Here is a 554,961-nt window from a genome sequence, read left to right on the forward strand (position 1 = left end):
GTTTGTAGTAACTATTGGTTTTGGGTTATGATATCTGGAGGAAGCATATCCGCTAGAGGACTTTTTACCTGTTGAAAATGTATCTGTTTTCCCCACTCATTCCGTGCAATTGAATACCTTGTCGCGTAGAGATTCTTCGCATAGACGTATCAGAATAATACTCTTTTGTTAATAATGAATGCCACTCATGTAATTTTGAATAGAACCAACTGCTGGATCGGCTCACATCTACCGCAACATGGGGATAAGGGGCTAGGTTGGTATATTCATCCTTTACCTTTGACAACTGCTTGTTATGTTTCACTTAGAGCACTATTCTTTGGCCGATGGAATGATAGCACCTCAGGGAACTTTGATGGTACAAATTTGAATAATTTTGAAAAACGTGTTTTGATGCCCCTGGGATGCTCGCTTTTTGCAAATAGGAGTAAGCCAAACGTTGCTTCTGTTAGGCCCTCTGATAGATTGTCTCGTCCTTTTCAGTCTTTGATCTCTTTCAAAATGGCTCCTATAGGCAATAAGGATGCCACGCCTCCATCTTATTCTGTTCACCATAGCCCCGATTCAGTATCCTTCTGCATACAGAGGAATGGAACACGGTCAATGGGTCATTTTAGAAAAATGCGCCAAAGTTGCGAATTTGACTCGTGAGAACAGACCTCTGTACGTAGGTGAACCTGCCTATTTCGTTTGCGGTAATGTTGCATTTCCGTGGTTGCCCAGGGATTGGCAAGGAACCTGCTATTTAGGGATTCTATTACCTGGGGTATTTATTGCCAGTACTGCAGAAATTTCGAAGACTCGTCCACGACAAGGTGTGAAGGGGGATACTCCAGCGCAAACTCTAGGAGACATCATGAAATCCTTTGTGCCATTTTTTGGGCAAATTATGAATTCAGAAGATATCAGGGGACTAGCGAGTACTGGAGAGAACCATCAACCGGACCACTGACATACTCTATAATATGACGTTAGGACAGAAAGCGATAAGATTAGTAGCTCTTCAGAACCGGATGGCATTAGATATCATTCTGGCAGAGCGTGGAGGAGTATGTAAATTGGTGGGGTCCGCTTGCTGCATTTACGTACCAGACTCCTCTCCAACAATATTTAGGGCGATCCAAAATCTGCATGTTCTTAGTTCGGAAGTACATGTTCCTGAGGGAACCTGGGAACTTAGTGCATGGTTTTGGGACCTCCTACGATCATGGGGATGGAAGTTGTTTTCGGCCCTGCTGATTATCTTGGGTTGTTTTCTGTTCCTTTGTTGTATATAGTGTCTCCCTGGTATATGTTCATATTAGGGGGTGTTATGCGCGCAAGCAACAAGTGTATTAGGGCATAAAATATACGCCCCAGATAAGATTTTCCAAGGAGTATGTGTTGAAAGAAACTCTAGTCACAAAGTGATTGAAGGTAGTTTAGCGCTTGGCATAGGCCAAAAGGAGGGTTTGTTAAAACTGATATAATATTGTTTTGTCCTCATTGTATATGTTGGCCTATGCCCAGTCGCTTTGCGAGGAAATCCGTATTGCAAGGTCGCGACCTTAAGTGAATCAAGCCTCCATTTTAGGTTAAAGCCGCCATTTTAGTTTATCGTGCAAAGTCACCCTGTGGCCTAAAATGGCCGACCTGTGTTCTCTTGTTCTTGCTTTAACCTCTTCAACCTCTGTAGGAGATTTAATGTCCAACCTGCCTGCAGGCTACATGTTAGGGTCATGTAGACCTTGTCCTTTGTTGACCTCGGGATCAGGGGATTACTTGAATCGGAGATTTAACCTACAAGTATACAAGAACAATAACGCTGTTTGAACATGTCATGCGAAACATCTGTTTGACCTGCATTAAAGCAATGTGTAAAGAGTGTAAAGTTAAACCCAGAGAATAATAGTGTTTGTTAGCAAATGTATTAAAAAGTAAACAGCATGCATGAGATGTAAATTAGGAACGAACCTGGCGCGACCCTAGCCCAGTACATGATCAACTTGTAGGAGGCTGGACATCGTTATGAAGAAATTGTATAAATACGCTGATGTCCAGCTAGCAATTCCTGTTCACTGCTCACATTGAACCCTGCTGGTGGTCTCTGTGATGTACTGACGGCCAAATAGCTATTTGTGCACTTTGTTTTGTAAACTGTACAGTATTGCAATAAAGATTCTGGGAATCTTTACAAGCCCATGTTGGTGTATTTCTCTTTGCATGGTGTAAAAGCCTTAATATTGTATTTTCTATTCCACAGGGTATACGGCTCCGGGTGTTAGTCTGTTTTCTCCCATAGCGGGCTGTCTGTGAGAAAGTGTTCATGTTGTAAAAGGGAGGGGGAGGGTGATGGTGGGGGTGAGTTCCTAAATATCCTACTTAGCAGGATGGGTAAAGGTGTTACAAAGAAGGGGATATTGTGTCTTGCCACCACTCCCCGAAGACCCCTCACCTGGGTGATCCTCCCGCACTGGTCCACCTCCTGGAACTGGATCCAAAAGCGATGGTTGTGTCCTGGCCACCTGGATGACAGATCCCCGTGGACTAGTGGGTGAGACACCTTCTGGTTTCTGTAAAGGCTCACTCCCCGTCTTACCAATACAGAATAATAAAATACAACACACCCCAGTGGGGAATGAGACTAGGAGAACAGGTTGCAAAATTAGTGTGTTTATATAAAGTTGGCATCCAGAGAACTCTGCTGCTCCAAGAGCGCTCTGGCAAACAATACAGTTACAAAGAATTATAAAGGAAAACAGCATCATAAATGATGCAACTAATATAGGGTACTACAACAGTGCAGGATTGGCTGGAGAGTGAAGGCACATATGTCGTTGTAGGCGCTGCTTCTTCTGGATAGGTTGCCCAGATGGCGGGAGGGTGAGCATCACAAGGTCCAGTTGCCTGTGTCTGGGAGGTGTGAGGGTTCGGTCACGGCGAGGTAAATTGACACTAACTAAGCTGGCATGAGAAATTACCACTAGACATATAATAAACAACAATCATTGGTATACCTTTGAACAAATCTTGAAAACCTATAAATTGCATACATGTGATTACAGCAGCTTTCATTGGGACTTTTATGGGGTACAGGGCTTAGAGGGCTTGTTCTCTGTGATAACCTGGGCAACTGGGTGGTTCTTAGCACATCAAGGCAAGTGGGGAGTGTAATGACATATGTTAGTTTTAGGGCACAATATACTGTGACAGAAGTCTGGGTTTATTGGGGGCATGCTGGGGTGGGCTGCACAGCAGGGTCACACTTCTGGTACATCAAGAGAATACCTTAGGAGGGCACAGGGTTATATTGGCAGTCATTTTCCAACAGTGGGGGTAAGGTGGCAGGAGCAAGTTTTGTGGAAATGGATGAGCTACAGCGTATGGTTCGAGCCGGTTCACACACAGGACAGTGATCACAGAGGAAGAGTGAGATGATACATTATATTATTTGTTTCAATTATCCCCGGCGCATCTGTGAGAAAGGGGATTGTGAAACTTTCAGACAGGGAAGAAAAGGTGGAGGCTGTGAGCGCACTGTGCGCGGCGCTGCAGAGGGGAGAGAAGCCTTTTCGTACTATCGAAGTGCGGCCTAGTCCAAATGAGTCGAAGGCGCGCAAAATGGAAGCCAAGTGTATCCCGCAATAGCCCCACCTATGCTAATGTTGGCATACGGGCAATGGAGGTGTCCCCCTGCTAATGCGTGAGCAAGTGGGTTATATCGTGCTGAATGTGTGAGGGGGGACCAAACGACCCCACACATTTCTCACAAGTGTAATTGTATTCTGCACAGGAAACCTATAAATGTTTGGTTTGGGCACAAGATGGGGAGTAGGTGTTAAGATGGATTTCTAAACTCTGACCTGGGGGGCTGAAGTTTAGGAGGCCACCCTAGTTTAGTGTAACAGGGGAACCTTTTGGACAAGCCAGAACAATCACAGTAGCTTGGCAGGCGGTCAAGATTAAGTGTTAGGAGGGGAGAGAGAGATCGGAAGCCCACAATGAGCACACACAGTAGAACTCCACAGAATATGCCTAGACAAGTGGGTATCAAAAACACATATACATTTATTATAGGCCTTAATAGTTATACACAAATACACCACAGTAATATAAAAGTTACTTTTGAACATATATACAGTTACGTTTCACCTAATACGATAAAGGGACAAACACAGCCACAACCTTTAAAAGAACTTGAGCAGCCCAGCCCTGTGTAGTCGGGAGTCTTGTGCTCAAAAGTCCAGTAATGTGTTCAAAACACATGATCGTGCATAATGAGAGAAAGCGGGTCCTCTTCAAGGAGCTGTAGAAGTTCAGGAAGGGTCTTGAGGTGATGAAGAACAGTGTCCTACTATTCGAGGAGGGTCTACCCTTACAGGCAGAGCGACTTTCGAGTTTCAGGAATAGTTATAGAGCGCAGGTTAGCCCAGCTAAGGTGAGTATCTTTTCAAGGATTCTTGTGCGTAAAGAACAATGGCTCTGCCAGGGGGTCACCGGTAAGTGATGCAAGTACTCACCGACCCTAAACACAGTCTGGGCCAAACTTTGCCAGTCTAGGCCAGGTCGCTTGTAAGGTCAACCCCTGCAGTGCAGGTCGCTCTGACTCTCAGCGGCTGCCAGACTGGAAGATCCTCTGTAGCGGAACAGAAGCCTTTTCTCAGCTCTTGATGAAGAAAAGAGGACAGTTCCAGTGCAGCACGTCTCAGGAACAGGGGGGCATGCGGGCAATGCTCCTAAAATGACTGTCACCACAGCAGGGTGACACAGGGACAGCAAATGCTCACGGTGTGGTGCACTCTTAAATCGCGACTCAGAGGAGCTAGGACTACGAAATTCGGGGGGAGAGGGCCCAGGACCACACGCTGGCAATTCTGTAAGTCTTGAGTGTCAACTCTGGATGTAGGCACTCCTATGCGGTAGCCTGGGTTCGAGCTGGTCACTTCGATGGATGGTTCAGGAACACTTCGGATGAGGCTCTTTACGAGGGCAATTGGGAGGTGCTGAGAGTATTTGTTCCCACTACTCCAAAGGGTCGAAGCACCCTTGCAGCCCTTCAGTGATGGGGGTCCGGCGAGGTAACAGCAGGCTCAGGGGGCAAAAGCTTCCAGCGCGTCTTTGACAGTTCCAAAGATCTGCTTTAGCATTTAGAGTCTCCTTAAAGCCCAATAAATCACTTTGCTACAGTCATGAAGGTGGCCATCTTGTATTTCATTAGTCCAGACTTCTGTCTTACTGTGTCCATGTCAGGGCTTAGGAAGGGTAGATATGTTACTGTTGCCCTCGCGTTTCTCTTCTGCAGGTGGTACTCTCTCTCTGCCATAGCCCCGACCCCTTGCACCATCCCTTGGCATTCTTCTGGCCACTAGATACATGTCATTCAAAATGCACCTTATGCCCGTCAGACCACACACTTGGCCGAATTGCCACTTCAAACAGTCGTAAAGTGCTGAATAGCTGTGCAAGAAGTGTTACAACCCATCGACAAATGTGTATTAATAATACTTCCCATTTGCGACCATGGCCAATTAGAGTTGGCTTTACGGGTGCACAGGCAATAACCTTTGGTATCTTGAATTTATAAAGCACCTCCTGCCATAAATCATGATGTTGAAGTGCTGTGTGTGTCTGAGATGCCAGGTGGTGATTTTAACCGTACTAGAGAGGATGGAAATCATTGTATATAGTTGGGATAAGAGGGCAGATAGGCAGGAGGCTCCAGAAGACAGACAATCTGTGTACAGCTGGTCTGAATTTTTCATGGAACTCCGCTGTATTCTATGGGGCTCAGTGCAGGAACGTACAGATTGCAGAAGGGAGGTGAAAGGGCATCTGTCTGGATTTGTTCACTTTGTGCCATGTGCAGGCTCATAATAACCGCAGAGGTATAATGAATGGAGCTCTTACGGTATAACATGTAATTATTAGAGGCGTGCACTGCGATGAAATGGATCATTTGCGTCTTCTTGCATGTAATCTGGTGGGCTTGCTACCACGTGGACAAGCAGGTCTACAGTCTGGTGTACTTATAATATTTGTGAGGGTGTAGAAATAAGGCTCGGACACAATGGTGGCATGTTTTTGGGCAAAATCTTTTATCATATTAAAAAGGGTTGGGATAAAGTTGCTCTGTCCTTAAAACTAAGATGGGTTTCCCTGCCTCTAAGAAAACTAAGGAAATTGTCAGAATGCCCAAATTATATAGTTTGTCACTGGTGTCTCAAACAGCTTACATCTGTCCCTAACGCTAACAACTGAAACCAACTGTGCGAGGATGATCTCTTTCTAGAGTTTAATATTCTTTGTAGCTCCAACCACCAGAAAAGTTTGCAGCCTCTTGGGTAATCAAAAGGACAAACATAAACAAATGTTCAAAACTTTCGCACTCCAGGTTTTGGGTCGTAATCCTTTCCCCTAGATTCCTTCCTGTACTGTTTCTCTCCTTTGAGGGCCTCTCAGGCCTTTACTTACACAAATGCCAATATGCAGCTCGTAAGAATGTCCTCCTTATGTTTCTCCTATTTATCTCACCAAATTGGTATACTCCTTTTGCCAAGTGTGGGATTTGTTTCACTATGTCTTCTTCACTTATTTTGGTGACTGGTCCCAGACTTGCAGTATTCAGAATAGCTTGGTTTACCTCACTGCCATGCAGTTATGCTTTCATGAACTTCTCATTTGGGTGCAAGTCCCAGACTCGCAATATTCCCTCTGGCTTGGTATACTCTCCTGACAAGGCTTTGTCCTCTCATGGATTGTCCCTCTTCTGGTGCAAGTCCCAGACTCGTAATATTCAGAGCTGCTTGGTTTACTCTCCTGCAAGCGTTAGTCCCAGAATGAACTATCTCTCTTTTGGTGCGTGTCCCAGACTCGCAATATTCGGATTGGGTTTTGTTTCAGTTTCTCATATGGGCACATATCCCAGACTCGCTCTTCATTCCCAGGGTCCCAGGCCCTCTTGATCCAGCTTCTGCCTTCACCCCCTTGCTCTTCCAGACCTCTAGTACCACTCGGGTAACCCACGTACCTGGTTGCTTCCTTCTGTTAAGTAGCAGTGTTTCCCGAGCAGCTGCTGCATCTCTGGCGTCTCTGGTAGCATTTAGGCTCCCCCATTTGGGGCTCCCCGGTCTGCAGCGGCTCTCCTCCTCTCCTTGCTTCTTGGACCTCGCTTGGCTTCTCCTCCTCTGTTCTCGGCTTTCCCTCCTGCCGGCTCTCATCCCCATTTGCCACTGCATTGCTTGCCCGATTCCTCCTTGTGGGGATAGCTCTCCCGGTGCATCTCAGCTGTGGTGGGTATAAACTCTCATGTTGGAAAAAGGAATTGCATTGGACCAATTGCATTTGTTGAGAAGTTAGAGCACTCACTCTGCTTCTCCATTGTAATCTTTGGACTCCTGGCCATCGTCTTCTTCTCAGTACAGGCCATAGAGTCAGATGTAAAATACTTTGCATTCTCTAATGTTTCAGTCTCATGAAGTAGATTGTTTGCCAATATTTGTGGTAGCGCTATATGCAATGTACTTTTCATTCTCTGCTGATCATACCAAATATACTACAATAGCAAACATTGGCCCTATTAACAGAAGGGGAAGGGCGATTTAACACTGGGGAAGAAGGGGTTAGAGGTACTAACACTGCAGAATACTGCATTTTGTGAGCATGGTGCACCCCAGTACCATAAGGGGGTTTCTCCCCCATGTGCACCAACCCCAGGGGGACTAATGTACTGTGGACGCACCACCCTAGCCCCATGGGAGGCATCTCCCCCTGGGGCAGAAGGGACAACCTCCTTATTCTGCACATATTCCATAGCTGTCATGTGAACAAAGCAGGACTGTGGAAGAGGGGAAGTGAGACGCAAAAGATGTAGAGGGGTGTGAGGTCCAAGGTAGTCTCTTGGATAATTGGCAGGAACCTGGCGGAGGAGTAGAGGGAGGCTTAGAGGAAGCCTCTCCGGACATGGATGTGTAGAGAGGGGAAGTTACTGTGGAACAGTTCTTTAAGTGTTGATTTGATGTCTATTTTAGCTCCCACTCGAATCTTCCTGCTCGTCCTCTCTGCTGACTTGGATTATGCACATCTTACCAAGTGTCTAGGTGGTGGTTGAGGGACTCCTCCCCTCCCCCCCCTGTCAGTGATCAGTGGGTAGGAACGCCAACTGGGACACCTTAAAGGCAGGCCATGGCTAATTAATATGCCCACCAGCCTCCTTGCAATGTTGCTCGTCAGCACTTCTGATGTGGTGCCAACTGCCTTGCTGCTGTTGTCCCTCATGACACTGTATGAAAAAAAAAACAGCTTTTCTGCCTCATTGTTCTGTGACAAACGATTCCAAGACTGTTCATTCTCACCATTCCACTGAAGTGGGAAATCCTGCTCCCCACGCCCCCCCACCAAATCTGTGTACTGTTATCTATGCTGTCCCCAGCCCATGTTTCCATTTATACCTTCCAATGCTGCCTCCTCAACCTGACTGTGCTCAACAACTGTAGAGTATTCTTGCAAAGCCTGCTCACTGGTGTGTGTATGTGCTGCATTGCTTAGCACAGTGTTCCCCTTTCCGATCACTGAAACGCAGTTCTCTCTGTGGGATGTATGGACCCACTTCGCTATGCGGCATCACTCTGCCAGTCACGGTGAAAGAAATGGCAGCAATGGCGGTAGAACCCTTGTGTGCACCAAAAACCTACAAAAACCGCGTTCTCAAGCCCACAAAAAGATGGATGCCCAACCAGCCACCCATGGTGCATGTGTGGTGGAATAGAGCACACTCTGCAGAAAATGTGCCAGTGGGCTCCATGACCAGCAGACAGAGTGCAGAGAGAGAAGCAGCACTTTGCAAGTGAAACCCCAAAATGTGCCTACAAATGACATCTGCTTTGTTGCTAAAAACTCCAAAATGCCTGTAACACAACACTCCTAAACATTCACAATCTTGCCTGGTGCTAGAATTCATGTATCTAATGAAGTTTTGGGAACATACAAAGTCCTAATGAGAACAGCAAAACATTCTTCAGACAAACTGGAGTGTTTGAAAACTGACAGCACATGCCCAAAATCTGGGTGCAGTACCCGGGGCTACCTGAATGACAGCTGTCAGAGGAGTTGCTGATGAAACTTTAAAGTGAGCTAAAACTGAAAGTCTGCTGGATTAGCAAAACATAAAAGGGCTGTTGCCAAAAAGGAATACAGATTTTAGTTGTGTTTTGATCCCACAGATTTTAAGGAAAAGAAAGCAATGTATTTGTTTGCTGCAACAAATTTGGTTTTGCTGGACTAAAAAAAGTTAATTAGCCTGGTTGAGCTACAAGAACTGGAAAAGCAGGTTTTTCTCCTAGGAGGAGGGCCTCCCTCAGCAGAACTCACTGGGAGATGTTAATTGCAGGTTAGAACAGACTCTTGTCTGCAGAAAGAGAAGGAACAATGACTGAGCTTCAGCCCAGGAAACTGGAGGTGTGAAGGTGGTTGCAAATGCCTCCTGGAAGGAACAAAGAGGGAGGGGGAATGCCCCTGGACTCCCAGGAGAGACAAAGGGGTGGAGCCAAGTGACCATCTGCTAAGAATGAACAATGTTTAAAAGACTCATAACTTGTTATTTAAAATGGTGAAAAATATAAAAAGGACAGAGTTAATTTAATTTTTGGCTGCACGTGTGAAGAGGCGGTAGAACTATGTGACAAGTTCTGGACAGAAATGGCAGCATATGTGGTTTTATGCAAAATGTATTAATGTTAGAATTGTGAAAATTGACATGCACATCCCTATGTTAAACAAACACATTTGTGGAAACTTGCATACAATTTGGAAATTGTGTTAATGGCGAAAAGGACAAAATTCTGTAGAAAGTTGAGACAAGATCCCACCGCTGCAGGGTTTTGAGGAATAGCTGCTACATACAATATGGCATCTTTGTGTGTGATTTGTATAAAGGTGACAAATGTAGAAATGTACATTTAGTATCAAATCCGATTTTGAGACAAGTGGCTAAAGGGAGGTCTCTGAGGACTGTAAAGCAAACCATAAAATGTGACATCATCTCGCCTTGATCCAATCACTCAAACTGCAAGGCGCGGATGAATTTTTGATCCTATCCCAGCTCACAGGGGCAGGCTTAGCTAAGCCGGCCCATACACCCACTTTGTGATGTCAGTTTAGAGAATAGCGACAGCTGACAACACATAGGGACTCACAGATCCACTCACTTTCCTGATTCCGGCGAAGCACTCTGATCCAGCATTCTACACCCAGCTTTAATATTCTTCCAGATCCAGAGGCCAAATCTCTTGCCAGCAATAGAGAACTATTGATTTCCAGCAAGGCCCAAATCCTCAAATTTATTCTCTCTGCCCAGTGAAGTGCTGTGTGGTGTGAGAAAGCCTTTTGAACCAGTATCCTGAAATTCTCTGGCTTGCCACCACTAGGCTTGCCTGAGGAACTCGCTATCCAGCTGATTAAAATACCCACAGACTTGGAGGGCAGATCCTAAGCAAATCCGGCGACCGGCATAGCTGATCCAGTACCGTGCCTGATGTGCTGTCTTTCCTAGACCAGTCCCAATACAATGACCAGAGCTGACGGTCCCATTTAAAAACTTATCCTGTGAGTATTAATAGGAAGAACTGTAGCCCATAGTATATTTGCATTGTCTGATCCCTATCGCAAACCCATCCTGTCTTTCATTCAGAACCAGTATTGTTAGAACTATCTTTGCGCTGACTCTTTTCTCATCTGAAGAAGTCGAGTTTCCTCAGTAGGCGGGTCACACTGATCACGTGACTGTAAGATCCCTATGTGGTATTCGGTTTTAAATAGTCAAGCTCTAGTGTAAGCAAACCCAATTGTCATTTCAAAAGTGCATTTCTGTTTTCTATTCTCGTGCCTATCTCGCAACAACGACCTTTACTAAAACCTCTATAACTCCCTCAGTTATTGTGATAGAAACGAAATTTCAACTCCTACCTGTACCTGACATCTGTAGCTATCCATAGAACCCAAACATGTTATCGCGCAAGAATAAGTTTGCCGTGAATTACAAATCTGACAAATTTTACACGTGTAAAATAGTGTAAATTTGTTTCCGACTTGCACTTTAAGATTTCAAATGATTTCTTTGGACTAAATCATTGCTTGTGATTGTGTGCAAATGTTCAAAGTGGCTATCATAACAATTTATAACAATTTAAGTATTTTTGACCATATTTGATGTTTTTGCCCAGTAAATTCTAAAGACACTTTTAAAGCCATGCTGACAGCTGAAAAGTCAATTCCGTTTTTCTCTTGTGTTTTATGGGGGAAGGTGAGACTGATATACTGTCTGAGTTGTGCTATTCCTGAACACCTGCTCTCTCCTCCCATCTCTTTACATTGCCTATTGGGGGTTGAAGGGTGTTGCAGGGGAAACTCTAACCATAGTGCTATCTGATCTGAAACCACACAGGTATTATTTTCTGTGCTGCATTTGTTTTTCTTATTACTTATTCCTAGTCTATTAAAGATAGTATTCAGTGTTCTGTCACCCCATTGGTGATTGTTGTTATCTATTAAAACATATTGTGATGACTTTTAAAATACATAAAATAAATATTTACCTTTGCAAACTAGCCTGATTCCTGGTTCAGTGTGACCGGGGGGGAGAGGAGTTTCCAGGAGAAGGGTGTGATATGAGTGGTATATCGTTCAGAATATTGAACTTATAGACACAAATAAATCAGGGTTTCAGTTGTGCACTACATGCTGGGCTTTGACTTGGGTGTGTGCCGGATTGAAATCACTTACAGCTTGGGGGCTCGTCGAGGGATCCTGAATTAGACATACCACTCGTGAAAGTCTAACACAGCGTGCTAGCTGACGGGGTACATACACCTTGTTGGGTACCATACTGTGCTACACTGTATAAGCACCTTTCAAAAGAAATACTCAAAGGAGTTGGGCCTGTTTGCAAAAGTAAAGTAACCCTGAGATAAGTCAGAAGGAAATTAATATTTCCGGAATGGCGACCCCAGTGGAAATCAATATTCCAAGGGAACACCTACTGCACAAATTGTTTGTCAGGGGTGAATGGCTAGAACAGGACGAACAGGTGTGGCTGCAGGGAATAAATCAATGAATCACTGAAATCAACCTTAATATCTGGCAGGATAAGGGTCCATTACATCAAGCACTTAGCAAGCTGTACATGGCCCTAAAAATAAAAGAGGAGCAATGCAAAATTGACAAAATAGCAGCCTACCTGTACCTCCACATAGGAGTCCTACAGGAAAAGTACGTAGACCATGTAGATTTTACAAAGAGGCAAGAGGAAGCACTGCAGAAAATCCAGAGCAATCTGGACTCTGCAGAGCAAAGGCTCCAGGATGGCAAGGAATCTGAAACTGAGGCTAGGCAGTATGCCGCCTAACTCCAAGAAGATCTGGCTCTCTTACTGCAAAAGAATGCAGAGCAAGACACCCAGATACAGACACTGCAAAAAGAGTGTCAGGAAAGGTTGGACTCCCTACGACAGAGTCAACAAAAGCTGGTGCAGCAATTAACTTTTAACAGTCTGTGCAGAACAATTCAACGATTTACAAGACCAGATAGACAAATTAAAAGAGGAAAATAATAAATTAATTATTGAAGACTTAGAATCCCAAACAGAATTTGATGAGGAGCGCCAGAAAGCTGGTGCCTTTAAAAAGCATAGGGATGACCTGGCTGCACAGAGGGGCACTCTAAGTCAGGAGAGGGACGCCTTACGCCAGGAAGTCAGCCATTTAAAAACAAAGTTAGAAGAAAATCACCTGGCCCTTCAGGAACTTGGTGAAATCAAAATGGATTACAATAAGCTACTAGAGCACACCAGGCGGGCGGAGGATGCCTTTGAAAAGAAGAATCAGACCAGTAAGGACCAAACTCAGGAGGTGAGTCTCCTGCAGCAAAAATTGGCCCAATTCTCCCAATACAGGCAGGGAGCACAGAGAGGCTCTCTGTGAAAAGAATGACAGACTCCAATAACAGATAGCCATGCAAGAACAACTCATAGAGACCAGTAAGGCCTGAATAGAGGAGCAAAAAGGTCAGATATTGGCATGTCATCAGGAAATAGTGGCTGAAAAAGAAGAGGTAAGATGGGAGAGAGAAACCCCTGAGCATAACCTCAGGAACCCTGGCATCAGGGACTTTAATCACTTCAGTTCCATGGACTCTGCCATCCCCATGTCCACTGGCTCATATGAACCAAGGGCCACAGGGATGGTAAACTTTAACACAATGGGAAATATGGGACTGACGGATCAACGCCTCTCAGAAATGGATGGGCAGGGATCTATGTACAGTTTCCCAAATATTAGGTCCAGCCTCTCTGATCAGGGAGACTCCAGTGAGGGGAGAATCAGAGAACTGGATCCTCAGAAATAGCACCTACCTAGAGATCAGTCAGTCAAATTTGGTGGGGAATTCCATGAGACTAGGCCCACAAAAAGGATTTTAAAAACCTCTTCCCAGCTAGGACAGTTGGGTGAGGGGGGGGTGGCGGGCGTCACTCAGCCAATCCTGGGAGCAAGGGAGAGCCAGAAGACTCTTCTGAGCACCACGGGTCTCAAGAGACTAGGCCCCCACATTCTGCCAGCCATTCCCAAGCTCGCAGAATTAGGGAGATCCTAGAGGATCAGACAGCCACCTCTGGTAGCAGTGCCTCTGAGTCAGAGGATGAGTGGACCAGGGTGACCAGAACAAAAAAGGCCAACAAAGTTAAGAGAGCTTTACTGAAAGATCCCCTGAAACAAATCAAGGCTATTAGGAGCGTCATCACGCCCTACTATAGAAAACGCCAAATATTCAGTTTGGGAGCCCCTTGAGCTGTTTGAGCAAATGATGGAGACTTTTCACCTGAAGGACAGCCAAAGCTGTATTCAGTTTGTCAAGAGGACATTTTCACCTGAGTACTCCAGCTTCTTTGCAGGGCTGGAGGATCAGAACCACTTAAAATGGTCCACATATAGGGCGGCCATTTTAAAGCATTTTACAATCCATAAAAACCCTCAAGAGGCCCGCAAGGCAGCCTACAAACTGCAATGTGGGGAAGACCAGGCCCCACAAGAATTTGTCCAAGAGCTGAAACGTGCCTTTGCGCAGACCACCAGGAGGGTGCGCACAGACAGTACGGAGTTTGTCAATACTCTCTTCCATGCACTCCCTAAATACATTATGACCCAGCTGGTGAGGGACTTTCATGAGAAAAGATCACTAGACTGTGTCATTGACCAAGCAACCTGCGTTTACGAAGTACAGAAACCAGTAGAAAGTAAAAGTGTTAATCAAAAACAACCAACACCCCTGCTGCTGCTAAGGTGGCGGAGGTGAAGGTCGCCCCCATTTTAGATCTGGAGATGGGGGGGGGGCCTAAAAACATTCCTGCGCGCAGAATCCTACCAACCCAAGACCCAGAAGGCCCTCGGGCCAATCCCAAACAGGGAGTCGGAGAGGTAACCCTGCAAATGGGACCCCTAACTCCCCCGACTACATCAGCCCCCATTACAAGGGCAACAGACCCATCCTGGGCTATGTGTGGACTCCTCCAGCCCAAGGGGGGGGGGAATCAAACCAGGCAGCTGCCAACCCAGGAAACTTCCCTCTACACTTTCCCCCAGTAGGGCAGTAATCCCCCAAATGCCGGGCTGAGTTTCTTTCCCCGGTACCCGCCAAACCTCAACCCCCAAAACAACCCTTCTTTCTTTCCCCACTTTCCTGAGCCCAGACAGCCCAATCCGGGAGAGGGGAGGCCAAGGGTGGAGGGGTACCAAAACATTCCCAACCAAGGGTATTCCGGGTGAAGGGACAGTAACCCTTCCCGTGATCAACCACAGGAAGACCAGAGGACCCTGTACCAACCAGAGCGGGTGTCCCAACTGGAGCGCCAGGTCCAGAACTTAGCACAGGATCTGGGTCGCATGCTAAGGGCTCAACAAAACCCTCAGATGAGCATGGTGATTCAGAAATACTCAAATCAAGGGACTGGTGCCTCAGAACAATGATGGGGGAAGAACCCCGACAACCCACCGGTTCGCAAGGAGGAGGCACAGATGGAAGGGGGGTGTAAAGCCTTAGAGGAAGCTTCCTTCCCCACTTGTGGAAAGCCCCTGGAAACCCAGGAACCGGAACCAGAATCTCCTGCCCCCCGAAAGTCTGCAACCTAAGGAACAGAGGGTGGGTAAGGTGAAGAGCCTAGAAAGACCCATTTTGTGGAGGAGGTGAGAATCTTTCAATTTGAAGGAGAAGGGTCCTCGGAGGATTCTGGGAAAGGTTCTTCTCCTTCAGGGATGGGAGAACTCCTCCCAAAGAAAAATGGGTCCCAAGAAATCTGATCAAGACTGGGTAGAGGTGTGGACCGAGTTAAAACTGCCCATTATTGAACCGCAGAATGACCAGCAAGAAAATCCCTTTGTTCAAAGCAATTCTGGTGACTGCCTCCAAAAAGGGGGGGGCATCCCAGAATCGGCCCAAAACTCCCCCCATATCCAATGGCCACCTTTTTCTTACAGGTTCCCAAGATCCCAAACAAAATCCTGCCCAAATCACCTCTTTATCAGAATCCAAAGCAAATAAATTAACCCACCAATTGCCCAAAAATGTGCATTATCTTTGCCCCCTTGAGGAAGAAGGAAGATTTTATGCCCCGGTCCAAATACAGGGGTAATGTACACTTTTGGCACTGGTGGACACTGGATCCCAAGCCACCCTTCTGTCAAAAAGCTGAATTCGGGAAGGGGGGAGAAATACCAAATCCCTCTCACCCCTCTTCCTGGACAACTTCAGAATTAAATTCCTGTCGAGGGGACTGTGGATTTAGACGTTAAAATTGGGCGACACAAGGTGAAGCACCCGGTCACAGTTGTGACTCCAGAGGGCACACCCTGTTTACTAGGGAATGACATCCTGCATAGATTGTCTCCCCTCATAGATTGTGTAAACAAGGTCCTCTGGACCCAGGCTAACAGACCAATAAAATTGAAACATAGTGTCAACCATGTTAGTTTAAATGGCACATGCCACATGGTTGAACAGAAACCTGACCAAATTGAATTCCATTTCCAAAATAACCAAATCCCTGACGTGACAGTAATTGCAGTAGGACAACAAACTGGTGATGGGGAGTCCTCTCTATTTATGAAAATCAACCTTGCTTCCAGTCTAAAGTGGCATTCCACAATGGAAGGGAACACTCTGAAATTCTATACAAATTCACAATCAGAAAATCCGACTCCTATCGTCCAAAATGATGAGAAATCAGCTCAAAGCTTGGCTGATATTCAGAAAATTGGAGAGCAGTTCATCCCTATTCAGTTAAATGAAGGGAAGGACTCTGTTCTCGCCCGAGTGTGTGTGAACAACGTTAAGAGCTTCATCAGCGAGGCCATGTTCCGTAAACTGCCAAAGGATCCAGCCACTCCCACATTTAAACTGACAGACAAATGGGAAATGGACCTGGAAACACCCAATTCCAAACATCTCCTGCCTAGGAGGTGCATGCTCGAAATTTCCATAGGCAACAAGAGCATAGTCCATAATTGTTGGGTCGTGCGAGATGTCCCTGCTGCATTTTATTTAGGCAGTGACATTCTCAATCGCTTTGCCATTAGTTTGGACCTAATAAACTTGAAAGCCTGGTCCCGATTAGCGGGTAATCCCATGGACTTTGATGACCCCGAGAAATCATTTCAGTCAGCTCCACTGCTGCCATATGCAGTTGAAATTCAGATTGGAGAGGAAGTCACCATCCCAGAACGGACCCAACAATTCTCACTGGAAGTAAAAAATTAAAAGAGGACAGAAACTGAAAAATCCTGTCACTAAACTCCCTCCACTGGCTCCCTGTGGCTGAAAGGATCAAGTTCAAGACCCTCTGCATAGCCCACAAGGCTTTCTGGGGCCGCGCACTGCACTATCTGACCTCCTTCCTCTCCGACCGACTCTCTGAGGTCCAACTTGGGTCCTCCCTCTCCTCTATCGCTACCTGTGGTGTTCCACAGGGGTTTAACCTCTCTCCCTGGTATTGACTTGGCACTTCTTGCCCACCGCATCGCTGCTCTCTGTCCCAACTTCCAGTGCTATGCGGATGATGCTCAACTCATTTTCAGTCTCCCTTCTGCCACCTCTTCTCCTTCACTCATCTCGGACTGTCTGTGGTGTGCCGCCAACAATCGCTGCCTTAATGCTAGTAAGACTGAGATTCTCCTCATTGGCACACCTGCTCCCTCCTATCCTGTCACTCTCTGGCCGGCCTCTCTTGGCCCTCTTCCTGGCCCCACCTGTGAGGCTAATAACCTTGGGGTCCTCTACGACTCCCCACTTTACTTCTCTCCTCACATCTGTGATGTCTCTGAGAAGTCACACTACCAGCTGCACCTCCTCAGAGGTATTCTTCCTTTCCTCTCCTTCCCCCAGACGCTCACTGTCTCCAGAGCTCTGGTTCTCTCTAGGCTGGACTATTGCAACAGCCTTTCTAAATCTGCCTGCCTCTACTCTCTGCCCTCTGCAACTGATCCAAAACAGGACTGCGAGACTTGTCCTTGGCCTCAAGCACAGGGATTGTATCTCTCCTGGACTGAAATCTCTGCACTGGCTCCCAGTAGCGGCGAGGATTAAGTTCAAAACACTCTGCATTGTCCACAAGGCCTTATGGGGCCTGGGACCTCAATACCTTCAACTCTCTCTTCCTAAATATCTTTCCTCTCGAGCTCCTCGCTCATCTGCCTCCAACTCTCTCAGGGTTAGTCACTTCTCCAAGCAGCGAGTTGGTGGTAGATCTCTTTCCTCTGCTGGGGACTCTCTCTGGAACAGCCTCACTGCCTCTCTGAAACTTGAGGAAAACCATCTACGGTTCTGGAATCACCTCAAGACTATCCTCTTTAGTTCTGCTTTCTCTCCTCCCCTGCTGAACTCCTGGCTGTATCTGAAACTGCACTGGTTACCTGGCTACCCTCTCATCTCGGGCCCAGGGCCCCTCCCCGCCAGTTGCACACCTGCACTGCAACCCTTTCACTTGGGGCCTGCTTCTGTATCCTTACAGCCCCTGCTAGCACTTGACATCCAATGTCTGCACGTACCCTTGCACTTGCCACCAGTTGGCTGCACTTTTATTATTATTTATTGTCTTTATTTATTCTACTGTTATCCTATGTACTGCACTGCCCCCTCCCCTTTCCTCCAACACTTTTCCCCTCCCACCCCCCTGCATTTGGGCAATCTCAATGTCACCTGGCCTGGTAGGATTGCTGTCTCTGTCTTCCCTCTGTTTCCTCTTCCATGCCATATCATATCATACCTTCAACTCTTACTCCCAAAATACTCTCCTTCTAGTGCCCTCCACTCGTCCTCTTCCAACTCTCTGTGGGTGAGCCATTTTTCCTAACAGAGATTTGGGGGTAGATTGTTATCCTCTGCAGGTGCTTCCCTCTGGATCAAGGAGGAGGAGGAGGAGATGGAGGAGGAGGAGGAGGAGGAGAGAAAAAAAAAAGCCAGGTCCGCCCATTCCAAGAGGAAGAGGGTGGACTGGCCAGACGGCTGATAGAAGGTGGCCAGAGTAAGAGAGGAGACAGTATGAGAGTGATTGCTCCTAGGAGGAGAAAATAACCTGGCGTTTTCCAAGTTCCTAACCCTTTGAAAGAGCTGTGTATGAACAATAAGGTGCATCCTGACAAACTGAACTCGTGTTTTCTGTTTAAGCTGAGGGGACTTTGCTTGAGGAAGGGAACCCTGAGAGGCCCAGGAAGTGTTTGAAATTGGAAGAGGCCTATGTTTGGGGAAGGGATCCCTACGAGGCCTATGAAAGTGGAATCTTGGTATTTGTTTTGTTACTGAAGCCTCTGCAGCTTGGGGAGGGAACATTGACATTGTCTGAACTATGGAGAAGGTCCTGTGAACGGACCCTTTTGATTTAACTCATCCTTTTGTAGCTGTCCAACCTACATCTGGTGAGAGGACCACCTGAAACCAATCCTGGTTTCCTATTTTTGTTGAACCACCACCTTTTGCTTTTGAAAGACTTCCTAACATATTTTTGTCAAAGGGTGACGGCATGCATGGGTTTAGAGACAGACAGATTTTTATTTTTGACTTCTAGACTGACGAGCCTTAGAAACATCAGTTAAGGGACCCGTCCCTTAAGTGTCAGGGGTAGTTGGGTATTACGCCAACCCAGGAACATTTGGAAATAAAGGTTTTGAAAACATATCTTTGAGTCTGTGTGTTTCTTGATACCATGCCTGTCTCACAGCACATTTTCATGTTTACGTTGCGCATAATGCCAGTAATGATAATACTATAAGAACACATGTCCATGATTGTTCAGCAAAAATATGTCTCTATCTCTACGTAAGAGCGTACTCCAGTTGGCTTTACCATTAAAAATGCCATGCGACATTATGAAAACATGTAAAAACTGGCTGCATCAAAATGCCAGTCTAGCCACATAAACACTTCCACGATTGCTTTATCAAAGATACCCAATAGAAAATGTCATGCCACAGTAAGGTGTAGGTAGACTGGCTGCCCCAAAATGTCAGTCTAGCGACAAAACACTTTCCATGCTTGCTTTATCGAAGATGCCCAATACAGATGCATTTGACATTCCATGCCTGCTTTATCGAAGATGCCCAGTACAGATGCATTTGACATTCCATGCTTGCTTTATCGAAGATGCCCAATGCAGATGCATTCGACAGAGTGCTCTACTCCCATGTACTGGAGCAGCGTTCTCACCGCCCATCTTTGAAATTCACATGAAACCTCTACTTGACGTTCCCCACAACCACAGCATCAACGTCCACTCTTATGCAGGTGATCAGAAAATGTGCCTGCGAATCATGACTGATGACAGTTTATCTATGGTCGGATCCGACTTGAGGCCTTGATGGTCAAAAATAGCAAGAAGTCAAATGTAGCTAAAACTAAAGGTTTTCTATTCAGCGCTAAACGTCTTCTAAAAAACATTTTAACGTCAGCCAACATATTGCCTGTTTCTTTATCTTCTAAAGTTAAAACCATCTGACTCATGGGATGCTGACCTAAGCGTGACCTTGCAAATTGGAGGTTAATTGTAATAGTTTATTTGTAAAGTGCTTATACACAAGTGAAGTGCTTCAAAGGTGTGGCGGACTCGTCCTTGTTCTTACTTCAGTCTCTGGGAAATCCTCTCTTTCATCCCACAAGGGACTCCATCGATAGCGTGTCAACTCTAGGCTAGACTATGCAAGTGCTCTTGATGGCAACCTCCCCACCTGCCAAATTAAAAGATTAGAAATGGTTCAAAACACAGCAAGCATGGTAGGTCCTGGAATCAACTACTACAATAAAAGAACTCAAAAAGGCAGGAGCGGTAAATTCTGTGTGGAATAGCCCGATTAATGTTTATGTAAGAAAGTGACTCATGGAGTAGGACAGGAAAGTCTCTTTTGGGGGCCTTGTATGCTATTCAAATATCCAATAAAGAGGACTGTAGCCTACCTACAGAAGCCTTGGTGTTTGCTTTGTTAGAGTGGTGGTGAGTGGAGATTCCCCCATGAGGTAGATTGAATAGGCATCCTGGCTGAGTTCACAAAGAGGAAGGAGCGTTAAGGGAGTGGCAACAGCAACAGCTGGTAGAGATGCCATGCTGAAGACCAGGTGTTACTGGTGTCAACGCCATCCAAAGGGGTGAGGGAGCGGTAGCAGCCGCGGCTGATGTGGCCGCAGCAGTGTAGGCCTGGAGTGACTCATGTGGATGCCATCCCAGTAAGGGGGAGCTGGCAACTCCGCACCGATGGAGCGCACCACGGATCCTGCACCTGGGCAGCAGTGGCGCGACGGCGAGATGGCGAGAGGCAGAGGACTGATGTCAGCATGTGCTAGAGGGGTTATAGTTCCCCAAGCCAGATAGACTAGACATGGCTGTGGAAAGTGGGGCGCTGACGCACAAGAAAAGCAAGGGGTGTGTCCTGAATGGCTCAGGCACAAGAAACCACTACAAATGGCGCTGCCTCCTCCCACGAGAAGCGGAAGAGTAGTAACAGTTGCAGACGGGGCAACTGAGATAAAGGAAAGACTAACCAGAGGAGTGGGACAGTTGCAACCATATTGGAGTGGAAAAAAGTCTAATCTGATTCTGGAACAGTATTCCTTTGGGATGCGGGGGCAAGTACAGGGAGAGACCGTATAAGATTGTGTTACAGGGCTGGCTGAGGGAACCTGCGACCAAGTGCAATTTCCGAGAGATCTGGAATGAACATGTGAGTGACCAATTCATGCTGAGTGTCTGAGAGCACATAATCGGGGAAGAGAAATGAAGTAAAGGGGATCCCACTCTGGATGAGGTCTTCATCATTGTGAAAAGGATGGGGCACATGTTATTGCATGTCAAGGAATTTGACATGGTGGGGGAGTGTGGTGCAGTGAAGAGTGCAAAGGAGAAGAAGATCCAAACCCATTTTAGGGCACAAGTGTCCAAGTGTGAAGAAGTAAAAGGCTGTAGAAGCATTAACAAGACACCAATGAGATGGATAAAAAGGTGCTTGAGATGTGGGCTCACCTTTCACTTTGCGAGTTCTGACAGCTGCCTGGGTCTCAGAGCGGAGTGCTGAAAGTGTGGCAAGAAAGGTCATTTTGCCAGATGTTGTGGAAATGTTTCCCCTGGGGGAGTGAAGGAAATAAAGGTGGATGGCGTTGATGTGGAAGGCGAGAGTTTAGAGGGTGAGGTGGATGGAGTGAGATTTTCCATCAGTCGAGTGGGAATTAAACCAAGGAAGGGAGGCAAGGCAAATGCTGTGGTCACTGTCAATGGGATAACATCTCCTATGTTAACAGACTCAGAGTTTGACTACTGTGAGAAACTTAAAGACATTCTCCCACCTACTCCCCGGGGTATTCTATTCAGTTGGCCAGGGAAGGGCTATCGCTTTTGGATCCTGAGCCGGGGGCCGGACAAGTGAGGGAGGATCACCTAAGTGGAGTGTTCCCCAGGGATTGGGGAGAGGATGTCGGAAGATGAGATATGGTATCCCCCCTTTTCCAAATCTAATTCACCCTACTCTCCTTCAGTGTTTGTGGGATAATGCCATCCCTATCCTCCATGTCACCAGACAGTACTGAGAAGAGGAAGAAACCTCAACGAGTTATACAGATCCCCTATGGAAAACATACACATAGTACCGACCGAGACCAAAAAGATGAATGTGGAGGCACATTACAATACAGTATGGACATGTCCCACTAATAGGTTAAGGCAAGGTCAGGCAACTGAGCCTAAGTTTGCTCACCTGCAACTTATTAACAGTTTTCAAGAGCATAAAAAAGGTGGAGCACAGGAGAGGCAGAAGAGAGAGGTATGAAAGCTGAGCGAGTCGAAAGTACAGCAGAGACGCCAAAACAGCCCAGGACCAACCAACGGAGAACGGGACGCCAGGATGCTAACCAATTGCAGAAAAAGACAAGCGAAAGCGTGGTGAGGGAGCCGTGTCTGCAGGGAGTTGGAGTCCAGGGAAGGGAGTTAAGAGGCGTACTGATCCCTTTTGAACATGCTCGAGATGCTCATTCCCTGTGCAGAGACGACAAACCCAGGAGTGTCTGAGGGGTAGATGGGGAGACCTTAACCTCCTCCGAGAGAAGCTGTGCAGATTTTAAGCAGACAGAAGCAATGACGTGACCAGTGAGTTTCAGCGGAAATGAGAAACCCGGAACGCGTATGAAAGTGGCTAAGTTACATTGTTGCCAGATGATCATGTGCAGACGGATCTTTGCAGAGTTAGACACGAGCAAATGAGATGCAAATAATTAATATGGTGAAACTATGTAGCAGAGTGGTCGCGCATAAAAAGATAGGCGTTCTTGAAAGACTCTGAAACTGAAGGACAATGAAAATGTATCCATCAAAGTAATTCCAGAGAAGGAAAGGAATCAGAAAGACTGTTAGTAAACAACCGAAGGGGAGCTACACGAAGAAGTGACGCATGAGCAAAACCAAAACAAATGTAGCGTGATGGTTGGAAAAAGCCAAAGGATAAATACATTATTGAAATAAATTGAACTACCAAAACAAGGGACGCAGTCAAAGTCCAGGGCACCTGGTTGTGCAACCTGTAGTGGGTAGACCATGCAGTCTCATCACTGCCCCACCGCCAAGGGGGTCAGGGGGCACGAAAGCAGCTTGCGTAATGGAACCCTGAGAATCCTATTGAATGCGTGAAACTAAGAGGCTTGAGTTTGGGGCAAGGAGCGCTGAGAAGCCTATTCAACTTTGTGAAACCCAGGAAGATTAAATTTAGGAAAAGGGAACCCTAGGAAGCTTATTGAATTTTGTGATACCAAGACAATTTAGAATTTGGGGAAGTGAATCTGGAGAAAGCCTGTGAGACTTTCTGAATCGGAGAGATTTACACTTGGGGAAAAGAGCCCTGATACACCCATGGAACTTTGTGAACTGATTTGCTTTGAACTGGGAAAAGGTGCCAGAGAAGAACTCCAGTTGAATTCACTTTGCCTTTGACTTTTGAACATTGTTTTGTTAAGCAAGATAACCCCTACACAATATTTAGTTAGATGGGCAAGATAACCCCTACACAATATTTAGTTACATGGGCAAGCATAGGTTTTGACACAGACACTGACAGACGTTGTTATGGTTTTACAATCTTAGACTGGCCTTAGGATCATCAGTAGAGGGAAATCCCAACTTCGAGATAGGGCAAGACAGGCGTTACACCAACCCAATAAACTTAAATAAATGTTTTCAAACCTTTACCCTTGTTGTCCGTGTTATCTCTTGATACCAAGGCAGGAGAAATTCAAAGGTATGGGTGTTGAGCTAAAACAACCTATGTGTGCAGGCATACATAGAGAGGGGCACACATAAACATAGGAGTTTTAAAAACTAAGTTGGAGTGCAAGGGTCCCTCCACATTAGAAGATGCATATGTCTCCCAGAAAGGAGGGAGATTCTTGGGATGGTAGAACAAAGCGGCATGGGGATAATATTGGATCCCAGAGTGCCAGGTCTTATAGCGGTCATTGGTGATGCCACAACAGGAAAGTTGAGGACAGCTAGAAAGGAGTATTCAGGGTGGAGCTTGGTTTTCTTAAGGTGTGTAACTACTAGATCTGAATTAGGTAGTCAGCAGAGTTACTGTTGGTAAAGGTGAGGAGTGTACCTACATTTATGAGCAGGAGGTGACGGCACAGCTCTTCAAACTGAAACAGGAAGTTATCATTGAAGCAGTGTGACATTTGAGTGGGTGTCCACAATAGTGTGTCGAGAAAGGCCAATAGGCACATCAGACTGCGTTTAGATCTTAGGGGGTTAAATAAGCATTTGTGGTTGACAGATTACCGTTACGTAACATAACGAAAATTATGCATTTGGTTGTTGGAGGCAAGGTGTTTAATACACTTGACTTGGCCTCAACCTACCACCAAGCCAAACTACATCCAAGCTCACGATTGTACACCACATTTGTAAGGCAGGTGGGGGCTTATTGGTTTAGGAGAATGCCTTTTTGGTTGGTGTCGAAAACGACATTCTCCCAGAGGTTTATGCATGCTTTATTTAAGGGAGTGGAAGGTGTTGTCTGCTTCCAGATCAACATTTTGGTCAACGGAAGGAGGAAGAGCACGATCAGAGGCTAGGTGCGGTGCTTAACATCGTGTCAGAAACAGTGCTGACTCTACGTAGGGAGAAGTGTAAGTTTCATCTGGAGTCTGTAGACTACTTTGGGCATAAGCTTAGTGTGGCGGGAGTGGAGAAAAAGGCGTATCTAGTCTCTACCATTATAAACTTGTTCAGTCTCAAGGATCATCTGGAAGCGATGTCCTTCCTGTGTTTGGTGGAATTGTATGCAAAATGTGTTCGACATTTTGCTGACCGGCGTAAGAACAATAGGGATTTATGCAAGAAAGGGTCTGAGGTCAATTTAATTAGTGTTTGTAAACAAGAGATTATAGAAGTTAAAGAGGCGATAGCAAGAGCACCTGCATTAGCACATTTTGATACACATTGTGAGATGTGGGTGATGACCCACGCATAGGAGATGGTTCTAGGGGCTGTCTTGTAACAAAGACAGAGTGGGGTAGAACACAGTTGTGTTCGCCTCTAGAACGTTGAAGGGGGCAGAGATACAATATTCTGTAATAGAGAAGGAGGCATTGTGTGTTGTTTGGGCAGTCAATATATTTTGTGCCTTTTTGTGGGGAAGTGTATTCTTAAGTCACACAGATCACATGCCCTTGATGGGAATGTTCATGAACCGTGGATTGGAAGTGGTGTCCCATGAGAGGAGTTACCTTGCTACAAGGATACAATCGCTCAGTGTTAGCATGTACCTGCAACGGGGAATGTGTTTGCCTATTATCTGTCCAGGACAAGTTGTATTGAGCTGAATATTGAGGATGGTGCAGGGAAGGAGGAAGACTATGAACATGTTGCCTGGTGTGTCATACAGTGTTCAGTAAAGAGGAGAGGGACAAATCCATGCTGGATGATGAAGAGGTCAAGGGTGTGGTGAGCAAGGAGGAGCAGATGTAGACAGACAAGCTGAAGAAAATGTTCAAAACATTTTAGAAGGTCAAGGATGATTTGAGTATTGAGGATGGATTCTTGTGTAAAGCGGGAGACTGACATCCCTGGTGGTGATGAGAGGGAGGACGATCGAGGTTGGCCATGAAGGGCATCTCGGAATGATAAAAACAAAAGAGAGGCTCTTGTGTGACATTAGTGGCCCGACATGCATACAGAAGTAGAAGCGATGGTGCAGGACTGTGTGGAGAACAGGTAGGCCGATAAGATATTTAGGAACCGAGCTCAGCCTTTGGGACCTCTAGATTTGCCCAGTGTACCATGGGAGTTTTTAGCCCATGATATACTAGGTCGGTTTGATAGAGTAAGAGGAAGTTTGCAATAATATTGATGGATTTGTGTTCTAAGTAAGTAGAGGTAGAAATTGTATATTAGACTAACTCAAACACTGTAGTAAACTTTCTAGGTGGAGTCTTCCAAAGGAAAGGGTTCCCAAAAAACATCTTGATGGACAATGGGGTCCAGTTCACCTCATATTTTTTTGGAGGGGTTATGTGTGGACCCCCATTAGACGGTGTTATGCCACCCAGGGACAAATGGAGCGATGGAAAGGTTCAATTGTACACCAATGCAGATTGTCAGGACATCCAAGGGGGTGGGTAGGAATTGGGAAGAAGCAGTAGTGCACAGGGTGTGTGTGTGTACTGTTTGGTTCTTCGTGCAACCACTGGATTGGTTCTTTTTGAGGTATTCCATAGCAGGAAGTCCCACACCGCGGTATGCCCCCTGTGGTTGGAGTACTTGCTGAGGGAAGATGTGGAAAGCTAAGACAGAAAGGATTACACTTGGATATGATCAGCTTCACCAGGATCAGAATCAGGAATTCCACAAAGGGGATCTAGTGAAAGAGAGGAAAGAAGGTTTGGTTCTGAAGGGCGTGAATAGGTTCCGAAGGCCACAGAGGGTGCAGCGTACATATGAGAATGCAGCGGTCACAGAGGATGGTAGAGTGTAGAACAAGGGTAAGCTGGCTATGGTGAAGCCTGCTAGGGAGCGGTGGATCTGCTTTCTTGATCTTTTGTGAGAAGGGAGTCGTGTTACATCCTGGAACTAGCTACTACAATCTTATCGTGGTGGGAGAAGTTCATTCTGTATGGAACATCATGTGGATTGTTTATATTAGAAAGTGAGTCCGTTGGAGCGGCCAAGAGGGCTACTCCTCGAGTCCTTGTAACCCACTGCTTATATGCTGTGCAAACATCCAAAAATGCGCACTAGTGCTTACCTACTGCAGCCTTGCTGTTTGCTATGTTACATCGCTGGCATTCAGAAACATTGACTCTTCACCACATTTCTAGGAAAACACTGGCTCCCAGCAAAACTGCATTTCTTTCCAACTACTTAGCAAAAACGTCAAATTCGTCAGGGGTGCACAATTGGCTTTACTGGGGGGGGGGGGGTGCAATTTCTTCTGTGATTGGCCGAACTGTCTAAAGGGAGGGGTGGGCGGGTATGTGCAGGCTTTTTGCACCAAATAAATGTCAATATTAAGTGAGAGATCAGGCGCATTCTGAAATGTAATTGTTGACTTTCTTGTTCTATTTCTTAATTTACTGAACATAATGAAAACAGTGTTTGGTAGAGGAAATTGACTTGAGGCCTGTGGTTAACAAAACAAAGATGCTGACAAAATAACACCAAGCCTGGTGTGTACTGTTTGCCTGTGATTGTGTCTTATTTTGGAAGGCCCTTTAAAGAATGCATTTAAGTTGCAGTTTCACTTATTCAATAGCATGTTCCATGTCAACTGCTGTGCTGTATCATAAATACAATATCAGAAATGAAATACTATCATCTGAAGAAAAAACACTTTATACTGCGTTTCAGATGTTGTCTCTTTAAAACTAAGTATTGAGTGCTTTACATTTTAAACATGTTTAGGAAAAAGCCACTGCGGTCTAAGAAGCTGTCAATTTACATAAGTCAAGCTTGCAACATTTTGCCATTCACTTTTTGTTCAAAATTCAAAGCCTAATTTCTTTACATTCCTATTTTGTTTCACTTGGTTTAGGGATTTTGTTCTCTTGACTGAGATGTGTTGCTGTGTTTGCTTTCCAACTTTTGCAGAGGAAATGACCAGAAAAGGGTGCCCCTTATTCTTGAACTGCTCTGGACTGGAAGGCCATACATCATGATCTGAAGAGACACATTGTGCACCGTTGCCTAGGCTCTTCTATTTACCCTAAAAATAGGATCCAGTACTACCACACTACCAGTGACCCCTGCTGGATGGATGAGCTGTTAGTAAAAGTTCTCCCATCTATATAACCTGGATGTCGTAGGAGAATCTCGGCGGTGGCCTGACTCTCTGGAACACTTTGTTTCCATATCCGCCAAGTAACCACACAATTGCAATTCAGGAAACTCTTCCAGGACCTGGCTATTTTGTTTTGTTACAAACAGCCAAATAGCAGTTCCCACATGGCGAGATTCGTTTTCTGCATCTCTGGCAAATTTTGCTCCTTTTTTCTCCAGAAGTTTACTGTTTCCTTTTAATAACACTCTTCATGTATGTGTTTTTGTTTTAAAATGAAATCCAGATTTAGGTGCACTGTCTCTTATCAAATTCGAAAGAAACGTGCCTTGTAAGTTCAGCCTGCGCTACTCAGTAAGTAAACTAACAAAGTCAATTTTAACCAGTTGTGGGTTTTCAATGCAGGTTAAGCCATGACTACTTAAAGGGGAACTGCTCTTCCACTGAGAGACACATTCCTACTAGGTGAAGATGAATCTGTAGAGCTTTAGCTCAACAAACAAAAATAGTCACCAAAACTCCAAGGGTACTGTACTCGCCATATTGCCGCCTACGTAGGAAAAAGGGCCTTTCAAAAGAAAGGTGTGTGAAGTGATGCATTCTTGCGGGTTTTAAAATAATGATACAGATCACTGGAGAATTATTTTAATAAGGTCCAAAATTTGCAAGGAGGCAAATACAGTTAATATTTGTACATTCACAAAATAGGCTTGCAAGCTTTAAATCCCTTTGAACTGAACTTTTAATGAATCATTTGGTCCAGAAAAGTACAGACTGCTGGCATTGGTCACCAAAAGACTAAACAGTGATCAATCGGATGTCTGCCTTCTTTCAACACCAGAGGACCTTCCACTTTTGATCGGCCACCAGTAAGACCACGCCTGATATTGGAGGTGTCTTCAAATGTTACCCATTGAAAATTTTGCTCACCCAACTACTGCACTCTTTAGTTCACCTCCTGTTCTCTATCACGCAACTGAGTTCGCCCACGTGCTTTTTTATTGAGTGGTTTTACGATTCTTTGCCTAATTATTTGTCTGACAGACAGACACATTTTGCATGCTGAATTTAGCACAAGCCCTGTTATATGTTCTACGGGTGCATGTCTTTACTTCACTTGGCCATGCATTCACGCAGTCACGTATATCCCTCCTGGCAAATCACTTCGCCATTACAGAGGGAGACCCCCCTAGACCTCCTATTCGTCCCCCTCAGCCACCCCTTGACCATAAACCTAAATTTAACCACATGCATTGCCACCATCACAATGTGAAGATGCAGATGAAGTAAAGGCATGGAAAAGTAAAGGCATGAAGGAGTAAAGGCATGAAGAAGTAAATGTTTGACAAGTGGATGTCTGGCGAAGTGAAGGTAGACTCAGTAAAGGAAGGGAAGATTTTCTAGGCAAGTAGAGGGGTGGGGGTGCCTTATCCTTCATGCTGAATTATGTCTTATTTGCACCCTTCTTCACATTTGGTCTATCCCAAATAATCACCCGTATGCTCTATTTGGGAAGAGCAATTTGATATTAGTTTTCTGCAATGTAATTATCTATGTGTCTTTCACAGATTCTTTGAACCCATCTAATATTTGGTGTGTCCTAGTACATTTTCCCTTGGGTTCTCTGCTATCAGGAACTTCCTATCAAATGTTCTGTTGACATCTCATCTAGGATTCTGTACATTTTTGCTAACCCTCGATGGTTCAGCTATGTCCTTTGTCCAATCTAATTGATGCGTGTTCCTGTAATTGTACATGCTCCTGCCAACTCCTCTCCCCTTGCCCATGTAGTTCTGCAAGGTAATATTGTGTACCTATCTATGTGTGTCTGTTTTGCATTCATCCTATTTGGCCCAGTTCTCAGTTACCCCAGCTCCTATCCCCTGGTTGTTCTATATGCCCAATGTGTTCCTCGTGTCTTTCTAGGCAGTTGTCGCAGCCAAGGCAGGATTTCTCTCAGGGCAAATCCAACATGCCATTGGCACTGTACATCTCCTGAGTCCGGTTGTACACTCCGACGATTGCCTTCACTGTGGTCATTAGCACCAGCTGTGCCTCGTGCTCCTCCTGCACGCAGACAATGTCAAACAGTGCACGGCGTGGAGGCAGCGCCAGGAACGCCAGTGCTGCTGCCTGCCGGATGAACCAGCTGTGGTGACGCGCCAGGGCCACCTCGTAGGCCTCGGCGCACATGTCTGAGGTGTTTTCATGGTCCGTGCTGGTGGCGAGTTTGTAGAGGAAGAGCTCCAGCCACTTGAGGGCCCGGTGGAGCCGCAGCACGGTGCGGCAGCCGGAGGGTGTCCTGTTGCGGGGCAGCTCTTTAAAGTTCACCACGTTGTCCTGCAGCTCATACTCCACCATGGACTGAAGGGTGCGGTACTCTGCAGAATGCTTCCCCGTGCGGTGGCTGTGCATGATGTTGATTTTGGTGATCGTCTCTTGGGATATGAAGCCAAACACTGTACCAAGAGCATCCATAAATCTGAAGGAAAGAAAACAATACTTAAGGCCCAATAGCAGTGGGGCTGGTCATTACCTTTAAGGTGTTGCAGCTGTTGTTATACTTAAAATTACACAAAACATCCACGGTGGAACAAGTTTAGTCTGATGATTCATGTCAATTTTAAGAAGAAACATTGCGTGTTTTGCCAATCTTGCTCCAAAGAAGGAAAACCAATATCATTTGCAGTAGAATCCTAATCGGAGCAATTGAGCCGCAACCCTGACTAATACAAACATAGCACGCTCCCATGTCATGACTCGCCAACCACTTCTCTAACCTGCCCTTAAACACAGTGATGGATTCTCTAGCCGCTGCTGGTGGATGGATCCCATTGCATAACACAAGTGATGGGCTTCTCTCTGTAGTTCTGTGGCATCCAGGGTTGTCCGGTTCCCATTAAGTATCCCTGCTAGAAGGGGATGGAAGAGCTGCGTTTTGGGCAGGAAGGGTGCCAGATTTGAGGTCTACTGTCTAGTGTGGACCTGAATACCTTTTTCCTTAAGTTACCCTCTACTGGACACTGGAATAGGCGCCACTCAAAACACACTGAGCAGCAATGATTGGCTCAGGAGAGATTGTGAGGTAGTTTGGGATCTTTTAGAAGATTCTAAACTGCCTTCCATTCCTGTCCTGTTCAAGGAAGGTCACAGTAACCAGAGCTCCAGTGTAAAATTAAGGAGGGAACAAAAGATCTCACAGGAGATTTCAGATAAGTGCCTAAATACTTCTGAGAATATTCTTTCAAGAGAATGTCAAGCAAGCAGAAGAACAGGCTTGTGCAAAGTTAATCTTTTACTAAGGATTTGTGAAGTGACTCGCAATAACGTTAGTGTTTGTATTAGCTTGTCGTTACAATGTTGGGCAGTGTTAATTTAGTGCAGAAAACAGTGCTCAGCATTCAAATGAAGTCATCAGAACTTAACATGCTAGTTTTTAAGGTGGCGCAGGCTGGAGTTAGTTGTTGGCGGTTTTGAGGAAGGAACCCTCCGTGCGCGTGAACGTCGGTGTGCGAGTCATCCTTCTACAGAGGTTGTTGTTACCCGCCAGCCCGTACACTTAATAAGGTGAAGGCAGCGTCAGGGAAGTTGCGCTGCTGACAACGCAGCTGAGGGAGAGAGACAATGTATCCAGAAACCACCTTTTTGGAACTGCGCATGGCTCGGGACTCTAAGAAGTCCTTTGATTCTTTGCGCACTGCAGCTGAAAGTAAAGTCTGCTAATCACTGCACCTTGTATGCAAGTACTAGGGTTGGCAAATGTAAATAGTTTTTAATATGGAACATGTTTCTTAAGATAAACTGCAAGCCATTTTCTGACTGCAATACTCATTTAAAGGTGAAAAGTACTTTGTTTGGAGAAACACTGTTTAGCTGGGAGAAAACAATTGTAGAGGACACCTACACTAGAGTCTGTCACAGTTGGAAGTTAAGACATATCTGAAGGACATTTCAGCTTCAATAGAGAAAGAGTTTAACAAATAAAAACCAAACTATCAGGATCCCGACTTCACCTCCCTGTTTGCCGGGTATGCAATGATTATGTCGAATACAAAAACATAAATGACAAAATAATGGATGTAAAAACAACTAATACCAAAATAACTCATTTTGAAAGAAACTAAAATGGGGTTGTGAGAGGGAATAGTAGTTTTGGGGTTCGGGAAAAGTATTATTAAAAAAGGGGTTGTTTGAGACGGGATCAGAGTTATTTTGGAATTAATTATTTTGTATTAGTTATTTTTTCATTAGTTATTTTTTCATTAGTTATAATTGCATGTAACCATTTACTGAGGAAACGGAGAGACAGATGTCTCACCTGGAGGTTGTCCCAGCAGAGACCTGTCTATCACCACTCACAGACTACGTTTCCCAGAATTCCTGACAGCTCTGAGGCACAGCATCTGACAGCATGATGAACGGCATCTTGTCGGCCCCTGCATAATACGGGCTGTACTTTTTCATTCGACGTTCCTAAACCTCATTTGCTGGTGAGCTTCGTTGTTTCCTGTTCTTCATTCCTTGTTCTTCCACGGCATCAACCCCGACCCGGATTGTTTACTGGACTACCTCCTCTTGTTTCTCGGATGATCACTGTTTTCCGCCAACCCTGACCTCGGCCTGTTTTACTAGACTGTCTTCTCTTGTCCCTCTGATATTTGTTTGCCGGCAGCCCTGACCTCAGACTCTGCTTCTTGGAGTTCACATCTTAGCCCCTCTTTTCCTTCGTTTTTTGTGCTGCAACTTTTGATATCCTGTATTTGGGCTTTCCCAGCAGCTGTCAGAATCAGAGTCCTCGGATTCGTGACTCACCTGTTTGCTTCTTGTGGATTTCTTCTTTGAGTGCGCGGGTTTCTTTCTCCTGGATGAGCGTGCCTTGTAAAGGTAAGCTCTGGGGTCTTCTGAATCCAGTCTGCTGGGCATCGGAGAGCGCGTAAGTCCGCAGCTCACGGTCACGCTGAGGCTCGGGTACATTCAGTTGTTCCAGGAAGAATCCAGGAAGAGTCCACGACGGAACCAGATAAGGGTACAGAGTAATAGGGTTCCGAAATGAGCACTAGGAAAGAGGGGGAAACCAGGAAGGATGGAAGTTGAAACCAGGGCTTACGAGGGAAAAAAGGGCTAAACACGAGAACACAACTTGCCGGGTGAGACGCAGGCAAGCAGAGCATTGAGACGCGCGGAAGCGCGGGACGTGTCTGTTTTCAAGGGAGCATGAGGTCCGCAGGGATGACTAGACCGCACTGGAACATAGCGTCGGCCAAGTTGAAAGTGAACGGTGTAAAAGTCTATTGACTGAGGGACCAGGCAGACCAGAAGGGTCGATATCGTCGATACATGACAGCATGCCTCCTCCTAAACTCCAGTCCACCCGGCTTGCCTGGGTGAGCCCGATGAAAACGTAGCAGTAGGCATGGTGCATTTATATTGGAGACTGGTTCCCAAGTTCGTTCACTAGGCGGATAGCCTTTCCATTCCACCAAATATTGAAGACGACCTCTTCTGTATCTAGAATCACAGATCCGGGACACTTCGAACTCGGTTTGGTTGTTAACAAGAAGTGGAGGAGGTCGAGGACTTGGCTTACTTGACAGATGGAAGGGTTTTAGCAGTGATGTATGAAAAACAGGGTGGATCTTCTTCCAAGTGGTGGGTAATTGGAGTCGAAAGGTGACTGGGTTGATAATCTCAATTACTGTGAAGGTGTCATATATCAATAATTGAGACAAATTATATGCATTATCCAACCAAACAATTGGCAGGTTATCCCAAGGACTCACCGTTACCTCTTCCTCTGACAGACCCCCTTTCGGTAGTGGAAAGCTCTTCTTGTTCCAAATGGAGAGAAGATAATGAAAGCCTCCCAAGTACCTCTTCCCCCTCCCGGATAAACCAGGTAGAAGAAGAAGTCCCAGGGAAACCCTCTGGGGAAGAAAACCCTGTACCGAAGGTAGCGGTGTGTTGTCCTCCGTTGCAGTCGGGGATTCCGGCGAAGTCAGGAGGGCGTTCGTCTTTGAGAAGAAGAAAGAGACTGGTAAGTATCAGAGTGAAACTGAGGTATAGAATGTAAGGTAAAGAGGAATGTGGATTACCCTTAAACCGGAACAATGGGGGGAAGAAGGTGGCAGTCAGAATCTTCAGAAAACCTCTGAGAGGCAATAGAGGCAGACCTAAGATCTGTTTTGATGGTGCAGAGTCTTGCCAGTGTGTTCGAAATGCCGGTGTGTGATGTGCCTGTAACTATACGAAGGAGAGGATAATAGTAAGTTGTGAATGTTAGAAAAACGGGATTGGAGGTTATTGGATATACTGATTTTGGATGAAGCTTACCACGGTCCGTAATGAGACCGGAAGGCAAACTTGGTTGATGAGGAGGGGGAGTCCGCGAAATCGGAAGACAAAGAGGTAGTTGGAGAGACACTAGAATTGAAAACAGGAAGTTTAGAATGCTGAAGACAGTATTTCGCAAGTCAAATTCGAAGACCTAGGAACGAACTTACGTAGCGTTGTTAATGAGGAGTAGCAACGCAACTCCGTGCTGATCTCCGGGACTGATATACCCACACTCGGGTAGGGAGGCAGTACTTCCGGGAAATCAAGGTGTGCTGAGGCTAGACCCGCAACTCCAGTTACGGCGGCCATCTTGGTAGTAGAAATGGCTGACACCCGCCGTCCTATGGTCCATCGATGCCACAAAGCCCAGCGTCTCCGAAGGGGCGTGACAGTATGCCCCCTCAAAGGTCCCGGGCCTCCCGGTTTGGACGGATGGGACAAAAAGAATCGGCGGACCAAAGTAGGAGCATGAACAGCCGATGCCGGTTCCCAAGAGCGATCTGCCGGAGAATAACCCTTCCAGTCAATCAAGAACTGTAGACGACCCCGGAAAAGGCGTGAATCACAAATTCCCGCCACTTCATACTCGGGACCTGTCGGGGTGATGACAGGAGGGGGTACTCCTTTCCGTGCATGGGAGAAACGATCCGCCACGTCTTTCTTCAACTGCGAGATATGAAAAGCAGGATGAATCCTGGACCAGGATGAAGGGAGTTTGAGCTTGAAAGCTGACGACCCTATACGCTTCAAAACGTGAAAAGGGCCGAAATATTTCGGGGACAATTTGGACGGTACCAGATGACGAGGTAGAAATCGAGATGCCAACCAAACCAAGTCTCCTGGTACCAACCGCGGAGCTGGAGTGCGATGTCTGTCAGCAGAGCGTTTGACCCGGATCTGGGCCTCCCGAAGAGAGGTCTTGGCTGTTCGATGTCCCATCTGGATGGCATCAATGAGAAGATCCACATCGGGAAATTTTGAAGTGGAGACCGGACCGCTGGGAAAACACTGAGGATGGTATCCGTAGGAGCAAAAAAAAGGGCTGAACCCCAAGGCTGAATGTCGAGAGTTATTATAAGCGAATTCAGCCAAAGGCAACAAGGAACACCAGTTATCTTGTGAGGAGGAGATGTAACAACGCAAATATCCCTCAAGGGTCTGATTTAGGCGTTCCGTCTGACCATTTGTCTGCGGATGGAAACCTGAACTCAATGCCCGGGAGATATGCAAACTCTTGCAGACTTGCTGCCAATACCGAGATGTATATTGTGAACCTCGATCAGAAACAATGGTCTCAGGTAATCCGTGAAGGGAAAAAATCCGTGAAAGAAAAACTCTTGCCATCTGAGCTGCGGTGGGAATCCGCGGAAGTGGAACGAAATGTGCCAATTTTGTGAAGTAATCGATTGTGACCATGATTACTGTACAACCGTCTGATGGTGGCAAATCGACTATGAAATCTGTGGAAATCATTTGCCAAGGACGGTCAGGGATTGGCATTACTGAGAGGAGTCCTGAAGGGGCGTTTCGAGGGCATTTTGACTGCAAACAGATGACACAAGCGGACACGTAGTCTATGATGTCTCGAGTCATTTCCGGCCACCAGAAGTTACGTTGGATCAACTCTTTAGTATTAGCCACACCTCTGTGACCCGCTAGGTATGACAAAGATTTAGAACTGTTTTTTGTAGTTCACTCGAAGGGAGGAAGAGCTTCTTGTCCTTATAAGCACATCCTTGGACCATGTTGAGTTTCCAGGTCGCCAGAAACTGTGGATTCAACTGGATAAATTGCAAAGTGGAGTTAGCCACGTTCTGTAAAAACGTGGTAACTACCTGCACGAATGTGGCTCTGGGAAACAGAGGTTCCGATCGAAAAGGCGTAGAAGAGGTATAATCCTTTCTGGACAATGCATCAGCCTTGAGATTGACTCTCCCGGGAATGAAGGTGAAAACAATCTCATATGGTGAAAAGAAGTGTGCCCAACGCGCCTGCCTGCTATTTCGGGTCTGAGCATACTGTAGGACGCGTAAATTACTGTGATCAGTCCTGACCTCAACTGGGTGTCTTGCCCCCAGGAGGAGATGTCTCCACTCTTCGAATGCCTTTTTTTATAGCTAATAGTTCTTTTTCTAGCACTGAATAATTTATTTCAGAGGGAGACAGTGTCTTAGAAATATAGGCTATAGGACATTCTATTCCTTGATCATTTTCTTGAAGCAGAACGGCCCCAAGGGCCTGATGAGACGCATCCGATTCCACAATGAACTTCTTGGTTTGATCTGGAGTAATCAGTATGGGTCCTGTGAGAAAATGTTTCTTCAGGTTCTCAAAGGCAATTTGTGCCTTCCCGGACCAAAGGAATTTTACATTCTTCTTAAGAAGTGTCGTCAGCGGAAGTATCTCTTGCGAATAGTGTGGGATGAAACGTCTGTAGAAATTGGAAAATCCCAGAAATCTCTGCAGATCCTTAATGCAGGATGGTATAGGCCAATCTGTAATAGCTGAAACTTTTTTAGGGTCCATGGATACCCCATTTGCAGAGATTATGTACCCTAGGTAGGCAACCTGGTTTCTGTGAAACTCACATTTCTCTAGTTTGCAATAAAGGTGGTTGTTTAATAGTCTCCGTAATACCTCTTTCACGTGCTGACAGTGTTCTGATGGTGCTGAAGAAAAGACCAGAATATCATCTAAATAGACAATAACTGTGTGAAGAAGAATGTCTGAAAAGAGGTGGTCCATAAAGCGTTGGAAGACTGCGGGGGCGTTGGATAGGCCGAAAGGCATTACTTTATATTCATAGTGTCCCAAAGGAGTACGGAAAGCTGTCTTCCATTCATCGCCATCTCGTATACGAATGAGATGATAAGCCCCGCGGAGGTCCAGTTTTGTAAAGATGGTAGCTCCTTTAACGGCTTCTAGTATGTCTGGGATGAGAGGCATAGGATAGCGATCCGGGATGGTGATCTTATTTAAGCCTCGGTAATCTATACACGGTCTGAGTTCCGTAGAGTCTTTCTTTGGGATGAAGAACAAAGAAGCCCCAGCTGGTGAGGTGGATTCTTGAATAAGTCCATTGCAAAGATTCTTTTGAAGATATTCTTTAAGAACCTCACGTTCCCGTCCTGATAGGACATACATGCGACCGAAAGGAATCGGTGCATCTGGAACTAGTTCCAGGGCACAGTCATCTCTCCGATGTGGGGGTAGTTCAGCATATTGAGATTCGGAGAACACTGTCTGATACTGTCTGTATTCAAAGGGCAATTCCTGGATATGGTTCAATACAGAGATGGAACCCGGATTTTCCGACATGGAGATAGTGGGACGAAACCCAACCGCTCCGTCCGAAAGACAGTGCGTCAAACAATGTTCAGATCCCAGAAAAACAGTGCCCGCCTTCCAATTGATATATGGATTATGAGCACGAAGCCAGGGTAGTCCTAGAATAACTGGATAGTGGGCTGTACGGATTACATCAAAGATAATGGATTCTTGATGGGAGGAGATATTCATCCGCAAAGGTATAGTTTGTTCCTTTATGGGACCTGATGTTAACGGACTACCATCCACGGACTCAACTGGGATTGCCAAGGTCTTAACTGAACATGGTATATTGTGAGTGGTCTTCCAGAGGGTATCAACAAAGTTCCCTGCGGCCCCACAATCTATTAAGGCCGTGACCGGAATGGGGTCTGTATCTCCCCATATGATCTGGACATGTAAGGCCAACATAGTAAGATCGGGGATCTCTGTAACTTGGGATGGTATCATATAAGATGAGGAACCGTTTACTGACTCCCTAGCCGCGGTTCCCCTGGCGGTTGGGAGATGGCGTTTCCCTGTCTTTTGGCTGGGATGAGAGGACAATCTTGAATTGCGTGTTCTTTGGAACCACAATACATACACAGGCCCTTGACTCGACGTTTATGACGCTCCTCTGGAGTAAGGCGACCTCTGGTAGTCCCTATCTGCATAGGTTCTTCTGTTTGTGATCTTCCTAAACTAGGAGGGTATGTCATAGGTGGTCTCACGGAGCGGCCACGACGACGTTCCTTCACTCTTTCTTGCAGTCGGTAATCCATCTGCATAACTATGGTGATCATCTCTGCCAAATTTGGAGGTCTGGGTACTCGGGAGATCTCATCTGTTAGCTCTTCGTTTAATCCTCTGCGGAATATTGTGATTAGAGCATCGTCCGCCCATGACGTACCAGCTGCTAACTGCTTGAAATTGGTGATATAAGACAATAGATCTTGAGATCCTTGTTTGAAATCTAATAACTGCTCTTGGGCTGAAATCGTGATTTCCTGACGGCTGAACATGGCTCGAAGACTATTCAAAAAGGCAGGGTAAGAATCTAATAAGACATTATTGGTAGTAACAAGAGGCGTGGCCCATGCTAAAGCGGGACCTGTCAAGTTTGCAATCATGTGTCCTACCTTATCACGGTCGCTTTGAAAAAAGGCTGTCTTGAAAGAGAACTGAACGGTACAAGCCTCGATAAAAGCCTTGAGTTTATGAGGATTACCATCGTATAAACCTCCTGGGATAGGGCCAGGAGGCACTTCGGACCAGCTAGGGACTCTACCTGCCTGTTGTCGGAGGTAAGCATTCTCTTGTTTTAAAGACTGCACTTCAGCTGTCAGAGCCTGTACTGCAGTGACTAATTGCTGTTGTTGTGAGGCGTCCATATTTCTTAGTAACCCTGAATCCCTGAGACAACCTGCTCAGATATTATTCATCCTTTTTTGGGCGTTGCTAACTGTCATATATCAATAATTGAGACAAATTATATGCATTATCCAACCAAACAATTGGCAGGTTATCCCAAGGACTCACCGTTACCTCTTCCTCTGACAGACCCCCTTTCGGTAGTGGAAAGCTCTTCTTGTTCCAAATGGAGAGAAGATAATGAAAGCCTCCCAAGTACCTCTTCCCCCTCCCGGATAAACCAGGTAGAAGAAGAAGTCCCAGGGAAACCCTCTGGGGAAGAAAACCCTGTACCGAAGGTAGCGGTGTGTTGTCCTCCGTTGCAGTCGGGGATTCCGGCGAAGTCAGGAGGGCGTTCGTCTTTGAGAAGAAGAAAGAGACTGGTAAGTATCAGAGTGAAACTGAGGTATAGAATGTAAGGTAAAGAGGAATGTGGATTACCCTTAAACCGGAACAATGGGGGGAAGAAGGTGGCAGTCAGAATCTTCAGAAAACCTCTGAGAGGCAATAGAGGCGGAGCTAAGATCTGTTTTGATGGTGCAGAGTCTTGCCAGTGTGTTCGAAATGCCGGTGTGTGATGTGCCTGTAACTATACGAAGGAGAGGATAATAGTAAGTTGTGAATGTTAGAAAAACGGGATTGGAGGTTATTGGATATACTGATTTTGGATGAAGCTTACCACGGTCCGTAATGAGACCGGAAGGCAAACTTGGTTGATGAGGAGGGGGAGTCCGCGAAATCGGAAGACAAAGAGGTAGTTGGAGAGACACTAGAATTGAAAACAGGAAGTTTAGAATGCTGAAGACAGTATTTCGCAAGTCAAATTCGAAGACCTAGGAACGAACTTACGTAGCGTTGTTAATGAGGAGTAGCAACGCAACTCCGTGCTGATCTCCGGGACTGATATACCCACACTCGGGTAGGGAGGCAGTACTTCCGGGAAATCAAGGTGTGCTGAGGCTAGACCCGCAACTCCAGTTACGGCGGCCATCTTGGTAGTAGAAATGGCTGACACCCGCCGTCCTATGGTCCATCGATGCCACAAAGCCCAGCGTCTCCGAAGGGGCGTGACAGAAGGGTCCGTAGAAGCAAGGAGCCAACTTGTTGGATCTTAGGTGTCGGGTAAAAACGAGATGAGAGACAAACTTTATCTCAGACAGTGTAAGAAGGCCCAGGATGCCTTTTGGTATCCGCAAACCTCTTTATGTCCATCCTGGCCTTTTCTAGATGTTCCTTAACTTGCTTGTGAATGGAGGTTAGTTGAGCAATCCATGCATCTAATGAAGGAGTCAATGTGGGTGGAGGCAGGAGTGTTGATATCACTGAAGGGTGAAACCCTTGAGTACACAGAAACGGACTGATCCTTGTCGTGGAATGGTCTGAATTATTGTAGGCGAATTCGGCTACAGGAATAAGGAGCGACCAGTCATCTTATACCTTATCTGCAAAACAATGTAGATACTGTTCCAGGGTTTGATTTACTCTCTCAGTAATCCCATTTGTTTGTTGGTGGTAACCTGATGACAATGCCCGTGAAATACCCAATTGCTTACAAAGATGCTTCCAGAACCTGGAAACATATTGAGGTCCGCAATCAGAGATGATTTTGGAGGGTAGCCCATGCAACCGGAATATGTGAGAGACAAAGACCTCTGCCATCTCGGGCGCTGAAGGGAGTTTGGTTAAAGGGGTAAAATGGGCCATGTGAGAGAAGAGGTCTATGGTGACCATTATGGTGGTAAATCCTCTGGGGGGAGGAAGGTCCACAATAAAGTCTGTGGCAATGAATTCCCAGGGTCGAGATGGTAATTCTGGTTGTTGAAGCAAACCTACTGGTTTCCTGTTGTCAATCTTATTCTGATTGCAGACTGAACATGCTTGTATTTAAGTGTGTACGTCAGAGCGCAACTGAGGCCACAAAAAGTTTCTTCTGATTGTCTGATAAGTGGCGGTTATACCACGATGCCCGGAATGAAACGTGTCATGGCAAAGACTCATGATCTTGGATTGAGTTTTCAGGGTGGAACAACCAAACATTTGTCCTTAAAGAAGTATCCATCCGTGATTGAGAGAGTCCAAGATTATCTGTATTGTACTCCTTCCAAATGTCCGAAGTTGCAGTCTCTTCACGTATCATTTCTAAGAGAGAGGTAGCCTGTGCTATGAACACTTTGTCGGGGAAGATCTTGGGAAGGAGTGGTACAACCTCTTTTATGTAATCCGGTCTTCGGGAAAGAGCATCCGCTACTACATTGGATGGACCAGGGATGGGTTGAATGTTGAATTGATATTGGGCAAAAAAGTAGGCCCACCTTGCCTGCCGACTGTTTCGGCATTCCATGGCCTGTAGAACCTCGAGATTCCGATGGTCGGTTCTTACCATGACCGGATACCTTGTGCCCAAAAGGAGGTGATGCCAATCTGTGAAGGCTTGTCTGATGGCGAGTAGTTCTTTCTCCAGGACTGAGTAATGAGTTTCACTTGGTTGTAACGTGCGTGATAAATAAGCAATTGGGTGATCCAATCCGTCTCCTGTAGCTTGCTTGAGGACGGCCCTGGTAGCATGTTCGGAAGCATCAGTTTCTACCAGGAAGGGTTTGGTAGTGTCTGGTTGAGACAGGATGGGTTCGCTAGTAAACAGATGTTTGAGTTTCTGAAAGGCTGTTTCTTGACTGGCACTCCATTGGAAGCGAATATATTTCCTTAGCAGACGGACGATGGGTTGAACAATAGCTGAAAATGAAGGAATGAATTTCCGATAGAAATTTGCAAGTCCTAGGAACGACTGCACCTGTTTCACTGTGGTTGGGGCTGGCCAAGAAAGGATTGCTTCCACTTTAGACAGGTCCATGGCTACTCCTTGGGGACTCAAAACAAACCCTAAGTATTTGACTCTGGACACATGGAAAATACACTTCTCGGGTTTGGCCAACAGATGGTGCTGGTGTAATCTTTGTAGGACCATAGAGACGTGTTTCTGATGCAAGGCAAAGTCTTGAGAATAGATCAAAATATCATCTAGGTAGACGATGACGAAAAGAAACAACATGTCAGAAAAGACCCGGTCCATGAAGGGCTGCAACACAGCAGGAGAATTTGCTAGGCCAAATGGCATCACCAAATATTCATAGTGGCCGAAGGGGGTCAGAAAGGCCGTCTTCTATTCGTCGCCCCTCCTTTATGCGAATCAGATGGTAAGCGCCTCTTAAATCCAACTTGGTAAAAATCACAGCTCCACGTAGGGCCTCCAGGATGTCCCAAATAAGAGGCAAGGGGTATCTGTCTTTCAGGGTACATTTATTCAAACCTCGGTAGTCCAAGCATGGATGGAGTTCCTTAGTATCCTTTTTGGGTACAAAAAATAGAGATGCTCCGACTGGGGACTTGGTTGGACGAATGGTTCCATTGGAAAGGTTGGGGTCTAGATACTCTCGTAAGGCAACTTTCTTGGGATCTGATAGAATGAACATCCTTCCAAAAGGAATAACTGCATTCTCTTCTGTGTCGATTGTACAATCTTCAGGACGATGAGGAGGGAGTGATTGAACATGGCAGAAGAAAATACATCTGAGAATTGATGGTACACCTCGGGTACCTGGGTAATGGCAGAGACCGTGAGGTGTTGTGGTTGAGGAAGCATCACTCCGGCGGACTGTTTGGGTTTCCCAGATAGACAGTGCAATGAGTGAGACAGAACTCGGAACCCAGGAACAAGGATCCAGCTTTCCAGTTGATATACGGATTGTGTTTCCGCAACCATGGCATGCCAAGTACTATGGGATAGTGAGCTGCTCTGATAATGTCAAAACGCAGAATTTCTTGGTGATTGTGAATAGAAAGCACAAGCTCAGATGTTTGTTGAGTTATGGGACCGGAGGACAAAGGTTTTCGGTCGATTCCTTCCACTGCCTGGAAAACCACCTTGATCTCTCAGGGAATGTGATGCATCTGTGCCCATTCGTCATCCAAAAAAAGACCCATGACACCGCAATCCACCAGGACTAGTATAGAATGTATCTCTTGGTTGTGTGTTGAAAGATTTACCTGGAGTAGCACCAAGGTATTGGTCAAAGAACAGTCTTGTGAAGGTGAAATGTCGGAGCAGGATTCCTTTTTCCGAAACTGGACTCTGTTCAGGATCGGGAGCTGGCGTTTCCCGAGCGATGAGGAGGGGCAATCAGGCAATTGCGCACTAAGTGTTTATCCGATGCGCAGTACATGCAGAGACCGCTATTGATCCTTCGTGTTCTTTCCTGGGTAGAAATGGGGCCTCTCAGTGACCCGAGTTTAATGGGTTCAGGTTCGGATTGGCCTTGGAGTGAGGGTTCTTGTTCCCCGGGACTATTGTATTCATGCAGAGGTTTGGGTGGCAAATTCTGTGTCTTTTTCTCTGCTTTTCTCTCTTGTATCCTGAAATCTATCTGTAAGGATAGATCTAAGAGGGCCTGATAGGAGGCTGGGTGGGCTACTCTGGCTAATTCATCTTTGACTTCTTTGCTTAACCCGCGCCTGAACAAGGTAAAACAGGCTTTGGGCGTCCAGTTAGCGTCCTTAGCCAATTGTTTGAAATGGCTAACATATGTCAACATATCCTGATTTCGCTGACGGAACACTAACAAGTTTTCCTGGGCGGAGTACACCTGATCTGGGCGGTTAAACATGGTCTTGAGGGCAGAAACAAATTCATCGTAGTTATCAAGTACCGAATCCCCAGCGGAGACCAAAGGAGTAGCCCAGGCCAGTGCGTTGCCAGATAGATGAGAGATCATGAACCCCACCTGAGCTCTGGGGGTAGAGAAGCAGTATGGTTTAAAGGTGAAATTAACCAAACAAGAGTCCAGGAAGGAGCGCAAGGTTTTTGGATTCCCATCATACTTGTCCACAATGCCTCCTACAGATGCACTTTCCTGTTATGCTGTGTCTCTGGATAAAACAAGTTGTTTTAGGGCAGCATTTTCAGCCTTAAGATTCTGCACTTCAGTAGTGAGTTCCTGCGTGCCTCTCATTAGTTCTTGAATGGCTGCCTCCATGACGGAAACAGTTGTAGTCTGTTGCCGTCTCAAACTGTCAGAACAAAAGTCCTCGGATTCGTGACTCACCTGTTTGCTTCATGTGGATTTCTTCTTTGAGTGTGCGGGTTTCTTTCTCCTGGATGAGCGTGCATTGTAAAGGTAAGCTCTGGAGTCTTCTGAATCCAGTCTGCTGGGCTTCGGAGAGCGCATAAGTCTGCGGCTCCCGGTCGCGGTGACGCCAAGGCTCGGGTACGTTCAGTTGTTCCAGGAAGAGTCCAGGATGGAACCAGGATAAGGGTACAGAGTAATAGGGTTCCAAAATGTGCACTAGGAAAGATGGAGAAACCGGGAAGGATGGAAGATGGAAACCAGGGTTTACGAGGGGAAAAGGGGCTAAACACGAGAACACAACTTGCCGGACGCGACGCAGGCAAGCAGAGCGTTGAGATACGCGGAAGCGTGGGGGTGTGTCTGTTTTCAAGGGAGCATGAGGTCCGCACAGATGACTAGACCACACTGGAACATAGCGTCGGTCATGTTGAAGGTGAACAGTGTAAAGTCTATTGACTGAGGGACCAGGCAGACCAGAAGGGTCGATATCGTCGATACATGACAGCAGCCCCTTGAGGAGTGTTTATGTGCTCAGACTTAACTTCCGCCACTCCAACCACGGTTCCCACTTTTTGGCTATAAGTTCTATCATCCTGCACACTGAACGTTCATGCCTTCACGGTTTGGCTGTGTGTGGTCGAAAAAAATAGATCGGAAAAAAACTGACTGCATGCAACATCCTATCGTATGATGTTGCATGCGGTCAGCTTTGTAGGTTTTGAAAAATATTATCTTTGATTTCCCACCCACCACTTACCTGTTATCTTGCCCAGGGTTCTTTTTTCTGTCCCCTGCCTCCAATATTGAGGAAGGGGGAGACACCCGCGTATCCCCCAAAGGCTAATATGTGCTGAACATAGGGAGCGGGGGACACCCCTGCAACTCCCACTCTCTATGTTCAGCATGTATTAGCCTAATTTATTGGTTTTAATATGATCAAATGTTACTGCACAAATTCGGTCAAATAAAACCGAACAAGTATACTAATGCTGCCTTCATGCTTGGATTACAACACTGCATTGGAACGCTGCAGTTTTGCCGGGTCTAGCTGTTGCGGGACGTCCTCGTGTTGTTGGGTACCGTTTACAAGACTACTTCCTTCTGGATTGCTGGATTCCTTCTTCCCGGACTCTGGACTTGGACTAGAACCCTGCATCCTGGAGTATCCACGGGCTATTTGACATTCCGTTCTAGGTCCAACACACTAATACATGCCAGCACAGGTGGGTCAAGTTTTACAAGACTAAGTGTAACGTATCATTGTTCTAGTTTGTGTACTGATGCACTGTTTTTCTTCTTACCGCTGCTGGTTGTATATGTCCAGCCTTTTCACTCAAGCCCTCATTCCACTATCAGATATACATCAGTGGAAAATGCTCTCAGGATAAAAGTCTCCCTCTAGTAGGAAGCCAGTAGCCTTTGACTGTGGTTAGTGGCCTATTTATTCCTCATCCACACTAGGACCTGACACAAACTTTCATATTGCCCTTCTCGGAGAAAGAATATCCTTCCAAAACAAGAGCTGAAGAGTGGGAGCCTTGATTTTCAAATGAACTTTTAGACAAAAGTGAATTCCAAGAAGGTCTTCAGAAGTCATTCTAATTCAACACAGTACCCAAAAGGTTTGGGGCGAAGGTATTCAGAAAAACTAGGGAAGGAGGTATTATTGTTAAGAAGTGCCAGAACAAGTGAAGTTCTATAAGCACAGCATGCACAGCAATACAGGGCATTTTGCAGGTTTCCTGAAGGTGTTAGTTTCTGAGGTCAGAGGGCAACCGGCAGGGACCTGTTCTTTTTTATTTGATCATCTTCCCCTTCCCCCCCACCCCCGGGATGGTCACCTCAGCAATTATTAAGTAAAGATTGTTGGGAGGACGGGACTAAAGGGTCTGCTCTTGCAGGATTTGATAGTTTGGATCTTACAAGGGTACCCAGGCACTTCCTCTTGCGATCAATTTATAGTCTTATCCAGGGATATGAAATCAATCTTCTTCTATCTTCTCTCTAAGCAAGCATCTCCCACTAGTGATGCCTTTCATTAGAAATCACGTCATTTGTCTACCCCAGGTCATTTGGGATTCTGTGTTGAAGAATGCAACATCCTTTCGACATAACTTCCCATTAATGCAGGCTTGAGGGTTCCATGTAATAATGTCCCGGCAAAAATTTCTCCTGACCAAAAAGTCAATTTTATGCAGAGACATTATTCCATTGAACATACGGGGGACTCCCCCGCAACCCCCGTTTTTGTTTTTGGTTTTTTACAAGCGGAGCAGGGGATATCCCTGCAAGCTGTCCCCATTCATAATTTCACCATATATAATGTCGCCAATGGCTTTTCCTGGTGACTTTATGTATGTTGACATTATCTCTGGGGACATTATTACCCGATGCTAAGACTCATTGTTGGGTCACGCCACTTGAGCTAGAGCTCTACGGGCGGTGACAGCCAATCATATGTGACTACACATGTTGTCCTGAGTAACATGTATTGAGAGGTTATGCCCCAGTGGCCTCATAAAACCCCCCATGCTTTTCCCAGAGAAGGAGAGTGTTTTCTCACTGGCGTCCAGAGCCGTGGAACGGGTTATAGCAAATACACTCCAAATGAAGGTTCGCCCCATTCCCCCCACCCCCATACCCCCCTGTGCCGGATACTTGGATAGTCATTGTATTGGCTTGAGAACTCACCCAGGATACTTCCTGTGCCACCCCATGGATTAAACAAATATAGATAGAATGGCGAGCGGGTGAGCACCTCGCCATTCCCAATCTTCTCCGGTTATAGGTTAAAGGATCGAAAAAAAAAGGGTTGAATGGTCAAAGGATCGACTCAAAAGTACCGAAAACAAAAGGATGGAAATGTGTTTTTTTAAACCTTTTTTTTTTTAGGGCCCCCCTCCCCAAACCCCCATTTTTTTGGTAAAAACCATGTTTTACCTATATAAAAACAAAAAATAAATATATATAATTTAAAAAAAAATTCGATCCTTTTGTTTTCACCCCTATTGTGTCGATCCTTTTGCATTCGATCCTTTTTCATTCGATGCTTTAACTGGACAGCATCTTCTCCACCTTCCAGCTCATTTAATGCCCTCGGCTCTTAACGGACGACCCCCGCCCACCCCTGCCGTGTGGTGTCTGGGGATTCGCTTACTTAATGAGCTCCTCCCACCCAGCGAGGTACTCCTTGAGCAGGATCTGTCCGTCTGGGGTCATGCAGGCTCTGAAGGCTGCCAGGAGCCGCTTGATTTGGAAGGCTTTGCCCTCGCAGTGCTTGATGTACACTTCCACCTCTGGGTGGCTCGGACCCTTGGCACTCGGCAGGATGGCAGGGTTCTGTTGGAGAGGATTTTGGAAACCAACAGGAAACAAAACATGTTACTTTCACCAGTGCCAGAGCATTCATTGTTGTCATTAAATCGTAAACATTTGTTCCAGGATTGTGCATATTCCTGTCTACCTCCACCTGGTGTAATAGTGTCCGTAGACCGGGGCGTAGGAGACCCATACAATCTGGGGGGCACAAGGGGACACCTTGGGGCTTTGTTTTTTTTATTTATTTGTTGTGTTTTAGTTAAAAAACTCGACTTTTCACAAAATTTCTATAGCATTTGGTATTCAATTACATATGTCATCAATGTATAATACAAGAGAAAAGAAAACCTAAAAAACTGAAGAAAAACTAAAGCAGTTCAGAGCATAAAATCCTCCCAGCGATGGACCTTTAGAGAGATCTTTTATAATACTTTCACATACTCTTTAATTGCAGATGCGCTTTATAGAGTTTCGCCAACCCATCCCATCCTATTCCACTTGAACCCTCAATGATGGAACATGAGTGTGCCCCTTTACAGCAGTGTATGGGCTGCAATCCTACCTGGGCACCAGGGTATTCACTGAATTTACATGGATAGCGGAACAAGTGCTGTTTTGAATCTCGAGGCTCTGCTTTATTTTGTTCTGGGTCACCCAGATGGCTTATGGTGGACTCTATTAAACCTTGTCATAATTCAGCTGGTGGTGGGTACCAAAAATGCAGTTGCATCCCTATTTTAAAACAAGCGTTGGCAATGTAGGCTTTAATGTAGGCATGAAAAAGGCACTTGCCAAGCACCGCCATAGTGGTATTAGGTACCCACTGATGGTAGCGGCTGCAAATGGTGCAAATACCTGCACATTTAATAGCAGTGTCTGGCAAACGCCCATTACGTATAGACGAGCAAACGCTTGCCATTGCTGGTTTTTAGCTGGACTTCAGTGAAGGAAATGCATAGTGCTAATAGAGTGATGGATTGATTTTTGATTGATTGTTTATTTGTATAGCGCCTATACACAATGTGTTTCAAAGCGCTACAAGCTGGGGGGGGGTGGGAGCATGGGAAAAATAAAGTTGTTTTCTTACAGGTCCTTGAAACAATTAGGAATGTGAAGAGTAACTATCATCATCAGCCTGATAACATTTCAGAAGTTGCAAGTGCAATGAACAATTAAGGGGCAAGATGCCACGCACCCTGGCACAAAGTCCCACTAGAGGACAGGTCAGAGGTGAGTATATAACTTTTTAAGGTTAGCCCTGAGTGTTAGCCTTAGAAGAAGATGCATTCGTGTCTACACCCTTTATCTGTGAACATGAGGTGAGGCTCCATTCTTCATACAAATCTCTCCTCTGTACCCTTCTCTACTCCACATTCTCGTCTGCTGTACACCCTTTTCTCCCAAGTCCCTTCCCAGCACCCCACAGCAAGTCACTCCTCTGGCACACTGTACTCTGCACTTTCTCACTTGTCTGTACTTCTCTCTCATTTGCAAAACCCGAAGCACCTCTGTTGCCATTTCTGCCGTACACCATTCTCCCGGTGTTCTGGTCTTTCCTGGACCCCTCTCTCCCCAGCACACACTGGCCACCCTGTGCTGCAACCATCCCTAGCTTTCATCTGCACTCCGTTCTTGTTCCCATCTCTCCACTCCCTTGCTCCTCTTTTTCTGTCCTCTGCACCTTTCCTACCCTTTTTCACTTTGCAGTCCCACACTCTACTGCACCCCAGTCCTTTGCTTCCCATTCCCCCATGGCCAGCACCCCACAACTCTCATCTACACATACTCAGCACTTTCTCCTCAGTCTTTGGGGCACCCTCGATATCCTGGATTACATTTCACAGGTTTTCTCTTGCCCGCCTTGCATGACCAACCACTCCATATAGCTTCTCAGAATAAGCTGGAACAGGCATGCCAGATCCATGACCTTAAATGGGCCCATTGATACCTGCAAGCATTAACTCTTAAGAAATAGTCAGGAGCATGGATATTTGGAAGCAGCAGGGGCGCCTCCAAGGGGTGGCCAGGGGGGGGGGGGCATGTCCACCCTTATAAATATGCTGTCCCCCCCACCGGCCACCCTGTGAAAAAGCAAAAAAGCAAGCAAAAAAAAAGTTTTTTTCGCGTTGAACTGGGCATGGACATGCCCAGTTCAGTGTGAAATCTTTTATTTATTTATTTATTTATTTTTGCCACAGGCTTTGTTGCGTCTTTAGGCAGCGAGTTGTGACACCCACTTGACCCTGAATTGAGCTGCTCTCATTTTATGACTTCGATGAAACTACAGGGCAACAAGACTGCTCACCATGCAGTCCTCTGGGCTCCGTGTGCAGTGCTAACAACATTAGGCCATGCAGCAAATAGACCCCTGGACCATGGACACCCCATAGTGCAGGTGGATGAACAGGAATGGGAGTCACACCAAGTGGCATTCAATAGCCACCATCATTTTTCTTTTAGCGTGTGGTAATAACTGCTTGTCTGTTTTCGGCGAAGGGGAGCGCATGTTTTCAAGCTCTTTCATGTTTGCAGTTAGTGTAGCGCGATACTGGGTTTCCAGGAAACAATTAAAAAGTGAAATCCTTATTATAGTGGTCTTTTTCACTTACCGTTGCAGGATCTTGCATTGCATTTATTTTCATGACAAACCAATGATTGCTTCTTGAAGTGCTCGACTCGGACAATCGCAAAGTATATCATTTTAAAATTGAAATAAATAGACACACTGGGAGTGTATTTTCTATCATCCCAATTTTCACCACACTCACTATAGCAACAGGACAGCATCCTAATTCCGCACTGGCCTCACACTCCACTTCGAACCTTCACCCAATACACACCAGCTACAGATTTAGCCTCACGCAGCCCTCAGCAGACCTACATTTACCTCCTGCCTGTAGGCCACCGCCAACATTACTCGACAGCTTTAGGGCTGACTCTTGATACTGAAATGTCTCTGTCATTATTCAGTGGATGAAATTCGCCATGTATGTCGCTTTCTCCTTTGTCATTGTAAAACAGGATTCCCCAAAACAAAAGCATGCAACCCAAAATATCTGCAAGCGCCAGATGTGATGCATTGTTGTGATATTTTGTGGGATTAGGTGTGGGAATGCTGTTTTTTACACTCAGAAATTCGAGAGGTCTGTGAAAAAGAAGTGGATGGCAGAAGATGGACTCCTGCAAATTGCACCATCTGTGGTTTTGGTTTTTCTATTTTGCACAGCCCTCAAACACCTTTTATTACAGCACTTAAAAGTGGATGGCATTCAGCATGGTTCACTATAAAGAAAAAGGGGACATGGTAATGGGTAAGAACCTCCACACCTTAATGTTTGTCATTTTGAGGATTCTAGAATGTCGCTTGACCTGGCATATTGTCATGATGCTGTACCATGCAATTTGTGTATATTGCAAGTAAACTCTGTAAGACAGTATTATTGTAGGCCTCGACTCCCAAAACTTTATTATTTCTTCCAAGTAAACCGTGAAAGAAGGTGATCGTGCCTAAATTGTAGAGTGGGTTAAAATCCCTGCTTCGCTGTTTAGCATAAGCGTGTGATCCTGGGCAAATAAAGCAATCGCACCCTGACTTCAACTGCAAAAATTGGAGTCCTTATCAGTGATTGTTTCACCATTACAACAGGACAGTTTTAATAAGTGTAGCGACAAATTGGTGTACCCTGGTTTCTCCTCTGCTAGTGGCTCAAATACTGTCACATAGAATTGCATTATTGCTGCACTGGCCCTGCCCCAGTCTGTTATCACTTGATTTGACAGACAGACAGTCTCACCAGCCAGCCAGTGCACCCGAGTTTCTAGTACAGCGGACTAACTGTGGTAGACCAACATTACATGTTCTCCCCTGTTTCTCCCAGTCACTGAAGTTGCTTGTGCCGTCCAGGGTACTGCTCCACACTCTGCAATGCCCTGTTATGCTGTGATATTGAGTCTTTCATTGCACACCATCTGTCATTTTCACACTTTCAAGGAGCTTCAGAATCTGCAAGTAATTGAGTAAGGGGCTAATGCAGTAGCAGAGGGATCAGGCCAAGATTGCTTTGTTACAACATTGATGTTTGCAGATTTTAAAAGATATGGCTCTGCATGGTGAATGTTTTAGATATTGTGCAAGCTGTGTGGAGCACTGGTTATGTGCGTTTCAGGTAGCTAAGGTACTTGTTTGTATGAGTGACAGATAATTGAAGCGTTTTGCTTCTTGTTTTTGCCACCAACTCACCACAGAGCCAAAGACCAAATGAGGGATGGACCAAAGGTTCACCTGCAAGGGAGCCAAGGACCAGAGGAGAGTTCACCAGGGCAGCCAGTGACCAGAGGGGCAACTGACCAGAGAGGTTCACTTTTACCTTAGTTTTACTTCACTCTATTTTACATTTTTGGTGTAAGTTGAAACTATTGAACCGGAGTACAATTAGGAAGGAGGAGGGACACTTGAGGATGTTTTATTTACCAGCCCACTGACTGCCCATGGCCATGCTAATTCCTATGGCCAATCCCACCCACTACCAGAAAAGAAGAGTAAGAGTATTCCTAAGAAAGTCTAACTTTTGAACTCCCTAGGTTTTGTTTATGCACACTGGAAGGTGGTGACTTTACCTGGGTTGTGTTTTCAGTGAAACAGAAAATAGGAAAGGAAAAATATGTTGCTCAAACTTACAAGTAACATTCTGAAAACTAAATTGGCGATAGCAGAATAGCTGCTATTTCAGAAACAGAAAATAAGCTTTTTGGTAGACCCTCATCTTACCATCAACCTGACTTTCCTAAGATTCTTTTATGGAGACAATGCGTAAAATGTACCACTGGGTGCATTCCCATCGTAAATCCAGTCCAATGGCAAGATACAACTAGTATTCTATTCCTACATAAGTCAAACCCTGCTCGATAGACATGTTGCCAATTAACAAGTCCTGAGTGAGGATTTAGAGGATTCTCTGGCTATGATATGATATTGTATTTTAATGCGCTCGTACACAAGTGTTTCAGAGCGTGACGAGGCAAGGGGGAGGGGAAGAAGGGAAGACAAAACAACAATCTCACTAGGCCCAGGGACATTGAGAATGTGCAAGTGCAGGGGGAGGGAATGGGGAAAGTGCAAGAGAGGGGAAAAGTGGAAAGTGCTGAGCAAGGGGTACAACCATACAAAAGGTAGTGCAGCCAGCAATGTGGCAAGTGCAGGTTTTGAGCGCAGACAAGGGGTGTCTGAAAAGTGCATGTAAGGGGACTGTAGGGTAACAGATACCGACTCAAGTACAGGTGTTGCCAGGGGCAGTGCGGGTGAGTGGCTGGGTGGGCATGGGCCCGAAAGCAATGGGAAAACCCAGTGCATTGTGCCAAAGCAGACGAGAAGGGGAGCGAAGGTAGAAGCAAAGAGGAAGGTCTTGAGGTGCTTCCGGAACCAGAGATGGTTCTCCTCGTTTCAGAGTGGCAGCGAGGCTGTTCCAGAAGGAGGCCCCTGCTGAGGAAAGAGATATTTTGCTTAGAGAAGTGACAGATCCTGAGGGAGTTGGAGGTGGAGGAGCGAAGAGCTCGAACAGGAAGGTATTTACGGAGGGAAAGTTGAAGGTATTTTGGAGCCAGGCCCTAGAAATTCAGTTATGTGTTTGTTTTGGTGTGCCACCCCAAGATTTCCTGTGGCCTCATCAGACCACCCCTATAAAAAATTTCTTGGGGCGCCACTGAGCGGGGGACAGACACAGAATTCACTAAACCCACATACTGCCTACGCTCTACCCCCAAAGTCTGATTGCACTGCGACCACTCAAGTACGCTGACAGAAACAGCTAAGCTGAATAAAACAGGGTGAAGCTTAACCAAGACCTACAGAAGATTAGCGCCTGATTTCTTTTAAGAGATGCACAGTATGGGCACCAACAAATGGTTTATTTTGGCCAGGGATAGAGTTCAGGTCTAGGCTGGTAATAGTTTGTTTTATGGAATATAATAACACTTTGGTCATAGCGCTTCATGCTAGGTGCTTTCAGCTTCTAGGCAATGTAATTACAGGTATTATTGCCCTCATTTGAACAATACTGAATTAATGAAAGGTTAAGTGGACCCGGCTGCTGGGTTTGAACTAGCGAAATGCAGGCAGCCCTCATGTCAGAAACCAAGCTTTAGGTGTGGTACCATCCAAACTTCAAGCAGGTATGAGTTGGTGGGAAGATGTGGAGGGGTGTGCCTTAAGTGAGGCCTACTGATATTAGAGTATACATCTAGTGTTTTCCCTTTCTTACCTTAGACATTACTATGGAAAAGAGCACACATCCCACGTAGCGGCCCTTCTTGAGATTGGCTCATCCTCATTTTACTTTATATGGTTTCATGAGGATTTCGTATACAATGTCAGGCTGATATCTCAGGCATTGTCTGCACTTTGCAAGCCAGGCCTGGGGTACAGGGACATCTTGGAGAAAATCCAGTCTTTGCCAGATTGTGTGATCCTGGGCAAATCTTGTGATACCCCCACTGTGCATTCTTTTCTCTATATGTTTACTTGGGATCACCTAGAAGTGACTCAGTTGGCAGTGTACACTATAACGAAATGCCTCAATCGTAAATGTTCTAACAGAGATTCTTGTTGCTCCATGTATGCTAAGCATGGTGCGTGAATGCAAAGAGGAACAAAGTGTCACAGCAATAGCTGGGGGACTGCGTCTGATTTTGGGAAGCAGTGATAGATACATAGAATGTGTAATGTTTTTTTGCTGAGAAACTTATCAGGTGCAGTCAGTGTCATCCAACTCTAAGGAAATAAACTAGAAACAATCTCAAAGTAACCTGACGGTTTAGGGGCACTAGTATAGTGTAAGCAGCAAAAATAATCGTCACGCCCTTCTCCTTAAAAAAGGCAATACATAATATATTAAACAGTGTTGCGGCATTTGTATAGAAACAGCATGTACATGTCAATAGATACGGGCTCACATTGTGCACCCTTGATCCTCTGCTGTATAGGTGAATGGCCTCTGTATTATTTTGTGTGGCCTTGCAAACCCGTGTTGGCCAATGCTTGGAACTTAAATGTGAGCCCTGGCTGCCCATCAGTAAGGAACGAACAAAGAGCCGTTCCGAATCATGGGATGTTCCTCTTTGGCAGGGGCTGGGGCACACTTTCATGAATTGAAAAACATGAGGGCGGCACTGACAGGGCCTCAAGTTTTTCAATTCATGAAAGTGTGCCACCGCCAACGTCTCATATACAGTTTATAAACACACGCGGCACGTTGCAAACTGATCAGGGAATCCTGGCCTCTTCAGGCCAGGATTCCCGATTGAGTTTTGCAAAGCGCTGCGCATGTTTAGAAACTGTATATCTGACACTGGCACATTGAATTACCCCCAAATAACTCCACTGCCAAAGTCAGATATACAGTTTATAAACATGCGCAGCACGTTGCAAAACTGATCAGGGAATCCTGGCCTCTTAATGTTTCATCCTTAAACATTAAGAAGCCAGGATTCCCTGATCAGTTTTGCAATTTTCCGCGCAAGTTTAGAAACTATATCTGACATTGGCACAGCCGCACATTCCCTCCAATAAATCCTCCCCATGTCGGCTTGCACCTGGGAGAGGAGGGTGGGGGCACTTGACTAACTTACCTTATGGTAGCATGCAACAAACAATAGGGGTTCCCCCTTGTGCGAGCGTGAGTTGGGGCAAGATATACTGCTTAAACAGAACCGACCAAAGGGTACTCACGCTGTGGACAGTCCTAAATTCTGTTGAGTATTTAAGTCAAATCTCCATAATAATTCAAGGATAATGCTTGCAAAAAAAGTCACTAAGGGTAAACCAAAGAAGAAGTCGAGAGAGTACTGGCAATAGATTTATTGTTAAGCGAACAGTATTTAGTTATTCAGAATTTTGTACAAAGATTAAATAAAGCAATTGAAAAAAACAAAGAAAGACATAAAACATAATATTCATCATGTATGCATAAAATGCAAAAGAGAAACATGTTCATCAAATAAACAAGTGGTTTGTTGGGGAACACTTAGAGAGATAGAACAATCCTTGCAGGATACCAATTGTTCCTACAACATAGAGGCTACCAGGGTGTATTAAAAATTACCCGGGTAGGTATAGAGAGGGAGTATTCAGTTAGCTAAATTTGCATGGTTGTCTGCCGCTGGGGGTCGCGTAACTAGTTACGGTAGCTGCTGCCTGCTCAGCCTGTTCACTCTGTCTCCCTCGATAACACACACGCTGTCACAAACACAGAGTCACTGGAGCACGCGTCGCTGCCTAGCTTCTCCTTCGTTCTGAAAAAAGAAGGCTGAGGCTGCATAGCAGTGCACTGCACTGCAGGGCACGTGCCGTTTGTTTGTTCCCCGGCCTGGGCATGTTTATTATGCGCAGGCGTGGGGCAGCAGCAGAAGTTGCAGACAGTCCCTCTACTGTAAGCTTGCAAAAGGAAAAGTAGACCCTGCAGTGCAGGCTGAAGTTGTATTTTACAGCAGCAGAGACACAAATAATCTGGGGGGGATAAAAGCTACTACATCCCCCCACTTAACATTGTGGGGGGATTTGTCCTCCCCCACTCCCTCCATGTCCTACGCCCATGTCTGTAGAGTTTGTTCCACTAGCAGCGAGGGCTGGAAGGGAGGGGGTTTGCAGGGAGGGGGTTGACTATAGTCCTATAGATTTCCCGCCTTGGGGAGGTAGGAAACGGGCATTACAGCTTCCAGAATGTAGCCGGGGCTGTAACCAGGAGGGTGACCGCTTGGCATGAGCAGTATAGGACTACATTACAGTGTGATGTGAAAAATGAAAGAAACGCACAAATATGCTAAATGAAATAAGGGGGCCCAGATGACACTGGAATTGGTACCGCTCTGCTTTTGAATATTTCTAAAATGGAGTTTTAAGCACAGAATGTTTTGCTTTACGCAAGAGCAGGTGTCTCAAACTCAATTAGACAGGGGTTTGGCTGTATGAAAACTAAAAGCATTTGATGTCAAGACTGGAGGTGAGCATTATGCTTCAACTTCTATTTATTTTACTCTTCAGTAGTTTCAACAAAAACACACTTACACTGAAAAGGATCCTCATATCCCTTTTCTTTCTTTGAAACTACAAGTCCCAGTGTCTCTGTAGTTCCATCTTGCCCAGTCCAGCTATGACACTCTACCTGTTCCTGGATTCCTTCTCCTCTTTTACTGCTCTTCAGCAGATAAGTAGCTTTCTATCATCTCCCATTAGAGGGGGCATAGTTGAGTGATTGTTGCATGGCTTATAAGTAGTACAGATATGTGGATGTTTAGTACAAATGTACATGTGCTGACAGAGTTTGATGTTTATTAGAGAGACGCGTCACGCGTTAAACTGAGTAGACAAGTGGCATCTACAGCGATAACGGTTCAACAGACAGTACGAGTATCGCGCAGGAACGCAAATAGAATTAGATTAAGTTCATTTATACATAAAGTCCGGCGACGAGGCGAGCGAGCCCCGTGCCACATTGCCGGCACGCCCGGGGGCTCACCAGGCCTCACAGCCATAGTGCGAAGCAGCCCCCACCCTCGCGGGGGCAGAGCTAGACTCAATCAAGAAACTCAGACACCCTCCTTCGGGGAGGCGGAGTAGGAGCACAACATTGCAGCGATAAGCATTTGCATGTCGAAAGTGAGAGGAAAGTGTATGCCGGCCCGGCAGTGACTAGAATTATAAAAGATTTGGAACGTAGCCCATGCTACGAACAAAGGACATGACAAATGGAGCTGCAAGAATACACAGCTCTGAAGAGCGGAAGTGGCGCTCACGGCCGAAAGATAGAGAGGAGCTCCTCTCACCAAGTCTGGGCCTGACAAGGAGGCAAAAGGCCACAAAACAGAGAGAAAATATACATTGGTTCTAGCCACATAAAAAGAAATAGAAATAACTTTTTATATAATAATAATAATAATATGGGCAGAATTGATATCTCTTAAAAAGCAGATATAAAGCATCCTCATCAACACAGCAGTGGGCGTGCAAGAGACGCTTGACTCGGGTACCAGGCACACAGCACACAAAAATATGTCGGAATTCGTGTGTAGTGAGGAGGAGCAGCCTCTGGATCTCATTGCCAGTTTTAAAGAGGTGCTGGGGAGCTTGTTGATAGATGATGTGGCGCAAGGGGTGAAACTCCTACATGAAAGGCTGGAGACCCTAGAAGGCATACTAAGTCAGCCCTGAGAGAGCACCAAAGACAGCAACAGAACGCCCAAAGGACCCTCAAACGGCTTAAGGGGAGTAACCAAATCCTGCAGGAGGAAATCCTCTACTGACCACCGCCTGGGTCGACAATTCGGGGTGAAAGAGAAGACCACAGGGGCAGTCGACGCCTTTACCAAGCTGATGGAAGCCTTCATGCAAAGTGAAACAGTGCCAGGCCTCATGACCCCCTTCCCAAGGGAAGAGAATATGGACAATGAAGATCCAGGCTTCCCACGAGGAGGAAGAGAAGGCAGAGGAAGAATGGGCAAAACCCACCGGGGGTAAAAAGGCCTGCAAGGAAAAGCATCTGGACGAAAAGCCAGAAGAGATCCTGGTCATGTTTGAACCCGACAGTATCAGTAACCCAAGGTCCTCAGACTGGCAGCCCTCCCCCACAGTACATGGCCATTAGGCGCTGGACAAAGAAGTGAGGCAGCGCCTACGAGCAGAATGCCTGTGGCCAGACCTCCCAGGAAAGGTGGCAGAGATGCCAGAATTCGACCCTAACACGTTGACCTTCATGTCGAAGATCAGCAAAGATCTGTGGAAAGGGATTGACAGGTCCTGGAGAAGTTGTCGGGAAAATGATCTGGACATATCTGGCCCTTTGGCTAAGATAATGGACCTGGTGGAGAGAGCCAGGGATACTGGAGAGGAAGGGGATGCAGAGGTCCTGGCGAGCTGGGCTCAGAGAGCAGTCTGCCTGTTAGGCAACGCAAACTGCGTCATCTCTTCGGAAAGGAGGAGAGGTTTGCTACTTAAAATAGACGCTAAACTAAGTGACCTAGCGTCTCATGAAGCCGGGGAAGCGCCACAGGGGCTCCTCTTTGGGGAGGCGTTTGGCAAGGAAATGGGCCACTTCGTCGGCAATTATACTACGTTGGAGAAATCACAGGCGTCAATATGGAAGATTTTCCCTGGCAGAGTTTATGCTGAAACCAGCCGATATCAGGGTCGAGGATCTGGTTGTTTTCAGGGAGGAAGAAGACCCCAGAATCCCAAAGCACAGTACTGGGAGAATAAGCAGCAGGACTCCTTCTTCCCAGCCAGAGGAAGATTTCTGCGAAGGCGCAGAGGAAGAGGAGCCAGCCAAGTCCAAAGCTTTACACCAGGTGAGAGTCACACAATACCCGCCGGTGGGGGGCAGAACAGTTTTTTATGGGACAATTTGCACATGTTTTTCAGCGATATTTGGGTCTTCCAAACCATCAGAAGTCTGCAACTGGAATTTATTCAACTGCCAGTGCAAGCGCTCTGGCGTCCATAGCCGCACCTAGCGCAAGCAGAGCAGGCGAGCCTAGACCTCGAACTGCGACAGCCAGAGAGAAAGGAGGCCATGGAGAGTTGCGAGGCAACCCCCAGATTCGTGAGCAATATGTTCCTGGTCCACAGGAAAGAGAAAGTGCGACCAGTCATAAACCTAAAGGAACTGAACGGCTGAATTGTATACCGCCACTTCAAAATGGAAGGAATACACCAGCTCACAGATTCCCTAAGAGAAGGAGACTGGCTAACAAGGTTGGACTTGAAGGATGCATATCTGACAGTGCCAGTACAAGAGGAATTGAAGACTTTCCTGGCTTGCCGCTGGAACAACTAACTATGGCAATTCAGAACAATGCCCTTAGCGCTAGCCTCAGCTCCTTGGGATTTCACCAAGTTGATGAAACCAGTAGCAGCAGCGATTTGAGAGAAGGGTATCCGAATGATCATATACCTAGATGAGTTGCTCCTGGCAGAGGAGTGAGAGACGCTGGTATACCAGACAGCATGGGTGCAGGATCTACTGACGTCCCTGGGGTTCCTAGTGAATGTAGAGAAGTCGGACACAACGCTGGCACAAAGGCTAGACTTCCTAGGTTTCGTCCTAGATACCAGAAAAGCAACCCTGTAATTACCAACCCGGAAGATAGGGGACATCAAGAAGGAGATCAAGGACTGCTTAAGCAAGCAGACCATATCAATCAGAGTTCTAGCGAGGATAGAAGGGATGCTAGCAGCGTCGATTCAAGCTATCTTCCCATGCCCACAGCACTATCGAGCGCTTCAGAGACTGAAGATCAAGCACTTGCAACAGGGTCTGAAATACCACCAGCTAATACCCTTAGATCAAGAATCCATTACAGAACTGGAGAGGTGGTTGAAGAATATGGACGCCTGGAATGGACGTGCCATTTTCACAGATCGGCCAGATCTGGTCATAGAATCAGAAGCCAGTCACTTAGGCTGGGGGGCAAGATGCACATCTCTAGAGACCAGGGGGAAATGGGGGCGAGGAGGAACTCCACCTTCCCATAAAATGTTTGGAACTCCTAGCAGGTTCCTTCACTATCCTAAGCGTCCACGAGAGGAAGAGTGAGTACATGCATCCTTCTCAGGATGGACAATATATCAGTGGTCCGGTATATAAACCACCTAGGATTGACGAGAGCCTGGCTACTAGTGGAGCTGGCAAAAGACTTTTGGCACTTCTGCCTTCAGTCGGGGACTTCAGTGACAGCAGAATATCTGCTAGGAGCACTGAACCTGGTGCCCGAATGGAACTCACGATACCCAACGGACTCCAGTGACTGGAAGCTGAACACAGAAGTGTGTCAGAGGCTGAATCAGCTGTGGGGTCCAGTTCACACAGATCTGTTCATATTGCGCCTCAACGAGCAGACACCCAGCAACTTCAGCTGGAGACTAGATCCAGGCACTCAAGGCATGTCTCCAACAGTGGACAGGAGAACTACACTACGCGTTCCCACCCTTCGTGATGCTGAGCAGGCTCCTAGCGAAATGTCGGAGGGAGAAAGCAGAATTGATTTTGATATCGCCACTGTGGAAGTCACAAGTGTGGTTTCCAACGCTAATGGAGTTTTCGACAGACATACCTCGAGTTCTCCCAGACAAGGAACGGCTTCTCACGTACCCAGCTGGGTCATCTCATCCTCTGACAGTGAGAGGGACTCTCCTCTAATAGCGTGCAGAGTATCAGGAGACGCTGGGTGCTGCCAGGCATTTCGGCGCAAGCTGCAGAGCTCATTGTGAATCGTGGGCACCATCCACTAGGAGGAGCTAGAATGCGGCTTGGGCCAGGTGGTCGAACTGGTGTAGAGGGAGACATTTTCATTGCATTTCGGCCCCTATGGTAGCTATACGGAATTTTCCTGCACATCTGTTACAGGATGGGAAAGCATTTCGGATCGTTGGGGTGTACAGGTCAGCCATTCCAGCAGGCCACGTACCGATTGAAGGAGTCCTGGCAGGGGAAAACCCAGCAGAAGCAAGGCTTTTAAGAGAGGCGAGATATAAAGCGCCACCAGAGCCGAGAAATAACAGTATGGGACATGACAGTAGTGCTGCTAGCGAGCTGGCCTGCAGACACGTTTCTGTTGTCAAACTAGAAATTATATCGTGCCTCCTATTGCTATGAATATATGTATATTGGCCTACGCCAAGCTGCTAACAAGCTGCTTATAAACTACATGTGAATAAACTCGCATTGCAAGGTCCTGACCTTAGAAACCATGTAAACTGTCATTTTGGGTCAAGCCGCCATTTTAGGTTTTCTTGCTCTATAAAGTCACCATGTAAGCTAAAATGGTAGCCTATGTTATTCAGAAGAACAGAACTTGATTGTCATGACCTCTGTACAGCTAATGTATAACTTGCCTGCAGGCCACTTGTTAGGGTCATGAGCTGAGACCTTGTCCTTCTGCTGACCTGTGTGCAATGGATTACCTGTATCACCGAAACTGATCTATAATTGAATGAGAACACCTGCTTAACTACATTGTATAAACTAAGTCCTGCATTGTAATGTTAGGCCTAGAGCATACATTATTACCATTTCTTCTTGTTAATGTATAAACCTAAGATGAACTACATTTGACCTGGCAAGGGACCCTAGAGCAGTAACTTATTTATGGAATGGTTAACCTGAAGAAAGGCTGGACAACAGGCTGGAAAAATGTATAAAAGCCTGACTGTTTCAATGAATATTTGCACTCACTGAGCACACCGAACCACGCCGGAGTTCGCTGTGTTGTACTGAGGGTCGATAGCTATCTGAATTTTGTTCTGTTCTTTTGTAACTAGTTTCAGTATAAAATAAAGTGCTTTGTATGTTCATTTGTAACCTGTGTTTGGTGTGTTTCCTTTTTGGTTACCCTGCCTCATATTATTTCCTTGTTTTCACAGTTGGCGCCCGGAATAGGGACCCTCAAGATTGATGCCGGATTATTGAAGGTTGACGCACGCTATCGGACCGGGATCGGACGGTGTGACATAACGGGCCCGACTGAACGAGAGGCGACACCTCAACAGCGCTGCACGATCCGTTCCCTGGACGATAGCCGTGTGGTCTGCCGAAATCACCATACACAAGGTAAAATTCTTTAGGTAAGTCCTTTGTAAACCGATCGTTCCTCCTTAGGTTTGGTCAGGTGAGTCGTTACCCGACTCTTAATTAAACCCTGAGAATTTGAATTTGGCGCATTGTATCTGCAGACACAATTATTGACCAGGTAACACCGAGTATTTGAGAAATGCCTGGGAAATTGTCTAGCTGCTTTAGGGCATTATTCCGCAGCGATAGACAATGTTTGGAATTTAGCCGTCCGGCACCGCAGGAGGGGTCACCGGCATTTACTATGTACTGTAAGCATGGCATTGGAAGTGTAGTATTTAATAAAATTTGGCACAGACAGACCAGACATGCCTCCGAACTTCAGTGGCCAGTCAATGGTAGTTTTGAGATCCCTCGTATTGAATATTTAGAGTCAGTCTTGTTAAAAAAGAAGGCTAGACCTGCAGTATTTGATGTTTTGCAAAATTGGAAAAGAGAAGCGTTGCAGCAGCTTAAAAGTAGGGAAAAAACATGCGCGCCGTTATAAAACAAATGCTGAAAAGGCGTTGTTATATGATCAGGACAAACAGTCTGAGTCGGTTAGGAATATGGACAGGGCTTTCTCACTCGGTATTCAGAAAATCTATCCTTCTAAAGATCTTCATGTTTCTGATGAGTTTATCGACAAATTGTTAAATGAACGAAGGCCTGGTGCCTCTGCACCACCTGCGTATGTTCCTCTTCCTCCTGCTGTACCTCTTCCTGCTGTTATTCCTGCTCTTCCTGCTCAACCTGTTGTTCCTATTCCTCCGGTTGTTGTTCCTCCACCTGCTCCTCTGCCTCTTCCCATTGCACCAGTAATAGTACCTCCATTGAATTTGCCTGCACTCTCACTCCCAAGTAGTTCTGTACCGCTTGTAGTTGATCAGGGTGCGGGGTCGAGGATTGTTACTCGTAATACTGTTCCTACAGAAAAGAAACAGGATTTGTTTGCATGGGCTAAGCATTGTATGAAGAGAGATGATCGAGCTAATGTTCTTGCCACACTTTCTAATATGGATAATTTTCCTGAGAAAAATGTTTTCATTGAAGGTTTAGGGATTCATTTATGTGTAATGTGGGGTAAATTAAATAATGCAGACCTCCCACAAGGGTTGAGGGACCTGAATACTTTAGCGTTTTCAAGAGACACTGTGGAGAAGGTACATGAGCATGTTGAGAGGATATTTGAGTATAGAAAGGAGTTGGAAAGGTTACGGAATGAGGATGACGAAGAAGAAAGTATGTATGTACAGAAACGATTTCTTCCGTGTCGTAAATCGACATCTGAGGAGGCGCGAATTTGTACAAAAGATGCGATTAGATGGATTTCAGACATATCGATAACTCCAGTTGAGGTATATGACACATAAAGTCAATATACGCTAGAAATGCTGAGGAAAGTGATACAGGTAATGGTAGAGTACCTGCAGGATGAATGTTTAAAGAGAAAGGTTAGTTGTCCCACAGAGTTATTGAGCATTTATAAGAGAGCTTTTTCACTTGACACTTCTTCAACTGCTTTAGCGCTCGACTTAGCTCTGTTGCTTAGTAAGCGTTCAGAGTTGCCTACATCTCAGTTGCCTATGAGAGAGGTTCCTCCGACATTTGTCCCAAAGGTTGAGATTCCTGCTAATGCTGCAGCAGGTGCACCTGCTGTGGACATTCCTGCACATTATGTATCGCAGTTTGTTCACGTCCCGTTTTCACGACAGGAAGTGAATACTATTAGACAAACTATTCCTGACATTAGGAAAAATCCGACATGCTCTATAAAGAGATAGAGTCCGTTTTGCAGTCCTCAGTGTTTACCCTAGGCGACATTGATTTGCTATTCCCTGTACTCCTGCCTGTAGATTTGTGGAAACAAGTTAGAACTATAGACGATGTACCAGGGTTGGGAGATACATGGGCTAACATAGTTAGGCTTGATGGGGAAAGGCCAGCTGGTGAGAGACCACCTCAGGTGATACTAACTTTGCCTGACAGAATCATTGCAAAACTGAAAACTATAATCCCTGAAAAGAGAATTATTTGGGACAAGTTTACGGCCTGTGTCCAAGGAAAATCTGAGGGTGCTACCGAGTTCTTTAATCGGTTCGAACAGGTATTCTCGGATTTCAGTGGACAAGACTTAGGCACAGAGTCTGGGAAAAGATTATTTGTGGACAAATTTGTACGTGGATTGCTGCCTGACATCCAGTCACAAATTATGTCTTCTGAGAGCGCTTGGCAGGCGAAATCCCAATCAGAAGTACTGCACATGGCTCAGTACTACGAGAACCGTGTCAATAATGAAAAAGATAGAGTAGAGAAGAGAAAAGGTGATTTGAAGACTAAAGTATTGTTACAGCAAATTGTTAGAGGCCCCAGAGGGGGTAGTTCGCAGATTAGAGGTCAGTATGTTCCACAAGGGAATGTGCCCTTGGGTCCTGTGAATATTAACCAGTGTGCCTATTGTCCCCAGGAGGGTCATTGGCGTGCACAATGCCCCGTCCTTCGACAGAGGTCGAATAACACATTTGTTAATATGGGTAGACGATCCAGAGGTCGCCCGGGTGTAGGTGGCCCTGGTAGAGGCCAGTTTTCGCAGGATCCCCAACAACCTTTTTCACAGAATAATCAGACTTCGAGTGTGGATACTTGAAACATATTTCATCATGCTTCTGCTGCATATCTATCTGAAGAGCTTCCTTTTGATGATATTTTGTTTCGTTAGGATTGCCCGAAGCAGGGTTTGGAACCTACACATATTCCCGTTAATCAGAAAGGTCCCTACGTTGAAATGGTAGTGGGAAATAGGAAACATCAATTTTTGATAGACACTGGAGCACAGAAGTGCTCCAATGATCATTCTCGGGTTCCAAACATTCCACTGTCAGGGCAAACCAATGTTTCTGTAGGGTTTTCTGGCACACCAGTTGTTTGTCCGGTCTCTTCACCGGTACCTATTTCTTTGGGTCCCTTTACGGACCACTGTCCATTTCTCTTGACTTCGAATTGTGGAGAGAATTTGCTGGGGTTGAATCTGTTGAAGGAATTAAATGCGGTAATTCATTGTTCTTCTGATGGAGTGCGTTTGACGATTTCACCACAGCAATGTTCTGTTTCGCAATTCTTGACTAGACCTTTGCCGCCAGAATTCAGTAATGTACCAGAGTGTTTGTGGGCAGTTGATGACAATGATGTCGGTGTTTTGCAGATTGAGCCTGTTAAAATAGTTTTGAAACATGGAATTAAGCTGCCCCGTATTCCACAGTATAAGATCTCAGTTGAAGGCGAGCGAGCTTTGAAGAGCATTGTTTCCGATTTTGTGCATCGTGGGGTAATTGAGGAGATTGCAGGAAGTTTGTGCAATAGTCCGATTTTACCCGTGTACAAAAAAGGTGATAATGCAATTCCATTTCGTTTTATAATTGATTTACGTGCCATTAATAAAGTCGTCGCTCCGCAATTTCCAATTGTGCCTGATGTGACGACAATATTAACCATGATTCCAGTTACGGCTACTCACTTCAGTGTTGTGGACCTAAAGAATGCTTTCTTCAGTATTCCTATACATGAGGATAGTAGATACTTGTTTGCGTTCACCTTAGGGGGACGCTCATTCACATTTACTCGTGCACCTCAAGGTTATACTGAGAGTCCTAGTATTTATAGTAGGGCTTTGAAAGAGCAGCTTGATACCCTTGGATTGCCCCCTACTTGTACGTTGCTTCAATATGTTGATGATTTGCTTTTAGCCGCTGACTCTGAGAGCTCTTGTAAAGAGGGCACTGTGTTGTTGCTCTTCCATCTAGCTAAGCATGGTCACAAGGCTTCGCTTAAAAAGTTTCAATATTGTTGCCAGGAGGTCGCCTATTTAGGCTATCTCCTGTCGAAGGAGGGAAGAAGATTGACACCTGAAAGAATAAAACACATTTCTGGCATGTCTGTCCCAAATACACAAAAGGAAGTTAGAGCCTTGATAGGTATGGCTTCTTACTGTAGGTTATGGACCCCAAACTTCTCACTAGTGATAAAACCGATGTTGGCCTTGACGAAGAAGGGTATTTCTTCGCCATTGCCATGGAATACGGCGCAACAACATTCATTCGAGTTGCTCAAGACTGCATTATGTTCGGCGCCAGTTTTGGGCACACCGAACTATGAGAAGGCCTTTGTGTTGTTTGCGCATGAATGTGATTGATGTGCTTTGGCTCTATTAACGCAGGAACATGGAGGGAAGAATAGGCCATGCGGTTACTACTCTTCCGCCCTTGATCCTGTTGCATGCGCTTTGCCAAGATGTTTGCGCGCTGTCGCTGTCGCTGCTGCTGCTGCGTCTGTAAAACAGAGTGAGGGAATGGTCCTAGGCCATGATTTAACCCTGATGGAGCCTCACTCTGTAGATATTCTATTGAACAAAACCCAAATGCAACACCTCACTTCCGCACGACTGACAAGATATGAATTAATCTTGTTTGCTCCCCACATTCAAATTAGGAGGTGCTGCGTTCTTAATCCGGCTGAACTCCTACCTTTCCCGCAAAATACTGTTTGCGGTGACGAAGAGTCACATGACTGCCTGTATACTACTGAACAAGATACAAAAGGCAGAGTTGATTTGAGGGACACTCCTTTGGATAACCCACAAGGGGAGCTGTTTTGTGATGGCGCCTGCTTCAAACTACTGGATGGTACATCCACAGCTGCTTATGCAGTCATTACATTAAGTATGGTTGTGGAGACCAAGAGAATTACGCATAACTCTGCGCAGGCCGCAGAGATTATAGCATTGACTCGAGCTTGTGAGCTTTCCGAAGGGCTAACAGTAAACATATATACTGATAGCCAGTATGCCTTTGGGGTGGCTCACAACTTTGGGAGACTTTGGTCAGAGAGAGGGTTTTTAACTTTGCATGGCACCAAGATCCAACATGGCTCCCTGATAGTACAATTGCTTTCAGCGCTTGCGCTCCCTAGTCAGTTAGCGATCATTAAGTGCGCAGCACATCGCAAGATTATAGATGATGTAGGGAAAGGGAATGCTTTCGGCTGATCAAATAGCTAGACAAACTGCCACTGATCTCTTCACGGAGATGTTTGTTTCAAGGGAGACTGTAGATGCCTATGCAATGGATGAGGGTGTTGGGTCTGTACGGGATATCCAAGCCGATGCCACATTAGAAGAATCCAAGAGGTAGCTTTGGGCCTCCTTCTGTCCCATTTGAAGTGATTCACTTTGACTTTATTGAAATGGAGCGATGTAACAATCTAAAATATGTCCTTGTGGTTATTTGCGCCTTTAGTAAGTGGGTCGAGGCTTTCCCTGTTAAAGACGCTACAGCCATGACCACTGCAAAGACCATGTTAAAGGAATTCTTCCCATGGTTCGGTTTGCCGAGAGTTATCTGGTCGGATAATGGTCCGCATTTTATCGCTGCTGTAATTCTACAGATATGTACGGCATTGCAAATTGACAAACGATTCCATTCGGCCAGACATGCTCAGAGCGCCGGATTAGTGGAAAGACACAATGGTATCATAAAAAACAAGCTCGCTAAGACGTGTGCCGGCACCAAACTAAAATGGCCGGACGCCTTACCGATCGTGTTACTTTCAATGCGTACAACCCCTCAAACTAAGACTGGGCTCTCTCCATTTGAGGTGGTAATGGGGAGACCTGCCAATATATGGGGTCTTCCGAAGCCTAGGGCATTGAGGAATGTAGACAATGTATTGCTTTCAGACTATTGTAGCCAGTTGACTAAAAACCTGTATTTCATTTATCACCAGGTACGAGACGCTTTACCCGCGCGATACGAGGGCCCAGGCCACAGTATACAACCTGGAAGTTGGGTTTTGGTCAAATCCTTTGACCGATCTTCCTGCCTTGCACCTCGGTGACGGGGCCCGTTCCAGGTCCTGCTGGTCACCCAAACAGCGGTGCGTGTCGCAGGCCGGAAGCATTGGATCCATGCGACGCATGTCAAGAAACTTCCTCACCCAGTGCCACACGTTACAGAAGAAACAGAACCCCTCGCTAACGCTGCAACCAATGATCCCAAAGCAGTGAGTAGCACTGAGAGTGCGTTGGAGAATCTTTCTGAGCCCGTGAGGCTTGGGGAAGCTGCCATTTTGTCTCCGCACTCTCCGAAAATTTTGCTCCCGGAAATTGCTGTTCCAACTTCACTTGCCTCTGATACGTTGCTTCCAACGGGAAGTGACGACATCTTGTTCTCAGATCAAACAATACCAGGCACAACAAGATACAACTTCCGGCCACGAAGATAGACATACGGCACGGTTTTGCTGTGCATCTGATAGACATACGGCACGGTTCGGTTGTGCATTCAAGGAAGGAAAGGATCATCAAGGGCTTGCTTTTGCCCAAAAAGTTGAGGAAGGGGATTCTGTTGGCTCGGGGTTGTGGAAGGACTAAGAAGCCGCGCGACCGTAGTGTCTCCAGCAACGAACATTGGGGTTGTCAATTGAAAATCTACAATGCCTGCTACCGCCACTGCTGCTGCTCGTATTGGACTTATAAATAAGGGGGTGACCAACTCGGACAATGAACAATGTGCCTGGGCCCCGAAAACGTATTGCTGTGTTTTGATGATAATATTTGGTTTTATAATAGTCACTGTTTTAGGCCTTTGGTATTTCGAAGAAACTCATCCTTTAGAGTCTTTGCTGCCGACTGAAATTGTACCCACTGTTCCTACAGCTTTTGTACATTTGCATACTCTGTCACCTAGGGACTCACAGCATAGACAGAAGTATCACAATAATACCTTGTTGCTTATAATGAATGCAACACATGCCATTTTTTAATAAGACTAATTGTTGGGTCTGCTCACATTTACCGCAACATGGGGATAAGGGGCTAGGTTGGTATATTCACCCTTTACCTTTGACAACTGCTTGTTATGCTTCACTTAGAGCACTGTTCTTTGGCCGATGGAACGATAGCATCTCGGGGAACTTTGATGGCACTATTTTGAATAGTTTTGAGAAACGTGTTCTGACTCCCCTGGGATGCTCGATTTTCGCAAATAGGAGTAAGCTCAATATTGCTTCTATTAGGCCTTCTGCTAGACTGTCTCGTCCTTTCCAATCTTTGATTTACTTTAAAATGGCTCCGATAGGCAATAAGGATGCCGTGTCTCCTTCTTACACTGTTAACCATAGCCCCGGTTCAGTTTCTTTCTGCATACAGAGGAATGGCACTCGGTCAATGGGATATTTTAAAGGTTGTGCCAACTTTGCAAATTTGACTGGGGAAGACAGACCTTTGTATGTAGGCGAACCTATCTATTTTGTTTGCGGTAATGTAGCATTTCCATGGTTGCCCAGGAATTGGCAGGGAACTTGTTATCTAGGAATCCTGTTACCTGGGGTGTTTATAGCAAGTACTGTAGAGGTTTCGAAGGCTCGTCCACGGCAGGACGAGAATGGCGACACTCCAGCACAGGTTTTAGGAGATGTAGCGAAATCATTCCTTCCATTCTTTGGTCAGATAGCGAATTCCGAGGATATCAGGAAACTAGCGAGAGTACTGGAGAGAACCATCAACCGGACCACAGATATACTCTATAATATGACTTTAGAGCAGAAAGCGATCAGATTGGTAGCGCTTCAGAACCGGGTGGCATTAGATGTCATTCTGGCTGAACGTGGTGGAGTATGTAAACTAGTGGGGTCCGCTTGCTGTGTTTTCGTACCGGATTCCTCCCCAACTATTTTTAAGGCAATACAGAATCTGCACATTCTTAGTTTAGAAGTGCATGTTCCCGAGGGAAATTGGGATCTTAGCGCTAGGTTCTGGGACTTCTTGCGGTCTTGGGTTTGGAAAGTGCTTTCAGTCTTGCTGATTATTTTGGGAATTCTGCTATTTCTTTGTTGTTGTATCCAATGTCTACCAAGTATATGTTCAATGCTAGGGGGATGTTGCGCTCAGGCGATAGGTACAATAGGACATAAAGTGTATGCCCCGGATAAAACCTCTAAGGAGTATGTACTGAAAGAGATCTTAGGAAAAGATCTAATGGCGATAGATATTTCTGACAGCTATTCAGGGTGTATGGACGATGACACATGGAGTTATTTTCAGGGAGATCAGAAGTAGTTTAGCACTTGGCATAGGCCAAAAGGAGGGTTTGTCAAACTAGAAATTATATCGTGCCTCCTATTGCTATGAATATATGTATATTGGCCTACGCCAAGCTGCTAACAAGCTGCTTATAAACTACATGTGAATAAACTCGCATTGCAAGGTCCTGGCCTTAGAAACCATGTAAACTGTCATTTTGGGTCAAGCCGCCATTTTAGGTTTTCTTGCTCTATAAAGTCACCATGTGAGCTAAAATGGTAGCCTATGTTATTCAGAACAGAACTTGATTGTCATGACCTCTGTACAGCTAATGTATAACTTGCCTGCAGGCCACTTGTTAGGGTCATGAGCTGAGACCTTGTCCTTCTGCTGACCTGTGTGCAATGGATTACCTGTATCACCGAAACTGATCTATAATTGAATGAGAACACCTGCTTAACTACATTGTATAAACTAAGTCCTGCATTGTAATGTTAGGCTAGAGCATACATTATTACCATTTCTTCTTGTTAATGTATAAACCTAAGATGAACTACATTTGACCTGGCAAGGGACCCTAGAGCAGTAACTTATTTATGGAATGGTTAACCTGAAGAAAGGCTGGACAACAGGCTGGAGAAATGTATAAAAGCCTGACTGTTTCAATTAATATTTGCACTCACTGAGCACAACAAACCACGCTGGAGTTCGCTGTGTTGTACTGAGGGTCGACAGCTATCTGAATTTTGTTCTGTTCTTTTGTAACTGGTTTCAGTATAAAATAAAGTGCTTTGTATGTTCCTTTGTAATCTGTGTTTGGTGTGTTTCCTTTTTGGTTACCCTGCCTCATATTATTTCCTTGCTTTCACACTGTCACTGAAGCAACTATCTGGCAAATTAGCGATGCTATTATGCCTAGTATCCTGTAAGAGAGTAGCAGATGTCAAAGCGCTTGAGATAAACAGGAAACCTTTCAGAAGAGAAGGGGTGATGTTTTCGATAGTTAGGTCTAAGACAGGTACTACTACAGTTCATTATCCATATTTTCCGAGTAACCCCAAATGGTGTATAGCGAAGTGTATTACAGAATACTAGAGCAGAACAGCAGAGTGCAGAGCAGCAGGCACTACACAGCTATTGCACGCAGGAGACCGTTTCAGGCAGTAGCGAAAGCCACCATAGCAAGCTTGGTAAGAGAAGTGATGCAGATAGCAGGTATCGACCTAAGTTTGTATGGTGCACACTCAGTAAGAGGGGCAATGGCGTCCAGAGCCTCTACAGCAGGGGTGTCTCTGCGAGATATCATGCAGGCAGCTGACTGGGCTAGCGATAATACCTTTAAAGAGTTGTATTTAAAGCCTATTGAAAGTTTAACAACTGTATTAGGGAAGCTGTGAGAAAGCATAATGCTCGCCTCCAGTCTTGACATAGAATGAAGATTACCCCTGCTAACAGCACAGGGAGTATTAATTCTATGAAAGATTAGGAGGCGAGCATTACATTCCCACCCTGTCATGTATTGTCTAAATTGTATGTAATGAACAATGAATACAACAGTACAAGGCCTCCACCCTGATATTGTTATTTGTCTGATCCTTAGGGGAAGACCAGAAGAATAATTGAGATTCAAGGATCCATGAGGATCGAGGTCTGAGGGAAGCAAACAGTTCAAGTGCGATGCAGCTACGTTGAGTCTGCGACAAGTTGAAGCGATTCGCCCTGTTGGCTGGACGTTGTTAAAAGGTTCAAGAGTTACAGTTCAGAGCCGTAAAAGAGATGACTAGTCCAGGAACAGGAAGAGTGTCATAGCTGGACTGGGCAAAATAGAACTACAGAGACACTGGGACTTGTAGTTTCAAAGGAAGAAAAGGGATATGAGGATTCTTTTCACTGTTATTGTGTGTTTTTGTTGAAACTGATGAAGAGTAAAAAAATAGAAGTTGAAGCATAATGCTCACCTCCAAGTCTTTAATAGAATTAATAATCCCTGCACAGTTAGCAGAGGAAATCTTCATTGTGATGCACTGCAGCTGTGGGTGGATCTTTAAAGTGGTCTGTACAAGACCCAGCTCACCCACAAAGCTTCCCGAGAAATCTTTAAAAGTAGTTGAAATGGTGCATTTTACAGCACGCATTTCAGGATAAATTGGATAAAAACCCTTTGGGCTTCATGGACACCCCATTGGAGGTGGTGAAGTTAACTTTTTTGACTTGTATGCATCTGCGTGCATGACCATGAGGAAGATGTGTTTTTAAGTACATATCACAGGGGCCTGCCTTTATGATTTCTAATTAAGGGTTGCATTTTTTGCTGCAGGCTAGTGCTGATCAAGGGATGTGACACAATGCGACAGCAATGTCCCAGTGGGGCTTCACAGCGTCCCCTCCCAGATCATTCCCCACGTCTCTCTTTTAAGTAGCACATTTGTTTTTTCCAGGCTGGGGCAGGTGTTTGGAAATATTTCTATTTACTGCACCTTTCCTTCCATTTTTATGGACCCCCCCATGATTTGCTTTTTATTTTTGAATCTGACCTACTGTTGTGCAGTGCAGTGAAGCCTCCAGCTTCACTACAATGGCTTTTGCTCATAGGAAATGGGGAAATGACATGTCCTTCTGGCTGTCAGTACTGGGAAACATTGTTTCCCTTAGCCTTGATACTGATGTTGCTACTTTGGGTATGCAGTGTTTATAACGAAAAAAAAAACGAACAACACACTTTTTAATGACACCTAAATAACAACAAAAAGTCTTTTTTTTGTAAAAGTCTATATGGGGTTGGGGTAAGGGATTGAAGGTGGTGGGAGTAGTCGGTGGAGGGTAAAAAAGCAGCAGGAACCCCCAGTAGAAGAAAAAAGAAAATTGTTATTCAGGTGTCATTTTTAAAGTATATCGTTATTTAGGGGGTCGTTGTAAAGACATGGAACCACTACTTTGGTAACTATTGTATCACTTTTGTAACTGTTATTGTACAATGCATCTTACAATGCAGTACACTTTTGTTTTTGCCCCAGACTAACACTCAGAGGATTTTTGGTTACTCTACGCGTACTAAATGGACAAGTTGGTGACAGCAGTGACTTTTAACAATTTTTTGGTGCTTTTAGTTTTAGCCTTACCGCATTTGGCTACTAACTGTGGCTTGTGACATGGCCATTCCACAAGGTTTTTCGCTTGTCCTTTGGCCATCTTGTCTTTTAGCCTTCTTCCTGGTCTGTGAGGCCAGGAAAATCCTTATATGGACTTCCAGTGCCCAGGAAAGCAGTGGCTTTTGGCAGGCTACTGGAGGGCTATGTATATTTGCTGGCAGGATGTGGGCTGTGACTGTCTGGTCCCAATCCACACACTGGTTTCAGTGTGTCTGAGTGCTATGCATGAGTGTCCCTGCAAGTGGTCCCAATTGGACCACTACTGGGGCGTATGGGGGCTAGTTCTACTATTGGCTAGTGGGAGTTTCTGCTCTTACCTGGATTTTTGGATAACAGGAGAAGCCCTGCACCCACTCTAGAGAGATCCGGGAGAAACAAAGGATCCAAGATTCCCGTCTCAACTGAGAGACCCATAAGGAGACCGGTGACCCGTCTGGAGGAGGCCTGGCAACCAACTTCTGCTGCTGTCCTGTAAGAGCCCAGTCCTGCGGTCGCTCTCCAGCAGTTCTGTGAGGGAGCAGCGACCCTTGGAGTGGAGGCAACATCCATTCCTGACATCTGCTCGGTACCCTGCGAAGAAGAGCCTTCGGAAGTGCCCCTGGAGTGCCCTGTAGCTAACCAGCTCTGAGTTTGGACTACTGTGCTGCCGATGTCACCCTTCCATGTTGAGGTCTGGAACTTTGGGGATCTTTAGCTTGTCGTAGAAGACGTAACTCGGCGAAATATTGGAGTTCTAGCATCAAGGGGACCTGAGATAGGAGGCAGAGTTTGACTGCGACAAGTGAGTCCCTTTGCGTCGCCGTGCTGAGGTGGCCACCACCCAAAACAGCTCACCCGAGTCGAGTCCAGTCCTGAGAGGGGTCCTGCATTGTATTGTGTTCTGCTGCATATTTCCACTGTGAGTTCTTGCACCAGCTAAAGACACTGACCAGAGATCTGCTCGAACCTGCAACCCCTGCGAATCAAGGGCTGAGGCTGACGGCAGGAAAAGTGATCTTGGACCGTCTTCCCTCGACCAATGTAACCCACCCCCCCAGATTATGGGGGGTGAGTAACAATGGTGCTTACCTGTCCGCTAAACTCCCTTTAAAAGTTTGTTAACTTTTACAAACTTTGATAACACTTTGGCTTTGCTATAGCTTGCTTGCGCAAGCCTTCTGGAAGTTGGGGATACCTTAGTTAGTTAGAATAACCGGTCCCCTAACCTTTGGAATCATTCACTGGATTTCAGCGAACCTACCTTCATTTTTTCCAGCGTTACAAACTGTGTCAGAACTTTTCCTGAACTTTTGGGCATAAGGCCCAAGACAACTTATGAAGTTGGACTATTCCTCTGTGGACCTGTAGTGCATAACACAATCTGGACTTTCTTTTACAGGTGTTTGATCTGTATTATGCCATATCTCTACCTGTTAGTAGTCATTTTTCATAGTGTTGTTTGGCCATAAATAAATAACTGTATTTGTATATATATTGTCTAAATGTAATTTGTGACTACCATTGTGTGTACTCATTGTGGACCCTTTACAAGCTCACCACCTCTTGAGACTTAGCCTAGGCCATTTGACACTGCTACCTTGAACCGGTTTGGCTGGGAAGGGTCCATTGGCCCTTTAAAGCCCCTCAATCCGTGCCTTCTGCAAAGTAAATACCTGCAGCACATAAGCTTTACTGTAACAATGCTGACCAGTCTGTGATGTGTCATATCTGCATGCTTGCACAATCTGTTCATATTATGCATACTTGTGTGAGGCAACAACTTCAGTAGTGTGGAAACTGCAGTTCAGTACACCGAGATGCATGGTTCTGTTTTATAAGGTATGAAATAGCAGCCAGTCCTGGCTTTCGAGTTCACATCATAGTGCCTCATGGTACTTGTGGTCCTACTTTTCTAATGCAGTTTTAGGATTCACAGATGGGGAAACCTCTGTCTATTCCTAAAACCAACCTTTTGTCGCGCCAATCCACCTTTTCTGGCCTCTGGCGGATGTAGTGCATGCATTGCTGGCTTGGGTTCAAATATAACGAGGGGCTTGAAATGAATGATGGGAACGACGAAGGGTGGTCCTTTAAATAAAATGGGGATGAACATTGGTGCCACTACTGGGATGTGAACATAAGAGATATTGCAATACTTCAGGTGCCAGGTTTCCAACAGCCTATAGGAGCATTTCATGGCCGCAAATCACCAGATGTGCCCATCAGAACATTCTGCTCCTCTAGAAACGATGGGTGCACCAAAGACGAATCGACATGTGTCCCGTATCCTCCGTGAAGCGTGGCCTGATAGAGCTGCCACTCCAACCTGGGAAAAAGGTAACTAGAAAGGACCCCATCTTAAGGCATCAAATGGCTGGATCTCCAAATAGACATTTAATTGAGTTTTGTGGTCTAAGTTTAAAAATAAAACTACCAAAAGTCTTCAAGATCCTCCTTGGGATCAATTTTGGGGGCTACTCCAGCCAGGGAGTTCAAATAGTTAATCATCCTGTTTCTTCTCCAGCTCGGCAAACATTGCTTCCAAGAATGTTATCACGGCGAACACGATTCTCGCGTTTTGCCCTCCATGCAAGGTCTCCCGCCAAAGCTCTGCGCCCAACCCCATCTTTTCAAACAATTTATCATACAGATGGATCGATCTTAGATCTTTTAGGCTGGGTCAAACCAATGTCAAATGTATTAAAGATTCACTCGGCGCTCCACAGAGCATACATTTTGCATCTGATTGTTGGTCTCTGTATCTCTTTAGTGTAGTTTTAGTTTGGAGAAAGTTTCAAGAAGAGCTTGCGCTGCTTACTCCTTCGGGAACTTTTTCAGATATCCCGGTAGGACATTCAGTTGGCAGCAGTTGATCTTGGAGAGCGTATGAGTATTAGAGTTTGCACTTTTTTCTTCTGTTACTCGCCAGTCATCAGCCCAAAGAATCTTTTTCACGCACATCAGGTTCTTACATAAAGTATCCGTTGATGTCCCCAGGAGCTGTAGAATTGCTTAGCACACATTTTTCCATTGGCCCAGGGCCCAGTTCATCGTATCGGAGTCTTTGGTCTTTATAATCTCCAATTGGAATGGACTGTTTGGCAAAATGGATTTCCTGAACAGCTCACAGCAAGGCTTTCCATGTCACTCTCACATAGAGTGAAGGCAAACCAAGCTTGTGTCTTATGTCTGCAACTGGTGTGGCCTTTGGGAGATGCAGGATCCATTTCCAGAAGCATCCATCCAGATAATTCCACAAGTCTGAGGCAGGTCTCTGCACCGTAGGGGAGCACCGGGGCGACTTTTTGGTTATAAATACCACAGCTGGCTGAAGAGAGACTCTTCAGAATCTTTTATTGATGGTTATTCCCTGTGACGGCAAATCCTTGACTTTCCTCTTCAAGCAGTCATCCCACGATTTTTCTCCAATTGCTGAGCTGAGAATAATCATAAGATATTTCATCTCTTGTGATGGGACCAAACACTTCCCATTCAAGATCCAGCTTTCTTTCTTCCCCTTTGCTGATCCAGATATCATTATCTCTGACTTTGATGCATTGATCTTCAGACCGTTTGCCTTGACTTATTCCTGTAGAATATCCAGACTCCTCTGCGGGCCAATCTGGGTCTGGTCCACTAATACCAAATCGTTGGCGTAAGGTAGCCATCCCAGCGCTGTCCAATTGATCTTTGCTGGAAAAGATGTTTTGGTCGCCAATTTGGTCTTTAGATCTTCGACAAAAAAGTTGAAAAGAGTTGGAGCTAATGGCCATCCTTGTTTTAACCCTTTCTCTGTGTTGATCTTTCTGGTCAGGTTTCCTTGGGAGTCCAGCTAAACTTGCAAGCTGGTTCTCGTATAGAGATGCTTAATAGCTGCTAGCAGGACAGATTTCTCTTCCTTCTTCATTTAGGAGCTCTTGAAAATCCCTAAAAGCAGGGTTCAAAATTGAGCTAAACCGAAAAGGCTCCATTCCAGACTGTGTTACAAAAAAGGGATTAGATGGGGGACCAGTGATGGAGTGTGGAACAGCGGAGGAAAGTGGCAGCCGAGTGCCTGGAGGCTGTATTCTACATCCGGACTGAAAGGTGGAGAAGAAGGGGACCAGAGTGAGGGGGGTTGAGGGGGACTGGGGGATGAACATGCCTGGCAAACACGTGCACAGGTATTAGGACTTTTCACTTGAGCGCATGATAATCCTGCTGGAACATTCGCTCAACATTTCTATGTCGGAGGTTGATAGTAAAATCATGTCCCAGTAAATGGGTCCCTCTTGCGCAAACCTTTCTTTTTCTGTGTTGCTAGGTTTAGTTTAGTTTAGTTTATTATTTATAGGGCGCGCCATACCCTGGGGCATCAGGGCGCACAAGACATGTATATGCTCAACTTAGTTACAGGTACATGTTCAGTAGGAACAGTGCAGGGTCATCATACAATTTACAGTAGCGTATACATTCAAGGCCGGATCTAGGTCCAGAAACAAAGTTTTACAGGTGCAGGTATTCTTGAGGGGAATATAAAATAATAATATATACAGTAATAATATACAGGCACCAGGAACATTCCAGTGCAGGAAGAAAGAGGTGAATACAAATAGCCTGGTAATGGGGTGCAGGTAGAACTCCAGGTTAGTTCAACCAGTGGATACAATCAAGTCATGGTAATTAGGTGTCATTTGCTCTCAACCAATTGGTCAAGTTCTGTCTAAATTTCGCAAAGGGCTGGGCTTCTCTAATGCCATGGGGTAGTGAGTTCCACAGCTGCGCAGCCTTGACTGGGAAGCTATGTCCTCCTATAGTAGCGAGTTTAAATCGCAGGACTTGTAGGCACTTAGCGTTCGCTGTTCTTGTGGGTCTGGTCGAGGTTCTTAGATGTTGCCTGTCCTTGAGGTAGGGTGGTGCTTTGTTGTTGAGGCACTTGTGGGTAAGGGAGGCAATTTTGAGTTGAATTTTATCAGAAGTGGATAGCCATTTATAATCTCTTCTAACCGAAGATATGTGCTCCTTTCTATTAATCTTGAGAGCTGCTCTCAGGGCATTGTTCTGGAGGACATGGATTTTATGGATAGTCTGTTTATTAGCCCCAATGTATAGTCCATTACAATAATCCAATTTGGACAGTATAAGGGCTCTGGCAAGCGTGATGCAACTGTCTGTAGAGAGGAATTGTTTGCTGGCTCTGATGAGTTTGCATGTGTATGCAGTAGTTGAGGCCAGAGAGTTAACATGTTTAGCAAAGTTCAAGGTGGCATCTAGGTAAAAGCCTAGGGTCTTCACTTCCTTTGCTTCTTTTATGTTATTCCCATCGATAATGAAATTGGCATAGTCAGGGCTGAGTTTGGATATGTATGTCGGGGTGCCTAGTATAATGAGCTCAGTTTTGTCATCGTTCAGGCATAAGCCGTGTGTGGCCATCCATGCCTGAACGATGCTGTAGATTTTATTCACTAAGGGAAGATCCTTGACATAGGGCCTCATTCCGAGTATGGCGGTAAGGGATAGCGGCCACCGCTAACGAGAGCGGTGGCGGTAATCCCTTACCGCCATACTCCGAGTTCCCTTAGCGCCATGGTGCTTTTAACACCTGCTTTTAGCAGGCGATAAATACCATGGCGCTAAGGGACCTTGATGTTAATTACGCCACCGTAATTTACGGTGGCGTAATTGACGCCTTCCCCACTCCCATTATGCCCTATGGGGCAAGAATGGGAATGGGGAAGGGTAAATGGGGATTGGGGAATTACCGCCCCGCCAACCTTGGAATGGGGCGGTAATTCCGCCAACCACCAAGGCGCTGCCGGTCCGGGTACGGCGTCAACCAAGGCGTTAATAGCGCCATTGGTTAGCGCCGTACTCGGAATGAGGCCCATAGTCTCCTGAAAGCGGAAGGAGGATCTGGGTGTCGTCTGCGTAATTGGTGTAGGCGATACCCAGATGATCCATTTCGTCAAAGAGCGGCTTTGTGAATACATTCTAGAGGGTGGGTGACACACAAGATCCTTGAGGTACACCACATGTTATGGGGATCGGGTCTGCTGAGGCTGATGGAGAGAAGACTCTCATAGTTCGGTTACTCAAGAATGACTTGATCCATATTATGGCCTCTTTAGAGAAGTGAGCAGCAGAGTCTAGATGGCTACATAAAACTGCATGGTCGACTAAATCAAATGCCGCTGAGAGGTCTAACAGGAGGAGTAGGGCTGCTTGGCCATTGTCAATGCATTGATCGATTAAGGCTGTCTCAGTCCCATGCTGTGGGCGGAATCCGGATTGGCGGGTTCCGAGAAGGTGGTTAGATTCAAGGAAGTTTTGTATTTGCATGTATGCCACTTTGTCTAAAATTTTTAGAAGAAAGGGCACGGTCGTGATGGGCCTGAAGTTAGTGGGAATGGCCGGGTCAAGGGTTTGCTTCTTTAAAAGTGGCAGTACCGAGACTCTTTTAAGTTATTCGGTACAGTGCCTGTGGTAAAGGATGAGTTGATGAGTTTGGTTATGAATGGCGATAATTCTCTCGCAGCATCCTTAATCAGTTGGGCAGGGCATTGATCACCTTTACAGTTGGACGGTTTAAGTCCCAGGATAACCTTTTCTACCTCAATGGTCGATACTTTGGAGAAGCAGAAACGCGATTTTAGTTTGGGTTTTGGTGGTGGTGCTACAGTCTGCGGGATATGAGGCGTAAGAGATGCTTTTTTGAGGGCAATTTTAGTTTGTAGGTTGGCTACTTTGTTGGTTAGGGCAGACTGTATGCCAGAGCACCATTTTTTATCCTTGGTACAGTTTTCTTGGGGAGCAATAGGTGTTTCCAGTTCTTTCAGAATGCTGAACAATTCTCTGACACTAGATTTAGATTGAGATATTCTGGTATTATCCGTTTCCTGTTTGGCTAGTAGGATGTCTTTCTTGTATTGGGATGATGCCTTGGCGAGGTTAAGTTTATTTTCGGCTGAAGGAGAGAGTCTCCAAATAGTTTCAAGTTTTATTTTAATTAGCCTGAGATATTTTAGATGAGGAGTGAACCATGAGTTAAGATTTTTCTTTGGTTTACTGTTCCGTAGTTTGAGCGGAGCTATGTGGTCAAGGGCTGTATTAATAGTTTCATTAAATTGTTCAACTAGCACATTGGGATCCATATTGACTGGGAACGAGTTCAGTTGCGGTAGTATGATGGGCAACAGTTTTTCCGCTGTTATAATTGTTTTGTTCCTCGTGGGCATAGGAGAGGGGCAAGTGAGGACAGGGCCGTGGCCGAGTTCGTTGCTACTGTAAATAATAGTAGATGATGGTCAGTCCAGATATGGGGTACAGTATCTGTGATGGTTACTTCACAGTTGTGTTCCGCTATCCAGTCAAGGATTCGACCTTTGTTATGAGTGGGAAGGTTAACTTTCTGGGCGAATCCCAGTTCTTTTAGGATCAAGGCAGTAGCTGTTGACTGGATGTCCTTAACATCATTGTAGCCTAGGTTGAAGTCCCCTAGCACTATTGTTTGGGAGGTGTTTTTTAAGTTATTGGACATGGTTGTAGAGAGATCCTCAGCGAAGGTTCCAATAGGACCTGGAGGTCTATAGATAAGGAAGAGGTTTAATGTTTGGGAGCTAGCGGTGGCAATTATGACCGTGAGGCATTCCCAGGATTTCATAGTGGGGGTTGTGGTAATTCTCATGTCTAGACTGATCTTAGCTATGATAGCTAGACCTCCACCCCGAGAGGTGTGTCTGTCTGCTCGTAAGATGGTATAATTGTCGGGAACTGCTAATGATAGGGCAGGGCCTGCCGCATCATGAAGCCAAGATTTTGAGATAGCCAGGAAATCGAGGTTGTCTGCGAGAATGATATCTGAGATCTCTGTTGCGTGTGCGACTAGAGACCAAGCGTTTATAAGCGCACCTTTGAGATGATGTTTGTGGCTTTCTGAGTTGGGGTGCGTGGTACTGAGTCTAGCTATAGCGGTAGGTTTGGTGCAGTTTTGTGTGGGTCTTTTGGGATTGCAATATTTCCTCGTATACTCTACAGTTGCTTTCGAGGGTAGGTGTTTTTTTTTAGGAGATTAAGTTGTTCAATTTTCTTTGCTGGTAGCTCATACAGTTTAGAAAGGCGCGCGCAGAGTTTTAGGTTTCTGTCCGCGGTACTACTTGGCCTTTGTATAATAGTATCTTCGTGATACTGGTTCACTATAGGTCCTGTGATTTGTTGTGTGACAGGCATGGTGAGGTAAGAGAGGAGAGTGGGGTGGGACCTGGTGCAGTGGATCAATATGTTAGCTTTAGTAGCCAAGCTAAGTGATAGAGCTACTAATGTGATGGAGGAGGCGATGTAGAGAGGTGGTTTAGGTATCCTATAGTGGGCAGCTATAGTTTGTTTACCTAGATTTAGGGAGTACATGCTAACTGGCGAAATACAAGCAGGCTGGATACGACTAACAAGCTAGGTGCAGTTTAGATATCAAGTACACTTAAAGGTTGTTTAGTGCAGGAAGGCTAGATGCGACTATCAGGCTTTGAATAGTTTTAGGTAGCAGGATATCGATAGGCTAGGTGTCGTTTCACAGTTTACAGCAGTCTGAGTGCATCTAGATTCAAATATCAGGCACATCAGGGAGTGCAGTGCAAAAGGCAGCGTAGCTAAATTCAAATATCCGGCAGATCAGGGAATGCAGTGCAAAATACAGCATAGCTAAATTCAAATATCAGGCACATCAGGTAAAACAGTGCAGAAAGCACCAGGCAGAAGTTGGGTCATGCAGTCTAGGCAACATGTGATTCCAGGCATGGTTATATAGGTATACAGGTGAGGATATCAGTAAATTGCTAGTGCTTGTCAATAGACTGGCATAGGCTAATTCGGATGTTAACAAGAAGGGCAGGAGATGAACCTTAGGCTGAATAATGGGTTAGCGCAAAGTACATGCTGTGTACCATTGGCTGGATCAGGGTTATCACATATGCAAAGCGCGTGCAGTGGGCTGAGTTAAACGCTGGAAAACGTTATTAACAGTGGGCTGGTATAGGCGTCTCTGGCAGAGTAGTGAGAGGCTGCGCTCTGAAGTTCCAAGTTCTGTCTCAGAATGCTAGTAGCGGGCGAGCGTGTTGCTTACCTAATATGGAGTGTCCTACAGAACCGACACAGTCCGGCAAACGGGAGACAAACAGGGCCTTTTGTGCACCTAAGTGTCGGAGATAGCTGCAGTAGTGGGGCTATTTACGAAATTACAGGCAGATTAGGTGCTACTATGCATTAGTGAATAGATGGTTTTAGCAGTAGCATTAAAAAACAAAACAGTACAATCTTTAAAAGTGGCATATGGTGCTGAGCAACATGAAATTACGTTTAGTACCGTGGCATACATAAATAAGTAGTTAACACAACACATCCGTGTAAAGAGCGGGACACGCGTGGGCTGGAGGAAGAAGGGAAGGCAGTACCAGTGATATGCTATACTAGAGCATTATGGAGCGAGTCTCTGGTAAGGGAGCAGATGGTGGACACACCACCATACCGTTGATGTTTAACATGTATTAGAGTCAGTAGGGCGTCTCACCGTGATAGTTAGCAGTCCTGGAGAGGGGATAAGGCAATGGGCAGCCGCAGAGCTCCGCCCTAGAGCAGCCCGCAGCTCGGCACGCTCGGTCAGCTCAGTCAGGTGCCTTGGTTCCTGTGCCTTCGTTCGTGGGCCGGCGCTGTGGATTGGCTAGTTGTGAAGACTAGCAGCCAATCCTGGAGCTTCCTGGCTCAATGGCACCAGTAGGGAGGGTGCAGGAGGCAAGGGCGGCCATGATGAAGTGTGGGGAGTCCTCGTGGCAATCAATGGCGGCGGCCACTTGTTTTGGTCAAAATGGCATAAAAAACGCATTTTTTAACAAGATTCTGTAAGGACAGTTGCAATGTGGCCAGGGGTAGTGAAAACAGAGTGCAATGGGCGCGGGATACAATTTCATCCGTAATATTGCCTTGGGCTCCGTAAAATGCCCCAGGCCTTACCTTAACACCCGGCAGGGTGAAGGTGCCGATAGGGCTGCTCCTGCAGCTGGGAGAGCAGGTAGAGCTCCCGCTCTGATGAGAATGCATCTTATGGACCGTGCCTGGCATGTTCACCGCTATCCTCACATGCTCTGGGAATACCATCATTTTCCAGCTATTTACGTTTTACGCTCTGGCACCTGCATCATATGGCAGGTGTTACCATCACAGTCCCAGGTATCACATGACCAGGAGCCCATAGGACCCGAACCCTGAAGATGGATGGGAGCAGTAGTGCTTCTGCAGGAAGGCCGGTGCTGCGCAGGCACACTAGAACTAACCACAGGTGCTTTGTCCTCTGCAGCCCACTGCCCTCTTACCATCTTGTATCATTAGTGTGGCTCCCTTTGAGGGCCTGGTGCCTCGCGTGAGCCAAAACTCCCATCGTATGTATAGGTTTAGTTTGTATTTACTCTAGCTGTTGATCATGCCATGTTTGTTTGTCTTTTCTATGCCTCGTTTGTGATGGGGCTTCTTTTCTTCAACAATTTGTAAAGTTTCTGTAGAACGCAGGTTTTGCTTTATATTAAGCAGTGTCAGCCGTGGGCAATCTGTGCGAGGATAAAAGGGGATTGGGAGGGTGGGTGATAGGCGTGGCATCTTCAGCACTGCCACAGTCTGGGCTGCAGAGAGGGCAATTGGCCACATATTAATGTAGGCCATTGGTATAGCTCCCCCTACCTACATGAAGTGCCACTTTGAGTTGGCACTTTACTGCAGCACAAACATGAACCCACTGACATTTGTAATCGGGTCTGTATTTCTCGCTGCACAGATTGAACAACAGAGTGCTGAACATCCAGTAGTCCCCATGTCCAAAGATTATTATTTCCTAAAGCAGCCCCTCCCTCAGCTGAGCTGTTTTACAGAAATGGGGACATCCAATGGGAGTCCTAAAGTAAGTGATCTACCTCCAGCGTATTGCTGGCGGCCCATCCCCCACCTTACTGCCACAACTCTCAGTAGTGCGGTGCAGTGATAGGGTAAGAGAAGTCATTTATAACGTGCCTGTACATAAGTGTTTTTAGGCGCGACAAGACAAGGGAGGGGGAACAGAGGGAGGACAAGACAAATGAGCTTATTAGACCTTGTGACATTCAGATCGTGCAAGTGCGGGTGAGGGATGGCATGCATATATCCAGCAGATGGAGAAGGGATGGGGTGAGGGATGGCGTGCATGTATCCTGCAGCTGGAGAAGGGATGGGGTGAGGGATGACAGACATATATCCAGATACTGGAGAAGGGATGGGGTGTGGGATGACAGACATATATCTAGCAGCTGGAGAAGGGATGGGGTGTGGGGTGACAGACATATATCCAGATACTGGAGAAGGGATGGGGTGTGGGATGACAGACATATATCCAGATACTGGAGAAGGGATGGGGTGTGGGATGACAGACATACATATAGCAACTAGAGACAGGATGGGGTGAGGGATGGCACATATATCCGGCAGCTGGAGAAGGGATGGGGTGAGGAGGGAACATATATCCGGCAGCTGGAGAAGGGATGGGGTAAGGGTGGTACACTTATATCTAGCAACTGTGGATGAGATGAGGGATGGCACACATATATCTAGCAACTGGAGAAGGAATGGGGTGAGGGTGGCACACATATCCAGCAACTGCTGAAGGAATAGGGTGGGGATGGCACACATATATCTAGCAACTGGGGATGGGATGGGGCGAGGGGTGGCACAGGGATGGGGTGAGGGATGGCACAGGGATGGGGTGAGAGATGACAGACATATATCTAGCAGCTGAAGAAGAGACGGTGTGAGGGATGGAACACATATATCCAGCAGCTGGAGAAGGGATGTAGTGAGGGCTGGCATACCTATATCTAGCAACTGGCGAAGGGATGGGGTGAGGGTGGCACACTTATATCTAGCAACTGGGGATGGGATGGGGTGAGGGATGGCACACATATATCTAGCAACTGGAGAAAGGATGGGTTGAGGGTGACACGTATATATCCAGCAGCAGGAGAAGGGATGGGGTGAGGGATGGCAAAGGGATGGGGTGAGAGATGGCAGACATATATCCAGCAACTGGAGAAGGGATGGGGTGAGGGGTGTCACACATATCCAGCAACTGCTGAAGGAATAGGGTGGGGATGGCACACATATATCTGGCAGCTGAAGAAGAGACGGTGTGAGGGATGGCACACATATATCCAGCAGCTGGAGAAGGTATGGGGTGAGAGCTGGCATTACTATATCTAGCAACTGGAGAAGGGATGGGGTGAGGATGGCACATATATCCAGCAGCTGGAGAAGGGATGTAGTGAGGGCTGGCATACCTATATCTAGCATCTGGAGAAGGAATGGGGTGAGGGATGGCACACATATCCAGCAACTGCTGAAGGAATAGGGTGGGGATGGCACACATATATCTAGCAACTGGGTAAGAGATGGGGTGACGAATGACATACATGTAAACAGAATCTAGAGCAGGGATGGGGTGAATGGTGGCAGACTTGAATAGGTCACGTGGTGACCCGCATGGTGAATGAACTGGGTGTTAGACGGAAGCACATTGAGGGCATTCATGACCGCAAAGGGTTAATCTATGTCGTTCCTGTGCCCGGGTGCAAGTATTAATCCCCAGAGCTGGCGGCAGGAAGGGCACGCCCTGCACCTGTGCTGATCCGGAATATGGCGCTACAGTAACTGAATCGCCACACGTTGTTCAGATCTCCACTGGCCCAGGGATCATTACTTGATTTCTTTTCTAACATGGTCTGATGTATTCAAAAGAGATCATTGGGATTTGGAGAATGGGCCGGAGGGGGGTTTCTTACCACAGCCTTTCCTGCTGCGAGGGACATCTCTTTCTCCATCAGCGCCTCGACACACGGCTTTCCATCTTCCATGCACTCGGAGAGCTGCACCTCTGCTGTTTGTGAAGGAAGAAGATATAAGTCAGCTCAGTGTCAAACCAAAAGGACATTTTCAGCTTCTCGCCAGAAATGGTGCAAAGCGCGTTTCTCTATCCATGCTTGGGACTTGGCTGTGACGAAATGAGTACAAGCGTTCATGCTTCTACAAACCAAGAGCCAACCCAATCATAAAGGACAAAGAAGCACAGGTAGGAGCCATACCTCCTTCACCGCTCTAGGGCAGGCTCAACACTAAAGAGGGTTTGGATGCAATGTCAGTAGCAATGCAAACAGCAATAGTGCAAAGACGCCAAAATAAAGATGTCCAATCAAGGTTCTAAAAAATATATATACTTTAATTAAACACACCAATATGCAAATAACGGACTATAAAAAAAACGTCCATGTGGAAAGAATAAAGACTATGCAGAACATGAATATGAAAGCGCTCTGGGTATTGTCTCGGGAGGATAGCTCAGCGGCAATGTGCTCGACTTGGAAGCAAGACGACACGAGCAACACAGGTTCGATCTCCGGTCCGCGCTTAGAATTAAGTACGTTATAATTAACTCATCATATCATATCATATTGAAGTCAGGGTGAAGAGCAAGAAATAGCAACATGCCTCTCTTGAAAGGATATATCTGTAAAAAAAAGGTGCCATATCAGTCACAAGTGTGCTACAAATGGACCATAGTGCCTCTGAAAAGTAAAAAGTACCTTAGTCTTTTCTTAGGGGGTTCAACAGCATCAAACATGGGTTTCTTGTTACTGTGTGTGTGGGCCGTACCAGGTTTGAATGCAGCCCAGTCCCAGAAAGTCCCAGTGCTCGAGGCGGCGAGTCGGTGTTCAGTCAGGTTCGATGTAAAGCCCTGTATAGTTCGATGCCGCATCAGAACCATGAGGTCTGAATGGTCCACTCGTTTAGATTCAACAGCCGGGCCGGTTCGATACAGTAGATACTGCTGGGTCATTTCGTGAGGCAAAACGATGCTTCCAGCAATACCAGTCGAGGTCCAGGTTGGTTCTATGTGGCAGTCCTGCTGTTTGAGGTGCTGTTCGGGGACGTGGTGGTACGAAGACCTCTACAGCGATGAGCTGCCTGTGCATGCTGTAGCAGGTGACACGCTTTGCTTTGATGCAGCAACACAGTGAGTCGAGGTCTGGAGAGAGTCCAAAGGCCGCTTTACAGGTCCCGAATAGATCCAATGCTTTTGCGCACGGTCTAGCCTGGCTTGAAGATGATTAAAAGCGGCAAAACACAGGAATACATCTACTTTGGTTTCTCTCATGCAGTGAGTACCTATCCAGGTGTTCAGGGGCAAGATGAGTCCTTTTTCTCTTCACTCCCAGTCCGGGGATTCTAGCTGGCACCTGCAGGAGTCCTTCACCACCAGTAAGAGGTCTGGGTAATGGTGCAGCTGCCAGAATGTTCCCTGGGAATGGTTATCAGAAAGAGATTTCAGTTCAGAACTGGAGGACTTTGGAAATGTCTGCTTTCTCTACATGGCTCAAACAAATTATTCTTGTCTTGAAGGTCCTAAAGGAATCAGAGAAGGGGTCAGAGACCGCTTCCATATCAAGGTAAAATGTTGCAGCGGATTGGGTAAGAGCAAGCCTGATTAAAGGGGTTGAATTTTACATCATACCCAAACTGTTCTGTAGGAAGTGGTGGAGACAGGGAAGAATGAGAAGCCCACAGAAAAACACGATGGTTCAACCCTTCCTTCAGTCCCTTCTCCTCTGGATGACTGTTCTAACTCTGGCTCCTTCCAAATCCTGCAGGTTTAATGGCGCTTTGTGAGGCTGGCTTTTTTTGTTATGGTTATGCCTCTTTGAAGCATGGTTCCAAGGAGCTCTCCAGCTGGTGGGATTCCTTGGCTTGAGAGAGGTGTTACCCAACCTCCCAAAGGATCAAAGAGAAAACGCGTTCCTGCCTATTGTCCTGCAGGCTGCGCCAGAGACAGGCAATCTGGAATAGCCATTCCATAGCTAGTCTGAGCACAGAGGTTTGACAATAATATGATGCAAAGCTGATGTGCCTTTAATAATTGTATTAACTATCAATCAGTCATCATGCCAAAACCCTTGTATGGCTTTTACTTCGAGATTACCCTGCTACCAGATGGACAGTATGCACAATTATTATGCTTTTGTATCAGGGGTGCAGATGTAAATGTGCGCTTTAACTCTGTGTTACTGAAGAGCAGGAGCTGCAGAATAGGAGGCTGATGCAGCAGGGCACATGTGTACGCCCTTTTTGTCATGGAGATTATTGAAGGGGGGGGTCTGTTTAGCAGAGTACTATTTGTGAGATGGATTACCTGCATCATTACATTATTAATGAAAATAAAAATAAAAACTTTTCTTCTGCACCCTTACCAGATGGCATGCCTTTTCAATGGCAGACAAAATATGGACGTAGCCATAAGATAGTAAAGTTTCCTTCACAAGATGTTGTGTGTTACCTTATTTTTTACCTACATTCTTAATGTGGGGTATACGATATTTCCAATCGCTCTTTGTAAATTCAGTCATTTCCAGTTTGGCCCAGCAGGTGGCGATAGCTGCCCGCTTGCTGAAATCCTGGTTTTGCAAGTGGTGTAATGACCTTGTCTTGCTGGAAAAGCAACACCAAGAGGAACTGGAGTCAGGTTGTTTGGAGTGTGCTCATGCACACACATAGCGAAAGTACAAGCATGCTCTGAACCACAGAGAAATGCATGGACGGTTCAAGTCCTAAAAATTAAAGTGAGGGGACTCATCAACAAATGCAATGCGATGTCACGTCACCAGAAATTAGCATATCAAGGTGAAATATGCACATTTTATTAAATTGGCTTTGCATAACCACACAGATTGCACAGGACGAGTGGCATTTGCCTTTTATAAAATCAACATACACAGAAAACCAAGAGAGAATATTTTCTTTTAATAGTGTTTTTTTTGTGTAATTGTAATTGGTTATTTATAACTCGCTTAACACCCAGAGGTTTCTAAGCTCGTACCTGGGGATGGATCATGTGTTGCTCTGCGGCGTCTTGCTTCCAAGGTGCGCACGTTGCCCCTGAGCTATCTTCCCGAGTACGGTTTAAGTCCTTGTAATTCTAATAAACGTTGAAAACTTTAAAAGGTGTGCATGTTTTAAACTCCAAGAACCAATACACATGTTTTCCCTGGAAGTTGTAGTACTGAAAAGGGACATTTCACCTTTAGGTTTTTTTCTTTTCATCAGGTTATATAGTGCAGTGAGTGTCCGGCCTGCAAACCTGACGATTGTGGTACGATCCCTGAGGTGGGTGTATATTCATAGGTTCAAAGAGGACATTCAATGTTTCTCATTTTAGCTGGGGAAGGGACTGAGTTCACCCTCTGAAAAAAGTGGGCACACTCCCTCCACCCACATGTGGCCTCCACTTGAGCTCTGCGGACGAATGAGCACGTTGGCACAAATGCCATTGTTGTCACAAATGCCAACGCCATTGGCAAGCATACATGTTGCACAGTTCATTAGAACCCCTTGGAGTTGATGAGTCATTCCTTTGCAGCCCAAAGTCTCACTAAACAATATCCGGAGCGGGGCCTACCTGGTGGGTCCAACACTCGCGAGATTTAAGAAAACTTTGGAAGACGTGAGTTTTCATATCAGGAGCCACCTGGAATGTTCTAAAACAGGGTTCTCGATTGTAAAGCACGTGCGCAGAATCCTAAACTATTTACTTTAGCTGTCACCATGTTTATTCCATTTATACATTACACGAAATCAGTATTGCTTAAATAATAATCGTCAGGAAGGGATTAATTTGTATTCGTGCTATTATTTCATTAATTTAGCTATTATTTCACTAGTTTAAAAGATATGAACATATGGACGATCATAGTAAACATGATCAAATCTGCAACACACAAACAATTTCTAAATCCAATGCGAATAAATTATCTGTACAAAAGAAATGTGCAATACATTACTATTTTATTTATAGCTGTAACAATGATCCAAAACGTAACACCAATTTTATGCAAATGAAGGTTTGCACATGGTGTGATAGTGCCACCTGCTGGGCAAGTGTAGTATTGTCATGCCTCCCATCATCTTTTCATTGACTTTCAGCGAGGGGAAATCCGGTCGGGGTGTCCTTCTGCGGGGACGACTTGAGAGCAATTTCTGGACCCTAACCCTTCTGAGGCATACCCACTTAAATCCTGTGTCTTGTCCCCCAACATATTGCTGCCTCTAGCGACATGCTTCGAACTTAGCTTCTTACCTGCACCCCTCCAGAACTGTCCTTCTGAGTCACTCCTTTCCCACCTCTGGCAACTCATGGCACTGAGCAGGAATCAGCGCAGCCCATTGCATGGAGACACCACTGCAATAGCGATGCTGCCTTATGAATAGGGTAGGAAATGGGCTGGAACGAGAGGGAACTGTGCTCCAATAAAATGCATCTCGGCGGAATGCTTTCCCATCCCTATGGCCAACCCTAGCTAGGCCAGCAATACAGCAAGCAGGGAGCTCTCAGAGACGCAGGCAGCAGGAGACCCACCTAAACTAGGAGCTCTGTGCAGAAACAGGCCCCAACCCACACCCCATTGACACGCTGCCCACATAGGAATAGATGCCTGCCTTGCAATGTAAAGACATTTTCTGATGGCGTGAGTATAGGGGACAAATGTAAAATATGGTCATTTTTATTTCCCAAAATGCTCTTTGCTTTTATGCAAATCACCAGGATTGAAGAGATGCAGCGCTGCTTGTCTTGGGTTTGGGGTCTGCTCCACCTACCCATCCCACATACGAAGGGGGTGGTGTGGGGGTTCTAGAGCATCAGTACTGCCTAATAGGGCCATTATTACTTGGGCTTTTCCAATAAGCTCACACCGTCAATCCGTGGTGCAGGTCGTTACTTGTACTACCTTTAGTGGGAGGGGCAGACTAGCCTATTGAAAAACGGGGGGGACTTGCTAACCAGTCAGGAGCTAGGAACCCCAGATGAAGCGGCGCCCAGCCAGACCCGTGTCAGGTTAATTCTCGCCTCTGACTGGGCAATAGGACTGGGGAGGAGTCCTTATTACACATTCTGCCATATAGGGGTCCGTATCCCTGATACTGCCTAACCTGGGCCCTTATTACCTATGTAGCTTAGTAGGGGTTCATGTTGCCCCTACTGGAGAATGGTGCCCTATGGATAGTGCACATGTGATGCCTGGTGTCAGACACACTGCCTGATCTGGGGCTTAGGGGCGGGGGGGGCAGCTCTATACTGACTGCTTTGGGGCGAAAAGTGTCATACCTTCTACTGTCTGCAGGAAGAATACACCTACTGAGCGCCTTGAGGCCTACGGGTGAAAGGCGCACTACAAGAAACTAGATAGGTAGATAGGTTAATACTGCCTGCAGGGGCTACCCTATGCTGGCTAGTATAGGCATTCTTATGCTTCCTGGAGAGGGCCTTCCCTATACGGCCTGTTGAGATCACCCTTATACTGTTTATGTTGAGGGGGAGGGGAGCTTTATTCCTAGGCTGTTTAATGGGCTCTATCAGAATGACCTCTTTGGGCCATTTCCTTGCTGCGCCGGGCGGACATTCCTATTCAGCACTGCCCGTTGAAGACATTCCTATTCAGCACTGCCCGTTGAGGACATTCCTATTCAACACTGCCCGTTGAGGACATTCCTATACTGGTGATGGAACATACCTAGGCTGCCGGTCGTGCACCGTGTCACCGATGGCACAGGAATCGCTCCAAATCTCAGAGGCAGTTTTATGGTTTTTATTGACGTCTTTGTGGGTCTTGGGGCTCTCGCTCTCTCTGTCTCGTCTTACATCACCGCCTCCTCCCTAACCCAGTCATCCCTGACCCCCGGGTTAGTAGATCCAGAAGGTTGACCCCCCTACTGTCTAACCCACTCTTCAGCTAGTTGCGAGGACCTACAGGCAGAAAGCCGTATCTTTCTAAACTCCCTCCGGAATTTCCTAACTTTTCCTACTCTCTCCAGTTGTTAGTTTTCTAGCGGGATTTGGGAGTTGAGCATTAGATGCCCTGCTGGGTTCAGTCCTCCGTCCAGCATGCTCACTCTCACCTCTCCCTTTCCTCCTTTTGCTTCTTATCCCCTAGGCTTCATACCTCCTTCCAATCTTCTGTCTCTCTGATGTTTCTCCCTCCTTTCAGGCCTCGCCTCCACCCTTTGCTGTTCATTCTCTGTCCACTAGTGCTCCCTCCTCTGCTCTGTTACCCCCTCCACACCACGGCTTCCACCTCCATACCGCTACTCCCTCCACACTACTACCCTCCTCTACACAACTACTACCCCCCCACTACCCTCATTTCACTCAGTACTCTCCACTTCACAATCACTCCTTACATTAATCTCTCTAACCACACCTGCTACACAAAAATGCACGCTCACACAGCAGTACCACTTTCCCTCACTAGCCAATACCCCCCCTTCTTCAAAAATCACCTCCACATCCGGAGCTCCTTCCTCCCGGTCTCTAGATCAGTTACTTCCTCTTCTGACCTTACTTCCTCTTCCTCTGACTTCACCTGCATAACACACACTTCCAGCTTCCTGGTGCTCCTTCATATCCCCTCCTGGGATTTGCCCTCTTTCCCTGACCCGTCTGGCCCTTCTGTCCTCCACCCGAGGAAGTGTTTTTTCCATGTAAAGTTACCGCCCACTTCTGTATGCCGCTGGAAGGGTAAACCTTCCTATCCTGAGGGGCATTTGTATTGTCCTGTTGGGGAGGTCATTCCAACACTCCCTGAGCCATTCCGTTTCACTAGCCAAAGGCCAAACCCGTTGCCTTTGCTAATGCGTGCTTGCTTTGTACCTAATGTCATTCCAGATGTGGGACACTGCAAACAGCTGCACCCCACTGGTGAGGGATGCCCGATGGGCTGCTATGAAGGCAATCCATGCTGGATTGAGGAGCACGTTTTAATCGTCTGTAGTGAAGGGCTCCCAAAAGTACTTGGTTAAGGTCTGTAACGATAATCACGGGTCGGATTGATGCACTCTAAGACAGCAGAGATGGGAGTTTTGCCTGATGTTGACAAACAAGCATTGGCAAAGCAAATCGTTCTGGCCTTTACCTGTGCGTGCCCAACCCGGTCTACATGCAAAGAGTTTGCCTTAGACACGGGGCTAGTTTGCAAGTTTGAATAGCAGCACTGCCGACTCAGCCTTTTATCCTTCATTTCTTGGTAAATTGAATGCCATTACATTGGCTAATTGTAGCATCCAGCGTAATTAATGGAATGTGGGAACCAGCTGGAGGTTCGTGAGAGGAACGTGAGCAGTGGAACACAGAGCGAGCGAGGACCATTAGAGAGAGTAGAGACGGAGAAGCTACACGACGGAGATTCACCTTTTCCCACTCCACATTACGCCCTTTTAAGACTACCATATAGATTACCAATATAAACAGTTAAAGTGTTACTTGTTATGCTTATAGTTACCCATTAAACAATTCCCAACCCACTTACCTGTGTATGCCCCTGCTTCAGTGGCGACGACGATTACACCACTTTCTCCATCCAGAATTCTGTACATGACTTTCTGAAAGACCGAGGCTGCTGATATCAATCCAAAAGGCATCCGCCGAAAGTGATATAGCCCCTCCGTGGTAATAAAGGGCATCCATTACCAAATATTCAGGAATTAATTTCTACAGTAGGGCCAGCCGAAATATTTTCGACATTGGATTTAACTGCTGCTTATCATCAAGTGAGATTACATAGACATTCCAAACATTTAACAGCATTTATTATCAGTTTCAGTGTACGCCTTTTGGATTGATATCAGCAGCCTCGGTTTTTCAGAAAGTCATGTACAGAATTCTGGACGGAGAAAGTGGTGTAATTGTTTTCTAAGATGACATAATGGTCTATGCAAACAATGAGGAAGAGCATGACAAAAGATTGGAGAGTGTCTTCAGAAAACTACATGAGGCAGGAATGATACTGAGTAAGGATAAATCGAAAATCAATAGGAAGAAAATTGAATACCTAGGGCATGTGATAGCCACAGGTGGGATTTTCGCCCCAAAAAGGTGTTGGCAGACTCAATACAATCTATGGTAACTCCTGAGAGCAAGGAACAGCTCAGAACTTTTCATGGTATGGCGGAATACTTTGCAAAAGTCATGAAAGGATTTTCAGACCATACAGTCTATTTGAGAAATATGCTAAAAGCCAATAGGAAATTTGAGTGGGTTGAAGTTTGTAAAAGTTCATTCTCTTCCGTTAAAGCAGCTTTAGCAAAAGCCCCAACGCTCCAGAACTATGTGAGAGGAAGGAGAACAGTAATCAATCACCACTGATGCCAGCAATGTGGGGCTGGGTGCAACTCTGGTACAATATCATGGAGGAAAGGAATTGGAGATAGCCTTTGCTTCATGTTTACTTAAAGGTAAGGAGAATGCGTATGCTACCATAGAGAAAGAGGCTCTTGCCATCAGGGGGGCTACTGAGAAATTCAGGAGTTTCATATCGGGTGTTAAGTTTGAAATTCACAGTGACCATAAACCTCTTGTTGAAGTGTTTACCAAAAAAGGGTTGGACAAAGTTTCGAGTAGAATTTGTTGATGGGTCTCTAGGCTGCAGGAATTCAATTTCAGCATGGTCTATATTCCGGGAGTGAGGCATGGGGAATTGTTTATCAAGACTAACCAGCTTTGATGATATGAGCGAGGACGTAGATGAACAAGAAATGATTTGTGAAATATCTAATGCAGCAATATCCAAACAAGAATGGGATGAGGAAATGACAAAGGATAATGCCCTTCTAGAAGTAATAAAGAATGTGGAAGAACCAAATTGCCATAAAAATAAAATAACAGAGGCTGGTGCACTCACGTTTTGGAATGTCAGACGTGAACTATATGTCCAAAGTGGATGTTTGATGAGAAGTGACAAGCTGGTACCACCGGAAGGACTCAGAGACAAAGTCATTCAGTTAGGACATGATGGTCATCAAGGAATGATGAAATCGAAGCAAAGGATAAGAAACACGTATTGGTGCCCTGGATGCGATCTACAAGTGGAAAGAAGAAGAAAGAACTGTATCCTTTGTATGAAAAGTGACAAAGTGTGTGTGGGAGCGAGTTATCCAATGGTGTTGAGAGACATCCCTGAGAGGGCCTGGAAGGCGGTTGTAATTGATGTATTGGGTCCCATTTGGAGTGATGGAGGTGCTTGCTATTGTATTGTTATGATTGATATGTTGACGAGGTGGGCAGAAGTAACCATGGTGTGGTGTCATGTCACGACCCGTACAGTCATTGAATTTTTGGAGGAAGTGTGTGAGCGTGAGAGGTACCCAGAGGAGGTACTATCTGATAATGGACCTCAGTTTAAATCCAAGGAGATGAAGAAATATTTTGATGAGAGATTGATTGTTCATAAGTTGTGTGCTACTTATCATCCCCAGTCCAATGGTGTGGTTGAGCGGTATAATAGGGTGATAAAGGATGCCATTACGTTAGCATGGTCCAATTGGAGAGATTGGAAAGTGGAAGTTAAAAAAACTGTATTGGCCCATAGATTCACGCCGCACTGCACCACTGGGGTCTCCCCATTTGAGTTAAGCAGGGGAAGGAAAGCGAATACTAAGTTATTTCCGGGATGGATGAATGTGGTTGCTGGTACGGGTGTTGACTTGAGTAATGTGACAGAATATTCAGAAAAGACAGTCGATCAACAAGGAACCGTATGATAATAAGAGATACAGGAAAAGGAGTTTACCAGAAGTGGGAAGTTGGGTTAGAATCAAACTTCCAGTGGTACTTAGAGAGAGTGGGTGTTGTTGGTCGAAACCTGTGGAAGTGGTGGAGGACTTTAAACATGCGCTGAGGACTAGTGACGGAAGAGTATGGAAGAATGAGAGAGTGATGGTTTTGAATGAAAGAGTAAGAGGAGATGAGCTGCATGGAATGGATGGGGGGATATAAGTCTGGTGAGCACAAATCCGTTTGTGGTGTTGGAAGGAGTGATGAAGTTAATGAGTTTTCCTTGGCACAAGATATAGATATGCAACGGAAGTCGTCCAGAGATGTGCTGAGGAAGTCATCAAGAGCTGGCAGGACATACAACAGACCTAGACACTTATTGGACTATGAAGAATTCTAATTGTGGAGGCGTTCTTTATTAAAGAGAGGGGATGTGTAGCATCCAGCGTAATTAATAGAATGTGGGAACCAGCTGGAGGTTCGTGAGAGGAACGTGAGCAGTGGAACACAGAGCGAGCGAGGACCGTTAGAGAGAGTAGAGACGGAGAAGCTACACGATGGAGATTCACCTTTTCCCACTCCACATTACGCCCTTTTAAGACTACCATATAGATTACCAATATAAACAGTTAAAGTGTTACTTGTTATGCTTATATTTACCCATTAAACAATTCCCAACCCACTTACCTGTGCATGCCCCTGCTTCACTAATAATGACACGATGATGACAGTGCCCATAAGTGAGAGGAGGCAGGCAACTGGGGCTCCACATGAAACACATGGAGGGGACAAGAATCAGTCACTCGTGTTTGGCATGTGACTGTCAGACACAACCTCCAATTCCCTGCAGACAAACAGAGCGGTTCGAGGCCAGTTCCCTGCCAACATGCCAGGCTGAGTGCTGGATCGAGTGAGCCAGTTCGTTATGAACTTGGAAGGCAGAGAACTGCGCCCGGAAGAAGCCATTAAGTGCCTGCCTGAACCCAACATGGCAGCCATAGGCCAGACACAAACTAAACGCTTAGAAGACTTCCCTCACCTGCAGTTAAGAAGGGGATGAGTTGATCCACAGGGGCAGCTGGTGGGCGCACAGTGGTTAGGGCCAATCATTGCCACGGAGTCCCAGGAAGGAACAATCGGAACACATATTGTGCAAAGTACCTTTTTACCCATAATATTAAAGAGGCCAGAACTTAACTTGCTTTTTCGGAGAAGATGCCAGCGTTCCTGAGTGGTTTTGTAAAAGAGAGAGGTGAGATGGCAAGCGATTAGGAGAGAGTAGAGTGCTTTGATGTGATATGTCATTTATAAGGCAGCTGTAGACAAGTGTTTCTAGGCGCGATAAGACAAGGGGGAAGACCGAGGGAGAACAAGACAATCTTACTAAGCCTTGTGTCGTACGTATCGTGCAAGAGCAGGTGATCCCGCTCAAGTTTGAGAGGCGCAGGGAGGCCTGCGACGCAAGAGAGGTTGGAGTTGGAAGCGGAGAAGGGATAATAAAACAGTAATAAGTTCAAGGGGGCAAGCAATAGGGGTGGTGGGATGGTGGGGGCTGCTGCAGGAGAAGGTGGAAGGGGAAGAGCAGGGGAGGGAGTGAGAGTAGCAGCAAGAGGAGGCCGTCAAGAGCTGGAATGTAAAGCACCGGGTGGGGGACAGACTAGGGTGGCAAGGAACGCGCCTTTAGCACAACTCTAACGTCCTAGACTAGAGTTTGCACTCATTTTAAGGGGAGATAATTCTTCCTGGACCTGTGTAAGGGTGGCAATGCCTACTAGGGTTCTCCCAGGTGGGCCAGCCAGGCATAGTAGACCCCTACGTCGGGAGCATTCACCTGTCCTTTCCTAGCCCCTGAGTACACAAGGGGGTCCTTTGACGACCAGAGACCGTCTAACCAAGGGGTTAAGACACAGACAAAGAGAACAACCAGAACCCACCCAGGACCACAAAGTGCCAGGGGCCCTATAGCTTTCCCTGCCAGGGTCACCTTGGCTCTCCCTGCCAGGGGCCCTATAGCTCTCACTGCCAGGGGCCCTATGGCTCTCCCTGCCATGGCCACTATAGCTCTCCCTGCCAGGGGCCCTATAGCTCTCCCTGCCAGGGCCACTATAGCTCTCCCTGATAGGGGCCCTATAGCTCTCCCTGCCAGGGCCACTATAGCTCTCCCTGTTAGGGGCCACTATAGCTCTCCCTGCCAGGGGCCCTATAGCTCTCCCTGCCAGGGCCACTATAGCTCTCCCTGCCAGAGGCCCTGTAGCCCTCCCTGCCAGGGGCCACTATAACTCTCCCTTGAATGTAATGATAATGATGAGATGGCGGGAGCTCTGCTGCCTAGAATGGGGTCAGGACCTTGGCTCGCCCTTCCGGTCCTTACGGAAAGCACCCATCTTTTGTTGTAGGGAGAACCCCTAGGATTAGGAAGTCACCCTAATCATCCCCAGGACATGGAAATGAGAAACTCAAGAGGCTATGATTTTGCTAAGAGTCATGCTCTATGGAGGGGAACGCTCCTCAAGGGCGGTGGGTGGCACAATACACAGGTGAGGAGGGGGTCCGGGCCTGCGTGCTGTTGACATACCTAACCCCCCCCTTTGTGACAGTGCATGGACTACAGAACCCAGACTCAATATATTGAGGGAAGGGCTCTAAATAACAATTGGTATTTTATATATTTGCTATTTTTGAAATACCTGCTGATTATGAGTTGGGCGTGTATGGGATGTTTACCGCGTGGCGCCTGGGGCTCATGGAAAGTACCCCATGGTGTAAACACCCCATATCTAAATCTTTACCCGAAGCAGTACTTATCCCATGTCATGAATATCTTGTGCAATCCCATGTAACCATAGTTGGGTGATAATGCCATCATACTCCTAACGAGGCCCTATGTTTCAATGGCTGGGGGCATTTGAGAAGGTACCTTGGCCGCGTGTAAGGATGAAAGATATGGTCTATCCATCTTCTCTGCCACTTTGCACCCCAGAACATTACATTGTTCCTCGCAGTCGTTGGAGAAGAAGGCACCATGGAAAGAATGTAAGGCGGAAGAACCGCTGAATGTTTGTAGCAATGAGGCAATAAGTTCTTCCGGACCAAGAGGAATCCAAGAAAAACACAAAAGGAGAAAAGAAAGATAAACAACCAGAGAGGAAACAAAGGAAATAAAACTGTGGAGTGACGTGCGTGACGTCAGAAAGACGCAAAGCATTGAGACACACTTGTACTTGTGCTGCTAAGATCTCCATAACCTGAAGCAGTTACTTCCATCTCAGAATGCTGGGACGATAGCTATGGGGCAACGTGCTCATCTTGGAAGCAAGACAACGCAGAGCAACACAGGTTTGAATCCCCATCCCGTGCTCTGAGACTGGTCTCCCATATTGAGCACATTATAAAAAATGAATTAATTAGAATGGGCCTTACTTACATGCTTACATGATGGCCGTATAGGCACGCATCAACTGGTACTAGATGGACATCCACTTAGCAGTGGCAGTTTGCTGGCTCGCTGGCTTCCAACAACATGGCCAGAGCAACTCGCAGAACCTCCAACCATGTGGCTGCGAAGGGACCTGTTGATTGGTGGCATCGAACTGCAGGAGAAGAAGTAGGTGGGAAATACCCACCACTGCACCTGAGAAGATTCGGGCAGCCAAGGAATGCCTGCAGCTGGAAAGAAGCCAGAACGCACAGCCAGGTGTCCCTAAGGATGTCCCCGATGCAAGCACACAAGCCATTACCAGGTAGACCTATGTTGTTGTAATGGCCTTGAGTATTTGCTGACCAAAGTAAAAACTTGAAGTATACAAAACTTTCTAGTGAAATTTTTTGACTGAGAACAAGAACCATAATGTGGGTTTCAACATCAAGATGAGCAAATAGCAGGCAATGAATTTCCTGGTATCTGAGTAATAGATAACCTAGCAGATTTCCAGGAAACGTAATGATTAATGAAAATACGCCGTTCAGTATTAAAAAGGCCTCTCACTAACGGTTGCCGATGCTTGAGGACTGAGTAGATACTTCCAAGGTGGGATTTAACCCATCAACAGGGCAACCAGAAAATTGTACATGTGATAGACAATGTTACACCTATTAGCCCTGATTGAAAAAGGCAAAGATATTGCCGAAACACGTGTCTCAAAATAGGGCACACGAAATACACACTAACTTTCAAAGTTACCCTGTGTTGACTATTCTTGTGCTGGCGCTGCCTACCATGTGAAGAAGGGTTTTCAGTTCCCATTTACTTTTCCTAACTCTCACTAACATCAGCCATGTCTGTGCATGGTTTAATTTCTCATTTCTAGGTGTTCCGGTACAAGGAGGACTATGTATTAATAGTAACTAGAGGGGCTATGCCTCTCTGGTGCCTTTTGCGGCCAACCCCTGAGGGACTCGCTTCGCTCGCTCCCCCCATGGCGACTGCTGCGCTTTCAACTAGGTGGCTTTGTCCCTTGAAGCGATACTCAACCAAGGGTTCGCTTTGTCCCCCCCCAACCCCTTTGGGGAATTGGAAAGTTGCACAGTATATCAGCAAAGTTGGAGAAATGTGGGAAGGAATGAGAGCAGACCCATATCTTTTGGCCATACAATGACCCCAATTCAAAGCGTTACGGTACCGTCACTTACACAAGTTCATCACACAACTTCAGGATAGCTCAGGGGCAACAGGCTCCCCTTGGAAACAAGATGACATGGAGCAACACAGGTTCAATCTCGCGGTCCGCACTTAGAAACCTCTGGGTATTAAGCGAGTTATAAATAAAAATTATAATCAGTTAATAAACTTCAAACGCCTTAGCAATTGTAGATTTGGGCAGTATACCATCAAAGTGGGATGCATGTGGAACAGAATGCTACCAGACTCATCTGTAATGTTATAGTTTTTAGTACCGAAGTACAGCGCAACCGACGCCCAAAGGCAACCTGGCGCTAAGACTGAGATCATAGGAATAACAAGAAGGAGGAAAAGCTAAAAAAGAGGAGTTTTCAGAGCTTTTCTGAATTGTAAGTGACCTGACACCAGGCGGAAGGTGGCGGGAGAGCATTCCACAGAAGGACAGCTTTGATCGAAAAAGACCGGCCTTCAGTTCTTGCGCGACGGACCCCAGGGACAGCCACAAGAGACTGGTCCGCAGAGCTATGAAACGTTACACGTAATCGTCACTTATTCACAACTTCATCGGTGAATGAAATCCAGTGAATGGACTTCAAACGCCTCAGGAATTGCAGATTTGGACAGCATACCATTAATGTGGAATGGAATGCCACCAGGCCCATGTGTGTAGGATATGCAATGACCCCAATTTAAAGTGTTATATAAAAAGGTTACACAAAATCGTTACTTATAATTTTATATTATAGGATTGATATAACCCACTTTAGTTTTGGTGCCTGTCTGATTTCCCCCCCTCCATATGAGCTAAGTTGTAGAACATAGCATATCCATGTAAACCTCCTGCAGGACCATGACAAAAGCCGACAGGCGCAAACTAACCCCCTCCCACTCGCACACAGTTTGGTCTTAAATGATCCATCCTACCTCAATACTGGTCATGCTGATGGGTCGGGTGTTGCCGGCAATGGTATGGTATTTACAAAGCGCAAACTAAGGCCAGAAGGTGTCTAGGTGATAAAAACAGATGGACTGGTAAAACAGGGAAACAGCAAGCAAAAAAAGATGACTTTTCAAAGAGCTACGAAGCCGAGCATTGTGGTACTCGGCACCTATGTTGTGGATGGCTAGATGCGTAATACACCTATATTGTGGATGGCTAGATGCGTAATGCACCTATGTTGTGGATGGCTAGATGCGTAATACACCTATGTTGTGGATGGCTAGATGCGTAATACACCTATGTTGTGGATTGCTTGATGCGTAAAACACCTATGTTGTGGATTGCTGGATGCGTAAAACACCTATGTTGTGGATGGCTAGATGCGTAATACACCTATGTTGTGGATGGCTAGAAGGGTGATATACCTATGTTGTGGATTGCTAGATGGGTAATACGATTGCTAGATGCGTAATACACCTATGTTGTGGATTGCTAGATGGGTAATACACCTATGTTGTGGATTGCTGGATGCGTAATACACCTATGTTGTGGATGGCTAGATGTGTAATACACCTATGTTGTGGATGGCTAGAAGGGTGATATACCTATGTTGTGGATTGCTAGATGGGTAATACGATTGCTAGATGCGTAATACACCTATGTTGTGGATTGCTAGATGGGTAATAAACCTATGTTGTGGATTGCTGGATGCGTAATACACCTATGTTGTGGATGGCTAGATGCGTAATACACCTATGTTGTGGATGGCTAGATGCGTAATACACCTATGTTGTGGATGGCTAGAAGGGTGATATACCTATGTTGTGGATTGCTAGATGGGTAATATGATTGCTAGATGCGTAATACACCTATGTTGTGGATTGCTGGATGCGTAATACACCTATGTTGTGGATGGCTAGATGCGTAATACACCTATGTTGTGGATGGCTAGATGCGTAATACACCTATGTTGTGGATGGCTAGATGCGTAATACACCTATGTTGTGGATGGCTAGAAGGGTGATATACCTATGTTGTGGATTGCTAGATGGGTAATATGATTGCTAGATGCGCAATACACCTATGTTGTGGATTGCTAGATGGGTAATACACCTATGTTGTGGATGGCTAGATGCGTAATACACCTATGTTGTGGATGGCTAGATGTGTAATACACCTATGTTGTGGATGGCTAGATGCGTAATACACCTATGTTGTGGATTGCTTGATGGGTAAAACACCTATGTTGTGGATTGCTGGATGCGTAAAACACCTATGTTGTGGATGGCTAGATGCGTAATACACCTATGTTGTGGATTGCTAGATGCGTAATACACCTATGTTGTGGATGGCTAGATGCGTAATACACCTATGTTGTGGATGGCTAGAAGGGTGATATACCTATGTTGTGGATTGCTAGATGGGTAATACGATTGCTAGATGCGTAATACACCTATGTTGTGGATTGCTAGATGGGTAATACACCTATGTTGTGGATTGCTGGATGCGTAATACACCTATGTTGTGGATGGCTAGATGCGTAATACACCTATGTTGTGGATGGCTAGATGCGTAATACACCTATGTTGTGGATGGCTAGAAGGGTGATATACCTATGTTGTGGATTGCTAGATGGGTAATATGATTGCTAGATGCGTAATACACCTATGTTGTGGATTGCTAGATGGGTAATACAACTATGTTGTGGATTGCTGGATGCGTAATACACCTATGTTGTGGATGGCTAGATGCGTAATGCACCTATGTTGTGGATGGCTAGAAGGGTAATACGATTGCTAGAATCGTAATACACCTATGTTGTGGATTGCTAGATGCGTAATACACCTATGTTGTGGATGGCTAGATGCGTAATACACCTATGTTGTGGATTGCTGGATGCGTAAAACACCTATGTTGTGGATGGCTAGATGCGTAATGCACCTATGTTGTGGATTGCTAGATGGGTAATACGATTGCTAGAATCGTAATACACCTATGTTGTGGATTGCTAGATGGGTAATACACCTATGTTGTGGATTGCTATATGGGTAATACACCTATGTTGTGGATTGCTAAATGGGTAATACACCTATGTTGTGGATTGCTAGATGCGTAATACACCTATGTTGTGGATTGCTATATGGGTAATACACCTATGTTGTGGATTGCTAGATGGGTAATACACCTATGTTGTGGATTGCTAGATGCGTAATACACCTATGTTGTGGATTGCTAGATGCGTAATACACCTATGTTGTGGATTGCTATATGGGTAATACACCTATGCTGTGGATTGCTAGATGGGTAATACACCTATGCTGTGGATTGCTAGATGGGTAATACACAACATTGCACAGGCAGCCAAAGTCAGTCGGGATGCCGGATTCTGAAGGATTTGAAGTCGCGAAATCTGACAAGCCGGTTGCCCGAGGTATATTCCATTGCAGTAGTCTAGCGACCCCATGATGGACGACATTACCACCTTTGCCCGGCGGTCAGCTGGAAGGAAGAATCTTCCCAAGAACCTTTAATTTAGTAAAGCCGCCATTCCATGTCGATGAAATGTGGACATCTCTGGAGCAAGGTGGTAAGCGTTTCCCACCTAGACTCTTTACCGAAGTACTGGGCGCGGTGCAATACTTCCCTTTTCATTGCACTCCTCCTGAGTTGCCGGCGCTCGTGCTTGAAACCTCAGGGGTGGAGGCAGTTGGGGGGGGCTCCTTCCGCAAGGATCTCTCAGTGAAACCCCAAATCAACGCGTTCAGCAAATGGACTTCTAGCACCCGCTTCTCGTGCTGATAATCCTCCGTCTCTCATCACTACAAGGCCTGTTAGCGCTGGGTTTATCCAGAGTAAAGTCTAGATTCGGCTTCAGCAACAACGACCCCTGTACGGGACTGCCACCAAAACCCTCGTGCCACTCCCGAAGAGCCCAGAATGTTTCTGTTCCCCTCCACTTTGGCCTCTAGCCATGGAATGGGGGGCCCCATCTCTCTGGCAATGGAATTCCTGATCTGGCTACCAGTGGACCAGCCAGTGGTGGCTGGTGCATGGGGGCAGAAGGACTCTGCCTCCAGTGCAAATGGGGGTCCCACCTTGGTCCCCCAAGACTGACACTGTCCGTGTGAGCGTGTTCCTGGCACTCGCACTGCGATGCAGCCTGAGTTGAACATGCACAATCTTTGCAAACGCAAAACCGTCAGTCCCCTGCAACTCTGCACGTTTCTGTGCATGGGACAGCCGCCAGAGTGCACTGAAATGCATCACCACCACTGACACCTGTGCGGTCACGGGGTAAGGGGCTGCCAGGAGAAGACGCCAGGAAGGACAATGAGTGACATGTGGGAGCACTGGGGGACATGGGGTAGAACAGTGAGCAATTTGTGACATGGGGTAGAACTGTGGGCAATGAGAGTGACATGGGGCAGAACTGGGGGCAATGAGAGTGATAGCTAAAGGGCAACGTGCTCGCCTTGGAAGCAAGACGACACAGAGCACCACAGGTTCGATCCCCGGGTCCACGCTTAGAAACCTCTGGGTATTAAGCGCGTTATAAATAACCTATCATATCATATGGCGTAGATCTGGGGGCAATGAGTGCCATGGGGCTGCACTGAGGTATTGCGAGTGGCATGGGGTAGAACTGTGGGCAATGATAGTGCGATGGGGATAGAACCGGGGCAATGACCAGCATAAGCTAGAAGTGGGGGTAATGAGTGACACTGGGCAGCACTGGGGGCAATGAGAGTGGCATAGGTTAGAGCTGGGGGCAATGAGTGACATGGGGCTGCACTGGGGCAATGAGAGCGTCAATGGGCAGAACTGGTGCAATGAGTGAAATGGGGTAGAATTCGGGGCAATGAGAGTGACATGGGGTAGAACTGGAGGCAATGCCGACATGGGGTAGAACTGGGGGCAATAAGAGTGACATGGGGATGCACTGGGGCAATGCAAGTGACATAGGGTAGAACTGGGGCAATTAGTGACATGAGGTAGAACTGTGGGCTATGAGAGTGACATGAAGCAGAACTGGGGTCAATGAGAGTGGCATGGGTATGGAACTGTGGGCAATGGGTGGCATTAGGTAGAACTGGGGCAAGGAGAGTGGCAAGGGACAGCACTGGAGGTAATGGGTGACATGGGATAGAACTGGGGCAATGAGTGTGACAAGGGCCAGCACAGGGGGCAATGAGAGTGACATGAACCAGAACTGGGGGCAATGAGCATGACATGGGGTAGAACTGTGGGCAATGAGTAACATGGGGTAGAACTAGGGGCAATGGGAGTGACATGGGGCTGCACTGGGACAATGAGATTGGCATGGCGCAGAACTGGGGGCAATGAGGGGCAATGAGTGACATGGGGTAGAACTGGGGCAATGACCGTGACATGGTGCAGCACTGGGGTAATGAGAGTGACATGAAGCAGAACTGGGGGCAATGAGAGTGGCATGGGGTAGAACTATGGGCAATGTGTGTAATGGGGTAGAACTGGGGGCAATGAGAGTGACATGGGGCTGCACTGGGGCAATGAGAGTGGCATGGGGCCGAACTGGGGGCAATGAGAGTGGCAAGGGGCAGCACTGAAGGCAATGAGTGACATGGGGTAGAACTGGGGCAATGGGAGTGACATGGGGCTGCACTGGGGCAATGAGAGAAGCACTGGGACGAACTGGGGGCAATGAGAGTGACAAGGGGCAGCATAGGGGAAATGAGAATTACATGAAGCAGAACTGGGGGCAATGAGAGTGGCATGGGGTATACCTGTGGGCAATGAGTGACATGGGGTAGAACAGGGGGCAATGAGAGGAGCATGGGGCAGAACTGGGGGAAATGAGAGTGACACGGGGAAGCACTGGAGGCAATGAGTGACATGGTGTAGGACTGGGGGCAATGAGAGTGGCATGGGGTAGAACTGGTGCAATGAGTGACATGGGGTAGAACTGGGGGCAATGGGAGTGACGTGGTGGAAATGGGGTCAATGAGAGTGACATGGGAAAGTACTGGGTGCAATGAAAGTGACCTGGGCTAGAACTAGGGGCAATGAGAGTGGCATGGCCAAAACCACGGGTAATAAGAGTGACAAGGAGCAAATCAGGGGACAGCGGCACCTGGCATCGGAAGTACTACAATAATTCCTGTGTTTTAGGGGCAATTTGTGGAATGTGTGATCTGGCTCCTTGCAGATCAGTGTAGAGAGAGAGTCACAATATTCTTCTGGGTGCCTGATCTTTGCTCAACTGGCAGTGAAGGAGCGCCCTTTCGAAGCATTCTGAAAGTATTCACAAGCTTGTGAATACTTTAGAAAATCTAGTGAAAATCTTTTTTCTCCCAAAAATCAACTCATTAAAAAGATTAAAAAATCTTGCTGGGGATCCATCCCCGCCATTTTAAAAATTCTCCAGCGGCCTCTTGCAATGCTTTATTGATTTCGAGGGTCTATGACTGAGGCACGAAACAATGCATCGCAAGGGCGCTGCTTCACTGCCAGGCGACCGAAGATCAGGTACCCAGAACACCCTGTGAGACCGGCACAAGCATGTTGGTAACGAACCCTGCACTGCAAAGACTCCTTGCTCTGGGAAGGCCTCTCCACACTGCCAGATCACCCATTCCAGGAGCACTGAAAGCAGACCTATTCAGACTGGCTAATAAGCTTGTGGTGGGTCCATGTGCCTCTACCAGGATGGGGCCTCTAATGAGGTGTGAGGCTCCCCCTCTTTCTTCTGCTGCTCATGTCTACTTGTGGTGGAAAGAGAAGGCACTCTGTACTACAGTGTAGGGATGGATAGGGCATTCAGAGGAAAACCACAGGAAAAGCCAATGTCTACACCGCCCATTGCATGGTACCTCACATCAATCTCTTTGGCACCATCCTTGGCCCCTTCATGCTGGTGCTCTTAATCAAAACTAAAAATAAATGATGTGCACAAGGTATCTTTATGATATGGGTTTAAGAGGTAGTCCACTGAGTATTGGAAGAGGTGTAGTATATCATTTAAGAGGCAGAATTTCAGGCCGGGTGGCACTAAAGGGCTAACCGAGGTCTGGGAATAGAGGGGATGGAGGACTGGCATGCAGCACATACAAGAGAATCAGTGGCCTGGCACAGCTTGTGCCAATTCACAGTCTGAGGTCAACGTAGGACAAGTGAAGGCATAAGACCATGAAAGCATAAGCACACCGAGCACTTTGCGTTCAGAGCAGAAATGGGCTCCAAAAGACTGTTACAGCTGGTTATGAGTACATCCCATGCCAGGGCTGCCCCTCTGGAAGGTTGGGGCGGGAACTGAGACACACCTGGCAAGGTCTGCAGAGGAGCAACCGAGCAAGGGCATTGCGTTTCATGCCTATACTTGGGGAGGCCTCTAGGAATGGAGGAGAGCCCGGCTCATGGCCGGACAATGCTCGTGAAGGGCCAGTCTGGAAGGCAATGCCAGTTTCTTAGCAGGTTCCACCTCGGCGTGAAACGGGGAACTGCATCATAGAGGAGGGTGGCCCACTGAGTAGCCCATGTCTGAGCTCCACACAAGCTGTGAGATTAACTGTGCAGCTCAGCGGAGCTTTGCTCTGGTTTGTCTTGATTTTTTATTTAAGCACATTAACTTGGGGGGGGGGGGCAGATTCTCAAAACCTTTTAGCGTATCTCCTCACTTGCGCTAATAAAAGGGCCAGCTCAATTCACAAAGGGGATCAGAATGAGAACTTCTTAGAAGCCCTTTTCCCCCTAGAAGGGGGGGGGGGAGTAGCGTTTCTGCACATTTTCAAGCGCATCCCAAATTCTCAAATGGGTTGCGCTTTACGATATGCAGAACTGTGGGTGTTCACACTGCGCCTGTTCAGTACCGGCGGAAGGGGAGACGCGAATCATGTGTGATGAGTCAGAGGGTCTCGTCCCCATTAGTTACCATAGAAACACCCCTCCTATTCCAAAACCACAAGAACTTTTAAATATTGCCAGTGGAAGGTCAGAATCCTTCTCTGCGGAAGTACTGGGACGAGGAGGACCCATATGGAGGAAAGAAGAACAAACTGCACGAAACAGAACATCTGTCCTATTTCTAGTTCCAGTAATTATAAGGGTGAAAAAAGAGAAAAGGGACCAGGGTTGCCGGGTTCGCTTATTCTAAGCGACTTTGGGCTTGTTTTTGCCCAAAATCGCTTATAATATTTGGAGGTTGCTTGTCGCGGTTTTTGTCCGCTTGCTTGACCGTATGTGCGCATGTAATTGGGCTTGTTTAAATTCCAGTTAAGCCCATTACACGTCGCACAGTGCACCCTGCACTGGGCTGCTGGCAACACTTTACGGAATGCAATTGCTGCTTTGTCTTGCTTCCGTGGCTCCTTATATTTTGTATATGCCCAGGCGTTTGGCACTGATGGATTGTTACCTGCCCACTAGGCATGGGCGTAATTATAGGGGGAGAAATGGGGTTTTGTCCCCCCCCAACTTCTCTGGCATGCCTTTTTGTCCCCCCCAACTTTTGGAAGGAGGGCAGGGGGCTGCAATTAAGTAATTGGACAGCGCGAGCCTTGCTGGGGTGCCCAGCAAGGCTTGTGCTGTCTCATTACATAATGCAGCGATGCCTGGCAGCCGCGATGCCTGGCAGCCACACTGCAACACATTCAGGGCTGGGATACCTTGCGTGGCTCAGTCCCTCACACTCGCTGGCCTGACTCAAAGTCAGCAGCCAGGGTGCTGAACTGGGTGTTGCAGGGCCTGGCACCTATGCTGTCACGCTAGCAGCAGCACTTCCGGGGGCCAGCGGCACAGTGCATCGCTTTCCAGCTTCGTGTTCGCGCGACACACAGAAACTACAAAGCTGATTCAGCTTCCTTGTTTCTGTCTGGAGGCGCGTGAGTGCAAAGAGGTTGGGTCGGTGTAACATGAGACGTGGCCCGGGCGGCATTTAAAAGCCGAGCAGAGGTACTTTAAAAAAAAAAGGTTTTAATTGTGTTTGTGTATGTTTGTAGGGTAGCTCTGTCCAAGCCCTCTGAGGCAAAACACATACAAACTTCCTAATTATCATATGGATTGCACCAACAAAAGTGACTTCACAGAGAAGGACATTGCAAGGCGCATCATCAGTCTTCGATACTTGGAGGCACCATGGAAGTGACTTTAGAATAAGTTGCTATAAATAAGCCAAGTGACAAATAACTTTATGGTGCAAAATACCTACATTGCACTATTGTTATATGTGGAGCAACTCCATAGTCATTAGGCTTTTCCATTATAATAGCATGATACATTAACATAATCTTTGAAGTGGATCAGAATCACTTAGAGAGCTGCAGATAAGGCACAATGTGATTAAATAATTTGCTCAGGATCACACACTTGGTTAAATTTTAAAACTTGGATGTGGACAATATACGCGACCATGCACATCTTTCCATGCTTGGTTGATATAGATATTTATTAAGGTTTTGCTTTACATTTCATGTGCTTATTAATTATGTAATACATATAACATACAATTATTTATAACAATGCATTGGAAGCCAGCCACATTACATAATAAACTAGCCTTTCATAGTAAACTAACCATACACTACAGACATTGTCATAGAAATATTAAGCAATGGGAGCATGGCTTTAGCTTCATTCTCCCCATTCTGCATGAAAAGTCACAATAGCATCATGCAGATTAATGTGAGCCTAACAAATCCTGCTTGTGTTTTAAAGCCATAGTAATGATTTCATAAAGCATGCAATATTGTGCACCCTTCTCACTTCTGACTCCCTCCCATTCCCATTTCTGTACCCCCCCTCCCTCCCGTTAGTGCCTAATGGCTCACATTGTAATACTCTGTTGATACAGAGCAACATGAGGACCCTTTGCTTCCCGCAGCTCCTTGGGACATTGTCCTGGCAGCGGGACACCTCTACCATTCGGAACAGGTAAGGTGTCCTGGCAATGAGCGTGCTGAGTAGGAATTGCTCAGCACACATCGTCCTGCCAGCGGGACACCTTTGCCGTTGGGCACCCTCTATGAGGTGCGAAATGGGAGAGGTGTCCCAATGACACATGTCCCGGTCTGGCTCTTAAAAGAGCTACAGGGGCAGCCTGGCCACCGCCTTGCGACTCTCAGCTCGGTACTCTACTGCTTGGAGCCATTTGAAGACAGGAAAACATACCTTGATTTGAATCAGTCAGAATCTTGTGCAAAGAAATCTATCAGCACGTAGACATATAAGGTGCTGTTCAGTACCCAAGTTTGGAGATATTTGGCATTTAAACATCTATACCAATTATACTTGGTCACCCACTGCACTGCATTAACCAATGGTTTATGCCTTTGAATGGAAGGAAAAATCAGGCAAAATGCTGCCATTGCAGTGAATCTGTTCCTTTCAGCAATGGCTTTATAGTTCAGCTAGGTCAAGTCAACGCAGCCCAAAGTTTCAGGTATCAGGGGGTGATAAAGTCTGGTCTGCTCAATGGACGTTGCGCCACTGTTTCCATGTGTTAATGTAAATGTACATATAAATGTTGTGTGCACGCAGTGTATGTCAGTGGAGGTGTTGGGTGCATTTGTGTGTGAGTCAGAGTGCGTGTAAACATATGTGTGTTGACGTTTGTGTCTGAATGAATGATAAATAATCCATTGTTTGTATGTTCTAGTGGAATTAAGTTTATGAATGTTATGTCGTGTCACTGGGTGCATGGCAGGCCGGCTGAAGATGTTCGGGTGCCTAATTGAATTACAATAAGCCACCAGTCTTATGAAAGTTATAACAGAGCGTCAGCAATGGACTTTTGTGGTGTAGTAGTTTAGTGTTATCCCTCAGGGATTTAGGTTGTTTGACCGACGTACAAAATCACAGCAGAATTAACCGTAGTCATGTTCGCTGCAAATACGTTTTTACCTTGGTACAAAAAACCAAACCCATGTACCCTCAAACTGCCAGTACAACCATAAACCCCCCCCCCCACTTAACTTTTCTCCATCCGCTGCTTCTCCTGTAACCTGCAGCGTCAGATCCATCCCTTTAACACGGGTCGGATCTGACGCTGCAGCGTCCCTTTTCTTCTTTTATTTTGTTGGGTCCCCTGCCACCAATGCCACCAATGCTGAGGAAGTGGGGTACACCCCTGCAACCGACAAAGCCAAACATACCGAACATGGGCTGTGCAGGCCACCCCTGCAACCACTACTCTTCATGTTCGGTATCTTTGGCTTCAAACTAATGGTGGTGAACGAATTCAAATCTCCCATTCGACTATATCTTTTTTAACAATTTTGGCTGAAACGATCCCTCAGAGCCACCATCCGCCCTCCCTTCACCCCACCCCTTTCCTTCAGTTGTCATGTCCCCCCACAACGTTTTAGGTGCACGCTTGTTTTTTCAGCTTATTTGGGTGGGAGTCAGCTTGTTTTGGAAGAACATTCAGCTTATTGTTTTACTTTTTTTCAACAAAGTTACTCCACTGCCACTTGGTAGCCCATCAATGCCAAATGCCTAACATGTACAAAATGAAAGCTCACTTTAAAAGTTTAGTCATGCTGTCAGACATACTGACATGTAAAGAAGGGATTGTTTTAGTTTAGCAAATGTTTTTAAGAACATAGTCACTCTATAGCCATGTTCCCTGGTGATATCGCCAGTGCTGCCGCTTTATCCACTAAAGTCCTTTATTTTTTTGTTGTTGCAAGTCTGGGTTAGATATGCAAGGGATCAGTGTCACTCGAGTCTATATACAAGGTATTCTCAGAGGGATTCTTTGTTTCCATCTTCCATTTGGCAATGTTGCAATGCATTTAAAATTCTAATTCGGTTCATGTTGTTGGTTAACCTGTTCCTTCTGAAATTGTCAATCTGTAGAACAATTGCCGGTCGTCCATCGTCCCCACTACAATTAGCAGAATTTGCCCACGGATGACCAAAGCCATGTTGAGCTGAATCAGTAACGCACATCTGTAAATCCAATAGATGTTTTCTTAACAAGTAGTAGTGGACAACCAAGTTTTAAACTTTTTGGGCCCCATTTCGCTGTCTATGGTGATCAATTTCAACATAGATATACTTTGAAAAACTAGTAATCCTGGCTGCAGATTGCAAACAGCTCGTTGCCACAGGGTCCTGTCCAGTCACAACCAGGAGATGGCGAACGCTCTATACCCAAACACTGCCCGCCAACATATATTGTTCTTAATTGAGCCTAGCCAGCCCACACGTTTAGGATAACCTATCTTTAGCCAGGTTATCTTGCTACATAACATTTATTAACCAATCTCAAAGTGAATAAAATATAGTAGTGCACAGTAGTGTATAAAGAAAATATATTTCAGGCCAGCATTGTATTGCATTCTGGGACTTCTAATCTCCATTCAATTAAATATTGTTGTTCTAACACTATGTCAGTGTCTATGTATGTTTTTGCTGTTGTTATGTTTCTTACTTTTGAGACCTTTCCACAACGTTTTAGGTGCACGCTTCTTTTTTCAGCTTATTTGGATGGCAGTCAGCTTGTTTTGGAAGGACATTCAGCTTATTTTTTACTTCCGACCTGGCAACACTGAAGGTGTCGACATCAAGTGGCTGAAGGAAGTAGTAGTGAGGGTTTGGTGGAGGAATGAGGTGGCGATTGACAGTCGTGAAAGTGTGGTATGGAGTGGCAGCAACAGTGGAAAAACTGAGAGGCAGAGTAGTTGTAAGTAGTTGCGGAATGTCGGAAGGAGCCGTTACTTACCGATGTTGGTGATACAGCAAGCAGTGAAGAAAAAAGGCGAACCAGCGAGATTCCGCCACGCCCAACCTCATAGTGGGGAGAAGAACACGGGTTTGCAAACGTAGATAGCGTACACAACCAGATACGGCAACAGCATTTCGAGTGGCCACAAGAGCGGGGTGAAAACACAGCACTCATTCCGGTTAACAATGGCAAACAACCCAATCCACCGAACGAGTTGACCACAGATAAGCAGTAAGTGACGGGGGAACTGATACCAGAAAGCCGGGGATGAGTTCAGCAGAGCTTCACGCCATATGAGAGAAACCTTTCCAAGTGTTGGGGAGCTGTCCGTTGACACACGGTCACGGGGCAAAGGTAAAGAGAAGGAAGACCCTTCAGTGCAAGACTTCGCTGTTTGGTGTGTTTGACTACAACAAGGAAAGCGAGCAATGGATTACCAGTCACCACCAGCTGAAAGACAGCTGAGGGTCCGGATGGTTCAGGAAAGAAACAGATCTCGGCACCGGGAGGGAGAGAGAGAGAGAGAGGGAGAGGGAGAGGGAGAGGGAGAGAGAGAGAGAGAGAGAGGGAGGGAGAGAGAGAGAGAGAGAGAGAGAGAGAGAGAGACCGACCACACACACATCACAGGTATCCCGTTAAAGGGGGAGAAAAGCCCTGGTGAATCCAACTCGCCTGAACAGGTACCATACAGTTGACAAGGGAGAGGTGGAGGGGGGGTTGAACTGGCAAACAGTGTTGTGAGAAAACACAGAAGGGTAGAATAAACCCCAAAGCCTGTATCATATCCAAAACAGTATAATATCTTGCTGAAACGAAGTCTGGCCTGGAGAGCCCCGACTCTTCCGGATCCCCATGAATGGCCTAAAGGTGATAGGCCATAAGGGCACAGAGAAAAAGAAATACCCTAAAACTGTCAAATACAGGAAAGTCCAAGGAAGGAGATTGTCCCCTTGGCAAATGAATAACTAGTTGTGAGCTCTTAACCTTGTAGGAGGAAAGATCAGGGGACGTGGATTGTCCCCCCAAAACTCTAACACACTCTGTTGAGACGAAGAAAGTCGCTTCCTCTAACAGGAAACCAACGAATACGCAGACATTACGTTGGCTTGGTAGATTTATACATTGGAACCTTATACAACAAAATAGGAGGAACGCTGCAGAAAAGCCGCCCAGTGCATATTATTTTTCCGAGAAGTCGTTTTTGTAGCACATTCAGTTTGAGGGTTAGAATAGGGTTTTGACACTGGACGGTAAAGTTTCACATCCTGACGACAGTGGAATTAATTGGTATTGTGGCAGGGAAGACCCTCATAGAGATAGGACCAGTAAGGCCTTTTCCTCACCCCCCTTTTATTTAAATGAAAACATTGGTGAACAACCCTATACTGTGTCCAACTCCTTACTCTGGGTACCCACGCATGGTAGGGTGATTCTTGATCCTGCTGTAATTTGTTTGTGACAGCCGTGGGTTAAACTGATTTTTTAGTTTTGTCATTTCACTGAAATGGGCCCTTTAATGGCCTGCCTCAGGGAAATGTGCTCCTAGCAACCCTGTGGTTGCTCTCTTCTCACACGCGTCAAAAGAGCTCTCTTATGAGAGAGTCCAAGCATGTAGACCAGATACTCCTCTTCACTCCGCTCAAGAGCTGAGAGACACCAAGGCACGGCACCAGACTCTTCTCCCCTCCCCTATAGAGATTTCGCTCTCTTGAGAGACATCAAGAACGTGGCCCAAACTCTTCTCCACTCACCTCAAGTGGTGCTCTCTAATGAGAGATGACAAGCATTGCCCCTAGACTATCTTCTCCGCTCCACTCTACAGATAATTACTCCTGAGAAATTCAAGCATATATACCGGATTGTCTCCCCCGCCCTATCCCCTCAAGAGATGGCTCTATCCTCTGAGACGCCAAGCACGGCACCAAACTCTTCTCCACTCCCATCCAGAGTTGATCTCTCATGAGAGAGGCCAAACGTGGCACCAGATTCTTGTCTTCCCGCCACGGCAGAGAGAGGCCAAGCATAGAATGGTCATTGTCCCCTCCTCTCATCACCCCTCAAAAGGTGACCAGCCAGGACATCAGACTCTCATCACCGCTCCACTCTAGAGGAGCTGTCTCTTGAGAGAGAGAACCCAAACAAATATAGAAGCGTCTTCTCTATCTCTGTGATCTTAAGGGGATCTCCCGTGAGAGAGGCCAAGTACGCTTAGCATGGCACCTGTATTAGTGAAATAATTAAACCTTGTGCCAAACGCTGCCAATGTTTGAGAGTTTTCTTGGATGAATTGGGGTGAGCGTGTGGTTTGGGAAGACGTGAATGAATAGGGAAATCATTTGTAAATTGAGTTGAGTTGCTTTGTCCATATATGTTGTGGGTTTATGGGCATTGCATCAAATTCCTTGCATCGACATGCATTTGCATGGAATGTTTTCCTTCTAAAATATGTGCATCAAATACTTTTCTTTGCTTTTTTGGTGGATGGGGGAGTCTATGGGGGTCCCCCAACCCCCCTGTTTTACCCTTTATAATGCACCTCAACAAAAGTTAACCCTTTACCCCCCCCCCCCAAAATATGCATTCGATGGCCATTTTTTCGATGGAAAACATTCGATGGAATGGCATTAGATGCAATTACCAGATGCCATGTTGTGTATGTCCTTGTTTTGTGTTGTAGTTTTCTCTCTTTTATATATAGTAATATTGCAATGGGTTAGATATAGTTGATGATTCGGTTCTATGACTCCATAGTGAAGAATTGAATTTATTCATGGTTTTGCTTAGTAGGAAGAATAATTTTATTGGTTTAAGACATAACCCGCATATGTTAATTGATGATTGTTTTGTGTTTAATATTTTAAAATGACAAAGAGTTAAAAAAAAAAAGTTCCATGAGATTGTTTCCAGACACTGTTTTTCAGCTCAGCCCGACAGCTGTGGCCATGTTTCCTGCATGAATACCTAGGCCCACCTCAAGGAGTTTGAGACACTGCCATTCGCAGATGTCTCTAGTTTAGTCTTATTAAATCCTCTGCCCCATGTATGTCACATTTATGGCATCTTTCCCTGAAATCAAACGATGGTCTGAGGAGTTCAATTCTAAATCCGTTGAAAGGGGCAACTCTGACTCCTCTCTTGAAAAAGCACTATGTTGTGGTCATCAATGGCCCTGATCCTGTCAACAGGAGATGGGGACCCCTCTCAGCCTAGGGTTGGAGGCCTACAGGGTTTTCATCAGTGCAAGTCCTCCACTAGATGCGGGGTGTCGGAAATGGGAGACCCCAGTCCTTGTCACTTCTACCCGTGCCTGCGTGTTTGAAATGGGTGCCACTTCTTGTTGCCCCATACCTGTACTGCACAATGCTGGCCAGTGTCTTTCTTCTCCTCTAGTACGTCAATATCAACCACGCACAGCGGAGAAAGAACAGGTGAGCGGCCTGCCTAGGAGAGAGATTGTGGAGAGCTGCCGGACCGCAGTGCAGACCAGAAAAATAGATGAACTATGCCACATCAATCAGCGTTAGGAAAACGTTGCAGGTACCAGTGAGTGCGTGGAGCACTCTCCTCAATAAATCAGTGATCCCAGTGCACTCAACAAAACTCACAAGAACAATTCTCTTACTTGCGACAGGGCCACGGAGTGGTCCACCAGTCACACCGGCAACCTGAAAATGCCGGAAAACCCTCAAAAAAACTTAACTCTCACTGCAGCAGGCCACAATTGATTAGAGCTGGTGGACCCTTGTACAAGAAATGGGTGGGTTTAAGACCCCTTTAGTGCATTTGATCACCTGTAAGACCTCCGCTGAGGAAGGTAAAGCTAGGGTAAATGTGGAATGGAGAGTTAACAAGCTGATAGAGAGAGGAGGCGAGGATAAGAAAGGGGGCAGGAGGGTGCAGGTTATTTGGATAAGGGGAACAGGAGGCAAAAGGAGGAGAAACAGACCAAGCTGAGGAAGGACAGTTTAGAAGAGCATGAAGGAGAATTACTGAAGGAGTGTTCAAGATGTGGTTTTGTCTAGTGAGAGAAAGTAGAGCGTTGGTTTGCGAACAAGGTGTGTGAGTGGAACTAACGGAAGAAGAGGAACAGTCTGAAAGGGAGAAAGACAGAGAGGCATAGGGATAGGAATACAAGGGTGCAGAAGGAAAGAACCAAGTGAGCCCTCAGTGTACAAAATGCACCAATTCTTAACGTTAAAATGCATTTGGGAATTTAGATTAGGGACCGCCTAGATTATTAGAGAAGGTGTTTACCTTTAGGCCTTCACAACCATACAGACAGCTTCTTGGGTAGTAAGGGTTCCCAGTCTCTAGAGACCCCCCTGGGATTGAGGGACGTCTGGGTTAGAGAAGGAATATCCTGCACTAGACAGGCCCCTAGCAAAGTCCCTTTTCTATTAAATACATATAATCCCTTGAACTGTCCTTGAGGGTAGGTGGTTTTTTTGTGGCTATCAGTGACACCAGTTAAGCAATTTAAGAGGGCAGTAGGTTAACTCCAGCTTGTAGCATTATACAAAACAATGGCTTGGTTGATTCAGTGCAGGTGGACATCCACACTATTATGAGGCCTGCGTCAGTGGTGGTGGCTTTGGAAAATCTTTAAACGCTCGCAGATAGTGGGAATGTTGGTGTTGTAAGATTCTCAGATCTCTTGACAGCCTTTGAGAAAATGTTGCTATTTTAAGAAACCCTCTGCTGACCCATCCTGCCTGGATAATTATCGCCCAATATCCCTCCCTCATTTCCTGGGCAAACTCTTGGAAATGCTGGCCATCTCCCAGCTCAATCTTCACACTGAATCTATTGGTTGTCTCTATGATCATCAGTCTGGCTTCAGAGCGGCCAGAAGCATGGAAACTGCTCTCCTGAACATCCGTGAAAACCTTATCTCCAACCTTGATTCCAACACCCCCTGTGTCCTCATCTTACTAGATCTCTCTTCTACTTTTGACAAGGTCAACCATGCCATCCTGCTCAACCGTCTCTGTGATAACTTGGGTATCACAGGTCAGGCCCTGGTGTGGTTGACTTCTTTCGTCTCTGATCGACTCTCCCGGGTTCAACTTAGGTCCTTCCTCTCCTCTATCTCTATCTCTACCTGTGGTTTCCCCCAGGGTTCTAACCTCTCTTCTTGGATGTCCAACCAATACCTGGCACTTCTTGCCCACCGCATTGCAGCATTCTGCCCCAACTTCCAGTGCTATGCATATGACACTCAGCTCATTTCAGGCTACCCTCAGCCACCTTTTCTCCCTCTCTCATCTCTGACTGTTTGTCCGCCATCCAGGAGTGGTGTGCCGCCAATGATCTCTGCCTTAATGCCAGTAAGACCGAGATTCTCCTCATCGGCACACCCACACCATCCTTTCCTGTCACTCTCTGGCCGGCCTCTCTTGGCCCTCTTCCTGCTCCCACCTGTGAGCCTAAAAACCTTGGGGTAATATTCGACTCCACACTCTCCTTCTCTCCTCACATCTCCAACGCTTCTAAGAAGTCACACTACCATCTGCACCTCCTCAGAGGTATTCTTCCTTTCCTCTCCTTCCCCAGAAGCTCACTGTCTCCAGAGCCCTGGTTCTCTCTAGGCTGGACTATTGCAACAGCCTCTTTCTTATTCTGCCTGCTTCTACTCTCCGCCCTCTGCAACTCATCCAGAACAGGACTGCGTGACTTGTCCTTGGCCTCAAGCCCCGAGAACGTATCTCTCCAGGACTGAAATCTCTGCACTGGCTCCCAGTGGCTGCGAGGATTAAGTTCAAAACCCTCTGCATTGTCTACAAGGCCTTCTGGGGCCTGGGGCCTCAATACCGTCAACTCTCTCTTCCTAAATATCTTCCTTCTCGAGCTCTTCGCTCATCCGCCTCCAACTCCCTCAGGGTCAGTCGCTTCTCCAAGCAACAAGTTGGTGGTAGATCTCTTTCTTCAGCTGGGGCCTCCCTCTGGAACAGCCTTCCTGCCTCCCTGAAACTTGGGGAGAATCATCTCCGGTTCGGGAAGCACCTCAAAACCTTTCTCTTTGCTTCTGCTTTTTCTCCTCCTCTCCCCTGCTGACTTCCTGGCTGAAACTGAAATTGCACTGGTTACCTGGCCATCCTCTGATCTCGCGACCAAGTCCACTCCCACCCCAGTCGCACATCTGCACTGCCTTCCTGGCAACCCTCTCACTTGGGGACTGTTTTCCTGTATCCCTACAGTCCCACTACCAGGACTTGACACCTGATGTCTGCACTTACCCTTGCACTTGCCACCTGCTGGCCGTACATTTGCTTATTGTTTATTTATTCTATATCCCATGTACTGCACTGTCCCCTCCCCCTTGGCACCCAGGTTGTATACGAATTGTCATAGATATATATATATATATATATATATATATATATATATATACGGTCAATTGTGAAAAGGTCAATTGTGACCCTTTAAATTCGGTCAATTGTAAACGAACAATTTGGGTAATACCGCCACCCACACTTTCCCCTTCCCATGCACTTGTGCAATCTGTATGACACCTGGCCTAGTAGGATCGTTGTCTGTCTTCCCTCTCCCTTGCCTCGTTGTGCCTTGAAACACTTGTGTATAGGCGCGTTATAAATGCCATATGATATCATATCCTTAGTCTTTGAGGAAGTCTTGGCAACCGAGGACTCTTACATTGCACTGTGGCTGTAAAGGCAATGTTGGAATTCTGGGACTTAGCTGGCTCTATGGCCTTCAAAGAAAGATTCGTGCCCTAGGTCTCTTAGAGCTGAAGGAAATGTTAGTATTTTAGGAATTTGTGATCTCGTTGTGACCTTTGAGGAAATGTTTGCATTCTAGAACTCTTAGATTCCTCTGCATTCTTTGAGCAAATATTGGTACACTAGCACTCTTATATCATTCTTTCTTCTTCTATTTCTATTTGGTCAGCGAGGAAAGGCTCTACTACCAAAGAGGTTTCTCAGGGCTCAACCTGTCATTCTAGGATAGAAGTAGAGCAGGGCAATCTATCAAATTAAACTGTCAGCAGGGATTGAACAATACGTTTTTCACTCTATTTCTAAACTGCAGGACAATAGGGCTTTCACTAATATCCAAAATAAGATTATTCCAGAGCTTGGTATGAATAGCCATACTAGATCTGCCAAAAACTCTAGATCTAAGGGACCTAATAATTGAGAGGGATAGACAAAGCAAAGATCTAAGAGGGCCAGGAGGGCGATACCGGGCAAACCACAATCTCTTTAGAGAGGGGCGATGCTGTGAAAAGTCTTCTGGACCATTTTCAAGAGTTTGAATTTTATACTCGCATGAATATGGAGCCACTAGATCATTTTCAGAATGGTGGTCATATGGTCTTGTTTGCAGCTGGTTATAACAATGCAAGCTGCAATGTTTTGTAGAATATGTAATAGCTGGATACGATATATTAATTAAACCTGAACAGAGACAATTACAATAATATAATTTGGGTGCAACAATGGCCCTTGCTAAGGAAGGTAGTGCAATCAAATTCAGAGAGCAAAGGTCAAAGTTGTTTTAAGATAATAAGGTGAAAATTGGTAGAACTAGTTAGACCATTAATCTGCAATGCCATAGACAACAATCCCGTCCAGTAATTTTGCCTTATCCAGAACTTGAATAGAAGAATTTGACTAGAAAAGATCTAGAACTCTAGGTAGTTCTTTCCAAATTGCACGAGAAGGGGGAATAAACACAATTTCTGTTTTGGATTGATTAGGGCATCGCTAATTGGTTAACATCCATTTAGAAATGTCCTGCCAGGTAGATTGAATTAAGCATCATCTGCATACTTCTGGACAAGGATTCGCAGATCAACTAAGAGATCATGCATAGTCTTTATATAGATATTAAAAAGCAGAGGTGCTTGTGCACATGTCAGAACCTCTGACACAGACATAAGCTCGTTAACCATTACTCTTTACTCTTGAGGATTTATTGGAGATGAACAGGTTAAATCAATCAACTGCTGAATCACAAACCACATAAGAATCCCTCGGAGGATTCAAAGGAATAGCATGGTCGAGGTTATCAAAAGCTGCTTGTAGGTCGAGAAGCATCAGCATGCCTGTACGATCTTCATCTGAATATTTTAAGAGTGTCCTTAACCTCCATCAAGAGGTATAGGTGAAAGCCAAACTGACTGTTACCCTTGGAGCGACCTAGTTTCCAGATGATCTTCGAGCTGCGGTTCATCACCCTTATCCAAAATTTTAATAAAAACAGGACATTTGAAATAGGTTTGTAGTTTCAAAATGTGTCCGTTTTCAGGGTCTTAAGAGAGCATTTGAAGAAGTGGAGTGACCAATACTTGTTTCAGACTGTCCGGAATGGAGGCGGTCTGAAAAGAGGTATTGATAATCTGTGTAATTACTGACAACAACACATAGTTTATAGGGGTCACCAGGACAGTTGATGGGGCTTAGGCCCAATATAAAAATGTTTGTATCTGAACTGAAAGATCCCTAAAATGTAAAGATTTTAATCAACCCGCTATATAGGAGGACACAGCGTCCAACGGCACGAGGTCCGAATAATGTGCAGCCTTGTTGTGAGTGGTATGGACGGTGTCCAACAAATTAAATTTGGACTTTGAGGAAATGTTGGTATCCTAGGACTCTCAGAATTCTCTGCGACCTTTGAAGAAAATATTGAATCCTAGGATATTTCTCAATGGTCATTGTGGTAATGTGGGACTGAAGAACCCTACGATTTCTCTGCTGCTTTCAATGAAATGTAGAGCCTGGCACTCTTAGATCTCTATTTTGCTTGCTGGAAATGTCAGTAGTCTAGGACTCTCAGATCTCACTGCAACCTTTGAAGAAAATATTGAATCCTAGGATATTTCTCCATGGTCATTGTGGTAACGTGGGACTGAAGAACCCTACGATTTCTCTGCTGCTTTCAATGAAATGTAGAGCCTAGCACTCTTATGTCTCTCTGTGGCCTTTGAGGAAATGTATATCCTAGGACTCTTAGATCTCCCTTTTGCCTTTGAGGAAATGTTGGTATTCTAGGACACTTTGATGTCTCATTGCATTTGAGGAAATGGTTGAATTACAAGACTCTTAGATCTCTCTACGATCTTCAGACAAATGTTGGTATCGTAGGATTTTTAAATCTTCCTTTTGCTTTAATGGGAATATTGGTATCCTACGACTCGTGTATCTCTTAGCAGCATTTACGGAAATGTTGATATCCTAGAACCCTAGATTTCCCCACAGCCTTCAAATAAATGCTTGTATCCTAGTACTCTTAGATGTCTCAGTTACCTTTGAGGAAACGTTGATATCCTAAGACTCTTAGTTCTATCTGCAATTTTCAATGGAATGTTGATATCATAGGACACTTAGACCTCTACATGGCCTTCAAACAAATGTTGGTATCCTAAGACTAGACGCCTAGATTTATCTGCTACCTTTAGGGAAATGTAGAGCTTAGCACTTTTAGATCTCTCTCTGGCCTTCTAAAAAATGAATATCCTAGAACTCCTGGATATCTCCTCTGTTGCCTACATGGAAATGTTGGTACTCTAGGACTCTTTGATGTCTCATTGCATTTGAGGAAATGTTATATTACAAGACTCTTAGATCTCTCCACGACGTTCAGGCCAATGTTGGTGTCTTAGGATTCTTAGATCTTCCTTATGCATTCAAGGAAATATTATTAGTACTTTAAGACGCCTATATCTCTTAGCAGCAGTCATGGAAATTCTGGTATCCTAGGCCTCCTAGATCTCACCACAGCCTCCAAATAAATGTTGGTATCCTAGTACTCTTAGATTTCTCAGCTGCATTTGACAAAATGTTGGTATTTAGGACGGTTGCATCTTTCTGTGATCTTAGAGAAAGTGTTAGTATCCTAGGGCTCTTTGATCCCTCAGTGGTCTTCTAGGAAATATTGGTATCCTAAATCACTGAGATCTTTCTGCAGTCTTTAATGGAATGTTTATATCCTAGGACAGATAGACTGCTCTATGGTCTTCAAACAAATGTCAGTATCCTAAGGCTTCTAGATATCTCACTGCTTCAAGGAAATATTGGCATCCTAAATCTCTTAGATCTCTCTGTCAAGGATGGCACTCTGTCAAGAGTGGCACAGGGCCCCCAGGTAGGGTTTGGGTGGCTATGCTGATGTAAGGTGACAGATAAGTACACACACAGCAGGAAACTCATCAAGAAAGAAAAGTAGGCAACTGTAGTTGTGATCAGAAAGGGGCAGGAAATGCAAAGATACAAACAAACTGGATTCCCTCTTGGGGTGTATGCAGATATGGAAAAAGAGTGTTCCACGGACCTTTGGAAACTCCAGCCTTCTGCACGGATTACTATTACAGAGGCCCACTCTGTCTGCTCATGGCTGGGAACAACAGCTGTGGGTGTCTGTTAAACAGAAAACGCGACAAGGGAAGGGGCAGAGGTTGTCTGCCGGAAACCAACAGTCAAGCTCTGTACAAAGGATCAACATAAGACACAAGAGAGACAAGAACAGAAATAACCAGGGACAAGGAAGTCTAAGAGAAATCAAGCAGAAGGGAATGAAGGAAGAAACAGTACAATAGAAATGGGTAAACTAAAGGGGAGGACAGAGGAGTCAAGGAAGAGAAGGACAGGGATCAAGACCAAGGGGTTGCAAACAAGGAAGAGAGCAAGGGAGCAGCAGCCAGGAAAGAGGGGGGCTGCAAACAAGAAAGCAGGGCTGCAGTACCGAATGGTAAAAGGTACAGAAAAACTGTAGTGGATTTCAGAGGACTGTAGTAGGCTGCAAGGCAGAGAGTCCAGAGGAGCAAGACTGAGAGCTGTAGTAGGCGGCAGAAAGAGAGCCCAGAGGAGTAGGGCAGCAAGGAGCGAACCCAAAGGAACAGGGCGTAGAGGCAGAGAGACCAGAGGGTCAGGGCTGAAAGCAGAAGAGAGTAGCAGGCTGCAAGGCAGGGAGCCCAGCGGAGCAGAGCAGCAAGGAGCGAGCTCAGAGGAGCAGAGCAGCGAGGCAGGGAGCCCGGAAGGCTATGGCTGTAGGCAGCGGAGTGTAACAGGCTGCAAGGCAAGAAGCCCAGAGGAGCAGGGCTGTGAGGCAAAAGCCCAAAAGGCTAGGGCTGTAGGCAGCAGGGGGTCGCAGGCTGCAAGGCAGGAAGCCCAGAGGAGCAGGGCTGTGAGGCTGAGAGCCCAAAAGGCTAGGGCTGTAGGCAGCAGGGTGTAGCAGGCTGCAAGGCAGGGAGCCCCGAAAGAGCACTGGAACAAAAGCAGGAAAATGCAGCAGAAGGAACAGCATACAAATTCGAGTCAAAAGGCAAAAAGGGGCTGGGAGGACTCTTGATGCAAGAGACTGAGCTCCTGCAGGCAGCTGCTTAAATATCGCCCTGCCCTGTACTGAGGCAGGCTAATTGGCAGCACCTGGAGCAGCACACCTGGATACAATCTGCCTCCTCCCTCTCTTGACCTGAGATGGTGGAACCAGCACATATCCCTAGGGCTTCTGGGGATTGTGGTTCCAATGATGACGAATGGGAATGGCCAGGAATTGATAGCTGTAGCAAGGTGCATTGTGGTACATGTAGTTAGTTGAGTTAAATAAGAAGGCACCAAAGTCACGCAAATGGGAATTAAGTACCAAAGTGTGAATAGGGGATGTTCCAAGAGTTTTCTGAAGATAAATGAATAACAAATAGTCCATGATGGTTGCCAATGTGTGTGCCCATGGCGCAGGCATGACACTCTCTGCAACCTTGTATTCAGAGGACTCTTAGATATGTTAGCTGCCTTTGAGGAAATGCTGGTATACTTTGACTCATAGATGTCTCTATTACCTGTGAGGAATTGTTGTTATCCTAGAACTCTTAGAACACTCAATCTCTTTAAGGACATTATTGTATCCTCAGATTCTTAGATATCTCTGCTGCTTTTGAGGAAATGTTGATATCCTATGACTCCCGATGAGCTTTGTGGAAAAGTAGGTATCCCAAACGTTTAGGAAATGTTGGCATTCTAGTCCTTTAGGGTTTCCTGGTAGCAATTGAGTAAATCTGGATATCTATGACTCTTAGATCTCTCCGCAGCCTTTGAGGAAATGTTGGTCTCCTAGGACTCAGACATTACTCTGTTCTTTGTCAAAAATGTAGATCCCTCAATTCCTTCTAGGAAATGTCAGTGTTCTTTAACTCTTCGATCGCTCTGTGGCCACCAAGGAAGTATTGGTAACCTAGGACTCTCAGCTGGTTCTGAGGAACAATCGATATTCTTAGATCCCTACGTGACGTTGGAGGAAATGTTAGTGTCTGAGGGTTCAAAGATCTCTCCGCAGCCTTTGTTGGAGTCCTAGAACTCTTAAATCCCAATGCTGCCTTTGATAAAATGTTGCTTGTATCAGAACTATACAAAACCTCTCTTGTTTCTCGCTGTACCCTTCACCACGTTCCTCTTGACTTTCCTCCTCACCTCCAGCTTGGTGCTCTCTTCCTTTCGCCTCACAACTCCCTACAACTTTCTCCTCATCTTGTCTCTGATGACCTTTCCACCACTATCCTAACTCCTAAGCCTTCTTATTAGAACCTCTCTCCAGCTCCTTCTCACCACCTTCATCAACCTGTCATTCCTTCTGCCACCTACTTCTGACAACCTCAGCCCGCCTCCTGGATGTTTCCTTCAACCTTCCCCCTGGTTGTCACTCCTCCCTCTTGCCGCTTCATCTAGTCAGCCTTCTGCCACCAGTCTCCTTCCACCTTCTGCATCCTTTACATCTCCAGTTCCTTGCCGTGACCTCTCTGCCTCTCCTGCCAATCCCCTAATTCCCAACCCCGACTAAGCAGCTAGCTGATTGTATGGAGCCTTTACTCCACCCAACGGGCCGTGCTTCTCCTAGCCGGAAGCACCTGTGAGCAGTAATGCGTTTGTGAATTGATTGGCTTACTGGCCGCACGTGTTTGAGTGTAGACGCAGTCTTTGTTGGACTTGTCCTTCATCTCAAAATTGACATTCAGATTGCTAAGGCTGTTGGGCAGCTGACCCTCATGCTGTGCTATGCCATCAGACTGCAGGTGTGTACGTGTGGCTTGACCGGCGCAACCAATCCCGCAGCCAGAGTAAGTCCTGCACCATCTCTCTTTCCACCCAGAAGATCTGGGTACGTAACAGCAACACACCAGACATCCTAGTGTATACATTAAAGGTTACAGGCTCTGCATTGGCTGACACTCTGTGCCCAGACCTAGAACATGGCGGGATGCTCAGGAAGGGAGCATGGCCGCAGATCCCTTGCCCTCAAATGGCCTGCATAAAAATAAATGCCAGTCAAAGACCTAAACAATGCCACCAGAATGTGAGAAGGAAAACCTTTTCACCAAAGTCAGCACAGTATTAAACCGCAAGAGAAGATGATCTGTCCAGGATCACAGTATCGTCAGCGCCAAAGTCAGGATTTCAGACTCAACATTGTGGGTTCACTGTCTCGAATTAGGGTGCCTAATCACCTCTCCAGACGAAAACATGATGGTCTGAACTGGGGGTGGCCATTCATCGTTTGGTGGGATTGATCTCTAGAGCTAGGTAAGTTCTAGCACTTTCTGTGGCACGGCTGTTGCTTTGTAGCACAGTAGGTATTACTATAACCTGAGTTTATAGTTTCCAGTTGAACCCCAGAAAGAGTTCTGTCTTAGGAACTGCGATCTGGCACATGGACACCGACCTTTACAGGATGTGCTTTTCACACCGAGCTATCTTCCGAACCATTCTGGCCCTCACACTTACCAATATCTCTTCTTAACTTACACATGATCAATAGTTTCTTCTAAAAAGGTGAAAACGTTACATAAATTGTGAAACAGCAAAGACACAATCGGAATCTACCACATTGCACACAGGGGGCACTGCAAGACGCATTGATCAGCTCAGACCTTAGCTGTTAACAGCAGACAAGAACAGAGCTGCGGCAGCGCACTACACAATATGTTACGCAAAAGAAAATGCCCTCTGGCAGACGGGTGGGGGCCCGGACACGTGACCCTTTAACCATCACATTAAGACATCTCTGATACGTTCTCAAGCGGAGCCCTATAAAACAGAGGTCTTCACCCGTAATCTCTCTAGATGTATTAAACTACAACTCACATCAGCCCTGGCTGGTTTAAGCAATGGTGAGGAATCATGGGATTCGTAGTCCATAACCGCTGGATGCCCTGTGCCTGCCAACCTTGGGGGCCTACCTGATCACCGTGTTGGCCCGTGACCAGGAAGCTGTTAGCTTCTTGGCTCGTGCGCTGCAGGGCCAGCAACCATTCCTTGTCGCCATGGTGGACGTTCACTCACCCTTCCTGTTTAGATCAGGATGGCAGAAGACACCAGTGCTTCCAAAAGGTCATTAACTCCATGGTTACTTCTGCAGCAACAGAAACTGCCTCAATCACAATAGGGTCCAGCGCCCTGAGGCCACACGTCGAGGCAGTGCGCCCTACATTGTCGAAAGGCGGCATAATAAAGACTGCCTTCCTTCCAGACGTACTTACTTGGGCAAATCTCACATCACCACCAAATCTCTCTGAGAGGTTGCGTGCTTCTGAATGCGGACAAACACCAAACGCTCATCTCCCCCACCCACCCTTTCTAGAGAGGCCACCCCCAGGCCAGTCCGCCGCTGTGAAGGCCAGTCCGCGGGTACTCACGGAGCCTCACGCTGGTGATGTACAGGAGCACCAGGACCAGGGTGAGCGGGAAGAAGACCCGAGCGAGGCGCTGGAGGCCCATCCCGCCGCCGGACATCCCCTCTGCCACACCGGGGGCAGTCTCGATCCAGCTGGCAACGGTGCTGGGAGCCTGCAGCCTGGCGTCCTGGACTCTGGGCTCTTTCACAACAGGCTGCCGAGTCAGCGCGATAAGGACTGACAAACGTCAATAACACGCCCCGGCTATAGAGCGAGGACGCCCCCGGCCCCCGGCCCCCTCCTCCAGTACTGTGAACTTTATGTACTTCCCAAAACAACTGGCAGCGACACATCCACACGTTTGGCCTTGGGTGTTGTGAATTTGTTTTCTGTGGTGCCAGAGGAGGCAACCACGTGCCCACGTCCCCATATGGCATGCCGGATAATGGCAGATATAGCCCTGAGTTGTCACGCTACTGCCACCAGGTGCCAGGCTTTGCCCTCAAATACTCTGCTACTCGCATCATGCCAGGCAGTGCCATCACATGCCCACGTACTTAGATCATTTGACAAGGCGTTGCCATAAAATGCCAACATTTACCAAACAAGGTGATTAAACTATTATACGACGCTTTAGTATAGCGCCTCATGCAGTGGTCGAAGTGTACGAAAAGAAGTAGTGGAACTATGGTCCCTGCTGGCCTGCACCCACTCCCCACAAACCCCATTGCCACGACCCCTCCCACACACAATACACCCCCCCCCAACACGTGCACCTGATGTTTAAGTGAACATTCAGTGCAGTGCACTGAAAGTGAAGCTTTCAACTTCTTCCTACACTTTTATTTTAAAACGAAACCATTCCAGAACGTTTTTTTTTGTAAAAATAAAAGTAAAGGAGCTGTAAAAGGTAATTTAAAAAAGTAGGGAGCACCGCTCCCGGCCACTTCGACCACTGGCCTCATGCCAGAATTGTTTTTGTACGTAGTTTATTACACATTTTTACAATTTTATTACAGTTTAAGGTTTCTCCCAATCTTTCGTTAAAATCTAAATGATCACATCCTTACAACAATCAATATATATATATATAAAAAGAAAAGAACCCAAAAATCAGAAAAAGGTTATCTCAATTCGAGTGATTAACTGTCATTTCGTTCATCCTGTTTTGGACTTCATCGGTGTCTGTGCTCTTTTACTGTCTCGCCACTACTGGGCCATCTGTAATTCTAGCTCTTTCAGCATTGGTTTTAGGAAGTTTACTGTGGCATAGTTCACTTTCTGATCGTCCATTCCATATATCATGTCCCGCCCTTTATCAGCGGCCCAACCTGCTTTCTTACATAACGCATTCAGCAGTTGGATCGATCTTGGGACCTTCAATTTCGGGCAGAAGAGACATGGAGTGCAGTGTTTATCTTTCTCGCAAAGTCTACAAACATCAGATTCCTCTTGTTTTTTTATAGCGTTTTAGCGCGGTTCTGTTTTGCAGAATATTTAGCCTAAATCTCACTAGCAAATTTCTGTCCGAGCAGCTCGGGAACTTCTTAAAATAAGTTATGATATGATATGATATGGAATTTGTAACGCTAAATTGTACACAAGTGTTTCAAGGCGCGACGAGTCAGGGGGGGGGGAACAAGGGGAGAACAGACAACGATCCAACTAGGCCAAGTGTCATTCAGATCGCGCAAGTGCAAGGGTAGGGGGACTGGGAAAAGTGCAAGGGGAAGTGCAGTACATGGTTAGTAAAATACAAGATAAGTAATAGGGCCAGCTGGTGGCAAGTGCAAGGTAAGTGCCGGGAGAAGGGGCTGTGGGATACAGAGACAGTCCCGTAGTGCAGGGAGGCAGTGCAGGGAAGAGAGGCTTGGCCGAGGACCGAGATCGGTGAGTGGACCAGTAGCAGATTCTGTACAGTTTCAGTGACGAATTTAGCAGGGGAGAGGGAGAGAGAAAGCAGAGGCAAAGAGGAAGGTTTTGAGGCGCTTCCGGAACCGGAGATGGTTCTCCTCAAGTTTCAGGGAGGCAGGAAGGCTGTTCCAGAGGGAGGCCCCTGCTGCGGAGAGAGATCTACCCCCAGCTCGTTGCTTGGAGAAGCGGCTGACCCTGAGGGAGTTGGAGGTGGTTTAGGTTACCAGTGGAATTTTTACTCAAACAGTGAATTTTTTGAGGACAATATTTTTTCAGATACGTTGTCCCAATCCACAGGCCATATGTTCCTTGTTATGTTCCTTTTTATCAGCATTGTGTTAGTACAGAGAGTTTCTTTCGATAAACCCAAGTCTATAAGGATGGTTTCGCATTCCCTCTTCCAGGCCTTGTTGAATCTGTCACCTTCTCCATTCTCTCTGCTCTGTAAAACTTCAAATTGTAGAGCGCCTGGGTTCATTATTGTTTTCCTCTATAATGCAATTTTGTTCCATCGGATTATGGCTTGTGTGGTATTTAAGCCCAACTCACGAGATATAACAGCCACTTGTATTGCCTGGGTGAGCTGTAAAATCTTTTTCCAAAAATGCCCCTCCAGGCGACCCCATATCTCTTTCCGTCTAAGCGAGCAAGCTTCCGCTCCATAGATGAAAACCAGTCTTACCTTTTGCTTATAAAAGGTCATAATGGGAGCACGCGAACATTTGCCAAATCTTTGGTCCAGGATTTTCCCTTGTACAGTCAGCTGTCGTATCTTCTTCCAGAGTTATTTCATCCATGGGCTTTCACTTTTATCTGTGCTTATTTGTGCGTCCAGCTATTTCATTTCTTTGACTGGATGCAGACTTTCATCATCAAACCACCAGGTGTTTTTTTAGATGTTATTTTCTATCTGTTTCTCCGTGGACCATGACAATTATCTTCAGGTGGTTTCTTTCAATATAGTTCTGCAGTAATAAGAGGTTTTTTTGGAGAGCAATTTTGCTCATCTCTAACAAGATGATGTCGTCTGCAGAGAGAAGCCACCCCACATCTCTGCCATTTATTTTAGGTGGAAACACTTTTTTGCTAGTTAGATCTTCTTTGACATCGTGAATGTAAAAGTTACACAGGGTTGCTGACAATGGGCAACCCTGCATTAACCCATTCAATGTTTTAATTTGTTTAGATAGGTTTCTGTTGTGAAGTGCTTGCCTGTGAAAGAGAGACCCTGTGATGTCATGTGGAATGCTGATGTGTGAATGCTGTGTGAGTGTTCTACCTGGGTGCCTGGGTTATGCCTGGGTGATGGGACCGTGTGGTTCCCTTACTTGTTAGCTTAATGTAACTTACAATAACGCCTATGGAAATAAGCTAGAAGAGTGTACAGAAGTTACATTATTACACTGGCGATGAGGTCAACTAAAGGCACGTGTGCTGATAAAGAGGAAGAAGAAGACTGCTGAGGGGGGAGCAGCAGAAGAAGGAAAGGAACCACTGCCCCCCAAGGAGCGAGAAGTAAGTCCCATCACCCAGGGCAGCCCATAGCAGGGGGTATCTGTGCCAACCAGGGGTAGAAGCTCAACCCCAGGCAAGGAGAAGGGGAAGCATGATACATTGAATCAAGCAGGGGCAAAGCAGAGGGAGAAGTGAAGTTAAGAACTGAAGTTAATGCCCTCTTTGAAGCAGACCCCAAGAGTGATGTTTTGAAGCAGGCGCCTAGAGTGAAGCAGGCCCCAAAAAGGTCGAGGCTGAGGTGAAGTGAGGCCACACTGAGCAGTGCAGAAGTGATGTGCAGGGGGAGTGTAATAAAGGAAGCCCCGGCGCTGCTAAAAGGGAAAGGAGGAAGGAGCATCCAAGAAGGAGAAGTATTGAAGCTTAAAGTGAAAGGGGAAGTGAAATAAGCCCCAAATGATGAAGAAAAGCCCCATATGTGAAGCAGGCCCCAAAAGTTTGAAGTAATTTCGGAACAGAAGTAGAAGGGAAAGTGAAGGTAAGCTTCTATAGTTGAAGAAGCAAAGCCCCAAAAGGTGAAGCTGAGTCCAAACAGTGCAGCAGGCCCCTAAAGTGAGGTCACATATGGGGAGAAGAAGAATGAGAAGAGTTGACTATTTGATGCAGGATTTGACTGTTTGATGCGGAAAGTTTAGCGTGAGGAAGTGTCTGTGGGTCAGCTACGCCAAAGCAGCACAACTTGGTATGTTAAAGACTTTACGACGCTCACCTGTAAGAGGATTCAATTCAACACTACAGCTAAGTCAATGCCTAGTCTGGGATACTGAATGAAAACCCTTATTGATATATCTTTATGTCCACTTCATGCGTTCTGGATGACTACCCCTATATAACACCCCTCTCTTGGAATCCCCCTGACCCCACTGAGCCAAGAAGTAGTTCTGTTTTGCAAGTTAAAAGGTTTATTTGATAATTTAAACAATAGATAGATATATCACACTTTATAATAAATTAATAATTGAATATCACACTTAATCTGATATGATAAATATTAACAACGGAGAATCTGGCACTAACACGCTTCTCTATAATCAATAAGGAGTTGACATGAAATGGATAAGGTAGCACAGTGGTAAATAGGTACAGAAGTATAATGTGGTAGAGAATGCTTTACAGGGTTCAAGGAAATGCAAGGTTGAATGAATGAAATGCAGTATAGAAAATACTCAATATGATTTCAACAAAACAATGTAATCACTTTTCTCTGGCAATCCCCTCCCCCCCTTGATACAATGCAAGGAAATGGAAGGAAGCACACAGTTCTCAGAAATGCAATCAACTGTAATTCAGTTCACCCCAGCAAGCTTAGACTACAGAAGTTTGAAAACACAGGCCCAAATTGCTTTGATATGTGCTGGCAATGAATTAAAAAAATATGCTAAAATGCTTTTAATTCCCTTTCAGGTTCAGGGTGAGTGGTATCTAGTTAATATTAGCTCAGGCTCACTCTTGCAATGATTCAGGAATGATTAGCAGGTTAAACGAATTTCTGGCAAATGGAAGGCAAGCAGCAGCTGTTTTTACACGAGGAGAAATTTGCAAATCGTGGTAAAATTCGCGGATGCGTGTTCCGCGATTGCGGTAAAACTATAGGGGGTAGGAATGCGGTTCTAGGTTCGTAGGAAAGCCACGATTCTAAGCTTTCAGATGAAAGTTATTGCAAGTCTCTAAGACAAACGGTCGCGGAGATATGAGCGATTTTGTGAAGGTCGTTTTTCAGATTTGAAATTTTAAAAGCTCAAAATGACAAGTGACAGATTTTACTAGAAATGACAGGTGACAGATTTGGAGCTATCAGGCAGTTCTACTTAGGTTAAATAGATTGAATTAGATGAATTTAAACTAAGAGCTTTGGTTTGGTACAGTTTGGCGGTACTCACAAGAGATTTTAAACAGGAAGGCGGCTTTGTCACGATCTGGTCAACAGGTCTGGACTTCGGACGGTCTCTGGGCACAGCGTCTGGTCTCTGGAACTGCTCACAGCATCGGGGTCAGCACTCTGGATACAATGGCCTGGTCTCTGCTAGGCACCGGTTCTCTGGGTCGGGTCCTGCCTTCTCTTTGGATATTTCTGTCACCGGGTTCTTGCAAAAGTTCTTGGCAAAATTCAGACGGCTCGCCCGGCTGTCTGAAGAGTTCAGTTGCAAAAATATTTTGAGGCCTGCTGACAAATACTCTTGCTGGCAGTGGCCTTTCTGGTTAAGGTTCTGAAGTCTCTGTTTATCTTGGAGTCTAAGTGTTGGCTCTTTGAAATTTGATGGAGGTAAGTATGGATTTTTCCGGCAGAGCTTCCAGCGGCAGATGGAATTGAAGGTCTCTACCTAAGTTTCAGTGGTCCATTTATATGTTCTGCAAGTGGGTGTGTGTGTTGGTCATAACTAAACTTGCCCCTCTCGCTTGTCATTGGTCAAATTTCCATTCCTCACTTGATTGGGGAAGGAACTGTGAGTCAGAGTGATGTCATCCATTTATGATCTCTTGAAAAACCTCCCCTGTCATCTGTGCACCCAAATCTATATATGATCAAAATACATATTTCAGAGTTACACAGTTGTTTGAAATTACATATACATGGTGTGGCTGAATTTAGCCATGTCTCTGTCCAAATCTGCTGTTTCTAAGAGCTTGCATTCAGGAATGGCAGATAATTGACTTTTTAACTGATTTTTCAATTTCTGACATTGACCCAACTTTACATACATGTGCGCAGGGAGTATGGACATTAACTGATGAAGTTTCAGATTTTTAACATGCATACATTTAGAGTAATATCCACTTTTCCGCTAACACCCCCCTGAACATACCACCGGTTCTAAAAACCTCTTAAACTGTGGGCAGAAAAATCACAAGAATTATGGTATCATTTATAAAATTTTCACATGTCCGCACCATGAGTTATTCATCTTTTTCTAAACAATATTCTGGCTACAAAGGGGTGTGGTTTCCCAGGTCACATGGTGGAAATACTGGTTTATCCAGTTCTGCCAAGCCAGCTTGCTCTCACAGGCAGTGCCCCTCCCAGCTTCTGCCAAGAGGAAGCTACATTTTACGACCGCTGTAATAAAACCTTTGCCTGAGTCAAGACAGGCTTTGTTCAGAGCTCCTGTAGAGCACAGGTAATTCAATTATCAGATAGATGGCATATCCTTAGTGTGGCCAGCAAAAGGCAGATGGGCCTGGGAACACAGTTGTGACTCAAGTTTCACTCCTGATGGGGGTAGTTGCCAGGCAGAATCAAGTTCCTTAAGCCAGACTTTCAGCTAACTGTCATGTTTTTTGTTGCTTTTTAAATTAACTTGCAATTTTACACATGCAGCTAGAATGCTGATTCTAAGTGCAAAACTATGACATTTCAACAGTTACAAAGGCATGTGACACCAAACATAGGTCACTCATTTAATCTAAACATTTTCGATTTTAGTGTCTTTAAATCCAGTGCAACTTAAACTGCTGACTCCATAGCAGTTTTGTTATAAGCATTGTTTTGGGCTCTTCATTTCCCAGATTTTGTAAGCACACAAAACTCCATTCTGCCAAATGTCTGCTGGTGTTCAGTGAATATTTTGCACATATTGCAATGTTTGAAAATAGGCATTTTGAGCCTGCCTTCAGAGAAACACAGGGTGGTTTTAAAACGCCGGCTTTTGGATAGTGGTGAGTACTGGTACTGCACCCATTTTTGGGATTTAAGAAATGAATTCCCCACAATTCTAGGTTGCATTTGGCAATCAGCATTGCCATTCCCAATGGTTTCAGACTACTGTGCGGGTAGTCCAATGGTGGTTTTAAAGCGCTTTGAAGCTAACCGGCGCTACTGTTTTTCCTTTGGCAACCCATTTCCCTCATGGCAACCCGGCCTTTCATTCTCGCACTGGTGGGTGGCAAGTGAGGCAACCATTTTGGTGTGCGCACAAACTGCGCAGCTTTCCTGGATTTCGGCGCACATGTGGGTTTTCCGCCATCTTGAATTTTATAAGCCCACAGCACCAAATGTTGTGGCATGATAGCTTAAACGTGGGTCAGGACACCCAACAAGCCCCCCCACGCGACTGCACTTTGAATTTGAGTCGATGGGGAGTCGCGTGCCCAAGGGTTTTGACCCACGCACCGGTCTGTCCGCATAATCTTCTTCCTACTCTGTAGATGGCACAGTTCAGCATCTTCTTCTCCATCCGGTACTGATCGATCGGTCCTCCTCGCCGGTCCTGATGGGAATATGGGGCGGTCCACTGGGCCCATTGGATCTTCGTTCCCGGTCTCCGGATCGTCCTCCTTGGCCCGTCTTCAGGTTTTCTTTCTCCTAGGACGACAAAGGAAGAGCGGCAATACCTACTCATAGACGTTTTTCCACCACTGTTGAGATAGTGGGGCAGCATATGCATTTCATCATAACGAAACATTACATTCTTTTTTGAAAAAAAAAAAAACAGTATAACTAAGAGACAGTTTCATGCAAATCACAATATTTTAGAGACTAGATGTGGTATGTTTTATGATTGGAACAGAATTAGTCTGAGACAGTACCCGCTAGGATTCCAGAGGATTCCTCCAGTTGTTGCAGAGCGTGCCTGGGATGGCAACACTTCAACTGGTTTATGTGTACCCACTTGTCTTCCCCCGCTGCCAAAGGACCTTTGGGGATGTGGATTTTGTAGGCCACAGGGGAGATCTTGTCGATGATCTCCAAGGGTCCTTTCCATGTAGGCAAAAATTTGCGCTGCTTGGCCTGGTTCCTTTGGAAGTTGTATAGATAGACCCGGTCTCCCACCTGATATTCCTTCCTGGAAGTTTTCAGGTCATAATGGGTCTTCATGCTATCAGCTGATCTTTCTAGATTCCGCTGAGCATAAGCAAAAGCATGTTGGAGGTGTTTCCTTAAATTCTCTACATACTCATGAGTAGTGGAGGCATTTATCAGTGTCTGCTCTTGGGTCCTGTAGAGCAAATGCTGAGGAAGCACCATCTTGCGCCCAGTCATCAACTCAAATGGTGACATTTTGGTTGCAGATGAAGGGGTAGATCTGATGGCCATTAGGACCAGAGGTAATCGGATATCCCAACTTGGCCCAGAATCTGCCACAAACTTCTTTAATATGCTCACAATGGTTCGGTTATATCTCTCTACTGCCCCAGAAGAAGCTGGTCTATAAGCAATATGCAGCTTTCTCTTGACCCCCAGTATCTCCCACATCTTTGTCATTACTTCACTGGTGAAGTGGCTACCTCTGTCTGACTCAATCCTTTGAGGTAGACCAAAACGAGAAAAGATGTGGTTAATCATCAAGGCAGCTGCAGTTTCTGCCTTGCAATTTGGGGCTGGGAGACATTCCACCCACTTGGTAAACAAGCATGTCACGGTCAACATGTACTTATTCCCCCTAGCCGAGCGAATCACAGGGCCTACAAAGTCGATTTGTAAATCTGACCATGGCAGGGTCATCCCCCTCTTTTGTAAAGGCGCCCGGTGTGTGAGGGATGTCGGCTGAAATTGTGCACACACAAGACAACCCTTCAAATATTGGTTGAGGTCCTGGCCCATGTGTGGCCAGTATGCAACCTCTCTTAAGATTTCCAGTGTTGTGTGAAACCCCCTATGACCGGCAGTGGCCGCATCATGGGCGTGACTTAACATCAGGCTTCGGAATGAGGTAGGAACCACCCACTGATCGTGGCCAGCTTTGGATTTCCTTACCAACAACCCGTCTTGGATTCGGAACATTTTTGGACATTTCATCAACACTCTTAGGTCCTCTTTCCCATTGTAATCGGTATCCGTCAGGGGAAAGTTCTCAGGGTCCTCAAGGTGCTGGTAAAATTTACCAATAATTGGATCCCCCTTCTGAGCGGTAATCAAATCAGCATCAGGGGTCTCCTTACTCCATTGTACAATTGAAAGGTCGTTGTGAGCATTTGTCTGGGACCTAGTGATGGCAGTGACCTGGATTTCCCCCAACAGGGACTCAATCTCGATTAGATCCCCTTGGATGGCCCCGGTTTTGGCCAACTGATCAACTAAGTCATTTCCAGTTTTGTCTGGTCCCTCTACTTTGGAATGACCCTTGATCTTTTTCCAATAGATGGTCATCCCATTCGATGTGACCAGATCATCAATGTTTTGGATCAACTTCCCATGTTTCAAGGGTTTGTTGTTAGCACATAACATGCCTCTGGTTTTCCAATTAACCAGGTGCTCCACGAACCCGTTCCGTACATAATCCGAATCTGTGATTATGACCAGTTCGTGGAGTTGATGCTGGACAGCAGTGAGGATGGCCTGATGCACAGCCATCAATTCTGCCACCTGACTACTTCGGGGACCAATTTTGTATCCAGCGGAGGGTTCTGGGGACTCATTCACCCATGCATTCCCTACGCCAGCCACCAGTTCTTTCTCCCCGTTGTTGTCAACATGGTAAGAGCATCCATCCACATACACAGTGGGCATTCCCTCACACTTGCCTTCTTCAAAGACTTTGTGGGGGGAATTAAGGTATGCCTCCATGTTGTCCTTTATTTTTAGACTTTCGTCCTCGAGACAGTTTTCTCTGGCACAATCATGCAAGTCAGCCAGACCTTGCGCGAGGGGACTCTTCTTGTTTTGGCCATATCGGACCTCCACAGGAAAGCCTTGCATTGACAGAATCCAGGAAGTAATTCGGGAATTACTCACATTTCCGGCCCGGATTCTGTCACTTTGGAGATATTGCAGAGGCTGGTGTGGAGTCTCCACTATGATGTGTTCCCCCTGGATAAACGGGCGGTAATTCTTCAATGCCCACACCGTTGCCAGGAGTGCCTTCTCACAATCGTTGAATTTATCCTCCACAGAGGATAAAGTTTTGCTCGCATAGGAGATTACTTTATTGACCTTGTCATGCTTTTGGTATAATACTGCCGTCAAGCACGTATTAGAGAACCCTGTCTCCAGGAAGAACTCCTTGTTTCTGACAGGGTAAGCTAGGCAAGGCGCTTGTGAGAGGCTTCTCTTGAGTTGTTTTACTGCCTCGGCTTGTTCTGGACCCCATTCCCACTTGACCCCCCCCTTCAGGAGATGAATCAGGGGTCTGGTGATCTCTGCGTAGCCCTCAATGAACTTCCTGCTGTAATTAGTCAGTCCAAGGAGGCTCCTTAGTTCTCGCAGAGTTGTGGGGTCTTTCAGTTTCTGAAGTGCTTCCACTTTCTTTTCCTGGGGACAGAGACCCTGAGGAGTAATCTCATGCCCCAAGAAATTAACACGGGTTCTACACCACTGTGCTTTCTGAAAGGAAAGTTTTGCTCCGGCGGCCCTCAACTGTGTCAGAACATAACGGATCTCCGCTATGTGTTCCTCCACAGATGAACTTTTGATGAGGACATCATCTACATAAGCCAGGTTACCCCTCGCACCCAGGTCGGGCATGGCCTTATGTAGGAAAATGTTGAATTCATTGCCGGAGTTGAGGTATCCGAAGGGAGTCCGGGTCCATGTGTACTGCTGGCCCCCAAAGGTAAAAGCCAGTTTGTATTGGTCCTCCCTACTGACAGGCATGGTCCAGTATCCATTGGTCAGGTCTATTGCAGTGAATACCTGTGACCCCTGAATCTGGGCCAGCCCTTGGTCAATGTAGGGCAGAGGCCATCGGGAAGTATGGACCCGTTTGTTGAGCTCCCTGAGGTCGGCGCAGAGTCTCCACTGGCCGTTTGGCTTCAATATTCCCAGCACCGGATTATTGAAGGTGCTGTGGACTGGACGGATTATTCCCCGGGACTCAAGGTTCTTAATTATTTCAGTAAGGGACTCCATTGATGCGAGAGGCAAGCGATATTGCTTCACAAACACAGGAGTCATGCCAGGGTCCGTGGGGATTGTGGTTGTGTGGATGTCGGTGCGACCACAGTCATATGAGTCTACCGCAAAGAGATCTTGGAAATCCAAGAAAACTTGTTTCAACTTTTGCTTTTGTTCCAGAGTCACACAGGCATCAGCTAGGTTGACTCTCTCTTCCACCATCTGCATGAAGCCTGGAAAGACTTCTGGTTTGGCTATTTCAGCGGCCTCTTCCAGCTGGGTGGAGAAGTCCCTGGTCAGAGTGCTGATTTGGACTGGAGGCTTCAGGTGGGAAAGGCAGCCCTCATGGACCTGGAAAATCACCTCATCCCTCCTGAAGTCACAAGTCACATCTTCCTTACCATAGGGGCAGGAAGTGTACACCAGGAAGTTCCCCCCATGCCGGGTAAAGATCCTGTCTGGTGTTGTATTGTCATCACTGTCACTGTCAAAACAGTCCTTGGGGATTGGTCCTAACAGTTCATTTACTAAGTCGATGGAAAAATGTCGGTCATCAACCGCCATTCCAATAATGGTGCCTGCGGCTAGAGTAATACTCTTTAAGTCGCTGTTATCCACCTCTATTGGAATGGTGTCATGTTCTATGTTGACTAATGGAGTTGGGTTTACCCCCAACCCTTGCTGTTGGAGAGAAGCATTTAGATGTATGTAAGCATCAGGGTTTTGCAAATATTGTCCTCTTTTAGCTTTCACTTCCAGGGAGAATTGTCGGGTCCTTTCTGGGATGGTGACTTCCTCTTTAACCTGAATTTCAACTGCATAAGGTAGCAATTGAGCTGACCTAAATGCTTTTTCTGGATCATCAAAGCTCATGGGATTATCCGCTAATCGGGACCAAGCTTTGAAGTTTATTAGGTCCAAACTAATGGCAAAGCGATTGAGAATGTCACTGCCTAAGTAAAAGGCGGCAGTGACGTCTCGCACGACCCAACAATTGTGGACTATGCTCTTGTTGCCAATGGAGATTTTGAGCATACACCTGCTTGGCAGGAGATGTTTGGAATTAGGTGCTTCCAGGTCCATTTCCCATTTGTCTATCAGTTTGAAGGTGGGAACGGCTGGATCTTTTGGGAGTTGGCGAAACATGGCTTCGCTGATGAAGCTCTTACCGTTGTTCACACACACTCGAGCGAGAACAAAGTCCTTCCCATCATTTAACTGAACAGGGATGAACAACTGCTCTCCAATTTGCTGAATCTCAGCCAGGCTCTGAGCTGATTTCACATCTTTCTGGACTATAGGAGTGGGAGTTTCAGATTGTGGATTGGTATAGAATTTCAGAGTGTTTCCTTCCAGCGTGGAATACCACTTTAGACTGGAAGGAAGGTTGATTTTCAGAAATAGAGAGGACCCCCATCACCAGTCTGTTGTCCTACTGCTATTACTGTCACGTCTGGAATTTGGTTGTTCTGGAAGTGAAATTCTACTTGGTCAGATTTTTGTTCAACCATGTGGCATGTGCCGTTTAAACTAACATGGTTGACACTCTGTCTTAATTTTATTGGTCGGCTAATCTGGGTCCAGAGGACCTTGTTTACGCAATCTATTAGGGGTGACAACCTTCTCAGGAGGTCATTCCCTAGTAAACAAGGGGTGCCCTCTGGGGTCACAACTATGACCGGGTGCTTCAACTTATGTCGCCCAATTTTTATGTCCAAATCTGCGGTCCCCTCAACGGGAATTTCCTTCCCGTCAAAGTTCTGCAGTTGTCCAGGAAGAGAGGTGAGAGGAATTTGGTAATTCTCTCCCCTTCCTGCATTCAGTTCGTCAAAGGCCCTTCTGGACAGAAGGGTAGCTTGAGATCCAGTGTCCACCAGTGCCGAGATTGTACCCTGCCCCTGTACTTGTACCGGGGCATAATATCTTCCCTCCTTCTCCTCAAGGGGGCACAGATAATGTACATTTTTGGACAACTGGTGGGCAAATTTTCTGGTTTTGGACATTGCAAGAGAAGAAATTTGGGCAGAATTCTGTGGAGAGCCTTGGGAATCTGAAAGAAAAAGTTGGCAACTGGAGATCAGAGCCATTGTGGGTTCCCCTGGCTCCGGTTCTGGGCCGCCCCCCCCTTTTTGGAGGCAGTCACCAGGATGGGTTTGAACCAGGGGATTTTCTTGATGTTGGTTCTGGGATGAGATGGTGGGCGGCGGTAGCTCAGTCTCCACATCTCCCCAGTCTGGATTTGCATCCCTAGGGACCCATTTTTCTTTGGGAGGAGTTCCCCCCTCTCTGAAGGAGAAGATCCTTTTCCCAGGATCCTCTGGGGATCCCTCTCCCTCAAATTGGAAGATCTGTACCTCCTCCTCAAACTGAGTCTGTTTGGGTCTTTGGTTTCTCCTACCCCCCCTCTGCTCCTTAGGAGGCAGGCTTTCAGGGGCAAGAGATTTTGTTTCCGGTTCCTGGGTTTCCAGGGGCTGTTTACAAGTGAGCAAGGAAGCTTCCTCCAAGGCTTTACACCCCCCTTCCCTTTGTGCCTCCTCCCTGGGAACCGGTGAGTTATCGGGGTGCTGCCCCCGTCATTGTTCTGGAGCACCAGGTCCAGAGTTGGGTGCGTTCTGCGCCGGCACGCCCATCTGAGGGTTCTGCTGAGCCCTCAGTATGTGACCCAGATCCCGCGCCATGTTTTGAACCTGGCGCTCTAACTGGGAAACCCGCTCAGGCTGATACGGGGCCCTGTTTTCTCCCCTGGGCTGATCCCGGGAAGGGTAGCTGTCCCTCCTCTGGTAATACCCCGGGTTGGGAAGATTTGGGTACCCCTCCACCCTTGGCCTCCCCTCTCCCGGATTCAGTGGTCTGGGCTCAGGGAATTGGGGAAAGAAGGATGGATGGTTTTGGGGCTGAAAGTCGGGTGGATATCTGGGGAAAAAGTTCTGCCCAGGGTTTGGTAAATTTCTGCCCTCCTGTGGGAAGTTAGGAGGGAAGTTCCCTGGGTTAGGTGCTTGGCTGGATCCCCCCCCTTGGGCTGGAGGAGTCCACACATAACCCAGGATGGGTCTGTTTCCCTTGTAACGGGGACTTACATAATCAGGAGAGCGAGGGACCCCATTTGTGGGGCTGCCTCCCTGGCTCCCTGTCTGTGATTGGCCCGAGGACCTTCTGGGCCTAGCATTATTAGGTGCAGGTAGGTTTTTAGGCCCCCCATCTCCAAATCTAAAACGGGGGTGACCTTTACCTCTGCCACCTTGGCAGCAGCAGGGGTGGTGTTGGCTTTGGGGTTTTTCTGGGCATTACTTTTGCTATCTACCGGTTTCTGCACCTCATAGATCCGGGTAGCCTGTTCAATGACCCAGTCTAAAGATCTTTTCTCGTGAAAATCCCTCACGAGCTGGGTCATTATGTATTCGGGCATGGCATGAAAAAATGTATTAATGAATTCTCTACTGTCTGTGCGCACCCTTCTGGTGGTCTGCGCAAAAGCACGTTTCAGTTCCTGCACAAATTCTTGTGGGGCCTGATCCTCCCCACATTGTAAATTGTAGGCTGCCTTGCGAGCCTCTTGAGGATTTCTATGAATGGAAAAATGTTTCAGGATGGCCGCCTTATAGGTGGACCATCTTAAATGATTTTGGTCCTCCAGCCCCGCAAAGAAACTGGAGTATTCCGGGGAGAAGGTCCACTTTACATATTGAATACAGCTTTGGCTGTCCTTCAAATGGAAAGTCTCCATCATTTGTTCAAACAACTCTAAGTGCTCCCAAACAGAATACTTAGCGTTCTTATGGTAAGGCGTGATGACGCTCCTGATCGCCTTAATCTGCTTTAAGGGGTCCTTAAGCAAGGCCCTTTTTGCCTTATTGGCCTTTTTGGTTCGGGTAACCCTTGTCCATTCGTCCTCGGACTCGGAGGCACTGCTCCCAGAGGTTCCCGTCTGTTCTTCCAGGTTTTCCCGGATTCTGCGAGCCTGGGAATGGCTGGCAGAATGTGGGGACCTGGTCTCCTGTGTCCTGCGCAGTTCAGAGGAGTCTTCAGATTCCTCCTTGCTGCCAGGATTTGATGGGTACCCCCCCCCACTGACCTAACTGGGCAGAGGTTTTCAGGATGCCCTTAAGGGGCCTACTCTCCTGGGGTTCCCCACTGAACTGTACTGTACTTGGGTGCCCATACCCGGATGCCCACCCCTCCATTCCTGGGTGGTACTGGCCTATGAGCCCCATACTCTTAGCTGGATAGTAATCTGCCATCCCTGTGGCCCTGTGCTCACGTGCGCCAGGGGACATGGGGGTGGCAGAGTCCAGGGACTGAGAGGTATGAGGGCCTCTGGTACTAGGGCTCCTGAGGTTATGCTCCGGAGTTTCCATTTCCCAGCGAACCTCATCTCTATCCGCCCCTGCTCCCTGTGCAATGCAAGAGCCTGCATTTGTGCCTTCAGTTCCTCAGTTAAGGCCTTACTAGACTCTATCAGTCTCTCCTGCATCGCTACCTGTTGTTGGAGCCTATCATTGTGTTGACAGAGGGCCTCATTTTCCCTCTGTGCTTCCTGGTTGGTCCTGGAGAACTGGGCCAGTCTTTGCTGCAGGAGGTTTACCTCCTGAGCTGTGTCCCTATTGGCCTGCTCCTTTCTTGCTAGAGCATCCTCCACCCTCCTGGTGTGCTCTAACAAGTTCTGGTTTTCTTTTTGGAGGTCACCCAGCCCCTGGAGGGCCAGGTGATTTTCTTCCATTTTCCTTTTTAAATGGCAGACTTCCTGGCCTATGGCGTCTCTTTCCTGACTAAGAGCCTGCATTTGTGCCGCCAGGTCGTCCCTCTGCCTTTGGAAGGCACCAGATTTCTGGCGCTCCTGATCAAACTCTGCCTGGGTATCCAGGTCTTTCAGAATCAGTTTATTGCTCTCCTCTTTCTCTCTATCTAGCTGGCTTTGCAGGGTGACTACCTGCTCCGCGCATGCCCTGTTGAAATTGATCTGTTGCTCCAACTTTTTCTGGTTCTGCAGTAAGGAGTCCAAACTGTCTTGGTGCTCCTTCTGCAGGGCCAGAAATCTGGTATCCTGGTCTGTCTTTTCCTGTTGTAGGATGCCCATATCCTCTTTTATTTTAATGATGTACTGCCTGCTGTCATTTTCTGACTCCTGGCTCCCCTGCAGCCTCTGCTCAGAAGAGACCAGGTCAGATTGGACCTTCTCTAACACCACCTGTTGCCTATTTGCCAGATTTTGGCTTTCAGCACATCTATCCTGCATGTCTCCCATATATAGGTACAGGTATGCTGCTATCCTGGCAATCTTATTGTGTTCCTCTTTGGCTTTAGGAGCCATATATAGTTCACTCAGGGCCACATGTAATGGACCCTGATCTCTCCATAAGTCTGACCCTGTTTCAGTGACCTGTCGCGTGATGGCCTGCAACCAGGCATCCTGGCCCTGCTCAGCCCATTCACCTCTCACAAATAGTTTATGTAAGAAGTGCTCTCTGGCTATTTTCATATCTACCAAGGTCGTCATTCTAGAGATTGGTCTCTGTCCTGACTTACAGAAGTTAGTATTTTATTTTTGCAGAACAGAACTTTTCTTGGAGTGTCCCTTTTGAGGAATGCTTCACAGCGTAATGCAGCGTGGTGATCCGACCGGATGTATGTATCCCGTCAGTTAGCACACTGTATTAAGCTGCACAAGTGGTATTCTAACCCAAACGTCCGGCCGAGCCCCCAGTTTGTAAGAGGATTCAATTCAACACTACAGCTAAGTCAACGCCTAGTCTATAATACTGAATGAAAACCCTTATTGATATATCTTTATGTCCAGTTCATGCGTTCTGGATGACTACCCCTATATAACACCCCTCTCTTGGAATCCCCCTGACCCCACTGAGCCAAGAAGTAGTTCTGTTTTGCAAGTTAAAAGGTTTATTTGATAATTTAAACAATAGATAGATATATCACACTTTATAATAAATTAATAATTGAATATCACACTTAATCTGATATGATAAATATTAACAACGGAGAATCTGGCACTAACACGCTTCTCTATAATCAATAAGGAGTTGACATGAAATGGATAAGGTAGCACAGTGGTAAATAGGTACAGAAGTATAATGTGGTAGAGAATGCTTTACAGGGTTCAAGGAAATGCAAGGTTGAATGAATGAAATGCAGTATAGAAAATACTCAATATGATTTCAACAAAACAATGTAATCACTTTTCTCTGGCAATCCCCTCCCCCCCTTGATACAATGCAAGGAAATGGAAGGAAGCACACAGTTCTCAGAAATGCAATCAACTGTAATTCAGTTCACCCCAGCAAGCTTAGACTACAGAAGTTTGAAAACACAGGCCCAAATTGCTTTGATATGTGCTGGCAATGAATTAAAAAAATATGCTAAAATGCTTTTAATTCCCTTTCAGGTTCAGGGTGAGTGGTATCTAGTTAATATTAGCTCAGGCTCACTCTTGCAATGATTCAGGAATGATTAGCAGGTTAAACGAATTTCTGGCAAATGGAAGGCAAGCAGCAGCTGTTTTTACACGAGGAGAAATTTGCAAATCGCGGTAAAATTCGCGGATGCGTGTTCCGCGATTGCGGTAAAACTATAGGGGGTAGGAATGCGGTTCTAGGTTCGTAGGAAATCCACGATTCTAAGCTTTCAGATGAAAGTTATTGCAAGTCTCTAAGACAAACGGTCGCGGAGATATGAGCGATTTTGTGAAGGTCGTTTTTCAGATTTGAAATTTTAAAAGCTCAAAATGACAAGTGACAGATTTTACTAGAAATGACAGGTGACAGATTTGGAGCTATCAGGCAGTTCTACTTAGGTTAAATAGATTGAATTAGATGAATTTAAACTAAGAGCTTTGGTTTGGTACAGTTTGGCGGTACTCACAAGAGATTTTAAACAGGAAGGCGGCTTTGTCACGGTCTGGTCAACAGGTCTGGACTTCGGACGGTCTCTGGGCACAGCGTCTGGTCTCTGGAACTGCTCACAGCATCGGGGTCAGCACTCTGGATACAATGGCCTGGTCTCTGCTAGGCACCGGTTCTCTGGGTCGGGTCCTGCCTTCTCTTTGGATATTTCTGTCACCGGGTTCTTGCAAAAGTTCTTGGCAAAATTCAGACGGCTCGCCCGGCTGTCTGAAGAGTTCAGTTGCAAAAATATTTTGAGGCCTGCTGACAAATACTCTTGCTGGCAGTGGCCTTTCTGGTTAAGGTTCTGAAGTCTCTGTTTATCTTGGAGTCTAAGTGTTGGCTCTTTGAAATTTGATGGAGGTAAGTATGGATTTTTCCGGCAGAGCTTCCAGCGGCAGATGGAATTGAAGGTCTCTACCTAAGTTTCAGTGGTCCATTTATATGTTCTGCAAGTGGGTGTGTGTGTTGGTCATAACTAAACTTGCCCCTCTCGCTTGTCATTGGTCAAATTTCCATTCCTCACTTGATTGGGGAAGGAACTGTGAGTCAGAGTGATGTCATCCATTTATGATCTCTTGAAAAACCTCCCCTGTCATCTGTGCACCCAAATCTATATATGATCAAAATACATATTTCAGAGTTACACAGTTGTTTGAAATTACATATACATGGTGTGGCTGAATTTAGCCATGTCTCTGTCCAAATCTGCTGTTTCTAAGAGCTTGCATTCAGGAATGGCAGATAATTGACTTTTTAACTGATTTTTCAATTTCTGACATTGACCCAACTTTACATACATGTGCGCAGGGAGTATGGACATTAACTGATGAAGTTTCAGATTTTTAACATGCATACATTTAGAGTAATATCCACTTTTCCCGCTAACACCCCCCTGAACATACCACCGGTTCTAAAAACCTCTTAAACTGTGGGCAGAAAAATCACAAGAATTATGGTATCATTTATAAAATTTTCACATGTCCGCACCATGAGTTATTCATCTTTTTCTAAACAATATTCTGGCTACAAAGGGGTGTGGTTTCCCAGGTCACATGGTGGAAATACTGGTTTATCCAGTTCTGCCAAGCCAGCTTGCTCTCACAGGCAGTGCCCCTCCCAGCTTCTGCCAAGAGGAAGCTACATTTTACGACCGCTGTAATAAAACCTTTGCCTGAGTCAAGACAGGCTTTGTTCAGAGCTCCTGTAGAGCACAGGTAATTCAATTATCAGATATATGGCATATCCTTAGTGTGGCCAGCAAAAGGCAGATGGGCCTGGGAACACAGTTGTGACTCAAGTTTCACTCCTGATGGGGGTAGTTGCCAGGCAGAATCAAGTTCCTTAAGCCAGACTTTCAGCTAACTGTCATGTTTTTTGTTGCTTTTTAAATTAACTTGCAATTTTACACATGCAGCTAGAATGCTGATTCTAAGTGCAAAACTATGACATTTCAACAGTTACAAAGGCATGTGACACCAAACATAGGTCACTCATTTAATCTAAACATTTTCGATTTTAGTGTCTTTAAATCCAGTGCAACTTAAACTGCTGACTCCATAGCAGTTTTGTTATAAGCATTGTTTTGGGCTCTTCATTTCCCAGATTTTGTAAGCACACAAAACTCCATTCTGCCAAATGTCTGCTGGTGTTCAGTGAATATTTTGCACATATTGCAATGTTTGAAAATAGGCATTTTGAGCCTGCCTTCAGAGAAACACAGGGTGGTTTTAAAACGCCGGCTTTTGGATAGTGGTGAGTACTGGTACTGCACCCATTTTTGGGATTTAAGAAATGAATTCCCCACAATTCTAGGTTGCATTTGGCAATCAGCATTGCCATTCCCAATGGTTTCAGACTACTGTGCGGGTAGTCCAATTGTGGTTTTAAAGCGCTTTGAAGCTAACCGGCGCTACTGTTTTTCCTTTGGCAACCCATTTCCCTCATGGCAACCCGGCCTTTCATTCTCGCACTGGTGGGTGGCAAGTGAGGCAACCATTTTGGTGTGCGCACAAACTGCGCAGCTTTCCTGGATTTCGGCGCACATGTGGGTTTTCCGCCATCTTGAATTTTCTAAGCCCACAGCACCAAATGTTGTGGCATGATAGCTTAAACGTGGGTCAGGACACCCAACACACCATACCGATGGAAGTGCCTCGGAGGTGAGGGTGACCGTTGGTGTGTTAGCCAGACTGGAGCTCCACTCAGCTCTGAACCACCGCGGCAAGTGATGACGTAGCCGTGCTGCTGAGAGGGATGGTGAAGCAATAGAACGCCACACACTCGCCGTTCTTTGTGATTGAAGTAGGTCTGTAAGCGTCACGCAGGATCGCTTAAGATGTTGAGGAAGGGACTCTGCATACGCGCTTATGACTAGTCACGCACACGTAAATAAGGAAGTATCTAGCTGCAAACTCGTTATGGGAAAGACTGAGGACAACGTTGCGTGTCGTGTCGAAAGGAAGGTGCTAGTCCATGAACATGGAGCAACCCCATGTCGTGTCGGAAGCAAGGCGGCACGCATCGAGGAGTAAGCAGTAGGAGGAAGAGGCTGCCGATGATGATTCATATCCTTTCACTGTAAAGATGTTAATAGTGATTTATAAATATGTGGGTAATGCCAGTGGAAATGGGAATGCCATGCAACGGGGTAAATTGATGAATCTGAAGTACGAATCTGAGTGCAATGCAAATGGTAGTGAGAGTATGAGCATGTAGTATACTGGTATTGAAGTTTAAAGGTCACTGGATGAAGAGTAACCTTTTGAGGATTTGCAGCCACAAATGGACTTCATTAAATATTTAATGTGACTTAAGTATGAAGACCGTATGTGTTAGGTATGCCTGGGTGTGGAACAAAGAGGATTTGAGTGAGATAGAATTAACCTCTTGAGGAATTGCAGGATAACGTTGTCTGAGGCAACATGAACTTTTAGAATTTTGAAAGTATGTGCATAGAGACAAAGTAGCCTGCATTAACGTGGCATGGACTTTTAGGCACACATATATATATTTGGGCAGAATATTGTAACATGGATGTGTAATTATGTAAAGTGTTATGTGTGTGAAGTGAGTCACCAATGTTAAAAAGCGTGGCCAATGTTGGAAAGCGTGGGATAGCGTCCTATTAATGTGAAGTAAGCATGTAGGTGTAGGGATATTGTCCAAACTGAGATAAAGGGATAGCGTCCCGAGTATCACTGAAAGGACTCCTGAAAGAAAGGAGGGTGGCCTTAGCAGAACGCAAACAGCAGACGCAGAAGGAAACCAGCAAAACCTTTAGTGGGGAAGAAAGCACCTCCAGCGGGTCCCCAAGGAAAGCCTAGGCCCCACCTCCCCAAGGACTTAGTCCAACATTATGAGGAGGAGAGGGACATGTTTGCCTGTCTCGAAAAGCTGGAGTTAACTGTTTGCTTCCTGGAGCTAGAAGAGGAGTTGTGGTGTGCAGCCCTTATGAGCAGTCGACTAACGGTGATGCAATTATTCACTCTGGAGGAGAGGCCTATGCATTCTAAGATGAAAGCTGCCGTCCTCAGGAAGTTCTGCAAAAAAAACGGAGCAATGCCTCAAGAGCTTTAGAGAGCTCACCAAAAAGGGGGGTCAAACCTTTGAGGCATTAACACATCAATCCTTGAACTATCTGAGTGGTTGGGTCACAGGTAACACAGTTGGCACGTTTGAGGGAATGTTTCATTTGAATGCATGTGAGTGCATCCTTAAACAATGTGAAAATGTTCAAATTGTTTTGTATATTACATGCTTCTTTGTACTCATTATGTAACTAAGCTTAAGTCGTCTTGACCGCTACTGCGCCCGGCTACCTATGGGTTTGGCACCAAACAAACAAACAAAGAAACAATGCTGAGATGGAATTACACAAAAATGTAGTGGATAAGAATATCATGGACCCGCAGGAGCTTGCAAAGGCAGCCTGCTGGTTTTTGGCTACTCGCATCCAGAACAAGGCAGTGGCCGATGCCTCAAAACCAGATGACAAAGGCGTTGAGTAAAGTAAATCCTCCTGCTAAGAAAAGCCCCTAAAAATCTGAGGGGAAATTCCAATCACCTACATCGTCTGTTCTGACAGAAAGGAGAAGTGAGGGCACTCCTAACACTGGGGCACCTGCATTCACAGCCCCCCAGAGCTACCTTACCTGTGGAGACTGGAGACATAGGAAGACAGATCTCACCTGCAAGAGTAGACACAAGCTGGCAGTAATTAACACTACTCTCATAGAGGAGGAGGAAGAAGATTTTGAAAATGTGGGCAACTTAGATTATGAATTCTCACTCGGTCATGGGCTTTCCAAAGGTACCCCTGTATCACTGAGCAGAAAATGTACTGAGTCTCCCACCAAGGCCTGAGTACCTGCAAACACAGCAATCTCATTGGACTATGTGTTCATCAATGGGAACACAGACTCAGCAATTTTTGATACTGCTGTGAGTATCACTGCTCTCTGGCGATGGTGGGTGCTTGAGGACCACATCATTCCTGGTCTTTCCAAACTAGTTAGGGGGTTGATGGTCGCACCAGATGCCCACTGGCTATCATGGATTTCAACTGGAGGGGAGAAACCTCACAGCTCCACATTGCTGTTAAAGATGCCATTCCAGTAGAGTGTCTATTATGAAATGATAAACCTGATGCCAAAAACATTGCCACAATCACATGATCTAGGGTGAAAGCAGAAGCTTGGAAAGTAGCCCTGGAAGCCAGGGGCTCTTCCGAATGGAGATGGCGAAAGACTGGCCTCGCCCGGGCTATCCGGTCTGGAGCCAGAATCCACAGAGACCACTGCTTCTGCCATAGAGGGTCCAGTGGCCTATGAAATGCCTACTGCACATCCATCAGACTCAGTGACCTCAGGGTTGCCTACAGGGGTAGAATCAGATCATGAGGTGCATGGTAGGGTTGTTTGAGACCTCAAGGGTCTCCCCAAGCTAAGTGACTTGTCCTTAGCTGGGGGCCTGAGGCAGGCTGACTTTTGTAGGGTAACCTCAAAACAAGAGGCACAGAAAAAAAAACACTAAGGAAAAAAGATCAGTGCACCCTTTTTCGAGAAGAACAAGAGCTTTCTTAAGTATACAAAAACGGAAATGGTGACAGGGTATTATAAGTCCACTGCCACGGAGCTCCCTGCCTTCATCAATGCGAACATCACATTATAAACATCAAAATCGTCAGACATGAAGCATTCGATATGCAGTGTTCATTCCCCACCCTCATTAACTACCACGTATTTACATGCTAATAATCGCGTATAGACCCTTCTCCCATTGACTGTATCTTCTCCACCATCTTCCATCTTCTTCACACGTGGCCTCTTCACCTCAGGTTACTGTGAAATGATTGGTTAGACTTTAAAATGCACCACCCTGCCCTAGGACCTAACCACGTGATGTGCACCTGGTCCTCAACATGAGCTTGGAAGATAACTTCAAGTTCAGCCTTGCGAACAAAGCAACTCTTTTCTCATCCCAGACTCGCAGACGCCCCCATCATGCCTCCCTGCTGCCATCTTATAAACATTGGCATCACTCTTTGCTCTCCCTGGTACAAATCACAGACCTTGTTGTTCTCTACTCCCCCCCTTTATCCGGTACTCCTCCCAAGGGGTAGGCCTGGAATCCTTGCCTGTCCCGCTAACCCATCCAATTCATATAGGATTTAGGAGTATTATTCCTGGGCATCTGGTAGTTCAAATGGAATGATCATTATCTTGGGGGGCGCTGGTGTCCTACACAGTGTTGCCAGGGCCGGTTATTATAAGCGATTTTGGGCTTCTTTTTGCCCAAAGTCGCTTATAATATTGTAGGTCGCTTGTTGCGGTTTTTGTCCGCTTATTACCCCTATTAAGCACATATTGTTGCGCTTGTTCAGTTAATAGGGGTAATAAGCAGACAAAAACTGCAACAAGTACAATTACTTCACCGACGCGGATCTGATTAACAGGAATACACTGGAGTTAACTTCCCCGGCCGGCCGTCACTATCAGTTTTCTTTGCAGGGGTCATTGAAGTGAAGATAAGAAAGCTTATCGTGACGGCCGGGGGAAGTTAACTACTCCAGTACATTTATGTTCTAATTTAGAACATGAATGAGCCCTCGCCTGCGCGGGACGCAGCAGGAGGAAGCCGCACACTGATCACAGTGCATCAGTGTTCACCTCTTTATTCACACTCTTTTTTTTAAAGTAATGGTCCATTTAAGAACCTTTGTTGTGGACAAGTGCTTGAAATTGCATATTTGATACTGAAAGCACATACAGAAAAGCTAGTTGCCATAAACTATGTCGACAAAAAAAGAGTTGTGCACTATTTCAATAGTATTTGTGTGTCCGCATTTGGTGTGTTAAATGCATGTTTTTTTTTTGGGGAAGAATGTCACGTTTCACTGGCATCATATAAAGCATGCCTTTGTTAAACAATGCAAAAGGAGACCATGTCACATGGTCTTCTGTTATGATTAAGTCTTGACAGACAGCCTACAAGCCATTTTTTATAATTTTGAGGAATTGCATACTGGTATTTGTTGGCTTCAAGATGGGGTGGAAACGCAACATGTGTACCCTTTTTGCTTAACATATTTCTATAAAGCATCCTATATTGCTGGAGTACTTCAATTACACTGTGTGTACTTTTCAATTCTGAAATATAAAACAAAGTATTGTTAAAAGCCAAACATCGTGGTGAGGAGGGGAAAGGATCAGAGGGCAAATTTGTTGGGATGATTTCCCGGTTCCATGGATGTGAGAAGAGAGGTTGCTGGACTGAAGATGTTCTACCTGCCCCGGTGCTGATTTTCAAGGTGCAAGTTGAGATTACATGTGAGTTGACAGTGTCCGCCCACTTTTTTCACAGTGTCGACTCCATCCCCCTTGGGTGTTTTTGAGGCCAGCATGCAAAAAAGCTTGTTTGTTCAAGTTTTCACCCACCACAATTTGAACCCACTAACCCACAAAACCACAGAAAGGGTCTTCAAAGCACACGTCTTGTATTGGTATTTTACTTGCCATAGAATATTTCAATATAGATTTTGGGTTAAAAGGTGCACACCTTTTATACCTTGCCATCAGTGTTCTAGAAAAATCTCCTCTAGCTGTTATTTTTCAGGGTATGATTTTGTGAAAGGCAATGCTCATTTCTATTTTGAATTTTCTTCTATTAAAAAAGCTCAGTTGAATTCAATTTGCGTATTTTACTTTAGGGTGCATTCAGTCCCTGTACCTATATTAATGATCCCCACAGTTTTTTCTGGACTTGTGCCCTATTGATGACATTCAAAGACCTGTGGAATTGCTCACTCGAACTGTCTCAGTACCTTTCCAGTAAATAGGCTTTACGATTGCACTTTCCTGCAGATAAAGCACTTTGCCCTGTCTGGCCCAGGTTCAATCTCTACCCTGACATCCTTAGAACGTTCAGTCACATTAGGCATGCTTGGATTACTTAGCGGTTTCAAAAACGTGTAATGCAAAAGAAAGGCTTTTCAAAGTATGAGCTCACAAGGATGGTAGGGCGAAGACCAGAACATTGATTGACCAGAGGAGAATGACTCACCAGGGAGTCAAAGACCAGGAGTACGACAGACCAGAGGAGCAACACAGCTCACAAGAGAATAGTTGCTCGGTGGGCCCGTTTCATGCATGATGATAGGAGCCAATCCTTGATTTTCACTTGCATGCTGGTACTTGTAGGCCATGCCTATCACAGGAAGCATAAAAATGGCAGTCCAGCATTCAACGGGAGATGCCCAGACTGGCCCACATTGTCACACATGACGTGGGGCTACCTGGAAACTATGTAAGGGAGCCAAGGACCAGAAGGCTGACCGACTCAAGAAGATGAGGACCAAAGGAGAGTGGCTCCCCAAGGAGCCCAGGACCAGTTGGGCGTTGGACCAGAGAAGCCAATGATATACTTTTAAATAACCTATAGACAAGAAATAGAAACAAGAGATACTTAATGTTAGAAAATACAATTATAATAAAACATTTTTGTTATAACTCACTGTCTGTGATTTCTTTATGTATATTTATGCTATTGTGTTTTGTTTCTTACTTTTGATACTTACCCACAGCATTTTAAGTGTGCACTTGTTTTTTCAGCTTATTTGGTTGGGAGGCAGCTTGTTTTGGGCTTGTTTCGGAAGGGCATTCAGCTTATTTTTTCTTTCCGAACTGGCATCCCTGGTCCTACATCTCAGCTCGTCGTTTGGAGGCTAGGGACCACTGCCCTGGCTCCCAGGAATATGGCATTGTTACTGAGCCGAAGCCCTTCTCCCATTTGGCTGCTCGCATTCCAGCCTAATTGTACAAAGGGTTAACAGGAGCTATTTATATGTGTGTGTTGCTGCGTGTTCCTTGCCGTGCCGGGGGATTGGAATGTAATGATCAAGCCAGAGAAGAGGCCTTGTTGTTCTGTGTTTCCAGCACAGCCTGCGAGGATTCAGGCCTATTCTCAGATACAGTGCCAGTTCATGTTATATATGCCATGCTCATGCAATGTATGCTACGTGACACTGTTACAGAACAAATGGTTTCTCATAGATATATTTATCCTTCCCCACTACGTGTGTTTCCCGCCAGCCACCTCTAGCCATAAGAGGTCCTCCTACCACCAAGGCCACCCTCCACGTGCTCCCCATGTGTTAGTATATTTTCTGAAATCTAAATCGTTTGAGATGGGATCTGTACGTGCCTCCCAACTTTTTGGCTAGGCACAGAGCGACTCTGCAACCTTGGCAGATCTGAGTGAGCAGGCAGAGATGCAGGCCCAAGGGGAAGCCCCTGGAATGGTCGGGGCTGGTCATTGGGAGAGCTCTTGCCAAATCCAAGATCCGGCTCCAGCCACGACCCAGTTCATTTATTTATGTGATGTTTGTCGGATACATGTGTCCGGATTATTTATTTATTTATGCAATGTTTGTCGGATACCTGTATACGACAAACATTGCATACATAAATAAACATACAGGTATCCGATAAACATTGCATAAATAAATACCCCTATTAACATCACACACGATGCAGCCACCCAACTGCTTTCAGAGGGGAGCTGCGGGAGCAGTGCCGGGTGTGGTTCAAGAAAACGTTGCTTATGGCGAACGGAAATCACTGTGTTTGAATGGTACCCAAGGGGAAGCTTTTTTTAATAAAATGGAATGCAAATTGTGCATTTTAAAGAATATTTACTCAGCAACACTGGTCAAAACTATTTTCCGCTTAGTGAAGTAACTCATCTCCAGTGCCATGTAAGTGGTTTAAAGTGGAATTGATATATAGTTTGGCAAAGAAGCAGCAGAAAGAAATATTGCAGTTTTAAACTATTCATTTGGACATTTCCTTTGATCTGAGGTCAACTTCGAGCTCCTCCCCCATCCCGGCCCTTGTGGGATCCCCACCAATTATTTTTCCATTTCCACCACTGGGAATGTTCAGGGATTACTTGGAGAATGGTATCCTATACAGTGAACCCAAGAGCACTGAGTCAGGTGCCAGCTGCCTTGGTTGTCATCCCATGCCAAAGGAGGTTCCTTTTGGACTTGGCTCACGACATTGCGTTGCTAGGTCAGAGAACCAACAGGCTGTCTGCCCATTTCTATTGTCCTCAAATGGAGTCAAACATAAAAGAATTTGTCAGGTCCGGCCACTCTTGCCAAGCAACCGGCAAGGCTGGCAGAGTCACCAAGGCCACAATAATTCCACTACCCGTGATTGGGCGGCCTTTCGAGAGAATAGGTATGGACACTGTGGCTCCTTTGAATCCCCAAACCTCCTCAGGAAACTGGCATATTTTGGTTGGGGAAGATTATGCCACTACCGCTAAGGAGCAGCAAAGCCCATGTAGTGGCAAAGGCCCTTGTGGCATAATCTCTTGTGTAGGGTTCCCAAAAGACGTCATTGCTGATAGGGGATTCACCTTCATATCAGTGCATGTAAAGGCTTTGTGGGATGAGTGTGGAGTAACCTACAAGTTCGCCAAAGCCTTTCACCCACAGACCAACGCGCCCGTTGAGTGGTTCAACAAGACCCTCACAGACATGGAAGAGCCCCTCAGGAGAAAGTGGGATATTCTCCTGCCAAGCATCCTGTTATCTTACTGGGAGGTGCAACGCAACAGAATGTGTTGGGTTCAGTCCCTTCAAGCTCCTGTTTGGCCATCCCATTAGAGGTCCACTAACTCTGGTGAGGGAAGGATGGGAGGGTAATCCCCAAACTGGTTCCCACGACATAGTGAACTATGTGCTTTGCCTTCGATCCAAATGGCCAAATACAGGGACTAGAGCACCCAGAAAATGAAGGATAGCCAGGAGCTTATGAAGCACTGGCATGACCAGAAGGCCACCATGACTGAGAACACACCAGGCCAGATGGTCTGGACCATGGAACCAGTCAAACCAGTGTCTTGCATGGCAAGTGGACTGGATCCTATGTGTTGCTGGAGTACATCAGTGAGGTTAACTTCCTCATTGATACCAGGGCCCTGAGGAAGACGCATCGGGTGCTCCATGTGAACAACTGAAACCCAATTACAGCCGGGATGACTTAGTGATTGCGAGACCCGAGGAGGAGAACTATCCACTCCCCAACTTGTTACACGCCAAGCCCACTGATGGGTCTCCGGGAGGAGTTCAGACCACCACATACCTGACCAAACAGAAATTGTGGGGCTGCCAGTCTGTTTGCAGTACTGCTCTTGCTGACTCCAGGGAAGATTTATTGGTGTTTCCATGATATCGGCACTGTGGACAACGAGCTGGTGGAAAGTAGGATCCACCGGATGTCTGACAAGGTCAGACACACCATCAAGGAGAAAGTCTTTAAAATGTTGACCTTAAGGGTTATCAAGCCTTCCCGAAGCCCCTGGGCTAACCCGGTAGTACGGGTCCCTAAAAGGTCCAATAGCGTGAAAACAGAAGACAGCTTTGGTGTGGACTACCGGGGGCTGAACTCTGTCATGAATACAGATGCCCACCCTATCCTTAGGGCAGATGACCTGATTGATTGTTTAGGTGCTGCCAAGTTCAAGAATACCTTCCATCTTACGGCAGTGTATTAGCTGGTCGCTCTGACTGATCAAGCAAAAGAGAAGTCTACATTCTTCACCTAAGAAGGGCATAACCTGTTCAAGCTCATGCCATTCAGACCAAATAATGCCTCTGCTACTTTCCAGAAGATGGTGAACCAGGTCCTGACAGGGCTCGAAGACATCAGTGTCGCCTACTGTGAGAAACCTGAGGGTGGCCTCACACCTATTCCCTTTGGATGCTCTGTACAGGTGGCCAGGGAAAGGCCATTGCTTTTGGATCCTGACCCTGGGGGTGAAAAAGCAAGGGAGGATCACCTGGGTGGAGGGTTCTTGGGGAATGCAGACCAAATGTCCTCAGGTGAGACTCAGTATTTCCCCTTTCCATTTCGTGATGAACCCTTAGTTCCAGATGCCTTTGTGGGATATTGTTAGCCCAGTCCCTTTGGTCAAAGTAACATTAGAAGAAATGAAAAGCCTCGACGACCCAGAAGGTGGGTGAGAAAGAATAGGTGGCCTTCCGTCGAGACATGTTATCCCCCTTTCCCTAGTGACAACCAACCCAACTCTTCCCCAACCTTCATGAGATGGGCTGTTATAAGCAAGTTCCCCTCATTTCTCCACAATTGGCACTTGGCAGTACTGGGGCCAAGAAGAGGCAACTACAAGCAATGAAGACTACACTCCTGGTACTGGGATAAGGAAGATGCCTGCTAAGAGCTGTGAGGGTCAGACATGTCCCTTTGATTGTGGTCAGGCATCGCTAATTTGACATTCACACCTACGGTATGTCAAGGGGTTGCAGGTGTGTAATAGGAGACCAGTCCAGCAAAGAATAGAGTGATAGGAGAAGTAGGGAGGAGGCCGGTGCAAGCAGCAGAGAGCCTTATTGGAGCAGGACACAGAGACGCTGGGGAATGCCAAGAGAGGCGTTCCTGGAAGCATGGTATGGGGGTTGAGACTCCCTTGGGCAGCCTGAACGGGGTGAAGGAAGCTGTGTGTGAAGGCTGTCTCTTTCCCTTCTGCTTGTTCCCCTTTGGTGAAGGATCAACACAGGAGTGTGTGAGGGTCATGAGCTAGATCCCTGCCATCAAAAGCAGAAGCTGTGTGATACGTACTGCAGCAAGAACTGTTAAAGCAACCAGTGAGTTTCTGCTGGATGAGAAACCCGGCGCACGAGTGTGTGAACTCTATTATTCTGGAATACTTTGAATCTGAATGGTTGCGTGTCTCAAACAAACACGTTTTCGAAAGTCTATGGTCCTTTCATTGTCAATTGCCGAACTGCCGGGTATACTTTGTATCAGAGTGGTCACGTGTGTCAAGAAACACTTTTTCTAAGGTCTCCAAACACTGGGCAATTCAATTAAAGCAAAACGAATGCATATTGAAAAAAGATACTAAATACAGAACTGAATCAAAACTTTGCCAAGCAAAACGAAAAAGTATTGAAAAATAGATAAAGCGAAAATAAACCATAAGCAAAATCCATAATTATTGAACACCGAACTGAATCAAAACTTTGTCAACAAACACGATTAAGACATTTGGAATCCAGACTGAGAACATGACCTTAAATACAAGCAAACCATTGTATGTTGAGTTCTGAAACGAATACAATTTTAAAGAATAAGCAAGCCAGTGTATGCTGAGTTCTAAAGTGAATGTAACTTTAAAGAATTTGCAAAACAAAAGATGGTGAAGCTTGATTCACAGTGGAACTTTAAACCTTAAAAGAGTATTGATACCAACTTGTGGAAAAGCTACAAACTACAGGAACAAATATTTGAAAACCGAATTAACTGAACTTTAAGAAGACAAGGATATTTTTTCTTTTGAACTTTGTTGCTCAACAAAACCAAATCTGGGGAAGGGAACCTTTGAGATTTGAGACATTTGAGACCTTTGCTGAAGTGAGAACGGAGTCTCAAGGTTCCCTTGTGTTGGAACAGTGTTGCTTAGAACTTGGGGAAGGGAACCACAAGTCCTGATTAAGACTATACCACCTTGAGTCCAAGGAAGGTAATTTTGAGACTTTTTGTGGAACTGTTTTACACTTGGGGAAGGGAGCTGAAAGGCATCTGTGATCTGGAAGAAGCTCAGAACTTTCTGTTGAAGATTATTTTGTTGGAGAGAAAACCGATATGCCAGAGGTCTGGGGATGGCTACGAGCTTACCCGTCCGGCTCCTAAGGGCCCAACAACCCTTTCCCAAGAATAAACAGTGGACTCAGCCAAGGGCAAGTGAGAACTGTCGTTTATTTCAAAAACCGACAGGTACCATACAGGACAATCACAATTCTCCAGCAAACCCCCTTCCCAAACCTGTGTCAACCCTTTTTAATACAGAATGTCGTCATGATTTGGACCCTCCCTGAAAAGCCTATCACACTTAATCATTGGGTGCTCGGAGTGGTAGATCCTATAAAGGGTCAGTATGGGTCTAATTTTACTGGACCTGCCCCGTCCCCGCCCCCAAGAAACTTTCTATTACATTGTTGCAGAGTTATAGTCCTACCATTGGCCCTTGCCCTCTGCCATCCACCCCTGGATTTCTGTCTCCTAATTGGTTGGGACTGGTCTCCGCAGGACTAGGACCCAGTTCGGTTCTCAGCCATCTGTGTACCTCTTCAAGGTGATGTGAAATTACTATGGGCCTCATTATGAGTACGGAGGTAGCCATGGCGTTAATAAGGGCATGGCTGCCTCCATAACAGGGTCCAGTACCAGGTTCTGTAAATGAGGAATTACTGGGTCATTCCAACCTTGGAAGACCCGGTAATTCCTCATTTACAAAACCATTCCCCATTCCCATTTGAGCCCCCATAGACATCTGTTCCGTGTCCCGCTAGGGGACCTCATAATCAGGCATCCTGTAATGAACAGTGCCGGTCCCGTACCGGGCCTGGTCATTACGGGAGAACAAGCCTTGTAATGAGGCCCTATGTGTCCCAAATGTATCTGGTAGTAACACCACCTTTGCCTACAATTAATGCGCTCCACATTGCAACATTTCTTTCACTTTTCATCTGGGTTGCTGAGAATGTTTTTTCTTCTCTCCATGGGTGAAAACCCATTGTCTATTTTGGCCCCATCAAGTGGTTGTGGACCACAAAATGGGGCTCTTCTGGTCTGCATTTATAAGGATTTATTCCTGCCACTGGCCCCTTGTCGTTTGAAGCTTGGAATGTGCTTGGTTATCTCTGACCTTGGTTGTGAGCTCTGTCTTCCTGCTTCGTGCAGCCTGAGTCTGCTTCCCTCGTTTGGTGTCCTGCAGCTTAAGGCCTTCTGTGACTTTCATTAGACTTATAATATGATTAACACTCTTAGATTGTGCTATGCTTTCTGTAGGTTAGCCATATGTGGTTTTACCAGGCTCCATATGTTCTCCTATAGTTCCCTAGGGTTCATTGCTATAAGCATCTGCAAGCATGCTCAGGATCTCTTTGTTGCCTTGCGTTTAGCGTTGCTGCATTGGGCTAATAAGGAAAATAATAAAGACTTTGCCAGTATGTATATGTATCTGTCCTCTATCTACAGAAAGGTGTAAGCATGTTCTTCATGTATGCGAGTGAGTGTTTGTATAAGCTGTGCATGGTCGTAAGTGTTCTTCATGGCTAACGCAGCTATGTCGTGGTGTCACTAATGACGTCAGCACAGTGGCTTCTTGGCATTTAATCGATGCAGTCAATTATGGTGTTTGGACCCATGATTACTGTCGAGTTACCTGTATCCGTGAGGACATGCACTGGATAAGGTTGGAATGGCTGCTGACTGAATACCTTTCTGCATACCTGTCAGTCAGTGGTGCACTTGGGGGTTTTCCAAATAATGAGTGACTTCTGGTGTTCTTGACTCTTCGAGCCGTCATGTTCATTTGGGTCAGAAGGGGCATTCCTGGGAGCCTCTCTTCAGTTTTCATTTGGTTACTGACATCCCTACACATTGTAGAGATTTAGTTGTGAGGGCAAGTCTAGGTTTTGGACACAGACAGATTCCTAAATTGAACTCTTTACTTAGTTTTATTTAAGTAGGCAAATCACACAATAGGCAAGTGAGGGCTTTTGCCACCCTGACCTTTAAATTAATAAAGTGTTTTATTTTTAATTCTGAATCTGTTGTCTGTGTCTTGCTTCATGCTGCCTTCATACTACCTAGAGGACGTTGCAGTATTCAGCTACGCCTTGGAAGACCATCCATCTGTGGGAAACCTGAGGGTATTCTCCCCAGCAAGCCACGAGAATCCCTTATTCAGGCGGCCAGGACACAGCCATCGCTGTTGGATACCGTTCCTGGGGGTGGTCCAGTGGGGGAAGATCGCCTGGATGGGGGAACCTGGGGCTATGCTCAGAAGAATGCCAGAGTATGCTACCGGGGTTGAAGACTAGGAGGGTGAGAACCCTGGGGCCTTTGTGTGCTGTGCTACATCTGGCACCCTTTATCTCATAAAATCTCCTGTATTAAAATCTACCAACCCCCTCCCCCCATCTGGTAAATCCCCTAGGAGAAGAGATCCGATTAAAATCATCTCCCAGAAACCCTGCTTTCCCATTTCCTACCTGGAAACTCTCAACCATTTATCTCTGCATTCTTCTGATTATTCTTTTCTGAACCCTCAGTCTACCCTGACAAGACACTACCGGTCCCAGGATCCCCTGTGTTCATTTCACGGTCCCAGTTATTCCCATGTGACTCAAAAACACCAACAAACCAGTTGCTTTGATTATTACTTTCCAAACTCCCAGTCAAATGTAACCTACCCTTCCCAGATCTCCATAACCCTAATTTGAGGGTCTTTCCCCTTTCCCTTCTGACCCAGTAAGACATCGGGAAACTCTACCTAGCCCCTTTTCCGACACAAATATTCTTTACACCACAGAAAACAACAGACTAAGCCCAGAACCATTTACCTGACACATCCCAACCCTAGCATCAGGCAAAGTCAGGCAATAAACCTGAATCACACACACCTGACGGCGCTTTCCTTTCCCCACATGGATAAAAGGTGGAGTCAGGGAGCACACTATGAGCAAGTCGAGAAAGGCAAGCACGGCTGACAACACGATAAGACGGCTAATCGAAAGCGACAGTGCAAAGGACGGACAAAGACGGTGGGAAGCAAGACGGAGGCAAGGAGAGAAGTGACCTTGCCCTTTTTGCCCCAGGCCTTCGGAACCGTTGTCGAAGAGAGTCTAAAACCGTGAACAATAGAACAAGTGTCTTGCGGCAGATGTCAACAGTGTACGGGGCAGACCTACGCAGATAGGCAGGAGCGATTGAAGCTCACGTGCCGTGGTACCGGCCTTGACTCCAGAGGAAGAAGAAATTCCAAGCGGTACATTACAGCTGGTGAGTCGGAGGGAGAACCGATAAGAACCGGGCTTTGTTGAGAGAGAATCGCAAAGTGGCAAGTTTGAAACATATTTCATGAACTGTGAACTACTTGTAAAGATTGTTAAAGGGGGAGACAAGCTGCCAAGGAAACCCAGCACCATGTGGGTGCTAACACAGGAGACTCTGGTCAATCCCCAACGAAGTGAAACTACAGATACCAGAAGGCTGTAGGAGAGCCGCCAAAGATAGGTCAAAGTGGTCATACAGGAGGTCAAGCAAAATCCTCGTACAATCAAAAGCCTTTGATCTACAATCTGATAAAAAGCCCGGCATTCAATTGCATTGTGAAGGAAAACAAGGGACACAAATTCCAGCAATCTAGAAGTGAGAAAAAGGAAACTGGCAAGGGTGAACCCGAACCCGGAGAAGGGATACCAGTAAAAAGGGACAAAGTGTAAAATAACGAACGAACGAACGAACGAACGGTGTTAACAAATGTGAATCCGGTGGGATGTCCATGTGAACTGTTTGAAAAGACATTGAGAAACCAAGGAAACTGAATCCCGCTAAGGAGAAGAGAAAGCCATAATGAACCCGGAGAAGTAAGGCTGAAATTTGAGAGGTATCTGAGCGCGACCGAGGGAGATCCGGGGTGAAGCTATTAACCAAATACTGGCAGTCGAGAGAGGTACGAGCCTGAATGGGGGAGATCCAGGGAGTAAAGCAATCACCCAAAGTTTATTGAGAAAAAGAACAGACATACAAATCAGCCTATGTGAACTGTAGCTAAAAGTTGAGAAGGGTTAGCACCCAGAAGAGGGGTGCCCAGGGGTGAACCATTATCACCCTAACAAACTTTAATTTGGTTAAAGGAATGTTTGATTTGTTGTTTGAACATACCAGGCCAGAAGGCAAGAGACATTCAGAGGAAATGAGACTTGGCCATCGACGGTCCTGAGAACTGCCTTTGGAAATGACATCTCGTGCTGTAGACGTCCGAGATTGTACTGCGCTCTAAGCTGCTATCCTACCCCGTTCTTAAAACATGAGGAAGGAGAGCAGGCTACCGCCTCTTGGCTTATTACTTGAGAACACTTCTTTATTTTCTTGAGAAATATCCCACACCCCTTTTTGTAGTAGTTGTAATGTTTGGCAATAGGTTTCTTAGTATAAACCCCTTTGATTTGACACAACACCACTTGGACTGCCTTATTTTCCATTTGATGCTTGTTCCCATCTTAGATTTAAGTTTAGATTAGATGTTTTTCCAACCTGCATACAGCATTAATCGTTCAATAAACGCCCTTGAACTATGGTCACCTGTTGTCTGTCTTACTTGTTGCCACCATGAGTTCCTTACACATCCCATCTGGAACAAATGTTTCAGGCCATGCATAAGCTGGCTTAATTAATAAGGCTTCCAAGTGCCATGTAGCACAGGGTACTGTAAATTATTTAGGATACCAAGTGGGAGGCGATAAGAAACAGCCTCTCCAGACCAACGTCCAGGAGGTGATGGATTGGGACATCCCCACCACCCAGACTCAAGTGAGCCCCTTCCTGGGCCTCACAGATTATTCTGCCCTTTTATCAAGGAGTACAGGACTCTTGCCCTCACCTAAATGATGTAATTGAAGGAACTGCCGAAGAAGGTCACCTGGACCAGTGCCTGCCAGTCCTCCTTCCATTGCTTGAAGTATGGCTTGTGCCAGGCCCCAGTTCTAAAAAGCCCAGATTTTGGGGTTGAGTTTATCATCCAGACATATGCTTGTGAATCTGGTACCAAAGCAGGGCTAGCACAACTGAACTCTGAAGGAGCAGAACAACCATGTGCGTACCTGAGTAGGCACTTGACCAAGCGAGAGCGCACTCAGCCACCATTGAGAAGCATGCTTTTCTGGTGGTTTAGGCGATACGCAAACTGAAACCCTACATTTTTTAATCTAACTTCGCTGTACAAACTGACCACAGACCTTATAGGTAACTTCTGGCCATGCAGGGAGAGAATCATAGGTTAATGCATTACGCCATATTCCCATAGGGATTGGACATGTCAATCCAACACAAACATCCAACATCAACCTGGGTCCCAGCACACCAGTGTAAATGTCCTCAGTTGGTACTTTTGCCAGGAGTATGAGCCAGAACATTAGACGGGCATGTCTCAAACTTTTGGGTGGGTGTTGTCTGAGAAATTGCCATCTGGCTAGGGTGACCAGACCTCGCTTTTGTGATTTTATTAATAGATAAAATGCTGCAGGTAATTCCATCTCCAAAAAGGGTAATGTACTGATCAGATCCCCCTTGTCTGGGCTCCATGCCAAAAGCATAGGGTTCTTGAGCTCTGCTGCATCATTAACCTGAGCTGCAGCACCTGCTCTACCGGCGGCACAGAGCAGGTTCACTGGGCACAGGTGTCCCCTCAACAGCCACAGTGACAGCAAAGTCTCTGCAGCACAGAGGCGGCATTTAAGACAGCATTTAAGACAGGAGTAGGGTTAGAGCAGAGCAGGCAGAAGGGCTTGGATCATGGGAAGGAGACTTCCACTATTTAGCTTCTCTCTCCTTCTCTCTCTCCCATTTGTAACGTTTTAACCTATCATGCCCCTTGAATCCCTCACCCCTGATCTATCAATGAGCCAAGAACTAGGCAGGCCGGTGTACAGAAAATATATTGGTATTTATTTAAATTAACAGTAATATAAATTAGCACGCATATATCAAAAACACCACTTTATCTGTGGCACAACACAATCAACTTCTCTCAGCATAAATAAATCACAAAAGGGAGTTAAAAAGAATACATCACAATTCTTATTCTCTGCAAATTTCACTTCACAAAATAATTACACTGATCAATAACAAAGGCACTTATGTGTGCGATTTTGATTTTGGATTTCAGACCCCTCCTTACTGAAAGGACTGTTTGGGAAAGCTGGATGAAAAGGTTGGACTGATTTAAGAACAAACACACCCCTCTTCCTTAAAGATGTCGGGGTTAGCTAGACAACAAGGATTACCCAATTAAATTATAGGCTATTGTTTGCAGTGCACACTGGGAAGTGAACTTTGTTAATTTCTCTTTTTAAGAACGTTCACCATGTAGTGTTCTGCCAAATGGGGAATTCATTAAATCAATATTTTTGGTTACATAGGCTAAGAATCTACACAGTTTTGTCCCCCCCCCCTGCCCACTATAAAGGAAAGGGATTCAAGGCAAGCAGACTCCGCCCCCTTTTTGTTTCCCAGGGCTCAGTTCTACTTAACTTAACAAGCCCCTGTTTAAGGTTTTGAAAAGCCAGCTGCCTCTCAGGACACTCTGGAAAGATAAGGCAGGGGTCTGGTATCTCCACTTTCAAAGATGGCCTCCCGCTCTCCACCATAGGACCCAGTGAGCTTTGAGGCCTTCCTAGAAATAGACAGCTCAACCCAGAGGCACTCTCAGCAATCTCCCATGGTGTCTCCTTACAGCTGTCAGATGGTATGTTTCAGCAGCCTTCCTGATGGTCTGTCTCTTCTCTCTATCATCCTGCCTTTCTCCTTTTTCTGTCTCTCTGTCATAGTGCAGTCCCCCTTATATAGCAGCGATGACACCACCAATTTTACAAGCTTGGGGAAGTATCCTGCAATAATCCTTGCCACTAGGATTTGACAGTTACCCTTCTCTCTTCTCCCAAACCCAACCTCCAAGTCAGGATTGGTTTAGGGGTTTGGAGCGACATATGCAATTCCCATTTGTCATCATCCTTTGTTCTCCTTTCATCTTTTTGACAAAAATTAGTTATGTATTACAACTTTATAATTTTACTAGCAACTGCCAGACTAAACCGATTTTCCGTTTCCACTATTAATTAGATAAACTGACCACCTAATCTGTATCATGTAGCACGGCCATGTGGCATCTTTTTGCTGTTTCCATAATGAGCACAACAATTATGAATATGTACGTTATTAAGCATATCCCTAATTTCATTTTCCACCAACTCACCAACTCTCACATTTGGAACATGTTCATATCAGACAGCAAACTAGTTTAACTGGCCATTACAGTTCACAGAGTCACCCGAAGATGAATTTTATATCCCCAAATTCACCTGGAAATTACATTTAAAAAATGGTACATAGATGAAATCCATCCGCTTTATGATGTCTGAGAAAAAGGCCTTAATGATAATAGTCCTTTTAAATAAATTGTGAATCTTTATGTGGGACAAATGGCCCAGCCTCCTGCCTTCCGGCCATTTGTTTTCACTGGGTCAGCCTGTGCCTGTATCAGTCTCCTTTGTGTTCGAAGCTTGCTCTTTGAAGTGGGGTCTGGGAAGGGTAGGTTACATTTGACTGGGAGTTTGGAAAGTGATAATCAAAGCAACGGGTGTGTTGGTGTTTTTGAGTCACATGGGAATAACTGGGACCGTGAAATGAACACAGGGGATTCTGGGACCGATTTTCACACATATTAGTCGTACTCCAGCCAAGGATGATTTTTCTTGAAGTCCATGCTTTCAGAGCCAGCAGGGCTGGAGAACACTGAATTTCAACTACTTTAGCAGGACATTTTATAGCGATTGGTCATTAGATGGGAGATGTGACATCCAGGCTGGAAGTGGGAGATGTCCTTGTGAAGTTTTGCCCAGAGCCAGCAAAAGGTTCAGCCTTGGCTGACATTTTTTTCATGAAGACAAAGTGGCTCTTTAAATGTCACTGGAAGTTTGTAGGTGAAACATAATATACATTGCTTTTGTCAACCAACACATCATGTTTTGTTTTCCTGACATTTTTCTGTGTACAGTGATATTTCTTTCACTTTTATTTTTAAAACCGTTTTGTACACACTTGGGCTTGCCCTTTTTGTTTTCAGTGTTTATAAATCCTGTTTTTCATGTGACAGGGATCTTTGATCCCTCCTTCCTTTGTAGATTAAAATGCTGCTTATCAATTAGTAATGACAGGTAGGCCCTTTCCACATGGCTCTTTAACTTTACTTGAAAAACAAAAACAAATGCCAGGCCGTTTTTATTTCAGTGTTTAAAATCTTGCTTTTCATGTGAAAGGGACTTCTGTTTGGGGTCTTTAAATGCACCTCAAACCTTCCTGTCCCCTCCAAGTCCTCTGGAGCAAATCATCTAAGGTGTGACATCAGAAGGGCAAAGTATACTTCTTCTAAAGGCAGGGCTTGAGCAACTAAGGCAGGATAGCTTTTGTCCAAACATCTGGGCACCTGTATATTTAAAAGAAGGGTAATCGCACCCCTCCAGCAGATTCCTTCTGGAAATACACCTGAGAAGAACTCACTGGACCTCCGTTGAGAAAGTCGTACTTCCCAGAGCCCTCAGCTGGAGGCAAAGAAGGAACCATTCAGACGGTGAGGGGGCAGAAGAGCAATCTGCCCCTTACCCACTCCAAGGGCACATTGGGGGCGATCCTTTGCTATGGATCAGGATCTGCCACTCTGCACAGGAGAGCAGACCCTGAACAGAACCATCCTGTCCTTGAGTCCCTCTGAGTAGGCCTCACAGCCGAAGATCCCTGTTCTGCTGCACTGAACCAGTCGCACCGTGTTCACTGCACCTTGAACGTGAGAGAAGACGGTGTCGTGATAAGCTGCTAGGCGCTTGCAGTAACCTGCATTTGCACTAACCCACTGAGCTATCTTGTGTGTACTAGAGCCTATTCGAAGCGTGGAGGAAAATGCTGACATCAACCAGGACTCTCGAACTGGGTGAGCCTGCATGCTTGCAAGGGGTTAATTGCAAAGGCCTTTTCTGAAGACATAAAACATCTAGCACAAGAGGCTCTGTGCAGCCCTTGGGAGTCAGGCATAGCTTTGCTCGTCTTCGCTCTGCGAGTCAGGTGCACTGATAAGGCAAGAATGCAAAACACAGTGCCCGAAGCCTGGGAGCCAAGGCTGGCTGTTTCCAGTCTTGTAACTTTCCAAGCAAAAAACATGTTTACTGCAAGGAGGGGAGAGCCTAGAAGCTTCTCGAAGAGCTGACACGTCATGATGATTGACGTGCAGCTCCTAATAAGAGAACTATACTTGGACCAGGGAGGGGGGACTCATCCTGGACTGTTGGAAAGACGTGCATATCAAGGACAGTGCCTGGACGACCAGCTGTGCGCTATCAGGGCCGAGGCTCCTAACATCACATCCCCGCTCTGGTGTAGGACTGTGGGGGCTTGGCCAGTCCTCCCCTCCTCTGCTGAGGAGTGCCGGGCACCTGTAGCGGCGAGGGTCCTGGGTGTGATCAGATCGTACCTTCATCTACATTTCATTAGGAGCGTAAGACCAAATAATTGCATATTCATCTGTGATTGATAATTGGCATTATATAGCTTGCACTCTCTATTTCCACATTATTATAAATTGCTGCTTAGTTTTCATTAGTCATTGTAGATAATAAATGCAAGCACCATATTCTGTGTGATTGGCTTTTTTCCAGACTGAGTTCATCGTGCTTCTTAAACCTTATTTGTGTGGGAAGGTAATTAGGAGTGATTTACTTTGCACAAAGGGCTGGATCCCAGGGAGGTGCGGGTACTGTTTATCACTACATTTGGCGCTGTGAGCAGGGTTTACGAGCACGATGCCCTTCTGGAAAAAACATGCAAAAGATGAATGCAATGGGGAAGATAGTGCACTCTGTCACATTCCAGGATGGCCGGCATCAAATGCTTGGTCGGGTGTGGCAGATATTTTGCATCGGTACTCGGCACCGAGGGCATGGGACATGCTTGAAAATGATGTTTCCCTGGCGGTAATTAGTAAGTGCTTGGAGAGTTTACCGCTTGAGAAATGCAGAAAGGAGCTAAAGGCAGCAGGAAACATAGGCTGGTTATTCCTGCAGGCGCTCAGAAAGGTGCATGAGAATGAATTGCTTAAAGATGCTCAGATTCGTAAATTAACAGACGAGATATCCCTGCTCCAAGAGCAACAAATTATTATGAGAGAGACCCTTGAATCGTCCGTTAAACGGGCTGATCAGATGGAGGACAGGTGTGCCTCTTTAGCTGTGCGTGTAGCCACGCACAAGCACAGACAGCGGCGGGGCAATCCGTCAAAGATAAGGATTCGCGCGCTAATTAGGAAAGATAACTGGGACCCAAATTTATGGTCGGGTGAAGTCAGTGATAGTGAAACTGAGCAAGCACATGACTGGAATGAGTCTGTTGAAATTAGACTTGCTGAATTAAATTGGTCTGATGAAGAAGAGCTGGAATGTGCTCCAAAGAAATGTGTTTATCCAGCACGGCCGTTAATCACTAACAAATCAAAAGGCCAAGCTGGTGGTGCAAATATTCAAAATACAAGGATTGTCCGTGATTATACACAGACAGAGCTTTTAGAGATTGCTAAGTTATTTAGACAGAAGCTAGGTGAAGCACTTTTGACTTGGTTCCTTCGCATCTGGGACACGGGTGCCGATAGTATCTTCTTAACCCCAAAGGAACTGTTAAAGATGGGTTCACTCACTACTAATGTGATGTTGGGACAGATAGTGCGCGGTGCGCTCGGACAGCAAGGTTCTCATTCCTTGTTTAATTGGCTTCAGACTGCCCTAATGAATCTGTATGGGAGTCCAATGGATATGGAAGAGAGTTGGGGCTGTTGGCAATCACTAACTGAAGCAACAAACCAGCTTAGAGAGATGGGTTTGCAGTGTGCACTGTACAGTGCAAATTTTGCAGGGCCTGACATGGAGTTGTTTACAGCTGTCATGCGCGCACGTTTGTTAAGAAATGCACCGAGTCACATGAAGGGCGCATTGCTTTCATTGCTGGGTCCAGCGCAGGGCAAAGCCATTGGTGAAGTGGCACTCCTGTTAGGGCAACTAGAAGGGCTGGATGTACGCAAAGCAGCGCGTTTAGTGGCTGCAAACAATGATTCAGAAAAAAAGCGTGGTAAAAATGTAAAGTCTAAAGAGAAAGCTGATACTGTTGAGATCACACGCAAACAAATGTGGGTGGACCTGCTAAAAGCGGGAATTCCAAGGGAAGAGATAGATGGTAAACCCACATCTGAGCTGCTGGAGAAATGGAAAACAATTAAAAGACAGGGACGGGAAAAAACTAAGCCCTCTGCACCCTCTGAAGAGGAGGTGTTGAAGCCTAAAGTGCGAGCAAAAGGTTACCCTGATTTGGCAAAGAACAAGTGGGAGGTCCCAGACCCCATTTTTGATTGAAGGGCTGGCTCTGTCTTTGAGGTACGGTTAATAAAGAGAACTAGTCCCAGAGACAGACGCCCTTTTGTGCCACTTACCTTGTACTTGGATGAGAAAGTAAAACATGTTTTGGCTCTATTAGACACAGGAGCTGAGGTAACCATTCTGAATGGCAATCCCAGTAAATTGTCTGGTCCCAGAGTTTTGGTCAATGGTTATGGGGGAGCAGAAACTGTTGCAAAAGCCTTTAATGTAAAAATGTCAATTGGCGAGGGATTGCCTTTCACAGCAAATGTTTTGATTGCAGATATACCGGAGTACATCCTTGGCATGGATGTGTTGTTGGGCAAAAGTGTGACTACAGATTTAGGCGAATTTGTTTTTGGCAATCGAAAAATCCATGTGAGAGTTATTAACCCCGTTGTGGTTGGGCATGCCAAATGGTCCCCCTTGCATTTACCTCCTCCTGCTGACCCAGTGTGTGTGAAACAGTACCGGTTGCCAGGTGGACATAAAGAGATTGGTGAAACTATTGAGTCATTGGTGAAAGCTGGCATAATGAGGCCGGCAGTCAGTCCATTCAACTCGCCGATCTGGCCTGTCCTACGCCCGGATGGAGCATGGCGTCTGACAATTGATTACCGCATTTTGAACAAGAAGGTGCCGCCCTTAGCTGCGGCGGTGCCAGACATCATCACCCTGATTGAAAACCTTACGAGAGAAGTGGGTGAATGGCATGTTGTCCTTGACCTGGCCAATGCATTTTTCTCCATTGATATTGACACTGAATCACAAGACCAATTTGCTATCACTTGGGGAGACAGACAGTTTACCTTTACTAAATTGCCCCAGGGGTATGTGCATAGTCCCACTCTGTGTCATGGATTGATTGCCAGAGACTTAAAGATGGTGCAATTGGATAATGTATTTATTGCTCATTACATTGATGACATCATGCTGACCAGTGTTGAGAAAGAACATGTAGAAAATGCTGCTGAAAAGTTGATCACACACATGCAAAATCGGGGGAGGGCCATAAATCCCAAAAAGGTACAGGGGCCTGCTCAAGAGGTGAAATTTCTAGGTGCAATCTGGTCTGGGTCAGTTAAGAAAATTCCCGACCCGGTAATTGATATGGTTCAGCAGATGGCTCCACCAGCAGATAAAAAAAGAGGCACAAAGATTCATTGGGTTAATGGGGTTTTGGAGAAATCACATACCTCATTTAAGCCTGATACTGAAACCCATTTACAAAGTCACCAGAAAGAAACATGACTTTACATGGGGCCTAGAGCAACAGACTTCCTTCCAACAGGCTAAAGACGCATTGCAAAATTACATCACGCTGGGGCCCCTGACGAAAACTGATCCTTTTGAATTGGAAATTCTTGTCTACAATGACGTGGCTGTGTGGAGCTTGTGGCAAAAGCAAGGACATAAAAGAGTGCCACAGGGGTTCTGGTCAAGGAAACTCACAGATCCTATGACAAGATACACTCCGCTTGAGAAACAAGTTGCTGCAGTGTACTGGGCTCTAGTTGAAACTGAAAGAATCACAGGCGAGCAACCAGTGACAATTTGCACAGAAATTCCAATCATGGGCTGGGTGCGTGACACTGCTGCAAATGGGAAAAGTGGCAGAGCACAAGACGCCACTCATGTCAAGTGGAAATGGTATTTACAGCAACGTGCGAAAGCTGGCCGCACAGGGGTTTCCAGACTGCAAGAACAAATGCTGGAGGCAGTAGATCTGGAAGCGATGCCTGAACCAAACACCCCTGTGGCATTGCCAGAATCTCCCTTCAAAGTCGCACCCGCCTATGATACATTGACAGAAGAAGAACAAAAGTCTGCATGGTTCACGGATGGCACGGCAAAGTATGATAAAGGGCAAAGACACTGGCAAGCTGTCGCATTCCAGCCCCATCGAGAAACACTGCTAATGAGAGAAGGTGTGGGAGGATCAAGTCAGTATGCTGAACTGCAAGCAGTGGCCTCCGTGATTGAACAGGTGAAGGAAACAGAGACTGCATACATATACACAGACAGTTGGGCCACATATCAAGGCCTGACACATTGGGCACCGGCATGGAGAAGAGATGGTTGGCAGATCAAGAACACGCCGATCTGGGGAGGGCCAGACATCTGGGAAGAGATGTGGTGCAAAGGTGAGAGGTGCAAAATCTGCATTGGGCATGTCGATGCACACATGCCCCCTGACACCTCACTGGCTGCCCTGTTCAACAATGAAGTGGACCAAATGGCAAAGATTCGCCCAGTGACAACACCGCAAGAAGCTGAGGTGCTGCAAGGGATGGCGGATTGGGCACACCAAACCTCAGGGCATCTAGGGCAAACAGGAATTTATCAATGGGCAAAAAAGAGACAATTGCCCATTACCATGGATCAAGCCAGACAAGCTGCCTCCCAATGTTCCGTGTGCAGTGAAGTGAAGCACTACCCTCTGGAGAGGAAGCCTCAAGGCCCTTTGAGAAGAGGTGAAAAAGCTGCTAGCGTATGGCAAGTTGACTACATTGGCCCTTTACCGCCCGAAAATGGAAAGCATTATGTGTTGACCATGGTAGACACATACTCTGGACTGTTATTAGCTTATCCAGCCGCCCATGCAGATCAACGGGCTACCTTGCAAGGCATGGAATACCTTATCAGACACTATGGCATCTCGGATGAAATCCAATCAGACCAAGGCAGCCATTTTGCTGGACACAATGTGCAAGACTGGGCACTAGAGCAAGGCATAAAGTGGACACTGCACATCAGCCGATACCCAGAATCCTCTGCTCTGGTGGAACGTAGCAATGGGATTCTCAAGCAACAAAAAAAGAAGCTGACTAAGACTCACACTCTCAAGGGGTGGTCCAAACATCTGGCACATGCACTGTTTGAACTGAACAATCGTCCACTGGGAAATCGCCAGACACCCTTTGTGAGACTGACAAGTGAGAAAGTGGAATCTACAAAGACTCTTGTTGTGTGGAAAACCGACAAAGAAGCTAAGCTGCCTGTGCAAGCCACTGCAGGCAGCATTGGACTTGATCTATCTACCTGTGAAGATGATGTTATACCGGCGGGGCAAACCAAATCCATCTCGCTGGGTATTGGCATCAAATTGCCGGCTGGCACTTATGGACGCATTGCTGCACGATCCAGCCTGGCAAAACAAGGCATTGGCATATTAGGAGGTGTGATTGATCCTGATTATAGAGGGACTGTTTCGGTACTTTTACATAATGCTGGTGCATCTGCAGTACCATTAACCAAATATGACCGAATTGCACAATTGATTTGTGAACAAGCAGTTGTCCCCCTAGTAGTAGAAAGCAAGCAATCTCCAGACACTACATTGAGGGGGAAAGGAGGCTTCGGTAGCACCGGAAAAAAGGTGTGGGTGCACCATCCTAACAAAAAGCCTGAGGCTGGGGAAGTGCTAAGTCAAGGTGTTGGAAGTACTTATGTTGTACTTTTGCTGCATAATTCTGACCTACCTGTTTATATTCCCGCTACTAGGCTCACACCACGAACGTAGAGCAGTATGAAGGGGATGGGACTTGCCTTGCTGTGGGTGCTCCTGGCCTGCCAAACCAATGCTTTCTCTGTAAAGAGTGGGTTATTGCAAGACACTACATGGACTCTGAGAATCGCATGCACTACACCTGATGCTCCAGTCCTGCGTGATAACTACAACCGCACCGTAACCTGTGAGAAAAGCGTTACAAATGAGTATCCACATGGAACTGCAAGAGTTCTAGATGGGCACATTGTCGGACACCATTTATCACTAACTCATATGACTGGCGCCTACGAGATCTTAGGTCCGAAAGTTTCAGTGAATGGATCAAATAATCTGTTTGATGTTTCATGTTTCTTTTGCCCCAAGAACTGCAATGAGTGTACTCGCCAAGATTTTTTGGACTATAACTTAACCAAATGCCTTTTATACAATTGTACGTTGAAACAGCCTCTACCAGATGGTAGTATGGTGTTTGTATCAAAAACCAATATTGTACATGGTAGGCATCCCACTTGGAGGATGGTGTTTTTCAAATCACATAAAGTGGAGACAGTCAGCATGCTAGATTTTCCAGTAGTAAGACAACATTTAAATTGCAGACATGTGATGCACGCTTCCATTATTTCAGAGGTACACTTAGACATAGACTTGTCACGGGGCAATGTCTCCTTAGTACTACCAAGCTGCTATAAATGGAGTCAATTTCTATGGCCCATCACCAAATTGCGCGTAGCTAGGGGTTTAGATTCATTGATTGCGGGTGCAGCGGGAGTGGGAACGGGGGCTTTAAATGCTTTTGACATAGAAACTGTGCGCAACAAGTTAGCCACTATGGGTTCTGATGCCAGCGGCGCTATAAAACTTCTGGCTCAGTGGGGCCCATTGATAAGTCCTACCCTGCGCAACACTGCTACAAGTATTGGCAACCATTGGAAGTGGCAGAATTTCAGCTATGAAGACATTTTCTCTGCCATAGGGCAGATCAACAAAACTAATAAAGACACACGATGTATTTTATGGCAAACTTTGCTAAATCAGCAGGTGTTGGCTTTCCGCTCCGAATGGGGGCGACTATCTTCAACCCACTGGCACACAGAGCTATAGTTACCAGCAAACATATGGATTAAGCCGCTTGCTTTTGATTGCATGAATAACACCTGCCATGCATTAATGCAAGTTAGTAGGACCGCTTATGCTCTAGAAATATGGTGCCCTTTTATAGTATTGCCTATGAAAATCAATGGTTCCTGGTGGGTTCCGCAAATACGAGGGGAATGGTTAGACAGCCAAAACTACACCATCCACAGTCACACCTGCATGCCCTCGGATCAGGGGTGGGTGTGTCCCCTAACTGGGAGGGTTCCGGACCCATGCATACATCCCGTAGCAGGGGAGTGCACCTGGATGCAATACCACATAAATGGGACTGACATCTTTCAAATAGATCAGCATACAGCTTGCGTAGTTACTAATCATTCCTTGCTTATTAACAATTATAGGTTATTAGGGAATCCTCAAGTATTTTGCGTAGATCAAGTTGTGACTATCCTAGACATTGTTACTCATACCCTATATTCTTTAACCCAGTGGTCTCACACTACTCTGCATGCTGAGCTCACGCATTTGCTTAACTGGACTCTATCCTATGGAGTGATTACTGCCCGGCTTCAAGCTATTAGACAGTTTGCTCAAACTGCTTGGAAGGATTTCCAGACGCTAGCTACCTCAGCTATTTCTGCAGAGTACAAGCTAATAATAGACAGAAACCAATTAATCAAAACTGCTGACCATCTGCAATCTGTTACTACTCACCACTGGTGGGATATATTCACTGGATGGTCTCCCTCCTCCACTAAGCTGCTCAATATAATACTGCACCCATTGCTGTGGTTGCTGATTTCCCTAATATTCATACTTATCATCTTCATTGGGCTCTTGCGCAGAATGTCTTTCCTTTATACTAGAATGACTGCGCTAGAGAAACGCTTAATTGGCCTACAGCACACTGTGCATGCTTCCAGATCATGGAACTGAGTCAGCATTTTCAGGCCTCACTTCGAAAGGGGTGGAATGTCGTGATAAACTGCTAGGCGCTTGCAGTAACCTGCATTTGCACTAACCCACTGAGCTATCTTGTGTGTACTAGAGCCTATTCGAAGCGTGGAGGAAAATGCTGACATCAACCAGGACTCGCGAACTGGGCGAGCCTGCATGCTTGCAAGGGGTTAATTGCAAAGGCCTTTTCTGAAGACATAAAACATCTAGCACAAGAGGCTCTGTGCAGCCCTTGGGAGTCAGGCATAGCTTTGCTCGTCTTCGCTCTGCGAGTCAGGTGCACTGATAAGGCAAGAATGCAAAACACAGTGCCCGAAGCCTGGGAGCCAAAGCTGGCTGTTTCCAGTCTTGTAACTTTCCAAGCAAAAAACATGTTTACTGCCAGGAGGGGAGAGCCTAGAAGCTTCTCGAAGAGCTGACACGTCATGATGATTGACGTGCAGCTCCTAATAAGAGAACTATACTTGGACCAGGGAGGGGGGACTCATCCTGGACTGTTGGAAAGACGCGCATATCAAGGACAGTGCCTGGACGACCAGCTGTGCGCTATCAGGGCCGAGGCTCCTAAGATCACATCCCCGCTCTGGTGTAGGACTGTGGGGGCTTGGCCAGTCCTCCCCTCCTCTGCTGAGGAGTGCCGGGCACCTGTAGCGGCGAGGGTCCTGGGTGTGATCAGATCGTACCTTCATCTACATTTCATTAGGAGCGTAAGACCAAATAATTGCATATTCATCTGTGATTGATAATTGGCATTATATAGCTTGCACTCTCTATTTCCACATTATTATAAATTGCTGCTTAGTTTTCATTAGTCATTGTAGATAATAAATGCAAGCACCATATTCTGTGTGATTGGCTTTTTTCCAGACTGAGTTCATCGTGCTTCTTAAACCTTATTTGTGTGGGAAGGTAATTAGGAGTGATTTACTTTGCACAAAGGGCTGGATCCCAGGGAGGTGCGGATACTGTTTATCACTACAGACGGTGGTGCTGGATTTTGCGCTCCTCCACCAATCCGAACTATTGCTTGCACTCTCGAACCAGTTTGACGCTGTATCGTGCCCTAGCTGAGCCCAACACCTGCTAGGCCCAAATACACTGCTCGATGCCGGGGTCTGATCTGAACCACTGGAGAGTCACACGCCAACTCTGCCCAGTTGTTACAACCATGGCTCGACCCATATAGACCTCGTAGGTTCCGCCTCACCAACACGCACATCAGCGCACCCAGATCACCATTTTGACGAATGTCACCCACTGACTCAAAGCGCTGGAGCATCATGCATCAACCCCTCCCAACGGCTGAAGCCTGACTTGGTCTGGCCCAGCTACAAATAGCTCCTGGGGCCGCCCTGACCTTCATCGCTGAGAGGCCTTCTGTGCTGAGTGACTGCATTCACCACAACTCGATGCCCGCTTGCTGCTTGGGCCCACACAATCCACTGAGCCCAAAGTGAACTTGATCCTCTCGCATTAACATTCAATACCGGGCTCGACATCACCAGCCCACCAAAGAACCGCAACCAGTTAATGTTGACGACGAGCTGCCCTTCAGTCCACTGGAACCTTGGAGACTGGTTAGGTCACCTCAGCACCTTCCTTCGCCTAAGACATATCAGTTCTGTGGTTGGCATTTGTCTATCTCTCCTGTACTTTCTTTAGTCTGTTGCTTCCTGTCTGTTCTTCTAGGAGGGTGGGGTTTTGCTATTTTGTTCAATTGCAGACGGTGTGCTTGAGTATAGTGTATCTATTTTTATAGAAGCTTGATTGGACATTCCCTTTATTTTGGACTGTGTTACTCTGTTTTTTGGGTCGCTACTGAATCACATTTGCACCCTCTTAAGAGCATAGCCTTTTCCCGGCCTATGTTACCACAGGAGAAGGGGCTATATCTCCCACCTGCCCCTGTTTTACCTTTATGATTGTGTTGTGTTTCGGTTTGTAGAAGTGTGAGGGCTGAGTGGCCCATTTTACCTCCTCTTCCTTGTACTCCTGTAGCGCAGAATTCAATTTGTCACACCATGTAGCTGGAATCAAAGTACCAATATGATGAGCAGAGGTGTAGCCCGGGGCTTGTGCCTTTTCCCCTTATCATGGATGGGGTTGCAGTGTGAGCGTCAGTGCTCCTGTGACTGCCGCGAGCCTCAGTGCGGGGCCCAGTATTGGTGGTCCGCCGAGCTCCCATATTTGGGGCCAGCATTGATTATCTTAGGGCTACTCCCAGTCCCTTTGACCACCCCACTATCAGCCCCAAAGGTTAGGCAGGGGACTGTGTCACAGGCCACAGACAGCAATACTTTTCAGGCTTGAATGTCAGCTCATGTGATGCCATCGAGATTGGATTTCATACCTAATGAACACAGCCTCCTGTATTTTCAAGCAGTTTGGTTTGCCTTGTGCTGGGTATCTTGCTCGTGGATGGACTGACCTGTACTCCTGATAAGCTCTAATGGAATACATGTAACGAGTTGCCTTTCTAGAGCAAACACGTGTCCATGTGTGGCCACTTGTGCGTGCCTGTACAGCATGGGCATGCAAACCAGTATGAATCATCCCCCTGACCCCAATACCCTGTAACCATGTACCTTCCTATGTATTCTTGTTCATATAATCTAGCGCTGTGATACCTCCGGGTCTGGGCGCAATCACCAAATAAATAAAACAAACGGATAAATAAATAAATAAATGGTGTGGCTATCAGTAGCACCAATGCAGATTCTTTCACTGGTTTGATAGCTCCATTGGTGGTTGTTTGGGTGCACAGTTTGGTGCCTTTACACATAAGAATCCAGACTGTAGGTAAAGGGTGAAGCATAACCACGTTTCCTTCTGGATACTCAGTGAGAAGCTACACAGAGGCTGCATGCTTGCCAACAGGAAGCACGTCGTTTGATTACTGTGGTGCGACTGGTCACCGATCATCTGTTGGGGGCGTGGGGGGAGTTAGGGGGGTGTAGAGGCTCTGGCTGCTTGCCCTTATCAGAAGGCTTGCATGTGAGCCTGAGCTCCAATAGAATCCATCAACCAGTTGACACATTTAAAGCCCAGGTGGACCAACATTCTGGCATCACCTTTCCAGCCAACATTGGGGATTGTTGACTCTTGTACAGGAATGTGATGGAAGCTGCCCAGAATGCTAACCAAGCCCAGCTCGGGAGGCTGCGGGAAGTGGGAGATCAACTCTGGGCCTTGAAGACGGAGCTGGGGGATTCACATCTGGCACCTTAAGAAGGATGTGTGACTGACAGTGGCGTCGCCAGGAGTCAAATATATGAGGGGCACAGGGGGGCCACAGACAAAAGTGGGGAGGGGGTGCGCCGCCTATGAAAGGGAATGTGTGACGTCACAAGCACTCCTGCAAAGAGGCTTTTGTGCACACCAACTACCCACTGCACCTCCCCTCCCATCAGAATGCAGGCACGAAACCATTCAGTGACTAATGGCCCGTCATTAGCAGTTTTGTGCGCTACAATCTGATTGGAGGCACTGGTCTTAGCTGCAGAGGGATCTGAACTGTTTTGATTGTTGTGCTTATGAGTCAAGCCAAGTGCCTATGAAGACTTATGACAACCTCCACATACCAGTACACTATGCTGTTGTTCAGCTCTGGTGTTGTGTTGCATTAACAGTGGAAAGAGAGCAACCCAGCTGAGGTATGAGGGGCACAAGGGGGGCACAGGATTTCAGAGGGGGGGGGTCAGGACCCCCTCCAGCCCCCTCCTTCCTAGCGACACCACTGGTGACTGAGTCTGAATGTTTCTCTGCCAGTGCTATAATCTAGCTCTATATATTTAGTTTTTATATAGCACCAAAACCCAGAGACCTCAGAGCACTGACAGGACAGACGAAAGACATTGAAACAAGGAGTCGAGTCTGTTGGCAGTAGGGGTGGTAATCACAGGCCTCGTGGGGAAGAAGATGGCAACATGTATGGTGAATAGCCCCGGGGCAGAACCGTCAGGTCTCCCAAGACCTTTCTGCAGAATTCATCAAACGTTACCCAGGGAAAAAGCACAGCTCGTTTAATACGGGGCTTCAGCAGACACCTCCATTATGGGAGAGGCCCAGTTCTCTGAACAGGTGCAGCTTCTATTAAGAGTTTAGTATTAGCAAGAAGCAGCACTGTTGACACACATGCATTTCACATCTTCACTCGGGTTGTCAACCTGCTGGCTACAAAGGAAACTGAACCACAAAGTCAATCTCTTTTTAAAACTTTGAAATGGTGAACAATATGTTGTTTGCTAAATTGTTATTGTTTATTTGTAAAGCGCTTATACACAAGTGAAGTGCTTCAAAGCGCTTCAAGGCGGGAAGGGAACAAGGGGTCGTCATTCTTAGGCCTTGATGATTCCGAATGCTCTTCCCAATGCAGAAGGACGTGTTTTTTTGTGGTATTGTGCATTTCTTGCACATAATGCCTGCGATATGTGGAAAGGCTGTGGGAAGACCTCTGGGCTGTGTCTTTAGCTTAAATGAACAGTAACTCTCAAGGCCGGCTACAGCGATCTCAAGTTGAACCATATCAGGTGTGAAATAATCAGCCAGTCCTAGTCTTCAGGCGCACTTTGTATTGCATTCTGGAACTTGTAGTCCTCATTTATGATATGAACAAACTGCAAGTACTGTACAAGAATGCAAAATGACAATCGTGAAAAGAAGCTCCGGGCTGCAGCAGGCGACTTGCAAGCTTCTCTGTGAGACTTTTCGCACCACGTGCTTCTCTCCAGTGAAGTGGAGTAGGTGGGAAAAGTAGGCAGTGGGTTGTCAGCATCATGAATTAGATACTCAACAGTGATGCTATGCTACTTCCCATGCAGATGCCATTGTGGGGCAACACATAGGCATGTTGAGGTGCCCCTGGCATGCATGGTGGTGTGTGCAAATTGTGCATTTTGTGATCATTTCGAGGGCATTTAAGTCGTGCTCCCAAAAATACATCGGCTGCTGGCTCCGCCCTCTCTCACAACTGAAATGTTGCCAGCTGTGATTTACAAAATATCCCATTCAATATTGTCCCAGCCAGTTCGGCTCCCGTTTGGCTCTGGCTCGGCCCTCGCCATGAATAGTCTGGCTCCTCCCACCCTTCTAAGTGCATGCTGTAAACATCGGCTCTTAGGAAAACCTGGTTTGAGGACGAGCTGCCGAGAGTGGAGTTGGGACATACACGCCTGATTAATAATTGATGATGGGAACGCCTAGGGGTTGGTTCTGGGCACAGGATTTGGCTGGTGGAGCGTTGGGACACACTTCCTGCAACATCCCCGGTCAGTTAGGTGAGATTTCCGCCTTATCGTGGAACGGGCAGGTCGGCGTGGCCTGGGACGCCAAGGCCAGGGCGCCATTCAGTGGCACGTGCCAGAGAGGGCGAAGGGCGCCTGATCGGGTCGGAGGTCAGTTTGGTTTCTCGACCTTTTGGGCATTAGAGGTGCAGCAGCAGGTTCTGAAAGGCAGCCCATGCGGGGCAATCACCCCTTTAGCATTCCACTCTTAATCTCGGATACTAGCCCCAGTCAGGGGATGACTGGATACACAGAAGACGTTTTTTTTGGCATGAAGCACTCATGCATCAAATATCGATTTTCCATTTTTCTCCCGCCCACCTCCTTCGCATGAATCGCTGAAGTAAACGGACTATATGGGCCTCATTACGAGGTGGGAGGTAAGGGATTACCGGCACCGGTAAGGGCACCGTTGCCGGTAATCCCTTACCGCCCTACTACGAGTTCCCTTTGCTGGTCCTTCCTTAACGCCTGGTTTTTGCAGGCGTTAAGGACGGGACCCGCAAAGGGACTCTAGAGCTAATAACGGTACCGCAATTTGCGGTACCGTTATCAGCGCCTTCCCCATTCCCATTGAGCCCTATGGGGGCTCAAATGGGAATGTGGAAGGGCCCTGGTGAATGGGGAATTACCGGTCCCTCCGACCTCGGAATGGACCGGTAATTGCCACATTCACCAAGGCGGAGTCGGAAGGGTTTTGGAGGCAGCCATGGAGCTAATAGCTCCATGGCTGCCTCCAACCTTGTAATGAGGCCCTATGTGTTCTATGTCACCCCTGTTGGGAGACATAGGCCCTCATTACGAGTTTGGAGGTAGTCATGGTGCTATTAGCGCCATGGCTGCCTCCAAACCGGGCTCCTTTACTGGGTTCCTGCAATGGGGACTTACCGGGTCATTGCGACATAGGATGACCCGGTAAATCCTCCTTGCAGGAACCATTCCCCATTCCCATTTGAGCCCCCATAGGGCTCAATGGGAATAGGGATGGAGGTAACAATGGGCACATTATAAGTGTCCCGTTGCTACCTCCTTCTTCCACTCGCGGGACCCGGAAAGCACGCCTGGTTTTACCAGGTGTCCGATCCGGGTCCCGCAATGGGAACCCTGTAATCGGCCCTGACGGAATGAAGGGGGCCGGTCCCGTACCGGCCCCCTTCATTCCGTCAGCGCAAGCCTCGTAATGAGGTCCCTGGTATCTCCCAGTGTTGTTGTCCTGGTCACATGGGGGAACCATGTGACCAAGTTAATAAAAAGAATGAGCCGCTTCCCGCTCATCAGTCGATCTCCACCAGACTCCGGTGTCGTTCTTTGGTGCACCCTGCTGGTGCAGCACCGTGTGCAGTAGGCCCAAGGACGGGGACCTGCACGAGGTCGTTGCCCCGGCTGGGCAACGAGGCCCTCTCAATGGTCTAGCCATGTGACTATGGCTAAATGGTGCCCACAGAGCCAGGGCTGCAGTGCGCTGGGTGCCCCCAGCCACATGGGCTGCTCCGGTGCCCCGGGGCGAGCAGGATAATCCCTGCTCCTTTGTGTGAGCGCAGCACTGGTGGTCCGTGTCGGGTGGTCCCGACACATGCAGACGCCCGCCCGGTGATCCGGGGCGGGCCCCACAACAATATATATACATTGTGTACAACTTTCCAATTGAAATATTTGCCACGTTTTGAAATGTCCTTCTAAAATATTTGGCGAGTAAATGCAGTGCAGAATTCGGTCTGTCAATTTATGAAGAATTGTTTTGACAAGTCCAAGCGATGCAAACCAAATTGCATGTGACTAATTATTGATAAGAGTGTTTGAGGAGTTGAAAGTCGCAGGATTTCGTTTTCTTTGTGATGCAAATAATGTCTTTTTTCCTGTGACCGCCGCCAGGGGGCAATGCTGTCATTGCTTTTCAGATGAAAGGCCACGGTTCCAAGACGAGTGTCATGCACAGGTGAGAGGTACTGCCTTTATTTGAGGGGGGCGTGGCTTGTTAACAGGGTTACCCCTCTTTACATCACCCCACCATGCCTTCCTGTGATAGAACAATCACCCCTCAATTCACCTTAAAAGTTGGGAGTGAGCCAGGCGGTGCGACAGCAAGAACCCTGAGGCAGAGGAGGGTGGGGGACTACACATTTGTACTCCCAGGGCTATAAGTGGGGTAAGAAATCGAGGGCGGGGGCTCATTTGGGGTTGTGGCTTGTGGGATCGGTGTGGCCTAAACTGAAGTAAGATTCGCAAACAAATATATAAATACATATAAGCATTTATATATTTGTTTGCGTGCCTTTCTATGGTTTGTGTACTATGCAAGACATATTTTATAAACAAAGAACTATGTAACATATTTCTATGTTTATAAAAGATGGCTTGGAAAGTACACAAACCATAGTAAGGTACGCACACAAATATATAACCTTTATATATTTGTGTGCATACCTTATGGTTTGCGTACTTTTCAATCCATCTTTTATAACGCTTTGCCGACAGACAAAGCCTGAGGCGTCTTTTTCCGTCGGCAAAGCTTTATAAAAGATGGCTTCAATTGTGTACTTTTCAAGCCATCTTTTATAAACCGCAAACTATTTCAAGGAATTCACAGATTCGCCGAGGGTTAAAGACGCCTAGGCGACCTGGGGAAACAAAGGCACAGTAACTTCCTCTGGCGACCCCTCGCGTCACCAGAGGAATTTGCAGTTACTGACAGAAAGAAGTGCCAGCCAATCACAGCGTCACTGTGGCTGGCTGGCACTTCTGTCAGCTTGCCTGATTTAATGCGGGCGCATCTCCCATCGAGGCTGCAGCGGGATAATGTGTCCCGCCAACGTTATAGTGGGACAGGGGGCCCCGGCAGGGCACCGGCTCAGCAGCAATTTTTTGGAGACTGCCGGGCGTCCAGCCAGGGTTGGCCCTGGCCCACTTAAAGCACTGTGTACTCCAGGCACCGCACCAGCTGCTTGCTCATGTTATAGAAAACCTTGCATGAACGCTACAGTTGGTTTGTGCAGGTGTAAAAAAAAATGTGGCCAGTGCAACAGCTGTTTCAATGCATTTTTTTCAATTTGCACTGGCGCAAAATAATCTCACTGTGTCGGTGCACATTTTCTATAATGCAAGGATTATAAGCTTCCAAGGATAGCTTTGCTCTCACAAAAATGTCAGTGAAATATGTTGTGGGGGGTTGGCTAAGCAATGTACATTATATTTTCCCCCACAAGACTCCATCACCTTGGAAAAGGCTCCGAATACCAGTAAGACCAGTTTTTGGGCTCAGGCAAAAAACTCAATTGAAAGCCTTGCCTCTCACAGAAGTCGCACCAATAAGTGAACCATTCCACAATGACATGTGATATGGCTCAGGGTGTTATAATTCTCTGCTCTGCTGGACTGGAAGGCAATACTAGCAGGGAGAACAAAGAAAGCAAGCGTTGTCAGAGCTTGACCAAGAAGCGTGAGCTCCTCCAGCGCCCACTCCCAAGGACAAATTGACAATCTTCAAAGGGTATCATAAAAGTCTTTTGTTGCAAGCTGAGAAACATTTGGCTGTGGGGGATGAAGCACCGCCCTTCCATATGTGAACGATCCTCCAAATTGACATTAAAGGATTGATTAATTTTAGGCATTTTTTTCCAGCACTCAGAATAAGAAATAATTTCGTTTTATGATATTTTTCAATGTGATTTACAGGGGATTCTGAAGAGACTAAGTGCATGTTCCTAGTACTTTGTGGTCTGAAATGGCCAGTAAAAACTCGTTTCTGGCTGATTTATAAATGGGACAAAGATGAAGATTGGTGGAAAGATGGAAAATCAGAGTATGAACATGCTTAATCATCTGCAGAAATATAACTTATGCATTTCATTAAAAGGACAAGAATGTGCCAAGGGGCCATGCTACCTCACACAGAGTTGGTGATCAGCTTGCCTAATTCCCTATGACCCGCTGAAACCGCCTATCTATTTTCTGTGGCGGTGGCTAGTATAAGTTTGAAGTTATGATACATAACTCAGTTTTGCTAAAACGTTGACCGGAGAACAAAGAACTATAATAAATGACAAACAGACAGATGATGCTCTCTTCCCTTGAACCAATAAGGCTAGGGGGCGGAGAGAGGAATGGTAGGCTGTCATATCCCAGGGTAGGAGTAATTCTAGTGTACTTCTCCCAGATTGTAAAATGAATGAGGACATTTGGCCTATGTAAGGGAGGACTATACTAGACACACACACACACACACAAGAATCCGGGGAGATAGGGGAAAGAGGACGGAGGCAGCTGATCCCATCCAGGAGAGTGCAGAGACCGTACCCCTTGCCTAGCTGTCCAGAGAGTCCTGAGATCCAGGTGGCTGTCCAGAATCCCAAACCAAGGCCTACTTTGTAAGTAGCAAATAACCCCAGCCCCAAATTGCATAAACCTCTACTTTTGTAACATTGCATCCAATATTTCCCCCCATTGAAACACCATTGAAAATCCCATTGAAATCCCATTGAAAGTCCCAAATTGCCAGTATAATTCATTCACCTTCTCTTAATAGAATCTGTATTAGCCTGTGTATGTTAGCGTATTCTCTGTGATAAATCTCTCAGTTGTCTGTAAAAATCCTTAGCATTATTTTGAAGTAAATCAATGAATTCCCCATTTGAATTCACGGTACGAGTTGGTTAAAATTCAAAATTAACCCCCTTGTGTCGGTGTCTTTCTTTAATAACTATAGTCATTAAAGTAAAGCCTCAACAGCATTAGTCGCTGTGTAACTGAAAACCGAATTTGCCTGTGTATTGCGTCCATTACCCCATGAATTCCTGATTTGCATCGGTCCTATTAAAACCCGATCCGTAGTCCCACTGAGAGCAACTTCTTTTGTCTAGAATCCTATCTGTTATGTGCCTCTGTCCTTGCCCATGAAAACCGATTTGCGATTTTGACAGCTAAACCCCTTCCTTAGTTGCATGTCATTGCAAATGCCATGTAAAACGAATGTCCATTTGCCGTTTGTATTTTTTCCTTTGGCATTTGCTTCTCCCCAAAATTGATTTCCTTACCTCATTTACACGTTGTTCTGTGTACTGATTAGTAGTCTCTAAGCTTCTCTATCTTTTCAAGTGTAGCAACACAAATTTTCTTTTATTGTGTTAGGATTTCTGGCCCAATTGTTCTGTAGGAATTGTTGCAATTGTGTTGCCACAACGTTGGTGGCTGTTGTAAAATTGTTGGATTTTCCATTTTCATTAAACCCTAAATCAATAAATATCTTATTGATTCACACTGGCCTGGTTCCTAGTCCATTGTGACACGGGGTGTTTGTGAAGGTGGGTGCGGGATGGATTGGGGGCCTACTCAAATAAAAGAACCAGTGGTTTATTAAAGATAAAAAGTGCTTTTATTGTGCGCCACATTCATTGTCAGGGGAAGGAGTCCCTGGCGGGAGTGTGCCGTGTTATAAAACCGTGACAAAGGTCTCTTATTTAGCTGCATTTTGAGTATAGCCATTGTCACTTTTTAGCTGAATTTCTGAATATAGGCAGAGTATTCCAAATGTTGATTTCACATCACTAACCAACACTACTAACATTTTCTGTTATCATGCATACTCACCCACAAACACCAAACAAAACACCCACGTAGCTCTATCGCAGCAGAAACCCAAAAGCACCATCATTTTGCACACACACAGCAACACTCAACTAAAAACAACACACTCCAGAAAACTAAACCAACTACACAAATATCACCCCACATACACTCATTCAACAAACACCACCTAACCCATACCAACTAAAAACAAACCCAGCACGCAGCGACACATTTTCTGAAGTGAAGTTACCAGCAACACGCTTTCTCTAGCGCTTTCCCTCTCCATCTTACTAAGTTGTCCCAGCCCTACTTCCTTTTCAGATCCACCCGAGATCCCGGAGACCGTGGAAATGGCAGTGGTGCTCGGTAAAAATCACAATAACAAAACATATATATTTTGGGGCCTATTCATGGAAATATTTGCACGGAAAATATGGTACTTGTGCGCTAAACTGCGTTCAAAATCGTATTTGTCGATTCATGGAATCTAATGCGTGCGATATTCCTTGGACTTGTATGGATTTCACGTAGGCTTGGCTCGGCACATCTCTGCGAGCGGCCGAGTGCCATGCGCGAGACTCCACGCACAGCATGGGCGAAGCCTGCGCAGAGGGCGCAGTATGGGGCGGAACTCTGAAAATGAGGAAGAACAAGGGGAAAAGTGGGCGTTTACGAGGGTTGGGCCACAGGCAGTCCATAGCACGCACACAAATGCGCACAGCAAAGCATATTCATGGATGTGACCGTGCAACCTCTGTCTTGCAAAATGCCCACGCAAATCCATCGATCTCTCCGCCACCTGAAGGCAGGCGTAAGTAAACTTGCGCATCGGATTCACAGTGTGGAGGTGAGTTTGCATGTCGAATTTAGGGGTGTGTGCACGCAGACGGGGTTCCGATCAGACTTAGCAGTGCGCGTACACTCCATAGTGGGGTGCTGTGCCAGTTTACGAGGGTTCACATGCAGATATTCTGAGTTATACCCGAGTTACAAAGTGTCATACGCATGTTGTTGAGGTGCCGGCAACAGTTATGAGGGTCCCTGCGCAGGGTCCCCGAGATGCAGGCTTGCTTGCAGGGGACCCCACGCAATGTTTGAAGGGTGCATGTATTCGCACCAGGGTGAGCACGCAAATGTTTATGAGGGGGCGTGTCAGGCGTTCAGGGTGTGACTTGCGAACACGGTTACTTTGCGCAGTTAATTCCATTAATTTTTGATTCTGCGCAAAAGCTCGCGCAGTGCTGTTCTCGGTGCGTGGCAATTGTGGGAGAAGCGCACACTTTTCCATGAATCGGGCCCTTTGTTTCTATTTGTTTTTTTTTGGCCCTGGTATACGTCCTAATTTTTTATACCATCATAAACTGGCTCACTGCTTGCTCTCATCTTTATGCGATTGTACAGGCGTCCTTCGTGAGAATGCTTCCTCGATCTGCAAATGTGTTATTGTAAGTCATTTCTGATTGAAATTGACGTCCCTGTTCCTGGGCCAGCTATGATGCGGTCAAGACCTTTAGCAGTCCGATTAGCTGACCATTTCTGTGATTGCATATCACACAGTTCTGGAAAACTCATTAACACATGATTCCAGACCTCAGTTGTGTCAGGCGGAGACACTACCTGATACATTATGGCGAAGGAGGCAGCTCCTTCCCCGAGCTGTGGCTGACCTCTGTGCCCTGCTGATGCTACGCCGTGCATTTTATGAGCCCTAGCAGAGATTACTCAAGTACACGTGGACTGTCGACCTAAGATATCACTTATGGAGGTGATAAACACAAGGGCTAGTGCAGAAATGGTCACATGGAAAATGTACATTCCCGACACAAACACTGTAACATCAACGTCCAAAGGCTCAGTGCAAAGATTTGAGAATTCTGAACGTAAACATGGTTATCGAACATGAAAAATAATCAGGTGCTCCAGGTGCAAATCCACTTAATCTATGGCAGCGGTCTGCAACCTCTGGCACTGCAGATATTTTGGGCTACGACTTCCATGTTCCCCACCATTGACTATGCTGGCTAAGGCTGATGGGAGTTGTAGTTCAAAACAACTGGCAAGCCAAAGATCACGGCCCCTTCATCTATGGGGTCATTGGGGCTTACCAGAAAAAAGGCTCCAGTTCCCCCCAGATGTGAGACTCATCAAGAGCGGTCTACAATCTTTCTTGTCCCTTAAGCCTAAGCCCACTTCCCAAATACTAGGTGGCCCATTCGGAGGGGGAATTCCCACCAGGAACACACTGCATGTGGTAAATAGCCTCAGGACATTGGGTATCACGAGGGGTGCATTTCTGACCACGTTTGACGGATGGCATTGCATGTGAGACAGCAGGGCTTTACACCTCAATAAGGGCCTTTGTGCATAACCATTCTCAAAGGACGTCTGAACGTGAGCATCTATTGGCTGGTGGATTAGGTCATAGGTCACCTGGAGACCTATGACCTTTGATGCTCACCTTGCATCTGTTTGGACTGCAGGCATAGAGGATGCGCCAGCAAACTTAACCTAAGGGAAAAGGTTTTATCATTAGGTTGTGCCATTAGGTGGCGGTGAAATATATCATTTTTAGAAAGTGTTTCTACCTATAATCATGTGGGAATTACCCCTAAAAAAATGCTGCCATACTCCCAATGAGCCGCTGTGGGACTGCGGAGAAGTGGATTTTGGGGGCTTGGCGGGTGGTTCGAGCAGAGGGCAATAATGGCTGCCTCTGGCGTCACCACTAGGGGTTGCCACATTGTCTCTAGAAGCAGTAAATGTTTGCCCCATTAGGCATCAAGATGCCATTTTGACTTGGGCAGCAAAAATCATTGCACCAGGAAATGCAATCAGCCCCGGACAAATGTCTAAGACTCCCATCCCAAAATTCCAGTTGACAGTTTACAATGGTTCCTCCTGGATCAGTTGCAGCTTTTTGGACTGGGTGATATAAAAGAGATTTCTATGAATTGGTACCAACAGACAAGACTGGACACCAATAAGCAGTTTCTAGATGCAACTGATGTCAATTGGAATTTTCTTTGAAGCAGTTGAGTAGATGTTCCAAACCCCGTGGATCAAGAGCTGGAAACGCCGTGGATCAAGAACTGGGAACCCAGTGGATCTAGAGCTGGAAACCACGTGGATCCAGAGCTGGAAACCCTGTGGATCCAGAGCTGGCCACCCCATGGATTCAGATCTGGAGTTGGCTATCAGTCATCTGCAGTTTCCTCCCCTGAGGAGCATCTCATCAATAAGGGCCCATTAATAGAGGCGGCTGGGATATGCAGCATCCCCGTCAGAACTCCGTGCTCCCCAAATCTATTGACTGAAAGTGCAAGTCCGTCCCTTCACCATTCCTGTGGGCTGGGAAGGGAATCATTACTGCTACACACCACCCCTCAGCATCTGTGCCCCACTCAGGGTTAACTTGAGTAGCTTTGTATCTAGGGCAGGGTTGTCCAACTCCAGGCCTCGAGGGCCAGATCCATGTCGGGTTTTCAGGATACCTCTCATTAATAATCATGAGATAAATTTGCATACTCTTTAGGGCCTGCAGAAAAAGTAACTCTTTGGCTCTGCTCATTCTCAATGGACCCATGTCACAAGCACACTGGAAAGAAAATGAGACAAATCATAGATGCCCAATGCTTCTTCTATTTTCTTTCAGAGGGAGATGGAGACCACCTTTAATTTAATCTTTCCTACAGGGCATTATCCCTCCTGCTCCAGTGCTCCTGCCTCTGTCACGATGCTGTATTCACCTGCCGCTCTTCTAAGCCAGTCTGGGGTTCATCTTCTAACACTACCTACCTCTTTTCTATCCCACAGTTCTCCCCCGTCCCCCTCTATGAGTTTAGTCCTGGCAAACACTATTTGGCATTGTACTGCTGTAAGATGGCAGCTTCCCAACTGAAAACCCATTGCAAATATTGGAACATTGATTTGAAGTAACACAGGTGATGTATTTTTCTACATTCCTTTAGTGGATTTGTCACTGGACACCATTCCCCTTTAACAAGGCAGAGATGTCATTTAGGGTTTGCCAAGAGTAGAGGTTGCTGCGTCTATGTCGCCCTTGCTGCCTCTTTGGAAGGACAGGCTATCCCTGATAATTAGCCAATAGGAATACAGAATTGGTGCATTTCCAGTCAGGTGACCGCAACAGAGATGTTGCAGGTCACCTTACTGCAGCCGCACAACCATTGGGCTGGGCTCTGTGAACCAATGGTTGGTGGTGTGGCAGAGGAGAGCCTTTTAATCATGGAAGAAGCTTGGGTAGCTGCCATGTAAGGCAACAAAACCCAAAAATAAAGAAGATAAAAGGGAGGTAGCTCATCCAGGGTCATAATGCAATAACACTGCAAAAGGCATACATGGTGGACGAGTGGAGCAGCAATCCTCAGAAGAAGGCGGCGGATCTGGGCCAGGACACACTGCTCGGGAACAGAGACCTGGGTCGCGGTAAGATGAACCAGAACCACATGACCGGGCCACAGGATGAGTAACATAGGTGCTTGAGCATCTGACACAGTGGTGTAAACCAGTTTACTAGGGAGATTGGAGGAGTTGACCATAGGAGTTCTGGCCCTGAAATGGACCACCTCCTTGTGGAGAGAAGGAAAGTCAACAACTTCACTTCCACCTTTCAGGTACGAGTTCACATCAGAGCCTTCTGATGTGCCTCAGGGCTTCGCCCTTTCCCCCACTTCTTTTCAATACATGTGTCTTTCCTCTCTTGAACCTGATTAGATGCTATGGGATATGAAGCTATGAGATAGTAACCTTTTCAAATTTGCCCTTTGTCACGTTATATTCAGTGGTCACACTCAACTCAGAGAGTTCCTTTCCCCCCCAAGCAAGGTGGTGCGCACCCAAATCGCTTATACAGATTCAACTTTAGTGAGTCCTCCCACTTGTTTCGCACCACCCCAACAAATACCCTATGTACCACCAATGAGATGGGAACCACGCCGGTCTATAGTAAGAATATATATATTTATTTAAGGTTTGACAAAATGGAATAGCAACCAAAAACCTCAATCACCAATACTGTGGCAGTACACAATATCACAAATTCAAATTTCTTGCACCAACTCACTACTTATATTTGTAATGAACTGACAGATACTATAACACACAGGTAACATTTTAAAGTTGTGTGGGAAACCTGACAGTGTCTCTCTTACTGATCCCTGGGGATCTATCATCCAGGTGGACAGGACACGGCCATCTCGATGATATGGCAATTGGATCCAGTTCCTGGAGGTGGCCCAGTGCGGGAGGATCACCTGGATGAGGGGACCTCGGGGATTGGAAGTGGGATACCGATGGGTTAGATGTGGTACCCCCTACCCTATAACACTGTTTCCCCATCCTATTCAGAAGTTCTACCCCCCCTTTCCAACACAAACACGTTCCTACACCTACACCGTGACAGACAACGGACTAACACCTGGCGGCTCTTTCCCTTCCCTACAGGGATAAAAAGCAGAGCTCAAGAGCACACTTTAGCAAGGCCGAACAGACGAGGAAGCAGCAATTCCGGAATGGCAGTTCAAACGGAAGAGAACGGCAGAGAGACCTGGAGAGACGACGAGGAGGGAATTGCCCTTGCCATTTTCAACGTAGACCTGCTAAGCCTCTGAAAGGGAAATCATGAACCGGGAAGTCCAGCTGCCGTGTGGTGCAATAGGTGTCAACAGCACAAAGGGTCCTCCCACCCTGATAGCCAAAGTGGGGAGAAGCACTTGCTGCCGTGGTACCGTCCTTAACTGCCGAGACAAGAATTTCCAACAGGTCAGCACAGCCAGTGAGTCGGAGAAAACAGATAGAAAAATCGAACTGTGCTGGGCCCAAGGTTGCAGGTGGCAAATTGGCTAATTGAACATCAAAGAAACCCTAGAAAAAGTTTCAGAAGCAGAGTGGTCAGACATCGCGGGACAATTATTCAAAGGACTCTGACTGAAGCCCTTTTTTGGGTTGTGTTCGTTTTGTTGAAACTATGACAACCAAGAGGCCCTAGGAGAGGCTAGTGTGAAATGTTAAAGTGGTCCTACGAGGGTCGAGCAAATGCCCTTGTACACTCGAAAGTCTTTGACACATTGGAGAAAACTGATTCAACTGAAACTGGAAATTGTGAACCCGACAGAGGGATGCCTGCGAGTTGAAGGTAAATAGTATTATACCCATGAACAGTTTGATGAGAAATGTGAACCTGGCTGAGGGATGTCCACAGTGGATAGTTGGTAAAAAGGACATTGAGAGTGTTGAATATGTTTCTTGAGTGAAAGACCGTAGTGAACCAGATTGAGGGAGGCTAACGCTGCAAGGAGGATCAGAGCCCCGCTGAGGGGATCCAAGGGGTGAAGAGCAATTGCCCAACGTGAAAGGATTACAAAAGGAACTTTTTGTTTGTTTATCGTTTATGGTGCTCAAAGGTCCTGCCTTGGCCCGTGCTAAAAAATGTGGGGAAGGGAGACCCCAACCATACCATCCTGACTTATTATTTTGTGAACACTTATTTCTTTTCTTGAGAACATTATCCCACACTATTCTGTAACTTAGTTGTAAGGACTGGCAATAGTTATTCTTTTTTAGCATAGGCCGTTTTCTTTGTCATGACGCCACTAGGACTGCCTTATTATTATTTGATGGTGATAGCTTGCTTGCATCAGTTTAATAAACACCCTTGAACTGTGATCATTAGTGTTGTCTTTACTATCGCCACCATGAGTTCCTTACAGTTGGCAGTCATAATTTACACCATATTTAATTGCAAATAAACCAATAGAAAACATTCACAATACAATGGAAACATTGTTTTGGCTTTATTTGGAGAAAGGCAATGTTCGGGAAAGAAACTCAATGGGAAAATCATTTTCGCTTTTATTTAGGCTTTTATCTAAAAAGTAAGGTTTGGAAAAGGAAATGAAATGGGGAAATAATTTTGTGGGCTTTTAGTTGAAAGGCACGGTTGGGAAAAAGTAACTCAATGGGAAAATAGTTTTTCAACACACCTAAAATGAGATGTTAGACTTTGTAATTCTGACTTTGGAATCACTGGGACTAAATAGGAAAATTAGTTTTGCAAAATTTGTTCTCCAAGGAAATGCAGGGTTTGGAGATTCTGGGGTTGGATGCAAGGGAACCAATGGGAAATTTCATTTGACCCTCTCCCCATATGCTTGAAAGGGAGCATTTTAGGATTACTTCCCTTCTGGACAGAAGTCAGAGGTTTCAGAAGAACAGTCACCCAAGTCTTTATTGTCTATACTTGCTCTAACACGCTGGGCATGTACTTTGTTAGTTTCAAACTCTAACAACACTCATCCCGTAATTTTCTATACAGGAATTAATTGATTTAACTTCAATTCAATTGGCTAAGGATCTACACAGCTTCTCCCCTCCCCACAATTTAATGGAAAGGATTAAGGCAGGCAGTTCCCAACACAAATTCAATTTAAATGGATAGTGTGATTTTCTATAGTGGAATTAATTTGGATTGGATTTAATACAATGTGCCAGGGGCCTACCGAGTTTCACCCCCTGCTCACTAATGGAAAGGGATAAAGTCAGGTAGCTGGTGCAGAATTGAGGGCTTTTGGATTAATCTACTTACATGGTAGGCCTTTATTACGGGGCATCGAGGGAAACAGCACAGATCTGGTCAAGGGCTCCAGTCAAGGGTTTTCTCCTGCACGCAGACTTCCTCTGCCTCCTCTGATGGGATCTCAGATAGCTTCTAGATTTCCATGTCACTGTCTCCAAGGCAAGGATCGAGGCCTCTTTGCTAGTTGTTCCTCGCAAGAGTCCAGCAGTAGAGTTCCTCCAGGAATAAAGACAAAAAGCACCCCTCTTCTGATGCAAAATTGACTTCTTATAGGGCTGATGACACTCCTATATTATCATTATTCCCAGGGTAAGGATTGTCTAGCACTCACCTTTCACCTCCCACCAAGACACCCACTGGCTGCTGATAGGACCAGAAGTTGGTAGTTATGGGTTATGGAAGCTGAAGGAGGAGGAAAAATGCATCATCACAAAATGACAGGTGGGTTTTACCTTTTTGGGCTCTGTAAATCTAACAACATGGCAGCTATGCTAAGTTTCCAGATAACTATATGAATCTATATATGTTCAAATTCTACATTTTATGGCCAGCCGGAAATTCAAATTTTATTTCGGCATGCCCTCCCTAGGTGGAGCCACCATTTTACATGCTTTGTGGCTGCGCCGTAATAGTTACAGCTCTGACACTACATACTTCCAATGTTAACTTCACCGTCTACCACTTCACCAATTTTCCAGTTTCGTCAGACTTGTGAAAATGCCAGAATCATTATTTTGATCAGAACTTAAACTATGTACACCACAAAAATGTTGTTTCTACATGGCCCAGACGGGCTCTTCATACCCTTTAATATGAATCTGGACTGGGCTCACTGGGACACATGGTGCTCTTTATATTTAGGAAAATGTGTTCAATGTTAAACATTATGCATTATATGGGAGGTAGTTTCATTTCTGGCCACCACCTTATCCCCTCTAAGGTTCCATTTCTCCTTAAACATGTGACCAGGTCATCTGCTCAGGCCAATGTTTATTCTACCCTCTTCTCCTGAGCTTCAAAGAGTCTTTGCTCTGGACTAATGCACACTTTATGGGGGACGCGACCTTAAAGGTCATTTCTTTTAATCATGTTATCTGTAAATCCATACCGTCCTGCTCTCTCTTACACTTTTTTAAATATTTTTAACTGAAGCCCCTAGCCTGTTTCCTTGATAATCACTGCCCCAAAGGTCTTGGGGTTGAAGTTTCTGCTCACAGAGAAAAACAAGTTGCAGTTCACAATTCTGAAAGGCTATCATATTACATTTACCCACCGTCTAAATGTAACGTTCATTACTGTACTAGGGCCTGCTGGCAAGAAATAAACTCTTTCTTTACATAAAGTTTGAACAAAAATAAGTTCCCTCTGGATATTAGCCGCACAGATAGGCCATAGTTACATATGAAACCTGTGATCAATTTTACACAAAGCGACAATCCCTATAAATTTTGTCATTTTATGTGATGAAATGAAGTCTTTATTCCTGAAAACGCAATTGGTCCTTCAACTTTACTTCTTAAATGTAAGGCATCATTCCTCCTTTTTAGCTTCTAAATACCCAGTGTTTAAAATGTATCTTTTCTTTGCATGTGCACTGTTGCAGTTTTAAATCTGTCACATATGCTTTTACACAAAGTCAGAATCTGCAGCAAGCATGTCTTTTTGGAATCCATTGGACAATGATAGTAATATTTCAGTCGCACTTTTCTTAATCTGAGTGCCTGTACATTATAACAAAATGGAGGAAGGCTCATTCTCGCTCATTCACTAGGCCTTATGTCGAAATCAATGTTTTGTACTGACTTTTATATTTCAATAGAACTCCACACTTATCCAGCTTCACTCTCACAATCGGGCGTAGCATGACCTCTCCATTTCTGTCGCTCTGGGGCTACACCAGGAGGGGTCGTGGCGGTAATGGCTCGGGAGTTCATTTTAAAAGCCAGAGCAAATAAAGGACATTTAACAAGGGCACAGGGCATTACCCTCGGTGTAGCCCGTGGAGCAAGTTACTAACGCCATTAGCACCCCAAGTTACCAAAGCGGTAACCCAGTGTGCTCATAGCTGGGTATTTTCTATGAATGAACGGGAAGACTCTTGGCGTCCCATTCATTCATAGAAATGACAGTCCCAAAATGGCCACCACGGAAATGGAAGGCGGGTCTCCTTACGGAGCCCCTGTTCCATTTCCGTTCCAGCCGGTAAGTCGGGCTGGGGAGGTGGGTTGGGAATATGAAAAAAACAGGAAAGGCGGGTGCGGAGAAGATGGTGGTCCGGATGGGAGAGGCATCCTGCGTGTTCCAGGGAACATGGGCTGAGATCAGCAGTTTAAGCATGCGATCGACGGAATCTGTTTAGCTGCTCCCCCCGCCCTGGGTGTTAATGGTCCATAACACCTTGTATATTTGTACCTCTTTGTATATGAGCACATGGTTCGCCTAGGACCTGCGCAACAGATTATTAGGTTTCTTCATATTTTCTTATATCGGTCCTGAGGTTTCATAAATTGTGGGCCTTTGGTAAATCCAGTATGGTTATTGACATTAAACTTTGGAATAGCCTTCCACTTGATATTAGGAAAAGGTCCAACTTAATGCAGTTCAAGAGCTGAACACCTACCTGTTCAACTTCTGCTGGTAATGTGGTCTGATCCTGGTTTTCCCTTAATGTTGGCTTGTGGTATTGAGTGCTGGAAAACCTTTCTTTGGTAGTTGGCCTATCGTTATTGAATTTGAAATCACCCCCTGGTCTACTGAATTGCCAACACACCCTACTGTCATCTCAGGTCAGTAAAAGACATGGGGGTATTTTTGACTGTAAATTATCTCTGATTCCTTAGGTTCCTCCAGCGGTGCAGGCTGATGTTCCGGCATCCCAGAACTCTGAAACAGATAGTCCTGCTCCTTTAAAAGGAATGGAAGACCTTGGCAGACCTTGCACTGGTCCTCTCCCTAATTGACTATGCCAAGGGACGGTCAATACTGTAAGAGGATTCAATCCAACACTACAGCTAAGTCAATGCCTAGTCTGGGATACTGAATGGAAACCCTTATTGATATGTCTTTATGTCCAGTTCATGAGTTCTGGATGACTACCCCTGTATAACACCCCTCTCTTAGAATCCCCCTGACCCCACTGAGCCAAGAAGTAGTTCTGTTTTGCAAGTTTAAAAGGTTTATTTGAGAAATAAAACAAAATATAGATACCACGCTTTTATAATAAATTAATAATCAATATCGCCCTTATAAATATAATGTTAATCAACAATGGGTAATCTTACACTAGCACACTTCTTTTCTTTATAATCAATGAGGAGTGGGTGTAGGATGGATAAAGTAGCAAAAATACTTTTATGATTTCAAGGGAAAAGCAATGAGGAATAAAATGCAGTACATAAATACTTGAGATGATTTTAGTAAAAGATAATATAATCACTTTTTCTCTGGCAATTCATCCCCCTCCCCTATGCAATGTAAGACATGGAAGTAGATGGAAAGAGGAGCACACAGTTCTCAGGAATGCAATCAAATACAATACAAAATTCAGTTCCCCCCCAACAAGCTTAGAGAAAACCGGTATGAGTTGTTTTAAAACACAGGCCCAAGTGCTTTGAATGTGGTGGCAATGAAGTAAGAAATATGCTGAAAATGCTTTTAATTCCCTTTAGGAGGTTCAGGGTGAGTGAGAGATACTTGGGATGAGTTCAGGCTCACTTTAGCAATGATTCAGAAATGGTGGGTAAGAGGCAAACAAATTTTTAGCAAGGAAAGAAATGACTGCTGATGGTCACACGTGGCTGGATTTTTAACCAAATCGCAAATCGTGGTAAAATTCACGAGTGCGTGAATCGTGATTACGGCAAAAGTATAAGTAGTAGCAAGATTGGTTCTGCACAGTTCTGCTAGGTACTCACAATATAAATTTAAAATAGGCCTCGCCACGGATCTGGTCAGGTTTTGGACTGGACTCCGGTTCTGGTCTTGGCACTTCACAGTGATCTGGGTCAGCTCTCTGGTTCTGCTCACAGCGGTCTGGGTCACTCTGGATCTCTGGTCTGGTCTGTCCGGATACAGCGGTCTATGCACGGCTCCTGGATCTCTGCACTGGTCCTGGCAAAAGTTCTTGGCAAGGGATTCAAGCAGTTCGCCCGGCTGTGAGTAGCATGCAATGATTTGAGGCCTGCTGCAGAGAACTCAGCTTGTGGTTTTAGGCCTCTGATTTAGGTTCTAAAGTATAAGTTCTAGGTTCTGGAGTATGTAGCTGGAGTCAGTCTGGAACTGGTATCTTCTGGATGTTGTGTGGTCTGGCAAAACGCTTCGCAGCAACTGGATTTGAATGTCTCTACCTGTCCCAGCAGTCTCTTTATATGTGTTTTGAAAATGGGTGTGTGCCTGGGCCTGGCCAAGCCTGCCCCTCTATACTTGTCATTGGCCCAATTTGTCAACCTCCGGAACCTCGGTAGATTTATCAATGATGTTAACTACCTCCTTGGCTTCCTCCTCACCTGAGTCTTCTGGCGAAGTGTCGTGGCGGAATACCTTTTTTCCAGTCTTCTTCTTTTTAGAGAAGAGGTATGGTCGTCCGCGGTGGGAAGCCACCCTGATTCCCTGCCAAGCAGGGAAGCAAGAGGCTTCCTTCCCGCAGGGACCGGGTAACGAGGGAAAAAAGCGGATGCTTAAAAAAACCCTCGGAGAACAAAGTCACGATCCTGTAGCTTTTAGTGAGCGAAGTGCAGCAATTCAAGAATGGCTGGATCGAGGGTCTTGAGCAGGCGATGGAAAGCAAAGCAGGTCCTTGGAAGAATCCAGTAGTGAAAAATGATGGAGAAGAGGAGGACAAGGGGCACAGAGAAAACCAGAAAGAGGCGAGGCGCCAAGGAAGGGAAAGAAACAAAGAAGGCGAACGGCGAGGTGACGCCGACTGGAGATCAAAGGGTAGCAAAGCTGGAACGAGGAAAAACACAACGGAGCAAGCAACTCAGAAAGAAACAAAGTTGCAACGCACCGAACCCGGAAGTGGGCGGTGCTTAAATAGTGAAGCCGGGAAAATGAAAAGGAAAGACTAGAGCGGCAACCTGGGAAAGGAACAGGGAAAAGCAATGGATGACCTAATGGCGCCGCCAACGCCAGGCGTTCCATAGCTTCCACCGGCGACTAGACGCCGACGGCATGACAGTATGCCCCCTTCCAATGGGATATCTCCCCGGCTTGCCTGGGAAGAGACGGTGAAACCTCTGAACCAAAGACGGGGCATGGACATGGGAGACAGGTTCCCAGGAATCCTCAGAATGGGGGTAACCTTTCCAATGGATGAGGTATTCCAGGCGCCCACCCCGAAAGCGGGAGTCCAATATGGAGGCCACCTCGTACTCTTCCGGGGGTAGAGTAACCGGAGACGGAACAGCCGGAATGGAGCGGTGATAGGGATCTGGCTTAAACTCCCTCAAAAGAGAGGAATGAAAAACAGGGTGTAAGCGGTTCATGTGTTTGGGCAAAGAAAGCCGATAGGCAACTGGGTTGATCCTACGTAGGATGGGAAACGGGCCCAGGAATCTGGGAGACAACTTAGAGGGGTGAAGCCAACGTGGGAGGTATTTAGTGGATAACCACACCTTGGTTCCCTTCTGCCAAGTGGGGGAAGGCAAGCGCTTGGGGTTAGTCTGGTTACAATAGCGCTGACTACTTGCCCGAAGACTATTGATGGCAGTCATATGGGCTTCTTGCAAAGAAAGGAAAAGGGAGTCTACGGAAGGGACCGTAGAAGGGACACGAGAAAAGGAAGGAGTGAAACTGGGATGATACCCATAAGAACAGTAGAAAGGGCTAAGACCAGTGGCACTGTGAACAGCGTTATTGTAGGCAAACTGCAGTCGAGAGTAAACTAACCCAATTGTCCTGCTGGTTGTTGGTGAAGCAACGTAGATATTGCTCAAGAGTAGCGTTTGTCCTTTCTGTTTGTCCATTGGTCTGGGGATGGAAACCAGACGATAGTGCACGCTCAATCCCCAGTCTCTTACAAAGTTCTCTCCAGAAGTGTGACGTGTATTGGGGTCCTCTGTCTGAGATGATCTTACTGGGGATTCCATGTAAACGGAAGATCTCTCTTGCAAACACGGTTGCCATCTCTGCTGCCGTGGGTAACCCAGCCAAGGGTGTAAAGTGGGCCATTTTAGAGAAACAATCGACCGTGACCATGATACAGGAACATCCTTCTGAAGCGGGCAGTTCTACGATAAAATCTGTGGAGATAATACTCCAGGGTCTCTTCGGTACCTCACTCTGCTGTAGGTAACCAATGGGTCATTGGGTAGAATGCTTGGATCTACAGCATACAGGGCAAGAGCGGACATACAAGTCCACCTCTTTCAACATGCCTGGCCTCCAAAAACTCCGCCGAAGAAGTTCCAGAGTGTTCTTCGCCCCTCGGTGACCAGCCACAAGATCGTCGTGACACCATCTTAGTGCGGTGCGTCGTGTCTGGGAATCAGGTAGGTAGAGACAATGTTTCTTGAATCCCAGGCCATCCTGTATGGAGATGTCATCTGAGTGAGGAACGGTATGAGAAATACCCTCAGATTGTGTGCCTTTACGTACCTTCTCCAAAAAGGCATCTACGGTATATACGAATCTTACGTCAGGTAGCAGTAGACTGGGAAGTTCCCTGTTCGTTACACCGGAACCTGGCCTCCGAGAGAGTGCATCTGCGAGAATATTCTTAGATCCCGGGAGATAGGTCAATAGAAAGTCGTACTGGGAGAAGAAATGGGCCCAACGGGCCTGACGTGAATTGACGCACTCCATACTTTGTAGGACTTTGAGGTTCTTGTGATCCGTCCTTATTTCAAAAGGGTGTGTTCCTCCCTGTAGTAGATGACGCCATTCTTCGCAAGCCGTCTTCATGGCCAAAAGTTCCTTCTCGATAACAGAGTAATGTGATTGACTTTCATTCAAAGTTTTGGAAAGATAGGCTATTGGGTATTCAAGACCAGCATGTTCCTGTAAGAGGACTGCACCCAAAGCAGCTGACGAGGCATCGGTCTCAACGATGAACCTTAATCCTTGGTCGGGTTGCCGAAGGATGGGTGCAGAACAAAATTTTTCCTTTAACAATAAGAAGGCTTGATCAGCGTCTTGAGTCCAGGAAAAGGGTTTGGACGTCTTCTTGAGTAGACTAGTAATAGGGAGAACCGTCTCCGAGAATCCCTGTATGAATTTGCGATAGAAATTCGCAAGCCCAAGGAATCTTTGGATGTCCTTAACAGATACCGGAGTAGGCCAATGCAAAATAGCTTCGGTCTTAGTTGGATCCATGCGGATGCCTTCCGCAGAAAGAATAAACCCAAGGTAGATCACCTGAGAAACTCCAAAGACACACTTCTCTATATTGGCCTTGAGCTGGTGGTCCTGTAGCCTTTTAAGAACCTGAATGAGATGAGTGTTATGGATCTGTGCGGTCTTTGAGAATATCAAGATATCATCAAGGTAGATTATGACACTGTGAAAAAGAAGATCAGAGAATGTTCTGTCCATAAAACGCTGAAAGATAGACGGAGCATTAACCAAACCGAACGGCATTACTCGATACTCGTAATGACCGAACGGAGTCCGGAACGCTGTCTTCCATTCGTCCCCAGGATGGATGCGTAAAAGATGGTAGGCTCTTCGAAGGTCGATCTTAGTGAAGATCCGTGCTCCCTGCACCGCCTCTAGGATATCCTTCATGAGAGGCATGGGATAACGGTCTCTTACTGTAACTTGATTTAGGCCCCGGTAATCAATACACGGTCTTAATTCATCTGTACCTTTTTTCGGAACAAAAAACAAAGATGCCCCCGCAGGCGAATGGGAATGTTGAATGAGACCGTGTTGTAAATTTGAGTCCAGATAGTCCTTGAGAACTCTCTTCTCCTTAAGTGAAAGAGAAAACATGCGGCCAAACGGAACCACTGCATTGGGAACCAAGGTGATATGGCAATCTTCGGGTCGATGTGGGGGTAGTTCTTGAGGACCTTCTCCCTCAAAGACCTCCGGATAATGAAGACACACCTTAGGAATATTGTTCACGGAACGAATATCAGTCAGGGTAAGTGGGTCTGGAAGAGTATGGATAGTTGCAGCCACGGATTGTATTGAGCAAGACTTCATGCAAAAGCTAGAAGAAAAAGACAGTTGGTTCTTGGTCCAATCAATCGTAGGGTTATGTTTCCGGAGCCAGGAAACTCCCAGGATGACAGGGAAGTGAGCGGCTCGAATCAAGTCGAATTGGATGGTCTCAGTATGATGGAGAATCTTCATGGTCATAGGTGCGGTGGCATGAGTGATTAGACCGGAGCTTAGCGGTGTACCATCAACGCCCTCAACCTTTTGGTCTTCCTCCTTCTCCAGACGACTGATACCGGTCTTGTCAGCCCAGACGACATCCATGAAACATCCAGCTGCTCCGCAGTCTAATAGAGCCAGGACCTCGAATGTCTGATGTAGGTGGTTCAACTGGACTGCAATGACCATGAGCCGATTATCTTCGGAGGAGTTGATGGTAGGTGTTATGGACAAAGAGACATAGGGACCAGGATAGCCCCCTCGGTAACTGGTCCCTACTAGTTCCGAGGTATGGCGTTTCCCGACCTGCGGGGGGGTACGTCCGAACAGTCCCTCAGAACGTGGGTGTTGGAACCGCAGTACATGCATAGATTGAGGTCTCTGCGCCGCTTCCGTTCTTCGGGGGCAAGCGGTCCCCTGGTAGTTCCGATCTGCATGGGCTCGTCTCTTACCGGACCCGAGGGAACGGAAAAGGACGTAGCCGGGTTGGAGGTAACGGAAAAACCACGTTGTCTCCGCCGCTCAGACCGTCTTTCCGATAACCGAAAGTCCAGCTGGAGTACCGTGGCCCAAAGCTCCGTGAGCGTAGAAGGGCGGCTAACCCTAGCAAGTTCATCCTTAAGGTCTTCTCTGAGGCCTCGACGAAAGATTGTGTATTGGGCATTCTCTTGCCAACCCGCATCAGCCGCCACCCTTTTAAATCGGGAAATATAAGACAAAAGGTCCATGCTTCCCTGACGGATATCCAGTAGCTGTTCACTGGCTAATATGGTAGTCTCTTGTTGTTCAAACGCAAGTTTGAACTGGGCGGTAAATCCAGCATAATCCTGAAGAAGAGGACTGGCACTGGTTACTAAAGGGGCTGCCCAAGCCAGGGCATTCCCGGTCAAATTGGAAATGAGGAACCCTATGCGGGCTTGGTCTGAGGCGTAAGACTGAGGTCTAAATGTGAAATAGATCACGCAAGCCTCCATGAATTCTTTGAATTTGTTAGGTGTTCCGTCGTATTTGCCACAGGACAGTGGCATAGGAGGGAGATCACTGCGTGACTGCTCAAAGCGGTCTAACCTCTGTCTAAGGGTAGTGTTCTCCGTCTTTACTGCCTGTAACTCTTGAGTGAGGTTATGAACAGCAGTTAGCAGCTCTTGCACCTGCTCAGGTGAGGCCATGGTTCTTAACTGTTGGCGTTGCAAACTGTCAACCTCCGGAACCTCGGTAGATTTATCAATGATGTTAACTACCTCCTTGGCTTCCTCCTCACCTGAGTCTTCTGGCGAAGTGTCGTGGCGGAATACCTTTTTTCCAGTCTTCTTCTTTTTAGAGAAGAGGTATGGTCGTCCGCGGTGGGAAGCCACCCTGATTCCCTGCCAAGCAGGGAAGCAAGAGGCTTCCTTCCCGCAGGGACCGGGTAACGAGGGAAAAAAGCGGATGCTTAAAAAAACCCTCGGAGAACAAAGTCACGATCCTGTAGCTTTTAGTGAGCGAAGTGCAGCAATTCAAGAATGGCTGGATCGAGGGTCTTGAGCAGGCGATGGAAAGCAAAGCAGGTCCTTGGAAGAATCCAGTAGTGAAAAATGATGGAGAAGAGGAGGACAAGGGGCACAGAGAAAACCAGAAAGAGGCGAGGCGCCAAGGAAGGGAAAGAAACAAAGAAGGCGAACGGCGAGGTGACGCCGACTGGAGATCAAAGGGTAGCAAAGCTGGAACGAGGAAAAACACAACGGAGCAAGCAACTCGGAAAGAAACAAAGTTGCAACGCACCGAACCCGGAAGTGGGCGGTGCTTAAATAGTGAAGCCGGGAAAATGAAAAGGAAAGACTAGAGCGGCAACCTGGGAAAGGAACAGGGAAAAGCAATGGATGACCTAATGGCGCCGCCAACGCCAGGCGTTCCATAGCTTCCACCGGCGACTAGACGCCAGCGGCATGACACAATTCTCCCCTCTTCCATGATTGGGGGAAGGAAATGTGAGTCAGAGTGATGCTGTAGGTTTTATGGGTCAGAGGATCCTCTCCTGGTCAGTTTGCCCACACATCTATATTTGATTCAAATACATCCTTCCCAGATATACAATTTGTTGAAATTACATGTGCACATTATATATTTCTTATGGTCCATGCTTGTCCGCCTCTGATCTTGCTGGGGGCTTGCATTCAAAAATGACAACATTTTGCGCTTTTTAACTGGTTTTGCAATATCGGACATTTACCGAAATTTACACACATGTGCGCAAGGAGTATGGACATTAATTGATGAAGTGTCAGATTTTTAACATGCAGACATTTGGAGTGAGACCCTATTTTCCGCTAGCAACCCCCCAGAATACACTACAGGGTCCTAACGCATCTCAAAATGTTCACAGAAAAATCACAAAAATAATGATATTACTTATATAATTCTGACAAGTCCGCACTTTAAGTTATCTATCTTTTTAAAATTATGCCCTGGTCAAAAAGGGGTGTGGCTTCCCACATCACAGGGTGGAATAACTGGTTTATCCACATCCCCCAAGCTCAGCTGCTAGCAGAGGCACTGCCCCTCCCAGTTTCCCCTAAGAGGAAGCCACTTTTACAACGCCCCCAATATAACATTTGCCTGAGTCCAGGACAGGCCTTTGTTCAACTCCCTGTATTCCCCAGCTGCTCCACCCCTAATCTAATCAACAGGGCCATGTGACCTCAGGATGCAGCCAGGCCTGGCAGCCAGGCCTGGGAACACAGCTGTTGATCCAGTATCAACTCCTGTCGGGGGTAGTTGTCAGGCAGAATTCAGTTTCATTAAGCCAGGTTTCAGCTAAATGTCACTTTTTGTTCCCAGTTTTCTACATTCAAATCAAACTGACAATTTTTACCTATACATTAAATAATTACTCCCTTCAAGTCATTTCAGAATATAGTTTTACATTGTATCCACCTCTTAGCAAGTCTTTCCTTGGTCTGGTTTTGTTTCATTTGTTCAGTTTTACACAAAAGTCTGGTGGTTTTAAAACGCCGGCTTTCTGATAGTGGTGAGTACTGGTAATGCAACCATTTTTGGGATTAAGAAAATGAATTCCCCAAAAGAAGGTTGTATCTTTGGAGTGGTCTCGTGCCAACTGCGCAGTTCTCCTATTCTGGCGTGAAGGTGGGCGGCGATAGCTCATCCCCACATCCACCCAGTCTATTGATTTAGTTTGTTCTGGGATAGAATAATGGGGGGCGACAGCTAATCCCCACATCTACCCAGTCTATTGATTCAACATGGGTCAAAACCCATGACAAATCACCCCGCCCGACTGCGCTTTGATTCAAGTCGAGGGGAAGTCGGGTGCAAAGGAGGTTTTGAGCCCTTGCGCTGGTATGTCCCCATTATCTTCTTCCAATCCTGTAGGTGGCACAGTTCAGCATCCTTTCCTCCCTCCAGTCAATCAATCAGTTCTCCTTGCTGGTCCTGATGGGAGGATTGGGCGGTACCCTGGGCCCCTCGGGTCTCGGCTCCCGGTCCCCGGTCGTCCTCCTTGGTCAGTCTCCAGGTTTTCTTTCTCCTAGGACAACAAAGGAAAAGAGGCAATATCTATTCGTAGACATTTTTCCACCACTATTAATGGTGTGGCAGACATATACATTTTATACTTTAACATACCTAACATTTTACTTTTGAGATACAAGTTATCATTCAAAGACAGTGGCTTACAAGAGTATAATATTTGAGAGACTATATGTGGGATATTTTAGGGTTGGAACTGAATTAATCTGGAGCGGTCCCCTCTGGTATTGCAGAGGACTCCTCCGGTTGCTGCAGAGTGTGCCTGGGATGGCAACACTTTAGCTGATTTATATGTACCCACTTGTCTTCCCCCTCTGCCAAACCGCCTTTGGGGATGCAGATCTTGTAGGCCACAGGGGAGATCTTGTCTATAATTCCAAATGGTCCCTTCCATGTAGGCAAAAATGTTCTCTGTTTTGCCTGGTTTCTTTGGAAGTTGTTTAAATAGACCCGGTCCCGCACCTGATATTCCTTCCTGGAAGTTTTCAGGTCATAGTGGGTCTTCATACTCTCGGCTGATCTTTCTAGATTCCGCTGAGCATAAGCAAAAGCATGCTGAAGGTGTTTCCTTAAATTCTCCACATACTCATGAGTTGTGGAGGCATTTATCAACGTTTGCTCTTGGGTTCTGTAGAGTAAATGCTGGGGAAGCACCATCTTGCGTCCAGTCATCAACTCAAATGGCAACATTTTGTTTGCAGATGAAGGGGTAGATCTGATGGCCAACTTGGCCCAGAATCTGCCACAAACTTTTTTAAGATGCTCACAATGGTTCGGTTATATCTCTCTACTGCTCCAAAAGAAGCTGGCCGGTAAGCAATATGTAGCTTTCTTTTGACCCCCAGTATCGCCCACATCTTTGTCATTACTTCACTGGTGAAGTGGCTACCCCTGTCTGACTCAATCCTTTGATTTGAGGTAGACCAAAACGGGAAAAGATGTGGTTAATCATCAGGGCAGATGCTGTTTCTGCCTTGCAGTTTGGGGCTGGGAGACATTCCACCCACTTGGTAAACAAGCATGTAACAGTCAACATGTACTTGTTTCCTCTAGACGGGCGAATCACAGGGCCTACAAAGTCGATTTGCAAATCTGACCATGGCAGTGTCATCCCCCTCTTTTGGAGAGGCGCACGGTGTGTGAGGGATGATGGCTGAAATTGTGCACACACAACACACCCCTTCAAGTATTGGTGGAGGTCCTGCCCCATGTGTGGCCAGTATGCAACCTCTCAAGATTTCCAGTGTTGTGTGAAACCCCCTATGACAGGCGGTGGCCGCATCATGGGCCTGACTTAACATCAGGCTTCGGAATGAGGTAGGAACCACCCACTGATCATGGCCAGCTTGGGATTTCCTTACCAACAAACCGTCTTGGATTCGGAACATTTTTGGACATTTCATCAACACTCTTTGGTCCTCTTTCCCAATGTAATCGGTATCCATCAGGGGAAAGTTCTCAGGGTCCTCAAGGTGTTGGTAAAACTTACCAATAATTGGATCCCCCTTCTGAGCTGTAATTAAATCAGCATCAGGGCTCTCCTTACTCCATTGTGCAGTTGAAAGATCATTGTGAGCACTTGTCTGGGACCTAGTGATAGCGGTGACCTGGATTTCCCCCAACAGGGACTCTATTTCGATTAGATCCCCTTGGATGGCCCCGGTTTTGGCCAGCTGATCAGCGAAGTCATTTCCAGTTTTGTCTGGTCCCTCTACTTTGGAATGACCCTTGATCTTTTTCCAGTAGACGTTCATCCCATTCGATGTGACCAGATCATCAATGTTTTGGATTAACTTCCCATGTTTCAAGGGTTTGTTATTAGCACATAACATGCCTCTGGTTTTCCAATTAACCAGGTGCTCCACGAACCCGTTCCGTACATAATCCGAATCTGTGATTATGACCAGTTCTTGGAGTTGATGTTGGACAGCAGTGATGATGGCCTGATGCACAGCCATCAATTCTGCCACCTGACTACTTCGGGGACCAATTTTGTATCCAGCGGAGGGTTCTGGGAACTCCTTCACCCATGTATTCCCTGCGCCAGCCACCAGTTCTTTCTCCCCGTCGTTGTCAACATGGTAAGAGCATCCATCCACATAGACAGTGGGCATTCCCTCACACTTGTCTTCTTCAAAGACTTTGTGTGGGGAATTAAGGTATGCCTCCATGTTGTCCTTGATTTTTAGACTTTCGTCCTCGAGACAGTTTTCTCTGGCACAATCATGCAAGTCAGCCAGACCTTGCGCGAGGGGACTCTTCTTGTTTTGGCCATATCTGACCTCCACAGGAAAGCCTTGCATTGACAGAATCCAGGAAGTAATTCGGGAATTACTCACATTTCCGGCCCGGATTCTGTCACTTAGGAGATATTGCAGAGGCTGGTGTGAAGTCTCCACTATGATGTGTTCCCCCTGGATAAACGGGCGGTAATTCTTCAATGCCCACACCGTTGCCAGGAGTGCCTTCTCACAATCGTTGAATTTTTCCTCCACAGAGGATAAAGTTTTGCTCGCATAGGAGATTACTTTATTGACCTTGTCATGCTTTTGGTATAATACTGCCATCAAGCACGTATTAGAGAACCCCGTCTCCAGGAAGAACTCCTTGTTTCTGACAGGGTAAGCTAGGCAAGGGGCTTGTGACAGGCATCTTTTGAGTTGTCTTACCGCCTCAGATTGTTCTGGACCCCATTCCCACTTGACACCCCCTTCAAGAGATGAATCAGGGGTCTAGTGATCTCTGCGTAGCCTTCAATGAACTTTCTGCTGTAATTAGTCAGTCCAAGGAGGCTCCTTAGTTCCCGCAGAGTCGTGGGGTCTTTCAGTTTTGAAGTGCTTCCACTTTCTTTTCCTGTGGACAGAGACCCTGAGGAGTAATCTCATGCCCCAAGAAATTAACATGGGTTCTACACCACTGTGCTTTCTGAAAGGAAAGTTTTGCTCCGGCGGCCCTCAACTGGGTCAGAACATAACGGATCTCCGCTATGTGTTCCTCCACAGATGAACTTTTGATGAGGACATCATCTACATAAGCCAGGTTACCCCTCGCAACCAGGTCGGGCATGGCCTTATGTAGGAAAATGTTGAATTCATTGCCGGAGTTGAGGTATCCGAAGGGAGTCCGGGTCCATGTGTACTGCTGGCCCCCAAAGGTAAAAGCCAGTTTGTATTGGTCCTCCCTACTAACAGGCACGGTTCAGTATCCATTGGTCAGGTCTATTGCTGTGAATACCTGTGACCCCTGAATCTGGGCCAGCCCTTGGTCAATGTAGGGCAGAGGCCATCGGGAAGTATGGACCCGTTTGTTGAGCTCCCTAAGGTCGGCGCAGAGTCTCCACTGGCCGTTTGGCTTCAATATTTCCAGCACCGGATTATTGAAAGTGCTGTGGACTGGACGGATTATTCCCCGGGACTCAAGGTTCTTAATTATTTCAGTAAGGGACTCCATGGATGCGAGAGGCAAGCGATATTGCTTCACAAGCAGTGGAGTCATTCCAGGGTCCATGGGAATTGTTGTGGTGTGGATGTCGGTGCGACCACAGTCATATGAGTCTACCGCAAAGAGATCTTGGAAATCCAAGAAAACTTGTTTCAACTTTTGCTTCTGTTCCAGAGTCACACAGGCATCAGCTAGGTTGACTCTCTCTTCCACCATCTGCCTGAAGCCTGGAAAGACTTCTGGTTTGGTTATCTCAGCGGCCTCCTCCAGCTGGGTGGAGAAGTCCCTGGTCAGAGTGCTGATTTGGACTGGAGGCTTCAGGTGGGAAAGGCAGCCCTCATGGACCTGGAAAATCACCTCATCCCTCCTGAAGTCACAAGTCACATCTTCCTTACCGTAAGGGCAAGAAGTGTACACCAGGAAGTTCCCCCCATGCCGGGTGAAAATCCTGTCTGGTGTTGTTTTGTCATCACTGTCACTGTCAAAACAGTCCTTGGGGATTGGTCCTAACAGTTCATTTCCTAGATCAATGGAGAAATGTCGGTCATCAACCGCCATTCCAATAATGGTGCCTGCGGCTAGAGTAATACTCTTTAAGTCGCTGTTATCCACCTCTATTGGAATGGTGTCATGTTCTATATTGACTAGTGTAGTTGGGTTTACCCCCAACCCTTGCTGTTGGAGAGAAGCATTTAGATGTATATAAGCATCAGGGTTTTGCAATTTTTGTCCTCTTTTAACTTTCACTTCCAGGGAGAATTGTCGGGTCCTTTCCGGGATGGTGACTTCCTCTTTGATCTGAATTTCAACTGCATAAGGTAGCAATTGAGCTGACCTAAATGCTTTTTCTGGATCATCAAAGCCCATGGGATTATCCGCTAATCGGGACCAAGCTTTGAAGTTTATTAGGTCCAAACTAATGGCAAAGCGATTGAGAATGTCACTGCCTAAGTAAAAGGCGGCAGTGACGTCTCGCACGACCCAACAATTATGGACTATGCTCTTGTTGCCAATGGAGATTTTGAGCATACACCTGCTTGGCAGGAGATGTTTGGAATTAGGTGCTTCCAGGTCCATTTCCCATTTGTCTATCAGTTTGAATGTGGGAATGGCTGGATCTTTTGGGAGTTGGCGGAACATGGCTTTGCTGATGAAGCTCTTACCGTTGTTCACACACACTCGAGCGAGAACAGGGTCCTTCCCATCATTTAACTGGACAGGGATGAACAACTGCTCTCCAATTTGCTGAATATCAGCCAGGCTCTGAGCTGATTTCACATCTTTCTGGACTATAGGAGTGGGAGTTTCTGATTATGAATTAGTAAAGAATTTCAGGGTGTTTCCTTCCAGTGTGGAATACCACCTTAAACTGGAAGGAAGGTTGATTTTCAGAAATAGAGAGGACCCCCCATCACCAGTCTGTTGTCCTACTGCTATTACTGTCACGTCTGGAATTTGGTTGTTCTGGAAGTGAAATTCTACTTGGTCAGATTTTTGTTCAACCATGTGGCAGGTGCTGTTTAAACTAACATGGTTGACACTCTGTTTTAATTTTATTGGTCGGCTAGTCTGGGTCCAGAAGACCTTGTTTACGCAATCTATTAGGGGTGACAACCTTCTCAGGATGTCATTCCCTAGTAAACAAGGGGTGCCCTCTGGAGTCACTACTATGACCGGGTGTTTCACCTTGTGTCGCCCAATTTTAATGTGCAAGTCTGCAGTCCCCTCAACGGGAATTTCCTTCCCGTCAAAGTTCTGCAGTTGTCCAGGAAGAGAGGTGAGAGGAATTCGGTAATTCTCCCTCCTTCCTGCACATAGTTCCTCAAAGGCCCTTTTGGACAGAAGAATAGCTTGGGATCCAGTGTCCACCAGTGCCAAAATTGTACCCTGCCCCTGTACTTGTACCGGGACATAGTATCTTCCCTCCTTCTCCTCAAGGGGCACAGATAATGCACATTTTTGGACAACTGGTGGGCTAACTTTCTGGTTTTGGACATTGCTAGAGAAGAGATTTGGGCAGAATTCTGTGGAGAGTCTTGGGAATCTGAAAGAAAAAGTTGGCAACTGGAGATCAGAGCCATTGTGGGTTCCCCTGGTTCCGGTTCTGGGCCGCCCACCCTTTTTGGAGGCAGTCACCAGGATGGGTTTGAACCAGGGGATTTCGGTATTGTGGGTTCTGGGATGAGATGATGGGCGGCGGTAGCTCAGTCTCCATATCTCCCCAGTCTGGATTGGAATCCCTTGGGACCCATTTTTCTTTGGGAGGAGTTCCCCCATCTCTGAAGGAGAAGATCCTTTTCCCAGGATCTTCTGAGGATCCCTCTCCCTCAAATTGGAAGACATGTACCTCCTCCACAAAGTGGGTCTGTTTGGGTCCTTTGTTTCTCCTACCCCCCCTCTGCTCCTTGGGAGGCAGGCTTTCAGGGGCAGGAGATTTTGTTTCCGGTTCCTGGTTTTCCAGGGGCTGTTTACAAGTTGGGAAGGAAGCTTCCTCCAAGGCTTTACACCCCCCTTTCCCTTGTGCCTCCTCCCTGGGAACCGGTGGGTTATCGGGGTGCTGCCCCCGTCATTGTTCTGGAGCACCAGGTTCGAGTTTGGGGCATTCTGAGGTGGCATGCTCATCTGAGGGTTCTGTTGAGCCCTCAGTATGTGACCCAGATCTCGTGCCATATTTTGGACCTGGCGCTCAAGTTGTGAAACCCGCTCAGGCTGATACGGGGCTCTATTTTCTCCCCTGGGCTGATCCCAGGAAGGGTAGCTACCCCTTCTCTGGTAGTACCCCTGGTTGGGAAGATTTTGGTACCCCTCCACCCTTGGCCTCCCCTCTCCCGGATTAGGTTGTCTGGGCTCAGGGAATTGGGGAAATAAGGATGGATGATTTTGGGGCTGGAAATTGGGTGGACACCTGGGGAAAAAGTTCTGCCCAGGAGAATTTCTGCCCTCCTGTGGGAAGTTGGGAGGGAAGTTCCCTTGGTTAGGTGCTTAGCCGGATCACCCCCCCTTGGGCTGGAGGAGTCCACACATAACCCAGGATTGGTCGGTTTCCCTTATAGCGGGGATTTACATAGTCAGGGGAGCGGGGGACCCCATTTGTGGGACTACCTCCTCGACTCCCTGTCTGTGACTGGCCCGGGGGCCTTCTGGGCTGTGAATTATTTGGTGCAGGCAGGTTTTTAGGCCCACCCATCTCCAAATCTAAAACGGGGGCAACCTTTACCTCTGCCACCTTGGCAGCAGCAGGGGTGCTGTTGGTTTTGGGGGTTTTCAGCGCGTTATTTTTATTTTCGATAGGCTTCTGCACCTCATAGATCCGGGTAGCCTGTTCAATGACCCAGTCTAAAGATCTTTTCTCATGAAAATCTCTCACGAGCTGGGTCATTATATATTTGTTGAGAGCATGGAAAAATGTATTGACAAACTCTTTGCTGTCTGTGCGCACCCTTCTGGTGGTCTGCGCAAAAGCACGCTTTAATTCTTGCACAAACTCTTGTGGGGCCTGATCCTCCCCACATTGCAAATTGTAGGCTGCCTTGCGAGCCTCTTGGGGATTTCTGTGCACAGAAAAATGTTTCAAGATGGCCGCCCTGCATGTGGACCACCTTGAATGATTTTGGTCCTCCAGCCCCGCAAAGAAACTGGAGTACTCTGGTGAGAAGGTCCACTTTACATATTGAATACAGCTTTGGCTGTCCTTCAAATGAAAAGTCTCCATCATTTGCTCAAACAGCTCTAAGTGCTCCCAAACAGAATACTTGCCGTTCTTGTGATAAGGGGTGATGACACTCCTTATTGCCTTGATCTGCGTTAAGGGGTCCTTAAGCAAGGCCCTTTTTTGCCTTATTGGCCTTTTTGGTTCGGGTAACCCTGGCCCATTCATCCTCTGACTCAGAGGCACTGTTCCCAGAGGTTCCTGTCTGATCTTCCAGGTTTTCCCGGATTCTGCGAGCCTGGGAATGGCTGGCAGAATGTGGGGACCTGGTCTCCTGTGTCCTGCTCCGTTCAGAGGAGTCTTCAGATTCCTCCTTGCTGCCAGGATTTGATGGGTACCCCCCCCCCACTGACCTAACTGGGCAGAAGTTTTCAGGATGCCCTTAATGGGCCTACTCTCCTGGGGTTCCCCACTAAATTGCACTGTGCTTGGGTGCCCATACCCGGATGCCCGCCCCTCCATTCCTGGGAGGTACTTGCCTATGAGCCCCATACTTCTGGTTCGATAGTAATCTGCCATCACTGCATGGAAGCAATTGACTCAGGCACTGACTAGTACATCTGGAGGCCCCAAACTAGCCAGTGCAAATGCTGCAACCTCGATTCTGAGTAGAATTGTTTTGCTGATTCAACCTCCCCAACTTAATAGGGCAGTGCAGCTTAGAAATATACTGGGAGTTTGCTTAGAACTGTTTAACAGTAAACTGTCCGAATAATTTTTATATATCAGTGTGAGAGTACACAAATATTGTGCTGTAATAAACTGGCCTTTTAGCTGAAATTGTTCAGATCTGGGTGCATACTGCTATTGTGAAGACTGGGAGTATACTAGATTTTTTATATTGGAAACCCGGCTGCAATAGGACACTGCAGGAATTGTCAATGTTGTTATACAATGTTATTCTGCATAATGGGAAAACGCCACGATTGTGAGACTCGACTGGCATAGTGCAAATATATGTGTACTGTGCGTTGAAACTCAGGGAGTTTTTTGGCTGTACATACTGGCATTATACTGCCTTAGTTAACCCCGAAATATACTGCACTTGTCAAATTGGGTTGTAATGAGATGGTTAAACTCGGAATATACTGGGATTTTGAGAGCTATACTTGGCCTAGTGTTGCTTAAAACCAGCAAATATCTTTTTCATTGAAAAGCAGACTATCAGAGTATGTTTTTCTTGTCTACGTCACATGGACTGGAACCAGGAAGAGCTCAATGAAAGATGGGCTTAGTGAAATGGGGTGCCATGATGAGAAGAAGCATCTGTGAGTCGCCCGTGAACCAGGAGAGTGAGAAACGGCAGCACGTGCGGTGGTGTTTGGTGATGCACAGTTAGTGGACGCCAGGATTCAGCCCACTGCACTGAGACAGACGGGGGTGAGCACGGAGCCTGCCCGCCGCTCACGCTACAAATCACCAAGAGAAGCTGTGATTCTCGAATAGACTGGTCGACATGTTCACCATGTGACCCGCATCCCAGCTGAACTGGCAGAAGATTAGGAGTGAGGAGACATCATTGACAGACTCAACTGGGACTTCAAACCAGTCTGAACGAACACCAGAAAAGCAGAATGGCGATCAAGGCGGAAGTTAAATGGTGCAAAGACTGGGATTATGGTGACGGCAGCCTGGACCACCGACTTCTAGTCAGTTTCTTTGGGTCCCTGCCCGCTCCCGGTCAGTTCTGTTAAAGGTTTATGCATTAAAGTCCAGGCCTCCAGTTCCCGGGAGCTGAAAATTGCATCAGTATGAAACTCTGGGTTTTTTAAGCTAAAAACCCTGAGGAAGACTTTGCCATTTCTCACTCCCTGAGTCTCGAGCTAAGGTGGTTGCAGCCTCAATTCTTGGGACCATTGATTACTGTAATGAAATCTATCTGGGCCAACCTACTTTTTTGGTTCTTAGACTGCAGCTTCTACAGAATGCTGGTGCCCACCTGACCCTTGGAGCAGGCCGAATGTCCCACTCCCTCAATCTTCTCTAACAATTACACAGGCTCTGGGTGCGTGGACGTATTGATTTTAAGACTCTGGGGGTCATTACAAGGTTTGAGGTAGCCATGGTGCTAATAGCACCATGGCTACCCTCTTACCGCATACCGGGTCCGGGTTCCTCGAATGAGGAATTACCGGGCCATTCCAACCTTGGAGGACCCAGTACTTCCTCATTCAAGGAACCCAGACCCGGTCCCTCCCATTTCCATTCAAGCCCCCATAGGGCTCAATGGGAATGGGGAGCATGCTAATATCGAGCCCATTATTAGCATGCTGGTCCTTTAGCGGCTCCCACTAAGGGCGCCTGGTAAAACCAGCCGCCCTTAGCGGGACCCTCTAAAGGACCTCGTAATGTGGCAGTGAGGGGTTAACGGCACCGGCACTGGCACCATTACTGGCGCCGTTAACCCCTTACTGTCAAGGTCGTAACAGACCCCCTCTGTGTATTACTCACCGGGCTAAGTATTTGCAGACAAAACTCACTGCTTGGTTTCGTTCCCGGCATCTTCGCTCAGACTCTCGGAAACTCTTGATAGTTCCTTGTTTTCGAAGAACTCCAATTGGAGGTTGTGCTCTCTCAACCGTTGCTCCTGGTATCTGGAACTCGCTATCAAATAATCTGCATAGCATTGATGACCACTTAGCATTCTGGAAAGTTCTAAAGATGTATCGCTTCTAGTTCCTGTATTAGTTGGAGTTTCTGGAGTGGTTCTCCTCACCTCACAATGTTTTTTAGTGCCTAGATGCCATTGGCCGTAGCTTCCACTTTATAAATGTTATTACATTACATTACATTACAAGGCTGAGAGAGTCTGAACTAACCAGAAAATTGGGAAAGCCATTGGATAGGCTCAGGCAGCGCTTCAAGAGACACATCATTGGCCGCCTTCCCGGTCATTGCGGGAGATGTTGTGGGAAGAACTACCAAGACTAAGGGGGAGGCCAATGACTGAAGTGTAGTTTTAATCTCAGGGCGGGCAGATAGGAGAACCTAGGTAATAATACGGGGGCAGAGTGAAGACCCCAGAAACTTTAAAGATTAGCTCATTATGGGCGTTTAGGAAACAAGTGTGAGATGCTTTCTTCTGGGAACCATAGAACAACATGTCAGTAGTTTTTAAGAGGACCACAAACTGCCCTACACTCAAGTAAGGAAAATTGAACCGAACATGAAAGGCGGAATTCTAGGAAGTATGGCACAAAGAAAAACTGAAACAGATGCGACGCATCCATTCTGGGAACCATTTTTGAATTTTTTATTTTGGTTTTTTATAGCGTGGACCTAGCTAGGAAGCAACTGAAAACTGTACATGCCATTAAGGGTTTACATATGAGATAAAGCTGGGGGTGTGTATAATATGAGGCAATGGAGGATTAGGCAATTGGGGGAGTTGTGATGTTGGAATGCCAGCACCCTAGGTGGCGCCTAGGTATTGCCGGAAGGCTAATGTCTTTTATCAACCTGACCTGCAAGACAGTGCATGCATCCTGAATAAATGGTCTTCAAGTAGGCAGGGGCATAGCAAGAAAAGGCCTGTTTCCTGTTTTTTGTATGTGTGCCAGTTTCGTCTGAAGCCTAGCTATTCTAGAAATGTGGCCAACCTGTGTGTGTGTGCAGCGAAGTAGGATTCCGTACGAGCATTGGTTGCCTTAAAGATATTGCAGGCAGTCTTAAAGACTATTCTAGCTGGGATGGGAAGCCAGTGCTGCTCACGTAGGATCAGGGAAATGTGGTCTAATTTCTGGTTTCTCATTATGATTCGTACCATGGCGTGTTGGGCGGCACCTGCCCTAAGTGGGACCAGGTGCGTTGCTGGAATACCAGTGAGCAGAGATGATCCCCCATTGATGTTGGAGACTACCAGAGCCTGGACTGTGGCTCTTAGGTCCTCGGCTGGAAGGAAGGGTTTTATCTTCTGGAGGAGCGATGACTGGTACAAGCAGTTTGTGCTTTTTTGTTGCTATGGTGTCAGAAGAAGGGAGTGCTGTCTATAGTGAACCCAAGTGATTTGGCAGTTGGGGGCCAGCTGAGCTACAAAACTCGGGTGGTGCATGTTGTCTTTGTGGGATTGTGTTTCAGGTATGCGCTTGCCATCGAGGGTAGGATGCAAAGTAGCCAATTTATGAGGTGTCCTGACTACCGCTGACTTTTAGGTATCATTGGGTATCACTTACATACTGGTGAAGTAAAATATCAGGGTCATTGAAAAGCCATCCCAGTGGCCCCATGTACAGACTAAAGTTCAGCGGGGAGAGTAATCAGCCTCTTGGGATCGCACAGGCGATCGGGTGGCGGTCTGACCTGAAGTTCCCCATCTGGATGGCTTGGTGCCTCTCCATGAGATTAGAAAGCCATTTGAGAATTGTGCTTGAGAATCCTATTCTGCTTGTGAGTAGGCTGGTTACTGGAAGGTGGTCAACTGAGTTAAATGTGGTGGAGAGGTGGAGGAGGACCTGGAGGTGCCGCATATGACCAGGATGGTGGCTGCTTTAGTACTACATTTGTTTTGGTCCGAAACAAGATTGGTAAGCACAGAGCAAGTTGTGCTGGTTAATACAAGCAGAAAAAATATGAAAGCGTCCTTGACCTAAACAATTGTGAAATGTTGCACTCTGGAACAGTGATTCAAAGTGATAAGGCATCTTACACTCCAGTAAGGAAAATCAAGTGCATCCCGGGAATTGTAGTACAAAATCCAAAGCCACATGTATGTGACAAACTAAGCCAGCATTAAACTCTGCATCCTGGGATCTATGGTACTAAATCCCAAAGTATCCTACATATAAGCAAGAATTGAAAGAAGTGAGAAAACACAGATTTAGGAAATGGGGTAAGTTAACCATTGCACTATAACCCTAAACAAGAGTTGTAATAACTAAGATTTATTCTAAGTTGAGATGTGAAAGTAAGAGTGTAGCAGTATTCGGAAACAAGGTCAGAGAAGAGCCTATTCAACGTCAGAAACACCACAATCTAATTAGGGAGTTATTGGATCCTGATAAGATCTGTCACAATCTATGATGCACAAGTAAACCTGAGGAGTTTCAATTCTATTACCCTCCAGTGTCATGCTGCCACATTCGTGGACTCACTGACGCGGCCAACAAAGATCTAACCAGCAATCATATGCAGGCTAGTACCTGCAGCACCAGGAGGCAGGCAGGGTGGTAGCAGCTGGAATCAGGGGAGGCCTCCACGTGGCTGCGTGAACACTGCTGCTTCTGCCATGGGAGCAACTATATCAGCTGGTCTGTGCCTGCACAGGGGAGCAGCACCCCAGTCTCACAAATGTGCATTATGATGATGCCCCTCATTACTGTGGCAACAATGCCGGAGACCACATGCTCCAAACTTGTAGCACATGGGGATTTAAGCCCTGTTGACACAGACATAGACATGTCATAACATGCTCCATCTGTTGTGTACTTCACATGCCTTCATCTTCTGTTCTCTAGTATAGTGAGCTTCCCATTTATATTCTTGTTCCTTTCTGGTCGATCCTCGCTTTCTGGTCCTCTCCTTTTCCTTGTGGTCTGTCACCCTTTGGATTTCCTTCTTCTCCAGCCTTGCCCGCTCTCCCTACTTCCTTCACCTGCCCTTGTTGTGATGGTGTGCACACACCAGATCAATGAGCAATGCGGTTGGGAAGAGGTTTATTCCAAAAAATAAGGAGATCCCTGGGGAGACAACTGTCAGTCAGTTAACCAGGGCATATAACTCATAACAGCTCTCCCCGTACTATTCTAGAACCGTGGTTCAAGAAGGAAACGAGAAGGCACAGTAATATGTATACATACCATCTCCCTTCGTAACAGGAACATTTGAACAATAAAAGATGCATTTCAGCAGTCAAAAGGTCATCTCTGGAGTTGACACAATCGTCTGATCACAGCAGAGACATGGTTGACATGGTTCAATAGTACACAAAATCCTATCTGAAATTAGACACAACTTTTCTCTTAAGAGCACGTAGTTCAGAACGGCCAGCCCCCTAACTTCCTTCGAGGGGCTTTGCTGACTTTTCTCCATATGCCATCTCTCCACAAGGAAAAGCACTAGACACTCCGACAATGACACCAAAGGACCAAACTTTGCTATCCTCTAGGACCACGCTCTTGTTCCCTAATTTTTCAATCTTTTGTGGATTCCTCAATCTAGAACACCTTTTCATCACTTTGCGATGTTCCCGCACTTTGGCCCAATCTTTTTCTCTGAACATGACATCACGGGTCGCTCTGACATGGTCATAATGATCTTTGTATTTCTTTTTCTTTTCTTTCACTCTCATAAGAACCTCTTCTATGTAGATATTCTTGATGTTCTTCTTTACAAACCAGGAAGGGCTCAACCTATTACATGGAACTCTCCCCCTCATCATGACAAAAGGTGCGACCTCTGTTGTGGAATGAGGAGTCCTACTGTATGTGTACAATGTATCCGTAAGGGTTTTTCTCCAGGCTAGTGATTTCTCCACTGCTAACTGAATCACTCCTTTCATGAAACCGTTCATCCACTCCACAAGTCCATTTGCCATGGGATGATAGAGGGAAGTGCGCTTATGTTCAATTCCACGGACTATCAAAAATGTCTGCATTATTTCTGAAGTGAACTGTGCTCCATTGTCAGTGACCAATTATTCTGGGTCCCCCTCTCTGTTGAATACTCTCTCAAAGAACTCCACAGTTTTGGTGGCCGTCACACTTTCATTCATGACATACCATTCTGCCCACTTGGGTGTGTAGTCTATGAGGACTGTAAAGTACAGTTTGCAAACTTCTAGTCCTTCAAAGGGTCCAGTTATATCCATAGCTAACTTCTTCCATACCGATCCAGGAATCTGCACAGGTTGTAGTGGCGCTACACTGCTCTTTTTGGACTTGTTGCTGATAGCACAAGCTTGGCACGATTTCACAAGTTCTTCCACTTCTCCCAACATTCTAGGCCACTACTAATTTTCTCTCAACCGTCTCTTAGTGAGGTTCCTCCCTAAATGACCCTCATGTGCCAGATTGAGGATCCTGTTCCTCATAGACATTGGCAGTATTATGCGATCTCCTCTCAGAACACACTCCATACTTCCGATAATTTAATCTCGAATTTGGGCATACTCAGAAAGGACATTCCTTGTTCTCTCCCATCCCTCGTGGACGGTGTGTCTAAGTAAACATTGTTCATAATCGCCTTCTGATTCTCTCATCCAGTCCTCTATTGTGATCCCTGGTTGAATATGTTTAATGATCCCCTCTTCTGCAACTTCCTTCTCCAGTTGCACAGTATTCTCAGCCCAGGGTAACCTGGAGAGACAAACAGCAATGACATTTGCCTTTCCTGGAGTGTAAAGAACCATGGCATTGTATTGCATGATCTTTAGCATCCATCTCCGAATTCTCGGTGAAGCCAGATGTGCACTCTTAGAGTTCATGATGTGGATTAGACGTTTGTGGTGTATTTTTATCACTACAGGCAGGCCCTGGATGAGATTCCTGAAATGCTCCAATGCCCATTTCACCCCTAAGTCTTACTTTTCTTTGGTGGAGTAATTCAACTCTGACTCCTTCAAAACACGGGAGGCAGAGGACATTGTCACTTCTTTTCCATCCTGTATTTCTTCAATAACTCCTCCCAGACCTGCATTGCAGCCATTAACTGTAATTATACTTGTTGCTGTGATATTAAACACCATGAGGGTCAGTGCCTTACTGACAACAGATTTTATGGTCTCCCATTCATTTTGGCACTGCTCAGGCCACACACATCTTTTACTCTTCTTCATATGTGCCCTCATGGGTTGTGTTTTTTCTGTGAAGCATAATACAAATGTGGAGTAATATTTGGCTATGCCCAGGAAAGACCTTTTGTTGCTTCATGTTGTTGGGGATGGCATGTTTGTTATTGTGTCCACAAGCTCCTTCTTCGTCTGATGCCTTCGCTATTTAGTGCATGCCCCAGATATGTCTCTTCTTGGACCTTGATCTTGCATTTCTATATTTTTAACGTAAACCCTTTTTCTCTAATGACTTGTAACACTCCCAGAGGTTTTGCGTCATGTTCTTTTTCTTTTGGTTCTGGTATTAAGATGTTGTCTTGAAAAAATTAAACTCCTTCGGGTCCCCCAAACAATTGCTTCATGAGGCTCTTGAAAACGGCAGCGGCCGAAGCTAACCCAAATGGCATGCGTATGTATCTATACGCTCCCATATCTATACGCTCCCAGAGGTGTAACAAGAGATGTCATGTGTTTTGATTTTTTGTCCAGAACCACCTGATGGTATGCAGATGACAAATCTAGTGTTGAGAAAGTTTTGGTGGGCCTTATCGACGTTACCAGCTCATTTATGTTGGGAAGGGGATGCCGGTCGTCCCAAATGTTGGTATTGAGGTCCCTGAGATCCACACACATGCAAATCAAACCATTACCTTTCAACGCAATGACAATGGGGTATAGCCAATCAGAGGACTCAGTTGGTTCTATGATGTCCTCCTTGCAAAGTTTCTCTAATTCTTTCTGTAGCACACCCTTCATGCCAACCGGGATGTTTCTCACTTTGTGTGCCACTGCTCTTGCCCCCCTTCTTAACAGTATTTGGTGTTTAAACCCTTTGAGTTTTCCAATGTTGTCATTGAACACTTGTGGAAACTGTTCTGTCAGGCTCTCGGCTCTCTTTAAAGGACATTAAAGAGATCTCTCTGACCTACAAAAAAGCCATATTCCTTGCTAAATCCGAATCCTACAACCAGAGAATCACTAATGCCAGTTCCAAATCAAGAGAAATTTTCTCCATATTCAAAGAACTCACCACACCAGCCTCCAGCCCAGACGAAATCATCAAGGATGAAGCATGGTGTACAGGCATCCAGGCTGCTCTCCTCAACAAAGTTAAATTACTCCAAGACAAAATAGCCTCCCAACGCAAAGCTCTCAACACCCCCACCTGCCCGCCAATACCTCTCACCTACAACTCTCCTTCACAAACACCCCTTTTTGCCTTCAGAGAAGTCTCAGAGACGGAAGTCAAGGACCTCCTTAAAAAAATCAAACCCTCCACATGCAAAGGGGATATCTGCCCACCCTCCGTAATCAAAGAGTGCGCAGAATACCTCACCCCCATCATCACGGCTTTTATCAATGCCTCTTTCGCATCTGGAAGTGTACCACAATGCCTAAAAGAAGCCTGGGTCCGCCCGCTCCTAAAAAAACCCTCTCTCGATCCTTCCTCCCCTTACAACTATCGCCCCATCACCACCGTCCCCTTTCTCCTTAAAATCCTAGACAAAGCCGCACACAATCAAATCCAACACTACCTGGAAACCAACACCATCCTAGGCAAAAGACAGTCAGGTTTCCGCAAAGGCCATGGGACTGAATCTGCTCTTCTAGATTTAAAAAATCAAATTACTAAAATAATGGACACAGGCAAACCTGCCCTCCTCCTCCTACTCGACCTTTCTGCAGCATTCGATCTGGTCGACCACAGCATTCTCACATCGCACCTCTCCAATGCTGCACACTTCTCTCACAAGGCTACCACGTGGATCACATCCTTCCTTGAAGGCAGGGCCATGAAAGTGTACTCTGACCAGGATAGCGCCCCCCCCACCACTATCAATTGTGGAGTCCCACAAGGGTCCTGCACCGCACCGACCCTCTACAACCTATTCACCAAACCCCTCTTTGACTTACTGGACTCCCTCAACATAGCGTACACCAACTACGCTGATGACTCGCAGGTCCTCCTCCCCCTCTCTGGAGACTACGACCTTGACTCAGAAGCCCTCCTCAAAATCTACTCGACTATCCAAACATGGATGGCTATCAATTGTCTCTGCCTAAACGGAGACAAAACCGAAATCATCATCCTAGCCCCTAACGAAACTCTAACCAAACTCAGCCCCGATTATTCGCACATGATCATCGACAGTATTAGCATACCTGTCTCCTCTGCCGTCAAGACCTTAGGAGTCTACATTGACACGACACTCTCAATGACAAGACAAACCAGCGCCATTGCCTCAGCTTCTGCTCTGACTACCAAACTCATCTACGCCATAAAACCCTACCTCACCACGCCCAACTGCCTCTCCATAGCCAGAGCTACTATAGGAGCCAGATTGGACTACAGTAACGCCCTCTTGGCAGGCACCTCGTAAAAAAACCTAAACAGGCTCCAAATAGTGCAAAACAATGCCCTCCGTGCTGCACTACACATTCCCAAAACTGACCATATCTCACAGGCCAGAAGACGCGTCCACTGGTTCCCAGTCAAGGAAAGGATCAACTTTAAAATCCTCACCCTCACGCACAAATGCATCAACCACACAGCACCCCCCTACCTATCTGAAACTATAACCAAGAACTCCTCCATCCGCCCCAGAAGAAGTCATCACGCCAACCAACTCCAAGTACCCACTGTAAAAAGAGCCAAAGCCGGCGGCATTGGCTTCCCTCACATAGCACCTAAGCTCTGGAATGCCCTCCCCAACTCGCTCAGAGCAGAACCATCTCTGTATCTCTTTCGCAAATCCCTCAAAACCACGCTATTCAACTAACTCCACCTTCCCTTCACCCACTTCAGCTCGCACACATCTGATACGAAAAGTGTTCGACACAAAATGCTTCCTGTAATGAAAATTGCTTTGTAACCATCTTCCTTCCATTGTAACCAGACTATGTATGTATTCATGTAACAGCGCCACGATGCCCCCGGGCTGACGTGCGCTTTAAATAAATCCGAATAAATAAATATCTTTGGCTGTGATGCTCAATATTGTTTTTTCTTCTCCAGGATGTATTTTGAGTTGTAGGACAGCTTGCTCGTTCCAACCTAAGACAAATTACCCCTTTTGTGCCACAAACAATTTGCAGTTTGTCTCTCTATTATTACACGTGCAGTGTACCCATTTAAATACTGTGATTTTTATGGGACTGTGACCGTAACCCATAGCCCTTACATGAGTGAGTCTTAGCTCTTCCATAGCGCCACCCAAGTCATTCTGGTAGGTTATTATGTCCACCATGGTGTATAGCGACGCAGTATCTATCATCACCTCCAATGGGGTCTTGTCAACTTCTACCTGTTCCCAGGGCCATCATTTCCTGGAAGAGTTAATTGAAAGGATGCATATCTGATCATTATCGTCCTCCACTATGGTAAGGAGACTGATGGGACCCCCAATTTTAGAGCTCGTATGCTGCGACGTTCTTTTACCTTGGAATTTCAAAACGCTCTTCCATAATATCCCATAATACCACATCTCTAACATTTCGTGTTGGCGGCTGGATATTCTTTATCACCATTATGGTGCCTGGTGTGTCCACACCTGTAGCACTTCGATTGGGGATGTGCATTTTGTGCACTCTTTTCAGTAGACTTGTCCTTCCTTTCTTTCTTCTCCTTGGTACTGGCATTTATTTTAGGCCATGTTCCTGGCAACAAGTTCTTCCTCACTAATGCAACTATTTGGTCGTCACTATCATCATCATATTCTTCTATCCTTTTTACTTCTGTAACAGCTGCTTCTTGTTGAACCGCTTTCATACACTTCTTCCTTAGCTCCATTGTTTTTGCTAGATCAACAGCTTGTAGTAAAGTAGGATCCTTGGCCTGCCACAATCTCTGTTGAACCTACAGGTCTGTAGTGCGTAACACCAGTTCATCTCTAAGATATTCGTCTGCAACACGTGTACATTTGCAGGAAGTCATGAGGCCCCTGAGTGCTGCTATGCTACTTTCTACAGACTCACCTTGATTCTGTTTTCTTGAAAAGAAGTAGTAACTTTCTAGTACAATGTTTGTCTTGTTTCCAATGTGCTTTTCAAGTTTGGCCAGGGCACACTCATATTTCCTGGTGGCACTTGTAGTGCTGGCATCTCCTCCCCCTTCTGGGCATGGTATATCAGGAAGAGTGTGGAAAACTCTTATGCTTCTGCACTGATGCAGTTCAAGAGTGACGCCTCTTTCAAGTCATCATTGAATTTGCTCCCTCCAATGGCACGCAAATACACTTGGAATGACTCCACCGATTGTTGCCAAGGTACGGGGGGATCCCCCGGGGATGCAAGGAAGGCACAGGGGTTGGTGTGTTTTGCATGGTTGATGATATGGCCTAGTCTGCTGTTTGTTGTTTTAACACATTGATGGAGAAGACAGAAGATCGCTGGATCGATAACTTAATTGGACACAAATTCAAAATTGAGCAGTAAAAAGGCGTCGGAGAAGCAAGATGGCGTGCCTTCTTTTGTTGCAGGCGTTCTCAGCGGTTGTCAAGGAAACCCTTACAAATAGGATTTCTCCCACATAGAGAACATCCTGGGGTCCTTTCCTCTCTGATCGTGCTCGCGATCGTGTAGGTAGTGGAGAGCGACGGTTGGCTTCACGCGGGGTGCGCAGTGGGATGCGGTGTTCAGACTTGAGTGTCGTGTAGACCAATGAGACCTCCGTCCCCAAGTGACGCACAGGGGAACAAAATAGAAACCCGCTGTGCAACCCTTGAGGCCACAGGTGAGAGATGTCTTCCCAGATCCACGGAGCCTCTGGAACACCGATGCTGCTGTCAAGAAGGAATGAGGTTAAGCACCAGGCAATCACAATACAGGCAGGTAAACAAAAGAATCTAAAGTGTCTTACCTATCTGGTGTAAGGGAGACCCAGGTAACCTAGTAGGGAGGTTCGAGGCTCAAAAAGATACAGCGGTCCCTGGAGTGGTAGAACCGCAGGTAAGCGTGGATACGGGTAGGCCACCTGTAAGGTAGGGCTTGACTTGGGCGTAGAAGTACAGCAAGATACTCAGGGATGATCCAAAGACAAGTCGATGTGCAGTCCAAAAAATCCGGCAACAGGTAAACAGTTCCAAGCAAAGGTACAAAGGGGTGTCCAAGAGAGTCCAAGATTGAGTTCCGTGGTCGAGGTATCAAGGAGCAAGTAGTAACGCCAAACAGGGTCCGAAGCCAGCTGAGAAGCAATGATCGTCCTGCCTCTCAGTTCTTTATACTGTGTGTCCCTGGGTCATGTGACGTCTCTGGGCCATGTGACGTCCACCAAGAGCACGTGAGGAACGCCTCACTGTATCACGTGACCGACGTGATGACGTAACGCCGCCCCTTCTGCGATATATCCTCCAAGGCAGTTGCCAATGCAGGAAAGGTTGTATTCGAGCCCGTACACCAAAGAAGGTACGGTGTTTTCGGTTCTGTGGGTTCACCGAATCCCTTGAGCCTCGAAGCTGGGGTGGAGATGTCGGGGGAATGTGAGCAGTGTTCTGATGTGGGGAGGCCTGACATGCTGAGGATCGCCTAACATGCGGCTCATTCACCACCCCAATTTCAGAGGTGGAACTCTTATTTCGTGTTGCTCTTATATCTGGGGTGCTCTTCGACTCCTGGTGACCCGTCAGACAGAGTACGGGAGCACCAGCAGTTCTTGTTGCTGGCAGCGGGGGTCTCCTCTCACCGGTCTTGGCGCTAGGCTCCTCAGCACTCGGTTCCTTGTCACCAATTGTTGTGATGGTGTGCACAAACCAGACCGATGAGGTATGCGGTTGGGGAGAGGTTTATTACAACAAATAAAGCGGCCCCCTGGAGACAACCGGTAGTCAGTTAACCAGGGGATATAACTCCTAACAGCTCTCCCTGTAATATTCTAGAACCGTGGTTCTAGAACAGCATAAGAAGGCACAGTACTACCTATCCATAACAGCCATGCCTGGCACCCTCTTGCATTGCCATCTTACCTGTAACTACATGCATCTCCCTGATTCAGCACTTGTCGATGTCCCTACAACATGTATATCTTGGGAGCCGCCATGGTGTAGGGAGGTAGCTCCTTAGGACCCATCCCGTGTCCTGTCTAGGGGGTGTCCAGTGGTCATTTTCTGCTCGACACCTGCTACCCTCAGGAAGCCTGGACCGCCCAATGAGTATCATGTCCAGTCCAAGTCAGCATGAACACCAATCCAGATCCGGTGCCCAGCAACAATGTGATCAGGTATTTGACATCTAGGGGTACAAATTCGAACCTTTGATGCCAGTCCTCAAAATGAGAATGGATCGAAGTTAGACAAAACTAGTCCACTGTGCTGGCCACCCTGGGGCAAGAGAAAGATAAGTCATCCGTTGTCAGAATGTTAAAATCATGAGTCGGTAGTGAAAGTTCATGAATGGCAGGGAATAGAGGACTAGAGTTCAGGGGCTAAGATCATGAACAGACTTAAGAGTAAGCAAGTATAAAGGGAGAGAAGGTGTCCTGGCTATAGAAGTGGCAGTCGAGTATTTTAGAGGACACTAATCCTGACAGCCATGGTATGGGATATTTAATTGGGCGACACCGCTTCAGGGGAATTTAACAACGCACCCCAAAACAAACAAAAAACACACTGTTGCCTGTTTTGGAATCGTTTATCGATGAGATCAAAATGAGTTTAATGTTTACAAAACACAACGACCCCATTGACACTTTGGGATAGGAAACTATTTTGTAGCGACATTTCTATTTTAGAATACAAAAGCCTATTGTATATAAATAATATAGACCCAGAAACAGACGGTTAGATAAAATGTGGCACATTGCCTGTAGAAAAATGTAATGCAATGCTGTCTACCTGTTTAATTCTCGTTACCTTGAATGGGCAAGCAACATATATTGGAAATGGCACTTATATTGGACACCATACCCCGTTTCATTTTCTTTTAAGTCAAAATGCATCCGATTGGCTATTCTGAATTATGCGGTTGTCTTCACACAGACCAGCATTCACGAAGCCAGCCTACTCGTTTTCCGATCCAGGATGTGTGTGAGCAAATATTAATACAATGACAATTGAACGTCCTCAAATCACTGGAATCATGTGCATTAGAAAACGTCACAGAAGCAATGCAAGAAAAGGTAGCTTGCGCCCCTCTCTAGCAAGAACATGGCATGATAACCTGTTCTGGGGGTTTTGCCCACTTTGAGAGTCCGCAGCTCAATGAGAAAGAAGCATTGATTGAGTCGGATTGATGCACCTTCATTGATGTTGTGCTCCATACATTTCCAAACAACAAAGTGCTTGCAAAGCTTAAGATGATGTTTTATTGTATAATAAGAAATTATGATTTTGTTTCTTATATTCTTAATTCCACAATAATTATACCCCAGGCCTCTAAACAGTCTTAGAAAGTAGCTTGTTAGATTCTATTTTCTCATGAATATCATGTCTTGTGAACCAACTTTTAATCTGCGATGATAAAATGATAGGATATTTATACCGTGGACCCGGGGATCGAACCTGTGGTGCTCCATGTCGTTTTGCTTCCAAGGCGAGCACGTCGCCCCTGAGCTATCCTCCCGAGACAAATAGAGGATGGACACACGGTGCAGATAGAGTCTGGGCAATTACACTACTAATAATATTCCATGGAGGGACAGAAAATCAGGAGTCAATTAAGTTCTAAATTAATTTAACTGTTTGATCGCACTCGGCTACTATTATTTTTCTTTCTTTGTATAGGGGTGCAGTAGAGAAGAGATTAACCTTTTACTAAAATGGTTCACTTGGCCGATAATGGAATGCGGCTTGTACTCGTCTCACACTCATCTACATTAGAACATTCTTATGGCTGCTCTTCCTATTCAAATCTCTATAATTTAAAGGCATGTGCGATTCACAGCAGCCACCATATATACCCAATCTGGGAATTTGATGTTTCTCTGCCAATATAAGTGAGGAGAGTCACTTATATGCGGCCTATTTTCTCAGAGCCAGGAGTTTCCTCTTTACATCCTCTATTACATCTGACTATTACACCCCACAGCATTTCACAGTCACTGCGAGGTGGAGAAGGAGCACAACACCGAATTAACATTCCCCCCACGTGTCTTCACCTGGAGGAGCACCTGCACGAGATATCATGCAGGCGTAAAAGGGATATGCCTATTTTACGACTATTGGCGTCCATAAGTATCCATTAGAGGTTCTGCTGGCAAAGCGTAATATAGAGCAGGCGGGATTTCCTGTTATTACAAAACGGAGCGTAAAAGCAACGCAAAGGTGATTTTGCCTGTTTTAGCTCTACTTTTGCAGTCCGTTTGAAAGAATGCTAAAAAAGGGCATCTTGGTGGCCCAACATCACACAGTTGCTAAGGTTGGCCGGTCCCATACGTATAGTTAGCACTTTTTTACAAATTAGCCCAATTAAGTAAAACATAATCAAAGCTTTTATTGAGTACAGAATGGAGCAGATAGGTTGATCTGCTCCATGTTTGCTTCAAGACTGCAAAGGACCAGGAGCAAGAGAAGAGGAACGCTTCGTCATCTTTCTCCTGGTCCTTCCAAGACTTGAGTTGATTATCAGCCAGTGAGCCAGTCCCTTCTCTCGTCTTAACGTGGATTTGCAATTCCCTTTTGCTCTATCGTAGATTTGGAACAGAAGTTCCATTTCAAGTGAATTATAGACTTGTCGCATTATTGAATCCCTACTTTAGTCTCCACCTACCCTTGGGATGCGTTTTTGACTCCTTGTCTCAATCAGTGTCAATCTTCCCTCTGTTTCGATTAAATTACCAATGATTTGTGACCTTTAGAGCCTAATGCACGGAAGTGTTTTACAATGGTGCAACCCATTGGAAAATGCTCCATGAATCAGGCCCTTAATCTCTTTCTCCACATCCAACATCTCTTTGACTTTTAGAGATTTCATGAACCTTCCTTTGTGGAATGCTCCGTTCTTTGATTTCCCACTGGCTCTTAGGCCTGAACTTTGTTTTGCAGCACACCTTTAACTTTCCTCTTTCAATGCTCATGATAATACTTTGTCTCAATACTTGTTAGGCTTGGAATTAAGTTTGTTTCCCAGCATGCCCCATAGTGTTTATTAGACTTTGAATGGACATATTTTCCCAGCAGTTTGATATCTCAATACTCATTTCATTTTGAATGAACTTTGAATCTCAGCAGGCATCAAACTTTATTAGGTCAATCTTTGTTAGACTTAGAATGTGTTCGGTTTCCCAGCATGCATCACGCGTCTTAATCTTAATGTTCATTCGTACCTGGATTGGACTTTTGTTTCTGAGCATATACCATATGTTGTTGTGTCAATGTTTAGAAGATTTTGAATGGATTTCTTCTTTGATCATTTCCCATACCTGCTTACCTCGGTACTTGTTTGACTTTCAGTAGACTTCAATTCCCAGCATGCATCACACTTTCTTTATATAGATGTGTGGTACACTTTTAATGGACTTTATTTCACACTTTAATACTTAATAGCCTTTGGGTAGACTTTGGTGTCCAGCTTGCATCAAATCTCTCTCTCTCTTATAATCCTTATTTGACTTTGGACCATTGGACATTATTCTCTGCCATTTGTTAAGTTTTCATGTCTCTTTTCCTTAGCATTGGACTCCTTTTCCAAAAATACATCCATTCTCTTGTTAACCTGTTCTGTCTACTTCCAACTTCCTCTGTGCAATATCTGAGCTGATGGACTTGGTTCCCAAGGTTTTCCTCCCTGAGAGGGCTATTGTCAGACCAGTCATCCCTTCTATCTCTTCGCCATCTCTCTGCTTTCTGCTTCTCTTCAGTCTGTCTCCCCTCATTCCTTCTCTTTTCCATGGCTTTCTTGACGCCTTCAGCACTCGCTCGCTGGTTTCTCTCTCCTCAGTCTCCGAGACTCCCTGGATACCTCTCCAAATCAGTCGCTCCGATGTTCCCCACCCTCTGCCTTGCTTCTCTTTCACATTTCTCAGACAGGCGAGTTCTGTGTGACTGAGTATACTTTGAAACCTATGGCATGCATGGTGCATTTTGTAACCACACAGGTATAATGTATTCAGGCATGGCTATGGACCTCGAAATATATTTCATGTTAATGCTTAAAATGTAACCAATTTTTATTTCTAGGCACCATGACGGGCTAGAAGCATGGCAGGGCAGTGGGGCGAAGAAATGGGGGTGTCATTGAATGGGTGATGGACACTGTTCAGAGAAGGGTGGGAGTAAGTGAGAGTTTCCCCCAGTTTTATACCAGAAGTAACAGCATAAATAGTAAACACGTGGGGTCATTTGCTTGACATCACATGGACCATCAATTGGGACACTTAGATACTCGGCTCATTGGAACTAGACCAAATACCCCTGTACACATATGGCTCAGACAGGGCTTTAAGTGGGGTAAGAAATCGAGAGGGGGCCCTCATTTGGGGGCGTGGCTTCTGGGAGGGCGTGGCCTAAAAAGCACGCAAATCGTAAGGTCTGCACACAAATATATATACATGTTATATATCTGTGTGCGTACCTTACTATGGTTTGTGTACTTTGCAGGCCATCTTTTCTAAACATAGAAATATGTAACATATGTTACATATTTCTATGTTTAGAAAAGATGGCCTGCAAAGTACACAAACCATAGTAAGGTACGCACACAGATATATAACATGTATATATATTTGTGTGCGTACCTTACGGTTTGCCTAGTTTTCAGGCCATGTTTTCGGGTTTATAAAAGATGGCTTTGAAAGTACACAATTCAAGCCATCTTTTATAAAGCTTTGACTACGGACAAAATTGTCCGTCCGCAAAGCTTTATAAAAGATGGCTTGAAATGTGTACTTTCAAAGCCATCTTTTATAAATCTCGAAATATGTCGAGGAATCCCCAGGTTCGCCGAGGGTTAAAGACGCCTCGGCGACCTGGGGAAACAAAGGAACAGTAACTGCCTCTGGTGACCTCTCGCGCGAGGGGTCACCAGATGCAGTTACTATGACTGACAGAAGTGGCAGCCAGTCACAGCATCGCTGTGGCTGGCTGCCACTAATGTCAGATGGCCTGACTTCATGGCAGGCGCATGCATTATCCCGTCGCGGCTGCGGCCGCGATGGGATAATGCATCCTGCCAATGTTGCGGGCGGTGGGACGGGGCCCCGGCAGGGCCCCGGCTCAGCCCCACTTTTTGGAGACTGCCGGGGCCCGGCCCCGGTAGGCCCCGGCCCACTTAAAGCACTGGGCTCAGATAACATGTAAAGTGCAAAGATCATATGCTGCCATGAACATGCAGTACATTCCATCCCTGGGTAACAATAGGCCATCATCATACATCTCTTTCCCCCATGTCAGGCAATCAATACTCACTACAAAAGAATTCTGGACTACGCATGCAGCGTGCTTGTTCTTATGAAGGTCAAGTGTGTAATATCAGTCTTATGGGACAGAAGAAACCACTTTATGGATCCACTTCTAGCTCACGAGTGCTGAACGTGAAACCACAGCCAGAAATTGGCTCCAGATCATTTGTTACACATCGCTGCAAATGGTCTTTGTGGGCACGTACCCGTTTGTGCGGCACTCTGCTTTCGAGCAGTTCCAAGATGGATGCCCGTGAGATTCCCCGTACTACCTGCAGCAGTCCAGTTTTTGCAGGTCTCTTCGACGTACGGCCCACTGCTCACGTGATCCTTTATCCGGAATCAAAGCGGACGGTGCTTCGCGTCACTTCTGCTTTTGGCGCTTCGTGAGTTCGCTTCTGTAACTTCTACTTACCTCCACTAGTCAAAACTACTTGTACCTTCCGTTCCTCCTAACTCTCTTCTCTCCCCTCATTCAGATTCTCCCTTCAGCCTTCGCCTGCACACTGTTCATTAAGATCAATCCGGCAGACCTGTTTGTTTCCCGTCTCTCCTAGACTTCCGTTAGAGAAAGTTGACTCCTTTTAGGGCTCCCCCCTCTCTCCGATTAGCTTACTCACCTGCCCATTCCTTCCAGAGTCTCCCGCTGCTCCACTACACATCCGATCTCCAGTTCTGAACAGTCTTCCTCCAACTTCGTTACTTCGTTGGTGAGAGGATTACTTTCTGCTTCCCCTTCACTGTTCTACTTTTTTCCCTCTTCTGACATCCTCCTAATTTTCCCTCTCCCGTGCTCTTAGGAGAAGCCTCCCATGTGAAATCCTTTTCTGCCATCCGTCGGGGAAGCCTCCACGTCAACTTCCTCCTGATCCAGACGAAGGGGGACTCGACCAGGGTTTTCTTCCCATTAGAGGGTTTCCCTGGCGGTCCGGCCCTTTCTCCTGGGTTACTTTATCTTGGGTAGGAGAGGCCAGGGCAGTCTCAGGGAAACTTTCACGGCTGCATTGATCCTCCGATTTGGTTTCATCGACTTGTCAAGGTGAGCTTTATAGACTTTATTATACTGCGTAATACAAAGATAACAGTAAGCAACGCCATAATATTGACAGTCGATATCCCAAATGGAACAACAAATGCAGCAACTAATGGCGGCAATGCAGGCCATGTCCCTAGAGATGCAATCCTTAAAACAGGACAATGCACAACTGCGACATCAAGTGGCCAGAGCCTTTTCTGACACTCCCCCGTCATCATTACATACAGTCATGTATGATGGTGACCCATATAAATTTAAGAAATTTCTCGACAGCTGCACAATCCAATTTACCTTTAAATCTCGTTTTTTTCCTACTGATAAAGATAAGGTGGGCTATGTGATTTCACATCTTTCTGGGCCTGCCTTAGCATGGGCAACCCCTCTAGTTACATCCAACAATGCTATCCTTGATTCCTACTCTGCTTTCAGCAACAGTCTCAAAACTATGTTTGGTAGGAAGGAAATTTCGGTAGCCACTCAAGAAAGGCTTCTCGATCTAAAACAAGGCAGTAGAGATTTACTGTGGTACATTACGCAATTCAAACAACTATCATCCGAACTGGGCTGGCCCGATGAAGGTCTTCTTACTCTTTTTCGGAGAGACCTTACAGATGAACTCAAGGATGAGGTCTCTAATGTCCCTCGCCCAGCTAACTTGGCGGATATGATCAGACTAACCATGCAAATCGATTACCGTATGCATGAACGGACCTTTGAGAAAAAAAAGAGCAAAGGAACTCGATCTCAGTCTGAGTATTCCCCAGCGATCCAAAAGTCTCATTCGCAAACCGAAGAGCCCATGCAGATCGAGGACCGATATCTGCTACTGAAAGGGAGAGGAGAAGGTCCTTAAAGCAGTGTATGTATTGTGGATCCTCCTCTCATGTTCTGAAAGATTGCCACTTAGTCCCTCCACGCCGTTCTCTGAACCAGAAGTCGGGAAACTTCAAAGCCTTACCGTTAGGGGAGGACCGGTAAGCGTACAGAAGCACTCTTCCCCATATCAGACAAGTATGTCACTCGACAATTCTCCTATTAACCAGTCCATGGTGGTAGTATCTTTGTCTCTGATATTATCTGAGAACATTATACCGGGAATTCCTGCTTTGATTGACTGCGGAGCGGCTGGAAACTTTGTGGATAATGATTGGGCAAAGAAACACGGGATTCCTCAGGTGCCAAAGACTGTTGTCACTCCCATTCAGGGAGTGGATGGTAGTCCTTTAAGCTCTGGGCCTATTAAAGAACAGACCGTTCCGCTTACGTGCATGCTGGCAAATCATAAAGAAACCCTAGTCTTCGATGTCATTAGGGCTGCCCATTACCCTATCATCCTGGGGCTCCCTTGGTTAATACTTCACAACCCGTTCATAAATTGGTCTGCTGGGACCCTCTTTCTGGGGTCAGAGTATTGTGTCCACCATTGTTTTTCTCAAGAGTCGGTGGGGACCCGCATTCCTTCTGAAGAGACACTGCATCCCCCGGTATCCTCCATAAATCAACTAGAGATTCCTGAATGTCATTTGCGATACCGATCGGTATTTGAAAACCCCGAATTTCCTACTCTGCCTCCTCATAGAAGGGATGACTGTCACATAGACTTACTTCCAAATCAACCCATTCTGTTTGGTCGTATGTATGTTCTTTCTCAACGTGAAAAGTCAGTTCTGAAAGAATATCTTCAAGCCCATCTACGTAACGGTCTTATCACCGAATCAGTGTCACCGGCGGGAGCATCACTTTTCTTTATTACCAAGAAAGACTCTGATGAGCTCCGTCCTTGTATTGGTTACCGAGGACTCAATTAAATAACCATTGCCGACAAGTATCCAATGCCTCTCATTACGGACATCATTGAAGTGGTTTGAGGGGCTTCCCTGTATACAAAACTGGATCTCCGAGGTGCATACCATCTCATACGCATTGCTCCCGGGGATGAATGGAAAACCACCTTTCGTACACCATTTGGACACTATGAATACCATGTCATGCCATTTGGCTTGGTAAATGCTCCAGCGGTCTTCCAGAGGTTCATGGACCATCTATTTGCTGACATATTATTCCGATTTGCTATCATCTATCTTGATGATATCCTTGTTTATTCCACCAACCCGTGAGATCACATTCAACATGTGAACACTGTATTGGAACGTCTTCAAGCAAACCGCCTTTACTGTAAAGTGTCGAAGTGTGAATTCCACCAGGAACAAGTAACCTATCTGGGGTTCGTGTTATCATCTCAGGGAATTTCTATGGATCCTAGAAAGGTATCAGCTGTATTTGACTGGCCCGTTCCTGCTGGGATAAAAGACATCCAGAGGTTTTTGGGATTCATACATTTTTATCGGAAATTTATTCCATGTTTCTCAGAAATCATGATTCCCATTACTCGACTTCTCAAGAAAGGTGTCTCATTTTCCTGGAATGAATCGGCTCAGAAGTCATTCGACATGTTGAAGAAAATGTTTACTTCCAAAACCATCTTGATCACCCCAGATCCATCCAAACAATTCATTGTTGAAACAGATGCTTCTCAGAATGCTTTAGGAGCTGTTCTTTTACAACTGACAGAACAGGGGGATGAACGACCTGTAGCATACCTATCCAAGACTTTCAATCCAGCAGAACTGAACTACTCTGTTCTCGAGAAAGAAGTGATGGCTATTAAGCGTGCCTTCGAAGAATGGAGACACCTACTTTTGGGATCTCCTTATCCAGTTAGGGTGCGCACAGATCTCCAAAATCTCAAAGTTCTTCAGAACGCTTATACCACTAACAGTAGACAGGCCCGATGGGCTTATTTCTTTCTGCCCTATCGGATTGAATTCACCTTCTGGCCTGGGAAACATAATTTGAGGGCAGATGCCTTATCTCGTAAGGATTCTCCGACATCCACTTTCTGCTCCGAAAAGATGTTTCCCAATGCACAATTCATTGCAGTTCTGACTGATTTCCTTCAAGAATTACGAACATCTACCAATCTTAATAAAGCGTTATGTGAAAGAATTGCTTCGACCCATCATTTTACCAAGGAAACTGAATATTACTTTCATGGAACTCAAGTACTGATTCCCATCCCTTCCTTACAACTGGAAGTGTTGAAGACTAGCCATGACTCACGAGCTGCAGGGCATCGGGGGTTCCTTTCCACCTTAGAACTAATACAACAGCATTTTTGGTGGTCATCTATAAGATCTGACGTCCGGGACTATGTTGCAGCCTGTAAAATCTGCGCTCATGCTAAGACTCCTCGATCACCACCTTTGGGATTACTAGCTAGAATGCCTATTCCAGACCGGCCTTGGCAGATCATTTCAACTGATTTCATGTCAGATCTACCCCTATCAGAAAATAAGACTGCAATCATGGTGACCATCGATTACTTCACCAAGATGGCGCATTTTACACCTTTGCGAAAGCTACCTAGTGCACCTTTCATGGCAAAAATCTTCCTCTCTGATATTTTCTCTCACCATGGTTTACCAGATACCATCGTGTCGGACAGAGGTCCCCAATACACCTCTCTCTTTTGGCAACACGTTTGTCGCAATTTGGGCTTCAAACGTGCCCTCTCTTCCGGATACCATCCCCAAACTAATGGGCAAACGGAGCGGTTGAACCAGACCCTCGAAGGTTATTTACGGTGCTTTATTTCGGCTGCTCAGGATAATTGGGTGGAGCTGCTTCCGTTTGCGGAATTTGCTTACAATAATTCCAGACATTCGGCAATCCAGACCAGTCCTTTTTTTTGTTCCTATGGCTACCATCCATCCTTTGTTCCGAATGTGTCTCCTTCTGATTCTGGTTACCCAGGTGTGGACTCTTTGGTTACTGACATTCGCGAGGGGCAGAAACTGGCTAAGCAATCTTTACAGATGGCTCAAGATCGGGCTAAAAGGAATGCTGATCGACACCGTTGTGACGATCGGGAACTTACCGTCGGAGACTCGGTGTGGTTGGCGTCCAAGTTCCTTCCTCGCCACCTGGTTCCATCTAAACTTTCTCCCAGGTACTTTGGACCATTTCAGGTTCTATCCAGGATCAACTCGGCTGCTGTCAAACTTTCTTTGCGGGCCTCTTGGTCTCGGATACATCCGGTTTTTCACCTGTCTCAGATCAAACCGGTTGTGCGAGATCGCTTTCTCTGGAATGACAGTTCTCCACCGCCTCCGATTCCCACGGATGGTGGTCCCAAGTTTGAGGTGGCTGCTATTTGTGACTCACGCTTCCGACATGGTCGATTGCAATTCCTAATCGATTGGAAGGGTTATTCGCCTGCTGGAAGGACTTGGGAGCCGGCTTCCGGAGTCCATGCGCCTTGTCTTGTGCAACGTTTCTTTCTACTTCATCCGGTTAAACCCGGGGCTCCCCCCCGAAGGAGGGGGCATACTGTTACACATCGCTACAAATGGCTTTTGTGGGCACGTACTCGTTTGTGCGGCACTCTGCTTTCGATCAGTTCCAAGATGGATGCCCACGATTCCCCGTACTACCTGCAGCGGTCCAGTTTTTGCACGTCTCTTCGAGGTACGGCCAACTGCTCACGTGATCCTTTATCCGGAATCAAAGCGGACAGTGCTTCGCGCCGCTTCTGCTTTTGGTGCTTCGTGAGTTCGCTTCTGTAACTTCTACTTACCTCCACTAATCAAAACTACTTGTACCTTCCGTTCCTCCTAACTCTGTTCTCTCCCCTCATTCAGATTCTCCCTTCAGCCTTCGCTTGCACACTGTTCATTAAGATCAATCCAGCAGACCTGTTTGTTTCCCGTCTCTCCTAGACTTCCGTTAGAGTATGTTTAGTTCTTTTAGGGCTCCCCCTCTCTCCGATTAGCTTACTCACCTGTCCATTCCTTCCAGAGTCTCTCGCTGCTCCACTACACATCCGATCTCCAGTTCTGAACAGTCTTCCTCCAACTTCGTTACTTCATTGGTGAGAGGATTACTTTCTGCTTCCCCTTCACTGTTCAACTTTTTTCCCTCTTCTGACATCCTCCTAATTTTCCCTCTCCGGTTCTCTTAGGAGAAGCCTCCCGTGTGAAATCCTTTTCTGCCATCCGTCGGGGAAGCCTCCACGTCAACTTCCTCCTGATCCAGACGAAGGGGGACTCGACCAGGGTTTTCTTCCCATTAGAGAGTTTCCCTGGCGGTCCTGCCCTTTCTCCTGGGTTACTTTATCCTGGGTAGGAGAGGCCAGGGCAGTCTCAGGGAAACTTTCACGGCTGCATTGATCCTCCCATTTGGTTTCATCGACCTGTCAAGGTGAGCTTTATAGACTTTTACAACAGCTTTATTACACTGCTTAATACAAAGATAACAAAGATAACATCATTAGCTGTGGGTGTTTTGCTGACTTAGATGGACCTGTAACAGAATAGACTCAAGGCCAAGTGGAAATAGCTACACTCCAAGTAGACCAGACCATGGACCGCGCAGATTCCAGGCCAAAGGCCGCCGCAAGGTCATAAGCTGGTAGACTAGGAGAGACCCATAGTCATATCAAGGTCCTGGAGCCAAGTATATACCGAGAGAAGCCAAGCTACCGCCCCAGGCATTGCATTATCAGCCACCAGGGTAACTGTCTCTGGGATGGGAACGGTGCAGTTCCATCAGAAATCCCTGTGGGAGTAGAATTGCCACATTCTGCACTACTCAAAGCCTCTCCACCAATTGAACCAGGAGCTTTGCTACTCGGAAGCTCTATAGTTTTGAATAGCCGATACCAGGTAATTAACGGAGACCTTCAAAGGTCTGTGTCCCCAACACCTTGCTTTACCCTTCAGTAGTCTGAAGGGTGCTTTATAAATATTGTCATTTGGACCCAAAAGGCGACACTCACATTCCAGAAATCCATTTCTAAATGTAAAGTTTCCGGCTACATGGTCACTTTCATCATTGGTTTTAAACTTGACATGAGTGCAAATAAAATGAATCCTCAAAGGGGAAATAGGGCACTGTACATATTAATAATGTGATTATAAAATACAATTTATTTACAGGGAAAGTAGATGCTCAAGGAGGAACATATGCTGACTTTAGAAACTTTGCATGCCCATTGTACTGTCAATATTGAAGTGAAAGGTTCTGAAACAGCCCTCAAAAAAGCACTCTCATCCAACCAACAAGCTCTGATGGCGATCCCTTGACTGCAGGTGTAGAGATGATTCAACGGATCGCCGCCTTCCAAACCAGGATCCATAGTCTGGTCACCAGGAGGTCAGATGCAAAAATAAGGTCTCAATATCTGGATGGTTTGCCGCCTTGAATGTCATACTGTATGTTGCTTAACCGTTGCCTTCGGCTTGCTCCCTAAGCTACCCGGCTAGTGGCCAGGTTAAGGGAACGCTAGGAAACGGGTGCAGCAGATCGGAATCAAGTAGAACATATAAAATAGCTGGTCTCCCCTGCTACCCTCCTTCCATCGCTCTCCTGCCACACCTCAGCTCACTCTAGCACTGCATGTTTTCTATGCATTCACACAACAGAGCAGGGGAGGCTATGGGCCATTCAATATCAGACCAGTTAGCGTATCTCCGAACAATTGAATCATATCAATGGATGGATTGAAGCTATCATTTATCCAGGTGTCACCTTTAGAGGTAACACCAATGAACTGACGTTACATATCTTACACGTTGAGCGTCACAGAGTGCCTTCGTAGTGTCCCCTGTACCCTTTTGTAGAATTGAAACTGCAATAAGGTTTTTCCCTAAATATAGTTTCATTTTCCAGATATCTCTGAACCATCTACTTAATTTGTTCTTCCTCTCCCTTTCCACATACCAAGGACGGCTTGTCCTAGACATGGGCACACTACACACTCTGACGAAGCCTTAGCATTGGGAGACAACTAGAGTGATAATAAGTGCAATATTAATGACTATGACATAAGGGCTTTAGTGTGTTCCTGCATTTGGGCACTATATCTGATAAGTCATTTTGAGAACCTTGGGGATTTGGTCTTGTTCGGATAGCAACTCCTTTTGCTGTGTAATTTGGGGAACCTCTCCATTAGGCAACATTTCTATTAAGTGTTGAGGAGAGCCAGAGCGTTGAGTGTTGTTACTGATCAGTTCTTGGGATAGCCGTACACTTTGGGCACTATTTAGTTCTTTAGGTAGAATTGCTCTGGGCACTATTTCTTTTGATGGGTACCGCAGGAGCCCCTCCCCTGGGCACTGTAGATGATGGCAGGGCTCCCTTCGTTGGGCACTATTTCTCATCAGTAGTTTGCAGAGATCACTCCTAGGGGCACAACAATGATATGTAATTTGCTAAACTCCTTTTCGTTGAGCATTCTGATGATATGGAATCTGGGAAGCTTGTGGGCACTATTTCCAATATGTGCTCTATGCACCCTTTCAGTAGGCTCTATTTCTCCTGGTAGGTACTCTAGGAGCCCCTCCTTTGGGCACTGCAGATGATGGCAAGGCCCCCTTCTTTGGGCCCTATTTCTCATCAGTAGTTTGCAGAGAACACTCCTAGGGGCACAACAATGATAAGAAATGTTCTCTGCTCACTGCCTTCAGCACTCTGGTGATATGCATTCTGGGAAGCATTGTGACAACATTTCTGAGAAGTACTTTGGGGTACCTCTTCCTTTTGGTACTCTGTTTGGCAAGTTCTTCCAGAAGTCCCATCTTTAGGCACTGTTCATCATCACTGATTTTCCTAGGCCCCTCCTTCAGGGCACAAAGACAATAACACGTTATTAGTTATTGGGCTTTTTTAAAATCAGAATGTCTGATTTGTGATTTGGGGAGACCCCCTGGTTACTATTCCTGGAAAATTATTGGGGGAGGGACTCACTTGGGCATTGGTTTCAATTGGTAATTCAGAAAAGGACTTCCTCCTGTCCACCACACACTACAGCTCACATAATGTGGACAGTGTCACTTGGATTAAGATTATGCCAAAAGCTTGTAAATTGATGTAAAGTTCATCAAAACAACTACATCGTCCACTGGATGTTTTTGTTGGTTTTCAGGGGGGGAAGTCTTTGGACCATTATTTTTCTAAATACAGATTCCTTATTCGGTCAGTCGATTCTGACAATCTATACAGTTTTCATATCAATGGTTGCTTACACATTGTATTTTCAATCCATTCTGAAATGTTCCTCTGAAAAGGAGCTCAGTGTAGCTTGCAAATCAGCAGAAGTATGGTCTTGTGTAGCCTTGTATTCTGTTGTCAGGTTTGTCTTTGATTTTAAGTTCTTTCTGTCGCAGATGAACTCCTCATTCTTTAAATCGGTTCCATCTGTTAGCAGATGAATTTGTTATTTGCCTGTCACACTGAAATTCTGTCTGCTAGCGGGTGAATCCTTTATTCTAGGAATCACAGTCCCATCTGATAGCAGATGAACCCTTCATTGTCTGAGTCTTAGTTCTGTCTTCTGTCAATGAATCCTTCATTCATGGTGTCTCAGTATGTCTAATGACAGATATATGGACCTTACATTCTTAGAGTCAATTCTGCCAATGTAGATTCTAGGTGTTTGCTGTCAGATTGTAGAATGTCTGTCTACTGGCAGATACATTTCTCATTCTTGGAATCTCCGTTCTGTCTCATGGCGGATGAACCCTTCATTCTTGGAGTGTTAGTTATAGCTGTTAGCAGAAATACACTACGCTCATGAATTCTCTGTTCTGATGTCAGAAGAACACTTCCTTATTAGAGTAAATTACAGCTGTTGGATGATGAATTCTTGGGTGTCACATTGGATTCCTATATGCTGGCAGATGAACCCTTCATTCTTGGAGTGTTAGTTATAGCTGTTAGCAGAAATACACTACGCTCATGAATTCTCTGTTCTGATGTCAGAAGAACACTTCCTTATTACAGTGAATTACAGCTGTTGGATGATGAATTCTTGGGTGTCACATTGGATTCCTATATGCTGGCAGATGAACCCTTCATTCTTGGAGTGTTAGTTATAGCTGTTAGCAGAAATACACTACGCTCATGAATTCTCTGTTCTGATGTCAGAAGAACACTTCCTTATTAGAGTAAATTACAGCTGTTGGATGATGAATTCTTGGGTGTCACATTGGATTCCTATATGCTGGCAGATGAACCCTTCATTCTTGGAGTGTTAGTTATAGCTGTTAGCAGAAATACACTACGCTCATGAATTCTCTGTTCTGATGTCAGAAGAACACTTCCTTATTAGAGTAAATTACAGCTGTTGGATGATGAATTCTTGGGTGTCACATTGGATTCCTATATGCTGGCAGATGAATCCTTCATTCTTGGAGTGTTAGTTCTAGCTGCTGGCAGAACGATCCTACGCTCATGAATGAGCTGTTCTAATGTCAGAAGAACACTTCTTTCTTAGAGTAAATTACAGCTGTTGGATAATTAACTTTTCTTTTTTGGTGTCCAATTGGATTTCTATATGCTGGCAGATGAATCCTTCATTTATGGAATCTCAGTTGTGTCTGGTGGCAGATGAGTCTTTCATTCTTGGAGACATAGATCTGCCCATTACATCCGGAAAGGCCATCCAAACACCCAATGCCATCTACTGGAAGAAGATAACTTTATATTCTCCTAGTATTGAAGACATTATTATCTGGATATGCATCATATAGTAGTTGAGGTTATTCTTACACTCTTTCTTGAGTGGACATGGATAGGAGGGGTCTTGTGGGTCCTTGGCACACACTAGGATAGATGCTGAAGGAGTAGTCCAGTGTGCCTCTGGATGGCAGTAGGGTGGACGCATCAGGTAATTCTCCTATGGTCCTGTGGATGGTAGTAAGGTTGAAGCTTCCAGAAGTAGCTATGTGTGTACCTGCATTACATTAGGGTGGATGCCTCAGAATGTGGTCCTGTGAGCTCTGGCTTTTAGTAGTGTGGATACTGGAAGGGTTGTTGTGTCTGTACCTGGATATTAGTAGGTTGGATGCCTCAGGTAGTTCTCCTATGGTTCTCTGGATGGTAGTAGGGTGGCTGCTTCAGGAAGTAGCTCTGTGAGACCTGGCTTGCAGTAGGGTGCATGCTGGTAGGGATGTTGTGTCGGTACCTGGATATTAGTAGGTTGGATGCCTCAGGTAGTTCTCCTTTGGTTCTCTGGATGGCAGTATGGTGGGTGCTTCAGGAAGTCGTTCTGTGAGACCTGGCTTGCAGTAGGGTGCAAGCTGGAAGGGATGTTGTGTCGGTACCTGGATATTAGTAGGTTGGATGCCTCAGGTAGTTCTCCTATGGTTCTCTGGATGGTAGTAGGGTGGCTGCTTCAGGAAGTAGCTCTGTGAGACCTGGCTTGCAGTAGGGTGCATGCTGGTAGGGATGTTGTGTCGGTACCTGGATATTAGTAGGTTGGATGCCTCAGGTAGTTCTCCTTTGGTTCTCTGGATGGCAGTATGGTGGGTGCTTCAGGAAGTAGTTCTGTGAGACCTGGCTTGCAGTAGGGTGCAAGCTGGAAGGGATGTTGTGTTGGTACCTGGATATTAGTAGGTTGGATGCCTCAGGTAGTTCTCCTATGGTTCTCTGGATGGCAGTATGGTGGATGCTTCAGGAAGTAGCTCTGTAAGACCTGGCTTGCAGTAGGGTGCATGCTGGTAGGGATGTTGTGTCGGTACCTGGATATTAGTAGGTTGGATGCCTCAGGTAGTTCTCCTTTGGTTCTCTGGATGGCAGTATGGTGGGTGCTTCAGGAAGTAGTTCTGTGAGACCTGGCTTGCAGTAGGGTGCAAGCTGGAAGGGATGTTGTGTCGGTACCTGGATATTAGTAGGTTGGATGCCTCAGGTAGTTCTCCTCTGGTTCTCTGGATGGTAGTAGGGTGGCTGCTTCAGGAAGTAGCTCTGTGAGACCTGGCTTGCAGTAGGGTGCATGCTGGTAGGGATGTTGTGTCTTTACCTGGATATTAGTAGGTTGGATGCCTCAGGTAGTTCTCCTGTGGTTCTCTGGATGGTAGTAGGGTGGCTGCTTCAGGAAGTAGTTCTGTGAGACCTGGCTTGCAGTAGGGTGCATGCTGGTAGGGATGTTGTGTCGGTACCTGGATATTAGTAGGTTGGATGCCTCAGGTAGTTCTCCTTTGGTTCTCTGGATGGCAGTATGGTGGGTGCTTCAGGAAGTAGTTCTGTGAGACCTGGCTTGCAGTAGGGTGCAATCTGGAAGGGATGTTGTGTTGGTACCTGGATATTAGTAGGTTGGATGCCTCAGGTAGTTCTCCTATGGTTCTCTGGATGGCAGTATGGTGGATGCTTCAGGAAGTAGCTCTGTGAGACCTGGCTTGCAGTAGGGTGGATGCCCCAGGATGTCATTCTGTGAGATCTGGCTTGCAGCAGTGTGGATACTATAAGGGTTGTTGTGTCGGTATCTGGATATTAGTAGGTTGGATGCCTCAGGTAGTCCTCCTATGGTTTCCTGGATGGCAGTAGGGTGGGTGCTTCAGGAAGTAGCTCTGTGAGACCTGGCTTGCAGTAGGGTGCATGCTGGAAGGGATGTTGTGTCTGTACCTGGATATCAGTAGGGTGGATGCCTCAGGAAATTGTCTGGTGGATCTCTGGATGGTAGTAGGGTAGATGCCTCAGAAAATGGTCCTGGCAAGCCCTGATTGGCAGTAGGGTGATACTACAAGAGTTGCCTTGTGTGTACCTGGGTAACATTAGGGTATCAGAAGTTGCCCTGTGGGCATCTGGATGGCAGTCGGGTAGATGCTTCAGGAAGTGCCCCCAAATGTTCCTAGATGGTTGTCGTTTGGAAGCTAAGTGGTCATGGATGTACCGGGACAGTTGTAGGTGGACGCCTCTCGAAGTGTCCATGTGATCCCTGACTGGCACTAGGGCGGCACTTCGTCATTTGGTACTGGGAGCCCCTAACTAGCAGTAGAGTGGATTATGCAGGGAAGGCCCTGTGTGTGTCTGGATGGCAGTGGGGTGCATGTCTTGGAAAGTGGTCCCGTGAGTCCCTGACTAGCAATGAATGACACCTGCAGCACTGTTCCTTTGTATCTCCTGCTGAATTTAAGGTGGTGGCTAAAGGGATTGGTCTTGCATATCACTGGCCGGTAGTAGGATAGTGCTGTGGTACTGATCCTATAGCCTGGATGCTGCAGGAGTGATCAAGTGGGTCTATATTGACTTGCTGGAGGCTAAAGGTATTGCTCTTGCATGTCCCTGTCCAGAAGTATGGTACTGCTGTGGAAGTGATCCAGTGGCCTGGATGCTGCAGTGATCATGTGGGACTATGTTGGCTTTAGTGTGTCAGCTGAAGTGATAAGCATTTGCCGGAGTGGCAGTAGCATGGGAACTGCTGGATGAGGTTGTGAAGGTCATTAAATACTCCTTGGCTTTCACTCATAGTAGGTGGACCATTCAGGGGCTAGAGGATCTTGTCTCTCCTTGTCTGTTAGTATTAGTCGGGTGGATGATGCAGGGCCGGATGAACTTGTCTCTCCTTGGCTGTCAGTGGTCGTCATGTAGATTTGGTGGGGCTGTTCTTGTCTCTCCATGCATGTCAGGCCTGGTGAGGTGGATGCCGGAGGGGTGATCTAGCCATTTCATTGCTGTCAGAGGTGGTGAATTGGATGCCCTTTGGGTGGCCTGATCACACTTTTGTCAGTGTTAGGGTGTACCCTGTTGGTGACAGTGGTGTCACTCCTTGGCTGTCAGTGGTAGCCCATAGGTTGTTGTAGGAATCCACATGGTCATTCATTTCCATTGCCATTGATTAGGCGGCTCTGATTTTGTTGATGAGGATTTTCATCTCAGCGATTCAGCTGTGCCTGAAAGAGAAAGAGAGCAGCAGAGTTGAGTGTTGCGGACACGGTACACATTTTAGGCAGGACTTAACTTTCGTATTAAAATACAGTACACTTGAATAAAACAACATGCAGCCATTATCGTTGGGGCAGGGGGGTTGATGCCAGGGACATTAATAAACTTTACAGCAGCACTTACGAATGTCATGGCAGTCTACTAGTCTATCAAGGTTGATTATGTCCCATTGGGACCTTTCTTCAGGCCTCCTCCCTCTGCCATGGTCACTACAGCAGCAAATGCTCAAGCTCAAGCGACAGCAGGAGACGAAGCGTTCTGTGCCATTAGCATTTGGGTGAGCACATGGGAGGGGAGTATGCCGTGCTCAAATGGGGGTCCGTTGCTGAAGAGTGGGATGAGATGCATCACCATCTCTGTTTGAACTCATCAGTGCCATTGTAGATATCCTACTTCTAGTGGATGCCAGTCTCCCTGTGCAGGCCCCAGACTGGAAAGGCGAATGGAACAGTGGAGATCTGGTGATGGGCTGATTATCACCAGTTAATGCTTGTGCTTGTCGTAATTCATTACTGTACCACACACACATTACCCCACGAGTACCAGAAGGCAATCTTGGACAAGAGCACCAAAGAGTTATAAAGAGTACTTTGATGAATCCAATGGAGTCATCACAGATTCCCAAGCATTAGCCTCCTCCTATGTGGCCAGAGGACGGCAGCCGCTACCTGATCCTGACCCTGGGTCCGGCTATATGAGGGCGGATCACATGAGATGAGAGGAGATACCCACCGGGAGATGTCATGGCTTTATTGGATGAGGTGTCGTATCCCCCCTTTTCCCATGAGGAAGAACCCCTGCTGCCCAATACCCTAATGGCCTATTGCCATGCTAGTTTTCCTTCATGTAGAACTGATCTTCCATGTGGAACCTTTGAGAAAGGCCCTCCAAGTATGATGCATCAGAAACCATCAATGGACTTCAATTGCCACAACCACCTAAGTACTGAGATGAGGAGGATGAAGGAACTGATACAGAGCACATGACCGTCAAGCGTAAGGAGCATGCTAGTTGTTGGATAAAAATACCTGTGCACGAGACCTTTAAAAATGGTAACTGAACACTCAGCGAGAGCACAGGGGAAGACGTGGCATCTCCATTGACGGCAGACAGAGGCTGGAGGCACAGGCCGGTGTGCGGAATCTGGAGGCAGGATCCGGTGTTCAGAAGCTGGAGGCGCGTGCCAGTGTGGCGGAGCAGAGGAGCTTGCCAGCAGTGGACAGAAAAGTGGTGCAAGGAAGGCGTGCCGTGGAGACGCCAGTAAACATTAGAGAATCCCTGGGCATTCGGCAGCCAGGAGAAGCAATGATGTCCTTATCAAGTGACGAAGAGAAGCCAGCGAGCAGGAGAGAAGCTGTGAAAGAAGCTGGAGTGTTGGAAGCCAGCGGGAAAGGTATGCAGCGTAATTGCAAGCAAGACTGAAGATGCTATTCGTAGCCAGTGAGTCCACAAGATTGGGGATACTAGGGCATTGCAGCAACCACACCGAAGAATTTGAACATTGTGAAGTTAAGGAAAGTGAAATGCCAAAAAGATTGTTTGTTAATAAAAAGGGCAGAAGAATGTGAACATTGCGAAGTTACGGAAAGTGAAATAATAATAATATTATTAATGAATCGAAAGGGCAGAGTACCAAACCGAACCCCAATATGAAATGAATGCAAATGTAGTGAAAGCTTAAAAGAACAGTAAGACAAGTAGATATACCAAGCGAAGAATGATATGCTGCTTGGTTGCAACAAGGAACTATAATATATGAGAAAGTCCTGACAAGCATACACCAGGCAGTTTATGCACAAGAAGAGATGTCCTGGCAGGAGAGTACACCAGGCAGTTGTGAATACAAGAGAAGTCCTGACGGGAGAGTACACCATGCAGTTGTGAGTGCAAGAGAAGTCCTGGCAATAGAGTACACCAGGCAGTTGGAAGTTCATAAAGAGGCCTGACAGGGGAGTATAAGCAAATTGCAAACCTACAAGGAGTGTGAAGCAGAAACCGTGTTTGTTAAACAAAGAAGGAACTTCTGTGAAAAGCAGGAACTTTTGTTAAAGAAGAACTTACAAGGTTGAACAGTTTTTATCTAACAGGATTGTTGGGCGCCAAGAAAGACACAGAGATCTGTTAGACCCAGAGACATTTGTGATACCAGTAAAGAATCCAGGGGAAGGGAATCACCCTCTGGAATAAAGGTCCTTTCCATTTTTAAGAACCTTTACATTGGAGCACATTTACGTTGGAGCTATTCTATTTTTATTTACGAACACTTTGTGTAAATAACAGGTTACCAATATTTCTGTTGTCACTTTATTATTTTATTTGTAGTGTGAAGGTAAGGATGGAAAATTTGGACACAAGACGGCTTTTGATTTATGACATCCTGATGAAGACAGATCCTTAGTGTTTGGTAAAGTAGGTCAACTTCTCTTGGAGCAGGGTCAGAGAGGCATTTTTCAAACCCGTTTAACCCAGAAACATGCCAACTTTGTGTCTGGCTTTCATCTTTGCTCCCTCACAATACCAAGAAACCAAACCTCTTGGAAAGGAAAGAGGTTTACCTCTGGTTGCTGGAAAGTGCCAGGTAAGATTTGGCCCCAGGTACCCCAAGCAGGCCACAGTAGTGGATGGAGATACCACACAGAAAACATCACCCCAGAATAACTGCACATACAATTACAACAGTGCATGATGGCAATGCTCTCAATGTATAATGGTAGCCCACAGGCACACTGGCCAGCAATACAGGCATAGGATGTAAGCACCTAGACCCATTGGACTGTCATGGCATGTTGTCTCTGCTCACCGGGGATATGGTAGCTATCATGGTATCACATATCATGGTATCACTCAGGGACATTAAGCAGCAGACTGGCATATGATGCCTGTTCCGCCGGCACACAGTGCTTACAATGATTTCTTATGTAATTCAGGATGAAAATATGTGATCTGAGCACTTAAGGGATTACATAATATCCTGTAATGTATCACACTAGCCTATGATAGGCTGGCTATGCTGAGGCTTGGCACAATAGCTGACAAGTGATGGCAGTAACTGGGCATACCTTGTCGGTACCCATGGCAACGGAGGATTGCATCCCTGATATCTATCAGTAGCATCCTTGTCACACTAAGGCTGACAGCTAAAGCAGCCCTGCATGTGGGTCCCTGAGTCTTTTGTAGATATTGTTTGTTTAGATGCTACCATAAGGAGAGTCAGTGTCCACGTCATCTGACGCCACGAAGCATCCGCCAGCAGCACAGTGGCCGCCAAGTGGCTAGAGCTGACATTTTGATGACATCCTCATGAGAACCAATGAAGTGTGACAATATATATCTCTAATAGAATGAGTCCAGTTTACTGTCTTTCTAACCTCTGAGACACATATGGGGGTCGGGCCTTTTCCACAGTACTGTGATGTGAGCTTTCACCTCTTCGATTCCGTTGATGAAAATCTTTTTGGGGTGTTAGGTAGTGTGTAGAGTGTCTAGAAAATGGGGTAGTTCGATTAATGAAGTATTTAGCCTCTGCTTGGGCTTTGCATGTATATTGTTTACATTTTTGTGTATTAATTCTTTTTTTAATGATGTATAATGTACATTTGATCTTGTTTTAAATTTGTTACATTTTTGATGGCAACGCTGAAATAAAAGATGTTCAATAACCTAATATGTCTAAAGATTATCTAAGTTCTCTAACCTTGAGAGTCGAGAGGACGCTTATCACACTTCCCTGATGCAAGAACTAACCTGAAAAGGGATATAACGTATTATGTTTTAACAACAAAAAACTAGACGCCGTAAGCAATCTAAACAGCTTTTCAATAGGGCAATCAAACAAGTGGAACCACACACTTAAATATGACATCACAGATGATGCTCATGGACCTCAGGGGTAATTGTGAGAGCACATGACTTAATAAGGAGCGGCCTGACCTATATGGTGCCTATGAGTTGATCACCTTACGCATGGACACTTGACGGCATGCCCTCTGCTTGGAATATCTTTCCTGGATCATAGAGTATTAAAACACTGTTCAGACTTCGCAAACCCGGAAGCTCCTTCACAATTGAAACATCTAATTTCTGTTAGAAATAGCAAGCTCAGTAACCCCACCATGGAGACGTTGACACATTTCAACAACATCTGATGTGATCCTATTAACTGAACTATTGTCTTCGGCGGATCCTATGAGTTCTGTAACTCATCTTTGGATGAACAATTGTAGATGAATACGAAACAGCATTTTTCTAGGAAGCCCAGAACTTACTTGGCAGAGTGTATAATAATTACTTTTTCAGGAAAATAACATATTTTACAAATGATACAGGATGAAGTACCTTTCTTAAGAGCTTTGCTTGCAGCAGATGACATCCTATATAACAAGGTGAACACCGACTGCGGCATCGTCACCTTTCTCTAGAAGTGCCTTTTGGTCTGACTTATTAATTTGGTTGGGCACCAACACACACCATTGTTTGCCTAACAACACCATCCACCTGGGAGATACAACCAGGTGGTCACACACCATGAACCAGATGCCTCACCAGATCCACATTGAATTCAAGATTTCCAAAATCTGGTATGCTTTGGTTACTGCATGTTTAACTGGTCCAGCAACATCAAACACCAATGCATGCCTAGGATAACATTGCCTCAACTTTGACATTTCGGCAACAGGGCAAGCAAAATGGAACGGGCGCCCAACCAGGTCCCGGTGAAATGAGCATCTTCATCTCAAAGGCGTTGAAATTGAATAAGCACGACTGCCTCTTGGTGCTGTATTTTCATTTGGACAGCCAACAACCAAAACCATCACACACCAAGGATAACACTCCCAACTGAGGCATTGCACCAACAGATCCTGTGACCCAGGTGTCCCATCAGATTCCCATAAAAACCAGGAGCTCCAGATACCCAAATGTCACGAAACAAACATGAATACCTTTCTACTGCGGAATCAAGCAAATCTTCCAGCCTATCTCCCCAATCATTGTCCTCAGAAGAACCATTGTAAAGGGATGCTATTTCGGCCATGCCACTCCACCAGTTATCACAATTCAGTGCATCCTCAACGATCCAAAGAAGCGTATTTGATTTCCAGCTGTTGCCATTAATATGAATATGGTTCCCTTAAGAGTTGTCAGGATATCTTCAGCTTGATCGACCTGCAGGCATATCAACTTTGGGTGTAGATGTAGTCCTCGATCGAGGAGCCATGAGATATGTATTCCTATCCCTGACTAATAGATCTGGAGTTGCGGACAACAGCAGAGCATGAATCAAATGGCCTGGGGTAGGATTGCAGTTCCCACACCTATTTTCTTGATTGGCTAATGGAATTTATTCTCTCAGGGTTATAATTCAATTAGCAAGTGGTGAGGAACTCCTTTAATTGGAGCTTGAATGATGTTAATGCTGTGTGTGTGCATTCGCACATAAGAATTACCATTCCTCTAGCCTAATTTGTGCTCCAACATACTCCCTCATTTGGAGATATGATACTGATGATCTGAAATTGGGATATGATATTGATGATCTAATATTAGGATATGATTTTGATTATCTGTTATTGGAATATGATATTGGTGATCTAATATTGGGATATGATATTTATTATCCAATTTTGGTATATGATATTGGTGATCTAATATTGGGATATGATATTGATTATCTAATATTGGGATAAGATATTTATTATCCAATTTTGGGATATGATATTGGTGATCTAATATTGGGATATGGTATTGATTATCTAATATTGGGATATGATATTGGTGATCTAATATTGGGATATGATATTGATTATCTAATATTGGGATATGATATTTATTATCCAATTTTGGGATATGATATTGGTGATCTAATATTAGGATATGATTTTGATTATCTGTTATTGGAATATGATATTGGTGATCTAATATTAGGATATGATTTTGATTATCTGTTATTGGAATATGATATTGGTGATCTAATATTGGGATATGATATTGATTATCTAATATTGGGATATGATATTTATTATCCAATTTTGGTATATGATACTGGTGATATGATATTGATTATCTAATATTGGGATATGATATTTATTATCCAATTTTGGGATATGATATTAGTGATCTAATATTGGGATATGGTATTGATTATCTAATATTGGGATATGATATTTATTATCCAATTTTGGGATATGATATTGGTGATCTAATATTAGGATATGATTTTGATTATCTGTTATTGGAATATGATATTGGTGATCTAATATTGGGATATGATATTGATTATCTAATATTGGGATATGATATTTATTATCCAATTTTGGGATATGATATTAGTGATCTAATATTGGGATATGGTATTGATTATCTAATATTGGGATATGATATTTATTATCCAATTTTGGGATATAATATTGATGATCTAATATTGGGGTGCAAATTCACTTATAATTGCATAAGAATGGAATGTCTTTAATCTAGGGAGAGATTGCACACCTGCTCTAGCTGAGTCTCATCGATCTCTGCCCCAGAAGCATTAGGGGTAAATAAGCACCCGCCCCCCATGGATATTTCGATAATAACCAATATGGTATTAGGTAGAATACAATATTGTATATTGTAAATAGATAACAAATTAATACTTTCCAGGCTGGCACTAATCAGGTTTTTCTAGTACTTCTGAGTTGGGGAATATTCCTGGGAAATGTGTGTTTTTCCACAGTGGGTGAAAGTACTCAGTTTAAAAGAGGATACTTTTCCAAGTGCTTTTCACCTGGTGTAGAGCAGTGAGCTGGTGACACTTAGTTTCTCAGAGAATTTTGAAACAAATCCCTTGACCATGAGATTGCTTATCAAAGCTCTAATAGAGCGGGGCAGGTCATACACGGTGGGTGCTTACTTTGGCAGATAAATCCGCACATAGTCCTGATGGTGAACCTGGCTGGTCTCTTGGGGGTGGGGGTCTACAGCTGAGTCTAAAGTGTTGAATGTGTACCCCCTTCCCTAGCTCCATAAGAGGTCTATGCTATATCCCACCCTTTCCACACCCCTCGGCTCCACTCATTAACACCAGGAAGTGGCACTGGGAGTATATTTTCATATTTGGTTCTCCTTACTGAGTCCCAGCATCTCCTGGCTGGCAATGGCCTTTGATCCAGTTAGGGCCAATTCTGTTATTATTGACATGTGGGTGATTTCAGCGACACACAATGCATTCTGTCATGCAATATGAGGACCCGTGTCTTGACAAGAGGCCACTGAAAATATACTGTATTTCTTTTATTTGTCTCATTGACAGTACACCAATGCCTTTATACTCTACATGTTCCCATAAATAAATACATATATTTATAACAATATATACTGTAAAACATCAAGAAATAAATACAAACAATATATTGTAAGTAAGAATGCATACTGAAAGCATTGACTGGCATCCTGTTCTTATGGCCTGCACCCAAAATATATTTGATTAAATAAAACCTGTTGGGTGTTCTGACCCACGTTTGGACTATTATGCTACAACATTTGGTGCTGTGGGCTTAGGAAATCCAAGATGGCCGAAAAAGCCCACATGTGCGCCAGAATCTATGAAAACCGCGCAGTTGTGCACACTAAAATGGTTGCCTAACTTGCCACCCACCAATGCAAGCAGGATGGGCCGGGGTGCCATGAGTGAAATGTGTGCCAAAGGAAAAACCGCACTTTAAAATCACCTTTTGTTTCTCTGAATGCCAGCTCAAAATGCCTATTTGCAACACATCCAAAAATCTCACTGAACACCAGCGGACATCTGGCAGAATAAAGTCTTGTGGGCATACAACATCTGGAAAGAGGATGAGCCTAAAACAATGTTCATCACAAAACTGGCTGGGCTATGCATGTCAGCAGCCTAACTGAAACTGGATTAAAACCACCAAAATCGAAATGTTTAAATTAAATGAGTGACCTACTTTTGAGTGTCACATAGGTTGCAATTGCTTAAATGTCATAGTTTTGAACTTAGAATCAGCATTCTAGCTGCATATGTAAAAATTGTCTTGACTTAAACTGGGGAACAAAAAGTGACATTTTATCTGAAACCTGGCTTAAGGAACTGAATTCTGCCCACCAGCTACCCCCGACAGGAGTTGAGACTTGCACAACAGCTGTGTTCCCAGGCCGTCCTGCATTTTGCTGCTCCCACCAAAAGGGATATGACATTTCTCTGATTGAATTACCTGGTCTCTGCAGGAAATTGAACAAAGCCCTGTCCTGACTCAGGCAAATGTTTTATTATGGGGGCCATAAATGGCTTCCTCTTGAACAATGGGCCTTCCAGGGCCCAGGCAGATGGTTTATTGCAGGTGTCGTAAAACAGCTTCCTCTTGGCAGAAGCTGGGAGGGGCAGGGTCTCTGAGCTTGGCAGAAACTGGAAAGACTGGTTTCTGTACCATGTGACCTGAAAAGACACACCCCTGTAGCCAGAATATGGTTTTAGAAAAAGATGAATAACTCATAGTACGGACTTGTCATAATTATTTAAATGATGCCATAATTCTTGTGATTTTTCAGTGCACATTTGAAGACGTGTTAGGACCCGGTGGTATGTTCAGGGGGGTTTTAGCAGTTAAGAGGGTATTACTTAAAATGTATGCATGTTAAAAATCTGACACTTCATCAATTAATGTCCATACTCCTTGCGCACATGTGTGTAAATTTGGGGTAATGTCCGATATTGCGAAACCAGTTAAAAAGTGCAAATGTCGCCATTTCTGAATGCAAGCTCCCAGGAAGAGCAGATTTGGACAGGGTACACCTCCTGTGATATGTGAGGGGTGCATATGATTTTAAAACAATATGTACCTCTGCAAATATGTATTTGGTTCAAATCTAGATTTGTGTGCAAGTTGACAGGAGGAGTGGACTTTCTGCAGGCTGTAAAATGACATCACTCTGACACAACTTAGCTCCCCCAATCAGGGGAGAAATGAAAGCTTGGCCAATGACAAGTGGAGAGGGGTAGAGCTTAGTGATGCTGCTCACACACCCACTTTCAAAACACATAAAAGCAGACAGACAGGACAGATGGGGACCTTCAAATCCATTTGCTGCGGGACGCTCTGCCGGGAAAATCCATACTTTACCTCCATCAATCTCTAGAGAAAGCTGTGCAGAAAGATCCAGACTTCAAATCTATCAATATCCAGAACCAGAGCTGACCCAGACCAGACCAGCAGAACAGAGCTGACCCAGATCACTGTGAAGTGCCGAGACCAGACCAGAGTCCAGTCTAAAACCTGACCAGATCCGTGGCGAGGCCTATTTTAAAATATATTGTGAGTACCTAGCAGACTGTGCAGAACCAATCTCTTAGTTAAAATAATATAATTCAATCTATTTAATCTAAGTAGAACTGCCTACTAACTGTCACCTGTCATTTTCTAGTTGCTAGCTGTCACTTGTCTTTTTGAACTTTAAAATTTCAAATCTGAAGAACGACCTTTATTTAATCGCTCATATCTCCGTGACCGTTTGTCCTAGAGACTTGCAGTAACTTTCATCTGGAAGCTTAGATCCTAGGCTGTCCTAGGACCCCAAAACGATAGTGCTAGTCCTTGTAGTTCCTCGGTAATCGCGAAAAACGCACTTGCGAATTTGCCGCGATTTGCAAAAGTTCTTTACGTGTGAAAACAGCAGTTTTCTTACTTTCATTTGCCAAAAATTCGTTTAACCTGCTAGTTTCTCTAGATCCTTGCTAAAGTGAGCCTGGACTAATATTAACTTGATACCACTCACCCTGAACCTCTAGAGGGAATTAAAAGCATTTTAGCATATTTTTCACTTCATTGCCAGCACATATAAAAGCATTTTGGGCCCTGTGTTTCCAACTTCTGTAGTCTAAGCTTGCTGGGGTGAACTGAATTACATTTGATTGCATTTCTGAGAACTGTGTGCTTTCCTTCCATTTCCTTGCAATGCATAAAGGGGGGGAGGGGATTGCCAGAGAAAAGTGATTACATTGTTTTGTTGAACGCAACGTATTTTCTGTACTGCATTTTTCATTCAACACTACATCCATCTGAACTCATATAAAGTATTCTCTACCACCTTATTCTTCTGTTCCTATTTACAAGTGTGCTAGTGCCAGACTATCCATTATTGATTACTGATCAGATTAAGTGTGATATCCAATTATTAATTTAATTATAAAGTGTGATATATATCTATATTGTTCAAATTCTCAAATAAACCTTTTAACTTGCAAAACAGAACTACTTCTTGGCTCAGTGGGGTCAGGGGTATTCCAAGAGAGGAGTGTTATATAGGGGTAGTCATCCAGAACGCATGAACTGGACATAAAGATATATCAATAAGGGTTTCCATTCAGTATCCCAGACTAGGCATTGACTTAGCTGTAGTGTTGAATTGAATCCTCTTACAAACCACACCTGGATAAAATTCTGGTGATAAATTAAAACATTGAATAGTAAATAGCTCTGGCGTTGAATGAGCCCACCACTGAACACATTTAAAATAACATTGGTGGAGTGGATCGAAACCTGGTGCCACCTCGATCGAGGGGCTTACCCAGTTCAGAAGGCTTTTTACCAGTGGATTGGCGATTGGCATGGCTTAAATCTCAGTCTCCAATCTATCTATCATAAGCAGATGAGGCAGTGCTCAACAGTGCCTCCACCAGTGTGACAGGAACGAGGGGCATAGAAGTGACGATGAGCTTAAAAGGATGCCTACGTCACACTCTGCTATTCCCAGGGAGCTTGTGTCTAGGGGCAGGGCGTGCAGATATCTTGGAATGCTACGTCGGGCATGTTAGGTAGATACATTGTGGACAAAATAGTGTTTGTGCAGTCCGGAACGCTCAGGGGCGGCTCGACGTTCGGCATGCACCCCCACACACTCGGGGAGGCCCCTTGGGGCCATGCACACAACGGAACTGCCCTCTCCACCCTGTACCTGCCTTCGTAACCCCAACATCACTTCCCCAGGGATACGGCCCCAACATGGGCCGTCCCACACAACAATAAGGACAGGGCTAGTCAGTCGCACTCGCAACGTGACAGTGTTGACGTTTGTTGGTAATATACAAAATTTGGCCGATAAAAAGAGAACACTATGTCCTCATGTTGTTAAAGCCCGGGAAGCGTCTGTTTATAACTGTATACGTCATCTAAACAAACCCCAGTCATGAATTAATTAAGTCCCATGGAGGACGTCATCTGCAAACGAGGTACGGAAACAACCTTCTCACAACCTCCTCATTTGAGGATGAAATCTGTGTCCGATCTGCTTGGATTAAGTGGCTTTAAATTAAGACCACTAAAGGGTAAGAGCGCATATCATGATGGTATAACATTTTTACGGCTGCATTTTAAATGTGTACGAAAGTACGAAAAAGGTCATCGAAATGTTTGGGGTGTGGTAAAGGGCAAATAAGGGGTCGTGGGGTTCGTGAATAATAAAAAATAGGTGGAGGAGGGGGGGATTTAGCACCCCACCAAAAAATGACCTTTTCGTGATTTTATACAAGTTCAAAAGGCATTCGTAACAATGTCAGAACATAGAACTGACATGACTTGCTGCGAAGTCTTCATGTTGCTTGCTCTTAGATCCGATTTCTGGTTCTTTCTTTTATAAGCCTTGTCATTTCTCCTATTTACCAAAATACATAAAACTCATTTCAGCATTTATTGTAATTGGTTATTTATTATACCCAGGGATTTCTAAGGGCAGACCGGGGATCGAACCTGCGCTGTTCCACATCGTCGTGTTTCTGAGGCGAGCACGTTGCCCCTGAGCTATCCTCCGGCCCTGCTTTGTGGTAAACACTGCATAAGGTGTCAAAGATGCTGCGTATTCCATGTGAATCTTCTACCCTGTTTACAGACGATGCAATGCTGAGCCATCTCTATCATTGTGAAAGTTATTACCTAATTACAAGTGAGTGCCTTCTGGGGCTTAGTGGCAACATTTTACCAGCTTGCCACCTAGATGTATGTATTTATTTGGAAATATAGATGCTGACCTGCCAGCTTGTAATCCGACTGCAAAATAGAAGGACAACATGTGTGGGAATGCTTTACTATTAGGACTCTGCGTTTGCATGAACATCCTTCTATTCATGGCCTTCTGATTCTGGGTTCATTATATTAGGTCCAGGGCTTTCTCTGGATACAAGAGCTACTTTCTTTTGAACCTGTTGCAAGGCAGTTTCTGCTGGCTGGGCATCTCTTGCTGTGGTGATTGGAAGTCTACCAGGGTCATAGTTCTGCAGCATAGGGCACAAGTTAATGAGATGTCACTGGTGCCTGGTGGCAAGCCATGGTCATTACTGGTGTATTGCTATCTGTGAGGCATGTGTTGGGTGTTGCTGTACAATTCATGTTAGTCTTTGATGAAATGCCCAGAAAGTCAATTTCTATATAAACACTGAAAGCCCCTTCTTGGTATATTGCCACACCATAAACAATGCCATCTAAGTTTTGGCAACAATGTTGCACCCTCAATTGTCGCATGGTTTCTTTGTAAATGACGGAGTTGCTCAAATGATTTAATGGAGATGTTTGCTATGACCGTCAGCAAGTTGTCACCTGTTGAAACCCCTCTTTTTTTTTTGTTGCAGATTTTCTGACCAAATCTGAAAAAGTTGTTGTTGAGGACTGACTGCAGTAGCACTCATGAATACTCAATGTGCACGCCTGTTACCTGTGAATGCTCCAATGCTTCTTTTAATGTCGCTGTAGCCTGCACGTGGAGCATATGTGTGTACCAACAGTCCACAGCTAGAATGACCAATGGAGTAACATCACTGCTTAATGTCACTCATTCTAACTTGGTCATGAAATCAGTGGACTCAGTTATCCAGTGTTCAATTTTCCTGACTAATCTTGAAGAAAGAAATCATTGTATTTTGAAGTATCTCAACGCGACTATTTGGCTGTGATACTATGGTGAGTCCTGCCGCACCTTAAGATTTCTGAGTACTTTTTTGGTACAATATACAAAACCGGCATGGTTGTATGTAACACTGTGTGAAAAATGTCACTGGCGCTGACTACAAAGAGACAAGAACACTAGCCAGACCTGCCACTGCCTAAGTCTCCCAACTATGACCTATGAAGCCTCTTGCAATTGGAGCTGTTCCTCTACCAGACCAGACCAGACCAGACAACAGCATACGCTAGTCCCCAGAATTTGTACCACAGCTCTTCTGACTCCCAGCTGCTCCTATGACCAAACGTCCACTACAACACTGCTTTAACTATGGGACCCTCAAGGGCGTGCTACCTCTGACCCTTATTGGAGCCCAGCATCTGACTGCGATGTTTAGAAAGTGCTCAAGGTCACCGAGCTTGGAGGTCCTTCCAAAACAAATTACAAACCCCACTCCTGAGCATTGGGAACCCAAAGCTTGTGAGCGTTTCTGGATGTTACTGGGGGGTTCTGATCACAATTTTATCCCACCCCCCCATATTAACCGTGCAGCCTCAGGACAATATCCAAAACAATCGGAAACTTCTGTGTCTCTTCCACTATTTCCTATAAGAGACATGTCCCGGGGCGGAGAGCAGGGAATGGATCAGAGGTTGAATCGGTATCCAGTGATTATACCGATAAAACAAAAAAAATGAAATAATACCAAAAAACAAATATATGGGGGTGGGGGTAAAGTGTCATAAAGTGTGGGGGGTAGTTCAGTGTCAGGCTAAAAGTGTGGGGGAAACGGGTGTGGGCCCCCCAATTAAAAAATTAATCAATATTTTTCTCTGTATTATATTCACTAATGTTTTGATTCATTGTAATCACATAGAGCCATTGAATCGGATTACCCCTTTCACTGAACATTGACTTAACCAATACTTAGTGCAAGGTACATGGACCATGACCCCAAGGTTGACCCTAACCCCAATGGTCAGACGCTAACCATCTTACATGGTGCGTTTGAATTGCCCTTTACTGTACATAAACATTTCCTTAACTTTAAAATAAGGATGCCAGGGTGACCAGCAAGGGGCACTTCATGTGCCAGCTGCAAGAGGAAGGGTTGTACATGAAGGGGAACCACCAACCTCCTATGGTCTCTTTCTGTAGACTCTGTAGGCTCACTGTAGAGGTGCCCACCTTCCCAACGAATCCTATGCTTCCCAGGAGGTGCACGCTCAAGTTCCTCTGCTAAGAGTTTGGCCTTGATTGTTCAGACACTTCTGCCAAAAAGTCATAAAGCGTAAGTCTAGAGAACGCTCTAATGCCTATTCTAGACCAGCACACATAGGGTGTGAAGAAAACGTCAGGGAGTGGGGGTCCAAATTAGATGGATAGCTTTGGAAATAATTTTAAAATATAAAAGGGGGCACAGCAGAACATTGTTTGCAGTTTGGTGAATTTCAGACAAGACAAGGCAGTTTGATATGCTACTCAAATAATGATGTCTTTAATATGCAAAGTAATCCACATATAGAAAAAATGCATGCACAGGATCACAAGACTGCAAAGCAGTCCCACCACCCTCTCTCAAATCCCATCACCATTTGGTGCACAGAAGCTAGTCTGGAGACCTGCTCTAAATATTCCAGGAGTTTTAGGGAAAAGGGATGTCACGCAGTGAAGTTCTCCTTGCGTCACCGATGAGTTCTTATGAAATTCTATGGGTGGGAGTGGGGCATACGATTGTGTTAGGAGGATATCTGGGATTGGTAAAAACCAAAGCCCGGGTCATGCAGAGTTTTTTCTGACCTACAGTAGCCAATGATTGTGAGTCATTTGCAAAACATGTTATGCTGATAGGTTGACAGCAAAATCTATGCGTAAGGTGAGACAAACCCTCATTCCTCTGTGGTTACCAAGTAAACTCTGATGACAGCAGAAGCAATATACACTAGCTTTCATGTGAGGTTTCTCACACAGGCTTTTCATTTATGATTGGTCCTGGAGTTAATGAACAATGGCATGTACCAAGGTGTAAATCCAGGGAAAATCATCACCCCAAAGAAAACTATCACCGCATACAAACAGTCTCTATGAGCGTATTAATGAAATCCAACGACGCATGCTAATGGCATTTGCAGTCATGTGAGGGGGAAGAGCTAACAGGCGTCAATGCTATTTGTTACAGGAAGATCCTCCCAAGGGGATCTTGTATTGATGCTTTAATTGGTATGTGCAATAAGGGCCTTGCAGCTCATGCCAGCCGGACAGGTGGCAAGGATTATGAAATGGCTATCAGTTATTGGCTGACTTCGGTTGGTGAGGTCTGTTCATAACCAGCTAGAAACTGAACAGAAAGCAGAGCAATCAGTGCACGGTACAGATCTTCAATCACTACCATTCTGGGAGATCATTGACCTGAGGTGGAGAGCCCCTTAGACCCAGGTCATCCACCCTCCCAGCAAAGTGCTCCACCAGGGGCGGATAATACACTGTGGCTCACAGTGATAGCTTGGTAGTACCATTCTTCCTACTGCAGCTCTGACAACAAAGGTTCTATGAGTGCGTGCATTGGACTGACTTTCACTAGATTCCAAAGATATTTGGCGGATAATTCACTGTGGTGGTTTATAGTTAATTCGTTTACAATCTATACTAAATCTTAAATGATTCCTGCTTGAACATTTATGTTTTTTACCTGATCAGCGTTGAGACCCGTTAAAAAATGTTTCATGTATCAGCTCACGCGTATCTCTCATAGAATTAATTCAACAATATCACCCATCCAAAGAGCTATGCTCTGCCCAAAAACTTTCTTTAAAAGTCCCCTAATTTAGAAACTGTGGTAGAGGGGACAGAAGATTCACTCCGCCAGTGAAAACCCTCTGGAACAATCTTCTGCTAACATTGGCACACAGCTTCCTAGCTCCAGATCAAGGAACTTACAAAGACCAAAGTAACTAGTTCTGCTTGATGCTCCCACAAACTCCCAATACTCAGTTCTGTCTCTCAATATTGCCCCTTGATCATGCAGTACTTGGAAGCAATTTCTTTGTGGTGTGCAGTTTATAAGTCTGTCGAAGAGTTGGAATAATATGGAGATACAAACAAAACCGTATGGAGTGTTCTATGAGGAAACTGAAGCTATTGTGAACCAGTCGAGTGAAATTAGAAGACAGAACTAATTAGAAGAAGGAAAACGTAAAAATCCATTGTATGAAGTGAAGACAGTGGATAAAGGAAGCCAATTGGTGCAAGAACTACCTACCCGTCTGTGTCCTGTAACACAGAGGCAGAGGCTGCATATCTGTTATAGAAGGTTTCTGGATTCCAAGCATCTAGATTACAGGATATTTTGGGACAGATACCTGGACGGCTGACAGGGATTTGACCTACCTAAATAGGATACTAGGTACCAGTGAGGGATTTAGTCCACTACATCTCTCTAGATCTCCGAAGTTAAAAGACAGGGTTCTGAATTGGCTTACTCCAGTCCATGAGACAAGACATCTATCTTTTGCCTCACGTCCTGAGGAAGGTCTTTAGAAGAAAAGGACCTTAACCGGTGTGCCATGACCGAAACACGTGTCGACTACATGAATTGTTTGTAAATTACAACAAACTGGATATGACACCATTACTGAGCACAGGATCAGAAACATTTGTTAGAAAAGTACTTGTTGAATAGAAGTGTAACATTTAATAGCAGTTACACTATAAGACAGTAAGCTGTTGTGGTTTTATGAGTGTATGTACGAATGAGGGACGGAGAGTATTTGATGTGATTATGAGAAGTGATTTGTATTTTTTAGATTTGGTGTAACATACAATGTATTATTTTTATATTGGATTTATTGAATACAATTTGTAGAATGTATTGAATTTATTGAGATAGTAAGTCGTGTCACCCCTTATCTACTGGTCTACCTTATGTTTTTTTGGTGCAGTTTACAAGTACATAAAATATTTTTTAAAAGCCTTCACTTCTTCTTTCCTCCGGTGTACACATGCATTCTTCAACTGCTCCTGAAAGGATGAGTGTTGCACGCCATTCCCTGTGTTTATCAGGAGCACTGTCTCCGATATTGTTAAGAAGTTCAGTATTCAGCATGCACTGGTAAAATACTCAGACTGTGACCTGCATAATTGCATGCAATACTCAAGATGTGGTCCCTAGTATCGGAAACTAAAAGACATTGGTGTCTCGGAGGACTGGATACAATACTCCACATACTCCTGTAATGCCCCAAATGTGACTCCCCTGGAAGCCTCCTGTGACTTCCTAGGTCTTCTCGTACGGCATGGAAGGCATTCAAATTGTGATGATCACTTTCCGAGTGTGCCTCTGATCCTCCTATTTTGGCCTCCTGCCTTTGTTCCCTACGCATTCTTGTCACCCGGATCAGCATCATGCTTCTTCACAACAACAATGCATCCCACATTTCCCAGTCCATCAGCTGCTGTACCTATGTTGCCTAAAGAAGGTTTTACCCTACCTCTCCTTCTCCAACAAAGCCATAATGCTCATTGACTTTTGAGACTCAAGACGCAGTTATGATCTGCGCCTGGGAATGGGGAATTATTTCAAACCAGACTCCCCGGAACCCAAAGTTAACTGTTTTTGGATTTGAACATGGAAAAGGAGACTTAGCGTGGGCAGTTAGTGCTTCACAATGCTGGCAGATGGTGAAGCAGGAAGACAGAGTCTCGCTGCAGGGCAAGGTATATGCTACAGCCTGGGCCCTGAAATAGGGGGCGGCACATGGGGGGCATGTAGTGAAAGCAATGGGGGGATTGGATTGGGTGCAAGCTCAGATGGGAAAGGCGGCACGTGGGGATGTATAAGATGGAATGAAAATGGCACAGGGAGTTGGAACATGTCTGCGTTGAGCCAAATCAAGCAAATGAAATCAAAAGAGGTGCCTATTCGAGGGACTGCGAGTAAAGGATCAGAGAAAAGAACCTTAGATCCGACTTTGCTTCTTGCCTCAACAGCCCCTCTAGGTTTTCATGCCCTAAAACCACTATTCAGCGCTGGAAATTTGACCGCCTAGATGATTGCTCCAAATTTTCCCAACCATGACCCCATTTTCCTCTCTCTGTGGGGTTTTAGCTTTAACCACCATCATGCCATCTGTACATAAGTCTCCCTCCCTCCAAAAGGCCACTTATGACAGCACCAAAGGGAGCCAGATCGAGGACCAGTCGAATGTCAAACCCACCTGCGCACTCCTGCAGTATGTCCAGATGCCCAGCTTGGTCTGGGCACTCATCGCTGTTAGGGAGAATTCTCATTCTATGGCTAATTTCCCTTACCTGTAGTGTTCCCCAGTAGCTTTGCTGGATTTGATGGGTTTGTTTCTTTTTTCCTGCTAAGAGTGAGACTCTTTTTCCCACTCTTAGGCATTTTTGCTATGTTTGTTCTAGGCTATTTTTGTGTTTAATGCCTATAGGATTTTCTCCACCCCATAGGAACCATCTTTATTCACCTGTGTTACACTGCACCCACAGTGCAGTGACACCGGGGTGTCATAGCAACCCCCAAACATAGACTCCATACCCTGGGACTGACTACTGTCTCCCAGGGCAGGTAAAGTCCCAATTGACTTTACAAGCCAAATCCGATGAACTAAACCAGTACAACCCATCTTACTATGGAGGTACTGGGAAGGGGTAATAGTTTTCCCTTAGTTTCATTTTCGAGAGGGTACCGTACAGTCCCTCTCTCAAAGGTTTCTGGCTGGTGGCAGTGGTCACTACCATAAATATTCGACCGCGAATATTTCCCCATGGGATTTTCCCATTGTTCGAGGCTACCACTTTTACTGACAGCCTCTAACATACCGCTGGTTTATTTTATTATTAACTTTACTCCGGTAGGTTTTATTTGCCAGAACTTTAATTTAACTTCTTTTTCGTGTCTTTCTCTAAACTCCTAACCCAGGTCGGGGATCCTTTGTTCGTCCTTTTGGCCGGCTTCTGCCAAGAAGCCCTTCTTTCGGCGCCACTGAGTCTGGGGTGGGTCCATTGTGTGTGAGGGGGAGTAGGACCCCTGGGCAGGGTTGCCTCCGCAACCCATGTCGCACTCTATCCTAATAGACTGGAGAGTCTCCCGCCAAGATGACCACTCCACTGTGTGAGTGACAGCTAGGCTGTATGAATGGGGATCTTTTTGCATAAAAGCAGGGTCCTGAGGACTGGAACAGCAAGATGTCACCACTGGAAATAAGAAGCCAAAGAGGAGAGAAGCCAAAGACATCTACAACGACTGAACCACCGGTGAAGCCCTGCTGCAGCGTCTCACCATTTTTCTCCACACGACAAAAGAAGATCTTCATCTACAAGAGCCTTCTTCCCTTGAGCTGGTGGGGCCAACCAGTTTGCCAATCGCCTTCCCGGACCTGCCTTGGTCGAATCTTCCGTACCCTGTACTCGGAGGCCGGATAGACAGGCACCAGTCCACCCGGACCCCGATTTAAAGGAGCGTACCTTTTATTCATCGGGCAGCACCGCGGCTGGTTTCATCCCTGGGTAGTGCAGTATCTCAAACCTTCCTCCACGACGAGAGCCTCTCTTCCTCTGCTGGATCACCCGATCTGCAGGAACTACCAGGAACAACCGCCACCGCAGGAGCCACTTCTTCATTTTAAAGGTACATTGTTCCGCCAGGCCGCCCTTTCTTCACGGTAGCCTAAAGGAGTTTTAAATCCTTTACCTAACTGTTGGGTTGGCCGCCCCTCTCTCTTAAACATTGTCTTTTCAACTTCTGCATCCACCTTTTCAAATTCGTTATCCAAAGACTTGACTGCAGCTACAAGAAAATGTTGCTCCCGGGCTCTTGCCCTGTGCCACTGACTCTGGCACAGGCCTACTGACTCTGGTTCCATTTGTTAGCTCTGTCTTCTTTAGATTGACTCTCATCTAGAACTGTGTGGTGCACCTATTTCGTACAACTACCCCTTCCTTCCCTTTTCTAAACCTTGTGGAATGCCAGTTTTCATCTACGTGTTGCCTATACTGATGCACTGTCTTGTTTAAATTTGATCACACATTTCTGGGAAGTGTTTCTGGGGTGTGTATGAAAATATTTCTGAATAACTTGTGTTTTCCCTCCCTTGTGAGAAATTTCTAGAGCATCCCTTGTGTGTGGTTTCCACTGTGCCGTTTTGCTCAGTTTTCACTCTGGTTCACTTGGTCTACAATTTAAGTAGGGAGTGTGTATATTTTTTCCTTGACTTAATTTAACTTGCTTGATGACTGTGATACATATGTTTTATTAGAAGTGTATAAAATAAATATATAACTACTTTTTAATACAAAGCTTTGGTCAGTGTTTCCTTGTGCCATAGTACTGTAGGCCTATTGTGTAAGCCCTGAATACTGCTCATCTCCCTCTTGAGATAAGTCTGACTGCTCATCCACAGCTACCAACTAAATCTTTGTGGTACAGATTGATACCAAAGGGGATTTGTTGCTCTCACCTGTAGTCCTAATCTTCTGTAGTGCTCCCTAAGGGAACTGCACAGGATTCTGCCTAACAATCGCTTACCTCCAACTCTTCATCGATGGATAGCATTGAAAGAGGGGCTAAGCGTGCCCGTTCTGTGACGGGCTAGTGGGCATCGATCCGTCACTTTCTGGGCAGCTTGCTGTGCTTTCAGACCTTTCGAAGCTGACTCTGCGGTTCTGCAAGTAGAGGAAGTGATTAAAGTGAGCCGGGTTGGTATAAAGAGGTCAAGCATGGCAATAGACAGACATCAAAGCAGCAGCAGCTACAACTATCAGAACATCACTATATGTAAGGGTAGAAAACAGAATGGAACCGTGACACCCCGACTGCAGGGTACCCACCTAGAGGTGTGGTGCTACTCAATGTATTCTCTGTGTGCCCCCCAATGTTGGTGGTCACTCCATGAAGTAACTACACAACTGCAAGCTTTTTTACAGGTATCTTCTGAAGTCTCTGTGTCAGGAACACTGGCACGTTTTCTTCCTTGGGAATATACAGGGGTGGACTGGCCTGTAGGGAACTAAGCACCCCGTACCTTTTTTGTGTGGGAACCTATTCTAGTTCCACATTTTGCCATAAGATAGGGGTGGTCCTGCTGAAAATGTGTAATATGGGTCTACTTTCAGCATTATTTCCAGGGCCTCTTTTGCTTCCCAGTCCACCCCTGGGAATATTTCAAAGCGATAACCCACAGTCGATATCCCAAAATATGGAGTTTCCTTAATTTCAAAAAGTTTAAAATTCAGGGTTGCCCGCTTGGATTTGTTTGCAAAATGTAAGCAGCGAAATTGCATTTTTTCCTAATGGCATTGAACGTGTTCTCGACTCGTGCCACGAGAACTCCATCATTGCCGGTGCTTTCCATCCCGGGATTAAGTCATGAATCCCAATTGTGCAAATGTGCACGAGTGCATTCTGGGCGTGGCTCATTACACGCAGTGGCATTTAGTGCAGGTTCCCGCCAGGAGCCCATTTATGTTGACTTATTGTTCAAGAACTGGAGACCCGTAGAGGCAGGTGTAGAGTTTGGGAGCACTTGGAGAGATACCGCCCTGTGTAATATTCTTCCTGGAGGAAAAACGAACAGACAGATGTCATAGTTATACCTCAAGTCTCTCTTGGTATTCTACATGCGTAGAGTGCCACAAGAAACTCGAGTTGTAGCATGTGACATGTGTAGAATTCCAGGAGACTCAAGCACAGAGTGCCAGGAGACACAGTGTGGTGTATGACATGTGAAGAGGGCCAGGACAGACTCACGGTCTAACATATAACATGTGAAGAGGGCCAGGAGACACGGTGTAGCGTATGCCATGTGTAGAGTGCCAGGAGAGACTCAGTATCTGACATGTGTAAAGTGCCAGGAGAGACTCAAGGTGTAGCGTATGACATGTGTACAGTGGCAGGAGAGACTCACTGTGTAGCGCTTGACATGTGTATAGTGCCAGTAGAGACTTACATTGTAGCGTATGTCATGTGTAGAGTGCAAGGAGAGACTCACGGTGTAACGTTTGACAGGTGTAGAGTGCCAAGAGAGACTCACGGTTCAGCGTATGACATGTGTAGAGTGCCAGTAGAGACTTACGGTGTAGCGTATGCAGGGCTTTAAGTGGGGTAAGAAATCGAGAGGGGGCCCTCATTTGGGGGCGTGGCTTCTGGGAGGGCGTGGCCTAAAAAGCACGCAAATCGTAAGGTCTGCACACAAATATATATACATGTTATATATCTGTGTGCGTACCTTACTATGGTTTGTGTACTTTGCAGGCCATCTTTTCTAAACATAGAAATATGTTACATATTTCTATGTTTAGAAAAGATGGCCTGCAAAGTACACAAACCATAGTAAGGTACGCACACAGATATATAACATGTATATATATTTGTGTGCGTACCTTACGGTTTGCCTAGTTTTCAGGCCATGTTTTCGGGTTTATAAAAGATGGCTTTGAAAGTACACAATTCAAGCCATCTTTTATAAAGCTTTGACTACGGACAAAATTGTCCGTCCGCAAAGCTTTATAAAAGATGGCTTGAAATGTGTACTTTCAAAGCCATCTTTTATAAATCTCGAAATATGTCGAGGAATCCCCAGGTTCGCCGAGGGTTAAAGACGCCTCGGCGACCTGGGGAAACAAAGGAACAGTAACTGCCTCTGGTGACCTCTCGCGCGAGGGGTCACCAGATGCAGTTACTATGACTGACAGAAGTGGCAGCCAGTCACAGCATCGCTGTGGCTGGCTGCCACTAATGTCAGATGGCCTGACTTCATGGCAGGCGCATGCATTATCCCGTCGCGGCTGCGGCCGCGATGGGATAATGCATCCTGCCAATGTTGCGGGCGGTGGGACGGGGCCCCGGCAGGGCCCCGGCTCAGCCCCACTTTTTGGAGACTGCCGGGGCCCGGCCCCGGTAGGCCCCGGCCCACTTAAAGCACTGAGCGTATGTCATGTGTAGAGTGCCAGGAGAGACTCACCGTGAAACGTTTGACTGTGTAGAGTTCAAGCAGAGACTCACAGTGAAGCGTATGACATGTATAGAGTGCCAGGAGACACTCACGGTGCAGCATATGACATACGACATGTGTAGAGTATCAGGAGAAACTCACGGTGTAGCATATAACATGTGTAGAGTGTCACGGTGTAACGTTTGCCGCATGCACATGAGTTTGCACACCTAAAGCCCCACTTTCACAAACTCAAACACAGCAACTTTAGCAAGTGAAAAAAAAGAACAAAATGTATAATGCATTGTATTCACAGCGAAAACATATGATAAGAACAGACAGAAAGGATAACGAATATTGCAAAACACTCCCAGCAACTTCAACATACCAAAAAGATGTCTGTGCCAAACATACTTTGAGTGAAATAAGAGCGCTCAGACATAGCTGTTCTCCAATTGGTGCAAAGTCAAAAGCCCACCAAATGACTGCAAACCAAATATTGTGCACAGCCCAGACATGCTTAGCCTGGAATCACCCACCTAGTCAACAGGCAAAATGCGAAAAAAAGTAAAACAAAGAACCGTTGGAGCAAAGCAGTCACACAAAGGTCTAGTCAAACTAAGGCAACAACACACCATGTAACAAACTCACGGACAAAACCAAACATATCATAGAGTTAATAACATTTACACAGTGGCCACTTCTGCATGTATCAATGAACTTAACCAAGGCATGGGTGCACAAAATAAAACTCAAAATGCAAAATATGAAATCAAATGTACAGGTGAAATTACTGTTCTCCATGTTTTGCCTCTTCCGGCCACTGGGTGGCGCTCGGTGCTCATTTCCCTCCTGTCGAGGCTTTCCATTAGCGTCACTCTTTGATGAGAGTGTCTACTTCCTACTTCAAATAGCTATTGAATTAGCACTCACCTGCTTTGCGTTGCCGGAAAAGACAGTGGTGAGGCCTTTGCTCTGGTGGGTGTGTCTGAGGCACTTTCCTTTCTTCAGCTCAAGAATCAGCTCGGGCTTAGCAAGGGGAGACAGAGGAGACAGAGGAGACAGGAGCTGGTTCGTGGAAACCGGGCCTGGAGAGAGAGAGAGAGCGAGACATGGCGAGTCAGTGTGTGTGTGTTAGGAAGACGTGAACTACAGCGTTGTGTACATTATATATGACCCATACGTCAAATGTCCGGAAGATGTGTCTTAGTGCTCATGTGTACACATCCCAGAGCACAGTTAAAGGTCTGATTGTATAGCTCCAGTTGGTCCAGGAAGTCAAAAGTAACCACTGCAAATCACTTCCTCATGAGGTTCAAAGTGTTGTGGACCTTCTGGCCTTTGCGTAAAAAGTTCAAAACTGTCCTGTTCTAAATCCTAGTTCTAAACACTTTGGGCCACCTGACAAGTACGGCGGAAAGTGGTAAAAGTGGCGGTAATGGATTTACCTCCACTTTTACCCCTCCACTGAATTAAGGATTAGAGAATTTGAGCGCTAATTCCGCCAGTGGCACTAGCCCTGGTGGAAATTCCACCTCCGGATTTACCGCTCCAACCCAGCGCGAATTCCAGAGGTGGAATTAGCGCCAGAAATACAAATGGTAATGCTGCTGCTTTACAAAGGGTAATAACGCTGAAATAATGCCAAAAATGAGCGCTAATTCTGCCAGTGGCACTACCCTTGGCGGAAGTTCCACCGCCGGAATTACCGCTCTAACCCGGCCCGAATTCCAGAGGTGGAATTAGTGCCAGAAATATAAATGGTAATGTTAATGCTTTACTAGCGGAAATACAGCTGAACTAATGCCAAAAATTGGCAATAATTCTGTCAAAAATTGGGCGCGGTTACCTCCACCACAAAGGTGGAGGAGAATGCATTTAGGTGAGAAAAGTAGCACACAAGTGCACGCAATAGATGCATAAGGGACACACAGGTGCTGTGGCATGGAAGACTAAGAAACCCAAGCACTTGCACACAAGTAGTGGGAAGGAGTGGCAGCAGGTGAGTGTATGGCGTGGGTATATTGCCTAATACTCCACAAAATGAAAACCTCATAGATAGAAGCACTCACTCTGCGCGCAAGTCCATATGCTCCATGCGTAATTGCATGTCATTTATTAAGATGAAGGTCCGCCTGACGCGTGTTTCGAGCCACTGCGCTTCTTCTGAGGCTGAATTGTTGCGTCGCACGTATTTCATTTAACAGTTGCATTAATGCATAAACATGATCCAAAAGGCACTAACCAAATGCAGAGAGGGGTGGTTATACAAAAGCCCGTTATGACGTACCAGGTCAAATATGTGTGTACAACAAAGTAATGTAACATTTTTAAAAACGAAAACTCATCAATATATTGTACAGTTCAAACAATTCCAAAGGAAACAACCACATAGTACATACAAAGAGAGAAAGAAAAACAATAGAGAAAAGTCATCGATTATTCATATCCATGTATAGGAATGGACAATTAGTAGTTTGAGTGGTGTGTGTCACATCACATCTGCCATTTAAAGCAATGTAAAAACTCTTGTGCCTTAAGTGCTCTTCTGTTCCTGGATGTATCTATGTAAAAATAATAGTAATGAAAGTCTTACTCCAAATAGTTACATCTAATTTGACTGCAAACTTGATATCATACAGCAGACCGCAAGTCTAACCTCAATTTGGATTAATACTAGAAACCACCTAGTCAGGGTGATTCCCAGCAAACATAATGACTGTGTTGTGCAAACTGGAAGAAAGGCGAAACGACAACATCACTGAAACAACGTCTTGTCAAAAGACCTAACATTATGATCAAAGCTATCAAGGCACCATGTCAGAAGTTGCTTTCCTTACCTAGCCTTTCGGCACACTACCGCGTTGTCAGGGAAGCCGCAAAGCTGGTGATTGCCTGCATATGTCCATTCAGAGAAGCATAGCCCGTTACTACCTAGACCGTAACTAATGCTTGCTTCTATATCCGCCATCTTGCTTGTGGTTGTCTCAACTTAAAGCTATATTGGCTAATTCTAACATTGGGTGAGATAAATTGCAAATGTAGTCATCTTTGGAAGCTGGATAGCCACAAGTTGGATACGTGCGAATGTTCGCTCCATGCTAATGTAAAAATGTCAAATGATTGCAGAGACGGTCATTTGCAAATGCAAGTCCTCCTACGAAAATGTGTTTTCGAGTCACCACATCATGTTTTCTGTATCTATTTTAAAAGACCATCCCTCTCAGCCCATGTTTAAGTATGCATGAATATACTATATATTTACATAAGATCTAAATATGTTTGGTTGCGTAGACACTCATGGTTGCATTTACAATTAACCACACAATATTATGTGTGTCTGTGGCGCCGTTCGAAGGCATGTACCGATTAGATGGGTGACATACAAATAAGGCATGTCCGATGTTAAACATTCCACCTCCACAACCTACACCACATCCCATGAAATATATTGGTTAATTGGCAGTGCAATCAGGGATACAAAATGACCTAAGAACGCTGGCACTTGTCCCTAAGGGTGCGTCATAGTAGACGTTACAATTTTATGGTACCAAGTCGATTCAGAAATACTAGCCAAAATGGTTTGTCAATTATAGTCTTTGGCAAGGAGTTCCCTTTCTTTATCAATAGATTATGTTGGTACCTGCATATTGGTGCACATATATCTATTTTAGGATGTTGCCTGTGAATTGTCAATGAGTTCACATACAGGACATCCATAATGGGCCTACTGCATATGTTAATGGTTGTGAATAATTGCACAATACTCGTAAAGCTAACTGACGATATAGACCATGAAAAAGAACATTGTCATATGTGCACAGTCATCATGGAAAAAACAAGGAGGGTGATTTCATAAAAATACAGAGAATTCATGGTCAGTGTTGAGTCCAATAGAAACCGTCCTATATTGACAAATAAGCCGAGCTTCCAGCTGCCTTGAGTTTTAATTCAAGGTTTCCCCCTCTTTGTGGTAGGATAACCTTTGCCATCCCCACAAACTGAATATCCTTTTTGTTATCTATTTGATGGAAATGTTGCCAATGTATGGCTAATGGGTACTTTGCCTCTTGGTTGGCTATTGTCGATAGGTGTTCTCCAATTCTAATCTTTAAGGGTCTGAGTGTGCTCCCAATATAATGTAAACCACACACGTAAATGATGCAGCACTGTACAAATTTTGTATTGCAGTTGATAAATGAGTTTATATGATAGTATCCGAATATACAGTCATGGTTTCCAAAGCATGAATACACATGGTGCAAGACACACATTTGTGAAATCCATTATTCTGTGCCACATGTAGCCATGTTTGGCTGCTCTTGGGGTTAGACATGAAGGAAGAACAAAGTATATTCTTCAATGAACATACCTTGCTGTATATAATTCTAGGGTTTGGGTCTAACCACTTGCTTAGATCTTTATCCAACTGGATCAGGTGCCAGTGCCTCTTAATAATCGTGTAGATCTTTTGGCTGTTAGCGCTATATCTAGTGATAAGCCTTAATTTGTTCAATTATGTAGTATTAGTACGTACTTTTGGGGTGAGAAGATCAACTCTCTTCAAACTGCAAACTTCTTTCTCAGCTTTAACAAGTATTTTTTTTATTATATCCTCTCTCTAGGAATTTCTGGTTCATCAATTGGCTTTCAGATTTAAAATCCTCAGGGTTGCAGCAATTCCTCCTTGTCCGAATGTATTCGCCTTCGGGAATATAAGCTCTTGAAAGAGGAAAAGAATTGCCTGCCAGACTTTAAGCCCCTAGCCGGCATTTTTAAATCTTCGACTGTTTTACAAAGGTTCGACGCAAATCCTACAGATGTGGATCGTAGTGGCTGTGGTAAAAGAGGGCAATTCGAAGCACTCACCCATTCCCCTTTTCCTCTTTGAGATACACAATCCCAGAAGACTTTGGTGTTGTAGTCTACCTCATCAATAAAGTTACGAAGTTCAGACTTGTCGCTCATATCACCACCCTAATCCACGTCCTAGGGCATGCAATGAGCAATGAGGTGCGTCTGCAACTCCTGTCAAGCACCTACCTGGTTATCTTTATCTTAACCCTACCCTTATTTACTATAAATCCAAGCCCCCCCCTCTCAACGCTATCTGCTTCCTGACATTTGGCGGTCTCTCGGAGACAGGTATGTGTAGCATTTACATTCTTTGTGCATTCTTAGGAACGTGGACCGACTCCGATTCCATGTTCCGCTGTGGAACTAGTGCCAGTGAAGAGGAGCTGGTGGGGCAAAAGGATGCAAATAAATCTCCCTCTCTTTCACTCACCATGTGAGATATCTAGTTTTACGCTGTTGACTAGCGGATATGGAGCAGCGGTGACCCACCAAGTAGCCGCGCCTGCACTGAGTGCACTGAGTGCAACAGCCTATGCGTGAAGATCGCTCGATTGACATTTTGGTGGCATCCGGAGCGAGCAGAGTGGACCCCGGCTCTGTACGACCTTCATGCTGTGGTGACATTTATGCATGCCCGGTGAGCCTTAACACCATTATTATAAGTGTTGCAGTGTAAGCTTCACTAGACCCTGTATGCGCACTCCGCCGTTCAGCACCCCCTTTGAGGAAAGCGTGCAGACGTACAGACGTACAGAATGTGATGTCTATAGCAACATTACATTCCTAAACTAACGAGGACACTGGCCCAACAGCGATCAGGTGTTTTTGAACCAATACCTTTTAGAGTGCAAAGGCAAAACTACTGTGTGGGCCAGTGCTCTAGTGGACACTAGTGTGCATATTAAAGGCACAAGTGTGAGTGAAGGGGCGAAGTCTCCATTGAAACTAAAGTAAGTGAAGATGCTGTGAAACCAAGAGATGAACGTGCCCCCTAAAAGCACAGTCTCCATTAAGGTTATGGTGGACTACACTTGCAATACATTAAGAAAGAAAAAACAATAGATAAATAAATAGGAAAGCAAAGGAGAATAGGAGAATAAAGGAGAAGGCCAATGCAAGGGACTACGCGGTGGCAAAACCAATGCAGGGTGTGCTACCTCCCATTTTCTTTCTCGGGGCTCAAAGGAAGCCTCAAGTACCATGGAAGAGGTGGAAGAAATGGTTTGATCATTATGTGCCAGCCGTACAAGGCCCGAATGACTCAAGTGAGCACAAGAAATCCCTATTGATAAATTGCCCTGGCAACTATGACCAAGAACTGATTCAGAATCTTCCAGCTTTGAGTGAAGTGGAGTCAGACATCTTACGGGATATGACGTATGCACAAAGATGCTGGATACACATTGGGATAAAAAAGTCAGCATTGTGCTGGAGAGGTATCCTTTCGGAAATAGGATGTAGGAGCAAGGGGAGATGATGGAACAATATATTACTGTACTTAGGGGTCCTGCCACAACCTGTGAATTTGGGGGACACTAGAGCCGCGACTACGAGACCACTTTTTGTTGGAATGTAAGGAAGAGAAAGTACAGGAAGCACTTTGGTCCAAGGGGGAATCCGTCCTTTTGATGAGGTTCTCAGAGTTGCCAAAGAAGTTGAGCACATCAACATGTGCGTGAAGGAGTTGGAGAAAAGGGGTGATGATGATGAACTAAAGAAGGGCGAACCATCTACCTCCTCTGAAATCTTAGTTGTTCAGGTCAAGAAAAAAAAAAAAGACTTCTGTGTGTAAAAAGAACCTGTGCAGAGAAAATAATGAAGGGGAGGAAAGGAAGAAGTGTTTTACGTGCAAGTGTTTCATTTAGTTAATAGTGACAAGTTTCCGGGGGTTGAAGGCACTGTGCAAAAAAAGCAATCGTAAGGGTCATTTTACTGGTTGTTGTAGGAGCAAGGTAGCGTCTACTGACTACCTGGATGAACTGTGTGAGGAATGAGCGGAAGCCACATACATGATTGATGAGATGATGGATGCGATCATGTGGATCCAAGACGATAATGCAGTCACTGAGAAACATATGGCACTAGTAGGTACACAAGGAGTGACAGTAGAGATGGTCATTTATTCAGGTGGCAAGTATACTCTTACGCTGAAGAAATTTCATGACAGGTTCTGGAAGGGCAGTTTGTCACTGGAGAAGATAGACATGCATCCTGTAGCATATGGAGGAAGACCTATAAACTGCCCGGGTGGTTTTCAGCTGCCGTGTAGTTCAAGGAGCACTCAGCAAATTGGAAGGTTTATGTATTGACCAAAGGGAGCTCACCATTTCTCAGTTGGTCTCTCCAGAAGAGGCTCAAGATCAAATGGGCTGTGGAAAGGTTCAGGCCATTCTCCGGGTGAACTAGATTTGTGCTGAGATCAGATCACAAACTGTTAAAGGAGATTTTGACTTCCGTAGGGTTAGAGAAGAGTTGTTCCGCATAAGGAAATGTATCATTAATTTGCAGAAGCATACATGGGTTGTGGAATATGTTGCAGGCATTCAGAATAAAGTGACAGATCATTTGTCGAGACTCACGAATGTGATAGATGACAGTGAAGATGAGGATAAACAACAAGTCCTGAGTGTAGAGCAAAGGGCTGGTGACTAAGGAGTTGTGGGATGAAGCCATGAATTCAGATGAACTGTTGAGGAGATTGAAGGATGCTCTAGAAATTGGGGGTATGAATGGGGAAGTGTGTCAAGGCTTTCAATCAGAAGCAATTGGGTATAATCTGTTGCATGATCATGATGTGTTGTTTTGGGAGGTGATCAGATTGTTCCACCAGTTGGTGTGAGAGGGAAAAATGATTTTGGTTGCCCAGGGGGTTAGACAGGATTATTGGTGACCAGGCGTGGATTTATAAATAGAGAGGATGGTCAGAGAGTGTAACGAATATGAACATTCGACTAAAGGATGTGTTAGCAGGTCTAATCCTATGATGGTCATGACATTTCCTATGGTTCTATTGGAAAGAGTTGGTTTTGATGTTGTTGGTCCTGTGACGAGTTAGGGGAAGCAAGTTTATTGTATGGTACTAGTTGATTTTTTATCAAGATGGGTTGAAGTACAGTGGACGCAGAATACTTGTACCAGAGATATTATAAGATTTCTTGATGTTGTTTTTCAAAGGGAAGGTATGCCACTATTTTACTGACGGATAATGGTGTGCAACTAACATCTAGCGAGATGGAGTTTTCTCAAGAGGAATGGTATTGAACAGTGCACAAGTTCCATCACCATCCTGAGACAAATTGGTCGATTGAAAGATTTAACCGTGTGATAAAGCAGAGTATCCAGGGTGCTGTAGTAGATAACAAGGACTGGAAGAAAGCTGTGGAGGAAACTGTGGTGTACAGATTCATTTCGCATTCCACAAGTGGAGTGTCTCCGTTTGAGGTTCTCAGAGGCAGGAAGCCAAACACCAGGGTGTGTCCGGCATGGATGGGTAGGTCCAATATGAGTAAGATGACAGTGGAAGATGTTAGGGAAAGAATTGGAGAGCGACAGTTGAGACACAAGGTTGTGTACGACATTCGCAAAGCATCTAAAAAGTGTGATTGTGGTGGAAGGTGAATATGTGTAAATTAAATTGCCACAGAGGCAAGGTGGTTTGTGGTCTAAAGCAATAATGGTGATGGAAGTGCTGCATGGAGCTGTAAGGACGGATGATGGAAGGGTTTGGAATATGTGCAGAGGTAGTGAGTAAGTATGAGAGGCCATTGTTGTCAAGTACCAGTGGTGGAAAAACTGTTTGTAGTGATGGTGTACATCACCAAGGTGGTGTGAAGAGGAATGCTAATAGGGTGACCAGAACCAACAGGCCTAGGAGAGTAAGGAGGAGGCCTATGTATCTTAATGAGTATGTTGACTGATTCGGAATCAGCAATCTTGTCACTTGTATGTTTTTACTAGTTGAGTTGGATAGTCATTTACTGAGGGCATTCCCTGTGTCATTGTTGCTACGTGTGTTCATTACATGAGTACAGCTTATTCTGTGCATGTTTCATTTCTATTTTCCATTTAGTATAGCATATATGTAATGCAGTTTGCAGAGCCGTGGCAACATTGTGGTGTTGCAGATAAGGAAGGGAGAAGTGTAGCAGTTGCATTCTTTGTGCATTCTTAGGAGCGTGGAACCGACTCCGATTCTGTAGAACTAGTGTCAGTTGAAGAGGGGGCGTTGGGGGGGGTGGGGGGGGTAAGGACGCACACCAATCTCTCTCTTTCCCTCACTGTGGGAGATATCAATCATTACAGCATGCCTTTGCAGTATACTGTTGCAGTATGCTGCTGCTATCTCGTGTTATGTTAGCTTCTTGTTTTATCTTTCCTGTATAGGGTATCATGGAGTCTTGGATGAATCCAGGTTCTCCCTGTTTACGGCGGAACATTTGTTTAAGAAAAGCACTTCATGTGAAAGTGTAACATGTGGATTGTCATTTATTGCTTAACGTGTCTTTGGGACATGATTTCTGCCAGCCTTACAATCCATCATACAATCATGATTCGGACAGGAGAACAACGCTTGAAGATTAGGTCAGGTACAATCCTGACTACATTGGTTCAACTGGTTGCTTTTACACGAAATAAGGAAACTAATTTACAAAAAAATAACATCCAGAGGGAGAGGGAATATACAAAAATGTTTGCAAAATAGAGAATCTGATTGGTTGCCTCTCTTACGGTGAAGCCTTGCCCAACGATCAGTGATCTCTAAGAAACCCATTGGGCCTGGCAGTGCTAGCGTGAGAGGCAGGGCTGGTTCTGGCCTGCTCAGTCATGGCGCAGGTAATGCACAGGCTGAGGCGTGGCCATTATAGGATGGACACTGGGGGTACAGCTCCCAGGGGAATGTGATATCGGTCTTATCTGTGATATGTCATAGATAATCATTCCTGTCAGTTTCAGTGTCAGGGATGATATGAGTTTTCAGACACATGGCACAGTATGGGATTTGTTTTATAGTCAACTGTAACAGTTGATACATATCTCATGAAACTGGCACAGGAAATAATGGACAGATTTGTGAAATGACGGTATTCTGCACTTGCACGATAGTGCATTTCTCAGGCAGTTCAGAATTTGGTTGGGGGGAAGGTTTTGACGTTGACGCCTAAGACTCATCCTGCAAGTGTTGGGTGTATCCAATGGATTGTAGCATGGAACTAGCACATCTTCAACTCGATCAGTGTATGTCATGACTATTTTAGATTAGTCATGCCATTCTTTGCCTACAGAAACTTAACTAATGTGTTGCGTGTCTTGGTCAAAAGCTGGGATAATATTGGGTGTAGACAAGCGGTTTGTGCTGTCAAAACAACCCTGGGGATGCGGATCACACCCATGGAGTCGCAAGCGATTCATTATTTCTTTCTAAAATGTATCTATTCAAAATATTGATCTATTCACGGTCAAGTTTTAATGTGGCCGCTGCAAGAACATTTGCTTTGCGGCCCCCTTTTGCGATACTGAATTTGTTGTATATTAAATAAAATCCCCAGTGGTGTCCTGTAAGTAAAGATAGTATGCAAGGCGCGAAAGAGGTGGACACATCACACATTCGATATCCGAATAGGGTCCGTGAAAACACTGGCCGCAGGACGCTTTAAAGAAGCCCGACAATGATTTTTGGGATATTGGAGGTAATAATTCTTATGTCCAGAAGTGGCGCTATAATACAACATTCAAGCCAAAGGAAAGCATATTGGATCTATAATGTCCCAACATTGATTCTTATGGGTATAAATGAACAAGTGAAATGAAAGTTATGATTTGCACATGTTTGTAATACAGATCATGGTTTACTATTCCAATTTTGTTGAGTTAGTTTTTGCAAAATGTTTAATATATTTGTTCTGTTATTCTTTGAATGATCTTTTATGACAAATGATGTGTACGAATAGAGTGTGGTCGAGAGCTCCTAAAAGGAACAGGTAGAGATCAAGGGTTTTACTTATATTTCTTGAATTTTGTACGATGCCATAACCCGGGACGTGTGTCTTCCAATAAGATAAGCTATCTTTCTTAAAGCATCACCAGCAATGACAGCCTCCGCATCCCATGGACGCGTAACCTGGTGAAACTGGAACGCCTAAGAACACGAGAGCAAATAACCAGGATGCAAGCACTCTCTATACACGCTTTATATATGCTCATCCCCAGCAGCTGGTGGCCCTTCGCAGTGTGGCGCCAACAGCTCTGCAAGTCATGCCGTCTCCCCAGTCATGTGACCCGCCTGCACTTTCTATATTTGAAAGACGGCAAAGCCGACAAAGCCTTTCAACCTTCCGTGGTCTATGAATTGAGTGCCATGCCATTGGGTAATATTAACAGCTATGGGATGCACGGCATTCATAAAGTGCAAACCTAGCTGGAAAGAAACAGAGCGCTGTACAAAGGGTCACCCCCAGGTGCTACAAGTAGGATGAAGGTGGAGCTGGCATGAGTAGGGGGGGCAGGGGAGGAGCGGGGACTCCATAGGGACAAGGGGTTGAGTGGAGTGATCAGTGATTGGCGAGACCTATTTTTAGAGTGTTTAGAAGCAAGAGCAATCCAGAAGAAACCTCTATATAAAGACAATGGGCCTCATTACACGGAAGATAGTAAGGGTTTAATGGTACCGGTAAGGGCACCGGTACCGGTAAACCCTTACCGCATTACTACGAGGTCCCTTTGCAGGACCCGACCTTAACGGCTGGTGTAGACCAGCCGTTAAAGTTGGGACCCGCAAAGGGACCTTGGTGCTAATTACGGTACCGCAATTTGCGGTACCGTAATTAGCTCCTTCCCCATTCCCATTGAGCCCTATGGGGCAAAAATGGGAATGGGGAAGGGCCATGGAGAAAGGGGGAATTACCGCCCCGCCAACCTTGGAATGGGGTGGTAATTCCCCTTTTCTCCATAGTGATACCGGTATGGTACCGGCAGCAACCATGGTGCTAATATCTGCCCCCAGCTCTCTGTTTGAAGAAGCGTCTGACCCTCAGAGAGTTGGAGATGGATGAGCAGAGAGCTCGAGAAGGAAGAGAACATTGGAAGTAGAGCAGTCGGAGGCCCCAGAAGGCCTTGTGTACAATGCAGAGCGTCTTGAAGTTGATCCTTGCAGCCATGGGGAGCCAGTGAAGAGATTTCAGAGTTGGAGAGATACCATCCCTGGTCTTGAGGCCAAGGACAAGTCTTGCAGTCCTGTTCTGGATAAGTTGTAAAGGTCAAAGAGTAGAGGCAGGAAGATTTAGAAAGAGGCTGTTGCAATAGTCCAGCCTAGAGAGGACCAGAGCTCTGTAGACAGTGAGCTTCTGGGGGAAAGTGAGAAAAGGAAGAATACCTCTGGGGGAAAGTGAGAAAAGGAAGAATACCTCTGAGGAGGTGCAGCTGATAGTTTGACTTCTTAGAGACATCAGCGATGTGAGGAGAGAAGGAGAGGGTGGAGTCGAAGATGACAGCAAGGTTCTTAGCCTCACAAGAAGGAGCAGGAAGAGGGCACAGAGTGGGCGGCCAGAGTGAGAGAGGAAAGGAGGGAGTGGGTGTCCCAATAAGGAGGATCTCAGTCTTACTGCCATTAAGGCAGAGATCATTAGCGGCACACCATTCCTGAATTGCAGCCAGAAAGTCTGGTATGAGAGAAGTAGCAAAGGTGGCTTTTGGGAGCCTGAAAGAGAGCTCAGTGTCATCCGTATAACATAGTAAATTGGAGCAAGGAGTAGCAATGCAGTGGGCAAGAGGTGCCAGACTGTGGTTGAAGAGCCAGGGAGAGAGGTTAGACCCCTGGGGAACAAAACAAGTAGAGAGAGAGATAGAAGAGAGGAGAGACCCCAGTTGGACCTGAGAGGGTCTGTCGGTGAGAAAGCAGGTCAACCAGGCCAGGGCCTGATCAGTAATACCAAGGTTGTCGCTGAGACGATTGAGCAGGATGGCATGGTTGACCGTGTCAAAAGCAGAGGATAGATCAAGGAGAATGAGGACAGAAGGGAGATTAGAGTCAGGATTGGAGAGCAAGTCTTCACGGGTGTTCAGGAGAGCAGTTTCCATGCTTCAGCAGCTCTGAAGCCAGACTGGTGGTCATGGAGGCAACCAACAGATTCAGTATGTAGATTAAGCTGGGAGATGGCCAGCTTTTACAAGAGTGTGTCCAGGAAAGGAGTGATAGAGATTGGGCAATAGTTAGCCGGAGAGGTAGGATCGTCCGAGGGCTTCTTTAGGAGAGGGTGCACAAGAGAGTGCTTAAGGGGGAGGGGAAATATCCAGTGGCAAAGGAGTGATTGCAGAAATCAGCCAAGTCAGGAGCAAGGTTGTCGATGTGGTCCTTGATTGTTCTGGATGAGCAGGCGAGAAACTGCTTTGATGAGACTTTCATAGATCGTACTTGTCTAGAAACATCGTCAGGGCTGAACAGGGGAAAGGAGGAGAAAGGAGGAGGAGGAGAGACGGCCACGGATGGGCCAGGAGGTAGAGGAAGAGAGGGTGGACAGGATATCCTGAGTTTTAGTAGTGAAATGACAGGCCAACGCTGTGCAGAGGGCCTGAGAAGGAACAGGAGAGTTAGAAACTGCATCAGGATTGGCCAGCTCCTTGCAGATTTTGAAAAGTTTGGCTGAGTTGTTAGATTCCGCAGAGATGCAGGCTTGGATGTAGGCTCTCTTCTTAGAGAGTACAGAGAGTCTGTACTGCCTTTGGAGCAAGCGACACAGTTTGTCAGGGCGTGCGCACGAGGCCCTCGACTTCCTCTCTGCTGCCCTCCACTTGCGTTTAAGAGTGGCGAGGTCGGAATCATACAAAAAGTCACACTTGGATTTGGGCTTCAAGCGGATCCTCATGACAGGGGCAAGGACATCCAAAGTGTTAGAGATGAAGGTTAGAGAGGGTTGTGGCAGGGTGTGATTCAGCCAAAGGTACAGGAGGAGAGGGGAAAGTAGCGGAAATGCCTCAACTGACACACGCTTCATGGGTCGGATGACCAAGAAGGTAGGTGGCAGTGCTGGAGTCGGCTTGACCTGTGGGGAAGAGAGAGAGAGGTGGGAAGAAAGGAGAAAGTGATCACTCCAAGAAAGAGGACTGATGAGAGGGTTAGAGAAGGGGAGGTCTGAGGAAATCAGAACATCCACGGTGCGACCTGCAGAGGGAGTCAGGCCAGAGGGAAGAAGAAAGAGAGAGAGAAAGAGAGAGAGAGAGAGAGAGAGAGAGAGAGAGAGAGAGAGGGAGAGAGAGAGAGAGAGAGAGAGAGAGAGAGAGAGAGAGAGAGGGAATCGCAGAAATTGTGAATGAGTCCTGAAGAAGGGCTGGAAGCATCCAGGTGGATTTTCAAGTCTCTGAGGAGGAGAGGTTGGGAGGTGGAGGCAGGGAGCGAGGAGGAGAGGTCAGCCCACTCAGAGAGGAAGAGGGTGACCTGGCCAGGCAGCCTGTAGATAGTGCCCTCAGTGAGAGAGAGGCCAGGAGAGATGGAGAGCCTGCAGACCAGGCATTCAAAGGAGGAGTAGTGCTGCATTGGAATGATAGAAGCAGGGATCCACTCTGGGGAAATCAAAGCTACACCCCCACCAGGATGGTTGGTTCTGGGTTTGGAGAGGATCTTGCAGCATCGGGAAGGAGAGTGTCGAACCTCGTGACAGAGCTGGCCATGAACCAAGTCTCGGTGAGACCGAGTACATCCAACTCAAGCTCTTCCAGGCGTTGTCAGATGTCAGAGTAGTGTTTGACAGCTGAACGAGAGATGAGAGTAGCGATGTGGTGCAGGTTGCCACATTTGAAGGACTTCCGGGGAGGGGTACAGGCCAGAAGTTCACCCTGCGGAAGGGTTGGAGGTAGCCGAGGATGGGCAGAGGAGGAAGGAAGAGAAGGCAGGGTAGTCAGAGAGGGAGAAGAGAGTGCCAGAGGGGTGGCAACAGAGGACGGCAACAGGGTGGCCAGAGAAGGATCAGGAGGTACCGAAGAGGTGGCAGAGGAAGGAGGCGGCAGAGAAGCCAGAGAGGGTTAAGAATGGATAGCAGGAGAGAAAGGAATTGATAAGGCATGGGAAGCATCTATCAAAGAGGAGGAGATTGGCCTGAGGGCCCTGATATGATATGGCATTTGTAACGCACCTATACACAAGTGTTTCAAGGTGCGACAAGGCAGGGAGGGGGAACAAGGGGAGACAGACAACGATCCTACTAGGCCAGGTGTCATTCAGATCGCGCAAGTGCAAGGGTGGAGGGGAAGGGAAAAAGTGCAAGGGGAAAGGGAGAGGGGAAAGTGCAGTACAGGGTTGGTAGAATACAAGATAAATAATAAGGGCCCGTTGTTGGCAAGTGCAAGGTAAGTGCAGACAAGTGCTGGGAAGGGGGGCTGTAGGGATACAGAGACAGTCCCGCAGTGCAGGGGTTGCCAGGGAGGCAGTGCAGGGGAGAGTGGCTGGGCCAAGGACCGAGAACGGTGAGTAACCCAGTTGCAGATTCAGTGCAGTTTCAGTAATTAGCAGGGGAGAGGGGGAGAGAAAGCAGAAGCAAAGAGGAAGGTTTTGAGGTGCTTCCGGAACCGGAGATGGTTCTCCTCAAGTTTCAGGGAGGCAGGAAGGATGTTCCAGAGGGAGGCCCCTGCTGCAGAGAGAGATCTACCCCCAACTCGTGGCTTGGAGAAGCGGCTGACCCTGAGGGAGTTGGAGGCGGATGAGCGAAGTGCTCGAGAAGGAAGATATTTAGGAAGAGAGAGTTGAAGGTATTTTGGCCCCAGGCCCCAGAAGGCCTTGTGGACAATGCAGAGGGTTTTGAACTTAATCCTCGCAGCCACTGGGAGCCAGTGTAGCAATTTCAGTCCTGGATGGCTTGGGGCCAAGGACAAGTCTCGCAGTCCTGTTCTGGATGAGTTGCAGAGGGCGGAGAGTAGAAGCAGGCAGATTTAGATAGAGGCTGTTACAGTAGTCCAGCTTCGAGAGAACCAGGGCTCTGGAAACAGTGAGATTCTGGGGGAAGGAGAGGAAAGGAAGGATACCTCTGAGGAGGTGCAGCTGGTAGTGTGACTTCTTGGAGACGTCAGATATGTGTGGAGAGAAGGAGAGTGTGGAGTCGAAGATGACCCCGAGGTTTTTTGCCTTGCAGGTAGGAGCAGAAAGAGGGCCAAGAGAGGCCGGCCAGAGAGCTGCAGGGAAGGAGGGAGTGGGTGTGCCGATGAGTAGAATCTCAGTCTTACTGGCATTAAGGCAGAGGTCTTTGGCGGCACACCATTCCTGGATAGCAGAGACACTGTCAGAGATGAGGGAAGGAGAAGAGGAGGCCGAGGGTAGCCTGAAAATGAGCTGGATATCATCCGCATAGCAATGAAAGTTGGGGCAGAGAGCGGCGATGCGGTGGGCAAGGAGTGCCAGATACTTGTTGAACAGCCAGGGAGAGAGGTTAGATCCCTGGGGAACGCCACAGGTAGAGAAAAAGATGTCAGAGAGGAAGGACCCCAGTTGGACCTGGGAGGGTCGATTGTAGAGTAAGGAGGTCAGCCACGCCAGAGCCTGACCAGTGATACCCAGGTTATCACGGAGACGGTTGAGCAGGATGGCATGGTTGACAGTATCAAAGGCAGAAGAGAGATCAAGCAAAATGAGAACACATGGAATGTTAGAGTCAAGGTTCGAGAGCAGGTCCTCACGGATGTTCAGGAGAGCAGCTTCCGTGCTTCTGGCAGCTCTGAAGCCAGACTGATGGTCATGAAGACTACCAACAGATTCAGCATGGAGATTAAGTTGGGAGATGGCCAGTTTCTCCAGGAGCTTGCCAAGGAAGGGATGCCCTTCACCAAGACGGTGCCATTTAAGTAGACATTAATGAAGGACTTAGAGGAGTGGAAGGGGACCAGGAGGGCCTCCCACCAGGTGCCACCATTAATTGGAGAAGAAGAAAAAGGACAGAGAGCAGAGACCATATGGGTGGAGGGAACGACAAAGAGTATGTCCGTAAGGGTCTGTCTGGAGGAAGCACTGGTATAGTATCAGCGATAGGGAGGCCTGGGTTGGGACCAGGATGTCTCTTTTGAACTTCCTTGTGCCAGACTTAGAGCGAGGGATAGGATAGTCAATAGAAAAGCAGTTACAAAAGATACGTGAGACAGAGAGCACCATAAGGGTTGCGGGGAGGAAAGAGGGGATTAAGGAGAGGGGACCCTAGGCAGGCGAGGGATTAGGGGAGGTCACGCAGTGTGGGGGGGCAGATAGGAGGGAGGCACCGGGGGGGCACGAAAGGGATGGGGACACAACAAAGAACAAGAACAATGGAGCTACAATTCAGATGCAGGACAGAATCATCAGAAAGAAAAGAGCACAACAGGGAACCTAGAGGTAGAGAATGCAGATGTAGTACAGAACCAGTACAGAACCAGGCAAAGCACAACGCGAACCTGGAAGTAAAGAAAGCAGATGCAATACAGGACAAAAAACAAAACACAGAGGTCAGCAGGGAACCTAGAAGTTAAGAACGCAGGCAATTGCAATGTGATGCCACAAACCGTGGATAGCAACACAATATCAACAACCGTAGAGAGCAAACACGAGAACCCGTTAATTCCTCATTGAAAAAACCCATCCCCATTCCCATTTGAGCCCCCATAGGGCTCAATGGGAATGGGAAGGGAGCTAATAACGGGCCCGTTAATAACTGGCCCGTTATTAGCTCCCTGGTCCCCTTGCGGGACCCGCTAAGGACGTCTGGTCTGACCAGACGTTCTGAGTGGGTCCCGCAAAGGAACCTCGTAATAGGGCATCCTGTAATGAACGGTGCTAGTTCCATACGGCACCGTTCATTACGGGACCGCCAGGGTCGTAATGAGGCCCCATGTCAGAATAGTACACAATAGATCGAAGAGTAAAGGGCTGAGATGGGAGAGGAAGGAAGGGAAACGCAGGAGGGGGTGGTGGTACAGGATTTGGGGACCTACGAAGCGAGGGAGTGCATGTGGCCCAGTTGCTGGCTAAGTATTTGAGCACAGCACAATACAACACACACAGATTCGACTTTCCCAAAACGCGGAACAAGACTAGGTTTTTGAGCACAGCACAATACAACACACCCAGATTTGACTTACCTGATCAGTCACACCAGGTCAACGGCTGCAGGCTACGTGCTACCATGGCGGACACCAGCAGACACCACTGGAGCTGTCCTTAGCCTCTGGTCCTTGGCCAAGGGGGTGCCATGGGAGGGGTTGACTTGGGTGGCTGATTTAAAGGGCCTGCCAACCTATGGGAGTGTGGTGGGATGGAAGGAGGGCCAACAAACAAGGAAGCAGCGGGACAAAGGGAATGGGGAGTGGACACACACGTGCTGCGGAGCAATAATAAAACTTTTACAAATGCACAACTTACTGTGCCACGGAGCACCTGTCCTGACCGCAGCATCTGAGAAGTTGACATTGGCGTTGCCGATGGTAGGAATGGCATGTGGGGAAAGAGGGAGAAAACACATGTTGGTGCATGCTTACCTGCTTTCTGGGCAGGGGTTCGGGCCATGGCTCCGAATAAGTCCAAACAGGAATTTCCATTTTCTTCGCCCTTCGATTCAGACGCCTGGGTGAGAGACGCTCTTGATCTAAGAGTTAAGAGCAGAGAGGAAGAGGCAGGGCTAAGAAGGTGGGTTGTGCTTAGGCCAGGTGACCTAGATCCACTTGCACCTGCTCCCCATCTGCAAAGGAAAAGAGGCTGGAGGGCTCCTTAAGTGGGGAAAAAGAGCGGCAACCAGGAAGGCACCAGGTGGGCGGGGCTTAGGCCAGGTGACCTAAATCCACTTGCACCTACTCCCCATTAAGCACTCATGTAGAGGGCCATGCCTAACAGTCAACTATGCTAGTATGAAAGTACTTATTCGTGAGTGAGTTTGGTAAGGAGGGAGATGTGTTGTGAGGTGCTTGTTTAGTCTGATGTGGTTTGTCATGTGATTTATGATGTCACCTGAGTGCCTGTGGAATGGTGATGTATGAGTGGAAGAATGCTGTGGTGAGTGTTCTATGTTGTATCAGTTGGGCCCTCCCTTCCTGGGTGATGGGTGCCGATGTTAATATGTCTTATTTATACCTGATATTTTGTCTTGTAACTTGTAACTTAAGAACCTGAAGTAAATTTAAGAAGAAGTAACCCAAAGCGGTGTGGACATTGCTTTATTACATTGGCGATGAGTATCTCTGGAAAGGAAAGAAGAAGCCAGTTGCAGAAAGAGATATGAAATACATCGACTGAAGAGGACTGCTGCGGGGGGTGCAGTAGATATCAGGACCAGAAGAGAAGAAAGACAACACCGCCCCCAAGTAAGCATACCCATCACCCAGGGCAGACTAGGGAGGAGGTTGGAGCCCCATGGCAGTAAGCCCCACAGTAGACTGAGCCAGCAGTCAGCAGCCCATAAGGCCCAAAGAAGCTGGTTAAAGGCCCATAATATGACTGATAAGCAGCTCATAAAAGTTTGGGAGTCCCGGGTGTTGGGCATTATGAGAATAGATGTGGCATCACCTTAAGTGGAGGAGAGTCCCTGCATTGAGGACCAGCTGCCCTTAAGCTTTGGGAACGCTAGTTCCATGAGGGGCTCAAGAGGACAGCGTTGCAACCGGCGCTCAGATTAAGAAGGGGTTTACGGTGTAAAAGTGTCTCAAGTTTTTTTTTAATGAAAATGGAAAAGGACTGAATTTAAATGTGCAGCCCGGGGTGACCATAGCAATAGTGCGAGATGGAGAAAGGAGCAGCCTGGGGGTGTTCAGAGTGAGGGTGCATGAAGACGCTGCTCCTAATATGAATGCTAGAAAGTTCAAACAGCACAGGAGACCAGGGGACCGTTGGTCCAAGAGCAGCGCAGGAGCCCTTACGTCCTTTGTTGCCTGATTGATTGTGATGCCGTCAATCATCTATCAGAGGGGGTGGCGATTAATCCGAACTTTGTGTTCTTGGTGTTCTGTGAGACGTATGTGACAAGGCAATGATTCAGAACGGAAAGGAGAACAAAGGCTCACGAGTAAAGGACCTTGTTCTTGGTACGCAACATCACGTTGCATGATCCGGAAGGCATTTTTTTTTTAAGGGGACATTGCGTGCTACGGAGAGCAAGAAGAAAAACTACCTCCCCATCGTATGGGTGCATCGCACCCTGTTTTTTTTTTTATTATGGTGCAAGGTAGTTTATCTGGCAACGATGGTGGAACATTACCCGCTCCGCCCCAGATAGCGGGGCGTTCAGTAGCGGCCAACAGTGGTGAACAGTAGGAGCAGCCACGGTCTTGCTAAGTATGAGGCTTTATTTAGTAATTGCTGCTCTGACGAATGGGAGGAACGTTGTGGAAGTAATGCATGTAAGGTTTCAGGTTTTGGAAATCCTTCATTATGTGTCGAGTCAGGACTTCAGCAGAGCTGCTCCGCCTGGCAAGGACGTTGTGTGGCAGTCAACGATGAAATACAGGCATTGTAGCCATGCTGTTATAAGATGGCACTGAGCATTGGGGATTTAGGCTTGACAGGTAGAATTTTTTAGTTGGCACCGCTTCAAGTGTAAATGTGCACTATGATACTATGGTTGCTGATACGGTATGAGAGCGTTAGAGTGAGTTGAATGTTTTTTTTTAACACTACATATTGAACAGTTGATGATGTGGTGTGAGTGGTGAGTAATTCTGCAATTTGTTAGGAACCTAACATATTCCAAGGATTTGCAGGTATATGGACTTTTTATTAGTTAAATTGTGCATAGCTCTATGCAATGCAGGAGGATGATGCAATGTGGAGCCTATTTATGTGAGATTGAGCTAACGTAACGTTTTGAGGAATTTTTAGGTGTTATGGTTGTTCAATGACAACATGGACTTTTAGGCATTTGTAACCGTCCTATCGCGATGTGAAGGAACATTGCATGTGCTAAGTATAAAGTTTACAGTTTTAAAATTGTAAATGAAGAAGAGAAACGTCACATGTATATTCTCTGAGTAAATAAGTATGGAAGTCAAGGAGAGAATAAAGTGTGGGGACTAATGTAAAAAGAGATATTTTAGTACGTGAGTTGGTAAAAAGGTCACATGTATATTTTCTTAACTAAAAAGAATGGAATTCAAGAAATGAATGAGCGGTGGCGTCATTCGTTTTTAAATATAGACTACTGAGATTAGGGAGGTAGCGCCTCTGTTTAAGGTCACAGTAGTGTCCTCCTTTTGTGTTTAGGTTTTAGTGTGGTATGCACTATTAGGTTATTGAGGTGGCGTTTTGATTAATTAACTGTTGTGAGGTAGTGCCTCTTTTGGTTTGATCTGTGAGTAAGGTAAATCCTGGGGGTAGCGTCCTTGCCAGGGATTTTAGTGAGTGGTAAGTGAGAGTTGCACTAAGGTGAATGGGAGTTGTAGGTCTAGTGACGTTTGAGTATGGCACTAGTGCACTGTTTGGCTGTTTGGAGAAGCCGACTCTTATCGTTAGGGACAGTGGTTAAGTTGGATGAAGTGTGTTGCTGGTAGGGGACGCCCTCTAGTAATTACAATGGGGAAAGTTAAAGTAGCTGTTCAAGATGATGTGTTTATCTTTATGTGTTATATATTAATCCTGGCTACTGTTTTTTTGGTCAGAGTTTAAGTATGGGACTGGATAGTTCTGCCATTGAGATGAGTGTTTGGGTCAACCATATGTTTTGTAGGTGGTCTTGAAAATGATTGCCCAGCATTTTTAAGTTGTTGGAGGATTTGTATACCATGGTGTGGTTAGGTTTTGGCTCGATTGGCTTGGTCCATCTGTGCATTTGTGTTTCTGAGGTAAGCATATTTTTGGATATGTCCTAGTAGTTGTAGTGTTTTAATGAATTTTCTGTCTGGCTATGGTGATTCTGTTGTCATCCTGGATGACTAGTATTGCGTCAGGATGACAAGTGGTGCTTCAGGGTGGCAGCCTGAAGGCTCGCCTGTGGCGGGGGTGGGCAGAAGGACAAAAGTTATTTTTGGAAGGTTATTGGATTGTGGGGAAGGTATAGCCTTTGATCTGGTCTGGTAGGTGTCTAGAGTGGGAGTCTAGAGTTTGCCCGTGGAAGGGGCAGACAAAAGGTGATTAGTGTATATTGATGGTGCTTGAAGAACGATAGGCGGAGTTCTGGAATTGCATAGCTGTTGGACTTTCGTGTAGGAAATCCACGGTATATTGGACCGGGTGTGATGCGTGTTGGTGTTTTTGTGATTTCATGGTTTGTGAAGTATTTGTTCGTGAATATGTTCGATAAGAAGGGAGATGTATTGTGAAGTGCTTGTTTAGTCTGATGTGGTTTGTCATGTGATTTATGATGTCACCTGAGTGCCTGTGGAGTGTTGATGTATGAGTGGGAGAATGCTGTGGTGAGTGTTCTATGCTGTATCAGTTGGGCCCTCCCTTCCTGGGTGATGGGTGCTGGTGTTAATATGTCTTATTTATACCTGATATCTTGTCTTGTAACTTTTAATTTAAGAACCCGAAGTAAATTTAAGAAGAAGTAACCAAGCCAGCGTGGACAGTACTTTATTACAGCTAAGAAGGTGGGTGGTGCTTAGGCCAGGTGACCTAGATCCACTTGCACCTGCTCCCCATCTGCAAAGGAAAAGAGGCTGGAGGGCTCCTTAAGTAGGGAAAAAGAGCGGCAACCAGGAAGGCACGAGGTGGGTGGGGCTTAGGCCAGGTGACCTAAATCCACTTGCACCTACTCCCCATTAAACACTCATGTAGAGGGCCATGCCTAACAGCCATCTATGCTAGTTCAAGCATGCATCTGTAGGGGCATGCCTAACAGCCATGTTTGTTAGGCAAGGTATGCATGTGGGCTGCCCTTTGATCCTGGGTGGAATGTCTGTGAGGATGAACTAGTCGGTATCAGCATTCGTTATTACACCAGAGATATCGCCCGACACAAGGACTTATATTGACTATGAGAATTACTGTAGGTCATTCTGTGAGCCACAGAGTGATTAGTTGACTTGCTAATTGCAAGATATCATTAACTCTGGCATACAGGAATGCGTACATGAGATCAATTTCACAGCTAATCAGTAAATACCATGTTCATTGCAAAAAGCACTGTGTGGGAGTCATGGGCATAGTCTCCAACAAAGTTCAATGTTGACTAACGAGGAGTCCTTATCTGGTTTGATTGCAGCAGGCTGGGGGCATTTAATCTCTGCTGTTCAGTGGTGTTGTGTTACCCTTTTCTGTAAGTTTGCTTAGTTACCCGTTGACGTAACCCTGGATTACTGGTCCTCTCCCATTCCTTTGTGGGACTTCCTATTGGCAGGGAACTTAATGCAATGTAAAGGGGTCTCATATAGCGCCCTTCTGCGGGAAGGCGGAGGCAGAAACCTGTGGTGTTGGCGAACGCAGGTACCCTTTGCCTGTGCGCTGATATGAAAATCTCTATGTTTGTGGTTGGTGCTGACCGGGCAGCCTATGGGCAGGCCTCGGATTGCGAAGTGCAAAAATATACAGAATGGTTGTTGATAGTAGACGGATACGGTCTGAGTGTGTTAAGTGCACTTTGTCGTCTGAAGTACTGCGGATAATATACAGATGTAAGATTGTAGTAGTGAGGATCTAGTTGTGTTGCTTCGTGGCTCTTGGTTGTAGATATCACTGAGATTCAGGTGCAGACCAGTGTCACGCAGCAGAGGATCCATCAAACAAATAGCCACAAATAGTAGTGAAAAGTGATTCCACGGTTCTGCTGTACATTCTTCAGCCTGTTGCTATTATCTGTCCTTTCTTTCAAAGTGTTTGCTCAAAAAAGCCAAATGTTGACCTGTTTCTTGAAAGTCAGATGGTTCACTTCCAGGCAGAGAGGTTTGGGTCGGATGTGCCACAGTTTCGTGGCCAGAACTGAAAAAGAGGATCCTCCTTGCTGTTTCCTGTTGTAGTTGGGCACTAGTTCTAGTGCAGCATTGCTGGACCTAATTCCTCTGGGAGGAGGGTCGTCGTGAAACTTACTTCTGAATTGGGAAGGGACACTCCATGGTATGAACCATGGGTGATGCACAATGCTTCGAAATGAACCTTTTTTTTTATTGTTAACCAGTGGAGAGTACATAATCCTGGCGTGACATGTGCAAATTACTTCATTTTGAGAAGTAGCCTTGCCACTGCATTTCCAACTCTTTGGGGATTCCTCATTAGGTAATCTGGGAGTCCGAAATGGAGACTGGTTGTATAGTCTAGTTTGGATAGTATCAGAGAAATTATGGCCCTGCGGGCGAATGTTAGGTAAGCTAAGAAGTGGCACAGCGTGCGCAGCTGGGCGAAACAGCTTCTGACGATGGCACTGATCTGCGTATCATGAGTGTGAGGTGTTTTCCATCGTGGTTCCAAGTGTGGTTGACAGGATCAGACAAGGGCCTATCTCGTCAGACCAAGGGATTGTGTGTGGAGTTAGAAGCTGTAGGATTACAGAGCGTCAGTTCTGTTTTGCTAGGTTTACGTTCTAGTCTGTTTGCTGTCACCCACGCAACCACTTGTGCAAGGTAGCTTTTAATGTCTGGAGCCTTTGGTGATGGGTGGTTCACAAATGTGCAGATTGTGTGTCATCTGTGTAGTTGTAGCAGGATATACTACATTTATTGGTACATGCCCATCCATAGTGCCTCGGTCCTGGTGTTGAAGCACTAAGTTTACGTTCAAAGAGAGTGACGCCTACAAGCCATCTATAACTCCCTCATTATTTTATGTCTAAATAAGCCACCAGTTCTCAAACCTTTGTGCACACCCTTATGTTATGCTCCTGGAGGGTCTGAAAGCCCCATAATGCCTTCTTAATAACTAGAGGCCATTCTGGGAGTGTGACGCGGTTCATCAGCCTTCGATGGGCCGAATCCCCGGAGGACCTCTACCGGGGCCTGTAGTGTTATGGGTGCTCACCATGTAGCTGCTCCACAGGGGACGGACACTGTTCATAGCCAGGATCCCTGATTTGCCCCATGGGGGCCCAGGTCAGCTGTGGCTGTTTGTTGGGAGATGAAGGAAAGAGACGCTCCTCTGGCATTGACCGTTTAGCGCCCGGACTGCGCCTCTAAACGCTGTGGACGAGGGACGCTGACACTGACGGGTGGTAAGTGCAGTACTTGCCAATGTGTCACTGCATTCCTCTGTCTGGGCGGTGAAGCCATCATGATCTTTTCCTGGAGTGGACCTGCCGGAGTGAGCCGGCCAGGCAGTAGACACTGCAAGCTCCGACTTTTCTAATGAATTACTGAGCAAACTTCTATTTCTCAATCACGAATCCATTGTACGCAGCTCGGAATCCAGGATAATCAATTGTATAGTCTGCTGCTAAAATTGCTGAATTCTGGCATGCAGAAAAGGCTAGTGGTGTTGTTGATATGATAGGTTATTTATAACGCGCTTAATACCCAGAGGTTTCTAAGACGGACCCGGGGATCGAACCTGTGTTGCTCTGTGTCGTCTTGGGCGAGCACGTTGCCCTTGAGCTATCCTCCCGAGACAAATTGTGTCTTTGGTGCCCTTTACTACACATATTCAGAGTTAATTCTTTAGATTATTACTCAAATTTAGCCGCCACTTTCCTGGGACTTTTACCGATCCCTCAATGGATAGGTGGGGGACGCCTATCTAATTGAGGAATGATATGCTATGATATGGCATTTGTAACGCGCCTATACACAAGTGTTTCAAGGCGCGACGAGGCAGGGGGGGGATCAAAGGGAGACAGACAACGATCCTACTAGTCCAGGTGTCATTTAGATCACGCAAGTGCAAGGGTAGGGGGACTGGGAAAAAGTGCAGGGGAAATGCATGTGTTACCAGTGCCGGCTGGTGATTTTTTTTAATTGGAGGGATGTAAATATTTTCTCCACATAAGCACAAGCAAACAAGCTTAACGAGGGAGCCTAAACCAATCAGAAGAGGTTTGGTGGAGAGTGCCTTCTCCCCCTCATAATTTTTTGGGAATAAATGCGTTGATATGGTGCATTATACAGCACTCTTTCTGTAAATAATTGGGTAACAACGCCAGAAGGTCTGCATTTTGTTTTGTTGGGTAGAACATGAAAACTCCAGTAGATGCAAGTCACCAACAGTGCACAGGAGCATTTCCCAATGCATTTTCCTGATGCCTTCACCCCCAATGTATGCCAGTACAAAACCGTTTTCACGCTGACTGTAATGATACATTTCCATGCACCAATATATGCCAGAATGACCTTATAAGAAGATGCTCCTGTTTGCTTTGTTTCATAATACCAGTAATGATACTATAGGAAAACATGTACACTGACTCTGCCAACACATACCAGTGCCTGCATATTAGAATGCATTCCTGTTGGCTTAGCCTTTAAAAATGCCATGCCACAATACAGAAACATGTTCGACGTGAAATAGCAGTTATCAGATTTGCGTTAACATAGAGGCACAGTAAAATTTATAATTCCACAGTAAGAAGTGTCTAGATTGGCGGAACCAAAATGCCAGTTTAGCCACCTAAAAACACTTATCATGCTTGCTTTAATATAGGCAGATGGGGAGCAGGTGCAAGTGGATCTATGTCACCTGGCCTAAGCCCCACCCACCTGGCGCCTCCCATGTTGCTGCTCTTTTTTCCCACTTAGCAAGCCCCGCCCACCTCGTGCCTTCCTGGTAGCCACTCTTTTTCCCTACACAAGGAGCCCTCCAGCCTCCTTTCTTTTGCAGATGGGGAGCAGGTGCAAGTGGATCTAGGTCACCTGGCCTAAGCCCCGCCCACCTGGTGCCTTCCTGGTTGCTGCTCTTTTTCCCCACTTAGCAAGCCCGCCAACCTCGTGCCTTCCTGGTTGCCACTCTTTTTCCCTACTTAAGGAGCCCTCCAGCCTCTTTTCCTTTGCAGATGGGGAGCAGGTGTAAGTAAATGTAAGTCACCTGGCCTAAGCACCACCCACCTTCTTAGCCCTGCCTCTTCCTTCCTGCTCTTAACTATTAGATCAAGGGCGTCTCTCGCCCGGGTGTCCGAAGCAAAGGGCTGACGAAGAAAAGAGCAATTCCTGTTCGGATCAGGAGGACCCAGGGCCCGACCCCCCCCTGCTCAGAGAGCGAGCAGGTAAGCATGCAGCAACATGTCTTACTCCCTCTGTCCCCACAGGCCATCCCCACGCCCTCTGGTCCCCCGTGATGTTCCCTGTGCCCCCTCCCTTCTCACACACATGTGTTGCCTGTTTTGCTTGATTCTTCTACCCTGCTCCCCCCTCAACCCCCTCAAGCCTCCTTCTGCAGGAGTCTGTGCTGATAAATTCTGGTTTCACCTTCACCCACTTGTGGCCAATACTGGATTTGACTTTTATGGACTTCATTGATTCACGGTGCTTCACCCTTTCTCAACTCTCATGCTGAACTTCCTTTGCACCTTGTACTCATGGTGGCCCTGAATCATGCTGTTCCCATCTTCATCTTGTATCCTGGCTTGCAACATTATCTGTTACTGCTGACGTCTGCAATTGTATTCGCTTTCCCCTCTTGCTTCTCCCCTCTTTTTGACTGCTTACTTTCTGTTCTCTTCTCCTCCTCCTATCTCCTCCCCTCCTCCCCTTACTTTATTCTATGCACTTAGTCTATCAGAATTGTTCCTGGACCTAGTATGATAGCAACCTCGTCTGTTTCCTCCCCGCTCACCTTACTTGTTCCTCCTAGCACTAACTGAAATGTCACCAGACCTAGTACGATAGTCGCTTGTTTTGTTCCTCCCCTCCCTTTATGCACCCCTCTCCATCACCTTTTTGTTTTCAACAGCTCTACCAGAAATGTTGTCAGGCCTAGTACAGTAGTCACCTGACTGTTTCCATTTCCTTCCCACTCTCCCCCTCCCTTCCTTATCTATTTCTTAGCTCTTGCAATGTCTGAAATGTCGTCAGGCAAAGTACGATAGTTAATTTCACATCCTTACTGTTCATGGCCTGTAAGAATGTAATTTTATTTTCCCTTGTTCCCTCCCTTGCCTTCAAGCGCTTTGATACACATTGTGTATAGGCACTATATAAATAGACTATCATATCATATCATATCGTATCATATCGTATCGTATGATATCATAGATCCCCAGTAATAAATGTCATGCCACAGTACGACATGGTTAGACTGGCTACATTAAAATGCCAGTCTGGCCACATAGTAACTTTTATCATGAATGGTAAGTGTTATGTGCCTATCCTGAATTGCATTGTACAGCCAGCCTGGTTACATTTTTGTACTCTAGCATGGCATATTTTACTGGGCATCAGTGTTGATATCCATTATGCTTTCAAATTGATGCCCACTAAGACTATGACGCAGAATAGAATAGCTAGATTGGCTACACTGAAAAACATAAGCTAAATAGCTATGTAAGTCTTGTTACATAGCTAGACGAGACTGCATTGCTGCAGCCAGTTTGGTTACAGATTCTGACTCTGTGTTAGGGAGAGTTTCTTTTTGCAAATCTTAGCCTGTATGTCCCAAGTCTCCCAGCACTACTGCTGTACTCTCTTGGATGTGTTCTCCAGAGGTGAGTGAGACCTTTTTTTTATCTCATATGCTAGTTTTTGGACCAATGGACCCCTTCTTACAAGGGTCCAGTGGCGGGGAGACCTTTCCTCTTGGTCTGTGGCTCGTGCTTTTATATTGTAGCACCTCTAATCATATGTGATGTTCTGCCAGGGACCTCCAGGGTTCCTAGTGCATGGCCATTTAGGGGTCACTGGGGAGTCTCTAGACTCCCCAGCATAAGGTTAGTCCCCTCCTTTCTGTGACTAGTCATTCTACTAATTAGAGCACAAGCCATCCTCAAAGTGGTGCTGCAGGGACATTGTATCCCCTTAACTTCTTTCTAATTAGCATTCTTCTACTGTCCAGTCATCCTCTGAACAGGCTGGTGGTAGGTAGTCTATACTTTTTAACCTAACTGTTGAGTGCACCACCCAAGGATGCTGCTATAGCCGAGATAATGCACTAAACGGAGCCATATACTCAATATGGGGCCCTTACAGTTTTACGCCCTGTTCAAGATGCCCTGTCATTTGTTAGCGTCCTTCTTCCTTTCCAGGTGGGGGAAGGGTTCTCTTCCTTCACGCACCTTGGCGGGCTTCTTGCAGAAAGCCCACACAGGCTCTCCGAAGGCAGGAAGTGGGGAGGGGCTGTCTGCCCCAATCCAAATTCCTCCAGGGACTTGGATGTGGCTGGAAGATTCCCCAATTGGACAGCCGCCTCCAAGTTCGAATGTTGCAGAGTGGCCTTATTGGAGGTTTGGGGTCGCCCCAGACCCTTTTATGATACGTATAAGGATACGAGCTGGACCCAGGAACCAAGTGGACCACTGGAACCGAAGAGATCCATAGAAGGAGACGACCAACTGACCCCGGAGGACTGCTGCAGAGACCAGTATTGGCCCAGTAAGAACCACTGCATCACTCATCTCAACCTTCTACTTGACAGGGAAGATCTCCGATAGGTGCCTCACTCCCTAAAACTGGTGGGACCCACTTGTCACCTGTCCTGATCGAGGTTTGTCACTTGTTTTTCATCACTGGAGCGTGCACCGCTGTATCTGCTCTGCAAGGCCCAAAACCAGGCAATCATCCGCAACCAGACGACCATGCAGTACCACAACAAGGGGGAGTCTTGCTCCCCCCAATGATGTATTATCACCTGGGACCATTGCTAATTTTCTAGGTGATTCAGGGCCTGAGAACCCTTATAACTCTTGACCTACGCCCCTCCCCATAGGGATTGCATTGGACGTAAACTCCTGCTTACCGTAGCTCTATGCAGGGCTGATGCAGGGTGAATGTGTCATGGTCTGCATTTCTGGAGGTCCCCCTGAAGAACCCCAGGGATGATAGTTGCTCCTCTTCACACTGCAACTGGAGATAAGTCCCTTAAGTCCTCCTCTTTGCATTGTTGTAATTGCACTGCCTTAGCTGAACTTTGGTACTATACCTGCACTAATTTGGTGTGCCCTCCTTGCTACTCACCCCATCCACAGAAAGCTTTTGGGACACCTAAAAGACTTACAGAGACCTGGGATAGATTTCAAAAGTTAGTATATGGTGCTGGACTTTACTGTGAGATAACATCACTTGCTCTCTACTTTACAAGATTGCGTTATATGTATGTGTTTTATAACAAAGTAATTTAACTGGAGTGCAACCCCTTGATTGTGTCCTAATGTGAGTTGTATATATGTTCTAATGTATTTTTACTGATTTAAATTTTTTATTTTTATTGTTGAAAGCGCAGACCTAGCTCGAGAGCATTGGAGCGCAGTACTGGGAGGTTTGTGCATCGGTATGTGCTTCCATTGGAATTAGTCATTGGCCAGGTGTTGTTGAAAGACCCACGTTCTGAGTGATTTGCAAAATTGGATAATTGTGGGGGCATTCCAGGCCAACACCGGAATCGAGTTCCAGACGGTGGGTGCATGACAATAGAAGGATTGTTTGCGGCTCTTCTCTTTGTAGATGATTTGTGATTCAAGCCGGTTGTTCGATTTGCTGCACAAGAGCGTGTGCCATCAGATGTGTGGAGTTTAGCCGCACGGTCCCAGGTGTGCTACTCGTGACTGTTTTGTAGATGATACATGTAGTCTTGAACACTTAACATATGCATATATATGAAATACAAAAGTTGTGTGTGGGTTTGTGGGTTTGTTGCTTGGTGAAGCATTGTTCTTTATACAATTCCACACCGTTTCACCCATCTGGACCACATTTTGTATACTTACCTGTAAGGACCCTCCGGACAGTACTGGCTACATGCCGTTTGGACACGCCACCCCTTTTCCCGGATTACAACAAAAGTAAAAATACATTGTGACACTGTGGCCTGACCATGTTCACTGGGAAGGGAAACAAAAAAATTTTCGACACAAAGAACACGCTTCGAGGCCCTAGGGCACATGGTTTCCAAGATATTTGCACCACAATGCATTACAACAAACTGCACAACGCCAGGGTGTGGCAGAACAGCGACCTACATGATCATTCACTGGTACATTTGCTAGTAATATCTAAAGTGTGCCTTAGTGTAGTGCTGTAATAAAAGGTTGTATTTTGTATAACTTACCTGTGTGGGTCTTTTACTTACCTATTCTGCTAAGGTTAACTGTGCTACACAACAGTGCCCCCTTCCTCCTTAGTTCAGCCTGGCTGCTTGGTCATTGCTACTTAAGTGAATGGGTCTGCTCAACTGGGGTTGTAAGAAACCTTTTCAGCACTTGGTTGGCTTTTCCAAGTCCTATTCCAGGCAGTGACTTTGACCTCCCCTCCCCCAACACTCTTACTGGGCATCAATGTTAAAGCAAACATGTATGTTTTAACATTTAACACAGTAAAAGCATGCAACACCCTGCCCCTACATCCTCAAAAGAGCATGCCTCTGATTTGGGGGTATCCGGGGGAGGGTGTGCCCCCAAATCAGAACCCTACTCATGAGCATGATTAGTGCTACTCACCGTTTTGGTGAGCAGGCCACTGATTAATCCCAAAATCAAATGGCTGCTCCGATTTTGGGGCACCCTCGCATTTTCTTAAGTACCCCTATATACACATTTACGCACGCCAACATACACATTCATTCTGTCATCCGCACGCAAACCAAGCGCACATATACTTGTTCCGGAATCTACTCTTCAAGGTCTTACGAATCTCTCCTGCTGACGCACAGCATGAACAGGAATCAGGAAGTGGGGGGCATTTCTTGGTTCCTGAACATGCACACAGGTGCCAGGATGTTCCCTGGCGGACTCCCCGACAGCCCTAAATGATCAAGGAGCTGCCGGAGCGCCCCCTTGCACATTCAGAAACCCTGGGAAGAAGCCATTCAAGGGGGACCCAGCATAATTGCAGACATTTATGTATCTGCATCCATGAAGTGGGGGTCAGGAGGAGAATCCCCAGGGAACATGGCCATCACCGGATGAAGACGTGGGTGCACTGTTCACCCAGGATTCTCAATATGGAGAAGGGTAAGATCCTTTGTCTTTTGTGGTCACTTTGAATGCACTATTGTGACGCACTCAAACACAGTTGTATTATTTTGACTATATACATTTTTAAATAAGATAATTAAAGTATATAAGTGCCCACAGCCAGTGGTGTAGCTAGGTCTGGAAAAGATCAGGGGCAAAGCTAATGTCCGGACTGGCGGGATTCGGGGCTAGCTTGCCTTTTGGTTGTAGCCCCCGAGCTTCTATCCGGGGCTACAACCAAAAGACCCGGGGCTATAGCCCCCTTAGCCCCCCCCTAGCAACGCCTCTGCCCACTGCCCTAAGGATCCCAGCTTGTCAGACGGATTCACATAAATGGGGTTCTTGTGTTGTGGCCCCCCACTGGGAGCTATTGCAACACTTTCAGGTCCCCTACAAATGGACAGTGTCATGGTGCAGATAAAACAGGTTTGGCCCTGCCCCAAGACGTTCACAGAGGTGAACGTACATATAAGTTGACAAATATGACAAATGACCTGTAAATAATTAGTCTAAAGATTAGGGAGAATGCAGCTGCCATAAAGATTAGAATAGGTTGCACCACACAATGTAGGGCCTAAGTAGAGAGCACATACAAGCATAAAAAGGATGGAGCAGACCCAGATAGGGTTACACAAAGCAGCATAGACATGAACGTAGGTAGAGGTGGTTGGCCGCGTACATGGGTATGAACTAAACATAAGGCAGTATGCAACGCATGAGCCATGAAGAACATACACTAGACACAAAGAACATTAACATGGCAGAGAGAGAACCAATGTACTGTCATTTTATACAGAACTGTGAAAGGCCTTCATTCTGAAATACTGAATCCAGGCATCAAAACTGCTTCACACACGTAGTCCCAAGCCACGCAATATTCAGACAGACGCTCGGGCGTCAAGGTTACATAATAGGGGGGCCCTAACATGGAATCGAAACCAATAGATAACTTTTCCCAGAAGTGCGCAGTATGCAACTCCAAAGGTTACTTAGTTTCTATTGGTAGCAGTGAGAAAATACAGATAGATTTTGAGCTCCAGGTGCAAGTTGCTACCGTCCCGAACAGCCTCCCAACAAATAAACACACAGGCCCTCATTACGACCCTGGCGGAGGACCATGGTGCAATTTGCACCATGGTCCATGGCGCAGAGCTGCCAACTCCGCCATGGGGGTTGGCGGACTTACCGCCCCATTCCGACCTTGGCGGGGCGGTAAGTCCCCAATCCCCATTTACCCTTCCCCATTCCCATTTTTGCCCCATAGGGTATAATGGGAGTGGGGAAGGCGTTAATTACGCCACCGTAAATTACGGTGGCGTAATTAACAACAGGTCCCGTAGCGCCATGGATTTTTCTGCCCGGAAAAACCAGGCGAAAAAATCACCATGGCGCTACGGGAACTCGTAGTAAGGCGGAAAGGTACGCCATGCATTACGCTGGCGTAAAACCCTTTCCGCCAGGGTCGTAATGAGGGCCACAGAGCTTTAAATATGGGTTAAAACAGCAGAAAACTCAATAGATGAAAATGGGGTCTGAAGTAGTGGTCCCCTACCACGTGATCGGAACAATGACCATTTCATCCTGGCTTTTCATGGTGCAACCAGACACAGGGGCAGTGTCTAGGCCACAAGCGAATTGGCAGGTGAAGGTCTCAGGCTTGAGAATAGGAAAGGAGTACGCTTCTTCAAACTAAATCACAGCGGTCCACCCATCTCTCCTTCCCCACCACACATCTCGGCATCGCATTAAAGTGCCCAAGGTCGGGAGAGCAAACCGCTGACCAATTAGGACTGTGCCCGCCGGGTTGGCCACCAGAGCATGGTGCCAACCATGAAGATAGCAAAATACAGCATAAACACTTTTAGCAGGCTGGCCTCAGGTGCAGCCATCGGTTAAAGAATATCAAATGATACTGTTAATTATTTATTTTATTTTTACATTTGTATAGAGCACAGATAGCCCTTGGGCATCGGATCGTTGTTACTTGTGAGGAACTTGGTTACAAGGAAATGGTAGTACAGGTTGGACACATACATTTATACATGTATACATTCTTGATGGACAGGATAGATATCCTGCCGGCATAAGTCCCAGGTGTGCAGGGATGTGGTAGATGGTGGTGATTAGGTGAAGAGCAATGTTTTCACCACTTTGCCGAATGCCAAATGTGAGTTCTCTGCTCGTAGGGGGTGGTGGCAAGGCATTCCATTGTATGTCAGATATAGATATGTTCTCTTAACCAATGTTAGAAGATGTGTTCTTATCACCGTGACATCATGTATGACCTATATCATATTTAAAAGCATTATAATAGTTGAGAATGCTTTTTGTGTTTTTCTAGCCGCTTCATATTTGAATAAAGCTGGGTGTCCTCGTGCACTTGTATCTACTCAATTTTCATGGGTTTGTTTCTTCATTGAGTATCGATTATCGATTGGGAGCAGCTTAACATCATGTTTGTAGAATATCCCATCGGGCATTTCCATGGGTCATTGCCATGAAAGAGCTGTTACATCTTGTCCCGCCTTCTGTTCCTGATCTCGCCTCCATTTATCACCTCGGCAGATAACGTTAGAGCTGATTCGCTGGTTCTGCTCCCCAGGTGACGCCAATTCTTCAAGGACCAGCAGTGCCACAATTCTGTCAGTACCCGGGCTGCCGTTTCCTTATTGAGGCAGGCTTACAGCTGTGAGCCTTTGTCCACCCTATAAGAACCGTGGATATGGCCAAGCGCGTGACGAAGGATGACGAGGTGGTAACTAGACCCTTCGGTGTGCGCCGATCAGCCAAACGCAGCCTTGGAAGGTGCCAATTCAGCACTCACAGCAGTGATGGACACTAAGTGCCCTTTCATTTCTGAAAGATTTATTTATTATATGCCCAAAACCATGGGTATCCCGGCGTAGTTACAGACAGCCTGCTTATATAATAATACAACACACAATGCATTTTAAGAAATTCAGATGATCTGAAACTGCCATGTGACAATGCTTGGGGGTTTGAGTGTGAACATGGATTGTGTTAAGTATTGCACGTTTTTATAATGCACATTTTCAAGTCTGACCCTTTTATGCATTACATGGGAAAAGTGGTGAGAGGTTGGGCATTAGTGATTTCAACTATTTCACTCTCTTCCAATGTCGACATTCAAAATATTGTCCTTGTATCGAAGGGAAGTGTGTGAGCTTCCCTCTTGTCCAGGAAATGGACATGTAAAAACTATAGTGACTTTGTACAATTCTTACTTCCACTTCTGGTGTGGAGGTAAAATTGACCTGGTTCCAAATTCAATAACCACCTTGTAAACGTCTGCCATTTAAATACAGCGGCAGTTCCCTTGCAATACCACCAGTGGTATTTCCAAGCCAAACTGCAATAGAGAGTATGTTAAAGGAGGTGGTACATTGGAAATAACTCTTTTAGCTTTACCGTCAAGGCAGTAATGGGGCTGCTAAGGGACTGGCGCACTCTTTGCTAACCAGCTTTCCTTACCCATTATAAGCACACTGCCACTCGTGTGTCATTACCAGAGTTGCTTAGATCCTGCTGGCACACACCTACCATCCCCATCAAGGCAGGTGCCTTCAGACACCTTGTGCACGCGTTTACTCGCTTCGGCTTTGCCTGATACAGCAAACATGCCTTGTTCACCCCTTGCAGGGTAGAGGTGTGGGGCGGACAGTGCCGGATTATCCCTTAGGCCAAGTAGCCACCGGCCTAAGGTCCCCACTCCTTTTAGGGGCCCCGCGACAAGGGATCAAAATAAAGCGGTGCCGAAAATGAAAACCATATTAGGAGATAATTTGCAAGGTGGGGCCCGACGTTTCGACTGCCACAGGGTTTAATCCGGCACTGGTGGACGCCCTATTTGGGACACTTTCACGCATCCTGGTGAACCACCCCACTGGCCACTTGGCCACCTTGTAAACATAGCAAGCCTCGTGAGGCGAGCTCAGAGTCAGCAAGCTGCTCCAGTTCAGAGGTTCGGAGGCTGCTGGGCAACCAAGCAATGGGTCCCACACGTGTTCCTCATGCCAGCGCTTGCAAGGGCCGGGTCTTCCCGAAGCCCCTGGATCACCCTACCAAAATGCGAGTCAGTGCCATATCGGATGGGGTAGACGTAGTTGGGAAATGGCCAGTTGGGGGGAGTGAGGGTGCACAAATACTGCTTTTCTTAAAGCCATCTATAATAAAACAAGCATGATATGTGTTATTACGTTACAGGGCTAGCCTTACATTTTGGTGCAACCAGTATAATCATTTCTTACTGTGGCATGCCATTTTCTACAGGGCAGTTATAAGAAAGCAAGCATGATAAGTACTCTATGTGTCTAGACTGGACCGTATTGGAGCCAGTTTGGACATGCTTTCTCATTTTGGCATAGCATTTTTAATTGCAAAGCCAACAAGAGTATGTTCTTACGTGGGAGTTCTAGCATATATTAGCAGAGCCAGCGTGGACATGTTTTCTTATACTATAATTACTGACATTATGCGCAAAGCAAACATAAGTATGCTCTGGAATACTGCCATATATTGGCACAGCCAGCGCAAAAATGTTGTTATAATGGCACGTATTGTGGGGAAGGGCATAAAATGCATTGGGAAATGCTCCTGAGCACTGCTGTTGACTTGCGTCCATTGGGATTTTTCCTGAGTTACTTTAGAAAACCGATTGCAAACTGTTGGTCTTGACTCAACATTCCACATACACTGTGCTGTTTAATGAACCATTTTAACTCATTATTCAAAACATTTTCTTGGGGAGACCACCGCAACGGACTCTGGCTCTCTAGCAATGCTTGGCCATTCTAGTTTATTGTGGCAAATATTTACACCCCTCCAATTGAAAAATTCATCAGGTGCCCCTGCTCGCTGGTAGACTTGGGTGCCAGGGGCTAGACACCGCCCCTTGTTTCTATGCAAGGTCAAAGATGCATGCTTTGATTAAAAAAAACATAATTGCATTGTTTACAAAGCTCACTGCGCGCGTGCCCGTGCCGTGGCATGATCATCATGGATGTTGCCCACTTGTGGTGCTCCCGGCCGGCCTGTATCGTGGCTCGTCCCGTGCTTTGTTGAGGAGTTTTGGGGAGGGGAGGGGTCATGGTTTGTTGTGGAGCTAGGGTGGGTGTGCCCTAGACTTGGCTCGCAGGTCGGCCCACAAAGATGTTCTTACGCCACTGGCTGAAAATTGTCCTTTATAGGGTTGGGGAGCAGAGATTCAATTGGTGGGGGCAAAGCACAAATTAGGGAGGGCAATATCCCCACTTTGTCCCCCCCCCAAGGACGCCTATAGAATTTAATAGCAAAGGATCCTCAACAGTCGGGGACTTTATAGACGAGTGGTTAGGGAATGACACTTTGAAACAGAATGTATTTCCTGTATAAGCGCCTAACAGGCAAACAAATAAATAAATAAATAAACTTGCAACAAAAATGGGATCCTATCCAACCTGAAAAGCAAAGAGGAAACTCTGGGCCTAATTCATGGAACGTTTTCCTATGGGATTGCGCCATTATAAAACACTTTCATGAATAAGGCCATATGTATCAGAAACAAAGGACACACCTTCCGCACTGGTCGTGTGCACAAACTATAAACCAGGATACGAAGAACGGTGGAAACGTTCAAAGGAAAACTAGAAATAGGAAGATAGCCGCGCACCCCGGGTTAATGTGTAGCCTACTGTATAATCACTCAATCCAGAGCAATCCGGGCTATGGATAAATAATGGACAATAAACGTAAGTGATGACTCTGGACGACAGATGATGATAATAAAAAAGGAACTGTGACTCAAGTGATGATTAAGTGCAGCTGCACGCACAAAATAGCTAAGCAACACAAGAACTGCAATCCACACGCAACAGACATCCCACACTTCCACTAACGCGAATATCACATGATGAAACTCCCATCAACCCCCCAGTGCTGCCATGTCGGCAGTCTCATGACAAAGCAAAATACTTCCATAATTCAGGTCATTAAATGTGCGCTTTGCAGAGCACACATTACAGGCTGACTTTGCTGGTGCCCTCAGACCTCCGTTGGGCCTCTTGCTGTATCTAGCTTTATTCTTATCACTGTCGCACCCTTTTACTCTGAAAAAGGAAATCAATATCTTTTCAGTGGAAATGTGTAGTGTCAACAGCCCGCTGGCTGCCTGTTCAATGAGATTCTGCAGCTATTAATCCCCTTGCTGCATTTCCTTATCTCTCCATTTTAATCTAAGTTCTCCCAGGTACGTCAGCCTGTTTTTCCCAGCTGCAGGGAGGGGGAACCCCAAACATCATGCTGAAATGGGCCCACACAAGACACATCTTCAGCCGTCCCTGATGCAACATGAAAAGATGCAACATGGATACTCATTGTGGAGGTGAGGGTATGGGCGGGTGGGAGTTCAGATGGAAGTGGGATTTGTGCAGGGGGGTGAAAGTGAAGGTCGGATAAAATTGGCCAGTCTTTTTTGTGTTCGGCCTTGAATATGCGGAAATATCACACAGAACCAAATACAACACTGCAAGGACAGGTCTAGTTCCCCTTGATCCAGTAGCATTAGGTCCTACTGACCCAATGATGCTGTTGTAAGGACACTGTATCAGGATTTAGGAATCTACCAATCCTCAAGGGTTTTGTTGGCTCCTGCTTTGCCTCTACTCATTGAGCGATTGGCTATGTCAAACAGCCTATCCGTGCTGTCCTGTGACGTTACAAAAGCCCACCCCCTGATGATGCCTCTTGAGGCCTCCAAGAACACACAACCAGGCTGGTCTGTGGTTGGCTGGCAGGATGTTCTTCAATCTTCTTTTTGAGCACCCCACACACACTCGTCCAATTGGCTGTCGAGATGTCTGAAAAATGAAATCAATGAATATGGTATTTTTAAATATTTCTTGTTGTATGCATGGTGATCTGGGCTGCAGTTAGGGGGACCTTTTCCCTCTCCTCTAGGTTGAATGATGTCCTTTGAGTGAACCCTTTTTTCTCTTCCGCTGGCTTGACCCCGGTTTACTACTGTTTGTTGCTCCCCTCAGCCAGCGATGTAGGGGAAACCCATCTATTGTTCTCTTGTATTCTGAAATCAGGTCTTGCTGTGCCTGCTGGGAATAATGAATTCTAGCCTGTCTGTGCTTACTGGGAACATTGGGATCTGCCCTCAATGCCTTTGCGAGTCATACTGAAATCAAGACTTGCTGTAGGGACAGGGACTGATGTGTTTAGTGGGCATCCTGGAATCAGTACAATGTAACCTGGCACTGCTCTGCTAACCAGGATCAAACCAAACGGATATCACTCTTCTTAAGGCCCAACCTGCAATCTGGCAACCAGTCATGCTGGGCTAACTGGGCATAAGGAAATCAGGCCATGATTTCCTAACTTTGCCATTGGAATCTGACAATGATGGCCTACTTTGTGAACAATAAACATATCTCATAGGATTGTGACTTTCATCCAAAGATAACCCAAGTTGTAACCAGAAGAAAGGATGCTCTCTTGTTATACCGTCCATCCCACTGCAGTTGAACGGCACGGTGGGGAGTTGAAAACCAAAAACTTAAGATGGTGCCTACTCGCGTAGCCGGCGACAATCACAGGGACCAGCTTGACGGAAAACGAAGCATAAACCAAAGAACCGTGCTCACCTTATGGGACCCAAAGGATTGAATCTGTACATCTCTACAAGAGCAGGGTTCTTTGGTTTATGCTTCATGAGTGTGTGGTGTGGGTTAGTTAGGTGAGGGAAAGATGGGGTGGAGGGCATCTGAGAGACCAGAGGAGGTGAGAGCGACCGGAGTGCGGAAGCTATTGGAGAGAGGCAGTCTGTGGAGTATTTGTGTGGGAGGGTGTGAGGAGTAGCGATGGTGTAGGAGTAGCAGGGTTGGGACGGGCTGGTGGCCACTCTAGCCACAGACGCTGTGATTAAGATGGGGAACCATTTAGTGGTGTTTCTTTATTACAAAGATTGTGTGTTTTTGAAAACTGGGGAGATTACCCATACCTCCACTGTTTAATTAAGATGTGGGGAGCAACAGATTATGTAATGAGGTTGCCCACCTGGTGTCTTCCTGCTTGCTGCTCTTTTTCACCACTTAGCAAGCCCCGCCCACCTGGTGCCTTCCTGCTTCCCGCTCTTTTTCACCACTTAGCAAGCCCCGCCCACCTGGTGCCGCTCTTTTTCACCACTTAGCAAGCCTCGCCCACCTGGTGCCTTCCTGCTTGCCGCTCTGTTTCTGTACTTAAGGAGCCCTCCAGCCTCTTTTCCTTTGCAGATGGGGAGCAGGTGCAATTGGATCTAGGTCACCTGGTCCAAGCACCACCCACCTTCTTAGCCCTGCCTCTTCCTTCCTGCTCTTAACTATTAGATCAAGGGCGTCTCTTGCCCGGTTGTCTGCAGTGAAGGGCAGACGAAGAAAAGGGCAATTCCTGTTTGGACCTGTTTGGACCAGGAAGACCCAGTGCCCGACCCCCTGCTCAGACAGCAGGTACGCATGCACCAACATGTGTTAGCCCCTCTGTCCCCACAGGCCATCCCCACCACCTCTAGTCCCCCTGTGATGTTCCCTTGTGCCCCCCCCTTCTCGCACACAGGTGTTGCCTGTTTTGCTTGATTATTCTACCCTGCTCCCCCTCAACCTCCTCCATCCTACTTCTACAGGAGTCTGTCCTGATACATTCTGGTTTCACCATCTTGTGGCCAATGCTGGATTTGACTTTTATGGACTTCATTCGTTCACGGTGCATCACTCCCTCTCAACTTTCATGCTGGACTTCCTTTGCATCTTGTACTCATGGTGGCCCTGAATCATGCTGTTCCCATCTTCATCTTGTATCCTGGCTTGTAACAATATGTGTTACTACTGACGTCTGCAATTGTATTCGCTCTCCACTCTTGCTTCTCCACTCTTTTTGACTGCTTACTCTCTGTTCTCTTCTCTTTTAACTTCTCCCTTTTCCTGTCTCCTCCCCTTACTTTCTTCTATGCACTTACTCTATCAGAATTGTCCCGGACCCTAATATGATAGCAACCTCGTCTGTTTCCTCCACCCTCCCATTACTGTTTTTTCCTCCCACCCCTCCTCCGGTACTATCTGAAATGTCGTCAGGCCTAGTATTGTAGTCGCTTGTTTTATTCCTCCCCTCCCTTTCTGCACCCCTCTCCCTCACCTTTTGTTTTTCTCCGGCTCTACCAGAAATGTCGTCAGGCCAAGTACTATTGTTAATTTCACATCCTTACTGTTCATGGCCTGTAAGAATGTCGTATTTTCCCTTGTTCCCTCCCTTGCCTTGAAGCGCTTTGAAACACATTGTGTATAGGCGCTATATAAATAAATTATCATATCATATTTATTTGCATTGCTCAATTTTTGTGAGTGGGTTAATATGAAAGATGTAATTTAATCGGTTCTATGTGATTTTACCGTGTCCAAAATACAGCAGCAAAAAATACAGAAAATACTGATTTAAAACATATATATATATATTTTTCATTTTATAGGTGGGGGGGACCCCCCGCAACCCTTCTGTACTCTCTGTTAAATAACCTAACTCACCCCCCACATATATAGTGCCAAAAAATGTTTAAGCAAAATCAGTATATTTTTTGTTTTGCCGCAATAAAATCACTGGCTACCATTTGATCGTTCCAGTAAAACCTCTGTACGCTTAATATACTGTAGGAAATGGAAAGGGGATGCACCCCTGAAGAAAGGGTTTGATCCCGAAACGCGCCGAGCGCTGCGCTCACAAGTATCCTGCCCCAACAAGGAGGTAAGTGGTTGATCATGTAATGTACTTTGGAACCTGCCATTAGAGTTTCATTTTATTTAATTTTTATCTCTAACTGTCCCTTTAAAATGTACAGGAAATATGCCTTTCTGAGGTTTTAAGTTAAAGATATGTGTAGTCTGAACAGCACACTCGAGATGTTTTTGCCCAAATAAAGCGCAGGGAGTTTGCCGCCATCAAATCTATAAGCGAAAGGTACGTGCTATCGATACGGCACATATGAGACGAGGAATTGTGTTTTTTCGAGTCTGACGGACCAATTATTTGGAATACAGCACTATTTGCATCCACTGAATACCATGCCACAGATTTTGCTTCAGGCATGCGACAATAGACAAGGGCGCGGGGTGTTGGCGACCCGCTCACCTGTTTTGGCCTGGGAGGGCCACCGTTCTCCAGACTCAGCAGGCCATGCCCCCTCAACCCATAAGGATGCCGGTGCTACCCCTCCAGGGTGAAGCGCGCAGGGACAAGGGTGTGGGTGTTGGCATACCGCAGGGGTGTTGACGACCCGCATGGTTGTTGGTGGACCCACAGGGCCGAGTTGGAAGGCCCACCCACCTCTTCCTCCAACCATTTTGAGGTGAGAGCGAACAGAAGTTGGCATCTGGTGGGGGAGGGGGATTGTGGCCCATTTTTCCATTGGGGGAGGGTGCTTGATCGCAGGAAAGACCTTGGACTTTCATCCCAGCAGGATCTACAATGAAAGTGGAAATGGTGCATCCACACCTCCCTCTCCTTTCCCCCCTCTGTTTCTCTGCAAGTCTGCTCTCCTATCTAACCAGCAAATCCAGCCAGATCTCGAGTCTAAATCTAAACGCAAGATCTTGGTAGTGCGAAGGAAAGGGCCGGAGCATCCACTGAGCTTTGGCAGCGGTTATGCTACTGACATCGCCTCCAGATCTGATAGGGGCCTGTTCACCATTGTCAATAACTTTGCCTCTAGAGGAACCAACGAGTTATTCTACGAAAAACTAAGCTGTCCTTTTAATCTTAAGTGGGTGGCCTACCCTCCAACCAATGAGGTTCACCAATTCCTGGGCTCCATCCTCATTGCGGTGAGTGATACAACCACCCCCCCAGGAGTCCATTATGGAGGGGAACCATCCAGTAACTTGGCTTTCTCACCCGTTCGGAGTCTCGAAGGAAATTCCCCAAGTTTGAACCAAGGAGAGCCAGCCACTAATGAAATCCAGCCTGCCACTGTAGGGAACTGCAGGGAACTCAGACAGCTTGCCTACGGCTATTGTATCCGGGTTGGAACTGAGTGGGTTTGCGATGCAGCTGCCCTCCCATTGGTACCCCTGGTCAGTGTCGTGCCGGTCTGACCCTTTCTCTGTTCGCCTTCTGCAAGCCTAGGTTCTCCTGCCCACACTGGGACCCACTCTCGACCTTCCTCAGTCAGTTACTGCATCCGCTGCCCTGGATCTAATGAACATGGAGACTGATGGAACATTCGAAGACACGCTCTCGCCTAGTCCCATCTGTAGTTCCTGGAGCGATAATATGCTGGCAACGATCTCAGGGACTAGTTCCTTCCCTCGCCTAACCCCCTTCAGGGCCTCTAAATCCCCTATTCATGGAAGTCACCCCTCCTCTACCCCACCAGACAAGGAGGCTCATACTGTCAGAAGTTGTTCCTGTGTACAGGTACTCTCCAAACTGGCAGCCATAAAAGAAACTGCTATTGGTTCTGATTGATGCCCAGGGGAGGAGTGGTGAGGGGAAGGGAGGAGAGGGCCTGTTGGGGGAGCTTGCCAGCACTCCTCCTGTTGCTAAGGGGTCTCATCCTCTGTGTCAACTCTTGAACACTGCATCCAGTGAAAAGAATGCTCCTGCATCGATGAGCCAGCCTCAGGCTGAGCAGCTGCTACAGCCCAACGCAGTCAGGGAACGCCCCACCCAGTGCACTAAGCTTATCATGCCGGTGGAACGCTCCACAAGACCCCTGAGAACTCATTCCTCTAGGGAGAGAGGGACCCCTTCAAGCGCCTTGTATATGGGAAGAAAGGGGGACAACCTGGATACCTCACATTTGTTTCAGAAGAAGAAATAGATTTTCCACGCAGTTTCTTTGCGTGTTGTGCTTATAGCAGACAGTTTTTGTGTTTTATTTTGTCTTGTTTGAGTTGTAACACAATTTCACATAAATACAGCGTGGACTCCTATGTACCAATTGAGGTCAGCCGACACGTGTTTCGACCCTTGTATATAGGGGCAAAGAAACGCTACTGTTTTCCTTCATGGGGTACCCAAGTTTCCCCTGGGCAGGTCGGGAACCGAGGGATGCCCTCTCACATAAATGTCTCCACTGGCCCCATACTGTTGGGAATTTCCCCTTTGTGGCTAAGGAAGCAATGGTGGGGTGCCCTAGAATGGCAGTGATGGCGGAAACCCCTCAGACTCTGTTAAATTGGTTTTCAGGAATGAGCAAATGGCCAGGGATGTCCTGGGAAGATCTGGGGGTCATGGGCGAGTCCCGAATAGTGGGATTGTAATTAGCACACGCCCCTAAATGGGAGTTGCTGGTCCCCCTGGAATGGTCACAAACAACGTTTTGTCTGGAACAAACCTTATACCCCTGTGGAAAAAGGCCAATTGGGAACTAATGTGGCCACAGGAACTCATAGCTGTGAATGGTCTTTGTTCTTTCTCTATTCCCGTTTTCTTCCCTGAAATGATGTGTTGGCGATCTTAGAAATGTTTTTTAGGATGTACTTTGATGGCTTATGGCTGAATAAAGTTACTTTGATTGATAATTAAAGGTTTTTGGAACACTGTGTTTGAATGACCCATTTACTGGAACTACAGCATATTAATCGGGCACCCCTGTTGGTAAAGGTCCAAGGGATCCAGCCCTTTCATTGCATCTCTTCACAGTTGTTCCCACTGTGTGTATTACCAGGTGAGCACACACACTGGAATACATTAGCACCAACTAATCCGGTATAATCAGGTCAATGGCACAATATGTGAATTAGTTTTGGCATTTAACGAGCTTGCAGCAGTCACTGAGCCGCATCACTCTGGCTAACAAGGACATATTGAGTATTGAGAATACTTCAAGCATGTGCAATATAATCAATGACCTAATAGCCAATACTAGTTACACTGGGAATATTGTACAAATAAACAGGTAGCACCAAGGCTCTTGCAGAATAGGCATGATAATGATGCCAAGGAGGTCACATTCCTTTTAAAAATGAAAAATGAAGTACAAAAGGGGCACATGGGTTATTACTAATGATGTGTCATGAATCCTCTGTTCATACTTACGTTGTTATTCACTCTCTCATTCCTCCCCTGTCTCCAACCACAATTCTTCTGTGAATGTATTGAATATGTATGTATCCATGATGAGAATAACTACTTTGTGAACCTTCATTGCTTTGACAATTTGTGACCAAATCAATATACTGTTTTGGTTTTTGTTAACAGGTCTGATATCATTTTACTGTCATATTTTGATAAGCACAGCCTGAAACACGTGTCAAAAATAAAAGGGCTACTTTAATCACCTATTAATGACCAGTTTCGTATTTTCTGATCCTCATACATATAAATATCAAATATCTGGATTTAGGGGAATGCATGGAGATCTGTCAGGGGCGTCTTCTCGTTTTTGAATCAATCATTTACCTTTAATGTATGGGTGTGCCTTAAGGACACCCACAAAGACCGACAGGCAGCATACAAGGACCATTGTGAAGACGAGTGACAGGTATATACCCAACTCTAATCCCCCTGAAAATTAAATCATTGACCAGGATTTAGCATCAACAAAATTCCCTGGTTATAAATGTATCTATGAATCAGCGACCACTACGATAGAAGAAACCTATTGTGCGGGTGTCATATGAGGCCATCTGCCTACGGTTGCATGTATCTTTAAGTTATGTGACAAACAACCACATGTTGTCCCCCACAATCCAGAGCCGTACATAACACCTTAATATCCTGGGCTTTGACACATGACTCTTCTTCACTCTTTTTTAACAGGGTGAGGTGTTGGGAAGGGGAGCTGCACTGCCCTCAAGAGTGGGGGCTCAATGCATCTATGATTTTCAGAGCTCTATGTGCAAGGTGCATTATTCAATGACCCCCACAGGACCGGCCAATGAATGAAGCTTTCACAAAGCCCTTTCCAAGAAGGAGTTCACTGGCGAAGGGTGCGTGACTCCGTGGCTCTCTCACTTTTGAGACTCTGTATCCAGCACTTATTTTCTCAAACAGTGTTGCACCACAGCAGGGTCCTTGTCGAGATTGCGGCCCCTCTCAACCATTCACATCACACTTGAATGTGTTCAAGGTGAACAGTGCCCAATTAGTGGCATAACACAACATTTGGGGGCCTTCCCACGACCCCCAAGCTCTTTAACAAAGCACACGGCCCACCACACACCCGGCCGGCACGGACCAACACGTGTGTGCAATGTCCATGAAGGTTATGCTGCTGCAGGGGCATGGACTACTCCAAGTGAAAGAAGTAAATATGTTTTTAATCAAAGCTTAAATGTTTCACCTAGTGTATAAAGAAGGGAGGTGATGCCACGTCCCCAAATATACCAGCCACCCATGGTGGTTGGTGAGTTTTTTGATTAGAGGGTGTAAATATTTGCCAAAAGTGTGCGATTGCGACCGAGCATAGCAAGGGGGTCAGAACTAACGAAAATGTGGTTGGGAGGTTTCCTCCCATGAGAAAATGTTTTGAATAATGGGTTAAAATGGTGCATTACACAGCACACTTTGTGAACATTTGGGTAAAAGGCCAACAATTTTCCAATGAGTTTTATAGGGTGTAGGGTAACTCATGGTATGTTATGGTAATGTTTATTTGTAAACCACATATACACAAAGCAAATGTTTCAAAGCGCTCAAGGACGGAGGGAACAAGGGGAAAAAACGAACAGTCATTCAGAACCCTTGAACTTCTGAACGATACAAATCTGCACAGGCAGTGTAAGTACATATAATACATTTAACAGTGTAGATAACAGCAAATAGGTCTGGTGACGATTCTGCAGTTTTCCAAGTGCATTGAGGCACCACCATTCAAGGAGGGGGGAACAAGGGAAGACAGATAGAGGAATCTTCAATGCAGGGTGCGTTCAGATTGTACAAGTGCACAGACGGTACAGGCGAGGGTAGGGAGTGTGGGGGGGACGACCAACGGGAACCAAGACCGAGCTGGAGACGATTATATGGACCAACTCGATTGATGTCCCCGCAAACCATGTTGCAGGTCTTTAGAGATTTCATGACTACATATCTGCATTAGACAGGAAGCACGCATGCAATAGGCGCGATCGGGACACTCACACGCCAACCTACATGAAGACATCTGCGTACAGTTCTATGAGCTAGAGGACAGTGACACACATTCAGTTTGCATGTTTATTATTTTTCACATAGGCCGCTATCGCACCGCAGAAACGCAAGATGCCAGAAGAGCTTGTGTATATGCTTGCAGATGCTACTCGCTATTTACTCTATGGATGGACAGGAGCACTCAAGGGACCTGATAACCCACTGCATACCTTTAACTCTTGAATAATCATATTGGAAGAATAACCAAGATTTAGTCAATCAAGCACACTAAACCCCTTTTGCAGGGATTTCGACACTGCAAGCTGCTGAGCGAGCAGAATCACCCTGGCAAGGACTGCTACCGCCAAGGCCATAATGTTACAAGTGACAATCCTCACCCACGGTGCACGACGAGCCCAGCTACAGGACAGGACACCTCAAGCTAAAATACAAATCAAATCGAAGTGAATCGACTCCCTAGCGGTCTCCTCACACGTGATCCGGCCGACCTGACATGATGCCAAGACCTGGGAGCTGGGAAGCTGTAGCCATCCCACGTCTGAGACTGAACCTTGCCACATAATTACAACAATCCACCTACAATATGAGCTGGGACTGGACTGGTCTAATGGCAGTAGCAAAGACTCCATTGTTACACACTGTAATATCTTGTTGATGCATAGTATACGAAAGCAGGTGTCTTGCGGGCAGGAACAACGTTAGTCCCAGGCTTGGGGGCCTGCGGCCTGACCAATCAGCACACCGGGGGGCGGAGGCTGGGGCCGGAATCTCCAGCCAATCATCAGGGGTTCTAATGTAACAATTGTCAGGTAGCAATTTTTAGGGATGACCCAAGTGTACCACCTGACAGCGCGCCCAACTATAACACGGCAACACATACATCCCTATACTGGACCTACCACTCTGGGAACCAACCCAGGGTGGCGTTAGGTTCGGGGAAGGATTTTGGTACGTGACGACAATTGTGACATTACAAATGTACAAAAAGGGCCTGCGTGCCTGAAATTAGCGTGATGTGCTCGGATGAAAGTTGATGCCGTGTATGTTGTCCCTGCTCGTTTCCTATAATAAAACGGCAGTAACCTTTGCGCCTTGTGTGGACCTCGACTTCTTGGGGAGATTGGAGGGAGTTAGGGCCCTGTGTGAGCTGGAGGTCCGCGGACACTCGGTACGGCTCTGCCGACCCCAAAATCTCCCCTAACAATAAGTCTTGAAAAAGTATTGAAAAAAGTACAATAGATGCAAGTCACCAAAAGTGCACAAGCACATTTCCCAATGCATTGTCATGCCGGTCCTTTCAATAAATGCCAGTATGAAAACATGTTCATGCTGGCTGTGCCCATACATTTCCATGCTGGCTCCGCCAACATATGTTAGTATTCCCATATAAGAACATACTCATGTTCTCTTTGAGGTATGTTTTATAGTATCATTACTGGCAGTAGGCACAAAGCTGGCTTTGCCAATATATGCCAGTGTTCCTATGTCAGAAAATACTCCCATTGGTTTGGCCATTAAAAGTGACATGTCACAATAAGAAAACATGTCCAAACTGGTTCCAATGTAAGCCAGTCTAGACCCATAAGAACACTTCTCATCCTTGCTTCATCATAGATGCTGTTAATAAAAGGTCCTGCTACAGTAATATACAGGCTGCTCACTAGCCAGGTAATAACACACAGAATTTGGCTTTGCCCGGAAATACCAGTAAAACATGCAAAGTCAATAACGGATGTGTCAAAAATGCTCTAGTGATTCTCTCTCTCTCTCTCTCTCTCTCTCTCTCTCTCTCTCTCTCTCTCTCTCACACGCACACACACACACACACACACACACACTTCACCCGCCAATACATCCCCCTCATATTCATTTGCACTGCATTCACCACACGGGAATGCACCTACCCGCCCAGAACATTCACACACACAATCGCATTCATCCACCATTCACTCACCCATAAACCTCTCGCGTCCACTCACAATGCATTCGCCACACAGACACGTGCCTATCCAGAACATTGAAACACACTATCACATTCATACTCATTCACCCACCAGTAACTCACTCATACACCTTCTCTTACATCCACGCTCACTGCATTCTCTATACAGGCAAGAACATTAAAAAAAAAACGATTACGTTTGCACTCATTCACCCACCTGTCCCTCACTCGTGCACCTTCTCTTACATCCACTCTCACTGCATTCTCCACACAGGCACACACCCACCCAATGACCCAGAACATTCAGACCCACAATATCACATTCACACTCATTCACCCACCAGTAACTCACTCATACACCTTCTCTTACAGCCACTCTCACTGCATTCTCCACACAGGCACACACCCAGAACATTCAGACACACACTATCACATTCCTACTCATTCACCCACCAGTCACTCACTCATGCACCTTCTCTTACATTCACTCTCACTGCATTCTCTAGACAGGCACACACCCACCCAATGACCCAAAACATTCAGACACACACTATCACATTCACACTCATTCACCCATGAGTCACTCACTCATACACCTTCTCTTACAGCCACTCTCACTGCATTCTCTAGACAGGCACACACCCACCCACCGACCCAGAACATTCAGACACACACTAACACATTCACACTCATTCACCCATGAGTCACTCACTCGTACACCTTCTCTTACAGCCACTCTCACTGCATTCTCTAGACAGGCACACACCCACCCACCGACCCAGAACATTCAGACACACACTAACACATTCACACTCATTCACCCATGAGTCACTCACTCGTACACCTTCTCTTACAGCCACTCTCACTGCATTCTCCACACAGGCACACACCCAGAACATTCAGACACACACTATCACATTCCTACTCATTCACCCACCAGTCACTCACTCATGCACCTTCTCTTACATTCACTCTCACTGCATTCTCTAGACAGGCACACACCCACCCAATGACCCAGAACATTCAGACACACACTACCACATTCCTACTCATTCACCCACCAGTCACTCACTCATACACCTTCTCTTACAGCCACTCTCACTGCATTCTTTAGACAGGCACACACCCACCCAATGACCCAGAACATTCAGACACACACTATCACATTCCTACTCATTCACCCACCAGTCACTCACTCATACACCTTCTTTTACATCCACTCTCACTGCATTCTCTAGACAGGCACACACCCAGAACATTCAGACCCACACTATCACATTCCTACTCATTCACCCACCAGTCACTCACTCATACACCTTCTCTTACATCCACTCTCACTGCATTCTCTAGACAGGCACACACCCACCCACCGACCCAGAACATTCAGACCCACACTATCACATTCCTACTCATTCACCCATGAGTCACTCACTCATGCACCTTCTCTTACATCCACTCTCACTGCATTCTCCACACAGGCACACACCCAGAACATTCACACCCACACTATCACATTCCTACTCATTCACCCACCAGCCACTCACTCATACACCTTCTCTTACAGCCACTCTCACTGCATTCTCTAGACAGGCACACACCCACCCACCGACCCAGAACATTCAGACCCACACTATCACATTCCTACTCATTCACCCACCAGTCACTCACTCATACACCTTCTCTTACAGCCACTCTCACTGCATTCTCCACACAGGCACACACCCAGAACATTCACACCCACACTATCACATTCCTACTCATTCACCCACCAGCCACTCACTCATACACCTTCTCTTACAGCCACTCTCACTGCATTCTCTAGACAGGCACACACCCACCCACCGACCCAGAACATTCAGACCCACACTATCACATTCCTACTCATTCACCCACCAGTCACTCACTCATGCACCTTCTCTTACAGCCACTCTCACTGCATTCTCTAGACAGGCACACACCCACCCACCGACCCAGAACATTCAAACCCACACTATCACATTCACACTCATTCACCCACCAGTCACTCACTCATGCACCTTCTCTTACAGCCACTCTCACTGGATTCTCTAGACAGGCACACACCCACCCAATGACCCAGCACATTCAGACACACACTATCACATTCACACTCATTCACCCATGAGTCACTCACTCGTACACCTTCTCTTACAGCCACTCTCACTGCATTCTCCACACAGGCACACACCCAGAACATTCAGACACACACTATCACATTCCTACTCATTCACCCACCAGTCACTCACTCATGCACCTTCTCTTACATTCACTCTCACTGCATTCTCTAGACAGGCACACACCCACCCAATGACCCAGAACATTCAGACACACACTACCACATTCCTACTCATTCACCCACCAGTCACTCACTCATACACCTTCTCTTACAGCCACTCTCACTGCATTCTCTAGACAGGCACACACCCACCCAATGACCCAGAACATTCAGACACACACTATCACATTCCTACTCATTCACCCACCAGTCACTCACTCATACACCTTCTCTTACATCCACTCTCACTGCATTCTCTAGACAGGCACACACCCAGAACATTCAGACCCACACTATCACATTCCTACTCATTCACCCACCAGTCACTCACTCATACACCTTCTCTTACATCCACTCTCACTGCATTCTCTAGACAGGCACACACCCACCCACCGACCCAGAACATTCAGACCCACACTATCACATTCCTACTCATTCACCCATGAGTCACTCACTCATGCACCTTCTCTTACATCCACTCTCACTGCATTCTCCACACAGGCACACACCCAGAACATTCACACCCACACTATCACATTCCTACTCATTCACCCACCAGCCACTCACTCATACACCTTCTCTTACAGCCACTCTCACTGCATTCTCTAGACAGGCACACACCCACCCACCGACCCAGAACATTCAGACCCACACTATCACATTCCTACTCATTCACCCACCAGTCACTCACTCATACACCTTCTCTTACAGCCACTCTCACTGCATTCTCCACACAGGCACACACCCAGAACATTCACACCCACACTATCACATTCCTACTCATTCACCCACCAGCCACTCACTCATACACCTTCTCTTACAGCCACTCTCACTGCATTCTCTAGACAGGCACACACCCACCCACCGACCCAGAACATTCAGACCCACACTATCACATTCCTACTCATTCACCCACCAGTCACTCACTCATGCACCTTCTCTTACAGCCACTCTCACTGCATTCTCTAGACAGGCACACACCCACCCACCGACCCAGAACATTCAGACCCACACTATCACATTCCTACTCATTCACCCACCAGTCACTCACTCATGCACCTTCTCTTACAGCCACTCTCACTGCATTCTCTAGACAGGCACACACCCACCCAATGACCCAGCACATTCAGACACACACTATCACATTCACACTCATTCACCCACCAGTCACTCACTCATACACCTTCTCTTACAGCCACTCTCACTGGATTCTCTAGACAGGCACACACCCACCCAATGACCCAGCACATTCAGACACACACTATCACATTCACACTCATTCACCCATGAGTCACTCACTCGTACACCTTCTCTTACAGCCACTCTCACTGCATTCTCCACACAGGCACACACCCAGAACATTCAGACCCACACTATCACATTCCTACTCATTCACCCACCAGTCACTCACTCATGCACCTTCTCTTACAGCCACTCTCACTGGATTCTCTAGACAGGCACACACCCACCCAATGACCCAGAACATTCAAACCCACACTATCACATTCACACTCATTCACCCATGAGTCACTCACTCATGCACCTTCTCTTACAGCCACTCTCACTGCATTCTCCACACAGGCACACACCCAGAACATTCAGACCCACACTATCACATTCCTACTCATTCACCCACCAGTCACTCACTCATACACCTTTTCTTACAGCCACTCTCACTGCATTCTCCACACAGGCACACACCCAGAACATTCAGACCCACACTATCACATTCCTACTCATTCACCCACCAGTCACTCACTCATACACCTTCTCTTACAGCCACTCTCACTGCATTCTCCACACAGGCACACACCCACCCACCGGCCCAGAACATTCAAACCCACACTATCACATTCACACTCATTCACCCATGAGTCACGCACTCATGCACCTTCTCTTACAGCCACTCTCACTGCATTCTCTAGACAGGCACACACCCACCCACCGACCCAGAACATTCAGACACACACTATCACATTCCTACTCATTCACCCACCAGTCACTCACTCATGCACCTTCTCTTACAGCCACTCTCACTGCATTCTCTAGACAGGTACACACCCACCCACCGACCCAGAACATTCAGACACACACTATCACATTCACACTCATTCACCCACCAGTCACTCACTCATACACCTTCTCTTACAGCCACTCTCACTGCATTCTCCACAAAGGCACACACCCACCCACCGACCCAGAACATTCAGACACACACTATCACATTCCTACTCATTCACCCACCAGTCACTCACTCATGCACCTTCTCTTACAGCCACTCTCACTGCATTCTCTAGACAGGCACACACCCACCCACCGACCCAGAACATTCAAACCCACACTATCACATTCACACTCATTCACCCATGAGTCACTCACTCGTACACCTTCTCTTACAGCCACTCTCACTGCATTCTCTAGACAGGCACACACCCACCCACCGACCCAGAACATTCAGACACACACTATCACATTCACACTCATTCACCCATGAGTCACTCACTCATACACCTTCTCTTACAGCCACTCTCACTGCATTCTCTAGACAGGCACACACCCACCCACCGACCCAGAACATTCAGACACACACTAACACATTCACACTCATTCACCCATGAGTCACTCACTCGTACACCTTCTCTTACAGCCACTCTCACTGCATTCTCTAGACAGGCACACACCCACCCAATGACCCAGAACATTCAGACACACACTATCACATTCACACTCATTCACCCACCAGTCACTCACTCGTGCACCTTCTCTTACATCCACTCTCACTGCATTCTCTAGACAGGCACACACCCACCCACCGACCCAGAACATTCAGACACACACTAACACATACACACTCATTCACCAACCAGTCACTCACTCATACACCTTCTCTTACAGCCACTCTCACTGCATTCTCTAGACAGGCACACACCCACCCACCGACCCAGAACATTCAGACACACACTAACACATTCACACTCATTCACCCATGAGTCACTCACTCGTACACCTTCTCTTACAGCCACTCTCACTGCATTCTCTAGACAGGCACACACCCACCCAATGACCCAGAACATTCAGACACACACTATCACATTCACACTCATTCACCCACCAGTCACTCACTCGTGCACCTTCTCTTACATCCACTCTCACTGCATTCTCCACACAGGCACACACCCACCCAGAAAATTCAAACACACACACTATTACATTTCTTCTCATTCACCCACCACTCACTGACCCACAGCACACATGCACATCTGACACGCACTTCACACATGCAAAATATACATCACATTTATTTTTTAAAGCCTTCTTACCTGTTTTTCCAGCTTGGGTCCGTCACTCCAAGCCGCCCCCGGCTTCTCCGTGCTGCTCACAAATAGGAACCAGGAAGCTGGGAGATATTCCTGGTTCCTGTATGTGAGCCGCGAAGAAGCTGGAGGAGAAGGGGTTGGAGCTGAACGTGGCATGTGACACATGCCACATGTCACGGTCAGCTCCAACCCCTACTGAGCGCTTCCTTCTCACGCTGCAAGCCACAGCCCAACCTTCACCCTGATGGGTGAGGACTAGGCTGGGCCCCCCAGACCTGGTGTGGCAGGATCCCCCGCACTGCTGGTGTTGCAGGGGCCCTACTACTCCATCATTTTTTTTAAAAAACATTTTGGTTTTTAAATACAGGAGTAGCTAAGGAGACTGCAGGGGAAGCCAGGGTGACCCCAGGGGTCACAGCTGAAACACCTGGCGACCCCCAAACGACATCCTTACCAGTTCTGTGATACAGTGGGTGCGCACACATGTGCCATTGAGTTCTGTATGCACCCAGGCTCAGACTGACCTATAGGGCAATATTGCAACTATTACTATAGGCCAGTCTAACATTGTATTGTGGGCAAGTCATTTTAGTGTAGGAGTCGGAGTCTGTGATTAAGAAACAAAAGGAGAGGCTGGGAGCACCAAAGGGGCGAATAACCAGCAGGCAGCCCTTTCATTCAAGGAGCCTTGTGGTTAAAAGGGCTGCCTGCGTGGGTCGTATTTGGTATGATACGTGCATATACAGAAACATGAACAAATATACATATGTCGGATATAAAGTGCAACGGTGCATTTAAAATGTCCCTAGTGCAAATAGTGCTGAACAAAGTGCAAAGTACGAGTGGAAATCAAAATTGACACCACGTCTATCTAGTCATGTTAAAAATGTGTCATGTTAAAAAACAGGCCTGAGTAGTGATTATTGGCGGGCATGTCCCCATAACAATGGAAGTAGGACACAAACAAATGTGTTTGAAATCAAATACGTGCGCCACCTGCTGGCTCCGATTACGAAGAATGTTTGTTTCTATGAAGGCACGCTCAGTAGCCAAGCTTACTCTGTAGTGAAGTTTGCCAGCCCGCCACTGGAAGGTAGTTTGTCTCTTGTCCTTGGAGGAGCACCACTGGAGGGCAGCATGAATTGTGTGCTTCTTGGACCAGTTTGTCATTCACGTCACAGCTTTGTCCTCGTTGGTGTGAGCTCTGGAAGCCATGGAGACGGCTGGGAGACTGCCAGGCCGCATAGACCCCTGAAAAGCAGCGCTGGCCGATTCCCCCATGTGGGAACAGGAGAGGGTCCCTGGAAAAGGTCACATGGAAGAGGAGAATGCAGAGCCGGTTCCCAAGAGCTCTGAGTATGCCTCAGTCAATCCATCCGGACTCCACATAGTTCTAGCGAGAGAGAGACAGGGCCAAAGAGAGGGAGAGCGAGCGAGAGAGAGCATAAGGGTTTGCGAAGAGGGAAAGACGGAGAACAAGGGAGCAAGGGAGGGAAAGCGGGCAGCAGCGAAAGAACAAGTTATTGTTTTGCCAGTACACGAGCAGTGCTTACAGAACTCCTTAAAGCGGGAATGTTATCCAGGCCCTGCGCTGCTCCATTGAGCAGCCCGGGTGAAGAAAGCTCAGGGTCGACCAGCGGAGCAGCCCGGTGAAGGCAGCGGCCCGCAACCCGGCGTCTCGAGGAAAAACTGTTTCTTAAGAGGGGGAGGGAGGACAGTGCTAGATTTAAGACAAAGGGCTCTGTGGGAACGATTGACAGGTGTCCCTCGGTAGGTGGGACATGGCGGCAGACCTTAGAGTACGAGGGTTTCATGGCTGTGAAGGGTTTAGTGGTATGACTCTGGCTGGAAACATCAGGCTTTGCTGACAGTGATTTGCCCAAGATCACTCAATTTGTTCAAGTGGGAAATCTGCTCTCCCCGTCTATCTGTCCATCCCTTCCAAAATCGCAGCCTCTTATGAACCCCGGAAAAAGTCTCTGGGCCTCATTACGACCCTGGCGGAGTGGGTTTACGCCAGCGGTATTCGCGGCGGACCCGTCCGCCCTACTACGAGTTCCCGTAGCGCCATGGAGCGTTTTCCGCCTGGTTTTTCCGGGCGGAGAAATCCATGGCGCTACGGGACCTTGTTGTTAATTACGCCACCGTATTTTACGGTGGCGTAATTAACGCCTTCCCCACTCCCATTATACCCTATGGGGCAAAAATGGGAATGGGGAAGGGTAAAATGGGGAATGGGGATTTACCGCCCCGCCAAGGTCGGAATGGGGCGGTAAATCCGCCAACCCCCATGGCGCTATCGGCAGCTTTCCGCCGTGCTCCATGGTGCATTTTGCGCCACGATTTCCGCCAGGGTCGTAATGAGGGCCTCTGTCTCTCCTCTACCTATTCTATCTACCACCTCTTCTCATTCCATAAGCCCCCCTCCCCCAGAGGTGTTGCTAGGGGAGGTGCTGAAGGGGCTATTGCCCCGGGTCTTTTGGTTGTTGCCTTGGATAAAAGCTCAGGGGCTACAACTAATAGGCTAGCTAGCCCCCAGTCCCAAAGGTCCTCAATTTAGTGTAGCCCCGGATCTTTTCCACACCTAGCAACAGCCCTGAGCCCCCCACTACTTTCACCTTCTATTGACTACTCTCGTCATCTTCCATGAGTCCCCTCCCATCCCTCTCACCTTGCATCCACTCTCCCCTGGACCCCTAAGGAAAACTGATGTCTGAGGGGTTTTCACCGCGCCACCGGCAGACTAACCTGCATCAACGTGCCAGCACATGTGGGTTGAAGTGCCCGACAGGACATTATGTAGCCCCTGTTTCCCAGCCCTGGTCCGTGCAAGGCAATACATTCCCCGTCCACAGAGCAGAGCCAGTTCCCATGGGTAGGGAGGGCGCTTCACCTGCTAAAATAGAATTGCTGTTGACAGGAGATTTGCTACTCTTTGAGTTCTTTGATCACTAAGGGACACCGACGCTACAGGGAATGTTATGGGGACCCCAACGGGCACCCCTATTTATTTAATAAAACACTTCTACCTTTCATACCTTCTCCTAGATATACATCCTAGGGCTGTGTTCGATCAAAGGTGACACTGGAAATAGAAGCTTCTGAAGCGAATTAGGCAGGAGCCCTTTGAATCCGCCTCTGCCATCAGGAAGGGGGGGGGGTACAGATACAGGCAGGCCCTTGGAGCAGTGTGCAGGCAATCAGAGGGCATTAGAGCAGGCAGGGAGCTGAAGTAGAGCGAGGTTTGTGAACACTTTCCCAGCAAAAGAGGAACCCTTTGCTTGATCCTCTAAGACGAGAAAGGGCTACATGGGTGCAGTGCAGCGCTGTGCTGAACCACTTTCGCTGCACTCAGGAGAGAGGGTGAGTCCCATCCATTTGTGAAGAGTGTTATTTCCCATGTGGGACTGCATTTCCCATCTCAACCCTATCCTGTTCCCCCTGTCAATCCCACCAGTGCAGTGTGGCAATACATTCAGAGCTATTGATTTGGCCAAAGCCACACTGCTCGGCAGAACTTTGTCAATATCAGGGGGATTGCTTACCTCACCAGACGGCTATTCAGCTACACGGTAGTGCGTACACCCTGCTGGGCCATCTAACACCCACCCTTCACCACCACAGCCACAGGGTGTGGACCAAGCATTATGTAATGACTGGGGAAGCTGGCTTGGTGTGCACACATCATTAGGGTGTGGGACACATTGCGCAGTTACTGAACAGTGACACTATTTCTACCAGATACACGCTCATGGGTCAATATGTTTAGAAGTTTGCAAAGACTCTGACATTTTTTCTGCAGGGGCATTAAATAAATGTGTGCTCTCTGGAATTCACCATCTCATAGCTGAATCCAGAACGTTGTTGGTCTATATATTGACTCCAGTTATTGGTCGAAAGGTTTGGTTGCTTGTTCAAGTTCAGTTGCTGTGCTCCTTCATTGATCCCACCCATTCAATCCATTGGTCTCTTGTTCACTCCCGCAGGCAGCGCATTCCCGCCCACATATTCTCTTATCCATCTTTATGCAATAGGGTGGCAGATCTCTGTATAATCAATCACTCCTGGGGGCACTTGCCTCAATCCCCTTTTTTGGCGGGAGTTCAAGGGGGTTTGTCCCCCCAACATTCGAGGCACACTATTTCATCCCCCTCATTTGGTAGGGGATCCTTTTCCATTAGATGTCGAGTCCCCTCCAACATTTTCAGAAAAGTTACTCCACTGCCCACTATACAGGGTTCTCAAATCTGGGTATAGCCCCCATCTCGGCCTATTATATTGTGAAGCCTATTGTAGCATGAAAGCTAGACCTCTCTCCGATATACAGGAATCCCAAATGTAGCTTTAGTCTCCTTCTCGGCCTATTAGATTGTGAAACCTCCAGCCGAATAACTTCCAAGACTACGGTACGTATACACACCACCAGTGTGGACACAGGCCCCTGGCACGGCCAGGCAACCATGCACCATAGAATCCTGCTATGGCTAAGCACATCCGGTCTAGCAACACACTTAGCCGTCCAGGCCTAAACCCCTAACTTACCTCAACACCTCTGCCACTAGCCTACAGCAACTACCACCCAAAAGGAACCCGGGATAGCTGTCCACACATCAACTCTCCATACAATAGCATTCTATTGCAATCCACCAACAGCGCCCACCCACGTGCATGCCCTCTCTTTGGGTTGCTTCGTTGAGCCTAGCCAGCCACCTAATTCATAGATCGGCAAAATGCACACACACATCTCCTAAACTAAACCCCTTCGAATTTTCCACCACATTGACTACAGTCACTGAGGGCGTTCCTACTAGAAAAGCGCATTGAGGCCACACAAGTGGGGGAAGAGCGCTATATAAATAACCAAATACAATACAATATTGATTTCAGGTGGCGTCCCCACTGTCCTGGTGATACCACCACGCTCACTGCTGTGCTCCCCATGGCTATTTTGAGTTGGGTGGTGTCCCCATGGCAACGGGGATGCCACCAATTTCACCCCTGTGCATGTGGCCTCCTTTGCTCATTGGGCCTGCTCCTCTGCAATGCGTCGCGAAATGCCGGGATGCGGGCCGCTGCCTCAACCAGGCTCAACCGAGCTGCCTGGGACTTCCTCCTCCTTCTCCTCTTCAACTAGGTTGGCCGGCAAGGCCAGCCCGGGACTTTGTCATTCACTGCTCCGCCCTAGTGGGTGGAGCGTGCTTTGCTGCTCCCTCGCTTCACTTGCTGGGCTGCTACTTGCATACACAGCCCAGGCGGACTTCAATGCAGGGCCCGCCTTGCTGGCCACAAGGCAGGCATTTGGGGGCACGGACAGACTGTTAGGCAGAATCCTGTGCAGTGCCCTTAGGGACCACTACACACAATTAAGACTACAAGTGGTAATACAAGTTTACCTTTGGTACAAGCCTGTACTACTTTGTTAAAGTGGTAGCAGTAGCGGAGCAGCCAGGCCTATCTCAAGAGTATATGAGCAGTAGCAGAGATTACACAAAGGGACCACAATTACTATGACTCAAGCAAACACTGACTCAAGGTTTCAGGTCGAAAAATATAAGTACATTTATTTTTAAACCATTTGTTATAAAAACAACACTTCTATTAAATTCAAAACCATGTGTAAAATATACTACAACTAACCAATTAACTTTGTAAGGTATGACTCAAGGTAAGTACCATGTGTTTGAATGGACCGGTGTTATGAAACAAGACATGTTACCGTGAATACGATTGCGATCACTTTTTGACAGTTTGTTTTACTAAATAAACGCGTATCCGTGACAAGAAATGCTACCGGGGCAAAAACACACTTAGCACCTGAGATACCCAGAGGGAGTTGGAGGCAAAAATCATAGGCAATATTATAGTTAGGCAGACAGAATCGAAGAACATTCATAAACAGGAATTCAAGAGTCAAAGGGCCAGAGCCAGGGTCAAGTGACACCGGGTGACTATTGTCGAGGATCACACAGTCGGACAGTTCACGATTCAACGTAGCCAAGAGTACTTTGATATTGTCAATGTTCGGAAGCAAAAGTTATAAGAAGGAGGGAACACAAGGGCAAGCCTTGGAAATGAAGAAAAGGGATTCACCCTAATTCCTCAAGCAGAACATAGTACCTTATCCAATGGAGACGCTGGTGCCCTGGCAGTTGTTCCTGTTGGTTTCCTGCAGACCCACGATTCCTGGAGATTCGGCAAGAAGGACGATAATGCGGGGTCTGCACCACACAGGGATGAGGCCAGCAGCAGCGACGGTGAAAAAAAGGTGCGCTCCATAAAAACAGGAGAGGCTCTTCAGGTGGCTATCCGGCCCACTACAGCAGTGAGCAGAGATTTCGACCACAAAGGGATTCCTGTGGCTGAAGAAGACGAGCTGGTTATCCCCACCAGGCTCAAAGGAAGAAGGCTCCAGACTGGATCTTCTCTTAGTCGTTGAAGGGTAGATAGCTCAGGACTGCAGCAGGGCTTCACCGGTACGGGATAGTTGCAGCAGTCGACCTCTCCTCTGCTTCGCTTTGGTTCCTTGTAGTTCCAGTGGCGACTCTCTCACTTCTAGCCCAAGAGACCTGCCTTTTAATGCGAAAATCCCCCATTCACACAGCCTGTCTGTCAATCATGCAGCAGGGCGGTTGTCCGGCCCGGACAACCACCTCAGCCAATCATGGTAAAGTGCGACTTGGGTTTCCTAGGATACCTTGTGCAGGGGGTGACTACACCCCTCCCTCACATTCAGCCCACCTAGTCACCCAGGCTTCTGAACAGAAGCCCGCCAAAAGACGGTGAACAAAGGAGGCAAACCAGGTTTGCCGCGCAAAGTAAGACACAAGAAGGACTTTAACAAAAAGAAATGGTGAATAATCCCGACCGGAGCCAAAAGGTAAAGTATTTGGTCAAGCGGGTTTAAGTTCGAGGCTAATATAATAGCCTAAAACAATACCACGTTTATTTAATATAATCACGGTAGAAAATTTATGGTAGATACCACTGCCACCAGCCAAGTCTAAATGTTAAAAGAGCGAAACAATGCCCTGAGGGTACAGATACAAAGGGATACAAAGTAACCCTTTCCAGTACTCCATGGAAGATGGGGTGTACTGGATCTGTAGTAAATTGACTAATTAAAGTTAATGGCAATTTTACCCTTTTCTGGGGGACTGTAGTCAGCCCCAGAAATGGAGTCGGTGGGAAGTCTAAAAGACAACCCTGTGTTACTGCACTGAGGGTGCTGTGTAACACACAAGGAAAGGGGCTACTGAAATGGTGTACTTCAGAGTCCACAATCATAAAAACAGGTAAAAGACAGATGGCAAAACATGGGTAAGAGTGGGGGAAAAGCTCACACTCTTATCAAGTGAAAAAAAATAAACTCCAGAAGTCCAGCAAAGCTGCTGGGGGATTCACTAGGTGAGGGAAATTAGCCATAAATGAGAATTCTCCCTAACACAGACTGCCTGGTCTGGGCCACCCCCACACATAGCCCGGGCTTGGTGCTCTTTATTGGTCCAGGCAGCACCTGGCACGCTGCTTGGGTCCAGGATGCTGTTGGATCCATCCGGTCTGGCCCCCGGACAGGACTTCATCCGCCACAGCCCTGAGCAAGTGAGCTGTCCCTGACAAAAGCAGCTAAGTCCCCTTGGATTAGTCCCTTGGGGGTCGCCCCACATGCCACCCGGTGCCATTAGTGATATTTAAGCCCTGGGAGGACGTTCGAGGCAGCTACTCCCCAGGCAAGTCGTTTTCCTTCTACTCTCCTTTCCCTCTCTCCAACTGCCTTTTTCTAACATTTTCCTTTCTTCAAATCCTCTTTGGATTCTTTCTCTCCCCTGCCCAGCCCATTCATGGGTAGGGGAGTTATATTCTATTGGTCTCTTCTTTTCTTTTTTCTTTAGGCATTCCATCCAGCCCCATGGTGTGCTGGATGGTTTAGTCCAAAATAGACACACACACAGGACACATAATTAGCACCCGGCGAGGGACAATCAGATTGTTACAATCAATCTGATTGGCCCTCGCCGGGGCTTTACCCGACTGGGAATTCCTCGCCCGGCGTTCCTTTCCTTTGTTCCCGGTGGGGGTGGGTGAGGATGTTAATCCCCGCTCCGAGCCACCATATGGCTGGAGTCTGCCATTCTCCCCCGCTGGGGATTCAGGTAAGTATTTTCTCCCTCCCTCCCCCCATCCAAACAATCTCCTCCCTGCCCTCCCAACCCCACTTACCTTCATTTTTTGTCCTATTTCTGGAGCAAACGCGCTGGAAACACTTCTGTCCATAGTGGGTCCGCTCCTGATCCGCACAGGCCGTCATGGAAAGGAAGAAGGGACTACATGTAGTCCCTTCTTCCTTTTCTATGGTGGCCATTTTTTTCGTTTACATTTTTACTTTTTTTTTAATGGCCGCTATGGAAATGCAGAATGGACTACATGTAGTCCATTCTCCCTTTCCATGGTGGCCATTTGCTTTATTTTTTTTACATTGATTTTGAATGGCTGCCATGGAAAGGGAAACGGGATTTTAGTTACAGGCTTCGCTCGGGCCTGTAACTATGGGCCCCGAGGCTTTACCTGACTCTGTAATGCCCCTGCGTCTTGGGGCTTATTGCTTAAATAAAACACTCACTACACCTTTAATAAAATGCTTTATTACCCTAGGGTCTGTGGGCCTCATTACACGGAAGGTGGTAATGGTTAACGGCCACCGTTAATGGTAACGGTGACCGTTAACCATTACCGCCTTACTACGAGGTCCCTTAGCGGGTTGGTGCTTTAACGCCTGCTTTTTGCAGGTGTTAAAAACCAACCCGCTAAGGGACCTCGGAGCTAATTACGGCTCCGCAAAATTGTGGTGCCGTAATTAGCGCCTTCCCCATTCCCATAGAGCCCTATGGGGCAGAAATGGGAATGGGGAAGGGCAATGGCAGAAGGGGGATTTACCGCCCCACCAACCTTGGAATGGGGCGGTAAATCCCCTTTCCGCCAAGGCGGTGCCGGTATTTTACCGGCATGAGCCATGGCGCTAATAGCGCCATGGCTCACCGCCTTCCGTGTAATGAGGCCCTGTGTCTTTATTGCTAGGTATTCCCTCAGGAGCCAAGCGTGTTGCCACACTAACCGGGCCCCGTGGGGCCACAGGCTACATTAGCCAAAGAGGAACGTTTTTAAAACTCAACAAAACAAAAAATAGTATCCATCTGTCGAGAGATGGGGGGGGCGCCTTCCAAAAAACCGAGACCTGCTATTGAAAATGTATGATGGACACAAGATTTCAGCTCAAATTTGGGCACAATAAGCAGGTCCTTCTCAGATGACCCAAGAGATTGAGAAGGGAGGTACCCGTGAATCCTTTGCCCAAGATAAGTTGGTTCAAGATTGTGCAGACATTTAAACAGCAAGTACAGCGCCTTGAAAGTGATTCTATTCCTTATTGGGAGCCAATGAAAACAAGGACGAGAGGGCGTTATGGGATCTGTGTTTGCGAGATTGAAAATTAGGTGAATTGCAGTGTCTTTAACCTTTTGTAACTGAAGAAGCTGTTATTCAGCAATACCCAAGCATAATGAGTTACAGTAATCGAGGATTGAGTTGCAGAAAGCACCCAATAAGACTGGAAAATGGTTCTTATCAATTTAAGAAAGTATTTTCTCACCCATGTGTAATTTGTAGGAGGCTATCTTGGTCGTTTCACCAATATGTGAATTCAGATCATGGTTGGCTTGCCAAACAAAATCTTGATCTTACATTTTGGAGGCATAACAAGGGGGAAGGATGCACAAGGAGAGGGCCTGAGGGGGCAGCTGGATGCCACTGCTGCCATTTTGTTTTTTTTAGGGCACAAACAAATGTGCTCTGTTTTTGCAGGATTTATCTGGAGCTGCTTTTTAAGCATCCAAACTTCACCTTCAAAAAGGCCGCCTGATAGATCAGTAAGATCCAAGCCGCCGATGTCTATAGTAATGTACACTTGCGTGTCATCAGCATAAGAGTGAAATATCAATCCAGCCTTGGTAATTATTAAGCAATAATCCCGACCCGGGGGGCATTACCTGACTCACTAATGCCCCCTCGGCGAGCCCGAGTACCGTTGGACCAGGGTACTAAAAGCACTTTTCTTGGTTGTGAGTTTCGCAACGAAGAAAAAAGAAATGGCAACCAATGACGGGAGAACGTAGTCCGTTCTCCCTTTCCATGGCGGCCATTGGAAATAGTAAAAAAAAGTAAACAAACAAAATGGCTGCCATGGAAAGGGAGAATGCAGTCCTTTCTCCCTTTCCATGGCAGCCATTCAAAAAATAGAAAAAAAATAAACATAAAAATGGCCGCCATAGAAAGGAGAAGGGACTAACTAGTCCCTTCTTCCTTTCCATGGTGGCGTGTAGTGGATCGGGAGCAGAGGCACTGGAAACAGAAGTGTTTCCAGCGTGTCTGCTTCTGACGAGGAGCCAAAAAAGAGGTAAGTGGAGCGAAGGGGGTGGCGGAAAGGGAATTCTGTGGAGGGGGAGAGGGTAAGGGGTAAGAGGGTAAGGGGAGCAGGGAGGGGAACACTTACCTGATTCCCCAAAGGCTCAGGGCGGCGGGAATACTGTCTGATAATGCCTGAGTTCTGAGCCTCCCCATTGGCTGGGAGGCTGCCTCCCCCCGCCCCTCATCGGGTACTAATGTCAAATAAAGGCCTGGCCTAAATGGAGAAGGTGGAGAGCCGATCATCAGTGTCTACTTTGGATGAATGAAAAGGACAGATTTTCACTGGTGGGAACCATGTAAGAGCATGAGCTCTGATTCCGAGAGAGGTTGGCAAAGTGTTTAGTTTAGTTTAGTTTAGTTTATTTATTTGTATAGCGCAGCCAAACTCTGGGGTAACTGGGCGCATTAGACTTGAGGAACAGCATGTTACAAAAGGTTGCACAACATAGAAAGATACAATACAATAAATAGTATAAGGGACCAGGTTACAGGCAGGTCCATATCGGTAGAGGCAGCAAAAATTACAACAGGACCGGGTTACAAGTAGGTCCCCAGCTATGGATAACATAGACTTAACAGTGGGCAAGTAATGGCCTTTTGCTGAGTCTAGAGCAGCTCCTTCACCTTGTCTCTGAATGACCAGAACGAGGCGTCAGCTCTGATTGTCACGGGAAGTGCGTTCCAACATTTTGCTGCTAACACAGGGAAGCTTGCTCCCCACACCTGTTTTCAGGTTAAACTTCGGGATATTAAGTTGGTGTAGATATGGGGACCTAGTCGTCTGGAGGTGCCTTGTCTGGTGAATTTATCAGATAAGTAGCGTGGGGCTATTAGAGAGAGGCATTTGTGTGTGTTGACGAGTAACCGTAATTTGATTCTATCGCGGATGGGTATCCAATGAACCTCTTTCATGAAGGTGAAGATGTGGGCCTTGCGAGGAAGGCTAAGAGCACATCTGAGGGCGTTGTTCTGTAGAATCTGTAGTCTGTTCAGTTTGTGGCTAGTAGAACCTAGGAAGAGAGTATTGCAGTAATCCAGTCTGGACTGTATCAGAGCCCTGGCCAATGTAAGGCAGCTGTTAGTAGATAAGAATGGTTTACAGGCGTTGATAAGTTTATTCATGTAGGCCGTAGATGAAATGGTAGAGTTAATTTGTTTTTTGAGCGAGAGTGTAGAGTGGAGTTACACACCCAATCTTTGAGACTTTTATGATGTTGCCATCGATGGTGAAGGATTGATACCTAGGGTCGAGTTTGTTAAAACAGGTCTGGGAACCGATGATGAGCAATTCCGTCTAGTCGTTTAAGCAAAGGCTATGGGTAGCCATCCGTTCTTGGATTTCAAGGTAAATTTAATTTAGTTTTGCAGAGTGTTCATCATAGCTCCCGATGAACATGGTGAGGACCTGGGTGTTGTCAGCATAGTTTGTATATGTGATACCCAGGTCAACAAGAGAGTCGAAGGGGAGCTTGGTGAAGATGTTGTAGAGCCTAGGGTAGATACAAGATCCTTGGGGAACTCCACATTGGATAGGTGCAGGGTCAGCCGCTGCGGAGGGGGCGAAGACCCTGGTCATTCTGTCTGACAGGAAGGAACAAATCTAGTTGGTGGCATTCTGGGAGAATGCGGCAGCCGAGGAGAGGTGTTTCGTCAGAATTTGGTGGTCGACTAGGTCGAAGGCTGCAGACGGATCCAACAAGAGCAAGATGGCCAGGTTACCCTTGTCTCTGGTTTCATCCATTTGGATTTTTAGGTCCAGCAAGGCTGTTTCTCTCCTGTTCCTGGGTCTAAAGCTAGATTGTCGCAGACCTAAGAGGTTAGTGTCTTCCAAATGAAGTTGTATTTGGAGATATGCCACTCTATCTAGTATTTTCAGGAGAAAGGAGACAGTCGTGATGGGCCTAAGGTTGGTTGGAATATTGGGGTATAGGTTAGGTTTTTTGAGGAGAGGTAGGACCAATGCCTCTTTAAGGTAGTTGGGCACAGATGAGTTCTCGAATGATGAGTCGATTAGGGTTGTCATGAAAGGAGCTAGGTCTTTAGCCACATCCTTGATAACTGTGGCAGGGCACAGGTCACCTTGACAGTTAGAAGGTTTTAGGCTGGCAATTATGTTAACTACTTCGTCCTCTGTGACAGGGGAGAAGTGGCCGGTGGGGCAGTTGGGTTGGGATTAACTCAGTTTGTTGATAGAGAGATCTTTGGAGGCGAGGTTAGCTTTTTTGGATTCTATCTTAGCTTGTAAGAGAGCTATTTTGTTAGAGAGAGATTGTTGGATGTTATTACACCAAGATTTGTCCTTGATACAGTCATCAGAGGGGGGCATTGGTGATTCCAATTCTCTTAGGATAGAGAATATCCTAAGAGGAGACAAGTGAGACAGTAAGATGTTGTGATCCACTGTGTTGAACACCGCTGGAACATCAAGCATGAGCAATAATGTTGCTGTTGCCACCACATGAAAAATGAAAACTGTGCAATACAAGACCCCTGAGCAAGTCCCATTTAATCGTGCCCTAAGAATAAAAGATATGTACCTATTGATCAACATATATGCATTGATTGAGCTATATTAAAAACGGAGCAAAAGTGAAGCAAGAGAAAGTGTGGGTACATCAATCTTCCGATCTTCTCTTCCCATCACCTCACCCCCTTCCATTACGTCTATCTGTCCCTTGACCCCGATCATAGCTCACCCACTCTACCTTACCACCATTTCCATTCACCACCACTCTGATGTACCCCAACCATGATTTCTTGCCCTCGCAGCAGAGAATCAAGGATGATGCCCCCTGTCCTCCGCGAGGGCCGAGCATTGAGGCCCCCAGCCCTTGCTCCATTCCAGCTTCAGAGAGCACAAACAAAGCCCGCCTAAAGGCTGTGGCAACTCCCGGCAGGCTGCAGAGTAGGGGCTTGGGGACCCGGCATCTTGATGTGAAAGACAGAATACTGCAACATGGACCTCAAAATGTGCACTCAACATTGGCTAGTGGTAATGGACTCTTGGCCAATAAGGAATGCTGTGCTCTGTGTAGGTGGAGAACCGATACCTTTTATGCCTGGCCAATAGCTTTTGTGCTTAAAAAAGAACATTTTTAATCACAATATATTATTTTTTGGTGTCCTTCGTGCAACTCATTTTTAATAGAGTTAGGGGTGAGAAGGAGAGATAGTATGTAGGAGAGAGTACCAGGGATTAACAGCAAGATCGAATGGAAATGTGTACCAATATTGTCAGGGTGATATGCACAGTTGGACACAACATCTGCTACTTTGTACAGTGAATATGAAGACTCCATTTTGTTATATATGGGGCCATATTGGTCTAGTAAGCCATGGGTGAGGCTTTCTGGAAAAGCGAACACTGAGAACCGAATCACATCTAGGGGCTCCTTATTTTGGCAGGTAAGGCACACTGAGGTTACATTATTGCCCAGAATCACACACTTGGGTCAAGAGGTGCAGTGCTAAATTTAGGTTCTTTACCACATATCTTCCCAGCTCAACTTGTTACACATTTTAGTTAATGTTTCGATTTAAGCACCTGAAATCAGATTTTAAAAGTGTAAAAGTCACACAATAAACCAACCTGACATAAAATACATCATTGTAGGAACATATACATCAACAAGCGTTTGGTGCCATTTTCTTTTGAACTGCATAACCGTTCCCACTTAATTTTACTTTTGTCAAAAGGTGCCTTACAATCAAATGTAATCTTTTCTACTACATGGAGTAAAAGCAAAGAGTAAAACACTGGTGAAATTGTATTTATTTCTCACTTTTGCACTACACATCTAGAAAAGTATAAATGTCTCCAGTTTTTAATGATTGCGGGAGGTATCCACAATTAACCCCTATCTGGGTGCTTTTATCAGAAAAGTCAGGCGGATTTGAAAGCATTCGACAGGTTTTATCAAAACACATGAGGTTGACAGAAAAGTCAGGACTACCTGACCAGTATCCATTTCTACAAATGTGCGGTGCTAAACTAATTCACACCACAGAAATGGTGACCCTAGTTTAACTGTGTTAGACCAAACGACCTTGACCCCCAGAAATTCACATTCACTGATGTGATAAATCATTTATAGCATGAGCCTGTACAAAAGTGTTTCTAGGCACTGGAATCAGAACTGTCACTTTACAAACCGTCCTGCATGGCATGATGGTCTACTTCATTTTAGACACAAACATTTGTGATTCTGGGACTTGTAGTTTTACTTTCTCCATTATATCTTGAGGCCTACAAGTCCAACCAAGCACCATAAACACTTCCCAAACAGAAGCCAAGAAGGTAAAGGCTGCCATAGATTGCACAGCGGGGTGCCAGAAGTTCCTGAAATGTTTATTAAAAATATATATATATATATTTTTAACTTCTCCCACGTCCCTCCTTCCATTCCCTATGGCCGTACTTGGACATTTGCACATTATTTCTGCTAGGTGGTGTCCCTGTTTGCCCTGGGACTTGGAAGCACTGTAGATAGGGACGGTCGACCTGATTGCTTGCCAAACTATTGACCGCCATTATTTTTTCACAGAAGTAATTCACTCCCTTGTGAATCGTGGAAGGATTTTTACTGTGGCAATAAGCCATGAGACTGCGGGCCAATACCGCCCCAGGTATTGGCCCGTAGTCAAGGGGCTTATTGCCATTAGTACCCTGGCCCGTTAGACCGGGGTACTAAAAAAAAAAGGCAAAAAAAATGGCCGTCGGGAAAGGGAAAACGTAGTCCGTTTTCCCTTTCCATGGCGGCCATCGGGAGCGGGCGCTCTGGGAACACTCTGTTCCCAGCGCGTTCGCTCCCGAGATAAGGAGAAAAAAGAAGGTAAGTGGGGTGGGGAAGAAAAAACAAAACAAAAAAAAAAAACGTACCGCGGCATCCGGCGGGGGACGATGGAAGCCTCCAGCCGTGTGGAGGGTTGAGCGGGGATGGCCCCGGTCCGAGCCTCCCTATGGCTGGAGGTTTCCATCTACCCCACCGGAGACTGCAAGATAGAAGGTAAGTGGGGTGGGGTGGGAGGAGGGAGGAGGAAAGGGGAAAAAATGTCTTACCTGAGTCCCCGGCGGGGGACGAGGGAAGCCTCCAGCCAAGGGGAGGCTCGGAGCGGGGATTGCCCCGTTTCGAACCTCCTCATTGGCTGAGGAGCTGCCACGTCCCTCGCCTGGAACAGAGTAGCTGGCACGCACGGCGTGGACGGGAATACCGTGTGGTATGGCTCGCAAATGAGCCAATCACCACACAGTATTCCTGTTCAGCCACGCGTCCCGGGTACTAATTCCGGATAAATGTTCTGACTTTTAGGCATGGAATGTTATCACTTCAACACCCAAATGCAGTTCTCATGCCAGCAACCACATATTAACTGACACAGTAAAATACCCTGTATCCTCGCACCGAACACATAAGCAAAGCAGAAGATAACTTTACAGTCCTGAGCCATTGTCATGTGTTATCTGTTCATGTGATGTTATTTCCCTGCAATTCAATGAACTGCTTCACCATTAACGTTCAGGGCATAGTCTACCGAACTCCCAGAACACGCAAAGTGCTTCGAGGCCATCACAGTGCCAGTTAGCAGCTGTAAAAAGGACACAAAATGTAGTACAACATAAAAGCGGTGCAAGTACGGGGGCACTGGGTGGAAAAAGGAGTAGCTAAAGGTTTTGATTGCAACAACTGGCAATGGCGTGAGTACCGTGGATTTTGATAACAAAACCTTGAAATGGTTTGGGCCCTGGGGCTTTTGATCGCGTGACCTTATTTATGGTATCAATACCTAGGAAATGATGTGGGGACCAGAGGATAATTGTCAGTTTGTGACAAATGATGCTACTTCTGTTGTGTACAGTGGTAATAAGTTGTAAATGGTTGGAGTACCTGGGGTTATGCGACACATTCTATATAATGCTTATACAACGGCCAAGATTATTGGCTGTCTCAATGCTTTTTTTAAGGGTAGTGTTCCTTTCCTTTTGTCCAGATGAGTCCTTATTGTGATGATAACTTTCCAGAAAAGGATCTCAAATGTCATGTAATGTGCCAATGTTTGGGGTCTTTTGGATATTTGCAGGAGTTACTGTGCTGTCATGGTATACATGTTTCCTGAATATGGTGTGTTACATTTCCTTTTCCTCTGTGTTTTATCTATGTTGTGGGATCTTGTGGTCTTCGTAGGCCCTGAATGTTAATGTCGTTCTTATCATAACAGTGGTTGTTAGATGTGCATGTGCACGGATGTTTTTTAGGAACTTTGTGTTTCCCATGTGTTGTGTGCCTTTCCCATTAGTGCGATATCCGTCGCGCCGTTGCTTGTGTAGTTCCTTCCTCCATTTTGTTCCGCTCTGTCTGTTTCGCACGCGCGTATGCTTTCCATGTGTTGTGTGCATGCCCCATTAGTGAGATATCCGTCGCGCTGTTGCTCGTGTCTTTCCTGCCTCCATTCTGTTTTGCTTTGTCTGTTACATGCGCGTGTGTGCTTTCCATGTGTTGTCTAGTGAGTTGTTTGTAATGCAAAGGTGTGTTTTGTGCTTCCCTTGCAAATACATTTGTGTGTCCGTTTCTTGTGTTGTCGGCGTGTCCGAAGCAAACAGGTCAATGGTCATACGTGTTTGTGTATGGGTTTCCTGTACACAAACGTGTGTCTCTTTTTTGATAGTATTGAGCAGGCCAGAAGTGTGGCACTGCCCCTTTACCGGCAAACACACACGGCGGAGTGACGTTGCACTCTGCTGCGTGCCCTATAAATAAAAGGGGCGTTCCCGGCTGCCGCAGAGCGACCGGGGAGCCCGAACCGACTACATGTGTGTCCGTCTGGATCCGTAGGCGTAGGGGGCTCACAGGCACTCTGGACACATCCGGAGACATACAACAGTGGCGACAGAGATTGTATCAGTCACCCGTACACGGCGGTGAAGACGGTGAATTTTTTTTTCTCTCCTGAATTGATTATTCACCGCCGTGAATGCCGCGGAGAGGGGACAGACCACGCGGTTTGGCAGCTATTTTGTGTGCAGGGCTCGGGATGGTTGCAGCGCTATTTTAGAGCGCCTGTGCGCCATCCGGGCTCAATTTTTGGAAAATCCATCAGCGGACAGCTGATATTGCACGTGAAGTGCTCTGTGAAGTTCTTTACTTCAGAATTTCATTGAGTTTGAGGTGAGGAGCCAAGGGAGTCCTGCTGTTCCTTTGTTTGATTCCCTGGGCCCACTCAGCAAAATTTTTGGAGCCACTGACTGGCCTACTGCTCTTGGCGGTAACATCTGCCCATCCTGTGCAGTGTGGACTATAGTGCTTTGCTGGGGACCCCGTATCTTTCTATTTGGACACATTTGGGGATGCTCTAGACTGTGCTGCTGCAGGCTGGTGGAGTGGTGGTTGCTGAGGCGCAGTGCCAGCAAAAGGGGAGTGAAGATCTACATCGCGAAGAAGGGTGTGGTGAGTTGCGGCCCCATCTCAGTTGGGTGGGGTACCTGTGCGCTCGCCATAATGAGTGATGCTGACCAGGTTGCACCTTAGCAGCCCCCTGTGCAGATGCCCCAGCCCCCTGTGCCACAACAACTGCCTGGGATGTGACCACTTGGTGCTTTGCAACCAATGCCCGAGGTTGATATCTCGGGTGCCCCGTCCAGCCTACGGCCCAGATGGAAGATGTGGATTGATAGGCTGGAGATGTACTTTCAGGCCCCATGGAGACCAATGATGACAGCACATTGGCAACTCTGCTATACTCTGCTGGGCCGGCTATGCATGAGGCTTTTCTGTCTCTCCAACCTCTGAATAACTCCTATGATGCAGCAGTGAAGGATGTTCTACATGACTATTTCCTGCCTCTTGCCAACGCAGACTACGAACGCTTCATCATGAGTTCATCTCACCAGAAGGATGACGAGACCTTGGACACGTTCTACGGAAGGTTGTGCCAGGGAGCTGTGCCATGTGCCTGGGACAATCCTGACACCATGATACGGAACCAGCAAATCCAGGGATGTGCATCAGGAAAACTATGCAGCCAGGTCCTGTGGGAACCCGGCATCTCTCTGCCACGCATCCTGGAGCTCAGGCGGTGTCAGGAGGTGTCGGAGGTGGGAGCATCCTGAATGGAGGCAGGGGTGCGTCCAAAAGGCAGAGGACATCTGATCTATGCGGTGGGCCAGGGTCTGGGTGGCAGAGGGGCCAGGCATCCAGGTGAGAACCAGCGGGACAGAGGCACCAGGTCAGTGCACTCTTGCACGAAGTGTGGGTACGACATTCCACACTCATCAGAATTTCCGGCGGTGGGGAAGTCATGCGGCCGCTGTTGTGTGGCAGACCACTATGCCCGTATGTGCAGGGCTCCATTCCCGCGCATAGTCCTGAGCGTTCCAGTCAGAGTGGAATTCTTTTGCCAGCAACGCCCGCCCAACGTTGCCCAGGTGGATCAAGGGGAGGAAGGTGCCGCGCTGGACGATGATGAAGAAGAGGAGAATATATTTTTCGTATCCAGTGTGGATGTCCTACGGTCCAAGATTAGGCGGCAACCAAGGTGCCAAGTGCAAGTGAATGAATCATCGGTCCCGGTTCTGGTGGACACAGAAGCCTCAGTGAACATCATAGCGCGGGAACACTATGATGCCATGGATTGTCCTCTGAAGCTAGCAACGCCGAAGGCATGCATATTTAAATTTGATGGGGCACAGCCAATCCCGCTAGACGGAGCCTTCGTGGCTGATGTGAGGCATGTCGGTTCAGTAATTAGAGCATGCTTCTACGTTGAAGTGGGAGAATGGGATAACACCCTCCCCCAGATCTCATCCAGACCATGGCCTAGGGGATCACGGCCCAGGCACCCCCCACGAGAGCAGTTCGCTTATTTACCAGATGACAAAGTCCCCTGCTTCAAAAACATGCATATACGAAGAGTATGCCCACTAGTACGCCCGGGTCAAGCTGACACCTGCAACATGGATCAGCTCGACTAGAACAACAGCCACAAGTATTCACATCGTTAGAGATTCCATGACGACATAGCCAACAGACAAGAACACACGTGCCACCATGCACACTGGTCACTCACACACCAACCAACACGAAGAATATACTAGTGCTATGACGTAGCGGACTGACATACCCACGGACATGCATCATTGTTATTTTTCACATAGGCCTTCTACAGCACCGCAGAAATGCAAGACGCCTGAAGAGCTTGTGTATATCCTTGCCGATGCTTTCTTGCTACCTATCACTATGAAGATGCCACCATGTATATCTAATGCTGCGTATGACATTCTGTCACCCTGCGACCCCCACGTTTTGGATTATGTACCGACACCCACAAAGGCCCAAGTAGGCCGCAAGCAAGAGTCCCCAGCCACAAGCCTCTCAAACAAAAATCCTCTCAGAACGAAATACAAGTGATGACCATGCAGAACGACCCCCAATGAGAGCCCGCAGCCAAGGCCACGATGTTGCAATCTGCATGCCACGCGCCCAGCGCCAAGGTTATCTCTACAGGTGCCAAGCCCTCAGAGACAAAATACAAAATCTAATGCTCATAATTCTACTCCAGCTACGGTCTCCCCACACGTGACTAAGCCGAACTGACAAGGTGCCAAGCCTACGAGACAGAGAACCGCCAGGGTCCCACGTCTGGGACACAATCTGCAACAACGAAGCGGCAAGTTGGACACCTACAGCGACGGGAAAGACCTGCTCACCAGCCCGTAAGCAGACCTGTCCATTGTCCACACAAACACATAGTTGCACATTGTTGCTAATGTCAGGTGCACCGCGAGCTGGGAACACCGATGGTCCCAGGCTTGGGGGCTCGCGGAAGAACCAATCAGAATACAGGGGGGCTCATCACTGACACTATTACTCTTAGCCAATCACCAAAGGTCCCCTTGTAACAATTCCAATGTAACAACTGTTAGGGACAACCCAAGTGTACCACCTGACTCGTCCTCATCCACTAACATTTCTTCCCATAGGGGATCTATACTAACCCTACCACTCGGGGAACCAACCCGAAGTGGCGATAGGTTTTGTGATGATTTTCCCAGGTGACGCAAGTAGCGCGTCATACTGCTGTAAAAAGGGCCTGCGAGTCCCGCTAACGACGAGAGCCACTCTGGATGCATACGGACTGAGCGTATCCCTGCTATTACTCTAATAAACAGCAGTACTTGCCTTGCTCCTTGTGTGTGTCTCATACTCCTTTGGGGACGCGGGAGGAGTTGGGGCCTCCCCAGCCCCGGAGGTCCGCAGACGACTCTGCCGGCCCCCGGGAGATCACCCCGACAACGTCACCACAGTTAGCAGTAACACCCTGCTGAGCTGTGCGGTGCGGAGGCGCTGAGCATCGTCAGCTTTTTCTACTCAGTGTATGTGGAGGACATTCAGATGCTGCTGGAGAAGTAGGCTCACCTGATTGAAGGGATCGGTGCATGTCTGGTGATCCAGTGTGACTGCATATAGATGGGTCAATCTAACTGGTTGCCCTGAAACATCGGCGGGTACTGTTCCATCTGCGAGACCTAGCCGACCAGCAGCCGGACAACCTTCTCAAGCAAGACATCATTGAAAAGGTGGAGGGCCCGACCCCATGGGTCTCTCTGATTGTCATAGCGAGAAAGCCCAAGGAGCCTGACTGTGTCAGAATATGTGTGGATATGCGGCTCCCTACCAAAGTGATCAAGAGGGAACGACATCTGGCGCCCACTATCGATGACATAATCACAGAGTTGCAAGGAGCCCGTTCTTTTCAAAGCTGGATTTATGGGCTGGATATCATCAGGTGATGCTGCACCATGAGTCAAGGTACATTACCACGTTCACCACCCGTCATGGCCTGTAGCAACATCCAGGGGACAGACAGTTGTGAGGGGAACCAGGGTGACTGTCATTAAAGGGGTTATCGGGAATGTTGGTGTGCAGTGTGCTATATGTTTGGTAGGTAGTAATCCTTTGATCATTGTTGTTATTATGAAAAAGGAGGGGTGTGGTACTGCCCCTTTACGGGCACATGCACGCGGCAGAGTGACGTTGCACTCCGCCGTGTGCCCTATAAATAAAAGGGGCGTTCCCGGCCTGCACCGAGCGACCAGGGAGCCCGAACCAACTACACGTGTGTCCATCTGGATCTGTAGGCGTGAGGGCGGAGACATACAACAGGAAGTTTAGCTACATTTTCAAAATTTAGAATAGTGAACTCACCATTGCCACACCTGTTTTTCGAAATTATGGTGGTGCGCACTAGTTACACAGTAAGTCGAAATATATGACAAAAGATTTTTGAAACCAGAGTGCACAATTTTGAGATATTTGTAGTGAAATAGTTTTTTAGAGGGTTCAATTGAAAACCTAATGCAAAAAAACAATGTTGAAGCACGTTCTTTTTTAACATGACAACGTTCCACAAATGTGACAACATTTGGCATTTGCGGTGGGGAAGGCCAACTTGCTTTTTTTTCCAAATGTAGCAAACGTTCCTGGGTGAAGTAGAACTTTACAGAGAAAACGTGCTTCATATCTTCCTAAGCAAAGTTTCCCACAACCTTAACTATGTCTCAGCACCAGCCGACGCACCCCATGTAAAGCTCAGTGGGGGTGCACCCAGCATCTTCTGGCCCTTTGAGAAATCCACACGCCACCTCCTAAAGATGTTGACGGAGAGAGTGAAGAGGAGACATAGAGATACAGGAGAAAGAGAGATAGGGAGAGAGAAAGAGATTGAAGTAGAGATAGAAGAGGAGAAGACAGAGGGAGGAGAGGGAGAAAGAAAGAGAGAAAGGTGGAGACAGAGTGAAAAAGAAAGAGAGTAGAGAGAGAGTGCGAGGAGACATAGAAAAAGAGAGAGAAACAGAGTGAGATGGGAGAGAGAGAGGGGGAGAGAAGGAGAAAGAGAGAGCAAGAGAGAGCACGAGTGAAAGAGAGAGTAGGAGAGAGAAAGAGGGTTAGAGAGACAGAGAAGTGGAGAAGAAATAGCGAGAGAGAGAAAGAGAGAGAGGGAGGGAGGGACGACAGAGGGAAAGGAGAGAAAGGATTGAGAGGGGAGAGAGAGAGCAAGAAGAGGAGACATATACAGAGAGAATAAGAGAGAGAGGAGCAAGAGAGAGCACGAGAGAGAGAGAGAGAGAGAAAGAGAGTGGGAGAGAGAAAGGGGTAGAGCGAGAAGAGGAGCCATAGAGAAAGAAAAAGAGGAAATAGAGCGAGACGAGGACACATAGAAAGAGAGAGAAAAGGAAGGGGAAAGAGAGAGGAGAGAGAGCGAGAGCACAAGAGATAGAGGGAGAGAAAGAGGTTAAGGGAGAGATAGAAGAGGAGAAGACATACATAGAGAGAAAGAGAGAGGGAGAGGAGAAGAGCCATTATATAAAGAGAGAGAGAGAAAAAGAGGGAGAGAGAGAGAGGAGCGAGAAGGAGAAAGAGAGAGTGAGAGAGAGTGGGAGAGAGAAAGAGAGAGTGAGAGAGAGAAGAGGAAAAGACAGAGCGTGAGAGAGAGAGAAAGAGAGTGAGAGAGAGAGACGAGAGAGGGGAAGAAAGAGAAAGGAGGAGAGAGAGAAGAGGAGACATAGAACGAGAGAGAGAGGTGAGAGGGGAGAGAGATAGCGGGTGAGAGAAAGAGAGAGAAGAGGAGAAGACAGAAAGAGAGAGAGAAGAAGAGATAGGGAAAGAAAGAGAGAAAAGAAGCATAGAGAGAGAAAGAGAGAGAGAGGGGGGAGAGAGCGCGTGAAGAGGAGACATAGAGATAGAAAGAGAGAGAGAGGAGAGAAAGAAAGAGAGAGAAGAGGAGACCTAAAAAGAGAATGAGAAAGAGAGAGAAGTAGAGACAGAGAGAGAGATTGACAGTGGCAATGTGACAGAGTAAAATGGCATTTGTCTGCAAGAGGCCAGCGGTAGGACTGCTCAGTTTTAGGTTGTTATGCATTGTGAATCCTGCTCCCTCCGGCCCCAGATAACTGGGTCATCGCTAAGCTCTAACAACATACACTATAGAAACATCCCCCACAGACGACCAGTGCAGGCCCAGCCATTAACACATCAACACTAATCGTGTCACGATTGGCTCTCCTCTTTATCTCTACCACACACCCTCCGACATCAGCGGCTAGAATCTTGTGCTCTTTCCTTATGGAATGAGAAGAAGGAGCAGATAGAATAGGTAGAGTAGAGACAGAGATTTTGTCTGGGGTCCGTGAGAAGTGCAGGTTAGTAGAGATCAGGGGTGTTGCTAGGTCTGGAAAAGATCTGGGGCTACTTTAATGTCAGGACTGTCGGGAATCGGGGACGGCTAGCCTTTTGCTTGTAGCCCCTGAGCTTCTATCTGGGGCTACAACCAAAATACCCTGGGCTATAGCCCCCCCTAGCCGCTGCCTTTGGATAACATACTACGAAGCGCTCTCAACAAACTCGAAAAGTGCCCTAGAAAGGCGATCGCCACGCAGGAACCAAGAACTTCCCACCTGAACCCATCACCCCAACAGGTTTCGCATCTGCCTCTCCCAATGAAATATGCAATACAAACATGCACGCGGCACCAAAGTTCTGGGAAGTTTTGTGAAAGCCTGTGCGATAGGGAAACGTTACGGGGGAAACGTCACACGTTGCATTTCCCATGAAAGCTCCTACAGGGAATGTTTGCTGTCACCGACTTACACCAAGCCTGTAGGAGAAGCTGGCTCACTGTGTGTGTGCGTATGAGAAACGAACGATGATGTCCTTGAGTCAACTATTCATCTCCTTTCAGAAAACGTGCCTTCCGGTTCCTCTTTCGCTCTCACTATACGAGCCATGTCAATCATGGATATGGCAAGGGTGGGTGCGCTGGTATTCAGGGACCACTCCGCTAGAGGTGCCATGGCTCTTATGGCCTTTTAGGTGAGAGCCAGACAGGAGGACTTTCTCAGGGCCACTGACTGGTCCAAGGGACAAGCTTTGGTACACCTTCTATTGTAAACAAGTTTCAAGTGTGGCTTGTGTTAGTCTGGCAGGGCTTTGAACATACACAATAGAAAGGCTAGTTTAGTTTTATATATATAAAGGTTCAAAGCCCGGCCAGAGAAACACAAGCCACACATGAAACGTGTTTACAATAGAAGGTGTACCAAAGCATGTCCCTTGGACCAATCAGTGGCCCTGAGAATGTCCCAAGGCCCTAAAAGCCATGGCACCTCTAGCTGAGTGGCTACATTTTGAACATTTAGAAAAGTGTATAACTCAACATTGCCTCACCTATTTTTCGTAATTATGGTGGTGCGCTAGTTACAGAGTAAGTCGAGATATATGACAAAAAGAGCTTTGAAATCAAAGCAGACAATTTTGAGATATTTGTAGTGAAATAGTTCTTTTTACAGGGTTCTATGGAAAACCTAATGCAAAAAAACGATTTTGAAGCACATTGTTTTTCAACATGAAAATGTTCAACAAATGTGGCAAAATTTGGCATTTACGCTGGGGTAGGCCAATGTGCTTTTTTACCAAATTTAGCGAACTTTCATGGCTGACCTAGAACGTTACAGAGGAAACGAGTTTCATATCTTTCTAAGCAAAGTGTCCCACAACCTTAACTCTGTCTCAACACCTGCCAAAACACCCCCTGTAAAGCTCAGTGGTGGAGGTGCACCCAGCATCTTCTGGCCCTTTGAGACATCCACACGCCACCTTCTAAAGAGGTCGAGGGGGCTCATTCCGAGAGGGCTATATTCTTTTTATACAAAGTTTGGTGAGGATTCGTCCGCGGGGGAGGAGGGAGGTGTCAAAGTTAAAAGCCACCCAAAAAGTGCTCTTCCTATGAGTTGAGCAACTGAACCATAACTACAGGGCCACTACTGCAGGCCCTGTAATATGTATATACAGAGAAGAACAATGCTCTTTTGATCACAAAAGAACATACAATAGACAATAAATCAGATTTGATGTGAAGCAGTGAGCTACTTACAATGGGGTGAGTTTGAATGACATTCTGGTCAGGTGGCGGGGAGTAAATGGAACAGTCGCCGGGGACAATACATGGGTGGGCATACATACAATGAGTTGAGATTGTATTAGAGGTGCAGAGAGCGAGTATTTTCTCGCCCGATAATTCCCCCTGTTCTCTATTTTAGGGGCTGCCACAGATAGTTACTCTGGCCAGCAATTCTTTTGATGAGTCTTTGGTGTGGGCATGGATGTATGTGAATTGGAGTCAAAGTAGGGCTGGGAGTTTATTTTGTGAAATTGTACTGTCTTACTGCCTTTGCGTAATAAAGCAAAAGTGAGATGTATACATCTTGCCTCAGTCTCTATAATGGAATCCAGGCTGTCATAAAAATAGGAGCAATCAATACTGTTATTTTAAAAATAATTATTAGGATATCTTATATTCATCCAGTTGTTAATGCCAGGACCTATTTCACTAGCGTAAGCTTTCCTCTAAAAGCATTTATATACTGGAGAGGGACACAGATGGATGGAAGAGGTTTATGATGTTACAGGAAAATAAAATGTTGAGCAAGACAGAGTACCTCTGCAAAAAACATCAACAAACTTCAAGAACAATGCCCTTAGGTCTGCCTTGAGTATTCCCAAAAGGGAACACATCTCACAGGCCAGGAAGAAAATGCACACTGGCTGCCGGTAAAAGAACGCATACTCTTCAAAACGTTGGCCCTAACACACAGGTGCCTGTCCTCTGATGCCCCACCCTACCTATCAGAAAGAATCGCCTGCAACCCATCTAACAGACCCATCAGATCTCACCTGACCAACCAGATCTATGTACCAGCCTTCAAGAGAACCAAAGCTGGAGGATCCAGTTTTCAACACCTGGCAACCAAAAATTGGAATGCACTGCCCACAGCCCTAAGAAATGAGAGATCCTACACTGTATTCCGCAAAATGCTTAAAACCACACTATTCTGTTAATTCTCAACCAATATGTGTAACTACGTCTGTTCAACTGTAACCTCATGAACAGTAGCACTGCTTCCCCTGCTCATTGTTTATCCCTTTCCTCAAGTTGAGTTCTTTGTAACAGCACCACGATGCCTCAGGGCCGATGCTGCTCTTTATAAATGCAAATAAATAAAATAGAATGAATAAAAATGTAGAACAAACAGAAAGGAACAATAACAAAACAAAAAAACGCAAAAATTAAAATTGACAGATTGTAAAAAGCGGGGTAAGGGGCAAGGTGAGTAATTAAAGGAATGAGTCGAAATGCTTTTTGTCCAGTGTTGCCATTTTGTCAAAACAACCCCTCTTCCTATAATCAATAATAATGCTGTACAATGAGTTGGCAGCTATTTCAGTTCCTTGTGATCGACCCACATGATACAATGAAAACACATATGCGTTTCAACTCTGGAAGTCGGAGCGTTTTCTACAGCTGCTGCATCACTCGTGGACTTGCCCTGCTCTCGGACGGAGGACGTCTTTCCATGTAACACCCGACCTGCCTGATTCAAGGAACAGCAACAAAGGACTGTTACGCCCTCGACCACGCCCCCCGCCAAGTCTGCTTTGCTTGGCCCTTATTAGTCCATGTCATAGCGCACCCGCGCGCGCACTCGGCAAGTACTATAAGTACTGTTTGCTGTGCCGATCCTCTGTGCGTTTCAACTCTGGAAGTCGGAGCGTTTTCTACAGCTGCTGCATCACTCGTGGACTTGCCCTGCTCTCGGACAGAGGACGTCTTTCCATGTAACACCCGACCTGCCTGATTCAAGGAACAGCAACAAAGGTGACTGTGCGTGAAGCTCGTTGTGAAGCTCGTTGTGCACTTCTAATCAGCCCCCACGTTGTGTACTTTGTGTTGGTGTGTCACTTCTAACCACCGTGGCTGGCCCCTAATATAGCTCTCCGTTTTCTTTCTCCTCTTTTTTCCTTAAAGGACTGTTACGCCCTCGACCACGCCCCCCGCCAAGTCTGCTTTGCTTGGCCCTTATTAGTCCATGTCATAGCGCACCCGCGCGCGCACTCGGCAAGTACTATAAGTACTGTTTGCTGTGCCGATCCTCTGTGCGTTTCAACTCTGGAAGTCGGAGCGTTTTCTACAGCTGCTGCATCACTCGTGGACTTGCCCTGCTCTCGGACGGAGGACGTCTTTCCATGTAACACCCGACCTGCCTGATTCAAGGAACAGCAACAAAGGTGACTGTGCGTGAAGCTCGTTGTGAAGCTCGTTGTGCACGTTGTGCACTTTTATCCAGCACTCACGTTGTGCACTTCTAATCAGCCCCCACGTTTTGTACTTTGTGTTGGTGTGTCACTTCTAACCACCGTGGCTGGCCCCTGATATAGCTCTCCGTTTTCTTTCTCCTCTTTTTTCCTTAAAGGATTGTTACGCCCTCGACCACGCCCCCGCCAAGTCTGCTTTGCTTGGCCCTTATTAGTCCATGTCATAGCGCACCCCCGCGCGCACTCGGCAAGTACTATAAGTACTGTTTGCTGTTCGCGGGTTGCGAGGTCCTGGTCAAAGGTATAATTATTTTTTTTTTTCCTTTTCTTCATTACTTTTCTATTTATTTATATATTTTTCGTTTTCACCCTTTTATTGTGTGGCCAATTGCATGATTCCCTACACATTAACCACTAGCATGCCGCCCATATCAGAGACCAGGACAAAATTGATGGAAATTGGGCGTGCAAGTGCTACGAAAAAAAATTCTTCTCCAACCACGACTCACAAGCCTATTACCATATGTGAGACGTGCTACAACTCAACGTTCACACTCAGTCTCTGATAATATGCATCTATGCCCAACTGAGTGGCTCATGTCTGAGATAGAGGGTCAGTCTGGCCCCCAGCCTCCAATAATTCAACCTGTTCTTATGGGGCCCAACACCCGAGATCAACCCTCTAGCCCCAGTACTCCTGACCCCATGCTCATAACTGCTATTGATATGCCACCTCGAGAAACCAGCTCATGTAATGCCCCCACTGATAACACAATAATAGCAGCCTGTGTTGCAGGCGATTTACGAACAACTCCAGCTCTCTTTCCGGGGGACACTATGCCCCAACCTGTTCAATGCTCAGTTCTGGCCCAACACAAACTGAGACAAGCATACACTCATATGACTGTGATTGGGGAATTAGAGGAGGAGGATATTGACTTTATGAACCTCTCCAATCGGACTGAGGAGCGCTCTGAAGAAGTTTTTTATGTGTGTTCAAATACCGGTGACTTAATTCAGCTAGAACGAGATATTAATAACCATTTTGGTGCAAATGGTGAGAACCCATCACCTGTGTTGCCTCATGATAACACGGCAATGGTTGAATCGACGGGCTCGCCTGTTACACACCCGTCTCGTCCCCCTGAATTAACAGAGGAAGCTGATTCCTATATAGCACCCACTCCGAGACAACCACGCTTTGATCAGGTTCCCTGAGTCTCTGATTTCTTTCTCAACCCTAATCTCAGAGAGAGATACTCTTTTCCAGAGGCTCCGGCCCTAAACAATACGTTGTCAGCAATGAATACAGCCCTGTTAGCTATCGCAAAACTGTACGAAAGTTTGGATGCAAAAGTTTCTAAACAGACTTCCTGTCTTAAACAGTTACTCTCCCTGTACTCAAAAATCGCACCACAAACCAATCTATTAAGTCAGAATCAAGAGCTCTTTAGCTCAAAAGTCACCTATGCAGCCTACACGCAGACGCATGATAATAATCTGCCCTCACAAATAGAAGGGGCGCCAATCCAATCCAATTTGTCTACGAGGTCGACCACAGATTTATTTCCTACTATAATCGAAAAAGTCAATTCCCTTGACAGTACCACTAAGACAACGGCAGGTTCTGTCATGATACCATCAACTGGCTGTACAAATGCTCCCACGCCCGTGCTTGCCTCTATACCAGAGCCAAATGTCTATGCAGACGTTCATGCACCTGCCGTAAATTCAAAGACAAACCAATCCACCTGTCCACTACTGCAAAAGAATATGTTTGAGGTTTTTGGCATAACTGCTGCCAAACCCACTACATTACGGTCCATCAAAAGAAGGAAAGTTCAATTCGTCAAGCCCAAGACTCCTGCCAAAAAATCAACAGTGAGTAAAAAACGAAAAAATCAGGAGGATTTACCAATTGATCAGTCGACCGTTTCTATTTCTGATCTTGGCTTCTTGAACCCGGATGCGGCTCTTATAGCTGTGCCGGTTGTTCCGCATAAGCCATTGGACGATCTGGTGCAGATGGTCGAATGAAATAGCAAACAGCAAGACCCTCAGTTAAAAAGTCCTGATAGAATTCTCCCAATTTCCTTAATTGCTGCTGTCACAGCCCCAGTGGAGTCTGTGTCCCAATCGCCTGATCTCCAGAGTGCTCCTATGTCGAAGGAGATTCAGTTGCAAGTACAGAAATCCATTGACTTATACTTGAAATCCCTGCCAAAACAAAAGTCCTCCCAGTTTTTAACTCGGGAGTCCTGCGACGCCGTACCCTTTATATCTGTGGATGATCAGACCAAGATCCACCCCTTACAATTTGACATCAGACGGGCTCCACTGTCTAATGGCCAATCGGAACAGAGCCTAGATGCCCATAATGCCCTGCCAAGAGAAGAGAGCTTCCCGATAAACACGGAGGATCAAATCATAGCCTCAGTGGAGGCATACTTGAAGCGTAATGCCAGTCTTAACCCTCAGATAAACGTTTTACATCAGCCTCAAGCCTCTATTCCCACTCCTGTCCCTATTTTCAATCAAACTTCAGTTTCTCGACAGGAGCTACGAGATGAGATCAAAGCCTCTATTGAAGCTTATATTCATCAATCAAATAAGATGAATTCATCTGAACTGGCAGAAAAAGGGTTTCCTTCGCTTAAACCCCTCATACAGGGACCAAAGGCGATTGTTGCCATCGACCAAGACAGAAGAGCCCGTTCTCCAGCCAGACCATCAATGCTGTCGAGAGATCGACCGGCGCAGACCAAACTGAAACAAGACCTAACTCATCATCGTTTCATAATAAAATGTCGAGAAGCCCCATTTAAACCCTATGATCTGAATCGGTCGAGTATTCTTAATATCTGTGCAGAAATTCCAGCCCTCTCAGCTATCCTATCATTGGATATTGAACAGATCGAGTTTATAAATCATGCGGACCTGTCTGTTGCCCGCCTGTACATTCGATCTCTATTGGTAGCTGAGACTTTGTGGCAGGCCAGAATGGCATTATTTGACCTGGGGTTCATATTATCTCAAGAAACAATCCTGGTCCTACAACACTACAGGGCCACATGTCACGTATATTCACGTCATCCTCTAATGGCTCTTCGCAACAAGATGTGATGAATCGAACAAGACAAGCATAACTATGCCATGAAATGAAGCTTCTAACTTTAATCTCGTGGAATACACGAGGTCATAGCCATTTGAATTCTATACCAAGCAAGGATTTATGTGACAGTGATATTGTTGCCCTTCAGGAGACATGGCTTGTCCGGTCCCCGATTTGGGACTCGCATGCTATCCATTTCACCCCCGCAGAAAAAGGCGCCCACGGCAGACCTAAAGGAGGGCTCATATTAGCAGTAAAAAAAACCTGTGGACTAGAGGCAACCATGTGCAAGGTTCCTTCCGGCTCATTCCAGGTAGTAAAGCTATCTAATACTCGCCACAGAATAGCAATTGTTAATATCTATTGGTGTAGTAACACATTAACCTCTGAAGAATTTTTCCAGCAACTTATAGAAATTTTAGATGGATTGTCAACCGGAAATGCCTTAACACATATTATTATACTGGGCGATCTCAATCTACATCTTATCTCAAAAGGGCTCTTGCCCTTATCGGAAGATGAAATTAAATGGTCATCTATTATGGCCGAACGCAACTTCTTGAGGTTAAATGGAAATGTGAGGGGTGACTGCCCCGCCCAGCCAACCTGGCAAAGAGGTGCCCAATATGCTATAATTGATTACATCTATATTAATGCTAAAAATTTTAACTCAGTTCAAAAGTTTGAAGTTCTTAACACACATTTAAGTGATCATCATAAACTTAAACTGTCATCACAGATTGGCCATGCACAAACAACACAATGGCTTAACACATATGTAAGTGGGGCTGTCGTGAATAATGGGAGAAATAGATTGTCTTGGGACAAAGAAAAACTGAGAACTCTTAATTGCCACCTTGAGACCATGTACCGGAGTAATCTTGTAGTTAAAGATTACACAGCTGCCATGCAGATATTTACTCGAATTATTCCAAGCCATGGGCAGCATGAACAGCGGCACACTCATGCCCATGATTTGGAAATACGTTATCGTAAATCTGATCTAAGACGAGAAATCCGACATTTGCGGAACTTACAAAAAATAAATATGGCTGAAGAAATAAGAACAGCCAAATGAAAGTATAAAAAATGGCTCCAAGTAAAAAGAGCCAAGTTGTACGAACTGGAGGGGAAAACAATGCTCAAACAATTAATTACAAAATCTACAGCCGGCATCTGGGCCCTACTCAATCGTACATCTGACATTTCCCTACATGCAGCCCAAATAAACTCAATCTCATCCGAGACATGGCAGTCGTACTTTCAGAAACTGTATCTTTCTCCCTTTCCTGACATCCAACTAAATCTCTGTTTGTCAGTGGCAACAAAAGAACTCACCTTTGATATTGACGACATCAAATCATGCATCTTGAAATTGAGCTCGTCCTGGGCAATAGGCCCAGATGGGCTGCATAACACTATGTTAAAAAAGCACATTGACGAATGGGCAGGTATCCTTCATCGTATTTTCAATCATGTGTCGAATTCTGGTGTCATTCCTGAAACCTCCGACATTCACCAAAATTTCAACAAAGTAATATCTGATTCTCCTGGACTCATGGGAGTTCAGATTCAATGGCTACTCTATGCTGATGATATGGTCCTAATGTCACATACCCCCAAAGGCTTACGTCAACTACTAGGTTCCCTTGACGTCTATACAAAATCAAATGGCATAACAATTAACATTGCTAAGACAAATGTCGTCCAATTTGGCACCAAGAGGCAAAGCATATCTCAGCTATATTGGCCCCTTCAAAAAAGTAAGATCATTGTTACTAATGACTATGTGTATTTAGGTATGGTCATTTCCAATCTGTGTGCCCCTGATCAGTATAACAAAAAAGGGCTTCATAAACTGCAAATGTGCATCTCACAAGCCAAAGTCATTAAGGCGAGATACTGTAAATTCTCTCTTTTACAGATCCTCACGTACTTCAAACAAAAAGTGGTTCCAGTCATTTTATATGGCGCCGAGACCCGCTGCATTATGACATACACCTACTGGGCCATCAGGGAGGGCCGGTTTTGGAGGCAAATTTTACAGTTACCAACCTCACAACCATTGCCACTTGTAAGATATGAGTTGGGGTTAATCTCACTATATGCAATCTATAAGTGGAATTTATGTGCCTTATACCGCAAATGCCTCTTAAATCAAGCCACAACAGGGATTACCAATATCATATCCATCTACCTACTAAGATCTATGGACACCTTTCCGAAAGCATGGCGGCAAAAAATCCAATCTATTCTAGAAAAAGCACAGATAGATCCAACCTTATTACTAGAGAATCCAGACAAAGCGAAATCAAAAATCTGGGAGGCCGACTGGATTCACACACGTCTAGCCTGTACTAACTATAAAAACTTTGAGGTTTTTCCATTTGAACTTAAATGTTATAATACAGTGGCTGACTACCTGGTGAGGTCTCCTAACTCAAGTCACCGTAATGGTTTCTTGAGATTTAGGCTAAATTTATGGTTGACCAACGAAGTGTTGAATCGCAGGGACAATGTCAACAGCAATTTGCCCTGCCGATTTTGTGAACAACACCCGGAAACGCTTCAGCATCTATGCACTGAATGTGATAGACTAGTATCAACTCGCTGTACTCATTTTAAACCCCTATTTTTGGCCCAAGAGATCCTGACCCCAAAACACTTATGGGTCCCATTACTCCACACCAACAGAAAGGCCGTCAGATATGCTGTGGTAAATTACCTGTATCAGCTCAAAATACCAATGTATGCAAAGCCAAAAGTTCATGGCAATGTTTAAGCACATTGTATAATATTCCTGATCTCTTTTTTTATTTTTTCCTGTATATATACTGTATTTATGTAAATTGTTGTGAATTTGTACATACATGATTTATCACTTGCTTTTAAAGTTGAAAGGTCTCGATTGATCGCGACCAAATCAACTATTAATAAAAAAAAACAAAAAAAAAACATATGAATCCCTTGGATCTTGGGCCACCTGAAAACCATGGCTGACCTTCACTAACAAAAAGCATTAAACATTGGACAAGTGCCGACATAAAACCCATTAAGCAGTATTCAACAAGTACTTACTTTCACCTGGTGAGCGCAGCTCTTTCGGGGATCCGGTGTGCTCCCCATTCACAAGTGCTGTTGGGGTTTGTGCGCCAAGTGTGATGGGGGTCAGCTCAGAATTAAACATGTCTTCCCTCTTCCCAGAGTTGCTGTGTTGCCCATTCAGAGGTGGTCCCAGAGACTTGTCACTTGGGTTACTGCCCCCCTTCGGAGTGTCAGTGATTTCTCCAATCGCTGCCGATGTTATGGCCGTGTTACTCAATATAATGGTTTCCCGCAGAGGATAGTGGCTTGGTTCATCCTTCGGAGATCTTGCTTTCTCTGCATCGAAAGGAGAAGTCGTGGTCTGGTTGCTCGATCTGACTGAAGATGGCTTAGAAGTTTCCTCCTTCTCGAATACCGACTGCAGTTGCTTAAGAAGGTTGGAGTGGCCCCGTTCTAGAGTTGATGGTGGGGTCTTTCTACCCACCGTTGTTGAAGCAGCCTGAGAGATATGCTCCTTCTCGAACATCAACTGCAACTGCTTTATCGAGCTGACGGAATGTCTATTGGCCACTGAAGTTGGGCTGGTTGGGCTGGTTGGACTCAACGGCTGTGCCAAGAGCTCAGTCTTGCTTGGTGACTGCTTCGGAGGACTGTCGCCGTCCTCGCGTGCAGGTGATGCTGGGGTCTCCGCCATCGGGTGCAGAGGGATAATAAGAACCTCTGGCTTATATTGGGGGTCTCGTTCATGCTTCGGCGACGATGGGGAAGGAACCTGAGAGAGAAGCAACAGCTCCATGAATGAGATGGATGAACTAGCGACATCAATAAGGTTCTTTATGCATTGTGGTCATATAAATCACTGGTCATTAATAGTGGCTAGACGGCCAATTAGCCAACAGGTGACTTCCTGACTGGCTTGTGCATGTGACACTCTTTGGAACCCTCCTTTACATGGCAGGCAAGGCCTTTTCTAAGACAATAGAGCAGATATTCGGGTTAAAATGTATTTGACATTTTTACATACGTCCATTGCGAATTTATAGAGATAGCCATATAAACATTTACAGAGGAATAGAGGGTCTCCTCATCATCACCCATGGTTTCTATTGAAGGAGAAGTCTTTCGCCAATATTGAAAAATCAGTGGAGGCACCCTGTGGGTGGTACACACGTGGTGCATAGCTGGCACACATCAGTCTGTGCCCAATGACTAATCCCCTAAGGGTTATCCGGGCATCTAGCCGGAATTTATTTTGGGGATAAATGCCCCCCTGGCAAAACAGGAAAACAGGAAAACAAAAAAAGCAGATGTGAAGTGTGGTTAGGGTTAAATAGTGAGATAGGGGGCACAACACATTCGTTGATTTCTTTTGATTATTAATATTACCCTAAGAATATTGGGAAACATGGTTTTAGATTGATCTTAGTACAATATTATGGGATGGAGGGAGGGCTCTCATCAGAAGCAATTCCTGAGCGGTAAATTAGAATTTTTAGTGCAAACCGGGCAAGCAAATATGGCCATATTTGGATAGCATTGAAAGAGATTCGGAAGGCATTTGGAGGTTTTGCCCAAAGACTTCTTCTGGAAATGTAATAGGATAATGTTAGAAGAGTAAAGGTCAACACAGCACCCACTTCAAATTCATCTTTTCTTGGATTTGGGATCCACCCCCGAGTGATATGTCAGGAAACGGTACAGCTAGAAGCATTTTGGAACATCAACATAGGTGGGAAATGTTTAGGTTGTGTCAGTAAAACCTTTACACAAGAGTTGTTCAGTCTCCCCAAGGAATGTCTAGGACATTTGTGGCAAATCGTAACAGTAGAGAATATTTTACTTGCACTATTAGGAACACTTGTATTGGATTTAAAGGCACATGTATGGGTGTTTTGGGGGTAAACCCCAATGATTTTTTAAATAATAGCTGTGAGCATTCGCCTCATTACTTAATCAATAGAAAGTGAATGTCGTTTTAGTGTGTTGGGGGCTCTAACCCAAGAAGCTGTTTATGAAATGAGTGCCAAATGTCACATTTTAAAAGCACCTTTTCACAGTAATATTTAGCACAAGGATTGGGGTACTGGGGTACGTCTTTCAGATGGTGGTGTGGAGAAAGTTGGGTCAGGTGCTTATGGGGATCATGTGACCACTGTTGCCTGCCTGCTCGGGACTCCTCCCCCACTACAGGGATTTTTGTAGGTTTATAATATGGAGCCCAAGAGTCTTAATATAGGTGCAGCAGGGCACAATATTCTAAGGCCAGTGGAACATGGTACGTCTAGCTCCGCCCCGCCCCCCCTCTCATCTGTGCACAATAGCATGCATCATGCACGCAAATGGCAGGAAATGATGTAAACGATACCTAGGGCCGGCCAACCGGTTCCCCATGTGGCTGCAGCAAGCTGAGGACATGATGAGGCAAGTACTGACATGGGGTGTGTGTGTGCGTGCGTGCATGTGTGTGTGTGTGCGTATGCATGCATCCATTCAAGAGGTTGTGAGTGTACATCTCTATATGCCGTGTGTATGAGTATGCAACGTGTGTGTGTGTATGTGTGTGTGTGTGTGTGTGTGTGTGTGTGTGTCTGTAATGTGCATGTGGACATGTTGGCGGCTGAGATGCGAGGGCTGTTATTACTACAGGGGGTGCAAGGAGAAACGGGGTGAAGAGGCATGAAAATTGAACCTTGGCAGCCAGCATGGTTATGTCTTCTTACTGTGGTGGTTAGCATTTGTACATTTAATAGACAAAACCAACTTTAAGTGTGCCCAGTGGCGCCCCCAGACATTTTTCATAGGGGTGGCCGCACTGTAAATCTAGGGGTGGCACACCAAAACAAACACACATAACTGAATGGGCTGCTGGGGGGGGCTTCATTTTTGTAAGAGTGGCCATGGCCCCCCTTGGCCACTCTTTGGTGGCGCCCCTGCGTGTGCCCTAGGTGCGGCGACTCTATAGGCAAAGCCAATATGAGCATGCATTGGCACAGCCAGCACCAACATTTTGTTTTCTGTGCCATTACTGTATTATGGGCAAAGCCAGCCGGAGTTCATCCTTAGGTGGGGTCGCTGCCATATATTGACACAGCCATCCTGGGCATGTTTTGTTACACCATCAGTATTACTGAATTATGAACAAAGCCAACATTAGAGTGTTCTTAGGTGTGGATACTGCAGTGGCATATATTGGTACAGCCAGTATGGACATGTTTCCTTTCTGTGGTATTAGTGCATTATGGCGATGACATTTCAGAGTGTGTCTTTGAGTGAGAATGTATGTCACTTTGAACAAGAAGGTTTATAATCCTGTGTTGATGATCTACATCTGACCACATACTGAATAACATTGCATTAACTGCTCTGAGGAGACATATTAAACATGTAAAATGACATGACATCAATATGTGCAGAAGAGATTGGCGAGAACTGTAAATACAATTCAATCTTTAAATGATCTTCTTGAAGTTTATTTACTAACAGTACACAGGGCAGGCAAGTCTGTTTTAAACATTGCATCTGATAGAGAGAAGCACAGAATTAGAGTACATTAATCCCTCCTTAACAAAATGACAAACATCAGATATAAAATTGGTATCATTAAAATTCATAAATACGTGTATAGCACTCGTGATATCCCTAATAACAAAATTTAAAAAATGATTTTTAAAACACATTCTTCTCAAGCCAATCAAAATATTTGCTTAGCTTTGCTGGCTGGGCTGGTAAAACTACTGGAAGCACAGAGCATGGTGCTGTGGGATATTACCCATGCATCCAAGCCCTACCATAAAACTGTGCGTTACTGGCATTGAAAACATCATGATGGCCAGAACTCCCCAGAGAGTGCACAGGGAAAACATGAAGAATAGGCTGCCACCCATTTATGCCTAGGTTGTGAGCACAGGAGGGCACTGCCTAAAACCACCATTGGGCTACACACACAGTAGCCTGAAACCATTGGGAATGGCAATGCTGATTGCCAAAAGCAACCCAGAACCTTGGGGAATTCATTTTCTTAATGTCAAAAATGGATGCAGTACCGGTGCTCACCACTATCAGAAAGCCGGCGTTTTAAAACCACCAGACTTTTGTGTAAAACTGAACAAATGAACCGAAACCGGCCAAGGAAAGACTTGCAAAGAGGTGGATACAATGTAAAACTATATTCTGAAATGACTTGAAGGTAGATTACTTATTTAATGTATATATAAAAAATAGCTGCATGTAAGTTGGATTTGAATGTAGAAAACTGGGAACTAAAGTGACATTTATCAGAATTCTGCCTGACAACTACCCCCGACAGGAGAAACCTGCTCAGCCCCTCTTCCCAGGCCTGGCTGCATCCTGTTGCCCCATCAAAAGGAGATCACACCTCTCTGATTGAATTAAGGGAGGATGAACAATGCCTTGTCCTGGACTCAGACAAATGTTATATTGGGGGGGCCGTAAAGTGGCTTCCTCTTGGGAGAAACTGGCAGGGGCAGTGCCTGTGAGAGCCAGCTGAGCTTGGGGGAACTGGATAAACCAGTTATTCCACCATGTGATGTGGGAAGCCACACCCCTTTTTGACCAGGGCATAATTTTAAAAAGATGGATAATTCATAGTGCGGACTGGTCAAAATTATATAAATAATATCATTATTCTTGGGATTTTTCTGTGCACGTTTTAAGAGGCGTTAGGACCCTGTGGTGTATTCTGGGGGGTTGCTAGCAGAAAATAGGGTCTTACTCCAAATGTCTGCATGTTAATAATCTGACACTTCATCAATTAATGTCCATACTCCTTGCGCACATTTGTGTAATTTTTGGTAAATGTCCGATATTGGTAAACCAGTCAAAAAGCGCAAAATGTTGTCATTTTTTAATGCAAGCCCTCAGGAAGATCAGAGGCGGACAAGCATGGACCATAAGGAATATATAATGTGTACATGTAATTTCAACAAATTGTGTATCTGGGAAATATGTATTTGAATCAAATATAGATTTGTGGGCAGGGGAGGATCCTCTGACCCATAAACAGACCTCATCATGATGACAATCCATTTCCTTCCCCCAATCATGGGAGAGGGGAGAATTGGGCCAATGACAAGTAGAGAGGGGCAGGCTTATCTAGGCCCAGGCACACACCCATTTTCAAAACACATAAAAAGGAACATTGAAACCCAGGTAGAGAGATTCACTTTCCACTTTCTTGTGGGACGCTTTGCCGGGAGACTCCAGACTTCAAATCCATCCACCTCCAGAGACCAGGGATCCAGAGAGACCAGAGATCCAGAGAGACCAGAGATCCAGAGAGACCAGAACTGTGCAGTGCTGTGAGCAGAACCGGTGCTTGACAGACCCAGAGAGCAGAGCTGACCCAGATAGCCGGGACTTCAGAACTACCCGCCGGAAGTCCCGTCCAACCTGACCAGACCTTGACGGCATATTTCAAAAATATAGTGTGAGTACTCACTGTGCCAAAACCAATCTCTTAGTTTAAAATAATCTAATCCAAACTATTTTAGCCTATTAGAACTGCCTCCTAGAATCGTGTCATTCTGTCATGTTTAAAACTGAGAACTGTCATCTGTCATTCTGAGCTGTAAAATTTCAAATCCGAAAAACGACTTTCACAAAATCGTCCGTATCTCCGGAACGAGATTTAACTTTCATCTGAAAGCTTAGAATCTAAGTTTTCCATCAAGCCTAGAACCGACTTCCTACGCCTTTATACTTTTACCGCAATCGCGATTTACGCACTGGCAAAATTTACCGCGATTTGCGATTTGGCCTGATTTCGTCATCTGTAAAAAGATAGCCGCTTTTGCCTGAACTGCTAAAATTCGTTTGCAACCTAATAACCATCCCTGAACCATTGTTAGGGCTGACCTTAACTGATTTAAAGTGTCTACCACTCACCCTGAACCTCCTATAGGGAATTAAAAGCAATTTTAGCATTTTTCACTTCCTTGCCACCACATTACAAAGCACTCTTGCCCGTGTTTTAAAAAGCATACCGGTTGTCTAAGCTTGCTGGGGGGGGGGAACTGAATTCCGTATTGTATTTGATTGTATTCCTGGAGGCTGTGTGTGTTACTTCCATCTCCTTGCATTGCATATAGAGGGGGGTGAATTGCCACCAGGGAAAAAGTGAACATATTGGGCCTCATTCCGAGTACGGCGCTAACCAATGGCGCTATTAACGCCTTGGTAGACGCCGTACCCGGACCGGCAGCGCCTTGGTGGGTGGTGGAATCACCGCCCCATTCCAAGGTTGGCGGGGCGGTAATTCCCCATTCACCAAGGCTCTTCCCCATTCCCGAATGAGCCCCCATAGGGCTTAATGGGAATGGGGAAGATGCAAATAACGGTGACCGTTCATTACGGTCACCGTTATTGGCTTGGAGGCCCCTTTGCGCCCTCGACTTTAACACCTGCTCAAAGCAGGCGTTAAGGGCGAGGGCGCAGAGGGAACTCGGAGTATGGCGGTAAGGGATTACCGCCACCGGTCTCGTTACCGGTGGCCGCTATCCCTTACCGCCATACTCGGAATGAGGCCCATTATCTCTTGTAAAACCATATCAGTTTATTTTCTGTGCTGCATTTATTCCACCTTGCATTTCCTTTCTCATCCTCTATACTACTTCTAAGTAACCAAATCAGTTTACCAGTAGAACATTATCCATTGTTGATCACTGTCATATTTTAAGTGTGATATCCAATATTAATTTATTATAAAAGTGTGATAGATATATATTGTTATTTTTCTCAAATAAACCTTTTAAATTCGCAAAACAGACCTACTTCTTGGCTCAGTGGAGTCAGGGGGATTCTAAGAGAGGGTTGTTATATAAGGGTTGTCATCCAGAGTACATGAACTGGACCTAAAAATATATCAATAAGGGTTTCCCTCAGCATCCCAGACTAGGCATTGACTTAGCTGTAGTGATGAAGTGAAGCCGCTTAACAGTGCGCGCGTGGATGCGGGCAATACAGGACCCAGTCTGGCATGACACTAGTGTGCCCGCTGCAGCCACCCACTGTGCGGACGGGCGGGGGGGTCTTAAATACCTATATTGGCGACCAAAGGTCATGTGGCTGCTTCAGATGAACGAGTGGCCCAATCAGCAGAGCCCTTGTCATCAGACTGCGGCGGATGATTGAACAAGAGGATGTCCAATACAATTCAGTTCAAATGCAACTTAGCAGAGGCACAGCGAATAAGTAAAGGTCTGAAAAGAAGAAAAGTGTCAAACTAAGGTAAAACAGGTTGCAAGTAACCCTGCCACAGCAAAGTATGAAATAAAGAAAACAAATACATATAAAGCAGTGAAGATTGAATAATTTCACAATTAAAATCTATGGTCTAAAAGCAATAAGTCCCTAATGTAAATTGTCTCGCTGCAAACAGCTGTGACGTCAATACTACTTCCGGGTCTGAGTATGAGACAGCGAGCTGAGGATAAAAGTATTCAGCCGGTATCAGTGACACTGGCTCCAAACCTAATCACCCCACTGTTGAAAAAAGCAAATCTATCTAGGTCCATCACTTTCTACCAGCTATGTAGGTCTACAAAAACTTGCAGCTACTCAATTACAGGATTATATAGAGAAATCCAATGTGTGACCGTCCTGTCTGTCACCAATCTTGTTCAGTTTGTACATCAAATGACCGCATGACATCTTAGTGAAGGAAAAGGTGCTGTTCCAGAAATATGAGGATGACACCCAGATCATTTTGAAATTTACTGGAGGTCCATCGGAAAATAGGGAGCGGGTTCAGAGTCCAGAGACGTGTATGAGAAATAACGGTGTCTGCCTTAATCCAAAACCGAATTCTTGCTTTAATACTATGAGCACTTAAAGGTTAAGTATCAAAACAATATACTCCCACGTTCTGATTTTGTCTGTTTATAAAAATCGAGACAACAGAGACAGTCATTGGGGTTCTGCTGTATTCTCCTCTATCCATGGCAACCCAAACAAATGCAGTATGAACTTGTTCTCATATTATTTATTAACTCTACTACCCAGCGCGGAGCGCCGCGCAGAGTGTGTAGTTGAGTGTAGTGAGCTGTGGAGGTGAATCCCTGTTGCCAAGTGGAATGACTGAAAAACCAGACCTGTCTCCTGCAGGAACCTACTACCCAGTGTGGAGCACCGCGCGGCGTGTGAAGTTGAGTGTAGTCAGCTGTGGAGGTGAATCCCTGTTGCCAAGTGGACTGACTGAAAAACCAGACCTGTCTCCTGCAGGAACCTACTACCCAGTGTGGAGCACCGCGCAGCATGTGAAGTTGAGTGTAGTCAGCTGTGGAGGCGAATCCCTATTGCCGAGTGGACTGACTAACTAACCAGACTTGTTACCGGGAGGAACATTTGCCTGCTGGACTGTGCTTATAATATCCGCTCCCCGGCGGAGCGCCACTCGGATTGTGTAGCTGAGCGTAGTCATCTATGTAGGTAAATCGGCGTTGCAGAGTGGACTGACTGAAAATATAGACCGGTAGGGGCGTGGCATGGCTAGAGGCTAATGGATTTGTAGAACCCGTGTGCTCCATACCCCTCCCAGAGAACACAAAACTTTCGTAGTGTTTCCTGATTGACTGCAGCTTTGGTGGTAACAGGCTTTGCTTTCGAAGCCTGTGAGAAGAGACAGGGGAAGTACCAAAGTAGTTCGACCCTATATTGGCCTTAAATATCAATATTACTTTGGCGCTGTGTGAGACCTAGCAACCAAAGATGGCCACAGCCGCCAGACAATGCGCATGGATCGGAACCCCTGTTCGCTCCTGCGAGCCTGTCTCATAGGGACAACAGTGCGGAATACAGTGGCTGCAGCGGCATCAGATGGAGGGTGTGCCCACATCGCAGTGAAGCTTCCCCAGCAGCATGAGATTTGCCTCTTGGCCCCTATTGGACAGCAACTGGAGTTTGGAGGTGGCTTCAGGCAGACAAGACACACAGCAAGATTGAAGCAGAGCTCTGTTATATCTTAGATATCCCGACTTCCCAATCAGAGGCAGTTGGATAGCGGTGCTGACCTGTCATGTAGACAAGGGTTAAGTGTCGGGACTCATTTGCCAAGATAGTGGATAATGAGGGAGAGCTGGGTCGACCCGGAGTTGATGTGGATGGTCTCTGTGCGCTCCTTTGGTGAGTGGGCCTAGTTATAAAGTTTCATCAAGAGCCTGGAGAGTTGTGAGGGGCTGCTCCCTTGTGGGAATGCCGGCTGCAGTTTGCATGGGAATTTTCCAAACGCCTGCTTCTTTGCAGTGCTGGATTGATCTTTGGCTTTACCACTGGGACAAAGGTGAGAGCTTTGAGGTCTCTCTGGTTACATGGAATTTGAAGGAGGAAATACATATTGGCGACATAATTGATCAGTCGCTGTATTGCTTCTCTAAACTTTGCCACTGAGAGGGATACCTGGATCACTATCATGTCATCGAGAAAGTGAGCAACTGCAGTGAGGTCATACTCACTTCTGTTGGCATTGATTTACAACCTTAATCCGCCTGGATATTCAAGTTGCCTTTGAACTGGGAGTTATCATTTTCTAGACTATTCTGTTGAGCGACAAACAAAATCACTATGAAGGCTACCAAGTCCAAAGAAAAATCAACAACCATTAAAGACTTGTGCCAACCTTCCAAAGCTCATCAGGCATATATCAAACATTAGTTCCAGATTTGGATATGCTGCCGGCTACGAAGAGCGACATTGCGCAATTGTTCAATCTATTCCGAAGGAGATGGCAACTCCCCTCCAGGAATTGAAACGCTCTTTTCAAGAACTGGCTCATAATGTTCAACATGCAGATCACTGGCTAAGCGATCACTAAAGAATAGGGTTTTGAAGATGTATAAGACTACTATGGATGAAAAGTTAGAGGAAAGCAAGAATCGTCCGAGGAAGAATAAAATCCAGATCAGAGGGATCCCTCGGGAGATCTCAGACCGAGAATTGGAGATTTAGTTTCGGGACCTTTTTTTTCAGAACATAACAGGTATGGTCTTAGAAGTTGATCTCACACTAGACAGTACACAGGGTCTATTATGATTTTCAGCAGTGCCAGAAAATCTCCTTCCAGACATTTTGACAGGAGTCCAATTCTTTCAAACCATTAACAAAGTGGAACATACCATTCAGAGTGAATACATTGCTGCTCTTTCAAGATTAAGCACAGGGAACTATTCAGAAGCACTGCCAAATGAAACTGTTTACACAATGAGGTGTTCAATATAGATGAGGTTACCCGTTTCACATCCTGTTCAAATATGGCGGAGTTCAACATCAATTTTCATCCCTACCAGCAGCGTTGGAAGTCCTGAAATTTCCACACAATGATCTTCAGCTACCGGAAGGTTTTGATCAAAATGTCCCCAAAAGGATTGGTCTAGCATACGATCCAGGAAAAGCAGAGGTAGAGATTCCAGGAGGCCCTCCATGAACAGATGTGAAGAAGTGGGAACGCCGAGGGACTCGCTTGACTGTGCTTGTCTGAACTGGTCAGTATTCAAGGCAATGTTGGCTTGAGGTGCTTGTTTGGACACATTATGTATGCACAGTTGCTGCTACAATATGAAGTTGGCTATGTAACTTTCCACGAAGTTGCTATTTAGATTCCATTTCTGAGCAGGCAGGGCAACAGGAGCACCCACCCTAATGTAGTTTTTTTTGTGACCTAATGTATATCCCAAATGGGATAGTTTTATGTTATTTTCTATCCCCGATAGATACAACATAGCGCTATAAGAATGTCCTCAATGATCGTGGGAGGTATCTAAAAGTAGCCAGATAGCTACATTTGGACACGCTATAATATTGTTAGCGGGTTCAAAAAGAATGTTCTTCCTTGTGGGGGAGATATTGCCTTGTGGGCAGGCGTTTGTAATGTTTAGGGAAAATTGGTAGTCTTATCTGTTAAAACAGTTATTTACCATTTTAGCATTGGGATGTTATAGGGATTAAGGTCAGCAAGACCAGGTTTATCACGTGTAGGTGCAGGTAATTGTGATCATAAATGAGTCTTCCTTACTTTTCACAATAACATCAGGACAACTAGTCATTTAAGATTTATTTCACTTTTGGGGAACTGAAAAACTTTCTCTACATTTACCGTTTGCCTTTCTATTTCACAGCTGTATTTAAAAAAATGTTTTGGTTTTCAGACTTATTATCTTAAAGTTGAGGTTTTCAGTTATTCACTTCGAACAGCTAAGGGGGGTATTATGACAATTAATGATATGATTTATATATATAGGCATCTAGGGGAAGTGAGCTATGACCCCCTAGACTAGTGTAAGGAATTGTGGGAATCAAGAAGAGATGGAGAACCCCTTGAGTTTGTAAAATCCAGGGGAAGGAAGCCATACCCCTGACCTGGAAAATTACATATTCTGGAGAAGAGAATGGCGATTGTGATTTGCAAAGAAGCTGAGAAACTAAGGGCAAGGGGACTCCCTCCCGAGAATTGTGGAACCTTGTGGAACTTTGATAATTTATTTTTGCACCTATCAGAACTTTGTGTTGGAACATTGGAAACAGTTATAGATGGCAAGTTGAAAGACTATATCCATTTCACTTTATTTTGAGTTTAGCATGTAAGAGTCAGGTTAGGAGTTTCAACATAGGACAGAAAAATCTTTGTTTTTGGACATTCTGGTACTGAAATCCTTTTGTTTCAGCAAGGCAGGGAACCCTCTCGTAGCAACAGGGTGAGATAGGTCTTTTTCCGACCCTCCTTTTTTCTTTAATAAAGGTCTATAGCAACCATCACAATGCCCCTGTGTCAGAGTCTTACTACTGAATCATTCCATAAGGTGTCAGGTGTGAGATCCATCTCAGTTGATCCAAACTGGGGGGCCCTACAATTTGAGAAACTTAGTGAGCGAGCATCCAACCCATCAGTAGCCACTTAATAATAAATTGGCTTTAATGTAGCCAGTAGTGCAAGGCGGTGCTGCAACACGGTGATCAGCTATTAATTTCTACTGATCTAGTCCTATTGCTCCCACCAGGAACGTATGTAAGGTTGGCTTCTAAGTCTGGACTGCCTGGATGTTATGGCTCAGGAAATGGATCCTGACTTCAGGGGCAATGTGAAAATCCTGATACAGAATAACAATAAAAATACCAACGACATTAAGATGGGAGAGAAAGTAGCAATGGGGATTTTAGAGAAGGGCCTATTACCAAAACTGATAGAAGTTACCAAGATGGACAAGACAGAAAGGGGAGAGAAAGGATTTGAGTAGGCAGATAAAGACCTTCCAGTTCCACCAGAGGTCTTACAGTCAAACCCTAGTGACGAGGAAACTGAAATCATACCAGACTTAGCGTTAGTCCAACGCAACTACCCTATGTTAGCCAAAGCCTTCCTGCATGCCATCTTAGAGAAAGAGGGGAGAAAGAAGGAGGGTCCTTTCTTTTATCAGGCAAGGTTTGCTCTTCAGAGGAGATACCAGTTCAGAGCACATGCCTAAGTCTCAGATTGTGGTCCCCAAAAGTCAAAGAAGTATGGTCTTAGAAATCGCCCATTCTCACCTAACAGGTGGCCATTTGGGAATGGCCAAAACTCAAGGGCAGTTGATAAACAGATTTCATTGGCCCGGCATTTACGCCAATGTCAAAAACTTCGTCCTTATCTGTGCTTTGTGTCAGAAGACTAGTACGCATATACCCATCCCACCCTACCCCAACCTTTTCCCATTATTGGCATTCCCTTCTTCCATATCGGTATGATATAGTGGGACCTCTTGCGTCATCTAAACTGGGGAATCAGTACATCTTGGTAATTTTAGATTACACCACCCAATACCCTGAGGCCTTCCCTCTAAGAAACAACATCTCCCAGAAAATACAAAAACATTTAATACCTTTTTCTCTAGAGTTGGTTTCCCTAAAGAGATCCTCACGGATCAAGGGACCACCTTTATGAGTAAGTTAATGGCAGAGGTGAAATAAGTCTTACAAATTAAGATGATTCAAACCTCAGTATACCATCCAGAGCCTGATGGATTAGTCGATTGTTTTAATGAAACCCTGACCCCTTTTTGCCATCTGGAAGACCCCCCCCCAATCCTCCCTAGGCTTCTAATTTTTTAACTGTTATACGGAAGGGAACCACAGGATGTACTAGACATGTTCAAGGAGACACGGGAGAAAACAGAAGAAGCTTTATTACCTCTGTTTCAGACCGCCCAATGCCTGAAACGGCACATGACAACTGTAAGATCTATAGTCCAGTCCCATTTGACCAAAGCCCAAGAGCAACAAATATCCCTTCATGATAAAAACACCACCCGTAGATCTTTTTCTGTGGTACAGAAGGTTATTGTCTTGTTACCAACTTCTGCAGATAAGATGCTGTCCACATGGCATGGACCCTATGAGGTACTTGAGCAAACAGGTCCTTGTAACTACCAGGTCTCTCAGCCGAATAGACGGGTTAAGACCCAGGCATATCACATTAACCGGTTAAAAGAATGGAGGGAGGACCCGGTAACATCCACAACTTTGGTCATGGCTAGACCTTTAATGGAAGGATCGTAAGGGAAGAACTGAATACCCCCAAATCTTCCCCAGAATCAAAAACAAGATTTTCAAGACCTACTGGAACAATTTCCAGATGTGTTCAGTCTTGAGGCTGGGAGTGTGAAGGGGTTTCATATTATATTCATACACCCCCAGGGTAAGTGGGCCACTTGAAACCCTTTAGAATTCCCAAAAACAGAAATTAGATAGTCGTACAGGAGGTGGAGAAGATGTTATCCTCAAATATTATAGAACCATCCCAAAGTCCCTGGTCCTCTCCAATAGTCCTTGTCGCCAAGCCTGATCAATCGTGGGTATTTTGCATCGATTTTCGAAAGGTCAATGCAGTGTCCCAATTTGACAATGATCCCATACCAAGGATTGATGCCTTGATTTATCTATTGGGCTCCGCTGTTTACCTGTCCATGATTGGTCTGACAAAGGGTTGTTGGCAGGTACCAGTGAATCCAGAGGACAATGAGAAAACGGCCTTCTCCACCCCTGTAGGACTGTTTCAATTCAAGGTATCACCCTTCAAGCTTCATGGGACACCCGCCACAATCCAGAAGATCATGGATCAGATCCTTCATCCATATTCAGCATTTTGTGGAGCATATGTGGATGACCTAGTCATCCATAGTAAGACCTGGACCGAACACATGTACCATTTTTATCAAGGCGTAATGGCCCTGAGAAAGGCAGGACTTACTGCAAATCCTAAAAAGTCCCACCTTGCCCAGTCCGCAGTAAAGTACTTGGGGTTCTTTGTTGGAAACAGACTTGTGCAACCACAAACAGAAAAGGTAAAGGCTGTTCAAGAAACCCCAGCCCCAAAGACAAAAAGAGATCTGAGGGCTTTCTATTCTAGAAGATTTATTCCCAATTAGTCTTCTATTACCGCTTGCCTTACTGACCAACTTAAAAATGTTGAACCTCAAAAACCTAAGTGGAATCAAGAAGACCAAGCTTGCTTTAATACTCTCAGGCAGATCATTGGTAGCGACCCAGTCCTAAAAGTAGCTGACCTACAATAAGGAGTTCATATTACAAACCAATGCATCACAGGTTGGGTTTGGGACAGTTCTCTCCCATTAATATAACGGCATTGGACATCCCATTCTCTTTATTCGTCGAAAGCCAGTCCCACAGCAGAGAAACTATGTCGCAATTGAACTCCAGGCTCAGGATATAAAATAGGCTGATAACTGATCACTCCCCTTTGACGTGGATCATTCTCCGGAAAGACACTAATACCAGAGTCATGCACTGGTTTTTATATCTACAACCTTATTGCTTTGGTATCGAACACAGGAAAGGAAAAAAACCAAAGCAATGTGGATAACCTGTCCATTTTCCAATGGGTGTAGGAGAATCCAGCAACATGAGGTGAAGGGTATGTGATGAATCTAGCTATGTCATCACTCCCCCTTCAGGGAAACTCTCTTCCAATATGCCCAGGGGAGGGCAGCCGCTACCTGATCCCGACCCTGAGGGTGGAGGCTTGAGGGAGGACCATATGGTGGAGACAAACCTCATGGGAGGAAGGAGACTCGCTGGCAGGAACATGGTAGCCCCCTTTCCACTCAGGGTATGACACCAACCCTTTGACTTCCCAAACCTGCATGGCACATTGTGATATAGATCCACTCCACCCACTTTGCACTGACAATAGGGCTCTTTCCTATACTTTTTGCAAAACAACTGAGATGAGGAAGCACACGAGAGCAATTCAGAGCACTAAAGCGCAGAACTAGAGATGCACTCTAGTGGTTGGCTGGATCCGATAGGTGGAAGGTGGAGATCCACTATACCCCATGTGGGTCGGGAAGCCAGGAAGAAGCCAGCTGCAGAAGGGGACAGGAGAGCTTGAACCGGCATGGACATGAGAAGCTCCAAGTTCGGAGGTACGTCGCACTGAGGCCTGCAGCAGGAGACGCTGTGGAAAGGAGGCCAAGACACAATGATAGCAGAGAGCAGACGCAATGCGAGCAGAAGGAGGAGGTGCCCCGCAGGAGAAACTGAAGAACGCAGAGAATGCAAAACCAGCCAAAAGAAACCAGTGAGCCAAGAGAGGGGAATTGGGCCCCGGGTTGCTTCCTAGTGTATACCGCACAGCAAAGAAAGACAGCGACATTCACAGGTAGAAACAAGCAAGGGAGCTTGGACACCAAGTGCATTGTGGAATTAAAGAGATGAAAGGGGGTCGAAGACCCATTGGCTGAATGAGTCAAACTGTTGCGTGTGGAGAAAGCCCTGGCAGCAGAGTATACCAGGCAACCTGTTGCGAGTCTGGGACCCGCACTCAATTATAAAGTGACCATTGTGAAAACCCTGGCAGGAGAGTATACCAGGTAACCTGTTGCGACTCTGTTATCTGCCCCCAATAATAAAGTGAATATTGTGAAAGCCCTGTCAGGAGAGTATACCAGGCAATGTGATTGCGGGTCTGGGATCCGCCCCCAATTCGGAATAAACTATAAGAATCAAGAAGAGGAAAGACAAACTCTTGCATGGGTGAAATCAAGAGGAAGGGAGCTATACTCCTTGGAATGGAAATTTGAAGGAATTGTGGGAATCAAGGAGAGACGATAACCCTTTGAGTTTGTGAAATCCAGGGGATGCGCTTGTGAGCTATAAAGAAGCTGAGAAACTCAGGGGCAGCGGGCCTCCTCCTGAGAATTGTGAACCTTGTTGAACTTTGATTATTTGTTTATTTTTACACATTTTGGAACTTTGTGTTGGAACATTGGAAAGAGCTACAAATGGCCAGTTGAAAGACTTTATCCCTTTGCACTTTATTTTGAGTTCAGCATTTAAGGGTAAGGTTAGGATTTTGGACACAGGACAGAGAACTCTTTGCTTTTGTGCCATTCTGTCATTGACATTCTTTAGTTTCGTTGATGCAGGGAAACCCCTCGTAGAGATAGGGTGAGATAGCTCTTTTTCCAACTCTCCTTTTTCTTTCATAAAAGTCTATATCAACCATCACAATGCCCTTAACTCCTGATTAATTACATAACTCAACCAGCAACTAAAGCACATTCTAATGTGGCCCAGGAAACATTAATAATAAACACAGAGTCACTGAAACCATTGGAGCCTTTGGGTAGGATAATTTACACTACTGATCCCCGAGTAACGTTGAGCTGAAGTGGGAATGAATTGGAGCTAGTTACTACAGTCTAATCAAACAAATCTAACAATAAAAAGAATCCTCTGAAATCTAAGAAAAAGGGAACGCACATATTTTTGAGAAAGCAGAATTTATCACTGTTATCAAAGGATGACCTTGTCTCATCTGACCCGAACTCATCTAGTTTGATGATAATGTGGATACTGTCAGCATTGTTGATGATATATGTACCTGGGAAGTCAACTTCAACTCTTTAGGTGATACTAAATGCTCCTAAATCATTGTCATCTTCCTCACCCTTTCACACGATGGAGTCTAACAGATTGGCTGTGATGAACTTCACCCCAAAGTTGGGGCCAGCTGTAAGGTCCCTCAAATGGGATCAGAGATGGGTATTCTAATTCTTTGACTGTTTAAGTAAATTCATCCGATATATCGTAGGCCTTGTCTTTGTCACAACTCAAGTATCTGCCCGTGAAGCGATAAAGTAGGTATCATTGATATATCATTGTGCTTCGGTCAAAGAAGGGCTACTGACTCTACCCAACTCGGCAAATGAACTAAATCCCGGTGCCCAGACTCTGCTACCTCAAAAATGTCAGGGGGAAGGTCCCTAAGTCAAAAATAGAACCCAGGAGAGGTATAATTTAGTTCCTTCTGTGTCTCTCTGGAAAGTCTATTTCCTCAATAATATCTCTGTATAGACAACATTTTTATCTTTGAAGAAGGAAATCACATGGTTGTTTCCAATCATTCCAGCTGATCTTTTACAAGTTGAATTGATTTGTTGATTCTCGTGTCGATTTGGTGATATTACATTTTAGATCAAATATGTTTGTTCATGTTTTAATGGAAGAAGCCTCTTCCTTTTTAACGTTAGGCTACAATATTTTAAAAACTCACAAGACAAGCATGCATAATGTGTGTTCCGTAATAAGGAATTGATGAAAATAAAATTTGCTCTAGAGGGGAGCGATACATGTGAGGTTGTGCTACCTGCAAATTTGGAACCTCCCTCTAACAAGGTTACTGATTGGTAAATTATTACCCTTGCTCTGCATGCCACTGGGTCTAATGTCAATTAACAGGGAAATGAGATTTAAGTATGAATCGGTTGACCTTAGCCTATTGGAATACTCATGGATTTTCTCACCTTTTAAAACAAATTCCTCTTCACTTTGCACTCCACCCTCGCCATACAATATCTGCCTTCAAAAGAAATAGCTTGTGGATGTTCCAGAACCAAAATAGTGTCAATTAGTGATGGGCAATCCCATCTCCTGCACACCGTAATTGCTGATAGATAAGCAGTCGGAGTTATTTCGCTTCAGAAATTAAATCATCCTTTTTAGAAGAGTGATTTAGTAATACATGTTTTCAGATATACATATGTATTTTAATTCTTAAAGGTAAAGACAAAAACAATCAAGCTCAATTTGTTTCAGGATTTCCCTTCCTCGGGAGCACATTTCAAGGTATGCAATCTTCTGAATACTTCAATCATCTAAAGAGTAATTAAAAAGGATAATCATTATTTTCTAGTTAAACATTCTCCAATAGAAAAGATGCAGAAACTCTAATAGACCCTCTTTACTTCTCTATATATTGTCAAAGGCTACTGAGAGGCTTGTATATTGATAGACCCAGTGCCCGGAATCATTTGTTGAAAGATCACAAGCTCTGTTTTGATCAATCAGTGTATGCAAAGGAAACATAATTGAGATCTTGTTTAAGACAACTATCCCGGGATGATTCAGAACGATACAGAAAGAAGGCTAAACACCTAATGCAAACATATAAAAACTGGTTGAAATCCCATAATTATCTCTTATCTCACTGAGATGCAGAGAATATGTTAAGATTGCTGGCAAATAAGAATGCCTGATTTGTTTGGACTCTAATTAATAAATCACCCTTCACTCAATGTTATAATTATTATTGCAATTATTAAGTGTGTATCTAGCTTTGAGAAGCAAAGGAACGTTTTACAGAGGTATACAACAATACAGATACATAAAGGAGCGCTTTACAGAGGTATACAACAATACAGATACATAATGGAGCACTTTACAGAGGTATACAATAATACAGATACATAAAGAAGCACTTTACAGAGTTGTACAACATTAAATATGCAAAACAGAGTGCCTTTCAGTGCTAACAACAGAACAAATCTACAGTGGGGGGTGGGATACAGAGGGGTACAGAGGAGGGGTACAGCTGTACCGGGTTGCGGGAGGAGACTGGTAGGCGGCGTCTAGCGAGTCAGGAGGCGCGAAGGGTGACGTGATGGCCTAGGTGTTGAGGAGGATAGACTCCTTGAAGAGGTGGGTCTTGAGTTATTTTCTGAATTATAAGAGCGTGGGGGCAAGGTCATCCACAAGTTCAACTGATTTTTGAAAAAAGATGGGTGGAACATTTTGAGAACCTTTATAGCTTGATCCCCAGTCATAATAGCAATGGCTTTTAACAATAAAGGTGATTGGTACTTGAACTTTAAGAAAGAGGATATATTTGCATACAGTATGAGCTGTAAACCACCTAGGGCCCCTGATCTGGACCATCTTTCCAGTGCCACTTTTAAAACTCAGCCAGACCCATGGGCAGGAATTCTGGTGATTGTCATGGAAGATCTCAAATATTATATTGTTTTTTTTTTTTAAACAAGCTATTTATAGACCAAGCTCTCTTTTAGACGCATGCAGCAAAATATTTTGTCAGCCATGATCTTACAAAATCTATAGAAGTGGGCTCTTGCTGCCGGAATATTGGACAGGAATATATCCAATTTTAAGAAACAAGCGGAGACATTTTTAAATTTTTTTATTTTATATTTGCCCAGTCAAAAACTACAATGATTAAAATTCCCAATTTATACAATTAATATTGATCTGTTGATGGCATTCGATAAAGTTAATCGAAACAAATTGTGGATAAAATCAAATAAAAAATATTGTCTGTGACACCTATTGAATATCTTAATACATTTTGACTCAAATATCAAAATTCGTATTGATCAAGATGGCAATTGTACTTATTATATTCACACGTTTCGCGGTCTTAGGTAGGGCTGTGTTCTAGCCCTGTTTTTATTTCATTTTTATATATCAGACCAGTCGGATTTTCTAATCTCTGTAAATGCATTCCCACTAGGCTTAAGGCAGTTGGGGAATATGTTATATAGCCTATGCTGATGACATGGTGTTATTTGATTTAACACTGATAGGTTTACAAAGATCGCTGCATGCTGTGTCAACCTGTTTAAAGGATCTTGCTCTGGTAATGAATGCCTCAAAGACCAAAATTATGGTTCTAAAATAGCCTAAAAAAACCAGTGTATTTAGACGGCCAAAGAATTGACTCTGTGACTGAATTCCTGTACTTAGGTACCAAGATGTGTTCCAAACTTGATAATAATATTGACTATAAAAAGTATTATCCAAGAGTGGTTGCCCTAGCAGTGCAACTGAGAAAAGTTGATCATCAGTTCGGCCGGTTCCGAACAGTACCTTTAATTAGAATGTATAAATCGAAGGCTACACTTTTTTAGTTCTCTGGACCTAAACTGGGATAAGTTGGAAGCCCTCTTATGAAGACGCTACTTAGGTCTTCGAAAATGTACTCCCATTAAAGAAATCAGGCAAGAATTGGGTCTAATTTCTATTCGGTCTCTTTTTAACTGCAAACGTATGCAAGTATTCAATCAAATTGTGTCCCCTTCCATCTGGCTCTTCATTTAATGAATTAAACACATTAGTAGCTAATGAGTCATGGTCTGTTCTTAGCAACTGGTGTGCATTTTGTTTAAATAAGCTAACAGCTTTGAAAGTTGCCTTGGGTGACTTCCTGGCCAACCCGGATAAGATTGAAGCCAAACTGTGGTCCCTTGACTGGAGCACTGGGAGAAGTGACATTTTGAAATACTATCTTTTTTCATCAATCACTGTAAGATACAAGAGCTTTCAACAACATTCCTGGATAGTTGTTGTGCTGTCCCTCGATATATATATATATATTTTTTTTTTATTGAACTTAGCTGAGAAGCTCAACTTTTATCAAATGCAGAGCTTAATTCATTACATCTTCATTTCAAAGAGCAGTACAATTACCAAAAAAGAAATTTTACAAATTACTAGATCAAAGACTAAATAAGCACATATTAAAAAGAGGACGACATGTCCAAGCTTTGGATATTAACATAACATAAAACATCAATACGTATTTGTCGAACAATTTCTTAAGATTGAAATTGAACTTATTTCCAACTAAGGAAATTATAGGTGCCTGAGCAAATACCCTACGATTTCCAGGCACTGTCGATTTTGTGGGCTTTACGTAGAAACGTTAAAGCACTGATTCATTGAATGCGGATCCTGGTCTCCGAAGAGAGTTGAGATTTTTATTCATTTTGTACATAATGAGACGAGTCTACGAATGGATTGATTTTGGGAGAGGCATTTTAGTGCTAATCAAATATCCTTATGTATTGCTGTTTTAAATTTTATAAAAAATAATCTTGAATGTAAATATTGCTTTATTATGATGAATGTTGTGGTCGAAATAGTGAACAGAACTGATGAAACTAGAACATAATTGTAGGTCGACTAAACTTATTATGTATTTTTGTCTGACAAATTATTTGTATGTATTGTGTGTATTATAAAATAACTGTGAAAGGTTTTATATGTACACATCATCACACAAAAAAAATTGGCCCATTTCTATCTGAAACCTTTTGCCACATGATTGTTCGAACAAAGATTGGAGGAAAGATAAATTATTGCAATGCGCTATTTTAGGAGCTACTCAGTGCATTTTACGACTTCTAAAGTATTACTAAACAGGGCAAACAGAATTCTATCTAATGCTGAAAATGAGCACATATTGAGCCGGCTCTTACAAAGCTCCCTTGGCTGTTTTGTATGCAATGATACAGTTTAGGGAACATATCTTTCTGTATAATGCCTTTTTGGGCCTTTATGACTTAAAGAAAGTATTGAATGGTGTGCACGCAGTAGCGACCCTTCCCCATCTGATAAATACATGGTAGAAATACCTGGCATCTGGGACAAAGCTATGAGACCCTTCTCAGGTGCAGGAAGCACTTCCCTGGAATTCTGCATCCCTTATTTGCCACCCCAGGCCAGAGGCAGTCCCCATGGGAACCAACTAGCCCCACCCACCTGACAAATTGGAAGAGGAGGGAATGCACAACCACCTACAAATAAATGTGTTGCTAAACAGGAGATGGACTACTCCCTGAGTCCTTATTTCACTCCCATGGGACACCAAGATGGATTTTTATGGATCCCAACTCGGGCCCCTTTTTATTTATTAAAAAAGAAACCTACTTTCTTATTCATAATTCCTAACCTTTCTATCCTAAAACAAATCACTTCTATTATCCACTGGTGGGCCTGTACGCTGGGGGGGGTGGGAGCTAACCACGACCACCATCGCAGCCCTGGTGCTTCATTCTTCAACAGTGACTGTGTGGTCATGGGGACATTGTCATCATCACCGCCACGCCTGCGGCGATCTGCGAGGTCTCGCAGCCAAGCCTTCTCTCTGGCAGGTTGTAGGCCGCTCCGCACGGGATGCCTCACGTGGCAGCCCGGGACTTCTCTTCACTGCTTCACCCAACAGCGTGCAGCAGACTTTCCTTGCTGTTCATCTCTTCAACCGGGCTGCTCAAAGTGGCAGCCCAGACCTTTTTGTCACAACAAATCGGACTCGTAGAGTAGGTGGAGCAGACTGTGCAACACTCTCAAACTGCCAAACGGTCCTAAAGGTCATAGGTCGCTGCTTGATCCACGTGCCCTATGAGTCAGGTTACTCTACTGGATTAGGGTCACAGGATATATGTCCTCTTCATTTGATAAAAGTTAAATGATTCAGATTTGCAGTGCGAATGATGCAGAATCGTGCCCTGATGATGGACTTTGTCCGAAATGCATTGGCTCATCAGATTTGATTTGAATCGTTTTCCTCGCTATGTATTTTCATTAAATAAGTGAATCATCATTATAATGAATGGGCTACCATTGTTTTGTTTTTTTGGAATTGTTTTGACAAACTTAAAATATTATAAAGACAGGGCTCATTACGAGTCTGGCGGAAACCCGCTGGTGCTACTGGTGGTCTGCTGCCCGACTCGTTACACTTTTCTGGCGCCTGATATCCACGTGCCACCGCCACGTTACAAGTCCTGGTGGATCAGGAAGTCATGAGCCGGAAAATGTTGTTCCCCACTCCCATGGGGAGACAGAACCACTGGCACAATTGCTAACGGTGCTAGCCTACTGGGACCGTTGCGCCTGCCCCTGCAGTCAGACCTGTAGTGTGGCGGTCCTGAAAGGGTGTCAGTACATTGCTACCAGACCACTACACTTGTAATCAGGCCCATTGTGTATATACACTAATTTGAAAACGGTCATTGGGACTCTTTGGTGAGCATGAAGCACCTGGGGAGGTTCTTTAGGCACTTCCTTGTGCATTTACTTCACAGGCTGCCAACGTGGCCTCAGAGGTCAAGATGGCCGCACCCATTGGCACTTAAGAACAGTGCATGGCAGGATAGGGTTGGGCGGCGAAAGATGTTCAGGACTGTGTTGAGTTTGGGCGTTGAGAGAGAACAAGTTCTGCAGTATCACTCAAGATGCAGAGGAGGCCTTTCCACTGTCGCTGTGCTTCCTAAAGCGGGGAACAACCTCCATGCTGTCAACCGAAATCTGATGCACTGTCTAGGTTGACAGTACCTGAGTGGCAGCCATTACAGAGCATTGTGATTGGCTGCTGCTGGTCAGTCATTGCAGCTTTCCTCACTGGACGCAGGTAGTGTGTGGCAGGCTCCGCTGGCTTCCTGCACCCCTATTTTCTCTGTTGGTCTGTCAGATGGGAGACCCCTCACCCTATGGTCAAGGGATGCCTTTGCTGCATCCTGAAGCTGCTCGGGGCAGCGCCCGCTCTTCTGGAAGTCACCCGAGGAAGCTCCTGCTTTTCCCTGGATGGAAATGGTGCCAGCACATGACGAATGAAGGAGGAGCTATGGGGTACTTTGGGGAGTTTTCGCGCAGTGCCAGAGACCCAATTTGGATGTATCGTGGTTATGGTTTCCCCATTATTTCGGATGCAGAGAAAACAAATGTGCAGTGTTGCAGTGTCCACCGACAGTCCCCTTGAGTTAGAATTGGTGAAGCTGGTTCTTGGTGTCAGTAGTCAGTTCTAGCAGTGTAAACAGCATGAGTGGCTGCAAACAGCATTTAGGGAGAGTGTGGGGCCTGTTGTGGGCTTTGGTGGCAGCAGTGGGTCTCATGGTCCAGGGATGGCAGCAGTTTTGATACCAGGGGCAGTGGTGGAGGGGATGTCAAGGTGATGTGCCCAATGGATGGTTCTTTGGATGTAATTGGCACTGCTGGGCATCAGTGCTTGGGCTGGACTAGAGTAGAGGTTATTTCTAAGGAGCTGTGCACCCAACATGATGCTATACGTTTATTTGCAGCGGTAAAGTCTCAATACTGTATGCCACAAGTCTCAATGTGGCAGCTTGAGGGCCGCAGTAGAGTGGGTGGTCTCAGAGTGTGGGCCCCAGGGCAAGTCATGGGTTTGTTCAGGTGAGTAGGTGGTCGTGCTCTGTTGGTTGTCATCCGATGCTCACGGTTACCTTTCTGCAGGCCTTGTCGGTCCATGTCTCCAACGTGCTTCTGCAGTACTATCTAGCTTATGGGTCTGGTCCCCATGCAGGTCGCTAGATGCTGCACTTAAGTGGTGACAAGTTGTGGCTTTTGGATGCAGCAACTTCTTCATAAAACACACCGGTAGTTGCTGCACGCCGAGATCACGGAGTATGTTCCCAGGTTGGCATCTCGGTGAAGGAACTGTGTGCGTCACTGTGAGCTATGCTCTGCAGGGATTAGAGATCGGTACATAGGCTTAGCCCCAATCACGATCATTCATTCACTCTTTCATTCGATTATTCAAAATCAGTGCACAAAAGTCCCTGAGGGCCATTGTACCCTATTCAAAATGTGCAGGCTTCCACATCCTGAGGCAAACAGCAAAGATCCTCCTTACATGGAGATGGGCAGCCTGCCAATGGAAAGGTTGGCCTCAATCACATCTGTGCAAGTGTATGTGCATCATGGAAGTGTAGGGATGGAAATGAGCCTATATCCCCCTAAGGCGAATCCCACAAGCAGCCGTGTAGTGTGCTAGGGGTTAAGGACCGTGCTAAGAAACTCGGCACAGATATAATGTAGCGGGAATAATAGATGCCTAGCTCCAGTGCGCGCACAGAAAGGAATGCCATTTTCTAATTACGGTACATGCAGAGTCTTGCATCGCTGCGCGGCTCTGCATGGAAGAACTCGACTAGGCCCAGATCATTCATACAGAACGAGCTTGCACGGCCAGTTCTCACAGAAGCTTCCCCTTGTCCCTTCACGGTTGCAGTTATTTAGTATCACTGGGAGGAATGCACACTGCAAGGCCGCGAGACAACACCAGGCTCCTCGCAGTGCCCATTCATCATGGCCAAACTCTCAGCAGACCTCTAACCCCCACCCAGCCTACCCAGAGCCATGCCCCACACCACTGATCCAATCCGCAGATGCCTGCATTCTATGATGGTGAGTGACCCCAGCACCAACCGTAAAACAAATGGGCATAAAAGATCTGAGCATGTACGCAAGGTTTCACCTCTACACATAAATACGTCCTTTGTAGTGCGAGGTACAGGGAGGGATACATTATAGAGGAAAACGAGGGTGGAGGCCTTGGGTGCAAGGGGTTTGCTTTAAACAAATCACAGAATGTGTGGGTCAGCATAACTGTATTTCTTCCTCGTTCCCCCTGGCACCAGTCCCCAAGCCTCCCAGGTGCATGCCACAGTGATATAGTAGTAGTAGGCTTCGTGTATCAAAGCAGCTCTGATACTGTAACTTACGAGGGACCTGACCTTCACTCCTTGGAGAGATGAGCCCAGCTGACCCACGTTGGAACTGACAGATAGCAGAAATATGAACCAATCGTAGCCTGGCATCCCCTATGGTGCAGGCCCATGAATATTGTCTCGCCAATCAGTGACGCTAGTTTTTGCTGTATATTGGTGATGATGCACTGCCTTTGAGCTTCTGCTTGTACTAAGTTTTGTCAGAACGTTCTCGAGCAGCATAGTTCTTTGCTGATACCTTTTTATCCTGTACAATTAAACCTTGTTATCCCTGCAAGCAATCTCTTGGCCTTCTTCCCTAGAGGGTTGTATTCTCGCTGGCGTGAGCGTAAACAGGGACTTGCCTTCATTAGCCTGGTCTGCATCCGGCTTTACCAGGATTATAGTTAGGTGGAGCCTGCCAGGTCTCCCTGAGCTGACTTCCCCGCAAGTAATGTAAATAAAAAGATGATTGGCAATACTGCTCTTCGCCAGTAGATGTAGTGGTTAGGATGACGGTATATTCACAGAATACACGGTGCACTAGCTTTACTTTAACTGAACCCTTTGAAACTGGACATGCCAGCGCAATGGCATTGGTGCCAGCTGTTTCGTTGTGGCGCCTTTAATGCATGGCCAATAGGGCGCAGGGAGCTATCTGCTCTTGGATAGCGCTGCAAAGAGTAATATCCTGGCACAGAGACCTATCCGCACCGGGATGCTACTGTTTGCTTCAATATATAGTCATTCTACACAATAATGAATGCAGTGTTTTGGATGAGATTCAGGATGGAAGGCCGAAGAGGACAAGCAAAGTTACAGGCTCTGGTCCATGACCTCACTGAGACTGTAGAAAGCTAGAGAAAAACAATGGAGAAACCTAGGGGTCCAGCGTTGAGTGAGAAGGACCTTAGTTGGCACCCATCATTAAAGGTCATGATCCCTTCCCCAGAACCTGCATTGGGACTGTAGAAACCTAGCCCATATCAGTGGAGGAACCCTGAGGTCAAAGGTAAGAAGAAAAGAACCCCAGAAGGCAGCAATAATTACAGGTTCTGGTCTATGGGAATGTAGAAAGCTAGACCACATCAATGGAGAATATATGAGGTCCAGAGTAGGCTAAGGGGGACCTTAGAATGCACCCAGCATTAAAGGCCCTGGTCCATGCCACAGGACCATCATTGGGACTGCAGAAAGCTAGACCACATCAATGGAGAATATATGAGGTCCAGAGTAGGCTAAGGAGGACCTTAGAATGCACCCAGCATTAAAGGCCCTGGTCCATGCCACAGGACCATCATTGGGACTGCAGAAAGCTAGACCACATCAATGGAGAATATATGAGGTCCAGAGTAGGCTAAGGAGGACCTTAGAATGCACCCAGCATTAAAGGCCCTGGTCCATGCCACAGGACCATCATTGGGACTGCAGAAAGCTAGACCACATCAATGGAGAATATATGAGGTCCAGAGTAGGCTAAGGAGGACCTTAGGATGCACCCAGCATTAAAGGCCCTGGTCCATGCCCCAGGACCATCATTGGGACTGTAGAAAGCTAGACCACATCAATGGAGAATATATGAGGTCCAGAGTAGGCTAAGGAGGACCTTAGGATGCACCCAGCATTAAAGGCCCTGGTCCATGCCCCAGGACCGTCATTGGGACTGCAGAAAGCTAGACCACATCAATGGGGGAACCATGAGATCCAGGGTGGGAAGAGATTGACCCCACAAACCAGCCATCATTAGAGGCCCTTGTCCATGCCCCACAACTTGCATCAGAAATATGGAAAGCTAGACCACAGTAATTGAGGAACCATGTGTTCTAGTGTGGAGTGTGAAGGACCCTAGAAAGCACCCATCAATCCAGGCTCTGGTCCTTGCCCCAGAATCTGCATTGGCACTGTAGAAAGCTAGCCCACACCAGTAAAAGAATGAGCTTCGAGGTGGGAAGAGAAGCACCCCAGGCCATCATTACTGGCTCTGTTCCATGTCCCATGATCAGGGTTTGGACTGTAGTCAGCTTGCATGCAGGAGTGGGTGATCCCTAACGCTGGAAAAGCTGAAGTCTCTTGCCATGAAAGGCCAAGATCCATGCCATAGGAGTTGGGTTGGTCATTAACAAACAAAGAGAAAATCCACATAGAGAACAATATTCATTTCATTGTCAATGATATACAATCAATGATGTACTTGAGGAGAAGGGCTTCGATGAGTGCTCCAAAAGTCACTAAGAAAACACCAAAGTGAGAGTACACTCTAATGGAGTTAACGTTTTAATATTAATATGCCTGAATTTGAGAAAAAGAAACAACTAAAAGCAAAATCATATGAAATATTTCGAAATCATAAAACATAGTTCGTTGAAGGTATCTGAGATCTGTTAGTTCTAAGAATTTAGTCTTGTAAATATATATGTATCTTTTGTCTGTATATACCTTCAACAAACTATGTTGCATGAGTTTGAACTATGTTATATGTTTTTGCTTTTAGGTGTTTCATTTTCTCATCCCTTCTTTCTTGTCTTTCTATAATTGACAATGAAATGAATATTGTTCTCTATGTGGATTTTCTCTTTGTTTGTTAATGAGTACCTGTTACCCTTTTATCCACATTAGCCCCAGGGGTACCCCTACTGTTTGTATTTAATAGAAGTTGGGTTGGGTGTTCATAGAGCCAGTGAACATAAGTGGGGAGATTCCTGAGGGTAAAGACATTTAGTGCACACCTGTAGAGATTCCAGGCTTCACCAACACCTGCAGAAGGAGGGAGAGGGTCGGGAGGGATCCCAGTCCCCTTAGGCTGAGGGGGTTAAGAAGTCCAGGTACAACAGAAGATGAAAACAGACTCTAGCTTCAGATGGCAGCGAGTGATTGTATTGGTAGAGAAAGGGCCCAACTCATTCATACTCTAAGAGAGGAGGATGTTCCGAAATGGCTTTAAAGACTCATATTAGAGGATCTTGATGGGTTATCTGTTTCTAGGCTGCCATGAAATGGAGGTGATGTAAGAGAGGCTGTTTGATCACAGTTGGCCATAGGGTGCCCCCTACGCATTGGTCTCTCCAATTTAGTAGTAGTGACAGCTGTGAGCAGACTGCTAAACTGGGCCATCAATGTCGCTACGGCAAAGAGCCCATGCCAAGTAGCCTATGCCAATTGGAAGGCCAGGAGGAGATTTTTAGTTAAGGTGCCAATTCCAGAGACCCCCTGATTGCCAGGCCTAACTTGAGGGCTACTGGCGGACGACGGACTCAGCAAAAGTTAAGCATCATGAAAGACCCTCAAGAGCAATGAGGTGGTCCAAGATAGATGCTTCATCCTTGGGCTGTGCAAGGTGGCAGATCAGGGGTGAACCCACCTCGAGACCCCACTGGGCTGTAAACACATGCAGTGCACTTACTTTCCTATACATCAGTTTGAATCACGTATCACAGGAAAGCATGTAGGGTAGGTGATGCCACCAACAGACCAATGGCAATAGGTATACGCACTACACTGTGCAGGAACCTGAATCACCCTGGGCAGAAGGCAGAGACTCCTAGAGTCAGACAAACAATGATAGTAGAAGAAATCACAGGATGATCAACAGCTGGGTGGGTAGCTTACAGGTTAAGCAGTCGCCTCAGACATGGCGCCTCCAGGTGCTTAGCCCCTCATGATAAGGTTGATAATCTGTGCACCACTAAATTGGTTTATAACACTTGTTATGAGTGTACTTATAATCAGAGGGAATATGAAATTAAGCGCTATATACGAACACAAATTAGTAACGTGCAAGAGTTAGGCTTTACACAACACATCATCTCATTTCACGCCTCTGTGTTCTTGTCTTGTTACACCCTGCCTCCATCTCTTCCTTTATCCTTCTCGTCTTCCCTCTACCCTCCATCTAGTCCAGGCATAAATCACTCCATCCGGCAGTCACTTCATTCCTGCCTCCCTATTTCTTCATCCCCCTCTTCATCCCGCTCCTCATTCACATGCACCTCCCATCCCTTCTTCCACCTCATTCTCCCTGTTACTCCCTTGATTTCCTCCTCCTCCAACTATCCCTTCCTCCACCCATCCATCATTTCCCTGTATCTTTCTGACCATCCTTCGGTCTGTCCTTGTGTCCTTCTGACTGCATGTTGTCCACTCATCTCCCGGTCCGCCTTGCAGCCCGCCTGTGTGTATGCCCCTTTACGAGTAGCTTAGATGGTATGCGTATAGTGTGTTTGAGCGCAGGGATTGAGAAGGTTAGTGCGGGAAGGTTACGTGGAGTGTGTCACTCAGATATCTGTGCCAGCGTCCTGCCATCTCTCCCTCATTTCATCCTTGCCGCACACTGTCACTGCTTCTGTTTACGCACCTGTCCGCTTGTCCTCCTGGACCTAGATGCACCCACCCTCTGATATCTTCTCGCTCAGCCTCCACATCTGTCCGTTCATAGGCTTGTCTATGTGTATTCTGGACAGTCTGTCTCTCCGGCTAAGGTCTGCCCGGCGGGCCCTACTCAACACTGTCTCCAGAAGATAGAGAAGGTTATACATCTGTGTGAACATAATGTTCAGCAAAACAGCCCAAGGGAAAGCCTGTCACTACCACAACCTTCCGCGGAGCCATCCCCTTATTCCGACCTTAAAGAAACTTAAGGGGGACTGAGAATCACCTGAGATCATGTGAAGCTGTATTCTGGGGGATTCAACAACCCTTGTATCCTAAGCACAAACCTTGGCCCTGGTGGTCGGTGAATGCCGAAGCTTTTGGAAGCTTTCCTACCCACCACTAGTGGTGTAGAGTTAACTGATATAAGGCCCTCACACTAGTTAACTCTAACAGTGCACCTAACACCTATTGAAACTTAATAACAAATATATATTATGTTGTTGTATTAGGTCTTACACAGCATGGCTTCTCCCATTTACGCTGACTGCCGATCTATAGGTCCTTTAAGGGAGGTGCGTGAAGTGGTTTGTGGGTTAGTGGGAGAACAACAAGGATGCTGTTGCTAAAATGGTGGTGAGAGGGGAACTGAAGGACCATGATGTGGTCCAGGTAGGTGGGCTGAAGCATGTGTTGTAAGGTGAAATACCAGGGTGGTCGTATCACTTGACGTCGATGGTGTCCGAGACATCACCCCGGTATGCATGGGCATAATGGTGAGGTGGCAGATGGCATGTTGGTTGCCGTGTGGTGCGACGGTGAAGGACTGGATGAGCATGTTGGCTGGGAGTGCCTAGTTGGTATACTTGAAAGCTAGAGTGATGTGGGGAAGGTGTAGGCGGCTGGTGTTACGGAGCATGGGTGTTGCGTTAGGATACGAGTGAGCAGGGGTGTTGCTAGGTCTGAAAAAAAAAAGGAGGCTACATAATGTCAGGACTGTCGGGACTCAGGGCTAGCTATAGCCTTTTGCTTGTAGTCCCTGAGCTTCTATCCAGGGCTACAACCAAAAGACCCGGGACTATTTCCCCGCCAGCTCCCCCCTAGCAACGCCAATGCGATTGAGAACGTTAGATGATAGTGTTGGATCAATGGTTGTATCAGAAACAAGATAGGCCCCGTCAATGTGTCTGCTGGTGGGATGTGACCCTACATGCTAGGCCGTCCTGGGCTGGTCACAGCGTTGACCGTCATAGGGTCCATGCATTCAGAGAACCAATCAAGACCTAGCCATGGTGCTCCAACATGGCGCATCCTTGATTGCCACCCAACTGGGCTACATGTCATTGGAAAGCCTCTAGATATCAGTGTGCACCAATCTAGTTTTATAGGGTATCTGGTCATTGCATCTAATGCCATTCCATCAAATTTTTTCCATCTAAAAAATGTGCATCAAATGCATGTTTTTGGGGGGTAAAGGGTTAATTTTTGTTCAGGAGGATTTTAAAGGGTAAAAACAAAGACAAGAAAAAAATGCATTCGATGCACATTTTTTAGATGGAAAAGATTTGATGCAACTGCATTTAGATGCAAGGAATTTGATGCAATGACCATAAACCGTTTTATAGGATAGTTCAAATGAGCTTCATGGTGAATGGGAGCAATACTCGTTCCTAACTCATCCATCAATTCTTAACACCCGTTGTCAGTACAGCTGTCTGTCTTTTACCTCTAATTACCCGATTGTCGGTTTCTCTTTTTTTAAATTAGTTTACCAGCCTCTCTAAGTCCGGAGCGTGCAACCTTTGGATCTCCAGATATTTTGGACTCCTACTCCCACCAGCCATAGCCGGCAACATCAATTGTGAGAATTCATGGGGTTTGTAGTCGTAAACATCTATAGGGCCACAGGTTCCGGATTTCTGCTCTTGGAGACACCTCTCCATTCATTCATTCATCCATCCATCCATTTATTCCTTTCCTGATCCATTTATCTCTCTGATGATCCGTTCATCTCTCCATCCACTTGTCCCACCACCCACCTTCCAGCCAGCCCCCTCCATCCTTCTCGCCATCAGTCGATTGAACTATTCCAGCAATCTCTTCCTGTAAAATCACTGTCCTTTTGTAGCAATGTGGAAAGTGCCATGAGAGGCCAGGAATGTGCGTGTTAGGGTTCATGGAGTATAAGGGAACGTGTGCTTGTGGGCACTTTGCTTCTAATTGTGTGACAGCTGGGAATAAACTGCTTGATGTTTGCACAGCGCTGGTCTTTAGTTTGAAGCTGGTGCCACACTAGGTTAATGTTAGCTTTGTAAGTCACCTGTTTCTTAAATATTTGTTGATGTGTTGTATTTTGACCATGGACTGTGTCACACTATCTTCACCCCACTAGCCACCACTTCTTCTCATCTTTGTGCTATTTACAGGCACCCTTTTTGGGAATTCCTCCGCCCTCTTCCATGTGTTTCTGTAAGTCATTTCTGATCGAAATTGACATCTCTGTTCTTCGGGGTCAAAGTGTCTGAGCAAGTGACCAGTGACTCAGCAGGCACTGGGCAGGAAGAGCCAGATGGGTAGGTGATGCTCCCCGCTGGCCGCTGTGTAGATGGTGGACCCCCAGGAAGGTCCATTTGTTTAATCGTGAATCTACATCCATGCATTTGTCCAGCCATCACTCCCTTCATCCATTCCTCTCTTCCTCGATACACTACTCTCTATATTAATCTATTCATCCACCACCCATCCATTACTCCCTTCTGCCATTCCTCTCTCGCCAATACACTACTCCATATTCATATATTCATCCATTTATTCAGTACTCCCTTCAGCCATTCCTCTCTCCATTAATCTTTTCATCTCCATATTCATCTATTCATCTACCATCTATATATTACTCCATTGATCCATTCCTCTCTTCCTCGATACACTACTCTCCATATTAATCCACCATCCACCACTCACTCCAGGCGTTCATTCCTCTTAGCTGTAGCATTACTCTCGATATTCATCTATTAACATACCATCCACTCATCACCCCCTTCGTCGACATATTACTCTCCAATTCATCTATTCATCCATTCACCTATTCAGTTATACCTCCCTTTTGTCCATTTACCTCTTCGTCGAGCCATTCCTCTCCATATTCATGTATTCATCCACTATCCATCAATCACTCACTCCCTTCATTCATTCATGTTAGTCGAGTCATTACTCTCGATATCCATCTATTCGCCCACCATCCATTCATCACTCCCTTCATTCCTATTCGTCGACACAATACTCTCCATAATCATGTATCCATCCCCCATCCATTCATCATTCCCTTCATTCATTCCTCTCATCATCAACATATTACTCTCCATATTCATCTATTCATCCACCATCCATCAATCACTCCATTCATTCCTGTTTGTCGACACATTGCACGTCATACTAATTTATTCATCTAATCATCCATTCACCTATCCAGTCATCCCTCTCTTTTTCCAGTCACCTCTTCGTCTAGCCATGCATCTCCATATTCATCTATTCATCCACCATCCATCATCACTGCCGTCATGCATTCCTCTTTGTCAACACATCATTCTCGATATTCATCTATTCATCCACCACCTATCCATTATTCTCTCCATTCATTCCTCTCTTCGTTCATCTTTTAATGTCCTTATTAATATATGCATCCACTTCTATTCATCACCCCCTTCATCCATTCCTTTCTTCGTCGATCTTTTAATCTCCATATTCATCTATTCATCCACCACCCATTAATCACTCCCTTCATCCATTCCTCTCTTTGTCAATACACTACTCTATATTAATCTATTCATCCACCATCTATCCATTACTCCATCCATCCATTCCTCTCTTCGTTGATCTTTTAATCTCCATATTCATCTATTCATCCACCACCCATCCATTACTCCCTTCATCCATTCCTCACTTTGTTGATACACCACTCTCCATATTAATCCACCATCCACCAATCACTCCTTTCATTCAGTCCTGTTAGGCGATGCACTACTTTTGATATTCATCTATTAACATACTATCCATTCATCACTCCCTTCATTCATTCCTCTCTTCGTCAACATATTATTCTCCGTATTCATCTATTCATCCACCATCCATTCATCACTCCATTCATTCCTCTTTGTCGACACAGTACTCTCCATATTCATTTATTCGTCCTATATCCATTCATTCCTCTTCGTCAACATATTATTCTCCATATTCATCTATTCATCCACCATCCATTCATCACTCCATTCATTCCTGTTTATCAACACATTACTCGCCATGCTCATTTATTCATCTAATCATCCATTCATCTATCCAGTCATCCCTCTCTTTTTCCAGTCACCTCTTCGTCTAGCCATTGATCTCCATATTCATCTACACATCCACCATCCATCTATCACTCCCTTCATGCATTCCTCTCTTTATCAATACACTAATCTCCACATTCATCTATTCATCCACCATCTATCATCACTCCCTTCAGGCATTCCTCTCTTTATCAATACACTAATCTCCACATTCATCTATTCATCCACCATCTATCCATCACTCCCTTCATTCCTCATTTCATTCGCACTGTCCATAATCATCCTCTATCCATCAATCACTCGCTCCCTTCATTCATCCTGTTAGCCAATGCATTACTGTCGATATTTATCTATTAACCCAACATCTATTCATCACTCCCTTCATTCCTCTCTTTGTCGACATTACTTTCCATATTCATCAATTCATCCACCATCCATCCTTCCCTTCATTCATTCCTTTTCGTCGACACATTACTTTCCATACTCATTTATTCATCTAATCATCCATTCACCTATCCATTCCTTTCTCTCTTCGTCCATTCGCCTCTTGGTCTAGCCATTAATCTCCATATTCATCCAACATGTATTAATCACTCCTTTCATTCAGTCCTCTCCTCGTCAACACATTACTCTAAATATTCATCGATTCATCTTGTCATCTATTCATCCATCCATTCAACGTTCCCTGTGTCCATTCACCTCTTTGTCTAGACATTCATCTCAATAGTTATCTATTCATCCATACACTCAACCCTCTCTTTGTCCATTCATGTCTGCATCTCACCATTCATCTCAATATTCATCTATTCATCCATCTATTCAACTCTCACTTCTTCCATTCGTCTCCTCGTCTCACAATTCATCCCCACATGCATCCATTCACCTCTCCATCCTTACATTCATATCTAGCACTAAGTCGTCTCCACAAACTTCCATTACTCCATGCGCCCATTCATGGCTCCTTCCTTCCATTAATCTCACCATTCATCCATTCCTCCATTGATTAACTCATCCAGGCATCTCCCTCTTTTGTCACCTCTCTTTCAGATATCATTTTATAAGGGAACAATGTAATCTCCCAGTGGAGAGAAACAGGATGCAGGAGCATTGTGTTTGGGTGTTGGAGACAGAGGAGGTTGGTGTGTAACTAGACACTTAATCAGGAAATGACTAATGCGTGTTGTAAAAACACACAACTTATCCGATTTCTGACACAGTCTACCGGGACCTGGGGCCTAGGGACGCCCATTCACAGCTCACAATGGACAGGATGTCTTTCACAGGTTGGGTGTCTCCATGGTAACACAGCCAGCACGTGGTCCCAGGCGGATAGCAGCATCTAAGGGGCTCCAACCAGCGGCCTGGGAACCAGGCCCCTCTGTGTGCCCTTCTGCAGGCTGGCATGGACCATTGCCTCTGATTACCTCACAGCCCCAGCACTGCTTGCCAGGGACTCGCCGAGGCCTCGTGCCCTGTGTGTAACTCGGCCTCTTGTTGCAAGACATGGAAACGGCAGCAGCGTGTCCAGACTCTTTTGAGTTGGGGTGGCCCAAGTGGGGCACTGACTTATGCAGGGGTGGAATGAAGTACGAGCGCGCACACACACATGATCATAGTTTAGGATAATGGGGTGGTCAATCAGATTCCAGGGGTAGCACGAGCCACCCTAGACCACTCCCCCGACACGCCACTGGAAACAATTCATTTACAGGGACTTTAAGATTATAATACAAACTCCAGCAGACACACCATTTAGAAGGGCTTACAACCTTCCATCCCTGACCACTGCTATGAACTCCAGATGACATGATGGGTGACACCGCCCATGAGATCATCAGTGACATCACCTTCAAGAAAGGACTCGCGGGAGTGCTCAATGCACCCATGCCTTACGCGGGGTGCTAAGCACTCTTACACACTTCTCATCGCACTACCTGCAGAGATGTCGTGCTGTTCCTGCCCGCAGGACACCCCGGATCCCACTTTCCTGAATCCTCCGCACCACTCGCTTCACGGCAACTGCCTGCAGCCCTCAATGTCGCTGCAACACTCTTCACTCCAGCACATATGCAGAACTCCTTCACTGCGCAAGCTTACGTAGGGTGCATATCATCTAACGTTGGCACTGGAGTTAAACATTGAGTTTCTTGTCCCCTGCAGAATGGAGCAATACGTTAACTCCTTTCCCTATTACTGAAGCAGGAGAACTGGCATTAAGTGCCTTTGCTCGAGTTTAAGCACTGATACAGATGTGAGATCATCTGGACCATGTTCTTTCCCTCCATGCTGTCCTGACCGCCTGCGCCACTGACCTGTCACTCACGTGCTGGGCCTTCTTAACCCATAAAGCCCCTAACACCTGGGGACTTTGTCCCAGAGCTCTCACACCCAGGCCATCAAGAGCTCAGTACCTGCAAATGTTCCCGTCTGAAGCACCGTCGAGTTACCCTGCAGAAGACAGTAGATGCTCTCCACCCGACTGCACTAGCCTCGTTGCTGTGTGTACTGCACTGTTGCTGCCCGTCACCTGCATTCTGAGTAGCTCTTCGAACCCACATCTACACCACCTATAAACTCATACTCCCTGTGACAGACAGAATGCCACCTGTGAGTGTGTAGTAGCCTGAGCTTTTATGATTTTTAGTAATATAACGTTGTGGGAAGCTCTGATTATGAAAGTGAGGTCTGCAAATCAGATACCTCCTGTCAATAATGCTCCGTGCTTGAATTGCATAGTGCACACAAGTGACTCTGTTCAGCTGTCTACTGTAACCCCACAATAGCTTCCTTGTGGTTTGGCAGCATGGCAGTCACAAAGTGGCACGTGCCTTCCTGCCAGCAGCTGTTGGAACGAATAGGTTCATCATATATCAGGATCTACCATTAACTGAAGGCAATCTTGAACCAGAATTAAATTATATCAATGTGGGCCCCTGGAACTGGTGTCAGATTGTGAGGAATTGCCATCTGGCAAGGGAGTCGAAGCCCTCTCGTTTTTATTTTTTATTAATACAATGATGCTGGTTATTCCATCTGAGAAAGGGTGGTCTGCTAGCCAGACCCCCTTTCCCTAAACTCCCTGCCGAAAGCATAGTAACACATGTGACCTGTTGCATCAGGCTCCTGATCTGCAGTCCCTACTCTCCAGTGGCCCAGAGCAGATTCAAAGGTCACCGGTGCTCTTTTGGCAGCTGCTGTTGCAGCCGAGTCACTGTTGCGCAGGAGCTGCCTTTTAATCTGCACCACTGTTTCACAACCACATAATTGTGATTAACTGTCATGCCAGTGGCAGTAATCTTTAAGCATAAGACATACCTGGGTTGTGGGGTATGGTGGCTAGTAGATCACACAATTTTTAAAAGTCACAATTTATCTGTATCATGCATGTGTCCACACTGTGAGCCCAGATCTGCTGTGGAAGGGTTGTGTGTATTCTAGCCAGACAGCCTGCCCCTGCTCAGCCAGCAGGAGAAAGGACTGAAACACAATGCCTCTCTTTTGATCCTTTGTGAGGACAGGTAACACCCCTCCACCCCCCGCAGGATAGCCCTCAGCAGGAGATGTCCTGGGAAACAGAATTCAAATGGTACAATCGAAACAAAAGGACTATTATCACAACAAGGTGTTGCATACCAATGGCCCTTTGATGATATGGGTTTGAGAAGTGGGCATGGTTAGTGTAGCCAGAGGGTGTTCAGAACAGTTGTTGAAGGATTCCATCATCTTGCTTTGCTCTAGACCCCTCCTTCCTTTTTGTCTCGTACACTTCCTTTAGCACAAAGGACTTTGGATATGATGCAGTGATGCAAAGACCACTTGTCACAAAGACAGGAATTGGCTGCCTTAAAGTAAGCTTGCTTTTCTCCAATCCTGTGTGGCCCTTTTCCTATAAATGTGGGAGTCTCGCACCCCATCGTTCATTCACTTTTTGAACATCAAGGACTTACGGAACCATTCACGTGTACCTCTTTAGGGAGAGTTGATCTTCCCACTAAGGTGAAGAAGGAGTGCTCCAAGAATGAGGCAGCATCTCTCCCTTCCCCGTCCCAAGGCACATTGGGGTTCAACTGCTGCTGGAGCAATACCCGCCTCTCTGCCAGCTACACTGGTACCCAGAACCTCACTGGAGGTGAAGGATCCCTGCAGGTGTTAGCCAGCCTCTCCACGGTTGGGAGAACAAGAACAAGGACTAATCTAGTCCCTGAGACCCTGGAGTAGGACTCATAGCATTCTGAGAGCAGGGACCTGGTTGGGAATACAGTGTTCTCCAAAGTCATTTGCCAAAGAGGTGAAAACCAAGATCGCCAAGGGAGAGCCACGCTGTACCCCCTAATAACGCCATGGGTATATTTGGGGAGAATTTTAGACCGACTAGAGCTAACTTTACACGAGTGGAATGGCGGTGGCTTATTCTGGATTCACACAGGTGGGATGGCGGTGGCTTATTCTGGATTTGCACAGGTGGGATGGCGGTGGCTTATTCTGGATTTGCACAGGTGGAATGGCGGTGGCTTATTCTGGATTCACACAGGTCGGATGGCGGTGGCTTATTCTGGATTTGCACAGGCGAAAAGGCAGTGGTTTATTCTGGATTCACACAGGTGGAATGGTGTTGGCCTAATCTGGATTTTAACGGGTGGAATGGTGGTGGTTTATCCGGGCATTACATGAGTGGAATGACGGTAGTTTAGCCTTGCTTTACATGGGTAGAATGGCAGTGGCTTAATCTGGTTTTACATGGGTGGAATGGTGGTGGCTTAGTATGGCTTTACATGGGTGGAATGGCAGTGGCTTTGTGTGGCTTCACAGGGGTGGAATGATTGTGGCCTAGCCATGCTTTCAGGGGTGGAATGACGGTGGCTTAGCCTGGCTTTGCATGGGTGGGATGGCTGTGGATTAGCCTGGATTTTAATGGGTGGGATGCCTGTGGCTTAGCCTGGCTTTGCATGGGTGGGATGGCGGTGTCTTAGCCTGGTTTTGCATGGGTGGGATGGCGGTGGCTTAGCCTGGCTTTGCATGGGTGGGATGGCGGTGGCTTAGCCTGGCTTTGCATGGGTGGGATGACGGTGGCTTAGCCTGGCTTTGCATGGGTGGGATAGCGGTGGCTTAGCCTGGCTTTGAATGGGTGGGATGGCGGTGGCTTAGCCTGGCTTTGCATGGGTGGGAGGCCTGCGGCTTAGCCTGGCTTTGCATGGGTGGGATGGTGATGGCTTAGCCTGGCTTTGCATGGGTGGGATGGCTGTGGCTTAGCATGACTTTGCATGCGTGGGATGCCTGCGGCTTAGCCTGGCTTTGCAGGGGTGGGATGCCTGTGGCTTAGCCTGGCTTTGCATGGGTGGGATGGTGGTGGCTTAGCCTGCCTTTCATGGGTGGGATGGCTGTGGCTTAGCATGACTTTGCATGCGTGGGATGACGGTGGCTTAGCCTGGCTTTGCATGCGTGGGATGCCTGTGGCTTAGCCTGGCTTTGCATGGGTGGGATGCCTGTGGCTTAGCCTGGCTTTGCATGGGTGGGATGGCGGTGGTTTAGCCTGGCTTTGGATGGGTAGTATGCCTGTGGCCTAGCCTGGCTTTGCATGGGTGGGATGGCAGTGGCTTAGCCTGGCTTTGCATGGGTGGGATTGCGGTGGCTTAGCCTGGCTTTGCATGGGTAGAACGGTGATGACTTAGCCTGGCTTTACATTTGTAGAATGGTGATGGCTTAGCCTGGCTTTGCATGGGTGGGATGACGGTGCCTTAGCCTGGCTTTGCATGGGTGGGATGCCTGTGGCTTAGCCTGGCTTTGCATGGGTGGGATGGCGGTGGCTTAGCCTGGCTTTGGATGGGTAGGATGCCTGTGGCCTAGCCTGGCTTTGCATGGGTGGGATTGCGGTGGCTTAGCCTGGCTTTGCATGGGTAGAACGGTGATGACTTAGCCTGGCTTTACATGTGTAGAATGGCGATGGCTTAGCCTGGCTTTGCATGGGTGGGATTGCGGTGGCTTAGCCTGGCTTTACATGTGTAGAATGGTGATGGCTTAGCCTGGCTTTACATGGGTGGGATGGCGGTGGCTTAGCCTGGCTTTGGATGGGTAGTACGCCTGTGACCTAGCCTGGCTTTGCATGGGTGGGATTGCGGTGGCTTAGCCTGGCTTTGCATGGGTAGAACGGTGATGACTTAGCCTGGCTTTACATGTGTAGAATGGCGATGCCTTAGCCTGGCTTTGCATGGGTGGGATGGCGGTGGCTTAGCCTGGCTTTGGATGGGTGGGATGGCAGTGGCTTAGCCTAGCTTTGCATGGGTGGGATGCCTGTGGCTTAGCTTGGCTTTGCATGGGTGGGATGGCGGTGGCTTAGCCTGGCTTTGCATGGGTGGGATGGCAGTGGCTTAGCCTGGCTTTGCATGGGTGGGATGCCTGTGGCTTAGCCTGGCTTTGCATGGGTAGAACGGTGATGGCTTAGCCTGGCTTTGCATGGGTGGGATGACGGTGGCTTATTCTGGATTTGCACAGGCGAAAAGGCAGTGGTTTATTCTGGATTCACACAGGTGGAATGGTGTTGGCCTAATCTGGATTTTAACGGGTGGAATGGTGGTGGTTTATCCGGGCATTACATGAGTGGAATGACGGTAGCTTAGCCTTGCTTTACATGGGTAGAATGGCAGTGGCTTAATCTGGCTTTACATGGGTGGAATGGCAGTGGCTTTGTCTAGCTTCACAGGGGTGGAATGATTGTGGCCTAGCCATGCTTTCATGGGTGGAATGATGGTGGCTTAGCCTGGCTTTGCATGGGTGGGATGGCTGTGGATTAGCCTGGATTTTAATGGGTGGGATGCCCCTGGCTTAGCCTGGCTTTGCATGGGTGGGATGGCGGTGTCTTAGCCTGTTTTTGCATGGGTGGGATGGCGGTGGCTTAGCCTGGCTTTGCATGGGTGGGATGGCGGTGGCTTAGCCTGTTTTTGCATGGGTGGGATGACGGTGGCTTAGCCTGGCTTTGCATGGGTGGGATGGCGGTGGCTTAGCCTGGCTTTGCATGGGTGGGAAGGCGGTGGCTTAGCCTGGCTTTGCATGGGTGGGAGGCCTGTGGCTTAGCCTGGCTTTGCATGGGTGGGATGGTGATGGCTTAGCCTGGCTTTGCATGGGTGGGATGGCTGTGGTTTAGCATGACTTTGCATGCGTGGGATGCCTGCGGCTTAGCCTGGCTTTGCAGGGGTGGGATGCCTGTGGCTTAGCCTGGCTTTGCATGGGTGGGATGGTGGTGGCTTAGCCTGGCTTTGCATGGGTGGGATGGCTGTGGATTAGCCTGGATTTTAATGGGTGGGATGCCCGTGGCTTAGCCTGGCTTTGCATGGGTGGGATGGCGGTGTCTTAGCCTGGTTTTGCATGGGTGGGATGGCGGTGGCTTAGCCTGGCTTTGCATGGGTGGGATGGCGGTGGCTTAGCCTGTTTTTGCATGGGTGGGATGACGGTGGCTTAGCCTGGCTTTGCATGGGTGGGATGGCGGTGGCTTAGCCTGGCTTTGCATGGGTGGGATAGCGGTGGCTTAGCCTGGCTTTGCATGGGTGGGATGGTGATGGCTTAGCCTGGCTTTGCATGGGTGGGATGGCTGTGGCTTAGCATGACTTTGCATGCGTGGGATGCCTGCGGCTTAGCCTGGCTTTGCAGGGGTGGGATGCCTGTGGCTTAGCCTGGCTTTGCATGGGTGGGATGGTGGTGGCTTAGCCTGGCTTTGCATGGGTGGGATGGCTGTGGCTTAGCATGACTTTGCATGCGTGGGATGACGGTGGCTTAGCCTGGCTTTGCATGCGTGGGATGCCTGTGGCTTAGCCTGGCTTTGCATGGGTGGGATGCCTGTGGCTTAGACTGACTTTGCATGGGTGGGATGGCGGTGGTTTAGCTTGGATTTGCATGTGCAGAATGGTGATGGCTTAGCCTGGCTTTACATGGGTTGGATGGTGGTAGCTTAGCCTGGCTTTGGATGGGTAGGATGCCTGTGGCCTAGCATGGCTTTGCATGGGTGGGATTGTGGTGGCTTAGCCTGGCTTTACATGTGTAGAATGGTGATGGCTTAGCCTGGCTTTGCATGGGTGGGATTGCGGTGGCTTAGCCTGGCTTTACATGTGTAGAATGGTGATGGCTTAGCCTGGCTTTACATGGGTGGGATGGCGGTGGCTTAGCCTGGCTTTGGATGGGTAGTATGCCTGTGGCCTAGCCTGGCTTTGCATGGGTGGGATTGCGGTGGCTTAGCCTGGCTTTGCATGGGTAGAACGGTGATGACTTAGCCTGGCTTTACATGTGTAGAATGGTGATGGCTTAGCCTGGCTTTGCATGGGTGGGATGACGGTGCCTTAGCCTGGCTTTGCATGGGTGGGATGCCTGTGGCTTAGCCTGGCTTTGCATGGGTGGGATGGCGGTGGCTTAGCCTGGCTTTGGATGGGTAGGATGCCTGTGGCCTAGCCTGGCTTTGCATGGGTGGGATTGTGGTGGCTTAGCCTGGCTTTGCATGGGTAGAACGGTGATGACTTAGCCTGGCTTTACATGTGTAGAATGGTGATGGCTTAGCCTGGCTTTGCATGGGTGGGATTGCGGTGGCTTAGCCTGGCTTTACATGTGTAGAATGGTGATGGCTTAGCCTGGCTTTACATGGGTGGGATGGCGGTGGCTTAGCCTGGCTTTGGATGGGTAGTATGCCTGTGGCCTAGCCTGGCTTTGCATGGGTAGAACGGTGATGACTTAGCCTGGCTTTACATGTGTAGAATGGTGATGGCTTAGCCTGGCTTTGCATGGGTGGGATGCCTGTGGCTTAGCCTGGCTTTGCATGGGTGGGATGGCGGTGGCTTAGCCTGGCTTTGGATGGGTAGGATGCCTGTGGCCTAGCCTGGCTTTGCATGGGTGGGATTGTGGTGGCTTAGCCTGGCTTTGCATGGGTAGAACGGTGATGACTTAGCCTGGCTTTACATGTGTAGAATGGTGATGGCTTAGCCTGGCTTTGCATGGGTGGGATTGCGGTGGCTTAGCCTGGCTTTACATGTGTAGAATGGTGATGGCTTAGCCTGGCTTTACATGGGTGGGATGGCGGTGGCTTAGCCTGGCTTTGGATGGGTAGTATGCCTGTGGCCTAGCCTGGCTTTGCATGGGTGGGATTGCGGTGGCTTAGCCTGGCTTTGCATGGGTAGAACGGTGATGACTTAGCCTGGCTTTACATGTGTAGAATGGTGATGGCTTAGCCTGGTTTTGCATGGGTGGGATGATGGTGCCTTAGCCTGGCTTTGCATGGGTGGGATGCCTGTGGCTTAGCCTGGCTTTGCATGGGTGGGATGGCGGTGGCTTAGCCTGGCTTTGGATGGGTAGGATGCCTGTGGCCTAGCCTGGCTTTGCATGGGTGGGATTGCGGTGGCTTAGCCTGGCTTTGCATGGGTAGAACGGTGATGACTTAGCCTGGCTTTACATGTGTAGAATGGCGATGGCTTAGCCTGGCTTTGCATGGGTGGGATTGCGGTGGCTTAGCCTGGCTTTACATGTGTAGAATGGTGATGGCTTAGCCTGGCTTTACATGGGTGGGATGGCGGTGGCTTAGCCTGGCTTTGGATGGGTAGTACGCCTGTGGCCTAGCCTGGCTTTGCATGGGTGGGATTGCGGTGGCTTAGCCTGGCTTTGCATGGGTAGAACGGTGATGACTTAGCCTGGCTTTACATGTGTAGAATGGCGATGGCTCAGCCTGGCTTTGCATGGGTGGGATGGCGGTGGCTTAGCCTGGCTTTGGATGGGTGGGATGGCAGTGGCTTAGCCTAGCTTTGCATGGGTGGGATGCCTGTGGCTTAGCTTGGCTTTGCATGGGTGGGATGGCGGTGGCTTAGCCTGGCTTTGCATGGGTGGGATGGCAGTGGCTTAGCCTGGCTTTGCATGGGTGGGATGCCTGTGGCTTAGCCTGGCTTTGCATGGGTAGAACGGTGATGGCTTAGCCTGGCTTTGCATGGGTGGGATAACGGTGGCTTAGCCTGGCTTTGCATGGGCGGGATGCCTGTGGCCTAGCCTGGCTTTGCATGGGTGGGATGGTGATGGCTTAGCCTGGCTTTGCATGGGTGGGATGGCTGTGGCTTAGCAAGACTTTGCATGCTTGGGATGCCTGCGGCTTAGCCTGGCTTTGCATGGGTGGGATGCCTGTGGCTTAGCCTGGCTTTGCATGGGTGGGATGGTGGTGGCTTAGCCTGGCTTTGCATGGGTGGGATGGCTGTGGCTTAGCATGACTTTGCATGCGTGGGATGACGGTGGCTTAGCCTGGCTTTGCATGCGTGGGATGCCTGTGGCTTAGCCTGGCTTTGCATGGGTGGGATGCCTGTGGCTTAGACTGGCTTTGCATGGGTGGGATGGAGGTGGTTTAGCCTGGATTTGCATGTGCAGAATGGTGATGGCTTAGCCTGGCTTTACATGGGTTGGATGGTGGTGGCTTAGCCTGGCTTTGGATGGGTAGGATGCCTGTGGCCTAGCATGGCTTTGCATGGGTGGGATTGTGGTGGCTTAGCCTGGCTTTGCATGGGTAGAACGGTGATGACTTAGCCTGGCTTTACATGTGTAGAATGGTGATGGCTTAGCCTGGCTTTGCATGGGTGGGATTGCGGTGGCTTAGCCTGGCTTTACATGTGTAGAATGGTGATGGCTTAGCCTGGCTTTACATGGGTGGGATGGCGCCGGCTTAGCCTGGCTTTGGATGGGTAGTATGCCTGTGGCCTAGCCTAGCTTTGCATGGGTGGGATGCCTGTGGCTTAGCCTGGCTTTGCATGGGTAGAACGGTGATGGCTTAGCCTGGCTTTGCATGGGTGGGATAACGGTGGCTTAGCCTGGCTTTGCATGGGCGGGATGCCTGTGGCCTAGCCTGGCTTAGCATGGGTGGGATGGCGGTGGCTTAGCCTGGCTTTGCATGGGTAGAATGGTGATGGCTTAGCCTGGCTTTGCATGGGTGGGATGGCAGTGGCTTAGCCTGGCTTTGCGTGGGTGGGAGGGCTGTGGCCTAGCCTGGCTTTGCATGGGTAGAATGGTGATGGCTTAGCCTGGCTTTGCAAGGGTTGGATGACGGTGGCTTAGCCTGGCTTTGCATGGGTGGGATGGCTGTGGCTTAGCATGACTTTGCATGCGTGGGATGACGGTGGCTTAGCCTGGCTTTGCATGCGTGGGATGCCTGTGGCTTAGACTGGCTTTGCATGGGTGGGATGCCTGTGGGTTAGCCGGGCTTTGCATGGGTGGGATGGCGGTGGTTTAGCATGTGCAGAATGGTGATGGCTTAGCCTGGCTTTACATGGGTTGGATGGTGGTGGCTTAGCCTGGCTTTGGATGGGTAGGATGCCTGTGGCCTAGCCTGGCTTTGCCTGGGTGGGATTGCGGTGGCTTAGCCTGGCTTTGCATGGGTAGAATGGTGATGACTTAGCCTGGCTTTGCATGGGTGGGATTGTGGTGGCTTAGCTTGGCTTTACATGTTTAGAATGGTGATGGCTTAGCCTGGCTTTACATGGGTGGGATGGCGGTGTCTTAGCCTGGCTTTGGATGGGTAGTATGCCTGTGGCCTAGCCTGTCTTTGCATGGGTGGGATTGCAGTGGCTTAGCCTGGCTTTGCATGGGTAGAACGGTGATGACTTAGCCTGGCTTTACATGTGTAGAATGGTGATGGCTTAGCCTGGCTTTGCATGGGTGGGATGACGGTGGCTTAGACTGGCTTTGCATGGGTGGGATGCCTGTGGCTTAGCCTGGCTTTGCATGGGTGGGATGGCGGTGGCTTAGCCTGGCTTTGGATGGGTAGGATGCCTGTGGCCTAGCCTGGCTTTGCATGGGTGGGATTGTGGTGGCTTAGCCTGGATTTGCATGGGCAGAACGGTGATGACTTAGCCTGGCTTTACATGTGTAGAATGGCGATGGCTTAGCCTGGCTTTGCATGGGTGGGATGACGGTGGCTTAGCCTGGCTTTACATGTGTAGAATGGTGATGGCTTAGCCTGGCTTTACATGGGTGGGATGGCGGTGGCTTAGCCTGGCTTTGGATGGGTAGTATGCCTGTGGCCTAACCTGGCTTTGCATGGGTGGGATTGCGGTGGCTTAGCCTGGCTTTGCATGGGTAGAACGGTGATGACTTAGCCTGGCTTTACATGTGTAGAATGGCGATGGCTTAGCCTGGCTTTGCATGGGTGGGATGGCGGTGGCTTAGCCTGGCTTTGGATGGGTGGGATGGCAGTGGGTTAGCCTAGCTTTGCATGGGTGGGATGCCTGTGGCTTAGCCTGGCTTTGCATGGGTGGGATGGCGGTGGCTTAGCCTGGCTTTGCATGGGTGGGATGGCAGTGGCTTAGCCTGGCTTTGCATGGGTGGGATGCCTGTGGCTTAGCCTGGCTTTGCATGGGTAGAACGGTGATGGCTTAGCCTGGCTTTGCATGGGTGGGATGATGGTGGCTTAGCCTGGCTTTGCATGGACGGGATGCCTGTGGCCTAGCCTGGCTTTGCATGGGTGGGATGGCGGTGGCTTAGCCTGGCTTTGCATGGGTAGAATGGTTATGGCTTAGCCTGGCTTTGGTGGGTGGGATGGCAGTGGCTTAGCCTGGCTTTGCGTGGGTGGGAGGGCTGTGGCTTAGCCTGGCTTTGCATGGGTAGAATGGTGATGGCTTAGCCTGGCTTTGCATGGGTTGGATGACAGTGGCTTATCCTAGCTTTGCATGGGTGGGATGGCTGTGGCTTAGCCTGGTTTTGCGTGGGTGAGAGGGCTGTGGCTTAGCCTGGCTTTGCATGGGTAGAATGGTGATGGCTTAGCCTGGCTTTATATGTGTAGAATGGTGATGACTTAGCCTGGCTTTGCATGGGTGGGATGGCGGTGGCTTAGCCTGGCTTTGGGTGGGTGGGATGGCAGTGGCTTAGCCTAGCTTTGCATGGGTGGGATGCCTGTGGCTTAGCCTGGCTTTGCATGGGTGGGATGGCAGTGGCTTAGCCTGGCTTTGCATGGGTGGGATGGTGGTGGCTTAGCCTGGCTTTGCATGGGTGGGATGGCAGTGGCTTAGCCTGGCTTTGCATGGGTAGAACGGTGATGGCTTAGCCTGGCTTTGCATGGGTAGAATGGTGATGGCTTAGCCTGGCTTTGCATGGGCGGGATGCCTGTGGCCTAGCCTGGCTTTGCATGGGTGGGATGGCGGTGGCTTAGCCTGGCTTTGCATGGGTAGAATGGTGATGGCTTAGCCTGGCTTTGCATGGGTGGGATGGCAGTGGCTTAGCCTGGCTTTGCGTTGGTGGGAGGGTTGTGGCTTAGCCTGGCTTTGCATGGGTAGAATGGTGATTGCTTAGCCTGGCTTTGCATGGGTTGGATGACGGTAGCTTAGCCTGGCTTTGCATGGGTGGGATGGCTGTGGCTTAGCCTGGCTTTGCATGGGTGGGATGCCTGTGGCTTAGCCTGGCTTTGCATGGGTTGGATGACGGTGGCTTAGCCTGGCTTTGCATGGGTGGGATGGCTGTGGCTTAGCCTGGCTTTGCATGGGTGGGATGGCAGTGGCATAGCCTGGCTTTGCATGGGTGGGATGCCTGTGGCTTAGCCTGGCTTTGCATGGGTAGAACAGTGATGGCTTAGCCTGGCTTTGCATGGGTGGGATGACGGTGGCTTAGCCTGGCTTTGCATGGGCGGGATGCCTGTGGCCTAGCCTGGCTTTGCATGGGTGGGATGGCGGTGGCTTAGCCTGGCTTTGCATGGGTAAAATGGTGATGGCTTAGCCTGGCTTTGCGTGGGTGGGATGGCAGTGGCTTAGCCTGGCTTTGCGTGGGTGGGAGGGCTGTGGCTTAGCCAGGCTTTGCATGGGTACAATGGTGATGGCTTAGCCTGGCTTTGCATGGGTTGGATGACGGTGGCTTAGCCTGGCTTTGCATGGGTGGGATGGCTGTGGCTTAGCCTGGCTTTGCATGGGTGGGATGGCTGTGGCTTAGCCTGGCTTTGCATGGGTGGGATGCCTGTGGCTTATCCTGGCTTTGCATGGGTAGAATGGTGATGGCTTAGCCTGGCTTTGCATGGTTGGGATGCCTGTGGCTTAGCCTGGCTTTACATGTGTAGAATGGTGATGGCTTAGCCTGGCTTCACATGGGTGGGATGGCGGTGGCTTAGCCTGGCTTTGGATGGGTAGTATGCCTGTGGCCTAGCCTGGCTTTGCATGGGTGGGATTTCAGTGGCTTAGCCTGGCTTTGCATGGGTAGAACGGTGATGACTTAGCCTGGCTTTACATGTGTAGAATGGTGATGGCTTAGCCTGGCTTTGCATGGGTGGGATGACGGTGGCTTAGCCTGGCTTTGCATGGGTGGGATTGCGGTGGATTAGCCTGGCTTTGCATGGGTGGAACGGTGATGACTTAGCCTGGCTTTACATGTGTAGAATGGCGATGGCTTAGCCTGGCTTTGCATGGGTGGGATTGCGGTGGCTTAGCCTGGCTTTACAAATGTAGAATGGTGATGGCTTAGCCTGGCTTTACATGAGTGGGATGGCGGTGGCTTAGCCTGGCTTTGGATGGGTAGTATGCCTGTGGCCTAGCCTGGCTTTGCATGGGTGGGATTGCGGTGGATTAGCCTGGCTTTGCATGGGTAGAACGGTGATGACTTAGCCTGGCTTTACATGTGTAGAATGGCGATGGCTTAGCCTGGCTTTGCATGGGTGGGATGGCGGTGGCTTAGCCTGGCTTTGGATGGGTGGGATGGCAGTGGCTTAGCCTAGCTTTGCATGGGTGGGATGCCTGTGGCTTAGCTTGGCTTTGCATGGGTGGGATGGCGGTGGCTTAGCCTGGCTTTGCATGGGTGGGATGGCAGTGGCTTAGCCTGGCTTTGCATGGGTGGGATGCCTGTGGCTTAGCCTGGCTTTGCATGGGTAGAACGGTGATGGCTTAGCCTGGCTTTGCATGGGTGGGATAACGGTGGCTTAGCCTGGCTTTGCATGGGCGGGATGCCTGTGGCCTAGCCTGGCTTTGCATGGGTGGGATGCCTGTGGCTAAGCCTGGCTTTGCATGGGTAGAACGGTGATGGCTTAGCCTGGCTTTGCATGGGTGGGATGATGGTGGCTTAGCCTGGCTTTGCATGGACGGGATGCCTGTGGCCTAGCCTGGCTTTGCATGGGTGGGATGGCGGTGGCTTAGCCTGGCTTTGCATGGGTAGAATGGTTATGGCTTAGCCTGGCTTTGGTGGGTGGGATGGCAGTGGCTTAGCCTGGCTTTGCGTGGGTGGGAGGGCTGTGGCTTAGCCTGGCTTTGCATGGGTAGAATGGTGATGGCTTAGCCTGGCTTTGCATGGGTTGGATGACAGTGGCTTATCCTGGCTTTGCATGGGTAGGATGGCTGTGGCTTAGCCTGGCTTTGCGTGGGTGGGAGGGCTGTGGCTTAGACTGGCTTTGCATGGGTAGAATGGTGATGGCTTAGCCTGGCTTTGCATGGGTTGGATGACAGTGGCTTATCCTGGCTTTGCATGGGTGGGATGGCTGCGGCTTAGCCTGGCTTTGCATGGGTTGGATGGCTGTGGCTTAGCCTGGCTTTGCATGGGTGGGATGGCAGTGGCTTAGCCTGGCTTTGCATGGGTGGGATGCCTGTGGCTTAGCCTGGCTTTGCATGGGTAGAACGGTGATGGCTTAGCCTGGCTTTGCATGGGTGGGATGACGGTGGCTTAGCCTGGCTTTCATGGGCGGGATGCCTGTGGCCTAGCCTGGCTTTGCATAGGTGGGATGGCGGTGGCTTAGCATGGCTTTGCATGGGTAGAATGGTGATGGTTTAGCCTGGCTTTGCGTGGGTGGGATGGCAGTGGCTTAGCCTGGCTTTGCGTGGGTGGGAGGGCTGTGGCTTAGCCTGGCTTTGCATGGGTAGAATGGTGATGGCTTAGCCTGGCTTTGCATGGGTTGGATGACGGTGGCTTAGCCTGGCTTTGCATGGGTGGGATGGCTGTGACTTAGCCTGGCTTTGCATGGGTGGGATGGCTGTGGCTTAGCCTGGCTTTGCATGGGTGGGATGCCTGTGGCTTATCCTGGCTTTGCATGGGTAGAATGGTGATGGCTTAGCCTGGCTTTGCATGGTTGGGATGCCTGTGGCTTAGCCTGGCTTTACATGTGTAGAATGGTGATGGCTTAGCCTGGCTTTACATGGGTGGGATGGCGGTGGCTTAGCCTGGCTTTGGATGGGTAGTATGCCTGTGGCCTAGCCTGGCTTTGCATGGGTGGGATTGCAGTGGCTTAACCTGGCTTTGCATGGGTAGAACGGTGATGACTTAGCCTGGCTTTACATGTGTAGAATGGTGATGGCTTAGCCTGGCTTTGCATGGGTGGGATGACGGTGGCTTAGCCTGGCTTTGCATGGGTGGGATGGCGGTGGCTTAGCCTGGCTTTGGATGGGTAGGATGCCTGTGGCCTAGCCTGGCATTGCATGGGTGGGATTGCGGTGGCTTAGCCTGGCTTTGCATGGGTAGAACGGTGATGACTTAGCCTGGCTTTACATGTGTAGAATGGCGATGGCTTAGCCTGGCTTTGCATGGGTGGGATTGCGGTGGCTTAGCCTGGCTTTACATGTGTAGAATGGTGATGGCTTAGCCTGGCTTTACATGGGTGGGACGGCGGTGGCTTAGCCTGGCTTTGGATGGGTAGTATGCCTGTGGCCTAGCCTAGCTTTGCATGAGTGGGATTGCGGTGGCTTAGCCTGGCTTTGCATGGGTAGAACGGTGATGACTTAGCTTGGCTTTATATGTGTAGAATGGCGATGACTTAGCCTGGCTTTGCATGGGTGGGATGGCGGTGGCTTAGCCTGGCTTTGGGTGGGTGGGATGGCAGTGGCTTAGCCTAGCTTTGCATGGGTGGGATGCCTGTGGCTTAGCCTGGCTTTGCATGGGTGGGATGGCAGTGGCTTAGCCTGGCTTTGCATGGGTGGGATGGTGGTGGCTTAGCCTGGCTTTGCATGGGTGGGATGGCAGTGGCTTAGCCTGGCTTTGCATGGGTAGAACGGTGATGGCTTAGCCTGGCTTTGCATGGGTAGAATGGTGATGGCTTAGCCTGGCTTTGCATGGGCGGGATGCCTGTGGCCTAGCCTGGCTTTGCATGGGTGGGATGGCGGTGGCTTAGCCTGGCTTTGCATGGGTAGAATGGTGATGGCTTAGCCTGGCTTTGCATGGGTGGGATGGCAGTGGCTTAGCCTGGCTTTGCGTGGGTGGGAGGGTTGTGGCTTAGCCTGGCTTTGCATGGGTAGAATGGTGATTGCTTAGCCTGGCTTTGCATGGGTTGGATGACGGTGGCTTAGCCTGGCTTTGCATGGGTGGGATGGCTGTGGCTTAGCCTGGCTTTGCATGGGTGGGATGCCTGTGGCTTAGCCTGGCTTTGCATGGGTTGGATGACGGTGGCTTAGCCTGGCTTTGCATGGGTGGGATGGCTGTGGCTTAGCCTGTCTTTGCATGGGTGGGATGGCTGTGGCTTAGCCTGGCTTTGCATGGGTGGGATGGCAGTGGCATAGCCTGGCTTTGCATGGGTGGGATGCCTGTGGCTTAGCCTGGCTTTGCATGGGTAGAACAGTGATGGCTTAGCCTGGCTTTGCATGGGTGGGATGACGGTGGCTTAGCCTGGCTTTGCATGGGCGGGATGCCTGTGGCCTAGCCTGGCTTTGCATGGGTGGGATGGCGGTGGCTTAGCCTGGCTTTGCATGGGTAAAATGGTGATGGCTTAGCCTGGCTTTGCGTGGGTGGGATGGCAGTGGCTTAGCCTGGCTTTGCGTGGGTGGGAGGGCTGTGGCTTAGCCAGGCTTTGCATGGGTACAATGGTGATGGCTTAGCCTGGCTTTGCATGGGTTGGATGACGGTGGCTTAGCCTGGCTTTGCATGGGTGGGATGGCTGTGGCTTAGCCTGGCTTTGCATGGGTGGGATGGCTGTGGCTTAGCCTGGCTTTGCATGGGTGGGATGCCTGTGGCTTATCCTGGCTTTGCATGGGTAGAATGGTGATGGCTTAGCCTGGCTTTGCATGGTTGGGATGCCTGTGGCTTAGCCTGGCTTTACATGTGTAGAATGGTGATGGCTTAGCCTGGCTTCACATGGGTGGGATGGCGGTGGCTTAGCCTGGCTTTGGATGGGTAGTATGCCTGTGGCCTAGCCTGGCTTTGCATGGGTGGGATTTCAGTGGCTTAGCCTGGCTTTGCATGGGTAGAACGGTGATGACTTAGCCTGGCTTTACATGTGTAGAATGGTGATGGCTTAGCCTGGCTTTGCATGGGTGGGATGACGGTGGCTTAGCCTGGCTTTGCATGGGTGGGATTGCGGTGGATTAGCCTGGCTTTGCATGGGTGGAACGGTGATGACTTAGCCTGGCTTTACATGTGTAGAATGGCGATGGCTTAGCCTGGCTTTGCATGGGTGGGATTGCGGTGGCTTAGCCTGGCTTTACAAATGTAGAATGGTGATGGCTTAGCCTGGCTTTACATGGGTGGGATGGCGGTGGCTTAGCCTGGCTTTGGATGGGTAGCATGCCTGTGGCCTAGCCTGGCTTTGCATGGGTGGGATTGCGGTGGATTAGCCTGGCTTTGCATGGGTAGAACGGTGATGACTTAGCCTGGCTTTACATGTGTAGAATGGCGATGGCTTAGCCTGGCTTTGCATGGGTGGGATGGCGGTGGCTTAGCCTGGCTTTGGATGAGTGGGATGGCAGTGGCTTAGCCTAGCTTTGTATGGGTGGGATGCCTGTGGCTTAGCCTGGCTTTGCATGGGTGGGATGGCAGTGGCTTAGCCTGGCTTTGCATGGGTGGGATGGCGGTGGCTTAGCCTGGCTTTGCATGGGTGGGATGGCAGTGGCTTAGCCTAGCTTTGCATGGGTGGGATGGCAGTGGCTTAGCCTGGCTTTGCATGGGTAGAACGGTGATGGCTTAGCCTGGCTTTGCATGGGTGGGATGACGGTGGCTTAGCATGGGCGGGATGCCTGTGGCCTAGCCTGGCTTTGCATGGGTGGGATGGCGGTGGCTTAGCCTGGCTTTGCATGGGTAGAATGGTGATGGCTTAGCCTGGCTTTGCCTGGGTTGGATGACGGTAGCTTAGCCTGGCTTTGCATGGGTGGGATGGCTGTGGCTTAGCCTGGCTTTGCATGGGTGGGATGCCTGTGGCTTAGCCTGGCTTTGCATGGGTGGGATGGCAGTGGCTTAGCCTGGCTTTGCATGGGTGGGATGCCTGTGGCTTAGCCTGGCTTTGCATGGGTAGAATGGTGATGGCTTAGCCTGGCTTTGCATGGGTGGGATGACGGTGGCTTAGCTTGGCTTTGCATGGGAGGGATGCCTGTGGCCGAGCCTGGCTTTGCATGGGTGGGATGGCGGTGGCTTAGCCTGGCTTTGCATGGGTAGAATGGTGATGGCTTAGCCTGGCTTTGCGTGGGTGTGTTGGCAGTGGCTTAGCCTGACTTTGCGTGGGTGGGAGGGCTGTGGCTTAGCCTGGCTTTGCATGGGTAGAATGGTGATGGCTTAGCCTGGCTTTGCATGGGTTGGATGACGGTGGCTTAGCCTGGCTTTGCATGGGTGGGATGGCTGTGGCTTAGCCTGGCTTTGCATGTGTGGGATGGCTGTGGCTTAGCCTGGCTTTGCATGGGTGGGATGCCTGTGGCTTATCCTGGCTTTGCATGGGTAGAATGGTGATGGCTTAGCCTGGCTTTGCATGGGTTGGATGACGGTGGCTTAGCCTGGCTTTGCATGGGTGGGATGGCTGTGGCTTAGCCTGGCTTTGCATGGGTGGGATGCCTGTGGCTTACCCTGGCTTTGCATGGGTGGGATGGCAGTGGCTTAGCCTGGCTTTGCATGGGTGGGATGCCTGTGGCTTAACCTGGCTTTGCATGGGTAGAACGGTGATGGCTTAGCCTGGCTTTGCATGGGTGGGATGACGGTGGCTTAGCCTGGCTTTGCATGGGTGGGATGGCTGTGGCTTAGCCTGGCTTTGCATGTGTGGGATGGCTGTGGTTTAGCCTGGCTTTGCATGGTTGGGATGCCTGTGGCTTAGCCTGGCTTTGCATGGGTGGGATGGCGGTGGCTTAGCCTGGCTTTGCATGGGTGGGATGCCTGTGGCTTAGCCTGGCTTTGCATGGGTAGAATGGTGATGGCTTAGCCTGGCTTTGCATGGATGGGATGCCTGTGGCTTAGCCTGGCTTTGCATGGGTGGGATGACGGTGGCTTAGCCTGGCTTTGCATGGATGGGATGCCTGTGGCTTAGCCTGGCTTTGCATTTGTAGAATGGTGATGGCTCAGCCTGGCTTTGCATGGGTGGGATGACGGTGGCTTAGCCTGGCTTTGCATAGGTGGGATGCCTGTGGCTTAACCTTGCTTTGCATGGGTAGAATGGTGATGGCTTAGCCTGGCTTTGCATGGATGTGATGCCTGTGGCTTAGCCTGGCTTTGCATGGGTAGAATGGTGATGGATTAGCCTGGCTTTACATGGGTGGGATGCCTGTGGCTTAGCCTGGCTTTTCATGGGTGGGATGGCGGTGGCTTAGCCTGGCTTTGAATGGGTAGTATGCCTGTGGCCTAGCCTGGCTTTGCATGGGTGGGATTGCAGTGGCTTAGCCTGGCTTTGCATGGGTAGAACGGTGATGACTTAGCCTGGCTTTACATGTGTAGAATGGTGATGGTTTAGCCTGGCTTTGCATGGGTGGGATGACGGTGGCTTAGCCTGGCTTTGCATGAGTGGGATGGCGGTGGCTTAGCCTGGCTTTGGATGGGTAGGATGCCTGTGGCCTAGCCTGGCATTGCATGGGTGGGATTGCGGTGGCTTAGCCTGGCTTTGCATGGGTAGAACGGTGATGATTTAGCCTGGCTTTACATGTGTAGAATGGCGATGGCTTAGCCTGGCTTTGCATGGGTGGGATTGCGGTGGCTTAGCCTGGCTTTACAAATGTAGAATGGTGATGGCTTAGCCTGGCTTTACATGGGTGGGATGGCGGTGGCTTAGCCTGGCTTTGGATGGGTAGTATGCCTGTGGCCTAGCCTGGCTTTGCATGGGTGGGATTGCGGTGGCTTAGCCTGGCTTTGCATGGGTAGAACGGTGATGACTTAGCCTGGCTTTACATGTGTAGAATGGCGATGGCTTAGCCTGGCTTTGCATGGGTGGGATGGCGGTGGCTTAGCCTGGCTTTGGATGGGTGAGATGGCAGTGGCTTAGCCTAGCTTTGCATGGGTGGGATGCCTGTGGCTTAGCCTGGCTTTGCATGGGTGGGATGGCAGTGGCTTAGCCTGACTTTGCATGGGTGGGATGGCGGTGGCTTAGCCTGGCTTTGCATGGGTGGGATGGCAGTGGCTTAGCCTGGCTTTGCATGGGTAGAACGGTGATGGCTTAGCCTGGCTTTGCATGGGTGGGATGACGGTGGCTTAGCATGGGCGGGATGCCTGTGGCCTAGCCTGGCTTTGCATGGGTGGGATGGCAGTGGCTTAGCCTGGCTTTGCATGGGTAGAATGGTGATGGCTTAGCCTGGCTTTGCGTGAGTGGGATGGCAGTGGCTTAGCCTGGCTTTGCATGGGAGGGATGCCTGTGGCTTAGCCTGGCTTTGCATGGGTAGAATGGCGATGGCTTAGACTGGCTTTGCATGGGTTGGATGACGGTGGCTTAGCCTGGCTTTGCATGGGTGGAATGGCTGTGGCTTAGCCTGGCTTTGCAATGCAGGGATGCCTGTGGCTTACCCTGGCTTTGCATGGGTGGGATGGCAGTGGCTTAGCCTGGCTTTGCATGGGTGGGATGCCTGTGGCTTAACCTGGCTTTGCATGGGTAGAATGGTGATGGCTTAGCCTGGCTTTGCATGGGTGGGATGACGGTGGCTTAGCCTGGCTTTGCATGGGCGGGATGCCTGTGGCCTAGACTGGATTTGCATGGGTGGGATGGCGGTGGCTTAGCCTGGCTTTGCATGGGTAGAATGGTGATGGCTTAGCCTGGCTTTGCGTGAGTGGGATGGCAGTGGCTTAGCCTGGCTTTGCGTGGGTGGGAGGGCTGTGGCTTAGCCTGGCTTTGCATGAGTGGGATGGCTGTGGCTTAGCCTGGCTTTGCATGGGTGGGATGCCTGTGGCTTATCCTGTCTCTGCATGGGTAGAATGGTGATGGCTTAGCCTGGCTTTGCATGGTTGGGATGCCTGTGGCTTAGCCTGGCTTTGCATGGGTGGGATGGCGGTGGCTTAGCCTGGCTTTGCATGGGTGGGATGCCTGTGGCTTAGCCTGGCTTTGCATGGGTAGAATGGTGATGGCTTAGCCTGGCTTTGCATGGATGGGATGCCTGTGGCTTAGCCTGGCTTTGCATGGGTGGGATGACGGTGGCTTAGCCTGGCTTTGCATGGGTGGGATGCCTGTGGCTTAGCCTGGCTTTGCATGGGTAGAATGGTGATGGCTCAGCCTGGCTTTGCATGGGTGGGATGACGGTGGCTTAGCCTGGCTTTGCATGGGTGGGATGCCTTAGCCTGGCTTTGCATGGGTAGAATGGTGATGGCTTAGCCTGGCTTTGCATGGGTAGAATGGTGATGGATTAGCCTGGCTTTACATGGGTGGGATGCCTGTGGCTTAGCCTGGCTTTTCATGGGTGGGATGCCTGTGGCTTAGTCTGGCTTTGCATGGGTGGGATGCCTGTGGCTTAGCCTGGCTTTGCATGGGTGGGATGCCTGTGGCTTAGCCTGGCTTTGCATGGTTGGGACGCCTGTGGCTTAGCCTGGCTTTGCATATGTAGAGTGGTGATGGTTTAGCCTGGCTTTGCATGGGTGGGATGACGGTGGGTGGGATGCCTGTGGCTTAGCCTGGCTTTGCATGGGTGGGATGACGCTGGCTTAGCCTGGCTTTGCATGGGTGGGATGGCGGTGGCTTAGCCTGGCTATGCATGGGTGGGATGCCTGTGGCTTAGCCTGGCTTTGCATGGGTCGGATGACGGTGGCTTAGCCTGGCTTTGCATGGGTGGGATGCCTGTGGCTTAGCCTGGCTTTGCATGGGTGGGATGGCAGTGGCTTAGACTGGCTTTGCATGGGTGGGATGGCGGTGGCTTAGCCTGTCTTTGCCTGGGTGGGATGGCGGTGGCTTAGCCTGGCTTTGCATGGGTGGGATGGTGGTGGCTTAGCCTGGCTTTGCATGGGTGGGATGGCGGTGGCTTAGCCTGGCTTTGCATGGGTGGGATGGCTGTGGCTTAGCATGACTTTGCATGCGTGGGATGACGGTGGCTTAGCCTGGCTTTGCATGCGTGGGATGCCTGTGGCTTAGACTGGCTTTGCATGGGTGGGATGCCTGTGGGTTAGCCGGGCTTTGCATGGGTGGGATGGCGGTGGTTTAGCATGTGCAGAATGGTGATGGCTTAGCCTGGCTTTACATGGGTTAGATGGTGGTGGCTTAGCCTGGCTTTGGATGGGTAGGATGCCTGTGGCCTAGCCTGGCTTTGCATGGGTGGGATTGCGGTGGCTTAGCCTGGCTTTGCATGGGTAGAATGGTGATGACTTAGCCTGGCTTTGCATGGGTGGGATTGTGGTGGCTTAGCCTGGCTTTACATGTTTAGAATGGTGATGGCTTAGCCTGGCTTTACATGGGTGGGGATGGCGGTGTCTTAGCCTGGCTTTGGATGGGTAGTATGCCTGTGGCCTAGCCTGTCTTTGCATGGGTGGGATTGCAGTGGCTTAGCCTGGCTTTGCATGGGTAGAACGGTGATGACTTAGCCTGGCTTTACATGTGTAGAATGGTGATGGCTTAGCCTGGCTTTGCATGGGTGGGATGACGGTGGCTTAGACTGGCTTTGCATGGGTGGGATGCCTGTGGCTTAGCCTGGCTTTGCATGGGTGGGATGGCGGTGGCTTAGCCTGGCTTTGGATGGGTAGGATGCCTGTGGCCTAGCCTGGCTTTGCATGGGTGGGATTGTGGTGGCTTAGCCTGGATTTGCATGGGCAGAACGGTGATGACTTAGCCTGGCTTTACATGTGTAGAATGGCGATGGCTTAGCCTGGCTTTGCATGGGTGGGATGACGGTGGCTTAGCCTGGCTTTACATGTGTAGAATGGTGATGGCTTAGCCTGGCTTTACATGGGTGGGATGGCGGTGGCTTAGCCTGGCTTTGGATGGGTAGTATGCCTGTGGCCTAGCCTGGCTTTGCATGGGTGGGATTGCGGTGGCTTAGCCTGGCTTTGCATGGGTAGAACGGTGATGACTTAGCCTGGCTTTACATGTGTAGAATGGCGATGGCTTAGCCTGGCTTTGCATGGGTGGGATGGCGGTGGCTTAGCCTGGCTTTGGATGGGTGGGATGGCAGTGGGTTAGCCTAGCTTTGCATGGGTGGGATGCCTGTGGCTTAGCCTGGCTTTGCATGGGTGGGATGGCGGTGGCTTAGCCTGGCTTTGCATGGGTGGGATGGCAGTGGCTTAGCCTGGCTTTGCATGGGTGGGATGCCTGTGGCTTAGCCTGGCTTTGCATGGGTAGAACGGTGATGGCTTAGCCTGGCTTTGCATGGGTGGGATGATGGTGGCTTAGCCTGGCTTTGCATGGACGGGATGCCTGTGGCCTAGCCTGGCTTTGCATGGGTGGGATGGCGGTGGCTTAGCCTGGCTTTGCATGGGTAGAATGGTTATGGCTTAGCCTGGCTTTGGTAGGTGGGATGGCAGTGGCTTAGCCTGGCTTTGCGTGGGTGGGAGGGCTGTGGCTTAGCCTGGCTTTGCATGGGTAGAATGGTGATGGCTTAGCCTGGCTTTGCATGGGTTGGATGACAGTGGCTTATCCTAGCTTTGCATGGGTGGGATGGCTGTGGCTTAGCCTGGTTTTGCGTGGGTGAGAGGGCTGTGGCTTAGCCTGGCTTTGCATGGGTAGAATGGTGATGGCTTAGCCTGGCTTTATATGTGTAGAATGGTGATGACTTAGCCTGGCTTTGCATGGGTGGGATGGCGGTGGCTTAGCCTGGCTTTGGGTGGGTGGGATGGCAGTGGCTTAGCCTAGCTTTGCATGGGTGGGATGCCTGTGGCTTAGCCTGGCTTTGCATGGGTGGGATGGCAGTGGCTTAGCCTGGCTTTGCATGGGTGGGATGGTGGTGGCTTAGCCTGGCTTTGCATGGGTGGGATGGCAGTGGCTTAGCCTGGATTTGCATGGGTAGAACGGTGATGGCTTAGCCTGGCTTTGCATGGGTAGAATGGTGATGGCTTAGCCTGGCTTTGCATGGGCGGGATGCCTGTGGCCTAGCCTGGCTTTGCATGGGTGGGATGGCGGTGGCTTAGCCTGGCTTTGCATGGGTAGAATGGTGATGGCTTAGCCTGGCTTTGCATGGGTGGGATGGCAGTGGCTTAGCCTGGCTTTGCATTGGTGGGAGGGTTGTGGCTTAGCCTGGCTTTGCATGGGTAGAATGGTGATTGCTTAGCCTGGCTTTGCATGGGTTGGATGACGGTGGCTTAGCCTGGCTTTGCATGGGTGGGATGGCTGTGGCTTAGCCTGGCTTTGCATGGGTGGGATGCCTGTGGCTTAGCCTGGCTTTGCATGGGTTGGATGACGGTGGCTTAGCCTGGCTTTGCATGGGTGGGATGGCTGTGGCTTAGCCTGTCTTTGCATGGGTGGGATGGCTGTGGCTTAGCCTGGCTTTGCATGGGTGGGATGGCAGTGGCATAGCCTGGCTTTGCATGGGTGGGATGCCTGTGGCTTAGCCTGGCTTTGCATGGGTAGAACAGTGATGGCTTAGCCTGGCTTTGCATGGGTGGGATGACGCTGGCTTAGCCTGGCTTTGCATGGGCGGGATGCCTGTGGCCTAGCCTGGCTTTGCATGGGTGGGATGGCGGTGGCTTAGCCTGGCTTTGCATGGGTAAAATGGTGATGGCTTAGCCTGGCTTTGCGTGGGTGGGATGGCAGTGGCTTAGCCTGGCTTTGCGTGGGTGGGAGGGCTGTGGCTTAGCCAGGCTTTGCATGGGTACAATGGTGATGGCTTAGCCTGGCTTTGCATGGGTTGGATGACGGTGGCTTAGACTGGCTTTGCATGGGTGGGATGGCTGTGGCTTAGCCTGGCTTTGCATGGGTGGGATGGCTGTGGCTTAGCCTGGCTTTGCATGGGTGGGATGCCTGTGGCTTATCCTGGCTTTGCATGGGTAGAATGGTGATGGCTTAGCCTGGCTTTGCATGGTTGGGATGCCTGTGGCTTAGCCTGGCTTTACATGTGTAGAATGGTGATGGCTTAGCCTGGCTTCACATGGGTGGGATGGCGGTGGCTTAGCCTGGCTTTGGATGGGTAGTATGCCTGTGGCCTAGCCTGGCTTTGCATGGGTGGGATTTCAGTGGCTTAGCCTGGCTTTGCATGGGTAGAACGGTGATGACTTAGCCTGGCTTTACATGTGTAGAATGGTGATGGCTTAGCCTGGCTTTGCATGGGTGGGATGACGGTGGCTTAGCCTGGCTTTGCATGCGTGGGATTGCGGTGGATTAGCCTGGCTTTGCATGGGTGGAACGGTGATGACTTAGCCTGGCTTTACATGTGTAGAATGGCGATGGCTTAGCCTGGCTTTGCATGGGTGGGATTGCGGTGGCTTAGCCTGGCTTTACAAATGTAGAATGGTGATGGCTTAGCCTGGCTTTACATGGGTGGGATGGCGGTGGCTTAGCCTGGCTTTGGATGGGTAGTATGCCTGTGGCCTAGCCTGGCTTTGCATGGGTGGGATTGCGGTGGATTAGCCTGGCTTTGCATGGGTAGAACGGTGATGACTTAGCCTGGCTTTACATGTGTAGAATGGCGATGGCTTAGCCTGGCTTTGCATGGGTGGGATGGCGGTGGCTTAGCCTGGCTTTGGATGGGTGGGATGGCAGTGGCTTAGCCTAGCTTTGCATGGGTGGGATGCCTGTGGTTTAGCTTGGCTTTGCATGGGTGGGATGGCGGTGGCTTAGCCTGGCTTTGCATGGGTGGGATGGCAGTGGCTTAGCCTGGCTTTGCATGGGTGGGATGCCTGTGGCTTAGCCTGGCTTTGCATGGGTAGAACGGTGATGGCTTAGCCTGGCTTTGCATGGGTGGGATAACGGTGGCTTAGCCTGGCTTTGCATGGGCGGGATGCCTGTGGCCTAGCCTGGCTTTGCATGGGTGGGATGCCTGTGGCTAAACCTGGCTTTGCATGGGTAGAACGGTGATGGCTTAGCCTGGCTTTGCATGGGTGGGATGATGGTGGCTTAGCCTGGCTTTGCATGGACGGGATGCCTGTGGCCTAGCCTGGCTTTGCATGGGTGGGATGGCGGTGGCTTAGCCTGGCTTTGCATGGGTAGAATGGTTATGGTTTAGCCTGGCTTTGGTGGGTGGGATGGCAGTGGCTTAGCCTGGCTTTGCATGGGTAGAATGGTGATGGCTTAGCCTGGCTTTGCATGGGTTGGATGACAGTGGCTTATCCTGGCTTTGCATGGGTGGGATGGCTGTGGCTTAGCCTGGCTTTGCATGGGTAGAATGGTGATGGCTTAGCCTGGCTTTGCATGGGTTGGATGACAGTGGCTTATCCTGGCTTTGCATGGGTGGGATGGCTGTGGCTTAGCCTGGCTTTGCGTGGGTGGGAGGGCTGTGGCTTAGACTGGCTTTGCATGGGTAGAATGGTGATGGCTTAGCCTGGCTTTGCATGGGTTGGATGACAGTGGCTTATCCTGGCTTTGCATGGGTGGGATGGCTGCGGCTTAGCCTGGCTTTGCATGGGTTGGATGGCTGTGGCTTAGCCTGGCTTTGCATGGGTGGGATGGCAGTGGCTTAGCCTGGCTTTGCATGGGTGGGATGCCTGTGGCTTAGCCTGGCTTTGCATGGGTAGAACGGTGATGGCTTAGCCTGGCTTTGCATGGGTGGGATGATGGTGGCTTAGCCTGGCTTTCATGGGCGGGATGCCTGTGGCCTAGCCTGGCTTTGCATAGGTGGGATGGCGGTGGCTTAGCATGGCTTTGCATGGGTAGAATGGTGATGGTTTAGCCTGGCTTTGCGTGGGTGGGATGGCAGTGGCTTAGCCTGGCTTTGCGTGGGTGGGAGGGCTGTGGCTTAGCCTGGCTTTGCATGGGTAGAATGGTGATGGCTTAGCCTGGCTTTGCATGGGTTGGATGACGGTGGCTTAGCCTGGCTTTGCATGGGTGGGATGGCTGTGACTTAGCCTGGCTTTGCATGGGTGGGATGGCTGTGGCTTAGCCTGGCTTTGCATGGGTGGGATGCCTGTGGCTTATCCTGGCTTTGCATGGGTAGAATGGTGATGGCTTAGCCTGGCTTTGCATGGTTGGGATGCCTGTGGCTTAGCCTGGCTTTACATGTGTAGAATGGTGATGGCTTAGCCTGGCTTTACATGGGTGGGATGGCGGTGGCTTAGCCTGGCTTTGGATGGGTAGTATGCCTGTGGCCTAGCCTGGCTTTGCATGGGTGGGATTGCAGTGGCTTAACCTGGCTTTGCATGGGTAGAACTGTGATGACTTAGCCTGGCTTTACATGTGTAGAATGGTGATGGCTTAGCCTGGCTTTGCATGGGTGGGATGACGGTGGCTTAGCCTGGCCTTGCATGGGTGGGATGGCGGTGGCTTAGCCTGGCTTTGGATGGGTAGGATGCCTGTGGCCTAGCCTGGCATTGCATGGGTGGGATTGCGGTGGCTTAGCCTGGCTTTGCATGGGTAGAACGGTGATGACTTAGCCTGGCTTTACATGTGTAGAATGGCGATGGCTTAGCCTGGCTTTGCATGGGTGGGATTGCGGTGGCTTAGCCTGGCTTTACATGTGTAGAATGGTGATGGCTTAGCCTGGCTTTACATGGGTGGGACGGCGGTGGCTTAGCCTGGCTTTGGATGGGTAGTATGCCTGTGGCCTAGCCTAGCTTTGCATGGGTGGGATTGCGGTGGCTTAGCCTGGCTTTGCATGGGTAGAACGGTGATGACTTAGCTTGGCTTTATATGTGTAGAATGGCGATGACTTAGCCTGGCTTTGCATGGGTGGGATGGCGGTGGCTTAGCCTGGCTTTGGGTGGGTGGGATGGCAGTGGCTTAGCCTAGCTTTGCATGGGTGGGATGCCTGTGGCTTAGCCTGGCTTTGCATGGGTGGGATGGCAGTGGTTTAGCCTGGCTTTGCATGGGTGGGATGGTGGTGGCTTAGCCTGGCTTTGCATGGGTGGGATGGCAGTGGCTTAGCCTGGCTTTGCATGGGTAGAACGGTGATGGCTTAGCCTGGCTTTGCATGGGTAGAATGGTGATGGCTTAGCCTGGCTTTGCATGGGCGGGATGCCTGTGGCCTAGCCTGGCTTTGCATGGGTGGGATGGCGGTGGCTTAGCCTGGCTTTGCATGGGTAGAATGGTGATGGCTTAGCCTGGCTTTGCATGGGTGGGATGGCAGTGGCTTAGCCTGGCTTTGCGTGGGTGGGAGGGTTGTGGCTTAGCCTGGCTTTGCATGGGTAGAATGGTGATTGCTTAGCCTGGCTTTGCATGGGTTGGATGACGGTGGCTTAGCCTGGCTTTGCATGGGTGGGATGGCTGTGGCTTAGCCTGGCTTTGCATGGGTGGGATGCCTGTGGCTTAGCCTGGCTTTGCATGGGTTGGATGACGGTGGCTTAGCCTGGCTTTGCATGGGTGGGATGGCTGTGGCTTAGCCTGTCTTTGCATGGGTGGGATGGCTGTGGCTTAGCCTGGCTTTGCATGGGTGGGATGGCAGTGGCATAGCCTGGCTTTGCATGGGTGGGATGCCTGTGGCTTAGCCTGGCTTTGCATGGGTAGAACAGTGATGGCTTAGCCTGGCTTTGCATGGGTGGGATGACGGTGGCTTAGCCTGGCCTTGCATGGGCGGGATGCCAGTGGCCTAGCCTGGCTTTGCATGGGTGGGATGGCGGTGGCTTAGCCTGGCTTTGCATGGGTAAAATGGTGATGGCTTAGCCTGGCTTTGCGTGGGTGGGATGGCAGTGGCTTAGCCTGGCTTTGCGTGGGTGGGAGGGCTGTGGCTTAGCCAGGCTTTGCATGGGTACAATGGTGATGGCTTAGCCTGGCTTTGCATGGGTTGGATGACGGTGGCTTAGCCTGGCTTTGCATGGGTGGGATGGCTGTGGCTTAGCCTGGCTTTGCATGGGTGGGATGGCTGTGGCTTAGCCTGGCTTTGCATGGGTGGGATGCCTGTGGCTTATCCTGGCTTTGCATGGGTAGAATGGTGATGGCTTAGCCTGGCTTTGCATGGTTGGGATGCCTGTGGCTTATCCTGGCTTTACATGTGTAGAATGGTGATGGCTTAGCCTGGCTTCACATGGGTGGGATGGCGGTGGCTTAGCCTGGCTTTGGATGGGTAGTATGCCTGTGGCCTAGCCTGGCTTTGCATGGGTGGGATTTCAGTGGCTTAGCCTGGCTTTGCATGGGTAGAACGGTGATGACTTAGCCTGGCTTTACATGTGTAGAATGGTGATGGCTTAGCCTGGCTTTGCATGGGTGGGATGACGGTGGCTTAGCCTGGCTTTGCATGGGTGGGATTGCGGTGGATTAGCCTGGTTTTGCATGGGTGGAACGGTGATGACTTAGCCTGGCTTTACATGTGTAGAATGGCGATGGCTTAGCCTGGCTTTGCATGGGTGGGATTGCGGTGGCTTAGCCTGGCTTTACAAATGTAGAATGGTGATGGCTTAGTCTGGCTTTACATGGGTGGGATGGCGGTGGCTTAGCCTGGCTTTGGATGGGTAGTATGCCTGTGGCCTAGCCTGGCTTTGCATGGGTGGGATTGCGGTGGATTAGCCTGGCTTTGCATGGGTAGAACGGTGATGACTTAGCCTGGCTTTACATGTGTAGGATGGCGATGGCTTAGCCTGGCTTTGCATGGGTGGGATGGCGGTGGCTTAGCCTGGCTTTGGATGAGTGGGATGGCAGTGGCTTAGCCTAGCTTTGTATGGGTGGGTTGCCTGTGGCTTAGCCTGGCTTTGCATGGGTGGGATGGCAGTGGCTTAGCCTGGCTTTGCATGGGTGGGATGGCGGTGGCTTAGCCTGGCTTTGCATGGGTGGGATGGCAGTGGCTTAGCCTGGCTTTGCATGGGTGGGATGGCAGTGGCTTAGCCTGGCTTTGCATGGGTAGAACGGTGATGGCTTAGCCTGGCTTTGCATGGGTGGGATGACGGTGGCTTAGCATGGGCGGGATGCCTGTGGCCTAGCCTGGCTTTGCATGGGTGGGATGGCGGTGGCTTAGCCTGGCTTTGCATGGGTAGAATGGTGATGGCTTAGCCTGGCTTTGCCTGGGTTGGATGACGGTAGCTTAGCCTGGCTTTGCATGGGTGGGATGGCTGTGGCTTAGCCTGGCTTTGCATGGGTGGGATGCCTGTGGCTTAGCCTGGCTTTGCATGGGTGGGATGGCAGTGGCTTAGCCTGGCTTTGCATGGGTGGGATGCCTGTGGCTTAGCCTGGCTTTGCATGGGTAGAATGGTGATGGCTTAGCCTGGCTTTGCATGGGTGGGATGACGGTGGCTTAGCTTGGCTTTGCATGGGAGGGATGCCTGTGGCCGAGCCTGGCTTTGCATGGGTGGGATGGCGGTGGCTTAGCCTGGCTTTGCATGGGTAGAATGGTGATGGCTTAGCCTGGCTTTGCGTGGGTGGGTTGGCAGTGGCTTAGCCTGACTTTGCGTGGGTGGGAGGGCTGTGGCTTAGCCTGGCTTTGCATGGGTAGAATGGTGATGGCTTAGCCTGGCTTTGCATGGGTTGGATGACAGTGGCTTAGCCTGGCTTTGCATGGGTGGGATGGCTGTGGCTTAGCCTGGCTTTGCATGTGTGGGATGGCTGTGTCTTAGCCTGGCTTTGCATGGGTGGGATGCCTGTGGCTTATCCTGGCTTTGCATGGGTAGAATGGTGATGGCTTAGCCTGGCTTTGCATGGGTTGGATGACGGTGGCTTAGACTGGCTTTGCATGGGTGGGATGGCTGTGGCTTAGCCTGGCTTTGCATGGGTGGGATGGCAGTGGCTTAGCCTGGCTTTGCATGGGTGGGATGCCTGTGGCTTAACCTGGCTTTGCATGGGTAGAACGGTGATGGCTTAGCCTGGCTTTGCATTGGTGGGATGACGGTGGCTTAGCCTGGCTTTGCATGGGTGGGATGGCTGTGGCTTAGCCTGGCTTTGCATGTGTGGGATGGCTGTGGCTTAGCCTGGCTTTGCATGGTTGGGATGCCTGTGGCTTAGCCTGGCTTTGCATGGGTGGGATGGCGGTGGCTTAGCCTGGCTTTGCATTGGTGGGATGCCTGTGGCTTAGCCTGGCTTTGCATGGGTAGAATGGTGATGGCTTAGCCTGGCTTTGCATGGATGGGATGCCTGTGGCTTAGCCTGGCTTTGCATGGGTGGGATGACGGTGGCTTAGCCTGGCTTTGCATGGATGGGATGCCTGTGGCTTAGCCTGGCTTTGCATTTGTAGAATGGTGATGGCTCAGCCTGGCTTTGCATGGGTGGGATGACGGTGGCTTAGCCTGGCTTTGCATGGGTGGGATGCCTGTGGCTTAACCTTGCTTTGCATGGGTAGAATGGTGATAGCTTAGCCTGGCTTTGCATGGGTGGGATGCCTGTGGCTTAACCTGGCTTTGCATGGGTAGAACGGTGATGGCTTAGCCTGGCTTTGCATTGGTGGGATGACGGTGGCTTAGCCTGGCTTTGCATGGGTGGGATGGCTGTGGCTTAGCCTGGCTTTGCATGTGTGGGATGGCTGTGGCTTAGCCTGGCTTTGCATGGTTGGGATGCCTGTGGCTTAGCCTGGCTTTGCATGGGTGGGATGGCGGTGGCTTAGCCTGGCTTTGCATGGGTGGGATGCCTGTGGCTTAGCCTGGCTTTGCATGGGTAGAATGGTGATGGCTTAGCCTGGCTTTGCATGGATGGGATGCCTGTGGCTTAGCCTGGCTTTGCATGGGTGGGATGACGGTGGCTTAGCCTGGCTTTGCATGGATGGGATGCCTGTGGCTTAGCCTGGCTTTGCATTTGTAGAATGGTGATGGCTCAGCCTGGCTTTGCATGGGTGGGATGACGGTGGCTTAGCCTGGCTTTGCATGGGTGGGATGCCTGTGGCTTAACCTTGCTTTGCATGGGTAGAATGGTGATAGCTTAGCCTGGCTTTGCATGGATGTGATGCCTGTGGCTTAGCCTGGCTTTGCATGGGTAGAATGGTGATGGATTAGCCTGGCTTTACATGGGTGGGATGCCTGTGGCTTAGCCTGGCTTTTCATGGGTGGGATGCCTGTGGCTTAGTCTGGCTTTGCATGGGTGGGATGGCGGTGGCTTAGCCTGGCTTTGAATGGGTAGTATGCCTGTGGCCTAGCCTGGCTTTGCATGGGTGGGATTGCAGTGGCTTAGCCTGGCTTTGCATGGGTAGAACGGTGATGACTTAGCCTGACTTTACATGTGTAGAATGGTGATGGCTTAGCCTGGCTTTGCATGGGTGGGATGACGGTGGCTTAGCCTGGCTTTGCATGAGTGGGATGGCGGTGGCTTAGCCTGGCTTTGGATGGGTAGGATGCCTGTGGCCTAGCCTGGCATTGCATGGGTGGGATTGCGGTGGCTTAGCCTGGCTTTGCATGGGTAGAACGGTGATGATTTAGCCTGGCTTTACATGTGTAGAATGGCGATGGCTTAGCCTGGCTTTGCATGGGTGGGATTGCGGTGGCTTAGCCTGGCTTTGGATGGGTAGTATGCCTGTGGCCTAGCCTGGCTTTGCATGGGTGGGATTGCGGTGGCTTAGCCTGGCTTTGCATGGGTAGAACGGTGATGACTTAGCCTGGCTTTACATGTGTAGAATGGCGATGGCTTAGCCTGGCTTTGCATGGGTGGGATGGCGGTGGCTTAGCCTGGCTTTGGATGGGTGAGATGGCAGTGGCTTAGCCTAGCTTTGCATGGGTGGGATGCCTGTGGCTTAGCCTGGCTTTGCATGGGTGGGATGGCAGTGGCTTAGCCTGACTTTGCATGGGTGGGATGGCGGTGGCTTACCCTGGCTTTGCATGGGTGGGATGGCAGTGGCTTAGCCTGGCTTTGCATGGGTAGAACGGTGATGGCTTAGCCTGGCTTTGCATGGGTGGGATGACGGTGGCTTAGTCTGGCTTTGCATGGGTGGGATGGCGGTGGCTTAGCCTGGCTTTGAATGGGTAGTATGCCTGTGGCCTAGCCTGGCTTTGCATGGGTGGGATTGCAGTGGCTTAGCCTGGCTTTGCATGGGTAGAACGGTGATGACTTAGCCTGACTTTACATGTGTAGAATGGTGATGGCTTAGCCTGGCTTTGCATGGGTGGGATGACGGTGGCTTAGCCTGGCTTTGCATGAGTGGGATGGCGGTGGCTTAGCCTGGCTTTGGATGGGTAGGATGCCTGTGGCCTAGCCTGGCATTGCATGGGTGGGATTGCGGTGGCTTAGCCTGGCTTTGCATGGGTAGAACGGTGATGATTTAGCCTGGCTTTACATGTGTAGAATGGCGATGGCTTAGCCTGGCTTTGCATGGGTGGGATTGCGGTGGCTTAGCCTGGCTTTGGATGGGTAGTATGCCTGTGGCCTAGCCTGGCTTTGCATGGGTGGGATTGCGGTGGCTTAGCCTGGCTTTGCATGGGTAGAACGGTGATGACTTAGCCTGGCTTTACATGTGTAGAATGGCGATGGCTTAGCCTGGCTTTGCATGGGTGGGATGGCGGTGGCTTAGCCTGGCTTTGGATGGGTGAGATGGCAGTGGCTTAGCCTAGCTTTGCATGGGTGGGATGCCTGTGGCTTAGCCTGGCTTTGCATGGGTGGGATGGCAGTGGCTTAGCCTGACTTTGCATGGGTGGGATGGCGGTGGCTTACCCTGGCTTTGCATGGGTGGGATGGCAGTGGCTTAGCCTGGCTTTGCATGGGTAGAACGGTGATGGCTTAGCCTGGCTTTGCATGGGTGGGATGACGGTGGCTTAGCATGGGCGGGATGCCTGTGGCCTAGCCTGGCTTTGCATGGGTGGGATGGCGGTGGCTTAGCCTGGCTTTGCATGGGTAGAATGGTGATGGCTTAGCCTGGCTTTGCGTGAGTGGGATGGCAGTGGCTTAGCCTGGCTTTGCATGGGAGGGATGCCTGTGGCTTAGCCTGGCTTTGCATGGGTAGAATGGCGATGGCTTAGACTGGCTTTGCATGGGTTGGATGACGGTGGCTTAGCCTGGCTTTGCATGGGTGGAATGGTTGTGGCTTAGCCTGGCTTTGCATTGGAGGGATGCCTGTGGCTTACCCTGGCTTTGCATGGGTGGGATGGCAGTGGCTTAGCCTGGCTTTGCATGGGTGGGATGCCTGTGGCTTAACCTGGCTTTGCATGGGTAGAACGGTGATGGCTTAGCCTGGCTTTGCATTGGTGGGATGACGGTGGCTTAGCCTGGCTTTGCATGTGTGGGATGGATGTGGCTTAGCCTGGCTTTGCATGGGTGGGATGCCTGTGGCTTAGCCTGGCTTTGCATGGGTGGGATGCCTGTGGCTTACCCTGGCTTTGCATGGGTGGGATGGCAGTGGCTTAGCCTGGCTTTGCATGGGTGGGATGCCTGTGGCTTAACCTGGCTTTGCATGGGTAGAACGGTGATGGCTTAGCCTGGCTTTGCATTGGTGGGATGACGGTGGCTTAGCCTGGCTTTGCATGGGTGGGATGGCTGTGGCTTAGCCTGGCTTTGCATGTGTGGGATGGCTGTGGCTTAGCCTGGCTTTGCATGGTTGGGATGCCTGTGGCTTAGCCTGGCTTTGCATGGGTGGGATGGCGGTGGCTTAGCCTGGCTTTGCATGGGTGGGATGCCTGTGGCTTAGCCTGGCTTTGCATGGGTAGAATGGTGATGGCTTAGCCTGGCTTTGCATGGATGGGATGCCTGTGGCTTAGCCTGGCTTTGCATGGGTGGGATGACGGTGGCTTAGCCTGGCTTTGCATGGATGGGATGCCTGTGGCTTAGCCTGGCTTTGCATTTGTAGAATGGTGATGGCTCAGCCTGGCTTTGCATGGGTGGGATGACGGTGGCTTAGCCTGGCTTTGCATGGGTGGGATGCCTGTGGCTTAACCTTGCTTTGCATGGGTAGAATGGTGATAGCTTAGCCTGGCTTTGCATGGATGTGATGCCTGTGGCTTAGCCTGGCTTTGCATGGGTAGAATGGTGATGGATTAGCCTGGCTTTACATGGGTGGGATGCCTGTGGCTTAGCCTGGCTTTTCATGGGTGGGATGCCTGTGGCTTAGTCTGGCTTTGCATGGGTGGGATGGCGGTGGCTTAGCCTGGCTTTGAATGGGTAGTATGCCTGTGGCCTAGCCTGGCTTTGCATGGGTGGGATTGCAGTGGCTTAGCCTGGCTTTGCATGGGTAGAACGGTGATGACTTAGCCTGACTTTACATGTGTAGAATGGTGATGGCTTAGCCTGGCTTTGCATGGGTGGGATGACGGTGGCTTAGCCTGGCTTTGCATGAGTGGGATGGCGGTGGCTTAGCCTGGCTTTGGATGGGTAGGATGCCTGTGGCCTAGCCTGGCATTGCATGGGTGGGATTGCGGTGGCTTAGCCTGGCTTTGCATGGGTAGAACGGTGATGATTTAGCCTGGCTTTACATGTGTAGAATGGCAATGGCTTAGCCTGGCTTTGCATGGGTGGGATTGCGGTGGCTTAGCCTGGCTTTGGATGGGTAGTATGCCTGTGGCCTAGCCTGGCTTTGCATGGGTGGGATTGCGGTGGCTTAGCCTGGCTTTGCATGGGTAGAACGGTGATGACTTAGCCTGGCTTTACATGTGTAGAATGGCGATGGCTTAGCCTGGCTTTGCATGGGTGGGATGGCGGTGGCTTAGCCTGGCTTTGGATGGGTGAGATGGCAGTGGCTTAGCCTAGCTTTGCATGGGTGGGATGCCTGTGGCTTAGCCTGGCTTTGCATGGGTGGGATGGCAGTGGCTTAGCCTGACTTTGCATGGGTGGGATGGCGGTGGCTTAGCCTGGCTTTGCATGGGTGGGATGGCAGTGGCTTAGCCTGGCTTTGCATGGGTAGAACGGTGATGGCTTAGCCTGGCTTTGCATGGGTGGGATGACGGTGGCTTAGCATGGGCGGGATGCCTGTGGCCTAGCCTGGCTTTGCATGGGTGGGATGGCGGTGGCTTAGCCTGGCTTTGCATGGGTAGAATGGTGATGGCTTAGCCTGGCTTTGCGTGAGTGGGATGGCAGTGGCTTAGCCTGGCTTTGCATGGGAGGGATGCCTGTGGCTTAGCCTGGCTTTGCATGGGTAGAATGGCGATGGCTTAGACTGGCTTTGCATGGGTTGGATGACGGTGGCTTAGCCTGGCTTTGCATGGGTGGAATGGTTGTGGCTTAGCCTGGCTTTGCATTGGAGGGATGCCTGTGGCTTACCCTGGCTTTGCATGGGTGGGATGGCAGTGGCTTAGCCTGGCTTTGCATGGGTGGGATGCCTGTGGCTTAACCTGGCTTTGCATGGGTAGAACGGTGATGGCTTAGCCTGGCTTTGCATTGGTGGGATGACGGTGGCTTAGCCTGGCTTTGCATGGGTGGGATGGCTGTGGCTTAGCCTGGCTTTGCATGTGTGGGATGGATGTGGCTTAGCCTGGCTTTGCATGGTTGGGATGCCTGTGGCTTAGCCTGGCTTTGCATGGGTGGGATGGCGGTGGCTTAGCCTGGCTTTGCATGGGTGGGATGCCTGTGGCTTAGCCTGGCTTTGCATGGGTAGAATGGTGATGGCTTTGCCTGGCTTTGCATGGATGGGATGCCTGTGGCTTAGCCTGGCTTTGCATGGGTGGGATGACGGTGGCTTAGCCTGGCTTTGCATGGATGGGATGCCTGTGGCTTAGCCTGGCTTTGCATTTGTAGAATGGTGATGGCTCAGCCTGGCTTTGCATGGGTGGGATGACGGTGGCTTAGCCTGGCTTTGCATGGTGGGATGCCTGTGGCTTAACCTTGCTTTGCATGGGTAGAATGGTGATGGCTTAGCCTGGCTTTGCATGGATGTGATGCCTGTGGCTTAGCCTGGCTTTGCATGGGTAGAATGGTGATGGATTAGCCTGGCTTTACATGAGTGGGATGCCTGTGGCTTAGCCTGGCTTTTCATGGGTGGGATGCCTGTGGCTTAGTCTGGCTTTGCATGGGTGGGATGTCGGTGGCTTAGCCTGGCTTTGAATGGGTAGTATGCCTGTGGCCTAGCCTGGCTTTGCATGGGTGGGATTGCAGTGGCTTAGCCTGGCTTTGCATGGGTAGAACGGTGGTGACTTAGCCTGGCTTTACATGTGTAGAATGGTGATGGCTTAGCCTGGCTTTGCATGGGTGGGATGACGGTGGCTTAGCCTGGCTTTGCATGAGTGGGATGGCGGTGGCTTAGCCTGGCTTTGGATGGGTAGGATGCCTGTGGCCTAGCCTGGCATTGCATGGGTGGGATTGCGGTGGCATAGCATGGGCGGGATGCCTGTGGCCTAGCCTGGCTTTGCATGGGTGGGATGGCGGTGGCTTAGCCTGGCTTTGCATGGGTAGAATGGTGATGGCTTAGCCTGGCTTTGCGTGAGTGGGATGGCAGTGGCTTAGCCTGGCTTTGCATGGGAGGGATGCCTGTGGCTTAGCCTGGCTTTGCATGGGTAGAATGGCGATGGCTTAGACTGGCTTTGCATGGGTTGGATGACGGTGGCTTAGCCTGGCTTTGCATGGGTGGAATGGCTGTGGCTTAGCCTGGCTTTGCATTGGAGGGATGCCTGTGGCTTACCCTGGCTTTGCATGGGTGGGATGGCAGTGGCTTAGCCTGGCTTTGCATGGGTGGGATGCCTGTGGCTTAACCTGGCTTTGCATGGGTAGAATGGTGATGGCTTAGCCTGGCTTTGCATGGGTGGGATGACGGTGGCTTAGCCTGGCTTTGCATGGGCGGGATGCCTGTGGCCTAGACTGGATTTGCATGGGTGGGATGGCGGTGGCTTAGCCTGGCTTTGCATGGGTAGAATGGTGATGGCTTAGCCTGGCTTTGCGTGAGTGGGATGGCAGTGGCTTAGCCTGGCTTTGCGTGGGTGGGAGGGCTGTGGCTTAGCCTGGCTTTGCATGAGTGGGATGGCTGTGGCTTAGCCTGGCTTTGCATGGGTGGGATGCCTGTGGCTTATCCTGTCTCTGCATGGGTAGAATGGTGATGGCTTAGCCTGGCTTTGCATGGTTGGGATGCCTGTGGCTTAGCCTGGCTTTGCATGGGTGGGATGGCGGTGGCTTAGCCTGGCTTTGCATGGGTGGGATGCCTGTGGCTTAGCCTGGCTTTGCATGGGTAGAATGGTGATGGCTTAGCCTGGCTTTGCATGGATGGGATGCCTGTGGCTTAGCCTGGCTTTGCATGGGTGGGATGACGGTGGCTTAGCCTGGCTTTGCATGGGTGGGATGCCTGTGGCTTAGCCTGGCTTTGCATGGGTAGAATGGTGATGGCTCAGCCTGGCTTTGCATGGGTGGGATGACGGTGGCTTAGCCTGGCTTTGCATGGGTGGGATGCCTTAGCCTGGCTTTGCATGGGTAGAATGGTGATGGCTTAGCCTGGCTTTGCATGGATGGGATGCCTGTGGCTTAGCCTGGCTTTGCATGGGTAGAATGGTGATGGATTAGCCTGGCTTTACATGGGTGGGATGCCTGTGGCTTAGCCTGGCTTTTCATGGGTGGGATGCCTGTGGCTTAGTCTGGCTTTGCATGGGTGGGATGCCTGTGGCTTAGCCTGGCTTTGCATGGGTGGGATGCCTGTGGCTTAGCCTGGCTTTGCATGGGTGGGATGACGCTGGCTTAGCCTGGCTTTGCATGGGTGGGATGGCGGTGGCTTAGCCTGGCTATGCATGGGTGGGATGCCTGTGGCTTAGCCTGGCTTTGCATGGGTCGGATGACGGTGGCTTAGCCTGGCTTTGCATGGGTGGGATGCCTGTGGCTTAGCCTGGCTTTGCATGGGTGGGATGGCAGTGGCTTAGACTGGCTTTGCATGGGTGGGATGGCGGTGGCTTAGCCTGTCTTTGCATGGGTGGGATGGCGGTGGCTTAGCCTGGCTTTGCATGGGTGGGATGGTGGTGGCTTAGCCTGGCTTTGCATGGGTGGGATGGCGGTGGCTTAGCCTGGCTTTGCATGGGTGGGATGCCTGTGGCTTAGCCTGGCTTTGCATGGGTGGGATGGCGGTGGCTTAGCCTGGCTTTGCATGGGTGGGATGCCTGTGGCTTAGCCTGGCTTTGCATGGATGGGATGCCTGTGGCTTAGCCTGGCTTTGCATGGCTGGAAGGGCAGTGGCTTAGTCTGGCTTTACACACTGAGCTGGAAGTCCGAAGCGATAGGACAGAGGTCCTCTCTCGCCCAGGATTCGCATTACGCCTGCGGAAATCAACACCCCAGCCTTTGGCATAACGGACCGTGAGACCGGAAGTTCTGCTTAGGGCGAAGCGGAAACTAATGATGTCTTTGCAGCAGCACATTAGCTTTTGGCAGTCACCCTATCTGCTAACGTACAGACACCATTTCGCTTTTTTATTAGCTTACTGCCGTTCCTGAATGTCCACACAGCTTTTCTACTTGATTTGCCCAAAAACGTGGGTAATGGCCGCCTTGCTGGTAGCTTGATGCGCGCTCGTACACAAGTGTTTCAGAGCGCGACTAGGCAAGGGAGGGGAACAAGGGAGAACACAGCACAGCAACAACCACAATCTTACTAGGCCCAGTGACATTGAGAACGCGCAGGTGCATGGGAGAGGGGGAGGGGAAAAATGCATGGAAGTAAATAGAAAGAGGGGGCACTAATCAGTGGTAGTGCAGCCAGCAAGTCGCAAGTGCTGTGTTTAAGGCAGCAGACTGGGTAAGTCTGATAAGTGCAAAAAAAGAAGAAAAATGGGGTGGGGGTGTAAGAGTACAGATACAGTCCCCAGTTCAAGGAGTGGCCAGGAGGCAGTGCAGGAGGGTGGCAGGGTGAGCAGGTACCTGGGCCCAGGGGACAGAGGGTGGCCAGGTGCACAGTGCCAAGAGAGCAGATCAGCAGGGGAGAGGGGGAGCGAAGGTGGAAGCAAAGAGGAAGGTCTTGGGGTTCTTCTGGAACCGGAGATGGTTTTCCTCATGTTTTAGAGTGGCAGGGAGGCTGTTCCAGAGAGAGGCCCCAGCCGAAGATAGAGATCTACCCCCAGCTCGTTTCTTTTCAAAAGGATTGACGCGAAGGGAGTTAGAGGTAGAGGAGCGAAGAGCTCGAGAGGGGAGGTATTTGCGGAGCGATAGCTGAAGGTATTTTGGATCCAGGCCCCAGAAAGCCTTGTGGACAATGCAGAGGGTTTTGAATTTTATCCTTGCATCCACTGGGAGCCAATGGAGAGATTTCAGGGCTGGAGAGATACGATCCCAGGGCTTGAGGCCAAGGAAAAGTCTTGCAGTCCTATTCTGGATAAGTTGCAGAGGACGGAGAGTAGAGGCAGCTAGATTTAGAAAGAGGCTGTTACAATAGTCCAACCTAGAGAGAACCAGAGCTTGGGAGACAGTGAGCTTCTGAGGGAAGGATAGGAAAGGCAGAGTACCTCTGAGGAGGTGCAGTAGGAAGTTTGACTTTTTAGAGACCTTAGAAATATGGGCGGAGAAGGAAAGTGTGGAGTCAAACATGACCCCAAGGTTCTTAGCCTCGCAGGTAGGGGTAGGAGGAGGGCCAAGGGAGGCCGGCCAGAGGGTGAGGGAGAAAGATGGAGATGGTGTGCCGATGAGGAGGATCTCCGACTTGCTGGCATTCAGCCAAAGATCATTGGCGGCACACCAATCTTGGACGGCAGTAAGGCAGTCAGAGATGAGAGAGAGAGAAGAGGTGGCCGAGGGCAGCTGGAAAATGAGTTGAGTGTCATCAGCGTAGCACTGGAAATTTGAGCAGAAAATGGCAATGCAGTGGGCGAGAGTTGCCAGGTATTGGTTGAAGAGCCAGGGTGAGAGGTTAGACCCCTGGGGAACCCCACAGGTAGAAAGGAAGATAGATAATAGGAAGGACCCCAGTTGGACCTGGGAGGGTTGATCAGAGAGGAAAGAGGTCAGCCAGGCCAGAGCCTGATCAGTGATGCCTAGGTTATCACGTAGACGGTTGAGCAGGATGGTGTGGTTGACCGTGTCGAAGGCAGAAGAGAGATCAAGAAGGATGAGGACAGAGGGAATGTTGGAGTCCAGGTTGGAGAGCAGATCTTCACAGATATTCAAGAGTGCAGTTTCCGGGCTTCTGGCCGCTCTGAAGCCAGACTGGTGGTCATGGAGAAAGCCAACAGAGTCTGAATGAAGGTTAAGCTGAGAGATAGCCAGCTTTTCCAGGAGTTTGCCCAGAAAGGGGGTAATGGAAATTGGGCGAAAGTTAGCCAGACAGGAAGGATCAGCTGTGGGTTTCTTGAGAAGAGGATGCACAAGGGAGTGCTTCAGAGGGGAGGGGAAGGATCCTGAGGCAAACAAGTGGTTGAAAAAATCAGCAAGGGCAGAAGCGAGGGTGTCAATGTGGTCCTTGATGGTTTTAGAGGAACAGGGATGAACCTGTTTTGACGAGGCTTTCATAGATCGGACTTGTCTAGCGACCTCGTCAGGGGAGAAAATAGGAAAGGAAGAAAAGGAGGTTGGGGGGTGGTTAAAATGGGGTCTACAAGCACACACAGAGAGAATGGGGGGCAGGGGAGGAGAGGGCGGACAGAATGTCCTGGGTTTTTTAAATAAAGCGCGAGGCAAGTGCATTGCAGAGAGCTGCACATTCACATCAACACTGCGCTATGGAAAATATGCCGCCTCCAGTACTGAACGTTGAAACACTTGCATACCAATTAAAACAGCTGTGCTGGCGGCACTCTGGAGCTAACAAGTCTGAAGTATATTATATACAGTAACAGCTGCTGCTATCAAAAAAAGCCCTGACTCTTTACAGCGGCTTGATCTAAAAGCAGAAAGCCTCCATGTCCAGGTCCACGCGACTCACTATGGAGAACTGCAGGGAACTGCCCGCTACTGCAAGCGCTACGCTAGCGCTTAGGTCCCAGGACTTATAACAATGTTCTGCTCGGCCATGTTATCCTTGCTCCACCTTTCGCACACCAAAAAGTGAAAACACACTGCCAAACTGTGGGATCTGCCCGCTACTGCAAGCGCTACACTAGCGCTTAGCTCCCAGGGTGTGGGATGTTTTAACCTACTAGGCTCTGCCCTGCGACATCCCTGTGTGCTGATGGTGAAAGAATCATCAAAAATGGCCGCAAAAGCCCTATCCGCGTCAAAACCTATGAAAATTGCGCTTTGAAACCGGAAAAGATGGCAGCCAAATCTACTTTGCCTGTTGTCAGCGGTGAAATAGAGACCCCCCTGGTGAAACATGTTACTGGGCTGCCCACCATGTAAAAATGAACACTGCAGGAAAGGCAGGGTTTTATTGAAGGAAACCCAGAAATTGCTCTTAAATCCCTTTCTCTTGGTTGCTGAAAATACAAAATACCGGACCAAAACACCACAAAACATCCAATTTCTTTGCTGGGTGTTACCTGCCACTTCATTTAAGGAATCATTATGAACACACAATGTCAGGAAAAGCAGAATCTATCATCAAAATATCCACAGTAAAAAGTGTGCTTGCCTATGAAAATCTGTCAAAATATGGGCCCAGTACCGCCTGTATGACAGCTGTCATTAGTTGCATCAGAAGCTTAAACTTGTGCAATTGAAATCAAATGTCTATAATTTAAGTGACCTGTTATCAAAAGTAAAATAGGTTGCAACTATTTAATCTCCATGGTTTACAGACTGGAATTAGAGTTCTAGTTGCTTGTTTAAAAATTGCAAGTTTTATTTTCAACAAAGAACAATTTAACAAAGTGACTTTTAATGTAAACCTGATGCAAGTCAAAACTACAAAGCAACTTCCCCACTGGCCAAGGCACCTCCCTTCTGCTCTCTGGACCAGGAACTCACATTCAGGTGTTGATTAAGAGGGGAGGGGCACTGGGGCTGCTCCTGGGAGAGACAATGGACCTTCCTTGGCTGAAAGGATGTGCAGATTGTAAAGTGTCAACAGTGACCTCTGCCAGAGGAAGAAGGCGGAGATTGCTCTTGAGCTACAAGATGGAGGCGGAGACAGACATTTTTGTTGATTCCCAAGGCACATAAAGCATATTTTTGAAAAAGCCTGATAAAGGACTGTGCGAATTTGTAAAAATTATAGAATTAGTAGCAGTGTTAATGTGATTTTTTTGTGCACATTTTAAGAGGTGCCAGAAATCTGTGCGATGTTCAGGGAAGGCACAGTGAAAATTCTGGTTTTGTTGCAATTGTATTTATGACAGAAGCATGACACTTCATACGATTATGCCCAGATATCATGCGCACATATCTACAAAATTGTGGACAAATCAGATGTTGTGTCCCGGACAAAAAGTGCAAAAATTTGTCAAATCCAGACCCAAGATCCCACCGCAACGAGGATTGGAAGAGGGTTTGCTCCACAAAATATGTGATCTATGTATGTCATTGGTATAAAGATTGTACACATGTAAAGATGTATTATATCAAAAATAGATTTTATGTGCAAAAGGCAAAGGGGAGGATGTTTTGCCTCATAAACCACATCATCATGATGACACTCTGTTTTCCCCTCCAATCAAGGGAGAGAGCAGACTTTAGCCAATAGACTACCTATGGGGTGTGCCTAGGATAATTCAGTATACCCACCCCTTTATCAAACACATAAATAGAGACAGTTGAGGACCTAAAAGACACACTGATCCACCCACCATCCCGAATTTGGGAAGCACTCTGAAGGAGATCCATCCATACTCCTTGTTCCAGACTCCTGAAACTTTGCAATCAGAAAGGCTCAGAGCATATCTCAACCACTTTCAGCTGGGCCTAACTTCCAGAACCCATCCCTCAACTTAAAAGGGGAAACCAAAGAGCAGCCAGGCTGTGCTGTAACTGCTTTCCTGTCAAATAATTATCTTCATAACCAGAAGGGTAGATTAAAACCCAATCTGGTGCGGTGCTGTGCAGACCAGAGAGCCATTGCAGATCCAGTCCGGTTGTGCTGTGCAGTGTAGACCAGAGCGCCTTGCTGTCCAGTCCAGTCCTGCCGTGCGGTGTCCAGAGCATCTTGCAGATTGTGGAACCAGACCAGTCTGGTGTGCCCAGCAGTCTGTCCCAGAAAATATCCCTGACCAGAACCAGAATCCCTAACAGTTCCATTCAAAACATTGGTAGTGAGTATCCATAGTATAGGATTGTCACTAGCCTACGTAGTGTTCATAGTCATACCTATCCAAATCAAATCTATCTTATATCCAGAACTGTATTGTTAGAAATCCTTTTTGTCTTGCCTGAACTCTCTCTCTTATCCTATAGTCCTTCTGTAATAATATTGTTAAAATCATCTTTGCGCTGATATATTTCATCCGAAGAAGGCATGCGCCTCGGCAGGCAAAAACCTGATCGGAGATGTCCTGGTCTGGTGGCTGTGCTGTCGTAAAGTTTATTTCTTCATAGTCCATCCCTAGTGTAAAGAAACCTTGTTTGTATTTTAAAAGCGCATCCTTGTTTTACATGTTGCTTCTTTCTGAAAAAAAACGACCGCCACGAAAACGTCCATAACGTCTTCATATTTTATGCTAGAAATGAAGTGTCTACTTGCAGCCAACATCCTAAGCATTCCAATGAGCCCAACACCACATCTCAACTCCTTACAGTTATTCCGCAATCGCGCTTACCGCGCGCGGAAAAGTTTGCCACAAATCTTTCATTTGGCTAAAATTCTATAACGTGTAAAATAGCTTTTCATTGCACTCGACCTCAAAATTAAGTTTTCAACTTGTTTATCACTCTCAAATCATTGCTAGTATTTGTTTGCAACCATACAAAGCGGCTCCCATTAGTATTTAAAACATTTCAGTGATTTCGACCATTTTTAGTGTTTTACCATTCCATTCAACCCAACTTAAAACCATTTTTGACAAGTTTGCCAATCAGTTCTGTTTTTCTCTGGTGTTTGCTGGGGGGAAATTGGCATTGAGATATTTGTTTGAATTCTGCCTTCCTAAAACCTGTTCTCTCTCCTTCTATCCCTTTATATTGCATATTGGGGGGATTGAGTAGTGTGCAGGGGAAATAGTAATCACATTGCCGTTTGATTGAACAAACCCACAAAAGTATTTTATGTGCTGCATTATTTTTTCCCATCATTGCTCCCTGTGATTAAAGAGATTGTTAGTGTGACATCACCCCATTGGTGATTATTGTATGCCATTAAAAATAGTGTGAACTTTGCCAACCAGCCTGATTCCTCGTTCAGTGTGACCGGGGGGGGGGACATGGTGGGGTTATAAGAGAGGGGGGTGATATAAGTGGTACATCATTCAGAATAAAAGAACTTTTAGACACAAATAAATAAATAAGGGTTTCAGTTGTGCATTCCACGCTAGCTGTTGACTTGGTTGAAGTGCCGGATTGAAATCACTTACAAGGGTTTATAACAATGTTCTGCTCTGCCACGTTGTCCTTGCTCTGCCTTTCGAACACCAAAAAGTGAAAACACACTGCCAAACTGCGGGAACTGCCCGCTACTGCAAGCGCTCCATATCAAATGGTGAAAGAATCCCTCTCACCTGTTCTCCTTATGACTTTCTTTAGGAATGTTGGCTCGGTGGGTTAATGGGCTGCTGCGAGGATTTATGTGAAACATGCAGTGAGACATCTCTGCTGCAGGTGCTAGCACTTTGAAGAATAGGTTTACTGCTGCTTTCAAGACGAATAACATTTTCAGAAATGAAATGACCAGCGACATCTATGTCTCTAGCAAGATGGGCGTGCACTTCCGGTTCAAATCTGAACGCTTCCACCGGATCAAACTTTGTCAGCGTGTCACCACTGTAAGGTGCAAACATGTATGGTGTATATACTTTAGTAATACGACATTTTCAGCCTTATTTACTTTTTTATTTTATAAATGGAGTTTTCTTTTTTAATTTTTTTTTTAAAACGAATATAGCTATGTTAAAATAAAATCTGCAAGCATGATCTTTTTTTTTCTCTCCCCTTGCTATTGTACTGTAAAAGGGTGTAGCAAGGGGGGGGGCGTCTAAAAATATGGGCTGGGCTTCAAGTCCGTTTTTTGCTTCAAACAAAGGAGGCACCCTAATTTATCATCCCAAATGTGCTCCTCTTAAGGGGCATGCTACAGACCATAGCCGCTCCCCATTACCCACTCCTTGTTGTGTATTCTGCTATCTCACATTCCAAAGTGAGTCTCTGAACGCTGGTACGAACTGACCACTCTGGGTGCATGGTAAGTGTTAGAAGGCGACCTGGGCATTGGATATTGGGCTCCCCGGATACAAGAAGCTGGGAGGCAGTTTTTGCAGGATCTCAGATGCAGGCCTCCTGCCCAGTCTCTCCACTGATTGTGGCCAGAGAGCAAGGCAGGCACACTGGTTTAGCTCGAAGCTGCTGAGAGGTCAGTGGTGCCCTGTAATAGTAACACCTGTCAGTACAGCGCTTAGAAGTGGGAGGAGTCTGGCCTGAAGCGCTATATAAGAAAAAATGGGAGAAGGTGCATAAGTGACATGCGTCCAGCTTGCAGAGGAAACCTGTGTTCTGATGACACTCACCTGACGGTTATCCATGATCACGTGTCCCCGGGGGCGGGCCTATCCAGCTCTTGGGTCAGAAGCTTCCCTTCTTATCACCTGTTGGGTAGAAACAATGTGTGAGACAATTCTGTGAGCCCAAGAGAGTCAGGGAACAGTCTGCCTGCCTCCCAGTGCTCAGAGTAAGTGGAGAAATACAGACTGAATGGGTCTGTGGGGAGCTTCATCCCGAGCATAAGGTAGCACAGGCAGTGCTGGAAATGGACACAATTTACTGGGGGAACTCCCCCCTCCCCTTCTTCCAGAGAGTGGGGGCACAGATTATCAGTGGTGTGGGCGGGACTGGGGCCGGATTGTCAGTGGTGTGGGTGGAGTTAGGCTGGGGAGCTAAGATTTGAATAATGTGTGTGCCCAGAATATAGGATGCTGCCTGCTTTGCATAAAACAAAGTGCATTTTTGTGCTACTAATTCAAACATTCATTCCTTCTGAGCATGCAATGCACACTTGGTATGGTGCTCATTTCCTCTGTCAGAATAGTCACCCTGACAGTAAAATGTGTGCACAGCATCAGACATACACACACAGCTTTGGACGGTCTCCTTTGAGCGAAGGAGACTTTCAGACACAGTCTGTGAAGCACCGAGTCTCTCTTCACGCAGCTGCATAACCCCTTCCCACCCCCACGTTGAGGAAGCTCTCTGCCCAGACCGTTTTCAAGCCCAATTTCTCCCCTGACCACAGGATACACAGGCTCTGTCAGAGTGCAAAACTCCTGGCAGAGCTTACCATCAGGGCTGGTCTGAGAAGCAAAAGAGGCCCTGGAAACTTTCTTAAAGTGGCCCCCTATTTTACCATGTGAGGAAGCCCCACCCCTTTCCCGTGGGCAGTGATGGACAGGGAACCAAAAGTGGCCCTGCAAATAATGTTCAAAGGGGTCCCATATGGCACATTTTCAGCTAGCCCAACCCTTTTCCTTTGGTAACATTTGGAAATACCACACAAAAGAGTCCCAGGGTGCAGAGGCCTACCAGGAAATACCCAGAGTTCCCTAAAGGTCAGTCTACCCCCTGCTCGGGGTGCAGAGGCCTACCAGGAAATCTCCAGAGTTCCCTATAGGCCAGTCCACCCCCTGCTCGGGGTGCAGAGGCCTACCAGGAAATCTCCAGAGTTCCCTATAGGCCAGTCCACCCCCTGCTCAGGGTACAATGGCCTACCAGGAAATCCCCAGAGTTCTCTGTAGGCCAGTCCACCCCCTGCTCAGGGTGCAAGGCCCTACAAGGAAATCTCCAGAGTTCCCTATAGGCCAGTCCTCCCCCTGCTCGGGGTGCAGAGGCCTACCAGAAAATCTCCAGAGTTCCCTATAGGCCAGTCCACCTCCCTGCTCAGGCTACAGAGGCCCGCCAGGAAATCCCCAGAGTTCTCTGTAGGCCAGTCCACCCCCTGCTCAGGGTGCAAGGCCCTACCAGGAAATCTCCAGAGTTCCCTGTAGACCAGTCCACTCCTCTTTACAACAATACAAGACATGCAGAGTGAGGAGTAAAATTGGCCATAGAGCTCCCTGGAAAGATTATTGTGACACAGGTTATGCAGTGTTAGGGGTTAGAGGGAACTCCCTGAAGGTCGTACAGGCTGAAGGGGGAGATAGACCTCTCTCCAGCACAATCAAGAGGAAATTTTAAGGACACACAGTAGCTTACAGTAGTGACGAAGCGCTTAGAGGGAGGGCAGAGGGGCACCTGTAGGCCCCGTACTCCTTGAACCGCAGGGGCAGGAGTGTCATTTTGCCCCCGTGGCTATACTGAACCAACAACAAGAACAAAAAAATGGATTGAGTGCTGTGAGCTTTTAAATCACTCTGCTCAGCAGGGCCTCCGGCGCCTCGCCTGATGAGCTGAGGCTGCTCACTCCAAATTGGGAAGGCAGCCTCAGGGTGGACTACCTGAGCCTTCACTGAGGGGTGGAGGGCAGATGAGAGGGGAGGACAGCAGGAGAAGAAGGAGGCGGAAGGTGGAGACCCAAAAGCAGAATGCAGAGAAAAGACAGCTCAGCAGGTTAGGCGACTGTCGCTGAAACGCTATGTTTAAACCTTCCTGTAAATCCTGTTGTTTTTTTTCTCTACTAATTTTTGCTTCTAAATGTGTTCTAAAATGTGTTGTTTGGACCTGGGGATGGGAACGGCTATCTCGCTTTGCTCGCCTGTAGCGAAAATCAAAATTTGGCACCCATGAGGGAGGGAGCCCCCTTCCAAGGTTAGAGTAACACCCCAGTTCATGGGATGAGTGGGAACTCTCTGCAGGGCTTGCATAATCGCAGTACAACACGTGCAGGAGCAGAGGACGGGAAGGGGCGCCCTGCACTTTTCATAGTAACCCACGACCTACAGGCACAGGGGGTGCAGATGTTAACATGACAAAGGTCATATGAGTTCCAGGAGTAAGATGGAACTCCCAGCACACTGACACAGGCTTTACCTCTCTAGGACTCACCTCAAGGCTTTCCCTTCCTAGGACTCACCATTTAGGCCTCCCTCCTTAGAACGCACCTCACAGGCTTTCCAAACCCTAGGACTCACCTCTCAGGCCTTTCCTCCCTAGAACACACCTCACAGCCTTTACCTCTCTAGGACTCACCTCACAGGCATTCCATCTGTAGAACTCACCTCACAGGCTTTCCACCCCTAGGACTCACCTCTCAGGCCTTTCCTCCCTAGAACTCACCTCACAGCCTTTACCTTTCTAGGACTCACCTCACAGGCATTCCATCTGTAGAACTCACAGCACAGGCTTTCTACCCCTAGGACTCAACTCACAGTATATCCTTCGTTATGGTTCACCTCACCGGCTTTCCCTCTCTATGACTCACCTCACAGGCATTCTCGCACTAGGACTCACCTCATAGACATTCTCTCTCTAGGACTCACCTCACAGGCATTCTCTCTCTAGGACTCAACTCACAGGCATTCTCTCTCTAGGACTCACCTCACAGCTTTTCCTTCTCTATGACTCACCTCACAGGCATTCTCGCACTAGGACTCACCTCACAGACATTCTCTCTCTAGGACTCACCTCACAGGCATTCTCTCTCTAGGACTCCCCTCACAGGCATTCTCTCTCTAGGACTCACCTCACAGCTTTTCCTTCTCTATGACTCACCTCACAGGCATTCTCGCACTAGGACTCACCTCACAGACATTCTCTCTCTAGGACTCACCTCACAGGCATTCTCTCTCTAGGACTCCCCTCACAGGCATTCTCTCTCTAGGACTCACCTCACAGCTTTTCCTTCTCTATGACTCACCTCACAGGCATTCTCGCACTAGGACTCACCTCACAGACATTCTCTCTCTAGGACTCACCTCACAGGCATTCTCTCTCTAGGACTCCCCTCACAGGCATTCTCTCTCTAGGACTCACCTCACAGCTTTTCCTTCTCTATGACTCACCTCACAGGCATTCTCTCTCTAGGACTCCCCTCACAGGCATTCTCTCTCTAGGACTCACCTCACAGCTTTTCCTTCTCTATGACTCACCTCACAGGCATTCTCGCACTAGGACTCACCTCACAGACATTCTCTCTCTAGGACTCACCTCACAGGCATTCTCTCTCTAGGACTCCCCTCACAGGCATTCTCTCTCTAGGACTCACCTCACAGCTTTTCCTTCTCTATGACTCACCTCACAGGCATTCTCGCACTAGGACTCACCTCACAGACATTCTCTCTCTAGGACTCACCTCACAGGCATTCTCTCTCTAGGACTCCCCTCACAGGCATTCTCTCTCTAGGACTCACCTCACAGCTTTTCCTTCTCTATGACTCACCTCACAGGCATTCTCGCACTAGGACTCACCTCACAGACATTCTCTCTCTAGGACTCACCTCACAGGCATTCTCTCTCTAGGACTCCCCTCACAGGCATTCTCTCTCTAGGACTCACCTCACAGCTTTTCCTTCTCTATGACTCACCTCACAGGCATTCTCGCACTAGGACTCACCTCACAGACATTCTCTCTCTAGGACTCACCTCACAGGCATTCTCTCTCTAGGACTCCCCACACAGGCATTCTCTCTCTAGGACTCACCTCACAGCTTTTCCTTCTCTATGACTCACCTCACAGGCATTATCGCACTAGGACTCACCTCACAGACATTCTGTCTCTAGGACTCACCTCACAGGCATTCTCTCTCTAGGACTCCCCTCACAGGCATTCTCTCTCTAAGACTCACCTCACAGCTTTTCCTTCTCTATGACTCACCTCACAGGCATTCTCGCACTAGGACTCACCTCACAGACATTCTCTCTCTAGGACTCACCTCACAGGCATTCTCTCTCTAGGACTCCCCTCACAGGCATTCTCTCTCTAGGACTCACCTCACAGCTTTTCCTTCTCTATGACTCACCTCACAGGCATTCTCGCACTAGGATTCTCCTCACAGACATTCTCTCTCTAGGACTCACCTCACAGGCATTCTCTCTCTAGGACTCCCCTCACAGGCATTCTCTCTCTAGGACTCACCTCACAGCTTTTCCTTTTCTATGACTCACCTCACAGGCATTCTCGCACTAGGACTCACCTCACAGACATTCTCTCTCTAGGACTCACCTCACAGGCATTCTCTCTCTAGGACTCCCCACACAGGCATTCTCTCTCTAGGACTCACCTCACAGCTTTTCCTTCTCTATGACTCACCTCACAGGCATTCTCTCACTAGGACTCACCTCACAGACATTCTCTCTCTAGGACTCACCTCACAGGCATTCTCTCTCTAGGACTCCCCTCACAGGCATTCTCTCTCTAGGACTCCCCTCACAGACTTTCCCACTCTAGGACGCACCTCATAAGCTCCGCCATAGGGCTCAACACATGAACTCCTCCTAGTCATGATCTTCCCTGCCCCCCCCTGTGAATGAGCGCTGAGAAGCACCTCCTGCACCTTTCCCTCTTGCATTTGGTCGCAGCTCCAGGTGTCCTCGGTGGCACCTGGTCATTCTGAGGAGATGGGTCTATCTCTATGTGATGGGAACAGTCCTGGGTTATAGGCGCACCTGGTAGAAGTACCCATAAAGCAACAGAAAGGCCGTCTCTTTTGCTGCACGAGCTATCATCCACCTCTGAGGCAGGGATGTTGATTCACCAAAATGCCAGGGGTAGCAGACGTGACATCACAGACCTGATGACATCACAGGAAGTGATGCCACTTGACCTTTGACCAGGATGGGATTAGTTCCTCTTTAACCCTGGTGACATTACCGAACGTGGCTTGCGGGAGTAAAAGAACATAAACGTAGTCAATTTAAAATAGCAATTACATACTGAAACAAGCAGGAATATTTTAGATACCAACCACATTTTAACAAGGGTGCTGCCTTGATATACCATGGATGGGGTCATGATATAATAGGGCTAGACCGAATGTTACAACATAGGCCGAGGCAATAGGGGTTCCACCATTGTGTTTGCTATTTGAAGATTTGAATATATCTTTAAGCAATAATTATGACAAAGCATTGAGCAATTTTGGGGACTGCTGTGACCCAATTCTTGCTGAAATGGACTGAGACAAGCTTAGATCGATGGAAAGCCGAAGATGTACAACAAAATGAAAATTGTAAAATGGGGAAAGATATAAAGAGAATGTCATTTGTATAAATTACAATGGAGCGAACCACACACCTGAGGGCATATAAGGAGATGCAGTCCTCCGTGATGAGATTTCCAGGCCGAAATATCATTAAATGTTTATGCGCTTTCGTCTTAACTTACTAGGCTCCCTACAAAGGTGGGGTCCCATCAGAGGGATCCCTTATCAAGAAAGAAACTGTCTCACTGATCATCGCTTTAGTGAATATTTTAATAGTGATACACAAAAGGTTTGGTGGAAATGTTGTTCTCGATTAGTCAGCCATAATGAAGTAGGGAAGGGAGTCATTTCTCAGAAAGGTAGAAAATGTGATCTTGGGGGTTAGAAAGGGAGGCCCTGATAGGTATATTGTATGCCATATGTTTTATTATGTTGAATTAATTAATGTATGTAATGTGCATTTTAGAATGGTGTGCCTGAAGTAATTTATTGACATTTGTAATGAACTATGGGTTCTGAAGTATATGATTAAAAATGTGTCAAAGTTTTAAATAAACTATAAATACACACGCGCAGGAAAAAGGCAGAGGCGCTGCCACAGATATGCCATAGCCATGCCACGTCAGCATTCCTTGGCCAGTTACTTCCATATTATGCCAATTATAGCTGAATGTCAGTTATTGTCATTACATGAAAAGTACTCTACTGAGAACGGACATGGGTCAAATACCCTGTTCTATGGAATTTCTTCCACTCCTGAGGGTCTACAGCCACATTTTAGCTCACTGCACCCTTCACAGAGGAGAAATATCCATTTCCTTTTAAGTCTTTACCCCGCCCACTTGGGCCGTCCAGCACCAACATTTTAGGCAATTCTTTTCTGAACAAGAGTACCATCAGCAACCCCGGACACGTGTTTCGGCCTTGTTGGGCCTCTTCAGTGACATGAAGCTGAGCCTCTCTAAGACACAGTGAGCAAGGTGCACACGTCTGGATTTCCCTTGGTTACTTAGAGCAGAAACCATGAGTTTTACAGCATTGAAAAACAAAAAACCCCTACATTGCCAGCTGCTGCGATAATACAGTATCCAAAAATCCGATATAAGTCACTTTCAATGCACAGGAGCATTTGCCTGACCCGCTGCAGTCGCGGCTGAAAAAGACTGTGAATGTACGTCTCCCTCGCTCTAATGGACCTGACAAACGAAACGTGCCCTGTTTTAAAGTAAAAAGAGTTGGTGGCTCTTGTTTTGACACCTACGCACCAAGTCTTTGGAACTCGCTGTCACCCAATAAAAGAAATATTCTGTGTCTGACTACATTTGAAAAGGGCATAAAAACCTAACTTTTTAACTCTAAAGACTAGACTAATTACCTTTAATGCTGGACCCTGGCATTCCCCTACAGTATCCTAATATTGTCTGCTGTTAGGTGTGTGCACTGAGGTCCAAGGGCATGATGCGCGCTACACAAATTTAATAATAATAATGTTACTTATATACAGCTTTCAGCAAAGCTCTGTGCATAGCTCATATTTGCATATAATTATCCTCCCAACCGAAGTTGGAATCCATTTATCAATCTCAGAAGAATGAAAGGCTGAGTTGGTTTTGTCATGATTTGAACCAGTGACCAGCACACCACACACAGATCACAGCAGCGAGCGCTCAACCCGCTGACCTATCTCACTGATATGCTTTCAAAAATGCAATGCCACCACAAGAACTCATGTCAAAACTGGCTGCACAATGTAGGCCAGACACGTAATAACACTTATCATCTTTGCTGTAGCCTTGATGATGCACAGTAAAAAATGCCATGCCACAGTAAGGCATACCTAAACTGGCAGCACCAAAAGGCCAATCTAGCCATTTAATAACACTTATCATACTTTATCATAGCTGTACAGAAAAATATACAAATTCACAGTAAGGAATGACTGCACCCAAATGCCAGTTTAGCCAGGTAATAAACACTAATCATGCTAACTTTATCAAATATGCCCTGTAAAAATGTCATTCCACGTTAAGAAATGACTAGACTCGCCGTACCAAAATGTGAGTCTAGACACTAATAACACATATCATGCCTACTTCACCATGAATGCCCATTACATTATAGCGCACTCCCACCTGTCCTACCCTCCTCCACCTGCCCCACCCTCCAGACATGCCCCCTATCCCTCCAACCCTCCTCCTCCTACCACAGTCTCAGTCCCTTGTCTCAGCATTACCTCCACGTTCCCCCTTCCTCGTCCCAGTACTTACATGTGAGGCAAGGTGCGTTATAGGCAAGTACTAGGACAAGGAAGAGTAGGACTAGGAGTAATGAAGATTACAGGTAAGTAATCTAGTTATTCAACACAGGCACACCATTCACCATTCACAAAAAACTCCCAGCCACCCATACATCATGCACTCATTCACACACATTACAGAACACACATATACATACACACACACACATCCTTTCATGCATGCAAGCATGCACAAATAGTTACAGACAAAAAAACACTTTCTTTCCTTTTTTGTTGCTGTTCCGAGGAACTCCTCTGCCGACAGGCCCATCTCCCATGCTCCACGCATGCAAGGAACCAGCTCTGGTTCCTGTCATGCGCAGAGCAGGGGAGACAGAGCCTTCCATGTCTGGTGGGGGCCGCTGTGAGAGAGTTCTTTTTGAAGTCAGTCTAACTTCAAAAATAAACTAAAACCGTAACAGAAATAATGTATTTTGGAAGTCAGACTGACTTTAAAAAGAAATTAATGTAAAGAGGGCTCTCGTCTGAGAGCCCGCGTTACTTTTGGTTTCTCTCTGACTCTGCGGACCCCAGGGGTCGCAGAGGCAGAGCCAGGAGCCACACAGGAGTTGGTCACGGGTCGCATTTGCGGCCCTTGGTTACTCCTAATTGACGTCCCTGCTCTGAGGAAGATACATCGATGCGGAGCAAGTCTCCATTTCACCCGTGCTCTTACCTCTCGGTGGTGCCCATCCTCGCCATTCTCCACCCTCTCTCCACCTCCGCTTGCCCTCCATCTTGCAAACTCTGTCATCCACTAAACTATTAACTGTCACATAAATAAACAAGCGACTAGCCTTGTTCAACCGACTCAGAGGGAGACAAAGGGAACCACTGTCCCCAGAGAGCAAGGAGCAACCGTCCTGTCAGAGGAAAAGGCCAGAGTGAACAAAACAATCAACCCTAGCACAACAGGGGCAGCCGTCCTATGAGAGGAAAAGTGAACTCCTGTCCCAAGGGGAAGGCACCAGCCATCCCGAGTAGAACGTGGAACATCTGGCATAGCAGAGGAAAAGGGTACCACTGGCCCCAGAGGGAAAGGAAACTGCCACCCCACGTAGAAAAGGGGCAGCCGCCCAATCAGGATAAAAGTGAATTGCTGGCCCCAGAATGAAAGGAAACAGCCAACTCAAGCAGAAAAGGGGCAGCCGCCCTATCAGAGGAAAAGGGTAACCATGGCTCCAGAGAGTAAGGCAACAACCAACCCAAGCAGAAAAGGGTCACATGTCCAATCAGTGGAAGAGTGAACCACTGTCCCCAGAAGGAAAGGAACCAGCTAACCAAAGCAGAAAAGGGTCAGCTATCCTAACAGTGGAAAAGGGAGCCATTAGCGCCAAAGGGAAAGGAAACAGCCAATCCGAGCTGAAAACCCAGAGGGTTCGGCAGCAGCCAACCCAAGCTGAAAAGCGGCAGCTGTGCTATCACAGGGAAAGGCAGCAGACAACCCGAGCACTAAAGGGGCAGTCGTCCAGAGGGAAAGGCAGCAGCCAACACAAGCAGAAATGTGGCAGTCGTCCCATAAAAAGAAAGAGGAACCACTGAGCCCAGAAGGTAAGACAGCAGCCAACCCAAGCAGAAAAGGGGTAGCTGTCCTATGAGGAGAAAAAGGAACTGCTAGCCCCAAAGGGTTCGGCAGCAGCCAGCCGATGCGGAAAAGGGGCAACCATCCTATCGGAGGAATAGGGAACCGTGCTGGCCCCAGAGAGTAAGGTAACAGCCAACCCGAGCATAAAAGTGAGAGCCGACCTAGCAGAGGAAAAGGGAACCGCTGTCCCCAGAGTGTAAGGCAGCAGACAACCCGCGCACAAAAGGGGCAACCATCCTATCAGAGGAAAAGGGAACCGTGCTGGCTCCAGAGAGTAAGGCAACAACCACCCCAAGCAGAAAAGGGTCACAGGTCCAATCAGTGGAAGAGTGAACCACTGGCCCCAGAAGGAAAGGAACCAGCTAACCAAAGCAGAAAAGGGTCAGCTATCCTAACAGTGGAAAAGGGAGCCATTAGCGCCAAAGGGAAAGGAAACAGCCAATCCGAGCTGAAAACCCAGAGGCTTCGGCAGCAGCCAACCCAAGCTGAAAAGCGGCAGCTGTGCTATCAGAGGGAAAGGGAACCGCTGGCCCCACAGGGAAAGGCAGCAGACAACCCGAGCACTAAAGGGGCAGCCGTCCAGAGGGAAAGGCAGCAGCCAACACAAGCAGAAATGTGGCAGTCGTCCCATAAAAAGAAAGAGGAACCACTGAGCCCAGAAGGTAAGGCAGCAGCCAACCCAAGCAGAAAAGGGGTAGCTGTCCTATGAGGAGAAAAAGGAACTGCTAGCCCCAAAGGGTTCGGCAGCAGCCAGCCGATGCAGAAAAGGGGCAACGATCCTATCGGAGGAATAGGGAACCGTGCTGGCCCAAGAGAATAAGGCAGCAGACAACCCGAGCACAAAAGGAGCAACCATCCTATCACAGGAAAAGGGAACCGTGCTGGCCCCAGAGAGTAAGGTAACAGCCAACCCGAGCATAAAAGGGAGAGCCGACCTAGCAGAGGAAAAGGGAACCGCTGTCCCCAGAGTGTAAGGCAGCAGACAACCCGCGCACAAAAGGAGCAACCATCCTATCAGAGGAAAAGGGAACCGTGCTGGCCATAGAGGGTAAGGCCACAGCCAACCCAAGCAGAAAAGGGTCAGCCGTCCTATCAGAGGAAAAGTGAACAGCTGGCCCCAGAGGGTAAGGCAACAGCCAACCCAAGCAGAAAAGGGTCCGCCGTCCTATCAGAGGAAAAGGGAACAGCTGGCTCCAGAGGGTAAGGCAGCAGCCAACCCAAGCAGAAAAGAGTCAGCCGTCCTATCAGAGGAAAAGGGAACAGCTGGCCCCAGAGGGCAAGGCAGCAGCCAACCCAAGCAGAAAAGGGTCAGCCGTCCTATCAGAGGAAAAGGGAACAGCTGGCCCCAGAGAGTAAGGCAACAGCCAACCCGAGCACAAAAGGGAGAGCCGACCTAGCAGAGGAAAAGGGAACCGCTGTCCCCAGAGTGTAAGGCAGCAGACAACCCGCGCACAAAAGGAGCAACCATCCTATCAGAGGAAAAGGCAACCGTGCTGGCCCCAGAGAGTAAGGCAACAGCCAACCTGAGCACAAAAGGGTCAGCCGTCCTATCAGAGGAAAAGGTAACCGTGCTGGCCATAGAGGGTAAGGCCACAGCCAACCCAAGCAGAAAAGGGTCAGCCGTCCTATCAGAGGAAAAGGGAACAGCTGGCCCCAGAGGGCAAGGCAGCAGCCAACCCAAGCAGAAAAGGGTCCGCCGTCCTATCAGAGGAAAAGGGAACAGCTGGCCCCAGAGGGTAAGGCAGCAGCCAACCCAAGCAGAAAAGGGTCAGCCGTCCTATCAGAGGAAAAGGGAACAGCTGGCCCCAGAGGGCAAGGCAGCAGCCAACCCAAGCAGAAAAGGGTCAGCCGTCCTATCAGAGGAAAAAGGAACAGCTGGCCCCAGAGGGCAAGGCAGCAGCCAACCCAAGCAGAAAAGGGTCAGCCGTCCTATCAGAGGAAAAAGGAACAGCTGGCCCCAGAGTAAAAGGACTACAACAAATTGAAATGGAGGAGCAACATCCATGTTAATGCCAGCGTGACCTATTCATATTTCAGACTCTCTTGGGCATCTGTAAACTTAGAAACTTACCCACACGGGGGAGAGCAATACATTTACATGAGACGGCTGTGAGCGCTTATACATGGGTGAGGGCGGTGTTTGGTGGCAGGCTACCATTATGACAGGAGATACTCTGTTCATTTATTTTTTGACACTAGATTAGAGAACGTTCAAGTTAATTCATAGAGGAAGAACGACTGCTTTAAGACTCCCAGCATATGAATAATGACACAGGCTGGGTAAGTGTGTTTTTGGGTAATTGAGTGTTGAATTTATTTGGATAGACTGGCTGTTCATTAGGTTCCTTAGTAATGGCTTACACTCTCTGCAGGATAGCTCAGGGGCAACTTGGAAGCAAGACGATGCTGAGCCACACAGGTTCGATCCTTAAAGGACATTTTCCGTTGGGAGTGCATGTGGGTTACCCGTTGGTAACACCGGACTTTATTCCCAGAGGGAAAGGAAACGGCCAACCCAAGCAGAAAAGGTGTGGCCGTCCTATCAGAGGAAAAGTGAACCGCTGGCCCCAGAGGCAAAGGAAACAGCCAACCCAAGCAGTAAAGTGGCAGCTGTCCTATCAGAGGCAAAGTAAACTCCTGGTCCGAGGGGTCAGCATCAGCCAACCTAAGTAGATAGTGGAAAGTCTGGCATATCAGAGGAAAAGGGAACCGCTGTGCCCAGAGGGTAAGGCAGCAGCCAACACAAGCAGAAAAGGAGCAGCCGTCCTGTCAGAGGAAAAGTGAACCACTTTCCCCAGAGGGAAAGGAAACAGCCAACCCGAGCACAAAAGAGCCAGTGGTCCAATCAGAGGAAAAGGGATCCACTAGCCCCAAAGGTGAAGGCAACAGCCAACCCAAGCAGAAAAGGTGCAGCTGTCCTATCAGAGAAAAAGTAAACTCCTGGTTCGAGGAGTCAGCATCAGCCAACCTGAGTAGATAGTGGAAAGTCTGGCATATCAGAGGAAAAGGGAACCGCTGGACCTAGAGGGTAAGGCAGCAGCCAACCCAAGCAGAAAAGGGTCTTCCGTCCAATCAGAGTAAAAAAAGTGAACCGCTGGCCCCAGAGGGTAAGGCAGCAGCCAACCCGAGCAGAAAAGGGGCAGCCGTACTATCAGAGGAAAAGGGAACCACTTGCCCCAGAAGGAAAGGAAACAGCCAACCCAAACAGAAAAGGGGCAGCCGTACTATCAGAGCAAAGGGATCCACTAGCCCCAAAGGGGAAGGCAACAGCCAACCCAAGCAGAAAAGGGACAGGTGTCGTATCAGAGAAAAAGTAAACTCCTGGTCCGAGTGGTCAGCATCAGCCAACCTGAGTAGATAGTGGAAAGTCTGGAATATCAGAGGAAAAGGGAACCGCTGGACCCATAGGGTAAGGCAGCAGCCAACCCAAGCAGAAAAGGGTCTCCCGTCCAATCAGAGTAAAAAAAGTGAACCGCTGGCCCCAGAGGGTAAGGCAGCAGCCAACCCGAGCAGAAAAGGGGCAGCCGTACTATCAGAGGAAAAGGGAACCACTTGCCCCAGAAGGAAAGGAAACAGCCAACCCAAGCAGAAAAGGGGCAGCCCTACTATCAGAGCAAAGGGATCCACTAGCCCCAAAGGGGAAGGCAACAGCCAACCCAAGCATAAAAGGGACAGGTGTCGTATCAGAGAAAAAGTAAACTCCTGGTCCGAGTGGTCAGCATCAGCCAACCTGAGTAGATAGTGGAAAGTCTGGCATATCAGAGGAAAAGGGAACCGCTGGACCTAGAGGGTAAGGCAGCAGCGAACCCAAGCAGAAAAGGGAAAGCCCTCCTATTACACTTAAAAGGAACCACTGGCCCAAAGGAATAGCAAACCCAAGTGGGAAAGGGGCAGCCGTCCTATCAGAGGAAAGGAACTCCTTGCTGCAGCGAGAAAGGCAACCCGAGCAGAAAAGAGAGAGAACCGTTCTATCAGATCACCTAGCCTTACAGGGAAAGGCTATGGCCTGGCCGAGTGGAACTGCTGGACATAGAGGGAAAAGCAACAGCCAGCCCCAGCGGACAAAGCCACTTCCAACCTTTCATCATTGGCGAAGCGCTAAATGTGGAACCTACTGCAAGCCAAGCTGAAGGCCACCCACAAGCTTGACAACAAAATCTTCAAATGGAATCCGCTTCTGCCCCCATACTATGGAATCAGCCGTACGGTTCTGCCGCCACTGCAATGTCACCCAGTTTTGTACGGATTCATGCGGTTCATGTTAGTTTCTTGTAGCGCAATGAGAAACTCTGCAGGGGGCTTTTATTTTTTATTCGATCCGTGCCAGCTTTATGCAGCGCCATGAGAAACATTGTGCAGGGTTTTCCTGACCATGATAGTTTCGTGTAAGCCAGCAAGAGAAACTTGTTCAGGTCTTTTTTCGATCTGGACTCATTTCGTGCGGCTGCGCGAGAAAGTTTGTGCAGGTCTTTTTCAAACCGTGCTAGGTTTGCAACAAGAGAGACTTCGTGCAGGTTATTTTTTGATCCGTACGAGGTTCGTGCAGCAGCACAAGGAATGTTATGCTGGACATTTTCGATCCGTGGTAGTTTCCACACAGGGCTTATTTTAGATACGTACCAGTTTTGCGTTGCGGCATGACAAACTTTGCAATTTTTTTTAACCATGCGAGGTTCGCGCAGCAGCATTACAAACTTTGTGCATCTATTTGTTTTGAGCCATAGTGGGTGCCCGCATTGGCACAAGACACTTTTTGCTACTCTTTTCGATTCATGCCAGGTTTGCGCCAAAGCATGAGGAACTTCGTGCAGCGTTCTGTTCGATTGGATAGTAAATCTTGGAGCGCTCCCCTAGACTTAAAATGAGACGCAGGAGCCCACAGTCGCACCCAACATAAGATAGGCTCTATCTAGATCACATGTGAGATTTTCATCAAGTTTAATTCAATGTGTCATGGAATATTTGGTGGGGTTCTGGTCACTTTAATATGTGCTTCAGGAATTGTTTTTCTTTTATTGTCATATTTGATATTCTACATGCACCCCACATCTCAGGCCTGACAGCAACTTATAGAAGTGTACCAATCAAGCAGTGGAACTGTGAACCGGGCGGGGTTGCGGTTATGCTGGTTGATGGCCAATGGAGTTGCAATAGATTTCGGTTCAGCTGGAACTGATATCCGGTGGTAAAATGCAGAAGTGAGCTTTAACTTCACAAAGAACAGTTCGGGAATGGTGAAAATGGTTGCCAAAAGTGGTGGAGCGGTTAACGGTAAAAAATAAAAGCAGTGGAACCCCGTTCCCACGCACTTCGACCACTGGTGTTAGGGCTCCATTGCCAGGCCCATTTCTATATCTAGCAGTTGCCCGGCGTTCCAGCAACCGGTTGGATTTCTCTAACTGTCCTTACTTACAATTACTACACACCCTGAGGGGCCCAGGCAATCATAACTTTCGACTTGTTCCAGCAATGCATCTGCCAGGGAGTACTCTAGCTTGGCAGCGTTCTCGTGCTGAAGGTGGGATTCATAGCTTCAGTTTGAGATAGGCGGGTGCCCAGCCCCAGCAACTTGCAGCGATTATTAAGAGGGTAAAGTTGTTTCGAGAGCCCCGTCAGGGTTGTCTCAGGAGAATAGCTCAGTGGCAATGCGCTTGTCTTGGAAGCAAGACGATGCAGAAGAGCACAGGTTCGATCCCTGAGTCTGCACTCAGAAATGTGTGATATAATTAACAAATTATAATGAAAATTAGGGCATCATCCGGGAACACGAACAATGGGATTTTATCTGGGCCCGGTCCTGTGGCCCCTCCAATACTGTATCAATGATGTCATTTATAAAAATACAGAGGAGCAGGGGAGCCACAACGCAGCCTTGCCTGACCTCTTGCTCTATCTTAATAGGCTCTCCTATCTTAGTAGGTCCCCAACATATCACTGCTTTGTTTTGCTGTACAATAATTTGATGTCCCCAACACCCCACAGCTTTCACCTGTAACCCGTCAATTGCAGTTCTCAGATCAACAAACACTACACACTAGTTCATCCTCCTGAGGACTACATAGTTTCAATCAATCTACACAAGCGAGAAGCCCGCTCTATAGCGCTTAGGTATTTCTGGGAGCCAGCGTGTAGGTGGTTGATTATGTCGTGGTCCTCTGCCCATGTATTCAACCTGTCAGCAATCACCCTTGCAAATGTTTTCCCATCTGCATCTAATAATGAGGTCAGGTGATAATTGGCCGGATTGTCCAGCCCTACTTTTCTGTAGAGGGGCACGCTTACGGTGTTCACCCACCTATCAGGAACTACTTCCTCAGTTAGGATTGTGTTAAACAGACGATAGCTGCCCAACTATCCGGTTCTGTGTACTGGACCACTGGAATTCTCTTTGGACCGGGTGCTTTGCCGCTCTTTTGTTTTAGAAGCCCATTCCTGATCCCCTCTTGGGTGCTTGCTTGTAATTGATTTACACTGTAAATTGCACCGGTCCCAATGGTCTTCCTCTAGGAACTCAACTCTACCATCTATGTAGAGGTTATAAAATGCCTGCGACATTCTTCCTCTGTGATACAACCAGGCAGGGTCCGCCGCTCCCTCCCACCCCACGGGGTAACTATTTTCCAGAAAATGGCGTCGTCCTTATTACTCACCGCTTCCGAAAACGTGGACCGTTTGTCTGTTGCGAACCGCTTCCTTTTATTGGCAATCAGTTCTTTCTCGGATTCCCTGGCATCACAGATAACTAGTGGTGATGCCCTCTCGGTTCTTTATATCACGCAGCAGTACTCTTCTCGCCCGCTGGCACTCTTCATCAAAGCGCCTCTGGTACTTGATCGCTGCATTTTTGACTATGGGTCCAGGTTTTGTAGCAAGGGGAAAGATGTTATTTAGTCTGTGACATGTCTGTGTCCTGCAGTGCCACCCAGTTTATTGTTCGTCGTGCATTGCCAGTCTCATATATACTTATGTTCATTGGCTGAATCTCTTTGTTCCTCTCAGGGCAGGTCATTCATCCAGAGAAATAATTTATGGGGAAATGGTCACTATCTAGGGACCAATCACTACAAATCATTTCGCCAAATCCCATAGAAATTGACAGAAAAATCGATATGGGATTGCTTAGCACCCACAATAAATGTCAGGTTAGCTGGCTGTTCCCCTTGCATGCCCTTACCTCTAGATTGTATAACACACGTGCCACATCTCTGGCTCTTCCATGTGTACGTTTGTGAGGGGTTTGGCTTTTAACGCCAAGGTCTTTTTTTTCGGTCCTTTTGATACAAATGTATTGCATTCGATCCTTTTGTTTTCGAATTAATGACTGGACACCATCCCAGGCAGAATACTGTTCCTCAAAGATTCCTTCTAAACGTGCCTGGGGTTCGAACTGAACCTTAAAATCTCCAGCTATTAAAGAAAAGACACCAGCACCATGAAAATTCGCCCTGCGCATTAGGCGCTTCTTTAATAAGTAAGAATACTCTTCATGTTGCCTTTGCCCTCAATGCCAGTAAAACATTCTATGCTGCAGTAAGGAACCATTTCTTTGTTTGGCTGCACAAATGCCTCCACACACCATGTAAGAACACTCACCATGCTAACCTTGCCCTTAACATGCAATGCCACAGTGAGAAAGCATTTACTTGCTGACTGGACAAGTGGCCCCCCATCCCATGGAAGAACACACATCATATTGGTCTTACCTCTTATGTGAGTAAAAGATTCCAGGCCATGGAAAGAAAATGTCCAGTCTGGCTGCCCCATTGTGCTATAAATTCCCCACCGCAAACCCTCCTCCATACTAATAATATTCATCATGTTGGCTTTGCCCAAAAATAGCAGTAAAACATGTAAGAAAACGTCCATGCTCCAATACAACAGGCCTGGGGCACAGCCATGCATGCACACATTCATACCATTGACCCATCAGCCACGCATCCAGTGGCAGCTGGTGATTATTTTAATTGTTGGGGTGTAATAATTTCCCACAAATATGCCAGAGAGACCAAACGTAGCGAAGGAGCCCAAACAAACCAAATGGAGTTCGGGTGGGATTGTCTCCCTCCACACCCCTGCCCAGAGAATATGTTTTGAATAATAGGTTAAAATGGTGCACTATACAGCACACATTCTATGAAAAATTGGTTTTGTAGGGTAACTGAAATACACAATTCCAATAGTTGTAACTCGTCAGAAGTGCATAGGAGCTCTTGCCAATGCATTTTTATGATGCCTTTACCAATGTTTTCACAATGGCTGTGCCCATTGTAGTCCATAATGGCTGCACCAATATATGCCAGTATTCCCATATAAGAACATACTCATGTTTGCTTTTAGGAAAATGGGTCCACACGGGCTCTGCCAATATATGGTAGTACGCCCATGTAAAGACATACTCCTGTTGGCTTTGCCATTAAAAATGCCATGCCATAATAAGAACACGTGTCCAAACTGGCTGCACCAAAATGCTGGTCTAGCAACATCAGGCTTACTTTATCATAGATGCCAGAATAAAATGTCATGCCACAGTAAGAAATAGCCTGACTAGCTGCACCAAAATGTAGGGCTCCTATTACACCAGTACCAGAGGAACAGGGGACTGCTGATGCTAGAGGAAAAGGCATCAGACAACCACAGAGGAAAAGGGAACATCCCACCAATCGGAGTAAAAGAAAACTGATGGCCGTAAAAGGAACCGAAACAGTAAAATCCATGGGAAATGGGGAACAGATAGCCTATTGGAGGAACAGAGAACACCTGGCCCAAGAGGGAATGGCAACAGCCAGCGTATCAGAGGAAAAGGGAACCATTGGCTCTAGGGGAAAGGTAACAGTTAGCATATGAGCGGAAATGGGAATCATTGGCCCAGAGGTAAAGGAAATAGCCAACCAAGGAGGAAAAGGAGCAGCTCTCCTATCTAAGGAAAAGAGTACTCCTGGTTCAAGAAGGAAAGGTAACATCAGGCATATCAGAGCAAAAACGAAACACTGCCAAGTACATTCTCATGTGGAAACGATACATATATGATGTTGTGATTGTATGGAACAGGACAGTTCTGGAGCATACATACAATATTTGAATGCAAATAATTTTGGACTATCCTTCATAGGACACTGTGATGTAGATCACATCAATTTCTTGGACTTACACATTTACGTCAAGAGCAACCAAACTGCAACATCTACATTTCGCAAGAGCACAGAAGTTAATTCTACATTACATGCTAACAGTTGACATAGAATTAGTCCCCTTCTCTGCAATTATCAGACACCCCCTGTCTGTGCCTTAAGCCTAGCACTTGCCACCTTGCTGGCTGCACTACCACTTGTTTTTTTATCATTTGCTCTGCACTTTCCACTTCTCCCCTCCCCACCTGCACTTCCCCCTTTCCACTCCCTGCACTTGTGCGTTCTCAATGTTGCTAGGCCTAGTATGATCGTAGTTTTGTTCTCCCTTGTTCCTCTCCCTTGCCTTGTCGCGCTCTGAAACACTTGTGTAAGAGCGCAATACAAATAAAATATCATATCATAATAGACTCCATTTTGCATTCACTAGAGCCCCGACTCTGAGAACAAACTGTGTCCTTCTTTTTTAGATACTAGCAGAGAAAAAGGGGTTCCGACTGGTTGAAAACTACAAAGGGTTTCCACAAGTGTGGATCTTGCAGTATAGCACAAAAAGAAAGTGAAAGCTTCCAATACAAAGAGGATTTAGAAATCCACATTAAGGACTTCATAAATTGTAGAACAACATATGTGGTATATGCCCTCATCTGCACATGCCGCAAGCTGTGTATAGGAAGCACTATTAAACAGCTGTGTGTACGAATCCGGGAACACATGACCAACCTTGGTAGCCAAGCCCCTAAATTACCTTTGGCCTTACACTGGCAAGAATGCCACCAAATGGACAACAGAAAAGATCTGAGCGTCATTGGGTTAATGAAAGCAAAATGTAACAAACGTGGAGGTGATCTCACATTGAACCTTCGACAGATGGAATCCAAATGCATCTGTCTCTTCAGATGTGCAACAGATGGGCTAAACAAAGAACATGAAATGAATGTGTTTTTGTAACAAACATAGGGACAGTTTGAATGTCTGAAACATGCATGATGTATACGTATAAATATGGGCAAATAAATACCCTGAAAAGACTATGATGGGCACATCAAATAATTGGATTTTCAGATTTGAGGTACAGAGACCTTCATGAATGATGGTCTATCATACTTTGTGAATATCCTGTTAAACAACATATGTAAACAGCTACAGCATGATCTATTGAGAATTTGGCCCACAGCTTGTCTATCAGTATACCTCTCTTATACTATTAAGCACACAGTAATGTTGCATAATTTTGCAACTTTGCAATATAGCGACTGGACTGGTAACATACAGCGCCTTTGATACAGGGACCGGGCTGGCTTGTGTATCCACATCCCCTACTCTATATATCAGGGAATTTAAATCGCCATTACACCCAAACTGCAGCATTGACCAGCGTGATAATAGATGCACCAGAACGTCACATTTATATGGCGTACTAAATGCGAAATGCCAATTTTCCATGGAAACGCAATGCTCTATGTAGGAGCACTACAACCCCCATCAAGCAATGCGCACGGACATTGCAGATGTCATCGCACACTTACACATTCAGTCCGAACTATTTAACAACATTCAAAATGGCGGCCGCATGCAAAATGCATGAGTACCGCTCACCAGGTGATTCTGGGCAGAACACCTCCTTTTTTGAAATGGTAAGTACAAAGAGGGAATACACTATGATATACAACGACTCTTATATTAAATGTTCCTACTAATGGTGAACATATAAATTACAGGATCCCGAACCAACAGAGGGTACAAATATATATGAATCCTGCAGCGAAGAACCTGTTATGCAGTCAGCCCTACAGATAAGTTGTGTGTATCAGCCACTTTTACTCACAAAAAATAGGCAAATAGACACAAAAAATTAAAACAAGGAGTAAAAATACTCCCAACAAAAAATGGGAAACAAACACATATGACCTTGTGACCCTGCTTTCACTCAAACAGCTCCATGAATAGGTTTGGACCAGCAGTGCTAGTATTGCTGCCTGACCGGAAGAAGTAAACATGTATCTTTTATTGTGAATAACTAGATGCAAATAAATAATTATTACAAAAATAGGTCCCAGTTAAAACATTTTTACTCGCTTATAAAATACTCCCATTGGGAAATGGACTTACATTTTTACTCCCATAAAAATCATTTTACACCCAACTTTAAAATGTAGGGAGTAAACTACTCCCACTTCAAAATCTTCTCCGGTGCGCTGTATGCAGTATTAGATGAACTTCCAAGCCCACCTACTATGCTAGGTCAAGTTTGCACACACCCACATTTGTGCATAATAACTAAGTTGATGGTTTACCTGCGATTGAAAATAGTATATTTGTTGAACCTGGAAATGTAATAGACAATTTGAAAGGACATCAGAACATAATAATCTCTAAAAATATTAATCAAATCTCCCCACTTACAGGTTACATTAGAACTACTTAGGTGAGAGTTTGCTCTTTTGGTTATGCAGGCACATTGACAATAGGATGCAAAAACTAAAATATTGGTTAGTGAATTACTACCACTCAGAGACTAATGGGGAAGTGTCTTCGGTACCTATGGCATGGGCATGTACAACAGCATCATCTGAGCACCACCCTAAGATGAAAGTTTTTACAATTACCACCCACCATGTACAATGCACGAGTTCTTCTTGGGCACCAACCAGTATCTAAGACACCATGACCAGAATGTGGAGAGTAATGAAATCACTATGTTCACTGTACGACTTACAAAGCGATATGTCTGTTTATTTTCCCTTCTTTCCTCTGGAAGTGGTCGAAGTTTACGAAAAGAAGTAGTGGAACTATGTTCGGTGCTGGTCTGCCCCGATCCCCCGCAAACCCCATCCCTGCGCCCCCTCCCAGACACAATGCAAACACCCAAACAAACACACCCGCTATTTGTGGGAATGTGCAGTGCAGTGCACTGAAGTGCAAGCTTCAACTTCTTCCTACACTTTTATTTTAAAACGAAACCATTCCAGGACAGTTTCTTTTTCAAATAAAAGTATAGAAGCTGTGAAACTTAAAAATAAAAAGTATGGGAGCACCGATCCCGACCACTCCCGCCTACTTCGACCTCTGGTCCTTGGTATTTATCAATGAACTTTACTGCATCTAATTGCAACGTATTTTATCTTGGGTAAACTTTTTGATGTAATTGATGTAGTTAAAACATCAAGCTTATTTTGTAAACTGATGGTAACTAACACATGCATCCTTGAAAAAGACGCAGAGTCGAAACACCTGTTGGCTGTTTCAACGATATGAGTGAATGAACTCACCAAGAACTTTAGAATCTGGAACATTTGTTTCAAAGATTCATTTTGCAACTGCTTTTCTGTAACATAACGTCAAACATTTAGATATTACATAGTTTCTTTAAATAGAGGCTATGCACGAAGTGTTATTGGCAATTATAAACTATAAAAAATCCTCTGGTTTTAGGGTGTACCACAGACCAATAGCCGCGCGGCTGGCCCGCTTGTACACAAACAAGTCTCAGCGCAACTAGACACAGCATACCCTGACTTTTCCAAACAGTTACCACGCCACAACACCTTTGCTTTTTCCCTGCCTCCTGCCACTCGAAGCAATTCATTATTGTTTAACCATTTCACCGTTTCCCCGCTTGTTATACGTTTTTTTGGGTGTATGGTATTCAAAAGGTGTCTTTGGAAAGTTATTTGGGAGTTAGTGAAAAAAGTCGTTTTTCACAAGTTGCGTTAACATGCCAGGCTGTCAGTCCTTCCCAGAAGGAAAAGGGTACAGCTGGCTGAGAGGGAAAGGGGCTAGCCCGCCTACCAGTTCTGAATAAGGAAGGGCCAACCAATCAGAGCTGCGTAGGGAATAGCCAGCCAACGGAATTGAACTTGAACAACTGGTACAGACAGGGAAAGAGGACTGTCTCTCAAGCCTTCAGAGGTAAAAGGAACCGACTGCCCATCAGAATGTGCAAAATCTTAAAGGTCTGGGGCATTCTAGAATCTTCGCACATAATCTCTGAATCATCCCGCCTTTGCCTTTTTAATACTCCTCCTCTCACTCTGCACATGCAGCACTCTCACAGCTAAGCTGGCACTCTAAAAGTACACAACACAAAAACAACCCATCAGTGGCAAAAGCAGCCTATTGTAGGGAAAGAAAGGGCCATTTGGAGAGAAAGGGGCCATCTAACCCACTGGGAATTGAACTTGTAATTAGGTCACCCAAAAAATGAATACTTCAAAGTACACTGTCGAATTGTGGAAGCCGCCCTCCCATAAGGGAACTCTTTAAGACTGTAGATGGAATCAAGAGCCAATTTTAACCCTGTCGCACTTTCAGCGATTTTATGACACTTGTTCTCACAAAAAGAAGGTCTAAACGACACACACAATCCCTGTGCTACACCACAATGAGGAGGCCCAATCATTTTGAAATATGTTTGCGGTTGCTTGCGGTCTGGTGTAGAAGGGTGTAACCTAGATGTTGGGGGTGGGACCAAACCTGATTTGCTTATGCTCTTTACCCTTCTGTACTGCTATGTTCAAGGTTTCCTAGTACTTTGTCAGTGGTTTTGATTCACGCGGAACCCTCCAACCTTCACTTTGTTGTGTTGAATTTGTCACCACGAGTGGGACGTGTATGCCCACACATGAGTCCCGTGCTAGCCGTGCTTAGTGACCCCAGGCTGGACTGCTCCTTTTAGGGTGGAATTAAAACTGATTTCCTCTTCTGTAGGATGATAAATAGTGGTCTGGAGTGATCCCCATACCTTTCCCAGTGGGTTTTTGTTTCATTCAGAACCCTAGGGCACACACACACACTTCTGTGTTGCATTTGTCACCATGAATGGGGAGGGTATGCCAAGATGTGTGTGCTGTGCTTGCCATGCCTAGAGACCTCGGATACACCTCACTGATGATGGCCATTGAGCCTGAAACATGTCGGGGGTTGCTTGTGGTTTGATGCAGTGGGAGCTGGACTGGCCCTTTTCGGGTAGTACATGGCCTAATTTGCTTACATTTTTTTCGTCATCTGTAATTACATGGTTGGCGGTAAAAACAATAGTCTGGAGGGTTGCCCAGATCTTCTCTGCTGGAAATCTCTGTCCTGGCGAACTGTACTATGGCGTTAATACCCCGTTCCAAGAGCTGGAATGGGTTAAAGGGCCGGCCGCTCAAGTTATCAGCCTGAGCGAAGCAAGGGCGGATAACGACGGCTCTGTGCCATTAATCCCGGTTCCATTCCTGGGAACCGGGAATTAAGACTATTTGCACCCCGAGTGGCCAAAGCAGCCACCCGGGGTGCTGAAAAAAGGATTTAACTTCATTCAACAGGACACAGCACGCATCCACTTCAACAAAGGAAAATAATTAACAAAGAGGGGCGCCCTGGAAAGGGAAGGCGGGAGCTCCGTACGGAGCCCGTCTTCCCTTACCATGGCGGCCGTTGGGAGCAGAGCGGAAGGTGCAGCTGCGGCAGCAAGTGGTGCTGTAGCTGAAAAAGGTAAGTTGGGGGATACAAAAAATTGAATAAACAGGGACGATGGTGGGGGGAAGATAGCGGGGAGGCAGCCGTCAGGCGGCATGGAACACAGGCTTTCCCCAGCGGTTCAAGCCCGCATTCCCAGCCACCTGATTGGCGGGCCCTCCAGGGTGCTAATTAAGAATATTGTTAAATCCTTATGGGCTAACAATGACAATGACCTGCATCATTGACCTGAATGAAGACAGAGTCCTTCTGGAGACGAATCAAGCAGAAGTCAACTCCCTTAAAAAAAGAAATTCCTCCACCAATCCCGATGGCTTGAGTAACTCTTGCCCTTCTCAAATTCTTCCATATCTTAGAAGCGCTGGTGGTCCAAAACCTGCAGCACTCCCTGAAATGCCATCTCATCGTGGATACTCTTCAGGCTGGACGCACAGCACGGAATGGTGCAGCGCAGGGGAGTTGCTAGGTCTGGAAAAGACCCGGGGCTAGGCTGATGTCGGAACTGTTGGGACTGGGGGCTAGCTAGCCTTTTGGCTGAAGCTCCTGAGATTCTATCCGGGGCTACAACCAAAAGATCAGGGGCTATAGCCCCCTTAGCCCCCCCTAGCAACGCCTCTGGTGCAGCGTCAGTCCTGGTGGGCATATTGGATGATGGTCCATTAGACCGGCCATTTCAAATCTCTCTGCTGTACTTGATGAGGTACAACATGTTGTAGTTCTCCCAAGACAAGAGGTCGATATCCTGTGAGGTCGAGATCCTGGGATTAGTCCTTGACTAAATGTCCTCTTTTCTGTTTTCGGTTACAGGTCCTACCAAAAGCTTTTGTCATCAACCTGTGGTGTCCCCCAGGGCTCTACATTGTCATCTTTTCTTATTACTATGTATCATCACCTGATAACAAACCTAATACAATTATTTGACCCCATGTGTTATCATTTCCAGATAGTACACAGTGATCATAGATGAAGAAATCTTGTTTTTAATAATCCTATAAATTAGTGGCTATAGCGGAGGTTCGCGATCTAGCAAGATGCCTCAGTTTCCCACAGTTTATGACATAAACATTCTGAGTTTTGACAGCTCCTATTTTGTTGCATCCTTCTTTTAAAGATTTGGGTCCATCCATTTATAGATTTAGTGGAAAGGTTAAGGAGGCACTTATGGCCTAAATAATCCTATACTATGACCTTCGGGTGTTTGTGTAAGGATATATCAGCTTGGCTTGCTGTTTCCGTCCTGATGAGCATTCATTGAATGAGGCTTTGCCTGACCCTCACATGGTAGCCTAAAGCACACATTGGTTGGATGAATACCCAGCACAAACAAGTATTAATTCAATCAGCATTTGCATAGCCCTTACATGGCAGTATTCTACATACCTTGATTGGATCATTATTCACCACTAACAAGCATTAATTCAATCAAGTTTTGCCTGACCTTGGCATGGCAGCATCAAGCAAACTTTCTTTGCAGAAAAACGCATTTAATTGGGTTTTGCCCGACACTGACATGGCAGCATCAAGCACATGTTGAATGGATGAATATGTAGCACTAACAAGCATTCATGTCATCCCTTTTTCCTGGCCCTGACATGCAGCATCAACCACACCTTGATTGGATGCCTATTCGGCACAAACAAGCATTCATTCAATCCGATTTTGTATGGCCCTGCCATGGCAGGGTCAGGCATGGCTTGATTGGATGAAAACTCCTGTTACTCAATTTCTAACACCACCTCTGCTCCTTCCTCCCTCTATCTCCTCAATGCCTGATTAAGTAACTCTTTTTTTCCAAATTAATTTTAGTGATTGTTTTCAAGGCATCTATCAGCATACATTTGCATATTAAAGCTCCCGTAATCAACTCGGGAAAATTACAGTTTTGTCCAACATTTAACTTTTAACTTGGTTGCAACTCCCACCCCCCACCACCCCACCTTTGGAGACAAGATAGGTCGAGAGTGTTACTTCTTGGATCTCGGGTGATTCGTTTAACAAGAGTTCATGGGGCGCAAGTTGTTTGTTGGTTGGGCCGTTGGTAGGCCTCGAGGAAGAGAGCCCATTCCAATTCCCTGCTAGGAGATATTTCATGAATGGCCCCTGTAATGTTCTCCATTTCGTACAGATCTCCGGCTTTACGGGCCCATGTTTTATCCGTCGAAAGATCTTTGGCTTTCCAGCCTATTGTGATACAGACCCTGGCAGCAAGCAAAAGAAAGTGAGTCATGTGTGGGACTTTTACCCAGCGCCCCTCTTGTTCTTCAAGTCCGAACAGTACCAGTCTGGGATCCTTGACCCTGGCAATCCCCTCTATGTTCCTTACCCAAGCCAGCACTTCGCTCCAGTATATTTGGGATTTGGGAGAAGCCCACCACATGTGCCAGTAGTCGGCGGGACTTCCACATTCTCTCCAGCACAAGGGGCTAGCCTGTTGGAACATTTTGGAAAGTCTTTAAGGGTCGTACTGCCACCTGTGCAGAAGCTTTATTCCATGTAACTTGTATAGCTTTGAGATGGATATTTTTCGCACTGTTCTGCACATCTTTGACCATAGCTGATCCGACATTATGGGGCCTAAGTATTTCTTCCATCTCTTTTTGAGGCTCTCCAGGTTATTTTTCCGTTCCATTATCAGGGTTTCATATAGCCGGGAAGTGAGGCCTTTACTCGAGTGAGCCACACTGAGTATTCGATCAAAGTTAGTGAGGTATCTTTGGAGCTCGTCCTTCCATGCTGGTGTTCTGAGCGCCCCTTTCAGTTGTAGGTATTTAAACAGACTAAGGGCTCCTGTTTGTAGCCCTGCTTCCAAGTCTTGGATTGATATACACCCCTCTCACTTCAGGATTTGCCCCACTCTTTCTAGGCCCCATTCATACTATTCCTGGTAGCGATTCGGTTCATGAATTCTGTCCCTAATGGGAGGAGCCCAAATGCAGGACAACGGGGAGGGCCATGTTGTGAAGCCTTTCATCTCTTTTTTGTTCCACCACATTTTCATGAGAGGACCCATTGCAACGTGATTTAATACGCTATCGGGAAATTACTTTTTGGGGGCCCATAGCCACTCACCGAGAGATACCGGTCTAAGTGGGTGGTTCTCGATGGCCACCTATTGTTTATGCACATCTCCTCTCAGGTGCGGTATGAGTGCGCGGAATTGGGCATCACAGTAGTATGCATTGGGGTCAGGCAGTCCTGTTCCTCCCTTTCCCTTTGGTTGGATTAGCGTGTCATAAGCAATTAGTTCTTTTTTGCCTTGCCACAGGAATCTCATAAACATGGATTTCAGCTTGCTGAAGTGCGAGGCGGGGATAGCGATCAGCAGCATGTGGCATTGATAGAAGAGCTTGGGCAGCATGACCATCTTTATAGCATTAAGGCGGCCTAGCCATGAGATTGTGAGCTTGCCCCACCTCTCCAAGTCCTTTGTTAGTTACAGCAAAAGCAGGGGCAGATTAGCCTGGTAAAGGTCTTCCAGGTCTTTGGTGAGTTTGATCCCCAGGTACTTCAAGGCTTGTTGCGTAGTGGGTATTCCACCTCTGAAAATGCTTGTATCTCCGGGGTCCATTGGGGCCCCGTTCATGAAGAGGGATGATTTTTCTTCATTTACCTTTAGCCCTGCCCATTTACCAAATTCTTTCAGTGTTCGAAGTGCACTCGGTATCGAGGTGCAGGGGTCTGCCAAGTAAATCATTATCTCATCCGCAAACATGGTGGTTTATTATTCTGTCACAATCCTTAATTCCCTTTTTTGTGGGATCGCTCCTTATTGCATTGCCGAGTGGTTCAATTGATAGGGCGTAAAGAAGTGGCGACAAAGGGCATCCCTATCTGGTTCCCCGGGTCAGACAAAATTCTTGTGAAAGCTTGTTCTTCACCGACACTCTGCCCCTTGAAGCTTTGTATATTGCTTGCACCCCTGTTAGGAACCGTTCACCAAATCCCATGTTTCTCTAAACGGCCCAGATGAACGCCCACTCCACCCTGTCGAAGGCTTTTTCTGAGTTGACACTAAGGAGCGCGTGGTCCCCAGCTGTTCTCTTGGAGTGATCCATGAGGTCTAGGGTTTTTCTCATAGCATCGGACCCTTGTCTCCCTTTAATGAAGCCCACCTGGTCAGGGTGGATTAGACGGGGCATTAGGTCCTCGATGCGTGTGGCCAGGACTCTTGCATACACCTTGGCATCGGTATTTAGCAGTGAGATTGGCCGGTACCAATTTGCATGAGGTGAGACCTCTTTATTTATTTATTTATTACATTTTTATATGGCGCTTTAAATCAAAGCGCTTTACATAAGCAACAGTGAATACATTACAAGCATTACATAATGAAACATGAATCAAACAACCAACAACAATATAGAGAACAATTTGCATGAGGGGAATGAGTGAACTTGTGCTGTAGGGTATGAGACAGAACAGTAGGGTGTGTCAGGTTGAAGTGAGAAGAAGGTAGGATGTTAACGAGGATTGGAAGGAGGAGTAAGAGGTGGTGGAGCAGTAGAGAGAACAGGTGTCACGTTGGAGTATGAAGAAAGTGGGATTTTAAAGAAGAGCGGAAGGAGGAATAAGAGGTGGTGGAGTGGATAGGGGGAGGGAGACGGTGCCAGTGAAAAGGGGCAAGAAGTTGGAAGGAGCAGAAGCGTGATGGCGCACAGGGTGCAGGTGGAACAGAGAGTAGGAAATGATCAGCAGAGCCAAGTAGGCAAGAGGGAGAGTAGAAAGAGAGGAGAGAGGAACAGTAAGGTGGAGCGAGACCATAGAGAGATTTAAAGACTAGACTAGGGAAGTTGAATTTAAGTTGGGAATGAAAGGAGAGCCAGCCCAGTGAGAGGAGTGAAGAGGTGATAGAATTGTGAGGAGTGTGAAGGCAGAGAGAGCGGATGGCAAAGTGGTAGATGGATGTGAGGGGGTTAGATATGCAGAAGGGAGACCAAAAGGGAGAGCTGGGCAATATAATAGTCTAGAGAAGATGAGAGAGGAAATTAGGGGTTTAGTGGCATGAAAGGTGAGGAAGGGTCGGATTGTGTAGAAGTTATAGAGATGGAAGCGACAGACTCGGGAGGTGAGAGAGATGTGGTAGGTGAAGGAGAGATTAGAGTCGAAGTGCAAGCCGAGATTGCGGGCGGGAGGGGAAATGGGTAGCTGGGAAGAAGGAAAGAGGATGGAGGGAGGTGGGGAGGGGGACAGGGTGTTAGCGGGAAAGAATAGGACTTCATTTTTGTCTGTGTTTAGGGTAAGAAGGTGAGAGGATATCCAGGATTTAATAGCAGAGAGGCAGGAAGAGAGCTTGAGATGGATGTCAGGGGTAAAGGAAGAGAAAGAGAGGAAAAGCTGGGTGTCATCAGCGTAGAAGTGGCGAGAGATACCAAAGGAAGAGATGATGATAGGTGCTAGGAGAGAAAAGTAGAGTGAGAAGAGGAAAGGGCTGAGCACAGAACTTTGTGGGGCACTGTAGTTTAGTGAGTAGGTAGGGAGGTGCAGCCTCCCCAGGAGACTGCGAAGGTACGATTGGAAAGATAGGAAGTGAACCTGTTAAGGACAGAGTCTTTGAGGCCAAAGGAAGAGAGAGTCAAGAAGTAGAGGGTGATCTACATTGTCAAAGGCAGCGGATAGGTCAAGGTGAATGAAAATCAATGAGTGTTTAGAGTAACGAGCAGAAAGGAGGGAGTTGAGAACGGAGGTGAGAGCGGTTTCAGTGGAGTGGTTAGGGTGAAATCTAGATTGGGTAGTGGGGAGGATGGAGAGGTTGGAGATGAAGACGGAGAGTTGTGAATAGAAAAGGCGTTCAAGAAGTTTAGAGAGGAAGGGTAGGAGAGAGATGGGTCAAAAGTTGGAAGCCAGATGGGGGTTAGCAGAGAGCTTTTTCAGGATTGGGATGATGGTTGCATGCTTGAAAGTAGAGGGGAAGGTGGGGGTAACCAGACAAGTGTTGAAGAAGGAGGTAAGGTAAGGTATAAGGAGGGGGTACATTTTGAGAGAGGTGGGAAGGGGGTCAGAGGGAGCGGTGGTTGGGTGAGTTTTAGACAGGAGGAGAGAAACCTCAGATTGAGTTTCTTTCTGCTTTGGGCAGCACTACCATGTGTGCTACTGAGAATGAGGGCGGGGCTTGGCATGATTGCTGTATCTGGTTGAATAGTCTGGCGAGGTGTGGGGCCAAAGTCTTTATGAAGTGTTTGTAATAGCCCATCGTGTAGCCATCTTCACCTGGGGCTCCCCCTTGAGGGAGCCGTTTTATTGCTGCTACTACTTCTTCAGGGGTTATTAGGGATTCAAGGAAGCCCCGCACTGTGTGTGTAAGACGAGTGAGACTAGCCTTTTGTATATATTCCCCCATCTCTACTTCATCCCTTACTCCCTCTGACGTATATAGTTTTGTGTAGTAGCTGGCAAATTGGTTGGGTATTCCCGCTGGGGAGTGTATTAAGCCCCCCTCTTCTGTTCTGATCCTGTCCACTCATCGTTCTACTCTCTGGGCTCTCAATCTATTGGCTAGCATCCTATTGGCCCTGTCCCCTTTTTCATAGAACTTCCGCTTCAAGAGCATCAGCTTTCTCATAACATAACTCTTCCCATACTGTTGTGATCCCGATCTCCCCACCATCATTAATCTGAAAATATTCCTGTATAGCCTTGTCTAGCTCCTGGGGGTACACCTTATCCTTTAAAAGGAATTGGTTGCACCTCCATTTGGTTTCCCGTCGATTTAGCCCTTCCATTCATTTCTATTAATGCTGTGACCATGTCGTGGTCTGACCATCCTATTGGGCGAATTTCAGTGTTCCTGATTGTTGGGCTAATTTCTCCGGTCACCATCAGGTAATTGATTCTGGTGAACGTCCCGTGAACCACTGATCTGAACGTGTATCCCTTTTTATTGGGGTTGGCTGTCCTCCAGACGAACACCAAATTAACACCCCAGATGCAGTTATGGAATCTACTACAAACCTCCTTAGGGAGGCTTTTGGTTGTCACCTGTGTTGCTTGTCTGTCCATCCGGGGTTCTGCCCATGCGTTAAAATCTCCCCCGATCAGTATCGGGCACCTGGCGGTCCCCACTATAGTTGCAAGGGCTTCCTTGTTGAAACCCCCTTGGCCCTGAGTGTAAACCCCTGCAAGCGTTATGGGTGAGTTCCCCCATTCTCCCTACACTATCAGGAGTCTCCCTCCCATCAGTGATTGTGCCACCGGATTGCCTACTTTGAACCTCTTATGCAGTATCAGCCCCCCCCCTCTCTTGTGGTCTGCTGAGGCCCAGTATGTTTGCCCCACTCCTCTCCCTCTCAGTGGCTTTTCTTCTCCCGCTTTGAGCCTGGTTTCCTGGATAAAGAGCAGGTCCAGGTCTGCTCTATCAAATTCTCTCATCACTAGTGACCTTTTGGTGGTCAAGTTAAGCCCTTTAACATTGAGCATGCCTAATTTCAGGGCCCCTATCTCTTGTCTAGGTTGGGTTAAAGAAGCCATCCTTACATCCGGTCCCGCCCTGCTCTCAACTTTCTTCCCCAGCCAGCGTTGTGTTTAGATTGTTGTTTCGCGCCCCCATTCTCGTGTGTTCGCCTGTCCATCAATGTGTCTCCCCATCTTTTCCCTTCCCCTTGAACTATTAACCCAATTAACCCCCTGAACTGTGAACAGAAAATCACCCGGTAACTGAACCGCAGTCATTGTGAATAACAAAGGTTTTATGGGCTGAGACGCCCTGTCGAAATCGAGGGCCACTAGGTTTATGACTCACCCCTCACGGGTGGCCTTTTCCATCATTGCGTAAGTGGGCTTTTGGTGTCCTTGGCCCCCCGTTCCTTGTCTGTGTCTTCAGGGGGGCTTTGTTAGTGATTCTGTACTTAGTTTGGCATATTTTCTATCGGCTTTGGATTGTTTTCGCCATTGTTGGGGTCTGTCTGTTTCTTGGGCTTTTGGCACCTGGTCCTGACTCGGTCCAGCTGGGGCTCTGCCGTCCTGGTACATTAGATGTTTCAACACCTGTTTTGCCTCGTCCGGGGGTCACCACTCGGTGTTCATCTCCCTTAACCTCAAAGGTGAGATCAAAGGGGTATCCCCACCTATACCTCACAGCTTTTTCTGTTAGCCATGTAGTAAGAGGCTTGAATGCTCTCCTTCTGCTCAGGGTGAAGTTCGATAAGTCTTGTAATAACTTCAGTTTTGAGCCTTGGAACAGGATGTCCTGCGTCTGTTTTGCTTTTAGGGGGACTTCTGTTTTTTCCTTGTAGCTTAGGAATTTCACTACTATCGATTGTGGGCCCCCTGCCAATGCCTGTTCTCCTCTGTGGGCTCTTTCGATGTGCACTGGTTTGCCCCCGTCCACTGCAAATAGCTGGTTTAATATTTCCTGAACTTTCCTCTCGACCATGGATGGTGTTTCACCTTCTGTCTCAAGCAGGCCGACTATTCATGAGTTGGATCTTCGCTCCCTATTTTCTATGTCATCCATCTTGAGAGCTAATTCATTCTTCTTTCATTTCTATTTCAGTCATTCTGGCAGTGAGCTTTGTTTCCAATAGGTCTGCATTAAGTTGGTTGTGCTCCAAGTTCTACACCTTACTCTCGCAGGTATGCATGCGCCCCCCCCCCCGGACCATGCACCGTGCAAGTGCGGTGCTGATCAGCTCCCTATTAGTGGGGAGAGTGCCTGTTCCGTGCAAATGGTGGGCCTTCCCCCAACTGCTCTGATAAAGTCTGGGGGTTTGTACGCCCCGCTCCTTCTCCCTTCCGGGGCTGGCCCAAAACTCTTGTGCTCAGGTATGCGGGGCTGGCAAGGGGGCAGCCACTTACCTTCTCTCCTGGTGCTGCTGGTGTTCTGTTGGGGAACCTCCTCTCTCTGGTTACTAGCTGTGCCCTGGGGGTCGACCGCCCCCGGCCACCGCCCGCCCAGCAGACGGCCTGCTGGTGTGAAGGCAGGCTCGGCCATGCTGGGTCCCCGGCGCGTATCATGGGTGAGCTTCTCTCCTGCTCTCTCTTGTGCGTGGCGGCGGCACTCTCCTTACCTTCCCCTCTTTCATAGAGGGAGGACTGGCAGTGGCTTTCTTGCCCTCATCTCATGCCCACACCTGTTTCTCCCCTTCAGTCCCCACTGGCCCCACTGGCCCCGGTGGGAAGGGGCGCCGGACCCGGGCACAGGGGTGTTGCTAGGGCTACCTCGGCTCTTTCCATCCTCACTGCGCTCCTCCTCTTAGGTTGAGATGGCGGGCTTCTCGTTGGATCCCAGCGACCCTCCTTCTCTCAATCGCCGGTGTTGGGTATGTCCACTGGGATCACGGGGCTCCAACCCGAGGGCTTGGAGGGGCGGGCCTCAACCCCCTTCCTTTACCACCGCTGGTCGGCTTGCCTCGCTTCACCCCTTTCTGCACCCACGGGGCTCACCGTTGCGGAGTGCGCCTTCCGTCCTGCAGCAGTTTGTGCATATTCGCTGCTGCGGACCTCGCCTCAGGCTCCGTGGCGGCTTATTTCACTCCGAGGGGGGCCAGCTACTGTTCCAACTTCAGTCTTTTCAGCCGAACACAACCGTTACATCTGTTGCTGACCCGCTGGCACTCCGCTACTCAGGGCCTCTGTTTTTCGCGCTCGATGGTGGAGGGGAGAACCTTCAACCCCTATGTGCGTTCTTTCTCAAAGTCCTCCCTGGGCCACTTCCTAATGCATTACCCTTTGCCTATGCACTTTATAACTCCACCTTTGTTGTTTTAATGCCGATGTGGAATCGGGAAACTATCTCAACTGATCCCCGTTGGGTCGGGAACCGTGGATCAGGCGGCCATTGCCGTACGTGCCCCGTAGTGGTCCCTGATTAAGTAACTTTTCATACAAATTAATAGTACTGTGAAAACTCTTCTCCGACATTAAGCACATTAGGAGTAGGCTTATTTGGCTTTGACAGGAGTATAGCACAGGAGCAGCATGTAGTGCTGGAGACGTCTCCCTGAAACCAGGTCATGCTGTTACTTCTGCAGAATCAATTACTCTGTGATCTAGACCCCAGGGTCCCAGTGCAGCACCTGCACCTGCACCCATCAGCAGCTCTGTAGCAGTGCTACCTTGGCAGCTCCACAGTTAGCACAAGATGACCTCCAGCAGCTTGGACAACATTTTCAATGGAAGGAGGTTGCCACCTGGGAGCTCAAAGGTGAAGGGAGCAACCAGGGTCTTCGGTAGGTGGCCACGCCAATCCAATGGAAGGACCGGGTTTCCAGGAAGATTGGACAACATTTTCAATGGAAGGAGGTTGCCACCTGGGAGCTCAAAGGTGAAGGGAGCAACCAGGGTCTTCGGTAGGTGGCCACGCCAATCCAATGGAAGGACCGGGTCTCCAGGAAGATTGGACAACATTTTCAATGGAAGGAGGTTGCCACCTGGGAGCTCAAAGGTGAAGGGAGCAACCAGGGTCTTCGGTAGGTGGCCACGCCAATCCAATGGAAGGACCGGGTCTCCAGGAAGATTGGAGGGTGCTGGTGTGGATACACCGGTGCGGCCCTTATGCAACACTGTAGAAGGGACTAAGTGGCTGCAGCATTTCTGGGTGCAGCTGTTTGGGTTCCCCCACGTCCAGCGACGATGGGAACGGGAAGAGGTGGTACAGGGCTCTTGCTGGGATGCCTCATGTGTGGCTGTTGTGGAGCCTCATATGGACGCCCCGGTCTCTCCATACTGGTTGCTCACTGTCGGGCAGCTGTCCTGGCTGTTTCGCTTACAGGCAGAATACATAGCATAAGGACTCGTCATGGGGGAGGAAGCTTTCGGTCTAGCTCCTTTTGATCATTAGAAGAAGGATCATAGCAATCTACCTACATCACCTGCATATAATCTTCAAAGGTGAAAGGTAAGTCTTTATAGAGGAGCCGTATACCTTAACAAATCTGGAAGCAAAGGCTACTCTTCACTACCACACGTGTTCTTCCCCACTCCAGTCCATTTTCCCACTACACATCACATGCCTAACATTCTGTGTGCCCTTTCCAAACAATTGCCGCTTACCTGCTGCTTATATCACTAGCCAATGTGATGGTTCAGGTAGGGCAGATGCCACATCATACACCGCCTCAAAGACATCAATTTCAGGTTGGAAGCTGTTAGGTGGCATGAGAAAGCAATCCAGCCTCTTTTCCTTTGCAGATGGGGAGCAGGTGCAAGTGAATCTAGGTCACCTGGCCTAAGCCCCGCTCACCTGGTGCCTTCCTGGTTGCTGCTCTTTTTTCCCTACTTATGGAGTCCTCCTGACCTAAGCCCCACCCACCTGGTGCCTTCTTGATTGCTGCTCTTTTTCCCTTCTTAAGGAGCCCTCATGGCCTAAGCCCTGCCCACCTGGTGCCGACCCGGTTGCTGCTCTTTTTCCCTTCTTAAGGAGCCCTCCAGCCTCTTTTCCTCTGCAGTTGGGGAGCAGGTGCAAGTGGATCTAGGTCACTTGGCCTAAGCCCCGCCCACCTGATGCCTTACTGGTTGCTGCTCTTTTTTCATTACTTAAGGAGCCCTCTTGGCATAAGCCCTGCCCACCTGGTGCCTTCCTGGTTGCAGCTCTTTTTTCCCTATTTAAGGAGCCCTCCTGGCCTAAGCCTCGCCCACCTGGTGCCTTCCGGGTTGCCACTCTTTTTCCCTTCGTAAGGAGCCCGACAGCCTCTTTTCCTTTGAAGATGGGAAGCAGATGCAAGTGGATCTAGGTCACAAAGCCCAAGCCCCGCCCACTTGGTGTCTTTCTGGTTGCCGCTCTTTTTTCCCTACTTAAGGAGCCATCCTGGTCTAAGCCCCGCCCACGTGATGCCTTCCAGGGGGCCGCTCTATTACCCTACTTAAGGAGCCCTCCAGCCTCTTTTCCTTTGCAGTTGGGGAGCAGGTGCAAGTGGATCTAGGTCACCTGGCCTAAGCCCCGCCCACCTGGTCCCTTCCTAGTTGCTGCTCTTGTTCCCTTCTTAAGGAGCCCTCCAGCCTCTTTTCCTTTGCAGTTGGGGAGCAGGTGCAAGTGGATCTAGGTCAACTGGCCTAAGCCCCGCCCACCTGGAGCCTTACTGGGTGCTGCTCTTTTTTCATGACTTAAGGAGCCCTCCTTGCATAAGCCCCGCCCACCTGGTGCCTTTCTGGCTGCCAATCTTTTTCACTACATAAGAAGCCCTCCAGCCTCTTTTCCTTTACAGATGGGGAGCAGGTGCAAGTGGATCTAGGTCACCTGGCCTAAGCCCCACCCACCTGGTGCCTTACTGGTTGCTGCTCTGTTTTCCCTACTTAAGGTGCCCTCCTGGCCTAAGCCTCGCCCACCTGGTGCCTTCCCGGTTGCGCTCTTTTTCCCTTCTTAAGGAGCCCTCCAGCCTTTTTTCCCTCCACAGATGGGGTGCAGGTACAAGTGGATCTAGGTCACCTGGCCTAAGCCCTGCCCACCTGGTGCCTTCCTGCAGATGGGGTGCAGGTGCAAGTGGATCTAGGTCACCTGACCTAAGCCCCACCCACTTGCTGCCTTCCACGTTGCCTCTCTTTTTTCCCTACTTAAGGAGCCCTCCTGGCCTAAGCCCCACCCATGTGGTGCCTTCCTGGTCGCCGCTCTTTTTCCCTACTTAAGGAGCCCTCCAGCCTCTATTCCTTTGCAGATGGGGAGCAGGTGCAAGTGGATCTAGGTCACCTGGCCTAAGCCCCGCCCACCTGGTGCCTTACTGGTTGCCGCTCTTTTTTCCCTACTTAAGGAGCAATCCTGGCCTAAGCCCCGCCCACGTGGTGCCTTCCAGGTTGCCGCTCTATTACCCTACTTAAGAGCCCTCCTGCCTCATTTCCTTTGCAGATGGGGAGCAGGTGCAAGTAGATCTAGGTCACCTGGCCTAAACTCCAACGACCTGGTACCTTCCTGGTTGCTGCTCTTTTTTCCCTATATATGGAGTCCTCCTGGCCTAAGCCCCACCCACCTGGTGCCTTCCTAGTTGCCGCTCTATTTCCCTTTTTAAAGAGCCCTCCAGACTCTTTTCCTCTGCAGTTGGGGAGCAGGTGCAAGTGGATCTAGGTCACCTGGCCTAAACCCTGCGCACCTGGTACCTTCCTGCTCTTTTTCCCTTCTCAAGGAGCCCTCATGGCCTAAGCCCTGCCCACCTGGTGCCGACATGGTCGCCGCTCTTTTTCCCTTCTTAAGGAGCGCTCCAGCCGCTTTTCCTCTGCAGTTGGGGAGCAGGTGCAAGTGGATCTAGGTCACCTGGCCTAAGCCCCGCCCACCTGGAGCCTTACTGGGTGCTGCTCGTTTTTCATGACTTAAGGAGTCCTCCTTGCATAAGCCCCGCCCACCTGGTGCCTTTCTGGCTGCCAATCTTTTTCACTACATAAGATGCCCTCCAGCCTCTTTTCCTTTACAGATGGGGGTCAGGTGCAAGTGGATCTAGGTCACCTGCTCTAAGCTCCGCCCACCTGGTGCCTTACTGGTTGCTGCTCTGTTTTCCCTACTTAAGGAGCCCTACTGGCCTAAGCCTCGCCCACCTGGTGCCTTCCTGGTTGCTGCTCTTTTTCCCTTCTTAAGGAGCCCTCCAGCCTCTTTTCCTCTGCAGATGGGGAGCAGGTACAAGTGGATCTAGGTCACCTGGCCTAAGCCCCGCCCACCTGGTGCCTTCATGCAGATGGGGAGCAGGTGCAAGTGGATCTAGGTCACCTGACCTATGCCCCACCCACCTGCTGCCTTCCACGTTGCCTCTCTTTTTTCCCTACTTAAGGAGCCCTCTTGGCCTAAGCCTTGCCCACCTGGTGCCTTCCTGGTTTCTGCTCTTTTTCTCTTCTTAAGGAGCTCTCCTGGCCTAAGCCCCACCCATGTGGTGCCTTCCTGGTCGCCGCTCTTTTTCCATACTTAAAGAGCCCTCCAGCCTCTTTTCCTTTGCAGATGGGGAGCAGGTGCAAGTGGATCTAGGTCACCTGGCCTAAGCCCCGCCCACCTGGTGCCTTACTGGTTGCCGCTCTTTTTTCCCTACTTAAGGAGCAATCCCGGCCTAAGCCCCGCCCACGTAGTGCCTTCCAGGTTGCCGCTCTATTACCCTACTTAAGGAGCCCTCCTGCCTCATTTCCTTTGCTGATGGGGAGCAGGTGCAAGTAGATCTAGGTCACCTGGCCTAAACTCCAACGACCTGGTACCTTCCTGGTTGCTGCTCTTTTTTCCCTATATATGGAGTCCTCCTGGCCTAAGCCCCACCCACCTGGTGCCTTCCTAGTTGCCGCTCTATTTCCATTTTTAAAGAGCCCTCCAGACTCTTTTCCTCTGCAGTTGGGGAGCAGGTTCAAGTGGATCTAGGTCACCTGGCCTAAACCATGCGCACCTGGTACCTTCCTGCTCTTTTTCCCTTCTCAAGGAGCCCTCATGGCCTAAACCGTGCCCACCTGGTGCCGATCTGGTCGCCGCTCTTTTTCCCTTCTTAAGGAGCGCTCCAGCCTCTTTTCCTCTGCAGTTGGGGAGCAGGTGCAAGTGGATCTAGGTCACCTTGCCTAAGCCCCGCCCACCTGGAGCCTTACTGGGTGCTGCTCTTTTTTCATGACTTAAGGAGCCCTCCTTCCATAAGCCCCGCCTAACCTGGTGCCTTTCTGGCTGCCAATCATTTTCACTACATAAGAAGCCCTCTAGCCTCTTTTCCTTTACAGATGGGGGTCAGGTGCAAGTGGATCTAGGTCACCTGCCCTAAGCTCCGCCCACCTGGTGCCTTACTGGTTGCTGCTCTGTTTTCCCTACTTAAGGAGCCCTCCTGGCCTATGCCTCGCCCACCTGGTGCCTTCCTGGTTGCTGCTCTTTTTCCCTTCTTAAGGAGCCCTCCAGCCTCTTTTCCTCTGCAGATGGGGAGCAGGTACTAGTGGATCTAGGTCACCTGGCCTAAGCCCCACCCACCTGGCGCCTTCCTGCAGATGGGGAGCAGGTGCAAGTGGATCTAGGTCACCTGACCTAAGCCCCACCCACCTGCTGCCTTCCACGTTGCCTCTCTTTTTTCCCTACTTAAGGAGCCCTCCTGGCCTAAGCCCCACCCATGTGGTGCCTTCCTGGTCGCCGCTCTTTTTCCCTACTTAAGGAGCCCTCCAGCCTCTTTTCCTTTGCAGATGGGGAGCAGGTGCAAGTGGATGTAGGTCACCTGGCCTAAGCTCCAACGACCTGGTACCTTCCTGGTTGCTGCTCTTTTTCCCTACTTAAGGAGCTCTCCAGCCTATTTTCCTTTGCAGATGGGAAGCAGGTGAAAGTGGATCTGGGTCACCTGGTCTAAACCCCGCCCACCTGGTGCCTTCCTGGTTGCTGCATTTTTTTCCCTATATATGGAGTCCTCCTGGCCTAAGCCTCACCCACCTGGTGCCTTCCTAGTTGCCGCTCTTTTTCCCTTTTTAAAGAGCCCTCCAGACTCTTTTCCTCTGCAGTTATGGAGCAGGTGCAAGTGGATCTAGGTCACCTGGCCTAAACCCTGCGCACCTGGTGCCTTCCTGGTTGCTGCTCTTTTTCCCTTCTTAAAGAGCCCTCATGGCCTAAGCCCTGCCCACCTGGTGCCGACCTGGTCGCCGCTCTTTTTCCCTTCTTAAGGAGCCCTCCAGCCTCTTTTCCTCTACAGTTGGAGAGCAGGTGCAAGTGGATCTAGGTCCCCTGGCCTAAGCCCCGCCCACCTGGTGCCTTCCTGGCTGCACTCTTTTTCACTACTTAAGAAGCCCTCCAGCCTCTTTTCCTTTGCAGGTGCAAGTGGATCTAGGTCACCTGGCCTAAGCTCTGTCCACCTGGTGCCTTCCTGGTTGCTGCTCTTTTTTCCCTACTTAAAGAGCCCTCCTGGCCTAAGCCTCGCCCACCTGGTGCCTTCCGGGTTGCCACTCTTTTTCCCTTCTTAAGGATCCCTACAGCCACTTTTCCTTTGAGGATGGGAAGCAGGTGCAAGTGGATCTAGGTCACCTAGCCTACGCCCCGCCCACCTGGTGTCTTACTGGTTGCCGCTCTTTTTTCCCTACTTAAGGAGCCATCCTGGCCTAAACCCCGCCCACCTGGTGCCTTCCAGGGGGGCCACTCTATTACCCTGCTTAAGGAGCCCTCCAGCCTCTTTTCCTTTGCAGTTGGGGAGCAGGTGCAAGTGGATCTAGGTCACCTGGCCTAAGCCCTGCCCACCTGGTGCCTTCCTGGCTGCCACTCTTTTTCACTACTGAAGAAGCCATCCAGCCTCCTTTTCTTTTTAGGTGCAAGTGGATCTAGGTCACCTGGCCTAAGCTCTGTCCACCTGGTGCCTTCCTGGTTGCTGCTCTTTTTTCCCTACTGAAGGAGCCCTCCTGGCCTAAGCCCCGCCCACCTGGTGCCTTCCTGGCTGCCACTCTTTTTCACTACTTAAGGAGCCCTCCAGCCTCTTTTCCTTTGCAGGTGCAAGTGGATCTAGGTCACCTGGCCTAAGCCCTGCCCACCTGGTGCCTTCCTGTTTGCTGCTCTTTTTCCCTTCATAAGGAGCCCTCAGCCTCTTTTCCTCTGCAGTTAGGGAGCAGGTGCAAGTGGATCTAGGTCACCTGGCCTAAACCCCGCCCACCTGGTGCCTTACTGGTTGCTGCTCTTTTTTCATGACTTAAGGAGCCCTCCTGGCATAAGCCCCACCCACCTGGTGCCTTCCTATTTGCCGCTCTTTTTCCCTTCTTAAGGAGCCCTCCAGCCTCTTTTCCTCTGCAGATGGGGAGCAGGTACAAGTGGATCTAGGTCACCTGGCCTAAGCCCTGCCCACCTGTTACCTTCCTGGTTGCTGCTTTTTTCCCTACTTAATGAGCCCTCCTGGCCTAAGCCCTGCCCACCTGGTACCTTCCTGGCCGACGCTCTTTTTCCCTACTTAAGGAGCCCTCCAGCCTCTTTTCCTTTGCAGAATGGAAGAAGGTGCAAGTGGATCTAGGTCACCTGGCCTAAGCCCCGCCCACCTGGTATCTTACTGGTTGCCACTCCTTTTTCCATACTTAATGAGCCATCCTGGCCTAAGCCCTGCAAACCTGGCGACTTCCGGGTTGCCACTCTTTTTCCCTTCTTAAGGAGCCCTACAGCCTCTTTTCCTTTCCCATGTGGTGTCTTCCTGGTCGCCGCTCTTTTTCCCTACTTAAAGAGCCCTCCAGCCTCTTTCCCTCTGCAGATGGGGAGCAGGTGCAAGTGGATCTAGGTCACCTGGCCTAAGACCCACCCACCTGCTGCCTTCCAGGTTGCCTCTCTTTTTTCCCTACTTAAGGAGCCCTCTTGTCCTAAGTCTCGCCCATCTGGTGCCTTCCTGGTTGCCGCTCTTTTTCTCTACTTAAGGAACCCTCCTGGCCTAAGCCCCGCCCATGTGGTGCCTTTCTGGTCGCCGCTCTTTTTCCCTACTTAAGGAGCCCTCTGGCCTCTTTTTCTTTGCAGATGGGGAGCAGGTGCAAGTGGATCTAGGTCACCTGGCCTAAGCCCCGCCCCCCTGGTGCCTTCCTGGTTGCCGCTCTTTTTCCCTTCTTAAGGAGCAATCCTGGCCTAAACCCCACACACCTGGTGCCTTGCTGGTTGCCACTCTTTTTCCCTACTTAAGCAGCCCTCCAGGCTTTTTTCCTTTGCAGATGGAGAGCAGGTAAAAGTGGATCTATGTCACCTGGCCTAAGCCCTGCCCACCTGGTGACTTCCTGGTTGCCGCTCTTGTTCCCTACTTAAGGGGCCTCCTGCCTAAGCCCAGCCCACCTGGTGCTCACCTGGTGTCTTCCTGGTTGCAGCACTTTTTCCCTACTTAAGAATCCCTCCAGCCTCTTTTCCTTTGCAGATGGGGAGCAGGTACAAGTGGATCTAGGTCACCTGGCCTATGCCCCGCCCACCTGGTGCCTTCCTGGTTGCCGCTCTTTTTTCCCTCCATAAGGAGCCCTCCTGGCCTAAGCACCGCCCACCTGTGGTGCTTTCCTGGTTGCTGCTATTTTTCCCCACTTAAGGAGCCCACCAGCCTCTTTTAACTTTGCAGATGGGGAGCAGGTGTAAGTGGATCTAGGTCTCCCGGCCGAAGCCCAGCCCACCTGGTGCCTTCCTGGTTGCTGCTCTTTTTTCCCCTTTTAAGGAGCCCTCCTGGCCTAAGCCCCGACCTTCTGGTGCTTTTCTGGTCGCCTCTCCTTTTCCCTACTTAAAGACCCCTTCAGCCTCTTTTCCTTTGCAGATGGGGAGGAGGTGCAAGTGGATCTAGGTCACCTGGCCTATGCCCCGCCCACCTGGTGCCTTCCAGGTCGCCGCTCTTTTTCCCTACTTAAGGAGCCCTCCTGGCCTAAGCCCCACCTACCTGGTGCCCTCCTGGTTGCCGCTCTTTTGTCCCTACTTAAGGAGCCCTTTGGCCTCTTTTCCTTTGCAGATGGGGAGCAGGTGCAAGTAGATCTAGGTCACCTGGCCTAAGCCACACCCACCTGGTACCTTCCTTTTTGCCGCTCTTTTTTCCCTAATTAAGGAGCCCTCCTGGCCTAAGCCCCACCCACCTGGTGTCTTCCCTGTCGCTGCTTTTTTTCCCTACTTAAGGACCCCTCCGGCCTCTTTTCCTTTGCAGATGCGGAGCAGGTCACGTGGATCTAGTCCACCTGGCTAAAGCCCTGCCCACCATGTGCCTTCCTGGTTGCCGTTCTCTTTTTCCCCACTTAAGGAGCCCTCCTGGCCTAAGTCCCGCCCACCTGGTACCTTCATGGGCGCCGCTCGTTTTCCCTACTTAAGGAGCCCTCCAGCCTCTTTTCCTTTGCAGATGGGGAGGAGGTGCAAGTGGATCTAGGTCACCTGGCCTATGCCCCGCCCACCTGGTGCCTTCCAGGTCGCTGCTCTTTTTCCCTACTTAAGGAGCCCTCCTGGCCTATGCCCCACCTACCTGGTGCCCTCCTGGTCGCCGCTCTTTTGTCCCTACTTAAGGAGCCCTTTGGCCTCTTTTCCTTTGCAGATGGGGAGCAGGTGCAAGTAGATCTAGGTCACCTGGCCTAAGCCACACCCACCTGGTGCCTTCCTTTTTGCCGCTCTTTTTTCCCTAATTAAGGAGCCCTCCTGGCCTAAGCCCCACCCACCTGGTGTCTTCCCTGTCGCTGCTTTTTTTCCCTACTTAAGGAGCCCTCCGGCCTCTTTTCCTTTGCAGATGCGGAGCAGGTCACGTGGATCTAGTCCACCTTGCTAAAGCCCCGCCCACCATGTGCCTTCCTGGTTGCCGTTCTCTTTTTCCCCACTTAAGGAGCCCTCCTGGCCTAAGTCCGGCCCACCTGGTACCTTCATGGTCGCCGCTCGTTTTCCCTACTTAAGGAGCCCTCCAGCCTCTTTTCCTTTGCAGATAGGGAGCAGGTGCAAGTGGATCTAGGTCACCTGGCCTAAGCCCCACCCACCTGGTGCCTTCCTGGTTTCCGCTCTTTTTTCCCTAGTTAAGGAGCCCTCCTGGTCTTAGCCACGCCCACCTTGTGCCTTCCTTGTTGCCGCTCTTTTTCCCTACTTAAGGAGCCTTCCTGGCCTTAGCCCCACCCACCTGGTTCCTTCCTGGTTGCTGCTCTTTTTTCTCTACTGAAGAAGCCCTCCAGCCTCTTTTCCTTTGCAGATTTGGAGCAGTTGCAAGTGGATTTAGTTGACTTGGCTAAGCCTCACCCAACTGGCGCCTTCCTGTTTGCTTCTCTTTTTTCCCTAATTAAGGAGCCCTCCTGGCCTAAGCCCCACCCACCGGGTCCTTCATGGTCGCCGCTCGTTTTCCCTACTTAAGGAGCCCTCCAGCCTCTTTCACTTTGCAGATGGGGAGCAGGTGCAAGTGGATCTAGGTCACCTGGCCTATGCCCCACCCACCTGGTGCCTTCCTGGTTGCCGCTCTTTTTTCTCTACTTAAGGAGCCCTCCAGCCTCTTTTCCTTTGCAGATTTGGAGCAGTTGCAAGAGGATCTAGTTGACTTGGCTAAGCCCCAACCACCTGGTGCCTTCCTGGGTGTCGCTATTTTTCCCTACTTAAAAAGCCCTCCATCTTCTTTTCCTTTGCAGATGGGGAGCAGATGCAAGTGTTTCCAGGTCACCAGGCCTAAGCCCCACCCACCTGGTGCCTTCCTGGTTGCTGCTCTTTTTCCCTACTTAAGGAGCCCTCCTGGCCTAAGCCCTGCCCACCTGGTGCCTTCCTAGTCACCGCTCTTTTTCCCCACTTAAGGAGCCCTCAAGCATCTTTTCCATTGCACATGGGGAGCAGGTGCAAGTGGATCTCGGTCACCTGGCCTAAGCCCCGCTCACCTTGTACCTTCCTGGTTGCTGCTCTTTTTACCTACTTAAGGAGCGCTGCTGGCTTAAGCCCCGCCCACCTGGTGCCTTCCTGGTCGCCGCTCTTTTTCTCCACTTAAGGAGCCCTCAAGCCTCTTTTCCATTGCACATGGGGAGCAGGTGCAAGTGGATCTAGGTCACCTGGCCTAAGCCCCGCTCACCTTGTGCCTTCCTGGTTGCTGCTCATTTTGCCTACTTAAGGAGCCCTCCAGCCTCTTTTCCTTTTCATATGGGGAGCAGGTGCAAGTGGATCTAGGTCACCTGGCCTAAGCCCCGCTCACCTTGTGCCTTCCTGGTTGCTGCTCTTTTTCCCTACTTAAGGAGCCCTCCTGCAAGAGGGAAACTGCACTCTGTGCAAGAGGGAAAGGGAACAGCCAGTCTATTAGAGGGGAACAGCGTTCTGTGCAAGAGGGAAAGGGAACAGCCAGTCTATTAGAAGGGAACAGCAGTCTATGCAAAAGGGAAACGGAACAGCCAGTCTATTAGAGGACAACAGCAGTCTATGCAAGAGGGCAAGGGAACAGCCAGTCTATTAGAAGACAACAGCAGTCTATGCAAGAGGGAAACGGAACAGCCCGTCTATTAGAGGACAAAAGCAGTCTATGCAAGAGGGCAAGGGAACAGCCAGTCTATTAGAAGACAACAGCAGTCTATGCAAGAGGGAAATGGAACAGCCAGTCTATTAGAGGACAACAGCAGTCTATGAAAGAGGGCAAGGGAACAGCCAGTCTATTAGAGAGGAACAGCACTCGATGCAAGAATGAAAGGGAACAGCCAGTCTATTAGAGGGGAACAGCCAGTCTATGCAAGAGGGAAAGGGATCAGCAGTCTATTAAAGGGGGGACAGCAGTCTATGCAAGAGGGAAACCACACTCTATGCAAGAGGGAAAGGGAACAATCTATTAGAGGGGAACAGCCAGTCTACCCAAGAGGGAAAGGGCACAACCAGTCTATTAGAGAGGAACAGCACTCTATGTAAGAGGGAAACCGCACTCTGTGCAAGAGGGAAAGGGAACAGCTATTGTATTAGAGGGGATGCAAGAGGTAAAGGGAACAGCCAGTATATTAGGGGAACAGCCAGTCTACACAAGAGGGAAATGGAACAGCCAGTCTATTAGTGCGGCACAGCACTCTATGCAAGTGGGAAACCGCACTCTATGCAAGAGGGTAAGGGAACAGCCAGTCTATTAGAGAGGAACAGCACTCGATGCAAGAATGAAAGGGAACAGCCAGTCTATTAGAGGGGAACAGCCATTCTATGCAAGAGGGAAAGGGAACAGCAGTCTATTAGAGGGGGGACAGCACTCTATGCAAGAGGGAAACCACACTCTATGCAAGAGGGAAAGGGAACAATCTATTAGAGGGGAACAGCCAGTCTACCCAAGAGGGAAAGGGAACAGCCAGTCTATTAGTGCGGCACAGCACTCTATGTAAGAGGGAAACCGCACTCTGTACAAGAGGGAAAGGGAACAGCTATTGTATTAGAGGGGATCAGTCAGTCTATGCAAGAGGTAAAGGGAACATCAGTCTATGCAAGAGGGAAAGGGAACAGGCAGTCTATTAGAGGGGAACAGCAGTCTATGCAAGAGTGAGAGGGAACAGCCAATCTATTAAAGGGGAACAGCCAACCTATGCAAGAGGGAAAGGGACCAGCCAGTCTTTTAGAGGGGAACAGCAGTCTATGCAAGAGGGAGAGGGAACAGCCAGATTATTAGAGGGGAACAGCAATCTATGCAAGAGGTAAAGGGAACAGCCAGTATATTAGGGGAACAGCCAGTCTACACAAGAGGGAAAGGGAACAGCCAGTCTATTAGTGCGGCACAGCACTCTATGTAAGAGGGAAACCGCACTCTGTGCAAGAGGGAAAGGGAACAGCTATTGTATTAGAGGGGATCAGTCAGTCTATGCAAGAGGTAAAGGGAACATCAGTCTATGCAAGAGGGAATGGGAACAGGCAGTCTATTAGAGGGGAACAGCAGTCTATGCAAGAGTGAGAGGGAACAACCAATCTATTAAAGGGGAACAGCCAACCTATGCAAGAGGGAAAGGGACCAGCCAGTCTATTAGAGGGGAACAACAGTCTATGCAAGAGGGAGAGGGAACAGCCAGTTTATTAGAGGGGAACAGCAGTGTATGCAAGAGGGAAAGGGAACAGCCAGTCTATTAGAGGGGAACAGCAGTCTATGCAAGAGGGAGAGGGAACAGCCACTCTATTAAAGACGAACAGCCAGTCTATGCAAGAGGGAAAGGGACAAGCCAGTCTATGCAAGAGGGAAAGGGAACAGGCAGTCTATGAAAGAGGAAACGGGAACAGGCAGTCTATTAGACGGGAACAGCCAGTCTACCCAAGAGTTAAAGGGAACAGCCAGTCTATTAGAAGGGAACAGCAGTCTTTGCAAGAGGGAAAGGGAACAGCCAGTCTATGCAAGAGGGAAAGGGAAGAGGCAATCTATTAGACGGGAACAGCAGTCTATGCAAGAGGGAAAATGACAAGCAAGTCAATTGTGGGGGCTCGGGGGGGGCATGCAGTCTAATAGCTAGCGAAAAGGAACTAAGCAGACCATTAATTAAAGAAAGGGTACACACCCGCTAGCCCAACACAGTGGAGGGTCTTCCAGACGCCAGGACCAGCCGACCAGCAAGAGGTAAGTAAGATCCAGCCCAGCAGAAAGTCTCACGGGAAGAGCCCGCCCTTCAGAGAGGGCAGGGGGCAACCCGCCTGCCCGAGCTGTGAAGCCGACCACCCAATATGCCAGCTGACAAGGGAACCACCAGTACACACATGTCCCGCGACCAGGGTGGGCTACTTACCCGCCTGCCAGCCTCTGCAGGGTGAAGGGGTGAGTCAGAGCTCCCTCTGTGCTGCCGGCAAGGCTCAGAACTCTGCTAGCCCGGCGTGTGCCCAGCTGCCCCCTGCCACCCGGGCCGGAGGGCAGAGAAGGCTGGTTAATGATTGACCGGCAGGGTCCAGGGGCCGGTCCCGCTGCTCGCCTCCTGCCCGAGGAGGAGAAAAGCAGGCAGAAGTCAATCCCGGGCAGCGTTGGAGCAGCTCCATGGCAACCAGGAGGCCGCCCCATTGGCTACATCTTCACAGGGTTAATCATTGAAAAGACGCATTTCCACCTGGCCTGCCCCTCTGGTGCTAGGTGACCGGCTGTGCGCTTGAGTTACAAAAATAGATTATTCATTGTATGTCATGCTTATGTTTCTCAGGTTAGTGCAGCGCCTGGAGGGGGGTTCCAAGGTGCTATTGAACAAGCGCACGAGGGGGTGGAAGTGGGGCATACGGGATGTGTGTTGCATTTTGTGTGTCTAAAAACAGGACCTCTTCTCGGTAAACAGGAGGATCGAGTTGGCAGAGCGAGTTGGTCATATGACGGAAATGCACCCCCCCTCCTCATGATGAATATGAATTGTGCCCCAAACTCCAGAGCCGGACTGGCCAGTACTGAAGTCTAGAGATGTTCTGTCCCCTAAGGACTGGCAGGACCCCATCTGTCAGATGCCTTCGGCTTATGTTCCAATTCAAGACCCTAACACCAGGGTATCCAGTATCCCCATTAAACCTCTTCAGACTTTCGGCTCGTTCAATATCTTCGCATATTGTCACCATTAAACGATTTCAGAAATTGCACAAAATAAACACCTTCAATTAAAGTCACCATTTCAAACACCTTCAGAGAATGTCTCCGCTACAAACCTTAGATACTGTCCTCATTAAGCACCTTCAGATAATCTCCATTAAATACCTACAGATAATGTTTCGATCACAAGCGTCAGACACTGTCCTCATTGAGCACCTTCAGATAATGGCCCCTTTATGTACCATCAGACATTGTCCTCATTGAGCACTTTCAGATAATGGCCCCTTTATGTACCTTCAGACATTGTCCTCATTGAGCTCCTTCAGATAATGGCCCCTTTATGTACCTTCAGACACTGTCCTCATTGAGCACCTTCAGATAATGGCCCCTTTTTGTACCATCAGACATTGTCCTCATTGAGCACCTTCAGATAATGGCCCCTTTATGTACCTTCAGACATTGTCCTCACTGAGCACCTTCAGATAATGGCCCCTTTATGTACCTTCCGACACTGTCCTCACTGAGCACCTTCAGATAATGGGCCCTTTATGTACCTTCAGACACTGTCCTCACTGAGCACCTTCAGATAATGGTCCCTTTATGTACCATCAGTCACTGTCCTCACTGAGCACCTTCAGATAATGGTCCCTTTATGTACCATCAGTCACTGTCCTCACTGAGCACCTTCAGATAATGGTCCCTTTATGTACCATCAGACACTGTCCTCATTGAGCACCTTCAGATAATGCCCCCTTTATGTACCATCAGACATTGTCCTCATTGAGCAACTTCAGATAATGGCCCCTTTATGTACCTTCAGACACTGTCCTCACTGAGCACCTTCATATAATGGCCCCTTTATGTACCTTCAGACACTGTCCTCACTGAGCACCTTCAGATAATGGCCCCTTTATGTACCTTCAGACACTGTCCTCACTGAGCACCTTCAGATAATGGCCCCTTTATGTACCATCAGACACTGTCCTCACTGAGCACCTTCAGATAATGGCCCCTTTATGTACCTTCAGACACTGTCCTCATTGAGCACCTTCAGATAATGGCCCCTTTATGTACCTTCAGACACTGTCCACATTGAGCACCTTCAGATAATGGCCCCATTGTCCTCATTGAGCACCTTCAGATAATGGCCCCTTTATGTAGCTTCAGACACTGTCCTCACTGAGCACCTTCAGATAATGGCCCCTTTATGTACCTTCAGACACTGTCCTCACTGAGCACCTTCAGATAATGGCCCCTTTATGTACCATCAGACATTGTCCTCATTGAGCACTTTCAGATAATGGCCCCTTTATGTACCTTCAGACATTGTCCTCATTGAGCACCTTCAGATAATGGCCCCTTTATGTACCTTCAGACACTGTCCTCATTGAGCACCTTCAGATAATGGCCCCTTTTTGTACCATCAGACATTGTCCTCATTGAGCACCTTCAGATAATGGCCCCTTTATGTACCTTCAGACATTGTCCTCACTGAGCACCTTCAGATAATGGCCCTTTATGTACCTTCAGACACTGTCCTCACTGAGCACCTTCAGATAATGGGCCCTTTATGTACCTTCAGACACTGTCCTCACTGAGCACCTTCAGATAATGGCCCCCTTTATGTACCTTCAGACACTGTCCTCACTGAGCACCTTCAGATAATGGCCCCTTTATGTACCATCAGACACTGTCCTCATTGAGCACCTTCAGATAATGGCCCCTTTATGTACCATCAGACACTGTCCTCATTGAGCACCTTCAGATAATGGTCCCTTTATGTACCATCAGACACTGTCCTCATTGAGCACCTTCAGATAATGGCCCCTTTATTTACCATCAGACATTGTCCTCATTGAGCACCTTCAGATAATGGCCCCTTTATGTACCTTCAGACACTGTCCTCATTGAGCACCTTCAGATAATGGCCCCTTTATGTACCTTCAGAGAATGTCCCCATTGAGCACCTTCAGATAATGGCCCCTTTATGTACCATCAGACACTGTCCCCATTGAGCACCTTCAGATAATGGCCCCTTTATGTACCTTCAGACATTGTCCTCATTGAGCACCTTCAGATAATGGCCCCTTTATGTACCATCAGACATTGTCCTCATTGAGCAACGTCAGATAATGGCCCCTTTATGGACCTTCAGACACTGTCCTCACTGAGCACCTTCAGATAATGGCCCCTTTATGTACCTTCAGACACTGTCCTCACTGATCACCTTCAGATAATGGCCCCTTTATGTACCATCAGACACTGTCCTCACTGAACACCTTCAGATAATGGCCACTTTATGTACCTTCATACACTGTCCTCATTGAGCACCTTCAGATAATGGCCCCTTTATGTACCTTCAGACACTGTGCTCATTGAGCACCTTCAGATAATGGCCCCATTGTCCTCATTGAGCACCTTCAGATAATGGCCCCTTTATGTACCTTCAGACGCTGTGCTCATTGAGCACCTTCAGATAATGGCCCCATTGTCCTCATTGAGCACCTTCAGATATTGGCCCCTTTATGTACCTTCAGACACTGTCCTCACTGAGCACCTTCAGATAATGGCCCCTTTATGTACCTTCAGACACTGTCCTCACTGAGCACCTTCAGATAATGGCCCCTTTATGTACCATCAGACACTGTCTTCACTGAGCACCTTCAGATAATGGCCCCTTTATGTACCATCAGACACTGTCCTCACTGAGCTCCTTCAGATAATGGCCCCTTTATGTACCTTCAGACACTGTCCTCATTGAGCACCTTCAGAAAATGGACCCTTTATGTACCATCAGACATTGTCCTCATTGAGCACCTTCAGATAATGGCCCCTTTATGTACCATCAGACATTGTCCTCATTGAGCACCTTCAGATAATGGCCCCTTTATGTACCATCAGACATTGTCCTCATTGAGCAGCTTCAGATAATGGCCCCTTTATGTACCATCAGACATTGTCCTCATTGAGCACCTTCAGATAATGGCCCCTTTATGTACCATCAGACATTGTCCTCATTAAGCACCTTCAGATAATGGCCCCTTTAAATACCTTCAGACATTGTGCTCATTAAGCACCTTCATATAATGTTCCCATAAATCTTCCGCTATTGTTCCCATGAAGCACCTCCAAGTAATGCCCCCGTTTAATTCCTCCAGCCACCAATAAGTGCCCTCTAAGAATATATGTCTGCCAGCTGGATGCTGTGAGGGTGGGGACTTCTTCCAAGTGGCCATCCAAAAGATTTGATTGGTGGATGATTGGTAGCTGGAGAGTTCTTTCCATGGTAGATGGGAGATGTGGTCCATTGCTGAAGTGGGGATAGCCCCCGCCCTACCGGCTGGGGGAGGGTGATGATTCCTCAGGTCCTCGTTGCCCAGACAGACTGGCACTATTAAGGGCGAGCTGCAACTTCTTCTGCTGGCAGGGTTCCAATATCCAACCTTTTCTCCCCAAGCCATGGAAAAGCTTTCAAGTCAGGGCGATGGTTATGATATGATATGATATGGCATTTATAACGCACCTATACACAAGTATTTCAAGGCACGAGGTTACACTCACCATGGGCTCCCACCAGCCGTACTGTTGGAAAGGCAATGGGCTTTTATGATAATAACGACCACTTCTCTGCAGGAGGCCAGGGAGGGGTGGAGGCTAAACAGCCTACTCAGCCCCTCTCTACTACTAAACCAGCAGTGATCCCAAACATAAAGGTGAAAGACGCGCAACTCGACGGGCATACCGCCTTCGCCTTGTGTGGTCGCGCAGCCCAAGGGTGGGCTAGATCTTCAGGAGGGGCTTGAGCTGGTACAGTAGCAACTCAACCAACTTTAGTACAATGGTCCAAAAGAAATGAGTGCTCAATCAAGGTTCTATAAACATAAATAGACTTAACTAAACAGCTGAAGGCAACCAAATCAACTACAAAACACCCCTGTAAAAGCAACGCAGAGAAGGCAGACTTTTCATTCTTTTATTTATTTATTTATTTATTTATTTATTTATTTATTTATTTATTTGTTTGTTTATTATAATTCAGCCATCACAATGGCTTTTTTGATAAACAATAAAATACATGAAATCAACCAAATCATGCCATCAATTTAGCAAAATCAATTGACCAAATACTACACTTCAATCCTGCCACCCCGCAGATTCTAATCGCTATTACCAATTGTCTGGTTAAACTCCCTCCCATCATAACTCTGCCAGGATCCTTGTAATGGTAAAACCCACAAGGTACTTAAGTGGGAGACAAGTGGGATGTGGATACCCCTCAGGTAGAGGCTCCAAATGATCGCCCCACCCCTCTCGATGCTTGGCCCACAACCAATCCACGTAGCTCTCATGCAGTTTCTTCTGATTCTTTGCTTTGCCGTACAATGGCGCAACAAATGTTTGGCAGATTCGATCTCACTCGTCCCACAGCGTCTGCACCCACGTACCTCTCTCGGCGGGACCGTGTGATGCTGGAAATGCATTGGAGGGACAGGGCCTCCCTGTCCTTGTCCTGTAGTCCTTTTTCATTGTGTTCTGTATTATTTTCTGCCCAGGAGTCCATGTGGGACTCCTGGCAGTGCAGCTCTTCCTGTTTTTGGTTTGGTGTACAGACCCATGGGATACCCTTATGGCACCCATGGGTGGGGGTACAACCCTGTGCCCCTAGTGTATGTTTTTGGGCACCTGTGGGTGGCCCACAGAGCAGTTTATGGGCTGGTGGCAGCTCCATGCTGAATTTGACAGGTGCTCTGAGTATCCTCCATTTTGGGATACCCAGGCCCTGCCATTGGAATCAGTTCATTCCTGATAGAAAACAAGATGGCCCCTATGGCCTCCTGCTTTCTATTGCCTGTTACCTTGTTTATCCAAAGTCCTCGGAAGCCCTGACTCTGTCCTTTCCCCCTGAGTGGCTGTTGGGTGGACGTTCCATATATGTAGTTGTTCTGAAGCCCAGTCCAGACTGGCTGGAGCCTTCCCAGTGACTGTATGTTGTGGGTACACCCTGTGGGTGGGACCTGGGTGAATGGAGTGTGTGACCAATATGCACTTCTTGTTGTGGCTGTCTGGTTTCTGGTATGAGAGACAAAGACTGAGACAGCCCTGCCCGAAACTGGCCTGAATGCATTGTGTAGTGTTGAATGGCTGGGTACTTGTCACAATCCACATTCCTTGTTGTGAGTGTCTGAGAGGGAGGAGGATGGCCTGAATGCACTGCGTGCCTGATTGGCTGACTGACTGCATGAATGCCCTTCTGCATGATTGGCTGCTGAGTGTGACCCAGCAGTGTGGATGAGAGACAGGATAGTATATCTGGGGACCTCTCACCACTGGAAATTGCTGTGTCTGCACTTGAAGAGTAACTGGAACTACTGATCCTCGACGCCCAGCTGGAAGAAGAAGATTTGCTGTTGCATTTGCTCTGACCCGATCTGAAAGCTGCCGAATTCGTCGAAGACTGGTCCGAGAAAGGACCTGGTAAGGCTCCCTCTTCCCATGATCCGAGGGACCATCGAGCACCGCTAACCTTCACCGAAGCTCCCTGGAAGTCAGACCCTCGAAAGGCTGCCGACCGAAGACGGGGACCGCTGAGGAGAACGAAGTGAAGCACCAGGACTTCGCCGCTGTCGAAGTCCATTGCTGTCGACCAGGGTTTGCAGGTTTGTGTAACCGCTGGAGCCCCGTCGAAGTCGTGTTGCTCCAGAAGAGGTGACTGCTTGACGCCGTGCCGCCAACGACTGGAGCCGCCCGCCCCTTTGCCTAAGAACATTTGAATCGAAGGACTTCCTTGTCTGCAACTTCGACCGATTTGTCCTGCTGGAGAAAGTCAAGGCCGCTGACACGCCGAGGAGAATCTGCCGGTGTGTTCCGCGCCACCCAGAGAACACAAAGACTTTGACAACACAACACCCTTCCCAGGCCACAGTTCTTCAGAACTTCTTTGTGGTCCTGAACAATCAATCGCCGAGGTGCCCCGCACACCTCATCCTCGCAGGACGTCGCCGCCGAGCACCGCCTGGATCGACGCCGTGGTCTCAGCACCCTCGAACTTCTCATCGACGTTGTCGATGCCAAGTTCACCTTCTTCGACGCCTCTCGACGATCCGTGGCTCCTGCTTTAAAGGGAGTCACTCAAGAAGGATCCATCGACGCTTCTTCGAAGAACTCTGCTCCACCAGGTACATTTGGGGGTAAAAACATTATAGGATGAAATAAGACTATTGTGCAATATATGGACTCGGCTTGTGCTATATATTTATTTTACAGGTTGCCCAAGTGTGGGGATCTCCACACAGAACTGTGTTTAGGGAACTGACTCAGTATTCTGCCTATTGTTTCAACCATCTTGCTTTCCCTCCTTTCTCTATTGCCAGTTTCCTTTTTATGGATCTGTGTGACATTTTAACAGTATAGTTGATGCACTTTAAAGAGGTCTGATAATATTGGTGGTACCACTTTAGAATTGTATATATTTACCATTGTTGATTTCTGAGTACAAAGTGCATTATTGTGATAGTGTACATACCTTTGAATATTAATTATATAAAGACTGTGTTTTCAGTAATACAGTGTGCAGACATTCCTTTGTGGGGGCTTGGGGACTACACTGTACTTAAGAACCAGACTGCATCACCTACTGAGAAGCTAGGCCTTGATTGCTCGTCCATTGCTACCACATAGAGAATCTTGGCTGGGGTCCTCTGTGCCTCTCCTCTGCCATATAGAGAGCAGAAGTACAGACACCCCCCTCCGGTCCTTTACAGACCGCCAAGCCCCTACGGCTTCTAGAGTATCCACAAGATTAAATGTCACCCCCATGCATTCCATGCGGATGAAGGTATTGGTGAACCCATGTAAATATTACGCTGGTCCCTCTTGGGACAACTAAATTCAATGTAGTTTCTGCTGCTGTATTTCGTGGATAGGTTACCCCAGTTTTGTTCTCTCTCCAGGGGGTTGATGCTCGCCTTCAGTAACCTTTTGAATTCATGCCTTCTAATAATGCGTACTTTGCAGACTTTTGTGAAAGGGTACTCTGGGCCGATGAGCAGAGGTGTTCAGGCAATAGATTGGACACAATGTCACTGTTCAAGGTTATACCCATGAAGGAAAAGATAGAGGAAGTGGGGCTTGGGGATTCTGGGGTACAGGCTATCTTCACAGTACCTTAGTTCTTGTCTTTGGGAATCAACAGCTGTGAGCCAGGCTTTCTAGAGTCATACCTGGAGTCTGGGCACTTTAGTCAAGTCATGGAGGGGGACACGTCCCAGCGATGCAGTGATGTCTGTCCATGGAGTTTCGATTGTGGCTTGTAAATAAAGGGAATGGCAGGCGATGTTGGGTCAGCAGCACTGGAAGACCCGTTGACCTGAGGGACGAAGAAGCACTGACTTGCCTTCAGCGGGCAGCGTGCTCAGCTGGCTCAACATGGCGTGAGGCACAACAGTGGTATCAGCTGGGAACTCAAGAAAGCTGGTGACCAGGCAGTGGTGTCGAGTTGAGGTTGCTAGAATTCTTGGTAGGTCCCACATGCGTCAGGGCAATTCAGCCATGCAGGGCTGAGCCAGGGCTGACTTCCTTGGTTCTGCAGTTGCTGGGTGTCCCAATCCAGAGCTCCAGGACAAGGTTAGTCCTTCTGTTCTGCACCCCCACTCCAGACAACTTGGCCATCACCTATAGGGGCTTTTCTCGTCCAGTGAACAGGATTCCGATTCCAGTGCAGCCTGCAGTGAGACCTTGGTCAAATAGCACTCACTCCCACTGTTCCCTCGGAGGGTTAGGGGACATAGCTTGCCTTTTTCATGGATGCTTTGTGTATTCACCTCCCTGGCAGAGGACATTGGGAAAGATTGTATCCTCAACAGAGGTCCAGATCGTCTTGTTCATTTTAGAGTAAGAGATTAATCCCATAATTGGGGATGCTCCTCTCCTTTTAAAGGCAATATGCCACATGGTATTGGTCCAAAGTAAGCCTGCTGTAAGGGGTACAAACTCTGTTGTCTTAACTCGCACTCTTTGCCTTATGACATCACACCAACGCACCTAGCCTACAGGAAATGGAGGGGACAGGAAAAGGCAGAGAATCCTAGCAGAAACCAAGATGGTGGGGCTCATATTCCCAATCCCTTTGACTACTCTAACCCCAGCCCCTTCCCATGCTGCTCACTTCAAAAGTATTCCAGTGGTCAGCACCGGGTACCCATGAGATTTTGTTGCCAGGGAGGCCTCTGAAGCATCATTCCCAAGAGACTTCTTGGGAAAGTTTATCAGTGTTACCTTTTCTGCTAGAGAATCAAAGATGCAGCATCCTGGCTATTGTTCCACGTGGCAGCTGTGGAGACAGTCTTGTCGCCAATATAAATCAGTCCTGTCATAGTTAGGCCCGGCTTTATAACTGTGTGATTCTAGTAGTCACCATGCCAACCCAGGCATGGATAATATTTACAGATTGCATGCCAATAGTCCTGCTAGATTCCACAGTCCTTTGAATTTAGATCATAGGTTCCGCCAGTTCCAATGCCAACTCTACCTGCAGGGATTTTATGTTCCAGCAGCTGTCAGCTGACCTTTGGGCTTGCTCTGTACCACTGTTGCAGATATCGGTAGATGGGTTACAGCACAGCACGCAGGTATGCAGGTACCGAGCATTTTGAAAGTGGGGTCTGATTATCAGCCACACTTTCAATAATAGAATTTTATGCTAAAAGAAAATCAAGAAAAGCTGAGGCTAGCCCCCCTTTGCAGATGGAAATCCATCACACACACCCTTTTCGCAGACAACCTTTGAGATGTCCCTTAGAACATGTGGCTGAGGTGTAGCTAGCAAAGCACTTAGTGGTTGGGTATTAACCATATGCTTCTCAGCCTGGGAATAGAGGAATGCATACAGCACCTGTCTCACTCATCTGATCTACAAATGAGTGGTAGGCAACATTTGCAGATACATTTTAAACCAGCAAAATCAGAATTGGAAATCACTTTACTTCTCTCCCCACCACAATAATAATTTTAGTTGATTATTCACTTTTCCTTACTGTCATCCAGCATCCAGTATGTGGGATGGCTGGATTCTGCCACAAGCATCAGAGCCCTTTAAAAAAAGCAAACGTACACTACTCACCAGAAACTGCATATTTCTAGAGACAACCGCATTGCTGCTTAAGTGAATTTAAGCTTGAGCCGTCTGCACTATTTATTCATTTACTTTGGCGTTTATATAGCGCACAAAGCCCAGAGGCGTTATATCCTTGTATATACTCTCACGCTTAATAGGTTTACTTTAACAGGGTAAGAGGTGCCAAACTGTTTTGATCTGAACTATGGCCCCTGCACATTCCAGCTGCTGGGCTGTCTGTGCACAGCGGAAGCATGCATGTAGCTGTCATACGAGTCGAGTGATCATGTTATATGCTCACTGCGCCCGAGCCAGCTCCACTGACATCACTTTTTAGCGCCAGCGCATATGTGGAAAGTGCGTCTGTTGAACAGGGCACACTTTCCGGAAGAGAAACCATCTTCACTTTGCATTGAAAAAGACAAACAAAGCTCAGGCGTGGCCACCCTCGCAGATGGCATTCATTCTCAGCCGCCCATGCATATCTCTGCTTATGGAACCCAGGAGACGATCAGCTTTCAAATCCGCCCTGTCCTCCCGGAAGCAGAGACGCTGATACTTTTGTGCACCAGCCCTCAAGAAAGTGGAATATCAGATGGGCATGTTATCGCCTGCGGTCCAAACATTTTACTGCTGGCCAATTAGCACGCCTCTACTGGGCACCTAAGATAAACCTATCTCCTGCGCTATAATACTCCTGGGTGCTCATGGCAGACATTGAAATATTGGACTGTTTTCTTGGACTCCCCTTGGAACCTACAGATTTATCGCTAGTTTTAGTTCCGGCTCTTAGATGGCAGCGGCCACCTTTTAGCTGTAACTATTGCATTAGAGTACAGAGAGGGAGAAATGGCATATGGGGGACTGGGGGGATAACACATCTTGATGGTGTGGTCTGGTTATTTGCTCATCGATTGACTGCCTATGGCCATGCTAATCCGTAGGACCATTCCCGCCCAGTTCCTGCCCCGCCTTCCAAACCACCTCCTCATGGGAACTCTTGCAGCTCGCTTTAATCAAGCCTTACCATCATACTTTGCACTCAAAGTGCTTGCCAGTGTTTTTTTCAAAGCAGTCCTCTGAGAACTAATGACTTCATCAGAGCTGTAAACACGTATTGGTGTAATAAAAATGTCTAAACCAAGTCTGCCTTCAGACACTCGATTTATAAGCACTATGTGTGTCCTTCAAAGAAGTCCTGTTAATAACAAGCATTGGCAAGGCACTGCTATTAGATGCCCAGGTACATGGGCCATTTTACACCGGCTACCATCAAAGGCTAGTTAAGACCACTAGGGCTGTGCCTGCCAAATACCTAGTGTTCTATGACCTGTGAATTGAGCCTACGTGTCCCTCTTCTGTTTCATCGTTCTTAATCCTCTCCCGCGTCCTCCCCCACCATCCACATCCAACCTTTCCCGCTCTCTGTTCCCTCGCCTCTCTTTATTCATCCCTGTGTGCTGTACACACTGTATGGCTTTCGATCTTCTATGTGTGTATTAGGTTTTCTCTATAGCACTTACTATCTCTTTGAGGCCTTTTCAAAGCACCTTTATAGAAGATGAGAGTGAATGTGTTGTGTCCGGCAAGGACAAGGTTAAAGGAGCCAGGCCCCTGACGTTACCATTGCCGGTGGCCTATGAATGTAAGTGTCCCCAGAAACGCATCCCCCTTAGTGAGAGGCAATAATGGACACACCCCAGAAGGGGAAAGAGGCCCTGACCAAGTGCGGGTGAGATCAAAAGAGCTTTATATAATTCAATATAGGGCATGCAAAGGACTCTGCAAACTGCTCTGTCTGACAATAGCAAAGACAGTTAGTTATATTGCAAATACACGTCATGCATGAGGTAAGCTGTGGGGGCCACAGACTCTTAGAGATTGGGTGGTGATGGCTAGGTGGTATACCATGTATACAGTTGCTTCTCCAGGATTGGCGGACGTTGGTGCTGCGCCACGTGGGGTGGGAGGTCAGCTGGGCTCATCGGGGTGGAGCGCCGGGCCGGACATGCCTTGTAACGATGATTGATAACTAAGCTAATATTTGCCCTTTTGGCCACACATTCCCACCCATTCGTCACACTTCATGTTTTCTATTGATTTGCAACTCTTGTAAGCGCTGACCTTAGACCAGTACACGGCCAGGAACATTGATATGTGAACTGGAGTGTCTTAATACATCAGTTTGGAGGATACCTTAGGTTCAAACAATCCGGTCTCATGGGTATAGTCAGGGACATGGGCGGGGGTGCTTGACTAACCAGCCTTGGCAATTTCGGTGAGGGATGGTATTATGATCTGTTGGTAGACGTGTGGGCGCCCCCCTTTCTAGGTTCATTAACTCGGGGTCGATGGAGGTACTACTGGCCCGTGGGGGGCATGTGACTGGTGCCTGAAAGGCGGTGGGATTTAGGACCAGGTAGCTCGTAAGTCATGGAGTCAGGCTGTGGCGGCCTCTGACGCGGGGGAGGTGAGCGGATGCTTGAAATGGGTCCAGCAGGATCGGGAGGGAAGGCAAAGCTGTGCTGTTTGAACACCGGCTATCTCGAGAGGGCCTGAGCAGGAGGAGGGGGAAATGGCCTTGCAGCTCTGTGCGTGGCATCTTGCACAAGGCGGTTTACTGTCGTATGGGTTAGGGGCGACTAACAACACATGGGGTTTCTAAAAGCGCTCATATGTATTTGTATTAAAATGGGATATTAGCTGGGGATCATACTTTTTTATATAGCATTTCACATCTACAGTTGACATACGAACATGAGGTAGTGTCAGGGAGGTGTGTGTATAAAGAGAGCAACACAAGTTATTGTTCACTGTTATCAGCTGTCCAGTCTTTGTACATCTCTTCATTATGTACAATATCGGTTGCATATTTTTCTCTTTACCCTGTCTCCTTTATATTAGCAGCGAACGTTAGTCAACAAGGAACATATTACATAAATGGTTTCTTCCTGTTGCAATGGTTTTCGGGGTGGGTATGGGTGTGAGGCGCCACGCCGTCTATAGTTGGGGGCTGGGTGCGGGGTCAGAGCCTGCAGGGTTTGGGCTGGTCTCAGTTACATCCTAATGTTCCCGTTCATGGCTGGGGCAATGATGTACTGCGGAAGGTGAACAGCTACAGTGTTTTATTTTGTTGTTTGCTTGCGTCTAGTGACTCGTGAGAACGAGTCCTCAGCGGATCTGCCATGCAGTGAAAGGTGGGGGAAGTGTGGGCCTCTGTGAGCGCGGTTAAGTGGGGGTCACTTTGCAGCATTCAGTGTACAGGGTTGCTCTGCCTTGGGTTAGATCTGCAAATTTCTAGCAAGATGGGGATGGCTTAATACAAGATGGCGTCTATGCTCTGCCACATAACGTGGTGGTGCAGCCCCACATGTCGGTCTGCAGCCGCCCTGCCGCCTGGGCCCGGGGGGCCGGTGGGCTGCCGACGAGTCATAGGTCTTAACCAGGGTGGGACATGCAGGGGGAGGGGGGGGTCCTATTGACCTACCATTCCCTACATTTCCCCCCTTTCGTTACTTAAGTAATGAATACCTTAGCTCCCCCAGTTGTTCGTGCTCTTTCTCAGCCAACACTGCCTCCTCCCAGGCTGGCGTTCCTTTTATTGGTATCCAGGCTCTGCACACCCCCCCAGTGGCTTTCCCCCCTTCTAGCATACTCATCCGGGGTGCAGGTCATATATATACATCCCATATCTGCCTCCAGGTCCACCCATACCTCTGTGTACCACACTAGTTCCCGGGGCTCCTTTATTGTGGTATGATATAACCTGTCCACTATATCCCCATCATAATATTTGGGCACCATTCTATACTTGGATTCTGAAGCCTCTCCAGTTTGTACGTGTGCTTCCTGTTGCACCTGTGCCCTTCCTCCGGCGTTGCCCATTGTCACCATCATCATTGTTCCATTGGGGACTACATTAGCGCAGCATCGAAGACCCAACTGGCACACACAAAAAATCACAAGTAAAAACACGATGAGGGGCATTAGTAGTTTCACAGCGAGCCCCATCCAGGAAGGTACCCAGGAAAAAAGGTTATCGAACCACGTGCTTGGGTCGGTGCCACCTTCCGTCTTCATTCGTTCCCCTAGGTTGTGCACTGCAGCGATGACGTGCGATGACGTGTGATAGTGTTCCAGTATCAGCATCTTCAGAAGGTACAAAAGTGCAATAGACACTTCCGATTTTTCGGCAAACTCCTCCATCCATCGTTGTGAACAGGTCTAGGACATACCTGTTTTGCATTGTCATGAGTCCCACCGCGTGATCTGCAGCCATTTTGCATTTGCTCGGGCCTGAATGCTTGGAATGAGGGAGGCGAAGAAGCTTTCCGCTGAGCTGAATAACCTGTACCTGTCTGGGATCTGTACCAAGAGTTCTGAGGAGGCCTTTGAGATATAGTTTGATGACCTCCGTTTTCTGGACATGATTCTGTCGGCGTTTCCTTCTGATAGGGCGTAAAGTGGTGGCTCTTCAGTGGGTGAGGTGTTGGTTGTAGCTTGAGTCATCTTCCGGCCCCCTTGGCCGAGGTGGCTCTCCGGTATTACCATTAAGGCTGAGTGCCGTGTCGCCAGGGAACACATGCCCCTCCATGATGGTGGGAGGTGCATGTATGCCCGCTTGCCACAGACCCAGTAAGTGTCCATCAGGGCTGCTGTTCCTTTCTTCATATCTGGGATCATTAGGCTCTTGCTGCTGTTCGTGTTTCTTCTCATGTCGATTTTCCCTTCCACCAGGAAGTAAAGTTTGTTTGAGATTGCTTTCTGTAGTTTCAATGCTTTTTCTATAGCGCTCACCCAGGTCAATTTTGCCACATGTTCTGACCACACTACGGCACACGTCTTTGCAATCCATTGTAGTTTTTCGGTAGGCAGTCCTCGCAGTGCTTCAGCTTTGCACGTTACCACATCATCTTTCCATTTGTTTTCTGAAAATAGTGTTCCTCTTATTACTAAGAATGGTTCTTTTAAGCATACCACTCCTTTTGCTCTTGAGTAGCACATTTTCTCGTTCTGCAGCATTTCAAAAGATACCGTGTGTGCCTGGAAGGTGTTCTTAATTCTGCACAGAGTGAGATGGAGGAGACACTGGGCGTCTGCAAGAGGCAATTCTTGCGGCATTAAAACTTTAGGAGTGCCTGAGGGATCAGGGAGCACATGTAGCAGCTTTCATTAGTTGTTTGTTTGGCTGTGGAGCTCATGTCTGCATATCATTTATTCGACTGGTGTGGGTGCCTGGGATCCTCTATCGTGTCTAGTCCCAGGCCATAGTATTCATCATATCTCTTCCTACCTATTTCCCTCTTCCTCCTGTTTTTAAGGAATGTTTTAGCATGCCTGGCTGTGTGCAACAGGGACTCCCTCTCCCCGGGCCCCTCCTTCTCCCATTCCTCATACAGAGTAATAAACTTGTTAGCCATTTTAATATTCTCTTTCATTCTCTCTGTGGCATAGTCATTTTCTCTGGGAGGACTGTTTGTCGTTGTGAGCGGGGTAGCAGTGGTGCCATATAACCATGATATAACAGATGGGTGTCGATAATTTAGTTCATGTACACTAAAATTTGTGGTATGGCTTTGGGGCTTCAAATGGGTGGTCGGCTTGTTGTTAGTATTGTTCTGACGTTTTGCCTCGTCTGGATGTGGGCCATACCCCCATACCAGCTGAAAGCCATCCCATATTAAATAGTTACCCTCCTTAAACGGTTTGCTTACATTTTCCATGTTAGTTCCATTACCTCCCCCATCATTTATCTCAATGCAGATAAATGCTATTATGTAATATGTTGTTAAGCCAAACATGAGTGTGAAAAATATAATAGCACAGGCAGTCAACCCACATTCATATGAGTATGTTCGCAAATCAAAAACATTTCTACTCCTAGTGTCCCTATTGCCAATCGTTGCAGGCGGCCTTTTGGTTGCCATGGTTACTCCTATATGTTGAAACATAGAAAAGGGTGTATTAAGCATACAGTGCAATTATTTTTATGCTTTTTCCACTTTCCAGTAATCATCTAGAATGAGAGAGAGAGAGAGAGAGAGAGAGAGAGATATCTCATAGTCATTTTATGCTGCTTCACATTTTGTCATTAACATTGTTATAATACAGTTGTCAGTTCAATTAACCTCGCATGCTCTTGTTTTTAAGTTTCCTTTATTCGTGCACATTTACCCCGTCAGGGCCCTCTGCACCTTCTACTGGTGCCACGCTGTCATAGGCTTTTCGGACATCTGTCAAATGTATCCAATATATCAAGCCCTTCACTTTCACCGCTGTGGGTGTGCAAAACACCACCTCGTATGGGCCATGAAATCTTGGAGCATTCCACTTACGCACTAAGCTCCTGACATATATCATTTCACCTGGTTCCTGCTGACCTGTTGGGCTTTCTTTCTCTGGAGTGTGTGTTTCATTCTCCCCATCACTTATGAATGGTGGTGCAAGTTGTCTTGCTATCATTCATGCTGCCTTAGTAGGTTTTGTCAGGTAATCATTAAATTCTTCTCCTAGTACAGTTGCACTTTTTTGTGCATCTGAATGTCTACGGAGGGGTGAGTGTGCTGTGTGCATTCGTCTCCCTGTCACGATCTCATGGGGCGACAAATGGTGGTCCTTGCTTGGCTGATTCCTCAGCTCAAAAAGGGCCAAGGGGAGACAGTGCACCCAATTTTTCTTAAGGGTGAAACACAGTTTTGAGAGTCTGCCTTTTAGTAATCCGTTATTCTTTTCTACCATACCGTTACTTTGCGGGTGATAAATCGAGCATAATTTATGTGCTATTACTAGCAATAATGTCACGTCTTTAAAGAGATCGTTCACAAAATGTGTGCCGTTGTCAGAGCGAATTACGTCACAAATTCTCCAGCTGGGGAATACTTCTTGCACGAGAAACTTTGCAGCACATTTTGCATCTGGGCGGGCGCAGGGACCTGCCTCTACCCACCCTGAAAAGGGGCCAACTACCACTATCATGTACCTCGCTCTGCTGCATCTCTCACCCATGTCCGCATAGTCGATATGCAGCTCTCTGAAAGGTCCTACCAGCTTGGGTATCGTTCCCCTGAATGTTCTCAAAGTCATGCCGGCGTTGTATATCTGGCACGTTGTGCATTCCATTGTTAGCTTAGAGAGTTGTTCCTGTAACCCTGGAATGAACCAGTTTTCTTGTATCTCGGCCGCGATGTGCTGCCTTGCATTGTGTGCTCGGAAGTGTAGCTGCTGGAATGCTACTTCTAATAACTTAGTTTGCATAACTACTTTACCTGTGTTGTTTTGCCGCCATAATAAATCAGTTGCAGACTGGCTGCATCCTCTTTTTGTCCACAATTCCTTTTCGTCCTCAGCTGCCTCTTCCTGTAGCTCCAGTATTTGAGACACTGGCATGGCATTGTACCCGTCCGGGATACCTTCCTCCACTTCTCTTCACATTAAGTACTCACCTGTGTTTTCCTTTCTTAAATATAATGCCTCCTTGGCAGCCGCGTCTGCTGATGCGTTTCCCAAAGAGACAAAGTCAGTGTTATTGGTGTGGGCCTGGCATTTCACTATTGCTACCATGGTGGGTTCTTTCAATGCTTCTATGAGTTCCCTTAATAATTTTGCATGTTGTACGGGTGAACCATCTGCCCGGTTGAACCCCCTTCTTCCCCACCTGGCAAGCCCTCTGTGTACTGTTGTGGCCATGTATGCTGAATCTGTGTACATCGTTACTGCGCATCCTTTTGCTGCTCGTAATGCTTCAATTAATGCTACCAGTTCTGCTGCGTGTGCTGAGAAATGAGCCGGCAGTCGCTGCTGTATTAGGACCTCGTACTCAGCTTCTTCCATTCGCACAACTGCCACCCTCACATGTTTTTCTCCAGTTTCGGAATTTATGGAAGCTGACCCATCTATGAAAAATATCTCTCCTTCCGCCAGTGCGTTCTCGCTCACCACAGTTGTGCCATTATCCTCTCCCTGATAGGTTGCACAATCATGTGCCTGGATTTCCTCTACAGTGCATGGTTCTGAGATGAATCTTGTGGGGTTAACCACCTTGCATCTTACCACGTGTATATTGGCGCTTGACAGTATTACCTCATACACGGTGGCTCTTCGTGTGGTTAATGTACTTTTTGATCGCTCGAGTATGGCGAACAATGAGTGTTCTACATACAGTGTCAGTGAGCACCCCAATACTATGGTGGCGCTTTTCTCAATAGCGAACGCGGCAGCTGCGAGAGCCTGTTCGCATGCGAAATGTCCCTGCATTACGGCGTCCAGTGTCCCACTGTAATATGCCAAAGGCTTGTGACCTAGTGACGTTTTCTGTGTTAGGACTGCTGTCATGAGTGCCCCCTTGCAGTGCGAGAAAAGGTAGAACTCACGTTCCTAATCTGGGGTCGCGAGCACTGGTGCGCTTGAAATTAGTTCTTTGAGTGATGTGAATGCATCGCACGTCTCTGAGTCCCACTGTATTTCAGTTTTTTTCCTTTTGTGCCTCTTTGAGTGCCTGGAGCAATGGGCGTGTGTATGCGGCGTAGTCTAATATCCAGGCCCGACAATAGTTGCACATCCCTAGGAATGTTTGCATGTCTTTCACTGTCTTTGGTCTTCCCACGGCCGAGATAGCTGCTACTCTGTCTGGTATTATTTTCTTCCCATCCTTTGATATTCATTTCCCTAGGTATAGCACTTCACGTTTCTTTGTCCACTTTGTACCCCTTTTGAGATAGTAATGTCAAAAGGGCTATGGAGTCCTTTCTACACTCTCCCTCGTTTTTGCTGCAAATTAATAGGTCATCCAAGTACTGTATTATTTTGCTGTCGGCAGTCATGTTTCCAAGATCTTCATGCAATATTCTGTTGAATATACTGGGGCTTTCGCAATATCCCTGGGGCAATCTGCAGTGTTCGTACCTCCTCCCCCCTAGGGAGAATGCTGTCAGGTACCTACACTCTTCTGCGAGTGGTATTGAGAAAAATGCGTTTTTTAAATCCACTACAGTGAAGTGAGATGCGTCTTTTGGTATGCTGCATAGGATGGATGCCGGATTCGGGACCAACGGGAACTCTTTCTGGATGACGTCATTTAGTGGGCTGAAGTCCTGGATCATCCTCCAGGCCCCTCCTTTTGCTTTTTTGCTTGGGTAAATACAGGTGTTACACAGGGAGTTCGATGGTACTATTATCCCCTGTGCGAGTGGAGCATGTATTGCTTCTTTTATCCCTTCCTCTGCTTCCCGGGACAGGGGGTATTGTTTGACCTGGGGAAGAATTGCTCCAGGCTTCAGATTGATATTTACTGGTGTGACCCCGCGTAGTAGCCCTACGTCATGGGGTCTGGTCATCCACAATTGCCAGGGCACTGACTGCATGTCATCATTAAAGAACGAAGGTGGGGTGCCCACTACTGCCATTAGCTGTACTGGCACCTGCCTTTGCCTTATCATTATTTCACAAGAGATGGCTATTTCCATGATTATTTCTCCGTCACTCTCTGAATCTGTGAAAAGCTCCTCATCTGACAGATCTTGGAGTGCAATGTCAGCGTTTATGCATATTACCGTGCGCCACTCGAAGCAGTGCATATCCATTGCAATTACAACTATTCTTTTGGCTGTGATTTGTACTGCATGTATGACCAATGACATCACTGTTCCTGGTACTATCTCGGGGTGGGCTACTGGCCGAAAGACAAATTCTGCTGGTATTCTCCGTTCACGGGTATGCCGCGCACCTCTGGGCATGTCGCTCTTGATTATATCACTAGCATCACACGCATAGAACGCATCCCTGGGGTTGAGCACACAATCCCTCCCCTTTTTGTGAATGAGATAGTCATGTTCAATTTGCTGAGGAGATCCCTTCCCAGCAGGTTCACGGGGGATTGTTCATGATACAATAGGGGTGCCCTCACTGTTTTCCCCCCCACTGTTACGTCCAAATCTTCTGTGTAAGGAACTTCGACCACCGCCCCAGAGAACCCCTGCATCTCCAATTTACGATTAGATAGCGGAAACCTGCCTTCGGCTATGCACAATTTTTCAGCTCCCGAATCTACCATAACAATGAATTGTCTATTTCCTATCTCTGCTCCTATCAATGGTTACTCGCTTGCATTGAAGGTTGTCGATAGGATTGGACATGCAAGTGTTCTCTGTGGGCTGTCCTATGCTGGATGCCTAGTTGTTCCCCCTTGGCTGAAAACGTTACCTGAAACTACTGCTACTCCGCCATATGGGGCAGGAGCACCGTTAGATGTCGAAGCGAATGGGTTGTTTTGAGTGTATGGTATGTGTTCACTGCTTTGTGGATGTTGTTGAATGTGGAGCGGTCTTTCCCTGTATTGCTCTTGCCCCCTTTGGTCTTGCTGTTCTCTTCCCCCGTCCCGGGACAACCCGTATGGGCTGCCCGGATGGGGGTGCCCGCAATACTGGTCATCTTGGTAACTCGGGTTAGGCCTGCTTCTGCATTCGCGCGAGAAATGTCCCCACCTCCCACAATTCCAACAATTTCCTTGCCCCCTCTAGGTCCTTGTACCCCATTTCTGCCATTACCTCCATATCCCTGTCCACCTCCTCTTTGCCCCCTGTACCCACCTCTTCTGTTGCTGGGGTGCCACGCTTGCCACTGCAGTCCTCCGTATTCCTCCTGTCCATTCCATTGTCTCTGCCCGTTGTCTGCCCAATTTGCAGCCATCCTCCCCTGTATCGCTACTAATCCCCCCTCCTCCTCCTCTGGGTCTCTGTCATGTGGGAGCGCTGCTACAGCTGCTGCGACCTTCACCAGTTTCGTTTGTACTAACTTGGCCTCGTCTGCCAACCTCTTTTGTGCCACCTCCTTTTCTCGTTCCTTAATTCTTTTGCAATGGTGCACTATTATGCTCTGTATCTCTGGCCATCCTTTTGCTTTGATCCCTGCTATTTTGTCAAGCGCTTTTTGCACTTCTTTTGGGAGCCCTCTCTTTATTATGAAGTAAAATAATGATGTTGATTGGTCATATGGTGTACCCATTTCAGCTCTCGACATCTCCTGTACCCGAACAATGTAATCCGTAACTTCCTCCCCATCATTCATAGTGCATTGCATTACTGACTGTAAATCTGTTGTGTCTGGGAATGTTTCCCTCAATGCGTCCCAAACACGCGCACGCACGGTATTGAAGGCTGCACCATCATGTCTGTCACTATCCAATCTGATTGGTCCCCTACTGCTGACACGAGTAAACTTTTGACATCTCCTATGCCCAGGGGCAGGGGGTTCTCAAAGGCGTATATCCACTTGCTAGCTCCTCCTGGTAGCGGGGGCAGAGATTTCAATATGTTTGCCTTATCCATCTGTGCCCAAGGTATATAATTTGGTCTTCCTGCCCCCGATGTATCAGTGGGAGTTGTAGTCGTCCCTTACATCCTTTCCCACTACTCACCTTTGTTCCCTTTTTCCCCACCATGGCTATCCTTCCCGTCCTGCTTCTTAACCTCCCTGTCCACTCCTGTTCTAGTGTCCTCCCCAGTGGTGTTTCCCCTAGCTCCACTAAACTTCCTCCTGCCGCCATTCCCAATCTCCCGGCTTTATGCTCGTCTTCATCTAGGTCACACCACAGTTCTTCTCTCCCATCACCTTCCGCTCCTTCTCCCTCTATACTTCCTCCTATATTGTTCGCTCCTACTTCTACTATCTGTGTGGGCTCCTCCCTCCTGTATTCTGAATAGTATCTCCCCTTTTTTCCCCACCCTTCCTCATTTGACTCATCTGAGGGGTGAGACCGGGACAATCGTTCTGACCTTGTTGTACTGGGCTCACCTTGCTCACATAGGCTTTGTATCCTTGACAACTCTTCCCTGGCTATCGAGAGCCTGGCGTCTAAGTCTTCTGTCAACTTGCATATGTTAACTGCGGGGGTACTCACCTGCCCATTCGATCGGGGGCACTCGTATGGCGGTGGTGCGGTTGGTCTTGCTGTATGTGTGGGGGTGCTAATGGGCACGTATGTGGGATCACTGTATCCTTCAGCGGGTGGGGGTTTATTTAGAAGTGGGTACAATCTAGTCACCTCTATTACACCCTCTTTTCCCTCGTCCTCCTGGCTACCCTCTGCTCGCGCTGATGGGGTAGCCGTGAGGGCGGGTTGATTAAGTGTGGTGTCTATTTTCTTTGGTGGAGATATTTCCTCGAATAATCGCCATAGATCTAGTATCTCCCTCCTATTATGAAATTGTTTTCCCTTGTATTTTAGGAATATGCAGGTGGCTACCATGTCCAGAACACTTTTATCAAAAGACCCTCTTTGTGGCCAGACCTGGGGGAGACCCTCCACCTTCAGTTCCGTTACCCACTGGTCAAGGTACTTAGTTATTCTTTCTGCATGTCCTGGTAAACCTTTACAGATGTGCCTAGACCGGTGTTACTCTGTTCTCTTGTATTAGTCTGTTCTGTCACTACGTGTGGGTCACTGTGTACATGGGACTTCAACCCCTTTCACGTTATAATGAACAACTCGCACTTTTACTCAATGAAAAAGGTGCTGGTTTGTCAAATCTTACCAGGCCATACTTACAATGACCGTACACCCCTAGAAAAGTACTTGAAACAATGCAATTATATAGTGTCACCTAATTATAGAAAATCACAACCATACAATGTGCACAACATACCAGAGACATTCATCATACCTCAGCACATGCATATAGCATTTACCCTCCCTGACTTGCCCTTCGCCTTCTACGGCGACTCCCTCCACCCCTTACACAGCTTCTTTTGTTTATATATATGTATTTTTTTTTTAAGACCTTATTTCTACCCCGAGTGAGAGGAATTTAGAGAAGAATTAGAAGAAGAATAGCTAGTCCTAACGTATTTTCTGTGTCTCTTCACTCTGACACCCTTAATTTATCTTTTCACAGTTTTACTTATTCCCAGCACTAGTCGAGATAGCACTACGCGGCGCTGCCTTCTACCCCCTTGCAGAGTTAGGTTCCCGTCCTCTTTTCCCTTTTTATTTCAGTATCCTAATGTCCATATGCAAAGAAAGATAAAGTATTAGAAGTAAGAAAGTTCCCCTTATATCCCCCACTCCTTTCCTCCTGTTTCCCCTTATCCTCCAAAAAATGTTCCCTTTTAGTATCACTCGCACTTAATACTCACGTGTCCGTCTTGATCCGAGACTCTCCGGATTTGGTCTGTCCAAGCGGCAAGGCCTCGCACTCAATGGCCCCACCCGGCTCCGGCGAGCAGTACTAAGGGTTTTGTCAAATGGGACCCTTATCCTCTGCATGCGCACGTCTCTGCGTACCAGTTGCCGTAGGTGGGCGGCTCTCTTGAGCGGGTGCGCCGTGCATCTCCACTGCAACCGTGGCCGTCTCGTGCCAAGGGGACAGTTTAAAATTAACAAGATAAATCACGTCTATGGGGTCACCACTGAATGTAAGTATCCCCAGAAACACACCCCCCTTAGTGAGAGGCAATAATGGGCACACCCTAGAAGGGGAATGAGGCCAGGACCAAGTGCGGGTGAGATCGAAAGAGCTTTATATAATTCAATATAGGGCATGCAAAGGACTCTGCAAACTCCGAGAGCGCTCTGTCTGATAATAGCAAAGACAGTTAGTTATATTGGAAATACACGTCATGCCTGAGGTAAGCTATAGGGGCCACAGACTCTTAGGGATTGGGTGGTGATGGCTAGGTGGTATACAATGTATACAGTTGCTTCTTCAGGACTGGCGGACGTTGGTGCTGCACCACGTGGGGTGGGAGGTCAGCTGGGCTCAACGGGGTGTAGCGCCGGGCCGAATATGCCTTGTAACGACGATTGATAACTAAGCTAACATTTGCCCTTTTGGCCACACATTCCCACCCATTCGACACACTTCATGTTTTCTATTAATTTGCAACTCTTGTAAGCGCTGACCTTAGACCAGTACACGGCCTGGAATATTGATATGCGGTCTGGAGTGTCTTAATACATCAGTTTGCAGGATACCTTAGGTTCAAACAATCCGATCTCATAGGTATAGTCAGGGACATGGGCGGGGGTGCTTGACTAACCAGCCTAGGCAATTTGGGTGAGGGATGATATTACGATCTGTTGGTACACGTGTGGGCGCCCCCCTTCCTAGGGTCATTAACTCGGGGTTGATGGAGGTACAACTGGCCTGTGGGGGGCAAGTCACTGTTGCCTGAAAGGCGGTGGGATTTAGGACCAGGTAGCTCGTAAGTCATGGAGTCAGGCTGTGGCGGCCTCTGACACGGGGGAGGCGGGCGGATGCTTGAAATGGGTCCAGCAGGATCGGGAGGGAAGGCAAAGCTGTGCTGTTTGAACACCGGCTATCTCGAGAGGGCCTGGGAAGGAGGAGGGGGAAATGGCCTTGCAGCTCTGTGCGTGGCATCTTGCACAAGGCGGTTTACTGCCGTATGGGTTAGGGGCGACTAACAACACATGGGGTTTCTAAAAGCGCTCATAAGTATTTGCATTAAAATGGGATACTAGCTGGGGATCATACTTTTTTATATAGCATTTCACATCTACAGTTGACATACGAACATGAGGTAGTGTCAGGGAGGTGTGTGTATAAAGAGAGCAACACAAGTTATTGTTCACTGTTATCAGCTATCCAGTCTTTGTACATCTCTTCATTATATACAATATCGGTTGCATATTTTTCTCTTTACCCATTCTCCTTTATATTAGCAGCGAACGTTAGTCAACAAGGCACATATTACATAAATGGTTTCTTCCTGTTGCAAGGGTTTTCGGGGTGGGTATGGGTGCGAGGCGCCACACTGTCTATAGTTGGGGGGCTGGGCGGGGGGTCAGAGCCTGCAGGGATTGGGCTGGTCTCAGTTACATCCTAATGTTCCTGTTCATGGCTGGGGCAATGATGTACTGCGGAAGATGAACAGCTACAGTGTTTTATTTTGTTGTTTGCTCGCGTCTAGTGACTCGTGAGAATGAGTCCTCAGCGGATCTGCCATGCAGTGGGAGGTGGAGGAAGTGTGGGCCTCTGTGAGCGCGGTCAAGTGTGGGTCACTTTGCAGCGTTCAGTGTACAGGGTTGCTCTGCCTTGGGTTAGATCTGCACATTTCTAGCAAGATGGGGATGGCTTAATACAAGATGGTGTCTATGCTCTGCCACATAACGTGGTGGTGCAGCCCTACGTGTCGGTCTGCAGCCGCCCTGCTGCCTGGGCCCGGGGAGCCGGTGGGCTGCCGACGAGTCATGGGTCTTAACCAGGGTGGGACATGCAGGGAGAGGGGGTTTCTATTGACCTACCCTTCCCTACACCTATCAGAGGCCGAAAAGATAACACATGCGCAAAGCTCCATGCGGGGATCGGGGCAGTTGCCATGTTATTAAATAAAGAGTTAGTTCACCTTCTATGCGGCTCCGAGTGCGTATTCCTCATCCACAATTCGGATCCTGTCATATATAAATACAGGTATATATAAATGGGTAATCCCTATTTTTTGTTAACGGGGGGTCAAAACTGTAAGAAGGGATTTTCTATGGAGAAAAAGTTTGTGAAAAAACAGATCGACTACCCCTCTCTTTAAGTCCTGTATGGGTCACAGGTGAAGATGAAGGTTAACCTGTACAATTTGTTAGTAAGGTTATCGCCTTTTTGGGAAGAATTGCAAAAAAATGCAGCTAGGTACAAAAAATTCTATCTTTTTAATAGTCACAAGAATACCTAAAAACATTACAAGCTTAACAAAACATAGCAAACTTAATACATTTTCAATTAAAACATTCAGTCATCATTCATGTATTCTAACAGGGGAATACTACAACTTAAACAGCTTTGTGCATAACAGTGAGTCAAAATATGCATTAGTGACAGGGGAAAAAAACATTAGGTTTTCCCTTTAGCAGTCGACATATGTTTCGGCCCTTTGTAGTGTACCACCTCTGTCAACAGTGATCACTAAGGTAAATGTTGGGCCATCTTCAGGACAAATGGTTACTTTGTGGTAGATTATTCTTGTTCCCAATTAGGCACACTAGCACATCTATGGTCCATAGACTGAAGTTAGGACTATTGAGACTGGTCAGACTCTCGGATGTGGCCGGGTATTGCCATCTCTGGTCTTGGTTCAGATTAGCAACTTCTGTGGCTTTGTTTTCAAGGTTGGTCTTTGTATTTCTGTATTTCACTTGGTACCATTCATTGGCAGGGCATGTACCGTTATTCTGGTGGTTATAGTGCTGCCTTGATCTGTGTTGTTTATGTCCGAGTGAAAGCTGGAAGTCTGCAAGAGCGGCAAGAGCTCGTTCTGCAGAGTAATGGTGTGTTTTTGAACAAAAACAACACAGATCAAGGCAGCACTATAACCACCAGAATAACGGTACATGCCCTGCCAATGAATGGTACCAAGTGAAATACAGAAATACAAAGACCAACCTTGAAAACAAAGCCACAGAAGTTGCTAATCTGAACCAAGACCAGAGATGGCAATACCCGGCCACATCCGAGAGTCTGACCAGTCTCAATAGTCCTAACTTCAGTCTATGGACCATAGATGTGCTAGTGTGCCTAATTGGGAACAAGAATAATCTACCACAAAGTAACCATTTGTCCTGAAGATGGCCCAACATTTACCTTAGTGATCACTGTTGACAGAGGTGGTACACTACAAAGGGCCGAAACATATGTCGACTGCTAAAGGGAAAACCTAATGTTTTTTTCCCCTGTCACTAATGCATATTTTGACTCACTGTTATGCACAAAGCTGTTTAAGTTGTAGTATTCCCCTGTTAGAATAGATGAATGATGACTGAATGTTTTAATTGAAAATGTATTAAGTTTGCTATGTTTTGTTAAGCTTGTAATGTTTTTAGGTATTCTTGTGACTATTAAAAAGATAGAATTTTTTGTACCTAGCTGCATTTTTTTGCAATTCTTCCCAAAAAGGCGATAACCTTACTAACAAATTGTACAGGTTAACCTTCATCTTCACCTGTGACCCATACAGGACTTAAAGAGAGGGGTAGTCGATCTGTTTTTTCACAAACTTTTTCTTCATATATAAATACAGGACAGGATAATGGCGACTAGGATGGGGTAGCCTCGTGTGGCAGCAGTCACATCCCATATTTGAAAAAAAAGCGTTTCTTTTTCTTTTCTCACGTTCCTGCAAGTGGCGGTAAACACGTGCTCCGTTACACCTGTAAAAATGTCAGAGCAAGGACAGGAACAACGGGAATGCGAGGAGAACGACACGCGCGCCGACACACAGGCGAGCCAAATGTAGGGAAACAAAGGCCGATGTAGGGGTCCAGCTGCTGACCTCTACATCGGCCAGTTTAGTAATACCAGAGCTAGACAACATCTTCTCAGCTTGGGGCATCTCAGAAGTACTGAAATCGGACAATGACCCACCGTTCAGCAGCATTGAGCTTGCTCGATTCATGGAAGGCATGGGCATAAAGCACAGAAAAATCATGCTTGTAAGGCCTCAAGTGAACGGCATGGTTGAGAGATTTATGGGGAGTTTAAAGGCGGTGATGCAACAAAATTAACTGTGTTCTATGTCAATCAATCAGGCTGTCTGTAACATGTTGACGGGCTATCGGAACTCGCTGCATGGAAAGACAGGACGGTGTCCTTCAGAATTGATGTTTGGCAGGCGGACCCAAACCAGATTGCCGCACAGTTCAACCGTGCCAGTGAGAGGAGAAGGTGAACTACAACTAGTGCACGTGGCTAAGAAAAGGAACATGAAAGAGTACGCCGATGTCAAGGCTTGTGCCACCAATTCAAGTTTTCAGTGCAGCGCCAAAATCCTTGTGCGTCAGAGGCAATACAAAAAAACGGACTCAATTCGATCCTGCACACCTGGTAATCACCCATGTGAAAGGTCTGATGATCACCACCAGACCTCCACACCAGGTCATCACGAGAAACGCAACACTTTTAGCTGTTCAAAGAGGGCAAGCGGCACAGTGAGGAGGAAGAAAGCGAGGTGACACTGCTCGAAGATGACGTGGGGGAACAAGAAGCTGAGGTGAGGCCAGAGGTGTCAACAAGACTTGGGAGACACATCATGAGTCCAGTGCGTCTGATCGAGGAAATACGACTGCAGAACTGTGAGTGAACAATATTGCTAAACTTTTTGTCGGAAAGGGAAGATGTTGTGTCCGGCAAGGAATGGGTTAAAGGAGCCAGGCTTCTGACATCACCATTGCCAGTGGCCTATCAGAGGCCGGAAAGATAACGCATGCGCAAAGGTCCATGCGGAAATCGGAGCAGTTGCTGCAATATTAATTAAAGAGTTAGTTCACCTGCTACGCGGCTCCAAGTGCTTATTCCTCATTACAAATTCGGAACCTGACATATATAAATCCAGGACAGGACAGAGTGGAGGAATAGGAGAGGCAAAAGTAGAGTGGAGCATGAACAGGAGAGGTTGAACGAGAAATCAGGGGGTAGCTGTTAAAAGAAAAGCACCTGACGGCGAATTAGAGGTCAGAACAAGAAAGGCAGGGGCAGCCTTTGCCCTGGCAGCAACTGGCGGGAAACCTAATTTAGCGCCCCTCCGTCAAGGTGGCTGAGGCACCGAATTTGGCCTTGTGCTGGTCACCTTACCACACCATCAGGGGCGGCAAGGCTGCCTCCTGTTGGTATAGAAACAGCGCTCCATTGAAATGAAAAGCGCCCCGCTCTCGTGCTGGAGGTCAGGGCGCCAGAATAAGAGCGGGCGCTTTTCATTTTGATAGGGCGCCTTCACCACCGCAGCTCGGGCGAGCGCTTGAAAGAGTGCCCTGAGCTGGCGTGGTAGGGGGCTAATGTGGCAACCCGGGCGACCACCCAGGTCGCCTATGCCTAAAGCGAGCAATATGGTATAGAGGCCCCAGGCCAGCCGGTCTCCGCCATGGCATAAACAGAGGCGTGTATCTTGCTTCTCTACCTAATCGATACATTGTCTTGGGGATCAGAGAGCTATAGTGAATTGAAAAGAGGGGAGGCATTAGAATTGGGAGGGGGGAGGTGTAATGAAACTGTCAGGTGCACGTTCACCATAGATTTCACAAGATACAGAGTGCCTCTGGGAGGGCAAGGATGTTTGGGGGTCAAGGCTGGTCACCATTCTCGGGGTACAAGGAGTCATACTGTGGCACTCCCCAAAAGATGCCTGCCTTCTCCCCTTTTCCTTATGACCTCTTCAAGATGTCACCACTTGAGCTTACACCCCGCTGAACTCAGCTTGACCCTTGGATTATGCACTGGTTTCTAGAAGGTGCTGTAAAAACGCAATATGACGATTACACGAATCAATAAACCTGCAGATCAAAGGTGTAAGTCCTGACACAGCTGACTCAGATTTTCACCATTTTGAGGTTGATAACATGAGTGCCAAGTCTTCTGGATAATGACAGTGCTGGTAATTACCAATACTTAAGGTCACGCGCAGGATGGCAAGACCCCTATGGAGTCTGTGCTGTTCCAGAAAGACAATCTTCTATTATTTTGTTTTATCAGAGTACAAATTCATACACATTTTATAGCACGCATAAAACCTACCAAACAAAGAGTGTCCTTTGATGCTTTGTTATGCCTGTCCTCTTTTTATTTCCTTTCACTTGTTCTCCCTCAGGAGACCTGTTCATAGCTCATTTTGACCTCCATGTTGAATGAACCGAGCTGTGAGATGACCCACTTTCCCATGCAGAGCTCGTGCCCTCTGGCGATGAACTCTTTGTGCAAATATTGAGAATGTTTAACACCAGAACCTGCCCGTCTCCATGCTAGCGTATTTATTCGGTGCAGGTGTGTCGGATGAGATGGGAAACCTGAGCGTTTCCGCAGACCAGGGCCTCTGGGCACCTGATTTACAGTGCGGCATGGCCGTGTGCTTTTTATGGTGCCCACCACACCCACACTTCGGCACAATTTTGATCTGTCTGTACGCTGCGGGCCAGAATCTGAATCGTGGGAGAACTCACTGCTGGGTGGAGAGCCAAGATTCACCCCTCCAGTTTCCAGCACCTCCATTCAAAAGTGAGTGAAAGGATTAAAGGGGAAGCTGTCGTGCTTTAAATGTATAGGAAACACACTTTAAGTCAACATTCCAACATAACACACGTATTTGCTGAGCTGACAGACAGTATTTGCTGAGCTGACAGACAACAGACGTTTATTGTTACCCAACTCAATGGTACTCAGAAGGATGAAGGGCTAAGTGGACCTGCTGGGATTTGAACCTGTGACCATGAGATCAAACACAGGTCCTTGGAGTGGTTGCATTATTTCACTGAGCCACAGACCCAGACCACTACAAAAGAAAGAATGAGGCGTGCTGGCCTTAAAGCCACTACTCTACTCAAGTCCCTGATTTACAGCATGATAATGGCCTTAGTGGCCGTCAGCAATACAGGGCAGACACTGCAAAGGAGTTCTGCTTACAAACCCCTACTTGTGAATTTAAAAAAAAAATCAGGAGTTAAGTGATTATTTACATAGTCTACGTTGCTGGCTTGTAGCATTTGGTTCTATCTATATTATGCTTTTATTTTTTAGATTCCAATTGCAATTTCAGGTTTACTTTCACAATGTCATTGACGTTTCTTTGATAGTTTGCATGACTCCGTGTTCGTACCAAGGCAGCGACAGTGAAGAAGACATGCCACAACCTATCCCCTGATGCCCATGATGCAAAAAAACGGACCGGGGTCTCTATGCCGGGAACAAAAGACCGACTCTGTGGAATCCGGACCATTTAGGCCGCGGACACAAGGTCGGTCTTTTGTTTCCGGCAGAGGCGTAGACAGGGACTGAACGGGCAAGGCCCACCCAAAATCTGTAAATGCTGACTCAGCAGCGCTGTGTGATCATCTACAGATGTTAATGTCACTGCGGTGGGCCCAACTACATTCACTTCAGGCCCGACTTGTTAGACAATCCTGGCTACGCCTCTGTAACTCCCACCCCCTCCTCCTGTCAGTGGAGTAACTTTGCCGAAAATGTTGGGGGGGACATGACATCTGAAGAAAAGGTGCCCCAGCCAAATAAATGGGGACAACATGGTGTGCCATGAAAGTTGGGGGGGGGGGTACAAACACCCCTGTCCCCCCATAAAATTACGCCCATGTCTCCCATTCCATTACAGGGAGAAGCCCCCATCCACACTGCCATGCCGCTGCAAGGACCTGCACCCACCTTCACTCTGGCCCCTCCACATACCTGCTTGCAACTCGCGCATGCCCCTTATCGCGGTCCCCAAAAGCCGGATGAACAGCACATCACGACTCTGCACGTAACCTTTTGTGCATCAGGCTTCTGCCACTGCGGCCAGCAGTACACGAATTAAGAAAACGGCACATCAGTGAGTAAGATTTCAGGGTGGCCCGCCTCATCCTTTCTTCATATTCTGATGACAGCAGTGCTGAGTTACAAGAGCGTGTTCCGCCCGGCTAACAAGATAAATGGGTGAGTATGATGTCGTATTACTAATGTAGATGATCCACCATCAGCTGCAAAATGACTACTGCTCAGCAGGAGTACAGGGATGAGTGGTGGTTTCTGTTACTCAGCCTCACACTACTACTAAACCAGCAGTGATCTCAATCAGAAAGGTTGCGCCATCAATGGTGCACCTCCTTTGCCTGAGGGCAGGCTGGAGCTTGTGCCAGCAAGGAAGCATCCAAAACAGCAACAGTAATATGGCACCACAGCAAAAGAAGTGTCAAATCAAGGTTCTATACAATAACACATTTAATTACACTAGAAAGACAAACTATTAAAATCACTAACAACCTGCACCTGTAAGGAAATACACACATCATGCAGACTTTTGGTGAAAACATCTCCCATCTCGTTTCTGCCTGAGATCAGAAAGATTCAAATAATGATTCCCCTGGCGTGACTTCCTTATGTTGCACAGAATCTCTGGCAGCACGCAGGTCACACCGTTCCACCTGGGGGTATGTCCTGTCTTCCAGGGAAGGTGTCAAGCCTTCACATCAGAGAACAAAGGGGCACACAGGGCTGGGTCCAAGATCGGTTGTGGGTGAAACACCAAACCCAGACAGCAATCACTGCAGACAGGCAGGTGCTCCATGAATCACAGGAAGCAGGTTTGACAATACAAGTTCATCAGATGGGTTTGTCATCGATGGGTGTAGTTCCTCATGTACCACTCTATCAAACTAGACATAGTTTTATATTTACATGTAATGAAAGTTCTGCCACCAGGCCATGGGAATGCACAGTTATATAGTATGAATCATGAGTGCTGTGAAGGCATCATGAAGTATGACGCAGACAACAGATGTCCAGTTCAAACATCAAACAAAAAGATATTTATTAACTTAAATGCTAGTATGGTTGATGGCCTTACTTGCCCTATGCTAAGGTGAGATTTCCCTACCTGAATGAAACTAAGGAAAATCTGAGTCAAAGAGTTCAGCTTAAAAGTCTGTCTGTGTCCAAAACCTATCCTTGCCCTCACTTCTACTATTATCCAATGTGTAGGGATTTCAAGGTCAAAAGAAACAGTGTTTAACTCAAAGTTCTGAGCTTCTTCCAGATTACAGCTTACCTTTTTAAAGGCCAAGATGATATAGTTTCGAACCATAGGCTTCCCTTCCCCAAGTTTCAAGTAGCACAATCCAAAACAAAGGGATCTTGAGACACCGGTCCCAAGACAACAAGTGTAGTCCCTTCGATCACAAGATTCCCTTCCCCAAGACTCCACTGCCTTTAATTACATACGTCTTAGTCTTTTCAGATTTCTATAACACCAGGTCAACCCTTGGTCTGCTTGCCTCGCCAGATCCTTTGCAGTGGTTTCTGTGGACTTATTCCATGGTGTCCTTAGCTTTCACCATTCAGGTTTCTCTGGTCTAGGCGCAGTTCATGTTGATATTTTATTTAAATTGCGCTCGTACACACATGTTTCAGAGAACGACAAGGCAAGGGAGGGGCACAGGGGAGAACAAAACAACGATCTTACTAAGCCAGTGACATTGAGAACGTGCAAGTGCATGGCTAAAGAGGAGGGGAATAGTGCATGGGAGGGGGTGAGAAGTGGAAAGTGCGAAGCAGAAGTAGTGCAGCCAGCAATTTGCAAGTGCTAGGTTTAAGGCAGTAGCCAGGGTAGGTCTGATAAGTGCAGGAAGAAAAAGGGGGGGCTGTATGGGAACAGATACAGACCCCAGTACAAGGGGTGGCCCGCAGGCAGTGCGGGAGGGTGGCAGGCTAAGCAGGTACCTGGGCCCGGAAGACAGCGAGTAGGCCCGATCCACGGTGCCAAAATAGAACAGATCAGCAGAGGAGAGTGGGAGCGAAGGCAGAAGCAAAGACGAAGGTCTTGAGGTGCTTCTGGAACCAGAGATGTTTCTCCTCAAGTTTCAGAGTGGCAGGGAGGCTGTTCCAGAGGGAGGCCCCAGCCAAAGAAAGAGATATACCCCCAGCTCGTTTGTTTGAGAAGCGACTGGGGGAGTTAGAGGTAGAGGAGGAAACAGCTCGAGAGGAGAGGTATTTACAGAGGGATAGCTGAAGGTATTTTGAACCCAGACCCCAGAAAGCCTTGTGGACAATGCAGAGGGTTTTGAATTTAATCATTGCATCCACTGGGATCCGATGGAGAGATTTCAGAACTGGAGGGATAGAATCCCAGGGCTTGAGGCCAAGGACAAATCTTGCAGTCCGGTTCTGGATTAGTTGCAGAGGGCAGAGAGTAGTGGATTTGGGAAGAGGCTGTTACAATAGTCCAGCCTAGAGAGAACCAGAGCTTGGGAGACCATGATCTTCTGGGGGAAGGAGAGGAAAGGCAGAGTACCTAGGAGGAGGTGCATTAGGAAGTTTGACTTCAGAGATGGGGACAGAGAAGGAAAGTGTGGAGTCAAAGATGACCCAGAGGTTCTTGGACTCAGAGGTGGGGGTAGGAGGAGGGCCAAGAGAGGCCGGCCAGAGGGTGAGGGGAAAGGAGGGTGAAGGTGTGCCAATGAGGAGGATCTCTGTCTTACTGGCATTCAGGCAGAGATCATTAGTGGCACACCAATCCTGAATGGCAGCAATCAGAGAGGGGGTGCCCGAGGGCAGCCTGAAAAGGAGTTCAGTGTCATCTGCATAGCACTGCAAATTGGAGGAAAAATGGCAATGCAGTGGGTGAGAGTTGCTAGGTATTGGTTGAAAAGCCAGGGTGAGAGGTTAGACCCTTGGGGAACACAACAGGTAGAGAGGGAGATAGATGAAAGGAAGGACCCAAGTTGGACCTGGGAGGGTCGATCAGAGAGGCCAGAGCCTGATCGATGATACTGAGGTTATCACGGAGACGGTTGAGCAGGATGGTATGGTTGACTGTGTCGAAGGCAGAAGAGAGCTCGAGTAGGATGAGGACAGAGGGAATGTTAGAGTCGAGATTGGAGAGCATATCTTCACATATATTCAAGAGAGCAGTTTCCATGCTTCTGGCATCTCTGAAGCCAGACCGGTGGTCGTGGAGACAGCCAACAGAATCAGAATGAAGATTAAACTGAGAGATGGCCAGCTTTTCCAGAAGTTTGCCCAGAAAAGGAGTAATGGAAATTGGGCGATAGTTAGCCGGATAAGAAGGATCAGCTGTGGGTTTCTTAAGAAGAGGATTCACAAGGGAGTGCTTCAGAGGGGAGGGGAAAGATCCTGAGGCAAAGGAGTGGTTGCAGAAATCAGCACGGGCCAGAGCGAGGGTATCGACATGGTCCTTGAATGGTTTTCCAAAAAACTCTTGGCTATGGCGGTTTGGTCTAACTTGGCGACATATTCTTGCTGGTTTCTATCCTTATATTAGAAAGTAGCTGTGTTGTGTGCAGACGGTCGCGTCTCACCGGGTATTAGGGTTTTGCCAAGAAAAACCCCCAAAAAAGGAATATATACTGGTAATCAAAAATGCATCACTTTGGACATGGATTTCGAAGGATAATAGCCCTGATTTGAAAAAGGTCTTATGGTAGACCGAAACACGTGTCATCATAAAAGGGCACTTTGCATAACAATAAATATATTTCAACTTTGAATATTGGGCGCAGTCTCCTTCCGGGTTACCTAACCTTACCTACATTCCTTTTTTGGGTTTTTTTATTGGCAAAACCCTAATACCCGGTGAGACACGACCGTCTGCACACAACACAGCTACTTTCTAATATAAGGATAGAAACCAGCAAGAATATGTCGCCAAGTTAGACCAAACCGCCATAGCCAAGAGTTTTTTTGGAAAACTACTAATTTTAGATTGTGGTCAACGGCTGACACTACAGAAAAAATGGCGGAGTACCTAAAGAACAGGCAAGAAGAAACTGCGAACCTCTTTACACCCAAGGGAAACAATAAACATGCATTTTTTAACCCTATACAGAAACAGGAAGACTTACGAGCGCTATTTTTCAAATTGGAGAGACTCTGCAGAAAAGAAATTGACAAGTATTGGGAGAAAGTATCCCTTGAAAACTATCTGAAAAATGAACTAATACCCAGAGGGTTACGTATTTTGATCTTCCCGAATTTTATTAATGATCAAGATAATGACTTGGCGGAGCTGTGGGAAAAAAATCTGAATGGAAGCGCAAACAAGATGTTGGAACTTTTGATTGAACATGCAACACGAGAGCACAAAAGAACTATAGAATTGATAGATAAAACTAAAAAAGAAATTGGAGAGAAAAACTCACAAGAAGCAACGAAAGAGAAAAATTATAACACCATGCATGATATCCTAAAAAATTACCAGGATGAAGTAAAACTAAGAAAATTAAGGAAACACTACAGGGATGAGAGGGACTATAACGAGGATAGGGTATATACCTTTCAAGCAAAGTATAATACACCCACTAAATTTGGGTCTAAGACAAGCACACCAAATACATCATCCGCAAGCTCGGATGCGGACTCAGAAGGTGAAACACAGTTTACGGATATAATGGGGAAAATAACAGATACGACAGGAGCGCAAGACAAAACAGGCGGGAGACCAACCTCTGGTTTCATGAATCAAATCAAAAGGTATAAAAAAGGCAACAGAAACCTCATACCCAAACAGGTCCGTTTTCAGTTACCTGGGAGCACAGGATCAACAACCAATACACCAGGAGGAGAGGAAGGAGGGGGAGATCAGAGTCAAACAGATCAAGGATTGTTAGAAATTACAAACAAAAGGCTTACCAGAGCAACCTCAAAAGAAATAAACAGAGCGAAATAGGGCATAATCTGATCCTTAACCTATCTAGTAGAACAATATCATCGGAAGAAAGCCAACTACTTAACAAAGGACTCTCATTCGCCCCTTCGGCGAATCATAATGAAATTGACCTACATATTGATTTATTTAAATTCGTAAGAAAATTGAAACTTAAAAAGTTCTTTGCTACCAAAGCACCAGGGAATTACCAACAGCAATTAAGGAACATACCAAGTGACTTAAGCATCAAAGAAATAGAAGAAATACACCTACTCAGATCCATCACAGAACCTGAGGATTATGACATCACTGATGTACTACGAGATCTATTTGTGAAACCAGATCTACTACCAACTAAAGAGCTGAAACCAGCATCTAGATGTGTACCACAATTTACAACAGACAATACTATTGATACCTTCTACAAGGCGGTATCACAAGACCTCTATCGGATAGACCAAAGAAGGCAACAGCCGGAAGCCAAACACAATCTCACCAGGAAAGAACAGGAAGCCCTATGCAAACTGGAGACTGACCACTCCATAGTAATTAAAGAGGCGGACAAGGGGGGCAATATTGTTATTATGGATAGAGAAAATAACATCGATATGGCTATGAGACACTTAAATACCCCGGGTTGCTATGAAACATTGTCTGGAAACCCGACTAAAGAAATAACACACAAATTGGAATTGAAAATCTATGACTGGCACCGAAAAGGTCTCCTTATGGATAATGAAAGGAGTTATCTTCTAGTCAAAGACCCTACTACACCAATTATGTACTTTTTACCAAAGGTTCATAAGGATTACGATTCAATACCGGAAGGCCGACCGATTCTCAATGGGATTGGCTGGGCAACGGAAAATATTTCGCAGTATCTAGATAACATCCTAAGACCTAGAGCCATGAAATTGAAAGCGTATCTTAAGGATACAACTGACGTACTTATCAAGCTTAAATCTTGGAACTGGGAAAATGATTGTCTATTAGCGACATTGGATGTAAAAGCACTGTATACATCGATCCAGTATACATGGGCACTAAAAGCAATAGACCATACCTTTAAGTAGGACTCGGCATCAATGTATCACCAGATCCAAATAATAAAGGAAATGTTGGAATCTTCTTTTGAATGTAACATCTTCAATTTCAATAATACATACTTTAAACAAACAAAGGGAGTTGCAATGGGCACCAAATATGCCCCTGCCCTAGCTAACATTTGTATGGGTCTATTTACCAGGACAAAGCATACCAAAAAGAACTTGTGCATTGGTTTAGATATATAGATGATGTGCTAATACTATGGAAAGGAACAGAATTGACGTTCATAGAATTTCAGAACAGGATCAATCACAATGAAATGGGAATTGAATTCACAGGTGTCTGTGATGCAAAAAGTATTAACTTTCTAGACCTTACAATCTATGTAGAACAGAACCAAATCAGAACATGTACATATAGGAAGCCCACTGAAGTTAACTCTTCGCTACACGCAGCAAGCTGCCACCATAGACCAACCATCCGGAATATACCATCAGGGGAATTCTTAAGAGCAAGAAGAAATTGCCAAACAAATGAACATTTTGAACAAGAATGCAAGTTACTAAAAGCAAGATTCTTGGATAGAGGATATTCGGAACAATGTGTCAATAAAGCCCTGAACAAAAGCTTATCGATAACACAAGTGCAAACGCTATTACCAAGGAACAAAGTGTCAGAACAACCAACCATTGCATTTATAACTAAATACAGTAGTGACCACAGGATCTTGAAAAGAATTCTGGCCAAACATTGGTATCTTCTAAAATTAGATGACAACATTGCCAACTATGTTGATGATAAACCTAGGATCACCTTTAAAAGAGCGCAAAATTTGAAAAATAAATTAAGCCCATCAAATTTACCGGCAGAGCCAGATATGGAGGAAACATCTAATTGGCTAAAAGTAACAACTAACGGATTCAGAAAATGTGGGACATGCACAATGTGCAAATATGCACATCAAAAAACGGATCAATTTTGCAGCACCAACAACAAGACCCTGAAGATAAGACAATCCATCAATTGTAGGACAACATATGTGGTCTATGGAATCATTTGTGTGTGTAATTTGGTCTATATTGGCAGCACGATCAGAGAACTTAGAACCCGAATTAGAGAACACTTAGCGAAAATCGGGAGTCAAGACCCAAAACTACCATTAGCATGCCATTGGCAAGATAAACATCAAATGGACAACAAGGGAGACATCAAGTTTATTGGTCTACAAAGAGTGACACCAGGAAGACGAGGAGGTGACAGGGAAAAGAAACTAAGACAAACAGAGGCGAAAATAATTTGTAAACTGAATGCTACGATTCTTGGTCTTAACACAGACAATGAAATGGTGTCTTTTCTTTAGAAACCTGAGAAACTACTATGTAATTATAATGTGTTAGAAGTATATGCCCTAATGCAGGAATATATACTGGTAATCAAAAATGCATCACTTTGGACCTGGATATGAGCTTTACTCAATATGGAATAAACTTGCCAAAACTATACAGGGGCATTAGAGGACTTTGAAGGATAATAGCCCTGATTTGAAAAAGGTCTTATGGTAGACCGAAACACGTGTCATCATAAAAGGGCACTTTGCATAACAATAAATATGTTTCAACTTTGAATATTGGGCGCAGTCTCCTTCCGGGTTACCTAACCTTACCTATGGTCCTTGAATGGTTTTAGAGGAACAGGGATGAACTTGTTTTTATGAGGCTTTCATAGATCGGATTTGTTTAGCAACCTCATCAGGGGAGAAAAGAGGAGAGAATGAGAAAGAAGGTGGGGGTGGCTGAAGGCGGGACAGCATGCACAGACGGAGAGGGGAGAGGAGGGGCAGGGGAGGACAAGGTGGACAGGATGTCCTGGGTTTTTTAGATGAAGTGAGAGGCAAGGGCATTGCAAAGAGCCATGGAGGCAACAGGAGGGCTAGAGACTGCAGCAGGGTTGACCAGCTCTTTGCAGATTTTAATGAGTTTGGCTGAGTTGTAAGATGCAGAAGGGACACGGCTTGAATGTGGACTCTCTTCTTGGTGAGGACAGAGAGTCGGTATTGCCTTCCGAGCAGGCGACAGGCCAGTTCGTCAGAAGATGACCAAGAAGCCCTCCATGACCTCTCAGCCACCCTACACCTGCGTTTAAGTGTAGCTAGGTCAGAGTCATACCAGGAATTGCACTTGGCTTTGGACTTCAAACAGATCCTCATGACAGGGGCAGGAGCATCCAGAGTATCAGAAATGGAAGAGTAATGCAGAGACAGGGCTGTGTCAGGATGTGAGTCAGCCAGAGGTGGAGGGGGGGGGGCGAAGAAGCTGGTGGTGAAAGCCTCAATTGACACACTCTTAAAGGGCCGGATGTCCGAGAAGGTAGGTGACAATGTTGGGGTAGACATGGCCTGGGGGGAAGAGAGGGAGAGTTGAGAGGAGAGGAGGGAATGATTGCTCCAGGAGAGAGGAGTGGTTAGCGGGATGGAGAGGGGGAGGTCAGAGGAGATCAAGACATCGAGTGTGTGCCCTGCAGAGTGAGTCGGGCCATGGAGGATGGACCTGGAGGATGGAAAGGGAGAGGGAGTCGCAGAGGTTACCGGAGAGTAAAGAGGAGGAACAAGGTGAGTCTAAATGGAACAAGGCGATTCTAAATGGATATTGAGGTCACCAAGGAGAAGAAGTTGAGTGGTAGAGGCCAGGAGGGAGGAGGAGAGGTCCACCCACTCAGAGAGAAATTAGGTGATTTGCCCAGGAGGCCGGTAGATAGTAGCCACGGTAAGAGAATGGCTAGGCGAGAGAGAGAGCCTACAGATGAGGCATTCAAAAGAGGAGTAGGTGAGAATGATAGAGGCAGGAATCCACTCAGGAAAGATCAGGGCTACCCCCCACCGGACCGGGAGGATCTGGGTGCGGAGAGGATCTTGTAGCCATCAGGGAGAAGAGTGTTGAAGCTTGTGACAGAGCTGGCCGTGAACCATGCCTTGGTAAGACCAAGGATATCAAGGTCTAGTTCTTCAGAGAGGAGGCAGATGTCAGAGGAGTGTTTGACAGCAGAGAGAGAGTCGAGAGTGGCAAGATGAAGAAGGTTGCCAGTCTTAAAGACCTTCTGGGGAGGGGTACAGATCAGAGGCACATCCTGCGGAGGGGAAGGAGCCCTAGGAGGGGCAGAGGAGGAGGAGGAGAGAGAAGGCAAGGTTGTCAAGGGGGGAGAGGAGGGAATAGCAGGAGATGAGAGGAAATTAATGAGGCGAAGGAAGCTTCTATCAAAGAGGAGGAGATTGGCTGAGGGCTTTGGACCATGACAGTGCCATTAAGGTACACATTAATGATGACTTTAGAGGGGTCGAAGTAAACCATGAGCACTACCCAGTGAGTGCCACCATTAATGGGGGAGGAGGAGATAGGACAGAGCACAGAGATCATATGAAGAGTCCATAGCTCTGGCGAAGGAGCGACAAAGATGATGCGTGAGGGTCTGTCTGGAGGAAGCTTTGGAGTAGGCGTCGGCAATAGGAAGACCAGGGTTGGAGGAAGGATATTCTTTTGAAACTTATTCCTGCCAGATTTAGTGAGAAGGGAAGGAAAGCGGCATGGGAGTGAAAGCGAGGAAAGGAGGGAGAAGCAGGTAGGTGTGGAACTAAAGAGAGTGGTCAGGTCACTCGGCCGGCAAGTTACAGAGAAGCAACAGTCTACATGCAAAGTTCAGAGAAAAGAGCAATAGGCAACACAATTTGACTTTCCAGCAAAAAGGATAAAACAGCAAAAGTTGACTTTCCAGCAAAAAGGATAAAACAGCAAAAGTTGACTCTCCAGCAAAAAGCAAACACAGGAAAATTTGACTTCACAACAAAAAGCAAACACAGGAAAATTTGACTTCACAACAAAAAGCAAACACAGCAAAATTTGACTTCACAACAAAAAGCAAACACAGCAAAAGATGACTTTACAGCTAAAAAGCAAAAACAGCAAAATTGGATTTTACAGCAAAAACAGCAACATTTTACTTTCCAGCAAAAAGCAAAAACAGCAAAATGTGACTTTCCAATTAGGGATTCAGATGTTAGTAAAGAGTTTTAAGAAGCACTGCGAATCAGAATGGCAACATGGGAGAAACATGGGAGAAGTAGAAAGAACAGTGATAGTCAAAGGTGGTAGGAGTGAGTCCAGAAGGAGGGTACTAACCCATAGTTCAGGAGTTTACAATGTCAAGGAATTCTGGATTTCTTGGAGGAGTGAGGTGGCAGCATCATTGTGGTTAAGGTGCTAGGCTGCAGGGAGGACCCCAGAGCGTTTGGGAAGCGTTAAGAGAGCAGACAGGGGCCTGAGGAGTGGGGGCCAGCTAAAGCCTGTCGTTCCCCAGTTGGCTGGAAGAGGAACTCACCAGCCAATCGAAATGCAGGAGGGAGAAGGCAACTCCTCCACAATGCCTGATTCAAACAGAAAAAGTCAGGTGGCCATCTTGCAATTGCCGAAAGGTATTAGGAAGGGCATTCACATTTTTTTCGTTTTTTAGGACGCTTCTTTTAACCCCTGGAGGTGCAGCACAACAGCAAAGTGCACCTACCTCAAGGATCGTGCAGCAGCAGCATGGAGAAGGCAAACATCATGCTGTGACGATGGAACATTGAAGAGTGCAGATCTTCACGCTCTGGTAGCTGAAGAGGGAAAGATCAGATGATCAAGGCAATGGGCCTTGGAGAGGGGGCCAGTTGTCAGACCACATGGTTCACACATCACAAGTTGCGCAACCATGACCCCTGGGCACCTCAGTCCACTTATACAGGTTACTTGGCACTTGTTCCTGTGCACCAAGTCACTGTCACTTGATTACTTTTACTGAGCTCTTGGCTTAGGGTATATTCTTGTACTACACTGGCTTCTCCTTGGTCGCCTTGTAGCTCAGCCACCATATATCACACACCCCTTGCCAAACTGTAGCTTTTCCACACTGCATTCAATCATTAAAGTTCACTGTTTGGCTTCTCTCAGCCTTTAATGTATGCGTCTTCCAGTTTTTGGTTAATTCATTGTGCCTGACATTTTTAAAGTTCACTTTTAGCTAAAAGTTCAATGCTCTCTTATTTGCTTAATTAACTTCAGCATTCAATGTATACTTGTTCGCTTTAATGTTGAATTACTATTTAATTCAGTATTCAATATGGGCTGGTTTTCTTTCAATGCTCAATTTCCGTTTAGTTTGGTATTCAATAGGCATTGAGTTTGCAATTTATATTGGTATTCAATATGCGCTTAATTGTTCTCTCTCATGGGCTGCTACTTACTTGTGGTCCCTTTGGAGCTCCCCGGTATGGGAGCTCCTCTCTAACCTGCCTTCTCTGCGTACTTCCGCTGGTCCCTGTGACTTCCTTTCGCCTCTTGAGCCTCCTGACGTCCACCATTGTAAGCTCTGCTCATTCACTGTGTCCTCCCTGCTTCACACCGGCACCTCTGATGCTTGTATTCCGGCACGGACAGCATCCTCAGCATTCCGAGCTCCTTAACAGCTCCTGCTGCACATGCAGAGGTTTGTGAGGCTCCCAGGCTTGTGGGGAATATGGAGGCCAACATCAAGTCCCATAAATCCTCTGGGACTTCTACCATCCTGGTAGTTCCTCCTGGGTCACCCGATGCTCCTCCACACTCGGGTCTCCTGTAGCTGCACTTGAAATGCCATGCCCTATTTGACAGGTTGCAAGTGTGGAAGTCTGATTAGCCCTGCCTGACCACAATAAAAGGGACATGCCTGACCCCTCGCAGTTCCTAGCAGGCATCCTCTTTGTTCCAGTACCAAGTGATATAAAGGTGCAGTCTTTGCCTCTTCTTTGTCTTAGTACTGTCAAGTGATTTGAGGGTAACTTGCTTATAATAGCCCACAAAGTTTGTGGGAGCGTTAGGGTGGTTATCAATAGGGAAAGGGGGATACCATGTCTCACCCAAGGGCACTCCACTCCCACTCCTAATCCTCAAGTACCCCCCATCCAGGTGATCCTCCCTCGCTTCTCCACCCCCAGGGTCAGGATCCCGGAGAGATGGCCTTTCTGTAATTGTAAATGGCTATTTATAGCACGGTTAATACCCAGACCTTTCTAAGAGCAGACCCGGGGATGACACCTGTGTTCCACTGCGTCATCTTGCTTCCAAGAGAAGCGTGTTGCTCCTGAGCTATCCACCCGATAAATTAGCAGAGGATCCAAGGGGAGTAGGAGTGAGAATACCCTCTGGTTTCTCACAGTGCCAACTGTAAAAGGCAGCACTTGCCTGTTGGAATTCGTTTGGCTCCAGCAGTCTGTTTCAGAAATGCTGGTGTGTCTGTAGACAGGGCCCAGCAAAGTACACATATGTGAACTATGTTCTTTAGTATGGAGCATTTGGAAGGTGAGATTTGTTCAACAGTGCTCACTGCCTGAGAGAGAAAATCACATCATTTTGCAAGGCAAAAATAAACAATTCTCAGGATTGTACACCCTCACAGATGGCATTCACTCGCATGATGCCCCAACCAAATGTTGATGAGTCATATCCTTCTAAGGCTCTGGCTCATTATAAAGGGGAGAGTATCCGCTGAGGCCATATGTACTGGGGCATTGAGAACCAGGTGTATGCTAGATTTCAAGGTTCTCCAAGTAATAATATGAATACTTTTATGTACTTGTTTAATTTGTTCGGGATTCCATTATGAAAATTGCCTGAAATTGAAGAAGTATGCTAAAGTAGACTTACATGTTATTATTATTAAAACAAATGTTTAAACATGTATTTTGTTTTATTGATGTTGGTAGTTTTTAACAAGTACAAACTATTTTAGTGTTAGTATGGTACAACATGAGGCATACTTTTAAATTATGTGTTGATGCATTTTCAATATTAATGGATTCATTTTTTACAAATGGTATAAAATGTATTTATGTATGTTTTATTTGTTTGTGGTGTGATTTAAAGTAATTTAAAAAGGTAATGTTATCCTACTTTGGAAATATAAAAATATGTTATTGTAACATATTTATTATTGTGAATATAGTCATATTATATTGTAACACATTAATTATTATTAAACAGCAACAGCCCACATTTATGAATAAAAACGAAAATACTATTTTAAATGTACAAATAATAATTTTGATATGTGTCCTATATTTTAAATAAGTCGCTTGTTTTAATACATATTTACTTTTTTGAAAGCATGCCTTATTGATGATACTTTAATCTTTGCAGACCGGTAGAAGCATTTGTTTATCCTTCTGGAATTATTGTTCCACATTTTCAGTATCCTGAAAAAAGAATAAGCATACTCTGGACCAATACTTGGCAAATTTGGAAGTGACACAGACTCACCAACTTGATATGTTTCAGGAGATTTAGAAGACACAGATTAATTTCCTTTTCCTACATTTGCAGTTTCTACATCTTATCCTTCAGTATATTGTTGTTTAGTTGTACTAACTGCAGCAGAACTGAATTTTTATTGAAGTTTATTCAGTAGAAATTATATTTACTCGTGTTTATTTTGCTTTTTTGCTGACATTGCTGAATTTCCTAAATTGTATTTGTGAGGGTTACGCCTTTTTAATTTATATTCACAGGTGGTGTAAATTACTTCTGTTACATTTCACGCATCATCTGGTTCAAGGGTTTCAAAGTATTCCCAAATCCAAGATCTTAATTTGCCAAGTGGATTTGTTCCACGGGTAGTTAAATTTGTTTGAAGTTGCTTTTTATTTTTAGTAGTAAAAGCATGTGAAATGCTTTTACTGCTCTTAGTACTACAGACATTGTATTGTGATAGTTCTTCAGCTGTTGGAACTTTCTGATGTATAGTTTAAAGAAGTACTAGTAATAGGTAAATTATCTTTTGTGTTTTTTGTGAGCCACGCTAGTTTTAGTTTTTAAAATACTACTATTTGAAGGTGAAAAAGTGTAAAGTTGTTTTTTAATGATGTTATAAGAGTTGGCATTGGCGCATTCATTGTTTTACTTTTAGGTATATGAGAAGGTTTCATTTTTTTAAAATAGTAGTAGTCTAAGTGCTATGTAGTAGGTTTTTTTGGGGAGCTGAATAAATAGTCTTTGCTCTGTTGAAATATTATTATTTATTTTATTTTTACATTTTTAAAACGCTCACACAGCCCACAGGCATTGAGGCGGTGTTACAGGAATTGTTTGTTTTGTAGTTGCGTAATTGTTTTTCTCTAATTGTGTATTTATAACGCACTTAAACACCCAGATGTTTCTAAGCGCGTACCCGGGGACCAAACCTGTGTTGCTTCGTGTCGTCTTGCTTTTAAGGCACGCACGTTGCCGCTGTGCTATCCTCCCTAGTAGAGAGGTAGTATTACTATTAGTGGATGTATTTGTGCTATTTTATTGGATATGTGGAATTTGAACTGTTAGAATAGTATTATGTTTATAAATAGGGGATGCATGTTTTGTTTTGTGGTGTAACAGCACTTTCAATGATCAAAGTCATACTAGAACTAGTAATAGGCAATGTAGGTGTTAGGCAAGAATTGATGTAGTAACCCTTTGGGAGACTACACAACACGTGTCTTCTTGGTATTAGGTAACCCACCTATTGGTATAGGTCTGTACTACGCAAGTTGGTAGTGTGACTGAGCACCCAGGCTTATCTCAAGAGGGGTTCATGTGAGCTGTAGAGCTGTAGCAACGACATTCACAAATACAAGTAGGCAAGTAACACTTATACTCACGGTTTCAGTTATAAATAGTTCTTTATTTATTTAACATCAGTTTTTAAATAAGCATTCTTTAAAAAGGGCAATATATGTAATAATCAAATATACTTTAAAATACTTTTCCAGAATCAACACAAAGCTGGTAGATACTCTTTTGAGATGCTTGTTACACACTTCGTACACCCCTAGGTGACTTCACTAACAAGGACAGTAATGGCATTTAAATATCACTAGTACACTTTGTAGATTCTGAGGTTTGTAGAAAGGAAAAGTTAAGGGAAGGGAAAAGGTTAACAGGTTCTCAGGGCATATGAGTATACTTAAATCTTCCAATGACGTCTAGACAAAACCTTGCCCAGCAATAATAGTTAAAAACTAATAAATCACACCTGAGGGACAGAAAATGTCAAAGTCAAATGGACTAGAAGAGTCTGCAGGGAGCCGCAGATCTTGGATAAAGGTTGGGCTTCCTTCACTCCTTGAATCCTGCACTCTGGTGAGGGGACACAAGCTCTGGTCATCCTGGTTCTGAGGGTCCTTAGGAGACTCCTATAGCTTCTGGCCGGATTGCAGATGTTGCACTCAACTACGGATTTCTCGACTCCTGGCACTCGATTCCTGCTGCAGCAAAGAAGTACAGGCAGTCGGGGAAGATGGTCCAGTAGAGTTCGTCTTGGGGTTAGTTGATCCCACTAACCCAAGGGAAGAATTTGTCCCTTCCGGAGCTCCTCTTGTAGATCAGACAAAGGAGTTTCAGCACAGCAGCAGGGCTTCACCAGGCAATTAAAAGGTCCAGGAGGATGCAGCAAGCTTTGGTCACTGTTTCTTCATCAAGTGTTCTTCCCAGTGGTTGACTCTGCTTCTAGTCGCAAAACCCTAACCCGTTAAGCACGTTTCTCCCATTCATGCACAGCCCAGGGTGTCACTCAAACAGCAGTACTGGGTGCATTCAGTCATTCCTAGAGACACAGGACAGGGGAGTTTCGGGCACCCCCTCACTTTCTGCCCTTCCAGACACACTGGAGCCAAAGGCGGGTTTCAGTACTAAAGCCTGCCAAAGGTAAAATGAACAAAGGGCACAAACCTGGCTTGGCGCACTGAGTTTATTTCAATATCCTGTTGGCTAGTGATATGTGTGCTTCGGCAAGAGTTCGGCAGGAGTTCCAGTCTGACTCCAGTGTTGGTTTTGGAAGAATTTTTGATTTGGACCTGTGTTTCAAGCTCTCAGCCGACTGTTGCTTTAATTGCTGGAGCCCGCTGGAGCCCGTCCATATATACGCGTTACAGGCGCTTAGCTCCACGCGTGAGTTCGGCACGGGTTCGTATCTGACTCCAGTCTGAGTTCAGATGGAGTGATTGAGGGTCACGAATCATCATCATCTACGCGGCCGAACACCAGAGCGACGATGCGGCCGAGGGCGACTCGAGAGATTCCTTCTTCCAAGAGGCCTCACAGCCGCTCGGCAAGTAAACCCTGCGAAGCAATCATCTACAACCATCAACAAGCAGCAAAGACGGTTAGTAAAACTGTGATAAGAACAATTCAAACTCTGAATAGAATGGCAAATTCATCTTGCCTCATATTAGTAATACTGACATCGACATAGACACTGGTAAAACTCACAACAGGCACAGAGCTTTAGAATGTAGTTCGGTGCAGAACTTAAATAAAGTTGAAAGTGAAAAAATTAATGTCACGGATGCAGAGTTAAGTCATATTGGATTTCTCCTAGACTTTAAGTGTGCAAAACGCCTTCCAATAAATGTTGCCACAAACAGATGTTACTGACGACCAAAGCAGCGCGGATGCTGACAAGTCAAACTTAAAAGAGACTACTGAGCCATTATTTGATACAGATTCTCCACCACTCTGTACAGAAACATCAACATCTAAGGACACCCTGTTACCAGTGTTGCCTCAGGATGCAATGGAATGTGAAAGACAATGGTACTTAGAGGAAATTGGTGGAGGTCTGTACAACTGCCAGGAGGCAATAGGGGACAAAGGAGGAATCGATGTCTCTCAGACAGCCGGTGGTTACGCAGTGGTGTTAATCAGCAATTTGGACAAGGACGGAGCCCCAGGATTGAGTAAGTTGTGGTCAGGGTCAAACACGATTGAGCCGAGTTTTTGTGGACACATCAGCGTGGTTGACCCAAACGAGCTCCAAATGAACTTAAAAGATTCTACGAAATCGAGCTCTCATTTAAACCAAAAGAGACTGTATGCAAAGGATAGTCAAGTGGGAAGCTCAAATAAAAACAGTCAGTATAAAAACGACAAGAACTCAAGCATGGAACAGTTGGATTTATCGGGAGCGCTTGAAAGGGGTGACTGTGATTCAAGTAGAAACGACATTAGAGTTCACGTGCAACGCGATGAAAATAGCAATGAATCTGGCTACAAAGAACTTATGGCCAGCCCGCCCTCAGTATTTTCAGACTCGGCAAACAACAAGCAACACTCATGGAATGAAGAGGTCAACATTTCCATTAACCATGATGGAGACGAGGACATGTGCTAACGAAGGATGCAAATGATATAGAAACAAGTAATTCAGTAGCAAAGCGATCAACAACAAATGAGCTGCTATTCTAGTGGCGAAGAAGCACAACAACTAGCTTGGTTAGCTCGTGAAAGAGTTAAAGTATCTTCCCCACTTATTGGAAAACAAGGTCAACCAAGAAACACAAGTTTACAAGAAGTATCAATAGCAGAAGAAATTCGTGAATTTGAATGGCGAGACAGCTTCATAAGGAAGATGCGAACTAAGAGCAGTATAGACAAAAGTAAGCAGCGGGACACAGGGGAGTAATATAACAACATGTCCGGTCCCGATAAACATCATACAACAAACTGCAGGAAATAACATTCAAGATCAGCATCAACTAGTTTCTTTCCGCACAGCTAATCACGATTTATCATCACAAAATCCTCAGGCTCGGGCACTACAAAAAAGAAATCAAAACACTGCTGTGACCATAAGCAACGTACAGCGAACAAAGACAGCTGAAGAAGAAGCACACATTGCTGTGAGAGAAGAAGAGGTGGAATCAGGTGAGCAAGTGGCCTTTGGGAACCCGAGGCTGCCTAATAAGCAGCCAATGGAAGAGAAGAAACAAACAATAGCTGACTCCCCTGCACAAGCTCTTGGGAAAAGTCAGCTATCAATTGCAGCAGTGATTCAGATCCACAACAACGTTTTGGCAGTGTTTTCAATCTCGCTTGCCCCTTACACTAAGTTGTATGACACAATAAGCGAGAATGTAAAAGCGAACACCAACCTTCTTGTGCAAAATCAATCCAAATTAACATCCTTGGAAATTTTTTCTGGAAAAATAGAAGAGCGACTAAATCAAGAGCCAGAAAATTCTGCAGTATGGCAAAGGAGGCTATGCGATTTGGCAAGAGGAAATCGAGATGAACAATCTATGTACCCTCAAGCTTTATTGAACTCAATGAAATGGATGAGGAAAATGACAGAATCCAATGAGAGAGAAAGCACAGGTGCCAGTGTGTTCCAGACGAGAGCAAGTTCAAGGTCTCTATGTCACACAAACAGTACAGCAAACATCGGCTCCAAATGCCAAACCAATGACAACTTCATCCAATGTGGGAAAATCATTGAGTATTGTACCTGTGCTGAAATTGATAAGCTCATGTACCAACAAAACGAGTGAAAGAATAACGATACCAACTAATAAAGGCAAGGCTTCTGAAAACCTCAACCTGCAGTCATCTCAGGGTGGTGAACGACCAGAAAGGATACGAATTACTGTCGGTACTGGATCAATTAGAATTGCACACATGGATCACATCAAGAACCCATTGAAATTGATGCAATTAAAACAAGTCAACGCAACTAACCAGGGTCTCTACCCGGTATTAAAAATACACCTCAATCTCCAGTCTTGCAATGAACAGATCTCGAGGATAGATCTTCAGACATTCAGCTAGTCTATGCTAAGCAAGAAGAAAAAAAGAGGCAAGTAAAAAATTGAAAAATATCAAAATCGGAATTCGGAAAAAGGCTTCGGGCTCTAGAGCCTTCCTAAGAAACATCCAAGTCTTGCCACCTCCAGATTTGTTTGAAAGAAAAAAAGCAACCAACGAACATGAGTTTGTCGCTAAAGAGGACATGGCGACTAGAGGTGGACAGCAAGAAACCGATTTGGAGGAGGAAAGTGACATCGATACGGATGGAGACAAAGTGGAAGCTAAATTTAGCTTAATAGATAACGCTTCTTTTTTCATTAACAAAGCCAACATAGACACTGTCTCGAACTCAAAGAAGGAAAAAGGGCAGTGACACTAGAAAAGGTCCCACACCAAAAACAAGAAAATGAGATTGTGATCACAGATGTAGGAAGCGAAAACGAAAGTGAAGATGACTTACCTTTATTTTCCACATGGAAGAAAAAAGAAAAAAAACAGCATATGCCTGACACTAAAAACAAAGTGATCAAGGAAGCCAGAGTAAGGCAAGTAAAAAGCCCCAAAATAAAAAAAAACTGGAATCCTAAGCAACCAGCTGAACATGCAAACAAATTACAAGATCGTGTCTGCAAAGAAAGAAAATTCTCTTCTCTAGTCGAGAGTAAACCAAAGATCAGGATTGAAAATATCCTAAAAGAGAATGACGACACAAACTTGAATAGGAAAAATGTTCTCCATCTTCTCCACTGAGTGTCATCACTGAAAAGCAGACGACATTGTGGTGGTGGAATATATAGACAAGAATCGAGTTGATCCGGATTCTACATTTACGTTCCTCCACAATAAAAAATAAAATCTTAAAAGACACAAGCAAATTAAGAAAATTGGGTTACGACATATATGACCACAATCAATTCCAAGTGTGACACACAAAACTAAAACTGAAAAGGAAAAGTCAGATGGAAGAACAGCACAAAGAATCCAAAGAAAGCTGCCAAAGAAACAAGGCAAATGGAAAGATATAGAATAAGAATAACAGTTAATACTACAGACAAAGACAAAGACGATGATCTCGACCAAACAAAAGTGCCTGAGAAACGTTCTTCCATTCGTGAAGAGGATTGGTCATGGATAGCAAAGGCCCTGGCAACTACAACAAAATATTAGCAAAGAAAAGAATTCAAAGAAGAAGTAGGAAAAAAGGAAATTCTTATTTCATGGAATACCAGGGGCTTCCTTCAATCTTTGAATTCTGAACACAAAGATCTAAAGGATGCTTCAGTCATCTGACGACAAGAGACGTGGATTTGGGAGTTACCAGCATGTGAAAATTACATGATCTACATCAGCCCAGCTCTAAAGGGAAAACCTGGAAGGCCATGTGGTGGCTTGCTGCTATTAGTGAAACATGGAACTGGTATTCCAGTAACCAAACAAGGGAACCCACATCGATCAATTCAATGGGCCCTATTGGAAACTTAAGAGTCGGTGCTTGCACACAAACAAAGTAAATTGTTAATCAACATCTACTGGAATCACCTGAAAATCAAGACCCATGTATTGCTGAAGATAATTACAAAGTTAATAAAAAAGGAAAGGAATAAAGATCCTGATTTGGAGGTTGTCATGTGTGGTGATCTGAACGTTAAATGTTTGAACACCTACGGTCTAGCAGTTATTGACACCCTGAATCTTGGAATTTCAGATGCTGCAAAATGGCCCAGATGGCGAAGGAAAATAAGTTAATTTTGTTGAACGGTCACGTGATAGTAGACATACCAGCGAAGCCTACTTGGTTTAATGGAACGGCTGCCTCGATAATAGGCTATATTTGGTCCTCAAAGAATCTCCAACATAAGATCGAGAGTTTAGAAGTAATATACAACAAACAAGTGACCATAATATTTTACGATTAACCTGGTCAAAAGTAATGACGCCTTAAGATACGGTAAATCCCGATCCTATTGAACTAAATCCAGGAGGAAACGGCTTAAGACTGAAGAAAACAGAGATTCAAGCCCTTCTGGTTAAATATAAAGCCCAAACCTTAGACAATAAAATGGATCTTGCGTATGACTCACTCTTGAAGATCTATAAAACAAAAAATGTTGGTTCTAAGGTACATCAACTGACGGTTAAACATCAATATAGCCAGAAGCTGGTAGACAGAAGAAAAGTATTAAGAGGAGAAATCTGTCAAATAAAGAAAAAACAAAAGGCAAAGAGCAATTGAAACAAATAAGAAGCATGACACGGCAATACAAACATTGGTTGAACTAAGATATCAAGAACAGGGGGAAATTATGCTACATGCGATGGCCCAATCAACAACAAGGAATATGTGGGACATTATTAATAATCAAACACTAAATCAATAAAGCCGCCTCATAAGTGGAGTCTCTGAACTGCAATGGAAGAAGCATTATGAAGCAGTATTTTGATGCTCTGAGGCCCTGACAACTAGCACACCTCTTGTCAGTGATAGTCTGTGGATCATTATGAAAGACGAGAAAGTAATTGAACAAATGATTAGGAAGTTGAAAAACTCAACAGCTGCAGGTCCAGATGGCCTTAAGAACATGATTCTGAAATCTGAAAAAATTCTGGATGAATGGTCCAAATTAATTAAACTAATTTTTGAGAACATTGAAGTCACAAAACACATTCCTGAATCATGGACTAGAAGTATTACGGTCCCAATATTTAAAAAAGGCAAGGAAGTTGACTCTTGTATTTATCATCCAATTTCCTTACTGTATATAATTGGAAAATTATTTGCAGCAGATCTGCAAATTAGACTCTCAGAATGGGCTGACTTAAACAAAATCCTAGATCCTCGAGAAGCAGGATTTACTAAGGGCATAGCCACTGACCTAAACCTGTTTATTCTGTCTATTTTAATGCTTAATATCATCAAAGCAAAGGAGAAATGCCATCTGGCCTTTATTGATCTAAGGCAAACCGTTGACAGAGTAAACAGGGAGCTACTATGGAAGAAATTAGAAAAATTGAAGTGCCCTGACTCGTTATTGCAGCCGGTAAAATCCCTTCACAATAACACCTCAATTTAAGTAAGGATTAACAACAAGGGCAATCTATCAGCTGTCTTTCAATAAAGGTGTAAAACAAGGGTGTCCCCTCGCGGCAGCACTTTTTAGACTCTACATCACTGACTTGCCGGGGGCCTTAACAAACACAAGGAATATCCCCCTGAAAATAAACAATCAAGATGTCTCCATGCTCTGTTATGCTGACAACATCGTCCTGCAACACCGTACTAAAATCAATCTACAACGGTTGTTAACAAAACTTCAGACGTATATGATCCAGAACCAACTTGAGATCAACATCAGTAAATCCAAAATTCTAACAATTGGAGAATCAAAAAAACCATCAGACAGAAGGTTCACTTGGAAAACTGGGAAAGACCAAGTAGAAAAAGTAAAAGCGATCCGGTACCTGGGAATAATAATGAACTAATCAGTTGGAAAGAAGAAATGGTAAGACAATCTATTTTCCAAAGCTAGAATGTTGAGCTCTCAAGGCTTAATTCTAAATGGTAAATTTGGTAAATTTGCTCTATGTCTGGTTCGATCGTTCTACATTCAAAAAGCATCTCCTATTTTAACCTACTGAGGAGAAGTAGGAATAAACTTCTAGTAGCAAATATGGGCAAGACTGGAGTCACAATTTTGGAAGCCGATATTAATGGTTCCAAGATACACCCCAATAGCGGCAATTAGAACAGAGCTAGGACTCCAGTCGCTGTACTCAACAGAAAAATGGAAGTCTCTATCACTTCTAAGGAAAATCACAGTGGATACTCCGGTACCCGGATATCAAGTGCTTGCATTACAAATTGAGGGGAAGAGTGCTATGTTGCTAAACTTGTAGGAAACAGAAAGGATAAAACAACTACATTCTTTAGACACATCACTTGAAGACCTGAAAGAGAATCCAAATTGGGTAAAAGAAAAAAACAAAAGACAAGATTGGATCCTCACAAGAGAAGCCACACTTGCGTGTAGATCGCAAAAAGAAACACTATCCCGCAATATGTTAAAAGATTCCCGGCTAAACATCTTTGTGAAAGACTAATGCAAATTAGATTGGGAGTGTTTCCAACAAACCAATTCAAACACACTATGGGCAACCGTGGAATAAATAATGGAATCTGCAGATTCTGTAATATTTCTAATAATGCAGAGACTCCGAAACACCTACTACTGGAATGTACTGCATTAAGAGTGAAAAGTAAGGCTTATCTTGAAAATTACTTGGTACCATATAATGAGAAATCCTTAGACATATGGTGGGAAATGTTTTTTCTTGGACAGAACATGCGATTTACTTGTGATGGAACAATGTTTCTGGACAATCCTCTAATGAACAAAAATAACGAGATTCAGACGTGAACAGCTTGTGATTATGCTGACTAAACAAACAAAAGTTGGCAACAGATATCTGGTAGTCTTGAAATATTAATTGGCAAAGCTTAAAATGATTTTAATGATTGTCCAAGATGAATATGTGCAGAGATGGACCTGGTGTGTAACGTGATAAACATGCATGTGTTTATAAATTAAATCACAATAATAAAAAATAAAAAAAACATATGTGCGTTTTATGTTCTTTTTTAGATGCATGTTTGTGGTGTTTTTCTTTGTTTCTTTTTTGTACTGCTTTCTTTTCATGCTTTTTTATGATAATGTTTGTGTTTTTTCTTGTTTTGTTATCTTCTCTTAATGTTGAAGTTTCACCTACACAAAAGGATACATTTTCTTTTAATAGTAAAATATCTGTATGATAATGATACTTTAAAACTAGTGACATTAGTGTATTGGTTTGTGTAAAATAAGTAATATTTAAAATGTTAAAAAGTGATAGGTGGCATATTACACGATTATGCGGCAATTATGTAAAGTAGTTTGATCGTACAGTTTTAAAAACTGTACATTATGTTTAACGTGGGTACGATTTTTAGATTTATATGTTGATGTTCTACGTACTGTTTAACATACTAACATGCTTAAGCTGTTAATACAGGTTTTATGGATTTAACAAGGTATAAAAAGGAAAGTAGACATTCATACAAGTGTAATATTATTTATGTACACTGGTGATGATATATGTACTGTTTAACATACACACATGTTGAAGCTTTTACTACAATTCTTTATAAATTGAACAACACATGAAAGAAAAGTACATATACAAATGGAATTTGTTTATGTACGTGATGATGTTATGTGTATTGTATTACATACATACCTGTTGAACCTGTTGAACCTGTTCCTAGAAATGTTCAAATTTTACGTTTGAAGGGAAGAAGACATTGAACATGTTTGACATTATTTTTCAATGCTGATGTTATACGTACTGTTTGGCGTATACACCTGTTAAAGGTGGAAAGTGTATGATACGTATGAAGTGCTACCAACATACCATTTAGTGTACATGTGTTATTATTTAAAGTATATCATTTTCATCAACATTATATATAGATGCAAATGCTTATGATGTAAAGCTCATGTTTTAAAAACTGAATATTTTGGTATGCTATTTGTGCTGTTTACAGTACACACTTGTACATTCTGATTTTAAGAACACTTGTTAAATATCAGATGTGGTACTATTCAATATACTCAGCTATAGGTACATTATGTTTCCATAAATACACTTCTAATGTGGACCATGTAATTGTAATTCTAATTGTTTTTTTATAAAGCGCTTATACACAAGTGAAGTGCTTCAAAGTGCTTCAAGGCGCGAAGGGAACAAGGGAATACAGTCGTCACTCTTAGGCCTTGAAGTTTCCGTAGGATCTAACACAAATAACTAGCATGCTAGGCTAGAGGCATTTCTACTAGTGCATGACAGGAAGGAATGAGAGAGCATAACATGAATAAACTACTGTACTATGCCGAACGACTTGTCAGATAGTGCAAATGCATGACATAGAGTGGGGAGAGAAGGAAGGGGAGGGGAAACGAAGCACAGATTGATTGGTGGTTGCTCATCCCTAGTGCACCTATGCACAAGTATATCAGGCACAACCAAGGAGGGGAAACAGATGGAAGACAGTGTAAGTACACAGACAGGAAGTGCATTGGAAGGGGAGGGGACAAGTGTGCCCAGTCTAGCAGGGCTGTGCAGTGTGACGAGGGACAACGTGCCTCTCTAATCTGGAGGGAGCTCCGTGTATGCCTGGGTTAGGCAAGCCCCCCAATCGATCCATAATAACTGCAGTCCCACTCCTCAGTGCCAGGATACACATCACCTTGGTGCAGCCAGTATTTGTCCCCAAATGTTTTGGACCTGTGGATCTGAAACGCAAAGAAAAGCGTGTGAGTTCATTTATGTGTTAGTCCTGTTTTTTTCTCATCGATCCACGTTAGAGCATGAACATGTTTCTTCCAAACTGTTAGACAACTGGTATTCATTTTGCCCTGGGCTTGAGGCCAAGGATAAATCTTGCGGTTCTGTTCTGGATAAGTTGCAGAGGTCGGAGAGTAGAAGTAGGAAGATTGAGAAAGCGACTGTTGCAGTAGTCCAGTCTGGAGAGAACCAGGGCTCTGGAGATGGCGAGACTCTGGGAGAAGGTGAGAAAAGGTAGAATACCTCTCAGGAGGTGCAGCTGATAGTGGGACTTTTTGGAGATGTCAGAGATGTGAGAAGAGAAGGAAAGAGTAGAGTAGAAGATGGCCCTGAAATGTTTTGCTTCACTGGTGGGTGAGGGCGCAGGACCAAGGGAGGCCGGCCAGAGTGAAAGTGGGAAAGCTGGAGCAGGGGTCCCAATGATGACACTCTCTGTCTTACTGGCATTAAGGCAGAGATAATTAGCAGCACACCAGGACTGAATTGCGGACCGACAGTGAGGAACGAATGAGGAGAAGAGGCAGAGGGTAGCCTGAACAAGAACTGTGTGTTATCTGCATAACACTAAAAGTCGAAGGTTAAGGCAGAGTAGGGAAACCTCCAGTGGCAAAGGAGAGGTTGCATAGGTTGGCCAGGGCTGGGGCGAGAGAGTCAATGTTGTCCTGGATGGTTTTGGAGGGGCCGCGGTCCACCTGTTTGGATGAGGCTTTCATAGACCGGACTTGTCTAGAAACCTCCTCATATGTGACAGTGGAGAAGGAGGAGAGAAGAACTCTATAAGCTTCATAATGTACTTTATAAACTGTACGTTATGATGATGTTATTTTTCCTGTTGAGTGTACACACTTGTACATTATAATTGTAAGGACAATTGTTTATTATAAAATGTTGTAGTGTTTACTGTATATATCTGCATGATTGTGAGGACATCTTTGGTTCTCCTGCTTACATTCGTATTAACATTTTTTATATAGCGATATGAATAGTATGATAGTGCTTACATTCTTATTTGTTTTATGTAGCACTAAAAACATATTTATTTTATTTATTTATTTTTTACATTTTTTTAAGCACCCAGCGGCATCTGTGCGCTGTTATGCATCAGTTACACATAAAACAGGAGGTAAGAATAGACAGAAGAAACAATAATTGAGGTGTATATAAGCGTATGAAAGGCAGGGGTTAGGCAAATACTAATTTTACTGTTTATTGTGCACAATTCCACATTCTAATTGTAAGGACGCCTGTTAAATATAAAATGTTGTACTGTTTACTGTACATACTTGTATATTATAATTGTAAGGACATTTAATGCTACTGCCTACATTTGTATTAACATGATGTAAATAGTGCTATGAATAGTATGCTAGCGCCTACATTTATATTGGCATTTCCTATATAGTGCTAGTACCAATACGCTAGTGCCTACCTTCATATTACTTTTCATCTACTATTACAAACATGTCAATTTTTAGTGTTTATTGTACAGACTAGTACATTATAATTGTAAGGACATTTGTTAAATACAAAATATTGTACTGTTTACTGTACAAACCTGTACATTTTAATTGTAAGGACATTAGATGCTACTGATTACATTTGTATTAACATCTTTGTAGTACTATTTATAGTACACTTGTGCCTACGTTTGTATTGATATTTTGGATATAGTGCTATTGATAGTACTTTAATGGCTACATTCATATTCAATTTTATTTAGCATTACAAACATAACTGAATTTTGCATAACTACTTGTTGAAGGTATGCAGTATATAAAGTGTATTCACTTGTTGAAATATTAAATGTACACACCTGTACGTTATAAATATAAGGAAATTAGATGCTACTGTTTATATTTGTATTAACACTTTCTATCTAGTACTATTTATATTATGGTAATGCCTACATTTGTATTTTTATTTTTTACATATAGTACTATGAACAGTATGCTAGTGGCTGCATTTGTATTCGTTTGTATCTCCTGACGTCACCATGTTACTTATGCAACTGGTATATGTGCCCCCCTTGGCAGCATTGGATCTGGACCTTTACAACACTTCCCCCTCCGATCGTTCTGTCGAATTAACACATTTTGGCCTGAAGCTCTTTGCTCACTTCCTTCCATCCATACCCGTGTTACCCTATGCAAGCACTCCCCTTGAGCCTCATACTCCTCTGGTGAGCAACTCATTTTCATACATGCTTCCCCATCAGCTGAACAATCTACCCAAAGTGCCTCATAGTTGTCTATTTCCAAGGATGGCTTGGTGAGCATTCCCAGTGGACCTTATTCAGGCATTTCTGTTTGTGTGGGCCTTACACATGGTGTTGTTTTCCTGGCCCTGTCAACATTCAGGGGCTACATTGATTTCCCCCTCCCCCTGCTTCGTTTTCAAATTCCTAATCCTAATTGGCATGAACAAAAGGTGATGAATGCCAGAACGGGTATTGGCACAGTTATCTCCATTGAGTTCACCAATTGTAATACTTCATAACGGGTGATTTCCATCATTTCACACTGACTGCTTTTTGGACAGCTGGAAGCAAAAGCTATGCAAATAATGTTGTTGCTTTACTAAGCAGTCCATACTCCGGTGGAATAGCAGGCAGCCTGTCCGATGACTTTTGCAACCAATAATTGCTGTACCTGCCAATTCTCTCTTCAAGTTCAAGGATCTGGCTGGTCGTGTATGCACCCCAACCCCCACCGCTCAATGCTATCTATTTTTGGCTTTCCATCTCTATCACGTGCACTAGTATGCCTGTCACTAGAGCAGGAGCTCATATAGCCATGCAGAGTCTGGATGAGATGTGCCCCGCCCTGTGTAAAGCAATATATCCCGGTGCCATGGAGAGTTCTATCTACAACGGTAATGTAGGGTTTCATCTCCGCAGCCCTCACGAGAAATGGTCGCTGGCACCATGATGCCTGGTAACTGTCGCATAATGAATATCATGTCAAGAAGTTAGTTGTGGCCAATAATGTATCTCCCATGGGCAGGGCCAAGTCGCAGTGCCTAATCCATGACCTGGGGGTTATTCCAGAGGGCCATACTCCGTTAACACATAATGAACCCTTACTCCTTTCAAAAAACCCCAAATTCTGAACATTCTTCGACTAACCCACTGTGCCCTTCAATGAGGAGAGGTTTACATATTAGAAAGAACTCAATGTGAGATATTCTAGACCCCCATTTAAAAGGACTGGTCAGCGACAAAGGAAATGTGGTTATTGTGAACGTTGGAAAATCTGAAAGGCCAGAGCCGAGAGATGCACTCCAGAATAAAGTCCTTGCCTGGCTACGGTCCACACCTCGAGAGAGCTGTATCAGGACTCAGGATTTTAGACTTCTGCAGAGAATCCAAATTAAGGAATGGTACTCCATGAATGACTTGGACTGTATTGTGATTTGTTGTGGCCGTAATAAACGTCCCTCTTTTTTGAGCTGTTGCAATAATCTGGAAAAACGGACTTCCACCACGAGTATAAGAATTGTTTTGTACCTCTGTTATTTTATTACAAGTGATTTGTTTATTATTTGTTGTATATGGTGTACCGCTCTGAGGCCTATGGGCAAGTTGGCCCTTAATAAAAAAGTATCCATCTATTGATCTATTCAATAGTGCAGGATGATTGTTGAATGGAATGAGCTCAGAACGGGGCACCGCCAGGGCAGGGCTGTGCAGTGTGACGAGGGACAACGTGCCTCTCTAATCTGGAGGGAGCTCCGTGTATGCCTGGGTTAGGCAAGCCCCCCAATCGATCCATAATAACTGCAGTCCCACTCCTCAGTGCCAGGATACACATCACCTTGGTGCAGCCAGTATTTGTCCCCAAATGTTTTGGACCTGTGGATCTGAAACGCAAAGAAAAGCGTGTGAGTTCATTTATGTGTTAGTCCTGTTTTTTTCTGATCGATCCACGTTAGAGCATGAACATGTTTCTTCCAAACTGTTAGACAACTGGTATTCATTTTGCTTACTACATCTTCTTCGAACCCTACCAGCACTTCCACCCTACATTGCAACATTCCCCCTCCCATGCCACGTCATGGAAGACCGACCCCTCAGTTCGCATCAGTGATCTTGTGTGGCACCACGAAATGCTGTGCCCTGTTTCATTGTGACACTTCAATCTGCTGTGGGTTGTGAACAGTTTCTTCCCTTCTCACCTCTCCTGTGACATATTCTAATATAATGTGTTTTGTTGCCTTTTTTTGCCATTCTTGTGAATTTTAAATAATTATTGGCATATACTTCCTTCCCCTCATCTATCCATTGGACCGTAGCTGAGTGTTCCTTAAACAAGCCCCTTCTTTTACACAATGATAAATGCATCAAACACCCCCCCCCCATGCCCTTCAACTAAGACTTCTGTGACATGTGGAATGAAGAGCACACATAACATATGTCATTGGCCCTCTCTCGCCCCACCATCTCATTTCGACATAGCATACATTGCCTGATGCAGTGCTGTGCCTGCCCCTAATGCCATCTCGGAGCATTTCAGAATTAAATACATCTTGTGTGCTGCATACCCCTCCATTATTACTCCTACTGGGGGCAAACAGTCCCCTTTCAACAAAAAAACAAATAAACAGAAAACCAAGGAACATAAACACTGCACTACAACAACATACCTTACACAGTGTCCTTCCCTCTCCTGCTACTTCCATTTGGCGCACCTCCTTCAGCCCGCTCACAGGTTTTCTATACAGGTGAAAGGGAGAGAAAAAAGTAATGCTGAATACTCCCCATCAGCTGCCCCCTCTCTTCTCCTGTGAGGGGAGCTCCAGTCTTGTCCGGGCGGATGTTTGAAAGATGGATCCATGGGCACCTCTCTGCTCCCTTCACCGCTGTTGTGGTGCAGCACATTACAGTGAAGGGTCTGGTGGAATGGGGTTCTTTCCAAGATCTTGTGAAATTCTTGATGAGGATCTTCTTTCCACGATAGAGGGGAGGCTGAACTGCAAATGTCTCTTCTTCTTGTGCGGTTGGAGCATCTGTGTTTCATGCCAGGTAGGCAGGCCTGCCTTGACGTGAACGCACCTAACGCAAAATGTAGGTGAGATATTATGTGAGCTCACTCAAATATACTTTAAACTCATCAAGCATTGGGCAGAGCTGTTAGCGTCTGAAATTGTACGGGCAGGAGTGAGAGGTGCATTCATTCTCCTGCCAGTGATAATTTTGTGTAGAGTGTGATGAATACAATGGTGTCAACACTCTTTTCCCGGCGGTGACCTCCCCCCATGTGGCCAGTGGATGGCAGCCTCTACCTGATCCTGACCCTGGGGGCAACTATATGAGGGAGGATAACCTGGGGGGGAGACAGCCTCCCGGGCAGTAGTGAGACACCATCACACAAGTCGAGGGCTTGCGTTAGGGAGGCATTGTAAGAGTCTTCATGAGCCTGGGGGTCTGTAGGGTTTGTAGGTGGGGCTAGTAGTTTAGTGATGGTTGGGGATAATGTTGTTTACGTGAGTTTGTGAGTGTGTCAGGATGTCTTGCTGGTGGGGATGGGAGGTCTGGTGGCATGGGTGTGTGTGAGAGAAATGCAGAATGTAATCAGTAAGTGGTCAGTTCAAGGTAGTGGGTTGATGGTAGGTATGGATAGGTTGGTGTTTAGGTTTCCAATCCAGTCGAGTGTGCGGCCCTTGTTTTGAATAGGCGGTTGACCAATTGTTGAATGTTCTGGTCATCGAAGACAATGGTGAGGTCTTTGGCTCGTTTGTCGCTGGGTTAATTGTGGCCTAACTTGACATCCCCTAGTGTGACGAGTCTGGTCGTGCGAGTGATGCATGGGGTAAGAGCGGGAGTTCTAAGTCTAGGGAAGTTAGATTGTCCATATAGTAAGATAAGGTTAATAGTTATCTGTGAGGGGGAGTTTATCGTGGAGGATCTTGTGTCCTTTTTGAGTGGATACGGTTATTTCTCTTGTGTTGATGCTGTATTTGAAGATGAGGGCAACTCAACCTCCTGAGTTTGTTTAATCTGTCTTACCTGTTGATTGAGTATCCCTGGGGGATGGCTAGCGAGAGGGTGGGGCCGGATGCACTGTGTAGCCATGTTTAAGTTATTGCTAGTAGGTCAAGACGTTAGTCTTCTATGGGGCCATGAATGTCAATGGCGTGGGCGCATAGGGATTGTGCGTTGATGAGGGCGCAGTGTAGTGTAGTGTATGGCTGAGGGGGCATCAGGGTAGCATCAGGGTAGCAAGTAGTTGATGAAGGAAGCGGGTGGCGGTGGAGTGGTCCGAGAGGCAAGTCTGGCATTTCTAAACTACATCCAACTCTCTCTCCCCAAATACATCCCGACTAAAGCACTTCGGTCATCTAGTTCCAACTATCTGCAGATCTGTCATATCTCCAAGCAGAGCGTGGGGGGGTAGATCTCTATCTTCGGCAGGAGCCTCCCTCTGTAATGGCTTCCCTGCCTCTCTCAGACTTGAGCGTGCTCTCCTTAAGTTCCGCAAGCGGCTCAAGGCCCTCCTCTTCTCTTCTTCTTTCCTTCTCTCCCTCCCATGCTAATCCCCCTGTCTGTCTGCTATGCCTGGCAGCCTAGTCCCTTATGAGTCTTACAGGGGATCAGGCCCCCCTCATCCAGTCTGCCTCAACACCCACCCAACCAAGCACTGCCCTTCTGAGCCTCCTCCTTGACCAGCCTGGAAGGTTGCCACCCCCTCTGAGTCCGGTACACCCTCCCTTTCCCGCACTAGTCGGTGATCCTCATCCTCCCCTGGCACTTGCCCCCTTGGGCTCCCCACAGCACTTGCCAAACCCGGGCGGCGCCCTCCTTCCACTGCTCCACTGCTCCCCCGGCAATTCTTGCTGCTGCACTTGCACGATCCGAATGTCACAAGGCCTTGTTGGACTGTTATTGTTTTGAATCCCCTGGTCTCCCTCCTTCCCCTTTTTGTCTTGTGGTGCCTGGAAACACATTGGGCCTCATTACGAGAATTGCGGAATGGATTAACGGGCTCCGCTAATGGTGGCGGGCCCGTTAACACCATTTCGCAATATTACGAGGTCCCCTCGCGGGACCCGGTAAGGAGGCCAGATAAAACCAGGCGCCGTTATCGGGTCCCGCGAGGGGACCAGGGAGCTAACAATGGGCCGGTCGTAATCGGCCCGTTGTTAGCTCCCTCTCCCATTCCCATTGAGCCCTATGGGGGCTCAAATGGGAATGGGGAAGGTCCGGGTTCGCAGAGGGAGGAATTTCCGGGCCCTCCGAACTCGGAATGGCCCGGTAATTCCCCATTCAGGGAACCCGGTAAAGGAGCCGGATTTGGCGGCAGCCAAGGAGCTAATATGGAGCAAAATTAGGGGTGGGAGCTGCTGGGGGTATGGCATTCTTTTTTGCTTTACCCTTGATGCACAGTCACATAAAAATGTTTTATATAATGGCATATGTTGTGGTCAAAGGAAAAATGAAAATGCATTGAAAAATGGCCCGGTGCACTTTTGGTAACTTGCATCTGTTGGCTCCTCATGTGCTATCATACAAAATTGATTGCAAACTGTGTGGCTTTTGACCAAATCTTTCACAGAAAGTGCTGTCAAATGCACCATTTTAACCCATTATTTTAAACATTTTCTCTGGGGGTAAACCTCTCCACCCCAACCTCTCTTCTTTGGTAAGGCATCCTCGCTTTGCTTGGTCGCTCACACATTTTAGACACATACATTTAGGCTCCTCTAGTTCAAACATTCTCACAGCCACTGCTGGTCTGTTTCACAGTTTATTTTTAATTTTGCTGTATATTTTTGATTTAGTTTTGTTCGTTCAATCTTACTGCACTTCTATGGTGCCCCCAACAGAATTCTGTATGCAGAAGGTTATCGTGTGGTTTTTTTCAGGATATTTTTCATTTCGTGGTATATTTCTAATTAAATTTTTTCACTTGGACGTTGCTTGTAGGGGTGCAGCGGATCACCTTGAAAGTGTCACAGTATCGTTTTAAATTCCATTTGATCCTACCCACCCTACTGTGCATGACTGAAAAGGGTGGGTTTGGGCGGGAGGATTAAGAATGTTTTGCATATTTGATTGGCCCTCTGCACCTGCTGCACATGTCTACATTTGATCAAAACAAATTTGCTTAGAAAGTGAATATCTCGAGTTTGGCAGATCGGATTTCCAAAATGTTTTTAGCGTGCATAACATCTGGATGAGACCTTGCACTGAGCCACATGTTTTATAAATTGAATTGAACAAGTTCGAGATATGTGGGTCAAAGTTTCGATTTTTTAGCCTCGATGGACATTGCAATGCAAAGACAGTTTTTTCCAGCTATGGTTTTGGGGAACGCAAACTTTGATGCCATGGGCCTCATTACAACTCAGGCGTTAAGGGGTTAACGGCACCGTAAAAGGTTGCAGCGCCGTTAACCCCTTAATGTCTAACTGCGAGGTCCCTTTGCGGCTCCCGACCTTAACAGCTGGTCTGTACCAGCCGTTAAAGTTGGGACCCGCAAAGGGACCTTGAAGGTAATTACGGTACCGCAATTCGCGGTACCGTAATTACCGCCTTCCCCATTCCCATTGAGCCCTATGAGGCAAAAATGGAAATGGGGAAAGGCCAATGGTAAATGGGGAATTACCGCCCCGCCAATCTTGGAATGGGGTGGTAAATCCCCATTTCACCATGGCGGATTTGGTAAGTTACCGGCGTTAACCATGGCGCTAATAGCGCCATCGGTTAACGACAGGGTCGTAATGAGGCCCCATGTGTTTTAGGATCCAGATAGATCACGTATCGCTTAGAAACCCAGGTCTTAATGTCCATTCAGAGGACAGGAGCTAGAACTTGACTAACCCATAGATACACAGAATTAACTATCTGGGAATTATTCTCACAAGGAAACATAAAGATTTATGTTTGACTTACCACAAGCATATTGGAAAACAAATCATTTCACCATTAAGCATTTGGTCAACTCTTCAATTCTCCTCAGTGGCAGGAACATATGCTATCAAAGTCCATATGCACAGAGAGCGTGTAAATAACTATATACTTGCCAATTCTAGACAACCTCTTTACACCCAGGGATGCATTCCAATGTCATTAAATGGCCTGGCAGATCATGAACAACTGGAACCCATAGAAAGAGGATCGAAGGGAAGCAGCATTTAGAGACATTTCTATTAAGAATATTCTCCCCACACAGAATGCTCCCTGCCTTTTCCAATTGAGAACCATTGAAAAGAAATAAAATGTTCTAATGAGGTAAATATCTCTATAAAGTACAATATTAATAGCAGGAATCTTATTCTTTATAACCCTCAAATTTCAGATGTACAGAATATTATAAAACTGACCGGTGTCAAATTTTGATAAAGGTACTATGTTGATATCATAATTGGACATATATATTGAGCTTGTGATTTTCAGGCAGGTGCAAAGAAATGTAAGGGGTGGAACCGCATGCCTCTTGGTTGTTAAAGCATCGACAAAGAAGATGTTATACTCTCTCACTGTTGCATATATTTCAGCCTTCCCTGTCCACATAATGGGCCTCATTATGAGTATGGCGCTAAGTGGTACGATTGGAGTTAACTGAGTTACCTCCCCTACGCGAAATGATGAGTTTTGACTTTGAGTGGAAGATTTACCTTCTGCAAAACCCTGGAGGAAATCTTGCCACTCAACGCCAAAGAATAGGCAGAATTGGCGGAATTACTGCGACGGTAATTCCGCGACGATAATTCCTGCAAAAAACACCATTGGGTCCGATGGACCCAAAACAAATGGGGATTTACACCGCTACCACATTTAATCAGGCGGAAATTCCGCCTGACCAACTGGTGGTAACTGTAAATCTGTTTGGTGGTATTTCAAAGGAGTTACTTCTGAAATACGTCCAAACTCGAAATGAGGCCCAGTTAACCCGCTGCTTCTGAGAGCCCAGTACTCAGGCTCATATGCAGCGGTTCTCTTCAAAATGAGAGCGATTGTGTTATGATAGTGTATGTTTATTTAAATGCTCTTTGATTTTATCAATGAACGTTCATCCACAAATGTGCGCTCTTAACAACTTTGTGAAGTAACAATAGCTCAGCAGGTTGAATGCTTGCTGTTGCAATCTGTGTGTGATCTGCAAGTCGCAGGTTCAAATGCAACCAAAACCAACCCAGCCTTTCATCCATCCATGGTCGATAAATGAGTGCCAACTTTGGTTGAGTGATGATTGTATGTAAATATGTACAGCACTTTTGCGAAAGCGCTATATAAACAACAAATCAAATTAAACTTTGGGAAATTACAATGCATGCTTTTCCATCCTAATTTACTGCCTGAAAAACACTCACTTGTGTTACTAAAAGGGTCTGGAAATAGATTAGGCATGGCAAAGGATATAGAAATGGCTGCCATTTGCAGCCGTCAGTAAAATGAAGTCCCAATCCAAATTTGCCACCAGAAATGAAAACGAGGCTTGGATTGCTCAAGCCTCATTTTGGAAAGAACAGGAAGTGATGTCATAAAGACTGCAGATTTAAAGAGGGCCAGTTCTTAGAAACATGTTTTCCTGTGGTGAGCCAGGCACAGTCAAATTTCCCCATATATTTTGAACCCTTTGTTCTTCCGGGTTTGTTCTCCTGAGCCATTTCCTGATATGTGCGTGGTTTTTGGTCTCCTTCTCCCCTTTTCATGTTCCCTGTCTTTCACCTATTCTAACTCATTGGCTTTCTTGCTTGGAAATAATCGCCCCTTCTTCTGCTCTGTCTCCACGTTGTGACTAGATGACCTTCCCATCACTCGGTTTTGCAGAAGGTTCCCTGCTTGGGGGCTTCTGGGGTAACTGTAGGGCAGATGTGGCCGCGTGTGCTACTCCGCTTACTTCCTGCCTCCTTTCAAGGCCCCCCGCACCTCTGCTCTGTTTATTTCTCGCATTTCACATGGTGGCCCTGGGTAGTGCTAATTTCTGATCAACACACAGGTGTGAGGAGAAATGTAGTCTCCTTATTGCCTGGATGATGTACACCATCCTGTTCCTGGATCACCAGAGCAATTATTGGGACATTTCTGAACTTCCTGGAGAGAGTTATCCTACTTCTTGTTGGAGAATCCTGACATCTACCAAGGCGTGCAAGCGTTGCACTTCTTTCCGGATCCAATTTAGTAAATACATCTCAGTTTGCATAAGGAACCTTTCAGATTATAGATTCACTTTCTTCTGGGTTGGATTTGATCACCACCAGGATCCCAGAAGGCCACAAGTTCAAGCCAGGTGGCCCGGGAGTATGCGTGAGCGGCTCAGCCATAGTGCAAGCATCTGGCTCAGGTCAAGAGAAGAGAGCAGGAAAGACAGGGCGCTGTGGCTTACATGACCTGAGTGGCCCTTTACTCCTCCTGGGACCAGGGTCTCTTCCAGTCCCACTACTACCTGCTTAGTGGTGTAATGTTAAGCTCCACAGTCCCTGGAAATCCAGTCCCACAAATGTTAGACTCCACATTTTGACTCTGAAGCTCAGACTACTGATGCAGTTATGCAGGAACGACATAGTAGCCCAAGCTATCAACTTAGATGCAGCCCCAAAACCTAAGCAGGGAACCTTTTGAATGAAAAAGAACTAGACACACCTCAGAACCCCCCATCGGAAAGGCGCAAACTAACAGTCTTAGAATCCCTAAATGTAAACTCAAAGAAGCAGGTGGGACTAGTTTTCCAGTCATGGCTGCCCAATTATGGAACTCTATCCCTAACTCCTTAAGAGTTAAACCATCCTTTCATACCTTCAAGAATAGTTTTCCAGTCATGGCTGCCCAATTATGGAACTCTATCCCTAACTCCTTAAGAGTTAAACCATCCTTTCATACCTTCAAGAATAGTACTAAACTATGGCTGCACTATTGACCACTGAAACAAGACACTCTCACAAGATTACTCTACCTAGTCGTACAGCATCCAACATACATATAACATCCACGTTATATATTACTGTCTCCTTGACGCTATCCACTGGCTTGCATAACTGTCATTCTTTTTCTATCTGCACTCTGGACACCACACTTGTACACCACACCTGTACACTTTAACTTCCATATTCTGTCTGTATCTTTACACCAAGTAACTGTAAATAATGTATACTAAGACACTGTACATAATGTATAAATGATGTAAAATGACTATGGGCCTCATTACACGGATGGCGGTAAGGATTTACCGGTACCGGTAAAATACTGGTACCGGTAAATCCTTACCGCTTTACTACGTGGTCCCTTTGCGGGTTGGGGGATTTAACGCCTGCTTTTTGCAGGCGTTAAAATCCAGCCCGCTAAGGGACCTCGGAGCTAATTACGGCACCGCAAAATTGCGGCGCCGTAATTAGCGCCTTCCCCATTCCCATAGAGCCCTATGGGGCAGAAATGGGAATGGGGAAGGGCAATGGTGGAAGGGGGATTTACCGCCCCTCCAACCTTGGAATGGGGCGGTAAATCCACTTTCCGCCAAGGTGGTGCCGGTATTTTACCGGCATGAGCCATGGCGCTAATAGCGCCATGGCTGACCGCCTACCGGGTAATGAGGCCCTATGTCTAAATGCCTGTAACCTATTTAACCTGTACTGCGCCCAGATACCTGAGGATTTGGAGTGCCATATAAATGAATAAACAATACAATACAATACAACTTCAGTGCTCTTTTGAATTCAACACAATAAATTGTCTCTCTATTATCTTACGTCCCAAAAGAACTGACTTTGAAAAAGACCCTTGCACTGCCTCCGGGCCTACCACGCACCTAGGGGCTGTAACTGTAACCCTACAGTTTTCGCTCTCCTTGCACTATCCAGAGCTGCGCTGCCCTGGCCGCACTTAGAGCATCTCCCTTGCACTTCACTCTCCCTTTCCCCTTGCACTTCTCGTTCTCGCATTTGCATGATCCGAATGACACAAGGCCTAGTAAGATCATTTATCTTGTGCTCCCTCTGTCTTCCCACC

General features: G+C 46.9%; 2 protein-coding genes across 2 annotated transcripts; both read right to left on the reverse strand.

Annotated features, from left to right (window-relative positions):
- Positions 1 to 28,438: 28,438 nt before the first annotated feature.
- On the reverse strand, positions 28,439 to 127,853 carry LOC138566641 (ceramide-1-phosphate transfer protein-like). Its single transcript, XM_069644192.1, has 4 exons — positions 127,635 to 127,853; positions 85,917 to 86,011; positions 47,139 to 47,320; positions 28,439 to 30,291 (listed from the first exon to the last, which is right to left on the reverse strand). The coding sequence occupies exons 1-4, from the start codon at positions 127,729 to 127,731 to the stop codon at positions 29,766 to 29,768; spliced, it is 900 nt and encodes a 299-aa protein (XP_069500293.1). The 5' UTR covers positions 127,732 to 127,853; the 3' UTR covers positions 28,439 to 29,765.
- A 111,483-nt stretch (positions 127,854 to 239,336) lies between these two features.
- Positions 239,337 to 486,166, reverse strand: LOC138566649 (uncharacterized). The gene is made up of 6 exons (XM_069644203.1): positions 485,959 to 486,166; positions 438,942 to 439,019; positions 357,275 to 358,013; positions 269,954 to 270,108; positions 266,617 to 266,753; positions 239,337 to 246,100 (listed from the first exon to the last, which is right to left on the reverse strand). Exons 2-5 carry the CDS (start codon positions 438,954 to 438,956, stop codon positions 266,655 to 266,657), a joined length of 1,008 nt encoding a protein of 335 aa, XP_069500304.1. The 5' UTR covers positions 438,957 to 439,019; positions 485,959 to 486,166; the 3' UTR covers positions 239,337 to 246,100; positions 266,617 to 266,654.
- Positions 486,167 to 554,961: the final 68,795 nt, after the last annotated feature.

Source organism: Ambystoma mexicanum, chromosome 1p, assembly GCF_040938575.1.
Source record: "Ambystoma mexicanum isolate Mex_15411 chromosome 1p, UKY_AmexF1_1, whole genome shotgun sequence".
Classification (NCBI taxonomy): domain Eukaryota; kingdom Metazoa; phylum Chordata; class Amphibia; order Caudata; family Ambystomatidae; genus Ambystoma; species Ambystoma mexicanum.

Excerpts from the sequence above, each read along its gene's own strand:
- LOC138566641 (XM_069644192.1), bottom strand. The coding sequence starts at position 127,731 with ATGTCCGGCGGCGGGATGGGCCTCCAGCGCCTCGCTCGGGTCTTCTTC. Across the intron at positions 47,321-85,916 it reads TCGCAGCAGGAAAGGCTGTG|AACCCTGCCATCCTGCCGAG; the intron begins GTAAGAAACCCC and ends CCTCTCCAACAG. Across the intron at positions 30,292-47,138 it reads GGGTGGGAGGAGCTCATTAA|ATTTATGGATGCTCTTGGTA; the intron begins GTAAGCGAATCC and ends TCTTTCCTTCAG.
- LOC138566649 (XM_069644203.1), bottom strand. Across the intron at positions 270,109-357,274 it reads GCTGCGCTCACCAGGTGAAA|GCCCGGTTTCCACGAACCAG; the intron begins GTAAGTACTTGT and ends CTCTCTCTCCAG. Across the intron at positions 266,754-269,953 it reads TTTCCGGCAACGCAAAGCAG|AACCGCAGAGTCAGCTTCGA; the intron begins GTGAGTGCTAAT and ends CTCTACTTGCAG.